At 46.4% G+C, this 574,674-nt stretch overlaps 1 protein-coding gene across 6 annotated transcripts; it reads right to left on the bottom strand.

The window, feature by feature from the left end:
• Positions 1–87,929: 87,929 nt before the first annotated feature.
• ACBD5 (acyl-CoA binding domain containing 5) lies at positions 87,930–407,106 on the bottom strand. Of its 6 annotated transcripts, none has more exons than XM_085631746.1 (14): positions 406,959–407,106; positions 400,370–400,496; positions 361,304–361,424; positions 349,772–349,844; positions 336,585–336,699; positions 315,435–315,467; positions 283,585–283,779; positions 245,015–245,230; positions 225,506–225,612; positions 199,219–199,489; positions 182,501–182,703; positions 151,416–151,469; positions 107,258–107,367; positions 87,930–90,859 (listed from the first exon to the last, which is right to left on the bottom strand). In XM_085631746.1, the coding sequence occupies exons 1-14, from the start codon at positions 407,010–407,012 to the stop codon at positions 90,847–90,849; spliced, it is 1,692 nt and encodes a 563-aa protein (XP_085487872.1). In that variant the 5' UTR covers positions 407,013–407,106; the 3' UTR covers positions 87,930–90,846. The 6 variants fall into 6 exon arrangements, with proteins under 6 accessions (XP_085487872.1, XP_085487873.1, XP_085487877.1 ...); XM_085631747.1 differs by having other exon boundaries at positions 406,974–407,102; XM_085631751.1 differs by lacking the exon at positions 406,959–407,106 and adding an exon at positions 406,491–406,604.
• Between the last annotated feature and the right edge of the window lie 167,568 nt (positions 407,107–574,674).

Here is a 574,674-nt window from a genome sequence, read left to right as displayed (position 1 = left end):
AACAACCACCCCCTACGATGACCCTTCCCCCAACCACCCCCCCTACACCCACCCCCCCCTCCGGCATGACTACTTGACAGGATACCTATTGTTCCCCTTTTTCTTGACCACATTCTTGTGCTTTTTGGTTCAATCACATTGTCCGAATATTATTTTCTTCTTTGTCAGATATCCATCTTTTGTTATGCTGTGTTTGTTTATAAAGTATCGATTCATTTCATGAAACATTTTTAAGAGCAAGTGAGAGGAAATATATTTTGAAGTGAAGTATTTTATTGCTTGATTAATTTACATTGTAAACAAGACAAAGATCAAATTGATCAATTACATATTATAAAGTAAAACAGCAAGGTTCTCCATTTAGTTTAAAATAAAAATAATCTAAAAGAACTTTTCATTTGGAAAGACATCTGCAGTATTCTCAGTGTTCAAGCAATACTTGAGAGCACCCATACAGTTGAAGAAGGCCATTTACATAAACATCTGTGTGAGAAATTGTTGTCCGCCCCAGGGCAACAGTAGAACAGATGTAAAATGGATTAACTGTGATAATCGCACAATCTAGATTACCATTGTTCATGTGCAAAATTAGTCCAGCCTCTCCTAAGGTCTTCGGATAAAAATAATAGAAAGCACATTATTATATTACTGACTGATTTGCTGATTTAGTGTTTCCCTTCTTTAGTATTTCCCCTAGACAGCGTTGCATAGTTAAAGTATAAGCCCCTTATGAGAGCAGCATTTCTGAATTGAATGAAAGTTGTATAGTCGTTAAGGTGTGAGATGAGCTTCAGAGGCTCTTTAGAATTGTTTAGGGTCTGTTTTTGAGCTGGTTGCTCCCATCAGGGGTATGTTTTTAATCTGTATTGGCTTTGTTTAGCTGTTTGGCCCACGGGTTTTTGTAACTGTCCTTGGCTTCAAACATTGCTTGTAGGCTATACTTCATGGTATCGGCTTTTGCTTTTAAAAATGCTATAGCGGAGTGTGACGAATGTTGTGTTACATACCAGTTCCTGATAATTTATTAAGCAAAATTCCAAATGAATCTGTGAAGGTTTTTTTTGATGGTGTAATTAAGAAGTGAAAAAACATTTCTATGGATATTACATTGCAATAGGTCCAGCAATGGGTGAATTCTGCTTGGGAAAACATATGGTGGAAATGGAAGAAAGTTGGCCTGTATCACTTTGAGGATTGCCTGTGCAGCTTGGTATTTAGTTTGCTTTTTTTTTTAGGTCGAGCCTAGCAGCACATGTGCTGCTTTGCAAGGCATGCTGTATTCAGTGTATGGGCATTCACCACGCCCATGGCTTCTGATTGGTTCCTTGATGTGCTTTGCAAAAATCTTTTGTTTAATTGCTTTATACCTTACATTTGTCCCACCTTTTGCTGGTCTGGTCACGCCCTGGAAACCGGCCCTGTTGCAAGCATTATTTCACGATGGCCATATAGGTCCTGCACTCCTTGTTTTGTTTATTTCTTGCTCGGCGCGAGCACTCCCTGCAGCCTTGCTATAAAGCACATCCATGACTCAGACAAGCTGTTTATTACCAAAGAGCTGAATACATTCAGCCTCTTGGTAATAAACAGCTTGTCTGAGACATGGACGCGCTTCACAGCAAGGCTGTGTAATAGTGTTTACAGCCTTTTTGTGAAGTGTGTCTGTGCCTCAGACTCTGGAAGCTGCTTTCTCATCTCGGAGGTGCACTGTTTAATACTATGCTGCTCCGTGCACTGGGGCAGGGGCGGGGCACAGTTATTTTGTGTTGGATCGGGTTTGGAAATAAACTGTGAAAACAGGCCTGGGTTTATTTTTACAGCTGACTACAGTGGCACTTGCAATTATTCTGTGTTGTTTGTGCGTTTCCGGGCCGCTTTCATGCCGCCAATGGCCAGGGGAAGCTCACAATCAATGGCTCAGCTGTACTGCAGTTGTATTCAGTGAAGCAACAGGTAAGGAGTGTATGTTCAGCTGTTATGCGCACACATTGGTTCTCGCACTCTAGTCTGTCACATGTCCCTCCTTTCTTTTTCACATATACACTTTCTTTCTCATTTCCACTTTTGCACTACCATGCCTTTTATTTACACACTTACACCTCTCCATCGTTTTTCTGTTTCACTGTATCTCTCACACATTTCGTCATTTCCACTCAACATCACACACTTTTTATCTTTCTCTTTTACACTCTTTATTACTCATTGTCAATCTCTGACACTTGTATGCCATCTCATTCTTACCTCCCACTTTCTCACTCATATCACACACACTGTCCTTGGTGCCCCTGCCAACCACTCACACTCCATCTTAGGCTCTTGCTCACAATTTCTCCCTCATATCCATTCTGAGCCATTCTTTACCATAACTTTTCAAAAAATCCAAACTGCAAACACACACTCTCCTCTTCTTTCAGTGTCATCTGCGTACACAAGTGCAGCCTCTTTATGCATCTATAACCTTCTCTCCATTCTCTCTTTCCCACACATTTTCTACTACTCCATCGGGAGTTCATTCACCACTTCACACACAAACAACCTATCCCTCCTAATCTTGCTTTCTATTTTATACAACTCTCAACTGTATCAATTCACCATACTGTGCGATTCCGGCTCCCCTGCCGGGGTTGAGACCTGCGCATCTGTACTGACGTTGCGCTGCCTGTTTGGGACTGACCTGTCCTTTCATGCCCCTTGGTCGCGCTGGTTCCGCGGTGGTGCTGCCTTCCCGAGGAGTGTGTAGCCGTGCTCCTGTTGCTTTCTTTTCGTCCGGCTTCGAGCACGGAGACGAAGCCGCGCCCCAGCTGACTTCATTATTTCCCCGAGTAGAGCGTAAGGAAGAGGACGCGCTGTTATTTGTTGGATAAGCGTCAAAACGCTATGAGTGAAGATCTTTGTGCAAGCTACCAAACTGCTCCAAACATAGCGCGAGGGAGCACTTTTTTTTGTTCTCACTATGTTGTTGCCATAACCACGTGGACTGCGGATACATTGTAGCTCCTGGGACTCTGCACTCCCCTTCTGTATCTCTTGATTGCACTACGCAGTAATAGAGCCTGTAAGCAGCTTTGCATCTGCCGGAAGAAGTGGTCTGCTTAGGTTTGCTGGATCTCCTTAGGTTTGCTGGAAAATAAGCAAACGCAGGGGAGCAGCTGGGACACTGGACGCTTTTCTCATGAGGGCTGAGTCCCTGTTAACCCATGAAATTGAACTTACAGAGTGTCGTCTGTCCCTCGACCCTGTATCCTTACAATCTCGTTTATCATTTGGTGGTTTGACAACAGATAGTGTAACTTGCACAACTCCCACTAACGTGCCGTTAACGAATGCATGCACTGCTCCCACAAGTCTATCTACACCGGATCTGGGAGCTTCTAGTAAGGATGTCCCGGACGTACCTAGTCTTAACATCAGAGCACGAGTGGCATGCCCAGAAAGTATCCCAAAGTGAAATCACAAATCGTCAAAACTGCAAAAAGAAAGACCAAGACCAAACCTATTAAAGTCCGCCAACCTGTTAATAATGCATTAAATCAGGTGGTGATTCCTACTGTCTCTGTGGGCATACAGACTGATGTTTTCTCCAACTTTGCCTGCAATGATTTTAATATAGATCTTAATATAGACACCATGGTAGCTGCTGCTGATACCAAACTTGCAGTAGAATCTATCGGAAATGCCCTGGCAAACCTCAAGGATTTAATTAAATCGAATTTTGAAGTACTTTGGGGGAAACTGGAGCATCTGGACTCTGAATTGGCCAACCTGAGGGGGAGGAAGTTGGATTCTGCTCTTAACGATGGTGGGGGAGGAATTTCCTCAATTCCCCTGGGCGGCATACTCGGGTATGAGCCACAATCTAGTCTTGTCCCGAATAACGATGTCACTAATTGCAGTAATTTAAATGTATTCCCAGCGCCACAATTTATTAGCGAGCAGAGAGGAAGACAGAGGGGAAGACAGGACACTGTTCTATCTAACACAGTCAATGCCCTAGGTAGCAGTAATTTTATCCAGCCACAGACTAGTGCCCCCGTAAGCAACCAGAGCGTAAGAAAGGATATTTCTAGTAGTCTTGGGAAGGCCCATTTGAGGCCAAATACTGATGTGTTAAGCTTGTCTCCCGCCTCATGTCCCTAAGTGCTGGTATTGGCTGGGGTTCCTAATTTAGTGGAGGATCAAAGGGAGTCTTGTGTAGACCTGCGTAATAAGTCCGTAGACTGGCTTTGTAAATATAAGGGTTTCCACCGTTCTAACATGAATGACATTCTTATGGCCAGAAGAGTAGCGTGGGTTGGTCAGTCTGCCAAGAATATAAATGGTGATTGCATTGTTTTGAATTTTCGCAGACCTCACATGGTTCACCGCCTACTGAATATTTTTGAGCATCACTCCGCACAAAATACCTGTATTAGCGCGCTCGCCTTGGGCTATTTTTACAAGCCACCTTTTAAACCAGTTAGAGACACTTACGTCCTCCCTTTGCTAAACAATAGGTTTAATGCACTTTCCAGCTTAGATGCACAGGATTGACAACCACCATTAACGACTGACCAACAGCGCCATCTGCTCTATTTGGCAGATCTTCCTGCTACCATAGTACCAACCCATAATGATAATGATAAGTCACTCCGAATTAGGACGGTTTCTCCAGTTACTTTGGCATTGACTTATAATGCCAATGATAAGCCATCCTTAATTAAAAGCAGTATTGGAGCAGACTTGAATATCCTAAGTTGGAATGTGGCAGGGTTGCAGTCTAACCTTGGTGATCAGGATTGGTTGTGCCTAGTTAAGGGACAGGATGTAGTTATGTTCCAGGAGACTTGGGCTACACATGACTTGCATATTGAGGGGTTCCATTGTATTAGCGTAGCGGCATCCCATCACAAACCGGGCCGCCCCTCGGGGGGACTTTTCATTGGGCTTAATGTAGTAGCTGGAGGGAGCTTTAACCCCTTCGCTGCTGCGGACATTCCGCTGCAGCGCTGGGGGGGGCAGGGGGGCAGCGCGGCGGGCCTGTTCTCATGACGGAGCCGCTCCGTCATGAGCCACAGTTGAGCTGTGCTCATGACGGAACGGTTCCGTCATGACTCCGCCCATTTGCGTTGTCGCCCCGCACAGGCGGGGAAACAGCGCCGCGCAGGCGGAGCGGCCGCCGACAGGATTGTCATGACGGAACCGTTCCGTCATGAGCACACGGCAACCGTGGCTCATGACGGAACGGTTCCGTCATGAGCAGGGAAGGGGTTAAGGTCTTACCAACTAATAGTTCTAATTATCAAGCTGTATTTTATAAAAGAAGAGTTTCTTTTTATTTGGTGAATTTTTATAATAATGATTTCCAAACAGTTCCTAATAGAAATTTTATGATGCTTTTTGATTTTATCTCTAAATTAGATTGTCAGCAACACTTGGGCGATACTATCGGGATCATCCTAGGGGGAGATTTTAATGCAAAACTCAAAGATACACATCATGGTGTAGAGATACTTAACCAAGGTTCCTCCTCTCGTAGGGGCGCAGAGTTGGCTGCGTTCCTAAGTTTACATGACTTGGTTAATGTTATGGACCAGATGGGTCCAGCACACGCCATTAACTATCAACCCCCGACATTCAGAGGTAGGGGTCATTCCTCTACAATAGATTTTGTTTTTATTTCTTCTGTGTCTGTGGATTACTTAACGGGCGCTGAGGTTATCGCCACGATTCATGGGGATCAGAACCCCATTAAATTAGCATTGAAATTGGCACCTCGACCCGTGTTTTCAGTTGAATGTGGGGCTAAAGACTTAACGCTATCCACCAATAATTTAAGATTAATATGGAGGGGTGTTGATAGTGGCGAACTGTTTAAGTTATTAGTGAAGGATAATCTGCCCCTTATTAACTCATGTCTGTTATTCAAAACTCCGCACCTAAAGATAGTCAATGATTTCTCTAAACTTTTTACGGTCATCAAAACCTTACTGTCGAAGCCCGCTTCTTTGAGGAAGCAGAGCCCTAGATGGTTTGATGACAAATGTTCATTGGCGAATAGGAACCTACGTAGGGCCCTCTCAGCCAAACCCAGGTGTCCCCAGATGTGAAATTGGCAAGGCAGAATTATAATGCAGCAGTTAGTATCAGGAAGGGAGTACTCTTAAACGATCGTTGGGAAACCTTATCTCAGGAAGCCATAAATAAAAAGGGCAAAATGTTTTGGTCTGCTGTAAGGGATCTCCGATCCACAGAACAGTTACTAACACCCATCAGCTGCACCATATCCAGTGAATCTTGGGTAAACCACTTTTCTAATATTTATGCCACTTCTTCATCGGAGATGGACCTGTACGAATTTGGCCCATCCGCCGGCATCCAGATAACACTCCCCGAAGTAGAGGAAGCAATTCATCACAGCATTTGGAATAAGGACCCCGGCCCAGATGGTTACCAATAGATTTAATCAAATGGAACCCGGATTTCTGGGCCCCGCTCCTTTTGAATGTTTTTAACAATTTAATGCACGCCCCGCTACCTAGCACCTGGGCAAAGAGCATTATTGTCCCAACATTTAAAAAGGGGGATCGGTCTCAGCCTAGCAATTATAGGCCGATCTCATTGATTGATAATACCCTTAAAATTTTGGGCAGAGTTTTATACAAAAAGATCCTGGAATGGTCAGAGGAGTGTAGTATTTTAGAGCCTTGCCAGTTAGGTTTCCGTAGCAAGGTTGGTACTAATGAACAATGCCTTAATCTCAACCTTGTAATTGGGAAGTATACTATCGCTCGGAACTCCCCGGTCTATTTGGCCTTTATGGATTTGTCCTCAGCATTTGACCTTGTGAACAGGTCAAGGCTGTGGGTTATCCTACTGGCCTATGGGCTGGATGAGCCACTGGTTCATTTTCTGGCATATCTCCATAAAGACCTCGAGGCTCAGGTGAGGATAGGTAGTGGGGGAGAGGTTTCGGGAGTCATTAAGGTCGGAAGGGGGGTCAGGCAGGGATGTGTCCTAGCCCCCCTCCTTTTTCTTATTTATATTAATGGTCTAAATAGGTCTTTGGTACCTATGACCCAAGATGTCCCCATGATTCTCGGGAAACCTCTTCCTGTACTACTTTACGCAGATGATGCGGTTCTTATAGGCCGCACTCCTAATTCTCTGCGTATCCTAGTATAGTCCTTTGTTAAATTCATGGATAGTTTGGACTTGTGCGTAAATTTAAAAAAATCATTTTTAATGTCCTGTGGCCCTAGAAAACGCCAGCTTAGTTCTATTGTTGCCGGCAATCAAAAATTGACAAGTACCTGTAAATTCCCTTATCTCGGAGTAGTCTTTGCTGCGAACGGCTCCTGGACTGAGCATCTTACCCACTCCAGGAGCAAGTTCTCAAAGACTATTAATTCTATTTTTAGCTTTCCCCGCCGAAAGAACACAGGTACTATTTTAGCTATTTTAATTTTTTTTCAATTGCAATGTGTCCCTGTGGCCACGTACGGAGCTGAGATTTGGGGCACCGCAGATAGTTCCTGCATTCAGCAGGAAGAAAACCGGTTTGTAGAAAGCTGTTGAGTATCCCAATCTCAACCCCACAATACATTTGCCACAGGGAATTTAATTTGAATTATATATCTGATTTTAATACGCCTGGAAGAATCAGGCAGCTACCTTAACTAAAAACATCATAACAGACTGTTTGAAGTGTGAGAAGGGGATGGATATTCCTTGGCTATCTGGAGTGTATCAAAGCTTATGCAGTGTCAATAAGGGCTGCATTTTCTTAAATCCTAGTGAAGCATAAACTGTAAATAAAAGAGAACTTAGAAGCGCTCTTTATTCATTATATAGCACCGTAATAACTGTGTCAGAATCATATAAACCTACTGTTTCCAGTTATATGGCCTACGAACGGCACTGCTACCCCTACCAAATTATCTCACCTTACCTATGAGTCGGTGGGAAAGGAGCCTCTTATTCCGCCTGAGGGCTGGGATAGTTAAATTTGCTTTGTGTTTCCCATTGGGTTATCATCCGAAACTCGATTCACTACCCAGCACATGTGAAGGGGGGAGTGGCCAATCAATTCAACACTTTTTGGTTTTCTGCAAATATTACATGAAATATATCAAGTGGCTTCTTTACCCATTTTTTAATAGGATCAGGCCTATTAGTTTGGTTTCTGCTTATTCATGTATGCTTGCCTTGGCTGATGAAGATCTGGTTTTTCGTCTAAGCACATTTTCGAGAATTGCCACCAGGGCGCGTAAGACACTGTCTAATCACTGAGTTTTATTCACGTACGGACAGTTCTTAGCCATCGATTGGATTGGTTTTATATATTAGGGATTTATTTATTATTGAGGACTCTTGTTTTATTCTGTCATCCGAATTTTATGATATTGTGTTTATACAACTGTAATTCTAACTATTATGTATTGTTACTTTTTTCCCTGTTATTTTTAACCATTGTCGTACTTTTATGGATACTATGTTTATCCGAATAAAGTTTTGTGAACTGAACTGATAAAGTTCAGAGAAAAGAGATGCACTCCTCTTCATCTTTGTTTTAATCCTTTCTTTGACCGTTATGCTTTTGACGGCGTGCAAAACCTACTATGCGCTTCGTCTCTTTGCGCTGAGACAATATACTTCCACAATAGGAAACTTCTTACAGAATCCAACAGGCTGCACTGCCACACCTTGGTTTGAATCAATTTCTTATTTGTTACTTAGTCCTTTATTTCACCGTTCATTTTTCATTTTACTCTTTTTACTCTTGTTTACTGTTCAATTCATTTTACTCAGTCTTTTAAACATGGGTATCTCACGAAGGCTCAGAAATCAAAAGTGGGTTCCACAAACCATAAGTTTATTAAAATAACCCAATGCATTTTGGGAAATCGATTCCTTTCATTTTTTTTTTTTTTTTAAACAGACTTTTATTGAGTTTCATAAAATAACACATTCAATCCCCCCGCCCACTAACTGGCCACCAGAGGAAGCCACGATGAAGTACAACGGCCAGCCCGCCAATCTGAGTACAAAGTCACACCTCTCTTCCCATAAGGCGTCAGTGATGCAACGCAGTCCGTCCGCAGGGTTGATCCAGGACAATGGTGTGATGCAATAAAAAGACCCCCCACCCCTCTCCCTTTCAAACTCCCCCCAACAGAACCCCCCACCCCAACCACCCTCCCAAGCATGTCGCCAGCTTCTAAGTTATGCAAGAGGGCAATGAAGCCTCCCGTCCCACCTGTCAGACTTCCCATTCCGCAGGGCACAGCAGTGAGTGTATCAAAAGCACAGGAGGAAGCTGCCTATCATGGATCCAGTGCCTGCCCCTCGTCCTATACTCCCATGAACGTGAAGGGTTTCTCAAGGGCCCCGTGCCATATCTCCCTCCTCAAGAGCCTCTTCGTCGTCTACAGCCGGATGTTTGAACAACTCCAGGAGTGCCACCCATGCCCGGGCCATTTCTTGTGATTTCTCACTTCCATTACGCTGAGCCAAACGTAGTCTATAGTTCCCTTCACTACCTGCCCATTTCACCATCTCCCTATTCCAGCGCAAGAGACTAGGCCCCTGCCTCGCCTTCCAGTGGGAAGTAATTTCCCGTTTAGCCAGGACCAGCCCCAGGTCAATGAACCGGCTGGTGACCTTAGTTTTGGCAGTGTGCGGGAACCAATGCAACAAGCAGACCCCCGGTACCACCTCTAGCTCTCTCTCCGTCACAATTAGCAGCGCAGTCGTCACCTCCCGCCAAAAGTCTCCCACCCGTGGGCAGTCCCAGAACATGTGGAGAAAATTCGCCCCCTCGTGGTCACAACGGGGGCAAGTGTCCGACCCCCCAAAATACTCAGCAATTTTACTAGGCGTATGGTATGCCCTATGGAAAACATAGAATTGGATGAGCTGGAAGCGCGCATTTTGGGAACATTTCCATGGCCGCTCCACGATCTCCTCCCAAGTTTTTTCTGCAATGGGTTCCCCCAGATCCGCCTCCCACTTGAGTCGCAATGCCGTCAGGGGTTGGCGCATACCGCAAGTAATCCGCCGGTAGAGGCAGGTCACCACCTTAAAAGTACCCGCCGCCATCACTACATATTGACAAGCGAGAGACGTATCCGGCTCCACCAGTCCCTTACGCCAGTGTTTCCTGATAGCCGCAGTCAGAGCTGCATGCAAGAGGAAGTCCCCCCGGGAGAGATCGTGGCACTCTTTAAGGTCGTTAAAAGGGAGAAGATTACCATCCTCATAAAGATCACCTATTGCCAGAACTCCCGCCTCTTCCCAAGCCAACAACCGGCTCCAATCTCCCCCATGAGGCAACACCTCGCACATCCGCAAAGGGATGTCGGGCGCATAAGGGATCGCGACATGCGTCCTCCTGGCTAAGCGCGACCAGCATTGTCGTATCGTCCTCAAATCCGGACAAATGGTGCCAGCTTGGATCCGACTCACCCTGGTCCTCCGGGCGCCTAATGTGACCCGCCACCCACTTCATAAACCACTGAAGCTGCGCGGCATGGTATTAGGCCTCGAGGTCTGGCAACGCAAGGCCCCCCCTTGCCCCTGGGCCTCTGCAGAGCAACTAACGCCACCCTCTGTCTCCCAGCTCCCCAGATGAACCCTGTAATCAAAGTGTTCAGTTGTGCGAAGAGCTTACCCGGGATCCAAACTGGGAGGGTCCCAAAATAATAGAGAAACCTGGGCAAGATTACCATCTTCACCAAGGCGACCCTGCCGGCCACCGATAATGGGAGAGTCCCCCAGAAATCAAAACAGGTTTTCGCTCCGCGCACTGCCCGCCCCACGTTGCCCTCCAACAGATCAGCGGGAGCATGATAGATCTGAGTCCCCAAGTATGGCAAGCACCGGGATTCTCACGGGACATCCCCTGGACGAACTATCCCATCCAGCCTGGTAGGAAATAGACATGACTTGGCCCAATTCACCCGGAGGCCCGCCACCCTCCCCAAGGTCTCCAGCAAGTCCCTCGCTCCTCGTGGGGCTTATCCAGCATCCGGCAAGAACATGAGGAGATCGTCCGCATATAATGCTATGTGTTGCACTCGTCCCTCCACTAATAGCCCTGGGAAATACCATCCTGACCTAGCGTGAGCAGCCATGGACTCCATCGTCAGAGCAAATAATAAGAGGGACAACGGGCACCCCTGCCTCGTCCCCCGAGCGACCGCACAGGCTGAAGAAATCAAGCCCCCTGTCCTCACCCTAGCAGTGGAATCACTGTATAGCAGCGCCGTCCACTGTACAAAACATTACCCCAGTCCGAATGCTCGCATTACATTAAAAAGGTAAGGCCACTCCAGACTATCAAAGGCCTTTTCGATGTCAACCGCAAAAATGCAGGCCTCCTCCTTGTCATAGGAGTCGGACCCCAAGATCCGCAGAAGTCTGCGTACATTCATCGCAGTGTTGCGGGAGGGAGTGAATCCAGCTTGGTCCTCATGGATCAGTTTCATCATATGGGGCATCAACCGACTAGCCAAGATGCGGCTTAAGATCTTGTAGTCGAGATTGAGCATCGCCAGGGGTCTATACGAGGAACGATCCCAAGCAGGTTTACCCAACTTAAGAAGGGGAACTATGAGGGCTTCACGCGTGGAGGTAGTGAGGGCACCCTCCCGGCGTGCCGTGTTATAAAGCGCCACCAAACAGGGAGCTAGTACATCCGTGTAACCTGCATAAAACTCAACGGGGAGCCCATCAGTGCCCGGGGTTTTGTTCCTGGCCATGTGCTTTATGGCACTGTGTACCTCGCCCGCTTCAATGTCCCGACCCAGAGCCTCAGCGTCTGCAGCCTCAAGCCTTGGTAGCTCCGCCCTTAGCAAAAATTCCTCACCCCCCGGGTACCCAGGACCCACCCTGCTCCGGTACAATTCGGTATAATACTGTAAGAAGTAATCATTAATGTGCTTTTGGGTGCAGAATACCTCAGCACCCTGCCCCCGCAGTTCCATTATCGGGGTCCCCCTACAAGCCGGATTGGCCAGCCAAGCTAGCAATGTCCCCGCCTTATCACGTTCCACATGCGCCTTATCTATGTAGGCCTTGTAGTCAAAGAAGCGCAATCTCTCGATTTGGACTGCTAACGCCTCTCGAGCCTCAAGCAACCCTGCCTGCCTGTCCGGACACTCCGAATCGCGCACCTGCCGTTCTGCCTTCTGGATGTCTTGCAGCAACCCTCTGCGCGCTCCCACTACCTCGCCTATACAGCGCCCCCCGAACTACGGACTTAAAGGCGTCCCATTCGACCACGTGGGAATGGCAGGGTGATCCTGCAGCCAATGTAAAACTGTCAGCAGTGGATTATGATCAGACGATGTCATAGCTAAGTACTCACTATGTACCATCGCTCCGTGAAAATCTGGGGAGCTAAGGATCGAGTCCAACCGAACATGGAGGTCGTGTAACGATGAGAAATAAGAATAGTCCCTCTCACCCGGATGGTGCGCCCTCCAGGTATCAGTCATCCCCCATTGTCGCTGCCAGTCTCACCGCACCATAGCCTGACGATCTATTGGGGAATCTGCAAGAGGGGGATGAGAGCGATCCAGGGAGACATCTGTAATGCAATTAAAGTCGCCACCCAGGAGTACCGAGCCAGTCAACAAGGGAGCCAATCTCCCAGACAGGTGCGCAAAAAAGGAAGCCTGATCCGTGTTTGGGGCATAGATACTCCCTAGAACAATGTCCCTGCCATCCAGTCGCCCCGTCACCATAACATATCTACCTTCAGGGTCAATCACCTGCCCAGTACTCTGAAACGGTACCCCCGCCCGAACCCAAACCAATGCACCCCGTGCATATGCTGAGTACGTGGTACAGAACACCTGTCCCCGCCACCTCCGTTGTAGTGCCAACCCTTCCTGTTTATTTAAATGTGTTTCCTGTAACAGTGCTATCTGCACCCCACGCCGACGAAGATAAGCATGAATCTTGTGGCGGCGAGTCATACTGTGCATCCCCCTAATGTTCCAAGATAAACATTTAATACCTACGGCGGTAGCCATGACATGGTAAAGAAAATGCTGCGTGTCCTACCTCCCCCTGCGACATGCTTGTTTCCACCCTCTCCTCCCCATACTCCAGCACCCAAACTCCCCCAACTCCCACACCCCAGGATAGGTTCCCTAAAACTAGCCCCCATCCAAACTAAAAGAACCATCAACCTTGCCAACATAGAGAGTGAGACGTGTGCCGACCCAAAGGGACCCAGAACCCCCCTCCAACGCCCCCCCGCCACGTGTGAAAGAGCCAGCAACAGCCCTTTGGGGGCCCCAATAATGACTTTCAAATAGGACCAACTCCCCTGTGTACATTGGGGAAAATCCCCTCCAACAGTCAAACCTGGGCTGCAGTATGAGGGCAACCTTCCCCGCCATCCGAACCCAGCTCAGCCAAACAAGTCCATCGTCTGCGGGGTTACCACTGGAAGTTCAGGTTCGGAATCCTCACTCGTGCTGCCATCCGGAGAGAACCCAGAGCCCTCCAGCGCCCGGCCAGAAGAAGCAGAAGCCGGGCTGGTACCACCCTGACTGATCGCCACCACTGCCCGCACAGCTCTGTCTCGCTCAAGTCGACGGTCTGGCAGCGGTAGAGCCCTCAACGGACTCACAGTGTCAGGGGATCGTCCCTCCACAGCGCTCGCCGGCGAACTCCGCTCCGGCCCCGCCTGTCGTGTCTCCAGCCAGCGCCACGCATCCTGCGGGGTGGTGAAAAAGAGGGTACTGCGGCCATCCACCACCCGCAGCTGCGCCGGGAAGAGCATCGCATAGGGAATGTGAAGTTGATGCAATTTCCGCTTGAGAGCAACAAAGGAGGCACGCTGTTTCTGAACCTCCCATGTGAAATCCGGAAAAAGCATCATCCTGGAGTTATCGATTTGTAGACGTTGCCTCTCTCGAGCTTGCTGCAGGAGGTGGTCTCTGTCTCTGTAGTGCAGCAATCTTGCCACTATCTGTCTCGGGGTGCTCCCGGCTTAGGAGGCCGAGCCGGAACCCTGTGGGCTCTTTCAAGGGCAAAAAACGGGGACAACCCCTCCGTGGCAACCTCCGATCGAAGCCAGCCCTCCAGGTACCGGACTGCATCAGCTCCCTCCACCCGCTCCGGAACTCCCACTATACGGAGGTTATTCCTGCGAGAGCGCCCTTCGCTGTCCTCTGCTCGCAACTCCAGTATCCGCACCCTGTTCTCCATCTGCGTCAAGGATTGCTGCAAGGTAGTCACCTTATTTGGCACCTCCTCCAGCGTCTTCTCGGTCGCCTTCACCCGCTCTTTCAACTTCCTATGATCATCCTTTAGCAATGCGAGGTCCACTCCAATAGTATCTATCTTTGTTTCGAGGGCCTCCTGGGAAGCTGTGATGGCCTGCATGATATCCGCCAAAGAAGGGCCGCTCGGAGTCTCCACACCGTGGGTGTGCGTCGCGACCTCCTCGTCCTCAGACCGGTGCCCCCACTCTACATCCTGGGGGACCGCGAACCCCCGTCTCCTTGATGTTTGCCCCATCGCGGGCGCTCACCCAGGTCCACACCAGTCACCACCAGCCGCAAAACGCTGTCTGCTCCAGCAGCGCTAAAGCAATGAAGCCAATCCGGTCGGCAAGGCAGATGCAGCAGAGTGAGCCCCGGAAAAAGCACGGATGAGCAGGGCAGCCACGCCGGCGTCAAACAAGCCAGGGGAGACCAGGTACCGGCTCCCGCACCCCCCCAGTCAGAATTAGGAGGATGGAAGAGGGCAGCACTGCGCCACCAACGCAACTCAGGGGTCAGCCAGCCACTCGCAAAGGTCCTCCTGCCCACCGCGCCTCCACAAGTCACCCTCAGAGCAGTAACGTGCCACCGAGATCCAGCTGCACACGGGTAGAGACCCAAAGCCTCCACTCCAATTGAGTATCTCCTGCTCACCGGTGACAAACACAAGGCAACGAGGGCATGACCTCCTGTACCTCCTCTAATGTCCGCTGTCACCACCAGAGCTGGCAACCCCTGCACAGGAACCACGCACTCGTACTGCCCGCCACTCCCAAGGGCCAGGCAAGGGAAGGCCACCCGAAGGGGCAGCAGTGCACCGACCCAACTCCAAGCAGCGCCGGAGGGCTCACAGCCGAGCTTCGCCGTCCACAGCAGGATCCAGCATCAACGGTGGCACTGGGCCGGACAGTCACTCACCATTAAGGCTGCCTCTCTGCCGCAGGAGCTGCCCAGCAGGCCCACTCCACTTCAGCTGGAGCCCACCATCGCTCCGGTCCGCAACAGGAGACAAGTAGCTGTTCCACTCTGTCGGCCATGCATGAGCGCCCTCCTGTCTGCTCCTCAATTTCCGCTGCGGGTCGCCATCTTAGGTCCAGGCAGCAGCAGCGCTCGATCGCAGTCCTCCGCTCAGCCCACACCTTGCAGGCTCACCTTATGCCATTCACCGCTGCAGGGCCAGCACCGAGGCCCTCCGTTGCTCCCCCAGGCGATGCACCACCTCCAACATCCAGCAGGCGACAGCGGCCTCACCGGCAGGTTGCGGCCGCCATCTTGGGCCACTCCAGGCAGAAACGCGGCGGGGTAAAGAAGCAAGCCCCGTTCCTTTGCCGGGTCGTCTCCACCGTTGAGGGAGCGCCCACCTGGTCACCAGGTATGCCCAGTCTGGTTGGGAGATTAGGGGCTCCCGCAATGGCACAGTATCTATTCAATCAGAGGGAGGCCACGGAGGAGCTCTGAAATCCTCGACCGTCTACATCGGCATCAGGCCACGCCCCCCGAAATCGATTCACTTCATCAGGGGCATCTACAATATACGAGAATTTTTTTTTATTTAGCTGACTTCATCATCTTCATAACATCCTTCATTTTAAACTTATTTCACAGCTTTATCAAGCAAATGCTTGTTCTTGATGGTTGTTGGTTGGTATTGTGCATAGCTGTTGCCAGAAAGCCAAACGCCCAAATAGTTGTTATAATGGATTATAAAGTAAAGTGTTATTGCTGAGGGTCCAAAGCGGTTTTCCTTTATCTTGACTGTTGCCAAAGATCATTATTCTTGTCTTGGCTTCATTGTCTATGAGCTTGTTTTTCTGATTGTAAATATGAAGTTCATTCAATGCTCGCTGAAAGCCCACCTTTGTTTGATCAAATATTGCTAAGTCATCTGTATATTGTAATAACTGGGTCTTTAGCAGTTCAATCTTGGGGTGGGGGAAGAGGACCGTACCTGCTTCAAGGCTAGTGCTATGTCTGAAGTATAAAGACTGAATAAAAGTCGATCCAGCACACAGCCTGTTTAAGTCCAGTAATGGAGTATACAAACTTAGTGACATGATTGCCTGGTCCCCCTCTTCACTTCTACCCAAGTGTAGGTATACAGTGAGATAATAGGTCTCAGCAGGGACTTTGGGATGCCCCATTTTGCCAGTCGCAACCACAAGGAGCTGCGGTGTACTCGATCGAAGGCAGCCGAACAATCAATGACCCATGCAGGGGGGTAAGGGAGGGGGCTGCAGGTTTGTTGATGTAACTATAGGCATGCAATTAAATGCTAGAATATTGTCCATTGTGCTGCAGTTCAGTATGAATCCAGTCTGAAAAAAATAGAACTAGAAACCAACGACAATCATATAATTCTAAGTCCTGCAGTACGATATTGGTACAGACTTTAGCTTCTACATCCAACAACAGGCGGTAATTTGCTGGATTTTGTCTCTCGCCATTCTTGAATATTGCATGTAAAATCTAGCCTTTTTTAAGAGTCTGAAACTAGTCCAAGTTCAAATGATATAGAAAATAGGGGGAAAATCTTTCTGTCCAAAAGTCTGTATTAGCTTGTATAGCGTGGGCGGATTCTTATTGGGTCCTGGCCACTGGTTAGTCCTTCAAGGTCTAATGGGTCGTTTCACGCTTTTAATAGTGATTATATTTCTTGCTCTGAATATTTAGTCAGTTAGTCTATGAAACAGCTACCTGTGGTGTTCTCATTTTCTGTGATGGCTGCAGAGTCTTCTTGCAAGCTTTGTTATGTGTTTAATTCATTGACTTGCATTTACTACTCCCCCCCCCCCCCCCCCCCCCCCGGTACTGCTTGCAGAGGTGTCTAGACGGTTTACAAACTGACAAAATCTGGCTTGGACTTTTTGTCTCAGGAGAACATGTAGATGGAGTCACTGCTAGTGGTTGTTTTTTCTCTCTTTTCTGTAGTATGTTCTATTCACCCTGAAAAATAAGTGTTAAGAGCATCTGTGATCACTGCTCACTTCCAGGGAGAAAGGTACAGGCATGTGAACCTGCACCACTACATGCTTAGAACAGATGGATACAGGGTAACAGTGGCTGCAGATATACTAGACTGCAAAATCAGTTTTGTCCCTAAGCGGTGGTTAGCAAGTAGATGATGCAGATTTAAGAAAAAAAGTTCTCGATACTGTCTGGACAACTAAAACCTGCTGGCGGGCTTGGATGTCAGCACGATATTGTTTGGTGAATGGGTCAGCCATATAGCAGCTTTACAGATGCTTGCTAATGTAATGTTTCCCAAGAAAGCCATAGAGACTCGTTTACATATGGAATGAGCCTTGGGCGGTACCAGAAGTGTACGCCTTGCCTTTGTATAACAACGCTATATGCATTTAACAATCCATATGACAATGTCTGCATTTGAAATAGGATTTCCTGTTTGTGCCTGACCAACCCCTGCAAACAGTTGCTTTGTCTTAGGGCTGGTTTTGGTTCTATCAATGTAGTACATAAGTCCCCTTTGCTACAGTTTCTGGATGTTGGAAGAAGGTGTTCAACTCACTACTTTAGTTTACATGGAATAGGGAGACCACCTTTAGTAGAAATTTGGGTTAGTTCTCAGGACTGTCCTATCCCTATAAACATGGATCATAGGTTCTTTATAGTCAAGATCTGCAACTCACTGATCTGTTTTAGAAGTAGTGGCACCAAAAAGGTCATCTTCCATGATCAGAACTGCATGTCACAAGGGTGTAATGAATCAAAAGGGAGGGCTCCTCAAGTTTCAGACTGGCACTGGAAGCGTCCCTGGAGGAATGACTTTCTTCAGGCCTTTCAAGAAAGCCTTACAGACAGGGATTTTAAAGTTACAAATGCTCCCTTTTTTGAATGTTGGCTGCAACTGCAGCTAGATTTAAACGTACAGAGGTGTTTGCTAAACCTACTTTCTGCAAACGTAGCAGATAATCAGCACTGGGACTTTAAGGGAGTCAGTGTAGCAGTGGACAGCTGTTTTCCACTTGGCAGCATAGAAGGCATGTGTAGTGGGTTTATATGTATATCTCACACAGGATTTGCATACACTTCTCTATATGTTTGAGGTAACCAAACTAAGACCTCAGCTGTCAAACAGCTAGATTGAGTTGTCTGGTGTTTGGATGCCTAAACTGACACTGATGCTCTGATAGAAGATCCATTCTCAGTGGAAGCTTTTTGTGCAGATTCACTGACATCTCCAGTAGCATGGACTACCATGGTTAGCTCACACATGTTGGTGCCACCAGAATGAGGGTCATTGATACGCCAAATTTTCCTGACCACATATGGGATCTGAGGAAGTGTAAGCAACTATCTCTAACCAGTTTATCCATAGTGCATTGCCCATGGACTGCAAGTGCAGTTAACTTGAGGTGAACCTTTTACATTTTGTGTGGTGGCAAACAGATCTAAGACAGGAATGCCTCATTTGTAAAAGTACTGTTGGGGGACATTGGAGGGGCGGGCGGTTCATTTCCCACATGTGGACTTAATGCATCCTGTTTAGCAGGTCTGCAAAGTCAGTGTACCCACTTGGGAGATGCACAGCGGAGCACAGTCTTGTTTTGAATAGCTCAATACCTTATCTCCTGAGCTAAAGCAGACAACGGGGGCGTGTGTGTGCGCGCGTGTGTGTGTGTGTGTGTGTGGCCTGTTTTTAATTTTAGTAATGACAAAAACTCCTAGGCAATGTCAATACAGTAAACAAATTACACAATATCTATGACAATAAGAAGACCAAGGAAGACGGAAAAAATATGTTCTAAGTTGTTACTATTTTAATAACTTCTCATATTATTTAAACAAATGATATTTATACAAAACCTTTAAAAAAAATGAAATAATATTTAACACATTACATTTAATCTATGTATAAATAAAAGGTTCAAAAAGTGGCAATAACTTTATTAACTCGACGCGCGTTTCGGCGTATACAACGCCTTCTTCAGGAAAGCCACACAATTATCTAAAAAAGAAAAAACATACTCAGATTTCATCAGTGGTTGTCCGTATCTTGTCATGTTTTCTCATGAAAAACATCTATTTAAACAATACATATCTTCTTTTTTTTTTAAATATATCATAAAAAGCACAATATGTATCAATAGCAACAATCTATATACATAGTCTTCCTATGTATCACACATTACGATTTTGTATTTATTTAAGTTGCTATATCTGAGTGCTCAAAAATGAAGTTTAAATAAGAGGTCTATTAAATAGTAAAGGCCTGTAACATTATATAATCCAGAAACAATAAGATAGAAAATAAGTAGCCAATCACTCACAGATCCTGTTTCAATGTGATGTTTTTTTTTTTTACGACATAAGCAGCCATTTATTAAAGTAATTTTGTATTTACATTCCCTGAGGAAGTGTGCACTCCAGTTTATTAGATCTTCCATGTTTCTACAAAGTTTTTTTTTTTTAACTTATTTATTTTGAACTGACCACATATGTTGACATACATAGCTGTGCGCCTACAACCCTGAGGCCGGCTGCCATGCTGCAAATAATCACATATCTTTGCAGTTTATCCCACATCCCGGAGGCTGGGCATCACTGTGTTCAGACGCTGCGGCGCCAAATACCTTCCTTGCTTTCAGTCCTGTGTGGTAAATAATTTAATTACCGGTACTTAATTTGATGCGGAAAATTAATAAGAATAGCTCAGTAAAATAAGAGGCAGAATCCGTGGTATTAGAGATTCGGAACGGGCTTTATTCCAATAACAATTCGAATTGTGGGCTTCATATTCCATCACCACGGAGGTTCAGGAAGTGAAGGACTCAATACTTTATTGACAGGTAATCATTTTTATAGAAGAGGCATTACAGTGAAACAGATGCAGGAGGCGTAACAGTTGATAACAGAGATAAAGACATACATGCGTAACTAAAATGGGTGTAACTAGGCGTAACTAAAGAACGTCATTAGGTATGATGTCACAAATGGGTGGTTCCATGAAAGAATTTCGCAATGTCAGCAAAAATACTTGGCAGAGATGCGTGCGCAGCAGCATGACGTGTGATTGACGTGCAACTAGAGGGTGAAGAGGACTTGACATTTAGCTCTACATGTGGAGACAAAAGTCTGGGGGGTCAAGTCAACCTAATCCCAAATCATATCTAATATCCTATGTTTAAAGAACTGTGTTATCCAAAAAGAGAGGTCTCTTAGGATAGAATCTTATTCTATACTGACTATACTGACTGTTAGTGCGTGTACAAGCGTCTAAGTGTCTACACTAGATGCAAGGGCAGAAATCTTCCATAGTAACAGGGCTATGAATTACTTGCATGAGAACAGCGAGGCCTGGCCCCTTTGCACGGTAGCTGGGGGAATGTTTACCTAAACTGCTAGACAGGAATGCATCGGATGAGGAGCGGAGCAGAGCAGATAATCTTGAAGGTGAAATACAGTTTTTGGCAGGCAGACAGGCCGAGTCAGGCACCGTTAGCCGCGCAGGGAGTAGGACAAAGTTCATGGATACAGATGCGAGCTCAGACTGGAGCTTTCAGAGGCAGAAGGCAGGAAAAGGCTTAATGGCAGAATCAGGGCCTACTCGCCTGGACTGTAAAATGGGATAAATGAACCATATAAAGCCGGTGGCCTTTCATACTTAGGAATAGAATATCCGGCCCATTCATGGCGGATCTGAAAGAGGACATGTTGACGGTGGACGCACATGTGTTTGCGTCTTCATAACTGGAACTGGAGGGAACATACATGTACTTGTGACTTATACATGAAACCGTTGGGGTCCAAGATAGGGGACATAACTGATCATAAAAATCCATATTTCCACATTCCCTCCTTGTCCCCTACTGGCCCTTAAGAGATATCAATCTTCATCAATCCGTCGATCTGTTCATATAGCATCATTTGTTCTTCTTTCTTCTTCCGGGATGAATGAAATCTTGGTGGTGGAATACACGATGTGGCACACAGACCACAAATCGCTGGTCCACATTGTAGGCATAAGCAGCAACTGAATAGTATGAGAAAGCCAATACCTAGGAAGGATAGGACCCTCCATCCCCAGGCTGACAACACGCCCCAGAACCAACCTGGTGTATCTGGCTTACAATCTTATGAAGGCGGGTTATGGCTTTATATACTGACGGCGAATTTTCTGGTATGAAAATGCAACAACTTGATCCGATGACCCTACAAGCTCCGCCCCTATCGGCCAGGATGACGTCAAGGACAAGACGATTTTGAAGCACAACAATCCGCATAGCAGACTGCTCTTCTGTTAAATTGCCTAAGGCGGAAATAGTTTCATTCACTACTGCTGCAAGGGTTCTGGTTAATCTGCGTATCAACTTACTATTAGTGACTGTACCTATATAGGGGAAGAAACCTTTATTGAAATCTGTGTATTTTTCCCATGCTGTTTCAGTGTAATCGACGATTGGGAGATCTCTCTGCTGTCTATTGTGTACTAAATGAGTATTTCTATGATAATCAGGAGGAGCTAGGAAAACAGGTGGCAAAAGGAATCCGATGTAACAGGTACCATCCCAATCTAGAGGCAAACGTATATATGCAGTCTGACCACATACGAAGTAGGAATGGCGAGAAGCTCTAAATGTAGACTTGCCTTGATCACTGAATTCTATTACAGTGGTGCATCTACTATGGCCCATATGTATGGAACCATTCTTTCTTACACACAATTCACCTTTAACTGGAAATACTGACATAGCGGGCAAAATTGGTGCAGCTTCGGATTCAACATTCAGGATCATGAGATTAAGCGTGAAATTACCTAATCCGTATACTTCATTTTCTAGATCAGTTCCTGTTCTTTTGGGAAGTCCCTCCTTGTCAGGGTAGCAGACTTTGAGTAAAACTAGGTTCAGGTTTCCCCATACCCAATTGTCTTGATAAGCTACTGAGTTTGAATCTAAGGAATTAATTAAACTAAACCATGCTCCACAGGAGCCATTGTGTGTGAACGGATATGGAAAGAGAGGCAGAATTCCCTTATAGTTCTGATAGGGAGGGAGTCGGCCACATATCCAACAATTTGTAGCATTGCTAGTCTGATGGGAATGATGTAGCATACTAATGAAAGTGTTATTGCGCAGCGCAAATCTATAGGACAACTCATGCGGGGGTAATTCACTAAAAGAATGTTCAGCAGTAACATTGTAAACATGTTTAGAAATGGGATAATATATGTGCAACAATATACTTGCAGCGATTATTAAAAGATTTAAGAAAAACAAAATTAATAACGTCACTGTGCAATGACTACGCAGTGATTTACAGTACGCATGCTTTTTCAACTGCATCTTTCGGTTTCTTTCTCTATTCAGGTCTAGGGGATACATGTCAGAGACAAATTCGACCGATTCACCTTGGAGAGGACTTAAACAATCAAATTGTCTGACTTATTAGACCGTAATTTTAGTTTGTATAGTTCCTTATCGCTTTGTTCAACCAAAGGAAGCTTTGAGTCAATCGGTGAAGACACGCGAGGTGTAACGTTTACATCAGACGGTAGTCCATGAAATTTCTTGATATGACTTGAATGTAACCATCCTTTGCGACCTTCGATTTTCACGGCTGTCCTCGTGGTGAGTAGTACAAGTTGAGGCGATTTCCACCTAGGAACCAGCTGAGTCTTCCGGTCAAAATTCCGCACTAACACCAGGTCCCCGGGAACTACGTCATGGGGTTTCACCTCGGTGTTGTCGGGAAAGGCTGCAGCTACCTGTGAACGACAAGATTGTAGTGCAGACATCAAGGAAGCCAGGTAATCTGTCAGCATATTACAGTCAACATCAGTTATTTTGCGTGGAATAGGCGTCCCCCACATATTTGGTGGTCTGCCAAAGATCACCTCATAAGGGGATAGCCCTGTTCGAGAGTGCGCTACCATTCTCATGTAAAAGAGTGCAACTGGTAAGGCTACTACCCAATCGACACCTTTCTCTCTACATATTTTGGACAATCTAATTTTCAGAGTTTGGTTATGTCGTTCCACGAGACCTGCTGCCTCGGGGTGTCGGACACAGTGAAATTTCCATTGATAGACTAACAAAAGTGAAACGTGTTTCATTAGTTCGGATGAGAACGGCTGGCCGTTATCTGAGTAGACAACACGTGGTAAACCGTACCGTGGGAAGAATTCTCGAACCAACTGTTTGGCAGTAGTCAGGGCAGTGTAATCTGAAACCGGGTAGGCTTCTGTCCAACGGGAAAGAGCACAGACAACTACAAGAACATATTTGAATCCTCGACATCGTTCCATCTGGATATAATCCATCTGGAGGACTTCAAAAGGGTGATCAGGAGGCTGAAATCCACCCTGTTCTACGGGAATGCTTTTACCTGGGTTAAACTGACAACAGATCATACAGGTACGAACTTTTTGTTTAGCTGCTGCTCGTAAATGTTTGTTGAACCAAATGTGTTGAATGCTGTCTAGCATAGCTTTTTCTCCTAGGTGCGCTGGACTATGTATTGTATTAATGATAACTTGAACCATAGAGTCAGGAAGGAACCATACAGATTTTTCCTTCGTCATCCATCCTTGATCCGTTTGGATCCCTCCTAACTCAGTCCATTTCTTTATTTCATCTGGTGTAGCATGTGTCTGTATGTCAATTACGTCAAGAGCGGGATCCTTAACCGTCATGCAATGTGTTGGTGTCGGAACTATTGTCTTTGTCATGTCAGATGTGTGAGTTTGAGCAGTCTGTTTAGCTGTTCTGTCAGCTAGATCATTGCCTTGGGAAATGATATCAGTAACTTTCGTATGAGCTTTACATTTCATAATTGATATTGCAGTGGGTAGATGTATTGCATCTAATAAGGCATGAATGAGGGGTCCGTGCTGAATGTGGGCACCGTGAGAAGTTAAATAACCTCTCTCTCGCCACAGCACGCCGAAGTCATGTACAACTCCGAATGCATAACGTGAATCAGTGTATATGTTGACTTTCTTATTTGTGGCTTGAATACAGGCTTGTGTCAGAGCGATGAGCTCTGCTGCTTGAGCTGACAAGGTATTTATGCAATTTGTTTCAATGACTTCAGTGTCTGTTGTGACTGCATACGCGGCCACTAGCTCTCCTGTACTTGTTCTCATACATGAACCATCTACATACAACGTCAGGTCTGGATCTGACAATGGGACGTCTGTCAAGTCTTGTCTGGGTTTCGTCGTGATAGTAATAACTTCAATACAATCATGTGCTAGTGGGTCTGTTCCGTTTACTGGCAAAAGTGTGGCAGGATTCAATGTACTACAACGTCTGATTTCTATGTGTGGCTGAAACAATGTCAATTCGTAACCGGTAAGTCTTGCTATAGTCAAGTGTTGTGTTTGCGTTCGGTTCACAAGAACCTCTACTGCGTGTGGTACTTGTACTGTCAATGGATGTCCTAACACTATGGCATCGCTTTGTCTGATTGCTAAAGCTGTCGCTGCCACTGATTTCAGGCACGCAGGCAGAGCCTGAGCTACGGGATCTAATGTACTAGAAAAATAAGCACATGGTTTGTGTGATCCTGCTTGTTCCTGTGTGAGTACTGACAAGGCAGTACCTTCGCGTTCTGTAACAAAGAGCGTAAAATGTTTATTGTAACATGGTGTTGCTAAAACAGGTGCTTGACATAAAGCTTTCTTTAGGCTTTCAAAAGCTTGTGTATGTTCCTGAGTCCAAGGGAGGACAGTCGATGTGGCCGCCTCCTGTGTTGTCAACTGAATGAGTGGTTTTGCTAGAAATGCATACTGAGGGATCCACTGCCTACAATATGAAGTGAGGCATATAAAAGCCCGTACCTCCTTTTGTGTCTTGGGTATTGGCATGTTAGCAATTAACTGGATGCGATCTGACGTAAGCTGCCTTCCCTCCTTGGACAGCGAGTGCCCAAGGTAAACAACTCGCTGGACACAGAATTGCAGCTTAGAAGGGGACACCTTGTGCCCCTTTTCGGCCAAAAATTGTAAAACCGTCAGTGAGGCTTTTTCACATTCAGGTTCGCTTCTAGCGGTGATCAGCAGATCATCGACATATTGAAGCAGGGCAGTGTTGACTGGCATGTGGATACTGTCAAGTTCTCGTTTCAGTGCTTGGCTATAGATGCTGGGGCTTTCTGTGAATCCTTGAGGTGCGCGTGTGAATTTAAAGCTTCGCCCATTCAAACTAAATCCGAACAAGTATTGGCTTTCCGGATCTATTGGGACGCTGAAAAAGGCATTCTTGAGATCAATTACAGTAAAGAATGTTGCTTCGGAATCAATGGCAGTCAGTAATGAAGAAATGTCTGGGACTACGGGGTATTGTGATACAATACATTTATTTAATTCGCGCAGATCAATAACCAATCGATATACTGGCGGGGCTTTTGGATCAGTTTGTTTAAGAATCGGAATTATCGGGGAATTACATACATTGGAGTCGGTTTCCACAACCACTCCTTGGGTAATAAGCTCGTCAATGATTTGCAGTAAAGCCACTACAGCATCTGGGGGTAACTTGTATTGTCGCATTCGTGGTAGTACCACTCCTGTCTTTAGTGTGACTCGATATGGTGTAATGTTCATGCAACCAACATCTGTAGGGCCTTGTGCCCATAAATGTGTGGGTAAAGTCTGCAGTCGGTGATCCATGTCTCGGGACACATAGTGCCCTTTGAAATCACGTAAAAACAATCTTACTCCTTCCGGAGAACAACATATTATAGCTCCTAGAGCTTTCAATGTTTTTATACCTAACAGGTTTTCTGGACATGATTTAGTAAGCAATAAATCTGTAGTTCGTGTCAAGGGACCAATCGTAAGTGGAAGAGGCTGTGATACTTCGTTAATGATAGGTTTTCCTGAAAAACCAAGGGAAATATTCTGTGAGCCTGAGAGGGGTGCCCCTGGAACTTCACTACGTTTTATGGTAGTTCGGCTTGCCCCTGTATCAAGTAAAAATTTTCTATCTTGGCCTAATAGTTCACTGTGTACATAAGGTCCTTCTTGATCTACAGGGACCTCGATAAGGGGTAAGCCAACTTCCCTCTCTAGGCTGTTTCATGAGTATCGTTGATAATCAGGATAGTCATACTGTGCGGTCTGGTACATCTGTCGTGACGTTGTTTGTGTGGCAGCAATAGGCTGCGGTGGTGGAGCTGGCATAGACTGTTGCGGAGCTGGCATGGACTGTGCATGCTGCGGGGCTCCTTGTTGGTTATGATCCTGTCTAAGTGGCCGTGGTCTTTCTTTTGTATTACCTATGGCGATATTATGTTTTAAAACTGGACAATCGTGTACATAATGACCTGGCTGTTTACAATAGTTGCATGTCCCTTTTACAGAACCTGCTGAAACACTGGACTGTGTCATACCCTTTTTATGACCGTCAGCTGGAACTGTCTGGGAAACTAGCATTTTCATTTTCGTGTCTTTCATGCGTCTTTGTTCAAGTTCTTGTTCCTCTCTAATTCTATTGTGATGGTACTGTAGCATTTGTAACATTTGTGACGGAGTGTTACCTTGCCAGGTACTCTCGAATTTCAATACTCTATTCTTAACTTGGGGCAAGGAATTTTCAACTAATTTTGTCACAAACAGGTGTGGATACGATTCGCTACTTGCTTTTATTCCACTATTTATACCAAAACATTTTTCGAATCGGGCATAGAAGTCACTAGTGTCTTCATCTTGCTTTTGTTTACAGGCTGAGATTGCACCCCAGTCTTCCTTTTTCGTAGTTAATAAACGTGGCAGTACCTGTACTAATAAACCAGGTAGTATTTTGGTCTTTTCCCCAAGCCCTAAACCTGGACCTCGAGCTGTTTCTTCGTTTTCTAATGCTGTCCAATCTATCTTTTGGTCTCCCACCTCCCAATCCTTTTCTTTGAGTTTTTCGTAAATGCCCGTAGGCATTAATACCTTTAATATTTTCATAATGTCGGGATAGGTATACTCTCCCATGAGCAACATGTCTTTAATTTCACGGTGGAAACCCGCTGGGTCTTTGTCATGACTGGGTACCACTTTCTTCATTTCTAATAGTTCCATTTTAGATATGGGTGTGTATACAAACACACGTTTAAACTGATTGTCATCACCTTTTATCGGGTGCACTTCGCGTAAGGGATTCTGTCTATCCATATAATACGTCGTTCTTTCCTTGATGGGCAGTGAGACATGTTCGGGGCATACAAAAAGAATGTACTGCTTTCTGGATTCTAGTATTTCTCTAATTAACTCAGTACCTGAACCTCTCCATTTATTCGTGAGTAATTCAGTCAATATATCAGGTAAGGGACCAGGATCGGAGTGTTGGCTTTTATATAATATAAGGAGTTGTTGAATCATGTAGATACCAGCTAAACGCTGTTCATCTGGGGTGAGGTTCAAAAACGTGTGTGCTAGTGTATCATCACTATATTTTCCGGGACTATCAACCCAGTGAACGGCTGACCTGGCTAATTCTTGTTCGTCCATAGAATCGAGTATATGATAACCCCTTCGTTCTCGGAGTAATTTGTCAGCGGCTTGGAACGAATGTTCGGGGGACCTTATATTTATTATAGGGGTTTGGAAATTTCTGTTATTATCTGGACGTATCGGACGTATCGGATCAGTAAAGCATCTAGTATTATTACAAGATCTTCCTCTACCTACATAGGCCATGGTTTCTAACTGTCCTGTGGGCAGTTCTAATTCTTCCTCCTCCTCGTTTTGTTCAGGCTGGTCTACCGCTAATCTTTCTTCGTGTATTCGTTCTACTTCTTTGCGGATCTTTCGGCACATAGCTACTATACTTAATAGTTTATCATGTCTCCCCTCTGATATATTTCGACTCCATGTGGTAAGAATTCGCATTTCTTCCGGATTTACCCCTGGTCGATCTTGATTTCTGATCACACAATTTATGAGGAAACGTAACAGTTCCCCCTGTATCTCCACTTTCTGGTACTCCATGGCTCTATTAATACTTTCAGAATCTCGCCCTGACTGGACAAAGTGATATATATTTTCTAAATGTGTAGTCATTCCTGGTAGCCTCCCTAAATATATTGCAGCTCGTCGGATACGTAATGATGCCAGCAGCATTTCGTCCTCTTTGCCGGGCACAGGGTCATATCTACAATCTACTAGAAGTTCCTTAAGCATGTCGGGAGTTACTAGTTTGGGCGTACGTTGGTGGGCTAATTCTTGAAAGGAAAGTTTATTTACTCTGGGTGGCGTGGAAAAAATGGTTGTTGTACCTCCCGTAGCACCGCCTGGGGTGCTAGATGTGAAAGGATTCGTTGAACGTGATATAGCAACCATAGGTGTGGGTACAGCTGTAGAAACAGATGTGCTTGCCGGAACTTGTGTCGGAGTTTGTTGTTGCGGAGGTACAGACGGAGGGTCTTGGCGTTGAACCCCCTCGGCAGGCGGTCTATGTGGTGCAGTATTAGCATACTCGGGAGCTGCGTCGTCTAAATAAGAGGAAAGGAAAACATCTTCTGCTGTTCTGGGATGCCCTTTGGGATGTGCTTTTATCGGAAACAATGGAGGTGGCAAGTCTTTTGGTATCTCCGGAGTAGCCTTAGGTAACCCTTCGGCCAGAAGAGGATACATACCATTCATAAGGGCATTTCTTTGTCTGTCTACTTGTTCTGATTTTGCTCGGGTACCTTCTTCAATTAATAGATTTTCTCGGACTTTATTTGAATTCTCCTTACTTTTCTCTTCCTGTCTGAGTGCTTTTTCTGTACGTCTATATGATTCTTTACGCCATAATTCAATGGCATCCTTCTGTGATTGTCTAGCTTTCTTTTTCCATAATTCTTCCTCTACTTTCATGATGCAATCTGCATCCCAGGTCCCAGCTGCGGGCCACCTCTGACTTTCTGGTAATTCCTTGGTGTAGTCTACCCATAAATCAAGAAATAATATGGCGTCTAGGCCATGTTTATGATACATGAAGTACCCTGGGGTGTCCCTAGGAGGAATGGGAACAGCTTCTTCGAGTACCCCTTTTCTAGTTTTGATCTGTCTTAATTTCGAAAAGAGCGGCATATTGAGAACTGATCTGATACCTAATTTTGAACACGTTTAATACAACAAAACACAATAATGAACAATCATTCACACCACAATATGCAGAACGTATTTAAAACATTTAACATTTAACATTTAATGAACAACAATGATGGCCATTTAGGGAACTAGTCACTAAGCATAATACTCGACACTAACTAGGTAATTCTGAATTATATACTAGACATACTGCTAAACAGTACAGATACACTGCTGAAACAGTGCAGACCGGATTTGTGTACCCAAACCCGTCTTGACCGGCACAACCTATGTGCACGTCAGAACGCCTCCCCGGCAATGGTACTCACCGGGTAGCTCGGAACGGAAGGCCTCGGAACTGAACTGAACTGGACTTGGACCGGACTGGACTCGACTCGAAACTTCGGAACCTGGTGGGCCTCTGTATACCTCGGATCTTGCTCTCTCAGCTAGGCTCTGGTCGGGATACTTCGCACTTCTCACCGCCTCGTCTGGGTGTTGATCGCAGCCTCAGTTACCCCCGCTCGGCAGGAGGGAGATACAGGAAATCCTGTGGGTACGCGTTGTTGTCCGTCCAGCTGTGGCAGGAGACCGGGCCTGCAACGCACCTCCGGCGCGTGAGATGAGAAAGTGTCCCTGTTCGGGCGCCATATATGTGGTAAATAATTTAATTACCGGTACTTAATTTGATGCGGAAAATTAATAAGAATAGCTCAGTAAAATAAGAGGCAGAATCCGTGGTATTAGAGATTCGGAACGGGCTTTATTCCAATAACAATTCGAATTGTGGGCTTCATATTCCATCACCACGGAGGTTCAGGAAGTGAAGGACTCAATACTTTATTGACAGGTAATCATTTTTATAGAAGAGGCATTACAGTGAAACAGATGCAGGAGGCGTAACAGTTGATAACAGAGATAAAGACATACATGCGTAACTAAAATGGGTGTAACTAGGCGTAACTAAAGAACGTCATTAGGTATGATGTCACAAATGGGTGGTTCCATGAAAGAATTTCGCAATGTCAGCAAAAATACTTGGCAGAGATGCGTGCGCAGCAGCATGACGTGTGATTGACGTGCAACTAGAGGGTGAAGAGGACTTGACATTTAGCTCTACATGTGGAGACAAAAGTCTGGGGGGTCAAGTCAACCTAATCACAAATCATATCTAATATCCTATGTTTAAAGAACTGTGTTATCCAAAAAGAGAGGTCTCTTAGGATAGAATCTTATTCTATACTGACTATACTGACTGTTAGTGCGTGTACAAGCGTCTAAGTGTCTACACTAGATGCAAGGGCAGAAATCTTCCATAGTAACAGGGCTATGAATTACTTGCATGAGAACAGCGAGGCCTGGCCCCTTTGCACGGTAGCTGGGGGAATGTTTACCTAAACTGCTAGACAGGAATGCATCGGATGAGGAGCGGAGCAGAGCAGATAATCTTGAAGGTGAAATACAGTTTTTGGCAGGCAGACAGGCCGAGTCAGGCACCGTTAGCCGCGCAGGGAGTAGGACAAAGTTCATGGATACAGATGCGAGCTCAGACTGGAGCTTTCAGAGGCAGAAGGCAGGAAAAGGCTTAATGGCAGAATCAGGGCCTACTCGCCTGGACTGTAAAATGGGATAAATGAACCATATAAAGCCGGTGGCCTTTCATACTTAGGAATAGAATATCCGGCCCATTCATGGCGGATCTGAAAGAGGACATGTTGACGGTGGACGCACATGTGTTTGCGTCTTCATAACTGGAACTGGAGGGAACATACATGTACTTGTGACTTATACATGAAACCGTTGGGGTCCAAGATAGGGGACATAACTGATCATAAAAATCCATATTTCCACACCTGTATGCCATTACCAATAGACTTTTCCCCCTAGCGGAGGCACAGTTTTATCCTTTTCTTTTGGTCCCTACCATAAAGAACAACAAAAGGGGAAATTATATATAAAAAAAAAAAAAACCCAAATGGTACTTAACCCCAACCCCGCCCCCCCATTCCCAACAGTTGAGGTGTCCTGTCAGTAACCTGCCTAAAGCTTATTTTGCGCCCAGCGGCAATACGCACCACCAGTCATGATGCGTCTCAAATGCCTGTCCTTTTCATAAACCAAAGCGCACCAGAGAGTGAACTATGTGCCCTCCCCACCTTCGCCCTCTACCGCTGCACCACGCCCCAAGACTTCCAAGTTGTTCATCCCCACCACACTCCCCGCCTCCTCCCCCCCCCTCCCGAAATAATCAACATATAGCCCCCAAAAATTTTTTGGTCTGCTGCGCGGTGGGAGAAGCTCACTGAACCTCTCCGTCTGTGTACAGCAGTAAAGCACATCGCACGTCCACTGCGCCACTGTAGGCAAGGGGCCCCGCATCCAGCAAAGCGCTACTCTACGCTTCGCCATGAGCATTCCCATGTCGACCAGCCGTCGTACCGCCCTTGGCAGCACTCTGGAGTGCCCCAGCAGGGCCACCGCAGGGTCAGGAGTTAAATCTAATTCTGCTATTTTAGCTATCTGCTCATAGACCGCCTCCCAAAAGTTACGTATACCAGGACAGTGCCACGCTAGATGCATAAGGTCAGCCACCGGGTGGTTGCATCTTTCACAAGCAGACCCGTCCCGTAGGCCATACCGATGCAGCCTCTCCGGAGTATAATATACTCTATTTATGAACTTGAAATGGATCAACCTGTGTCTGCCATGCAAAGATATTCGTTGAATCCTCGAACAGCAGTATACCCACATAGCATCATCTATTGCAGTTTCAAGGTCTCTCTGCCAGGCTAACCTAGCCTTTGTGTATTCCTGCGACCTCTGCGACATCGCAGTATTGTATAACTTAGAAATTAGCTTGTGGGGACTTTTATGCTTAATAATGAAGGACAACTCCTGGACCTCCGGGGGTTCAGCCATATCGTCCCCTAGGAGCTGCCTCCAGGCATGTCTCACCCTGTGGAATTGGTAACGCTGCAATGGTGTGGCGGCATCCGCCGTGGCAGAAACCTCCTCCCATGTCTTAGCGACGCCGTCCGCAAACAGATCCCCCATTGAGCGTATACCCATCGCACGGAGGGACCGTACCACCCCCTCATCTCTGCAGGGGGATAGCCAGACCGCCCAATCAAGCGGCATAGCTGGTGAGTATAATAGTGCCCCCGCCGTTTGTTGTAAAATGTTATTCCATGCGTGCCGAGTCGAGTTCAACGAGTCTAAGAACCCAGTCCGACGTTCCGGCGCCTCAAATATAACAGCAGGGAGCGGAGCCGCAAACAATTTCTCTAGCTTGAGGTATGGAACATCGTCATCGCCATGTATCCAGCTGTGAGCCTGGGCACCCTGCGCAACCCTGTAATACAATTCTAGGTCAGGTGCCCCCAGACCGCACAAGTGGCAGGGCAACGTCAAGACGCGCCAGCTAACGCGAGCCTGCTTACCCGCCCACGCCAGCCGCAGCAAGGACCTAGTCAGTCTAGCAAAGAAGGCGCGCGAAAGCACTATAGGGATGTTGACAAACAAAAATAGGAATCTGGGAAGCACTACCATTTTCATAATGGATATTCGACCCATCAACGAGAGGGGTAGCTTGATCCAGGTCTCTACATCATCTTCGAGTTTGCTGATGGCTCTACCGTAGTTCTCGGAGAGTACGACCTCCGAATCCATATGCAGTTGGATTCCCAGGTATCGGACCGAATCGTCCGACCACTGGAGCGGGTACTTCATCTCGAAAGGGGTAGTAATCGGGGTCAGCGGGAAAGCTATGGACTTATTCCAGTTAACTCTGAGGCCAGAGAGCGCCCCAAAATGAACCACCTCCCATAGTACCGGGGCTAAGTTATTCTCCGGGTCCTTGACGTACAACAGGGTATCGTCAGCATACGTGGAGACCACTATCTTATAAGTAGGGAAGTTAATTCCTCTTAGACTGTGATATTCTCGGAGGGCGCAAGCCAGGGGCTCCGCCACCAGGGCATATAATATAGGTGACAGGGGGCAACCCTGTCTTGTCCCCCTTGAAGTGGGTATAGTCTCCGTAACCAGGTCGCCCAGACGTATCCTCGCTGTAGGTCCCCTATACAGCACCCCGATCAGTTGTAAAAAGACCGGGCCCAGCCCCATTCGTGTCAGAACCTGTCGCATGAACGGCCATTCTACCGAATCAAAAGCTTTTTCCATGTCCAGGAAGACCGCCAAAGCACGCGTGTCCCGGCGGACATGCTGCATAGTACCAAACACAGTCCTTGGATTGTACGTGAGGTTTCTGCCAGGGACGAACCCTGCCTGCTCCGGGGGGACCAGTTCCGATGTGAGCAGAGCCAAGCGTTGGCCAAGACTTTCGCATATAGCTTGGTATCGACATTTAGCAGCAACAGCGGCCTAAAAGAACTGCATTCCTCCAGTGACTTACCCGGTTTGGGAATCGCCACTAAAATAGCCTCTCTCATGGATTGTGGCATGTGTCCCGTCACGCACATATCATCAAACAGAGTCGACATGTGTGGGAGCAGCTGATCAATGAATGCTCTGTAAAAGGCCACTGTGAGGCCATCCGCCCCTGGGGCGCTGCTTGCCTTCATGCTCGCCAGTGCCTCCAATATCTCATCTTTCTCTATGGGAAGGGCCAGAAATTCCCTATGCTCATTTGTAAGGAAAGGCAGTTTAAAATAATCCAAATAATCGCGGATGCTTTCTCCCATATCGGTCTGTTGGGTAGCATAAAGGTTAGTATAATACGACTGAAAGCGCGCAGCAATATCCGCCTCTTCCGTTAAGAGCACGCCTTCCTCCGATCTAATCCGGGTAATAGCAGTTCTACTCCTGCATGCCCTTAGTACATTAGCTAGGACAGAACCAGGCCTATCGCCTTCCTCATATACCCTGGCTGTGGCGTACTTCCCCAAATGCAGCACCTCCGCATCCGCAGCCTCATGGAATTCGGCCAGGAGAACCTTCATCTCCTCCGCAATGTCTGCCGACGCCTCTAAGCGCGGCTTAATTTCCAGTTCCCCCAGTTTATGCTCCAATGTCGAAAGTCTCTGCCGGATAGCCTGCAACACCGAGTGTTTGGCCATTGCCACCACTCTAATGTAAACCTTGAATGCTTCCCAAATCATTTGAAAGCTGTTCACGGAGCCCACATTAGTGTCGAAGAACAACGCGATAGCCTCAGCTAGTTCTTCCTTAAAAAGGGGGTCCAGCAGCGAGTATGGGAGGAACCGCCATAAAAACGGCGGAACGGATTTTCTGGGCGCCGCTAAGAGCAGCCGCACCGGGGAATGATCAGATAGAGTGCGCGGTAACACCTGGCATGCCCGTACCTGCGGCAGGAGAGACGTGGACGCCAACCAGTAATCTATATGCGTATGCAAGTTGTGAAACGCCGAGTAGTGCGTGTAGCCCCCCCTCTCAGGATTAAGAGCTCTCCAAACATCCGCCAGACCCGAACAAAGCATTTCCCGCTCTATAACTTTAGCTGCAGCCGACTGCGTCCTGGCTGGGCCTCCCGATCTATCTAGTTCGGGGTTCAGGACCACATTAAAGTCTTCACCCCACAACACGTGCTGCACCCCGCAGTCCCTCACTGTGCTCGCCAGCGCTGTGTAATATTGCGGACAGTCATAGTTCGGGCCATAGGTATTGACCAGCAATAAGTCCAGCCCTCTGCCTTGGATACGCGAGAGCACAAACCTACCCGCGCCGTCTGCGACCAGTAAATGCGATCTGTAGTTCGCCCTAGGATTAATCAAGGTCAGCACCCCCCTAGAGTGAGTGGTGAAGCCGGCCGCGTGCGCTTTACCCACCATCCCTCTAGTGCGCAGCATGGGACTATGGTTAGGGAGATGCGTTTCCTGTAGGAAAGCACATCTATATCGTGCCTTTTAAGGTAGTGCAGGACTTTACGCAGCTTTCGATGGTCATTCAGGCCCCTGACGTTCCAGGTCAGCACTCTAATCGAGCCAAGCAGTCCTGGTGAATCTACATTGTTAGGCATTGCCATTCTCTCTGAAGCGCACATCGTATGCTACTGTGTGCCGCATGAGGCAAATGCGCCGAAGTGCGCAATTCAATGAACCCTGACAGTATAACCTCCTAACTTGACAAATGAAACCCTCCCCCCCCTCCCACAGCAGACCCCCCCCAATTTGGCCCTGCAGCATCCCGTATAGGGACTACCTACTCCTCCCACCACCCTACCCCCAACAAATTGACCCCCCCTAAGTTGTGGAATTCACTCGCGGGCGGAGGTCGCTCATGTCTTAGTGTATAGTGTAACACCTGGCACCCATTGGTGACCCCCCCGGTGCGATTAGCGAATTTATGCCCCCACGCCATACCGTGGCCGCATCTCGCTGTACCACGCCAGCAATCCCTAAATCCCAGACAGCCAGCGAGGACCCCGCGCCCCATCCAGTGTACAAAACAGGATAGCCTACCCGTCATGACTTGGTCCCCGCGCGAGGGCCCACCCCACCAAACCCCCTTAGTGAACACTCAGAAGTCACTTAGCGCCATAGGCTACGAGTATGCGGCAGTCCATTGCTCCCAGCTCAACTAACATTAGCCATTCCCTCCCACCCGCCACCACCCGCTCAAAGCTGCTCTGTAATCGTAAAGTGCAAAGCCGCTCTGTAATCGTAAAGTGCGTCCCTTTCTTGCCTACCATTCAGGGTCAGTCCTGTTCGTCCATTCCACCATCTGTTACTCCCCCCTGCAGTTGCTTCTCAGGACTCTGTCTTTCAGCGCTTTCTGCAGAGCCTTAGGGTCAAGGAAGATGTGTGATTTGCCCTGTCTATTGACTCGCAGCTTAGCCGAGTACAACATCGCGTAATCCAGGCCCAACTCCCGCAGAAGTTTTTTAGCTGAAGCGCACTGACGTCTAGCCTCCTGAACTCTGGCAGTGAAATCCGGGTAGAGCGAGATGGTCGACCCTTCGTATACCAGAGTCTTCTTCTCCCGGGCCACTCGCAGGGCCGCATCCCTGTCCCGATAGTTCAGCAGTTTTGCTATAATCGGTCTAGGCGGCGCTCCCGGAGGGGGCCTGGGGCTGAGGGATCTGTGCGCTCTCTCCACGAAAATACCTGAAAACACATCTTTACCAAGCAGCTCCACAAGTAGTGACTCTATAAAGCACTCCATTCTACCCGTTGACGTCGTCTTCGGTAGGCCTGTTATGCGCAAACTGCACCGACGAGTACGCGCCTCCAGATCTTCTGTTTTGCCCTGTAGTACCTGCATAAGACGTCCAAGTTTCTTTTGGTCCACGTCCAGCGAAATCTGCGCCCCTTCCACCTCCGATAGGCGTTGTTCTGACTGGTCCAGTCGCTCCGCGTGCTTATCAATGCGCTCTCCCATACGATCCATCCTGTACGATAGGGCATCTATCTTGGCGCCAAGGGAGGTGATACCACTCTGCAATCCTCTCTCCATGGACAGCAGCAGACCCCGAATACCCTGTTCTTCCTCCGGGGGTACGGAAGCGCCCCCGACCGCCCCCTCCGTCGGGGTCTGGGTTCTGGGGCGCCTCTGTTCAAATGTCAGTTTCAACTGAGACTTGTCAGTCTTACCCATCATGGGTCTTACCGCCGCGTGGCCTCGCACTTCACTCCCCAGTAGGCAGCCAGCTATTCCGACCCGGGTGGCACCTCACACAGATGAGCGAGCTTGCTCCCACTCTGGCAGTGCTCTTCACCTGGGGCCCGATTCCAATCGGCGCCGCCGCAGCGCCGTCTGTAGTCCCCTCTGCCGACGTAGAGGCCCAGCTGCCAAGATCAGACCTGCGGTTCTCTACTCTGTCCCTCCACCTCTCCTCCATACGAAGAGCCAGGGTGGTATTGTATTGCGAGTCACGCGAGGGAAGGCTGCCTCTCTGGATTACCCCTGCTCCACGCGTCTCACCACCCGCCGTTGCGTATCACCATGTCTGGGCCTTCACTCTGTACAGGGCACCGAGGTGTCTGCCGTTGTCCGCTCTCTAGGTCTCCAGTTGGCCGTCTCGCCGCACTGCGATCGGTAGCCCCGCTGAGCCCCCACACGTGGCCACAATCCACCTCTCCAGAGCCAGGGCCAGTCTCCTCACAGCAACTCCTCCTGGCCAGCACACTCCACCAGAGAGCACGCCAGCGATCGCCTCCAGGTCGCGGTTCCTGCCGTTCCTATCGCCGCAGGGCTGCGCAGTCGGCAGTCGGGAGTTTCATGCCACGAGATCGCCGCCACCTCCTCCCATGCAACTCTTCTTCTCGCCACCCGAACTATACACAGCTTGGGACCTCCAATCCGGCAACTCCGGTCGCTTCAGCTCGCCTATGCGTGGCGATCGCGGGAGCTGCCAGTAGGCCACTCGCGGCGTAGACCGTTGCGTGGGGCGCGGGAGCTCAGCACCAGTGTCCGCTCCTCCTCCGGTACCCCCGACGAGGGTCCGCACTTCAGGCCTCACCTCTAAGTGTCCTTCTCAGTCGCGGGCAACAGTAGCACGGGCCCGCCTGAACGGGCCGCCTCCTCGCGGCTCCTCCGCACGCACGCACAGCGACGCTAGGCCGCCGGCGCGCGCACCCAAGGCCGGGGATCTGCGGCCCAGCACCTCCTCCAGATTCGTCAGTCTTCGCCTGTCGCCCTCGACTGAACCCCGCTTCAAAATCGTTGCACACCGGGTCCGACGTTCAGCAACACAGTTCGGCTTTCGTTTTAAGGCGCGTGGGTCCGGATAATTACAGGATTGCTTTGTCGCTTGCCGGAGCTCTGGGCTCAAGCAGCCATCTTCGCTGCGAGCTAAGCTCCGCCCCCCCGCAACATGATGAGTTCTTAGTGATTAAAACCTGTAACTCCGGGGGCGTGGCCAGCAGCCAACGAAGATGGCAGCAGCCTAAGACGGCTCCGTGAACACAGCTCCTTTCCACGTCGATCCTGTAAAGTATCCTGACTGCAACGGCGGTAAGAACACTCGCAACAGCCCAGGAAGACCGGAGCATCAACCCGCGGCGAGCGTGACCTCGGCGGCGGCGTCTGATGGAAGATGGAGCGAGGCGCGGCGTTGGAGGCCTGCGGCGACGAGTGAAGCCGGAGCCTCGCGTACGCGGAACATCGGAGGTGACGAGAGAGCGCCTCCCTCGCAGGCCCGGGCCCGGACGGCCGCCTGCAGCAGGTACCTGGATCGAAACAATATTGAGCGGGTGCTGCGACACCTGTTCGGGGGGGGTTTGCACCGCCCGCCCCAGACTCGCAGGCAGGCTGTCGGCGGAGGGGGCCGGAGACGGAAGAGCAGCGCAATAAAGAGACTCCTCGATGGCGCGGGGGCAGGAGCAGGGCCCCGCATTAAGTTGGATTGCGGACTGCAGGCGAGGCCGGAGTGGGTGTGGAGACGACTTGGGTCAGGTTTCGTGCTATGGGGGCCAGAATTGATTGGAGACGGCTCGGGGCTGTGGAGCCGGGAGGAGGTACACCGTCACCCCAGCAGACGCTGCCGAGGGACTATTAACGACACTCCCGCACCTGAAGAGCGGGTAGACCCCCGAATAGGTGGCACGTGGGCCTGAATTCTGATGAGCGCTCCGGACCGGGACTCCGTTGAGTAGGACAGCCCCGTGACCACATACTTCAGGCTGGGCTGGGGGTTTCGCGCAGGGGCCGGTAAAACCGACAGGCCGGACGAAGGCATTGCCTCGTAGTAGGCGGCGGCGACTGCCGACCGTCTCTCCCGGTGTGCCCCCCGGTTTCAGCTTTGCCACAGTAAGGCCTGCCCTGATCAACATGGGAGGAAAGGGCAAACGGACGGCACCCCACACCAAGTTGGATAAATATGCATATCAAAAAGGACAGCCGGATTCGCAGAGTCCATCGGGGGCCGATGGCGTGGTCCCGGCGCCTGCAAACCCAAAGGAAGTGACTCTTCAGGATGTTATGGCAGCTCTGACCCAGATGCAAACATCCATCAGGACGATTTCATCCGACATCACGCTGGTACGTGCGGACCTCTCCAAAATGAGTGCACGACTAAAGGAGGTCGAAACGACCACGGAAACTCTTGCTGAGGACACGGTAATGTTAAAGACCAAAGTGCACGCACTAGAAACTGCGCAAAAGCAACTCATGGCAAAGCTCGACTATCAGGAAGGGAGATCCCGAAGAAACAACGTACGACTGGTTGGGGTGCCAGAGACTGTTCGGGGACCTGCACTAGACCTCTTTGTTGAGAAACTAATTACAGACCAGCTGCAGCCACGTGGGCTGTCAAGCTTCTTCTCGGTGGAAAGAGCGCACCGGGTCCCTGGGGCCCCGGGCGGGGGCGCCGCCGCGACCGATCCTGGCACGTCTATTCAATTACCGCGACAGAGACACAATCCTACAGGCGGCAAGAGTAGCTCCTCCAATCCGAGTGGAGAATGTCACGGTGGCGCTATACCCGGATTATACGGCCGCAGTCACCAAACAGCGACGAGATTTCATGGATATAAAAAGGGAGCTCCGCAGCCGCGACCTTAAATACGCAATGTTATATCCGGCAAAGTTGAGAGTGGAAGCAGACGGAAAGACGTGGTTCTTCGACACGCCGACAGAAGCCTCTGAATGGCTGGAGGGGTGGCGACCAGCGGGGAATGCCAAGCGATCGGGAGCCAGGCATACATTCCGATCCCATACAACAGTGCTGCCGGGAGAAGATGGACTAGGAGTGGCGGAGGACTCACATCAGGCGGAAATGGAGGGTCTGGACTGACTTGCGGGAGTCGGGACCTGGGGCTGCGCTGGCTTCCCGTCTACAACATAGCGGGAACGATTGTCATGAGAAGTGAACCATGTGCGGAAATACTTTGACTTGGAGAAGTTTCCCACCGGAACATTGAGACTATCAGGGAATGGACTGAGGACACGGAGTGTCGAGCCTCCCTTACGCAAGTACACAGTTATGGGGATTAAGCACTATGCTGAGTTGGGGAGGCGGGTAGTTTTAAGTCTGCTGTGCAGGGAGGCAGGGAGGGGGGTGGAGAGAGGGGACAGGTTCATTGAGTTCCTTAGTAATTTCGTTTTGGGTTTGATTATCAAACACTGTGTATTGAGAGATGTAATTTGCAGCACTGATATGATGGGAATTGCACACATTACGCAGCACCGTACGGAAATAGATGACAGATAAGCCACAGGTAACTGTCCCCACTGGAAACGTGGGGCTCGGAACGCAGACCCCTCAGACACCAGCCCTCTATTTCACAGTCTTGTCCTGGAATGTGAATGGCCTAGGAGAAAAAATAAAGCGTGGACTGGTGCTGCAATATTTAAAACGCAAGAGACCTGCGGTGGCCCTCCTCCAAGAATCCCACTTGACAGGCACAACATGTAGAGCTCTCGATAGATGGGGCTTCAAAATGGTGGTTCACTCTGAATTTACGTCGGGGTCACGGGGAGTGGGTAAACTAGTTAATAAACGCTTCCTATTGATAGTTATAGACTTACGAAAAGACAACCAGGGGCGATTTGCCACAGTAACCTGCCAGTGGGAGGGGAAAGTCTACAACCTAGTATCAGTGTATGTCCCCCCGGCGCTCCACCAGATAGCCTTTCAAGACCTTGGGGATTTCCTACTGGCACTCCCGCACGGTCACTTAATAATGGGCGGAGACTTCAACGCAACGATGGACGCCTCTGTAGATAGAATGCCCACCAGAGAACCCAGCTCTACTAACCCTAAACTGCATGACTTCATTGAAGCGCTGGGCCTAATAGATTTATGGAGAACTCTACACCCCACAGGACGACAATACACTTTCCATTCTGGGGCGCACAATAGTCTCTCCAGACTAGACTACATCTTTACAACCGGGACAGGGATCACGGGCGTAGCAGAGGTCACACATCTGTCCAAGGGGCATATCGGACCATTCGCCAGTGCTTGCTTCTTATACTGCCACCGTAGCGCAGAACCATAGGCTGTTCCCACTTCATCCAGGGTATTTACATATTGCGGAAATCAGTAAAACCCTTACGGCAACGACAAAGAATTATTTCGCAGAAAATGAACACTCAGTACCATCTCCCACGACACTGTGGGAAGCTTATAAGGTGGTCCTGAGGGGGCAGGCCATATCGGCGGTGGCGAACTACAAACAATCCCAGAGGCAGGAGGTGGAGGGTTTGGAGAGGCAGGTGTCCATAGCAGAGGCAGACCACGTACACTGTACAGATAGAGCTACGGAACATAAGGTACATATCGCGAGACAAGAGTACAAGTCATATATGTGGGAAATGGCGAAAAATAGACACCTCAAGTCACAACATACGGTTTATGAATTGGGTGACAAGGCGGGTAGGTTGCTGGCCTGGCTGGAACAGAAGGAGAGGGCTAGCAGATGGATAGCACAGATCCAGTTGGAAGATAGGAGTCTCACCACAGAACCTCAGCAAATTGCAGAGGGACTGGCGAAACACTATAAAAAGATATATACACCGGAGGCCTCGGCCACAGTAGAGGACAATCTGGAATTCCTCAGAGACATAAAAATGCCCGTATTGGCCCCATCGGCGGTGGAGGCCCTCGAGAAAGACTTCGAGCACGAAGAGTTAACATTCGCGATCGTGGCGCTCTGCACCGGAAAGGCGCGGGGACCAAACGGAATCCCGGTGGAATTATATAAAAAGGCGGTAACACAGCTTGTTCCTCATCTACTGCGTATGTACAACGACAGCTTAGAGAGGGGGATCCTCCCAAAGGATCAACGACTGGTCACCATAGTAGCTATCCATAAACCAAACAAACCGCCGCACGACTGCATGTCATACAGACCAATCTCCCTGATTAACGCTGAGGCTAAGATCTTGGCCAAAGTGCTGGCGACAAGGCTTCAGGCACACTTAGCAACAGTGGTACATCCGGACCAGTCAGGATTTATGCCGAACCGTAATACCGCCCTTAATTTGCGGCGTCTCCACGGGGTCATCGCGCGCAGGTCCACCATTGAGGAAGACGCCGTTATTCTGTCTCTTGATGCCCGGATGGCATTTGACCTGGTTGAATGGCCATTCTTGTTCGCAGTCTTACAGCATCTGGGATTTGGGCCGAAGATCCGTGCCTGGATCAAACTATTATACACGCAACCGCTGGCCCAGGTGGTGGTGAACGGCCATATATCATCTGACTTTCCGCTGGGGAGGGGAACACGACAGGGCTGCCCCCTCTCGCCACTTTTATTTGCGCTGGTTTTGGAGCCGCTGGCGGCATGGATACGTTAGGATCAGGTGATCCGCGGCCTAAAGTGGGCTTTGGGATGGGAGGACCGAATTTCTCTATATGCGGACGACATATTATTATATCTGGATGGATAGCACTTCGAGAACGCCAGAAGAGTGACAGCAGCCGGAAAGGAGAGAAGAGACCCCGGAGCACCGAACAAGCGGACTAGAAGACTCACAAGCAAAGAGAAAGAAACCAGCAAGACACATACGAGGCAAGTCATTTCCTGTCAGATGGCACCACACAGAACACGGCAACACAAAGAAGACAAGCCACTTTGTCTCGGAGTGAGCGAACAGAAGTCCGATTCCAACTTTACATCAGCCCTGAAGACGACCTTATAAACATCACACAGGTCCCTAGCTACACAGGTCGAAACGCGTTGGTGAACAAGCAGAGATCGTGAACACCTTTGTAGGAGACAAATCGAGAATCAGCTCCTCCACACAAGCAAACGCACAGAAGGACTACAACCTGCATCCTTGTTTAAACTATTTATAGCCACAAGTATCCGACTCTGCTCAGGACCGCAACAACAGCTAGAACTATAGGAGCCAACCGGCTTAAGTTCCTTAAGTCAAATAGTATCGGACAAATGACTATGGTCATGTAAAATAGGCTTATTTGATTGCTTTCAAATTTCTTGCAATGTTATTTTTCACATGTTTTGAAGTCACTGTATAAATGTAAATATATGTCACTGTTTTATGTATATAATAAGTGTATGACTAACGAGTAGTGTTCATCAAGCCAAAAAATTGATAAGAAAAAGAAAAAATTGTCTTTCAGATCGCAGTCATTAAACAGACTAGCCGATAAAACAAGCGTTGTGATCAATGGTGTCAGAGGCAAAATGTATGTTGTAAAAAATATTATTATATCTGGCATCCCCGGCACGTTCCATTAATTGTCTCTTGGATATCTGTGGGTCGTATGGGCGGGTCTCCGGATACACCATTAATTGGGCGAAGTCACACCTTTATGTATTGCAGGGATCCACACCGCAGCTTCCAAGTGGGTGTGTAATACAGACAGTGGAACACAGATTTCGATACCTAGGAATATACGTCACATATGATTAGGCTTTCCTGTTTTCAGTTTCTATTTTTGGTCAATTCCGGTGGTGTTTTTTCAGTGTTTTCCAGTGATTTCAATACCTCAAAAAAACAGTGCTTTTCAGTGGTTACTCATTTTCGCGCCATAAAAAACAACTGAAACAGTGTTTTAGCGGTGTTTATGGAACGCTTTGCTTTTATTATTGCTTGCTTTCTTCATTGATACATGGTACATAGACAGTGTACGTACAGTGTATATGAGGTCCAAATACATTCTTACAAGTCGAACTTATTGTAGTACACCATACAATACTTCTTCCATGAGTCTTTGGTCATTCGTGCTCTCTCTTTCCTTCCCATGTAAACTTTTATTTGTGAAAAGGCCCTCACGACATTGGCACTTGAGACTGGCAACGCCAAAACAGCCAGTACACAATTTGCCAACTCTGGCCACTGATATAGCTTTCCATGCCAATACTGGTGCACCAGAAGGTTGACATTCTCTGGGACAAGTTCTGCAACATATGTGTTGAACTGGGTGCATATGCCCTCAGAGATATTGAAGCGGTCAAAAATGAAGCAGTACTTTTCAAAGTCCTGAGAAATTTCCCTTTACGGAAGGGATCTAGAACTTGTGCAGAGTACCTCAGGGAGGGTTGGTGAAGGGACATTCCTATGCATCATTGAAAGCCATTTCTCATGCATTGTAAAACAACATTTCCTGAATTGCTCCTCAAATTTCTTTGCGTGGCAAGCATTCTAACATGGGACTCACATGGTATCATTCTTTGAGACTTTCCTTGCATACTAACTGTAACTTGTATTGGAGATTTCCTTGAAGTACATTTTTATGTAAAGTGTTAAGAAAGTAGCTCATAGGCGTCAGTCTTGGGGTGATTATCTAATCTTATCTCGGGACCTGGAAATGCCTGATACTCGCTGTGGTAACTGACATTTGATTTTGCCAATGCTTTATTACCAAAATTATTCTTTGACTGTAATGCTAAATACTCGGCTATTATAACACATTTTGGAAAAATCATGAATGCCCTTTAATGTCTAGCACAGTCTCTACTGTTGGGCCTTGTATTATAGTGGGTTATGAAGGGAATAATGTGTATTTCTGTAACCATGGTAGGCATATTACATTTAGAAATGTGTTACCACCTAGTGATGGCATTTACGGTTTACACTCCTAAACATACAAATGCACTATGTAGCTTAATGTTGGGAAGGGGATTGTTTTGGGAACTGGAAAACACCAACTCAATGCCTCATCAGGGGTGGTAGGCGCTATATAAATACAATATACTGGCCTCTTGGGAAATATATTAGATTTTGTATACTAACGGCATCTAGGCAGAGGCGCAACTAGAGCGACATTTCGGAGGGGGAGGGGGGTATGGAGGGGGACTGACTCTTCCAGCAATATGCAGAGTGGAGATGCAGGGGCTCTAAGAGGGGGTGAAAAACAACAAAGGCTCGTTAGCAAGTGAATGGTCTTTTAAAGACGTGTGAAGTGCTCAGGTGCGGCTGCAAGAAAACGGACGCCAGCCCACAGCAGCTCAAAAACTGTCTGTGTGTTCGCCCGGGAAGCTGTCTCAGCCCGGGCGTCACACACAACGGGGAGCTGAAGCCCTGTGACTCCAATGGGATTTGCGCGCCTGCTTCTACTGATGCATAGTTTGGATGCCCGTACGTTTCCATAATAATCAGAACCCGAAGACGGCGCCCCCAAACCCTCAGTCACTTGGCACAAGGCATTCTCCTTAAACCCGACCCATTTTAATCCTAGAATTGTGGTTGTGATTTGTTTTTCTATGAGTTCATTCAAGAGAGGTCCAGTTGTGCCAGTATCATTTGATGATAATTTGATGCCAAGTCTATCAAATGTGTTTTACAATCCTTAGCCATCCGAAAGACATTGCTTAACTTCTCCTTGATGAGGTTTTCTACAGGCCCCGCCTTGAGTACAGAGAATCTGTCTATCCCCTTCTTTAAAGCGTTCCCTCTCAGGGACCCTACAGAAAGAAACTCAGCATTGTGTGATATTTTTGTTTTAAACTCCCACAAACTTCACCTGTCAATTTGTGCGGAGAATGAAATGCCGGATTTTGAGTCTGCTCGGGATGAGTTAAAACCGCGTTGTACCCTTTTCCAGCAGTGAGAATACAGCTATTTCTAAATGGGGCATGTCAGCCAACTGCAGTCCCACAGAGGCCAGGGGGTCTCATGGCGCCCCTTTGTTCAGCTTCTGGGGCCTACCGTTTTGCACATCTCCATCAAGCCCTTAAAGATCAGGCTCTTTTCTCTCTCATCAGATCTGAGTCTAAAACCCCACAGAGAAGCTGCTTCCCTGCTTGTGATGCCGACTCCCTGGGCAGAGGAAAGAGCCCGCGGAGCCACTGCAGAGATACCAGGGAAACATTGAAATATTCATTTAACATTGGGGGCTGCCTTCTGGAATAAATAATGCCTCGGTGTGGTAATACAGCGAGTGGCTGCATCCCGAAGAGCAAACACCCTACGCATCACCAGAGCAAAGTTAACGCCGCACCAACATCAGCAAATAATGCTGCACTCCCAGTTTTGCCATTTATTTTCTATGGTTTTTATATACCGAAAACGCAGAACTCTGACATTCACACTGGTGCAAGCGAGGCACACGCACATTTAGAGTCAGTCGTGTTGTACAGTGTGCACTGTTTACCTTAGTGTTGCGGCTGCCTGGTGTGGGTGGTGGGGCGGCTATAGATAGCTGTGTTGTACATTGTGCGCTGTTTACCTAAGTCGTGCTGGCTGCCTGGTGTGGGTGGGTGGTGAGGGCGGCTGTGTGTGCCTGTGACAGCCGTGTTGTACAGTGTGCGCTGTTTAATCGGGCTAGCTGCGTGGTGTGGATGGAGGTGGGGTGGCTGTGTGTGCCCGTGACGGTGCGGGCGCTGTGCTACTCAATGCGCATTGTTTACCTAGGGCATGCTGGCTTCAGGGAGCTACTCGAGTGATGTAGATGCTGAAGGGTGAGTGGTGAGATCGGGCCGCCTCGGGTGCCACTCACAAACGCTCTTCTCTCTCCTGAAATCTAACAGGAAAGTCGTGTAATCCACCGGACACTAAAAAAGTGGCCACCACTAGCGAACCAAACATTGAAAACGGGGCCCATATTTGCAAAATGAGGAATATGTGAACTGGTAGAGACCTGCTGTGCAAGGTGTGTGAGACGTGTTTGTGCTTGCTGCTGCAGGTAGTATTCGTGGTAATATGAGGGAAATAAACAATAAAGAAAATAGGCCCACCTGAACTTAAACAGGCCCACAATCTGGTAAAACCCGGCCAAACAGAGTGGTTAGCCCAGCCCTTCGGGCGCTGCCAGATTGCGCGGGCACGGCACGCTGAATGTAAGCGAAGCACGTCCTCGTGCTTGCACTAGGAGCCCCAAAGGCCAGTTCCCCCTGCCCGCCTGCATGAGACAAGGCCAGGTCTGTGAGCTGTAAGCCGCACGCAGACTCTCGACAGTCCACGATTTACTCACGCGCCTATTTATACCCGCATATAGGTAGGATCAGGGCACAAGTCCTAAAAAAAGAAGTGGGGGGACGCTCCAAGTTAGGTGGTGTCACCGGAAGTGACGTCACGACAGGAAGTGACGTCACGAAATGTAGTCCCCTCTAATTAGAAATGTAGTTCCCTCTAATTAACAAAGGTTACAAGGCGATGGGGGGCAGGTTCAAGGGGTAAAGCAGAATGTTTACTTTGGAATTCGTCACCGTATTGACACTCAAAGGAGCCGGGAAATTAAAGCTGCGCTTGTTCGGTGCGTATTTATTGGCCACAGTAAATTTGCCAGTCTCCGTCTGAAATGCATGAATACAGACTGACCTTTTCTAATATACGCCCACGAGCGCCCATCTGTCATACTGAACGGCTCCATCAACGTGAAACAACTTAAAGAGCTCTGTTCGCCCTCTCTCGACAATAGGAGGTGAGGTTTGGTGAGTGCTGAGCGCGCACGCAGGTGCAGACTCGGTACCGGCTCCATCTTTTGGGTAGGGGGGATGGCGTCCACCCGGTAAAAACCCGGTAAAATAAGTGGGGGGACGCCGTCCACCTGCGTGGTACCCCGACTCGAGCCCTGGGTAGGATTATGTATGTTTGTGTCACATATTGATCTATCGATTTACTTATCGATCTATCAGCTCTTCCTTCACTCTGACTGTATTTCTATCCCCTCGGCCCCCATGCCAATTACCACATCCGGTGAGTTGCAGGAGACTGCTGTGTGCATCTGCCGTCTACACAGTGGCTGTAACGTGCGTGCGTGCTTTGTGTGCGTGCGAAGCTAGCCCTGTAAACTGCTGCTGGAGCTCACACGCTATGATTACGATTGCGGTTCCCTCGGTGAGGGCTTGTTAATTAACTGATAGGTCTCCATTAATTTGTCCCCGGGGGCGCAGGCGGTCAATCGCGCCAGAGTCAGGGTCACTCGTCCGTTTTATAGACAAAAGTAAAGGCGGGAACCTGTGTACCTTCTGCACACTGCACGGAAGAGGCTTTGTTGTTCATTCTCGGAGACGCTTTTAAATACTTTCTCACGTCAATATTTTCTTCCACTCATACACCTATTTTTATTTTTGCACACGTGTTGGAGTAAGCATAATTCCATCTATATTTCGAACAGGAACTGCATTGTTGGATATAGCTACGCTTTAAGAAATGTATCTGAATTTGGAAACCAGACCCATAGAGTTCTGCACAATTGTAAATGAACTTCTAAAATGAAGTCGGCTGAGGAGTTACCACGTCTTTTCTCCTACAGTGTGTCAGTGTACCGCCTAGAGACAAAGGCGCTGGTGCACAAGGCTCCCCAATTATAACCTGAGCCGGGCCTGGCTCCTGCTCAGGGCGCACAACGAGGCCGTTTGTCGATGCAATTTCCATATATTTTGCATAGATCGCGTCCAGTGCAGTTTTGTTTTGTACTGCTTTGGCTCCCTCAAGTGGCCAAGTTGTGCAAATGTGAAAACTCAGTGATACTCGGTTTAAACCGAGTCATCTTATTTTCGTCCGGTAGGGTATTTTCGAGCACAATCGGTTTAAACCGAATTCCGGACAGCCTACATATGATAGACTGCAATTCATTGCGGAAAATCTCACACAGCCCTTAATCCGCTTCCGCAGAGACGTAAAACACTGGCGCTCCCTGCCGCTAACGCTTCTGGGTAGAGCGGCCCTTTATAACATGATGGCGCTCCCCAGGTTCCTATATGCTCTGCAGAACACACCCTTCCCAGTATCTCCAGCCTACATCAAACCAATACACGCAGAAGTGACAAGTTTATTGTGGGATGGGAAAACACCGCGGATAGCACTCCACAAACTAACAAGGAGCTGGTATGAGGGGGCTATTGCACTCCCTAATATCAAGGTATTCTACTGGGCCTCACAGCTCACAGTGGTTAACCACTGGCTGCATGCCCCCGGCGACGATCCGGCATATCGTATGGATAGACATCTGCTAGACGCGGAGGGAATAATGGGAGCACTATACAACAAGGTCAGAAGACCTAATCTCAGAGGCCCAACGGCGCATACGATAAAAATCTGGCATGAGGCTCAACGTGCGTTGGGATGGGAGGGAAAGATAACGCAAGCTATGCCATTATGGGACACAAAGCGGCTAGGCCTCCTGCGCAATATTAAGGGTTTTCGTCAATGGGACCTGATAGGAATTTCACGAGTTGGGGACCTGTGGAAGAAAAGGGAAGTAGTAACATTTGCGCACCTGCAGACGACATATGGCTTGGTAGATACTGAAAACTTTCGCTACCTACAGATCAGACACGCTCTCCAGGCCGTAATCCCCCCAGATACTAAGTTAGCGGAGTCGTCGCCTCTGGAAGATAGACTTCTCACAGAGCATCTCACCAAAAAAGCTATATCACTAACATCCCGGAAAATAATAAACAACCAACCAGACCCTCTAATTGCCCTTAAAGCTAAGTGGGAAGCGGAGTTAGGAGAACTAGACGACCCGGATTGGCAGGACACACTCTCATCCCCTAAGACGGTAGCGATCCCCTCAAGACTAAAGTTGATACAACTAAAAATCCTACACCGTACATACTACACCCGAACATTACTATATAAACTGCACCAGACAGATTCACCACTTTGTCTTAGGCAGTGTGGGGAAGAGGGGACTCTCTTTCACACCTTTTAGCTATGTCCAGCAATTGCCCGTTATTGGAAGGCAGTTATGCGGACCCTCTCACAGGTTACAAATACTACGATTCTCCCGGACCCAAAAAGATGTCTCCTTAACGTATGGGAACCGACTGATCTCATTCGCATGACGCAAACATGGGTAACACTGGGCATGATGTTGGCGAAGAGAAGTATAGCGCAGCAGTGGGGATCCCGCCTGACTCCCACCCTTCCTCAGTGGAGTGAGGCAATGGATAACGTAATGATAGTGGAAAAGACTGTATACATTCATAGAGGATGCCCCAAAAAATGGTCTCTGATATGGGGAGGGTGGAACACTTACCGTGAGAATATATATGAGCTCCCGAGGGAGGATACTGGCTCGGAAGTCAGTGATTGAACTGACCGAAAAAATGGGATGTATGATAGTCTGTATTTCAACTATAGGTGCAGGAATAGGGGAGCAACAAGAGTATAAAAATGAAAAGAATGTCATCTACTGGATATATTGTATATCAATGGACCATCTCTGTGTTGACGGTGTGTTTCTCATGATGATCAGTGCCAAAAATATTTTGTGTTCTATTAGAAATGTTAATACATTTTTTTTTTTAAAACAAAAACCTGCAACTCCATAGTTGGTGGATGTCTTTAATTCTAATAAATGGCTGAAAAAAATGTATGTATCACCATTATTATAGACCTGTATGATGGGGTCTAATCATCATTAATGTACATGGTAGCTGCTGTTTGTATAAGCTAGCTATATAATTTCATTTTGGGAAAGAAATTTGACGAGATTTATGTTTGTAAGATATGCAATTGAAACTAATAAATCAATGTTAATAATTCAATAAGATCACAAAGAAATAAGGACTGTACTCTATTCGGTAACAGTATGAGCAATCATCAAGCTCCAAAATTCGGACTGATATTAGTGGACCAGAAAACTGAGATTGGTTATGAAAATCAAAGTATCTAGCATTGATCTATCACAATTGGTGTTAATTCACTGATATTATGCATGTTCATTAAGAACAGATAAACCACAAAGACAAAAGGGATTACCTGATTAACAATGCACCGAATGTGCAACGATGTCTTATTAATTTTAAAATCAACGGTTTCACGAAAAGGTCTGATGTCTACGAAAGAGAAGAATAAAAAACGACTATTTTTAATAGTAAATAGATTACAAAGAGACAGAGATATCCTTAACATTAAATAACTGTAGGTTTCTATTGTCTTTTGATCTAAAGAGAATATTAAAGGTCAATACCTGGTTGTCAAACAAGCCTCGTATAGGTATATTTGGAAAAGCGGCCTGGTCCTACTAAAAGTTAAAATCAGTAAAATGATATTCTGGAAATCCTCTGAAAAAACAATACACAGTCTATTGTCAAAACCGAGACCTTATAAAAGAAAAAAGGATATATCATAAATCGGAGTAACAATGAACCCCGTAATTACCTTGCAATAAAATAAATTCAACAAAGAAACTGGAACAAGCGCTGGATATGTGATAGTGTTCCAAATATGTAGCTCAATAAGCATACACAGTAAAGGACTTATCTAAGAAGGAATGTAACAATATATATCTATGAGCGTGTAAAACTACAGCTTCAGAGTAAATCAAGGTCCCTATAGCTACAAACTAGTAAGTACCTGATAAAAGGAGGCTTCAGGTAGGACCAGGCTAAGGATGGCTGCTGGTGACGCCTTCGGAAAAGAGTAACAAATGTGTTGGTGCCATTCTACACATTATATACTCTATGGCTAGTCGCATGATAATCATGTGATTCTAAAAAGTGTCATGTGACCAAGTTGGTGGTCGTCAGAGTAGACAGACTGGAGTGAAGATGGTCAGAGAAAACAGACTATATTGAAAACCATGGAAACTTTATTGTTCTGTCTGACAAAATTTCAAAGACATATCAAACTGTTTGGTATTATAGATATCAATTACTATAATAACCTTGTATTATTTCAAAAACCTACTGACCTGATATATATTATGTAACAATGAGTGATATATGATAAGTTGAGAATTATGAAGATAGTAACCAAAACTTTGTACGAGTAGTAAAATCAACACAACTAAACGGAAGTTAAATTAAAAAATATCAAATATCACACGATGTTTTGAAGGTATCAACCTATCAGATTCTACTGGTATTTCCATAAATGTTTATATTGATTAAAAACGCAGTGGCCTAAACAACTTAAATTAGATTCAGAATATCCAACATCCTATTTTAAGATGCAATCCCCACTCAGGTTATGGCATACTCCAATGGTATTTCACTATTCAGAGCAAAACCAAAGGAAATGATGGACGGAGTGTTGAACATTGCAAGCACTCACCCCCAGTCAACTGATCTGGGTTTAATCCATCACCGTTCTTTAGCCCACTCTGCCACCCCAGTTCAGACATGGCCATATGCAAATCAGTCTGACCCTGTGCCTCATGGGAACAGTCCAGCCCGAACTGCCAAGCCATGTCTTCCCTGGACCGGAAACAAGCTACCTAGGACCGGTTTCTGGCATTTCAGCCGTCTTCAGCCAGGCTTGCTTGAATCCAGTGGCAAAGTGAGCAAGGGACTCACGTCTGAGCATACCCTGCCAACTTATGGCGAACAAAGCAAAACCAAAGGAAATGATGGACGGAGTGTTGAACATTGCAAGCACTCACCCCCAGTCAACTGATCTGGGTTTAATCCATCACCGTTCTTTAGCCCACTCTGCCACCCCAGTTCAGACATGGCCATATGCAAATCAGTCTGACCCTGTACCTCTTGGGAACAGTCCAGCCCAAACTGCCAAGCCATGTCTTCCTTGGACCGGAAACAAGCTTCCTAGGTACAAAGTATTCAGTTTTCCCAATTTCTAAGAGTGTGTAGAAACTGCACGAACTTGAGAGACTTTGATAAACAAGCCATTACAATGAGAAAGAAGTTTTTAGATAGCGGATACCCTCACCGGTTGGTGAGGGATTCCTATAAACGTGCTAGGTTTTACGACCAGGACCATTTACTGACCCCTAAAGTTAACAACAGTAATATTCCGCTGTTATGTGTCACCAGACACTCCATGATGGATACTAAAGTCAAACAAATCATCAATAGTAATTGGCACATTCTTAATAGCAATCCAGATAGTTATAAATTGACCAAACCTTTATTCACACATCGGCGAAATAGAAATATCAAAGATTTCATTGTTCGCTCACGGTTAACTAATAAGACCAATAGACCTATGTTCATTCAAAAATCCATTAATGGTAATCTACCCATTAAAGGTACTATGAAATGTTCCTCTTGTAAATCTTGTGAGTCCATCATTGAAGGTGAAATTCTGGTCCACAATGAGGTTTCTATTGAAGCCACCGAGATGTGGAACTGTAAAACAAACAATACTGTATATTTCATTTGCTGTCCTTGTAACCTGGTCTATGTAGGTGAGACTTCAAGACCCATTCAAACTCGCATTACTGAACACCGCTCTGCAGTCAGAACAGCCAAAATTACAGCGCCCTTAGTTAAACATTTCATTGACATGAATCATAAACCAGAAGACATCCATTGGAGAATCTTGGAAAGAATCAGGACTCCTGACAATAGAGGGGGTCTCAAAATACATAAAAAACGAAAAGTTTTTGGGATTTTTACTCTTAACACTTTTAGGAATGGCCTGAATAGTGAAATACTCTGGGAGAATGCCATAACCTGAGTGGGGATCGCATCTTAAAATAGGATGTTGGATATACTGAATCTAATATAAGTTGTTTAGGCCACTGCGTTTTTAATCAATATAAACATTTATGGAAATACCAGTCAAATCTGATTGTTACCTTCAAAACATCGTCCGATATTTGATATTATTTTTAGGTCTCGCCTGAGCCAGCGCTTTAGCGCTGCTCTCGCGAGAGCTTTTGTAAAAGGGGGATTTGGAAGTGCAAACCAGTGCTTTCAGGCCGCCAACTTCAGTGCATGTGCGCCGGGCGCGCGCACCATTTGGCAGCCTGAGTGATTATTTTGCGGCCGCTTTGATGTTCTCAGTGAGCCGCGCGGCCACTGAGAACATCATAGCGGCCGCGATAGTGCTAATTGTTGCTGCTGCTTGCCTCTAAGCATCAGACAGAGCCTCGGGCTGTGGAAAGACAGCTGTACACCTCTGCTCTCTCACTGAGGGCCCCTCCCTAGCCAAAGAGCAGCTTTCTGCGGCCGGAGAAAACGTGTTGGGAGGAGGCAGAACAACTGATATGCATCTTTCATGGGGAAAAACTACAAATCCCAGAATCCAAAGGATAATAACAGATCTAGGTGGTACTCACATTTTACTTTGGTGACTAGTGAGCTCGCTGGGTAATTTCTGACCCAGTCTGCTGCTTCATCGCCCCACAGTAAAGACCCGATGCTAATGTACTTTGTGGAGATGCCCACTAGGCACATTACGGGTCTGAGCTGTGGCACCTAAGGACTGGCCAATCGTATAGCTGTGAGCCACATTTGAGTGAACTTGGCACACCTATAGGCAGGCACCTACTTCCAAAACTGTGCTGATAACTTAACAACGCACTGCAACTGGCACTGAATTAACCTCACAGAGGGGATACTGAAAACTGCTGAATTTTTTCATTTTAAGGTGTGGAGAGTAAACAGGGGCCTTTCACTTCTAATTCAAGGCATTTCTTCCCAGCCATGGCTAGCTCCTCACCCCCAACTCACCACAGTGGGTCCCAGGGATGTCACCAGCCTAGGTAACACCCTGTAAGTGCTGCAAAATGGGAAGAGGTATAGTGAGTCCATCCTATACCCCTTAACACGCACTACCATGCAAGCTGGTTTCGGTTCGGTACTGGAAGGCCTCCAACTGGGTCTGTGCCACAGTGGCGGGGGTTTGAGCAGAGGCATACTAATGAATTTTTTTCTTAAAGTAGGAGTCAGAGAAACACGAATCTGTGATGTTAAGTGTGGAGAGCAGCGAGCGCGCGAGCTCCTGTCATGCAATCGTTCCTTTATTGCACGTGGTAGACGGCAGGCAGTGTTCCAGTCTTCTTCATTACAGTTTTGGGATATTATGTTGTCACCCACCCACTCTCCCTCTTTCTTCCCAGTGCTTTTTTTTTTTTTGCCGACCCTCAAAATCTGGATTCTTTTCTCACGTCCCCCACTTCACTTGCATATTGTCACCAGTGGTTACAGCGCACAACAATTGTGCCCAAGGGGTGCTGTTCCCATAGACTCATCCAAACAAACATTTTAACTTTGTAATGCTTGCAGAAGTTGCTCCGATTATTTAGCATCCTTTCACATTGGATGCTGTTAATAACAGTGCTGGCAGCATAAGCAGTGATCCTGTTATAAAGAGCCATTTGCAGTATATTTTAAGGCTGAAAAGAATTCTTGTGGAGGGGTATTAGATTATGTACCACGGGTAACATCATTTTTGCGCCGATTCATTTAGTGATTTTCCCTATTTCGGGACCTGGGGGAAGGGGCTGAGGGGTGACAGCCGGTTGGCGTTCTGTGCTGCCGGCTGCAGCTGTCTTGTCTCCCTGTGTTTTTTTTATCACATATAGCAGAACTGATATGCATCTTCAAAGAATACTAATGAAATTTTTTTTTAAAGTATGAGTCAGAGAAACACGAATCTGTGATGTTAAGTGTACGGTCGAGCCAGTCGGCTCGTCAGAAATAGGTCGTCCACAGCCCCTCGGGACGTGTCCCGTGCTTCCCGTTTGTATACCACCGCTTGCAGAGGCACGCATTTTTTACCCATTTCTTAGCCATAGACTAACCCTAATATTTGTGTGTATTCGTTCTGAGGTAAACGTGGAGAATCCTTTACTACCCATTTTATGACGGGGCAGCCTGCCCATGGTACAGCGTAGAGGGCGCTCTCCATCACAAAGGGGGCATGCTCGGTGGGTTGGGCGCGTGCAGCCGAGATCTGTTGTATATCGACCACGTTGCAGACGGAATCCCTTCGGCGACACTCAGGATTGAATTCTTGGATTAAAGTAGCATCGTTGATTGAGGTAAAACCGTGTATTATTTCAGTGCCAGTTTACACCTGTGTTGGTAAAGTCCCCTACATAAATGGCAGGGACATTATGCTACCATTTTGAGGTCGTGTTTGCAGGCCAAAGGTGCCGAGCGCATAAGTGCAGAACTGATATTTCCTTTATAGAAACAGGAACGTAGAAGAGTAAGGCTACAAGTTCAGTTTTACACATCTCGCAAATTCATTAAATCCATCTTCCATTTTAAGACAAACCAAGCATTTGCAATGCAATAGGTCTGGCATTACTGAATGTTTGAGCTATTGGTGTATTATTAGCAATGCCAATAGCTCAAACGTTTATAATGCAAGACCTATTGCATTGCAAATGCTTATTTGATTTAACTTTCGTTTAGTTGTGTTGATTTTACAACTCTGACAAAGTTTTGGTTACTATCTTCATAATTCTCAACTTATCATACATCACTCATTGTTAAATAATATATATCAGGCCAGTAGGTTTTTGAAATAATACAAGGTTATTATAGTAATTGATATCTATAATACCAAACAGTTTGATATGTCTTTGAAATTTTGTCAGACAGAACAATAAAGTTTCCATGGTTTTCAATATAGTCTGTTTTCTCTGACCATCTTCACTCCAGTCTGTCTTCTCTGACCATCACCAACTTGGTCACATGACACTTTTTAGAATCACATGATACTCGTGTGACTAGCCATTGAGTATATAATGTGTAGAATGGCACCAACACATTTGATACTATTTTCAAAAGGCGTCACCGGCAGCCATCCTTAGCCTGGTCCTACCTGAAGCCTCCTTTTATCAGGTACTTACTAGTTTGTAGCTATAGGGACTTTGATTTACTCTGAAGTTGTAGTTTTACACGCTCATAGATATCTATTGTTACATTCCTTCTTAGGTAAGTCCTTTACTGTGTATGCTTATTGAGCTACATATTTGGAACACTATCACATATCCAGCGCTTGTTCCAGTTTCTTTGTTGAATTTCTTTTATTGCAAGGTAATTACGGGGTTCATTGTTACTCCGATTTATAATATATCCTTTTTTCTGTTATAAGGTCTCGGTTTTGACAATAGACTGTGTATTGTTTTTTCAGAGGCTTTCCAGAATTTTACTGATTTTAATATTTAGTAGGACCAGGCCGCTTTTCCAATATAACTATACGAGGCTTGTTTGACAACCAGGTATTGACCTTTAATATTCTCTTTAGATCAAACGACAATAGAAACCTACAGTTATTTAATGTTAAGGATATCTCTATCTCTTTGTAATCTATTTACTATTAAAAACAGTCGTTTTTTATTCTTCTCTTACGTAGACATCAGACCTTTTTGGGAAACCGTTGATTTTAAAATTAATAAGACATTGTTGCACATTCGGTGCATTGCATTGTAATCAGGTAATCCCTTTCGTCTTTGTGGTTTATCTGTTCTTAATGAACATGCATATTATCAGTGAAATAACACCAATTGTGATAGATCAATGCTGGATACTTTGATTTTCATAACCAATCTCAGTTTTCCGGTCCGCTAATATCTGTCCGAATTTTGGAGCTTGATGAATGCTCATACTGTTACCGAATAGAGTACAGTCCTTATTGCTTTGTGATCTTATTGAATTATTAACATTGATTTATTCGTTTCAATTGCATATCTTACGAGCATAAATCTCGTCAAATTTCTTTCCCAAAATGAAATTATATAGATAGCTTATAGAAACAGCAGCTATCATGTACATTAATGATGATTAGACCCCATCATACAGGTCTATAATAATGGTGATACATACATTTTTTTCAGTCATTTATTAGAATTAAAGACATCCACCAACTATGGAGTTGCAGGTTTTAATCACTAGGAACTCATCACATTGAAACAGGATCTGTGAGCGATTGGCTACTTATTTTCTATCTTATTGTTTCTGGATTATATGTTACAAGCCTTTACTATTTAATAGACCTCTTTCATTAAACTTCATTTTGAGCACTCAGATATAGCAACATAAATAAATACAAAATCGTAATGTATGATACATAGGAAGACCGTCAGATTATGTATATAGATAGTCGATATTTTTTTTTTTTTTTTTAAACCGTTTATTACAGAATACAAAAAATATACAAAGATGGGCCTACAACCTTCAGGCCGGCCGCTAGTAAGCAGAAGGAGCATGTGACACATACAATAGCACACATACTGCGGCAGAGGGAAATTCACAGGAGTTGGAAGAGACGTTGGCAGCCACATCATCCAGACCCCACATAACGGTTTCATTTTAATAGAAAGAACAACAAAAAAACAAATCCACAAGGCAACCCACAATCGGAAACAGCAGCATGCGCTCCCCTAGGAGGGGGACCCCACCAATCCATAGGAGTATCGAGGGGGGGGAAAGGTCAAGACGGGGACTAAGTAGACTCATTGCCCAGAACCGGGAAGACAAACTGGCTAAGGAGACGGGACCGGTGACGGGTTGGGCAATAACGGCGGGGTACAGATTCCCCCACGGTAGGCGTTCCAGGAGCCCCATACTTTCACCCACGTACCAGGCTTACCTCTCGCAACATACACCACCTTTTCCCGAAACATGCACCAATCCATGTTATCCTTCCACGCCGAGACAGTCGGCGACCTCTGGGAACCCCACAATTGAGCAATGTCACGTTTGGCCACCATGTATCCCAGAGTCACCCACCACGTCTGCGGCACCGAATAGTCTGTTGGCTCCCACACATTCAAAAGACATCTCCTCGCCTCGGGCAGCAGCGGCACACGCGTGACTGCACGCAAAACCTCATGCACACCACGCCAGAATCGCGCCACCTCCGGGCACTCCCACAAAATATGGAGAAAGGTCCCCAAAGAACCACACCCACGCTTACACAACCCATCCACAGCATAGCCCATACGCATCAGCCTCGGACCCGTGACATAGACCCTATGGAGTATCTTGAGCTGGACGAAGCGAAGGCGGGCCGGTATGGCCACCTCTTTCGGGGAGGCCACCGCAGACACCCAGTCCTCGTCATCCAGCTCCAATCCATCAGCAACCCATGCCTCCCGAAGGCCAGTTAGCAGTCCCGAACGGTCATTAATAAGTTTTTTTATAAATTAACGAAATCGTGCCGTCCGGGATGTGCCCATCCAGCACTCTATCTTCCAGAGGGGAGTACTCCGGGATGGAGGCGACGTCCGGAAAGACGGAGCACAACGCGTGACGAATCTGCAGATATCGAAAATACTCCCTATCCTGCAGCTGGAATTCTGTCTGTAGCACATCGAACGTCTTGAATCCCCCCCTCGTCCAGAGATCGCCCACCCGGCTAATGCCTATCATGTCCCACTTCTCAAAACCCTTCGAGGTCCACAGGGAGCCCAGCCGCTCAGATGCGTATAGTGGCGTCGCCCGGGTCAAGCGGTCCCTCCACCCCATCGCCGCATTAGCCGCGTGCCACACTCGCACCATGACCCACGTGGGGCCCGTCAGACGCGCGTCGAGCGAGTTGGAGTAGAGCGCCCGATTATAATCACCACCCGGCAGTAACATTTTATCCATTTCAAAGGCAGGGTTTAGAGCGGGCCCGTACAGGCCGTGATTGATTGCAGCCAGCTGGGAGGCCCAATAATATCGCTTGATATCCGGGAGGGCAACCCCCCCATCGTACCAAGGGAGCGTCAGCTTCGCAAGGGCGATGCGCGGTCTACCCTCCCAAAACAGTCGGCGCTGCAAACTCTCCACCTCGTGAAAGTAGCGCGCCGGGACGACGTCCATTGTGTTCTGTAAAGCGTACAGAAAATGCGGCAGCGACATCATCTTAAACAATGCCGCCCGGCCGAGCGGCGAGAGCGGCAAACGCCTCCAACGCGCGACGTCCTCCTTCAGGCGATGGAGGGGGGGAAGCAAATTCGGACTATAGCGGGCCTCCGCGTCTAGAGTAATGAAGACACCCAGGTACCTAAAGCCCCGCGGGGCGATCTGGATAGGACAACCCCGCGGAAGGATAGGATCCTCCCCAGAGAGAACATATACACACGATTTAGCCCAGTTGATGACAAGGCCGGAGTTGAGGCCAAATGAGTGCAATACATCAACCAGTACTATCAGTGATTTACGTGGGGAAGCCAGGTATAAAAGAATGTCGTCAGCGTATAGAGATACGCGGTCCTCATACTCAGGGGTCCAGCGGAGACCACGGATAGAAGGATTCCACCGCAGCGACTCCGCCAGGGGCTCCAAAGCAAGCGCAAAAAGGAGCAGCGATAACGGACAGCCCTGCCGCGTGCCCCTGCCCAGCTCGAACGGAGCCGACACTCTACCGTTCACAACCACCTGCGCCAGCGGTCCAGAATATAACAATTTTACCCAACCGATGAATCCTGGGCCAAACCCAAACTTCGCGAGTGTCGCCCAAATATATGGCCACTCAAGTGTATCAAACGCCATAGTGGCGTCCAAGGACGCCAAAATGGCCGGCTCCCTTATGAACGGGACACGTGCGAGCACCCCATGCAGACGCCGCAGGTTAAGCGCAGTATTGCGATGAGGGATAAAGCCGGACTGATCCTGGTGAATCAAGTCGCACACCACGCCAACCAGCCGATTAGCCAACACCTTGGTGAGAATTTTGGGCTCCGCATTCAACAGCGAAATTGGCCGGTAGGATGTGACCCGGTCCCGTGGTCTCCCCTCCTTATGAATAACCACGATAGTGGCCAGACGCTGGTCAGGCGGGAGGGAACCCGCCGAGTGGGCCTCGAGAAACATAGCACGGAGATGCGGCGCCAGCGTATCCGGTCGCAGCTTGTACAACTCAATGGGAAGACCATTAGGACCCATGGCCTTGCCGGAAGCGACCGAACGGATGGCGAGGGCAATTTCCTCAGATGTAGGGGCGGCATCCAATGACACTCTGTCCTCCTCCGATAGGGAAGGCAGCGCGATGTCCCTGAGCAGGGCATGGGAATCTTCTTCCGAGCGGGAAGACACCGGGAAATAGACCCCACGGAAATATTCTGCAAAGCAGTCAACAATTTCTTCCGGTTCAGTGACACACACACCATCTTGTTTCTCAATCGTTGGGACAACTCGACTCGCTCTCTCCTTTTTGTCCAGCCACGCAATCAATTTACCAGCCTTATCACCCACATCATACAGTCTCCCCTGTTGCTCTCTACTGAGGCCCCTGCCCGCCTCCGTGACGAGGGCCTTATAGGCCGCTTGCTTGAGTTGGAGAACATGTAATTTGTCATCCGTCACCCCACATTCTAGATCACCCTCCAACTCGGTTATCTCAGTTTCAACACGGGTCACCTCCTCCCGCTCGCGCCTCCGGGAATGGGAAATAAGGGACAGGGCCTCCCCCCGGAGTACCGTCTTGAACGCCTCCCACAGAGAAAGCGCCGATGACACAGACCCCACATTATCGTCAAAGTATCGCTTGAGGGATTTAACCAATTCTGCGCGAATGGTGGGGTCACGCAGATACCAGGGATTAATCGGGATTACCCTGCCCTCTCCCCTCGGGAGAATATCAAAGTGCAACAAGAGCGGGGAGTGGTCTGAAATACCCCGTGCCAAATGGCGCACCTCCCCTATCCTCCCTGCGTGCGCCGCCGGGACCAGGACATAATCTAGCCTTGAAAGACTACCATGGGCCCCAGAATGAAAGGTGTACTGCTGCTGCGTGGGATGTTTCAAACGCCAACAATCCACCAGCCCCAAGGTATCCAAGAGGCCAGACAACCACGCCTGGGCACGGGGGAGATCCCTAGGGGGGTGACGATCCTCAGTTCCGGAAACCACAGCGTTAAAATCCCCCCCAACCACCAAAATCCCCTCCGGAAGGCCAAGGAGGAGGCGCCCCAGATCCGCAAAGGTGGTCGTCTGCAACCCTGGCGGGACATAGACAGACACAAAAACGACCACTCTGCCCTCCATTCTACCCACCAAAACCGTGTAACGTCCCCTGTCATCATGGAGCACCTCATCAATTTCCAACGGGAGCGAGTTCTTGACCATGATGCCCACACCCCGTGAACCAGACGTGAAGCCCGAGTGGGCCACAAGGCGGTAGCCCCGCCGATTCATAGCACAAAAGGAGTTACCAACGAGGTGTGTCTCCTGCAGGAAAACTATATCGGGTGAAATTCGTTTCAGGAACTGCAGGACCACACCTCGTTTTATCCTGTCCCCCAGTCCATTAACATTCCAGGACAAAAGACTCAGTCCCCTACCCCCCCATCATAAACAAAAGCAATCATTCGTCCCCCAGAGAGCACTTTAGAAACAGCACAACAATGGTTTTGCCTTGTGTAATAAACAAACAACATCCCACCCCATCCCAATCGCCCCAAAAAAACTCCCCCCTCCCTGCACCCCTGCATGAGCCCAGATAGCCCCCCCAACTTGCAGTGTGCCTGTCGCCCCCAGATAATGAAGCTAACTAAACCCCCTGGAGGAGGAAAGAGTACCCCTTCTAGACCCCGCACCACCTCCAAAGGAGGGAAAAACTGAATACAGCAGAACGAAAGACCCTAAGCTTGGCCGAAAGTGGCACCATATCCGTCCAGAGTGAGGCCCAGTGTCAACACCTCAGTCCCGGTCCAATGGGCCGTCTCCTCCCGCCGCCCCCCCCCGCCATCCCGATCACGACCCCCAGACAGAGTGTCAAGCCAGTCCCCAGCCGCTTCAGGACGGTCAAAAAAGTGCGTGCGACCATCCACCTCTATCCGCAGCCTGGCCGGGAAGAGCATGGCGTATTTTAAGTTCATGTCACGAAGCCGCCGCTTGACGCCCAGGAAACTCAGTCTCTGCTTCTGGACCGCTTGGGTGAAGTCCGGATAAAAGTTCACCTCCATGTTTTCCCGTTTAAGTGGCCCTTGCAGTCTAGAGGCTTGCAGAATCGCGTCTCTGTCCCGAAAATTAAAAATACGGGCAATGAGAGGCCGCGGAGGGGCTCCGACCTTCGGCCTTCCCCCGGGAACTCTATGAGCCCTCTCCACGGCAAAGAATTTACTCAGTCCCCGAGGCTGGAGATGGGTAGTGATCAGGTCCTCCACAAAGAGATCCGCCGCCGCCTCCTCCCGTCCCTCGGGCACTCCAATGATGCGGATGTTATTCCTCCGGGCCCGACTCTCGGAGTCCTCCAGGCGCCGATCCGTGAGCGCACTCGCCTGACGAAGTCGGTTCACCTCCGTTTGGAGGGCCGCCACCTCAATCGTGAGGCCCGACGCGGTGTGGGCCAAGGAGTCGACCCGGTCATTGGTCTTGGAGAGATCAGCCCTCACCAGGCTGACATCAACGAGGACCGCGTCGATCTTATGCGCCAAGGTGTCGAACCGCTGGCCCACAGAGGCCTTCATCTCAGCAATGGCGCCCATGACGTCTTGCAGAGTTAGATCTGTGGGCAAATCCGAGGCATCCGGGGGGCACTCAGAGGATTTGTGCGGTCCGCCGGGAGATCCCTTCTGGAGGGTGTAGCGGTCCATGATGTTGGCCTGATGTACGGCGCCGCGCCGGGTCGACTTGGCCTTCGACCGATCGCCATCTTGTTTCGTGGCCATCGTCGCGGTCCTCACACCCGCACAAGCCACGACGTAAAAAGCAAGCAATCACTGCCACAAGCTCCGGGGGGCCACCCCAGGACGGCGGAGCAGGCCACAGCAGGCACACAGGCAGGGTCTCCAGGCGAGGTCACCCCGACACAAAGAGTTCCGCGATCTCACTTGCAGAGACGGCAAGGGGGTGCGAAAGTGAAAGTGAAAGTGTGGGGTACGCGACCCGCCAGGCCCAGTCCGCCGTTGTTATTCACTTTGCCACTGGGTCGCCCCCCAGCGCAAGCCCGGGGTCAGGAGAGAAGTAGGCCGCAAACTTCAGTCGGTGCTCACTCCGGCACCCGAGGTCCGATTCGAAAACGGGAAACGGGTACCACCGCGGCTCAGGCTCACCGACACAGTCCCCTCAACCGATGCAGGATGAAGACAGGATAAACGTAGGAGGTTGCGGAGGTCCTCGGGAGCCTCGCACCTACGCGGCCATCTTGGTTGCGCGCTAGGCTCCTCCCTCTAGATTGTCGATATTGATACATATTGTGCTTTTTATGATATTTAAAAAAAAAAAAGATATGTATTGTTTAAATAGATGCTTTTCATGAGAAAACATGACAAGATACGGACAACCACTTATGAAATCTGAGTATATTTTTTCTTTTTTAGATAATTGTGTGGCTTTCCTGAAGAAGGTGTTGTACACGCCGAAACGCGCGTCGAGTTAATAAAGATATTGCCACTTTTTAACCTTTTATTTATACATATTGATTAAATGTAATGTGTTAAATATTGTGTTTCATTTTTTTTTTTTTTTTTTTTTTAAAAACCTTTATTTTCAAAAGTCAGGACACAGCTATTCAGCCGACAACCCGGAGGTTCGGCAGCATCGATATATAGAAACAGAGATGCGTCCCCAGTACCGTGAAAGGAGAAGTGCAAAGGTTCAATTTTAAAGTAAACACAAAACACACAACCCCCAGCAAGGCAAGAACACTGAAAGCCCATGGTGAAGCCCCCCAGGGGAGGCCGGACCCCACTCATCTACCAGTTACAGTACAGTGAAAGGAGGAAGAAGGGGGACAGCAGAGGCCAAAGGAGTCCATTAACCATACTGAGCTGGAAAGAAGGTTAGGAGGAAAGCTGTTCCTCGGGAGGATCCAGATCCGGGGCAAGACATATTCCCCCCCTGTATTGATTCCACCGCCCCCAGATGGCGTGCCACTTCCGGGGGCGGCCTCTAGCGCAATATACCGTCTTCTCCCTTAGCATACTCCAGTCCATATTTTCTTTCCACGCGGTCAATGTGGGGGGCCCCGCGGAGCCCCACAATCGCGCGATATCTCTCTTAGCGACCATGTTACCCAGAGTCACCCATTGGGTCTGTGCCTCATCGTGGTCAGTGGGCCCCCAGACATTCAGGAGGCAACACCGCGCTTCCGGCTGCATAGCTATGCCAGTCACCTCCCCCATCACTGCATGGACTCTCCTCCAGAATTCCGTAATGACACCACATTCCCAAATGATATGCAGGAAAGTACCCACCATACCACATCCCCTCCTGCATAGGCCGTCCTCCGAGAATCCCATGTGAACCAGCCTTGGCCCCGTCACATACACTCGATGCAGTATTTTAAGCTGCACCAGCCTCAGACGCGACGGGATCGCAACCTCCTTAGGAGAGGAAACAGCAGACTGCCAATCCTCATCGTCCAACTCGAGGCCATCCCTAGTCCACTGGTCCCTCAGCCCCAGAAGCATGTCCGCCCGGACGTTGATCAGTTTCTTATAGATGAGCGAAATCGTGCTCTCGGGCATATGGCCATCAAGGACCCGGTCCTCCAAAGGAGAGGACTCGGGCACCTTCTCACCCTCTATGAGGACTGATCGGAGGGCGTGACGCACCTGAATATATCGAAAATACTCGGAGGGCCCCAGCTCATACTCCGTCTGCAACTCTTCAAAGGACTTCACCTTCCCCTTAATCAGCACATCTCCCACCCTGGAGATGCCGATCAGATCCCATTTATCAAAGCCTTTTGTGTGCCAAAGCCTTCCCAGTCTCTCAGATTCAAACAGCGGGGTAGCGAGGGTGAGCCTATCCTTCCAGCACAGCGAGTCAGTTGCCATCTTCCACACACGCACTGCCACACCAGTGGGCCCCGTGAGGGACGATTCTAGGGACCGCGAGTACAACGCCCTATAGTAGTTACCACCACGCAGCAACCACCTGTCCATGGCATACCCAGGGCTGAGGGCAGGGCCATAAAACCCATGATTAATCGCGCTCAGCTGGGTGGCCCAATAGTACCGTCGGATGTCTGGGAGCGCAATGCCCCCGTCGTACCATGGAAGCGTCAACTTTGCGATAGCTATTCGCGGCCGCCCATCCCACAGCAACGTTCGTTGGAGGCCTTCGACCTCCCGAAAGTATTTGGCCGGTACCCAGTCCAAAGTATTCTGCAGTGCGTAGAGGAAGCGGGGAAGAGACATCATTTTGAACAGGGCCGCACGCCCGACGAGGGAGAGCGGCAGCCTCCGCCAGCCTTCAACATCCCGCCTCAGGCGTGCTAGGGGGGGGGAGTAGGTTCTTCTCATATCGCACTGCAGAGTCCATGGAGATAAAGATCCCCAAATACACGAAGCCCTGCTGAGCGACCTGTATCGAACATGTTCTAGGGATCGGTGGAACCTCGCCACTAAGAACATACAAATACGATTTACCCAAATTGATAACGAGACCCGAGTTCCTACCAAAAGATGTGAGCACGTCACAGACCACTATAAGTGATTTCTTGGGTGAGGCAAGATACAGCAGGATATCATCAGCATAGAGCGAAATACGGTCCTCGTGTTCAGGCGACCATCTAAGGCCCCGTATATCCGGGTGCCAACGTATCCACGCAGCTAGCGGCTCAAGGGCGAGGGCGAACAACAAAGGCGACAGGGGACAACCCTGCCGAGTACCCCTCCCAAGCTGAAACGGAGTCGACGCCCGACCATTTACCACCACACTCGCAAGAGGCCCCTCATACAGCAACCTCACCCAGCTCACAAAACCGTGGCCAAAGCCGAACTTGGTCAGCACGGCCCACAAATATGCCCATTCCACCGTGTCAAAGGCCATCGTGGCGTCAAGAGACGCCACAATAGCTGGTTCACGCAGCGTGCCCGCCCTGGCAATTACGCCATGAAGGCGCCGAAGATTTAACGCTGTGTTTCGGTGCGGGATGAAGCCGGATTGATCCGGGTGGACCAAGTCACCGAGTACCCTAATCAATCGGGTAGCCAGGATTTTAGCCAGAATTTTCGGCTCTGCGTTAAGGAGTGAGATAGGCCTATATGAGGCGCACTTATCTCGGGGTTTGCCCTCTTTGTGTATAACCACAATCGTCGCCAGTCGCTGGTCCAACGGGAGGGTCCCACTCCCCTGCGCCTCCACGAACATGGCGCGCAGGTGAGGGGCGACCCTATCCGGAAACAGCTTGTACAAGTCGACCGGCAAACCGTTCGGTCCCGAGGCCCTGCCCGAGTTTAACGCGCGGATAGCCCCCGCCACCTCGTCAACCGTTATGTCACCATCTAGATCGTCCCTATCTATATCGGAGAGACAGGGCAACGCGATATCACGGAGGAGGTCACACGAGTCCTCGGGCGGCCTGTCCGACACTGAGGTATAAACCCCACGGAAATAGTCCGAGAAACACTTTACAATCCTCTCAGGTTCCACAATCGCCTCTCCCCTCTCTCCCGTCAACTCTGGCACAACTCTATTAACCCGTTCTTTTTTGTCCAGCCAAGCCAGGAGTTTCCCTGCCTTGTCCCCAACATCATACAAACGGCCCTGCTGTTCCCTACTGAGGGTCTTAGCGGCGTTCGTCACCAGGTCCTTATACTCAGTTTGCTTCAAGCACAGCTCATGCAGTGAGGCCTCTGTAACCTCCTCCTCCAGCGCTCCCTCCAGAGCCGCGATCTCCTCCTCAACCTGCAGAACCTCGCCATCTCTCCGCCGCTTGGCAGCTACTACAAGAGAGAGGGCTTCCCCTCGGAGCACGGTCTTAAATGCTTCCCACAGCGACACTGCCGAGTCCACGGATCCCTGATTGTCCTTGAAAAAATTATCTACTTTCTTTACCAGCGCGCTGCGCATCTTGGGGTCTCGGAAATACCACGGGTTGATAGGGGCCACCCTTCCTCCTCCCTCCCGACCTAGATCCAGCCGGATCCACACTGGCGAGTGGTCAGATATACCACGCGCCATGTGCCTCGCCTCGGAGACCAAGGAGGCATGCGCAGCCAGAGTGAGTAGGTAATCAATCCTGGAAAGGCTACCATGTGCCCCGGAGTGGAACGTGTATTGACTCTGTGTGGGGTGCCGGAGCCTCCAGCAGTCTATCAGGCCAAGCGTGTCTAGGAAGTCTGGAAGCCACTTCTGAGCCCCCCCTGTGTCTCTGGGCGGGTATCTATCCAGCAGGCCGGAGCCAACAGCGTTGAAATCACCTCCCACCACAAGCATACCCCCCGGGAGATCCAGCAAGGCCCTACCCAGATCTGAGAACGTGGAGGCCTGCAGGGCTGGCGGGACATAAACCGAAACTAAAACCAAAGTTCTTCCTTCCCACCGCCCCGCCACCGCCACAAACCTCCCCCTATCATCAACAATGGTGGAGTCCACCTCAAATGGTAGCGAGGCTCTGACTAGGATGCCCACACCCCTGGACCCAGAGGAGAATCCCGAATGTGCTATGAATTTATAACCCTTCCTATTCAGAGCATAGCACGTATTACCTATAAGATGCGTCTCCTGCAGCAGGGCAACATCCGGCATTGACCGTTTCAAGAATTGCAAAACAATCCCACGCTTAATGCGATCCCCCAAACCATTAACATTCCAGCTTATAACACTTAATCCCCTACCCCCCATCCTCAAACGTAAAGAGGCCCACCCCACACCCGAAGAGCCACCATGGTACAGTCCTGGAAATAAGCACCATGCCTTGCAGAAACAAACCCCCCCCAACAACAAACCCAAAATCCCAGAAACCCCCCCCACCCTGCACCCCTGCTGCAGCTTACAAAGCCCCCCCAACTTGCAGTGTGCCTGTCGCCCTACCAAACCCAAAATCTACAAAAAGTACCCCAAGGGAGGAAAAGAGCACCCCTCGTCCTCCCGCAACCCTCCGCATTTACTGCACTCTATTCAAGTCATCAAATAAAGCCAAATCGAGTCAGACCGGCTCCGAAAAATCAGCCCTGCCCATCCCGGCCACTGTCCCCATCCTCGGCAGTGTCCTCCCCCGTCCGTCGCCGGGGCAAAGCGTCCAGCCATTCATCGGCCATAACAGGAGAGTCAAAGAAGAATGTCCGATCTTCGTGCACCACACGTAATCTGGCAGGGAAGAGCATGGCATACTTCAAATCCCTCTCCCGAAGTCGCCTCTTCACCCCCAGAAAGCCCTGTCTCTGCCTCTGCACCTGCTGGGTGAAGTCCGGATAGAAATTCACCGACGCGTTCTGGAAGGGGACCGGGCCCGTCACCCTCGATGCTTGCAGGATAGCGTCCCGATCTCGAAAATGAAAGAGCCGGGCGACGATTGGCCTCGGTGGGGCACCCACCTTGGGCCTCCCACCCGGCACTCTATGGGCCCTTTCAACCGCAAAGAACTTTCCAAGACCCTTAGGCTGCAGGTGGTTAAGCACCAAGTCCTCGACAAGCAGGTCAACCGAAGCCTCATCCGAGGACTCCGGGACCCCGATGACGCGCACGTTGTTGCGCCTGGCCCGGCTCTCAAAGTCCTCCAGCCGGCGGGCGGCGAGATCACTCTCGGTCCTTAGCTTACGAACCTCGGTCTGCAGTTCCGTGACATCATCGGCGAGGCTCGTGGTCTTGAGGTCCAGGGTCTTAACCCGTTCATTCGTTTTGCCCAAGTCCGCGCGGATCAGGCTAACATCCACCAAGATGGCATCCACCTTATGCGCCAGGGCATCAAACTGTCTCCCAATCGAAGTCTGCATCCCTTCGAGCGCGCCCATGACATCCTGCAGAGAGAGCTCCGGGGCCAAGGGCGAGGCCGCCTTCTGGGTATCCGGCGACTGGCTCGACCCACTCGGTGATCCCTTCTGCAGAGCATAGCGGTCCATACTATTGACTTGGGTATAGGCTCCCCGCCTGGTAGACTTAGCCTTCAGCCGATCCACCTCTGCTTTGCCCGACATGGTTAATACCAAGCAGGTCGGTTCAGATAAGACGGCTCTCTCTTATCGAAAGGAATCAGGAGTGATCAGTTCTGCAGTGGGCCGCCAGAGTAGCCTGCAGAGCGTCCAAAGGGTAATAAAGCCACCAAGAGCTCTCCAGGGGCAGGGCAGACAAAGGGAGAGAAAGCGAAAGTGAAAGGACGGGGACCTCCGTCCGACAGTTCACACCTCGCCTGGCCGTTGTTCAACTAGAAGTCGGGCATCCTGCCAACTCTAGCCCCTGGCATCCCTCGAAGATAGGCCGCAATCTTCCGCCAGGCATAAGTCCGGTTCCCGGTGGGCGATCCGACCGCGGGTAGCATCAATCGCCTCCCTGACAGGTCATCCACACGATGCCGTGCATACCGACAGGATTAGAGACAGGATAGTCGACGGAGGGCGCGAGGGTCTCGGGAGCTCAGAGCTCACGCGGCCATCTTGGTCAAGCGCTAGGCTCCTGTGTTTCATTTTTTTAAAGGTTTTGTATAAATATCATTTGTTTAAATAATATGAGAAGAAATTATTAAAATAGTAACAACTTTGAACATATTTTTTCCGTCTTCCTTGGTATTCTTATTGTCATAGATATTGTGTAATTTGTTTACTTTATTGACATTGCCTAGGAGTTTTTGTCATTACTATTCAAGTCCCAGTCCTAGGAAGTGAACTATCCATTGTTCAGGGGGTCCTTGTTTTTTCTCATCTGTTTTTAATTTTAGTACATGGCATTCATGTTGTGCTGTCTTTTACGAGGACTGTTTTGCCTTGATGAGCATACAAAAGTGAGCACTAGGCAGATTGCTAGGAATTCTAGGTGACTGATCTAGCATCCAGGTACTCTGTGCAGTCATGTGGGTGAGATGTTCTCCCGAAACCATGAATAAAGTATCCGTGATAATAGCCACTTGCAGAATCTAGTTAAGAAAAGGCTTTTCCAGCAAAAAGGTGTTACTGTTCCCTAATAGGAGAATGTTGCGATTTATCCTTTACCAAAGCTAAATCAACAAAATGACCCTCCACCTGAGACTATTGCCTGGCTAGATACTCTCCAAAGGGGACATGTGCAGTAGGTTTGCAATACATGAAGCCAGCAACATCTTCACTGTCTATACAGTGAAAGGATGTCCTGTAAGAAAAAGAGGCAGCAGCTTTGAGAATGCCATCACCATCACTTGGCTGGGCTCTTCCTGTGATTGCATTTGTAGGAAGCTAACTCTATAGTGCACCAAATCAAAGTACAAGGTGCAGAGAGTCCAGCGGACCCCTATTGATTTCAGAGGGGTTAAAATATTAATGAAAGAATGAAAGGGCATTTGTATAGCGCACTGTTACTCCGGAGAGTGACCTCGCGCTCTGCACTTCTTTAATTACTACACGGGGGACCAAAGCAAGCTAAATTAAAAAGCCATGTCTTTACTCTTTCTCTGAACACGGAGAAAGCCCGAAATTCAGCAGGAAGTTTACACCAGGCAGATGGCCCTAAAAAATATAAAGATCGGCCTCCAGCCCCAGATCGTAGGATCCTGAGAATTTTAGCCAAAAAAGCATTGGCGGAGCGAAGACATCTGGAGGGAGCATAGAAACTAATCTTTGCCCGAAGATGTCTGGCGCCAGTCAGTTTAAGGGCCCTACGAACCAGAACAAGGATCTTAAACAGAAGTCTCTTTTTTATAGGAAGCCAGTGCAAATCCGACAAGTGAGCAGATACAGAGGCTCTCAAAGGCAGTCCCAAGAGAGTGCAGGCAGCTGCATTCTGGACAATCTGTAGTTTGTTAATGTGATAATCCTGAAGGCCCAGATACAAGGCATTGCAATAATCACGCCTTGAAGTTATCAGAGCTTTTCACCTGTTTAATGGCAGTGAAAGATAGACAGTGCAAAAATGTTCCTAGCAGCACAAGAGTCCAAAGCAAGTCCCAACTGCAGCATTTACCTGAGTTACACAGGAGAGACGATTATCAAATTTGATGCCTAAATTTTTCATAGATTTCACATGGTGCTCAGGGGGAGGGCAGGCCAGAAAGACTACCAAGTTTCCGGGGTCTTTACACCAAAACACAGAAGCTCAGTTTTTCCTTCATTGCATTTAAGCTGATAAGAGAGCCACTGGAAGACGGCTGACAGACAGCTTCCAATTTTTTTTACCAGGAAAATCTCCATCTTGTCCAATGAGAACAGAAGTTGGATGTCATCATATAAGAGAACATTTTGCCTCCCAGTGCCTCAGCAAGTAAGGCAACAGGAGTAAGGTAGATATTAAATACAGCAGGGCTTAAAGTGGAGCCCTGAGGTACTCCCACACACAGTTTGCTCAACCCAGAAGAGGGAGGAGGAATCCAGACCTCGATCTTCAAGAAATGAGGTGAGCCAGTCTAGAGTTTTACCGCCGATTCAGATAGATTGTAGATGGGCTAGGACAGTGGTGTGGGGGTAACAGTATTAGCAATGCCTTCCCACCGGCATCTAATGTACAAGTGATGCAATCAGCCACTAGCGCCGTCTCCAGGGTGAAGCAGGGGCGGAAGCCTGACTGGCTTGGATGTAGAAGATTATTGCTTTTCAGATACTGAGAGAGTTGCAAGTTAACATGTTTTCCAGTACCTTACAGAAGGCTAGAAGCAAAGAAATAGGTCTGTAGAACAAATGCTCTCTTTTGTGTTAGTGTGGGCAAGCGGTTTAGGCGTATCAGAGAATAGTGTTAAGCATTTATTGCACACGCAGTCAGTAAGCGAGACACACACTCAATAAAGAAATCCGACACCAATTTATAAAAATAACACCGATTTTTATATAAATTTAGACACCAGAATCATCGTGATCAGGTAAGTACTTTGCGAGGTTTAACTTTTTAAGTATAAAGAAATAGACTTACATTTGTAGTTTTTAAGCGGTAATGTTATCGTATGGAAAAGAAATATATACTGCATATGGTCACTGATCAATGACTTAAGGTAAGCATGGGAGCAAGGTCCAAGGCAGCACCAACAGGTCCCCTCAGTCGGCTCCGGGTGCAGAGGTGTTTTTTTTGCTTTGGATGACCCATTTAAATGAATGGGGAATGGTGCTGCTAGAAAGAGGCTGCAAGAAGGGACGTGTTGGGAGGGGCGCTTAGTCTGGCTGAACATCAGGCTCAGGTCTTGGGCATGCAGAGACAATGTTGGTCCACTTGAACTTGGGGGTGGGGGGACTTGTGCAGTGGGGCTTTGTTCTGCAGGGTCACGCTGCTGAAGACTCTCATGGTTCTCCGTTTCCTGCAGAAAGAGGCTGCAAGTAGTGACTGGGGGACCACCATGGCCAAACCAAAGGGTAGTTTCAGCTGTCGAGGGTCTCCGGATGCAATTGGCACCGTTGCCTCACTCGGACCCAGGTGCTTTGAGGTGTCAGATCACGGTGGTCATAGACTCACCCTGTTTCTTGGTGACCCAGTGAAGATAGGAAACCGAGCAGCAAGACCACTCTCGATGCAGTCCTTGTGGATCCTGATGTCCCTCAACAGTAAGTCTGTCCTTGAGCTGTTGGAGTCTGAATTGAACCACTAACAAGCCTTGGTTACGGCACCTGCTCTAGTACCCAGGGTATTGGTGGTGGGTGGCTCCTGGGGGTGCTGACATTTCCAAACCTGGCAGGGAAATGAATATGATCTCCTGGAGCACAAAGACCTTCTGTCTCGCTGCTCCTTTGGTGAGCACGGTGGCTGGCAACACGGTGGACCGGGCAGATGCTTTTTGGTGCCTGCAGATGCATGAAAAAATGCTGCGCAAACAAATGATGGAAGGAATGCTGAGCAAATTAAACATTCACTCGCAGTCAAGAGATCTGGGTTAAATACATTGTTTTTTTGCTCACTAGCCCACCCCAGTTTGGACTCAAACATCTGCAAATCAGTCTAAACCCCGCTACTCATGGGAACAGTCCAGCCCGAACTGCCAAGCAAGGTCCTCCCTGGACCAGAAACAAGCAACCTGGGACTGATTTTGGGGTATCACCCCTCATCAGCCAGGCTAGCTTGAAACCAGTGCAAAAGAAACAATTGATGGACGGAATGCTGGACAATGCAAACATTTACCCCCCCGTCACAAGGATCTGGGTTAAATCCATCATTCCTCTGCTCACCACCCCACCCCAGTTTGGACCCAGCCACATGCAAATCAGTCCTGACTCTGTTCCTTGTGAGAACAGTCCAACCCGAACTGCGAAGCCAGGTCCTCCCTGGACCGGAAACAAGCATCCTGGGAACGGTTTCAGGGCATCACCCTTCATCAGTCAGGCTTTGCATTTGCCACCCCGAGTGGGACGGGTATGCCCAGAGGTGAGTCCTGTGCTTTCCATGCCACTGGAGTCAAGATATCCTGGCTGATGAGGGGTGAAATCCCGAAACCGGTCCTAGGGGCTGGTTTCCAGTCCAGGGAGGACCTGGCCTGGCAGTTCGGGCTGGACTGTTTCCATTCGGCACAGGGTCAAGACTGATTTGCATTTGGCTGGGTTCAAACTGGAATGGTATGGTGAGCAAAAACACGATGGATTCAGGCCCAGAACTCTATACTGGGGTGAAGGTTATGTTATGTTATGTTAAAGTAGTTTTATAATGCGCACAGGTACCCAAAAAGGGTTTCCCAAAGCAGGACTGAGGGACCAAGGAAATGAAAAGTTATTGATTGAATAACTAGGTTTTTAGTAGTTTACGGAAATTCGTGTATAATGTTTCTCTGCAAATTATGTGGAGAGAATTCCATAAGAGTGGACCAAGATAGGAAAAAGAACGACCACCCATTCTTGTAAGCTTGACCCTATGAACCACACATTTTTCCTGAGTGGTGGACCGCAACAAGCGGGAAGGTTGATAGGAACGGACTAACTTTTGCAGGTATTGAGGGCATGACATTGTTCTGCATTCTGTCCATCAATTGTTGTTTGAGCTTGAATCGAGTGGCACAGCAAGCAAAGGACCCATATCTGGGCATGCCCATCCCACTTAGGGTGAAAAATGCTATACAAACAAATGATCAATGGAATGCTCAACAAATCAAACATTCACTCCCAGTCAAGAGATTTGGGTTAAATCCATTTGCTCACCATGCCACCAAAGCTTGAACCCATCCATATACAAATCAGTCTTCACCCTTCATGGGAACAATCTAGCCTGAACTGCCAAGCCAGTTCTTGCCTGGACCGTAACTAAGCATCTTTGCACCAACGAGATCTTTCCCTGTTGTGGAGATGCTGGACAGTCCTACCAGGGTTTTGGGGAGGGTGTCCAGCTCTTTGGAAAAGTCGGTCCCAACGATGGACAAAGTGCAAGCAGCCTGGCAGGCTTTTGAGTCAATCGTTTTGCAGGTCTTCAGTTGTTGCTCTCTTCAGTCCTCCATGTTTCTTCCTTGGTTTCCAGTATTCAAATCTGATTTCCTGGTGTCAGGGGGGCATCTAAATACTCAATTTAGAGGTGTTAAGCGGAGTGAAGGTAAGTAGCCAATGGGCCACTTACCCCTGGGATCGCGTCACCCCCTAGATGACCACTTTCTGTGGAGAGTGGGCATCACCCTGTCCAAGAGTTCCTAATTCCGCCACACTCAAGATGGTGGAATCATTTCTTTCGGGTTCACTCCAGGCTGCCCATCCTAGAGGTGTCCAGCCTGGCAGTGGACACACCCCCAGATTATCTAATTTTCCCACCTGTCCTGGTGCCAAATGGGCAAGATGTGGAATCCTCCAGGTCTTGAGGCAGCCTTGCTCGTATATCAAAGGCTTTGAAGCCTCTGGCCTTGATATTCTGATTTACCAGCCTTCCTGTTGGAGGAGGTATAAACACCTCCTGCTAGAGCAAGCATTGTTCCTGACCTCTGAGAGTGGGGCTCTCACTGTCAGAAACTAGTCTGTGGTGGCAGGCTGGACAAGACCAGTCAGCTAGCACACTAGAGGAATCGTAGGGTTCAGGGGGTACTTCTAAGGTACCCTTTGGGTGCCTGTACGAATAAACCCATCACTGGAATCAGTGTGGATTTATCATTATGAGGTGTTTGATAACAAACACCATATGTGTCAGTGAAGCCGTTATGTAGCTGGGTAACTTGTTTTGACCAATGCCCAGTCCATACCTTAGGATGGCTTCCTTGTCGCTTGTAATATAACTATACATCACAGGTGCATCGGGCATTTTCCCGGAAAACTGGAAGAATGGGGATCAGTTTTGTAGCTTTGGAGCCCCATTCTGTTACTTGGGGCTAGTTTAGCAGCAGTGCTGCAATATCTGCCTCCAGTAACAAAAGCGAAAGTGCTTCACACTTGCTCCTCCGAAGGGGAAGATGGGGGGCGGTCGCTGGTCTGACAAAATTGCCAGGGCTGGTTTAGGTTCCCATTTCGGCCCTGATCTGCTCATGCAGAAATGTCCTCACATAAAATATAATGCACCCTGCCTTAGGGCTCACAAGGCCTGCTGAGGTGTGACTTACTTATATTAAATGCAGTGACTTTGGCATGGCACACAGGAGTTAGGTAGGTCATGTTTTTACTCATGGTTTGCACCATGGCATGCAACCTGCAATGGTAGTCTGTGTGGAATTTGTGTGTGGGTCCCCTAAAGTGGCATTAAGATATGCTGCAGCCGTTTAGTACCCATACCCTAGTTACCAGGAGTACCATTTACAAGGGACTTACATGATTGCGAAAGTCCTTTGTCAATTGTGTTACAATTGGACATCACTTTATTTTAAGGTATGAGATCTGGCACCGAGGTATGGTTAACAGGCTTCAGTGAAACCAGCCTCTAGTAGCTAAAAAGGGGACAAAGTGTGGGGGTACTGCAACACAAACCCATAAAGCGCTGCATCTGCTGGGGCCGAAGGTGAGACTTTCTGGTATTATTGGTGAACCTCAGCTTGTGGCGCAAAGACACTGGTCACTGATTGCTAGCCATTCTCCTCTGCTGCTGCTCTAGATTAACCATTTGTCAAGATACAGACATATATGAATGGTATTTCTGTGCAGATGCACTGCTGCCGCCACCACTAGACACTTTGTAAACACCCTTATGGCTGTGGTGACACCAAAATGTAGTACTTTGAATTGATATTGTTGTCCAATTACTACAAAACACATACACAGGTGTTGGGCTGGATGAATGGGGATGGAAGAAAGTAGTGCTGAGATCAAGGGCTTCTATGAAGTCCCTTCTTCTGAGCAATAGGATGAAGCGTTTCTAGGGATGTTCGTGGCTGAGGGCATAGTGCAGAGGCGGAATGTTTGGTGGTGTGAAACTCCAGGCAGCACCCCTGTTGTACTACAAAGATCACCCTCAGGTCTGAGGCTGTTGCCTCCTAAAGGAGAAGGAAAAACCGCAGTATTTCACAACAGTGACTCTCCCTGATTCTCTTTTATCACATGATATCTATTTTAAGGTACAGGGACCCCTGTTGGAGCCCCTTCTATCCTTAACACTTTCATTAACCAGCTATCACCTTTGCCAAAGGTTTTGACTTCATGGGTGTCCTGGAAGCTCTGCTCTTGTGTGTAGCCTTGCTGATACTGGGGGAAGGGGTCGGAATGGGACAGGAGTGAGCGGTCTTTGCTACTTCTGTTGTCTGGTGCTTATAAAAGGCAGACCTAGATGTAGAGGTGTGCAGGGCAGCTGTAGCTTTGGCCGTTTCAGTATTCTCCATTATCTTTTTTAGCATGGCATTGGCCTTCGGGAGGCTGAAAAGAAGCTCTTTCAAATGGCATGTTTAAATTTAGGCTGGAATCCAGGCATTTGCAGCCAAGTGTGGCACTGCAAAATAATATTTGCATTGATCTCCCTCAAGGGTGTGTCCAGAGCATCGAATGCACATTCTGTTTGTGTTGGAAATTACCTTTACTTTAGCCACCATCTCTTAGCCTCTGTTGCAGGGTGCCTCAGGGAGGTTCTTGATCAACTACTCCATTTGTTCTAAACTGTGGTAGCTGTATTGGGAGAGCCTTTCTCCATTGTGTGTTGCCCCCACCCCACGCTTCCACACTGCATCTGTCTTTATCTTCTCCTCCAGAAAAGTCCAATGAAATGTGCTGAGGCTTCATTTCTTGCCTTATGGACCACCAGCAAGTTAGGTGAAATCTGGACCCTAGACAGGGTCATCTCGGATTGTTTTGGATTTCTTCTCTACCCGGCTCATTTAGAGGGTTTTGATGAGTCGTCATCCTCCTGCACCACATGCATTTTAAGATTATGGTGCTGTGCAGCAGTTTTAATTACTGCATGGAATGCAGTGGTATCATCTGATTTGGAAGCCCTAAAAGGGGAGTGGGTCCAAGTTTAGTCCTCTAAGGGATTCCCAAGGGTGGTATGGGTTTTCCTGGTTAGAGTCTGCGTGGAAGTAACAGCAAATGGGTAATGTAGGCAATCTAGTGCAGGGCTTAATGATGGTGGACTTGTCCCTAATCCTCTTTGGAATAAAAGAAAGGCGAGTTTTTTAATTGTTTTTTATTTAAAGTGAGCCTCCCCTTTTAGGGGTTTGGAAGGATGTGGATTTTCTGGTGGGAAGGCCTTCTTCTGTTTGGCATCAAAAACCTCTGGAAGCTGGTGCATGATCAGTCCCTCACTCAAGTCTGACCGTAGAGTCACGGGTTCATTTACAGCCAACCTCAGAGTGCATCCAGCTGGTTGCAAAGGTATTGATTTAAGTTCCAAGGATGTTTTTTCCTAGCTTGTTTCAAGGAGGTGGTGACCATTGGCACACCTAGCTGAAGGCTTGCTCAAATCAACTGCAGCTCTCAGGGTTCAGCGGCTTCAGCTACTGAAGCCAGAATTGTAGGTCTGTGCCTCTTCTGGTTCAACTAAATGCCTCAAGAGCAGTGCTGTGTCTTGACTTGAGGATGCTTTTGCAGTCGAACCTTCTGGGGTTCAACCCCCACATGAATGTATGACGTTATTCCGACGCCTTTTATCCCGCAGGGAATCACAATGCGGTTGTTACAACGACCACGTTGTAATTCCGCATACCATTACTCCGCAAGTTGGAACAACGACTTGCAGGGGGGGCGCTGGATGTTGGAATAGTATAATTTACTATTCCAACTCCAGTCTGTGCGGACACTAGGGAAGGTGTTGGATTTTAAATCCAACACCTCCCCCCCTCCGCAAGTCGTTGTTCCGACTTGCGGAGTAATGGTATGTGGAATCACAATGCGGTCGTTGTAACGGCCGCGTTGTGATTCCCTGCGTTTTAAAAGTTTCAAGGTAAAAGTTTGCCTCTGGGCATAGCCACCCTCCTCTTGATGCTCAGCTTCCAAGGCCTTAGAGGACCACAATTCCAGGCTCTCCTCTCCCTGCACTGCAGAAAGGTTCGGAAGGCCTGATTCTTTAACCACAGCAGTGAAGATCTCACAGGTCTTGGCGAATCCAGGAGCTGAATATTGTAAAGTGCCTAACAGTAACAATGTTTATTCTCGCAGCGATATACATTGCGGGGCAGAGTGCCTCATTGCCCTTGGTAGGGGGGAGCTCAAGTTACACACCCTGTGTTGATCTGGTCTGGTGGAATTTTGCGGTGCACCTAGTGCAGAGCTGGAAAGATGTACTCTCACCCCCACGGTCATTTTCCAATATGACCTGAATACTTGATGTCATTGATACCAATAATCAGTAAAAGTTCCCGCTCATGGCATGTCAAGGCTAGCTGGTTCTCGAAAAGAAGTTTGCGGTTGACACTGAAAAGGTTTACTTTTTTTTTTCTCAATGCTCAGATCAAATTCCCAATGGCTGGTGCCAAAGTCCCAGCAAAGAAGTGTTTTTGATCCCGGAGCTGGCGATCCAACTTCTAATTCTTCTGATAGTGGAAGAAAGCAATCTGAGGTAGAGTTGTCGATCTGGTGCATTGTGGACTAATGATGGAGTCAAAACAGGACTTGTACCTGCGAAACAACTTCTAAGAAAAACAATTTGGAACCATCTGTGGCCAGCATTAGATAAAAGGCTTATGTGGAGCATCTGCATCTACACCACACGATACAAATTGAATGTTTCTTTGGGAACATTTTTTGTTTAATCAATCTTTTTTATTAAATCAGCAATCATGCGAGTGAGATACAACATAGCTTCATTAATTTCAAATATGTATATGATAAGTTATACATTGGCAGTCAGTACTTTATATAATATCACTTTTTTTTTTTAATCGTGTCTCAGTACCTCCCTGGCATTCTACATACAATGCTTTAACTTTAAACTCGTCACAGCATAAATCACAATTTGTCCATAATCCGGGACAGAGAGGAAATAACCAGTGTGAACGGTGTGCTAAAATTATATTCTATGACCTTGGTCCCTTCTCTTGGACATTTCCAGTTCCTCCGTTGGGGAAGTACATAACTCGCCTCTATATGCATTCCATTTACCCCATTTTTAATCCCATTTTTTTGGGCAGCCTCTGGCCTTGTAAACATCTTTTTCGGCAATCGTGGTGTTAATGGGATTTGTTTCCCCAGCGCGTCTTGTAACTTTTTGGTGGTTCTCTCCCACAAGGGGCATATCTGGGGGCAACTCCACAAGATATGATAGAAAGTCGCCTCCTGGCAACAGCCTCGTAGGCAGAGTGCGTCCTGTCTGGCACATATTTTAGCTATGTTGTTCCAGTAAGATAAGTTATGTGCAAGATTTTTAGTTGAATCAATCGGAGGTGATGATTTATGGCCGCCTCCCTTGGAGACATCAATGCCGCCTGCCAATCATCATCTTCGATTCGTCCTATGTCCGTCTGCCAACGTTCCCTGAGTGTCTGGAAGGAGTCAGGCAAGTTGTTGCATAGTTTATTATGATATGTGAGTGACATAGCTTTGTCTGGGAGGAGTTCTGACAGCAATCTATCCTCCAATGGAGATGAGTCTGGCAGATTTGTGCCATCAGGGAGTGCCGTTAGAAGTGCATGTCGGATCGGTGGGAACATATTTAATAGGTGAAGATATAGGCTGGGACTCTTTAACTTTGATTTTTCTTTCTTAAACACAAATTATTTGGAGCGAAAACAATAATTCCTCTATTTTGCATTGCAGAAGCAGATTAGAATCCCTTAACACATGGACTTGTGATTCTTGAGCATTTCCTTTTAGGTGGATTTTGTGAATTTGCAGGTCGTCATCGTTCTTTAACTCACTTAGCCATCCCAGTTCAGACCCAGACTTATGCAACTTTGTGTTTGCCATGTTCAAGCTGGGTCTGAACTGGGGTGGTGAAGTGAACTAAAGTACGATGATGGATTCAACTCAAATAGGTGACTGGGGGTGAGTGTCTGAAAAGTTTCAGCTCTCTGTCCATCATCTCCTTGTGTTTGCTTTGTTTGCCCTAAGTTGGTAGGTTATGCTCAGACGTGGGTCCCTTGCTCACTTTGCCACTGGATTCAAGCTAGCCTGGCTGATGAGTGGTGTTACCCCGAAACCTGTCCCAAGATGCTGGTTTCTGGTCTAGGGAAGACCTGGCTTGGCAGTTTGGACTGAACTGTTCCCATGAGGGACAGGGTCAAGACTGCTTTGCATATGGCTGGGTCTGAACTGGGATGGGAAAGTGAGCTAAAGAATGATGATGGATTCAAGCCAGATCTGTGACTGGGGGTGTGTGTCTGAAAAGTTTCAGCGCTCCGTCCATCATCTTGTGTTTGCTTTATTCCTAATGCACTATTACACAGTCTCTAAGTGGCCCAAAAAGACACTATGGTCTGTGGCTTCTGAAAGAGGGATCTTGTCTTTGAAGCTAGGAAGTACGCATACTTGCTCCTCATCAAGGACGGATTACCTTTCAAATAGCATTGCCAAACTATGATGCCTGTTCAAACTAGATTAGGTGTGCCTATTCACCAAAATGGTCCACTTTAAAGCCATAACTTCTTTCCATCCACACTTTCATGAAAAATCAAGCACAGATTCCATTGTCTATGTTCTTCCACAGCCATATACACGTTAGAAATATTGCTTAAATATGTTCCTTTAGTGGCAGAGGGAACTTAAATCCAAGCAGAAAAGGAAGCACCTTTTTCCCCAGACTACATCTATTTTGTGGACAAAGATTAATATTTACATCTTGGTTGAATTAAGAGGCAGGATATTGGCCTGCATCCTGTTTAGATAGATTTCTGAGAAGCAGAATTGTATAGACTGAAAACCAGTGTACATTGCAGATAAAGTCAGGACCCCAGTACTCCTACATCTCTCTGTACAGCCAGCTGAAGTCAACCAAACTACAAGTCTGCTCCTTCAGACACTTCATCTCCCTAGTACAATGAGAGCAGGCGAATCATTCGCATCCAAGAAATAAAATGGTGCAAAACCAACTCACAAGATGACGTAACTGCTATTTGTTGGGTAAACCCACATGAAACCTGCCACCACAGCCAAGGCTACCACGTGTGAAGTCTGAAAACATAAAGGGCACTATTCAAAGCAGGCAAGCATGGTGTCAACCTCTTTTTGAACCCTGCTCTTCCACTCAGCTTCCGAAATAAACCTCATTAACTATTTCTCCTGGACAAGATAATTAAGGTTAAAGAACACATTGAAAAAATGTAAAGAAGGCATTGTCACAAATATTCACTAAACATTTCTGCTTCAAGACTCTATTCAAGACAGCTCAGCTATCCTCACCATTCAAAAGGCCACGACATGTGACCTCTTCCATCAGTGTAGCATCTTCCATCATAAAGTCCCTCACCAGAGCAAAGGATGTAACCAGATGCCCTTTAAATAGGACAGACCATCTCCTTTATTGAAAAAGGTAAAGCTGTACCTAATGCCCTTCTCATTTATTGACACCCCCACGCCCTCCCCACCACGACAGCTACCATTTTTCACAGATGTAATCAAAAAGCAGTTTCTAGCCAACTACATTATCAAAGTAACTCCTATCATATGTTACATGACCTTCAGAACTCAGGCATGGCATAACAACACCAATCATGCCTATTCTGGGTCCTGTCTTCCTGAATAACAACAATAAAGACATCTTTTCTTTTGCACCTACATAACTTCTTAGCTGTGTACCTGCGATTGGTGGATATAGCACTTAGTTGTTTTTCTCTTGCTTAGGTGATTAACACCCAGTCACCTAGTCATATATTCTACCCTATTTATGCCTCTGAGCCATCCTCATAACATATGGTTAGGCTCATCCTTGCCTAACTGCTCACATACAATTTAGAATGTATAACTGTTGTGTGCTGTTTCATGTATGTGCATTTATACTATAGCACTGTACTGCCATTTAGAGAAAAGGATGGGGACCCTGGATGAATATGCACTAGTTTTCCCATACTTCTATCCTCAACTTACATCACAGTGTTAATTTCCCCCCAAAATAAGGTTGAAAAATATTATATATAGTATTAACAAAACTTCTTGAGGAGAGAACAGCTTCAGACATTCTGGAAAGATTATCTACGAAACATAATCTGTACCAAGGCCACGCTTACTACCTCCTCCTTTTGAGAGCATCAACATAACAGAGATGAGAATCAGCCTGCTTATGAGCAGGCAGCAGACTGGAAAATAGGATCAATGTGGAGGTATGCATGTGCCCCATGTAAAAAGCTCTTATTTTTGACAAAATGTTGGTGCATATGTGAACATTAGCAAGAACTAGTAAAGTAGGGATTTGAAACATTGTCACATATGCTATCAATTTGCATATTATTTGCATTTTGTGCCTTTATACAAATCATAATTTATATATCTGCAATTTTGATTTTACATAAACTCTACAATAACAAGCATTTACAATGCAATGGTCTCGGCATTGTTAAAGTTAGAGCTATTGGCATTGCTCATGACATTATTTTTGCTTATGTTTTTGTTTTTAAAACATTTAAAGAAACGGCATTGTTATTTACTATGTCAATAAATAGCTTAATCACTCTCAAATGCGAGACCTATTGCATTAGCACCCACACACAGAGACACACACACAAAGCCACCCACACACAGAGCCACCCACACAGTGCCACTCACATAGAGGAACCCACACACAAATAGAGCCACCCACAGAGCCACCTACACACACACACACACACACACACACACAGTTAACCACACACACACAGAGCCACACACACACAGAGCCACACACACACAGCCACACACACACAGCCACACACACACACAGCCACACACACACACAGCCACACACACAGACCTAAAAAAAGGAGGGGTGACTTCAAGGGCCAAGACAGATGTGAAGAGCGGAGCAAAGTCAGGCTGGTGCGGGAATGTAGGGCCAAAGAATAGGGAAGGGCTGGAAGCCAAGGCGAGAACTTGGGACAAGAGACGAGGGTAGGGGGGCGAAGGACAGAAAGGCAGGGAGATATTAAGGGAAAGGGAGAAGAGCGGAACTCAGCCTATGATTGGCGCATGGCCCAAAGGCAGCAGTCCAGGGCTCAAAGAGAGGAAAGCGTGCGGCTGTAATATGAAGAGAAGAGGCGCGGGCGAAAAAGGGGAGAGGGCAGAAGCAATAATGTGTATTGTATTGTAATTGCAATTAAATAGCGCTGACGACTTGACGAGGCGTCGAAGCGCTTTTCGGCGAGTAGCACGCTACTCCAGCACCCATTTGGATTAGTGTAAGAAATTACAAGAAAAAAAGTGAGGGTAAGAAATCCAGATATTTGGGGCAAGAGTGGCCGAGAAGATTAAAAGTTGGTGTGTTTCAGTGAAAATTCGTGGAACATATTGAGTGAAAGAAGAGAAACTCAAGAAGGTACAAAGGAGGTCCCACAAGGACTGGGTGGGGGGGGGGGGGGGGAGGCTTGAAGGAGTTGAATGGGTCATGGAGCTGTAATTCGGAAGGTGTGCGGCAGTTAGAAATGGTGTTTAAAAGCTAGGCGCTTTGAATGCTGTTGGCGTTCATTGTTTCCACTGCCTCTGTACAGCACACACACACACACACACGCACAGACACACTCATTCGCTTTCTGCCTTCAGAGGAAGGGCCTCCGAGCTCAGAACATCCTTTTCTAACCAGTTGTTTATCTGTCTGTGAGTACAGAGTGACTCCCTGCAGCGTGTGCCAGGCGCAGACAAAAGAGCCGACTCGACACAGACAACACACGGGCACTGCCCCCACGGGGCCCTGCGCTTTACACGTGGGTGGGGGGACTGAGCAACACTATAGAAGCCTGTTAACGCAACTTATAACGGGGTAAAATCAATCCCTACGGTTGTACCCATGCATCAACTGTGAATTAACATTCTTCCCACAAGCCTAGCCCGATGAAAACCAATGTGCTAACAATGAATGAACATTCTTCCCATAAATTATAGATCAAAGATTGAATAAATTTGCAGAGAAACACAAGAATTGACTAGTAATGAGCGGTCAACGCTCGCAGTCTCACCGTAATATGATATTGCCTTTACGTGCACAGTTTACAGTTGCGGAGCCGATTTAACACGTTGAAAGACAGAATGAGTTGGAAACCCGTTTGCAATGTGGCTTTCAAATGCTGTTTGAAGGACTCTAACTGCGGATTATGTCCGTGGAGCGTTTGCAGCGTTGTTAAGACCTTAGCAGGAAGGAGCCTCGGTAGCTTATGTTTTGAGTTAGGGTGATGTTCATGACGCCATGAACACCACCGCCTTTCTCCGAGATCAAGCAGAAATGCCTCTTAGAAACGAAGCGTCATTTTCGGATTCGGGGGCGTGTTTTTCTTTCTCTCCTCATCCCATTGGCTGGAATGTTTACATTACAGAGGAGAGAAAGAAAGTAAAAAACACGCCCCAAATGCGAAAAAGACGGGGCTTAAATGGACAGACACCCCTCTCCTCCAATGGCTGGCCTCCGTTTAGGAAGCCAGCCAATGGAGAAGAGGGGCAAATTCAAGCCCCATACTAGAAAACATTAAATCTCGCGAGCGAGACTGCGCAAGCGCAGCCTTTGCTAGCCGAGACCTAAAAAGGGGCTTGCATGTTTAAAACGCCTTTTAAAAATACAATAGTGTGAATTTAGTGTGTGTGTGTATAGATGTAATTTATATATAGATATATATACATAAATACATATATACATCTCTCATCACTGCCAAAGCACTAATCCAAGAAGATCTTATATAAAAGATTGACGTCTTTACTGCATAACTCTCCATGGACACCAAATCACGTGGCTTTTCCTTATTAATGACTTCTTCAGCACTCGCACAAACAAGAAAACCCAAACAGTTTGGTATCAACTATCACTCCTCCACAAATTCAAACTATACATCTTGGATAAAGACTTCTCTGCCACTTGAAACTCCCTATCCCTGATTTAAGGACATAACCAGCCCTCCTCACTTTAAGAAAATGAGAGTGGCTGTTTCCTTCAAGAACCATTTATTTTGAGTTTCCTAAATTAATCTATCCTGAGGCAAACTGTTTTCAACTTCAGTTGACTATGATGTTGGCACTTCTCCTTTGCTCTGTACCATTTTATAGTTGGTCCTTATATATTGGGCAATCTGTTCGATGCATTTTGAGTGTATGTTGTCACAAAGAATTTGCTACAAGCTCAATTACCTTCTGGACCAGATATGCCATGTAACGGCATCAAATAAACCAAAGTTCAAGCCATGCCTCTGTGCCACCTACTTGTTAATCTCCCTCACTCCACATTGGTCCATCTTAAAGAGCATCTTTCATGTGATAACCCGGCTCATCAACGGTGAGAAGAAACATATCATCAGCCCGTTCTTCATCAACATCATCCTGCTCTGGTTACTGCTCCAGGTGTACATCACCTACAAACTCTTCTGCATAACCTACAGGAACCAGCAAACTAGCTTGCCTGGCTGAAGGAAATCATCACATTAGAATGCAAGTGCAATAAAAGCAGGCATATTATTGCTAGTCTCGAAAATCTGCAATATGACAAAAAAGGGAAAACCTAGAAACAAGCCTTCCGAGCTCCGAAATCGGCCTTACCTCCCTTCCCCTTATAAGGCTTCAGACTGCCCATCTGCAGTTCTGAAATAACTGTAGGCCCATCTTTTCAAAGAGACTCTCATCAAATATTGATAAGGTACCTCCTTGCTCCCCAGCTCAGCCAACCAAGATGAACACCTGGTATGCCTAATTTCTGTACATAATTATAATCTATTTATAGTCTATTTGTACAGCCCACTGTTGTTCTCTAATTTGGTTTGCATTACAAATATAAACATCAGTGTGTATATGTATATATACACAGCCCCGGGGACCACCACCTCCCCAGGGCAATTTTTATTTAGGGAGGGGTCTGTTGCAGGCCCTGGGGACCATCCCCCCCGGGCCGGCTCCTGCAATGTCCCCAGGTGCCCACCCCTGGGACATTGCAGCCTGCTATGGTCATAGCAAACACTGCTTTGCTTCGTGGAAGCAGGAGGCAGGGAGCCGGCAGGGACCGTGGGGCATTGAGGCTCCTCCTGCAGTAACCAACGTGAGGTCCGGTCCCAGGGGATGGGGGGCCCAGGGAAGGGGGTCCACGCAGCCCCCATCCCCCAAAAATATTAAAACTTTATTTTTTAAAAAGCAATTCCCCGGGGGATGTTGCCTCCGGGGCCGAAAAAGGTCTCAAGAGGGGGTCCCCCTGCTTTAAAAAGAATATAAAATGATATATATAAATATGTGGCCATGACCCAGGGTATGGGGTCCCCGGAGTCGAAATAGGCCTCGGGAAGGGGGCCACGGAGCCCCCTTCCCGTTTAAAAAAAGCAATTTGTCTCAGGCCCTGGGGGATAGGGTCCTCAGGGCCCAAAAATAATTAAGGGATGGGGTGCCACACAGCCCCCCTTCCAAAAACAAAAGAAAAAGGAGCCGGCATCTCGCCGGAGGCCCCGCCTCCTTCCTGCACCACTTAGCAAACGTGCCTCCTGGCGCGTTCCGGGTTGGGGGATTAAGTCCCCTAGAATCTTAAATAGAATAACTATTAAATGATCAATGACAATCTTCCGTACTCATACAAGATCACAGAATATTTTACTCACGGTGAAACAGATTAGCCTATGGTTTTACCCTTGAAAAAGCAAACATGGCAATTACATTTAAACTAAGTCAGCAAAAACAAACGTGTTTTGGTTTCCAGCTATTCTTAAAAGCCTGTGCACCTTTTAAAATGGATACAGAATTCTATTGTTTCCCACGACTACCTGTATCACCTCTCAATGTATTTTCCTTAAAAGTTGAATCAGAAATATGTTTAACATTGCAGCGTATTAAACAAGAAGGACATCAATGCAGCTAGCAATAAACGGCTACATACATAAACTTTCATTTCATTCCCCTGTCAAGTTTAAGTCATTTGATTAGCTGCCCAGCTCATTTGCAAAAAACATTACTGCAAGAATAGACTAAACCAGTCACTAGACATAATCCACATGAAATAGGCATGTTTTAGATTTATATCCAGAATTCTTTAATGAGACTGCTATACATACTTAATTATTTTCTATGCAAAATTGTTTCCATTCATTTATAAAGACAATGTTGAACATTTGGTTTCAATGTAATTACCAAAACTGGCAAATAAAAGCAGATGTGTTGGAATAACGATTTTTGTTCAAGACTCTTTTTATGAGATACAGAGGAAGGCATACAAATTTATAGACAACTTTAACTCTTTTCACTTAGTGATTCTACCCTGAAAAGAAACTGAAAGCCACTAGTTTCCTCATTCCCATATAAATGACTTTGGCATGTTTGCAACATGAACTGGCCTCCTAAATCTTTCTTTAAAATAATAACAATAAAACCAAACAGCAAAACTTTTAAAAAATAAGACCAAAATTTCAAAATGTACTTTGCATCGATGAATCTCCCGACCTGTTTTTTTTTTTAAAACCACCGGCATCCCTGCGTCTATGTTCGATGTTCTATTCTACCTCTGGGTAGGTACTGTGTTAACTGGCTGTATCAAAATGTTTTCAAGAAGACATAGACTGTAACAAATAGTTCACAAACTCAAAGTTCAAAGCAACAGCAGATCCACAAGGCTAGAAGTGAATGACAAACACAGGCAAGGAGAGAACCAACCCTTAACAGGATCTTCACATAATGGCTATATTCCTTAACACTACACTAAAGGGGGAAAGTCTGGAATCTTTTTGCACAGAAGCCTTGAGAGTTTGAAGAACATGCATGTACAGAAAGGAAAACCAAATACTGGAATGACAAACACACTGAACACGACTGACAAGTGCAATAAGAGCCGGAGTATGTCCAGTTTTGCTTTCTGCCGCAATGGATGATTTCAGGACAGCAGTATTGGATGCGAAGAGGATCCGCGGCAACCTGACTGAAGGGATCTCTCAGCCTCCCCCCCCCCCCCCCCCCTCCAATACAGAGGTCCAAGGTACTAAACCTCGGCTGTGTGTTTAAACAAGTTGCATCCGCACAACAGCCACGCTTAAATAAGTCGTATATGAAAAAGCTGCAGAAGGAGCTCAGTGCTTCACAACTGCCCTTGCAGGGTCAAACTGATGTCTGTTCTCTCAAGTTTGGTATCGAGGAGGCGATTATGGAGTGTCTCACTTTCTCTTGTTGAACTTCTGCACTGAACGGTGAACTCTGTTTTCTAAGGGACTTAAGACCTCCTAGGAGTAGAATTTCTTTCAAAACTTTTAAACAGTGCTAGGGTCTGGGGACTAGTTTAGTAGTGTTCAGGGTCTGGGCCTACAAGCACGTTTAATTTAGTTCTATCCTTGTTCTTCCCTTTATTCTGTTTTTCTTTAATTCCACCCTCAGATGCTTTTTCTTTAGTGCTTCTTTAAGTATTGTGTGTTTAGTTCTTGTACGAAAAAGTTATTCTAATGCTTTAATATCGTTCTCAACTCACATGGCTCCTGGCTGATCAGAGACTACGAAACATTTACAGAGCTACTGTAATTGGATAAAACGTATGAAAAACGTTGGATAGCCATATGAAAGTTGACTTCCCTTTTGGTTATTTCTAGATGTGTGGTCACAGGAGAGCATGAGTGTTACATCTATAGACTGCAAACATCGTACTTTCATAATGTTAGTGGCAATTGTGAATGAGAATTGTAGACACCTTCTAGTAACAAAAATGGGGACCCTTTCTGCATGCAGTCTATGTTGCTAACATTTTGTTGGAAAATGGTTTACTATAATAAGGCAGCACACTCAAATGACACTGCCTAGTTCAGCCATTGTATGTTTATTAGTACAGGCATTCGCTCTAGGAGAAATGAGATTTCCGGTGTACTAAAAATAAAGTTCCGAGTAGCACCAGGTGGATGACTTACGCTTTACATTCTCACAGAATCTGTTGTATAACCTTAAGCCATGCATGAGTAACATAAGCCAAGCAACCATGAAACATTTGTTTAAATTTACCATTTTAAGAAACGGCTAAAAAGGCATTTTGGAGTTCTCATTTGAACTCCAATGGCTTGATCATATTCCGTGGTATTGCTTAAAATGTCATCTTTAATTCATTCCACTTCCGACCTCTTTACAGTTCTTCGTCCATGTTTTTCAGAATACCTGCTATTTGTTCATGCTATATTGTCATAAAATTCCATTCGTGCTCTCTAATCCCAAATGGATATTTTAAATATATGCACAACCAAATAGGCAAGAATTGTTTCAACTAGAATACTTGCAGAATCAGTACCAAGGATATCAGAAAGAGCAATAGTTGTTAGAAGCACTATGACTTCAAAATAGTCCTGAGACTCGGAAAAGTGAGGAAAGGTGGTTAAATTCCATCAGAAAAATTTAAAACTAAAAGCTACATCACCAAATGCAATGTTTTGAACAATTTTACAAGTAAATCTCTATAAGTTGGAATAGAGCATTTGAAGCATATGGCTCACCAGTTATTGCTGTTGACATAAAGAGCAAATACTGTGAAATGTGACTACAAAGCCATTCTATGGTTCTGTACCATCCAATACAAAATAAATTAATATTCTATGTTTCTCATTAGCTTGTATCTATTCTTCTTCTTTAGGTCTTCAAATGAGACCTCCATGGAATGCTTATCATGAGCAACACATCTAAAAATATATATTTGTAATAATTTAAATCTTAAATAGTTAATTCCAGGAAGCAGGCAGGGATTCCACTACGTTTGCCATACTTGCAACTTAGTCAGTATTGATCATTCAAGGATCAGTAGTATTAGACCTTAAGATGATAATCATTCACAAAGTGGAAGGAAATTATTAGAACGCAGAAGCCTCCATCCAGTCTAGATCTGTGAAGAATCACACCATCGTTCCAGATGATTTGTCTTGTGTCTTCAAATCTGCGGTTAGCTTTAACAACCAAAGTGTCTCAATTCCTCAGTCCAACTTTCTAAAGAAAAAGAAATTGCACATCTGTGAAAAGGCAGAACTGGGGTGTGTTCTTCACTGCTGAATTAAAATAAACAAAAAATCCAATGCTAACAAGGAACACTCATTTCATTTCCCTTTTGATTAGACATAGAATTTTATTCCCAACATTTTATGCATTTACACACATAGGAATAAGGAAGGGCAAAACTCTTCTGGCTAAAGAAACACCAAGACATTGAACTTTTCCCATTCTATGAACAATCTGGTCAATAATGCTCATCCATAACAAATGTAAACTGTACTGATAAGTAATATCGTGGGACTGTCTGTTACATGCACTTGCCTATACATAATTTGAGCCACTGAGCTATACAGCTACTTAGAACCGTGCAACCTTTTCAATGCTGTGGCCTGATATTGTCTAAGTTAGGAAACTGCTGATACATAACAGCACCACACTTGATACTTTTAAGCGGAATGTAAAATCACATCAATGAACTATTTAAAGGTGGCAGGCTTATCTTCATTTACGGAAAAGCCCCCATGTCGCTGGTACTGCTCATTGTTGAAGGGCTATCAGAGGGCTAGCTATCTAGAGTTAGACAGATATACTAAGTTACTATTGGGGCTCTTTTCACAAGGTTTAGATCTAGCCAAAAAAAGAACATGTGGACCATGAGGAAATGAAGGCTTAGTCGGCTAAAACAAATTAAATACAGGCTGTGTTAAATAGTGCAGCGGGATCTCATACATGTTGTTGTATAATGCGTACTAGGAGAACTTACAACCCCCTGTCCCCTTTCTTTATGCCTTTCAGTTCACTTCAGATTATTCAGGCTGTCCTTGTTCTGGATCTCTTCACTGAATGCTTGTCACTCTCAGAAACCAGACAAACAAATAGCACCATTTTGTAACGTAAATCCTAACAATGATGAGACTATACACAAAACTATATCCTGCAATTATTTAACTGGTGACTTTTGGCACTTTTACATTTTCTTTTCATCTAAAGGTCAGTGTCTATGTAATTACTGATCATTTGTAATAACCATTAGTTTTTCTCTCAGTATTTAAGTATACAATGTCTTGTTAATATGGTTTAACTATAAACACATTTCTGATTAAAACACCTAAGAGTTCATCGGCAAGAAAAGCAGACAACATATCTTTGAACATGCTGCCAGAAGCTAGAGACTGACCTGTGCAAGAATACACTGCAGTCCACTATTTATACAACAAATACAATTAGATGTCTATCAGGTCTACTTTGTGCATCTCACTTCATATAGTTTCTGATTGCATTAAAACAAAAAACAAATGTTGCTTTTAGACTTGTTTTATTGAGAAGACCGTGAACTATGTTTTTAATTGTGTTTTCTATGTTTGAATTATGCTTTTAGGGTTATGCCTTTGCCGAAATAAAGTATTATCTGATCTGATTGCACCATTTGTTTTGCAATTTCTTCAGAACTGTCTTTAATCGATCTTTTACTTTGTGAAGGTGTGGTCTTTGGAACTCCACACAAATCTTTCTGTGGCTTCTCAGCAATGAGTTGAACAGTGCCAGCATAAATGATGCACTCAAAAACTAATATAGCCAGAACATTGATTTTGCAATATTGTAAGTGTTCCAAACCATTGTTTTTTTGCCCATTGTGCCATTCTTCACAGGCACCTGCCTTATACAAATCAGGCTTATGCAAATCAATCTCGGTCTGACTCTAATAGGAACAAACAGTTCAGCCAGAGCAGAAGAACCCCAGTTAGGTCAAAACTGTTCTTCGGCTACTTGTATGTCAGTTCAGAAAGAACCTGTCTTGGCACTTCAGGCAAGACTGTTGCTAATTGACAGATTTCAAGGTTGATTTGCATAGGACTGGGTCAAATACGAGGTGACATGGTGAGCAAAAATACGATGGACTGAAATGTGGCTCCAAGTAATTACCAGTGGCTGAGATTAAGTCAAGAATTTCCTGCATCACCTTTTTTTTGAATTTGTCAATATTGGGAAGGCAGGTGTGTATATAGGTTTGGAGTTAAGAACAGTAAATATAGACTTACCTCTATATACTTTCCTTTAAAATACTATGGTTGTTAATATTACGTCCATAGTATTTTTGTAGGATATTTCTGTACTTGCCATTCTTACTATAGGCCTTTTCGAGTGCCAGGCTAAAACAGGTGTAATTCAGGAATGTGGTAAAAATATCACCACCATTCTTACTAGAACGTAGTGAGTTGCATAAATGGGAAATACAACGTGGCAAACTACCACATACTTTGTGTTTATTTTCCAGCATAACAATGCTAGAGAAAAGCATTCACAGCATGACTGTGATATGATGTAAAACTAATGCACCACTGAAGAATTCCCACAGCACTCTAAAGCAGCAGAAATAGGAAAAATGTACAGTAACCAGGTTACTGCACATTTTCCCCACTTTAATACAGGTTAAATTGCCTATGTAAGTATATCTGATTTTCTGTTACTCATTGTTAGATTTGAGGGTCTCTAGTTGGCAGAGGTAGGTACCTTTGACCAAATAGGGACCCTTGAGTCTAGCCAGGGTAAGTGGGTACACTCCTAAAATAACCCCTGCTCACCTCACCCCCTTGGTAGCTTGGCACGAGCAGGCAGGCTTATCTCAGAGGCAGTGTGTAAAGCATTTGTGAACATATACAATAATCCAGTGACAACACTACAGATGGACACCACACAGGTTGTATTATAAAAATAAGTATTTTTATATAGACTTAACACAAGATCACAATGACAAAAATCCACAATACTGTACTTTAGAATGGTAGAAATAGCTTGGATCTCTTTAGAGGATAAATGCGACACTTATGTTAAATGTACCTTTCGATGCAAACAAAAGAGTTGCAGGGAAGGTGATGCGTCGGTTCCTTACACGCAAGAACGGGATGCGTCGGTTCCTTACTCCGGGGGTGGTGATGCGTCGGTTCCCTACTGCTGCGTAGGGGATGGTGATGCGTTGGTTCCTTACCAGAGGGGAGGTGATGCGTCAGTTCTTCTCCGCATGGGGAGGTGATGCGTCGGTTTCTTACTGCGCTTCTGTGGCGATGCGACCAACAACGCCGCGATGCGATGACGATCCGATGAAACAAAATGGCGTTTTCTTGATGCGACAACGAAGAGATGATGTGGCACGCCCGACGGCGACTCTGCAAATCTTCTGAGCCGCGACAGGCCCTGCGACACGTTTCTTCGGTGATGCAACGGCTCAGCGGCGACACCCTTACTCAGTGATGCGACGACAGCGGCGGCAACACTCTTTTCCAGTGATGCATGACGCTTCGGTGATGCGATGCGACAGTGGCAGCACCCTTACTCAGTGATGCGATGACAGCAGCTGGGACGGCGACACGCTTCTTCTCCATGAGTCGCGCTTCCAGCTCCCTGCGACACGCAGTCTCCCAGAAGGCCCAGCACAACAGCAGGCACTTCAAGTTCTCAGCAAGGGAACTCAGGGGAGCTGGTTGGTGAAGTCTGTTATCCCTGAGACTTCAGCAGGAGGCAAGCTCAATTTCCAAGCCCATGGAGATCCTTTAAAAGCTGTTGAAAGTAGCACAAAGTTCCTTTCTTTGTCAGTCAGGCAACCATTGCAGGCCAATCCCCCACACAACACTCAGCTTAGGGATAGTCTCCTCCTTCAGTTTCTCTCTTGTTTCCTCTCCTCAGCAAAGGTTCTTCTTGTTTTCCAAAGTGATCTAAAGTTCTGGGGTCTGGGTCCCCCTTTTTATGCTCATATGTTCTTTGTTCTCTGAAGGCAGAGAGGCCTTTGCCTAGTCCAAACCAGTTCTGGTCAGTCTTGGACTCCTTCTTTCCTTTGACCGTGTGGGCCAGGGACATCAGACACACCACAGGGGGTGGAGACAGCATTGTGGAAGGCAGGCACAGCCCTATTCAGGTCCCAGGTGCAACTCCTCCCATCACTCTACATGCAGATCTCTCTATTCAGCCTTGTGCTGACTCACCCTGTCTCCTGGAATCCCCCGGCTCCTGTCACTCAAACTCCAGACAAGGAATACACAACCTAGCAGAGGCAGGCTTGGATAGTTAGGCAAGAAAATACCTACTTTCTAAAAGTGGTATTTTCAAACACAGAATGCTAAAACCAACTTCACTAAAAGATGTATTTTATCATTCTGAGTTCAGGCATACTAAACTCGAATTTCTACCATGTTCCCTGGGTCCTTTAGGATTATAAAGTGTTATAATCAAACTGCCCATTCTGGCCAATGGGGAACAGTTAGCCTTGCAATAGTGAAAAACGAAAATGGCTGTAATTCACTATTAGGACATGCATGTCCTACCTTTTACTTACAATGCACCCTGGCCATGGGCCTACATTAGGGTTGTCTGATATGAAGAAAAGGGAAGGTTTAGGGACTGGCAAGTGGGTGCACTTGGCCAGTCAACATGGCAGTACCAGACTGCACATAGGCTCTGCAATGGCAGGCCTGAGACACACTTTACTAGCTACTTCTGTGGGTGGCACAACCAGTGCTGCAAGCCCACTAGCAGCATTGATTTACAAGCCCTGGGCACCCATGGTGCACTGTACTAGGGTCTGATCAGTAAATCAAATAATCCAATCATGGAGTCACTAATCCATACATCAATTTACAATAGGGAGCACTTGCACTGTGGCATTGATTAGCAGTGGCACAGTGCCCAAAGCATCTAAAACCAGAAAAACATATGAGGCAACAGCAAAAAATGGAAGGGAGACCCACGCCAATGGTACCAGGTCTAACACTCATAGTATTTTATTCTATAACATTTGAACAGCTAAGTGCAAAACAGAATGTCATTTTCGCACAGTTTTAATAACTTCAGTACTATGTACAAATTTGACAATATAGATTATTAGTTTTCATTCAAAATCAAATCAAGGTATGCTGCGTCAAGGCATTCAACACCTCAAACAAGAATTGTGAAGGGAACAAATGGCAAATACTCTGCTACGTGACTGTTAAACCTCAGACTACTCTGGAGAGAATGTTGCATTCACAAATAATCTTAACTACCAAAGCATCCCTGTAGAATCAATGATATTCTCCTTTCAGATGCCAAGACTAATAAAAATGGGTTACTAAACAATGAATGTAGTTCTCTAGCATTGGCACATGTGATAACATGAATTTTAGTTAATATCCCTCCATCAAGCTAGGAATCTTCAAGGAAACTTCATTGGAAAAAAATGACATCTATATCCATGTCCCACTGGAGGGCAATTTTCACCAGCTGGTACATCATATTTACCCCCACACTTCGCTGCTCCTTCCAACACGCAGATTCTGAACATGTGATAGTAGTGGCTCAAATCTCAGTGGAGGCGGGTGGGACACACATTAATCTAAAACTGCATCAATGTTGTAAAACTACATTTATAATTGGGTAACGTAGTTTTCATCACCAGTAGGTAGTGTATAGAATATGCAGAATAAAGATGATAATTCTGTATGTTGAGCAGAAAGCGGTAATTTCCTGCGGGTTACAGGAAGAGTTGAAGCTCCATCTGGATAATTTGTTCAGTGCTACCTATCCTATGGTCTATTTACCCGAGCATCGCTGTTCAGTCATCTATAATCACATCATGTTCGATGAATGTCTGTAATTAATCCGGGTAATCGTCTGTTGACCTTATGATATGCAGTCTTTGTGAATTCTTCCAGCCCTATGAGAGTAGCTGACAGAAACCGACCGTTCTTTTTCTTAAAATGTTACCTATTGCCTTTTTTTCTTCAGGTCTATGCAATAATCTTTCCATTTTCTAGACAGTTGTTCAAAAAAGGTAACTTGAGATATGGACCGATTTTAGACACTCTCAATTGTACTGGAGTAATCTTGGAGATGCCCTTAACTTTTATAAAATTCTGTGCAAAAAATATTATCTATGAAGAAAAAGCCCAATTTATACATAGACTGGCTACCAGGAATGTGATCTTCCGGGTCAAAAATGTAAAAACTCAAAAAAAGATATTAGTTCAAACAGTGGGAACATATTCCTTGGCAAAATAATAATTTGTTAACATTTCTTGAATAATGGTATTTCCTCGGCAGCCCTCAAGGGAAATGCTTGTGGGGAAAAAAAGCCCCCTCCCTCCCCCCAGTATCCTGTGGATGGAAATATGGATCATGAATTTGCCTTCCTATAAATGTGGCACACTCTACTAGTATTTTATTATAAACTGATTTCTCAAGTCGGAGGCCCACGATTGGGCATTACACATGTCCCCCAAGCCTGGGACTGTGACGGCAACACTACACATACACAAGGTCAATGTATGTGGATTATAGCATTATTTAAAGGACCCAGAGTACTCCTTGCCAGTTCTTTTGAGGGAACTGACCCAGATTCTGGGAGTTTTTGGAAAAGTCAAAATTGTTGCCATTGGGGGTCTGAAGGGACTAAATGTAAATAATTGCCTGAAGTGGGTCAAGAATGGGAATTTAACCTTCCTGTTATTCTGGCATTGTGACGGCACACGATAAAGAGACGGAGTACTAATTTAATACGGGAAGGGTTATAGATGGCTTGTAGGGATAGGTAAGCGTATGCTTCCTCTTTCAGTGATGGTCAGGATTTCCCATAGCCATTTCGAACAGGTTTTGTGCATGTATTGCAAAGCTCTGTAGCAGCTATTCAATGAATTACACCGACTCCTGATTCTGTTAGTCCGAGGGGGTAGGCACAGCAGACTGAAGCTCAGTACTTTTAAAGTTTGCTGAGGGAGTGGCGGCTTGGGGCTGCCAGACACTGAAGAGTGTTACATGATGGCATAACTGCACCACACAGTTAAACGGTTAGACAAGGAGGATACATGAGAGAAGTGTTTTGCGAAAGGGACATATGGTCAAGACTTTCTTCAAGATTTTCCTATTATTAGGAATAATACTCCAACTTGGTGCCCGCAAATTATCAGATGGGTGATATGGACATGGAAGAGAGTGGTCAAAGTAGTTGTGAAACTGCCCCATTTGTGCTATCAATGCAAAATGCAAGTGTGAGCAAAATGGTTGTTGTGAGAGATTGTGCAGGACTTCTACAGCAAACTGGAGGGAATAATGCTGCGACGCAATTGGAGATCTATACATCTCCACCCTAGAGGCAAATGTGTTATTTTTGTTGAAGCACAGAAGAGTGAGGCAGTTTTTACCGTATGTGCGCACTGCAAAGCCTGGGCAGTAAAGAAGACATTTACTGAGGCCCCAGAAGTTAGGCAAACAATGGCAATGATGCTCAGTTCAGTGAATACGGGGAGATTGATGGCTACTCTCTATCGGGCACTTTAGAAAGATATATGGGGGTAGCGCAAGCATAGCCAATAATACATGGATTCCATACTGCCAAAACCAATCGTAGGTAAGAAATTGGATAAATCTTGTATGCAAGTGGAAAAGATATCAAGACCAATTTGATTACTTATATATCACATAATCTTCTTGACCGCATTACACCTTAATAGGATTTACCCTGAGCACCCATCCCTCTGTCCAAGATGTGATAGGTCTAATGCAAACTTGCGCACAGTGGCATGAAACTGCATGCACACATAGGCCTTTCGGTCAGAGGTGAAAGATTACAACAAAAACTAGAGGATACTCAAATTGGCGCTGAACCAGTGTGTAAGAAAGTGGATTGTTATTTCGGGTGCAGGGTCGCCAACTTCAAGGAGTAATAATATTACTTGTCAGGATGAACTCGAACGTCACTAAATTAACATGAGCTCAACCCTCTAGTAGCTATGGCAGCAAGCAGACAAAGCTTAACATAAGGCAATGTGTAACGTATTTATGCAGTACCAAAACAGTAATAAATTCAAAATACCAACCAATAAAAATCCAAAACCGAATTAGAAAAAAAAAAAAAAAAAAAAGAGTACGTTTTTGATCAAAATGACACCATAACAGCCCAAATCCAATAAGGGGAACAGAAGAAAATAGTGCCAGAAAGAGCTAAGTGATAATGATGATTTAGGGTCATGGTTGACTGGGACCTTGGCGTACTTGGAGGCCGACGGCAATGGATCTCACGGTTGAATACACCAAATAGAATTCCCTTGGTCAAGGATTTTACTTTATGACTTAGTCTGCAAAATGGAAGTCAAAATCTTTCAGTGGGGCAAGGCAGCAGGCTGTATCCAGTAAGGTTCCAGCGAAGTCTGATAGGAGTTGAGCGAGATCCTGTTGGTTTGAGCAGGAAAACTTCTAAGAGAAAAAGTTCAATTTTCATGCCTTGAGAAGTCGTCACATAGCCCAGATACTTTAGGCACCTTTGCCAGGCCCAGCCCAGATTTCTTCTTTGGGACTAAGTCTCCTTTTTGGCACTCGGGCTCCTCTAGTGGGCAAGGTGGAATGCTGTATCCAAATGTGGCTCCACAAGACCAGATACCTTCTTATCAAGATCCAGCTAAAGTGGATTTGATGCTCTGGATAGCTCCAAGCGGAAGAAAGCTGTTTCATGAGACCAGAGACATGACACCTTCACCAGACTGACTATATAGGTTGGTCCGTGTCCTACAGGGGTCTGGAAATCAAAAAAATTGTTTAAGTTCCAATTTTGCAGGCGTCAGTCACTTATTTCGTCAGCTCTTCAACTATGGCTCCCAGATTTCAGGGCAAGCTCTTAGGAATTTTAGGGCTTAATCCTACAGCCTTGTGCAGGGTCCAAGGCAGGTTAATTTGGAACTGGGAAAAAAGTGTTTTTCCAGCTTGTGTCCCAGTAACCACACAGGAGTCAGCCCACTGACCGTTGGAGCCTACTTCTTTGTCCTGGGTAGAGAGGGAGCAGGTCCAGTCCTCCAGGGCTTGTTTCAGGTCACAGCAAGCAGTGCCCAGTTCTCCACAGTTCTTCAGCAGGTTCAGAATGTGTTCTGAGGAGCAAGCTTTGGGGTGCCAAATTTAAGCTTGGGATCAGTTAGTGGGTGGGGATGACTCTGGGCTTCTCCCTAACAAATTCCGGAGGGCAAACCTAACAACATTTGCAGCAGTTCTCATATCCGTTACTGCAAACAATCACACAGTCCCTCTTACTCCTAAAATTTAAGCTGGAGAAACCCTTCCTTCCTTGTTCTCAGGATTGTGCCTATTCAGAGGTTTGGCCAGGAAGTGAACAGTCCTGCCTCATCTGTGGTCACTTATAAAAATGGTTCTGGCATGAACGTCCCTCCCATGGGGTTTGAGAAAACTGACCTGGGGGCAGGTAGCTGCCTTCTCCAGGTCTCGCCTTACATTTACTTGTGAAAGGACAGGCCCTTCTACACATTATTAAAGCTCCTGGGCCCACACTACTGTTCTATCTGCAAGGGGAAGTAAAACATCCCCACACACGTATCCAGGCCATTGTTCCCATCTTAATGCAGTGTAAAACCTATATCAAGACTAAGCACTGGCTGGGCAGCTGCTGCAAAGTGAATACAAGTTAGCCTCTGTTAGACCTGGACCTCTCTCCAGGGTCACCCCCAAACCTTTTGCCTTTACACCTCCTGTTTTCTGAACCAACTTTTGTTGGCTTTTAGGACTCTGCTCACTTTACTACTGCTAACAAGTGCTTGTGCTCTCTCCTTTAAACATGGTAAAATTGACTTCCACCCAGTTGACGCATAATTTACTTGTATGCCCTTAGTACATCGGTCCTAAAGGTAAACAGGGCCTATAAATTAAATGCTATAAGGGGCCCGCAACACTCATTGTGCCACCCACTTATGTAGTCCTTATAAACATGCCTCAGGCCTTTCACTGCACCCTGTATGTGCACTTTTAAACTGCCATTTCCACCTGGCAAAATACAAGTTTTGCTGGAAATAAACCTTCCTTTTTAATATATAAAAGTCAACCATATGGTAGACCCTAAACAACTCAAAGGGCGGGGTGCACTGAATTTTAAAAGTTCAACATGTACTTTTAATTTTACATGTCCTGGTAGTGAAAAATTCTCAAATTCGTTTTTCACTACTTCTAATCTTATCTCTCCCATAGGATAACATTGGGTTACCTTATTACTTTCAATACGTGATAGTCTTTGATTGGGAGTAGGTAGGAATGTAGATTTTGGTCTTTTAAGAATTGTAATCTAAAACTCTCTTTAATGGTAAACTCAAATTTTAAGTCAAAATTCCGACAATGCCATTTTTTTATTGCCATTTTCTCCTCCTAACCGTTTGATGCCTGCAGCCAGTTTTCTAGGTCACATGACTGGGTGTAGTTGGCAGTTGGCCTTTGTGTATTCCTCTCAGACAGTGATCACATACCACACTTGCACTTCAAAGGCACTGCCTCAACTCACACACAAAGGACTTCACACTAGCCTGTTGTGGCCTCAGACAGACAGGGCCCTTGGTAGGGAGGCAGGGAATTCTAGCACCTTTGTGGGGGAATCTCCAGAAGCTTATCCCACTTTAAAGTGAGCACCGAGTATAAAAAGGGTACCCTCAGACCCACCCTTCAGTACACTCCTGGAACTGTGGATGCTACAGAACTACTGCTTGAGGCCTTCCCTTCTTGCTGAGAAGGAAGACTGGGCCTGCAACCGTCATCCCAGCTCAAGTGACTCCAAGGGTCAGCTGATTGACCCTCTGATCTGAGCTATGGGGACACAGCAAGCTCCAGAGGATTCCCTACACTGCCTAGCTGTCCTGCTGAACTGGACCTGTCAGAGCTCTGCTGGCATCTACTGGAGTGTGTGACTGTTCTCCAGGAATTGCCTTGCAGATCGTGGACCCTTGGTGTGGCATCAGCTGAACTCCTCCTGGAAGCAAAGGAGAAATCCTGAAGTTTTGGGCTACTTGCAACAGCAAACGGGCCTGTAAACGTCAAGATCTAGCCATACATGCCAACCACCAATGCAAAGCTCCTGTGAGCCAGAGTCCTCACGCTACAGTGACCACCAACACGCGATCTGCACTTTGCGCTACAGCAACGACAACCCATGGTGACTGCCAATGTGAACCCCCAGCGACTACCATCCACAACGCTCTCCCTCCTCCTCACACAACTTCCTGCACCGCAAACGGAAGTCTTCACGCTGGACTTTTGAAGGTATCCTTTTCAGCTGGACTGACCTGTTCCATGTACCTGTCCCACACACTATCACGGTGAGCCTAAACTTGTGACTTTCAACTTGTCTCACACGACCTGATAACCGTGAGTGGAGCTTTGTGCTTTTAGGCGCTATACTTACCTGAAATCTTTTAAATTGTATATCTTCCGTTCCATTAATTGGATTTTTGTTGTTTTGGTGTCAAATAAAGAATTAAGCTTTACTCTATTTTTCTAAATTGGTGTGGGATTTTTCTTGTGTTGTGTTTTTACTTTATTACTGTCTGTGTGCTGCATAAATACTTCATACATTGCCTCCAAGTTAAGTCTGACTGCTTTTGTGCCTAACTACCAGAGGATTAAGCACAGGTTAATTTAGTAACTTAGGTGGTTCACACTGACAAAGATTGTGGTTGTTGCTTGAAAATGGATCCCATCTCCTTCAACCCAATTTCTCACAGCCTCCAAGAGCTCCAACATGTATTAAACTTCACCAATGAATTGGACTTTTAATAAATATGAAAAATAGCCTTCAAATGACTTTTGTATCAGTTTCATTTCAAACGTCACAGATTACATTTTATTATCTGTACTTACATGTTTTGTAAGATTCAGCTATAACCCAGCCAATGAAAATAGCTTTAGGGGTCTAGCCACTAGAGGAACATGCCTATTTAAATTCTGCACATTTAACTTTTAAATAGCAGGCACCCTACCATAAGGGGGAGAAGGTGTACTTAGGGGTGGAATATTAATATTTCAAGGTAGCATTGCCACCTGCTGAAAAGGGTTATTTAAACAAGTCAGTGTGGCAGGTTTTATGGTTTAAATCTTTTATTGACATTTCAAAACACACAGAGAAACACCAACAAAGGAAATTATTAACACCTTGCATGTCCAAAAAGAGTGGGCGGGCCCCTTACCCCTATGCTTAAAATCCAAGCCAGACTTTGCCCATCCCGGAAATGCCATAAGGAGTTCCAGTAAGGTGCCGTTGAACAAAAAAGATCTAACCCCCCCCTCACTCCCTACCCACCCCCTCCCCACATTCCACGTCCATCTGTCTCTCCCCCCCAGCTGCCTCTGCAGGTCTTGAGCCCTACTCTTCCTTCTGCTCTTCGGATAAACGTAGCAAGCGTAGATAGCGGGGACAAGTGACCTCCCGAAATTCGGAGGACAACAGCGCCAAAAAGGGTTTCCACAGCTCCCCATATTTGGAGCCCGCCAGCGTTAGCGTGAGCTTTTCCATGCCTAGGACATGCCACAACCGGTATAACCATCCCGTGAAAGTTGGAGTGCTGGGAGTGCGCCAATGAATAAGTATGTTCTGTGTCGCTGAGCCCAGCGCTATGGCTATCTGCTGCCCCCTACGCGATTTAAGCGGGAGGTCAGAGGATTTGGGAGGCCCAACAGTGTGTACGCCGGGAAGCGCGGTATCCCAGTATTAAAGTGCTTGTCCACCTCTTCGAGCACCTGAGACCAGTATGGCTGGACATACTCACACTCCCAGAGTAAATGGGTCAAGGTGCCTATCTGCCCACAGCCCCTCCAACAATTTGCGTCCCTCGTCCGGTCCATAGCGTTTAAGCGCTCCGGAGTGTAGTACGAATAGGTCACAACCTTTGTGAATGTGTCGGTGAGTCACATGTGGTACCTTGTGTGTCGGGCCCTATAATATATTCCCTCCCACTCCTTGTGAGTCAGAGTCCTACCTAACTCCCTCTCCCATCGCGTCTTACCCGAGTTGTAAGTGTGCGCAAATCGAACTTGCATCATTCTATACAGATCGGAGATTAGCTGTTTATCTGATGTGCGCATTACTAACCATCGCTCATACTGGGAAAGCCTCCGATCTGCAAATGGGCGAACCCGCCCGTCGAGCGCCCAGTGCCGAACCTGGAAATACCGGAGCCGTTCCGCTTCCGGCAACCTGTATTCCTGCCTGAATTGCTGAAACGGGCGTACACCATCGGCATCATACATATGATAGAGGAAACGGCAGCCAGCCGGCTTCCACCCACTATAGGCTACCGAATCCATCCCGGGGGCGAACTCCGGATTGTCGAACAGGGGAGTAAGCGGAGAGGGAAAGGTAGTGAAGTCATGAGAGACGTTAGTGCGATCCCATATCTCTAAAGGGACGCGGGTGATGTAGGAGGCATAGAGATTAGGAGGCCTATGCTGTTTACGCAGAAAGGGGATTTCCTGTAGAGGCCGGGCTGCTACCGCTTGGTCTTGAAACAGCCAATGTTTCTCCGACTCCCAGCGACTCCACTCCACCAGGTGGCGTAGCTGTGTGGCCTGGAAGTAGAGCTGAAGATCAGGAATCCCGAGCCCCCCGTTTTCAGGTGAGAGAGTGGACAACAACCTCTTCATTCGCGGCTTCCGCCCGTTCCAAATAAACTGGGCCAGTTCTGATTGTGTCTGCTGTAGCCATCCGGTAGGCGGATGAAGAGGAATGGTGCGGAATAGGTATATAATCTGCGGCAGTATGGTCATCTTAACCACCGCAATCTTGCCCAGCCACGAAAGAGGATAATACTTTCGCTGCCCTAGCTCCTTGCGGATCGTCCGATGCAAGGCTGCATAGTTAAGGGCCACCACCCACGGAAGCGTAAGGGCCAGCTGAATCCCCAAGTATGGAACTGAATCCTCCACCCACTGGAAGGGGAGTGAGCTCTGCAAGTACTCCCGGGTGGGTGGAGACAGGGAGAGACTAAGGGCTAACGACTTGTCTGCATTCACCTTGAACCCCGCCACCCGTGCGAAGGTGTCCAGGTCCGCCATGCAGGCCGGCAGTGCCTCCCGCAGGTTAGATAAAGATAGCAGCACATCAGCCGCGTAGAGGCTGATGGTATGAACATATCCCCCGAACCTAATTCCTGAGACCCCTGGATTTTGCCTGATCTTCTGGGCAAGGGGTTCCATATAGGCGGCAAAAAGCAGAGGCGATAACGGACACCCCTGCCTCATGCCCCGTGCTATAGGGAAGTGTGGCAGGTTTTAGAATGCTGCAGTCTGACTACACAGGGTAGCCCAAAGCCATGTTTTCTTTGACACTGTAGTAAATGGCACAATCAGTGCTGCAATACACAAAAGACATTTAACTTTTCATGCCATGTGTATTTTTGCACTACATCCTGTGTCCTTGTAAGAAACTTAAAAATGCCAACTAAGCCAATGTTGACACGTTTAAAAGGGAAACCAGAAACGTTACTGCTGGTTAGCAGGGGTAAAGTGCACAGAGTTCTAAATCCAGCAAAGCAGATAGGGCCAAAAGTGGGGGAAATACCACATAGGATGGTCAGTTACTACACAGTGTATATCTGTAATAGACCTAGAAAGGGGAACATGAAGCATAAATCGCAGCCCTGTGGGCTATTCTGGTACAAAGATGCACAACTAATCACTGGCAAAGAGATATGTTGGATGGGCTACAGCAGAAAAGAGTCAGATGAAAAATACCAGGAGGGATAATAAATTAACTTTAGATCTAACTGACTGGGTAGTAATTATTCAGAAACAATCTGATCTTCTAGTGCAAACATCCTCTTCCGAATATCAGACCACCATGCATTCATGGGGATCACTTGCTAACTAGATCCTTTGCCTAGAAGAGACGTCTTAACCATCAGTATTGGCATGCACAAAGAAAAGAAATGCTGGCATTGCTTGACAAAAACTTGAGTGTATTTTTTATGCATAAATGTAATTTAGAAATTTCTTTGATAAATACATCAAATGGATAGATATGAGGCAGGGATATAGAATTGTTGGAAAATATGTAAGGAGCCCAGTGAGTGAAAATTAATTAGACTGTCAGACTTTCTACATGTGTTAAAATATGTGGGTTTGAGGGTAAAGGTCCTAAGTGCACAGTTACTTCCATTGGTATTCTTGCTTTGTTAAAAGATGTAAAACAATACAATTATTTATTTAAAAAGTATACCTGATCACATGATATTTTATACTCTGTTATATTATTGTATTGAGTTGAGGTTAGTACTAATACAATATATTCACTCAGATCAGATATTGGCATACTCATCATCCTTTACCAGACAAACTTACTAATGCTCATTCATTGATGAGACCCCAAGGAGCTCATGACTTTCAACAGTTGTGTAGAGATCCTAAAGATGTGAAATCGAGGCAACGTAACTTACTTTTCCTTCAGAGATGAACATTTGTCAATGCAGTATGATTTCTTTGTAGAATAAAGGCTAGTGGCACGAGACAAAAATAAGACGCTTCTGTCCCTCATTGTTTTGATCTGGCCAAGACATCACTGGAAATTCAAGGGAATAAGGAAAGCCAGTCCTGCAGGTGGTGCCTCTGAGTGCTTAATATATGTTAATGTAGGGAATCAGATGAAAGTTCTATCCGCAGTTGCATTACACACTGAGGGATGTGAACAGGTCTGCCCTGAGGCTCCTTTTCAAGAACCTGCAACCCAGGTACGATAAATCTGTAAACCAGATTATACACTTGCATACGGCATCTGCTTTCGTAGGACCTTATACGGGGCCATGCCCGAGACATAAGATTGTACTTTGTAGCTATGCTTCCACAGAAAAAAAACAATCATTCCCTCAAGTTCTGGTTAGAGATGAAAATATGGATAGGACCTCTGTCCATTGTTGGGAGCACCATCTTGGTACTGGCCTTGGGTATCAGTATCATTGCTAAGAAAATCTGGTAACCTGGAGCATGCCATTACACTGCTCGACCACGGAGTATGATCCAAAACAACACTTAGTGATGCTGGAGCTAGGCATTCACTTTAGCGGAACAGTCATGCTATCTTAGATAGACTAGTGAGTAGCACCCAACACAGATACACAAAGACCATGGAAATGCTGAGGGGTGCCCTATTTTACCTTATTGAGCGTGGTCCTACTTTAAACACCAAGCCTCCATAACATTATAAAAGGAAGGTGATGCGCCTAGTTTCATATTGAGCACCTGTCAATTTGTGAGAAGCGCAGGCTACTGACACAGGTTACATGATCTCAAGGGTGTTATAAACTGCAATATGTCACACCTTAATGACATGGCTCTTCAGTATGAACTGAATGAAGTGGCAAAGAGAAAGGCCATAAGCCCTCAAACCTAGAGTAATATCAGAACAATATCAATTAACAATTAATAGAAATAATGTAAAGGGGCAAAATCAGATTGTTGAATAAAAGTACCTGCGAGGAAGAAACGTCCATGAAGGAAGTAAGCATGAGACACATTGGTGGAATACACATGCTTCATGGCCTATCAACATGTAGCTGCACTACAAGTCTAGAATAAGTCATGGCAACATATGAGATGTAGCCAAGAAGCAAAATATATCCTTACCTTCTCCTTCTTTGAAGATACACATGCACCAACCACTGTGCAATGAATGGCCATGTTAAAGCAAATGCTAACGTGCCCGGTGACATCTCAAAAGGCCACCAAGATGGTTTCTACACAACAGAAAAAAATATTATGCAATGTTTTTTGTTAACATTCATGCACAAACTCACAAATGCTTTATCTGAACTCAATGTGTACTAATAACTCAGGCAAGAAGTTCGACATCAAAACTAATGAAATGAGCACCCAAGTCAAAATATAACTTACATCCATTGTTCAATCTCATGAAAATATTTTCTCAACATTCAAACAAGCTCTAAAAAAGACTGAAATGTTAAGGTAGCAAAGCATTTAACTTGGGGTGTTTTTGCACACTCTCACTCTATTGAGGCAAATAACAGTTTTAGGCACATGGAGCGCTCAAAGCCTTATCTTCAGGAGATGGAATAACCTAAGGCAATGGTTTTAGGGACTCAACTCTTACAACTTGGATAGGATCTAGTCTACAGGGGGAACTGACAAAGTCTGAGGCAATGCAAGGCTGTGCACCAACACCGTCATCTCACAATAAAGTTGAGGATTTCTATTTAAAGTCTCCAAAAAGCCACCAGCCTCGCCGGCTCCCACATTTGGGATGGCGGCAGTTATGGGGTGCATAGGAAGCCGGTCCACAGGTACAACATTCTTACCTGAGTAAACCAGCACAGTTCCAGAGGCCCCTAATGGGAAGTCAGGCCCAGAAAAAACAGGTAAGGTGTTAAGATACATCTGGCATCTATTCAAAATGCTAACATACGGACCTCACCAAGAGAGGAGGGGCCACAATGTAGAAGAAGAGGGGAAAAGACAGGCCAACAGTTTCGGCAACACAATAGCAAAGAACCCAAAAGGATGTGCACAGCTAACGATTACCTCAGACAGAAAGGGAGGATACTTAAGCAGCCACTCCCAACATAAAGTCACCTTACAGCATGGGGTAGCCACAGGCTGTGTCATCTTGTTTCTCACAAACACCGTTCCTCATTTACAGGCAATACGGGTTCATAGGATAGGGAGTCGCCCCTTAAAGGCACACATGGGAAAGGGGTAGAGGAGAAGACACGGGACTATCCAATATTTGTGTGGGTTCTAGTTTCAGATACATAACAATACATGTTTATACTTCACAGGGTCTACAAAAGATGAGAACCAAATATTCAACTATAACCACATTTTAAGGGATATCCTTGGACATATTCTCATATGTCAGCAGTGCTAATGTTCACTTACACTGTCTATTCCATATCATGTGCCGCTCTCCAGTTCTAAATTTTTTCAAATGTCTTTAGACAACCTCTGCTTTCATACAAATTTCTTTCAGTCAACATACGGGTGTACTGTTTTTGGATGGCAGTCGAATTTGTAGGTCCTCATTTAGTCCATGTTTTATATTTCCTTTTTCAAATATTCTGTAATTTAGGGCATTGCCTTATCATATTTTTTTTTTTTTGGTAAATATTTTTATTTGCATTTAAACACTCAAAAAGCAGTACAATCAACAACTATCCCTTGCCTGGGCATGTCAATATACAACTCCCATCACATATACATCCCATTTATGAGTCCGCAGTATATGGGGTAAAGCGTTGCCCCCCCAGCAATCTTGCAGGATAATCCTTAGAAGCCCACCTCCCGGCATCCACCCGTAGGCATACTATATAGAGTCCCCATGCAGGAGGTACCCCCGTGTAATTGGAGGGCATTGCCAAATCATATGATAAAAGTTATTGGATTGCCATTGTGCATTACTTGACCTGACAATAATTTCCATCTTTATTCTAGAATAGAATATATATGAGATATTGCATATATATATAATATATAACACAAGAATCTAGTAACTACATAATAAAGCCAAATGCCAGCACTCCAGAATCTTTTTAAATGCATATTTATTGTAATGCCACCATAATGCGTTTTAGCCCCAATTCGCTCTTGTTCAAATAGGGATTCTGCTATTTTGTTAAACAAATTTAAAATGCCGACATGTTAAAATACTCCCACTACATTTGTGCTTATTTTCTCACATCATGCCAGGCAATCTCACTCAAGTGGCATACACTCTCTAATATAAATTTGTGCACGGACTGGCCTGTTTTTCTTGTAATATGCACCGCTACCTTATAATTTGGTTTAGGCTCCCCAACAGTTCTTGAGAGATCTTCCTCCATGTTGAGCCCGACGGGACTTTTACTATCTAACAGTGGCGGCCCCTCCATAGGGGCGTTTGGGCGTCGCCCCACTGCTTTCTCGCAGTGCGAGAAGGCAGAAACATAAAATGGTAAAAAAGACCATTTTATGTTTCTGCTTCTCGCAATGAGAGAAAGCAGAAGTGGCTGGTTGGGGGCGGGAGGGTGGGCGGTCGTGCTCGAGGGCAGGGGGGGGGGGGGGGGGGAGTGGCTTACCCACTTTTGTGGGTACTGACTGTTTGGTCGGCCCCTGGAGCCGACCAAACAGTCAGTACCCACAACAGGAGGTAAGCCACTCCCCCCCTGCCCTCGAGCACGACCGCCCACTTTCCCTTTTTCTCAATGCAGCAGAAAATGGCCCAGCTGGGGCTCTTCCCCCTGCGCCTCACTAATCACAACGCTGCCATTGCAGCGTTGTGATTGGTTTAGGGTAGGGGAGGTAGGGTGCCTGCTGGCTGCTTCCTGTGTTCCAACTTCCTCCAGGATTCAGAAAATGCGGGAGCTGCGCAATACCGGCGGTAAGGTAGGTAACTTTACTTTTATTCTCCCCCCGCACCTCCCCTCTCCCTCCCGTGAGCATGTTTCCTCAAAACAAAGATGCCTGTCCTGCTTTGTGCTCCATGATCTCTTTGTATAGACTATCTCCCGCGCCGCTCCAGGTATTATGTGGAGTAGCCAGAATCAGTGAAGGGGGCTGCTGCAGACACACTGTAGGATGTGCTTTCAGGCCCTGCGGCTCGGAGGTGGGGTAGTGGGAGTTCATCACAATTAATCCCCACAGGCTTAGGTTCAAGGGAGGTGAGGGGAGAGCTCACGATAAGAGTATTTGTTCTCACTCTCCCCGTGCAGTAGATAGATTTAGCGCCGTAGAGAAGCTGGGGCACAGCTCGGAAAGCGCAAGGAAATTTGGTTATTACCGTTATTTATGTGGCAAATGATGTTTAAATCTCAGGTGGTCCAGCCAGCACTTCCGCCTGAGGTGAAATCCAATACTTTTCAAATAGCCCTTATCTATTAAGCTAATTGAAGTGAGCAGTGTCAACACCCATTTTAAATCCCATGATCACCTGAAAGTGAGAACTATCGCTCTGCATGGAAAATCACAAACATGATTGTCTGTCTCAGTGGCAAGTTACAGACGCTGAAGGGCATATTTACTGTGTGGCATCTATACAGCACACAGGCAATTTAAATGAAAAAAGACACCGACTGCCACAGAACAATTACAACTTGAATTGTCCTTATGGAGATACAACACTTTGCATAATTTACATATCATAATATTTCAAAGACAATTGGCAGAACCCCACTGTTTCCCGAATTCCTCCAGTATCTGTTATCTTTCATAGCTCGGCCCTCTTATTTTATGAACCTGTGAAGGACGGTATGCTTGGAAGAGGCTGTGTAATTAGTAAATGTGAAATTCGCAGCAGTGAACACAATGGCGCGCTTTGTTGCATTTTTTATGACATTTGCGGTTGAGTCAGAACTTTACTTTTCACTCGCTCTAGAGCAAATACTAGATGTATTTTTTTTGTCATATAATGAAAGGGATTTGTCCTGGTGCAGAGCAGCAATTCTGCTGCCACCGCGCAGACAGTGCAAAAGAACTTTTTCTTAGCAGGCATTTCCGTAAATGTAGTACTGAACAAATATATCAAACCCTGGCAATGTCAAACAGGGGATCTCTTAGGGCCTACTGCGGAATCACATTTTTCTGTGTTTTAATCTCTACAAGGTATAAAAAACACCGACATATAGCAAACAAAATGGAGCAAGCAGGAATGAAAAGTGGCAAGAGGCAGAAAGTTCGGGGGAGGGGGAAGAAGCATGAGGTGGAATCAAGAACCAATCTCTCCTAATGACTGATATTGTCCGAGGTTAAGTGGCATATCATGGTGGGCGTGCAGTTGTGAACATGGAGATGCCCACCCAGGTGGCATAGTTGTGCTGTTTTGGGCATGTTTGTGATGGTCTGTCTAATGTGTGCTGTTTGGTGGTGTGCATATGCAACTCAGATTCTAATTGGCACGCATGTGTTGTTAACATGCTACCCAAATATGTGGCATATCTATGCAGTGCTGGGTGAGTGCACAGTGTTCTGTTTATCGTGTTGTGCATTTCATTGTTTAAAATATTTCCCCTGATGATGTCATATATGAAATCATCAGCGATTTCTCTAGTGATAGTTCACAAAAGGTAAAATCGAGAAAGGAAATCAGGAGTGAACTGTAGACATAAATGCCTCGTGGCCGTGCATCCTTTACTATATATGTATAAGCACATGCACCCACACACACCACTCACTCCTTAGTTTAAGTGATTTATGAATTGGATGGTCGACTTAAACTAATTTTCAAAATACCAATACAAAGATCTGTTTGATCTCTGCACTATAAATTAAGTTAATTATCTGATATCTGTTTTACCACAACATTCTCTCTGCGTGATGCCTGTTTTGTTTGTACGTTTCACTAGCTAAAACCATTACAAGTGTATCAGTGTATTCAAAAGTTAATATGGGCAAATGATAACATCAGCATATGCAAAGATTCTCCTCTATAGCTCTTAAATATTGGCAATTTCTTAAATGATAAATATTTCAATCGTAAAGCTTTAACCTTCCTCCAATTTGCTTGAAAATGCACGATTTATCCACTCTTTTTTCAAAATTTTCCCTAGAGGAGAACCTCCCCCCCCCCCCCCCCCCGTAGGTTGTTCGAGGTGATTTGCTACACTCGGTCGTGGCAGTGCAGTACAGCAATAATTATACGCCTCATCACTTTCAAATGTCACCAGCCGCCACTGCTATCTAATTTGATAAGGCAAGTAGATTCCAACTTTCTCAATTCTTTTTCGCAGTTACCCCCTTGTACAGTTCTAGGTACAGCATCAATGACAACATATTTTAACTTTTTGTTGTTATGTATTTCTGTAAAATGTCATGCTAGAGAAGTATTTGATGAAGACACAAACTACTGGGCAATGATATGGAAACACTGTTAAAACTGTGAGCTAAGGAGGAGACTTAATGGCCAAATTAAGGAGGTTGAAAAAACGATTGTGTAATGACCTAACAAAGTGATGGGGAGTAAATCCCTACAAAGATATGTGGAAGTGGGGATAACTCCAAGAGAGTTACGAATCCTTAATGGCACCTAGTTTTGAAAATCCGCACCCAGACATGCTCAGAGAATAGACACAAAGCAATACAGAAACATCACTGTGATTGGTATAAATCTTGATAAAATATGCAGACACTGACAAGCAAACAATCAGAGGAGATGGAATAAATGTTCAACTCTCGATAGAAATGGATCAAGAAAAGGTGAACAAGAGGCAAGATGGCGTCAGCGTGAGCAGTCGGGCATGCATCTCTCTGCGAGCTCTGCCTGGTGAGCAGATTTCCAGTCCAGGCTTGGAGTTGAGAGATGAAAGACAATAGAAGAAGCAGGAGAAACAGAAGAAACAGGAGACTGTGATCCATGATCGATATTCCCTGTGGTAGCAATCAGCGCTTGGACTACTACAGTCCTACTCCAGTACGAGAGAACAGAGCAGAAAGGAGTCTGCCCCGGGTAAAGAGCTTCCGATGCTCTGATACTCCGGTGGGATACGCTGCAACGATGCTATGATGCTACTACGATGCGTTGAAGAAATCAGGGACAAGACGTGGTGGAGTTGGTAGAAAGCCAGAGATTGAGATTGGGTTCTAGCTGGCTAAGATTAATCAGTGGGAGCATCTAGCCCAAGTCAGCTGTGGAGCCTGTGGTGCCCGTGGAGAAGCTGTGGAAGCTGTGGAAAAACCGTGGAGCCGCAGTGATGGAGTAGTAAGTGGAGCTGTGGATAGAAACACATCCACATCCGACGGACTGCTATCGAGGCGAGCGTCTAGAGGGGTGAGGAATCTAACAGCGAAGACCCCCGGATCTGGCGCTGACAGTTTCGGAAGCGTAAGTTGCATTGACGAGATTTTGAGACTTTACACTGACACTGACATCTACTCCATGGCGGCACCGATTCTGCTGTGATTTTATAAGACTGTTGTGAGACTTTCTGCGAGACTTCTAAGAGAGCTATACACTGAGTGTTGTTAATGAGCATTTATACGTACACACGCTCGCATAGCCACATAAACATAAAACACTAAGAAACTACTGAAAGATTGCGAAAGTATATTCAAGTCTTGATCAAGATCTAGCTCTCTTATACCTTTTCCTGCTCTACTGATCCAGCGCGTCAGCTCATCAGCTCATCAAAATTCCCCCTCCGGCACAGCATCAACTCCGCAGCTCCTGTCCAGCTAAGGCTAAAGCCTTTCTTCGTGTCATCTGCTAACGCAGAAGCACGCCTTCTTAGTACACGCTGCTGACTCACGTCGCTCTCACGCTGTTACTAGGGCAACAGAATAGCGTGTACAGATCGGAGCTTGAAGCAGGAACGGACGGCTACAGCTGAGTTTGGAATTGAGAGAGCTGGCGGGGGGGGGGGGGTGAGATAAACAGGGAAAAACAGGAGATAGGGCTAGACCTAAAATCTTGTGGTCCCTGAGAGAGAAATAGGAGAGTGGAGCTACATGCAGTGCTGGAAAACAGCGCCGAACAGTGCTGAACGTAAACATATTCATACAAACCACAAAATAAGCAATATTATCACACGAATAGTGATATTATGACACAAGTGCAGATCTCTATCACATATTCATACCTAGCATACTTCTCAAGTAACTGTTGGAATCTATATACTATTATAATCCCTTTAGAACAGGCTATACAAAGGGCGAAACACAATCAGTTACAGCTACAACAACAGCAACTGACGCAACAACTCCGAATCCATCAACTCCAAGAATTCGACACAGCCGAATCTAGTATTTCCTCAAGTATTTCTTCAAGTATTACAGGCACTACAGGCACTTCAGGCATTACAGGCACTCATTGCAGTATCATTTTTGATTACAGATATGGCAGCCCGGGGCGAGGAAATTGTAAGTGGACTAGAAGGTGCTCTGACCACAGAAGCTATATTACTACAACAACAACCCCTACGTAATGGAACCGAAAGCGGAACTGAAGCTGCAAGTGGTGGGGGAAGACCAATTATAGATGACGAACATGGAGAACAGAATCTTAGATGTCCAGAAGTTTCCGAGATTCCAGAAAGGCTGGAAAGCATTCAAAGTACAATGAACGCACAAGACCCACCGAAAAACGTTGAAGTGCAGAGACGACCCGAAACTAGAGGCTCCAGAGCCAAGGAGAATGAAGAAGAAAAACTTGAGGGTAAAGAAAGAACATTAAAAAAAGACAAGAATAAAAACAAAAACATGGATAAGAAGCAGAATAAAGGCAAAGAGAAAGACAAGGAGATGGAGCAGGAGAAAGAAAGGGAGGAGGTGAAAAAAAAGCAAGATTGGGAGCGGGGGTAGAAACGAAAAGGAGAAAGAGAGAGAGAAAGACAGAGGAAAAGATTTGGGAAACAACGACAATAATGACAGTAACAAGAACCTAGAATTAATGGCAAAAAAAGTAAAAAGACTGCAAACAATTAAAAATTTAAAAGCTGCGATAAAAACTACCGGACCGCAGGATCTTTCTCAGCCTAGGATTTTCAATATATTTAGCCCACTGACCAGAGAAGCAGGGAGTGTATTATTGAAAACGGATAAACAATTTGCCACGCAGGAAAGCGATGAGAAACAACCCACCGCTAAGAGTAGTAATTACGATGATGACTCTAGATTCCTTCTAACACGATCCATTATAAATGAAAAGTCTATGCAGGTTATGGACTCTGGTACCCAGCTCCACGATCAGCTATATGAATTATCCCGGAGAAATTCAGGGGCTAAAGCAGCCAGAACACGAATAACGCAGAATGTGGTTGACACCCCCCAACCCCTCTCAATCCGCTTACCTGCACCAGGCAGGGAAAAACCTACTCCACTTGAAAACGACACACTCTCCGATGAGTCGGACTCTGACCCGTATGAAACAGGCTTGTCTATCTCTACCGATCCCTGCAAGATAACCGATACAAGTGAAGACCAAATTTCGGATTCTGGTAGCTCTGATGGTTCCGGCTTTCTAGAATCGGATAAACTAACTACCTCTGGGCAAGGTTCGAACAAAAGCCAAAGACTTGAAAAAAGGAGGACGAAATTCAAAAAACAGGGGCAAGTTATAAACGAAGATCTGGTGAGCAACTCGGAACAACCGGGCACAAGAATCAAACTTGCGCGAAAAAGCCCCAATATTAAAACAAAGAGGAGATCAGAACATAAACAACTTTACAAAAATCAAGAGCAAACTGATTATAGAATTGATGCAAGCTCATCGGCAGAATCCTCACTAGCCGCAGTGCTAAGCTCCATTAAGAGTCTCCATCAGGATACAAAAATGGATAGTCAGAGGAACCATTCTGCTATCCAAAAGCTACAGGGAGCAATTCAAAAAGTAGACAAAACTTGCACTGAAATCTCTGAGAGAATGGCTACAATAGAAGCACGTACTGAAAACCTTGAGTCCGATGTTGCTCAGCTTCAAAAACAAGAAAATCAATCCAGAAGAAATAACTTGCGCTTCCTCGGAATTCCTGAAGGCAAGGAGGACAACGATACAAGGGGCTTCATGATAAATCTTCTGAAGACTGCCTTCCCGGAACTACAAACTTGGGAAATAGAAAAAGAAATTCAACGTGCCCATCGATTTCCTTTGACGCTCCCTAAACATTTGCACAAGCCGCCTCAATATCCAAGGGCTATGCTGGTTTACTTCGGAAATTTTCTTTTACGAGAAGCTATCTATGATCTGGCAAGACCCACAAAAAAAAGAGAATACAAGAGCTTCTCATTCTTTACTAGACCAGACTATGCTCACGCGACTGTTGAGCGAAGATGGAGGCTGCGACAATTAATCACCCCTTTTGAACAAACCGGGGCAACTGTTTTTCTCCAAAATCCGGCACGGCTGAAAATAATATATAATGGCACAACGAGAAGCTTCACAAGCGAAATCCAAGCAGAGGCCTACTTAAAAGAAATAACTAAGACAGGAAAATGATATAAGGACAAAAAAGTTTAAAACTTTTATCAACAAAGGAAACCACGAGTAAAACCTGGAAACTTGACTATAACGCTTATACCAGCCTCACCAGGCCGGTACACAGAGGGTGCAGAAACGCGCTGATCTAGCTGACGCACACACTTGGGTACTTGCTGACCCAGGACGCCTCATTGGGTGGTAAGGGGGGGAGGAGGGTGGGGACCATGGGGTACGAGGCGCCTTGGGGAGGGGGGGTTTGCGGACCAAGGCTGAATCAAGAGTAGAATGTAATGATCCACAATCAGGGGGAAAAATAGAAACCAAGTTATATGGTAAACAAGAGGGCATAACTATAGGAATACGGAAATATATCCTTAATGAATAAGATAAGAATGATTTCATTGAATATATGCGGCCTAAATGATCAAAACAAAAGACAAAAAGTTGCTATCGGCATACAAACAATGGAACCAAATATTATATGCTTACAAGAAACCCACATTGAAGGTGGACAACTATATATGTTAAAAACGCTAGGGTATAAACTGATAATCGCTTCTACACAACCTACTAGAACTAAAGGGGTTGCAATATTAGCTAAAGGGGGAGATCTTCAATTTACAAAGACAACTTCCGACAAATTTGGTAGGTGGGCCATTGCGGATTGTCTATACAATAATGGGGAAAATAGGATGACTATCTGTACTGTATACGGCAATGTAGGAGATGACCCTGAAGCCTTGAACTATATTACTAATGAGTTGGTACATTGGCCATTACCCGTAATTATTTGTGGCGATTTTAATTTAAATCTTCCGGGGCAATGGTCGACAGATCCGACATTTATCTATCAAGGGAGAAAACCTAGGGTCTTCAGGGCATTTAAGGAGCTGTGTGCACTGCACGGGCTGATTGATACTTGGCATATGAAACACCCAGGCAACCATGGATTTACCTTTTATTCCTTCCCCCACTCACGCCATGCACGCCTTGACTATTTCCTCATCTCCAATTCCCTGCAGAATAGGTGCACAATCAATAAATTACCTAGGATACTTTCGGACCACAACCGGTTAGCACTTAATTTAGAATGCAATAGAAGCAACTCCACACGGAGGAGTTGGACGTTTGAAAGGGCCTTTTTAAAGAACGAGGGCTATAATAACCATATGAGGGATTGGATCTCGGCTTTCTTGGAAGTTAATATCGGTAGTGCTCCGATAGAGATAGTTTGGGACGCATTGAAAGCTGGAATCAGAGGAGAAACTCTCCAGTTCTCTGTTAGGTCCAACCGAGAAGGAAAGGCTCAACTCGATAGACTACAACAGAACCGGAGTATGACAGAGGCGGATTTAGTCAAAGCAATACTAAGTGGTCAGGTAACTGATGAATTAGAACGGGTGGCTGTGGCAAGAAATCGGATATTGGAAGTGTTTATTGAGAAAGCTATTAGTAAAGCTTCGATCTATAAAAAAAAACTTATGAACTCAGCGAAGAAGTTGGACACCACCTAGCTGTTCGCACAAGAGAAGAACAGACATTAAGTACAATAAAGAGCATTAAAGACTTAGATGGAGGAGTGAGATCGGAAGCCTCAGAGATTTGAAAGGCGTTTAAGAGATTCTACGAAGATCTATATAAAGAGCCTAATAGAGAACTGGAGAACATGGATGAATACTTGGAGCAATATGAGGGATTCTGCCTTAACGAGGAGGAACAGGCTAATATAAATAGTACCCCTACGTGGGAGGAAATACAGATGGCAATGAAATCATTAGCTAATGGAAAAGCTGCTGGGATAGATGGAATCCCTTCAGAATTTTATGAAAAATTTGCAATACAGCTCAAAATAATTATGCTTGAATTATTTAGCTCCATTGTTAGTGGCGGTAAACCACCTCCCTCATGGTCTACAGCAAAAATCATGGTCTTTTTAAAAAAAAATAAAGACCCCATGGAAATGGGTTCTTATAGACCGATTACACTAATAAACGGGGATTCGAAAATGTATTCAAAAGTACTGGCTGCCCGATTAGCCCCTATTATCCATAATATAGTGTCTCCTCGTCAACACGGGTTTATCCCAGGGAGATCAACATCGGACCATGTCCAACGGGTGATATCACTTTTTGATTTCGCAGAAAAAACAGGAGACCCTATGGCTCTAATACTGCTGGATGCAGAAAAAGCCTTCGATAGGGTCTCCTGGAGGTTCCTTTGGGAAACTATGGGTAGGTGTGGACTTACATCACAATTTATCAAAGCCATGCAAGGACTATATGTTGACCCAGGAGCCAGCGTTATGATCAATGGGACACTCTCAGAGAGATTCAAGATCACTAGGGGAACGAGACAGGGGTGCCCATTCTCGCCCCTGCTATTTGCAGTCTATATAGATGCATTCATACGGAAATTAGAAAATCATCCGTTAGTGACTTCGATAAAGGCATTTAATATTGATACAAAAATCCTAGCGTATGCCGATGATATAGCCAGTCACCTGTAACCCTATCCAAGCAATGTCAGCGATAGAAGAGGAAGCAAATAGCTTTGGTAAGATCTCCGGATATAAGCTGAACTCAACTAAAACACAGATAGTTATTAATGACAAGCTCAAGATGGATGACTATAGAGTAACGGAACATGCTGTCTACCTAGGAGTTGATATAACTGCAAACATAGATAGTATAGTTAGCTTAAATTTAGACCCACTGGTTAAACAAACTAAGAAAGAACTATCCCGACTTGACAACCTACACCTTACTATTGGCGGGAGATGCAACGTTATCAAAATGATATTTTTACCTAGATTCCTGTATCTCTTTCGCACAATATGCATGTAGTTCACTCCCCAACAGTTCAAAAACAGAGAATACCTTCTCCAGATTTATTTGGGGTTATAAGAGACCTCGCCGAGCACTTAAATGGCTTATGCTGCCCAAAGAAAGAGGCGGACTCGGAATGCCAAATTTTAAGCTATACTATTGGGCTACGGTAATCAGATATAGTATCGTGCTTTTATCAATAGAAGAGGGTCACAATTCCGATAGGATCACTCCACAAGAATTGATCCTAGGGGCAGGCTGCGAGGGATGTCTCTGGCGACACATGAACGACAACTATTTTAAGAAAATAAAACTTAAGACCATCTCCAGTATATATAAAGTTTGGATTAATGTAAGAAAACTGCTAGGACTGGGCCGTTTTTCATGTTACACCCCAATTAAGCTTAATTATGAGCTACCCGCATTATTCCACGACACTTGTATGTCGAGATAGATCGAGAATGGCATTCAGCAATTAGGCTGTTTTTATAACTCTAGTGGCCTAAAAACTTTTTCCGACCTCCAGACTGAATATTCCATCAATCATAGAGAGTTTTTCAAATATCTACAGATCAGGGATTTTCTGCAAAAAAAAAAAACAGGGGGACGTGACAAATTCCAAAACAATATCGTACTAGATACTATATCTAGACCAAATACCCCAAAGATTGGGGTCATCTATGAACTTTTTAGGGATAAGCTCCCTGATGACATGGGAAAACATCGAATGGAGTGGCAGACCTCTCTTGCAATCCAACCGAATATTCCTTTGCAAGCGTACGAATTATCACAAGTATGCTTAATGTCTATAAATCTCCAGGCACAATTTAATATAACTTTTTTCTCCCTTTACTATACACCATATAAGATTGCAAAATGGACAGTAGGAAAGGGAACAACATGTCCACGTTGCTCGATGGGCGCTGCAGACATGATTCACATGTTTGCTTCTTGCGAGAAACTGTCAGGTTTGATAAAAGAAATCTCTGACTTCCTTTCAGAAATTCTCCAAGTTAACATATCTATTACTCGGGAGGAAATTGTGCTAGGAGTATCTAATAATCAAAGACCTAATCATATGCAGGGCCTTATTTTTATAGCTATGGCTGTCCTCCGACTCTGTATAGCTTCAGCGTGGCTGGATGCAACTCCACCGGCTTCTACACAATGGAGAACTAGACTATTAGCAATCTGTACTCTGGAAGTAGCTATATATAAAACTAAAGAGAAGAGAAAAAAGAGAAGAGGGATGCAGATCTGGGGTCCGCTTTTGCAATGGCAACTAGATCACACCAAAAATGCTTGGTCCATAATATGATCCTATTTGGGAGAATATTCACTGTAATCAGACAGATTTTGGCAATACATGCTGTATTATCCAACAGATTTACCGAATTGTTTTTCTCTCTTTTGGATGGGTACGATGTGAAGTAATATCTTGGTCCAAAGGGAGGGGTGGGGGGTTTATGTATAATTTTGTGAAAATTGCTAATAAAAATCATTTAAAAAAAAAAAGAAAAGGTGAACAAATTTGTAGCAGAAACGAAGGAAAGATTCTGTTGCCAATTAAAAACAGTTTCACACGGCCACAGTATTCCCTCTTTGAAGCTTGGAACACGGCTCATTTCAAGCCTCGCTTTCATCCTCCCTCTTGTTGTGTAAGTGCGCATGTGCGAAGCCTAGACAGAGTAGGCCGACACCGGCCACTCATGGAGGATTTATTTAGCACTTATACATCTTCTTGAATGATCTCTGCTCAGCCGTCAGGAAATTGCTTCTGCTCTAATTCCGAGCTGCACCAATTTGGGCCTGCTCTTACATATGAGGACCAACCCTTCTGCCCCGTTGTTATGGGCGGGTGTAACACGGACACACCCGTGGGTATTTTCTCAGTTGTACATGCCACACAGTACCTCGTAGGGAAGGTCCTTTGCAACCTTGCCATCACGAACCAGTCGGAAAACTCTGCCCTCGTTGGTCTATCGTCCCCCCCCAGGCTTACTCTTGGTAAGTGGTCCTGTAATCTATTTTGTCAATTTTCCTTGTTATCCTTTCCCCCTCCTTTTTTGCCTAAGGGGATTGTAGTCTCTTTCAACATTGCTAAAGAGTAAGGTACATATTTGATTTTTGAATTGCCGTGTTGAGCACGCACACTGTTTTGCATGTCTTCTTGATTACCCTTGCTATCTGGTACCTTGGTTAATTTTGGTCCATAAGAGTTATTACTGCACTGCACCACTATATGCCCCCCCCCCCCCCCACACACTGGTTCTTTCTTCTATCCCATTTAGGATGTCCTTGTATCTATATTAGTCCAGATAAGACCCCTCTATCCTTCCAGGAGTCTAAACGCTTTGTATAATTTATTTATCAAATTCTATAGGTTTTGTTGCTTTAACACTGGGGACACATTGTACTTTACCTTTGATAAATTGGGGTGCTACTGGTTTTGTCTGGCCATCTGGCTGGATGTGTGTGTTTATATGATTATAGTATAAAATGTTCTCTACTTTTCCAACCATTACTGTGTGTTGAGATTTCAGTCAGTTCCAAGGAGTCTGACCTGTTTAATGAGTTTTGAAACTATTCTGTTCACTTACTATATTCCTGTTTATATGATACCGGTGTGAAGTATAAAACCAAGTCATCTGCGTACAAAGATACAAGGTCCTCCCATTCTTCCATCCATCTGAGCCGCTTATCAAGAAATTCCCTAGCATCCTGCAGAGAAAACAGGATTGATGAGAACACAAGTTCATTTCTTTAACTGAAATGATCTAGACAGCATCCCATTGATCCCAACAGTGACCACTGGTGCTTTATAAAGTAAATCCAATTTAAAATTATATATATTTTGGATTTTAGGATAAAGATCTTAAAAGCATTTTATATTTTGTTGTTTTAGTTATTTTTGGAAATAGGCAATGAATTCAACTATTTATATGCTTGTTTTAAGGGGTAATACCTTGTATAAACTACTTTTGATTGCTTGAGAACTCAACCAGAAGCCAATCTGAGCTGCGCTTTTTGCTGCTCTTTCATTGCAATATATCCTCCTGTATTTCTTCCTCCATTATACATGCCTGAAGGTCTTCTGTCCAAATGTGTACTAGGAAGATACCTAAAAAAATCATCTAGTGAAGCTTCATAACTTGAAAGCACCTTCAACTATGCAAGTTTAGAATGCCAACAGTACAAAAACCTATTGTGTTTGATTGAACAAACTATAACATTGCCCTGTATATAAGAATCTGAGCCGCATAGAAGGTTCACATGGCATATGTTTGCCTCTTAATTCACTAATTTCACTATTCCCAGGACAGGGACAGGAATGGTTACAAGTTCAGGTTTAATAACATATCAATTTTAATAAGTAATTCTCAGTGCAGTGTTATGATGAGAACCATTAATATCAAAACTTCCACATGTTCAAGAAATATACTATGAAGAGACTTTTTCACATTTTACTTGATGTTTGTTGTATGATATACATGGCAAACATTTGAGGGTTTGGCTCGTGCATGGGCTCTAAGAGCCAGCCAGACCATTGGCTCAGGTCTGCGGCTCTGCTTGTCCTTCTAATGTGTTAACTTTTCCACCTCTATGTGTAATATACACATTTTTTGCATCGTCCTCCCGGATTGCCCTATGTTTCTCTCTTGACCTTAAGTGTACAAACTGTCAGGAGACTTTTGTTCCACCTTTTGCTTGAGTTTTAGGATTTCTCTCTCGAGCTTAAGGGCATCCTCAAGTTTCTTTCTTTTCTTCCCAGATACCTGTGATTTGATCTGTCCCTTTATCATGGTTTTACCGCATTTTATAGGGTTTCTACAGAGTCAACTGTTTCCATATTTTCTTCAAAAGAATGATGGGTTGGCTGGGTAACAGTGAGGATCAGCAACTTATCTTTCGGATCCCAGGGGATGACCTTGCACTCCTCTGTCCTTATCACTTTTATGGGGATCAAGGATATCTTCAAATGCGGATGGTCTGACTCCCCCTTGCACATATAAACTGCTTTGACTGAGGTTTTAATGTGGTCATGTATTTAGAATGTACTTGGTATGGAATGTACAGTATGTCATTGTGAGAGTTGGAAAGAGACTAACGACAGGAGAGGAGGTTGGAGATCCACTATTTTTTGATGAGTTACTTATAGACAACTAAAGTCTACTTTTCTGATTACTTTAAGTAAAGAGCATCTTCATTTTTCAAGACTTTTCACATGGAGAGGAGTTTGCCTGTGTAGGAGGTAAGGTCACACCATCACAACTGAAGAGCTCCATTGTCGTTCAACGAAACATAGCTTCAGCCCAAATTAGTGTATTGTGCCACTGAAGTTTGTTGCTGTTCGTGAGTATGGCACGCCGCTGCATTTTTAGAGACACTAAATCTGGTGGTGAAAGTGTTTACAAGGACTTGAATATTAGCAGTAAAAATGTCTGCAAGTAATGTACTCACTGGCAAGTCGTCATGTGACTCCTGAGAGTATTCCATAAGCTGAACTGTCCTGCCACATAGCGTCTTCACTCTACCATCACCTTACACTACATGCTGCAAAGGTCATGCCGCCGGCCAACTTCAATCAGGTCTTCAATTCATAGTCATTATTCAACCAGCATTTGATCTGCAGAGATTCATTCTATGTTATTTCGATGGTATGGGTTACAGTTTCTGAGACAGGGATCAAAGGATTGGCAGTGGACAGAATTTTTGGAAAGAACCATTTCTGTTGTATTTTCATTGTTGAGCTAATGACCAATCCTGCAGTTAGCAGCGGTTGAGGTCTCTTTTGGAATTTGGCTAAGGAACTTTCACAAGATTCTCGTGTGATACAGGAATTATGGCAATTAGTGACTGTATCTTTAAGGTTAAGTTTAATTACTTTATCTAATTGGTTTAATTTCTTTATTTGAATCTGTAATTTTAGAAAATTATTATAGTTTCTTGTGTTGCCAAGTTCAACAAGAGTTTAAGAGTACAGCCACCAGTATGTCTCAACTTCCTCGGATCCTTAAGTAGGCGGGTAAGCACCTTCTTCCTTGGAACAGACTGAAGAATTTTTTTATTCTTATCTGGTGCCTTCAGAAGGGAAAAGTTTTACCTGCAAGGAAGTAGGGTGCTCTACATAATCTGGGTATAGAAGGAAAAACAATTTCTAAACTATTGGGAGGAGATTACTATGGATAGAGACGATGATGACCCAAGTGATGTTTTTTGAAAGGTCTATGAAAATGTTGGACTTCCACCTTGGTACTCATATAAATGTGGTGTTAGAGAGACATAAGTCTTTCTCTCAACAGCAAGGAACAAAGGATAGAATTGGAAATTTACTTAGAACTTGTGACTTTGGAGATTAAACTGATTCAATAAAAATCAGTTGGATAGGTGTACTAATAACACATGTGTACAGGAACTATTACTTATGACAAATCTTGACCTGAAAATAGCTATTGCCATACCTGAAGGGATGGGATTACACTTCTGAATAAGTAAAAGAAATTAAATTTGTGGTTAAGAATAAATCTGATGTTTTGAGAGTTAAAATGTAACTGAGGGTGTTAGGCATACTAAGATGTCTAGTGGCAGTGGCAACCATGGTTCAAATAGTGCTAAATATATAGATAGGAACCCGGTGTAGAGCAAATGCGGCTAAAGAGGGCAGTACTTCAGTTAGAAGAGAATTTTGAGACTGTTATGAAGGTTGAGTTGAATGTGCCTGTGAGACTGTTAAAAATTACCGTAGGAGATAAATATGTTGATGTCCAAGCAGATTCTGGGTCTCCTTATACATTCATTGTGGATAAGAACTGGGAAAGATTATTTGGTTTGGAACAAATTGCCCTAAGAGAATCACACATTATTCCAGTTAGATATAGTGGTATGGCTGTGGACTTGATTGGGTAAAGATAACGATTAAAGGAATAGAAACTAGGGAGAAAGTTTATGTGGCCAAGAGGAGTGACATTTTATTGGGTTGGCACCACCAATGTGGTTTTGGAATCATCCTTAACCCTAATCCTCCAGATTAGGTCATGGTGATCTCACATGTTAGTGACGATGAGGATATTGTAAAACATTTTCCCAATGTTTTTAGTAACAAGTTATGGTTGTTCTTCAAGCACAAAACTGTCCTTAAGAACAATGTAAAACCTGTTGTTCATAAAGTCCAGAAGGTGCTGCTCTTAATGTTAGAACCTCTTAAAAAGAAGTTGGGAAGACTGAAGGGCCTTGGTATATTGAAGAGATTGAATGCTCAGTGGGTGGTCCCAAGGGTGTTGGCACCTAAGGGCAGTGGCAAAAATATCTGCATGTGTGTTAATTTGCATGACTAGAATAAAAGGATCTCAGTGGACAACCTTTGCTGATCTGTCAGTTCAGAATCGTGCTCAAGTGTTCAGGGAGAATGATCTGTCCTCAGAATACCATCAAGTTGTTTTGAGCAGCACATCTAAGCCTTTAACTTTTTTTGCCATACCTTTGAGGGAATATATTGCTTTGTGAGGATGCCTTTTGGTCTGGCGTCAGCAGCAGCATGTTTTCAGCATATAATGAAGATGGTTTTGGAGGGTGCTCAACATGTTTGCATTTTCCAAGATTAGGTCTTTGGTAAGGACAGAAATGAGCACAATGAGACACTAATCCAAGTATTGTACAAACTTAAACTCAATAGATTGACTGTGACAGTCCAGAATTGAACGGTGGATGGAAGGAGGAAAATACATTTTGAACTGCAGTAATCAGCTGGTCTGAAAAATCAGGTGGCAGATTGTTAGCCTAGATTACCTGCTGAGCTGGAGGAATATAAAAACATAAATCTATATTTGTACAGGGCGAGGAGGTGATTACGCATATAATGAGGGTTCAGACTAAAGTTGTATTCAAAGAGGCAGCTATGGCAAAAGATTTACTGTGTAACCAGATAAAAGATTAGGTGGTATATGGGTGGTCTAAAACCAATGGATTAGATACACAATTTAAAGGATATGGTGTGGTCAGGAATGAGTTGTACATTTTAGATGGTGTTGTCTGCAGAACCAGAAGGAGAGTTCCACCAGAAACAGTTAGGGAAAAAACAGTCGATTTAGCTCACAAGGGTCATTTGAGAATAAATCTGGAAAAATCTTGAGGGACCTGTATTGGTGGGCGTGTTCAGATGATGTGGTGAAATTGATAGTTGATGATTGCTACACTTGTTGTCAGGCTGACATAACCAAGAGTGTCCCACTAACAGACTTGTCCCCGGATACAGTTCCCGTGGAAAAAGTTGGGTTAACACACTGCTGATCCCCTTGATTTACTTCAAAGTAGAGAAAGGTTCTTCATTTGGTTGGAGAGCGGTACCTCAAAATGGGTCAATAAGTAATGTGTTCCAACTGTGACTACACACGTGATTAATTTCCTTAAAAAGGAAGTTTCCAAAGAAGATATGCCTGAGACAAGCATACCTGAAAATGGTGTGCAATTTGTGTCAGATGAGATGAGTGGATTGATCGAGGACATAGGTATTGCTCATTTACAAAGAGTCTTATCCTGGCCTCAGGCAAATGGTCTTGTTGAGGTTATAAACAAGATGGTGAAAACAAGTGCACAAAGGGAGGAGCAGTTGTGCAAACCATTGCCCGACACTCTAAAGAAGATGTAATGGACTCATAGAACTATGAGTAACAGTGTGACTGGAGACTCTCCTTTTGAATATTTGAAAGGGAAGAAAGTGACCTCCAAATTGAATCCTGTGTGGTTAGACCCGTTACCTGGAGGCGAGTCTCATGGGTTGGTGGAACCTAGGATCAAGAAACCCCAGTCAAGTTAGAAAGCAGGGTAAAGTACGCATCATAGTCAATGGGTGATAAGGTCTTGGTGAGAACGCCCATGTTCGAGAGTAAGGGTCTCACCAGGTTTAGGGGCCCTTTCAGAAATAAAGGTAGTCAGGAAGACTGTAGGTGTGCTTGATTCTGGTGAAGTGTGGAGTGTGTGGGTTTTTTTTTAGCAACAGATTTTATTGAGTTTTTGCAGTACCAGATAGGCTGAGCTGGGCCAGCAACATACAGGTAAAAGACACATTTGAATATGCTACTTACCAGTATGCATCTGTTCTTGGCATGTAGGGCTGCTGACATTCATATCTGTGCCTAGATCGCCGCCTAGTGTTGGGTCCGGATGTTTGCACGTTGTTGTCCTGGAAGAGTCTTCGAAGTATCCTTGGATAGGTGACTCCTCCCCTGGACTACAGTGCGCATGGGCATCCTCTCCATCCTCAGATTGTTTTTCGCCATTGTGGCAGTGATGGAGTAGATACAGAAAGTGATGACCATGCTTGCATTAATTCTGAGAGCTGCAGCTGCTACAGGCGCCGGGGAGGAGGGAGGGCGATATGAATGTCAGCAGCCCTACATGCCAAGAACAGATGCATACTGGTAAGTAGCATATTCAGTTCGAGGCATGTGGGCTGCTGAATTCATATCTGTGCATAGAATACATAGCAGTGCCCTCTATTGGCGGCGGCTACCCGTGCCAGCTGCAGCGGTCTGAAAAAGTGTTTTGAGAACAGCCTGTCCTACAGCTGCCTGCTGTTTTGACTGCACATCTACGCAATAGTGTTTTGTAAATGTGTGTGTAGTGGACCATGTGGCTGCTCTGCATATATCATGCAGGGGAATATTTCCTAGAAAAGCCATGGAAGCCCCCAACTTGCGTGTTGAGTGGGCTCGTGGTGGAATAGTTAATGTGCGTTTTGCCTTTTGATAACAGATTTGAATACACTTAACTATCCATCTGGCTATCCCTGCTTTGGAGATGGCGTTACCTTTGTGATGTGGGGCAAAGGCAACGAACAGTTGTTTTGTCTTCCTGAAGGGTTTAGTCCTGTCGATGTAGTACATGAGGGCCCTCCGTACATCTAGTGTATGTAGTGCCCTTTCTGCAACAGTTTGTGGGTTTTGGAAGAAAACTGGCAGTTCAATAGTCTGATTCATGTGGAACTGCGATATTACTTTGGGCATGAATTTGGGGTTGGTACGTAGTACGACCCTGTTGGCGTGAACCTGTATAAATGGCTCTTGAACGGTTAGTGCCTGGAGTTCACTAACTCTTCTTAGGGAAGTGATCGCTACAAGGAAGGCCACTTTCCAGGTAAGGAATTGAATCTCGCATGAGTGTAGAGGTTCAAAGGGTGGACCCATCAAGCGTGTGAGGACCAAGTTGAGGTTCCACATTGGAGCCGGTGGGTGGCTTGGTGGAATGACTCGTTTGAGTCCTTCCAAGAATGCTTTGATGGCAGGCACTCTGAATAGAGAGAGGTGCTGCCTGGTTTGCAGATAAGCTGAGATTGCGGTCAAATGGACACGTATAGAGGTGTACGCCAGATTGCATCGATATAGGTGTAAGAGGTAACAGATGATGTTTTGGATGGATGCGTCCAGCGGGTTGATGTCATTATTACCGCAATAAATGACGAACCTTTTCCATTTGGCTGCATAGCAAGCTCTGGTAGTGGGTCTTCTGGCCTCCTTGATGATGTCCATACAGTCAGGTGGCAGGTTGAGATAGCCAAACTCTAGGACTTCAGGAGCCAGATCGCCAGGTTCAGCTGTTGCGGATCTGGGTGCTGAACCTCTCCATGGTTCTGCGTCAAGTGCGCGGGTTTGATCCGCAGCCTTTGATGCGGCACCACGGAAAGTTCGAGGAAGGTGGTGTACCACGGCTGGCGTGCCCACGTGGGAGCAACTAGGACGAGTGTCAGGGAGTGTTGTCGGAGTTTGCGGGCCACTAGCGGTATCAATGGCGCTGGGGGAAAAGCGTACGCAAATCTGCCGGACCAGTTCATCCATATCGCATTGCCCTGCGACTGCGGATGTGGGAACCTGGCGGCGAAGCTTTGGCATTTTGCGTTTTCGCTTGTCGCGAATAGGTCTATCTCTGGATGACCCCACTGCTGGAAGTACGGTTGGAGTACTGATGGGTGTAACTCCCACTCGTGCATCTGGTGGCTGTGTCTGCTGAGCAGATCCGCCATCTGGTTGTCCTTGCCAGGGAGGTGTTCCGCCATGAGGAACATGTTCCTCTGAATGGCCCACTTCCACATGCTCTGAGCCAGATGAGACAACTGTGGAGAGTGTGTTCCTCCTTGTTTCTGTATGTAGTACATTGCGGTCATGTTGTCCGTCCGGATCAACACGACCTTGTTGCATAGATGTACTTTGAATGCCTTCATGGCTAGGAAGATTGCCATCAGTTCCAGAAGGTTGATGTGCAACTTCTTTTGTTGTGTTGTCCATAGTCCCTGCACTGTGTAGTGGAGTACATGAGCTCCCCATCCCTGGAGAGACGCGTCCGCTGTCAGTACTATCTGTGGGACAGGCTCTTGGAATGGTCGGCCCTTGCAAAGGTTTTGTGGGTTCCACTAATGCAGAGAGTTGTATGCCCGACCGCTCACCAAAACTAGGTCCTTTAACTGTCCTTGAGCCTGATTCCACTGACGTGCTAGGCACTCCTGAAGTGGGCGCATATGTAATCTCGCGTGCGGGACTATGAAGATGCAGGAGGCCATCATGCCTATCAACTGCATAAACACTCGCGCAGGAAGTGAGTGATTGGGTTGGAACTTGGAGATCAGCAGTTGTATGCTGTTGATCCTCACTAAATTTGGCTGAGCTGTGGCCGCCAGAGTGTCTATAGTCGCACCTAGGTACTGTTGTACGTGTGCGGGCTGGAGATGGGACTTTGGATAATTTAGTGAGAATCCCAGACTGTGAAGAAGGTGAATAGTGCGGGACATGTGGCTTGCACATTGCTGGGCTGACTTCGCTTGAACGAGCCAGTCGTCTAGGTAGGGGTAGACGTGTATATGCTGCCTCCGTAGATGTGCTGCCACTGTAGCTAGGCACTTCGTGAAAACCCTGGGCGCTGTTGTCACGCCGAAGGGAAGGACTTTGAACTGATAGTGCTGCCCCTGAACAGTGAACCTGAGGTATTTTTTGTGCGAGGGGTGGATGGGTATGTGAAAGTACGCATCCTTGAGGTCCAGTGTGGCTAGGAAGTCTCCCTGCTTGAGAAGCGGAAGGACTTGCTGTAGAGTGAGCATGTGAAAGTGCTCTGAAAGAACGTACTGGTTCAGGGGTCTCAGGTCTAATATAGGTCTGAGCGACCCGTCCTTTTTTGGAATTAAGAAGTAGAGGGAGTACACACCCGTACCCTGCTCGTGGATGGGTACGACCTCTATAGCGCCTTTTAGAAGCATACTTTGCACCTCTTGCTGTAAGAGCGTTAAGTGCTCTGAGGACATAGGACGGCTTCTTGGTGGTATTGTGGGTGGAGTGGAGGTTAACTCCAGACAGTAACCGTATTTTACAATATCTTTGACCCACCTGTCCGTGGTGATGGAGTTCCACGTGGACAGGAACCTTTGTAGCCTTCCCCCGACAGGTGTTATGTGGTCGGGAGGAAGGGAGAGGGCGTCACTGCTTGTTCTTGGGGGAGGACCTGGTGTTGCCGTAGCCACGTCCTCTGCCCTTTGTACTGGAGCCACGATATCCACCTCGGGTGTTTTTATCGTAGGTGGCCTGTGTATTGCCTTTGTTATATGTTTGTTGTGACCCCTGTCCTCTACCTGCTCCCTTGTTTCCGGGGCGACGAAAGGAGGCGCTCCGAAAGGACTGAGTTTGTAGGGCGCCCATGGACTTTGCAGTGTCCGTGTCCTTCTTTATCTTTTCGAGGGTGGTGTCAACCTCTGGCCCGAATAAATAGTCGGGGTTGACGGGCTGGTTCAGTATATTGTTTTGTACCTCAGGCTTGAATCCTGAGATCCGTAGCCAGGCATGTCGTCGCAGCATGACGCTTGTGTTTATGGCTCTGGCAGCCGTGTCTGCAGCATCTAGTGCACATTTGATGGAAGCGTTCGTGAGTAGCTGTCCTTCTCTGATGAGCATTTCTGCGCCTTCTTTGAACTGGTCAGGGAGATGTTGGAATATTTGCTCCAGTGTGTCATAGTGCGCTCTATCATAGCGAGCAAGGAGCGCTTGAGTGTTGGCTATGCGCCATATGTTGGCAGCTTGGGCGGCAACTCTTTTGCCAGAGGTCTCTAACACTTTGGACTCTTTGTCCGGGGGAGGAGCGTCACCTGTCGTTTGCGAGTGTGCCCTCTTGCGTGCATTCGCTACGACGATGGAGTCGAGTGGTAATTGGCCTCTGATGTAAGTAGGATCCCCAGGTGCTGATCTGTATTTCTTATCAATCCTGGGGTTTATCACTCGTGCCCTGGTGGGTTCCTTGAAAATGTCTTTAGCTGGTTTGAGGACCCCCTTCAACATTGGCAGAGTTTTCACATGTCTTTCTGAGGATGCAAAGGTGTCCATTAGAAAGTCATCTTCGATGGTATCAGAGTGAAGCTGTACCCCATGGTTATTTGCAGCACGTTCAATAAGAGCGTTGAACGCCGCAGTATCCTCCGTAGGAGATGTTTTTGCCCCATAAAGTTGTTGGTCCTGTGCATCGAGAGGTGCACTGGGGTCTGCAGGGTCGCCCCAAGTTTGATCAGGGTCCTGCTGGTCATCAGGGTCTGTGTCTACATGGTAGGGGGCTTGGTCATCCATGTAGTCCTCCAATGCGTCCGTGTCGGAGCGTGTGGGGGAGAACCGGTGTGGAGCCTGGTAGGATGAATGGAAGGGTTCATAAAGGAGAGGTTCTGATTCTACAGGCAACTTCCTTTTTAGTGGGATCCTGAAAGGGTCCAGTGGCGGCTCCGAAGTTATCCTTCGGTCGTGGAGAATCATCCTGCCAGTGTCGGCGTCGATGACGCGTGCCGGAGACGTCTCAGCAGGTGTGACCGTAGTTTGGGTGACCCGTGTCCTGAGTTGGAACATTTTTGGGATTGTCGACGGAGGCAAGCCGAAGGTAATGTTGGCCGGCGCCGAAGAGGCTGCTGGAGCTCCGATCGAACCGGAACCCGACGTGTCCTGGAGGACAGCCGTGGTTTTGCTGCCTTGCGTCGCACCAGGTCGTACTTGGGGCGCCTTTGAGGCTTTGGCACCGGCCAGGTTCATAGAGGCGGCCGTGGATTTTTTCGGCGCCGGCGGATCTTCGAGTCGAGGTGCAGAGATCACCGTCGAAGTCTTCGATACGTGAGGCTTAGGTGTCGTCGAGGGAGCGATGCGAGACGCAGCAGGCGATACGGCCCTCGGTGTCGGTGGTGCCGGTAGCCGAGCAGGTTTGTCGGTGCCGATGGCCTTTTTCCGTTTGTCGACTCCAACGTCGCCCGCTTCAAGTTCAGCACCGAAGTCTCTCTTGGTGCGGTCGGTGCCGACGCGTTGCGCTGGCGTCGAAGGCGTGGAAGGCCTCGATCCGACCAGCGCCACTTTCAGTTTCGGTTTCGGTGGAACCGGAGCAGCTTTCGGTTTCGGTTTTGCGGTAGGGAAACCAGCTTGTTTATGCAATAATGGCTGCCGCTGAACGTCCGAGGCCGGGCCCGAGGGCGGGGCCGAAGAACTGCGGGATGGGTCTCGGGTAAGGCCCGAAGGCGATCCCTCGACCGGAGCCATAGGCTGTGGCACTGGTGTTTCTTCGGTTTGAACAGGTAGGCCTTGTTCATCATTGGAGCTACTCTCTTCGGCCCCTAAGGCCTCCTCGTCGTCTCCTACCTCGGTGTCGTCTTCACCTCTGTGGAAGAGTGACTCGTCTACCTCGTCCGATCCGGGGTCGTGTTCGGAAACGGGACTGGAGGGCAAGACTTCTAATTCCTCGACGTCTTCGGCCTCATTGAAGATGTCTGTTGGGGCCGGTGCCGCGTGCTGCGCCTCGAGTCTCGCCGCTCGTCGATTCCGTAGAGTCTTCTTCGAACGGAACCGGGCACAGGCCATGCATGTCGATTCGTCGTGGTCCGGCGAAAGGCATTTGTTGCACACCGGATGGACGTCGATGTGTGGGTACTTCGCGTTGCATACCGGACACCTTTTGAATGGCGTCCTCGATTCCATCGTCGAAGTAGTCGATGGACAGGTAAATGCGAAAAAAGTCGGTGCTGAAAGTTAGTAAACTAACAGAATTGTATCGAAACCCGATCGATAAACAGTACCGACGCAAACTAAAGGCCTTTTGGCCTCGACAAAATATTTTCCTAACTTGAGCTAAGATAGCACATCCGAACCCAATGGCGGAAAAAAACAATCTGAGGATGGAGAGGATGCCCATGCGCACTGTAGTCCAGGGGAGGAGTCACCTATCCAAGGATACTTCGAAGACTCTTCCAGGACAACAACGTGCAAACATCCGGACCCAACACTAGGCGGCGATCTATGCACAGATATGAATTCAGCAGCCCACATGCCTCGAACGTATAAGTACTGGGTACTGAAAATTGTCCCCCCCAGAGGTCTGCAGAACATCAGACCATAACCAACCCCACAACCCCTTCCCTCAACCTCGCCGGAGTATGTGTTGTTTGATGAAATGCAATGAGAGTGCGAAGGATCTCATTTGTGACAAAGAATTTGCAATAGGTTTTCCAGAAAGTGCTTCAAAGAGGACCAGAATACGTCCAGAATGGTTGAATGCTTATGAATAACCTTGCAAACGTTGCTCAACATTTCCATTAAGTCTTCACTGCTCTCTTAAATGTTTTTGTTATGTTCCACATGCTTCCCTCAAGTTGGTTTTCTGTTTTTTCTATTGTTGTGCAATACATATTTCTGTAATGAGGGGGATGTGTTGTGGCTGAGGCTTTAATGATGTCATGTATTTATAATGCACTTAGCATGGAATGTAGAGTATGTCTTCGTGGCAGTCAGAGAGACTTACAAGAGGAGAGGAGGTCCGCTGCCAATGCTTTGATGGCGCTGCTTGTAGACAAATAAAGTCACCTTTTCTGATTACTTCAAGCAAGAAGCTTCTTCATTTGTCTAGACTTTTTATAAACCTATCTGGTGCGAAGAAATAAACTAGCCTCAAGTATGTTTTATTGGCACCTTAATAAAACGAGTACTGCCGCCCTCCTTCTTGAACCGTTACTGGTGACTAAGTTAAAATCGCCACCTACTACCAACATATCAGCTGGGATTTTCACAAGGCGGTGCCCTATCTTCTCCAGCGTGCATGACTTCAAGGACGGTGGCAGGTAAGTGGAAAGAAATGGTCACACACTTTAGTCCACATCACTGTTGTGTAGCATACCAAGGGGTCCATTCAAGCGTGATCTAGAAGGAACCGTTTTGATCTCTCGAATCTCGCAAATCCAGCATGCATGAACAGTGTATACTTATTACTGCCTATACATCTGCATCTGTTCCCTACAAGTGTGTTTTCTGTAATGTCACCCTGTGCAGCTTATGTCTCCAATACCTGGAATACCATCATTCTATTTTAGGATATCGAGTCCCTGCTATGTAGTGAATGTGCTATTTATCAATGTGTTGTCTAAGACAGCACTCTGTAATGGTACCCTTCTTGCGTGTCTGTACAAAAACCAACATTCACCTCCAGGAAATCAAGACTTTCTTTCCCTCTTCAAACATTCTCAGGCAGTAGGCCTGAAACCGGACATTTTCAGTTGTATCCAAGTAGTAGGTTGAGAATAGCGGCAACCATGTCTGTCTCACGTTCCATCCTTACTTTGGTATCATGTACAGCCGTCAATATATCTTTACATGTAGCATTCTGGTTTTCCAGCGCTGCTGCTATATCTTTTAGTGGGTTTTCCTGTTCATCTTGGGCAAGCAGTTTTGGCTGAAATGCACATATCTCCAGCCTGTTGTGCCATTGATACTTTGCTACTTTGTCATTGACCATTTTCAAGGGGTGCTTCACTTATATGAATTGCTGGCTCATTATTATTTCATGCACAAAGTTGCTCCATTCTGATCACGATTAGTGATTATGCTACTTACCAGTGTGCATCTGTTCTTGGCATGTAGGGCTGCTGACATTCATATCTGTGCATAGATCGCCGCCTAGTGTTGGGTCCGGATGATTGCACATTGTTGTCCTGGAAGAGTCTTCGAAGTATCACGAGATAGGTGGCTCCTCCCCTAGACTACAGTGCGCATGGGCATCCCCTCCATCATTAGATTGTTTTTCGCCATTGTGGCATAGATGGAGTGTAATACAGTGAATGATGACCATACTAACTAGAAATTACTGAATGCTACAGCTGCTACAGGTGCCGGGGAGGAGGGTGGGCGATATGAATGTCAGCAGCCCTACATGCCAAGAACAGATGCACACTGGTAAGTAGCATAATCAGTTCGAGGCATGTGGGCTGCTGAATTCATATCTGTGCATAGATTATATAGCAGTCCCTCCGTTTAGCGGCGGCTGCCCGTGCCAGCTGCAGCAGTCTGAAAAAGTGTTTTGAGAACAGCCTGGCCTACAGCAGCCTGCTGTCTTGAGTGTACATCTACACAGTAGTGTTTGGTAAAGGTATGTATAGTGGACCATGTGGCTGCTCTACATATCTCCTCTAAGGGAATATTTCCCAGGAAAGCCATGGAGGCCCCCAACTTTCGAGTGGAGTGGGCTCTCGGAGGAATCGTTAGTGTGCGCTTAGCTTTTTTATAGCAAATCTGTATACATTTAACGATCCACCTAGCTATCCCTGCTTTGGAAATGGGGTTGCCCTTGTGCTGCGGGGAAAAGGCAACAAACAGTTGTTTTGTCTTCCTGAAAGTTTGTGTTCTATCAATATAGTACATGAGTGCTCTTTTGATATCAAGGGTGTGGAGCATTCTCTCCGCTACATTCTCAGGATTAGGATAAAACACTGGTAGTTCTATAGATTGGTTCATATGGAACCGCGAAATGACCTTGGGCATGAAAGTAGGGTTGGTGCGTACCACGACCCTGTTTGCATGAACCTGTATAAATGGCTCCTGAATGGTGAGTGCCTGAAGTTCACTAACTCGTCTTAGGGAAGTAATGGCAACGAGGAAAGCTACTTTCCAGGTTAGAAATTGAATCTCACAGGAGTGTAGAGGTTCAAAAGGTGGTCCCATCAGTCTGGTGAGGACCACATTTAGGTTCCAGACCGGTGACGGGGGGTGTCTAGGGGGAATGACACGTTTGAGGCCCTCCAGGAAAGCTTTGATGGCAGGCACTTTGAAGAGTGAGAGGTGCTGCCTGTTCTGAAGGTAAGCCGCCAATGCGGTTAAATGTATACGGATGGAATTGTATGCCAGATTGCATCTGTATAAGTGTAATAAATAACAGATAATGTTCTGGGTTGACGCATCCAGTGGATTTATGTCATTATGTTTACAGTACATGACAAATCTCTTCCACTTGGCCGCATAGCATGCTCTGGTAGTGGGTCTCCTTGCCTCCTTGATGATATTCATACAGTCTGGAGACAAGTTTAGGTAGCCAAATTCTAGGATCTCAGGAGCCAGATCGCCAGGTTCAGCTGTTGCGGATCTGGGTGCTGAATCTCGCCACGGCTCTGCGTTAAAAGAGTGGGTGTGAGCCGTAGCCTTTGATGCGGTACCACGGAGAGTTCCAGAAAAGTGATGTACCATGGCTGGCGTGCCCACGTTGGAGCAACCAGGATGAGCGTCATCGAGTGTTGCTTGAGCTTGCGTGCCACCAGCGGTATTAATGGTGCTGGGGGAAAAGCGTACGCAAATTTGCCGGACCAGTTCATCCATATCGCATTGCCTTGCGACTGTGAATGTGGGAACCTGGCGGCAAAGTTTTGGCATTTTGCGTTTTCCCTTGTGGCGAATAGGTCTATCTCTGGATGACCCCACTGTCGGAAGTACGGTTGGAGTACTGATGGATGTATCTCCCACTCGTGCATTTGGTGGCTGTGCCTGCTGAGCAGATCTGCCATCTGGTTGTCTTTGCCCGGGAGGTGTTCCTCCATGAGGAAGATGTTCCTCTGAATGGCCCACTTCCACATGCTCTGAGCCAGATGAGACAACTGTGGCGAGTGCGTCCCTCCCTGCTTCTGTATGTAGTACATGGCGGTCATGTTGTCCGTTCGGATCAACACGACCTTGTTGCACAAGTGTATCTTGAATGCTTTCATTGCAAGGAAGATCGCCATTAGTTTCAAAAGGTTGATGTGCATCCTCTTTTGCTGTGTCGACCATAGTCCCTGCACTGTGTAATTGAGTACGTGAGCTCCCCATCCCTGGAGAGACGCGTCAGCTGTCAGTATGATTTGTGGAACAGGCTCCTGGAACGGTCGGCCCTTGCAAAGGTTTTGTGGATTCCACCAATGCAGAGAGTTGTATGCCCAACCGCTCACCATCACTAGGTCTTTTAACTGTCCGTGGGCCTGATTCCACTGACGTGCCAAGCACTCCTGAAGCGGGCGCATATGTAGTCTCGCGTGCGGGACTATGAAGATGCAGGAGGCCATCATGCCTATCAACTGCATAAACACTCTCGCTGGGAGTGAGTGTTGAGGTCTGAATTTCTTTATGAGCAACTGAATGCTGTTGATCCTCACTGAATTTGGCTGTGCCGTGGCTGCCAGAGTGTCTATGGTTGCGCCTAGGTACTGCTGTACGTGGTTGGGTTGAAGGTGGGACTTTGGATAATTCAGTGAGAAGCCCAGGCTGTGAAGAAGGTGAATGGTGTGGGACATGTGGTTGGCACAGTGCTGGGCCGACTTTCCCTGGATAAGCCAGTCGTCCAGATAAGGATAGACATGTATGTGCTGTCTCCTTAAGTGTGCCGCCACTGTAGCCAGGCACTTGGTGAACACTCTGGGTGCCGTCGTTACCCTGAAAGGGAGGACTTTGAACTGGTAATGCTGATTGAGAACAGTGAACCTGAGATACTTTCTGTGTGAGGGGTGTATGGGTATATGGAAATACGCATCTTTGAGGTCTAATGTTGCGAGAAAGTCTCCCTGACTGAGCAACGGTAGCACTTGTTGCAGAGTGAGCATGTGAAAATGCTCTGACAGAATGTAACGGTTTAGAGGTCTTAGATCTAGTATGGGTCTGAGAGATCCATCCTTTTTGGGGATTAGAAAATACAGTGAGGGGGGCGTGGTCTCGCGCCGCGTCAAGATGGTGGCTGACCCGTGAGCTCCGCTCGATTGCGGAGGTTTTTTGCCGGCAACAGCCCGTAATCTGGCGGTTGGGGAACCACGGAGGATGAATTCGATCTCCTGAAGGGTCGGTGCGGCGATTGATGCCGTTCTTATTCTGGAATTCGCCTTCCTGAGCCCGGGGACCGTGGCGGTGCTCTCTCCTCAACAACTACGAGCGGCGGCTGCCATTTTGTGTGGACCGCTCGTCTCCTCCAACACTCCATGAGGTAAACCGGCGCTTTCATAATGGCGCGCTGCAACGTTTTTTTTCTTCCTTTTTTCGTTCTTTCTCCTGTGGTAATAAAAAAAGGACTTTTTTGCTTGATGTCACCCAAGTACTGCGGATGGTGATTATTTTCTCTCCTGCATCGTCGCTTGCCCTAGCTGCAGCGTGTCTCTTGAGCTAACTTCTTCAGAGCTGTTGCCTGTTGCGCTACTTTATCCTTGTTACTGGATTTTTGCCCTATTTTTACTGATTGCTTATCGTATTTTTTGTCATATTTCCCAGACGCCTATATGCTGACACGCTGTTTTAGCTCATAAGGGACCAATAACATCAGAATTGTCATTTTAGTGGCGAATGGGCACACAGAAGTCCCTACTGAGAATCACCTCTCGTCCATTGTGTCAGTCCAAGATGGCTAGCGAAACCCCACACGCTGCCAGAGCAGTTTCGTCTGGCACCAAACCCAAGAGAGCTAAAAATGACCCTCCTTCACCCATTCTATCATCTCAGAACCCTGTTCTCGATACTATTTTGGATGAAGTACGAGGTCTTAAATCTTTCATGGCCACTACAAATGAGAAGCTCCAATTAATTGAAGACCGTTGGATTACTATGGAAGCTAAGGTATTCGACATGGAGCAACGCATTAGTGATGTCCAGGACATTTCTACTAAAATCCCACTTTTGGAAAAGGAAATCCATCGTCTCAATCTCCTCACTGAGGACCTCGAAAATCGAAATAGGCGCAACAATTTGCGCCTTTATGGTCTACCAGAAAATCTTGAGGGCCCGGACATGCTTCTTTTTCTGAAGAAATTTTTGACTGAACTCTTGGGCATCGCTTCTGACCCTGCTTTAAACATCCAACGTGCTCATCGCCTTGGTCGCTTTCAGCCTAATGCTTCTAAGCCCAGGGGTATTATCATGCTGTTTCTAGAGTTTACTGACCTAATGCGAGTCCTCTCAGCTGCCAAATCAAAACGTCGTCTTACTTGGTCGGGACACAACATCTTCATTTCACAGGACTTATCGAATGCTACCAACGCTCAAAGAAAGGAATTTTTGGCACTTCGTCCTCAAATGAGACAGTTGAATATCCGCTACGGAATCCTCCATCCTTGTCTGTGTAAAATCACACATGAAGGCTCTACACGCTCATTTGATGACCCTCTTAAACTGAAACTGTTTCTTCAAACCATCACTTCACTTCCTGCAACTGGCTCTCACTCCGTTCCCTAATGCCCTCTAAATTGTCTGCTCTTTTTTCTATTTAGGCTGTGTAGTACAATTTTCTATTTTTATTTTGCCATCTGCCGTCCAGTCTTTCGTTGGTGCTGTTACGCCCCATGCATTTGCTTCTGTTTTTGTCTTTTAGGTCTGGATTTTCTTCCTTGATCTATCCTCTTTTTCTTTACTCCCTATCTTCGTTTTCTTTCTTTGTTTTGATATTTTATCCTTTTGTTTGTTTTTTTACCTACCTAATGTTAGGTCCCTTATTACTTATGTCCTTTGAAATTGTGTATTGTGTTATCGTTTTTGTTCTTTATCCTAATCAATTATGGTGTCTCTTTTTTTCTAGCTGTTTCCCTGAAGTGTTTCAACTCCTTCCATATCTTATCCCTTCGTTCCTCCATTATGTGTAAGTTTGTTACATGGAATGTTCGTGGTCTTGGCAACCCCGTCAAACGTCAGAAGGTACTTTCTCATTTATCCAAACTTAACTCTCAAATATCTTTCATTCAAGAAACTCACTGTAATGAAGAAGAATCTCTTAAGTTGAAAAGACAATGGGTTGGTCAGGTAGTTCACTCCCCAGCCTCCAGTAAGAAAGGGGGTGTTGCTGTATTGTTTCACAAATCGTTATCTGTACAAATTGTTTCTACGCAAAATGATACTGATGGAAGATGGGTAATGGCCAAGGTTGTTGTGCAAGGCAAGGATTTGACCTTACTGAATATTTATGGTCCGGTTAAACCTGACCCCAAATTTTGGCATGATATTAAAGTCCTACTTTCCACCTTTGATTGTCCCAATGTTGTTATTGCGGGTGACTTCAACCAATGGATTGATCCATTTTCTGACAGGCAATCTAAATCCAAATTCCAACCTGACAAGTCCTATAAGGCTTTTCAATCGGCCATTACCTCTCGTCCTCTATTTGATGTTTGGAAAACATGTAACCCGGACTCTCTGGAATTCACGTTTTTCTCCAATGTACATCTTACGCGTTCCAGGATCGACTATATTTTAGTTAGCAATTCACTACTCCCTACGATTCAGTCCTCGGAAATTGGCTCAATTTTTATTTCTGACCATGCACCAGTCCTTACTGTTCTGGATCTTTCGTTAAACCTCCAGAAATCTAACCGTTGGAAGTTTAACAATGCTTTATTATCAGACACTGCCTACATTACTGAAGCTACTGCCTTTGTTAAAGAGTTTTTCATGTTTAACAATCCTTTAGCAACATCTGTTTCAAATAATTGGGATGCTTTCAAGGCCTCCTTTCGGGCTTTTACTATTTCTTATGTGTCTAAGAAAAAGAAAAATGCTAGGAATAAGTATTTAGCTTCTCTTCAAAAGCTTAAATTTCTTGAGCACAATTATTTCACTTCCAAATCACCCTCTGCCTTGCATGAGCTCATTAAAGCCAAGTCTGAACTTAATAAACTTGCAACTGTGGAAGCTTGTAATATTCTTCTTAAAATTAAATCTAAATATCATGGAGGCCAAAATAAAGCTGGCAAGATGTTAGCCAATTATTTAAAGATTAAATCTGAGCGTAAAAACATTGGTCCCATTTTAGACGAATCTACTAACCGGTTGATGTCCTCCGATGACGATATTGCAAATATCTTTCATGACTATTATGAGGCCCTATATTCTGATGATACCAATCCTTCCAATCAAAATTTAGATATCTTTTTTTCTGGCCTTCCTCCTCCCCCTTCCTTACCTAGTGAATTTGAGTTATTGGAGGTTGCGATTACTGCCCATGAAATTATTACTGCCATTAAATCCTTAAAAAAATCCAAGGCCCCTGGGCCTGATGGCCTATCGGTTGAGTTTTACTGTACCTTTGCATCGCTTTTGTCCCTAAGCTGCTGTCACTGTTCAATTCCTTTATTAATGATGCAAAGGCCTCTGGCTCCTTCATGGATGCTCTTATTATCATCATCCCCAAACCTGACAAAGATCATTCCTTATGCAAAAATTATCGCTCCATTTCATTAATCAATTATGACTGTAAGATATTTGCAAAGATTCTTGCTAGTCGTCTGGAGACTCTCCTTCCACTACTGGTTAAAACTGATCAAGTTGGTTTTATTAAAGGTAGATTGGCAGCAGATAATGCCCGAATGCTTACTAATATTATATCTCATGCAAAAAAATGTAAATCTCCTCTTGCAGCACTGTCTCTGGATGCCGAAAAGGCGTTTGATCGTATTAATTGGCAATTTATGTTTAGAACCCTCCAATGGTTTGGTTTTGGTCCTTCTTTCATTTCATATATTAAATTATTGTACTCTTGCCCCCGAGCCAGTATTTTTGTAAATAATCGTTTTTCTAAATCTTTTTCTCTCTCTCTCGTGGTACACGTCAGGGTTGTCCTCTCTCCCCTTTGTTATTTGTCCTGTGTCTTGAACCCTTCCTTGAGCGTATTCGGGTTAATCCTCGTATTTCTGGCTTTACCTATAATTTGTTAGAAATTAAATTATCCGCTTATGCTGATGATATATTGGTGTATATGGCTAATCCTACTACATCTCTTCCCCTCTTTATGGATGAAGTCCGTTTATACTCCAGCATTTCTGGTTATACGTTGAATCTCTCTAAGACAGAAGTTTTACCCCTGAATTCGCTTTGTTATCAGTATATGTTTAATGATACTAATTTTACTTGGTGCCCCACGAAAATTAAATACCTGGGAGTTTGGTTCTCTGCATCCCTACCTGATACAATTAAATTTACGTTTGCTGCACTAATTACTAAAATTCAATCTTTGCTTCTTACCTGGTCCCCACTATATCTATCCTGGTGGGGTAGATTGGATACTATAAAAATGATGATAGTTCCTCATGTCCTTTATATATTGTCGATGGTGCCTATCCGTATCCCCAATACATATCTGTCACGAATTAATTCCATTTGTATAAAATTTTTATGGTATAAGAAACATCCCCGTATTTCCCTTCTCAAACTTAATCGCCCTAAATCTGAAGGTGGAGTGCGTTTCCCAGATTTTAAGGCGTACCACTCATCTTTCATAATTAAACAGTCCTTTGCTCTCTCCTTTGATTTCGCTGATACTCCTGTACCACGATGGATTGTTTTTGAGCGCTCCTTTTTAAAGGACTTTTCATTTCAGAATGTGCTTTACATGTCTAATTGCTCTTTCATTTCTAATAACCCTATTATAAAATATTCCCAAAATCTATTATACAATACATTTACTAAGGGTTTAACCCCTTTTCAGTGTTTCCTTTCTTCTACTATTTGGTATAATAAATTTCTTCGATATAAGGGTAAATCTTTTTACTACAAGCACTGGAAGGAGAAGGGCATTATTTTTGTTCATCAATTAATTTTCCAACACTCTGTTATTTCCTTCCTGGACTTACAGCTACAATTTCACTTACCTGACACCTCTCATACCGAGTATCTTTTAATTTCAGCTGCTATACAAACTCAGTTAGCCTCTTTTGACTCTTCTGTCCCCGCACCATCCCTTACTCCCCCTTCACCACTCTATAGTCTATTCTCCTTGCATAAACCTAAAGCAGCTCTTGTCTACAAATTATTGTTGTCACATACAACTGAGAGACCCAAATCTTCTATTGAGTTGGCCTGGGAAGTTGACCTATCTCTCTCCTTTAATATAGGTGTCTGGGATAAACTATGGACCAAGTTATTTAAAATTTCTGCAGCTGCTCGTATAACTCAATCTTTGTTTTTTATTTATAACAGAGCTGTTATTACTCCTGTTTGTATATCCAAGTTTTCATCGTCTGCGTCTCCACTTTGCTGGTCCTGTTCTAAACATACTGGCACTTTGAGACATCTCCTTTATGATTGTTCTAATGTGTTTAACTTCTGGAAATTAGTTTGGTCAAAATGTATGACCATTTTTGATTGTAATCTAAATTTGTCGTTTCATAATGTTTTCTTAGGTTCTTTATCATCTGATTTGGATGATTCCTCGTCTGTCTCTTTATTGTTTGATCTTTTTATTGCATTAGCATTTAAAGTTATTTTATCTGCTTGGAAAGACAATTCGAAAATATAGTTATTAATGTGGTGGAATTTTATTTGCGTTGAACACCGTATTGCTAGTGTCTCTTCTTCTGTCATTTCCCCAAAAATTAAATCAGATCTTTTCTGGCTACCTTTCACTTCTTATCTCTCTCTACATGCTCCTCTCCCCTAATTTGGCACTTCTACTGGTTATCTTATATGGTCTTGGGACATTTGCTATTCTTTGATTCATATTCTATGATTTTTATTCTTTATTGCTCTGACCTTTTCTCGCCTTTTTACTTTTCTTTCTTTTCTTCCTTTAGTTCGTTTTCCCTCCTTCTTTCCTCCTTTTCGGATACTGTTTGATTTCTATATGGGTTCATTGTACTTAGATCCCTATTTACTGGTTTACTACAATTTGTAAGTATGATTTTGATTTCTTATCTGATTGTATTTTTTATGTATTTTGTGTTTTATCGTTTTTAAAAATTCAATAAAAATGTCTTCAACAAAAAAAAAGAAAATACAGTGAGTACACCCCTGATCCTCGTTCCTTTGCAGGCACGAGTTCTATGGCTCCTTTTTGGAGCATACTGAGAACCTCCTGTTGGAATAAGTGCAAGTGCTCTGCGGACATATGACGGTGTCTTGGTGGTATGTTGGGTGGAGTGGACGTGAACTCCAGACAATAACCGTACTGGACAATTTCTCTCACCCACCCGTCTGTAGTAATGGATTCCCAGACTGGCAGGAACCTCTGTAGTCTCCCCCCGACAGGTGTTACGTGGTCGGGGGGCAGTGACAAGGCGTCACTGTTTGTTGGTGGCGGAGGACCTGGAGCTGTTGTTTCCTCGGCCTCTGCCTTTGATGTTGTTTCCACGGTATCCACCTCTACTATTTTTGTTATAGGTGGGCTGTGTACCTCCTTTGGTGTACTGCGACTGTTGGGAGTTCTGGGTTTTAGATGGTCCTCTGTTGCTAGAGCGACGAAAGGACCCACTCCGAAATTGCTGGGATTGCAGAGCCCCCATAGACTTTGCAGTCTCTGTATCTTTTTTGAGTTTCTCAAGTGTGGTGTCAACCTCGGGGCCAAAGAGGGAGTTAGGGTTGACCGGTTGATTGAGTATAGTTGTTTGTATCTCTAGTTTGAATCCCGAGATTCTCATCCAAGCATGCCTTCTTAACATGACGCTGGTATTGATAGCCCTAGCTGCAGTGTCAGCCGCGTCAAGAGCGCATTTAATGCAAGCGTTACTAATGAGCTTCCCTTCTCTAATAAGTGTCTCCGCTCCTTCTTTATACTGATCTGGGAGGTGCTGCAGCAGTGTCTCTAGGGTATCATAATGCGCCCTGTCGTATCTAGCGAGAAGTGCCTGAGTGTTGGCAATTCTCCAGATGTTAGCTGCCTGTGCTGCAACCCTCTTTCCTGATGTTTCCAAGACCTTAGACTCCTTGTCGGGGGGAGGAGCATCACCCGTTGTCTGTGAGTTGGCTCTCTTCCGAGCATTGGAAACCACCAATGAGTCTAAAGGCAACTGTCCTTTTATGTAGGCAGGGTCCACTGGAGCTGGCCTATATTTTTTTTCAATTCTAGGGTTAAGGACTCTCGCCCTAGTGGTCTCCTTAAAAATGTCATTAGCCTGTTTTAGAACCCCCTTCAGCATGGGCAGAGTTTTCACAGATCTTTCTGAAGTAGAGTAGGTAACCATTACAAAGTCGTCCTCAATAGGATCAGTGTGGAGCTGTACGTCATGATTGTTGGCAGCTCTTTCAATTAAGGCATTGAAAGCAGCAGTGTCCTCTGTAGGAGATGTTTTTGCCACATATGCCTGTGTGTCCGGAGCAGTATGTGTGTCCCCTGCATCCGTATTGTCCACCCAAGGTTGGTTTTGGTCCTCAGGGTCAGTATCCGCAGGATAAGTGCCCTCAGCATCACCATCATCTCCAGCATCCGAATCAGAGTGTGTGGGCGAGAATGACTGAGTTTCTGGGGTGCCAAATTGAATATGTTCCACCAGAACTGGTGATGTGGTTCTCTTCTTTTTTAATGGAATCTTGTATGGCTCCATTGGTGTCTCTGTTACGATTTTCCGTTTGTATATGGAAAGTCTACCAGTGGTGGCGTCGATAAACTGCCTTGGAACCTCATCGTCGTGAGGCACTGCAACAGGTCTCTGTCCCATCTGTATTCCTGTTGGTGCATCGACAGTTTTCTTCGGGTCGAGTGCTTCTTGCGGGTCGAGACCCCTCTTTGCGTCGAACATTTTCGGTCGCACCGCTGGTGGGAGGCCGAACTTTATATGCGTCGACGCGATGTGAACCGCGCTGACCGTTTTCGGCTGCGGGGCTGTCTTCGCACCGGTTGTGGAAGCCTTGTCGTGGATGCGTAATAGCGACTCCGACACCTTCTGCTTGACAAAGGGCGATGGCGTTGTGGATTGGACACGGTCCTTCGACGCCTTCTTCGTTGTGGCATGTCGTCTTCTGGACAGTTGGCTCTCGATGGCCACCCTCCATATCTGTGTGGACGCTCTTTGGCGCCGATACTTTGGGGTCGGCGACCTTGACTTTGAGTTTCGGCGCTGCCCGTGGCTCGACGTCCCCATGACCTCTCTTGGCGTCGACAGCCGTCTTTTGTGTCTTCGGCTCAGAGGGCTTCGAGGCCTTGTCGCCGTGTTGAGACTCTTTTACTTTCGGTTTCGATGCCGCTGCCTTCAGTTTCGATTCTCGTTGATCGAGTGATGGCGCTTTGGATACCGATGGCTCTTTAGGATAGTTCGACGCCGGGCGTTTATGCGGGGCGGAAGAACGAGAGGAATGATTTTGGGTAAGGCCTTGTGGCGATCCCGCAACCTGAGCCTTATTGAGTGCCTCCTTCGGCCCTGTGGCGACCTGAGGGCCTAGCTCGTTTTCTGAGCCATCCTCCTCGGCCCCAAGGGGCTCTTTGTCGTCTCCTACCTGTACGACGACGTCATCCTCCTCTTCATCTATTATATGTTCGTCTTCGGCTTCATAGTCGGAGTCACGCTCTGACGCCGGATCCGACAGCTCTCCCTGGACTTCAAGGTCCACGACCTCCTCATCTTCGGTCCCGAAGATGTTGTCCGGGTGCGGCGCCGCCTTCTGCGCCTCGAGCCGAGCTGCTCGACGAATGCGAAGGGTCTTCTTCGATCGAAACCTGGAACACGCCATGCAGGTGGCTTCGTCGTGGTTTGGAGAGAGGCACTTGTTGCACACCGGGTGCACGTCGAAGCGAGCATACTTAGCGTTGCAAAGAGGGCAACGCTTGAAGGGGCTATTCGATGTTTTTGGTTCCATCGTCGATCTTGATCGGGCCTCGGACGTCGAAGGGCAAATGGCTAACTTCGATGAAACTACTCGGCGCCGAACGAAAACAATACCAACGTGAAAAGGCCTAAATACTCTAAGAGCTAAGATTAGGACATCCGAACCCAATGGCGGAAAAAAACAATCTAATGATGGAGGGGATGCCCATGCGCACTGTAGTCCAGGGGAGGAGCCACCTATCTCGTGATACTTCGAAGACTCTTCCAGGACAACAATGTGCAATCATCCGGACCCAACACTAGACGGCGATGTATGCACAGATATGAATTCAGCAGCCCACATGCCTCGAACACTGTCGTTTCCAATTACTCATTTTCCAAGATACTCTAATGCTCTCCTCTTAAATGTAACAGTAGGGTTTTACTTTTTCTTACTCAATCACTATATTTGTCTCCCCCGTGGTGCAGTCATACGGTCTGTATGCTGTACTTTCTGTTCTCACAGCATAATTGTTTGGAGTTCGATTTTCTGGTGGGGTGAGTGGAGGAGGGATGTTGGGGCATTGGTTTTCCAGTTTTTACATGTGATTCACAAATGTTGAATTCCATTTTAACAGGCACTAGCAATGCCAAGAGGTCTGGCTATAAAAGAATGTTGTTTGGTAATTTAAAGCATCATAGGTAAATAGCATGGGAATAGATCTGTACATGTGTGGAAGCAAAGAATTGAAGATTATTATTGGTGCTGGGTAAAAGGTCAGGTGACAGTTGCACTGTCAAGCCAGACCTAAACACCTATGTAGGTTAATGACTGCCATGCTCCCATCTGTGCTTCTGTCAGAGAAACACTTCATAAATTATCTAGTTATCCAAGACATGTTAACAGCATTACTATGTTGTGTGTGCCCCCGAAATTTCAAGTTCAGGCAGCTGGATAAACAAAATGCTCACATCTATGTGGAAGCACACAACTTCTGTCCAATAAGAACATGTACTATTGGCATGTAGGCAGAGCCAACGCCCCTTTCCTTGTAATTCTCACATAATTGTCTGGCAACAGCTGCGCTGTCTAGCCAAAGCATAAAAAGTTTAGGTCCCGAGGGGGGCGCTCTCGACCACAAGGGTTTCTCCACAGTCCACTCTTACTCTGTTGTCAATTTATCACCCCACTTCGAACCAAAATAGGGGGCCCAAGGCCCACACAACTCAAAATTGGTTAGCTTGCACTGCTGCATCCCATCCACCAAACTGCTGTATCATAGGGGTTCATGTCCTCTTCCCTCATAAGAACACCTTACAGCACAGCCCAACTGCTGTGGTCAGAGCTGCTCTGCCTTTGTATATCAGCCTGCTGCTCCACCGCATTGAGCCACTCCCTGGGTCTTGGGGCTGCTCAGTTCATGCCTCCTAGGCCCATCGGCAGGGTTCTGCCCTGTGGATAATCAGCTTTCTTGGGTCTCTTTCACCACACACCGGGGTCTCCACTGTCTTTCGTAGGGTGAAATGTGTTATTGTCCTGTAGGGGTGCATGGGAGCACAGCTCATTCCACAAATAATGTTTGTTGTCCCTGCTGGCACCCAGTAAATATGATGGTGCAGATAGCTGCCAATATAGATGCTCTTATTTGCCATGAACCAGCTCCAAATGTATTGCACTGAACCTACATGGCCCATAGCTACAGTTTTGACAACCCAACAGAGCAGGGTAATGGACCCAAGCAGGTATCCTCAGTTATCCATTACAAACGTATGTCAGAGGGAAAGAGAGGGTACACAATAGGCATGTCCTACATACAGCTGTTTTACACAACAGTCAGAAAGAAGATGTAGGACCTTCCAGTGGTGTTTCTCACTTATCCATTTCTGGTTGCTCAGAGGATTGGGGAGTAATTTCTGAAAGGATCACACTGAAAAGGTGGAGAAACTGCTAGTGGGGTTTATCACTAGTATAATTTTTCACTGACATGGTCATTGGGAACATTATAGAGAGGAAGATTAAGAGCCTTTCCTTAAAGAAAAGACCTTATGAATAATCCAGGTACCATCATAGTATTGGAGGCCACCCTGCCACTGTGGAGCAGTTAGTACAGTGGCAGTGAGTTATTTTATTACATGAATTACAGCTTTACTGGCCCAGGATTCATCAAGAGCAGGGGTACCCAAAAGAGGTATGGAGACAAAACAGTATGTTCTGGAAGTAAAACCTGTGGAAGAGAGATTAGGGGAGTAAGAGTCTTGTGGACAAAGGGAGTTATTCCAAAAGTGCACTGACACAAGGACATATGTTCCTGCAGAAATGTAAGGTGTCTCAGAGTGGAAATGCTAAGTTGTTTTGGACGAGGCAGCTGAAAACATGGAACGTGAGGGAACCCACGGTCGAGGCAAGAACAAAGTGAGTTTTCTGTGGATGGATTTCATGTTTAGAAATTCTCTGTGAATGAGGGATTCATTAGTTAGGAAAAGCAACACTGTCACAAGGATTAGCAAATATTTTCTCACTCATGAGAAGCTTAAAGCTGACCGGAGGTGTCTTGCCACCTCAAACCAAGAGAACAATGTGTGGATGAGTATTTGTAAACAAATACATCAAAGTTAAACTCCTGCATGAAAAGCAATAGATACTCCATTCTGTCTGGCAGACCTCACTACATCTTGATACCATCCCAACATTACAAACAATTTTCTATGTGAAGACTTTGACTGGACTGTCAACAAGTCTCAATTGGTGAGGCTGACATCCATGTGCCAGGTCTCTCCTGTGATTCAGACAAGGTTATTTTGAGAAGCATTAATGCAATTGCATACCTAAAGGTTTTTATACGTCAATCCACATTTTGTAGATTTAATTGCTTACACACATATGTTTTGAGATTAACAGGCTTTCAGAGTAAGATATTTAAGTCAAATGTTAGGTGAGATGCTACATATTTTTCAGGTGAGGTCCAGTGAATAAAAGATGTGAGACTGAAGGGGAGAAAACAGTTTGTGTGCTAGTTTAATACTCCTGGGAATAAACATATATAAGCCATAAATTAATTATAAAACAATATATGGAAAGCTTTGCCTTTCTAGCTCATATGTTTTGACTGTTTAAATCCTCACTTTTTCTGGACTTAAATATGTTTAAAGGGCTTTTTTGAAGCACCCTGCTTCTTAGTTACTCTGCCCCAATCATTCATAGCCAGCCAGTCAGCTATTAGTTCCACAAGTAAGCAAGACAAATATGAAGGCCCCATCAACCGAGTTCCTTTGAAAGTGAAAATGCAACATTTACCAATCTAACAGGGCCTAAAGCTTCAAGCATTTGGTACCATAAAGAAAGATGGCTTCAACACTATGAAGTACATTCAAGAGCTCTTATGAACAATTAAAATAAAATCAGCTGTCATAATTGGATTATGAGCTTTTCTGTCTATGCTAGGCCCAAAACAATTGCACGCATATGTAGACACACTTCAAAGATATCATGTAGATATCCATTGTTCTCAAACATAATGGAAACTCCAATTGTTTCTGCAGGCTTAACAGAAAGAATTAAAGCATTGTTTCCTGGAATTGTTAGTACAATTATGTCTCTTCCTTATGTCCATAAATTACATTTGTGCTGCAGAAGCTTAAATATCTGAGAGATTTATGTGGACAAGAACATGCACATCACTGCAAACAAAAAAGACGTATGGGATGACACTGACTGTGAGGCAAATAGTTTTAACATACGCTTTTTTAATAGTTCCAATGACGTCTGCAAATGACAGTAATAGCTTTAATATTGGGTTGGTTATGCTACCCAACAGCCAAGGTGGTAAAACAAGCATTTGGTCTTAAGAGTTAGTGAGATTCAAGGAGCCATATTCTACAGAATTCGGCATGCTGCAAGCAGCCTGAATATGGAGAAATGTTATTCAAGAGGATTGTACAGCAACTTGTGCCCACTGTTACTTATCCTTTCTTTGAAGAAGGAAGGGAACAAATATGTTGCTGGGCCCAATTATCTGTATCACAATGCACCCTGCATCACTTTCGACTGTTAGTTCTGTATCTCACAGTGTAGGGACAACCTATAAACAGACACAGGTCAGTCTCAGAAATTAAACAGTATTTATCCTCCAACTAGTCAAAGCGAGTCAAGCCTTAGAACAAGTAAGCCCCATACTCTCTCCTCCAAGTAAAATTGTAGTCATTAAAACAAATTAAACTATGTTCAGCCTCCCAGTACTTAATAATGTGTTTCAAACACACCAGCACTCCATCCATCATTTTTTCAAATGTAAATTGCAGTCTTACCCTCCTAGGATATGAAGAAGTTTGATGACTTGATTGTAGTGACACCGATCTTGCCTGCAAATACAAATCACAGATGATAAATGCAAGTGGGTCAGAACTCTTTTAGTTTTACTTGTTATTTGGTAACATTCCCATATGTATATATTTACATAAATGAAAGTAAACTGCATGAGCCTAAATACAAGAGGCATAGGCAATCAAAAGTATTTCCACATTATTTAGGTGACCAAGCAGAAAAAGCAAGAGATCCAAGTTTAACTGTAAAAACAAAGAAAAAAGAAAGCATAAAAAAGCTCCCTCTCTGCCTGCCAAAAAAAAGGAAGTGATAGAATGCTAACACCTGTAAAAAAAAGAATTATTCAAAAATCTGCAAAGACTAGGCAAGGAGGGAAGAATAAGAAAGAACATAGATCCTCTAGCAGCACAACTCCTGATGAATCAGATAATACATGGAAAATTGCTCTGCAGCTCTTCATACAGTATACAGCCTGAAATGTAAATGGATGAATTCTACAGCATGTCTTGCTAATAGTGGTTACTTGTATTACGGCCAAAATATGTTTTTGTACAGGAAACTATTGTCATATACATACAAACAGGCATTAGATGTTGCTGCGCTATGTGCACCAGAAGTTCACACACTTTCTTCATGACTAAAATTGTCTTCCTGCACCTACCTCTTTCATATGCTATAGTAATGACTGAAAGATACAATTTTGACAAGGTTTCCAATACATTTAGCCGGCCTTAAGCTTTGATGTCTCGTTTGGTATATTAATCTAACCCCATATGAATCTAGTTGATTAACGTGAAAAAGAAGTTGAATGTGATTTAGCAGAAAACTAATTTATTGAATAATTGTTTTGAGAAACATTTCATCTGAACTATTTTACGTACATTTTTAGTTGAAGCTGAATGGAATTTAAAATTTGGTAGAAACCAATCATTGAATGCCTTTTTTCCAAATTGGCTTTAACTTGATTCCCCAAGGATAAAAATACATCCCTTCTTCCCCCAACTTCCCGCCTTAATCTATTTTTAAATTAGGTTATTTCCACCTCCCACATGCTCCTCCTTTTCCCAATTTGAGATTTGTGGAGGCTACCTTTCAAGGAGCTAGATAATGTGAGATACTGTACCAGGAGTGATCGGTCCTCCCCCTGCGGCAGGCAATCTCAGACTCCGGGGGAGGTTTGCTCGAACATCTGACGAGCTCTAAGCGTTCTTCATTCTAGAGAAATAATCTATATGGGGTTGCCAGATGCAAGCAAATTTATTTTCAGTGTGTGCTACGTTGTGAGATAGGAGCTCCAAGTTAATGACGTGCTAAAGGCGTATGAACCATTAGCCGATCGGTGGTGCAAAAGGCTTCTTCCAGTGGAGGGCAAGTAATTGTTTGTTCGCATCTAACATTTGCGCTATGAGGTGCCAATCCACATGCTTCATTGCTGACCATGTTAGAGGTAGAGGGCGAATGCCTAGTATGATGGTATTATACGAGTTTGGGAGAGGAAAGCCTACTTTTCCTTTAATATGGCTCCGTATTTCTTTCCAGAACAGTATAAGGAGGAGACGGGACCACCAGATATGAAAAAAGTCACCGGGTGCTGATTGGCAGCGCCAGTATTAAGGTGAGAATGTAGGGTACATTTTCCTTAGGCATGTCGGGGTGTAATACCACCTGGTCATTAGTCTGTAGACTGTCTCACATTGAGAAATGCTCCAGTATATCTTGGGGATGTCACACAAGAGCTTCTCCCATTGTTTCTGGGAAATTCCTTCTGTGGAGCCAGAATGTAATTGCGCCTGGTAATTATGTGGGTGCACAGGGGTGGAATGCTGAAGTACCTTTATATATATGTGAAATCAGGCCTCGCGTCCCATCAAAAGATCTGACCAACTTGAGAGTTGGGAGGGTGAAGTATCCAGTGTCGCAGTTGGTAATAATGCTGTTGGGTGGCTTCGGGGAGTTGGAAGTCCTCTTTACATTGATCAAAAATCTTACTCAAACCCCCTGTGAAAAGTTCCTGAAATATGCAGTACTCCCCTCCCTCCAGGCAGGGAAAGAGTGACGGTGTAGAGCCGGGGGAAGCCCGGGTAAAGGGCTAAGAGAGTATTTGGAGTGGGGAAGGTGGTAAGGCCCCTTTTAATTGCTATCTTATCCCACACCTCGAAGACCATCTTATCAGAAGTGACTTATGTATTCACTGCGGGGTCTATGGTGCCTTGGGAGTCAGACTAGATTTCCAAAAGGGCCCTGTATGCTACTGCACAGTCCATGTGGAACCAGTGTTTTTCCCTCTCAAAAACAACCCATTTCGAGATGTTTTGCAGGTGTGCCGTCCAAAAGTATTCAAGAAGGTTGGGACAAGCCAAACCCCTCTGATCTCTGGAGAGCATGAGGATTGTGTTAGAGAATCGTGGGCGTTTCCTGCCCCAGATAAAAACATGCAGATCACGTTGGAGGCGGAAGATTGTGTCTTGGGGAATAGGGGTAGGCAATGTCTGAAATAGGTAAAGGATTTTAGGATAAACATTTTAACCACATTAAGTCGGCCTAACCAAGACACCTAGAGAGGTTTCCATCCAGGATCGAACTCCGATATTCTGACCAATTGCCAGGGGTCCAGGCTGTCAACAATGGAGTCAAGAGGAGCCTAGCGCGCATCCAAGATGGTCGCGTGAGCACAGGGCTCCCCGGACCCTTGCTGCTCCTCGGAATTTATCCTGAGAATATCCTGATGTGGTTTATGGAATCTGACAGATGAAGACCGGCTGAGCACGTATCTCTTTTCAGAACTCGAATCGGACCTGGGAATCCTGAGTTGTCGTTGTTCGAACTTTTGGGACCCACCCGACGGAGGTGCCCGGGGCGAAGGTGAACCGTGGAGCCGTGTCGTAATTGAACAACAGCGGCTGCAGTGCGGTGCCAGTGGCCGCTCTACCACTTTCGGTTTCACTTTCGGACTTCAGGGGGCTGGCCTGCGAACGCACTTGATGTGGCGGGGTGTTTCCTTGGCCTCTGCACGAGGCCTTGTCTCCACCTGCCACTAGTGTGCCCATCGCCTTGGGTCCCCCCGCACCGCTATATTGTGGTCCCTGGTCTGCGGTGCCGGTGCCCCTACGACTCTTGATCGGCGGTCCCCTTCGGTGGCCGTGACCACATGGGGGGCAAGGGGGGCCCCGAGGGGCGTAAGACTAAGGCCTCCCTCCGCGGGGGACCGGTCCAGGCCAACAACATGGACCGCTACACTCAGGGCAGAGGGTCCCCTGGAGCGACCGGCCCCCCCCCGGATGCCGCCGGCGGTGGCACGACCGTCTCTCCGGAGCTTTCCCTGCAGGACATCATGGGCGCCATTGATGGCATCAGGGAAACCATCGCCACGCAATACGAGGCCCTGGCCCGTAAAATCGACACGGTGGCAATCGATGTCACCTTAATTCGGGCAGATCTCTCCAAAACTAACGAGAGGGTTCAGGCTCTCGATGCGCGGACCTCCACCCTTGGTGCGGATGTGTCGGACCTGCAGGCCGCGCTTGGTGACATTAAGGCGGTCAACGATCAGATGGCTCGGCGGCTGGAGGACTTCGAGGGACGGGCCCGACGCAACAACATCCGTGTCATAGGCGTACCGGAGTCCTCCGACAACCGCCCGGTTGACCTCCTGGTCGAGGAACTCATCCTCCAACAGTTGACCCCGGCAGGCCTAAGTAAGTTCTTTGCCGTGGAGCGGGCCCATCGAGTTCCGGGCGGTCGGCCACGGCCGGGGGCCCCCCCGAGGCCTATCGTGGCCAAACTGTTCCACTATAGAGACCGAGATGCGATTCTGCAGGCCTCACGGGTCCACGGCCCGGTTCGTCATGAGAACTCATCCATTCACTTTTATCCGGACTTTACCCAACTTGTCCAGAAACAGCGGATGGGATTCCAGGGGGTGAAGCGTCGTCTCCGTGAACTGGGCCTAAAGTACTCTATGCTCTACCCTGCAAAACTCCGAGTGGAACATGAGGATCGGACTGCCTTTTTTGACTCTCCAGTGGCCGTGAGTGACTGGCTGGACTCGCTGCCGGACAGAGGTGGCCGACCCGGGCCCTCTGCAGGCGCCGAAGGTGACGGGTCCCCTTTGGAGTGACTTTTGGTCCTTGATTTTGCCATTTTGCACTGTTCAGCTGGGTTTTACTTCTTTTGTTCATTTTGTCTCACTAGGACCTGTGTGGGGGGCGGGCGGGGACGGGTCCCTTTCCTCCTCCGGGGTCTTTTCGTAGAATGGGGTTAGTAGGGCGACAGGCACACTGCAAGTTGGGGGAGTTTTCTGGCCCGCAGGGGTGCAGGGTGGGGGGAGTTGGATTTGGGGGGGGTTGGGGGGAGGGAGGGGTTGTTTTGCTGTGTGTTTTTTGTTTGCAGGGCGAGGTACTGATTTTTGTCCAGATTCGGGAACTGTGCTACTGACTGGGGGGCCTTTGATCTATTGGAGGGGATGGGGGGGGGGACGGGTTGAGGCTGGTGTCATGGAACGTCAATGGGTTGGGGGACCGTATCAAACGGGGTGTAGTACTGCAGTATTTGCGTCGTCTGACTCCTGATGTGGTGTTTATCCAGGAGACGCATCTGGTTGGTAATGTTTGTCATGCAATGAACAGGGGGGGATACCGCCTCGTGGCCCATTCTGGTTTCACAACTGGTTCCAGGGGGGTGGGCATTCTCCTGCGATCCTCACTTCCGTTGGATATCACTAGGGTAATCTCGGATGACAGAGGGCGCTATGTGTGTCTGATTGGGAGGTGGGAGGGGCAGCCCCTTTCCCTGGTCTCAGTTTACGTCCCCCCGGGCCTCCAGAACTCCACCTTCGCGGACTTGGGTCGAATGCTGCTTGAACTTCCGGATAGTCTTTTGCTTATGGGCGGGGACTTTAATTCGGTGGTTTCGGGTGACCTGGATCGTCACCCACCCAGGGCCCTCCCCGCTGCCCAGGCATGGCTTGGTGGACTGCTGGAGACCTTCGGTCTGGTAGATAGTTGGAGATTAATGCATCCGACCCAATGTCAGTACACCTTTCACTCTGGGGCGCATGGGAGTCTTTCTAGGTTAGATTATTTCCTTATGCCCGCGGCACAGACTGGTCGGATACGAGAGGTTAGGCACCTGGCGCGGGGTATCTCCGATCATTCCCCGCTGTGGCTGCTCTTTGACACCGAGTCGCGGTCTGCAGGGCGGATCGCTCCCATCAACCCGTGGTACCTGCGAGACCCTACGACACGCGACAGTCTGGTTAAGGCTATGGACCAATACTTCCTTGAAAACGAGGGGTCGGTGTCGTCCGCAATGTCCCTGTGGGAAGCCTTTAAAACCGTAATCCGCGGACACGCCCTCTCCCAGATAGTGGTGGCTAAGAAGCTCAAGAGTGAGGCAGTGGTGAAGCTGGAGACTGACATCTCGGGGCTGGAGTCGGCCTTGGAGACGGGTGTCACTCCGGACGGGCTCCATGCCCTCAGCCTGAAACAGTTTGAATACAGGTCTCTTGTCACTGACGCTGCCAAAACGATGTATAGGGAGCAGCAGGGTCGATTGTATGATGCCGGGGACAAGGCGGGAAAGTTGATTGCGTGGCTGGATAAGAAGGAGAGAGTGAATCGTGTGGTCCCGGAGCTGCGTGTCTCGGATGGAGTGTGTGTGACTGAGCCTGGTGAGATTGTGGAATGTTTCGCTGACCACCTCCGGGCCGTGTACTCCCCGGTGACTGATAGGGATGAGGAAGACTCTTGCCTTCTGCTGAGGGATATTGCTTTGCCCTGCCTGTCCGTCGAAGACCGTGAGCAGCTGGACGCCCCCTTGTCTGTAGATGAAATTGCAACTGCGATTCGGTCCCTTCGTTCGGGCAAGGCGATGGGTCCCAACGGTCTGCCTATTGAATTATATAAGTTGCGCCCGGATAAACTCGCGCCCTTCCTCCGTCGTATGTTTCAGGAGTCCCTTGAGGCAGGCTCCCTTCCTGACGACCAGCGTCTGGCTACGATAGTCGTGATCCCCAAGGACGGTAAGCCACGAGACCGCTGTGCCTCCTATAGGCCTATTTCACTGCTAAACGCAGAGCCTAAAATCCTGGCTAAAGTCCTTGCCAATCGTTTGTTGAGCGTCATCTGCGATCTGATTCATCCTGATCAATGCGGCTTCATCCCTCACCGTAACACCGCTCTTAACTTGCGGCGTCTTCACGGCGCCCTCGCCAGGGCGGAGTACCTCTCCGAACCAGCCGTGCTGGTTTCTTTAGACGCCACGATGGCCTTTGACACCATCGAGTGGCCATTCCTCTGGGCTGTCTTGACCAAATTCGGCTTTGGGGACGGATTTCTTGGCTGGGTGAAGCTTCTTTACACGGGACCCATGGCTCAGGTGGTGGTTAATGGGCGGGTCTCTCGGCCCTTCGCTCTCGGTAGGGGTACGAGGCAGGGGTGCCCGTTGTCCCCTCTGCTCTTTGCTCTTGCCCTGGAGCCGCTCGCTGCTTGGCTCCGCTGGGAGCCCTCGATCAGAGGGATCCGGTGGGCCCCGGGCTTCGAGGATCGGGTCTCGTTGTATGCGGACGATATTCTCCTGTATCTCACCTCGCCGCGGCAGTCGCTTAATGTTCTCTTTGATGTTCTGACTTCCTTTGGGAGAAATTCGGGTCTAACGATCAACTGGTCTAAATCCTGTGTCTATCCTATCTCCGGCGACCCTCCTCTCTTGCCGCCTCGGCTTCCGATCCAATTATCTCTGTCCGGCTTTAAATACCTGGGAATATACGTCTCGATGGACCCGGTGGCTCGCTATGAGCAGAATCTCCTGCTTCCACTTCGGCGTTTGAGGGAGGACACGGCTCGGTGGTGTAGGCTGCCCTTGTCCCCGCTGGGTCGGGCAGCACTGTTTAAAATGATGTCCCTTCCCAGATTCCTCTATGCACTTCAGAACTCCTTCGATGTCATCCCTGTGTCCTACTTTCGGGAGGTGGAGAGCCTGCAGAGGAGACTGATGTGGGACGGACGGGCGCGTATCGCTCTGGCAAAGCTTACTCTCCCCTGGTACGACGGGGGCATCGCGCTTCCCGACATTCGCAGGTATTATTGGGCCTCACAGCTATCGGCCATTAACCATTCCACGTATGCGCCTGGCTTGAATCCGGCGTATGAGATGGATAAATTCCTGCTTCCCGGCGGAAACTATAATAGGGCACTTTACTCCAGCTCGGCTGGACGGACCCTTACGGGCCCTACTAAGATTGCGGTACGGATCTGGAAGGCGGCCAATGTAGCCATGGGCTGGAGTGAGCGATTAACATGTGCTACTCCCCTGTTTGCCTCCGACCGACTGGGAAGCCTCTGGACAACGAAGGGGTTTGAACGTTGGGACACGATTGGTATTAGTAGAGTGGGAGACTTATGGATTAAGGGTGCGGTTAAAACATTCGCGGCGCTCCAGAGCGAATACGAACTTACGGAAAGGGAGTTCTTCCGCTACGCCCAGGTTCGGCATGCCCTGCTCTCTGTTTTTGGGGAGGGGACCAAGATCCCGGCTTCTTCGCCCCTCGAGGACCGCATACTCGATGGTCATGTCCCCGACAGTACTATCTCTTTAATTTATAAAAAACTTATCAATAATCGGGCTGACCTCTTGGTGCGCCTCCGGGAGGCGTGGACGGGGGATGGGGTGGAACTGGACGACGAGGACTGGCAGTCCGCACTGTCGTCCCCCAAGGAAGTCGCCATTCCAGCCCGTCTCCGCCTGGTCCAGCTTAAGATTCTCCACCGGGTGTATGTGACGGGTCCCCGTTTGGTCTCGATGGGATTTTCTGAAGACGGGCTCTGTAAGCGGGGATGTGGGCTCAGTGCCACCTTTCTCCATATCCTTTGGGAGTGCCGCGAGGTGGCTGAATACTGGCGCCGGGTTCATGTGGTCATGGGACAAGTCACCGGGGTTGCGCTGTTGCCGGAGGTGCGTCGCTGTGTCCTGAATGTGTGGGAGCCCAATGATTATAACGCGGCTCAGACTCGGTGGGCGGCCCTGGGGAACATGATTGCCAAGAGAGATATAGCGCAGCTTTGGGGTTCCCAGCGGCCTCCCACCGTGTCCGTATGGAAGGAGAACATGGACTGGTGCATGTTCAGGGAGAAGACTGTGTATGTGGCTCGTGGTAAACCGGGGGCATGGGGTAGAATCTGGGGGCAATGGAACGCGTATCGTGGGGGTATCTGTACTCCCCCCCTAGTGGACACCGATATTGCTTTGTCCCCCTGACCCTTAATGGTTCCTTGCGACTTTTTGGAATAACCGAATATGGACGTTCCTCTCCCGTGACCCCCCCCCCGACCTATCAGTACTCCTTCCTCTTGATAGCTATTTGAAGGTCTGAAGTAGAGTCCCCCGGAGGTAGCCGGACCCACACTTTTTGCCCTTATGCCTCGCCTTTTGTTTTTATTTGTTATTTATGTTAAACCTATGTATCCTGCTTCCCTAGGACTATCCGGAGCCATGTACGGGGCTGGGCCCCGGGAGTCGACTACTGCCTTAATAACTGTATGATCCTTTCTGAATCTAGCGGCCGGCCCTGGTGGTTGTAGGCCCATGCTTGTAATTGATTTATTGTTCAATAAAATTTTCAAAAAAACAAAAAAAAACAATGGAGTCAAATTCAGGCCCAGATATCAGAGTGAATGCGGTGCCCCCTGAAAGGGAGGAAGAGACTGTAATGGAATAGATCCTGCTGAGGGATTGTACAATTGAATGCCTGGGATTTTGCCATGTTGATTTTAAAACCAGAGACCTTTTTGAAGGACGACAGGGTGCTCACTAGGACTGGAAGGGATGATTTTGGTTGGGTGATGGGGGAGTAAGAGGTCATCAGCGAAAAGAGCGATCTTATGCTCGTGTCTACAAAGGGAATGCCACAATGTTTTTATCGTGGTGGATAGCTAGTGCCAATGGCTCAACTGCCAGGACAAAAAGGTGAGAGCAGGCATCCCTGTGTAGTGCCACTTGCCAGATGGATGGGTTGTGAGAGTTGGCCCTCATCACGGACCTGTGCCGTGGGGGAGGTATAGCGCGCCTTCATCCGGCCCAAGCCCCATTTTCCACAAGACAGCTTGCAGAAAGAGCCAACTGACTCGGTCAAAAGCCTTCTCCCTATCTAGCGAAATAAGGCAAGCAGGGATGTTATGCCAGTTTCCTTTCTCGGCTATGGCGAATGCAGCGAATATTGTCCGCTCCCTGTCCATGGTGAATAAAGCCAACCTGGTCATGGTCAATTAGGTCGGGAGATACGAACCTAGGCATTTGGCCAGGATCCTTGTGTAGATTTTGGCGTCAGTATTAAAAAGAGCAATAGGACGGTAGGATGCGTATAGAGCTAGGTCTTTACCAGGCTTGGGGATAAGCACTATTTCCACAGCAGACATACAAATACATTTTTTTATTTAAATGACGAAGATTGAGTTTGATAGACATTATGACCCACAAACAGTTAGTTGCCCAGGACTGAAGGCTCAAAATCATAGAACTCTGCAATAGAACAGAGTCCTTCTTTTTCCTTACAAAGAAACAGTGGGAACAGTAACCTTGCCACTTACCTACAGCTGGGTCCAAACTTGATCTCTTCTAAATAGAGGCGGTCTCTAGCTGTTGCAGATGTGTTTGGGATGGCAAAGGCACTATAAATGGCATGGACTGAGGCAGCTTTAAAGCATAGTTGTTATTCACCACTAAACCAATTCAAGCCCTGGTAATTATTTAGGTCCCGAGGTGGTTGTGGTGGAGGGTGCATTTCCCCTAGCTGGAGTAGACTTCCTGAGATGGTGTTAAAGAGGTAAGGCACTCTGAGCTCTTGGACTCTGCAGCAGCGGGCATTGGGCTTGTTCTTGCCTCTGGAGAGCCTTATCCAGCAAGGGGTCGAAACATTTTTCCTGCTGAAGCTAGGGTGGGGGGGGGGTTCCATTGATGGAACATGTTAGCCATATATTGACAACCTCCTAGTTTCCATTTTGTAAATGATTCCTACTCTACTGCTGGAGTGAAGTCTGGATCAGAATAGATTGATGTAAATGGGGAAGGACAAGTGGTCCAAGCCTTTCTTATTTACAGCTTCCCACACATGTAGAGTTGTGTAAACCGGAGTGCTGAGATGGGCATTACGCGGTCTCTGATTCTTATGGTTAAAATGTATTTACACATCTGAACCATGCAGCAACTAAAGGGTTAGCTATCTAGTGAAAAAATACTCTAAGCTGCTCTGTCACTGCATCACCAGGTGAAGACCACCTCTTGTTCCTTCCACCCTCCTGGCCGACACCAAGGTTTTAGAGAGCAGCTAGCCTTGTTTCAAAAGACTATAATTTATTTTACTTCGAGTTGTGTAGTAGAACAGAAATGACATTTAGTACTGTGTCCCGCACACAGTTTTATCAATCCCTGCGGTTGCGTCACGCCTTATTAGCACACATCTCCGCAGGCACAAATATTTCTCAATTTAACCCTCTTGAAGCGTGAGGTGCAATTGAGCAAAGGAGCTATCTCTAAGATTTATCGATCTCTCATCATCAGTGCCCCGGACTGCTTCCCAGGGTTGCATGTGCAGTGGGAGGCATGGGTGGGAGTTCTTGAAGATGGCGACTGGCGCAAAGCCAGACTGGCACTAGCTATTCCTCACATCTCCACGTGTTCCCACTCCGCTATCTGCCCCTAGCTTATATGAATCTCCGGTGACACCACCAGGCCTGCTGGCCCTCGCAAGCTTGGTGGCCGCTGTTCCTGGGTGGAGGCAGATTTCTTCCACATGGTCTGGGCATGTCTGAGACTGAATCACTTCTGGGTGAGGATAGAGGAGTTCTCTGCGGTTCTGGCCACCGGATTGACCTAACTCCCAGGACCTCTCTACTGGGCCTATGAGATGAGTTGGGGGGAGCGAGGATGGAACAGACCTTCATTGGGGTGACGACACTGGTGGCCAGCCAAGTAAGATATCGCCGGGAAGTGGAAACCCCTGAACATTCTACTATGGCCGAGTGGAGGAGGGGGGTGGACTGAGTGCTCAACTGGAAAGGACAATCTATGAGGCACTGGGAGGTCCCTGTAGACATGAGAAAATCTGGGGCAAGAGGCTGGACCATCCTGGTTTGGATGCGGTGATCGAGCACAGCTCCTTTGAAAATGTGCCTTCTGTGTGGGCGTACAAGTGGTCGTATTGTGTGTTGCTAATTTTCTAAATGCCTTTGAAAATCAATAAAAATGTGACTACAAAAAAAACCTCACAAGAGCAGCCGAAAAATGGCCTATACTGACCATTCATGTAGCGCACACCACCAGGTGAACGCATCTTGGTGCTTAACTAATAGGTGTGATTGGAAGCCAGCTCAACAGTACTCTTCTTATTGCCCATGGAAGGTTAAAACGTTGAGTCAGCCCTGCCTGGATGTGATCCACCAACCTTCCGGTCACACACATCAGCTTGGTTAACACACTGAGCCACTCTATCTATTTGCTGCCCTCACATGAAAACAGATTTTACCTCTTTGATTACTTGCAGTATTACTGGCGAGCTGCCTTTCTTGTACTCCCTGGTGTAGATAAACTGGAATGTTCTACGTCCGAGGAAGAATCAACTCCGGTACTCTTAGCAAATGTCTTCAAAGCAGAAAGAATAGGGACGCACAAGAGGTGGCGTTGATAATGTGTGTGTATTGCCACGTTCCACCCTCACCTGGAAGCCGTATTGATGTGCGCGCTCGAAGGCTCCTGCTGAGAGATGCTATCAGTGTGAGCTTGAGATAGCGCGGCTGAGGGCGGATTAATCGCTATTGCTTTGCCTCTTGCTCAACATCGAACCGCGGTTAAGCTTGTTTTTGTTTCTAAAAAACAAATATCCCGTCTGGAGGTGCAGCCGCCCCAGTCATTACACGCACGCGCGGACTGATTGCCAGAGCGCTTTTCAGTGATCTTTTATAGGCAATCCACACTGTTGGAAAGAACTCCGTGTTTCCGCCTCCTTCCTGTGTCTCTCGTCGCATCTCGGTGACCTGCTGTCATTTATTTTTGCTTCTGCTGTAAAATGGCTGCTAAAACTAAATAGTGGTCGCTAGAGGTACACATACGGTAGTTATTTAATATAAACTTTATATGAGTTATATAGAAAGTATTTATTATAAAGATATATTTACTACAGTAATCAAGACTCATTAAATATTAGTAACTAAAGTGCTTGCCGCTCGTTTTAAAAAAATACTTCCAAAATAATTGACATTAAGAGTTTATTAATTAATTAACGTGACTATGACTTTAAGGACTAGGGTTTTCCCTTTAGATCCTAGTTCCAAGAATTTGAGCTTGCCGGAGACTCCCAAGAAAGCAGGTTACCGAGGATTACCCACGATCTGTCGTTCCTCTTCCGAAGAGAACATTAGCGAATTGCTAACATAAGTGACAAGAATGGTCGTTAGATTTATGCGACTAGGCAGGAGCAAATTATGCAGCAGAGTTGTCAGGGATGGCTAAATTATGCGGCAAGTGAAGGCAAATTATGTGACACTGAAGCACGTTTTGTGGCAGTATTACTTCACTAGTTCATCATTTGAACACGTTGGAACTGTCTGGGCATTCAGCAATTGAAAGGTGGCCAGTTGACTGTTTGCAAATGTCCTTCCACTGTGCAGCATCGTGTCCTGCAGTGTTTTTACTAACTTTAGATCAGTGAGCAGGGAAAGGTTTTTTTGTTAAAATCTGCAAATTAGGCAGCAGATGATGGATTATGTGGCAGCTGCAGCAAAATCAGAACTATGAGGAGAGCCGCATAATTCCAGTGGGCCTGGTTATAGATTGAATATGCTACTTACCAGTATGCATCTGTTCTTGGCATGTAGGGCTGCTGACATTCATATCTGTGCATAGATCGCCGCCTAGTGTTGGGTCCGGATGTTTGCACGTTGTTGTCCTGGAAGAGTCTTCGAAGTATCCTTGGATAGGTGACTCCTCCCCTGGACTACAGTGCGCATGGGCATCCTCTCCATCCTCAGATTGTTTTTCGCCATTGTGGCAGTGATGGAGTAGATACAGAAAATGATGACCATGCTTGCATTAATTCTGAGAGCTGCAGCTGCTACAGGCGCCGGGGAGGAGGGAGGGCGATATGAATGTCAGCAGCCCTACATGCCAAGAACAGATGCATACTGGTAAGTAGCATATTCAGTTCGAGGCATGTGGGCTGCTGAATTCATATCTGTGCATAGAATACATAGCAGTGCCCTCTATTGGCGGCGGCTACCCGTGCCAGCTGCAGCGGTCTGAAAAAGTGTTTTGAGAACAGCCTGTCCTACAGCTGCCTGCTGTTTTGACTGCACATCTACGCAATAGTGTTTTGTAAATGTGTGTGTAGTGGACCATGTGGCTGCTCTGCATATATCATGCAGGGGAATATTTCCTAGAAAAGCCATGGAAGCCCCCAACTTGCGTGTTGAGTGGGCTCGTGGTGGAATAGTTAATGTGCGTTTTGCCTTTTGATAACAGATTTGAATACACTATCCATCTGGCTATCCCTGCTTTGGAGATGGCGTTACCTTTGTGGTGTGGGGCAAAGGCAACGAACAGTTGTTTTGTCTTCCTGAAGGGTTTAGTCCTGTCGATGTAGTACATGAGGGCCCTCCGTACATCTAGTGTATGTAGTGCCCTTTCTGCAACAGTTTGTGGGTTTTGGAAGAAAACTGGCAGTTCAATAGTCTGATTCATGTGGAACTGCGATATTACTTTGGGCATGAATTTGGGGTTGGTACGTAGTACGACCCTGTTGGCGTGAACCTGTATAAATGGCTCTTGAACGGTTAGTGCCTGGAGTTCACTAACTCTTCTTAGGGAAGTGATCGCTACAAGGAAGGCCACTTTCCAGGTAAGGAATTGAATCTCGCATGAGTGTAGAGGTTCAAAGGGTGGACCCATCAAGCGTGTGAGGACCAAGTTGAGGTTCCACATTGGAGCCGGTGGGTGGCTTGGTGGAATGACTCGTTTGAGTCCTTCCAAGAATGCTTTGATGGCAGGCACTCTGAATAGAGAGAGGTGCTGCCTGGTTTGCAGATAGGCTGAGATTGCGGTCAAATGGACACGTATAGAGGTGTACGCCAGATTGCATCGATATAGGTGTAAGAGGTAACAGATGATGTTTTGGATGGATGCGTCCAGCGGGTTGATGTCATTATTACCGCAATAAATGACGAACCTTTTCCATTTGGCTGCATAGCAAGCTCTGGTAGTGGGTCTTCTGGCCTCCTTGATGATGTCCATACAGTCAGGTGGCAGGTTGAGATAGCCAAACTCTAGGACTTCAGGAGCCAGAACGCCAGGTTCAGCTGTTGCGGATCTGGGTGCTGAACCTCTCCATGGTTCTGCGTCAAGTGCGCGGGTTTGATCCGCAGCCTTTGATGCGGCACCACGGAAAGTTCGAGGAAGGTGGTGTACCACGGCTGGCGTGCCCACGTGGGAGCAACTAGGACGAGTGTCAGGGAGTGTTGTCGGAGTTTGCGGGCCACTAGCGGTATCAATGGCGCTGGGGGAAAAGCGTACGCAAATTTGCCGGACCAGTTCATCCATATCGCATTGCCCTGCGACTGCGGATGTGGGAACCTGGCGGCGAAGCTTTGGCATTTTGCGTTTTCGCTTGTCGCGAATAGGTCTATCTCTGGATGACCCCACTGCTGGAAGTACGGTTGGAGTACTGATGGGTGTAACTCCCACTCGTGCATCTGGTGGCTGTGTCTGCTGAGCAGATCCGCCATCTGGTTGTCCTTGCCAGGGAGGTGTTCTGCCATGAGGAACATGTTCCTCTGAATGGCCCACTTCCACATGCTCTGAGCCAGATGAGACAACTGTGGAGAGTGTGTTCCTCCCTGTTTCTGTATGTAGTACATTGCGGTCATGTTGTCCGTCCGGATCAACACGACCTTGTTGCATAGATGTACTTTGAATGCCTTCATGGCTAGGAAGATTGCCATCAGTTCCAGAAGGTTGATGTGCAACTTCTTTTGTTGTGTTGTCCATAGTCCCTGCACTGTGTAGTGGAGTACATGAGCTCCCCATCCCTGGAGAGACGCGTCCGCTGTCAGTACTATCTGTGGGACAGGCTCTTGGAATGGTCGGCCCTTGCAAAGGTTTTGTGGGTTCCACCAATGCAGAGAGTTGTATGCCCGACCGCTCACCAACACTAGGTCCTTTAACTGTCCTTGAGCCTGATTCCACTGACGTGCTAGGCACTCCTGAAGTGGGCGCATATGTAATCTCGCGTGCGGGACTATGAAGATGCAGGAGGCCATCATGCCTATCAACTGCATAAACACTCGCGCTGGAAGTGAGTGATTGGGTTGGAACTTGGAGATCAGCAGTTGTATGCTGTTGATCCTCACTAAATTTGGCTGAGCTGTGGCCGCCAGAGTGTCTATAGTCGCACCTAGGTACTGTTGTACGTGTGCGGGCTGGAGATGGGACTTTGGATAATTTAGTGAGAATCCCAGACTGTGAAGAAGGTGAATAGTGCGGGACATGTGGCTTGCACATTGCTGGGCTGACTTCGCTTGAACGAGCCAGTCGTCTAGGTAGGGGTAGACGTGTATATGCTGCCTCCGTAGATGTGCTGCCACTGTAGCTAGGCACTTCGTGAAAACCCTGGGCGCTGTTGTCACGCCGAAGGGAAGGACTTTGAACTGATAGTGCTGCCCCTGAACAGTGAACCTGAGGTATTTTATGTGCGAGGGGTGGATGGGTATGTGAAAGTACGCATCCTTGAGGTCCAGTGTGGCTAGGAAGTCTCCCTGCTTGAGAAGCGGAAGGACTTGCTGTAGAGTGAGCATGTGAAAGTGCTCTGAAAGAATGTACTGGTTCAGGGGTCTCAGGTCTAATATAGGTCTGAGCGACCCGTCCTTTTTTGGAATTAAGAAGTAGAGGGAGTACACTCCCGTACCCTGCTCGTGGATGGGTACGACCTCTATAGCACCTTTTAGAAGCATACTTTGCACCTCTTGCTGTAAGAGCGTTAAGTGCTCTGAGGACATAGGACGGCTTCTTGGTGGTATTGTGGGTGGAGTGGAGGTTAACTCCAGACAGTAACCGTATTTTACAATATCTTTGACCCACCTGTCCGTGGTGATGGAGTTCCACGTGGACAGGAACCTTTGTAGCCTTCCCCCGACAGGTGTTATGTGGTCGGGAGGAAGGGAGAGGGCGTCACTGCTTGTTCTTGGGGGAGGACCTGGTGTTGCCGTAGCCACGTCCTCTGCCCTTTGTACTGGAGCCACGATATCCACCTCGGGTGTTTTTATCGTAGGTGGTCTGTGTATTGCCTTTGTTATATGTTTGTTGTGACCCCTGTCCTCTACCTGCTCCCTTGTTTCCGGGGCGACGAAAGGAGCCGCTCCGAAAGGACTGAGTTTGTAGGGCGCCCATGGACTTTGCAGTGTCCGTGTCCTTCTTTATCTTTTCGAGGGTGGTGTCAACCTCTGGCCCGAATAAATAGTCGGGGTTGACGGGCTGGTTCAGTATATTGTTTTGCACCTCAGGCTTGAATCCTGAGATCCGTAGCCAGGCATGTCGTCGCAGCATGACGCTTGTGTTTATGGCTCTGGCAGCCGTGTCTGCAGCATCTAGTGCACATTTGATGGAAGCGTTCGTGAGTAGCTGTCCTTCTCTGATGAGCATTTCTGCGCCTTCTTTGAACTGGTCAGGGAGATGTTGGAATATTTGCTCCAGTGTGTCATAGTGCGCTCTATCATAGCGAGCAAGGAGCGCTTGAGTGTTGGCTATGCGCCATATGTTGGCAGCTTGGGCGGCAACTCTTTTGCCAGAGGTCTCTAACACTTTGGACTCTTTGTCCGGGGGAGGAGCGTCACCTGTCGTTTGCGAGTGTGCCCTCTTGCGTGCATTCGCTACGACGATGGAGTCGAGTGGTAATTGGCCTCTGATGTAAGTAGGATCCCCAGGTGCTGATCTGTATTTCTTATCAATCCTGGGGTTTATCACTCGTGCCCTGGTGGGTTCCTTGAAAATGTCCTTAGCTGGTTTGAGGACCCCCTTCAACATTGGCAGAGTTTTCACATGTCTTTCTGAGGATGCAAAGGTGTCCATTAGAAAGTCATCTTCGATGGTATCAGAGTGAAGCTGTACCCCATGGTTATTTGCAGCACGTTCAATAAGAGCGTTGAACGCCGCAGTATCCTCCGTAGGAGATGTTTTTGCCCCATAAAGTTGTTGGTCCTGTGCATCGAGAGGTGCACTGGGGTCTGCAGGGTCGCCCCAAGTTTGATCAGGGTCCTGCTGGTCATCAGGGTCTGTGTCTACATGGTAGGGGACTTGGTCATCCATGTAGTCCTCCAATGCGTCCGTGTCGGAGCGTGTGGGGGAGAACCGGTGTGGAGCCTGGTAGGATGAATGGAAGGGTTCATAAAGGAGAGGTTCTGATTCTACAGGCAACTTCCTTTTTAGTGGGATCCTGAAAGGGTCCAGTGGCGGCTCCGAAGTTATCCTTCGGTCGTGGAGAATCATCCTGCCAGTGTCGGCGTCGATGACGCGTGCCGGAGACGTCTCAGCCGGGGTGACCGTAGTTTGGGTGACCCGTGTCCTGAGTTGGAACATTTTTGGGATTGTCGACGGAGGCAAGCCGAAGGTAATGTTGGCCGGCGCCGAAGAGGCTGCTGGAGCTCCGATCGAACCGGAACCCGACGTGTCCTGGAGGACAGCCGTGGTTTTGCTGCCTTGCGTCGCACCAGGTCGTATTTGGGGCGCCTTTGAGGCTTTGGCACCGGCCAGGTTCGTAGAGGCGGCCGTGGATTTTTTCGGCGCCGGCGGTTCTTCGAGTCGAGGTGCAGAGATCACCGTCGAAGTCTTCGATACGTGAGGCTTAGGTGTCGTCGAGGGAGCGACGCGAGACGCAGCAGGCGTTACGGCCCTCGGTGTCGTTGGTGCCGGTAGCCGAGCAGGTTTGTCGGTGCCGATGGCCTTTTTCCGTTTGTCGACTCCAACGTCGCCCGCTTCAAGTTCGGCACCGAAGTCTATCTTGGTGCGGTCGGTGCCGACGCGTTGCGCTGGCGTCGAAGGCGTGGAAGGCCTCGATCCGACCAGCGCCACTTTCAGTTTCGGTTTCGGTGGAACCAGAGCAGCTTTCGGTTTCGGTTTTGCGGTAGGGAAACCAGCCTGTTTATGCAATAATGGCTGCCGCTGAACGTCCGAGGCCGGGCCCGAGGGCGGGGCCGAAGAACTGCGGGATGGGTCTCGGGTAAGGCCCGAAGGCGATCCCTCGACCGGAGCCATAGGCTGTGGCACTGGTGTTTCTTCGGTTTGAACAGGTAGGCCTTGTTCATCATTGGAGCTACTCTCTTCGGCCCCTAAGGCCTCCTCGTCGTCTCCTACCTCGGTGTCGTCTTCACCTCTGTGGAAGAGTGACTCGTCTACCTCGTCCGATCCGGTGTCGTGCTCGGAAACGGGACTGGAGGGCAAGACTTCTAATTCCTCGACTTCTTCGGCCTCGTTGAAGATGTCTGCTGGGGCCGGTGCCGCGTGCTGCGCCTCGAGTCTCGCCGCTCGTCGATTCCGTAGTGTCTTCTTCGAACGGAACCGGGCACAGGCCATGCATGTCGATTCGTCGTGGTCCGGCGAAAGGCATTTGTTGCACACCGGATGGACGTCGATGTGTGGGTACTTCGCATTGCATACCGGACACCTTTTGAATGGCGTCCTCGATTCCATCGTCGAAGTAGTCGATGGACAGGTAAATGCGAAAAAAATCGGTGTTGAAAGTTAGTAAACTAACAGAATTGTATCGAAACCCGATCGATAAACAGTACCGACGCAAACTAAAGGCCTTTTGGCCTCGACAAAATATTTTCCTAACTTGAGCTAAGATAGCACATCCGAACCCAATGGCGGAAAAAAACAATCTGAGGATGGAGAGGATGCCCATGCGCACTGTAGTCCAGGGGAGGAGTCACCTATCCAAGGATACTTCGAAGACTCTTCCAGGACAACAACGTGCAAACATCCGGACCCAACACTAGGCGGCGATCTATGCACAGATATGAATTCAGCAGCCCACATGCCTCGAACAGCTCTGATTCCTGAGGCAACAACAGCCACTTAACACTTTACAAGCTTCGAGGCAGCCCCTGTCGTTCACTTCATAACGTATCTGTGGACTTAACTGACCACAGAAGTTGTCCATTTTCAGGTCTTGCAGTTGCTAAGAAACCCTTGATGTGCAGAGAAAAGTCTGTGGCATGCAGGGAAGCAGGTGGACATGGAGCCAGGGAGCCTGGGCCGTGCATGTGCCTTTGACCCACCTGCCTGTTTATGGGTGTGGCTACTGAGTCCCCTGCTGGCTCGGATCTTCTGGGGATGTCTACAGAGGGTCTTTATACTCATTGGAGTTTGGAAAGAACTCTGAGGACCTTTCCCGATTATTGATCGTATTTTTTGTACTTCTTTCTCTAGCTATGTTTGCCTGCCGTTAAATTGCACGCTTGCCAAAATACAAATATTTAAAATGTCTGCATCCATTTTCTATACATTAAAAAAAAGCATAGCAAGCTGGTAATGAGGAATATTCGTATGTGGTGCAGGTTTCAACCACCATGGAACATGAGTTTATGCAACATTAAAGTGTAGCATATACAAAGAACTTGAAATGTAAAAGAACTAGGGAGCACGGCAGCGAAGCGAACGCGCGCTGCTGGCGTTCTGGCCACCAACGGGAATGGGCGGAACAAAGGCGGGACATGCGCCCGCCTTTGCCCAATTGCGTGCTGGCTATTTTTTTAAAAAGCAAGTGAAACTAATGGCACCCGTGGAAAGCAAAACCGCACTAGCGTGTGAGCAGCTTTCGGAACCCCATACTAAAGGGCTCTCGCTGCGCAAGCAGTGCCACGTACTGCAACGCAAGCCCTAAAAAGTTGAAAAACTGTTGCAGTATAAAATGACAAAGATCAAAGCTAAAACCTGTCAGCAGGAAAGGAAGAATTGAAGGGTACGGCATGCAAGCACAGGACACATGCGTGGGCAGGGCAAGTGATGTACACCAAAGGCTGTCTGTTTAAGATGTGGCACTCTACTTCTGCAATTGCAACGCAACAGTCTACTGTCCTGGCACTTGATGTTAGACATATAGGAGAAAATGGGACCTTTAGGGGGCTACAATTGAGAAGCACTACCTATTTTAAAAATATCCTCACTTCACAAAAAAAGAAAATGGTGTTCTGCATAATAATGATAACAATACTGATAATGTGTGCTTAGTTCTCACCTAGAGACAGCTTTAGTTGTCTAACTGTTGTTTAATCTGTTATGAACAGAACAATACATACAGTGGGCTTTGAGTCAGCCTGAAGCTCATGATTGGATGACTTTCTTGTTTATCTCAGTTCCCTGCTGATCATTCAATACCTTTCCTTCCTATTCTGATTTCGGTCCCACCCCTGGAGCATAGCTTCTTTACCATGTGTAGCAAATGACCACCTTTTGTGTGATGTCCCACCACATTTATGCTGTATTTGTTTTGCTTACTTTAGAAGTCAGTGCACTTTACCCCTGCTAACCAGCCGTAAAGTGCATGTACCCCACTTTAAAAATGGTTGAATTGGATTATTCCTAAATGGTATAGCTAACTTACCTATAAATCCCTAGTATATGGTAAATCCAGTGCCCGGAAGTTAAATGCTACTAGTGGACTACAGCACCTATTGTGCCATCCATTACTGTGGCAGTGAAAACATGGCTTCAGGTCTACCCCTGTAGGCTAACTGTGGCAGTGTAAAAACTGCAGTCCGACCGGCCAAAATAATCCTTTTTGACAGGTAAAATTCTCCCATATAAATATTGTCACCCCTATGCAAACCTTGTAGCCCACAAGGTAAGGTGCATGATATTTAAAAGTGGGACATGTAGAAAACGAATAATCACATGCCCTATAGTAACAAGACCTAGAAAGCAATTTTCACCGTGGCAGGCTAAGCTAAAAATAGTCATACAACAATATATACTTATCTAAAATCCATATAAATGGCAAAGTCAGATTATTAATTAATTTGGGGTAAAAGTAACTTTAAGAAAGTTCCTCCTTACCTGCCTGAACTGTCAGGCGGCTGCTATGCATTAGCTCTCCAGCTTCTCACAGCCAATGATTAGCCTTGAATAGGTGTGAACAAGGTGTGAAATGCATCTCTGTTTACTCCTGTGGTTGGTGGGACTTAAACACACTAAGTACTAAGTCAGAAGGTAAAATATTTGACCAGGATAAACTGGGTAGGTGTATGTGACCCGTGCTCCATTGCGGTCGGCCGCAAATTGCACCTAGGTCCCACAACCACTGACTATCCTTGGCGCATTGTGCTTTTTTGGAGCTATTTCTGCTTAAAAGTATAAAAATTCACATCTCAAGTTTTTCTTATTAGAATTTTGTAATTTTGTTTATTATATTTTACTCCATTTTTAAATCTGATTTGGAATTTTCATTGTTTTGTTTTTTTACTTTATTACTGTTTGGTAATGCATAAATACATGACACATTGCCCTAAGTTTAACATTTATTGTTTGATGGCCAGGTAGCTGCACACTACTGCTAGGCCACGATTTCTTAGCTTGTCCTTTCCTCCTTGACCATGCCCTTCCAACTTGCAATTACTTTAATTGTTTAGTTTTTTTCTGCGGGGGCTTGGCAGTGGCCTCTGTGACCAAGCCACTCACTTCGCCACCAGCTGGTTGCACCCAGCAATTTGTTGCCCCAGAGAGTAGCAAGTCTTTATAACAAGTGTCCAGTCAGTCACCTCCACATGCTATGTGTCCTGTAAGCCACTGTAAGAGTCAATGTCACTGGTGGGCAGTTTTCTCCTCCCCCAACTTTCTCTGAGTCTCTGAAATGGGTGAGGGTCTTTCTTTGCCAGAGGATTCTTTTACGAATTTCATCATCAAAATGGGTTTTTTCAGGACATCCAGCTTTTCTCCAAGCCTTATTTTTAATCTAGCTGAGAAGAGCATTGCATGTTTTGTTTGTCACATAGTCTTTTTTTTAACAGGTAAGAAAGCTCAGCGAAATTCCAGGACTGTTGGAGTAAAATTTGGTATATTGCAAGTCTCATTCCTAGATACATCAGTTCTCTCTTTTCACAGGCCATCTACAGCACCTACACATCTGTACCTCAATAATTTGGCAATCTTGCTATTATGGGCCAGAGGGAGGACCTGGTGGTGGCATGGGCAGAGAGAGTAAGGGGCTCTGTCAACAATCAGCATCTCGAAAAAGGTCCAGCTAAACAGCACAATTAGCAAGGACTTCATGAATGGCTCTCGTTTCAACATTGTTGTGGTGTCCGCAAGGCCCATTATCAATTATGTTATTATGCCTGGACCTTGCTTCTTCATTTTAGTGGCTTTCAGTAGTTTCAACATCTGAAACACTTTTTGGTCACGTTTTGCAGCATCCTCTAGGTCCAATACCTGCCTCTCAGTCATGTTGAGTCTGGAAACCTGTTTATCAATGCGCTTCCTTAGGTGGTCAAGGCTCGTCCCCAAGATGTCTATTTTACCATCCACTGCCGCTAGCCTGCCATTATCTTTACAGAGTAGTAGCACGGACTGCCCGCTTACTGTTGCATGTGTTGGGCCTCGAGCCTCTTCCATGGCATCTTAAGTTTACGTTCTCTCCGCTCATACTGGGTCAACAGACAGTTTGCTATGACATGTGTCACCTTTGTGGGGAGTTTGGAAGATGATGAATGGCAGGAGGCAATTGCATTGCCAAGGGAGGGAGCTATGCATTCATGATTTTGACTCGTACAACTAAAATGTTTACACAGATCCTACTGTGCCTGCAGGACAATGGTTAAAATGGGCCGGGCCAAGTTGGTGCAGTGCCCCAGAGATTGTGGCCAGAAGGGCACATTTATCCATATGATATGGGGCTTCCCGGTGCTCCAGAATTATTGGGGAACGGAGCCGGACTATCTTATGAATGTGTGCGGGTGCAATGTCAGCAAAATGGAATATGCTACTTACCAGTATGCATCTGTTCTTGGCATGTAGGGCTGCTGACATTCATATCTGTGCATAGATCGCCGCCTAGTGTTGGGTCCGGATGATTGCACATTGTTGTCCTGGAAGAGTCTTCGAAGTATCACGAGATAGGTGGCTCCTCCCCTGGACTACAGTGCGCATGGGCATCCCCTCCATCCTTAGATTGTTTTTCGCCATTGTGGCATAGATGGAGTGTAATACAGTGAATGATGACCATGCTAACTAGTAATTACTGAATGCTACAGCTGCTACAGGTGCCGGGGAGGAGGGTGGTCGATATGAATGTGAGCTTGATTCCACTGACGTGCCAAGCACTCCTGAAGCGGGCGGGACTATGAAGATGCAGGAGGCCATCATGCCTATCAACTGCATAAACACTCGTGCCGGTAGTGAGTGTTGAGGTTTGAACTTTTTTATGAGCAACTGCATGCTGTTGATCCTTACTGAATTGGGCTGTGCCTTGGCCGCCAGAGTGTCTATGGTCGCGCCTAGGTACTGCTGTACGTGGGTGGGTTGAAGGTGGGACTTTGGATAATTCAGGGAGAAGCCAAGGCTGTGAAGAAGGTGAATGGTGTGGGTTACGTGGTTGGCACACTGCTGGGCCGACTTTCCCTGGATAAGCCAGTCGTCCAGATAAGGATAGACATGTATGTGCTGTCTCCTTAAGTGCGCCGCCTCTGTTGCCAGGCACTTGGTGAACACTCTGGGTGCCGTTGTTACTCCGAAAGGGAGGACTTTGAACTGGTAATGTTGATTGAGAACAGTGAACCTGAGATATTTTCTGTGTGATGGGTGTATGGGTATATGGAAATACGCATCTTTGAGATCTAGTGTTGCAAGAAAGTCTCCCTGTTTGAGCAACGGCAGCACCTGTTGCAAGGTGAGCATGTGAAAATGCTCTGACAGAATGTAACGGTTTAAAGGTCGTAAATCCAGTATGGGTCTGAGAGACCTGTCCTTTTTGGGGATCAGAAAATACAGTGAGTACACTCCTGATCCCCGTTCTTCTGCTGGCACGAGTTCTATGGCTCCTTTTTGGAGCATACTGAGAACTTCCTGGTGGAATAAGTGCAAGTGCTCTGCGGACATAGGACGGTGTCTTGGTGGTATGTTTGGTGGAGTGGATGTGGGCTCCAGACAATAACCGTACTGGACAATGTCTCTCACCCACCTGTCTGTAGTGATGGACTTCCAGACCGGCAGGAACTCCTGGAGTCTCCCCCCGACAGGTGTTACGTGGTCGGGGGGCAGTGACAAGGCGTCACTGTTTTTTGGTGGCGGAGGACCTGGAGCTGTTGTTCCCTCGGCCTCTGCCTTTGACGTTGTTTCCACGGTATCCACCTCTAGTATTCTTATTATAGGTGGTCTGTGAACCTCCTTTAGTGTACTACAACTGTTGGGAGTTCTGGTTTTTAGATGGTCCTCTGTTGCTAGAGCGACAAAAGGACCAACTCCGAAACTGCTGTGATTGCAGAGCCCCCATAGACTTTGCAGTCTCTGTATCTTTTTTGATCTTTTCTAGGGTGGTGTCAACTTCGGGGCCAAAAAGGGAGTCAGGGTTGACAGGTTGATTGAGTATCGTTGTCTGTATCTCTGGTTTGAATCCTGAGATTCTCAACCAAGCATGCCTTCTTAACATGACGCTGGTGTTAATAGCCCTAGCTGCAGTGTCCGCCACGTCAAGAGCGCACTTAATGGAAGCGTTGCTTATGAGCTTCCCTTCTGTAATAAGCGACTGTGCTCCTTCCTTAAACTGATCTGGGAGGTGCTGTAGCAGTGTCTCTAGGGTATCATAATGCGCCCTGTTGTATCGAGCCAGAAGTGCCTGAGTGTTGGCAATTCTCCAGATGTTAGCTGCCTGTGCAGCAACTCTTTTTCCTGAAGTTTCCAAGACCTTAGACTCCTTGTCAGGGGGAGGAGCATCACCCGTTGTCTGTGAATTGGCTCTCTTCCGAGCATTGGACACCACCAACGAGTCCAAAGGCAACTGGCCTCTTATGTAGGTAGGGTCCACAGGAGCTGGCCTATATTTTTTGTCAATCCTAGGGTTTAGTACTCTCGCCCTTGTGGTCTCCTTAAAAATGTCATGAGCCGGTTTTAGGGCCCCCTTCAGCATGGGCAGAGTTTTAACAGATCTTTCTGAGGTAGAGAAGGTATCCATCAGAAAATCATCCTCAATAGGATCAGTGTGGAGCTGTACATCATGATTTTTAGCTGCTCTCTCAATCAAGGCATTGAAAGCAGCAGTATCCTCAGTAGGAGATGATTTTACCACATATGCCGGTGTGTCTGGAGCAGTATGTGGGTCCCCTGTACCAATATCGTCCACCCAAGGTTGGTTTTGATCTTCAGGGTCAGTGTCCACAGGATAAGTGTCCTCAACATCACCAGCATCCCCTGCATCCACATCAAATTGTGTGGGTGAGAATGAGTGAGGCTCCTGGTCATAATATTGAACATGTTCTACTAGAACTGGTGATGTGGTCCTCTTCTTCTTCAATGGAATTTTGTATGGCTCCATTGATTTCTCTGGCAGTATCTTTCTTTTATATATTGAAAGTCTACCAGTCTCCGCATCGATAAACTGCTTTGGCTCCTCATCTTCCTGAGGTACTTCAACAGTTCTCTGTCCCAGTGGCATTCCTGTTGGTGCTTCGACAGGTTTCTTCGGGTCGACCCCTTTTTGCGGCTCGGGACCCCTTCTTTGCGTCGAATTTTATGTGCGTCGACGCGATGTGAACTGTGCTGACCGTCTTCGGCTGCGGGGGTGCTTTTGCGCCGAGCATGGAAGCCGTGTCGTGGATGCGGAGTAACAACTCCGACACCTTCTTCTTCGGCTCTACGTACCCATGAAATCTCTGTGCGTCGACGGCATTCTTTTGTTTGTTCGGCTCCGAGGACTTCGAGGCCTTGTTGCCGATGAGAGACTCTTTCACTTTCGGTTTCGAGTTAGGTGCCTGTGCCTTCAGTTTCGATTTCGTTTGATCGAATGATGGCGCTTTCGATACCGATGGCTCTTTAGGGTAGTTCGTAGCCGGGCCTTTATGCAGGGCTGTAGAACGAGAAGAATGATCTTGGGTAAGGCCTTGTGGCGATCCCTCGACCTGAGCCTTATCGAGTGCCTCTCTGGGCCCTGTACCGACATGTGGGCCTAGCTCACCTTCTGAGCCATCCTCCTCGGCCCCAAGGGCCTCCTCGTCGCCTCCTACCTCTTCGACGACACCATCTTCCTGTTCGTCTACTATACGCTCGTCTTCGGCATCATAGTCGGATTCTCGCTCTGAAGCCGGATCCGATAGCTCCCCCCGAACTTCAAAGTCCACGACCTCCTCATCTTCTGTCCCGAAGATGTTGTCCGGGTTCGGCGTCGCTTTCTGCGCCTCGAGCCGAGCTGCTTGACGAATGCGAAGGGTCTTCTTCGATCGAAACCTGGAACACGCCATACAGGTGGCTTCGTCGTGGTTTGGAGAGAGGCACTTGTTGCACACCGGGTGCACGTCGAAGCGAGCATACTTAGCGTTGCAAAGAGGGCAACGCTTAAAGGGGCTATTCGATGTCTTTGGTTCCATCGTTGATGATCTACTCAAGAACGCCCTCGACAAATAGACTTGGCACCGAACGAAAACAATACCGATGAATGTAAAGGCCTAAATACTCAAAGAGCTAAGATTAGGACATCCGAACCCAATGGCGGAAAAAAACAATCTAAGGATGGAGGGGATGCCCATGCGCACTGTAGCCCAGGGGAGGAGCCACCTATCTCGTGATACTTCGAAGACTCTTCCAGGACAACAATGTGCAATCATCCGGACCCAACACTAGGCGGCGATCTATGCACAGATATGAATTCAGCAGCCCACATGCCTCGAACGGTGCCTATTCAAAATTTGGGATGAAACAGACCTGAACAGTAAGGATTGACTCTGGGTGAGGCTGGGCTATTTGGTGGCCAAACATAACATAGCCAGGATGTGGAGGGCTGTGTCTACTCCATCCACGAAGGAGTGGAAAATAGACATGGATTGGTGTATGCATTCAAAAAACAGTCTTATAAGAAAGCAGAGGCCACATTTTGGGGAAAAATGGAATGAATATAGGGGAGGTTATGTACACCTATTGACCAAATTAATCCTATTGATCTGTATTAAAAGAACATGTATCATGTAGCTGAAAAACAAGTTGTTGTCGGGGAAGATGGGATATATTGAGAGTCTGAAAGCATGTGGTAATTGGTCATTGTTGACCTGTGTCTCAGTGCTATGTACTACAATACTTGCTGTCATTGCAATGTTGTTTTCAATCTTTAAAATAAAAAGATTTATTAAAAAAAAAAAAAAATCTGATAATTATTGGCTATGTTAAATACCCCAACATTCATTAAATTTCGCCAGGTCAATGTATTTGCCGCAAGGAGGCTGCCCATGGATCATCTGAATCTCGTGATATGCTGTGATGCAAAGTGAGTCAAAGTAAAGGTCTCCCTTTGTCGCTTGGCTCCACGCCTGCCCGTCTCAGTATATGCATGGGATTACTTGATATTATAGTGTCCATAAGCATTTCAGACCTCTTTGTCTGGCAGGAATTCAGTTGCTCTGGAAGCTCAATGTGCCATCTCACCTCTTCACTGGTGTTTTCAAAATGGCTACTCGGGCATGGCACAATAGGCCTGCCCAACCCGTCTTCGCCTCAGGCTCCTGGCAATCAGTACCCAACTACTTCTCAGTGTGTATTGTGGAGAAATTCTGACATGGGCGTTTGAGCAAGCTACAATACCAACATTGCAGTGTGAGTATGGGCGTACGCCCAGGCTTGTCAGTGGTCCCTTTCATAACTGGTCCTCAAGAGGGTCTGCTCTGCTTGCAGCCATACCTGACCTCACTACTGCTGGATTATGATCACTGCATGCAACACTACTCAGACCTCAGGAGGATCCCTGTGCCATGTACAATCAACTTATGGGCCATTTGTCCACCTTTCACCAAGTGCTTAATTTGTAAAATAATAATTGCTGATGCCCAAAGTTCTGATCAGAAAGCCTGAGACCGGAACTACTAAAAGTGCAGTCTTCAATCCACCTTGTGCCTCTTTAATAGACTACAGTACACCTCATTCCCCTTTATCTCACTCTTTCAGGTTCCTGCCTTCTCCTTTTCAGACGGTTTTCCATCTTTTTCATCCACTTTCTTTCTCCTGTGTCTGATGAGAAAAAATAAGTGCCGGTCTGCCCTTCCTCCCCCACCAGCAACCACTTGCTCAAATAAAGTACTGCTTTGATCTCCAGGATAGAACAGAACAGGATCGCGGCACTACAGTGCTCCATGCTCCGCTCTTAAGTGGCCCCTTCTTGCACCCACGGACCACCCCCTACGTCCGCCGTTAATAAGTTACAGATGTTGCGTACCCTATTTGAATAGTAGACAATCTAGCAACCTTGGGAAGATGCGAGGGTGAGTGTGCCCTGCCAGGATTCAATCTCATGACCTACAGATCTCAGCTGTGTACATTAACTCAAAGAGCGATTTGGTTGCTTCAAAACGCACAAGTTACTTACTTGTGTAACGATATATCTGTAAGAGACATTAGTTAGTGATAGATTCCTTACCTTAGAATATCCCCATGCGTCAGACTGGATCTGGAAAGCTTTCGTCAGCAGTACCCTTGTGTGACGATAAGCGCCGTTGTGCGGCTCCGCGTACGTCGCTGGCGTCGTAGCCGCTGAGATGACGTCGTCGGAGCTACTTAGACGCGCCCATGCACGCTGACGTCAGTTCTGTACACAACTTTTCCATGCCAGGAGCGCAGAGCCATATCAGAGACTAATGGTGCAATAGAACTAGGGCCCCGAAAGGGATGACCTGAACCCTAGATTAGAGAACAGTTCGCAGAACGGGGAGGATGGGCGGGCGGTAAGGAATCTATCACTAACTAATGTCTCTTACAGATATATCGTTACACAAGTAAGTAACTTGTGCATCTGAAAGAGACACGTTAGTGATAGATTCCTTATCTTAGAATACATACCCAAGCAATTCCAACCCCGGTGGTGGGTCTGCGAAGTGAGATTACACCAGAAAGTCACGGAGAACCGAACGGCCAAAGAAGTCGTCTCTCCGGACCTGACTGTCAAGGCAATAGTGCTTAGTGAAAGTATGCAAAGAGGCCCAAGTGGCTGCCTGACAGATGTCTTGCAGGGGGACACCGCGTCCCAATGCTGTAGTAGCTGCTGTCGCCCTGGTAGCCAGTGAGTAACAGGCTTTAATGTACAAGACAACCCATCGGATGAATTATCGGTGTGGCATTGTCTGTTATGGAGAGGTACAAGACTTGTTCCCCCATATTTATTAGTCACCATTTAATTCATCTGGAATTTCAAGGACACTTGTAAAGACCAAAGTAAGGAGTAGGTTATATTTTTGGTGGCCTGGTCTTGACATTCATGTGGAGAGAGAGATTCAAGGGTGTCAAGAATGTATGGCAGGTGACAAAATATGAAAGACAAGGATACAACCCATGAAGGTAAGGGATTATCCAAAAGGCGTGACAAGAAGATATTTTGGAGTCTATACATTGCAGAGATGGTCAAAGCTATGTAGGGGTATTAATTGATGGTTTTTCACAGTGGCCTGAGATACATATTTTACAAAATATTGAAACTGGTAATGTATTAAGTTTCTTGAAAGAATTGTTTGCTAGAGAAGGGATTCCAAATTGCATACTTACCGATAATGGTGTGCAACTAGTTTCCAATGAAATGGAGATATTTTTGAAAGACAAAGGAATAAGACACAAGACAGGTTCTCTTTATCATCTCGCTCAAAATGGTATTGTTGAGAAGTTTAATAAAGTAGTAACCAAATTCTTTCAAATGGCCAAACAACAAGGGCAGTATTGGAAAAAAGTGATACAAGAAAGGGTGGAGGTATACAGCCTGACACCTCACTCAGTCACAGGGAGAGTACCATTTAAATTATTCAGGGGTAGGAAATCGAATTCCATTATTTGCCCTTCTTCGATGAATAATAAAGATGTGGGTCTGTCTGTTGGTGGTGAGAACGATGACTGGAGAAAAAAACCAAAAAGACAGAGTGGAGAAAATAAAATGTAAGCATCCGGTGCAACCTACCTTGGTGAGTTTGGGTGATCTAGTGAGAGTAAAAAAATAGTGCAGGTGGGCGGAAAAATCAAATTTCTTCAAACCCTTGAAAGTCATTAAAGTGTTCAGAAATGCTGTGAAGTTAGAAGGTAATTGAATATGAACTTAAGTAGAGTCTGTGTATGTTGCAGTGCTGGGAGTTCTCAGAAAAGGAAATTTAAGTGTGTATGAGATGAAAAGTTTAGGGAAGGTACTAAAAGAAGAAGTCAAAGAATGATACGGAAACCCAGGTATATGCAAGACTTTGTGTGAAAAGTGTTTTATGATTTTGTTTCTTCAGATTGTTTGTTTATTGATGATGGGGAGATGTGTGGTATAGCTTAGGCTCTATAGCTTTAAGTGTATCAGGACTATTAGATTCTTCATGGTGTCACAAGGAATCTTAGAATGGGATGAGTCTAGAATGTGCATTCTGCAAAGGGGCAGTTGGAAGGGGTTGTCTGAGGTGGATGGGACGTTCCTCTTTATATCATGTACCATACAAATAAACCATATAAGTTTTATTTAAACAGCTTGGTACAGCGTGATCCTTACCACATAGTCTCTGAAGGATTTTTTTTAACCACGGTTTTCAGCAGAATCATTTGAAATGAAAGCAAGCTAGATTTTATTTGAGGACTGACTGATTCATGCCAAATCAGCCAAAGAAAATGCATTTGAATGTGACTTCTGGATGAAAAATTAGCTGGAAGAATCTGCTAAGGTGAGAATTTAAGTGAGGAACAAGTTGACAAAAGACAAACTGATACTTACAATAATGTAGGGAGAACTACCCACATACAAGTTAGGGACTTTTTTTATTTTCTACCACTTTGTCAACAATCCTGAATCAAAACTCTGTGCTTTCAATGATTGTGTTGTCCCATACATACAAAAGAATACCTGCGAGGCAGTCAGTGTCTCCAATGTGTGTAGTCGCTGAAGGACACTCTGCATGTCTTCTTGTAACCGCATGAGTACCGCAGCAATTTGTTCATTCAAATTGGTTTTCAGTTCTCTTTCAGAGCCCCAACGCTCACCATCGTCACCACCACTGCCTGAATGCCAACCTTGTGCACCACCACCGGGGGCCTGCAAACGGCTTCCTAAGCTCAGGAAACAAAATGGGAATTAGACAGGAACCTTGCCAGGATACAAGAATCAATGCCCCACTCCTTTTGGGTTTCAAAACATTTTCAGATATTTTACTTATTCCTCTATTAAATTGTCCTTAAAAATTGTGAAAATCAAAACAAAAAGTTACTTAAAACCTAGAATTTACACCATTAAAAGTTTGAAAAGTAGTCAAGACAGCAGCTAAAACAAATACATATTTATCAAATAGGTGCAATTGTGATCCAACTTCATTCCGATGCGCTTTCAAACTCTACGAGGATTTGTACCACGTTGATCGGCACAGGATATTAAAATCACCCATTATGCAAGTGAACAATAAAGGGCACTAAGCAGGATCAACATAAGCTGCATGCAATATTGAAATACTATACTTTGATTCCAGAAGAAGGTCTATATATGAGATCTTATGGCACACCTGTAGAAAGTGAACACAGTGCTCTCAAAAACAAAACTATTAACTCTCTCTCAGATCTTTTCTCTTCCTATTCACTCAGTGGTTTTGGGAAGGGCACGTTTCTCATGATCTAGACTGGCCCTCAACCCAACGTTACTCATGGAGGCTTTCCATTGGAGAATTTTGGCATGAGAAGATGATGTATTTGAACTTTTCAAACAAGGAAATTAATATGGATTATTCTGGTATTCCTTCAAATTTCTGTTAAATTGCCCAAACCTCATGATTTCTGCTTCCTTGTTTGGTTTTAACATTTCACATTATCTCATGTAGCGATCCAGTTGCAGGCATGGTTAATTTGAAGCTCCAGTCCTTAATTTTTAGGTTCAGCTAAAGAGAGTTTGTTCTCTCTCTTTACTCTTAAAAATCATATAATGAAGAATATTTTATTCAATGTGTGATTGGTGCTTTGCAAGCAACTTCAGTACAATGCATGAAGTGTGCAGTTTAGGTATTGCACTGTATGCTATTTGATCATGCCATTGGTATATTATGTTTTTTTTAAAGTAGTTGTCAGGGAGGGCTTTAAATGTTTCCTGTAGATAACTAAATCACAACAAATGCCCCATGATAGCCAAGGCTATTCCAGCGGAAATAAACTGAGCACTGGCCACATCTTGCATTACTAACACAGTCAACAGGTATAAAGCAGTTTAATCACCTGGTTGCAAATATAATGATTTGAGGCCATTCAAATGTTACCAAAGTTGTTATACGCAAATCAGCCTTCGTGAGCCTATTGCTATAATGCTTCTCCTTCCCATGCCGCCTGCTCTGTCCTAAGACTGCAACTGAGTGCTACCAGAACAGTCACGTAGGAGTGAGAATTTGTCTTCTTCATTAAACACCGATATTCCATGAAACAAATAAAGGCATGAATAGCATAACTATTTCTCAGAAAATATTTAACATAGCAATTCTGATTTAATGTACTGCTTTTTAACTTAAGAATATTGTTACACCAGTGGCATTTGGCAGGAGTGAGTCACGGCAGCTACATAAATACTGCAGTATCCCTCAATAAATGTTATGTTCCGTTAAATAAATTATAATATTTCTTACACTTAAACGCAGCTTGATACACACATTACTTGAAGTTTTAAAGCAGGAGCACAATGGCCTTAGAAGAGATCAGGACTCTTGGTAACTTCTTTTCCATGTAGCACAACATTCATGTCTTGTCTTGAGGTCAGAGAAAGAGGACTGGTAGAACAACCAGCTCCTCATTTGTGGTAAATCAGAGGGTCACGTTACTGAGGGGGAAGACCATGCGGTAATAACGACTTTTTGTTTTCCTTTCAAGGAAAGCTCTTTAAGATTTCCATAGTATCGCAGAAACCTACAGAGTGGCTTGAGTGTGATGGAAGCAATATTGACTAGTAGCGTTTTTGATGATCTAATTGTCTAAATATGGAAAAAGTGTATGTTTTGCCTGTGCAGGTGAGCTGCTACTACTGCAAGACATTTGGCAAAACCCTGGGCATAATTATGAACCTGAATGGGAGCACCTTCAATTGGAAATGATGGTTGTTTATGACAAACCTGAGGTAATGGCGAAGCGCCGGGTGAATAGGAATGTGGAAACAGGTATCTTTGAGGTCAAGAACTGCCATAAAGTCCCCTGGTTGTAATAATGGGATGACATCTTGAAGAGTAACCGTTTGAAAGTGTTCTAATAGGATATATCGTATTAGGTGTCTGAGGTCCAAGATTGGTCTTAAAGACCCGTCCTTTTCGGGAATAAGGAAGCAGAGTGTATAGGCTTCAGTCCCTTGCTGGTGTGTTGGCACTGGTCCTATGGCCTCTTTTTTTTTCCTTTTTTGTTTTTTAGACGTGCTTGAACTTCTTCCTTGATCAACTGCTGATGCTGTGGCAAGAGTATTTGTTTGTGAGGTGGGATGTTTGGAGGTGTGGAAGTGAGCTTCAGACAATAACCATGTTGGATAATATCCAACACCCACTGGTCGGAGGTGATGGCGGGAAAGAACTCTTGTAGTCGCCCCTACCCCGACAGGCGTTATGTGGTCGGGGGGATGGGTGGGAAGTCAGGGTTTGGTGGAGGTGGCGGAGGGTTTGGCGAAACCACCTTTGGCTTTGACCCTGAAATTATTGCCCCTATATGAGCCCATGTAGTAACCCCTGGGTGAGGTGGTGTGTAGCTGGTAAGAGACGAAGGGATCTTTGGGGGTAGATTCTGTCCCTCCATAATAGCGGCGCGGCAAAAGGAGCCACGTTGAGATAATGTTTGCAATGCTCCCATAACATGGGCTGTCTCGTTATCTTTCTTTATTTTCTCCAGTACAGTGTCTACTTGAGGGCCAAAGAGGTGTACGCCATCGAAAGGAAGTGCGGGAATGTTTTGTTGCACTTCAGGTTTGAAACCAGAGAGCCTAAGCCAGACGTGCTGACTCAGGAGTACACTAGAATTAAAGCTTCTAGCTGCTTCATCGGCTGCATCAAGGGTGCAGTGAATTAAAGTGTTCGCAAGTCATTCATCCTCCGAGGTGAATGCATATGCCCATTTTTATGTTTCTCAAGAAGATGTTGGAGGAGCTACTCCATCTCGTCCCAATAAGCATCACTGTATCAGGAGAGCACGCCAAACAAGTTGGCAATTCTCCATTGGTTGGCAGCCTGAGCAGCCACCCACTTCCCTGTTGCATCTATCTTTTTATTTTCTTTGTCTGGTCTCACCAGATAATTTTCCAGTTTGCCTGTTTTCTCACTGTAAGAGAGTTAGAAGGGAGTTGGCCTCTAATGTATGCAGGGTCAGTTGTGGAAGGTTTATACTTCTTAATGACCCTTGGGGTAATGACATATACCTTAACTGGGTCTTTAAAGATGTCAGGTGTGTGCGCTGGCTGGAGGGGAGGTTCTCAAACAAAAACAACTTACTCTAGTGTTGCTATGTGGAGCTGAACCTCACGGTATGTAGCCGCCCTACCTATGATGTCATGGCAGGTAATGGTGTTGTCTGGGGTAGATGGCTTTGCTGTGTAAAGATAGGGATCTGTGTCAGTAGGTGGGTTCATGTCATAAGTGTCCCAAAAGTAATCCTGAGGTGGAATGGATTACTGATCTCAGTCATCGTTGTCCCCCCCCTGAAAGAATGAATAGAACCGTCATGGAAAAATTATGCTGGTGAAGGTGGTGCAGCAGGTAGTGGTGGTGGGATCGGATGCATAAGGCTAGTTGCCTTGTTAACCTTCTTTCTGTGCTTTGGTGGTACAGGTATGTACATAGCCTCCTTAAAGCTTAGATGTCTATTTGATGGTTGTGCACCAGTATGAAGATGTCTAGCTAGGATACGTACAGTGTCCAGATGAATGACCAGAAGTTTTTGCCGTAAGTCTATTTCCTCCTGCATGCGTTGAAGCACAAGTATGATTTCGGCTCCAATGCAACCTTTGATGCCAAGCCTTTTGACGTCGAGGCTTTCAATGCCGATCCTCTTGACTCCAAGGCTTTCAATGTGGTGGGTCTTGGGTCGATTGGTGATTTAGATACCGAGGTGGCACCGACGCTCTGTAGTTCGATGTTTGGTGTTCTCGGCACGAGCCATCGCTGAGCGGGTCCGAAACAGCTGCTCGCTACCGACCATGGCCCGAGGACAGTGGTGGCCCAGGTAAAGATTTTTATCAGTCCAGAGTCTTTGGAATGGGTTGCTGGGGCTGGGATGGAGGGGGCACTGTACTCACTGTTTGTCCCGGCGTGATGACATGCACTTCAAGCTCGGAGCCTGATTTGTATCCAGTCGAAAAGGAGCCCTCATCTCCTGCCGACACTTGGACGTTGACTTCCTCCTGAAGGTCTTCGGTTCCGAAAGGGTTCGGAGTGTACTCGACTCTGCGACAAGACATTTTGAGTCATTAAGCTCTTTGATCCCACAGCATCTTTTTGGACTAAAAGGAATTTCAGGCCTCACAGGTGGCATCCTGATTGTCCGGAGAGAGGAACAAGTTACACACCTGATTTTGATCGGTGTGTGGGTACTTGGCGTGGCATCAATTTCAAAACCTGAAATACTTTTGTTACATCACCGGTTGGACATGGTGTGGAGGGAATGTGAAAGATAAAGTCCTCCCTGAAGGACGAAGGCCCACCAGGGCTGCAATTGTTTCGAGTCACCCTAACAAAGTCAACATCGATGGAGAGGCGAGGGAGACTGAAAAGAATTGTGTTTGAAAACAATACAGATGGTAAGGTATGGAAGATAGAAACAACAAATCTGTCAAACTGGAGCAGACGAGCACACGTTAGAACCAGATGGTGGAAGAAAACAATTTAACAGTGAAGTCGATGTCCATGCACAATAACAGAAAGAGGAGGAGCCACTCTCCCTCGTAACTCAAAAGGCTTTCTTCAAATTAAAACAACTTGTACACTTCCGAGCCCAACAGATGGCGGAATCATACTAAGCATGTGTATCTACAGCCACACATGCCGCAAACTAAATTTTCTCTTGAGTAGTAGAAAAAGAGCCACCTGAGGGATAAACCTCAAGGCAAAGAAGGTCTAGGTGGAGAAGCCATTCATTGTCTGGGTAGGCACTATATAGCTCCAGTTAAGTCACCCCTAGTGTGGTTTTCAGTATTGAGATGGCGCAATCAAAGTCTACCAGTATCGGAGACCTATGAAAAGATTCCAGATCCATTCAGGTGCCTAGGGATTATTCAACAGGGGAATCTGCAGGTAGAAGTATCTATCAAAAAGGATCATTTTCACACCACAGGAGAGTGTCTAAAAATCCAAACCTTCTAGGAAGAGAGCAAGGAAATGATGTTTACGTGTTGGGCAGGACAGTTGCTACACCAGTCGCAACAGTGCTTCTGAGAATATGCGACGACCATGAAATAGCAATAATTGGCTAACTTATGATTGGTTGTGGCTTGCAGGGATGAGGTGGTGCAGAAATGGCGTAGCCCATTGCCCCAACAGTTGAGTCATGATTTGCAACCTCTAACTGAGGTTTGGACAAAGAGATGGCAGTGAGGGGACACTGCCCTCCAGCCAAAAAATTGGAAAAGCCTGGTTGCAAAAATTATATGCTAGACTGACTCCATGACGGCTAGACTGGGAAAAATGGAACACAGCAAGTAAATGTCACTGAATCTGGAATGCATCAAATTATGACACAGTTACATGTATAAGATGACAGTACTTTTGCTGTTTGTTGAGTTGAAAAAACAAACAATACAATACAAATCCAGTGAAGGCCTGATATGGCACAGGCACCCGTAGGAAGGCTGTTAGTAGTTTGACTGCTATCAGCGGCTGTAGACTCAGGATGTCCCTCGCCTCTTAAGGCCTGAAATGCAGATAAGCATTACACCCACATGCTTTCAAAAAAATCAAACCATTTAGGACAACCCTACATGATGTGTGGGATGTTACCTGGGTTCAAAATCCATTTCAGCAAATGTTCAATCTGCTACTATTAGTAGCCTTAAGCTCAACATGGGTGTATTACTACTGGCACAGCAGGTCATCAGTACATCGATGACCTAAGTATCCATGCATGAATCCTGCTCAATTTCTCCTCGATTTTCTTACCCAGTTCAAGTTACAATATGGTGTGGCACAGAGCTTAAACCCTTCATGGATGTGTCACTACTTTATAGAAGGCTGAAAGCACACCATGTGCACCAGAGGAGTACAGAATGCATATATGAAGACCATATGGTTCCTGTCCATATGGTTTCTGTTGGCACATAAATGACTTCTAGATACATCACTTATTGACTCATCAAATAATAAAGCATCTTCTTGTTCTCCATAAACTTCAAATCCTTCTTGGATTTTGGGAACAAGTGTATAAGGATTAGTTACTTACCTGTATCCTAGTTCTCTTCCAGGGGTATCCGCATCAAAGTCATAAGCATTAGAATATTCCCGCCCATGCGCGGGACCCCGGAAACACTATATTATATGTGCCCCACATATATATCCATATATATATATATATACCTATATATATATATAAAACAAGCAATTGCAGCCTAATAAAACACCAGAGCTGAATCATGCCATAAGTAATTTCTACCATACAGGAAAAACATGCATTAGAAACAGGAGAAACAATAGCAAAATTTGTTTAGAAACTGTTTTAATGCTCAGCAAACAGTAGAAATCCTCATCAATCACTGAAAGCATAGGAAGCTCCCAGGCTGCATTGCAAACACCCAGTCTAAAAAGACTGAAAAGCTAACCTGTAGCTGTATAGCAATAAACTGACACCGTGCCTTTAAGGCACACCTGACCCCCAGCTTCCCATCATGCCTCAGGGGTGACAGTTAGGTCAGTTGTTCTTTGCGGAGACTGAAAAAGCCATGGCACAAAGAGTTAACAACATCTTCAAAAGATAACAATCCTTTGCCCGGGGAGGCGGGAGGGTTGCTTATGACTTTGATGAGGATACCCCTGGAAGAGAACTAGGATTACAGGTAAGTAACTAATCCTTCTCTTCCAGGGGATCCTCATCAATAGTCATAAGCATTAGAATAGAATAGCAAGCCTCACCTCATCTCACTGCGGGCAAAGGAGAAAAAACAGAAAGTGATCAGTAGGCTTAGAAAGAAAAACTAAGCTACCCAAATAGATTCCTCAAGGAGGCTTGGCTTACTTGAGCATGAGCCCTGGAATAAGATTCTAGGCAGTAGTGCCTCGGAAAAGTATGAACCGATTTCCAGGTTGCCGCCTTGCAGATCTCTGACATTGGGACGTCATGCAAGAAGGCAACTGTGGCCGCTTTCCCCATAGTGAAATGCGCCTTAGGAGGCAACGGTAAGGGTTTTCTCGCCAGCTGGTAAGCTAAGGTAATGCAGGACACAATCCATCTCGAAATGGATCTCTTAGCGGCTGGGAAGCCTGTTCTCATGGCGCCATAATTGACAAATAACTGATCTGTCTTCCTTATGCCCTTGGTACTTTCTAAGTAGAACTTAAGTACCCTCTTGAGGTCCAAGGAATGAAGCGACCGCTCAGCCGGGGTCGCTGGATTTGGAAAAAAAGATGGAAGGGAAATGGTCTGATTGATATGAAAAGCAGACACCACCTTAGGGAGAAAAGATGGATGCGCCCTTAAGACCACTTTGTTATGGTGAAAAACAGTGTAAGGCTCCTTGGTACACAGCGCTTGGATCTCGCTTACTCTGCGCGCCGATGTAATGGCTACCAGAAAAGCGGCCTTCCAAGACAAATGCTGCAAGGAAGCTCTGTGGATTGGCTCAAAGGGTGGGCCCATCAATTTAGATAATACCAGGTTCAACTCCCACGGAGGAGAAGGGTTTCGAACAGGGGGATACACCTTCAACCCCTGTAAGAAGTCCTTGACCACCTGCATCTAGAAAAAGGAGGGCTGATTAGGAGATCTCCTATATGCTGTAATGGCAGATAAATGTACCCTGATAGAAGCATACTTTAACCCAGATCTTGCTAAGTACAGAAGGTAAGGGAGAATGACATCCTCCTGCCCCTTCGTAGGATCAAGGTGATGTTCTCTACACCAAAGAAAAAACCTCTTCCACTTGAACGCATATGACGCTCTTGTGGAGGGTCTTTTCGCTTCTTTCAAAATATGCACACACTCAGGAGGCAGATTCAAATGTCCGTACTGCAGGACCTCAGGAGCCATGCTGTCAAGTTCAGTGAGGGAAGGTTGGGATGAAGAATCCTCCCGCCCATCTTGGTCAGCAGGTCCGGCCTGCAAGGTAGTCTCCTGTGTGGAAGTACCGACAGATGAAGAAGGTCCGGGTACCAGCACTGCCATGGCCAGTCTGGAGCTATCAGAATCATCGTCATGCTGGATCTGAGTATCTTGGACACCACCTTCGGGATCAGGGGCAGAGGATGAAAGGCGTAGGCAAATGTCCCTGACCAGTCCATCAAAAGTGCATTCCCCCTTGTCCCCTGGACGGTGGAATCTGCACGCGAAGGCGTGGCATTTTGTGTTTTCGTCGTCTGCGAATAGATCTATCTCCGGATGACCCCAACTATGGAAAAGGTCCGCCACCACCTCGTCGTGCAGCACCCAGTCTGGCTGATCTTCGACGTGCCTGCTGAGTGCGTCTGCCTTGATATTTAGCTCTCCTGGAAGGTGCACTGCCACTACCGAGAGGTTCCGGGCGAGAAGCTAGTGCCAGATCGCCTGTGACTCCAGGGAAAGAGGACGCGACAGAGTTCCACCCTGTTTGTTTAGGTAGAACATGGTCGTCGTGTTGTCGGTCTGGACCAGGACCGAATCGGACTCGATTGCCGGTAGGAAAGCTTTCAGAGCAAGGTGGACTCCAGCCTATTGATGTGGTAGGTCTGTTCCTTCGCCGACCACTGTCCTTGTATCTAAAGGCACCCCATGTGTGCCCCCTAGCCTTGCAAAGACGTATCTGTCACGACCGATTGCACTGGAAGTGGCCGGTGAAAAGGGACTCCCACCATCAGATTGCGCTGCCGAGTCCACCATGTGAGGGAGGATTTTGCCGCCTGGGAGAGACATATCTGATCTTCCCAGCGATCTGTTGACTGATGCCACTGGTCCTCCAGAGTCTGTTGCAAAGGCCGCATCCTCAGCCGGGCGTTGGGAATGAGAAAGATGCAGGACGCCATGGATCCCAGCAGGGATGCCACCTGCCGGACTGACGGGTTCTGCACCTGGAGCAGGAGCATGCACTTCCATTTCATTGAGGACAGTCTCTCCTCCGAAGGATACGCTCTTCCCACGCTTGTGTTCAGAACGGAGCCAAGGTAGTGGATGGTTTGGGTGGGCTGCTGCACTGACTTCTCCATGTTGACATGAAGGCTGAGATTGTGTAGCTGTTGTAAACAGATCTGGAAGTCTTGCCTCACCCGCTGCTGGGATGGACCTTTCAGCAGCCAGTCGTCTAAGTATGGGTAGACGAAGAGACCTTTTCTGTGAAGAAAAGCTGCCACCACTGCCATGCATTTGGTGAAGACTCGCGGAGCCGACTTGAGTCCAAAGGGCAGGACCTTGTATTGATAATGCCTGTGGCCGACCACAAACCGCAGGTACTTGCAATGACGCTTTGCAATGGAAATGTGGAAGTACACATCTTGGAGGTCCACCGAACACATCCAATCCCCTACTTGCAGATGTGGATATATTTGATGAAGTGCCAACATGCGAAACTTCTCCTTGACTATGACCTTGTTCAGAAGACGAAGCCCAGGATCGGCCGAAATTTGTGCTCCTGATCTTTTTTGGGGACCAGAAAGTACCGGGAGTACACTCCCTTTCCAATTTGAGATGGTGGAACCTTTTCTATAGCCTGCTTTTGAAGAAGGGCCCTCACCTCCTTTCGAAGCAGCTGTAACTGGTGAGGACGGGACTTTTTTGTTGGTATGTCCTTTGGAAGCGCACGGAAACAAAGCGCATATCCATTGCGCAGTATATTCAGCACCCAGCGATCTTTTGTGATGCTGTCCCACTCTGCCAGATGTTGTGAAGCACTTCCTCCCACTGGAGTGAGCAACGGCAGCAGAGGAAGCCACTGCTCATGACTTCCCTCCTGCTCTCGCCGTGGTAGAGGACTGCTGTTGGTGGCCCCCTCTACCTCTGTTGGACTTTCCTCCCCGAAACTCTGACTTTCCCTGGGTCTTATTCTGGGACCACTGAGGGGTTTGAACCCTCTGTTGAGGCCCCTTGCGCTGGTTGGGTCTGTAGCGGCGTCTGAACTCCTTCTTTTTCCCCAACCCAACCGCCTTGAGGGTGTCCAACTCGGTCTTCATGCGACCCATCTCTTCATCCGCGTGCGTGCCGAAGAGAGAAGAGCCAGAGAATGGAAGGTTCAAGATTCTCTGCTGCGCATCTGGCTTCAGCCCTGTGAGTCTCAACCAGGACGCTCTCCTAGCACATACTCCATGCGCGTAAGAATGCGCTGATAGCACCGTTCCATCTGCCGGCGTGCTAATCGTCTGATTAGCCACCAAGGATCCCTCAGTGACTATCTCCTCGAAATCCTTTTGGTCCTCCTTTGGGAGCTTGGATTTGACCGCTCCAAAGAGTCCCAGAGAGTTCTGTCGTAACGGCCGAGCAGCGCAGTCGCGCTGGAGACCTTAAGGGACGCAGCCGCCGACATGCAGGCTTTGCGACCCCACGAGTCCTGAGATCTGCTCTCTTTATCCGGTGGGACAGAGGAAGACGACGATACAGCGTGAGTCTTTCTTGCCGCCGCTATGATTACCGAGTCTGCAGGAGGATCCATCTTAACAAAGACCGGATCAGAGGTAGCCGGCTTATATTTCTTAAGGATGCGAGCCGGCACCGCCTTGATGGTTGCTGGAGTTAAGAAGGTGCCCATGACAGGTTCCAGGATCCCAGGAACCAATGGAAGCAGTGGTCGAGATGCAGTCTTCTGATGAAGAGTCTCGAAAATCACCGTCGTCGTGACTTGTGGGACTGACATCTCAATGTTGAGTTTCTGAGCACCCCTCTGCAGAACCTCATGGTATGTGTTGATATCGTCTATGGGCGAGACCCTGGACACTGGGCTGTTTGATAGCGTGGGGGAGTAATCCCTCTTTGAGGACCGGGTGGAGGAAGTCGAGGAAGTAGATGGTGTTCTTCTACCTCGTCGATGATCACGGGCCCGTGATCTTGAGGAAATATGAATTTTTATGGTCAATTGTGTCCCCTATCTAGACCCCAACGGCTCCATGTACATGCTACAAGTACATGTATGTTCCCTCCACTTCAAGCTATGAAGACGCAAATACAATTGTGTCCAACGTTAATATGTACTCTTTCATATCTGCCATGAATGGGCCAGATATTCCGTTCCTAAGTATACCTTGCCACCGTCTTTATATGGTATACTTTTCACGTTTTCCAGCTCTGGCAAGGTAGGCCCTGAATTCTGCCATCGAGCTTTTCCTGCTTCTGCCTCTGAATGCTCCAGCCTGGACCTGCATCTGTATCCATGAACTTTGTCTTACTTCCTGCGCGGCTAACGGTGCCTAGCCCGGCCTGTTGCCTGCCAAAAACTGTATTCAGCCTTCAAGTTATCTGTTCCGCTCCTCAAGAAATGCATTCCTGTCTAAATAGCTTAGGTAAACATCCCTCTAGCTGCAGAGCAAAGGGCCCGGCCTTACTGTCTCCGTGCAAGTAATTCATGACTCTCGTTACCATGGTAGGCCCATGCCCCCTCGCATCTCATATAGACACTTAGACGCTTGTACACGCACTAGCAGTCAGTATAGATCTGTCCGAGAAGACTTTTCCTTCTAGATAATATAGTTCTTTAAACACAAGATATTAGATATGATTTAGGACTAGGTTGTCCTGACACCCCAGACTTCTGTCTCCTCATGTAGGGCTAAATGTCAAGTTCCCTTCACCCTCTAGTTACACGTCAATCATACGTCATGCGGCTGCGCGCGCATCTCTACCATGTATTTTTGCTGACTTTGCAGGATTCTCTTATGGATCCACCCACTTGTGTCATCATCATAATGACGTTTTTAGTATACGCCTCTATGCACGCCTATTGTAACGCCTTTTCTATTACGTATGTGTATTCTTATCAGCTGTTACGCCTCTTGCATCTGTCTTTACTGTAATGCATTACTATATATGCCATAACCTGTCAATAATGTATTGCTGATCCCTTCCTGAACCTTCGTGGTGACGGAACTCGATTGCCTGGTTCGAACCATCATTCCTTTGTAAGGAATAAACTCCCTATTATACCCTCGAATACCACGGATTCTGCCTCTTATTTTTACTGAGTTATTCGTATTGTATTTTACCGCATAAATTAAGTCCAGGTAATTTAAATTTACCACAATCTGACTGCACGATCTTCTCGCCTGGGGGAGCGCGATCTAGGGTGCTGTCTCTCAGGTGCCTTTCCGCGTGCTTGTCTGGGAGGACTCACTCTGTCTACTTCGTCCACCAATCTTTGAAGAGGAGACCTATTCGCCAGACTGGCATACTCTTGCATCCTCCTTGTCGCCCCTGAGTCCTGCCAGTGACGTACGGGCAGCAGCCATCTGGGCGACAGTTGAACCGCAGAAGTGGTCTTGCGTTGTCTTGAAGGAGACCTGCGGACATGGCTAGCAATTTCTCACCGTGAGAGACCTTGCGGAGTAGCTGACCTTGGAGAAGCCCCCTTGGATGAGTGCAAGGACGAATGGCGCGAAGCTGACTCCGTCACTAGGACCACCAATCCATCCTCAGACCTCACCGAGGCCTGCCTCGACGTCGAGCGTGCTCTCGACGTCGATCTGGGCTCCTGCCCTCCTGCTCGTCGGGCCTCTCGTCTGCTCGACGTCGAACGCCGTGTCGACGGCGACCGGTGCCGATGAGAAGCAGGTGAAGAATGTTGCCTCGACGTCGAACGGCGATGCGAAGCCGACGACGGAGGGACTCTCTCTCTCGACGCCGAACTCGTCCAATTCTCGACGTCGACGGTCTGCGCGACGACGGCTGAGGGGTATTTCTTGCCCTCGAAGCCGAACGCCGTCGAGACGACGACGGAGACCTCATCCTCGACGCCGATCGTCGCCTGGTTGACGACGGCGGAGGAGTCTTCGCTCTCGACGTCGATCACTGATGGAATTGCGATGACGGAAGTGAGCCTGCCCTCGACGACGGAGGGGTGACACCCCTCGAAGCCGATCGTCGCCGAGTCGACGATGGCGGAGGGTCTCTGCTCCTCGACGCCGATCGTCACCGGGTTGACGATGGCGGAGGGTCTCTGCTCCTCGACGCCGATCGTCGCCGGGTTGACATCGGCGGAGGGGTCTTGTCTCTCGACGCCGGATTGACGATGGCAGACTAGTCTTCGACGTCGACGATGTGCCTTTTCTCGATGGCGAGCCCGCTGTCGAAGGTCTTTTCTTGGAAATATGACCCACCTGAAGATCTTTTCTCAGCGCCGAGCCCGACGCTGAAGTAGAAGGACGCGAGGACTTGCTTCTAGAAGGCGTTCTAGACCTCCTGGAGCCCTTCCTTACCGGAGATCTTCCTCTAGATGGTTTACCTGCCAGGCCATACAGGCGAATCCTTTCCCTGTCCTTCAAAGTTCTTTTGGACAGGTTCTGACAGTGAGGACAGGTCTTAGGATCATGGTCTTCCGGTAAACACAGGATACAGACCCTATGAGAATCAGTCTTGGCCTTCTTTTTGCCACAAGAAGGGCAAGGGTCAAAAAGAGATGGCATTTTAAGATACCAAAAAATGCCCAAACCTGTCAAAAAAGACAGCTTCTTACGTTAACAGATGAAAAATGTCGAAGTAAGGAATAAAAGTTGTAAAAAGTGAAAATATTTTCTGACAAAACTGAAAAGAGGGGAGCTGTGTTGCCAGGATCCTTCCTGAAGGAGCCGGAAAGAACAACTGACCTAACTATCACCGCTGAGGCATGATGGTGAAGCTGGGGGTCAGGTGTGCCTTACAGGCACGGTGTCAGTTTATTGCTATACAGCTACAGGTTAGCTTTTCAGTCTTTTTAGACTGGGTGTTTGCAAAGCAGCCTGGGAGCTTCCTATGCTTTCAGTGATTTATGAGGATTTCTACTGTTTGCTGAGCATTAAAACAGTTTCTAAACAAATTTTGCTATTGTTTCTCCTGTTTCTAATGCATGTTTTTCATGTATGGTAGAAATTCCTTATGGCATGATTCAGCTCTGGTGTTTATTAGGCTGCAATTGCTTGTTTTTATATATATATATATATATATATATATATATATAGGTATATATATATATGGATATATATGTGGGGCACATATAATATAGTGTTTCCGGGGTCCCGCGCATGGGCGGGAATATTCTAATGCTTATGACTTTGATGAGGATCCCCTGGAAGAGAACCCTTCTTCTCAAACATGTGCCTTAGCATTCTATAGTCACCTTCTCTCCATGTACAGAAGATCTTCACCACACATTAGAGGGGGACATTTGGGTTTGTACTGCATCAGAGTAAGTGTAGTAGGGTAGAATGCAAAGCCAAATTTAGTTGCAAACATATCCCAAGATAAATCCAACACTTGAATTCAGACACTAATGGTCTTGATCACTTTTTGGGATCCACAATAAACCCACACTGCTTTCCTGTCACCACATGGAGCAAGCATAAAAAAACAATGTTTGTCAGAGCAGAGAACCATCCAATCACATGCATGGTTAGTCATCCCTAATGAAAGGAAATATGGGGTAAGGAAAAAGCAACAGTCCTTAAAAGATGTCTTCTTCCTGATGCTTTCTCTTTATGTACAATAAGCTAACAAAATATGAACAGACCTGATACAAGGCTGCCTCAACTACCCAGTAGGGGGCCGAGCCGCACTCTTTAAAATGATGTCCTTGCCACGCTTTCATTACATCCTACAAAACTCACCGTGCCCCGTACGATCAGACTATTTCAAAGCCATTGAAAGTGAGCGGAGAGAGCTCCTGTGGGAAGGAAAACCTCTCCGTATATCAACCCAAAAACTAATAAGAGAGTGGTATGACGGAGGAATTGGACTCCCCGATGTTAAAAGATACTATTGGGCGTCAAAGCTGACAGCCATAAACCAAGGCACATATAGACCCCAGGATGACCCTGGATATCAGATGTGATAGGTGGCTTCTCCCAGAAGGCAGTTTTGTCAGAGCACTCTATTCCAAGCCCAATAAACTACACTTAACGGGTCCAATGGCACACATGGTACAGATATGGCACACAGTCAACAATAGTATGGGATGGGCGGGGGAGACCCCACAAGTTACCCCACTCCGGGACGCAGACCGTTTTGGGAACCTGAGAAACTCCAAGGGATTTGATAGGAATTTTAAGGGTTGGGGACCTGTGGAAAAATGGAGACATGATTCCCTTCACGCAGCTGTAAACAGAGTTTGACCTAGCACCCACAGAGTACTTTAGATACATACAGGTAAGGGCTGCATTGCAGGCTGCCATTCCAAGGGGGGCGCCGCCTCCAGAATACTACCCACTCCAAGATAGAATCCTCGATGAATATATGTATAATAATTCTACTTCACTGACATATAAGAAGTTGGTCAACAACATGCCAGACCCCCTCCTCCAGCTCCGTGCACATTGGGAATGCGATGTGGCGGAGATGGAGGGCGAGGAATGGTTTGAGGCCCTGGCTTCCCCCAGAGACGCCGCAATCTCCTCCAGACTACGACTGGTTCAGTTAAATATATTACACAGAACATATCAATCTGGTTCAGCGCTTGCAAAAATGAGCTACAGGGCGGACGCTGATTGCAGGAGAAGTGTGGTCAAGAAGGCACATTCATCCATATCATTTGGGAGTGTGTAAGTATTAGAAGATATTGGTTAGCTTGGGCGCGGTGCATGGAGGAGGTGTTGGGCATAACAGTAGAACCCAAGATAAGACTCCGCCTCTTGAACATTTGGGGACCCACAGACCTTAACTACAAAGAAAGAACCTGGGTGACACTGGAAGCGATGGTAGCCAAGCGTAGCATTGCTAGACTATGGGGCTCACAGGAAGCACCAACACTTGTGGCATGGAAGAAGGATATGGACTGGTGCATGCTCATGGAAAAGACTGTATATGAAGTAAGGGGCTGTCCCAGAAAGTGGTCACAAATATGGGGAAAGTGAAACAAATATAGAGGAAATGTATGCAAGCCCCTGCGTGCGGAGTGGCATCTCAGGGAGTTACATGTTGACTGAGATGGGTGGGGGACTGTGTCTCTAAGCACACGAGCAAAGTAGGATTTGTTAATATATATGCATAAGACGGTTGCAGATGTACTCCGTGATGTCATTCTTTCAAAATATGTAATGTGTTACTGTTGTCATCAATAAAAAAGATTTATATAAAAAAACAACTACCCAGTAGGGACTGCAAAGAAACCTATAAATAAACTTCACTGAGGAAGAAGGTGAAAAAAGGATTCACTGATACAACCCCACCTGCAGAGTGTTTGAATGGCGCCAACCCAAGATGACTGGGGCAACAAGACTCATTAATAAACCAGGCACTATGTATTCCTTGAGAGTGTTACATGAAAAAAGTAATAATACAGATGTTTACCTCTACCTCGCCTTGGCGCATAGTTGTCCATCCTTTCACTGCCCATCTTTTCTTTGTGAGGTCCTCGGCCGCTGGATTTTCCATCCTCACCACCATCCTTTACCTCTCCCTTGCCTTCAACAGCTACCTCCATCATACTCTCCACTCCGGAATCCACCAAAGCCACAACTCGGTTTGCAGGAACAATTGCATTTTTTGTTAATTGATCGTGGTCTACGTTCAGCTTATGTGATGACTGTGCTACCTGAATTGAAAAGCTGACGTCTGAAAGCTGAAAAGAACAAAAAAAGAAATCAGTGACACAGAAGGCTGTCCTCTTTTTAATATTTAACTTTAGTAGATTTCACAAGGAAATGCCACTTTCCAAAGCAGTTTTCAACACGCATGTGACATGGGTAAGCGTGCTTGTAATTTGTTAAGTATCATGATGATCTGAAGAGGCTGCAGGAGTAGAACCTTGAGGATACTAGGTTATAAGGCAATAATCAAAACAAACCTGATGTCACTAGCACATTATCATCCTCCGGAAGCATAGAAGTATCTATAAACCACATTTCTCAATAACACTTTCGGAAGGAACACATGAACTAACATCAAGACACAGAGTCTGTTATTTTAACTTTATTTAGGGTTTCTGTAAAGCACTATTAACCACTGTCCAACCGACCGAAGCATTTTAGGTGAGGAAATATAGAAGTAGTAGTGGGGTGGCAGTCTAGTTCTTCCCATGGCCTAGTTGTAAAGTCAAGTAGTTCAAATTGTCCAACGAATGAAGGTGGGACATGCAGCAAGGTTATCTACAAAATGTGTTATATAAATTCTGTGTATTCCTTACTCCTTTCAGTATTTTAACTTACCTCAAGTTTACTCTTTGCAACCTGCAGAGGGTTGCATGCATAATGTGGAGAAAGAGAGAGAGAAAGTGTTTCTTTAAATAAATGTGCAACATGACATTTTCGAAGTATGAACTTAGTAAGTGGTAACTGGCAAAAATATATTTTTGTGGGGAGCAAAAATCATTCAAACAAACTATTTTACTAGTGAAAGGAATTGAAAATACCTGACAAACTAAACTTTCAATGTCCTTTGCTATAGCAACTTATTTTTCAGATCGGATCCATGTTTCTTGCAGTTTATCCTGAACACAGTTGATATGATCCAAAATGTACATGTGCATCAAACCAATGGCCCCTACAGAAGTACCCAAACCAAGACTTCCTTTCCCATGGCACAAAACAGAAAATAAATGTCTGAAGAATCAGGACAATATAAATATTGTGTAACTGGCTTCCCTGTGAGGAAAGTATGAGTAAAGGAATATAAATATTGTAGGACTGGCCTCCTCATGGGGAAATGTATACGTGAAAGAATCCTATCTCTTGCCATGGGGAATGATGCCACATTGCTAGATTGTGCTCATAAAAAGCAAAAGTTAACTATAGAAGAGAAATGCCCAGTCTTAATTCATATACCTATAATGTGAGGGTGAATGAACACTCAAAAAGGGATTTAGTCGATAGAAGGTATCAGTAGACTGTGATCAGCCTTTATAACTGTCCCACCAATCTGGAGGGAACTAGCTATATAATGTGCATCTATGTAGACGACAAAGTACATGCCTCTAGATATGGGACGTAAGAATTAGGGAACGTGTAGGGGACATCATCCCCATAATTTTGAGAACTGCTGTTCCCAAATTTCAAAAGCATGCCTATAGATCTGCACCTTTAGCAGCCAGGTGAGTAAATACCTCCTTTATAACAGGGTCCCACTACGTGAAGGACAATAAAACCTTGAAGGGTGGGAGGGAAAGGTGCAATGATAAAAACAGGGCACTAGATCTCTCTTGACCATAACAATTCTTACCATACTTTAAAAACCAGATGATAGCCTCAGTTTTAGGTTAGCCCAAGCAAGAGAGAAATACCTAAAATACGCATGGATGCACTAGGATGGACATAACGATGGATAAGAAACAGGCAATAATTGTGCAGAGATAGTATGGACTAAGTACCGATACATCACTGTGTGATGTTGGTAGAGAATGTGCTGTTGGCACCTAAAAATCCACAAAGAGCTTCCCTATTGATCCCCTCAAACAAACACCATCCTGCATGCATGGTACAAACACAGCGGCAGGGATCTTAGGCTCCTTGAAACACACTACAGGAAGCCACTGTATAGCCTGTAATAGCCTACGCCAAATGTTATCCACAAGCTGTTTTCTTAAGAGGAACAATAGTGGTACAGGTGAGTGATGTGCTGACGACCCTTTTCACAAGAGTTAGCCTTCCATACAAACTGTTAACAGACAGGGGTACCAGCAGTGTTTTTCTATAAATAAAACAAGTGAGATTTAAAAAAAAAAACAATTGCATAAGGCTTTATACCACCCAAAGATTGAAAGCCTCATTTTTTTTTTAAACATGTTTTTATTGCAGCATTTTAAACAAAACATCCATCAGGGCAACCGGCATCCGCGTACAATCTCAGATCCCACCCCTCGTTGTAGCAATGCACACAGCCATTTAGCCCACATCCCGGGGGCCGGGCGGCGTAGTTAGGCAGTGAATCAAATTATCACAACGATCTTCTCATAGCGATGCCCGGTCCATGTCCCATGAGAGCTTCTGCTTTCATTCCTATCAGATTCTCTCCCCAAATCCAACTCGTCATAACACTACAACCCTACCCTATTAACTCCCCCCCCGCCCTCCCCACCCCCCAACTGCTGCTGATGTGGGCCCTACCAGTGGTTCCTAACACTAATGCGCGCCAATCATCGGGGTTTGCATCTAATCTCCCCAGCCTCAGGGAACTCCGCTCTCCTAACGCTCGCGCTCCGCACGCTCCAGCCGAAGATCCTGCAGAGCCTGTACGATCATCTCCCAAGCCCTCACCCACTCCAACCCCTTCTCGTTATCCGCCTTAGTTGCCTGCCGCCTTCTAATCTCACTCTCGCATCTAGACCATTTCAACAACTCGGATATCCATCGCCCGACTGACGGGCCCTCCCGGGATTTCCAGTGCCATGTAATTTCCCTCTGGGCCAACATGAGCCCTAAGTCAATGAATTTGCTCGTCACCTTCGTCTTTGCCGTGTGAGGGAACCAAAGCAGTAAACACGACGCCATGTCAAACTCCACCTCCCGGTCAGTTATTGCATTCAAGATCTCCCCCACCTCAGCCCAGTACGTCCCAAGCTTCGGGCACCCCCACAGCATGTGGTCGAGTTCGGCTCCCAGTGCTAAGCATCTCGGGCAAGCGGCATCCCGCACCTTAAAGTATCGACTAATCTTTCCAGGGGTCAAATATGCCCTATGGAGGATGAAGAAATGCACCTGCTGAAAGCGGGCATTCCCACTACCCTTCCAGGTCCTCCGCTGGATGTGGCTCCAGATCGTTTCCGGGATGGGTTTGCCTATGCTTTCCTCCCACCGCTCCTTCAATGCCGCGAGCGGCTCCAGCCCCTCCTGCAGCAGTCTAGCCTGGAGGCAGGTCACCGCCTTAATCGTTCCCGCCGCCATCACCACATATTGGCAGGTCAGGGTTGCGGTGGGTTCCGCCAACCCTTCCCTCCAATGTTTTTGTAGCACCGCACTCACCGCCGCATGCAGGAGATAACTCCCATCCGGGAGGCCAAACTGCTCCTGCAAAACCCCGAAGGGGGCCAGCGCCCCGTCTACGTAGAGGTCCCCCACCATCTGCAACCCCAGCTCTTCCCACTCCGCCAACGGGGACCAGTCGCCTCCATGCGGCAACGCAGTCAGCATCCCCAACGGGATCTCCGGTGCATAAGGTCGCGCCGCTTTCGCTCTCTTCATGCTCCTTTGCCAGCATAACCGAAGAGTTCTCTCTTCAATGGATAAGTCTCTCGGGTCTAGTTTCAGTTGCATGACTATGTAGGAGAGAACGTGCCTCTGGATGCCAGTCCCCCGTCCCTGTTCCGGGCCTCTGAACACTTTAGCAACGTTCTGTGTCAGCACTTGTAGCTGTGCCGCCAGGTAGTATAATTCAAACTCGGGGTCCGCCAGTCCCCCCTCGAATTTAGGCCGCATCAGAGCAGTCGGGGCCACCCTCCGCCGTCCGGTCCCCCACAGGAAGCCAGTAACCTGTGTCTTCAATTCTTTGAAAGTCCTCTGCGGGATCCATATTGGCAGGGTGCGGAAATAATAGAGCAGTCGGGGCAGAGCCACCATCTTTAGCAACGCAACCCGGCCCAGCACCGAGAGCGGGAGGGCTGCCCAGAAGGCCATGCACCCCTTCAGGGCCCTTATACAACGCCCTATATTACCGTCCAACAGGTTCACGATGTCGTGGTATATCCGGACCCCCAGGTAAGTGAAGCACGTAGCCTCCCATACCACATCCAGAGTGGGAGGGGAATATGGCACATCCGCCCGCAGCGGGAAAACACAGGTTTTGGTCCAATTGACCTTGAGGCCCGAGAGCCTGCCGAAGCGCGACAGCATCCCCATAGCCCCGTCCAGAGCGTCACCGGCGTCCTCCAGATACAGCAGGAGGTCATCAGCGTACAGCGAAATATGGTGCGTCTCCTCCCCACAGCTAACCCCGCCGTACACCGCCCCTGTCCGTGCTTGTGCCGCCAAAGGTTCCATCGCGAAGGCGAACAACAGGGGAGACAGCGAGCAACCTTGTCTTGTCCCCCTGCGCACGGGATAAGCTGAGGATATGACTGCTCCCAGCCGTACCCTGGCCGTAGCAGAGGAGTAAAGGACCCTCGTCCAACGTCCAAACCCCTCCCCCAGGCCGGACTTCTCGAGCACCGCATCGAGGTACCCCCATTCGAGGCTATGGAAAGCCTTCTCGATATCCACGGAGAGCACTGCTGGCCTCTGCTCAGGGCCCCAAACGCTGTCTATCACGCGGACCAGGCGACGAATGTTTAAGGCCGTGCTCCTGGTGGGGATAAAACCGGCTTGATCCTCATGAACCAACTTGGTCATATTTGGCAATAGTCTAGTGGCCAATATGCGACTCAGTATTTTATAATCGACCGTCAGCATAGACAAAGGTCTATACGACGTCACATCAGAGGCGTCCCTGCCGGGCTTCAACAGCGGCACCACCAATGCCTCTCTCATCGACTGGGGAAGACGCCCCAGCTCCATGGCCTCAGCGTAGACCAGCAAGAGCCTGGGCGCCAAGGCATCCACAAACTGCGCATAGAATTCGATCGGCAGGCCATCCACCCCCGGCGTTTTATTTCTGGCCATCTGCTTAATGGCCACCCGGATCTCCTGCAGCGTGACGGGCCCGCCCAGTTCCGTCGCAGTCTCGGCATCCACCCGCGGGAGACAAACAGTCGCCAGATAGTCAGCTATTGCGGAGTCCTCCACCCCCAGCTGGGTCTCATAGAGGTCCGTGTAGTATGACCTAAACCGCTGCAGCACTGCCTCTTGCGAATAAACCACCTCCCCCGTCTCCGTTCGAATGCTCATGACCGGGCAACTTCGGGGTTCTGGGTTAGCTAGTCTAGCTAGTAGCGTTCCTACCTTGTCCCTTTCCGCATGCACTCTGACTAGATACCGCTTGTAATCAAAACACCGCAGCCGCTCTGTTTTAGTCGCTACCACCTCCTTCGCCTCAAGCAGCCTGTCCTGTAAATCCGGTCGCTCGGGCCTACGCTGCTCCACATCCCGCAACACCCCCTCCGCCTTCCCCAGAGCCGTCAGCACTGTAGACCGTACATTCGCAAATTTGCCTATACAAATGCCTCTGGTCACCACCTTCATTGCATCCCATTCCATCGCCCTCGTGGCAGTGGAGCCCTCATTCTCCCTGAAGTAGTGCTCCACGCCCTGCTGGACCGCATCACTAAACACCAGATCTTCCAATGTATCCGGTCGCAGCCGCCATGTTGGGACCGCTGACATCGGCCGCTGCCACCGCACCGTCAACAGCAACGGGTTATGGTCCGAGATAGTTCTAGTGAGATACTCCGTGTGGGCCATCACGGGAGCCAGGGCCCCGCTGCACAATATGGCATCTATCCTGACATGCAGTGCGTGCAGCGCAGAGAAAAAGGAATAGTCCCGGTCTCCCGGATGTTGCTCCCTCCACACATCTATCGGTCCCCACCTCTCCTGCCAATGCGCCCTGTGCGCCGCTAACCGGCGCACCGGCGAGTCGGCCAATGGCGGATGCGACCGGTCCAGTGCCACATTAGTGATCGAGTTGAAGTCCCCTCCTATCAATATGGGGCCCGCTAAGAAGTGCGCCAATGAGCCCGTCAGGCTAGCAAAAAAGCGGGCCTGGTCCGTATTGGGAACATATATACTGCATAAGGCTACGTCCTGACCATAAAGCCTCCCCTCCACCGCCACAAATCTACCCTCCGGGTCCACCAGCTGATTCGTGGCCTGGAATGGGACTCCTGCCCTCACCCATACCAGCACCCCCCTGGCAAACGCTGAACACGTAGTTCCAAACACCTGGCCACGCCATCTCCTCTGCAGCGCAGTGAGTTCCTGTTTAGTTAAGTGAGTTTCTTGCAGGAATGCAATTTGTATGCCGCGCCTCACCAGGTGGGCGTGTACCTTGTATCGTCTAGACATAGTGCGGAGACCGCGAACATTCCACGTGAGGCATTTCAAATTAGGTAACGTCCCCATTGCAGCCAGTACCCCACCAGCACACCAGTGTCCCAGGCCCACCTACAGCAGCGCAGCAAAACACCTCAACCAAAACATCCCCACAAACTCCCCCCCTCCCACTCCCCAGAACAGGACCCAATAATGCACTATCAGCCCCCATCCAAACCTGTAACCCTCCAAACCTTCCCTACTCTGTGGTCGTCTCCACAGAAAGCCTTAAGGGCAGCTCGAGGGTGATTCAGAGCCGACCCAGGGCAGGCCAAGCCCCCGCCCCGAGCCCACAACCCCCGGAGTGTCTCAGCACCATACCTGCGAGTCCGCTGAGCACCGGGACCCCCAGCTAGACCAGGAGTCGTGAATGTGGCCTCACTCCCAGTGTCACCCGTTAAATAATCCATCAGCCGTCTGTGGGGTGACCGCCGGCCCCCCAGAACTGTCAGCCTCCGATACCTCTCCGCCGGACTGCCTGGCCTCCTCACCAGAGTCCGAGCCCACTGCTGTCTGCTCCCGTTGTGAGCCCGTAATGATCGCCGTCGCAGCCAGCGCTCCCCGTCTGTCGTCCGCCATCTGTCCGTCCCGCTCCGCTCTCTGGAGTTTGTTGCGTTTGCGGATGCGTTGGGATTTCCGCACTTGGACGGGTTTCTGTCGCTCCCTTTCCTCCTTCCCTCCCCGGGCCGTGCCAGCGCGATACGACTCCAACCACGTCCACACCTCGGCAGGGGCCTGAAAGAAGTGAGTCGTTCCGCCCACGATAACTCTCAGCTTCGCTGGAAACAGCAAGGAATATTGCAGGCCCTCATTCCGCAGTTCTTTTTTCACTGCCAAAAAGGAAGCCCTGTTCTTCTGGACCTCCTGCGTGTAGTCCGGGAACACCTGACTGAGCTATTGGCCACCTGAAAGGGGCCTTCCGAGCGCGCCCTCTGTATCAGTAGGTCTCTGTCCCTGTAATGCAAGAGTCTGACCACCATTGGTCTGGGAGGCGGGTGAGCCGGGACCCTGTGCGCCCGCTCCAGGGAAAAGAAGGGGGAGAGGCCCTCCGGGGCCACAGTCGTTTTAAACCAGTTCTCCATGTAGGCCACAGCGTCATCCCCTTCAACTTTTTCCGGCAGGCCCACTACCCTCACGTTGTTCCTCCGATTGCGACCTTCAGCGTCCTCCGCCCGTTTCTCCAGCGTCGCCAGGATATCAGCAAGTTCCACTTTTAACAACAAGATCAGACAGATCGTTAACTCTGAGTGGCATCTCCTGAACCTGGGCGAACAACCAGCAGCCATGCCCAAACCGGTTTTTGCTTTCCGCAGGAACAAGAACCTTAGGAACCATCTGATTAGAGCTAAGATCCCTAGTCAGGGAACATGGCTACAATGGTCGATCGAGGGAACCACCCCTGTAAGAGGAAACCACAAGTGTGGCACTTGCCATGCTTGTGCTAATGCCATTGTTGACACCTCTTTTTGTGCAAATGGTTTCACTGCTGTCCTTAAAGAAATCACCAACTGCAGAACATCGAACTGTGTCTATGCGATCAAGTGTCCCTGCTCATTGACTTATGTCGGCGAAACCTCGAGAGAGGTTAGAGTACGCATTGGTGAGCATAAGTCTAACATCAGACGTCTCAAGCATGCTGCTCCTTTAGTGGGACATTGGGCGGAGAAGAATCACTTTGAGGAAGACCTACGGTGGACAATACTGGAGAAAGTACAAGCCCAAAAGGGCACGAATCCAGACAACCTGCGTAAAAAACGCGAAGTTTTTTGGATTTTTGTTCTTGATACTAAGAACAGAGGGCTTAATGAATCCCTTCCATGGGAAAATGCCATCATATAAGAGCTTTTGTGTCTATTTGGCCTGCCTGTATCTTTGAACCTTACAGCTAATCTTTTTGATGCGCTTATCTCTCACCATCTATCTTTATCTTATTCACATTCTGTTTTATGTTATTTTTTTCTCCTTTGAAATATTTTTTCAGTGTTTCTTTTCGTCTTTTCATTTATTCATATTATGTTCCCTGGTTCACTCCCGTTGATTTCTTTCTTGGCCTACCTTGTCGGTATCTGGCATTTGTGCGTGGCCTTTTGGATTCCTTTATATTTTCTTTTCATTTCTATCTCTGTTCGGCATTTATACGCCCTTCAGGACAACCTTTTTCGGGCCCTTTGTCTATTGGATCCAAGCGTTTTACACTTCAGTTTTTATTTTTATAAAAGAACATTGTTTCTTGGGTGGCGCTTCGGTTGTATGCTGTTCCTTCTTTGTTTCTTTTTTTCGTTTATCTGTTTACCAATAAATGCCCCCCCCATTCCGTCTTGGTCCGCTTACAGCCTCTCCGATTGGTTTATTTATTCCGGCGCATTCGGTTGGTCGAAATTTGTTTTGCCTCGCAAATCGATTGGCAGATCAGCAGGGAGCATTTTACTTGGAGGACTTAAATATCTGCCCTCCAATAGGATCTTTTCTTGTGCGATCATCCCCGCGACATTTTTCCACTTTGACCGTGTTCATTCAGAACGCTGACATCGGACCTACCATTTAGGTAAACCTTGAGAGATCGCTTGTGCAACGTTTTTATATATACTTTACTTTCGATATCTCTGTGGCTGTGTGCACCGTGCTGTCGTTCTGGGCGATATTCTATTATCTTTCCATTTTCTTATTTTATTCCTTTTTCTCTTTACTTTTCTGCTGTTTAGCGTTCCGAGCATCTTGGCATTCTATATTGAAAATATCTCAGTTAATCCGATTCCGTTTGGCCGCTGCAGTGTGCTCTACGAAAGGTCCTTTGGACCCAGGTGAGCTGATCTTTCTTCATTAGGTGTTACCCTGTTTGATAGCGGCTTCGAATTGCAATTCTTGCAGTTTTTTATTGCTCAGTCTGTTGATTTAATACTCTGCTATGTCTCTTAGTCCTACATTGGTATTACATCTCATAAAGGTGCGCGTAGTCTTAACGCCTTTTTTCTTGTAGGTCTCTGATTTCTTAGGCTCCATGAGAACCGCCTTTGGAGTCTTTTCAGTTAAAGTGTACCTGAAACAAAAACGGGAGGAATATGGCCGGATCTGTTTCTATCTAACGGGTGCATGTTTTTGCCGCTGTACAGTCGACTGCCTTGGAATTTAGGTAAATTCCTTTGATAGATTTTTTACCTACCTTCTCTTCTCCTAGCAGGCCTGTGAGATCATTTTGAGCCGTTAACTCTTGAACAGCAATTTAGAATTGACGTTTATTGATTTTGAACAGATGTTCCTCGTTATTTTTATTTTTTGCTTTTATTCTTTTCTTATTCTTTACACTCGATTATAGACTCCCCATTTGTTTATTTTTTCCTTTATTCAGATTTGGAGAGACCTGCCTAAGAGCTTTATCGCTAGGAAACCCCTGGCTTTTTTCCTTTTTTCGTTTACGCAGGTAAGCGCGTGCATTTTCCTGTGTATTTTTGTGGCCTTGAGTCTGTTTCTCTTTGCCCTGTTGTGTCTTTATGTTCAGACCTGAATCTCTTGTAGAAGAGTTACTAATGAGCCTTTTCGGTTTACTGGCGCGTTTGGTGTATCTTTATATCTTTTTCCCTTAGTTTTTTTTGAAACCGTTTATTGCAATCTCAAATATATACAGGTATGGGCCTACAACCTTCCGGCCGGCCGCTAAAGTGACGATAACAAATGACATACATACAATGAGGCACTTAGCTTTACATAGACACTAAGGCAGGAGGTATCCACAACGCGGGCCTTATGGCTCTGAGCCCACAATACGGTTTCATTTTATACAACACAACAACATAAATAAACACACACCCGCAAGGCAACCCACGATCGAAAGTGGCAGCACGTGCTCCTCAAATGGGGGACCCCAAACCATCCACTGAAAACCCCTGAGAGGGGAAGGGAAACAGGTCCGGGACTGGGAGAATACTGTGCTCGGAACTGAGGGAGGGAGTAAACTAGGGGGATGGAGCTGGTGAAGCGGGAGGCAACAACGGCGGCTCGCAGATATCCCCGCGGTAGGCGTTCCAGGGGCCCCATATCTTCACCCATGCCCCAGGCTTACCCCGCGCCACATACACCACCTTTTCTCGGAACATGCACCAATCCATGGGTTCTTTCCAGGCCGACACCGCCGGGGACCTCTGGGATCCCCACAGCTGTGCAACGTCCCGTTTAGCCACCATATAGCCCAGAGTCACCCATCGCGTCTGCGGAACCGAGTAATCGGTCGGTTCCCACACATTCAGCAAACATCTCCTCGCTTCAGGCAACAGCGCGACATGCGTAACCGCTCGCAGGACCTCATGCACACCACGCCAGAATCGCTCCACCCTCGGGCATTCCCACAAAATGTGCAAAAAGGTCGCTGAAGCACCACACCCACGCTTACACAATCCGTCCTCGGCATAGCCCATACGCAGAAGCCTTGGCCCCGTCATGTACACCCGGTGGAGTATCTTAAGCTGGACGAAACGAAGGCGAGCCGGGATGGCCACCTCCTTCGGAGAGGCCACCGCGGAAATCCAGTCCTCGTCGTCCAACTCCAGCCCATCGGCAACCCAGGTCTCGCGGAGGCCAGTCAGTAAGCCCGAGCGATCATTTATCAATTTCTTGTAAATGAGGGAGATCGTGCTGTCCGGAACATGGCCATCTAGCACTCGATCCTCCAGGGGGGAGGACTCCGGGATGGAGGCCACGTCTGGGAAGACGGAGCCCAGCGCGTGACGGACCTGCAGGTACCGAAAGTATTCACTGCCCCGCAGCTGAAACTCCGCCTGCAACGTCTCGAATGTTTTAAATCCTCCCCTCGTCCAGAGATCCCCCACTGTACTGATGCCTATAGTGTCCCACTGCTCAAAGCCCTTCGAGGTCCACAGAGAGCCCAACCTCTCAGACGCATACAGCGGTGACGCCCGGGTCAAACGGTCCTTCCAGCCCATAGCTGCATTAGCCGCGTGCCATACTCGCACCATGACACGCGTGGGTCCCGTCAAGCGGGAATCGGGCACACTAGCGTAGAGCGCTCGATTGTAGTCGCCACCGGGCAGGAGCATCTTGTCCATTTCAAATGCCGGGTTTAGGGCGGGCCCATAGAGGCCCTGATTAATTGCAGCTAACTGGGAGGCCCAGTAATACCGTTTAATATCCGGGAGGGCAATCCCTCCGTCGTACCACGGGAGCGTCAACTTTGCCAAGGCTATACGCGGCCTCCCATCCCAGAACAGGCGGCGCTGTAAACCTTCCACTTCACAGAAGTAGCGCGCTGGGACCGAGTCCATAGTGTTCTGGAGAGCGTATAGGAAGCGCGGCAGTGACATCATCTTGAACAACGCCGCCCGGCCGAGCGGCGAAAGTGCCAAGCGCCTCCAGCGCGCGACATCCTCCTTCAAGCGCTGGAGGGGGGGAAGCAAATTTCGCTCGTAGCGGGCCACCGGGTCCAGCGTAATGTAGACACCCAAGTATCGAAATCCCTCCGAGGCAATCTGGATCGGACAGCCCCGCGGGAGGACAGGAGCCTCCCCGGAAAGCACATAGACACAGGATTTGGCCCAGTTGATGACAAGGCCTGAATTGCGGCCAAAAGAGTGCAGAACATCGACCAGGACAATCAGTGATTTGCGCGGGGAGGCTAAGTACAAAAGGATGTTGTCTGCATAGAGAGACACGCGGTCCTCATACTCAGGGGTCCAACGGAGACCTCGGATAGAAGGGTGCCACCGCAGCCACTCTGCCAGGGGTTCCAAGGCCAGTGCGAACAGGAGCGGCGACAGGGGGCAACCCTGTCGCGTGCCCCGTCCCAGCACGAATGGGGCCGAGACTCGACCATTCACCACCACCTGCGCAAGTGGGTCCGAGTACAACAATTTGACCCAGCTGATGAAACCCGGCCCAAAGCCAAACTTCGCCAGCATCGCCCAGATGTACGGCCACTCGAGTGTGTCGAACGCCATAGTGGCGTCCAAAGACGCCAAGATGGCCGGCTCCCTCACGAACGGAACACGCGCTAGCACGCCGTGCAGGCGTCGCAGATTAAGAGCCGTATTGCGATGGGGGATAAAGCCGGACTGGTCTTGGTGGACCAGGTCGCCCACCACGCCGACCAGCCGGTCGGCGAGCACCTTGGCGAGGATTTTAGGTTCCGCATTCAAGAGCGAGATAGGCCGATAGGATGTGACCCGATCTCGAGGTCTCCCCTCCTTGTGGATGACCACGATGGTAGCCAGACGCTGGTCCGGCGGGAGGGAGCCCCGCGAGTGGGCCGCAAGGAACATTGCGCGGAGGTGGGGTGCCAGTACATCCGGTCGCAGCTTGTATAACTCGATAGGAATGCCGTTCGGGCCCATGGCCTTGCCAGAAGCGACTGAGCGGATGGCGAGGGCGATTTCGTCCGAGGTGGGGGCGGCATCCAGCAACTCCCTGTCCTCCACAGAAAGGGAGGGGAGCGCGATGTCTTTTTCCCTTTGTTAACGTCTCCTTCTTTTGTCTTTCTAGGTGTCCATATTTATGTATGCTTATATTTTTGCATATGTGTCATTTTGAATATAACAGTTTTTATAAAAAAAGAAAAATTTACACTAAAGAATTCATAGTTTTCCTTTCCAAGGTTTTGGCACTCAGTTTGTGAGCTTATCTGTTTGTTTGGTCAATGTATTTTTTTGCCTTTATTCTTTATTATTATTATTTATTTTTTTCTTACCTTTATAGGTCCCAGCCTGTGGGGGTCTGTCTGTCACGCCCTGAGGAAGGTGGTGCTCCTGGTTAGGAGTGGTTTCACCGAAACGCGCGTCGGCGTTGTTTGTTGGGCCTGCCATTCCCGCCTTTGAAACTCTCTATATACCTTGATAAATAGCTCTCTCTGACCATCTTGACTAATTATCAGAGTCCCCTGTGATCACCTCCTTGGGAATGGGTCCTCGAAAGTTTGTTTGGTTTTTGCTGAATGAATTTTGTGATGCTGTATGAATGCGAGCTGTTTGAATTTGAATGCATGTTTGTCTGATTAGAAATTGTCCCCCTATTCCTTACCTTCTTTCCCCCCCCCGTTTTGGGAACCTGTAATTTGTCCATACTTGTATTGTATTCCTGTTTTGTACTGATTTCTAGTATGTTTTGCTTTTTATTGATGTATTGCAAAACAACATAAACAAATGAATTAAATTCCCTTATTTATTTCCAAATAAAAGGAAACTATATTCTTTCTATTGTGATCGTCTTGTGTTTTGCTGCACTTGCATTCGTCTCTATGGTCACTTTATGTATCTTAATGTTACACTGTTCTTTTCCTATCTGAGTGCCATACTGTTGGAGTCAAATATATGATACTTTGTACATTCTTTAAAACATAGGGGTAGAGTCTTTTGTGTTTTTTTGCTTGCTCCCGTTGTGAGCCCGTAATGATCGCCGTCGCAGCCAGCGCTCCCCGTCTGTCGTCCGCCATCTGTCCGTCCCGCTCCGCTCTCTGGAGTTTGTTGCGTTTGCGGATGCGTTGGGATTTCCGCACTTGGACCGGTTTCTGTCGCTCCCTTTCCTCCTTCCCTCCCCGGGCCGTGCCAGCGCGATACGACTCCAACCACGTCCACACCTCGGCAGGGGCCTGAAAGAAGTGAGTCGTTCCGCCCACGATAACTCTCAGCTTCGCTGGAAACAGCAAGGAATATTGCAGGCCCTCATTCCGCAGTTCTTTTTTCACTGCCAAAAAGGAAGCCCTGTTCTTCTGGACCTCCTGCGTGTAGTCCGGGAACACCTGACTGAGCTATTGGCCACCTGAAAGGGGCCTTCCGAGCGCGCCCTCTGTATCAGTAGGTCTCTGTCCCTGTAATGCAAGAGTCTGACCACCATTGGTCTAGGAGGCGGGCGAGCTGGGACCCTGTGCGCCCGCTCCAGGGAAAAGAAGGGGGAGAGGCCCTCCGGGGCCACAGTCGTTTTAAACCAGTTCTCCATGTAGGCCACAGCGTCATCCCCTTCAACTTTTTCCGGCAGGCCCACTACCCTCACGTTGTTCCTCCGATTGCGACCTTCAGCGTCCTCCGCCCGTTTCTCCAGCGTCGCCAGACGGCCCAGGATATCAGCAAGTTTGCGTTCCGCGGTCACCGCTGCTGGTTTGAGCTCCTGGAGCAGCAACTCATTGTCCTTTACTCTGTCCGCCAGTTTGGCATGATCGGCCCTCAAGAGGCCCAGTCCAGTGGCAACCAGCGCTATGTCCTGATGCAAGGCCTCCTTGGTCGCGGTGATCGCCTCCAGGATCCCATCCAGCCATTTGTTCAGGCGCCGTTCCTGCGCCGAGCCCTCCGGGTCATCGTGGGCCCCACCAGCCGCGGCCGACAGCGCCGCCCGGCCGTGCCCGGGAGGCAAATGCGGTGCGACACCCTTAGTGGTCATCCCGCCCGCGCTAGCTCCAGTTCAGGGCACCTCTGGAAGACAAGTCGGTTCCAACTTCCGTCCACTCCAGGGAAGAGGACCCGGAGCCCGGCGCCCGCTCACCGAGATCTGTGTTCTCCTCGGGGGGGCGATCCACTTCCCCAGGGCCCAGCGGCCCGACAGCCCGGATACTCTCCGCTCCTGGCCAGCAGGTCGTCCCTCCGCCAATGCCGCCCGCTGCAGGCGCCAGTAGCCCCGTGCCTCCGTCCTCGTGCCCTCGAGCGCCACCCAGGGCAAGGGCCTTCCGCTACCCCTCGTAGCGTCAGCAACAGTGCAGGCTCACCTCATCCCTGCTCCAGCGCCGAGGGGGACCCAGCTCGATCCACCCCACTGGGCCAGCCATGCACCCGGGGGGGGGGGGGGCGCCACTCCGCAGTCGCCCGGCGTGCCGGTCCTCAGCGCTCCCCAATCCGAGTACTGCTGTCCCTTCAGGCCGCCATCACCGTCCGGCCACAATCACTGGGTGCGTCTCACCCGGCTCCGCCGCCAGCTCCCGCAGCGCGCCCGAGCCTGTCCCCTCCGCAGCCCAGCAGCCACTCCGGTCAGTCACGTCCTTCCGCAGGCGGCCGTGCCCCAGCGGGGCCGGCGACGAGGGCAGCGACTCAGCCCCCGATTCCGGTGCAGGATCCACCGCTCCCCTCACCGTCTCCGTTGTTCGCCGTTGTGTGTGGCGTCTCGCATCGCGCCTCCCTCCAGGAGCCGGACTCCCCTCACTAGGCCGCTGCGTTCCGCTACGGGGGAGGGGCGGCAGAATCCCCCGCCGCCGCCGCGGCGGAAAGCTCCTCTCACCAACGCCGGGTCCCCGGGATTGCGGACAGTGGGCGACCGGTTCCGCCCAGTCCCGCCAGCGGCGAGCCTCCCCCGCAGTCGCGAGCCTCTGTCCGGCACCAGTTAGGCTCCGCTGCTCGGGGCCGCCGCCATCTTGCTCTATGATCGCCACACGTCCCGCTCCGCGATCCGGCTCCAGCCCCTCGCCCGGGCCCCTGCCGTCTCGTTCTTGCCGTCCGCTTCGGTCCCGGCGCCCAGCGCAACAGGCTCGCGCCACCAGCGGCGCGTTTTGGCCGGTTTACAGGAGAATTATCGGGGATCAGGCACGGAGCTGCAGGCTCACGCCGCCATCCCGATCGGCGTCCAAACCACGCCAAAGATTGAAAGCCTCATCAAGCAGTTTAATCAAACAGAGGCTACAAACGAGAAAATACACGTGTGTGAAGGATTGGAACAAGGTATTGCATGTTATCCTATTAACCGTCTGAAGTATTCTCCAAGTATCTAAGTAATCTAGGTCCTTTCAAGCTCATATTTGGCAGACAACTTAGCTCCATATGGATTATCATTCAGAAATAGTGGAAAAAGCAAGACCAGGCTAAAGCACTTTCTTGGACCACATTCTGAAACTAAGATCTTATAAACCATGCAAAACTGAGCCATTGATTGATTAGGGATGTTCAAGGGAGATAGGAAATCCAATATGACCAAGATTCTAGTAAGAACATTCCTTCCAGAGAAAAAGCTTCAATCCTGTTAAAGACTAAAGACAACAAGGTGTATGCCATGTGACACAAGTAGCATGCTGCTCTATAGACAATGGGAATAATATCATACCAGGCACCACAGCTAGGAAAAAGACACACAAGTCCACATCTACCATCAGAATCTCCTTAAGAAATAGAAAGAACTCTAGCACTGTGGCTTGTGGACTCCATACCCCAAGAACTACATAAAATGTTTTCTTATGGGACATTTTGCATCTGTGGACCAGGCTCGTGCATCCTCTCATAAGAAGTCAGATCAAAATAACCTAAAGGAAAGAGTTGGTGCTCATGCATCCTCTCACAAGAAGTCAGATCAAAATAACCTAAAGGAAAGAGTTGGTATTACATTTCCAACCAATTCCGGGCCCACGCATAAGACAGAAAATTGTATCAAAACCAACTCTAATATTATAGTCCATCAGCACCACACTGGATACTAGAAGCAAGCCAGGACTGTGTAGGAAGAATTATAGAACAAACTAAAATTGGGAATCATAGAGCCTTATAAAAGGAACTAGTGTTCCACAATGATATTGCTGCCAATACCACAGAATAAATACAATTTGGTTATCCATATACTTTAGAAAAGCAATCTCTTCCTTTGACATAGACCCAATGCCCACAGCTGACATATGGTGGAAAAACTGTGTAAAGCTATATTAAAGGCTACTAATAAATTACCATCTAAAAGGAAGATTGACACAAAACTGTTTTTCCACTTCTGGAGGTCTCTAACAAATCAGTGTATTACTCTTCAACTTAAACAGACCCCTTGCCACCTTTAAAAGACTAATGGGTCGTATACTAGGTCTACACACAAATTACAGCGCAGCACATCAAGATGGCATTATCTTCAGGTCCGACTAGACATTCCACCTATGTCATCTGGAGGAGGTGCTGACTACACAAAACAGGTGCAATGGCCAACCACTCCAAAAGCATACTTGCAACATTGTTATACATGATATTTAGGTTTCTTCTTTGGGGGGTGGACTTTTAGGGCATGATTTAGAGTTCAGTGGACAGGTTGCTCCTTCACAAACGTTATGGATACCCCATCCGCCATATTACAAGTGCCACTGGATATAATACACTTGTAACACAGCGAACGGGATATCCGTCTAGTTTGTAACGGAGTCACCCATCAATCAATCAATCAATCAAAGCATTTGTAAAGCGCACTACATACCCGCGAGGGTCTCAAGGCACTGGGGGGGGGGGGGGGGTTGGGGAGGGAACACTGCTACTGTTCGAAGAGCCAGGTCTTGAGGAGTCTCCTGAAGGTTAGGAGGTCTTCGGTCTGCCGTAGGTGGATGGGGAGGGTGTTCCACGTCTTGCCGGCAAGGGGGGAGAATGATCTGCCGCCGGCGGTCACTCTTCAGATGCGGGAGACAGTGGCGAGGGCACGGTCTGTGGAGCGAAGCTGGAGGGCGGGGTTGTAGAGGCTGAGTTGGCAGTTGAGGTACACTGGTCCGGTGTCGTGGAGTGCCTTGTGTGCGTGGGTGAGGAGCTTGAATTGTATCCACTTGTTGATGGGGAGCCAGTGCAGGTCTCTCAGGTGGGGTGTGAAGTGGTTGCGGTGGGAGATGTCGAGGATCAGGCGTGCGGAGGCGTTCTGGATGTGTTGGACCCGTTTCAGGAGTTTGGCTGGGGCTCCTGCGTAGAGTGCGTTGCCGTAGTCCAGTCTATTGTTGCCGAGGGCCTGGGTGACCGTCCTTCTAGTTTCGGTGGGGATCAACTTGAAAATCCTGCGAAGCATGCGGAGGGTGTTGAAGCAGGAGGAGGAGATGGCGTTGACCTGCTTCGTCATGGAGAGTGTGGAGTCGAGGATGACCCCTAGGTTTCGTGCATGGTCGGTGGGTGTAGGGGGTGCTCCTACTGCTGACGGCCACCAGAAGTCGTCCGAGGCCGAGGGGGTGGAGCCGAGGATGAGGTCCTCCATCTTATCAGAGTTCAGCTTCAGTCGGCTGTTCCTCATCCAGTCGGCGACGGCCTTCATTCCTTCGTGAAGGTTGGTTTTGGTGGTGTGGGGGGTCCTTGGTGAGCGAGAGGATCAGCTGGGTGTCGTCAGTGTAAGAGATGATGTTTAGGTCGTGCCGTCGGGCGACGTGGGCGAGTGGTGCCATGTAGACGTTGAACAACGTTGGGATGAGCCTTGGGGTACGCCGCAGATGATCTCGGTGGCTTCGGAGCGGAAGGGGGGGGAGGCGGACGCTCTGGGTTCTCCCGGAGAGGAAGGAGGTGGTCCAGTCCAGGGCCTTCTCTTGGATTCCGACCTTATGGAGGCGTACTCTTAGTGTGCGGTGGCAGACTGTGTCGAAAGCAGCTGACAGGTCCAAGAGGATGAGGGCCGCGGTTTCTCCGCTGTCGAGCAGGATCCTGATGTCGTCGGTGGCAGCGAGGAGGGCAGTTTCGGTGCTGTGGTTGCTGCAGAACCCCGACTGGGACGGGTCCAAGATGTTGTTCTCTTCGAGGAACTGGTCAGTTGTTTGTTGACGGCCTTTTCGATGACATTCGCCGGAACGGGAGCAGGGAGATGGGTCGGAAGTTCTTGAGGTCCTTGGGGTCCGCCTTGGGTTTCTTTAGTAAGGCGTTGATCTCTGCGTGCTTCCAGCTCTCCGAGAAGGTCGCTGTCTCGAAGGAGATGTTGATGGTTTTGCGGAGGTGGGGTGCGATGGTGCTGCTGGCTTTGCTGAAGATGTGGTGTGGGCAGGGGTCTTTCGGGGATCCGGAGTGGACGGTGTTCATGATCTTGATGGTGTCGTCGTCGTTGATGTTGGTCCAGGCGGTTGGTGCGGGTGGTGGTTGTGGGAGCGGGTGTGTCGGTGGTTGCCTGGGTGGTGACGGCGTCGAAGCTGTCGTGGATGTCTGTGACACCAGGATGTCGTTGGTGTTGGAGCTGGGGTTGGAGAGTTCCTTCACGATGCTTTAGAGTCTTTGCTGTTGTGTGCGTTGTTGTCTATGCGGTATCTGAAGGCGGTCCTTTTGGCGGATCTGATGAGTTGGTGGTGACGGCGGGTGGCGTTCCTGTGGGCTGTGTAGCTTTCCGGTGTTTTTTCGCGGGTCCAGTTTTTTCCTAGTTTTCGGCAGGTTCGCTTGGAGGTCTTCGGTGACCCAGCTGTCTAGTTTGTAACGGAGTCACCCATCTAAATTAGGCCCTTAGTACCTCAAGACATCATGTTAACTGTTCATCATGTCTTGACCTACCACCAAAAAGAAAGAAAGTTCATTTTTTGTGCCCTCTTAGTTTCATATAAGGTTTATCACACAACGTTTCAGATATTAACACAGGTCACAAGCAGAGAAGGCTTGTAATTAGCGCCTCGGTTGACCATTTGTTTGCGTGTCCAGATATCTTAGTCCCACTTTTTGCTATAAGCAGATAATGTTACTGGGGTGAGACTTGGGGTGTTACTGTTGCAGGAAGGCAAGAATCAGTTGCATTCAATTGCACATTGGCAGGAAATTACTTGCAGATGACATTGTACAATAAAGGGAGAGTGTCTTGTGTGTCCAATGGGTGGTGTAACTCTCATATTTCTACCTGTTAAGAAACCATATTATGATTTAAACTGTCCACACACATCTTCATACGATGGATCAGGAACAAGGCCTCCGGTTCGGGTTTTCTGATATTTTAGTCTCTGTGGCTACTTACATGGAACAGGTCCTTACAGGTTATTGTTATTTGTGCCCTTTTCCTGTATCAGCCGTTCTTGAACCCTAGAGTGGAACTGCTGTACTGATCTTTTCTCGTATCCCACATCTGGGTGCTGTTCTCAGCCTCCTTGGTTCCAGCCCATACTCTCCTCTGTCGTCCTCCCTTACCCGATCCAACCCATCTACCAGCAATCTGACTTATACAACAAGTAGGAATTGCAAACGTTCGAGGAGTGGGCATTGGCTTGGGGCACAACAGGTGGGCAGAAGAATGAAGGGGCACCTTATCAACAAGAGGAAAGAGCTACACACACATGTATGGAAATCCCAGTTGACACACATATATTCTCTTCTGTTACAGAGCTACAACCAACAGATAAAGGTAGAACATGTATTTCAGGCTGGGAAGGAACAACGGTCCTCGCTTCATTCCAACTTTTATCCACCAATTTTCCCTTTTCAGGAAACCATCATCACCTTTAAGATAACAGATCCATTGGAAGAACAAGATCAATCAATAAACAGGACAAAGCCACAAGAGAGAATTGAGGGGGGGGGGCTGATTTCAAAGAACTATCATCTACCAAGGGAGGAGGGAAGGGCCACAGTCACCTTTCAAAAAGCTTAACACAAACACCAACATGCTTGTGAGCAGCTTTTCGAGATATAGACGAGGGAGAGCTTCCAGGCAAAAGGATTGGAACAAAACTAGTGGATCGGCAGGTATTCATGCTACAAGTCTACACCGACTCCCAGAGTCCTTTTCAAGAATATTGTAAAGGCAATGGAACGCATTAATAAAGCAACATTACGAAACTAAACTAAAAGTTGTTGGTTAGGAAGAAACATCCATTATACACATTGTTCAAACCATGGATAAAGTTTGATTGCTGGCACATATTTTGGTGGTCACATTTGTTTTATGACTTCTATATGACAAGACAGCGCTCCTAATTATATATTTTAATTGTCATGAATATTTTCTACTTCAGATAGAGCAGGAGATTAAGATATGAAATTAGTTTTGCTTTAAATCCTAATATTTTAGGAATTTATATTGACCATGGATGGCAGCAGAGCACCTAGAATTGACATGAGGTACATGTTCAGAGATGTAGGAATGTAGAAACATGGGCAAACACCTACAAAACAAACACACAGAGGGTGGGGGAAATGAGCAGTATTCGGAGATTCATTGAAGGTTGCATCACTTATGTTAAGTAAAGTGATATGACAATAACATTTTATCAAAGATTTTACACAGTGGCGGCTCCTCCGCTATGGCGGAGGAGCGTCGCCCCACTGCTTTCAAGCTGTGCGAGAAGAGGAAACATAACCTGATAATAACTTTCAGTTATTATCAGGTTATGTTTCCTTTGCAGGTGGGAGGGTGGGCAGGGCTGCTCTGCTCATGGAGCAGGGTAGAGGCGGAGTGGTTTGCCCACTCAAGGGTGCAATGACTGTTTGTTGGCCCTCTCGGACGCCCAAAGCAGTCATGCGCACTTACCTGTTCTCCATGCAGGCTGCATTACAGCCTGCTTTGAGAACATGCCCCTCCCTACAGCCCTGGCTGAGCGCTGTGTCACGGCGCTCAGACCAATCACAACGCGTTGTAATTGGCTTAGGGAAGGGAGCCTGGCTGTCTGCTTCCTGTTCCTGGAAGCGGACTCAGGAGAGCAGGAGCACAGAAGAAGCGGGATCCAGCCTCGAGGTACTTTTTTTTTTTTCCTAAACCCCCTGCGACACCCCCCTCCCGCGACACCCCCCTCGTCATACACCCCCCCACACACACCAGCGAGTCTTGCCGGCCGCCCCTGAGTTTAAAAGACCCCAAATGTCTTTAAAAAAGTTAGCGAGATTGCAGAGTGAGCAGGTAAGGTGAAGCCACACATTATTACATAGGAATCCAATTTCACTGATAGTAGTTAGAGTCTATAGAGGAGGGGCACAAAAGTGGCAGAATGGGTGAAGTGATGTGAGAAAAGTGAGATTTCGAGGTCCTACATGAAGGTTTGGATGATGGAAACAAGCCCAGAGTAATAGAGCCAAAGAAGAGAAAGCCTGTTTACACCTCTTTTCATTTCTGATTTTTAGGGGAGGGGGGATTCCATGATGATTTGGTGGTTGGAATGTTATGTTCTGCATTGTAAATGAAAATGTGTTGGCTACCTTGACTGGTATATTGGTATGTAATGCAATATAGATGATGTAGAGTGATTTGTGTTTGATGTATACTTTAAGTGGAAGCCACTGAAATATAAAAACGTCCAGACTAAAATCAAAACTCAACTTTGGCTGAAACCTCATTGACCAAATTGGGAGAATTCACCTTCAAAAATGATCTCTTTATGTTGCAAATTGAGTGTATATCACTCCAATCTTTGTTGCTTCAAATAGTCCTAACAGAATCTTACCTTGTACATATTTCATAGAATTTTCATCTAATGTAAGCCTAATGACTGTAAGAAAATTAATACAATGATCTCTTATATCTTGTGGTATTAAGTTAACTATTTCATAAAGGAAGTAAAGAATAGCTTGGATTGATTTTAAGAGGGAATTTCTTAAAAAGTCCCACTTTTTCAGACTAGACACAATGTGGGGCCACCCCCATAAGAACAACAAAGATCATGAAACAACTGAAAAAGAGATGGCGATGGTATCCTTCTCAAAACATTGCTCACAACCAATCCTGATGCAACAGAAAGCAAGCTTCAATTTTCCTTTGGTAACCCCTTCAAATTAAACACACTGACCATCTAACGCACCTAGTATAATTGTTCAGTATGTTCATGAACTTTACCACATCTTTGACTTTCTTGCACCCTCCACTCATATTATGCTTCATGGCGATTTTTAATGTGATTCAATAGCAAGATACTTATTTTTACAACTGCTCTTCAACCATTCACTGATCAATCCTCACAAGCGCCAACTCATTGTCAGGGAAACCTACAGACCTCATACTTCTGCAAACACATTATCCCCATCTAAAACACTTTTCTTAATCCATCAAAGTTCAACCAATATTTAATATACATGCATATCAATATCCAAAACACTTTTCAGCATTCTTGCCTCATTCACAACAACATCACTCAGCTCCAAAACATCTATGTCATCCAATCATGTTAAAACTAAAGAGAACCAAGCCTTTAATACAAATGATCTACTGTGCACGTTCCCCCCTTGCCATCACCAAACCTTGGACATGCTGTAACTGAGAGTAATAGAAAAAAATCCTCAGTAAGCTATTACAATACTTCACTTCTATCTCAAACCTCACACTCCTATCCACCACTCTTCTCTGCCTCGCCTCTTTTTTTCTATTATTCTGTCACATCTGCAAACAACCACCTAACTTCAAAACAGCAATGATTTTTCAACTTTTAGGCTTTAAACCATTATCTATCCCTCATCTTCCACCAACTATCATTCAGAATCTCCGCTCCACTTTTTCTTCTACATACTAGTGACTGGTCTTTAATCGCCTCACACTTGACTATTCCTTTAACAATCTTCTTAAATCTCTCCAATCTAGTTTCCATATCCTATACTCCAGAGAAACAGTACAGTTGCAGTTAACTATCTTCATCATCACAACCATCTCTCTTTGGCCCTCTAACTCTTAGGCTTCTCTCCAGCCTTCAACACAGTTGGTCATCCTAGCCTACTTTCCTCTCTAGACTCATTCATGATTGCAGACCACACACAGTAGTGGTTAAACACATGGCACTCATACTGCTCGTTTTCAGTTGCCTTGAATTCCCAAACATCAACACCCACTTCTTGAAGGCTTACATATCCATTTCCACACGGCTCTGTTGCAAGCCCGTGCCCTTTTTCACTTTACACCTCCTCCCTTGGTGACATCACCTCATTTGGGTTGTCTTATTGCTGCTGTGTTCTACTTTACCCCGGGGTGGGGGGGGGGGGGGGGGGGGTTGGGTTCATCTAATCAAAAAATACTCAAGTGAGCACTAAAAATGGACTACAGATAAAGCATGGAAAACGCTTTTCAGGAAAAAATAGTTGTTTTAAGTTTCTTTCAACTTCAAATATTTTCGAATACTACATAACATCCCCTCCTATACGATTAGCCATTCTATCCATTGAGCCTAGTGGAGGAAATGTGGTATATAAATGATGCTGAGAATCCACCCACTTCACAAATTCCTCTTAAAATAAGCTTAAATACATCTGATTAGAAATAACATTTAAATGTATGACCAGCTTCTTCTTCAACACAGGACTGAGCTAAGTGACTCGAATCTGGCACAGATGCTTTCAGGTGAGGCCCTTATAACAGAGGGTAAAATGGTGATTTCAAATATTGACAATTTAATTCTCTCTAAATTTCGAAGGATAATACTTTGAAAAGTACATTCTCTATTACAAAAATGTGAATGTGTTCTTTGTGCAGGATTTGCTTGATGTATGTTGTTGGACCTTTCTAGGTCAGCAAACCCTAGCATCACTATGGCATAGCACAGGTTAGTCTGGGAACACCAGTACACAGACTCTGTGGGCTTCATATAAGATTGCCTTTTGGGGACCACAGCTGAAAGTATGACTAAATCTCAGAGACACATACTCTATTCGCTGCCAGCTCCTGCGGTTGCAAAAAGAACAGATGATGGACGGAATGCTGAACCAATCAAACATTCACCCCTGTCACAGATCTAGGTTAAATCCATCATTTTTTTTGCACCTTACGTCTTTCCAGTTTAGACCCAGCCATATGCTAACCAGTCTTGATCCTGCTCCCCATGGGAACAGTCCAGCACGAACTGCCAGGCCCTCCCTGGACCAGAAAAAAGCATCCTGGGACTGGTTTCGGGGCGTCACCTCTTATCAACCAGGCTAGCTTGAATCTGGTGGTGTAGCGAGCACAGGACCCACGTCTGGGCATACTCTTCCCAGAAAGGAGGAGTGTAGTCCATTTATAAAGGAATTGGGTCTCCTGGGAAACAACGTCTAGGACAACCGATTGTGAGACAAAGGAAAGGAGTGTGACATTTTTCTAGTTTATCAAAGTTGGTGCAGGGAAACAGCCCCAGAAAAAGATTAGCAAGACTACATTCCCTATATAAAGCCTCCTTCCAAATCCTTGTTGAAGAAGCTCCAAGACTGGCGGATAGAGTGGTACATCCCTCTTCTTTTCCACAGGAAATGAGGGTACATTAATGGTGTGAAAGGACATGCCAAAAAGGAGGTAAAGGAGGTAGATGGTAGTCAAAGCATGTGGAGAAAAGAGGACTAACACCTGGAAGACTTGTTGGAGAAATGAAACATCCCTCCATTTTTCCACAGGCCGAATGGAATCCTGATTACCACCAAGAACGTCCAACTCTAAGAGCTCACAGGACAATGAAAGTGACCTCTTATATACAGAGAAAAAGTATAAGGGAAAGGGAAGCCTGGAGAACTAGCCTTTGCCACTGGGACTAAAAGACACTCAATTCTGTGGTGTAATGTGTAGAACGTAAGATAGATTTTAACTATTAATGGATTGTTAAGGCAAAAGAAAACATTTCATTTACAGAGTCATTTTTTTCTAGTGAAGGCCAATCCTACATTCTTGTATTTATCAAAGACTAAATGAAATGTCAATGTAGAGGCTCATCACCTCATTTGTCATCTAACTTTCCCCCTGGTTCGTGTGTGAATCCCAATGATCGGTATTTCATTTTATGAGAACTACATAAATAATACTGGAGGATTTGCTTTACATTGTTCACTTTGGAGTGAACTTATTATGTTTTTTGATTTTAGTATCCAGAATAACAGGTTACACTATTATGTTATGTTTGATCACATTCTACAGGCTTAGTATCCAAGTTTGATACACTTTTGAGCTGTTCCTCAGTATCATTGTTACATTGCCCTTTTTGTTTTTTAGAAGCTATCATCTGAAAATATATTTTGACTATATGCTTATAGAATGTTAGTTCATGGATCCAGCCCCTTTGGTCTTTTTAACATTTAATGTATATACCGTGAAGAAAACAAATACAACTGAAATAATTTATATTTGAAAAGCTCCAAAGCAATGTCACATTGAAGGTTATTTACCTCCTCTTGCCCAAACTGTTCCATAGAGTCACAGAAAACCTCGCTGTCTGAATCGCTTGTTAAGTGTTGCATTCCAGAAATGTCTTCAAGAAGCTCCTTATCAGTATCTGTAAGCAGAAAAAAAGGTATCCTTTGAGGGAGTTACCAATGGGAATCACTGGGAATTCCACTTAGTTTTGCTGCTCAAGCTCCACAAACTTAATAGGTGGACAGAGGGCCAACATATGAAAAACCTTGCCGGACTTCAGCTCCAATAACATGTGTAACTATGACAGTTTTACGGTAAGTGACTCTCAGACGTGGTTTAATGCAGAGTACAGCAAATGCTAACTTTATGTGCTCTCGAGGCATTCCTGTCGATAACGATCAAAATACTAGATACAAGACCTGTCTCCTGAGTAATATAAGGAGTAAATTCCCATGAACCCTCTTGTCCACAGTCATAATGCTTATTCCACCATACACACCCAGTTCCTCTTTCACTTCAGTTCCATTCTGTGCCCACTCTGATCCTTAATGAAGACAAATATCCCAGCTTGCCCAGTCCTACAACAGATGCTACAGTATTCCCCTTGAAAATCACCCAGTTTGCATGTGTGGGGTAGGGTAATCCTGGTGCACTTGCTTCAAAACTGCTGCATTTTTCAAGATGATACAATGCTCATAGCAGTTTCCCAAAAATGGGTAGCTAGCGGTTTCTTTTAAATAAACCATGTCTATTTTACAACAAATATTACACTCCAGTAATAGATAATGCATTGCATTCTAAAATATAACAATGTGATACCTTATATAGGAGGCAGTTCTGCATCTCTTTCTAACCAGGAGGCTTAATTCCATGCAAGTTTCAAGATGAAGATTTTAAGAAACTGTAATGTTTCCGATAGCAACAAGATAGTTTGGCTACTAGATGGTTAAGCACTTTATCTCAAATAATTTATCCAAGTACTGCTCAAAACAATTACCTTGTTATTTCTATAAGAGTTCAAAAGCTTTGTATAATTTACCTTCTCCTATGAAGTCACTGGGTTTGGTGTAGCTGGCCAGAAATTATCAAGTCTGGAATTTAAGGACGCAATAGTACTGGCCTCAGGTCACACCGGAAAAACTTTTAGTTGCCCATAGCCACAACTTGTAATTAGGGCCTTAAAATATGCACTACTTCGGTCTGACCATCAACCAATGTAGTTTCCTCTCTACCCTTCTCTAGCACAAAGAAAGTAAAATGCCATTCTCAATTTAAACAAAAAAGCAAGCGGAAAAACATGTTCTATTGCTCTTTTTAGGTTTCGCCTGAGCCAGCGCATGGGCTGCTCTGGCGAGACTTTTAGTAATGGGGCTTCAAAAAGCTCACCACACGCTTTTTGTGTGGCCTAAAGCGTGCGGTTACGCGCTCAGGCGCCATCTGGCTTTCCTCTCTCGTCATGGCTCATTAAGCGCATCGCTCGCGGGCACCCTTATGATTGCAGTGCCAGCAGTGTGTTTTTCTTTTACTTTTACAAGCACGTGTGTGGCGTGTGCTTTAAAAAAAATCAACATTAGTTATTCACTCCTGCACAGCTTTTTTTTTGCGTGTGCTTTAAAATAGTATCATTAGTTATTCAATCGTGTATGGCTCCTTATTCATTTATTTGTTCCAGCGCCAAATGAAGGCGTAGTCTTCATTTCCACATATTCTGACTTGAACGTATAGGTGTTGAAAAAGGAAAATCCTGCATGTCTGCTTTGCCTTTTCTTTCAGTGTTAATCATTTAAAAAGCATTTAGATATGATTGGAGTACTCATCCTCTGCCGCGGCTCCTCTCTGCATCCTTCTTCCCCGCACGCATCCTTTCTGTGCCTCCCTCCTCCCTCCCTCTTTCTACCCCACTCCCCCCTCGCTCTTGGTTCTGAACCTCACTCTCTACCGAGTGGGAAGCAGAAGACCCTGCCCACTTAAGGCCCTGCCAACCTCGCTTTCTCCTGCTGTACTGCTCTACTCTCGCTCTGTACCTCTAGTTCCTTCTTTCTAATTCCGTAGCCCCTCCTCCTGGCCTGTCTGGCATCTCTGCTGGGCTGCTGCGTTCCTCTGCGCCTGACAGAAGACAGGAAGCAGTACTGTTCTGTCGCTACCGCTTCCGGGGGGAATTTGTGGTCCTTAGCTGCCCGTGTTTACAGACAGGGGGATCTAGCCCAGTGTGATTGCTGCCGGCCTCGGAGATGCGGGGACTCTCCGGCTCACGGGCTCTGCTGCTGCCCCACAGCCCAGGCCTCCTTCTGCTTCTCTGCTACCATCTCTGCCTGGGCTCTGGCAGCACCGCTATGCTGCCCGCATCACAGCGTAAGGACAGGGGTGGGCAGGGCACTGGTAAAACAAAGGACTGGGCACAGCTGTAGTTCATTGAAGTAGTGCATGTGGGTTATTCAGGCACTTGTCGTCTTATTCCCGCACACCGTCAGCAGCATTCCTTGTGGTACGTGTAGGACTTTAGAAAGTGTCATGCGGGCAGTAAACTGTTCCCGGGCTGTGTTAATCACTGTATAATTTATTTAACACTTCACTCTTCTGTCGAAACCACGAAGTGTCCCTTTGCATGGTTGACAGCAAGTATGAAGTTAAGTTCCTGTGACTGTGGTTGGGGACAGCATTGATGAGCCAGCTGGCTGTTTGAGTTCTTTACAAAACCTGTGGGTCTGTGCTCTCTCTCAAAGCCAAGAGGACCAACTTGCATACTTCATTGAAGAAGAGATTAGACGCATCGTCAGGGGTAGTAAACACTATAAATGTAATTACAATTGAAAAAAATCTTCCATTACAACGGACGTTTCCATATTCTTAAACACCCTACAACTATTGGGTTTGTCCGGAGATGCCCCAGGCCACAGAGCCGTGTATAACACTCTTTCACGTGATGTTCTGTGCCCCTTGTTAGTTGTTAGACTGATATTGACATGACAGCATTATACTTCAATGATGGAATGATTAATAAAACACAAAGATTACTGTTTAGCAAGGAACGCCAAGCCTACTTCTCAGTGTTTCTAAATTGTCAGCAATGCATCTCCTTGTCCAAGTTATACCAACCTATTATAACAAGCATTGGCATAGCCAATAGGTCTCGCCTTTGGGACCTTATAAGTATTTAGTTATGCAGCACAATATCATTGGTACAACAGCATCAACTGTTGCATGGCTAAACACTTATAAGGTCCCAAAGGCGAGACCTATTGGCTATGCCAATGCTTGTTTTATCTGTGCAGTCTGCAGCTTCACACAAACAAGAGCAAAATATTTGATACACGTGTTAGCATCCTTAGCTCTCTTGTCCCTATCATAGGGACAAGGACCTTGTTATCAGTTCACCTGATAATGTCTCAAAAATATCTAAGTGATCCAATTCTGTGAAAGAAGAGCTTTTTCAATAGCACAAGGCCATCCTGGTTAACAAAAGGCTGTTTTTCTGAAAAAGTAAGTGAAGCAATGTAAAAACCAAGAGCTTGTTTCTCAACTGTCTAGCATCTACACACCTTTGCAACCAGATTATCACATTTTCCTCATTCTTTTGCTTCTCTTTTGTTATGAGTTTCGGAAGAAAGTCAACTTGCAAAGGGGTGACATCAGAACGACCAGAAGTCACCTTAAATTCATGACCCAGCACTGGGTTACCAGATTTGGATGTTGTTTCATATGTCTTCTTTCTTTCTTGTCACAATATTTTATTTGAACCGATTTAACAGGTGTCAATAAAATAAAACCTACCACAAACGTAGTTGACCTAGTCCTTGGGTGCCACACAATATTGGCTCCCTTCACATAGTCATCCAGTGCGGAGTTGAAATCACACGGTGTGAGCCAAACCGAGCTGGAAAACCTACTGAGAGTGGCTGCCCAGCTTGAATGAAGAAGACGATCTACACAGCCAATGTATATTATAGGCATCTAATCCTTCGCAGGACATTGATGGCAGCTTCAGAAGCTTTTTTTAAATTGATTTTTTTGGGTGGCGAGGGAGTGGCCGGGGGTTGAGGATGTAAGTGCAATATAGGCAGTGGTGGTTGGCACAAAGACCTGTCCCATTCAAGGTCCCACCCACTAATCACACAGAAGATATTTCTTAGAATTTGCCTGGTCTCGACTTAGCTACTGTTAGCTTACTTTGTTGGTAACTTAGACACCTCCTTTAAGGAAGGACACTCGTTTCTCCTGCAAAAAGTTAATTGACCTGCTTATAGAAAAAAAAAAATCACCTCCTTGCGCATCAATAACTGCTACCACATCAGCATTCCTTATTTCATAGCCCATATGCTAGAAATAAATGTAGTCATATAGTCGTTAGATATCTCAAGAAGCACAATCTGTTATATGGACTGGAATATGGCTTATGTCCATTTCACCTCTGTAAGAGGGTTCTCCTAGATTGTCTGTGATGTAATCAATTAACCTCTCTTACTGCAAAAGGTCGGAATTGTTTGCAGTAGCAGCAGGCCACATTGTGTTCTATTTTCAGTGCTTCTTGGCTAATGGTGCCAAACAGTAGACACTGGCTTGTTTTCCACATTTTCATTGATATGTGTGCAGACCGATATAACACCTAGATGTGTTGCTTATCTAAGATCAAGAAATGAATGAGGCGACATTGGGTCCACTTAAAAAGGCCAACATGAAAATCATTATCTCTGGATCCAAGCTTAATGTGGTCCCATTTCAAATCACTTCCCTTATTCTTTGAGATTGCCCCAGTTTTCAGGGATACAGTCAAAGATTTAGGTGTTTAACTGTACTGCCTAGCTACCTTTCACCTGCATACTTGATATTGTCAAGGGGTCCTATATTCAAAGTTACAGTTTGAGTAAAGTCTGGACTTTTATTATTCAAAATAAAGTGAGCTATGAGTCAAAGCTCTAATAAATCCACCTACTGTAACAAGCTATCGCTTGTAAAATTCAGATGTCTGATGTGTAAAAGGCATTAAAGGACAAATACGTCTCTAGCTCGATGAGATCTACAACTCTTTCAAATCATGTTCAAAATAGTCTGCCTGGTTCATAAGGATTAGTTACTTACCTGTAATCCTAGTTCTCTTCCAGGGGTATCCTCATCAAAGTCATAAGCACTAGAATATTCCCGCCTCTGCACGATATATAAATAATAAATAGCATAAAAGTAAATGCAGCCTTTTATAACCAGATATATATATATATATATTACCTACTGGCGGTCGCCAGTAGGTAGTTATAGTTAGGACCACGTTTCCATAGGAAATCCGCAACATTCTATTTTGAATAACTTTGGCGCCGGTCGACGAATCCTCGCGAATTTTTTAAAATAGGTGGGGCGCTACGCTCCGCTCCTACCCTGAAAGTCTCGGGGGGATTCGTCAAGCGGGGGCTGAGATAAAAGGGGGGTCCCAAAACGCGTTTTTCCCATGCATTTTTCCATAGGACCTTTAGACAGGGCTACAGCCCGAACGGCTGAACAGAATTACTAGAAATTTGGCAGAGAAGTAGTCCTCAGGTCAAGGAAGTGCCTTTTGTAGGTTTGGTGTAAATCTGTTCAGTAGATTCTGAGAAAATAGCCTTTAAATCAATATATATATCTGAGCCAGCTTACGGTGCGCTTACGGTACGCTTACCGTACGCGTGCGGTGGCGTGCGCGAGCGCGATTCTGATTGGCTCTTAGATCTTAGTAAACATTCGAATCGGCCGAAACCAGGAAGCGGCGGCCGCCATTTTCTCTCTCGCACTGAGAGTGATGTTTAAAATATAAAGCACAAAAACTAGTAAAGGGGCTGTTTAGACAGCTCCCACACACATAGCCATGTTGAGGGAGTCCCCAAAGATCCCCCAAGGCCAAAAACGGAATTTTTATTTTTTCGCTAATTTCGCCGATTACACTTACCGTACGCGTACGGTAAAAAAATATATAAAAAAATAAATAATCCACAATCTCCCCACCCCGTGTGCAATTGGTGCCCGAAGTGCACCAATTGGGCACGGCTTATTAGTTATTAGATAAACAAAAATATTAAAAATAAAAATAATAAAAAAAAAAATTATCCACGATCTCTCCACCCCGTGTGCAAATGGTGCCTGAAGGGCACCATTTTTGCATGGCTTATATTATATAAGAAAAATTAAAACATTACCTTTCAAAACGAAGTGCACCGCGTGCCCACCGTGCGTGCACGGCACTAACTGCGTAAAGTGGGCGCGCGGTGCACGAAGCGCACCGCGTGCTCACTGTGCGCGCACGGTGCGCGAAGCGCACCGTGCGCGCACGGAACGAACTGCGTTAAGTGGGCGCGCACGCCACGAATGGCGTAAAGTAACTTAGCATTTAAAAAAACGTACAAATTCACTGAAAAAACCATAGGTTTCACACACGTTATAGTTAGGAATTAGCATTTAAAAAACCTTGCAAATTCACTGAAAAAACCATAGGTTTCACACATGTTATAGTTAGCGGAAATTTTACTGATAAAAAACCAATGAAATTCCCCCGTTATAGTTAGTGCAGGCAACTATAACTCACGCGACCGCAATCTTCTGCTGATGACATATGTGTCTTTATGAAAAAAAAATATTTGTAATATATGTATAGCTAAAAATGTATGGAAGAAGACATGGGCAAATAAGTGTCTAAATACAGTATTAGCATCAGCAGAGGATTGCGGTCGCGTGAGTTATAGTTGCCTGCACTAACTATAACGGGGGAATTTCATTGTTTTTTTTATCAGTAAAATTTCCGCTAACTATAACATGTGTGAAACCTATGGTTTTTTCAGTGAATATATATATATATATATATATATATATATATATATATATATATATATATATATATATATATATATCAAACTATAGGTATACTCCTTTCAGGAAATAAACATCCAGCACTCCGGTGAAAGAATGGGCACTCGGTCTTTATTTTCAAACAACGAGGTATCACATCAACGCGTTTCAGCAGACTCGCGCTGCCTTGTTCACGATGTTTTGTGCCATACTTTTTTTCATTAAAATACATTTCATTAAGTGATTGACAACAACGAGGGACTCGACTTTCATATTCCCCAGCTCTGTATAATGCACTTTGGCCGCCATCTTGTAACATGTTCATTCCAATTTATTTTACATGTTTTTTTAGTACGATTTATACTCAATTTGCACATATTGCTGTATTACATGGCTCAATGACTACAGCTATTTCTTATGTTTCCGCGCAGGATACCTCCTTGCGTATATTTGACAATAGCTAATTAAAAATCAGAGTCTGTCATACAATTTTAAAAGATTTAAATTTCTTCAACATGCTAGTGCAAATGGTATTAATCTTCAGGAAGTGAATTCGGCAAGTGCCTTTTTAACATTTTCTTATAAAATTCAGTAATTCAAAGTGCTAGTGCTTACTGTGCAAATTACGCATTCTAAAGTGCCAGTGCTAGTTTTGTTTTAAAGAATTTCACAAAAGTTAATAATCAAAGGTGCTAATGCCTATTGTGCAAATAACGCAGAGAAACCCTTTCCTAATGTATACAAGTTCATGATCTATATACCTGTATGAATTTATCAAGAACAATTCTTTTAATCAAAATTCTCATGACAATCCTAAAGTGCAAGTGCTTATGTAAACTTAGACATTTCTCAATCACAGTATCCATTTTTACTTTCTCAGCTTAGTTCCATATAGGATAGGGATTAATATCACACGTATATACATATCCATAAATATTAAAATCATATTTGATATTTCTATACAGAGCAGTTATCTTTGTCGAGTTACCCTCTATATTGATTGTTTTTTCACTAACAAAAGTAATGATAGCAAGAATTTCTCATTTCTTATCTCTTCGAGCATTTCAAGACAAACACGTATACAAATCCTCATCCACATTCAACCCTTGCGGTTCTTTGCAATTAAATTCTAGGATAAAAAATGTTTCCAACCTCCTTAGTTCCTTTTCCCTGTCCCCTCCCCTCTTTCTCCTCGGGACTTCCGCTATACAGGAATATTTCAAAAATATCGGGTTACTCTGGTGATGGGATTCAAAATGACGTGCTATAGGATATGTTCTGTCTTGATTAACAATAGCTCTCCTGTGCTGTAAAATTCGTTTATACACAGGAAGGGTTGTACTCCCTATATATATTTTGGGGCACGGGCATCGCAGCAGGTAAACAACATAGCTAGATTTACAGGTCAAAAAACTCTTAATAACAATAGTTTTATTAAAAAAAGTTTTAAAATCAGTGCAATTCATGCCATGCTGGCATGCTTTGCATTTTGGGCATTTTCTAAAACCTGGTTTTTGATGTAACCAGGTTGGAGCTCGCCCTTTCTCTTCCTGATATTCGCTCCGCACAACTAGATCCTTTAGCGATTTTGATTTTTTATAGGTGATGTCCGGGTGTTTTTTCATTTTAGAACCTATTACGGGATCGTTTCTTACCAGATGCCAATGTTTGTTTAAGATAGATCTTATTTCTTTATGTTTTTCATTGAATGTTGTTATGAATCTAGAATTAAGTTGGTTCTTGTCTCCCTCTCTCTGTAGTTTTCTCTGTTTTGTTCTTGATGGTTCAAACAGGATTTTTTGTCTATCAAGGTCTCTTGCCTTAGATGCAGCTCCTTTTATTACAACTGGAGAGTACCCCCTTTGAATGAATCTACGGGTCATCTCACTCTCAATTTTATCATATTCAGCTTGATTGCTGCATGCTCTCCTTGCTCTATAGAATTCCCCGAAGGGAATGCTCCTAATTAACGCAAAAGGATGAGCACTCCCCGCGTGAAGAACTGTATTCCCGGCAGTAGCCTTGCGGAACACTGAAGTCTCCAACTTCCCTCCCATCGGTTTAACCCGGATGTCAAGAAAGTCTATAGTTGTTTTGCTGTGGTGTCCTACGAATTCTAGGTTAATTGTATTCTGATTCAGATCACTGATGAATAATTCTATGTCTGTCTCCGTGCCCTGCCACAACACGAAGACATCATCAATGAATCTAACCCACAGTAATATGTTTTCTGACCAGTGCTCCAATGGACTGCTTCTGAGCACCTGTTCCTCCCACCAGCCAAGATGTAAATTCGCATAGCTGGGGGCGAAACAGGTGCCCATCGCAGTCCCCTGTTCCTGTTGAAAAAGTTCATCATTGAATAGAAATATATTCTTGGTTAAACACCATTCCATTAGTTCCAAAATCATTTTGTTGTGCTCCAGGAGTCGAATTGGTCTCCTGCTTAGGTAATATTCAGTTGCCTTTAAACCATCTATGTGTCTTATGCTGGTGTACAATGTTGCAATGTCCAGTGTCAGGAGCAGCATGTTCTCTTCATCCCAATGTACATCGAAAATGCACTTTAAAAAATCCGTTGAGTCTTTAATATATGAAGATAAGGATCTTACAATCGGATTTAAAAAATAATCAATATAACGTGATGCATTCTCGAAGAGGCTTCCACATGATGAAATAATTGGTCTCCCCGGTGGACTGGTGAGACTCTTATGCACCTTGGGGAGCATATAAAACACCGGGATCACTGGTTTATCTTTTTTGATGAATTTATACTCGTCCCAACTCAACAAGCCTTTATCTTTCCACTCATCCAACCTCATGAAGAATAGTTCCTTTGTTTTCTCATATTCTTTCATATTTATTCGGATGTAACAGTTACTATTGTTCAGTTGATTGAGGGCTTCTTTTTTATATAGTTCCTTCCCCCACAGAACAATATTCCCTCCCTTGTCCGAGGGTTTAATTAATACTCCCTCTTCTTTCTGGAGTTTGTTCACTGTCTTGTAAAAAAGCGCTTTTTTCGGACACATTCTCTTTTTCTTCTGATTGGCAACAATGTACAACTGTTTTAAGTCTTTGGTTACATTTTCCCCGAAAATATCGAGGTTATCTTTCATAGATTGGGGCAAAAATCTCGATGGTGGCCGAAATGGAGTATGGTCTTCCTTATTCATCCCTGTATATATATATATATATATATTTTTTTTTTCAACACACCAGGTTGCCCTGCATAGAAACGCCAACACAGATGGAAATTTTCCTTCATTTATTGTGGGCAGCAGACACAGCGTATTTACCCAACCAACAGAAGCGCCATACGCGTTTCGGGCTCCATGCCCTTGATCACTGGCTGTGCTCAAAGTCCCGACAGCTGTGTGGACTAAACACCGTTTGGTCCCACCCTCATGGGATTTCATGCCACAATGCTTTCTGGGTCAGGTAGTCCGTAACTCTTCCAAAGTGGATGCTTAAAGGGTCTTTGTGCAACAAACTGTTATCCCCAAGTGGGTACTGTGGAGGGGAAACACCAAAGTATCTGCAAATGTCCTTTTCCCACAATACCGGCTCTCCATCTCCTCAAAGCGCCCGTATTATCAGGCGCTGCGGTCCGCTGGATATGCGGCAGGGCGTTTCCGCGGCGAGGTGCGCCGCAATTAAATTTTCAAAACACCAGGTTGCCCTGCATAGAAACGCCAACACAGATGAAAATTTTCCTTCATTTATTGTGGGCAGCAGACACAGCGTATTTACCCAACCAACAGAAGTGCCATACGCGTTTCGGGCTCCATGCCCTTGATCACTGGCTGTGCTCAAAGTCCCGACAGCTGTGTGGACTAAATACCGTTTGGTCCCACCCTCATGGGATTTCATGCCACAATGCTTTCTGGGTCAGGTAGTCGTAACTCTTCCGAAGTGGATGCTTAAAGGGTCTTTGTGCAACAAACTGTTATCCCCAAGTGGGTACTGTGGAGGGGAGACACCAAAGTATCTGCAAATGTCCTTTTCCCACAATACCGGCTCTCCATCTCCTCAAAGCGCCCGTATTATCAGGCGCTGCGGTCCGCTGGATATGCACAATCATATATGTGATAAACATATATATATGATAAACACACACACACACATATATATATATATATATATATATATATCCTGCTCTTACTCCGTCTTAGTCCCTGCACTCGCGATCGGGTGCTTTCATGCACGGTGACAGAAACCGTGCGGATTCCAAATCCCAAGCTCGTGGCAAAAACACCAGCACTCACAAGAACGCTCCTTTCAGATATTTATTTGAAAGGTTTAACACACTCACTAGACGCGTTTCGGCTTGCCGCCTTTGTATATATATATATATATATATATAAATAATAAATAACATAAAAGTAAATGCAGCCTTTCATAACCAGAGCTGAATAATGCTGTAAGAACTCTCCTGTATACCACAAATACAATATGCAATATAGACAATATATCACAAAAAATAGGAAAGAAAACAGCAGTAGAGCATGTTTGAAACTGTTTTAATGCTTAGCATTTAGCCCCAATCCTCAGATAGGACTGAAAGCATTAACAGCTCACAGGCTGCATTGTAGAAAGACACAGCCTAGAAAGGCTAGAAAGCTAACTCTTAGCAACACAGAAGAAACTGGCACCGTGCCTTTAAGGCAGCCATGACCCCCAGCCTCCCATCATGCCTCAGGGGTGACAGTTGGGTCAGTTGTTCTTTGCGGTGACACAAAGCCATAACACAAAGAGTTGACAATTCCTTTAAAAAAATCAAGATCCTTTGCCCGGGGAGGTGGGAGGGTTGCTCATGACTTTGATGAGGATACCCCTGGAAGAGAACTAGGATTACAGGTAAGTAACTAATCCTTCTCTTCCAGGGGATCCTCATCTTATAGTCATAAACACTAGAATAGCGAGCCTCACCTCATCCGCTGCGGGCAAAGGAAAAATAATTAACAATCAAGCTCAGACAACTAAACTTGATAATTCAGACATTTCTGTTATCTGAACAGATTTCTCAAGGAGGCCTGGCCTACTTGAGTATCTGCCCTGGAGTCGGATTCAAGACAATAATGCCTTGTGAACGTATGCACCGATCTCTAGGTTGCTGCCTTGCAAATTTCTGCCATTGGAACATCATGCAAGAAAGCTACTGTAGCTGCTTTTCCCCTAGGGGAGTGTGCTTTAGGTGACAACAATAGGGGCTTATTCGCCAGCTGGTAGGCCAATTTTATACAAGACACTATCCATCTGGAAATTGATCTCTTGGTAGCTGGAAAACCTGTTCTCATGGAACCATAATTTAAAAACAATTGGTCTGATTTTCTGATGACCTTAGTTCCCTCTAGGTAGAATTTAAGCACCCTCCTAAGGTCTAATGAATGGAGTGACCTCTCTGCATGAGTTGCGGGATTGGGAAAAAAGGATGGCAAAGAAATTGTTTGATTAATATGAAAATCAGATACCACTTTTGGCAGAAAAGCAGGGCGAGTCCTCAATACTACTCTGTTGTGGTGAAAGACAGTATAGGGCTCTTTGGAAGATAGCGCTGGGATTTCGCTTACTCTACGCGCCGATGTAATCGCGACTAAGAAAGCGGTCTTCCATGTCAAATGTTGCAGCGTGGATTTATGGATGGGCTCGAAAGGAGGACCCATCAACTTAGAGAGGACCAGATTCAACTCCCAAGGAGGAGAAGGAGGTCGAACAGGGGGATAAACCTTCTTCAACCCCTGTAGGCAATCCTTTACCACCTGCAGTTGAAAAGAGGAAGGCTGGCTTGGAGACTTTCTATAGGGCGTAATAGCCGCTAAATGTACTCTGATTGATGAATATTTCAACCCTGATTGAGCCAAGTACAGGAGGTAAGGCAGAATAACCTCCTCCTGCCCTGTGGTTGGATTAAAGTTATTACGAGTGCACCACAGGCAGAATCGCTCCCACTTAAAAAATACGAAGCCCTTGTAGAAGGTCTCTTTGCTTCCTTTAGTATGCGCATACAGTCCTGCGGCAAGTTCAAATGTCCATATTGCAGGACCTCAGGTGCCAAGCTGCCAAGTTCAGTGAGGGAAGGTTGGGATGTAGGATCTTCCCGTCCATCTTGGTTAGCAGATCCGACCTGCACGGCAGCCTCTTGTGGGGGTACACCGACAGTTGTAACAGATCCGGGTACCACCATTGTCGAGGCCAGTCCGGGGCTATCAGGATCAGGAGAGGCGACTCTGGAGGCACCCTAGGTTACCGCATTGGAACTTCCGGGGCAGATCTGTAGCCCCCGCCCCAGATGGTCATCACCCGGCACAGCTTGGACCCAGACGTTTGCGGGTTCGACGTCAAGGACACGAATAATCCGTGTTCCTTTTTTCCATTGTTTTTGGGATTATAGGTTACTCCCCTCTTTTTCCTGAATCCCTTTCCCTTACTTTTTAATCACCACCTTGGTCCTGACGAAGCGCTAGGATCCACTAGGGACCGCGGGCAGCGCGAAACATGTTGACCACCCTTTCTACACCCTCTCTCTCATTTTAACCATCACTCCAACGGGTCGAGAGCAGTGGGACGTATTTACATCCAGTTTCCCCTACTCAGAGTATCAATCTAACACTATCCCCCGTTACTTTTTAGTAGATCCTTTGGACCCACCAATAAATTGTTAGGGTACCACAAGGTCTTTTTAGCTCTATCACGACACCGTCCTCCCCCCTTCCCCACACACCCGCACGCACAACTACGGCGACTCCATCAAAAAATCTCCGACAGAGAGCCCTTCCAAGGGCCCGTGAGGGACTGCAGCGCCACCCCCACGAGGAGCACCGCCCGATGATGATGCTTTGCACCCGCAAGGGTGTGTGAGGGCACTTCTAGTACCATCCAGGAGTATCTGGTCTCCATTACACTATCACTCTCGAACCTCATCCACTACTTTCCCCCTGCCCTATCTCTCCCCCCTCTCACAGTAGACCATATTGGCACTGTTTTGTTTAGGAACTGTTACCTTATTTTGTACGTCTATCAGGATCATTGACATGTTGGACCGGATGAGCTTGGACACCACCTTCGGTATCAGAGGCAGGGGAGGAAAGGCGTAAGCAAATATTCCGGAACAGTCCATCAAAAGAACATTCCCCTTCGTCCCCGGACGGTGGAACCTGGAGGCGAAGGCGTGGCATTTTTTGTTTAGATCGTCTGCGAACAGATCTATGGAAGGCTTGCCCCACTGACGGAAAATGTCTGTCACTACCTCGTCGTTTAGCACCCAGTCTGGCTGATCTTCGAAGTGCCGACTGAGCGCGTCCGCTCGCACGTTTCGCTCCCCTGGAAGGTGCACTGCTATGACGGAGAGGCCTCGGGCTAGAACACAATGCCATATCTTTAGAGCTTCCAGGGAGAGAGGACGAGAGCGCGTACCACCCTGTTTGTTGAGGTAATACATGGTGGTCGTGTTGTCTGTCTGGACGAGGACTGAGTTGGACATGATCGAAGGCCGAAAAGCTTTCAGGGCTAGATGCACAGCCCGCAGCTCTAACATGTTTATGTGGTAGGATTGCTCCTTGAGAGACCACCGACCTTGCATTTCCAGGCAATCCATGTGCGCCCCCCATCCTTGAAGCGATGCATCCGTTACCAAGGACTGGGTAGGCACAGGTTGGTGAAAAGGGACTCCCAGTAGGAGGTTCCGTGGACGAGTCCACCACCGAACAGATGTCTTTGCTGTTTGTGAAAGCACAACCCGGTCTTCCCAGAAACCGGTAGTCTGGTCCCACTTGTCCTCCAGATGTTGTTGTAGAGGCCTCATTCTCAGCCTGGCGTTGGGAATGAGGAATATGCAAGATGCCATTGACCCCAATAGGGACGCTACTTGCCGGATCGTCGGGCGGGTGGTCTGGAGAAGAACTTCGCACTTCTGCCGAATTGATAAAATTTTCTGCTCCGAAGGAAACGCTTTTCCTAGGTTTGTGTCTAGGACGGAGCCTAGGTAATGGATCACTTGTGTCGGCTGGTAAACTGATTTTTCCATATTTACATGCAGGCCTAGCTTGCGAAGCAGAGCCAGGCACACTTGTAAGTCGCTCTTTACCTGCTGAGGAGATGGTCCTTTCAAGAGCCAATCGTCCAAGTATGGGTATACGAACAGCCCTGTTCTGTAAAGAGCTGCCGCTACCACCGCCATGCACTTGGTAAAGACTCGTGGGGCATATTTTAGCCCGAAGGGTAACACTCTGGATTGGTAGTGATTGTTGCCGACCATGAATCGCAGGAATTTGCGATGACGAGGAGTCACAGGAATGTGGAAGTACGCACCCTGGAGGTCCACCGAGCACATCCAGTCCCCTGCTTGCAGATGTGGACATATTTGATGAAGCGCCAGCATGCAAAATTTTTCTTTTAAAATGAGCTTGTTTAGAGACCGCAGGTCCAGGATTGGCCTGAACTTGTGCTCCTGCTCTCTTTTTGGCACAAGGAAGTACCTGGAGTATACTCCTTTCCCTCGCTGTGAAATGGGAACTTTTTCTATGGCCTTTTTTCGTAGAAGCGCCACCACTTCCTGACGTAGTAATTTTAGCTGGTGAGGATGAGATTTTTTCGGAGGAATGTCCTTCGGAGACACACGGAAACGTAGTGCATATCCATTGCGCAGTATATTGCGCACCCAACGATCTTTCGTTGTGTTGCACCACTCTCTCAGATGTTGCGAAACACTTCCTCCCACTGGAGTGGGCAACGGCATCAGAGGAAGCTCTGGCTCATTGTTTTCCTGTAGGTCGAGTGGTGGAGGAGGATTGTTGTTGGCTACCCCCTCTACCTCTGGCAGACTTTCAACTCTGAAATTGCGATCGCCCTTGGTTCTTGCCTTGGGACCACTGAGGGGTTTGAACCCTCTGTTGGAATCCCTTGCGTTGGGAGGGTCTGTACCTTCTTCGGAACTCCTTTTTCTTTTCTAGCCCCACCGCCTTCAAAGTGTCCAGCTCGGCCTTCATCCGAGCCATTTCTTCATCCGTGTGGGAGCCAAATAATGAAGAATCCGAAAAAGGCAGGTTAAGGATCCTCTGCTGAGCATCCGGTTTAAGGGCTGTAAGCCTGAGCCAGGCGGACATTCTTGCACAAATTCCATGTGCATACGAATGTGCTGATAGCGTGGCACCATCCGCTGCAGTGCTAATCATCTGATTAGCTACCAAGGAACCCTCCGTAACGATCTCTTCAAAGTCTTTCTGGTCTTCCTTTGGCAGCTTTTCTTTGAACCGATCCAAAGAGTCCCATAAGGATCGGTCGTATCGACCCAATAAGGCTGCTGCACTCGAGACTTTGAGAGAAGAGGCTGCCGAGCCACAAACATTTCACCCCCAAGAGTCCTGTGACTTACTCTCCTTGTCCGGAGGGACCAACGCATGGGCCGACACCGCGTGTGTCTTACGTGCTGCTGCAACTTTGACAGAATCTGCAGGTGGATCCGCCTTTAAGAACACAGGGTCTGTATCTGCCGGCTTGTATTTCTTCAGGATTCTGGCCGGAGCGGCCTTAATCGTTGAAGGGGTCAGAAAAATGTCATTACTGGTTCCATAAGGCCAGGAACCAGAGGCAGCAATGGACGCGAGGCAGATCTGTGGTGCAGCGTCTCGCAGATCACTGTAGTTGCGACCTGGGGAGTGGACATTGCAATATTCAGCTTCTGAGCCCCTCTCTGCAGCACATCCTGATAGGTGTTAATATCATCTATCTGGGATACTCGCGACTGAGGGCTGTCCGATAGAGTAGGCGAGTAGTCCCTTCTAGATGAATGGGTGGAGGAAGATGACCATGAGGGAGACCTCCTACTGTGGTGATGTGACGCAGGAGGCCTATGCTCCTTAGATCTACCTGCACGGTAGTGGCGTACCGGCGAAGGCGATCTATCCGCCTCCTGGACTAATCTTTGCAGAGGGGACCTGTGAACCGGGCTTGTGTACTCCTCCTGCCTTCTTGCTGCTCCCGCCGGAGTCTTACTCCAGTGATGCACTGGTAAAAGCCATCTGGGAGACAGATGTATCGAAGGAGAGGTGTGATGCGACAGGGATCTCTGTCGTGACCTCCTCTGATGTTCCGGAGATGCAGATGGAGAGTGAGGGCGTCTGGAGGAGTGAGAAGAGGAATGCCTTGATGCTGATTCCGTCACCAAGACTACCGAACCTTCCTTAGATCTATGTGAAGGTAGTCTCGACGTCAAGCGTATATCCCGCTGCGACGGAGGCCCCCTCGACGTCGAACGAGATCTTGTAGTCGTTCGACCAGGTTCAGGGAGTGGTCTCTGCATCGACTTCCTCGGCGTCGAATGCGTCAACGGCGAATGGCGCCTTGACGGTGGGTGAATCCTTCCTCGTCTCGACGTCGAGCGATGTGGCCTCGACGGCGACAAAGGGCTGACTCTCCTCGACGCCGATCGTCGATGGGCTGACGACGGCGGAGGGCTGCTAGCTCTCGACGCCGAACGACGTTGGAATGACGTCGGCAGAGGGCTTCTTGACTTCGACGTCGATCGTCGTCGGGATGACGTCGGAGGTCTCGATCTCGACGCCGATCGCCGCCTGGTCTGCGACGGCGGCGAACTCTCCTCGACGTCGAACGTCGTTTATGTGACGGCGACGGAGGGATACCAGCTCTCGACGCCGAAGGTCCGGTCGACAGAGGTCTGCTGGCTCTCGACGTCGATCGACGCCTGGTTGACGTCGGCGGAGGGCTTTGGCTCCTGGAAGCTAATCGACGTCTTGAAGCCGGCGGTGAACTGGAACTCCTCGACGCCGATCGTCGCTGGGTTGGCGACGGCGGAGGTTGACGGACTCTCGACGTCGATGACATACCTTCATGTCTGCGCTCTCTCGACGGCGAGCCCGCCGTCGACGGTATTTCTTCGCTGCATGCCCCTCCGGTAGCTGCTTTCTCAGCGCCGAGCCCGACATTGAGGGTCTAGAAGAGGAATCTGGGCCTCTTGGAACCTTTTCTTACCAGAGACCTGCCTCTGGAAGCCCTCTCCGCCAATCCATAGAGACAAATCCTCTCTATATCTTTTAAAGTTCTTTTAGAGAGGGTCTGGCAATGAGGACAAGCCTTTGGGATATGATCCTTAGGTAGGCAAAGAATACAGACCGAATGAGAGTCTGACCTGATCTTTTTACCACAAGAAGGGCAGGGATCAAAAAGGGATGGCATTTTGTGTGGTAAAAAATTCCAAAAATAATCAGAAAAAGACAACACCTTACTTGACTGGATGAAAGACGTCGAAGTAAGTTAAAAATTTTCGGAAAAATGTGGAAAATTTCAGAATAAAACCAGAAAAGAGTGGAGCTGTGTAACCAGGGTCCTGACTGAAGGAGCCGGAAAGAACAACTGACCCAACTGTCACCCCTGAGGCATGATGGGAGGCTGGGGGTCATGGCTGCCTTAAAGGCACGGTGCCAGTTTCTTCTGTGTTGCTAAGTGTTCGCTTTCTAGCCTTTCTAGGCTGTGTCTTTCTACAATGCAGCCTGTGAGCTGTTAATGCTTTCAGACCTATCTGAGGTTTTGGGCTAAATGCTAAGCATTAAACCAGTTTCAAACATGCTTTACTGCTGTTTTCTTTCCTATTTTTTGTGATATATTGTCTATATTGCATAATTTATTTGTGGTATACAGGAGAGTTCTTACAGCATTTTTCAGCTCTGGTTATGAAAGGTTGCATTTACTTTTATGTTATTTATTATATATATATATATATATATATATATATATATATATATATATATATATATATATATATATATATATATACACACACACACACACACATACATATATGTTTATCACATATATGATTGTGTTTCTGGGGTCCTGCGCAGAGGCGGGAATATTCTAGTGCTTATGACTATTGATGAGGATCCCCTGGAAGAGAAACTTTGTTTATGGAAACTAAGGAAAGGTACAGCTAAAACCATAGAAGAAGCATTCAACTTACTAACCAGGATACCATGTAGTATCAGAAACCAAAGTGGTCCGTGCTTTTTAAGTCCAAGGTCTACTAACATGGAATAAAGCCCCTGACATCCTTTGGCTCAAGAACAAATTCCTGAGATTTTAGACAGACTTAAAGCAAGGTTGGTTCTACTAGACCAACTTCTCCTCCCTCCAATCTGTTCCTCAACCGTAGCTTTATGTTCAGTGCAAACAGATGGGTAGATCATCAATGGAAATGTTCTCTTCCTACCTAAGCCACTGGATTCCTCTCATTTGCCCAAAGCATGTGACCTTAAAAGCCTTCTCTGCTACGTCATTCACTCTGCCGCTCTATTCTTCTCAAATGGACTATCACTTACTAGCTATTAGTCCCTTCCACCCTGCACACATCCGAATTCTCCATCAGTGAACCCCTTTCAAAATCTGTTTTAAAAACAGCTTTTACAAATTTCAACCTTACATTGCCACATAACTTTTCCATCTCGCTGATATAATGTGGCAGCAATCAAATGATAACTGTGTCAAGATCATCTGTTATACAGTAATGTGCATTGACCTGTATAGTGATTGATGAGCAATAAGTCATATTATTCAACTACATTTTACCCCTGAGACACATTGTTAAATACAACAATATTCAAGTAGCAGCATGTCAACAAAAGTGTATTTTGACACATTCTGGCGAGTGCTAAGGGGTCAGGTTTCAAATTAAAGTATTCTTCTTTGTTCAGAAGGGGTGAACTGGAAACATGATTGTGGGTTACCTTTGTCCGTGCATGCATCTGGCAAAGCTGCAGGCTGCACACTAGCATTACTTTGCTGTATGTCTTCCTCATGGTTTGTACCATTCAGAGTTGCTTTAGTCTTGCTGTCATTCGTGAATGCTGGAGAGAAACTGTTTGTTAAGTTGTCAAAGCCATTGGTGAGACCAGTCTCCGAGCCTTCTTCAGCAACTTTGTTATGCTCCACAATCAATTCCTCTAAGAGAAAGAAAGGGACTATTAATAAACATAATGTAAGACAAACCATGATTTTCCTACTTCATTTCCATATAGTTTATGAAAGAAAAAACAACAATATATTAGAAAAATACTTCAGATTCTTTGGCAAAGGCACAGATGAACTCATAAACAGAGATGAGTTTTGAATTACAACATAGTAGATAACGATAGTAACCCTTTAGGGGAGACAATTTATTTTTAATAGAATGTCAGGACTTAAGTCAGTAGATACTACAAGATAATGAATCAAAGTAAAGAACAAAACATACACAACAGGGCGATGACCAGCACCAGAGCACAGGATCCCAGATAAAAAAGAAAAATCAGAGGACCGAAACCTCAGACGAAATAACACTTCACAAATGGGATTTCTGGAGAGGTCAGAGTAAAGCAGAAAACAGACAATCACTGTAAAAACTCAACAGACCAAGTGTATCCATTATACCCATACTCATTTAGGCATGATTTTGAAGTACACTAGGGGAATGCATGTATAGTAACTAAAAGCAGCTGTATTTTAATAGTCTAGGTTGAAGCACTGGATCTGTGTTCACATATTCTATAAAAGGAAAATAGACAGCTACATATCTATGATACAAACTTCAAAACATGGCTGTGATCTTTTCCATGGCTGGAATAGCCTACATCCAAGTCTACAGATCTAGGAAGGAACCTCTATGTTTGGCAGAGTGAGAGTTATGTTGCTAAGAAGTAGTGATTGACCAGTTTGTGAAATGACAAGTATAGAGCACAGACACCGGTGGCATCCATTATCATAACCATGATAACCAGTGGGTCCATAGGTAAATGTACTGATTTGAGACCTTTGATCAAGAATAACATTTCTTTCCAAACGCTAGGCATTTTCACATGTCCACCATATCTCAAGCGTACCCCCTTTAGAGTCACAGTCCCTTCAGCAGTCACTGTTAATGTTAGGATACATGGCATGCACAATTAATGTGGTCAGGAACCACCTTTACAACAATGTATATATAGATTTTGTTTGTGTTGTGTGCAAATGAAAGAACTGGGAACTCTATTCCAGTAGTTCTTAACCCTTTTGACTTATGTGGGTCCCCACTGAAATTCTACTTGTAGATTCCACGTCCGAAGTAGTTTACACTGAAATAACAGGCTCCCATTCACAAGGGGACGCCTCAACGCCAATTTTAAATAAAGCATAAAACTAGGAGACTAGAAGAAACCTAAAATGAGCTATGCAAATGTACAATAAGCAGTGGTGTTTCATCATTTTCTTTTCATGATTTGTCATTTTTAGTTGTGCTAGAAATGTCGACAGCTCAGCTTCTGTGGAATGCTGTTGCAAAGTTGTCTGGGCACATTCAATTTCCATGCCAAAAATGGTGTGTTCTCACACTCCCTCAGTTACTAGAGAGCAAACAAGTCACCTGACTAGGTACATGGGGAAGCTGTAGGCAAAACAGACATGTACAGGTGATTTCCAACTGCGATAATGCACGAAGACTGATCTTGTCACATGACTGGGTTGATAGCACACTACCAATCTGAGTGACTGATTCCCATGTAGAGATACAGTGTGCACATCATAGCAGAACTATTGCGGCATACTATATATGTATCCTTCTTTACTGTGTTCTTTGTTAGTCCGAATTCTATGCCAGGACTGGAGGCGAGGATTCTGCTTCACTTTATTCCCTTTTATTCTAACAGCAGCCTTCATCAACATGAAAAAAGTATTTCCTGTGAACCACAGGAAATGAAACCAGAAAAAGCATCAGACAATTACAGTCGGTATTCATAGTGAATTGTCTCTGGCTACACCTCTCTTTGCTTCTCCAGCAACCTGGATGATAAGTGGCTCTGCTTCTCTTTAAATTTTGAGGGATTCTAAGGGGTAATGTTTTCTTGTATTGTACTATTTGCTGCCTTAAAGTGGTCTTCCTCCCTTAGGTTCTCCCACGGTACCGCAGATCACGATTGTAAGATTTTAGCGTTGAGGCCGCACAAGCCTGGTCATGACTGCTGGCCACTAGAGTGTGCTTGCACACCACTGAGATGCTCCTTGGCCTCTCAAAGTTCCAACACAGCCTGGAGCAAGATGACCACAAGGGTCTGTAGCATTGTGAAGGCCTCCCTTTCTGTATCTGGTACGGTGACTGGTACTGCTAAAAAATGGTTCTGAATTAATCTTGGCATTTCAGCACCGCAGGGACCGGACCAGGCTGCCTCTTCCAACTGAACACTTTGGGTGAGTTGAGTCCCAGGGCCACAACCTTGGATTCTTCAGACCCACCATATTTTAACTGGTTCACCCAGTGTGAAAAATCACGTTCTCAGGCAATATTCAAGTATGAGCAATACTTACCAGTAGAAAGAACAGCTCCAAAAACACTTAATGGAAGAGAAATCAGTGTTGTCCTTCCCTCTAGATGATACATTTTGTGAGGTGGTGAACGCTTCTAATCACCAGCTGTGACCTTGGTTCTAGAACACTTAGACAGGAAATTAAATGAGCTGACCCAGCATGTCACAAACCGATTCTTTTGAGTGGGGACTGCCCGAGGACTATAGGGCTGTCTCTGCGCATTGGCCAGCCAGACTTGGTCCTTGCGAAGAAGTCTAAGAGGAAGCACGATCGGGGAGGGTCTGACCAGGACACCTTTGATAGGCTGAAAAAAGTTTATAAACACTATCCAGAGAGGGGAGGGACTAGGAGCTGTTTATAAAAGGGGAGGTCCTGTACCAATGCTCCTAAGGGAATCAAAATCAACAAAGTGGTATCAGTTCCTAAAAGAGACAGAGAAAGGGTATCTCCAACCAGTTATGGTTGTGAGTGAATTATACTAGTCTCCAGATAACGGATGAGTGTGCTTGAAGTGGGGATAAACCTCCTGTTGGTTCTTGTGCCCTCACACACCCTTGAGAGTGTAAAGCATCATCATTGGACAGTGCTCCTCGTGGGGGTGGCGGTGCAGTCCCTCATGGGCCCCTCAAGAGGGCTCTTTGGTGGAGATCTTTTTTTGGAGGTGCCGCACTTGTGCATGTGGGTATGTGGGCCAAGTGAATCAGTGTGAGTGAAGTTGAAATTACCTATCGGTACCCTGGTAAATTTATTGTAGGGTCCTTTAGGTAAATTAAAAAGTAGTGGGGGTTGAGAGCGCACCGACACACCTCCCCCCACAGGGCGATCCCAGCAGTCGTGACGGATTCTGGCAGTTCTGAGAAACACAATGCAGACTTCTGTACTGACTTTAGAATACTAGTGTCTTTAAATAATTTGTTTTTTTATTCCTAACAGCGATGATTGCATTCTGATATTAATGTACGTAATATTTGTTTGTTTTCCACTCATTGCTCACGATTATACAGACTTCTCAGGAATGTAAATACTATTACGTTGGCTATTTTTCCTTTAGTCTCTTTGTGATATTATGTTTCATTATTGATTCTTTAGTTTCCTTTGTATTGCTAAAATTGGAAAATGAAGTAATACTTTTTTTTTTTTTTTAAGTAGTGGGGGTTTGGAAACTCTCCTTAAGCAAATAAAGGGAGGGACCAATGTATTTCCGCCGATCTCAAACCATAAGAAAATATGTGGTGTTTCAAGGTGATTTGTGGTCGACATGTTTCGCGCAGTCTGTTGGTCCCTAATGGATCCCTGTGCGCTTCATGAGGACCGTGTGCATGAAATAATAAACAGTGGGAATCAGGGAAAGACACCCTGTAATCCCAATTTACCTTTCGTCAGGTTAGGGAAAACGTCTCTGCGTCCGAGACACGTATTATTAGCATGCTCAAAAACCTAAACCTAATGGAGACATAAATAGAAGAATGAAAGAAAGGGAAAACAGATTGTTACTGGGCTTGATAATTCTTATCAAACAGATCAATCATAATCAGTGGTGTGGACAAAGGTGCCACTTTACATAAGGCTCCGCTATTTTTGAGCCCTTACTATTCATACTTTGATGTGTACGCTGTGCATAGCGATAAACACGGAGTGTGCTTGGGTAGGCTCAGCTAGAACCACCAGCAGGCTGTTTGATAAGAACAGGAGGTTTATCCCCACTTGAAGCCCACTCAACCGTTATCTGGAGACTAGTATAATTCACTCACAACCATAACTGGTTGGAGAGCGCCTCTCTCTGTCTCTTTTAAGGAACTGATACCACTTTGTTGATGATGATTTTTTTTTTATCTCATTCTAATCTGGAACCCCAGCTCTGCATGTTGGCACCCCACTTTCACTCCTGTCTCTAGCGGATAATGATTTGCAAGGCGATTCAAATGGTAAGACAGGCCATTCCAGATCTTGGTACTGGTCTATGGGCAGCCAACCTCAAACCCAGACTGATCCCCACTCCCAAATTACTAGCATTACGACGCCATGCTGGATCTGAAGGATCTTCTTCATCCCCAGTCCTCCGAAAGGGCTCCGAGTGAGAAGATGGCCACATATTTGGCAGGATGGCTGCAGAAACCCTTTGAAAAAGAGGTTCACGTCCACTTGTCAGTGGAATGTCCCCGTCCATCCTGGGAGGGCAACAGTGCAAGGGTTCCACACAGAATTCTCTGGAAGCCCATTCTAACGCTACAGGCTGCCGCCCTTATCCTTTTCCAAAGGAGAGGCCATCTTATCGATCGCAAAATATCAGAACTGTTGGAGAACATAACTATTGTTCCTACCTAGATCCATGCAAACCTTCTGGTGGAAAAGAGAGATGGGGGTCAACGCTTGGTGATCAACGAGTGGCTAGTGTAATGCCACTTCAAGATGGATGGAATCCATCTGTTGCGAGACCTCCTGAGACCGGATGACTGGATAGGGAGGCTAGACCTCAAGGACGACAGACTGATGGTTCCAATTTCCAACCTTTGAGTTTCAGACCCTACCTTTCAGGTACTCAGGCCGGTCATAGAGTCCCTCTGTTCCAGGGGAGTCTGCCTTATAGTCTATCTGGACGACATTCTTCTAACGGTTTATTGTCTGATAAGATTGTTGAAGTATTTGCAGATGACAGTGGAGTTGTTAAAGTGTTTAGGCTTCGTGATAAACAAGAAAAGTCTCTTATTACTTCCACCGACAAAACTACCTTCTTGGGGCTTGTCATAGACTCCAGAGAAAACGATTTAAGCCCCCCTTCCAGGAAGATGGCTAAAATATGGCGAGAGCTCAGGAAAACTCTGTTGCAACAGACCATCTCGCTCAGGCAGATCGCCAAATTCGTGGGCTGGCTGGCGTCGTGAATACAAGCAATATTTCCGGGACCTTTGAACTACAGAGGACTCCAGTGACTGAAATCCTATCATATATGCAAGAATTGGAAGCATTCGGAATCAGTACCCTCTGAAAGTCAGGGAGGAGATGAGGTGGTGGTTAACTCACATGGAGGCATGTAATGGGAGAGCAATCTTAAGATCCAGTCCAGACACTGTCACAGAATCTGATGCTAGCAAAATTGGCTGGGGTGCCAGATGTGGGGGTATGGTCACAGGAGGAAAGAGGTCCACAGAAGAACAGCAACTGAATATCAACTGCTTGGAACTTCTTGTGGGTTTCGTTGCGGACAATGTTGGACAAAAGCAAAAAATAAATTGTTGTGTAGTGCTGAAGATGGACACAATCTCAGTCGTGTGATATAGAAACCATTTGGGAGGATCCCAATCCAAGGCTCTGGCAGACCCTGCAAAGGACTTCCGGCAATACTTCCTAGACCGCAATATCTTGGTAAGGGCAGAATATCTTTCGGGTTGAGCCAACAAAGTGGTAGATTGGCACTCCTGAGGTCTCCAAGTTATGAGCCTGTGGAAGCTGAATCCAGATGTGTTCTGGAAGATACAATTTCGATGGAGCCCTTCACAATGGACCTATTTGCCACTCAACTGGATCCTCATCTGGAGAAATACTTTAGCTGGAGACCGAATCTACAAGTATGTGGCCATGGACGCATTTCTCCAAGATTGGAGCCAGAAGACAGGCTATGATTTCTCCCCATTCATAATGCTTATGAGGTTGTCAGCACAGGTCAGATGACAGAAGATGTATCTGGTGGTCATCACGCTGCTTTGGAGATTGCAAGCCTGGTTTCCAGTGATGACGGAATTTTCTTGGGATTCCACAGTCCTTCTACCCAAGAGGCTGGATCTTCTCCAAATTCCTTGGGGGTTCCCCATCATCTGGTTCAATAAGGAACATTAAACCTCATTGTCTGGAGGTTTACGGACAACAATAGAAAGCCCAAGGGACGGGGCTAAATAACTCTTGTTGATGGCATGGGTGGATGGCAACTTACATATAGATCCACCTGGAGTAGAAGGTTACTTGTCTGCAAAGCATAACAGAACCTGTGGGGATCGAAGTGGTCCACATTTTGAATTTTATATCTTCCTTGGCCGCGACGGCATTGGTGTACAGGTCAGGAAATACCTTTAAGTCAGCCATTTCCATAGGACAACTCCCAGTAGAAGGCTTGTCTTTTGGGGGAACACCCTTTGGTTAGGAAGCTGATGAGGGGCATCCGGCAAACACTTCTGCCGGAACCCAGATACTTTGCCATATGGGAAGTGAATAAAGGTGCTCAATGTGGAGAAGTGTGGCTCAATGATTAGAGCGGCAGACCCTGATGCAGAGGTCTAGCCCGGGACCAGGGTACAATTCCCCGCCTCGGCGGGTCTTGGGCTCCAAAATTCCACGGACCTGATAATTCTCGCCTCGGTGCCATTCCAATCATGGAGTCCCACTCTGCAACTCTGGGCAATAGCTTGCTTAATCTCCACAACGGCCCCCACAACGCTAAGGATGCCTGGCCTCCACCTTGGGGGTGCCAAGGAGTGGACGCCTCACAGGGAAAGCCAGGATGGGTTCCACAGCGGTATTCGTACAAGCGCCTTGAGACCCTTGCGGGCGAGTAGTGCGCTATACAAGTATCAATTTACATTTACATCTATTTCTTTCTTGGCAACAAAATTAATTCCTCGCCTAGAAGACATTACCTGGTAAGTTGGCTATGCTGTTGTGCCTCATCTCCTGTCGAAAGGTGTCAGACATTAGAGCCTTAGACACTACCGGTACAGTATTCACCCCAGATGTGGTAACTTTTCATATTTCACGACGATCTAAATGTAGTTTCAAACTGGTTTCCTATCTAGCTTTTTATGACGTACCCAAACTATGTGTGGTAAGGTGCATTAAGGCTTACGAGGCAATGACTGAAGAAGTTCGCCCAGCTGGGGAAGACCAATTTCTCCTTTTAAGGTGATCTTGGTGGGTGAGAGGGATTATGCAGGATGCGGGAACTGATACGGCCATCTTTGGGGTGCATTCAAATAGAGGAGCCTTGCTTTCCAAGGCTTTCTCGTTGGGGACAACATTGAAAGATATTGAGGGGCCGGTGGCCGACCTCTACGTGGAAGAACTGATTCTCAAGCAGCTTCAGCCGCGGGGCCTCTCAAAATGCTTTTCCATTGAACGTGCCCACCGGGTACCCGGGGGTATGCCTCGGCCTGGGGCGCCACCCCGACCTATCCTGGCGAGGGTGTTCAACTACCGCGATAGGGATGCTATCTTACAAACAGCGAGGGCGGCCCCACCAATGGTCAACGATAACAGCAAGGTCACCTTCTTTCCCGACTTCACCCAGCGGGTTCAGAAACAGCGGGGCAGTTTCCTGGAAGTGAAACGCGCCCTAAGCGATTAAGAGGTCAAATACGCAATGATGTTCCCAGCCAAGCGAAGTATTGAATTGGATGGGAAACTTTGGTTCTTCACCCGTCCAGAGGAGGCATGGGACTGGTTTGAGGGCTGGAGAACTCTTGGCAAGCGAACCCACGGGTCCGCGGGGGGTGCTAGGGGCCCCAGCGGACGCCGGCATGGGACGCCGACGTTGGAAGACTCGACAACGCGTGGTCCTGAAGGGTGATGGACTCGGAACTGCAAGTACACAATCTACCTAGGGAGGTGGAGGCTCCCTCCAGCCTTTCACCAGTGGCTTTAGACTGTTATTGAGGGGTGTTCTCTATGGGGTCTGAGATGGAGGGGGGTGCGGCTTAACTGATTGAGAGTCTTTTTGCAGCAGAACTGTTGGCCTTTTGTCGGGATATGGCAGCAGGCTCTGTGACTTTGTTTTTACCTTGCTACTTGGGGGATGATGGGCCGGGGCGGGCACTGTTTTCTTCCTTGATGCAATGGGGAATGGGGTTGTTTCACGTTCCTTGAAATGTTTAGGGTGGGCGACAGGCACTCTGCAAGTTGGGGGTGGCGTGCGGTTCCAGACCCGTTATGCAGGGAGGCAGGGAGGGGAGAGGGAGTTGGGTTGGGGGATTTGGGGTAGTTTGGGTTTGGTAACATTATGGCTTTTTGTTCTTTTATGTTTTGTATCTGTGCATACTAATGTTCAACGCTCCCTCATTTGGCACGGTCCGACGGCGTTTTGTGCTCAAAAGCTCCACATCATTAGCCTCTGGTCCAGAGTGGAGTGTCTCGAGTTGGGGGGTAACCCGGGGGCACCCCACGTTAACAGATGCATCCTGTTATGCTCTCTCTCCCTTGGCCCACATGATGGCATCTGACCTCACGCTTAAACTAGCGACGTGGAATGTTAACGGTCTGGGGGATAAAATTAAAAGGGGTCTTGTACTGCACTTTCTCCAAAGGCAGGAGCTTGATGTAGTAATGCTGCAGGAGACACACCTAATTGGAAACACGTGTGGAGCCTTGAATAGGAAAGGTTATCGACTGATAGTCTACTCCGGATTCACCTCAGGCTCAAGGGGTGTGGGGATTCTCCTTCGCAAGAACTGTCCATATATTGTTCATAACTCCTGGATGGATGTGCAGGGCAGATACTCAGCAGTTACGGGCTCCTGGGAGGGACGTGTTATCAATATTGTATCTGTTTATGCCCCCCCAGGGTTGCAGAGACTGACGCTACGTGATATAGGTGCCCTGCTATTGGAACTACCCATGAGAATCTTGGTGATGGGAGGGGATTTTAATTTAGCCATGGATAGTAGTTGGGACCGTCTTCCGGCTCGGGAGGACCCCACGAGGGGCTCACAATTATCTGAATTCGCTAATGCTCTGTGGGTCGTCGACATCTGGAGATGGCATAATCCTCTATACACGCACTTCACATTTCAGTCTGGGGCACATGGTAGCCAATCTCGTATAGATCATTTATTTACACATGCCCAGGACATCCACTGCTTCATGAGCGCCACATGCCCGGCTCGCGGGATCTCGGACCATTCTCCCGTCCTTACATCTTTTGCACTACGACGGGTCAGGCGCCCTGGTACACTCACCGTACAGCCATGGGCGTTGAGGGTCCCCCACATTAAGGACGCTCTACGCAAGGACGCAAAATACTATTTTGCCGAAAATGTGGGCACAGTTGACTCGGCATTGACACTGTGGGGTGCGTTTGGAGTCGTAATAAAGGGAAGGGCCCTCTCATTGGTAGTAGGACATAGGACCAAGAGGTCCAAAAGAGTGGGTGGGATGGAAGCGGAAATATTAGCTCTAGAGGTGTCAACCGCGGCCGGATCTGACCACGCTACTCAGCATAGTATCAGAATCAAGAGACGGGGACTATAAACAGTTGCTGTTGGAGGAGGCCACAATGCGCTCCTTGTCCTCACGGCACCGGGTTTATGAACAAGGGGAACGAACGGGTAAACTCCTGGCATGGCTTGAGCGTAAAGAGCAGGCTTCACGATGGGTCCGTGTAATCGCAGCCCGGATGGTACGCTTCTCACAGATCCCCAACTTATCGCTGACCCTTTCGCAGCCTATTTTGAGGAGGTTTATGCCGCTTCGCCGTCATCTCAGGCGCCGATGTCGGCTGACCTACTGGCCACTACAGAGATGACCAGCATCTCCCTGCAGGACAGGGAGGCGCTCGAGGTTGATATCACTGTGACTGAGATCCAGAAAGCCATTCACGGGGTCCGCTCTGGGAAGGCAATGGGTCCAAATGGACTTTCCATCGAGCTTATTAAACCCATGGTACATTGTTGGCTCCTCCTTGAAATCTCTATTTTATTTACAAGGGCCAGATCGATCTTGAAAACTAATATTCTTGATCCAACCTTCATTCTAAGATGGCTGAGAACTTAGGATTAAGTTACTCTACAGACGAGATCAATGCAATCCTCTCCCTTCCCTCTTTGTTGCAAGATGGAGATCTTACACAAACCTTAGCACAAAACAACGACTGGGACCTTCTATCTGTTGACAAGAAAGAACAAGTAAGAACTGCTATCCATGGCGTCATTATGACGGAGTATCTCCGTGCAAATGCTGCACCAAAAGGCCTCTGGGTACATAATGCTCCAAGGATTTTTCTCCAAGACCTAGCTTTCAGAAAAGACTGGTCAGCCATTTCATGGAAATGCACCAGAGACTACCTAGTCTTGATAATCAAGACCGCAACCAAACTAACTGAAGCCCTTACAATCAAGATACAACTAAGCGAGGATAAACTTAAAAATATGGTACATATCACGGTGTACAAAAAGAGGTTGGAAGAGATCAACCGCTAAAAGAACGAGACCAAGGAATACCTAACACAGAACAAAATTCAGAAACTAGGCAAGGATCTTAAATGATTTTCCATGGAGAAAATGCATCCCTATAGCAAAGATGATTATGAAGCACCAGACTGCCAGAATGACAATGACTCTAGCGGGAATTCTTCTAATAACTCAGATTGGAGTGGGGAAGATACCACACAACAACGTAGGTATAGAGGCTCAAACAGACGCCAACAAAGGTGTAGACCTAATACATGGCGAAATCCACACTTTGGGGAACATCCGCCCCCCCCTTTTCCACCCTTTTGCTCCGAACTACCAAGGATGGATCAATCCATACCCTACAGCACCACCACAACTAGGACCTTACATGGGACCTTACACGGGACCTTACACACAACAGTCGCCTTTTTTAGGGAGAGGCCGAACCAACCAGAGAGGGAGAAGAAGGGGCATCACTTGGACAGACCAGGAGAGACAAGTACTAACCAGAAGCATGTCCAACATGACCAAAGAGAAACCAAGTACCAGCACGAATCGCTAATATTCAACCTCTCCAACATCACTCTCTCCAAAGAACAAGAATCTGTCCTCAACAAAGGACTAGGCCAGTGGTTCCCAAAGTGTGCGCCGCGGCACCCCGGTGCGCCGCGATTAGAAGCCAGGGGCGCCGCGCCGCCGCGCAGGATGTGGGAGATTGCAGCCGCAGCGCAACACTCGTTGTAAAAGACTCCGATGCAGCACCAAAGCTCAGATCCCCAGCAGCATTGGAGAGGCACAGCGGGATGGCAACACTAACACCTTCAGCCCCGTCATGAGCTGTTAAGTCGTGTTTGAAGGTGACTGAGAGGGAGGGGCTGCAGCTTCGGTCGCAGGGGCATCTTTTCAGATGCAAACAACCCTGAATGCGTCGTGTCATGTCTCTGCAATTTAGAGGGGCCTCACACATTCCCTTCCTGCCGAGGGCCATAAAAATCGTAGAACAGGCCCTGATTACACCGAGGCAGCACGTGATTCTCTCCACAGAGTTTAATTCATGTTACTAAATTGTAAGAAAACCTCGGTTCTTCAAACATCAGTCTAAAATGTAATAAAATAAAGACATGGCACAATCGCACCCACACTGATTAACAGTATGGAGGACAATCCGTTAAATCAGTTCTCTTGGAGTATCTCCTTTAAGTACTGTACATCACAGTGGGGGATGGCAAAACTTACATTTTTGACAGAGACCCTGTCGTCTCGTTGTCTTGTCCAGGAGGGGGTGAGGAGCCCTACCCCACCCTGGAAGAGACAAAGATGATACTAGAATACTGAATGCCCACCCCTGTGCCCACCCTGGTGGATCCTGTTCCCCCTCATGTGATGGCTCCTGTCCCCCTCCCCCGTGATGGCTCCTGTCCCCCCATGTGGTGGCTCCTGTCCCCCCCCCCCAAACCTGTGATGGCTCCTGTTTCCCCCCCCCCCCTATGGTGGATCCTGTCTCCGCCCTGGGTGGTTTCTGTCCCAGTCCTGGAATGGCTCCTGCACCGAGGGTGAAGTTCTTGATGGGCCTCTTCTCAAAAAGGCTCAGCTCAAAATTAATATGAAAAGGTGAGCGAGTGCGTAAGTGAAGGGATGGGTGGATGGCTGGATGAATTAGTGAAAGGGTGAATGGATGAATGAAAGATTGAATAGAGTGAAAGGATAAATGGATGAGAGAAAGGATGGATGAGTGATCGGGTCAATGGATGGATTAATGAGTGGATGAGTAGATGGGTGGGTGGGTGGATGGAAGGATGGCTAAGTGAAAGGGTCGATGGAGAGAGAAAGGGAGGATGGATGGATGACTGAAAGGGTGGATGGGTGGAAGGAGGAGTGACTGGGTGGATGGATGAGTAAGTGAAAGGATGGCTGGATGGGTGAAAGGGTAAATGGCTGGATGGATGAGTGAATGGATGGATGGGTAGAAGAGTGGATGGATGCGTGTACAGATGGATAGGGTGAAAGGGTGGATGGATGGATAATGGATGGATGAGTGAAAGGATGGATGAAGGGATGGATAAGTGAAATTATAGATGGAAGGATACATGATGGATAGGTTTGCAAATGGTTGAATATGTTTGGATATGGCTGGGCTTACTTATATACTACTGCGCGACCTCCTCTGATGTGTCTGTAAAACTTACCTATTGTCCTGACACCTGCCTTTTAGAACTGCACCAGCAGGACCCAGCACACTTAAAACAGTGGTTCCCAAACTGTGCGCAGCGGCACCCCGGTGCGCCGGTAAATAAATGGTGGGGAGCCACGGCCAACTGCCAAGTGGGTCAAGGGAGCCATGGGTCAAAAAAGTTTGGGAACCACTGGACTAGGCTATGTACCCACTCCACCTTTAGATATTTTCAAATTACAATGTGAGGTCACCCAATTCTGTAGGACTCTCAAACTAAAGGCCTTCTTTCAAGATAAAGAAGACAATCCTTATACAGGCGATACTCCATTAAGACCTAAGTCTACCTTCTGCCCCATGAGCCACCAAATCCCTGTAGAGATCCAGGCTTTTGAGCAAGCAATCATGAAGGAAATTAACGAGCTTGATAACCAAGTTAGAAAACCCTTTATGAACACCACAATTGCAGAAAAGAAAGCCCTGGAAGAACTCAAACTACATAAGGATATCATCATCAAACCTGCGGACAAGGGCGGTGGCATAGTTATACTAAACAAAGAAGGTTACAATGTACAATGCCTCGAGTTAATATCTGACAGGAAATTCTATCGAGTAATAAAAGAAGACCCTGAGATTACAAAGAACCATAAAACTAATGGTAGAGGAAGCAGAGACCAACAGATGGATCTCCAAGAATGAGGCCGCATTCTTACGAACTGACTCCCCTCGGATACCTTACTTCTACTCTCTCCCGAAGGTACACAAGGCCAGACAACCTCCACCAGGACGTCCCATAGTATCTGGTATTGGGTCAGTCCTTGAACCCCTCGCCCAGTTCGCTGACCAATATCTCAGACCAATGGTACTACGTACACCTACTTATCTGAAAGACACCCGTGACCTTCTCAATTTATTGAAAGATCAGACCTTTACGAGTGACACCATGCTACTGGTGGGACTAGACGTGGAAAGTCTGTACACGAGTTTACTGCAACAAGCGACTCTGAACACTCTTGAAGATCTAATGTTTTTAACAAGACTGGCCATACCACACACCTAGATACTTCGTGTTGGAATGCTGCAGACTGGCCCTTAACGAAAATTATTTTGAATATGATGGAACATTTTACCAACAATGCCACTGTACTTCCAAGTACCTTTGCCCCAAGTGTGGCGGGTCTCTATGTGGGCAATTTTGAAAGCACTTGCATACAAAACAACAGGAACCCATTCCTCTCCAAGATTTGCTTTTGGAAAAGATACATAGACAACGTCATCATGTTCTGGGAAGGCTCAGAAGAGAACCTACAAGACTTCTATAATTGGATCAATACACAAGACCAATGTCTCAAGTTCACTTACAATGCAAACAGGGAACGATTAGACTTCCTGGACCTGAATATCTATGTAGTGAACAATGTCATCAAGACCAAAACCTTCATCAAACCCAATGCCAAAAATAGCCTTCTTTCATACAATAGTTTTCACCCCGTCCCCTGAGAGAAAATCTGCCATATAGTCAATTTCTCCGCTTAAAACGGAACTGCCGTGAACTCAAAGAGTATAAGATACAAGCACAAGACCTCTGCACAAAACTTTCCAAACGTGACTATCCTATTAAAACAATCAATAAGTGCCAGAAGAGAGCAAGAAATCAACCGAGAGAGAGCCTTCTAGACACGACACCAACAACTACTGCACCTGACAAATTGACTTGCGTTACTACATATAGTATAGTTAGTAACAGTCAAGAAAATCATCAACAAAAACTGGCGCATATTGACATCAGGCTTTCTGGACTGGCCAAAACCTCTGTTTGCCAACAGGAGAACAAGAAACTACAAAGACATGCTGGTCCATACACGGCCACCAGAACCGAGAACAAGCCCAGTGACGAACACCTTATGGGCCTTGCCACCAGTGATCTGTCACTTTCCTTGCGGACACTGCTCTGTGCGTAATCTGACAGAAATCACCAAAACCATAGAGCTGACACCTAAATTGACCTGGACAATGAGACAACACACTAATTGCAATACGACCCATGCAATTTACAGGATTACCTGTCCCTGCAATCTCAGGTACATCGGCATGACTTGCCGCAAAGTCAAACAAAGAATTTGCAAACACAGGAGCAACGTGAAGTGTAAACGAGGAACAACGAAAATGAGTAGCCACTATATTGACCACCCACATACTTTGAATGATCTCAAATGGATCATACGTGAAACTCTAACCTCCAAACCGCCCAATGCAGAGAAGTTACTCTTTGAAAAGGAACAAAGATGGGTGCACCGTTTAAAGACCAATCAAAAAGGACTCAACGATGATATTCCTTGGCTTAGTGTCTTGTAAGAATCGACACCTTATTACCATAACATATGAACACAAGCCCCCCTTTTTCACCCCTATTCCCACCCTTCCTTCTTTGCAACAGACATATCTCTTCTAAATGCAGTATACACTACACTTACTACCACACAGTTAATATACCTGGTGCATTTTCCTCAGTGGAAATATACGATCACTAGTTTTGTCTAGCCAGCATTCACCAGTCTACCACTCTAATACTAATTAATTCACCTAATATGATATAATTCTAACCCCTCTTGAGTGCAAAATCATCTGCACCATTGCGGTAACAATGTTTATTTTTATTTTATTTTCATTTTTCACCTCCATTTACATGGCTTGAGCGTAAAGAGCAGGCTTCACGATGGGTCCGTGTAATCGCAGCCCGGATGGTACGCTTCTCACAGATCCCCAACTTATCGCTGACACTTTCGCAGCCTATTTTGAGGAGGTTTATGCCGCTTGGCCGACATCTCAGGCACCAATGTCGGCTGACCTACTGGCCACTACAGAGATGACCAGCATCTCCCTGCAGGACAGGGAGGCGCTCGAGGTTGATATCACCGTGACTGAGATCCAGAAAGCCATTCACGGGGTCCGCTCTGGGAAGGCAATGGGTCCAAATGGACTTTCCATCGAGCTTATTAAACCCATGGCTACACTGTTGGCTCCTCCTTGAAATCTCTATTTTATTTACAAGGGCCAGATCGATCTTGAAAACTAATATTCTTGATCCAACCTTCATTCTAAGATGGCTGAGAACTTAGGATTAAGTTACTCTACAGACGAGATCAATGCAATCCTCTCCCTTCCCTCTTTGTTGCAAGATGGAGATCTTACACAAACCTTAGCACAAAACAATGACTGGGACCTTCTATCTGAAGACAAGAAAGAACAAGTAAAAACTGCTATCCATGACGTCATTATGATGGAGTATCTCCGTGCAAATGCTGCACCAAAAGGCCTCTGGGTACATAATGCTCCAAGGATCTTTCTCCAAGACCTAGCTTTCAGAAAAGACTGGTCAGCCATTTCATGGAAATGCACCAGAGACTACCTAGTTTTGATAATCAAGACCGCAACCAGACTAACTGAAGCCCTTACAATCAAGATACAACTAAGCGAGGCTAAACTTAAAAATATGGTACATATCACGGTGTACAAAAAGAGGTTGGAAGAGATCAACCGCTAAATGAACGAGACCAAGGAATACCTAACACAGAACAAAATTCAGAAACTAGGCAAGGATCTTAAATGATTTTCCATGGAGAAAATGCATCCCTATAGCAAAGATGATTATGAAGCACCAGACTGCCAGAATGACAATGACTCTAGCGGGAATTCTTCTAATAACTCAGATTGGAGTGGGGAAGATACCACACAACAACGTAGGTATAGAGGCTCAAACAGACGCCAACAAAGGCGTAGACCTAATACATGGCGAAATCCACACTTTGGGGAACATCCCCCCCCCCCCTTTTCCACCCTTTTGCTCCGAACTACCAAGGATGGATCAATCCATACCCTACAGCACCACCACAACTAGGACCTTACATGGGACCTTACACAAAACAGTCGCCTTTTTTAGGGAGAGGCCGAACCAACCAGAGAGGGAGAAGAAGGGGCATCACTTGGACAGATCAGGAGAGACAAGTACTAACCAGAAGCATGTCCAACATGACCAAAGAGAAACCAAGTACCAGCACGAATCGCTAATATTCAACCTCTCCAACATCACTCTCTCCAAAGAACAAGAATCTGTCCTCAACAAAGGACTAGGCTATGTACCCACTCCACCTATAGATATTTTCAAATTACAATGCGAGGTCGCCCAATTCTGTAGGACTCTCAAACTAAAGGCCTTCTTTCAAGATAAAGAAGACAATCCTTATACAGGCGATACTCCATTAAGACCTAAGTCTACCTTCTGCCCCATGAGCCACCAAATCCCTGTAGAGATCCAGGCTTTTGAGCAAGCAATCATGAAGGAAATTAACAAGCTTGATAACCAAGTTAGAAAACCCTTTATGAACACCACAATTGCAGAAAAGAAAGCCCTGGAAGAACTCAAACTACATAAGGATATCATCATCAAACCTGCGGACAAGGGCGGTGGCATAGTTATACTTAACAAAGAAGGTTACAATGTGCAATGCCTCGAGTTATTATCTGACAGGAAATTCTATTGAGTAATAAAAGAAGACCCTACATTGAGATTACAAAGAACAATCAAACTAATGGAAGAGGAAGCAGAGACCAACAGATGGATCTCCAAGAATGAGGCCGCATTCTTACGAACTGACTCCCCTCGGATACCTTACTTCTACTCTCTCCCGAAGGTACACAAGGCCAGACAACCTCCACCAGGACGTCCAATCGTATCTGGTATTGGGTCAGTCCTAGAACCCCTTGACCAGTTCGCTGACCAATATCTCAGACCAATGGTACTACGTACACCTACTTATCTGAAAGACACCCGTGACCTTCTCAATTTATTGAAAGATCAGACCTTTACGAGTGACACCATGCTACTGGTGGGACTAGACGTGGAAAGTCTGTACACGAGTTTACTGCAACAAGCAACTCTAAACACTCTTGAAGATCTAATTTTTGAACAAGACTGGCCATACCACACACCTAGATACTTCGTGTTGGAATGCTGCAGACTGGCCCTTACCGAAAATTATTTTGAATATGATGGAATATTTTACCAACAATGCCACTGTACTTCCAAGTACCTATGCCCCAAGTGTGGCGGGTCTCTATGTGGGCAATTTTGAAAGCACTTACATACAAAACAACAGGAACCCATTCCTCTCCAAGATTCACTTTTGGAAAAGATACATAGACAACGTCATCATGTTCTGGGAAGGCTCAGAAGAGAACCTACAAGACTTCTATAATTGGATCAATACACAAGACCAATGTCTCAAGTTCACTTACAATGCAAACAGAGAACGATTAGACTTCCTGGACCTGAATATCTATGTAGTGAACAATGTCATCAAGACCAAAACCTTCTTCAAACCCACTGCCAAAAATAGCCTTCTTTCATACAATAGTTTTCACCCCGTCCCCTGAGAGAAAATCTGCCATATAGTCAATTTCTCCGTTTAAAACGGAACTGCTGTGAACTCAAAGAGTACAAGATACAAGCACAAGACCTCTGCACAGAACTTTCCAAACGTGACTACCCTATTAAAACAATCAATAAGTGCCAGAAGAGAGCAAGAAATCAACCGAGAGAGAGCCTTCTAGACACGACACCAACAACTACTGCACCTGACAAATTGACTTGCGTTACTACATATAGTATAGTTAGTAACACAGTCAAGAAAATCATCAACAAAAACTGGCGCATATTGACATCAGGCTCTCTGGACTGGCCAAAACCTCTGTTTGCCAACAGGAGAACAAGAAACTACAAAGACATGCTGGTCTATACACGGCCACCAGAACCGAGAACAAGCCCAGCCACGAACACCTTATGGGCCTTGCCACCAGTGATCAGTCACTTTCCTTGCGGACACTGCTCTGTGCATAATCTGACAGAAATCACCAAAACCATAGAGCTGACACCTAAATTGACCTGGACAATGAAACAACACACTAATTGCAATATGACCCATGCAATTTACAGGATTACCTGTCCCTGCAATCTCAGGTACATCGGCATGACTTGCCGCAAAGTCAAAAAAAGAATTTGCGAACACAGGAGCAACGTGAAGTGTAAACAAGGAACAACGAAAATGAGTAGCCACTATATTGACCACCCACATACTCTGAATGATCTCAAATCGATCATACTTGAAACTCTAACCTCCAAACTGCCCAATGCAGAGAAGTTACTCTTTGAAAAGGAACAAAGATGGGTGCACCGTTTAAAGACCAATCAAAAAGGACTCAACGATGATATTCCTTGGCTTAGTGTCTTGTAAGAATCGACACCTTATTACCATAACATACGAACACAAGCCCCCCTTTTTCACCCCTACTCCCACCCTTCCTACTGTGCAACAGACATATCTCTTCTAAATGCAGTATACACTACACTTACTGCCACACAGTTAATATACCTGGTGCATTTTCCTCATTGGAAATATACGATCACTAGTTTTGTCTAGCCAGCATTCACCAGTCTACCACTCTAATACTAATTAATTCACCTAATATGATATAATTCTAACCCCTCTTGAGTGCAAAATCATCTGCACCATTGCGGTAACAATGTTTATTTTTAATTTTATTTTATTTTCATTTTTCACCTCCATTTACATACCTTTCGTAATGCACTCATTACGAGTCTGTTTTCTATACACATACTGACATATTTAATCCCTGCAGCCGGGCCTTTCCCCGGAACAGGAAGACAGCGTCAGCACAAGTCGTGCTTTCTACGGAATCGCGGTAGGAAGAAACAGCTACACGGAGACTCCAGAGAAGACACGTGACGTTGTATCTTTTGACTCCTTTTTCAAAAATGCTGTTTCTTCTTCTTTTTCTCCCCTTTTTCGTTCTTCCACCCCCACAGTACATGCGCACCCCCGTCTCCTCAGCGAAGCTTTGAATTTGACTCTTCGAAGGTACGCGCACTGCATTGTTTGCTCTACGCCAAACTAATTAGTATTACACTTTATCGGAACCCAGGGTCCGTTTTTGAATGTATTTCCATGCTCTTTAACATCATGGTGAACACCCGCACAGGCAGCAATGTCAGATTAATGTATGGAATGTGCAGAATGCAACTTTATATATTCGTGTGCGATTAACCGGTCAAGATGTGTCTTCCTCTCAATAGACACGCTGCACTTGACATGTTTTTACATAGACTATCATTACTCCTGTTTGTCATTTTACCAATATACACTCGAACTTTCCTTTGACAAACTTTTATTATTTGCGACAGACCTGCCATGACTATACTTGCTCCTTGTGCTTCTCAATCCCTTTACCTGCTGTGTGTTCGAACGCCACTTGCAAAACCCCACAATGATGCTGTATCTAACGATTTGCAATTTTTATTTGCTTTTGTATTGTATTATCAGACCTCGGTCCCCCTGAACTAACGAAGACTCTTGCGTCTATTTTCTTTCTCCTTCTTTCCCCCCATAGGTATTATCCTACTTTAAGTTCAATAGAGTAGTACTCGAACTTTCAACAAGGTTTGGGATATTTTTCCATTCCCTTCACACATCACATCCTTCTGAGGTCCTGAAGAAAGCCCCCCGACCCTTCTGGGCACTCTAGGGGCTGAAACATGTCGACCAACCACTCAGATTAAAAGTGCAGTGGACTCTTCATATGTCCCTTCTGCACATCTTTGTATTTTATCCTTTTCCCATGCACCGAACAGAATAAAATTGAATCCAGGCAGCATGAGGAATTTTTAACTTAATTTTTCACACTACACGAGCACTTCACAACTTTGTTTTCTTGTTTTTATTTCTGATCACTACTGTAACATCCAGTGGTTCCCTCCGGGCGGAGGAAGCATGAAAGAAAACCCCATGATGATGCTGTCACGTAGTTAAAATCAAGGCGGAGAATCAAGATATACCGCCCCTGAATCGCTTTACGTGAATGAGGTTTTTTTTATCAAATATCGGAAACAACCACCTGAACCCTGGTGACAGGTACAAGTGATCCATTCCCCTTGATTGTTAATTATACACTGTTGGCTCCACACTTGCTGAACCTCTTCCTAGAGTGCTTCGAGCTGGGACTCCTCCCGGCCGATGTCTGTAACACTGCCATCGTAGTCAACCATAAGCCCAATAAGCCGGTCCAAGATCGCAAATCCTACCGCCCTATTTCCCTACTGACAGTCGAGGCCAAAATCTTGGCCAATCGACTCCTTCCTCACTTCACTGACTTAGTTCACCCGGACCAGTCCGGCTTCATGCCAGGCAGAAACACGGCCCGAAATCTACAGAGAGTGAACGGGGCCCTTGGTAGGATCACTACTATCGAAGAAGACGCTATCCTTCTATCTTTAGACGCCAGCATGGCGTTCGATACTATAGAATGGGACTTCCATTTTGCTGTACTGGCTCGCATGGGGTTCGGGCCCAAATTGATACGCTGGATTAGGTTATTATATACTTAACCCACCGCACACATAACTGTTAACAACCATCGCTCGGCCACGTTTGCTCTGCACCGGGGAACGAGGCAAGGATGCCCCTTATCTTCTCTGCTCTTCGCCCTGGTGTTGGAGCCGTTGGCCGTCTGGGTCAGGGGGGATCCAGAGACTCAAATGGTCTGCAGACCATGAGGATCGCATTTCTTTATACGCCGATGATATTCTTTTGCATTTGGCCTCTCCAGCGCGATCTATATGGCGGGTGCAGCACATTTTCCATATTTTTGGTTCCCACTCGGGCTATAGGATAAATTGGTCCAAGTCCCAAATGTTTGCGTTGTGGGGGGCTCACTCCACTAGTCCAAAGGGCTATGAGATACCGGTCGCAGACCACGGCTTCCACTACCTTGGCATTTTTGTCACCCCGGATGCTGATCTCTTCTATGAACACAACCTGATTGGTCCTCTTCAACGCCTTAAGTCTGATGCCCTCCACTGGCGATCTCTACCGCTCACCCTCCTGGGACGTGCGTCGCTGTTTAAAATGTTAGCGCTGCCACGCTTTTTGTATGCGCTGCAAAACACCCCCATACCTATCCCAGAGACCTACTTTGCCCAAATCAATGGCGTTGTACGGGGCCTTTTATGGGAAGGCCGAGCCCCACGCATTGCACTATCCAAGCTCACGATGGGATGGTATGATGGGGGCATAGGGTTAACAGACCTAAGACTCTAATATCAGTCCTCCCAGTTGATTGCTATCAACCCCTGGGTGTTCGGCCAATATGATGATCCCAACTTCCGCATGGACCGCTGGCTTATGGGAACAGGTGGCTATCATAGGGCACTGTACACAAATCCCCGCAAATTACAGTTAATTGGCCCCACTGCCAGTACGGTGGAGACCTAGCACAAAGTCACGAGACAGTTGGGGTGGTATAACCACCTTACCAAGGCGACACCGTTATGGGAGCCTGAACAGCTGGGTCGACTCAGTCAATACCCTGGGTTTGATAAATTGGACACAATTGGGATTTCCACAGTGAGAGACAGGTTGGTGAAGGGGAGGATGGCCTCATTTAGTGACCTCCGGACAAAATTTGAACTTGCACCGTCGGAGGCCTTTAGGTACCTACAGATTCGACATGCTATTTTGATAGCCTTACCTAAGGGGACCCCTCTTCCCGAATCCTCCCCGCTGGAGGACAGGTTGCTATTAGACCCCATGGACCGCAGGTCAATCTCGCTCAGGTACAAAAAGCTTGTCAATAACCGTCCTGACCCAATGCAGAAACTGAAAGGGAGCTGGGAAACAGATCTGGGTATTATGAAGGACGAGGAGTGGCATGACGCTTTGGCCTCCCCCAGGGAAGTAGCCATTCCCATGCGGTTACGGTTAATCCAGTTGAAGATTCTCCATAGATTCTACTTCGATGCCAAACTTCTATTCCGACTGGGTAGGCGTCCTGACATGCTCTGTTTCCGACACTGTAACCAAGTAGGTACTTTTTTCCATATCCTATGGGACTGCCCACACATACAGCACTACTGGGAAGCAGTCACCCGTCAAATTGTGAGAACCTGTGATAAACCCCTGCAGATATCCCCGACTCTGCCTCCTAAACATTTGGACGGCGACTGACCTCTCCCGGGCTGAACAGGCTTGGGCCGCGATGGGCTTCACTATCGCAGAAAAAACAGTATTCAAAGGACGGGCTGCCCTGTGAAGTGGGACCACAAGTGGGGGAAGTGGAACAGATACCGAGGCTATATTTGTATCTCCCCTACGATAGAGTTGCGGCGTGAACGACAAGTAATGTTGGACCAGGTAGCGTCTGAGGTTGTAGCCTCTCCCCTCCCCGAGTAGGGAAGTACAAGATGCATAAATCTACATCATTTGCTGTGCTTGTTCATGTGTCCACCCCTGGTAATGTGCCCAGAAGATTGAAAGATATTTTGAATGCTGCTGACTGGTCTTCTGACTATCCATTTGAGAGGTTATACTTTAAACCAGTCGTAAACATGGCAACCATGGTGGTGGGAAAGCTTTAAATGAGCATAATCTTCGCCTCCGGTCCTGACATTGCTTTCGTTACGAAAAGCTTCAGTTGTATTAAGGACATGGAAGCGAGGCTTGTTCGCCGTAACAAAGTTTGTCATCTTCTTCCTACCCATATGGGAGGGTAAAGAAAGGCTAAATGACAACAGACAAATTGTCGCTGTATGTTAGAAGTATAACTTTTGGGAATAATATTGTTGAAATGTTTTTCCAACTTGATGGTGAGGAGTTTATCTTATTTTTTTTTTTTTTAGAAAACCTATCTCCAAGCAAAAATGAAGTGCATAGAACAAGGGACAACCACCATACGAAGAAAGAAGGCCGTAGATGGAGACTGGACTATGAATACCGAAGAAGGCTATGATTGGCTGATGTTTTTTCTGTTTCTATTTTCTGTGGTTCATGGGAAAGAGTTTTTTCATGTTGATGAAGACCTATTTGAATAAAAGTTAAGAACGTGAAGCATAATCATTGCCTCCGTATCCTTAATAGAAATTAAACGTTCCATTATGAAAGCTAGGAAATATTATATTCTATCTCTGGAAATTTGATGCATATAACATATGGGCCATGACACAGGAAAGATGTTAATTAATTGAACAGACTTATACACTCTGAAAGTGGAATTGGCTTGTAGTACTTTATTACTTATAAGAGTTTGGTGCATATATCAATGATATAATTTGACAATTCGTTTATAACATGCTCATGCTATTTGATACAACTCTTTAAAAAGTGCCTGGTGGCACAAAAGGCATGCAGGGTGCAAGAGTAATTGCAATGATGGAGAAAGTAGTTAGGTGAGCAGGTTGAGTGCTTAGTTTTTTCCTGTAGCTGGGGTAATTTTCTGTGTACAGAGTAGCAAGTAGAGCATTCTAATGAGTTGATGGTGGGTGTGAGAACCTTTGATTGCCCTGTCTTTGCTGACAAATCCTTTGTTTTTCAAGGTTCTTTAAGAGATGTGGGGCTAGAAGATCTGAGTGGTCTGGGCAGCTGTGTTGCACAGATAAATCAGAAAAAGTGCTCTGTCTTTTTTCAGCTGTTAAGGTGGCATGCTTCGTCAAGGGCTGTCATAGGGAGAGTATCCCAAAACCGGTGACATCTAATAGTGAAAAATCTTCCTCCTTTCATGCTTCTGGATGCTCAGGGGATCACAGTAGCTTTTGTTGGGTTTTGTCCAAATAAGCATACATGGAGTACATTTTGTTTTTGTTACTGAGGTATTCAGTTTCTCCTGTTAATGCTTTTGTGGGCGAGGCAAAGGAATTTGAAGATGACTTGGCCATTGATGAGAAGTCAGTGGGTTAACTTCAGAGTTGAATAGATCAAATGCTAGGTTTTTCTTTTTTACTGCTTCCAGTATTCTGAATTACTAGAATGCCTTGAATTGCAATATATCACTTTCTGGCAAAGTATGAAGAGATAGTCCAGTCAGGGGTTAATAATATTTCTCACTATGGTCAGTGCTCCTGCAGGGAAAGGGAGGATCCAGTGAAATAGGCAGAACCAGAGGTAGCATATCTCAATTGTAGATCCAATCAGGCCATCTGGAATGATTACTATGCTTTTAGTGCTGACACTGTGGGAGATAAACTAACTTTTGATGAAGGGAGATGTCTGCTAAATGGGAAGGTTAGTAGCAAATTTAGAGCAGAGGAAGAGTAATTCTGTTTTGGAAACTTTCATTTTCAGGAAGTTTGGTCATCTATGATTCAGCAGAATAGAATCTTGTTTTTAGGACCTGGTACTGGTTGCTTTTTGGTGATACAGAAGCCTAGTGGATAAGGAGTATAAACTTTTATTGCAGGAACAGGTAGTAATACCACTTAGAGCCCAATGTGCGAAAGAGTGCTTTAAACGAGATCAATCTGGCAACTAAGAGTCAGTGAAATGCTTGTAAGACAGGAGTGAGGAGGTCCCATGGTCTAAAGTGAGGGAGTAACTTCAGAAATTCGGCTATAGCCTACAGAGAAGGAAGGCAGTTACTATAATCTAGCTATGAGAGTAGGAGGGTGATGGTTGCATGGACGTGCTCAGGAGATCTAAGAAGATGAGAATGCATCTTACAATTCTGAGACTACGGAATGGAGATTAGACAATCTAATTTACACGTGTGATTCAACAGAGCTCACAGCCCATGACTCAATCCTTGTTAAACTTTACACCTACAGTTGTTACATCTACAGTCCGAAGCACAAAAGAACTTTGATTAAAGGAGACTTAAGTCTATGGATCAACCAACTAAACTCAAAACAAGCTGGGGAGTTTGCAGTTATAGAGTCAGTGGACTGACTTATTCAAACTAAAGATAATTCTTGAAACGTATTAGTCTCTGATGCCTTCCAGGTCCCAACCGAAAGATATTTGGTGGCCTTTTGCCTAGTAAGTAGCACAGGAGATGGAGGGATAACCAGGCAATGAAGGACACAAACCTTGATTAAAACCTGTAGGTGAGACCCTCCCATATTGGGTGTAACAATACAAGCAGATGACAGAGATTAATAGGATGTGCTCTCAACCATCATGTCACACTAACTGCATTGCTAATCCATATAGTAACAAGCATTGGCATAGCCAATAGGTCTCGCCTTTGGGACCTTATAAGTGTTTAGCCATGCAACAGTTGCATAACTAAATACTTATAAGGTCCCAAAAGCGAGACCTATTGGCTATGCAAAGCGGCCGTGAAAGTGATCGCGATCACACATCAAAGCAGCCGCGCGGCCGCGAAAGTGAAAGTATTCGTGGTAAAGCGCGGCACGCGCACCCACGCACATGCACTGTAGATCCAGGCTGGCCTGGTAGCACTTTTTGGAGCCCTCTCAATAAGTCTCTCCAGACCAGCGCATGCGCTGGGTCAGGCGAGACCTAAAAAATGGGGTTTACAATTGGGCTAGATGTGAAGAGGGTCTCTCTATTGTTTTCTTTGTATACAATATAAGACGTATCGAAACAGTGAATGTAACTGCTTAGATCACTATTCCCTTGCTATTGACGTGTGAAAGCAACATCATATGTGATGGCAAGATTACCTATGGGGGCTTGGAGGGAGCACTCTTGTATGCAAGTTCAACATTTTTCAATAAATATATATTAAAAAAAGATAATTTCTCAGTCATGGTCAAAATAATAGTTTATCACCTTCCATCTCTCCCATATACAAAATCAAGTCACCACAGTGGCAAGGTGGAGCCTAAACCTGTGAAGACTTCAGACATATACCTGTTTGATGAGAACACAACCACTCAATGCCCTAGACACAGAGGTTATACTAGCAACTCTGCAACAGAATGTTAGTCACGCCCTGGGCAAGCTGCCCCCTCACACCCACATCACATTAAGAAACTTTAAATCTGAACCAAAAGCCAAGATAAGATGGCTTAATGCAGAATTTGCAAAGTTAATATGAAAATGCTGTGAACTGGAAATTAAATGGCAGATATTACTTAGAAAGGAGTATAGGACTATGAAAAGGGGGTACCACAAAGGTATTCGAAAGGGTAATGAAGGCATATATTATCAATCCTATCAACAAAGCATATTAACTAGCAAAATACATACTTAATACTCATCAGGAGACAACCCATCTATTAGCCCTAAAGATATCACATCACTCCTCCGAACAGAATTGCATACATTTTATGACTGACTTTGACAGTAAAAGTTTACAAATACGGTATTCCATCTCACATAACGACATGCCATCACTGTATCCCTACACCTCTTTTCCTTCCCTATGGCTTGCCTCTCTGCGTTCAACTGTTGGAAGAAGACCAGACACTTGCACTAGCGCACAAACATCCAAAAAGGAAAATGAGCCATGTCCTACAGCTCCCATGAAGCAATTCCTCACAATGCCAACAGATAACATCACCAATGTACTAAGTTGTCCAAGGGAATTTTTCCCAGTGAGTTGAGACATGGCATTATTTCAACGCTCCTGAAGAAATCAATAGGAACTCACAAGCTCTTTCTGAATAATGGCAGATTTCCAACATGCCCTTGCAAAGATAAATCTACGAAATCACACATTTATCAAAATGATCTCTTATACAACCACCAGACTACAGAACTTTGAGAGCAACAGAACTGCACGTAATATTGTCAGAGAAAATTTCAACACCTTAGACAAAGTAAGCGACCTGTTCCTATACTGCTGAGCCTACTGCACCCAAGACACTTGTGGACCACAACATCTTACTGAACAGACACTAAATGAACTGTGAAAGAAAGAAAGGGGACCAAAGTTGATCACTTCCATCTTTCATAACCAGAGCCCATAAATGTATATTAACGTAGTTTAATCTTCAGCTCGAAAAGGGAAATTTCGGCATTCTCTCACCCACCCCATATGTTTGATATCAATATAGTCAAGTCAAGTCAGAGGCATTTTTATAGCGCAAAACATATCACTCCGAAGAGTCTCATGGCGCTTGCAGCGGCTCTGGTCAAGAAGGGAAGAAGAGAGTTATTGATCAAACAGCCATGTTTTCATCTTATTCCGGAAACAGCTGTGAATGGGAATGGATCGTAAATGTACAGGCATTTTATTCCAGGAAGCCGGGGCTAGATACGAGAAAGATCTGCCACCTTGTCTAGTAGTATGGACTCTGAAGGGAGTAAGCAGAGACATGGTACTAGACATGAGTGCCCTCAGAGGCCTGTACCAGCAAAGTTTTTTGGACCAGTATTGTGGACTTTACCCATAGAGATACTTATGCGTAAGGCATAGGACCTTAAAAAGGATACGCTTTCTCACCGGGAGCCAATGTAGAGCTCTGAGGCAGGGAGCGGAAGATGTTCGATGCGGCAGGTTCAGGATCAGTTTAGCCGCAATATTTTGTAGAGTCTGCAATTTATTTAATGACGTTTCATTGATGGACTGCAGGAGTGCGTTACCATAATCCATTCGATTGGTAATAAGACCCTGAATCAGAGGTTTTAGTGCTTCCAAGGGGATCCATTTAAAAACTTTCTGCAACATGCGCATTATTCCGCAGCAGGAGCTGACAATATGGTTTACCTCGGCCATCAAGGACAATTTATTGTCCAAATGAAAACCCAGATTGCGAACCACCTCTTTGGGGACAGGACAGGTGCCAAGATCGGAAGGCCACCAGTCAGGCGACCAATATTCAGGCGCTTTCCCAAAAAGCATAATTTCAGATTTAGTACCGTTCAATTGAAGATGGTTACTTTTCATCCACCTATTGACGTGGGACATGCAGTTTTTAAAACGTACCATGGTTTCATTCGGATAAGGACCCAGTGTGACTATGATCTGAGTGTCATCGGCATACGATATGACATCAAATCCATAAGCCCTAATCACTGGGGCCAGTGGAGTCATGTACAGAATAAAAAGGGTAGGACTCAAGATGGAACCTTGTGGTACTCCCATCGTAACAGGTCTTGCGGAGGAGATACTGAGTCCCGTCTGGACAATGGTTTTACGGTCCCAAAGATAACTTCTGAACCATTTCAGAGCCTTGCCACTGAAACCCATCTCCCACAGCCGATGTTCTAGAATACTGTGAGAGATGGTGTCAAATGCAGCCGACAGGTCGAGGAGGACGAGAATAACTGATTGGTGCCTATCCAGAGCCCGTCTGATGTTGTCTGTGACCTCGGCCAATGCCGTCTTAGTGCTATGTGCAGCTCTGAAACCATACTGTGAGGGGTCCAGTAGATTGTGACTCTCCAGATGGACAACAAGCTGCTGATTGACAAGGGATTCCAATACTTTCCCAAAATAGGGGAGTAAAGAAATTGGACGGTAATTAGAGAGGAGTTGAGGATCAGCCGTAGGCTTATTCAGAATGGGCTTCACACGGGCAATCTTCCAGCTTGAAGGAAAAACAGCTTCTGAAAGTGATTTATTAAAAAGGTCAGTAATGTTATCTACAAGTGCAGGAGCGATAGTTAAAAATAGCTTTGGGGAGATCAAATCACTGGGAGAGCCGGATTTTATCTTTTGCAAGGCCCTAAGGATCAATTTAGAGTCAAAATTAGTGAATTCATTGAGAAAATTAGAAGGAGCAGCGAGGGCACCAGGCCCGTCGGCTGGATCCGATCTGTTGTCATAGAGAGTCAAAGATCGATGAATGGTTAAAATCTTTTCTTCAAAGAAATTGGAAAGGGAATCCACCCAATGTTGCGAAACGGGTGCTGACGACTGGTTTCTAGTGGTTGTGAATTCCTTCAGGATCTGATATAATTCCTTCGTAGAATTGCCAGCCTTATTTATCCTGTCGGTTAAGAATTTTTTTTTTGCCACTTTGATTTCCGTCATATAGCTGTGATGAGCTTCTTTAAAGATAGCACGGTCATCCAAGCATTTACTCTTACGCCATTTGCGTTCCGCTGCACAACAAGTAGTCTTTATAACTCTAAGTTGGTCAGTGTACCATGGAGCAGTTCTTATCTTAGTTTTTACCTGTACCGGGGGGGCAATTATGTCCAGTACAGTTAAAACTGCCTCCTCTAAGATATGTAGTGTCTGATTTACACCTATATCAGGGTTTTTTTATTAACATATTTGGAATTAAAATTTTTAGAAGATAATGGTCGGTCCATAGTAGTGGAATAGGAGATAATACAGTTATCTCGGTCCGATTAGTGAAAAGAAGGTCAAGAGTATGACCAGCAGTGTGTGTGGGTTCATGCACCAGTTGGGTAAGACCTAAGATATTCATATTAGAAATCAACTTCTCTGCATCAGAGTTAGACAGTATATCAACATGACAGTTAAAATCCCTAATCAAGAGAAAGTTGTCTGATGCCAGAACATGAGGAGCTAAAAGTTCCAATAGTTTATCTGAAAAGCCGCTTTTGGGTCCAGGGGGATGATACATTAAAGCCCCTCTCCAGGATCCATTATGGCAACCCTTAAGCTTAAAAATACAGATTTCTAGATGTTGTCAGCATGAGCTTCTAAGAGAGTTAAATCAAGATTGTTAGCAGTCGCTATTAACACGCCCCTTCCTTTTTGTCTGAGTCCTGTCTACTCTGGTTATTTTATATTGGGGGGGGGGGGGAAAGCTACATGTATATCCGGCAAAGCATGTTTGTGAAGCCAGGTTTCTGTAATTAAGCAAATATCTGGGGCCTCTTGATCTAAAAGGTTCCATAGCTCAGTGGAATGTTTAGGAATAGAACGGGCATTTAGATAAATAGCATTAAGTTGCCGGGAGTTGTTCCATCTTTAATGCTAGAGGATGTGGCCTTTTCAGGTCTAACTGTGTAAGGAGTTTTTGAGACTGTGTTAAGACTTACTGCGTGATCGTCTAAGTTGAGAGAGGTAGGAATATTTAGTTCTATGATTTCTTTCCTGGAATATTTTAGAATCGTCATATTGACACTCACCAGTTAGGTGGTTCTAGGATAGTATCAGAATATACATAAGGGGTGCAAATTTCCAGAAAAACTAAGGTCCTGGCAGCTGGCGGCGGACGGGCGCAGACGGGCATGCCTTTGGCGCGCCGCAGGCGCGCAGATGTGCGCGTCCGCGGCCTTTAACGGTTTAAGTAAAGATGGCCAGAGAAAGGCTACAACGTTAACCTACCACTTTCGGGGACCGGAAGTGTGTACTGCCAGCCGACCCTCCGCTCAATCTGCACGAGCCGTGGCGGAACAGGGTCTAGGCAGTGAACTAAAGATCAGGTAGGCTCAGAGGTAAGTAAGCAACAAAAGTAGATTAAAAAGTGTAAAAAGTTTTACAGTATAAACATCCACATGCATTATTTTACCCAGCAGCAAAGAATAGAGGAGCGGAGGCACCAGTTAGCCGCAGCCCCAAATGTATCATTTTATTTCAATTACCATCCTGAGAGCAAAGCATAATCACCTCACCTGCTTTTTAAAAGATCTATGTGGTATTAGTATAGAGTAAACCTAGCCAAAAGCACCGGAGTGGAGTGCAGAGTCAATGGCAGATTATATAGTCAATGATAGTCTGGAGAGGAAGCTAAGTTATGAAAGTAGAGGTGGACTGGAAGACTGAGTTACGAAAGTTGAGGATCTGCAGCAACTCGTTGTGGCTGGCGGAGATCGGACTAACCACCATGCTGAAAGACCACACTGCAACCTCGGTATCATCTCACTGTGCCTTAGTTTCCTAGTTAGCCATAATTGTGAGCATGTGCCAAGCACTACATCAAAAACTGTTTTTCATGTTACAGCTAGACGAATTCTGCAAGGTCTTGTCAGAGTCAAAACGTTATGGGCCTAAATCACGAAGCTAATTATTAACACACATAAGCATGGCTACATGTGTAAAAATATTTATGCGCATAAAGATTTTCATGTGCTCAAATCACCACACAAGGATTGGGAGCAATTGGAAAGCGGGAGATCCAGAGCGGTATTGCCTGGTTAGTGAGCGTGTATTCACAAGTTTAGCATATTTAATGGCATTCACCTACTCTTCTTCAACCGATTCCCAACCTGGAAAAGATTGAAAATGTGCTCCAGACAAGGTACCAGTAAAACGTTTGCGTCAAACATCTTACATTAAAAGGTGCATAAGAGAAATGGTATTGCAGTACTAACATCCGTCACCCTAAACAATAGCATTTTAGGTTAACAGACTGCCTATAGCTATCATCTGTTTTTTTTAAAATACAACTGCAAATAATTTTCTGCTACATTTTATATTTAAGAGAATCGCAAATCTTGCTTCCATTTGTCTTCATGTATTTGCATATACTCATAGCATTCTCGGAGCATTACATTTTGCAAATGTGTACAGGCTTTTTATACTGCAAACACTCATAAGGCAAGCTGAGCATACAGCTAAATGCATTTGCTTAGGGTACAAGCCCTAATAGTAAAGGCTTTGCATTTAAGAACCATATATACATTTCTGAACACCTTATTCGTATGGATGTATATCTTGCCTTGGCAGCAGACAGTTCTCTTTCCCATACCCATACAGTACACTATAGATTGGCAGCCAAACAATATGGTCTGGGCATCGGGTTATAGGAATTCCACAGCCCTGCTCTAAGTCCTATTATAGCTGTGCTAAACAGAAGGCACAGACTTTAATCATTAGGCTAGCCAGAATAAAAAAAGATTCCCAATGTGGGATTGGCATATAGCTTACCTCGTAACATACTTCCCATCATGGTTAAACCCGCTAATACCCTTCGCAGACTTGAAAGTTTAAGGTCTACAGAAGCCGGCTTTAAAAAGACTCAGCTAACACTGGTGCAAAGGGTTATACCATACCACAGCTGGGGGAAGAAAGTGAATAAATACAGGTAGGTCAAACATCCCACATTTGGATGGATTCATGCTACAACAAAATCTGACTCCTATATTTGAACAGTACTCACTTTGAAGTAACTGCGAGGTGGTACTTAGCAATATGAAAAAAAACTCCCAGATAAAAAAATTAATTCACTGTTAAGCTACCGCTCCAATTTTGAAAAAAAAAAAAAGAGGACTTTTACAAGTAATGAGAACAGTTACAAACATAATGGACAAAGAAAACCAGAAGGTGGTAGCACTTTCTGTGGCAGAGATATAACCAACCCCAAGTGTCCTTCCTGCATTTACATAGTTGGCCCTAGACCAAGGCTATCTTTTCAGGTTTACTTCTGTTTAATAACGAAATCCCAGTAATTAGAGAGAGGTGCAGACAAAGTAAGATTAGAACTTAGTAACCTTCCTACGATAAGCATGGGTCTCTGATCAGTAAACTCAGACTCCGCGTTCAATGCTGGACAACTCAATGTACTGAAGCCCCAGATGCTGAGTTTCCAGTTCAAAATTGAAAAACATATGTGAACTCAAAAAATCTCCATCCAAACAACAAGGTTCGTACCCAAACAAATTAAATGGTGGTATTTAGGGCACTAATAACCACGTTTTTAGGGGTCCAACAACCATTGATGACGCAGTCCAAATGTTTTAAGGTTCAGTTGCTAACTGAATAGATCTAGGTTTGTAATGGAACAGGCACAGTGTGTCCGCATATCATCCCCTAGCGTGTAGCAATATTAAAAAATGTACCTCGAAAATGGATGTTCAAAGTTCAGAATTGGAAATCTTACTGGATCCCAAGACTTCACCAAACCTAACTCGGAACTGGAATTCAGGATTCGAAACTAATCACCTCCTAGAACAGATCTCCAGAACTGCAAGGGTTGGGAAGATTGTTCAGACAGTTCATCTAACTTTAGATAACTACAACCAGACATCACACCTGGGTTGTGAATGTTCAAAACCTCTAGGTCCCTCTGAAAGGGCTTACTAAAGGCTTGGGTGGATCAAGGCATACAAGTAATGATCCAGGACACACGTAAAGCTTTTTTGTAGGCTCTGTCCTGTTTTAAGGACATATGCGGCACACAGATTTCAGAGTTCCTGGATTGTCTCATTTCTATTAAGACTCCTTCAAGAAGATTCATAAGCCAATTTGACCTGGTGTTTACCTTCCAGTGGTAGAGAGGCTGCTCTCCTCACTGTGCAGTCCAGCTTCTTTTCTGCTACAGATCACCACAAAAATGGCCTTTCAGGATTTAAGACTGACTCTAGCCTGATGAGGAGACAGCAACACAGCAGAGGCACTATTACTGGCAATGCAGCTGTTTCAAATGATGCAGAGTCTCCTCAATGGACCATAACTCACCAGGTATTGGTGTGAGAGGCAAATATTTATTATCTTTCACCCTCAGCAAGTAGTAACTGTTTTAAATGTCATGCTTGTCTTATAGTCTTCTTCATTTGTGTCCTATTTCTGTGGGCTAATGGAGCAGGGTGTCACACTTCAAACCAGTTTCAACTGTTCAAGTTCATTTGGTTGATTCAAGAAAGACAGCTACCAAGAGAAGGCCACCATTGCTAGGTGACAGCTGCCAACTTAGATGGAGTGGATGGGGTCCATGCTCAGGGACACCTTTCAGTCATTTGGTTACATTAAATACATGCATAAAAATGGACATGTAATCACACATAGACCAAAAAAAACACATGTGCCACAGAACATGGGAAAATGCCCAGTTTACAGGTGTATGGATGGGATTTTCACCAAAGAGTGCCAAAGGGGTGAGGCCTGGAATGAGAGGGCAGTAGGCACCTACTTTCAGATTGGAGGTTTACTTTGGGAGACTCCTTGCCAGACGTATGGTGCTCTGGGGGCCAACATCATAATAAAAATGTGGGGCACTTACAGTGGGCATGCAGATTGTTGATTTCAATGGTCAGAAACTAAAGAGCAGGCCAGAAAAGCCACGCAGAGCAAAGAAACATTGCTTGCAAGCCAGGGAGAAGACGTGTCACAAAATGCTCTCTATTTTAGCATATCCATTAAAGTCCCTCGGTGAGGAAACGCAGTTAGTCCTGGTTTCCTTTGGAACAGTTTTGCGTAGGTTATACTGCTGTGACTTGGGAAGGTTTCCAGAGGAGGAGAGTTATTTAGGTTTGCCCTAATTAAGGTGTCTGTAGAAACTTTCATTTTAGATTCCAAGAATGTAGGGATCTGAGCAGCCACCGCTTGACATTTAAGGTCGGCAAAATCTGCGTAAACTATCTTAGTCATCAATGAAGGGGAAACCATTTTTTCCAAACCTAGTTTCTTCGGGGCTTTAGTTGCAAAGTAGACAGCTATTATCAGGGTTTGAATGTCTTCCTTAGGGAAGCACACTGCCCTTGTTAAGAGCTGGGCAGATTTTGTAGCAGTGATACCAGGGGGCCTTCAGAATCTTTTATATTTCCAGCCAGCACAACCACATCAAATTACAGTTATTACGAGTTTCTCCCCAAAATGAGGAATAACTGATAAAGACCAGTGATAATAGGTGCTTTTCCACACAGATTTCCCGATTCTCATAAAAATATACTTACATTTTCATTCTGCTTTGAGCAGGAAGAAAATGTCAGCAGGAGGGCCACAAGGAGGCAAAGAGTGTGATGCGGGTCAGGACAGGCTTCTGTTTGTGCAGGGTGAGCACTGTCTACTCCCCGCATGCTGCTCTTGGGGTGGGGTAGGGGCAAAGCTGTGCTGATGTCTGCAGTCCGTGGTGCGCCGGGATTGATGGCGCACCACGGAGGAGGGGTAGGTTTCCACACCTTGGTCAATCGAGCACTCTCTCTCTGGTTGCCAACTCCGAGGCGCTGACGGAGCCCATTCCCTGTACTTGGAGGGTTGGGTATAGGTTCCTAAAAGAAGGAGTTCCTATCAGCGCGAGGACGCTTTATCCCTTTAATAATAAGGTACCATAGGTTCACAGTACTGTACTTCCCTGGAACCTTGTCTTCAGAATATCTTTTCTTATATATATATATATTTTCTCTCACCTTATACCCGGTCCTGACGAAGCGCAAACGGATCCCTTAAGGACCAGCTTTTATGCGCGAAACATGTTGACCCTATATTCGTAGGATTCCCACTCACTCATCCTGAGAGCAGCAGTTATCAACACACCTGCCCTCATTCATTTTTTCCAAAGAGAAGCTCCAGGATTATTTTTTATCTTTGCTACACGGGGCCGTGAATAAAAACTTAGGTTCTGGGCTCCACATAGCATTTTTTAACGCACCTACTCACCTCCCTTTTTATAGGCCCACACACCCGCATGCACAACTGCGGCGTCTCCATAAAAGATCTCCAAAAAAGAGCACTCTTGCGGGGCCCGTGAGGGACTGCAGCGCCACCCCCACGAGGAGCAACGCCCGATGATGAAGCATGACACTCGAAAGGGTGTGTGAGGGCACTATATTCTAAAGGAGAAATTCCCCACATCCACTTTTCACCCGACCTGATTTACCAGACACACATACCTAACCACTAGATTTTTTTCTTCTTTTTTTTTTTTCCTAGGAACAGTTACCCTCTTAGTACATACACCAAACTCATTTGGTCCAGAGTTTTTGGACCAGATATCTTCAGGAACAGCGATACTTGAAATTGCTAGTTTCCGTGTTTTACCTGGAGTTATCGCTCACGAGCTGATATTCATATCAGTGGTCTCTGCGTTACGGAATTCAGTGATAATCTTGTGGAGTACTTTTGATGGGGAGACTAAATGAATAATTTGGTCTGAGTAGATGTTCCTCAGATGGAAGCCTTCATAGCTTGGTGTGTTGTTGGAAGCACTGATTATCTATTTCAGTTTCTTCATACAATTCTATTCAACCATCCTTCCAGTGTCCTAGGAGACGCTATGGAGGTAACAAGTCCCTTGGTCAACTATCCAGGGCTATCCAATCTTTTACAGGCCATTCACTCCTGAATGTTGTCTTGTAGGTAGCCCAGGCGGTGCCTAAGGTGTGACCTGCAGTATGAGTTACCTCAGCTACAAGCTGACAAAAGATCAGCACTGTCAGGTTGGAAATAAGTAATTTCGTCCGAAGTGAATAATGATTGCTGAACCATGTGTTTAAGGCTCCAAGTATGCAGAGTGTGTGGTAGTTAAGGTAGAAAGCTGCTCTTTTGGCTCAAGGAAGCCCTCTGGGGAGGCTGGATTTAAGGGAAGAAGACAGGTAGATGAGGAGGAAGGATCATACAGAATTGAGTGATATTGAGCATTTGACTAGTACAAACATGCATTTTGCTGCCATGATCTGAAAGGTTTGAATGATACTATATTACCGTTGATTGTATCAACCTCTAATAATACTGCACCCGCTACCATGCGTATCACTACGTCTTGCCTCTACATTCACGTATCAATACTTGCTATGAAATAACACTTATATTGTGCCAAGACAAGAGGTCTCTGATGTGAAATTATTGTCATGCGACAATGCATGCAACACAGTGAAGGTAAACCCCTGACTGAGCGTGTATTTGGGAAGAAGCTCCTATAGACAACTGCCACTCCCCCTTCAAATAGTTGTGTAGTTTTATATTTTTATTTGATCTTGAAGATATGGGTTCAGGACGAATGGATGTGGTATGGGTTACCCGTGTTTCATGTGGGAATGTCTTCGTGGCAGTGTGGATGTGGGCAAGGAGAATTGTGGGAGACTAAGGAGCGTTGTGGTGGAAGGGAGGGCAAGAGTTTAGGACCGAACTTCAAATTTGAATCATTGCCTCAAAACAGCATCAGCAACATCAATGTGCCATCCGAATCTTAACAGACACCTACTACATTTTAAGAAGCTAAGTAAGGAAGCATAGGCTTTTGTGTACTGGGTCCATAACTCTGGTATTCCATTCTCTATTAAGATTAGACCGATCAATGATGTCTGTTAAAACCACAAAGCCATTAACACTGGGTTCTGCACCAAATAAAAGCATTGTATCAGAAGTTCAATTGATCCCTCATTACACACCACTCTGGCCACATGACTCATGGAACATAAATAACCAAAAGTAAATTCCAATTAGGACCACAACTAATTTTTATAACAGACTATGTACAATACAAGTGGAGCTATTGAAAGGTGAAACAATGTATGGTCAATCTAAAGAAAATCACCGACGATATTAATGCATAATACATCAAAGCATTATTAAAATGCTGGTCTTTGATGTGAAGAGGGTCAGGTGATTATAATAATGTTCTTTACAATACTTAGTGACCTGCCATTGTGTTTTAAATTGGTATACCAGTGCTGGAATGTTGCAATCTCCTGCCAGTACATAACAATTAAAAGGACTCGGGAAGGGGAGGGAGGGATCTCACTTTGAGGTTGTTGGATGAGTGTCCCAAGCAAATAAATGCCAGATGTCCCGTCCACCATTCTGTATTGTGGTACTGAGTAACACATTCGGATGTGGGGGGACTTAGCAACTGTCCACCCAATTTAGAGGGCGCAATCATCACTGGATGTATCAGCCCTGAAAGGCAATGTAAAGCATGGTGGTCTGGGGCAGAGAAAACAAACAATGGGCATTTAGCACAGTGAGAAATACTCTCTTTCTTCCATCTTACTGAGACAAATTTGCAGCTTTGGAACTTTGCTTCACTGTAATAGGTTTTAGGGGAGTAGGGCCAAAAAAATATGACAGCCACTCACTAAATTACAACAGGTGCACTGATAGCAGAGAGCACTCTGCCATCCAGGCAGAGGGCTTTATATTATGGGGAGCAGTCTTCTACCAAGGGAGTGGAGGCCAGAGCCTATGCTGATGTGGTGAGCCAACAACCAGAACCTACACAACCCCTCTTGATGCCATGAGACAGTGAACTGAACAAAGTCCAAACCTTTAAATGTACCTTCTACATGGAGTTGTGTTTCTTCTTCTCCTCTGTGATCTACCTCCTCTTCTTCATCTTCTCCATCATCCCCCTTCTCCACTTCATCATCATCTTCATCATTATGATCTTCTGACTCTGCTCCACTGTCACTACTTTCTGCTTTACCATTTACTGCTTTGCCGTTTGGGGTGGAAGTCAGAACACTATTCAGCTCTAGAACAAAATATGAAAAAATAACAATTATCATAGCAGAAAGGAATCAAAGTAGGCAATGCTACATCATAGGTAAACATTTGCACCCTAAATTAAATTTTTAGATCTTGAGAGACTTAACACCTGTGAATTCCGATTGTTCCCCCTCGCCCTTTGTAAACTAATGCCCACAAAAGGATTTCTGTGCTCCCAGTTACCATGCAATCTTGCAAAGAACCTAAGGGCAAATGGAAAAGCAATTGCTCTGTTGAAAATTCAGGCTTTAGAATACATTATGCAAATATCACTCTACATGGACAACACACTGTGCTCGCAGGTTTGCATCAAAGATTAAGGAGGGAATTTGAAAAGCTTGAATCTGTTGACTACAAACATTAAATAATGTGATGCAAAAAGTCATAGAACAAAGTGACACAGTTAGATTTTTAGGGCTGTTAGCGGCACAACAAACAGCAGCTACCTGACATTTTAAATGGCGGACAAAAAACATTTCTCTTTTATTGGGAAGGTTCACTTTGTCAACATTGTCATTCTGCACAGATTTTGTTATTAAATAAGCTACCACATTAGAATGGGAACACACAGTGAAGAGAGGAAACACAAAACAGGATATCGTCTTGGCGTGGCAGTGAAGAACGGGCTGCATGGAATAGCGAGGAACAAAAAATTGCTGGAGTGAATTCATATTGATCAAGACTGACATCCTATATTGACACCTGCATACTGTTTTATGAAGGCACACAAAACGTCAGTATATACACTTACTTAAAAACCCATTAGCAAAATACCAAATCTCAGGGGACTGCACTCAGGATGGTCTTGAATCCGGTGGGAAGAAAACGCAGTTCATGTATTTACTTTAAATCAGTCTGATCATTATACAGTTTCCCTTATTTCGTAACAGCATTCGCTTCTCCTATTCCCCAACAGTTATTTTCCATTTCTGTGCGCCTTCCTAATTGCCCATGTGATGGCTATGTGCCTCACTTCCAGTTCGGGCTGGACTGTTCCCATGAGGCACAGGGTCAAGACTGATTTGCATATGGCCATGTCTGAACTGGGGTGGCGTAGTGGGCAAAAGAACGATGGATTTAACCCAGATCTCTTGACTGGGGGAGAATGTCTGCATTGTCAGCATTCCGTCCATCATTTGTTTGTTGTAACGCTTTTCGCCCTAAGTGGGATGGGTATTTCCAGACGTGGGACCCGTGCTCACTACGCCACTGGAGTCAAGCTATCCTGGCTGATGACGGCTGATAGCCAGAAACCGGTCCTAGGATGCCTGATTCCGGTCCAGGGAAGACATGGCTTGGCAGTTCGGGCTGGACTGTTCCCATGAGGCACAGGGTCAAGACTGATTTGCATATGGCCATGTCTGAACTGGGGTAGCGTGGTGGGCAAAAGAACGATGGATTTAACCCAGATCTCTTGACTGGGGGAGAATGTCTGCATTGTCAGCATTCCGTCCATCATTTGTTTGTTGTAACACTTTTCGCCCTAAGTGGGATGGGTATTCCCAGACGTGGGACCCGTGCTCACTACGCCACTGGAGTCAAGCTATCCAGGCTGATGACGGCTGATAGCCAGAAACCGGTCCTAGGATGCCTGATTCCGGTCCAGGGAAGACATGGCTTGGCAGTTCGGGCGGGTCAAGACTGATTTGCATATGGCCATGTCTGAACTGGGGTGGCGTGGTGGGCAAAAGAACGATGGATTTAACCCAGATCTCTTGACTGGGGGAGAATGTCTGCATTGTCAGCATTCCGTCCATCATTTGTTTGTTGTAACGCTTTTCGCCCTAAGTGGGATGGGTATTCCCAGACGTGGGACCCGTGCTCACTACGCCACTGGAGTCAAGCTATCCTGGCTGATGACGGCTGATAGCCAGAAACCGGTCCTAGGATGCCTGATTCCGGTCCAGGGAAGACATGGCTTGGCAGTTCGGGCTGGACTGTTCCCATGAGGCACAGGGTCAAGACTGATTTGCATATGGCCATGTCTGAACTGGGGTGGTGTAGTGGGCAAAAGAACGATGGATTTAACCCAGATCTCTTGACTGGGGGAGAATGTCTGCATTGTCAGCATTCCGTCCATCATTTGTTTGTTGTATCACTTCCAGGAACAGCATTAAAAGACCAAGCATGTGCCTTATTTTATCATCTTGAGGCTTGGCAACCAACCCCCAATTAATACATCTATCCAACAGGCTACTACACGAAGACACTGCAACAAAAATGGAAAAAGTCCGCCAGATTACCTTTAGAACATTTGTCTTCAAGCCAAACTTCTTGAGCACGATTGGAGTCATGCACGTTTTATGTCACTTCCTCAATCGGACATTTAAGAAAACTTTCTTTAGATGACTTCATATTCTGCCCCAGTGCTTGGGACAGGATCACAGTTCCCCTGAAATCTAGCCTCAGTCGCCTGTGTGCCTTTAACCAAATATGCCCCATACAATGTGAATGCAAGCATTCAGCCAGTTTGCGGCTCCATCATGCTCTTTATTGTTTCAAATTCCATTGGGCTGGTAGAGAAGCATTGCCCAGTGTCCTTGGCCACCCTGCTCAGTCATTGGTATTGAGAAGTCTGGCAGACAGCACCCATAGACTTCCATCGTGGCATAAAAGGTCTTGAATAACCCCTTTATGGACAGTTCACCAATTGCTCTGCAATTCTCGCTTTCCTTATTTTGACACATCCATGACATGAGATGCTTTCAAAAAGTGCTTAGCAGCCAACAATGGTACCTGCACCATAATCTGTATAGCACCCAGTTTCTTGGTTTGTTCCTTCTTCCTCAAGAGTCAAGTTTACTGTAATATGTATGGGAGGGAATCCTCCTTCACGGAGTAATAACAGAATATTTCCTCTCAAGACCTACTGCCATGCATTCACTCCAATAGCAACTTACCAGCACTCATATTTTCTTTTTTAGCCATTACACCAAATATGGGAGCTGGCCACTACTTGGTAATATTAAAGGTTGTTCAGCCCCATTCCACCTTCCTACTGGAAGAGTTTAAAAGTTTCCGACTCATACTAGTCCACCAAGCTCATCTAAATTCTTGCGGGGTAAGTAAAGAGCATCCTGAAAATAAAACAGAGGTGTGAAGGAAGCACAACCACTTTTGTCAGTCCCACTAAACTGATACTAGGCAGAGTCAGGAGAGCCAAAATCTCACACCTTTCCTGTGTGTGGCAAATCATAAAGTGCAACTATATACAGTTAGACATCTGCCACTGCAAAAATAAAGCCAGTAGTCTCCCTAGGTCCTTGTTTACTAATGGACTCAAAGGGAAAAGTAGTTACAACACTTAATCTTCAGGCCACAAAACCATGCCAAAATGTATTTGTGGTACACACATCTCAGGGTCACAGAAATATAGCAGCACGTCATTGGCACAAAGAGACACATTATGTTCAAGCATACATATCTTCAGTCCCCATCCCACCATGTTTCTATTTAATAAGAAGAGGGACGAAGGGGCACCCATTGTATCTGCCAGCCAATACAACCCATTTCTCTCACAGAACTTTAATTGTGCTTACCCATCGCTAAGAGTTTTACACACTGTATTTCAATACAACGTATTTATCTATCACTTGGGTTCACAATACATAGTACCATGAATCAAAACAGTCAGCACCAATACTGTAAAAATCATTTTCGACATCAGCGAAGCAACCACAAATCATCTGCACTATCGCCCATCATGTTGTCACATGCTCAGTTGCCTTAAGTTTTCATAGATTATGTAAAAGAAAAGACGATTCCTTTTTTAAAATTTATTTAAGGAGTGATGGTTGAAGATAATGGAAAACGTGACCCAAGCAAAAAGTTCACGGGAAGGCCTGGACGTTGGAGTATGTGAGGGTTATGCTAGATGCATATATTATGGAAGTAGGATTTTCACAATGCAGAGAATTTTTGAAAGAGATAAAGAAAGGAGTGTTGAGGGAACGTTAGTTATACTGTGTACCTGGCTTGCTTTTCTTTGTTTCATTTATGTCACAGAAATGAAATAAAGGTGAAAAGTAAAAACGCAGCTTTATGAGCAGGCACCCAGAAGAAACACGACTAGGTCAAAGTTAAGAAAAACAGAATAATTCAAGACTGGAGAGGGGGAAAAAAAAGCAAAAGCTAATCAATTGTCTTAGCATTGGTCCTCTAACACCATATCCTTCCATCCATCTATTGCTAAATTGATAATGAAGGCATTCTGTTGCATGTCTGGGATCTGTTCCTTCCATTGAGCCTTTAGAGAAAAAGAAATTGTTTGGGAAGGTTTAGTTCTTGTCTTCTCTTACAGGATAATGCATGAAATAGTTCTATTTTAAATCTATTTTGTATTCTTTTCAGTTTATTGTAAGAAGACCTAATGCATTATGGTACAGGAGTGATATATCAAACTGTTTATTAAATAAATATTTATCCAAAATATTCAAATGTATTTCTTAATGAATTTCAAGAGCACACATTAAGAGGTAGCATCTTTGGAAACTGATCTTCAGTACTGAGCTAGCTTGCTTTAGCAAATTTTCAAAATCATCTTTCACCGAACAGAAATACAGAGAGTGATTGGAGAATTTGGAGTCTGATGCATGTTAGACCTGTCAGCCCTAGGGTGGTCTCCCCATCTATTTTTGATCGTGCCTCATTTTTTCCACCCTCATTTTTATGTTGGACTAGGTCTCCGGGCACCTTTTCATTGCCAATCAGTGTTAAGGTGCAGGTGCTCCCTTCTCCCAAGATGGCTGCCACAGACCCCTGCTACTGCAGAGTGGTCTTTATTAGTAGCACCCTAGCTGCCAGGAGCTGGCTGGAACCCCACAACAATGTTGCGACACCAGCCCGCCTTTTTTGTCCCATAGGTAGAATGGGGAAGCTCCTGGAATGTGCTGGAACCTTCTAGAAGGGAGGTGTGGTTTTACTTTTGCCGCCTTGGCTAGAGGTCACCTGACCTAGGGCTACTTAAGTGAGGGAGGGAACTTTTTCCAGTCAGTTGGCCAGTGGGGTAAAGCAGAGCTGGAGAATCCATGCAGGAGTTTAGGCAGTAGGGCCTAGCCAGGGACTTATGCCTCTGAGAGTGACAGGGCTTAGGTGCTGCCTCTTAAGTGAGTGAGGGATCCTTTGAAACCCACTGATCTTGCCCAGCAGTAGGAGGACCCAGGGAACCTCTGCCCAGCCTGACTAGGAAGGACCTAGTCGCCAACTCATCCCCTTCCCCCAAGGAACAGAACCCCCAAGGGCGCCAGTATCACCTGCGCCGCAAGAACTGAATGCTGAGACTGCATGACAGAAACTGAATGTTTAAACGTCGTGCCAAGAACTGACTACTGAAACCTCCTGCCAAGACTGATTGCCTGACTGCTGGGGATCAACCAGGTATTAGCGCGTTGTTCCCTGCGCTTCTAAACCCGACCTGGGATCCCCCGCGTCGATCTACCGTCGAGCACGGAGCTGGCAAGGCTCCTGCTTAATTTGGACCCCGCCCTGGCGCGAGGGCCAGCAGTGCGATCACCGCTGCGGCCCGGAGGCCTCAGGGACGTGTCAGCACGAGGTCGGGGCCCGCGGAGAAGCCTGGTGCCCCATCGCTGCCGTCGCAGCGTGGTGAAGAGGAGCTGTTGGCCGTGACGTGTCCCGCGCCGTTGCGCGTCTGAAGTGAAGGGCCCGGAGCGGAGCCGCACGACGAGACAGAGGTAAAACCCCCGGGGGCTGGGAGGTAGCGTGGCCGTGGGAAGGCCCAGGACTCGCCCCCCCCGCTCCCCGAGAGACTTAGGAAGGCCCCGGTGCGCCCCCTGCCGAATGGGAGCGCCACCGCGTGGAGAGACTTTGACTATCCCCCCCTCCGCGGGAGACTCCCCTTCCGTCTGGGACTCGACTCCCCCCCTCCGTGGGATTGCCCTTACCTGGGGACTGCCGTCAATCTGAACGTTGTGCTCTTCAATGCAATGCGCTCCATGTACGAGTAGCGCTCTATCGGAAAGTTAAGTTCTACAATGCAGTGCGCTCCCTGTGCGAGTAGCGCTCTAATTTCAAGTTGTGTTCGTAAGTGCAACGTACTCCAGGTGCGAGTATTGATCTCTCTCCCGGTTGAATTCCTAAGTGCAATGTGTCATATGTACGAGTAATGCTTTATCCTCAGGGTACGCTCATAAGTGCAATGTGTCATATGTACGAGTAATTATCCTCAGGGTACGCTCAGAAGTCAATGTGTCATATGTACGAGTAATGCTTCATCCTCAGGGTACGCTCAGAAGTGCAATGTGCCATATGTACGAGTAACGTTTTATCCTCAGGGTATGCCCCGAAGCCCAATGTGCCATATATACGTGTAGCGCTTTATCCTCAGGGTACGCTTGGAGGTCCTCAAGGTGCTAGGTGTACGGGTAGCGCGTTAGCTTTACGTTGCGCCCAGGAGTGCCTAAATCTTTGAATGAGCAGCGCTTCAACCTCGCGTTATGCTCGGGGGTGCCTAAGGTCATATCAGGAATGCTTTACCACTGGGGTGTGCTCAAGAGGGTGCACCTGCACCGATGCTCAATATCGCTGTAGGGATCGCTGGAGGAACCGCCATGAGAAGCGGTAGTACCAATGTAAATCTGTGCAAATTGAGAACCATTGCCATCTGAGAAACGGTGCGTGCTCTTTGACTAGATAAATCTGATTAATTTGCATTCACATTCACTGTGTGGCGTCCCTTATTGTGTGCGTTTAGTGCTTCAGAGGATGTGTGTGTTGTATGGTCGCTTAACACATAGGCCTTTGGGTGCCCAGCCGCTCGTGTCACGTTACCCCCTTAGGGCCTGGTGACCCCAGGTCTTACATTGGTGGCGAGCGGTGGGATTTTAGGACCTGTGACCATACAGCACCCTTCCGTGAAGCGGAGGGCGCCACAATTAAACGCCTATTGTTTTTTTAAAAGCTCTGAAACCATTGATTGCTGTGTTTATTGATTCCACTGTCCAGGCTGAGTGTGTAAAAGAATCCTGGTTAGCTGGTAACTGTCACCCATATCCTAGGAATTTCTTCCTTAGTATCTAGGTCCCCACCTGTCAAGATGGAATTCCGGTTAGCTGACCTCGAGGGGTACTCAGTAAAGCAACTGAGAGAGTTCGGGCAGGGGATGGGGGTGCCTGGGGTGCGGAAGGCCAAAGGACCGGAACTCCGCACCGCCATCAGGGCATGGGTAGAGGCCCACCCAGAAGGGAGAGGGGATGAGGGACAGGAAGCGCCAGATGCACCTCAGGAGGAGAGCGCCCAGGAAGTACTAGAGGTACTAAATATAGACGAGTCTGAAGGTGTGCCACCAGGGAAACGTTCTGGGGCCAGTAGTAGGACAGGGTCTAGGAGGAGCGCGTCTCCATAGGAGTACGAGGACAGGAGGGAAGAGAGGCAATTAAAATGGGAGCTAGCGAAATTGGAACATGAAAGAGAAAGAGAAAGAGAAAACAAGAGATGGGCAATGGAGGAAAAGAAGCTGGCGCACGAGCTTCAGCTAAAAGAGTTGGAGCTGCGCGCCCTCCAATTGAATGCGTCCAATAAGGACAATGGTGGCAGCATACCTAAAGAGTCTCACGAGTCAAAATTTTACCTACCCAAGGAAGTCATTACCAATTACACAGTGGGGGACGACATTGCTAAATGGTTGGAGGCATACGAGGTAGCCTTGACTGCCCATGGGGTACCCGAGAGTAATTGGGGAGGTGGTTTATATGGGTATATACCTCCCAATGTCAGGTACACCCTGTTATATTTGGCCAAGGCAGATCAGGTCAGGTATGCCCCCATGAAAGAGGCCTTACTAAAGAAATTTGGTCTTAACCCCGAGAGGTACAGGCAGAAGTTCCGTGGCAGCCATAAGCTGTCCACACAGACGTGGGTGGATTTTTTTGATTATGCCCGCAAGGCACTAGATGGTTGGGTGCGTGGCAGCGAGGTGCAGGACTACCAAGGGTTGTACAATCTTTTTTTAAGGGAGCATCTCTTGGATAAGAGCTTTCCGGAGCTGCGCCCACATCTGGTGGACCGCAAGTTGATGGATCCCCGTGAGCTTGCGGAGGAGGCGGATATTTGGGTGAGCACCCGGGTGTCTCACAAGGGCCCCAGGGGAGATGGCTCGAAAGGCGGACAGGGTTTCCCCCAGAAGAAAGAGGGGGGAGATAAAAAGGTGGAGTTCTCAAAAGGCCCCCAAAATAAGTTTGGGAAGGCAGTAGGAACCCCACCCCCGTCCAATTCCACAAGACCCACTTACCCTGACAGGAGTCAGCAGCCTAGGATTGTGCGGTGCTACGAATGTGGGGAGATTGGACACTACAAGGGAGATCCCAAGTGTCGCAAGCGACCCCCAGCCCCAACAGGCAGGAAAAGCCCCGCGGTGAGTAGTATAGCGCTTGGGGTGGAGCTGCCCTTAGATAGGGAAGGGGAGTGGACAGGCCCGACGCTGGTTTCACTCGGAGATAGAGAGGTGGTCCCCGCAGTATCCCTGCCCCTGAACACTGCTAAATATCAGCAGAGGGTGAGAGTTAACGGGGAGGAGGCGGAGGCTCTGAGGGACACAGTGGCCAGCATGACCACTGTAGTGAGGCGGCTGGTGTCCCCAGACCAAGTAGTCCCCGAGGAGTTCCATCCGGCCGTATTGGCTGACGGCAGTGTGAGCCACTATCCAGTGGCTCGTGTTCCATTTGAGTGGGGAGGAGTCAAAGGCCTACTGAGAGTTGCGGTGAGCCCTGCCTTGCCTGTGGGGTGCTTGCTAGGGAACGACCTGGAGCACACCAAATGGAGAGATGTCGAGTTTCAAGCTCACACAGAGATGCTGGGATTACCAGGGTGGACTTGCGTAGTCACGCGGTCCATGGCTGCCCAGCATGGAACTCACCCGGGGTTGGAGCCTGGAATCATGGCCCAACCCAACGTCCGAAGAGGAAAGAAGAAGGTGGTAGAGGACATGCCCTGTGAGATGGATGGGGAGGCCGCAGAGGTGCCCCCGGAGTCCGCGGAGGTGGATGTCGTTCCCGTGGAGGACTTGCCGACCCTTGTTGACTGGCATGTGGAAGGAGGGCCTACCTGGGAGGAATTTTGTCAGGCACAAAGGGCGTGACCCACGCTTGAAGGCATGCGGCGATAGGCCGAAGTCCATGTGGCCAGTCAGGAGATGGGAGGATATCATGTGTATTGGGAGGATGGTCTCCTATACAGTGAGCCCAGGGTGCCGGTACATGGATCTTCGAGGGCCATAGTGGTCCCCTAATGTTACCGGGCCTTCCTGCTGGAGTTAGCGCACGAGATACCCTTAGCCGGACATCTGGGTCAGGACAAAACCTTTGCCCGGTTGGTCCCACATTTTTATTGGCCCAGGATGAGGATTGCCTCCGACACCTTTTGCAAGACCTGTAAGTCTTGTCAGGCAAGTGGCAAGACTGGGACTAAATTAAAGGTCCCTTTGGAACCGCTCCCCGTGGTCGGGACCCCTTTTGAGAGGGTCGGTATTGATATTGTTGTGCCATTGGACCCTCCGACCGCAGCGGGACACCGGTTCATCTTGGTTTTGGTGGACCACGCCACTCGGTACCCAGAGGCTATTCCTCTGAGGACCATCACTGCACCGGTGGTGGCGCGGGCACTGTTGGGGATTTTTACCCGAGTGGGATTCCCCAAGGTCGTGGTGTCGGACAGGGGCACGAATTTTATGTCGGCCTACATGCAGGCCATGTGGAAGGAGTGTGGGGTGACCTACCGGTTCTCCACCCCCAGACTAACGGACTTGTAGAGCGCTTCAATAAGACCTTGAAGGGAATGATCCGAAGCCTGCCAGAGGGCTTGAGGCGTAAGTGGGACGTCCTCCTCCCCTGCTTGTTATTCTCCTATCGGGAGGTCCCGCAGAAGGGAGTCGGGTTCAGCCCGTTTGAGTTGCTCTATGGCCATCCCGTTAGGGGGCCCCTCAGCTTGGTGAAGGAGGGGTGGGAGAAGACTTCGCAGAAGCCTCCCCGTGACATTGTCAGCTACATGCTGGCGTTCCGCAGCCAGATGGCCAAGCTGTGGAAGGCGGCCTCCGAGAACTTAGAGGCTAGCCAGACCGTTATGAAGGAGTGGTATGACCGCAACGCTCGGACGGTCGAGTTGGACGTTGGACAGAAGGTGTGGGTTATGGAACCTGGGGAGCTTTGTGCCCTCCAGGACCGGTGGACGGGCCCGTACGACATTGTGGAGCGACGAGGCCAGACCACGTACGTTGTAGATTTGAAGACCCCCCGTCAGCCCCTCAGGGTGTTCCACGTCAACCGCCTGAAGCCGCACCATGAGCGATCAGAGCTTGCTCTCCTTATGGTGACGGATGGGAGCGAAGAGGAAGAGAGTGAAGCTCTTCCTGACCTTCTAGCGGTACAGGAGAAGGATGGTTCGGTGGAAGGTGTAGTCCTCTCCCCATCCTTGACCCCAGAGCAACAGAGAGACTGTCGCCATGTCCTGGGACAGTACGCCTCGTTGTTCTCCCTCACGCCTGGAATCACTCATCTGTGTACCCATGATGTGGACACAGGGGACAGCCCCCCGGTGAAGAACAAGTCTTACCGGCTCTCTGACCGAGTGAAGGATAGCATCCAGCGTGAGGTGGCAAAGATGCTAGAGCTGGGGGTGATAGAACCTTCCAGCAGCCCGTGGGCTAGTCCAGTGGTGTTGGTGCCGAAAGCGGCCCCACCGGGTACGACGCCGGAGCTTCGGTTCTGTGTGGACTACCGGGGGTTGAACTCTGTCACGAAGACAGATGCTCACCCCATCCCACGTGCAGACTAGCTGGTGGACCGGCTGGGAGCAGCCCGGTACCTCAGCACCATTGATCTGACATCCGGATATTGGCAGATTGCCATGGCCTATGGAGCAAGGGAGAAGACAGCGTTCTCCACCCCGAGGGCCACTACCAGTTCCGAGGGATGCCCTTTGGGCTCAAAAATGCTCCGGCCACATTCCAGCGGTTAGTGAATCAGGTACTATCTGGTCTGGAGTCCTTCTCAGCGGCCTACCTGGATGACATAGCTGTCTTCAGTAGCACCTGGGAGGACCATCTGCAACACCTCCAGGAGGTATTGCAGGCGCTGCAACGCGCTGGCCTAACAGTTAAAGCCAGCAAATGCCAGATTGGACAGGGATCTGTCGTGTACCTGGGACACCTGGTGGGCGGAGGTAAGGCGCAACCCCTCCAGGCCAAAATAGAGACCATCTTGGCTTGGGAGCCCCCCAAGACCCAAACAGAGGTCCGAGCTTTCCTCGGCCTCACTGGGTATTACCGCCGGTTCGTCAAGGGATATGGTACCATCGTAACCCCCTTGACGGAATTGACCTCGAAGAAGCAACCTCGCAAGGTTGTATGGACAGCTGCTTGCCAAGAAGCCTTTGACACACTGAAACAGGCGATGTGTACCGCTCCAGTACTAGCAACACCAGATTTCAGCAAGGAATTCATTGTGCAGACAGACGCCTCAGAGCACGGCATAGGTGCGGTGCTCTCGCAACTCAACACTGAGGGCCAAGATCAACCAGTGGCCTTCATATCCAGGAGACTCCTCCCTCGGGAACGGCGATGGAGCACCATTGAGAGAGAAGCCTTCGCGGTGGTCTGGGCTCTGAAGAAGTTGAGGCCATATCTCTTTGGAACTCACTTCCTCATTCAGACCGACCACCGCCCCCTTCGCTGGCTCATGCAGATGAGAGGCGAAAACCCCAAGTTGTTGAGGTGGTCCATTTCCCTACAGGGGATGGATTTTCGGGTGGAACATCGGCCCGGAGTTGACCACGCCAATGCTGACGGTCTCTCCAGGTTTTTCCGCCTTAGCGATGAGAACTCCCTAGAGGTTGGGTAGCTCTCCCCTCTTTCGGCTGGGGGGACGCGTGTTAGACCTGTCAGCCCTAGGGTGGTCTCCCCATCTATTTTTGATCGTGCCTCATTTTTTCCACCCTCATTTTTATGTTGGACTAGGTCTCCGGGCGCCTTTTCATTGCCAATCAGTGTTAAGGTGCAGGTGCTCCCTTCTCCCAAGATGGCTGCCACAGACCCCTGCTACTGCAGAGTGGTCTTTATTAGTAGCACCCTAGCTGCCAGGAGCTGGCTGGAACCCCACAACAATGTTGCGACACCAGCCCGCCTTTTTTGTCCCATAGGTAGAATGGGGAAGCTCCTGGAATGTGCTGGAACCTTCTAGAAGGGAGGTGTGGTTTTACTTTTGCCGCCTTGGCTAGAGGTCACCTGACCTAGGGCTACTTAAGTGAGGGAGGGAACTTTTTCCAGTCAGTTGGCCAGTGGGGTAAAGCAGAGCTGGAGAATCCATGCAGGAGTTTAGGCAGTAGGGCCTAGCCAGGGACTTATGCCTCTGAGAGTGACAGGGCTTAGGTGCTGCCTCTTAAGTGAGTGAGGGATCCTTTGAAACCCACTGATCTTGCCCAGCAGTAGGAGGACCCAGGTAACCTCTGCCCAGCCTGACTAGGAAGGACCTAGTCGCCAACTCATCCCCTTCCCCCAAGGAACAGAACCCCCAAGGGCGCCAGTATCACCTGCGCCGCAAGAACTGAATGCTGAGACTGCATGACAGAAACTGAATGTTTAAACGTCGTGCCAAGAACTGACTACTGAAACTTCCTGCCAAGACTGATTGCCTGACTACTGGGGAGCAACCAGGTATTAGCGCGTTGTTCCCTGCGCTTCTAAACCCGACCTGGGATCCCCCGCGTCGATCTACCGTCGAGCACGGAGCTGGCAAGGCTCCTGCTTAATTTGGACCCCCCCTGGCGCGAGGGCCAGCAGCGCGATCAACGCCGCGGCCCGGAGGCCTCAGGGACGTGTCAGCACGAGGTCGGGGCCCGCGGAGAAGCCCGGGGCCCCGTCGCTGCCGTCGCAGCGTGGTGAAGAGGAGCTGTTGGCCGTGACGTGTCCCGCGCCGTTGCACGTCTGAAGAGAAGGGCCCAGAGCGGAGCCGGACGACGAGACAGAGGTAAAACCTCCGGGGGCTGGGAGGTAGCGTGGCCGTGGGAAGGCCCAGGACTCGCGCCCCCCCCGCTCCCCCAGAGACTTAGGAAGGCCCCGGTGCACCCCCTGCCGAGTGGGAGCGACACCGCGTGGAGAGACTTTGACTATCCCCCCTCCGCGGGAGACTCCCCTTCCGTCTGGGACTCGACTCCCCCCCCTCCGTGGAATTGCCCTTACCCGGGGACTGCCGTCAATCTGAACGTTGTGCTCTTCAATGCAATGCGCTCCATGTACGAGTAGCGCTCTATCGGAAAGTTAAGTTCTTCAATGCAGTGCGCTCCCTGTGCGAGTAGCGCTCTAATTTCAAGTTGTGTTCGTAAGTGCAACGCACTCCAGGTGCGAGTAGCGATCTCTCTCCTGGTTGAATTCCTAAGTGCAATGTGTCATATGTATGAGTAATGCTTTATCCTCAGGGTACGCTCAGAAGTGCAATGTGTCATATGTACGAGTAATGCTTTATCCTCAGGGTACGCTCAGAAGTGCAATGTGTCATATGTACGAGTAATGCTTTATCCTCAGGGTACGCTCAGAAGTGCAATGTGTCATATGTACGAGTGATGCTTCATCCTCAGGGTACGCTCAGCAGTGCAATGTGCCATATGTACGAGTAACGTTTTATCCTCAGGGTATGCCCCGAAGCCCAATGTGCCATATATACGTGTAGCGCTTTATCCTCAGGGTACGCTTGGAGGTCCTCAAGGTGCTAGGTGTACGGGTAGCGCGTTAGCTTTACGTTGCGCCCAGGAGTGCCTAAATCTTTGAATGAGCAGCGCTTCAACCTCGCGTTATGCTCGGGGGTGCCTAAGGTCATATCAGGAATGCTTTACCACTGGGGTGTGCTCAAGAGGGTGCACCTGCACCGATGCTCAATATCGCTGTAGGGATCGCTGGAGGAACCGCCATGAGAAGCGGTAGTACCAATGTAAATCTGTGCAAATTGAGAACCATTGCCATCTGAGAAACGGTGCGTGCTCTTTGACTAGATAAATCTGATTAATTTGCATTCACATTCACTGTGTGGCGTCCCTTATTGTGTGCGTTTACTGCTTCAGAGGATGTGTGTGTTGTATGGTCGCTTAACACATAGGCCTTTGGGTGCCCAGCCGCTCGTGTCACGTTACCCCCTTAGGGCCTGGTGACCCCAGGGCTTACAATGCACATAGCACAGAACAGTTCCACATACAACTGATGTAAAGTAGCAGGATAAAGTAGAATAAAAAACAAGGTTTAGACTAGGATGAGACCAGGGTTTTGGGTAGGTACACCAAAAAAGAAAAGAAGTAAATAATAGTAACAGCAGCACATCCCTGCAACAAATAACTAACGTGAATTCCTGAACATTAATGCAAATAAATTATATTGAGAGAGTAGGTCACTAACACAGAGTGGCTAAATTAGTTCTTAGTTAAAGTATGGTGTTGCAACCAGATTATACAAAATACAAATTAAATAACATTAAAAATAACTGACATGTTTCACCCAAATTGTAAGATTTTCAATCCCAAACATTAAATATAATGCTTCACTGTACAAAATAAATTCCAAATGACAATTCAAACAGGGATTAACACAAACTAATCTCTTGAAGATCTCTCTTTTACAAATGATCTACTTTACAACAATGAGTAATCACATGAACAAAGGTGTCACCTTTAATTCCACATGCCCATCAGTTGTTTGAGCCTTACATGTACAAATGCAAAATATCCTAAATGGTTTTCAGTTAAATCTGCAAGGAGAATTTTCATTGCACGACTCTTTCTGGCATGACGACATTCATCCAGGATACCTGTAACTATTACTTTCTTTGGATTTGATGACACTGAATTTAAGGAACGAGAATGATGCATCCTGAACTGATCTGTAATCCTTGTAGTTAAATTCCAGAATACTTAATCGGGTATCTAAAAACTAGAACTGAAATTGGGTAGCTCTGGCCTCATTGCATTTTAAAATTCTGAATAACCTTTTGAATCCAATCTGATCAGTTTTGTGGCTCTCTCTCACAAACTGGCTGGTTGATTGATCCAAATCATCACCTATCTGTATGGAAGAATTTGGCAAAAGCAAACTTGGAAATTTCAACAATGACAAATTTTCAATACATTTCATCCGTCTATGTCAATCTAGAATTTCTCAAGGAAAGGATAATTATTTTTTCCTCAAAGCAATTCATTCTATGACCTTAAAGCATTCACTATTTAAGTACTGTCACACTTTAAAAAACACACACATATATATATTCACTGAAAAAACCATAGGTTTCAAGCACGTTATAGTTAGAAATTAGCATTCACTGGATGATGTCATCAGTGATGTCATTTGAGATGTCATCAGTGATGTCACTGACCAGGTCATGAATGATGTAATGTGTGACGTCATCAGCAGTGCATTGCGGGGGCGCGAGTTATAGTTCGCTCAACTAACTATAACAGGGGAATTTCTATGGTTTTCTATGAGTGAAATGTCCAACTAACTATAACATACCTGAAACCTATGGTTTTTTCAGTGAATTTCTAAGGTTTTTTAAATGCTAATTTCCAACTATAACGTGCCTGAAACCTATAGTTTTTTTCAGTGAATTTCTAAGGTTTTTTAAATGCAAATTTCTAACTATAAAGTGCCTGAATCCTATGTTTTTTTCAGTGAATTTCAAAGGTTTTTTAAATGCTAATTTCTAATTATAATGTTCATTAAACCTATCTTTTTTATGTGTTTTTAATTATCAACCCATTCTCAACTTGGTGAAAACTGAAAATCTCACAATTCTTCCATCGATACCTTACGCCAACAAAATCACCACAAATGAGAGCCACAACTAACGCTAATGAAATGCAAAGTAGGCGTTCCCGTGCAAAAAAAACACGAAAACACCACTTCCCCATATTTTCAACAACCAGCCAAATCTGCAATGCAATCCAAAAAGCAGGCGATAAGCCAAGTTAGCAGTAACAAATTCACATCAACCTTTAACTGGTGTTAAGGAGGTCGACTATCTACTCCGTGAATTGGACCCAACACACAGACACATCTAAAGACCAACACATGATAGAGCTACTGGTCATGCAGGTCCAGGTCCGACACGCAACAAGAGCACAACACCCAACGCCACCACCACCAGAACCTCCCCCCGCACCACCCCCCCTTCTACCACCAAGCCAGCGCAAAACAGGACAACGGACCTTCCCAAAACACCATGCCCCTCAGCCACACAATAGCTAAATGTTGGGAGATGTGGCAACCAACTATATATGAAAGAGGCAAGTCACCTTTCAACAATAAAGCACACAATGCCAAGTGTAACGCTGATGTGCTGCACAGACCTCACTATGCAAAGCACAAACCTCTCCATGTGGAGATATACTGTTAATACTTGTAGTGTAGCGCACAGTGGACGCAACCATGTTACCTCAGGCAGTGGGGAAGATCTCAGTCATGCAGCTGTGTTGTCCCCCCTGGAAGCGGAGTGGGCTGCTCCAACGAACGCCACTCCAGCATAGCAGTATGAATAAATAGGCCAGGCCCTAGGCGTGGTTCACTTGAAGGAAGACCAACGAGTCTATCACAGCGGCAGCCCTCACCCTGGCACGTGCTGCCACCATAACCGCGGGCCTCCTCGACACAGGCCCCCTGTGAACCCAGCGGCACAGCACCACAGACTTATGTCTGTACCGACTACTGCCTTCGATCTACACTGCGGACAGCAGCGCTCAGATGCAGTGGTGATTGCAGATGTCGCAGTCCAGTTCGCAAGACACTTTGCTTCCAGTGTGGCCCGCCCAGACCAGGCATCATCGCACGGTGTCCTTCAGGTGCTACTAAATCACTGCACCATAAATCATCGCCACGTAGCTGTGCGCCCATCCTGACTGCTGCCTCCGCCCTACACTGGGGTTACACGGCTCACAATTCAAGATTAGTAGCAACGCAAATTGTGTAAGACACTATAATGTGTTAAGAAGACCACATGCTCCCAATCTGTGCAGCTCAAGTCAACGTCACCTGCCTGTGGGCCTTTGCTGACTGCTGCCTCCGGCCTACACTGTGGAAGACCGACGACTCGTGGTGCCAACTAACCCTGTTCAACACAAGCCGATCCCACATGTGTAAGTGTGTCCTGAGTCCTGAATTGCAGCGACCACAGCACCAGACTCCCTTCGATCAGTGAGGGGTATTTCCATATGGAAGGCCGGCGACACGTGGTGCCACTGAACCTGCACTACGCAGGCCAGTGGGGACACCAACGTATGCACGTGGCTGTGGACCCTTGCTCACCGCTACCTCTGGCCTACACTGTGGAAAACCGGCGACAAATGGTGCCACTAACCGTCTTCAACACAAGCCGATCCCACATGTGGAACTGTGTCCTAAGTCCTGAATGGTAGTGACCCTAACTCTGTGAGACAACCACAGCACCAGACTCCCTTCGATCAGTGAGGCATATTTCCATATGCAACGGCGGCGACACGTGGTGCCAATAACTCTGTTCAACACAAGCCGAACAATCCCACATGTGGAACTGTGTCCTGAGTCCTGAATGGCAGTGACCCCAAGTCCATGGCAGTGACCACAGCAGCATACTCCCTCTGATTAGTTAGGTATATTTCCATATGCAACGGCGGCGACACATGGTGCCAATAACTCTGTTCAACACAAGCCAATCCCACATGTGTAACTGTGTCCTGAGTCCTGAATGGCAGTCACCCCAAGTTCGTGGCAGCGACCACAGCACCACACTCCCTTCGATCAGTGAGGCATATTTCGATATGCAAGGCCGGCAACACGTAGTCCCACTAACCCTCTTTAACACAAGCCGATCTCACATGTTTAACTGTGTCCTGAGTTCTGAATAGCAGTCACCCCAAGTCTGTGGCAGCGACCACAGCACCACACTCCCTTTGATCAGTGAGGGGTATTTCCATATGCAACTACAGACTCCAGTAGGCAACTATCACAGTCCTACACCCTACATATTATCCTTTTAGTATCCTCGCTTCAAGATTTTTTTTTTTTATATCAGTTATAGCTTTACTACAATGACCAAATTAATCTTCAAATGCAAACTAACATGGAATAGCAGTCCACACTACAGGCAGTACAGCTCGCAATTCTAATTTTAAATGCTAATTTCTAACAAGATTGTACTCAGAAAATACAACACTTCGTCAATGTATTCTATACTTATTTCATCTTTTCATCATACGCCTACAATGCACTAGGGCTCACAATAAAAATTATTTCTTCATTCATTAACTACAGAGTCCACTAGGCAAGTAACTATTACAGGCCTCAAATCTACATAATATCCTTTTAGTATCCTTGCTTCTTGAACATTATGATGGTAATGTGGGAAGAGGGTGCGTTACCTGCTGATGTGGGGAGAGGCAGCGTCAATGGGGTATCTATCACAGAAAGGACTCCGATATGTTTTCACAAATGCCTTGGACAAATGCCAGCTGACGGACTGAATCACAAAATGATTTTCAATGCTTATGTAGTGTGAGTTATAAACAGTTCGCACCCAGGCTCGCAGAGGGCCAGCTGCGGCCCGTCCACTCGACTCACAGACACAGTACTACGAGCCGTCCGTGTTATTGTAGCTATCCCTGCCCTGTTCCGTCGTACGCCACGCCATTGCGATTACGTTCCGACGTTGGCCCCACATAGCTACCTGTCGCAGGCGTACTCGCTGTTGGTGTGAAGGTCAGTGGTCTAGTTCGACATCTCACGGCCTCTCCCACAGGGCAGGTTTGCACACACACCACACCCATCCGGCACATGCATCACAGGCCATGTGACCACGCAAATATAATAGATCGACAGCGTCATATCCCCGTGTCTCAACCATAAAGAGTCTTTGAAAAGTTGCACAGAAGGTTAGTCGCACCCTGATCTGTATAGCTATCAGGGGGCTACCACCCCCTTGGCGCGGACTAGATGGCCTCCCACCACGTGCACACACTTGAGTTCCACAGGCTTAGCGGCCCCAAAAGCTGATGTGGTCTCCGCCATCGATGACTCAGGACTCCGCGACATGTGTGAGATCTGCTGGGCCACGGAGAAGCTGATGTGGTCTCCGCCATTGATGACTCAGGACTCAGTGACGTGTGATATCTGCCGGGACGTGGAGAAGATGATGTGGTCTCCGCCATTCATGACTCAGGACTCCGCGACATCTGTGAGATCCACGGAGAAGCTGATGTTGTCTGTTTGACGGGCACGTGGAGTGCCCACTGCTGCACACTCCGGTGGCACCAGGTAATTATTTGCTCATGGATGCGCAGAGGCGGCAGTGTCTGTCTCTCTCTCTCTCTTCCTTCTATCTCTCTTCTATCTCTCTAACTCTCTCTCTTCCTTCTCCCTTTCTTGCTTTCCCTCTCTTTTTCTCTCTGGCTTTTTTTTCCTTCTCTGTTTCTCTGTGCCTCTCTCCTTTGATATGCCCATTACACATGTTCTTATTTTGTGCTGTATTTTCCAGGCTCTGTCGTCGACATCCATGATCCCCACAGGAGTATTCCGCCTTCTTGTTTTCTATTATTTTTGTTACATTTTGTTTATTAGTCAATCATTTATATATATGTTAATAAAAAAATTAATTTTGCAAATAGTTTTTCGTTTATCGTTTACATATATATTTATAAAAAAAATTGAGTAAAAAAAAAAACCCAACATTTTTGGTTGTTCTCTTCACTGCTGTGCGACTCTTTCTTGTTCTCATTACTGTTATTTGATGGAGCCCACCATGATGTTAAATTTTGGGGCACTTATCGTGGGAATACTGGTGATGTCTGCAGTTTACTACACCAACTTCTGAATAGTGTGTTAGATTTATCTCAACTTTACTTCCATTAAAGTGCTGATAATGAAATGCACACTAGCCGTTCTCGTACAAAAAGACACGAGGTGCACCTTTGCGATTTATTCTAAATACTAAAATCCTGTATTGAATTGCACTGAGGTAGTGGCTGCACTTTCAGTGTACACAAAAAATCAATTAGGAACTCTCATTGTATTTATATTGATTGGGAATAGTGCGTCAAGTGCTGGATCTTGACGAGATACACTGCTCAGTTCGTATATTGTTCTGCACACGAAAAAAATCACATCACAACTTTCACACCAACTGCAATGTGAAACAAATTCCGGCGATAAGCCACATTAGCACCAGGTATTTTACACCTGCTTTCTGCTGGTGTTAAGCAGGACGACTACCTGCACCATAAAACGGAACTCAGCCAAGACCCACACCAGAACACCCACAGGTGCCATAGAATCAATGAGCATGATGCAGGGATACCCATGAGGGCCACAACACTCATCGCAACAACACCTGGACCTCCAACGCCTCCCAAACCCGCATCTGAGCAAGTGTGTCCCTGTGGAAATTGTCTTAGCATGATAGGCACGAGCCCTGCAACATCACAGTGTGCTGTCACCTCAGCGTTGGCAGTGAGCCTGGACATGTAGCTACGCACGCATCCTCCTGCATACACAACCGGCATGTGCTGGTCTGGAGTACACAGGTCAGAGCAGGGGAACAGGGTGTCTTGGACATGTTAGTGTACAGGAAGTGCGGTAAGTGTGTGTCTGTGTTCTGGTGTGGTCTGCCACAAAGGCCGCAGCACTCGATATTGTAAAGTGCCATGCACCACCTCCAAACGGCACTGTGATGGTGTAGTTTGAATGTAGCAGGACATGCACGAATAGGCATTACAATGGTGTGCCGTACGAGTGCACGAGATACAACAGCGCACTGTAGAAAAGTGTGGGGGCTCGTGGGAGGGAGAAGCAGCTGTTTGGCAATGTAACACACAGTGAACTCGCCCATGTGCCACGTGCTGGGCATCTCATCCATGATAACCACGGTCGCAGACATCCCACAACACCAACAACCGGCCTTTGTACACATCCTGTATGAATGCAGCGTAGTTTTCACTTCTATGCTCGGTCAGTGGTGTGATGTTGGCGGGTTGTGTGACTTGTGCTCCTTGTTGGTGTGTTTCATTTTGGTCATTGTTTGTCTATACTTGTGCTGTACTTAATTGTGCATATGTGCCATTCTGCCCATCTCCCCCTGTCCCCCCCACTCCCTGCTTCTTCCTCTTCCTGGTGCTGTTGTGTCTATATTTTTGTTGCTCCACACATAAACACATGTAAAGAACAAATTAGAATAGTTCCTTGATTCTTTTAGGTTTCAAAACTTCTCTCTATTGGTTTCTTTTTAATTTTCCATATAAACCGTTTTTGTAATATTCAACAACACATAGAAGTCAGAAGTGCAACGTATTCTATCAACACACTTTCTAGAACATTCTACAACACGTGCAGGTTAAAAGTTCATCAATTTTTTTAAACTTAACGATATTTTTTTTGCAACATTTTCTCGAACATTTAACGGCACGTGCAGGTTAAAAGTTCACAAATGTTTTAAGTTTGAAGAGTGCCTTCCAAATGCAAGTAGCAGCTGTGGTTCAGTTGAGCAAATGTTATCCTATGATATGTACTCCACGTTGAAACTGCTTTTCCTTAACCAATCACAAAGATGCTTTTCCACAAAACGAATGTGCACCCTACTTTTAAGAAAGAATGCTTTTCAACTCCCAATCACATATCGTTTTGTATGGCAAAAAAAGTACTTCCTCGTCTTTAAACATATCTCTTATTCTACCAAGGAACTGCATGAACTGCAGACATCTTTCCATACCTTCCAATCATACCTTCAAAATGCTAGTGTGGATCGTAGGACATAGCTATATTTTCAGGTGCAAGAGGTATGCAGAACACAGATGTATTGACTTAGACCTAGGTTTACAAAATGTGGACATTAAATGGTTTACACAGAGAAGATTTTAGTTGCACCAATTGCTACTTTTGGTTAAAACCTCTTTGCATCTTCCACACCCTGACCTCATGATTGTGCATTGTGGTGGAAATTACCTAGGCACATTGACTGGGGTAGGTTTGGAAATGCTTATGAAGGACACCTTTGGACACCTCAGCTCAGCACCATGTGACTCTGGGCAATAGCTCATTTAATAGCTCACATAATTTCCACGCCGGCCTCGAGGGCCTTCAGACCCATAGGGGTGAGTAGTTTGCGCTTTATAAAAACCGTATTGATTTGATACGCGCAAATTTACCTTCGCACTCCCAGTATAACACCACCTAAGCACCATACACAAGTTACAATGTTCAAAACAAAAGTTCCTCCGAGTAGGTATAACTACATGCTGACACTACTTGACAGATGTGGCACAGCGGCCAGAGCACATGACTTCACAGCATATGACACACAGTTTGGACTCACGCTTTCATCCCAGACTCCGGCACCACCTCAGCTTAGCACCATGAGACTCTAGACAATACCTCACATATTTTCCGTACCCCAGGACTTTCAAACCAGTAGGAGCCAGTAGTTCGTCCTAGTAGGTATAAACACATGCTGACACTACTTCCACAGGTGTGCTGCAGCGGCCAGGGCACATGACTTCACACCATAAGACACACAGTTTAGGCTCACGCTTTCATCCCCGACTCCCGCAGCAGCTCACCTTAGCAGCATCAGACTACGCAATACCTCACTTAATTTCCGTACCCAGCACTTTCAGACTGGTAGGTATGAGTAGTTCACTTCGCACCCTCTCTATAGCACACCCTAAACACCCCACAGAGGTTACAGTGCTCCTACCCTCCTCTTTCCCACATTTTTCGCCCTTTTTCCCCCTTACTCGCTTCAACGCAATCACAAAATGGCGGCCAACACTTCCTAGTTGCATACGCTCGCAGCGCTCGCACCCAATCAGCAGCAAGCTTGTGCTCGTAACGCCTCAGCCAAACAGATGGCTGAATTCCCAAATATCGATATCTGTAAATTTCGATATTTCTCAAACACTACTGAACGGATTTACACCAAATAAACAAAAGCGTGCTTTCTAGACCAAGACCCTTCTCCCTGCCAAATTTGGGGTAATTCCGTTCACCGGTTCGACCTGTAGGCTTGTCTAAACTTTCCTATGGAAATTAACATTGAAAAAAACACGTTTTGGGACCCCACCTTTTTTTCTCGGCCCCCCCTTGATGAATCAACCCCAAACTTTCAAGAGCTGATCTCAACAAAGAATTAGTTTTGAAAATTTCACGAAGATTCATCAATTGGCTCCAAAGTTATTACAAATAGAATGTTGGCATTTTCCTATAGTAACTAGGTCCTAACTATAACTACCTACTGGTGACCGCCAGTAGGATATATATATATATGTATCAGCAGAAAGTCCCGTAATGGTTCAACTTAGCATAGAGGAACACACGGGCACAGACCACAGCAGCAGTTGAAATCCAAATTTATTTTACAAGCCGGAGACGGTCCACATGACACGAGAGAGAGAGAGAGAGAGAGAGAGAGAGAGAGAGACAGAGACAGAGACAGAGACACAGAGACACAGAGACAGAGAGAGAGACAGAGAGAGAGAGACAGAGACAGAGACAGAGAGAGAGAGAAAGAGAGAGAGAGAGAGCGAGAGAGAGAGAGAGAGAGAGAGAGAGAGAGCGAGAGAGCGATATCTAGTTAGTCAGACAGAGCTTGAAAACGATATTCTTCAAAGTCTTTCAGAAGGATAACAATTCAGGTCTCAGTCTTACTACTTCAGGTCAAGGACTACAGCTTGTGTCAAGCTTGGCATGGGAATGCTGGATATCGGTTTATTCAATTGAATGTCTGGACAAGCTTTAACAAGTTTTCTTTTTCCTGGAGTAAATTCCAATACAAGGTGTGCAGAATAAAGGATTTTAATTGTTAATTTTAACGTGTTTGTGACTCATTTTCACAGCTTTGAGTCACAGAGTAAGAGAAGAGTGACAGCCAACACGTGTTTCGACCCTTTTACACGGCCATCTGGCCTGCGGCTTCCTCAGGACGTAGAGAGAAATATTCTGGGCTGGACGGTTCCTTGGTTATGGTGTGTAATAAGTTCCTCAAGTTGAATCTGTGGCATAGAGCCTCGTATCAGCATTTTTCAGTCGGCTGATGCACCGGAGAAACACAGAAAAATTTACAATTAAAAACCTTTATTCTGCACACCTTGTATTGGAGTTTACTCCAGGAAAAAGAAAACTTGTTAAAGCTTGTCCAGACATTCAAATGAAATTACTTTTCGGGTTTAGGGGGCCAGGGGTCTCCCCCTGTCACAGACAAGCATCCATCACTACTATTTGCTAAATCAAAACGGCTAGTAAGGGTTCGGGACCGATTACCCCTCTATTTTCTACAACACTGTTGGGAGTTTTGCCAGCATCTATACAGTTTTGCATGCCCTTGGGTCATCATAAAGGCAGCGCATGAGGACCCGATGGCGGTCAGTTCAGTGCACTATTGTCCAGACCTAGAGTTAAAAAAGAGGACCTTATGGCAGAACTGGAGACTACAGGGGCTGTCACCAGTCCAGAAGGCAATGGCAAGAGGGAGAGGGTCTGCAGGCTAAGAGTTAACATACAGAAGCAAATGGGCTACCTGGCACTGGTTGCACTATGCCTCCCTAATAGAAATGTTATGCCAGGGAGAAAGTAGACTCTATTCCACAAAGGGGGCAAACTCAAAAGATGCAACAGATGGCAATGGTGAACTGGCTACTAAGTCGACTGTCCCCCTAACCAGGGTGAGGCGTTCATAATGGCTACAATTAAAGAGCTGCAGGGACCTCAAGCTACACTAAGGTCAAAACATCTACCATGGAATAGGCATGTGACAAGATTATTACCAGCGTTTCTGACATGGAGTGTATTGTGGCAGCCATTTATCACCACATATCTTCAGCGGAGAAGGTTGCTGAGGCCCACAAGTAGGGGTGGGCGGAATTTGCGAAATTCACTTTTGCAAACTATCACGAAAAATGTTAACAATCTTCGCAAACACGTGGAAATATCGCGAAGACGTGGAAGTTTTTTTGCCGCCCGTTCGTGGTATTTTCTGCGTGATCGCGGCTCGCCAACTTACCCATGCGGTTGCTCACGGGCGCGAGATGTCAATCATCTCATACTCTCGCAGTGCATGATCGTGAGAAGAAAGACGTGATTGCGCGACTAATGACGTGATCGCGCAACAAATGACGTTAGTGCGGGCGTGAACTGTCGCGAGACCGCGCAAATGGCTACCAACAATCCAACATCTTGTGGAGAACGCGACCGCATCGGGAAAACTTGTCGGCGAACGCGGGGATTCAGGTAAGGCGATCGCGCGCACGCGAGAATGTATTTTTTTACAGTGCGAACAAGAAAATAATTCCGGTAAGATGCGGATTGCGGAAATTTTGACATTTTCGCGCTCTCCGCGGAACGCGAAAATGTCAAATTATCGCAATTTCCGCGAGCAGAACAGAATTTTAGTCCAGGCCTACCCACAAGGAGAAAGCCCAGAGGAGCCAGCAAGAGGTTCATGGAGTGTGCTTTCTCAACAACGGACTTGCAAATAAAAAAAATGAAGCACAAAGTGAAGTTTGTGAGGATTTGCATTATAAGTTATCATACACCTTCGGACATGGGGGTGTGAAGGGCGTGGAGTAGGAAACTGGATCTATATATACTACACCAAAGTGAGTTATAGTGTGTATAGAGTGCAGGTGACCCCAGAGGTAAGCAAAGGTTAAAGTTAGATAGAACCTTACGGTAGAGTGGTCGAGCAGTAAGGCAGTATCAGAGGACAGTGTTAAGCACTTGATGTACACACTCAGTCAGCAAATTAATTCACACACTCAAGAACTGAACTCTAGGCCAATTGTTTTTGTATAAAAAATATACTGTTGTTTATTTTTAGAACCAAGCAAGCCTGGAACAGGTAGGCATTAAATACTTTTTAGTAATAAGTTGCTGAATATAAAACAGTTTGAAAATGCAATCTAAATTGTACTTTGTTTGATTTACAGGGGATGCAGTAGGTTGCAATACTTAGCAAATACAGTACATTGAAATGAATTGACTTTTTCAGTAAATTACAGGTAAGTTACTTTTTACGTTACTTTTCTAACTCAGTGCTGGAAACCTAGATTTAGCAATGGGACATTTCCAGCAAACAAGTAAGTAAATACGTTTTGGTTATTTTTGCGATTTTTAAAGAATATTTTTAGATTTCAAAATTCCACACTTGGAAACTTTTTGGAAAAAAATTGTCAATGTTGTCCTATGGAGGAAAAACAGGTTATCGGTTCACATGTAAGTAATCAACTGTGGAAGTTAAGGTTCTGGGGTTAGACTCAGGTGTACCCCAGGGTCAGTGATGCATGGTTGTTGCACCCTCAGCGGCACTAGGGCGGCCGGGTGTAGAGTGTTGAGGCCTAATGTTATCTAATGGGGATAGTGGGCCTCCAGTAGGTGGCTGCTGGCAAGCAGGACACTGGGTTGTGGGAGCAAAGCTCCTAGGGTTTAGGTCCGGGCAAATGGGGAAACAAAGTAGCACAAAAGGTGCACCCTCAGCAGCACTGGGGCGGCCGGGTGAAGAGTGCTGTTTCGACGTTGGGCGCCCTGCTTTTTTCTATGGAGAACCTCCGGTTTGCAAAAGCACTGCAGACAGGGAGACGAAGGACTTCTGGGTGCGACCACCACTTGGAGAGGTAAGTTGGGAAGTTGAGGGTTGGTTAGGCACCGTCGGTTTGGGCACATAAGGTCATAGGGCATCGGGTGAAGGGGTGGCTTTTGGGGTCAGATCTTCTTACCAGCTCCTGGTCGCGGTTAGGGGGGCCTCTTGTTAGCTGGCTGCACGGCTGTTCGGTCCTTCTTTTCTTCTTGTCGTTTCTGGATCTGAGGAAGCAAGGTTCAGGGTGCCCCCTAAATACTAGATTTAGGGGCGTTACAGGTAGGTAAAGGGCAGGGACCAATGGGTCCCTTCCCTGGGGTGGGGACACCCCCTATCGTGCCACCCTGCGTGGGAGGGGGGCAGGAGCCTGTCCCTGGTTGTTTGGGTCCCCCCATCCTCAAGATGGAGGTGACTCAGAGTTGTGCTTTGCCTCACCTTCCCCACCTGAGGGGTGGGGTTGGCAGAGATGAGCACACCTCTTTCCCTCACTTGTTTTTCCCGCCGGTTCTCTCACCCAAAGTGAGGGGTAGAACCAGTGGGGACCAGTTGATGAAAGCAGCAAGTGGTCTGGGGAAGATCACAAAGGCGGCATGCCTTTGAAGCTTCCCCTTCGTGAACCCTGCCCATTCTGGGGGAGGAGACTTGGCACCTCGTCCCAGGATGTGCATTGTTTCAGGACCCCGAGAGCAGCAGGCTCTCGACCCAGGGGTCCAGAAACATGCCTGTTGATGGCAGCCTAAGCAGCCACTCAGTCGGGTCACTAGAGGTGGGTTAGTTTTCAGAGGGCATCTCTGAGATACCCTCTGTGCGCATTTTTCATTAAATCCCACACTAGCATCAGTGTGGGTTTAATGTGCTAAGAAGTTTGATACCAAACTTCTCAGTTTTCAGTGTAGCCATTATGGTGCTGTGGAATTCATAATGACAAACTCCCAGTACCATATACTCTTAATGGCAGCACTGCACTTACAATGTCTAAGGACGGACTTAGACACTGTAGGGGTACAGGGCTCATGCACCTGTACCCTCACCACTGGCATAGGACACCAAGCTAGAGGGGTGACTGATCTATGCCAGTGGTTTGTAGGCATGGCACACAGGGATGTGTGCCATGTCGACTCTTCGCTTTGTTCTGCACCAAAACACGCAGGCTGCAAAGGCAGTGTGTGTGTGAGTAGAGGTACAGGGCCTCTAAGGGTGAGGTCTTCCCTGGTCACAGGGCCCTGGGTACCTGTGGTACAATTTACCAGGGGCTGACCTGAGGCCAGAGATTCCAATTGGGTTAGTTTTGGGGAAAGAACACAGGCCCTGGGAACCTGATTGGCAGGGACGCAGGGCACACCAAGAAAAAGTGCATCAGTAGTCTGGCAAAAAGTGTGGGGGTTATTGCAACAGAAACTCACTTTCCTACTCTTGGTTCATCATTTTTGCACACCGTGGTGATGGGTGACTCAAGGGAAGCTGTGTGTTTGTCACTAAGGCTGGGCACTACAATGGAATGGGTGCTACAAGTATTTGCCAGGAAATAGATGTATCAATGGGTGGCACAAGGGCTGCGATTTACCCTGATGCGAGTCATGTGATTCCCATGTGGAGGGAAGGCCTTTCGGTCATTAAAACGGAGCTAATCATTTTGAGTACTGCTGCATCTCTTGTGTTCCCCATGAGACTAATTAGAAAGGGAGGCAAGACTCTCCAATTTTTACAGCTCGAGGTAGCAAGGGACTTGCTGTATTCCAATAAGACGTATGGTTTAATACACTTGGTGGGCATATCGAGAAGTGCTTGATCAGCTCTTTGACTGGTCAGATCTTCAGCCCTCACTACAAAGCCAGAGAAAAAGTTTGAAAATGTTTCCTTTAAAAGGTGCTCTTGACTATTAAGCTTTAGAATGAAGTATTTTTTTTTTTTTTTTTTTTTTTTTAAAAACCTTTATTGACATGTCAATCAAGAACAAGTATGGGCCTACAACCCCCCGGGGCCGGCCGCTAAGCAATCAGAGCAACAAAGATCAAATGTAAACACCGGAAGCACCTCGGGGAGCAGAATCTTCATGCTAATACTGTGAGCAGCGCAGGTAGGACACCAGGAGAAAGAAGGTTTTCATTTTACAATGGAACAAGACAGAAGGATCAGGTGCCGAACAATTTCCCAACAGCGATAAAAGGTATGCAGAGTAATAGACGTAAGCAATAAACAGCAATCTATTGGATCAATGGCGCAGACACAGGAAATTCAGGATGGGGAAGAATATCATAAACAGTTGCGCCTGCAGTCCCCCGCCCGAACTCCCAGAGAACACCCCGGAAATTGTGGCACACGTGAAACGGCAACGAGCCATAACAAAGGAGGTGTATCACGCTGATCCCAGAAAAAGAAAAACAAGAAGAATCAGAGAAGAAAAAGGAGGCCATGGAAAAAAGAGGTGAAAGACTAAAGAATCCCCTCCCCCAACCCCCCACCCTGCACCTCTGCAAATGAGTACGGCCCCCCCCCCCAGCAGTGTGCCTGTCGCCCTAGAACCAGACCCGAAATATAGAAGAATAGGGAAGAAGAGTAGGAAAAGAACCCCACCAGACGGGGGGGGGTATAGAAAGTGTTAATAAACTGGAGGAGGGCCTTCAAAAACATACCCCCGGCTTCTCCCTCCCGCACGGTAAGTTTTCCCCAAAGTAAACAATAAACAGCACAAAATCGATCGTATCAAAGAAAGATGGGGAGCATTATGCACCTATTATGCTAACAGCTATGCCATGAGAGCACGCAACCCCTGAGCCCGCCCGTCCACTAGACGACCACCCCTGAAGGGTCAGCCTTATCCCTGACCACTCTTTGCAATTCCGCCCATGCCTACCCCTCGACCCAGCGCCATGTCCAATGTTACAAGGTAGAGGAGTGTCCAAAAACGACCAAGAAGCGACGCACACAGGTGGGGTGGAAGTCTCTGAGCACCAACACAGTCCGCATCATGGAGGGACGGGCTTCCCAGTGCTGCCCCAGGATCTGCACTGCACTCGAGGTCCAGGAAGGCAGAAGCAGCCAAAGTAGACAATTGTTGCTGGAATTGTCCCCGGGTCGCCGGAGGCTGTGTACGGGACGAGGCCACCACCTCCCACTCAGGTCCAATACCTCCGGGACAGATCAGACCCTCAGCTAGCCGATCACACGGTAGCATATTGTCCGGAGTGTCCAGCTGTGCGCTAGTCTCAGGGGTGGCCGCAACAGTGTCCTCCTGTGCGCAGTGTGGGAAGTCCCTGTGTACCTGAGGACAGGCGGGCCGCCACTGTCCCAACGCTGATGCCACACCGTCGAGCTTACTCCCCAAGACCCCGACGCCATGAACCAAGGAGGAATGAAGAGCACCAAGGGCCTCGAGGAGGTCGCCGTACCCCAGCACAGCTCTCTGCGATCGCTCCGCCACACTCCCAAAAGTCACACACTCCCAATCCTGCTGCGACCCAGTGGACAGGATGGTAGGCCGCATCGCAACAAGATGGCCGCCAAGTATGCCCGACCCGTATTGGGGCCGGGACCCAGGGACAAGCGCCTCGAGGTCCACGTCGCTGGAGACAGGGTTCCGGGGGCAGGCAAAAAAGTTATCCGTTGCGTGGTCACGGGCAACAGTCGTCCCCACCACGGACCAGCTCCCGCGAAAATCCGGGAGCGGCCCGCAAGGATCAGGGCGAGATACGGGCGGCGTCCGGGCAGCTCACCATCAAAGGCAGGGGCAATCACCGGAGGATCTGAGAATTGCACCCCCGGGCATGCACTCGGTCCGCTACGCTTGACAGTAGGAACGACCACGACGAAATGTAGGCCGAGTTTGGCACCGCTCCGGTGGACCGACTCCACCCAGTCACCACAGGCCGCTGTTGTTGAACTGCCACCCGGCCAAGGCGTCCACTCGAGGTCCTGGCTCCAGGGCTGCACGGGCCGCAAAGTTCAAATGCACATTTCTCCGGCGATACCGCAGCCAGAAACCTCGGAGTCACACGATCGGGTGCCACTCTCCTTCAGAAACACAATCGCATAGCACAGGCTGAGGATCTCGTGCAGGATATCCGTGCGGGGTGCGGAGGTTCACGGAGCCGGGAGTCTACGCTGCCGTCCCGGTCGCCATCTTGGCTCCTCCTAGAATGAAGTATTATATAGTCTTCAGGACTCATGCCGTTCTTTGTGGTTCCCCTGCTCTCCCACCTCACCCCCATCATTTTCTTTTCAAAAGAGTGCACCTGGTGGGAGATTAGTAGTGATAACTAGAGACATAAAATATTTGATATTTCACCTGCTGTTTGAATATTGTGTTGTGGTGCAGCAGTGAGTATAGTCCATTCTTCTATAAGCAAAAAAAACATGACTGAATTATCCTATTTGATGAGTCAATACTTAAGGTGCCTAAGCAAACCCTGATGTTAGCTTTGCTGATATTTCTCTATGGTGGTGTTCGTCTTAAAATAGGTGTTTTTGAGAATGGTCGTCAGCCTTTTTCTTTTACCTCTGCATTAGGATACATCAAACAATATGAGGCCTCCCTCAACCGTGAGATGAAAAAATATTTTCAAATAATATTTCCAGATAGCAAAGCAAAGTACTCACTATTTGTCTCTGTTCATGGCCAGGTCAGATGACCCAACTTAATGCAGAAAACATACATTTACTGGTAGGTTATCTACTGAAATTAAACAGAATGTGCCATTTCAACTAAATTGCTTCACTATTCGCAAACATCAGTCTTAAAATGTGTAAGCAAACTTCTGCATAACATATACGAACAGAGGGAAACAATTTCTATACAATCTATGTACACTTATGATACTGGAATGGGTACAATACAAAGATTCAAGCATAATTGTATTCTCCGTATCTCTTATCTCAAGCATGAATCTAAGGCCAGTAAGACCAGAATTATCTGTGGTATGTTTCATATTATTATGCAAAACTAATCAAATGTTTATGACTATGACTCAATAATAGATTTAGTTGGGACTGTTAAGACTGCCTTCAGTAGGACAAAGACAAGAAATGTTATGTACAGAAATAAACAAATTAATATCTGCAAGTGTATCATTCCTACCTTCAAGAGATTTTGTGACTTTATCCAGGCGTGCTAGCATGTGAAAAGAAAAGGACACACCAATTAATCATTTTCAGTAAAATCAATAGTTAGACTGACTTCAGCTGGGTGTGGCGTTTGTTGATTCATCTTGCATGTGTAGAATAAGGTTAGGATGGAGTTACATGGAACTGTCTATTACTAACAGTTGCTAGTAGATATACTTAAAAAGACCAAGACACAAATATACAACAGAACACAATCTAGCCATAAGCCCTTACAAAAGTCATATCATTAAGACAAGAACTAGACACATAGGAAACTTTATTTAAACAAGTACACCATGATAAAGAACTTGCTGCTGAAATTGGGATCTAGAGATCACAGGTGCAAAGCCCAATGAGGCAGGCTTAGCCTATTGTCCTGTCCAAAGAGAAATGCCTGGAAATGCCATCGAAGCAGCCTTAACCCTATTGAGGGCTGAACTCCATCTAAGTGTAGAAATGTTTGGTGTGAGCAACCTAGCAATGGTAGGCTTACCTAGCTCATGGACTGCATCATTGCCCCCCGAGAGGTTCTAAATATTATCTGATGAATAAGGATCCCTGGATTAGTCAAACTAAAAGCATAACAAGCATTTCTCACCGCAATTGTGCAGGATTTCCTTAGCTGAGGAGGCACTTGGACATGTGCAGAAAGTCAGGATCTACTCATTCTGACGGGACGTCGAAAACAAGAATGAAGGGTTAAGTACCTAAACCAACCTTTCCCTCAGGAACATTGTGTTCAGCTCTAAGATGCAAGGTGTTCAAAGTTTGCTTATGCACCAGCCTTCTGGTGGGGCAAATTAGGAAGTTCACCTTAACCTATCCCGAATAAGACTATGAAGGCCGACTAGACATGAAGGAATACTTTTAATTACTAAATTAAAAAAAGATATTGAGTGGGGCTGGTCCCTCATTTTACGGGACCGCATCAGTACCTCTGTTGGCCTGCAAGTTTCGCACTTATCGGAATGGCAAATTTTACCCCCAATGCCCTCCCTCTCCTCCACCGAATCAGGCCTAGTTGTTGAAATAAATTTATATGTAATCGAATGTCAACAAGCTGTCGCACAACAGCTAAACTCCTTTCTGCTCTAACCTGGTTTGTTGTTGAGATTTGAGCTGTTCTGAAAAGGTGAAGCTACCCAAGCTTGAGTTGCTGTGCTAGAGGAGCATGGGATGAGGTGACATCTATCAGGTTAGGCGTGTCACTGGGTGTATGAGTTCCTTTCGGAGCCAGGATAACTTTTTGACGAAGGCTACAAAGACAGAGGAGTGGCCATGTATGCATCTGCACACAATGGTGTCTTCCCTTCTGTCTGTTACCCGGCATCTGTGTGGTAGCCACATGCCCCTAACCCCATCAGTCAACCTGGTATAAGGTGGTCCTTCTTTGAGTATTGTGGCTGATCTATTACAAGGTAATCTGCTATGCCCTTCTGTCTGTTACCGGACATCTGTGTGGTTGCCACATGAGTATTGTGGGTGATCTATTACAAGGTAATCTGCTACACTGGCCTACTATGACCGACCCATGACCTCTGAGGAGTATCCTAGCAAAATGTACGTCATTCTGCAGCCTCTGCCATCCTCTGCATTTCAGCTTCCTTGGGAGACCAGATTGAGCAAATTGAGGAGGCTATTTTACAGAGACCTGCAATGGTGCATGGACACAGGGGATTATGTTCTGTCAATCAAAAAAGTGAAAACAGTGTAGCGATCAGCCCATCCTGACACAAGGTGTGTCCTTTCAAACCTCTACGCAACATACTAGGGATGGAAGTTGGGGGGGATGGCCTCTGATCTTACCCCTTCAGGGCACCTTCTACCCAGCAAAGACCCCCTCGCATCCACCCAACCCCCAACTACTGGAAAACCGGAGGCTACCACCTTGGGTTACCCCATGTTAGACCTGTCAGCCCTTTGGGTGGTCCCTCCTCATCATTATTTATTTTGTCCCACTTTTGCCTCAAACCCTGTTTGAACTTTTCCTTTTTGGGAACCACCAGACTTTTTAGTGTTGATGCAGATTCAGGGAGCCATTTTACCTACCCCTGGAACTTCTGTCTGAGGGCCTGGAGCACAAAATGGTGGCCACCTGTGACATCACCAGCACCCACTGGAACCTACTAGAACCTTCTGCAACATTCTGGAGCCCTGTGACAGTTGGAGGCGGTTTAGAATGTTGGGAAGCTAAGACAGAGAGTTGGCAGTTGGAGCTGGCAGTTGGCACCTGACTGGTGAAGGGAGAGCAGCAGAAACCTGAAGGAGGAAGGAGTGAGGCAGCAGGGGTGGAAACTTGTGCCTGGAGTGGGGTCCATAAACCCACCCTTGATACTAGTCCCTACTGACTGAGCCCAGCCTGGAGCCCTGTGTGGGAAGAAGCAAGTAAAACCATCTTAAGGACCTGGACAGCAGGAACAGGCCTTAGAAGCAAAGAACAGCAAAGTCCTGACCTGATTATTGGTTTTCCTGGAGTCCGACGTCGAGAAGCCTAGAGACCCGGAGCCCGAGGTGGAGAAGCGGCGCTGACTGGAAAAGCAGACGTCGTACCCGGAGCCGCCAGAGGTCGAGAGAGGGCGCCGACGGAGGTCGTAGAGAGTACCAGAGGTCGAGGAGGAAGTCACCCGAGGTCGAGTGAGCGGCGTCGGCGGGGGAGTGAAGTCCGCCCTCCGGAGTCGCCGGAGACCGAGGTGAAGCGTGCCGGAGGTCGGGAGTGGAGGTCGCACTCCGGAGTCGCCGGAACCTGAGGAGAGGAGCACCGGAGGTCGGGAGTGAGGTCGCACTCCGGAGTCGCCGGAACCTGAGGAGAGGAGCACCGGAGGTCGGGAGTGGGGATCGCACTCCGGAGCCGCCGGAAGTCGACATCGAGCCAAGGCCGGCCGACGTCATCGAACCTGAGGTCGCCATCGGACCGGAGCCGCCCGAAGTCGACATCGAGCCAAGACTGCCCGACGTCATCGAACCGGAGGTCGAGATCGAGCCGAGGCCGCCGACATCGAACCGGAACCGCCTACCGGCGTCGTCAAGAACTGACATTGCGCCTAGGCCGCCGACATCGAACCGGAACCGCCTCACGGCGTCGACACGACTCCAGCGGCGTCGGAGCTTCAGAAAAAGGGCAGTAAGTGGAATAGAGGGCGCCTAAGGCCCTGTGGAATCCTGAGAGACTACCCTAGGGGCTAGAGAGGTGCTGGAACCAGCTTGATTGTGCCAGGGGTGAGCTGAGACTAATTCAGAGGGGTTGTGTAGAGTGAGAGAGCCAGGACTCTAGTATTCCCCCCTTGATCTACCTTAGTTTAGGCCTCAGCCTTGTCCAAGCCAGGGAATAGACACCCTCAAGCCATCCACCTAACCACAAGCTGTGCCTGGGCCAAATCAGCCCATAGAAATCTAAATGTGATCTGATTCTATGAGTGTCACTGTCAGCTTTTAATTATTTATTGTGAGCACTGTATTTATTGTATTTAACCTATTTATTGCTTCACTGTATTTATTGTTCCACAGTATTTATTGTCGCACAATATTTATTGGCTTGCAGTATTAATTGCCTCAGAATATTCAATTGCCTGTATGTATTGCACTTATATTTATGCCTTAATTATTTATGATCACCCCTATTTATTGAATCATTAAGACAGTATTTATTTGACCTGCACTATTTAAAAAGCCTTGTATATTGTGATTGTGTTATTATTTATTTAATCAGCAACTAAGAGAAAAAGAAGATAAAGAAAGATATTTTCATAATTTTTACGGTGTAGAGTCGTTTTTGGAACGGATGCACGCATGGTTATTGTATGGGTATGTCGTATGCTTAGCACGGTGCCTGATTCCTGACCACTCGAGCCAAGCTACCACTGTGTATGTCTGGAGAGACCCCGTTACCACCATCCTTTCCGGTGTGGGAGTGGAGTATTTCCAACATAATTGGTGTTCAGTGGTGGGATAGAGCTGTGCCTACGTATACTCAACAATAACTGTGGGTAGTCCATAGGCCTACACCGGGAGTTTTCTCAAAGCGGCCTTCCTAATTGTGAGTTTTTGTTTTTCCAAATTTACTCTGGTGGTGGGAGGAGGTATTATAAAAGGTACCCCCCTGCATAGCTTCTGCAAATAACTGTCCTCTGACCTGAGTGGGCAAGATGGAGTTTGTACTGGAGAATTTAAAAACGTACACTGTGGCCCAACTCAGGGAGTTTTGTCAGCGGGAGGGGGTGTATTGTCCCCCAGGAGCAAAGAAGGGTGCACTCCAAACCAGCTTAAGGGCTTGGGGGGAGGCACGCCGAGAAAGCAAGGCTGAGGAGGAGGACAGGGATAGAGAGCCTGACAGTGAGGGAGCTGGTTTGTACCAACCTGAGGTGGGGAACCTGTCAGCGGGGCCCAGGACACTTTCCAGGAAGGGCAGCAGTGCCTCTAGCGGTGGCTTGTCTGAAGTGGAGTTAACAGACCGGAGGGAGAAAAGACAGCTCACATGGGACTTAGCAAGGCTGGAGAAAGAGAAGGAGGAACAGAGGATGGCTCATGAGATAAGGCTGAAAGAGATAGATCTTCAGATCCTGAGAATCGGGGCACACCCTGTACCTAACGGTGGCAGCGAAGAACGAGAGTACACCAGGGAACCCAAACCCTACCTGCCAAAGGACATAGTAGCTAGCTATGGGGTGGGTGACAATATCGCCAAGTGGCTAGCGGCCTATGAGGTCTCGTTAAGGGCCCATGGGGTTCCAGAGAAGTACTGGGGAGGGGGATTGTACAAGTACATGCCTCCAGCTGGTAGGGATGCATTATTGGCCCTCGAGGAGGATGAGCAGACCCACTACCCCACCATGAAACTGGCGCTCATAAGAAAGTTTGGACTAACACCCGAAAAGTACAGACAGAAGTTCAGGGGTAGTCACAAACTGGGCACACAGAATTGGGTGGACTTCCTGGACTATGCAAAGAAGGCACTAGAGGGTTGGATTCAGGGCAGTGAAGTGAGGAACTACGAGGGGTTGTTTGATCTAGTACTGAAGGAACACCTGCTCGAGAAATGTTTCCCTGAACTGCGTCAACACCTGGTGGATAGCAAGCTGACCAGTCCCCGGAAGCTTGCTGAGTAGGCGGACATTTGGGCTAGTACCCGGATGTCCACAAGGGGGACTGGAGGGGATACTCAAAAGGCCGGACAGGGCGCCCCTCAGAAGAAAGAGGGAGGGGAAAAGAAAAAGGAGTTCTCCAAAGGCCCCCAAAATAATTTCCAAGGAAAGGGAACAGGATTCACCCCTAGGGCTAACCCACCCAGAAACCCTAATCCTGGCCAGTCAGCAGCCAAGGGTTGTCCATTGCTACGAGTGCGGTGGCGTTGGACACTATAAGGGAGATCCGAAGTGCCTGAAACGACCACCCCCTCCCATTGGAGGAAAGACCCCCGGAGTAGCTAGTGCAGTGCTCGGGGAGGAGATGCCCTTAACTAAGGGAAGGGAGTGGGCGGGTGTCACTTTAGTGTCCCTGGGAGAACGGGAGATGGTTCCTAAGATCCAGGTGCCCGCAAATACCGTAAAGTATGGGCAGTGGGTCACCATCAACGGCCAAAGAGGGGAGGCTCTGAGAGACACAGGAGCCAGTATGACTATGGTACGTAGTCAACTGGTGTCTCCAGAGCAGGTAATTCCCGATGTACTCCACCCAGCCGCGATGGCTGACGGCAGAACAGGCCACTATCCAGTGGCCGAGGTTCCCTTTGAATGGGGGGGGGTTGCAGGTTCACTTCGAGTTGCCGTAAGCCCTGCCGTGCCAGTCGATTGTCTACTGGGGAATGACATGGAGCACAATGCTTGGAAGGAGGTGGAATACCGGACTCATACTGAGATGCTGGGTACACCTGACTGGGCCTGTGTGAGCACCGGGTCCGCGACTACCCGGAGAGGGAGTTCGTTTCGGCTGGAGCCTGGAACAAAGGCCCAGCCAGCTGCCAGTCAAGGGAAGAACCGAGGACAGGAGGAGCCTGCCTCGGCGTCCGCACCCCGTAGGACGGATAGGCCACCGGAGGTGGTGGACCAGGAGTCTGCGGTGGGGGGATGTTACCAAACTGGAGGACCTACCCATCCCGGCCGAGTGGCACGTGGAGGGAGGCCCGTCCAGGGAGGAATTCTGCCAGGGCCAGAGGGAGTGCCCTACCCTTGAGGGGCTAAGGCGTCAGGCCCAAGCCCAGGCAGCAGGTAACGTTGAAGGGAACTACAGTGTTTACTGGGAGGATGGCCTCCTCTACAGTGAACCCAAGGCACCCCTACACGGATCGTCACGAGCCTTGGTAGTCCCTCAACGTTATCGAGCCTTCCTTCTGGAGTTGGCTCACGAGATCCCATTGGCAGGACACCTGGGGCAAGACAAGACCTTCGCCCGTCTTGTCCCACACTTTTATTGGCCTCAGATGAAAGTGTCGTCCGATACCTACTGCCGGACATGTGTGTCTTGCCAAGCCAGTGGGAAAACAGGGGTGAAGCTGAAAGCTCCCCTGGAACCACTTCCTGTCGTTAGCACCCCCTTTGAAAGGGTGGGCATCGACATTGTGGGTCCGTTAGATCCGCCAACGTCAGCTGGTCACAGGTTTATCCTGGTCCTGGTGGATCATGCCACACGGTACCCAGAGGCAATACCTCTGAGGACCATAACAGCACCTGTTGTGGCTAGGGCCCTAATGGGAATCTTTACCCGAGTGGGTTTTCCCAAGGAAGTTGTGTCCGACAGGGGGACCAACTTCATGTCAGCGTACATGCGGGCCATGTGGAAGGAGTGTGGAGTGACCTACCGGTTCACCACTCCTTACCACCCTCAGACCAATGGTCTGGTGGAGAGGTTTAACAAAACCTTGAAAGGCATGATCAGAAGTCTGCCTGAAAGCCTGCGGAGGAAATGGGACGTCCTCCTACCCTGTCTACTCTTTTCTTACAGGGAAGTGCCACAGAAGGGAGTGGGCTTCAGCCCCTTCGAGCTTCTGTATGGGCACCCTGTACGTGGACCTCTCAACCTGGTGAGAGACGGATGGGAAAGAACTCCCAGAAAGCTTCCCCAGGACGTGGTGAGCTACATGCTGGCCTTCCGGAGCCAAATGGCTAAGTTGTGGAAGCAAGCTTCTGACAACTTGGAAGCCAGCCAAGCAGTGATGAAGGCGTGGTATGACCACAATGCTCACCCGGTGGAGTTGGAGCCTGGCCAGAAGGTGTGGGTGATCGAACCGGGAGAGCTTAGCGCCCTCCAGGATCGCTGGTCAGGACCCTTTGAGGTGTTGGAGAAGAAGGGTAAGGCTACCTACTTGGTGGACCTGAAGACCCCTCGTCAGCCCCTGCGGGTGCTGCATGCCAACCGCCTCAAACCCCACCACGAGAGGCCCGAAGTCATCTTGATGATGGTGACTGACGGAGCAGAGGACGTGGAAAGCGAACCTCTCCCCGATTTGTTTGCGTCTCAAGAGAAGGATGGGTCGGTGGAGGGAGTGATTCTCTCCCCATCTCTAACTCCTGAACAGCAGGAGGACTGCCGCCAGGTCCTGGGACAGTACTCTTCGTTGTTCTCCCTTGTCCCGGGTAGGACTCACCTGTGCGTCCATGACGTGGACACAGGAGACAGCCCACCTGTGAAGTCCAAGATCTACCGGATGTCAGACAAGGTGAAGGCCAGCATTCACAGTGAAGTCACTAAGATGCTGGAGCTAGGAGTGATCGAACCTTCTAGCAGCCCCTGGTCCAGTCCGGTGGTGTTAGTACCAAAAGCTGCACCACCGGGTGCCCAACCGGAACTGAGGTTCTGTGTGGACTACCGGGAACTGAATTCAGTAACCAAAACTGATGCTCATCCGATCTCTAGGGCGGATGAATTGATTGACCGGCTGGGAGCTGCCCAATATCTAAGTACCTTTGACCTTACTTCTGTGTACTGGCAGATCTCTTTGACTGATGGAGCAAGGGAAAGGTCAGCCTTCTCCACGCCCAATGGCCACTACCAGTTCTGTGTGATGCCCTTTGGGCTCAAGAACGCACCTGCCACGTTTCAGCGCCTGGTAAACCAGATCCTCACCGGAATGGAGAGTTTCTCTGCTGCTTATCTGGATGACATAGCCGTCTTCAGTAACAGCTGGGAGGATCACTTGCGTCACCTGCAAGCTGTTCTCCAGGCCCTGAGACAAGCTGGATTGACGATCAAGGCCAGCAAGTGCCAGATCGGGCAGGGGTCGGTAGTGTACCTTGGACACTTGGTGGGTAGGGGAGCGGTGCAACCCCTCCAGGCGAAGATCGAGGCCATCATGGCCTGGGAACCCCCCAAGACACAGACTGAGGTCCGAGCTTTTCTGGGCCTCACGGGATATTACCGCCGCTTCGTGAAGGGGTACGGTACCATTGTAGCCCCCCTCACGGAGCTCACGTCCAAGAAACAACCTCGACGGTTAGTCTGGACGGAGGCTTGTCAGCAGGCCTTTGTGAGACTGAAGCAAGCCATGTGCGAGGCCCCGGTCTTAAGGGCCCCAGACTTTTCCAAGAAGTTCATTGTCCAGACAGATGCATCAGAACATGGCATTGGGGCAGTGTTATCGTAACTCAATGAAGAGGGTCTGGATCAACCCGTGGTCTTCCTATCCCGGAGACTACTTCCCAGGGAACAGAAGTGGAGTGCAATAGAGCGAGAAGCCTTTGCAGTGGTATGGGCTCTGAAGAAGTTGCGGCCATACCTGTTTGGCTCGCACTTCCTGGTTCAGACCGACCACAGACCCCTTCGTTGGCTGATGCAGATGAAGGGGGAGAATCCCAAGTTGTTGAGGTGGTCTATTTCCCTACAGGGAATGGACTTTCAGGTGGAACATCGGCCTGGAGTGGACCACGCCAATGCAGACGGTCTCTCAAGGTATTTCCGCCTTAGTGATGAGAACTCCCAAGGGGTTGGGTAGCTCTCCCCACTTTCAGCTGGGGGGGACGCGTGTTAGACCTGTCAGCCCTTTGGGTGGTCCCTCCTCATCATTATTTATTTTGTCCCACTTTTGCCTCAAACCCTGTTTGAATTTTTCCTTTTTGGGAACCACCAGACTTTTTAGTGTTGATGCAGATTCAGGGAGCCATTTTACCTACCCCTGGAACTTCTGTCTGAGGGCCTGGAGCACAAAATGGTGGCCACCTGTGACATCACCAGCACCCACTGGAACCTACTAGAACCTTCTGCAACATTCTGGAGCCCTGTGACAGTTGGAGGCGGTTTAGAATGTTGGGAAGCTAAGACAGAGAGTTGGCAGTTGGAGCTGGCAGTTGGCACCTGACTGGTGAAGGGAGAGCAGCAGAAACCTGAAGGAGGAAGGAGTGAGGCAGCAGGGGTGGAAACTTGTGCCTGGAGTGGGGTCCATAAACCCACCCTTGATACTAGTCCCTACTGACTGAGCCCAGCCTGGAGCCCTGTGTGGGAAGAAGCAAGAAAAACCATCTTAAGGACCTGGACAGCAGGAACAGGCCTTAGAAGCAAAGAACAGCAAAGTCCTGACCTGATTATTGGTTTTCCTGGAGTCCGACGTCGAGAAGCCTAGAGACCCGGAGCCCGAGGTGGAGAAGCGGCGCTGACTGGAAAAGCAGACGTCGTACCCGGAGCCGCCAGAGGTCGAGAGAGGGCGCCGACGGAGGTCGTAGAGAGTACCAGAGGTCGAGGAGGAAGTCACCCGAGGTCGAGTGAGCGGCGTCGACGGGGGAGTGAAGTCCGCCCTCCGGAGTCGCCGGAGACCGAGGTGAAGCGTGCCGGAGGTCGGGAGTGGAGGTCGCACTCCGGAGTCGCCGGAACCTGAGGAGAGGAGCACCGGAGGTCGGGAGTGAGGTCGCACTCCGGAGTCGCCGGAACCTGAGGAGAGGAGCACCGGAGGTCGGGAGTGGGGATCGCACTCCGGAGCCGCCGGAAGTCGACATCGAGCCAAGGCCGGCCGACGTCATCGAACCTGAGGTCGCCATCGGACCGGAGCCGCCCGAAGTCGACATCGAGCCAAGACTGCCCGACGTCATCGAACCGGAGGTCGAGATCGAGCCGAGGCCGCCGACATCGAACCGGAACCGCCTACCGGCGTCGTCAAGAACTGACATTGCGCCGAGGCCGCCGACATCGAACCGGAACCGCCTCACGGCGTCGACGCGACTCCAGCGGCGTCGGAGCTTCAGAAAAAGGGCAGTAAGTGGAATAGAGGGCGCCTAAGGCCCTGTGGAATCCTGAGAGACTACCCTAGGGGCTAGAGAGGTGCTGGAACCAGCTTGATTGTGCCAGGGGTGAGCTGAGACTAATTCAGAGGGGTTGTGTAGAGTGAGAGAGCCAGGACTCTAGTATTCCCCCCTTGATCTACCTCAGTTTAGGCCTCAGCCTTGTCCAAGCCAGGGAATAGACACCCTCAAGCCATCCACCTAACCACAAGCTGTGCCTGGGCCAAATCAGCCCATAGAAATCTAAATGTGATCTGATTCTATGAGTGTCACTGTCAGCTTTTAATTATTTATTGTGAGCACTGTATTTATTGTATTTAACCTATTTATTGCTTCACTGTATTTATTGTTCCACAGTATTTATTGTCGCACAATATTTATTGGCTTGCAGTATTAATTGCCTCAGAATATTCAATTGCCTGTATGTATTGCACTTATATTTATGCCTTAATTATTTATGATCACCCCTATTTATTGAATCATTAAGACAGTATTTATTTGACCTGCACTATTTAAAAAGCCTGGTATATTGTGATTGTGTTATTATTTATTTAATCAGCAACTAAGAGAAAAAGAAGATAAAGAAAGATATTTTCATAATTTTTACGGTGTAGAGTCGTTTTTGGAACGGATGCACGCATGGTTATTGTATGGGTATGTCGTATGCTTAGCACGGTGCCTGATTCCTGACCACTCGAGCCAAGCTACCACTGTGTATGTCTGGAGAGACCCCGTTACCACCATCCTTTCCGGTGTGGGAGTGGAGTATTTCCAACACCCCAGAACACAAGGAACTATATAATTACAGCACAAAAGATGAGGAGGCATGGAGGGAGCTTGCAGTAGGAAAAACTGTGCCCTCTTATGGGCTTCTCACAGACTTTTATAACACTAATTGATCTCTTGGTGCACAGATTAACCCTTCTGTATGCAGCAGCTTTACAGGCTGAAGAGCTTCCTGCTATGAAGGGGCAACCTCTTATAGTATCATTGCCCAAACAATGAAAGGGGGCCCTTAAAGGTCTCATTTATAGACTGCTTGCCATCCTACAAATATAATTTAAAGCAAGATCCTGACCAACTGACTCCTAGTAGAGCTACCAGGTCTGATTCATACAGATCAGGATGGCTTCCTCCCAGGCAGAAGCACTTCCTTGAATACCATACAGTATACAGGATTTTAGAAGCTACCTCCTCTAGCCTCCTCTATTTAGCATGGCTTGCAATAGATCAAGAGAAGGTATTTGACTCCTTAAGTTGGTATTTATATTTCCTATTTTAGAAAAATTTGGCCTGGGTCCCAAGAAAATTAATAGGATCAAAATGATTTATACCTGCCAGAGTGAGGATGAGAAACTAATAGCAGAGCAGCTCCAAGTACATAGGGGTACCTGTCAGGGACACCCTATGTTCTCACTACGGTTTGTCAAACGATGGAGCTGATAGCAATCAGGCATAGGGAGGAGGAAACTGAATGGGATATCCCTCTGAAAAACAGTGTCCAAGCAATATCGCTTTCAGCAGATGATATTCTGCTGTGTGGGAAGGATGTTCCATTAACACAACACAGATAGCATGGATCAAGCTAGAAATTAGGGAGGTATCTGGACTGATGGTTAATTAGACTAAGTTCTGTTTGTTTCCCCTTGATCCTTCTGCAACAGTACAGAGAATCAAAATCGGAGGAAGCATAATCAATTGCGAGCCACCAACCATTCATTATCTAGGGCACAGGGATTTTCCATACTTCAGCAATGCTTCTGGAAGACGCTGCCATTATCCCCCATGGGCAGAGTTGCACTCCCAAAATTGGTCATGCTCCTTTGCCTTCAATATCATTTTGCTATTCTCCCTTTATAACTTCACTATATTACAGGAACTTCTCCTTTTAGAAGCTTCACTCCATCATAAGCCACCTCACCAGAGAGTGGCCACTGGGAGTTATATAAGGAGCCTGAGGCCAAGAGCAAAAGACAACCCTTAAACCACAATGATAACCTCACGCTATATCCTTCGGGAGAGGAGAAGTCTGTCCATGGAGGACATAGAACATTGGGAGGAAGTGGGGATAACTACTATTGGTAAATAAATACCCCATTCTATAAAAAAAAACATAGTTCTCGAGTTGAAGCTGGGTGCAGCCAAACAGGACGCTGTGTCTACATGAGAATATGCAACATATAGTTTAAAAAAAAAAATCTTTATAAGTAAATGAAAGACGGCTGCAGTCAAAAAAACAAAAGGATACATGCTCTGCAGTGCACAAGAGTACAATCCATGTCTAGCAGAAAAACAGGAGACATCAAGAAGCAACAGCCTTTACACAGCATACTCTCCTGGCACCCTACCTCCCCTCTGCATCGCCATGCAGGACCATTCTCTGCGTGAGCGGCACTGCAGCAGAAGTCTCATAGCATAGCTGTGTAGTGGCCGCATTCATTTCTATCCTGCCCTCTTGCCACAATTCATGAAGTATGTGAAATTATCTTCTTTGTCTTAACTGGGTTATACTGGAGAACTGACCCCTGTTGACCTCATAAGTCTTGCAGATGTCCTCATAGTGAATAAACGTGCGTGCTGGATATAGATCCACCAGAGTGAGATAGCCACTGATATGCCATTTCTCAATCGACGTGTCTCTGGCAATGTCCCGAAAGGGTTTGATCCACTCTAGTTGCAGGGATCCGCAGAAGGGAGGCTTTTGCAGCACCCTTGTAACTGCCATGGCCCATGCCCAGGACATACCACTGACAATATCTGGCATCGTCTTGGTCAGGTGTGAGACTTGCATCAAGCAGATTAGTAGCTTCCCTAATACTACTGTCCCTGGCAATAGTGACTTCTTCCTGTTATCTCCCTCTGAACACCACACCGTTGTGTGTTGCAGCTGTGTTGCCAAGGAGCCCGAAGCCACCCTTCCTCTTGTCCAGCTCGATTTGTGCCAGCTGGATGATACTCCTTTTCCCAGTCCACATCAAGGAGCCCAGGAGTTTATCAAGGGTCCTAAAAGCTGACCGTGGGAGCCTATGCGGTGAGTTTGGTTGGATATACAGGCCTCGGGGGGGGGGGGGGGGGGGGGGGGGGAAGTCCATGGTTTCCAGCACCACCATTACCATTACTGATATTGGGAGTTTAGTCCAGAATTTTACAGAGGACTCCAATCCTTCAATAATTCTGCCCATATTAAGCTTTTATCACAACTCCACAAAATGTGTGATCTGTATTATTATTACAATTATTTAAAATTTGTAGGGCGCGCAGTTTCCCTGCACCAGGCAAGGTAGGCCAGAAAAAAGAGGTTATGAAGAAAACTAGTTTAAAAACAACCAGGTTTTCACACCCTTGCAAAAGGCGAGGAGAGAGGTCTCAGCTTGCAAGGAGGCTGGTAAGGAATTCCACAAGGTTGGCCCCAGATAGGCCAATGACCGGCTTCGCATATGGGCCCGTCTGATTTTAGGAACAACAAAGCAAATTTGCTGAGCAGAGCGCAAAAGGCAAGGCGGAATGGGATGCTGCATCAAATCCTGCAGATATTTTGGGGCCAAACCTGTATTAATTCTAAAGATACAACACAGCACCTTAATTTTATCCCAATTCGACACCGTTAAGCAGTGTAAATCTTGTAAACACCCTGACACAGAAGAAAACGTAGGCAGTCGAAAAAGCAGTCTCGCTCCTGCATTTTTTGCAGCAGCTGCAGGCTCTGGATGATCGACATATCTGTTCCCAGATAGAGGGCATTACAGTAGTCCAGTCTTGAAATAACAAGAGCCTGGACCACAGTTCTCTGGACTGAGAAAGGAATCAGCCATAGGATCTTCTTAAACCATTGCAGAACTGCAAAACAGGTGGAAGAGATCTTGGCCACTTGCTGTTTCATCGATAGATGTTCATCAATAATGAAACCCGGGTTCCGAACACTGTTTACTGGTGTGAGAAGAGAACATAATTCGAGGGGCCAATGTTTTGTTCCCAGAGGTCATGCCTTTTGCCTAAGATCATAACTTCTGTCTTGTTGCCATTTAATTTAAGCAGGTTATTTTGAATCCATGAAGCAATTTTGCTCAGCCCTAGGTTAAGGTCAGAGGGCTTATGTCCTTGTGACGAGGAGAGAAAAGATGATCTGTGTGCCGTCGGCATAGGAAGAAAGAGACGGTCCTGCTTTTTCAACAACCTCCGTAAAAAGCGAGGATGTATATATTAAATAGCAGCAGACAACACCGAACCCTGTGGAACACCATAAGGGGATGCATGACAATTAGAGCAGGCTATTGCTGAGGAGACCTGGAAGGTCCGATCCTTCAGAAAGGAGAGAAACCATTCTAAAGCGATTCCGTTCCAAGCCTAGTGACTGTAACAGTTTCTCCAGGATATGATGGGATACGGTGTCGAAAGTGGCACTAAGATCTAATAAAATGTGTGCTGCAGTTTCGCCGTCATCTAAACTATGCCATTGCATTTCAGTCACCTGGATTCTGTAGCGAGACCAGCTCTAAAACCTGGTTGGGAGGTGTGAAAAAGGTTCTGGGTTTCCACAAAGGAGGCCAACTGGCCATTGACATGCTTTTCCCAAATCTTTGAGAAAATGGGAAGCAGCGAAATAGGGCGAAAGTTAGACGGGACGGAGGGGTCAGAATTGGCTTTCTAACAGAGGGGGAGGACCATAGCCTGTTTCCATCTATGTGGAACTATCCCGTCCTTTAAAGAGGCATTTAAAAGCTCCATTATCATTACTAGAATGGAGGGATTCAACTGCCCTAAAACTTGTGGAGGTAGGGAATCAAGTGGCGAGCCAGATTTAGTGCTTGAAAGGAGGTAATTAAAGGAGGTGGAGTCCATGGGGGCCCAGGTAGCCAGTTTGAAAGAAGAACTAGGATTACTTAAAAAATCTGATCAAGCAGGTGCCTCGCTAGCATTGAGTGATTCTGCTACTTCCGACTTAACATCTTTTTTGTTTTTTACTTTGTTGCCCCATGTGTATGTTTTCAATTTTGTCATGAAGAAGAGAGCAAGTTCTTCGCATTGACTATGTGAAAGGACAGGGGACTTTGTCAGTTTTTGGCTGCCAGAAAGTTCTTTTACTACTTTAAAAAGAGTTTTAATGCAATGTTGTGACAGTAAGATTCTTTGTGATAAAAAATCTGCACGGGCTGCTTTGCATAAGCTATGATATGTGCTTAAAGCCTTTTTATATGCTATTTTTGTGTCTTCATTGTAGTGCTTCCTCCAATGCCTCTCAAACGCTTTAACCTGGATTTTACACTTTTTAACCTATCCGTGAACCAGGGAGCCGGACGCAGATGTTTGTTGGGAGATTTAGATGAAAGGGGGAGGCATAAATCTACTGCTTCCAAAAGCCAGTTATGAATAAATTCATGATCTTTTATGAAAATTAGTTCGAGATTAGATCTACTATTGATCAGAATCCTATTGAAGGTTGGAACAATAAGTCTAGCTCAACTCCTCGATTTTCGCTCTGGTGCTGTACAAAACGAAGTATGGGAGGAAGCCATTTTCAGTGTAAATGGCACCGCAAAGTGATCAGACCAGGGTAGGGGAAAGGAAGGGAGACTACTTCGTTCAGACAGATTGGAAAAGATGGGGTCAAATAAATGGTCCTCTGCATGTGTGGGATTAGAATTGCACAATCACAGATTCAACACCCATAAGTCAGCTATAAGTGAAGTGCTTCTAGGGCAACTTGAGTCCTTTAAATGAAGTTTGAAATCACCCTGTATCCACAAGTACCGGAAGTTATCCATTGCCCTCACAATCCTAGATCTGGAAGTATCTCTGGGAGGAGGCGAGCACAAGCCACCAGCAGGAACACCACCATCATGCGTACATTGAGCTTTGGTTCCGACAGGCTCCCAAATAGTTCAATTTCCTGACGGAATTTAGAGAGCACCTGCTGCAGGTGTGACAGATACACCAGGGTGTCATCCGCATACACCGGCACCATGTGCGTGGTGGCCTGTCATGGTGAACCCCCGCCTTCCAAGGCTTTCCTGATACTAATCGTCAGTAGCTCTACTGCCAGTGCAAACAGCACTGCCACATATAGTTAACTGAGATTTGGACTGGTTTTAGTTGTTACGTGTTGATTGGATGATATTAGGTTACCAGATGTGGCTGAATGCTGGGATGATCTAGCATTATATATTTTTTTGAGAATGGGGTGTGTTTTTGTTTATACCTTGTGGATGTACCGAGGCATGTGGTGGAATATGAACTCTGGGGAGGAGGACAAGTCAGCTATATAGAATTCTAAATAGAGCTTTCATTTAGGAAAAGGGAGGTTGTCACAATGCCAATGTGGCGCTCTATGAAGGAACCATTAACAAGCATTGGCATAGCCAATAGGTCTCGCCTTTGGGACCTTATAAGTGTTTAGCCATGCAACACCTGATGTTGTTGCACCAAGGATATTGTGCTGTATAATTAAACACTTATAAGGTCCCAAAGGCGAGACCTATTGGCTATGCCAATGCTTGTTTTAACAAATTACTTTAGACCCGAGCTATGATTTAAGTAAAAAAAGAACAAAGGGGCAGAGAAAGCACGTGAGAACGACGCGTTCGCTGCAAAACAATTTTTGTTTCGAGTCGTTTCCCTTCATTAGCCCACAATATGTTTTAATAAGATTGTTTTAAAAGCTGCAGCCACAAAAAAAAGCGAATGCCCCGAGTATAGATAAAAATATATATATATATATATATATATATATATATATATATATATATATATATATATATATATATATATATATATATATATATATATATATATATATATATTCCCAGTCAACTCGCAAAATCTCCCTCTGGTGCGAGAAAAGAGCCACACGAATCCAGTTTCCAGAAATTCTTGTTTATTTCACAGGGCAAGACGCGTTTCGAGCAAACAAGCTCTTGGTCACATATATATATAAAAAACTTGCAGTAGAATCGTTCGGGTTCTTTGCCAGATAATTAACGTGGAATTAATATTTCGATGTGTATACAGCTAGTTCAAAAAAAATATATATATATACCGTGCAAGTGTTTAAAAACGTCAGGTTTCCATCGTCCTTCAAACAGAGCAAACTGTAAAGAAAATATAGTTCACGAAAAAGAAACCAAAAGCGCAAATGTGTCCGACATCTTTTAATGCAACAGGCAAAACAATAAGGGTTAGGAATTGAAGAAAACAAATACTTTTCCTCCTCCCTCTTAGATATCACGTGTTTACAAGTTTAGTTTTCATAAAAAAATCAATCTCCAAACAATGTCAATTTTTATCGTATTTTTAACTCAATCACTCACACATGAGCTGTATTCAGTGGACAGGAAGACGGCATCACGACATGGAGGGTTTCACAAGTAAGCATATGATTCTGTGCTTTGAATAAAGAGCGTGAAAGAGACAGAGTGGCAGGCCATCGCCGAGTCAACAGCCTCAGGAAATTGAAAGGAAAGGTAGCGTGAAAAAGGCAAGAAAAGAAAGATCACAGCGGGAAATTGAAAGAAAAGGTAGCATGAAAAAGGCAAGAAAAGAAAGATCACAGCAGGAAATTGAAAGGAAAGGTAGTGTGAAAAAGGCAAGAAAAGAAAGATCACAGCGGGAAATTGAAAGGAAAGGTAGCGTGAAAAAGGCAAGAAAAGAAAGATCATAACTGGCTATGTGGGAAGAAAAGAGGAGAGCGGGTGGGATTGGGAGCTGAATAACAGTAGGCGCTGGGGTAAGGCAGGCTCAAGGAGAAAAGAAACAAGACCCGCGGTCGCGAGACACGCTCTGTGGTGGGGGAGGGGCATTGAAGCACGAGCAAGACAGAGAGGTGGAGCGAGGCGCGCGCGCTCTTGGGAGAGCGAGAGGAAAGCCAGATGGCGCCTCTGCTCGTAACTGTGCGCGTAACCGCATGCTCTATGCCACACAAAAAGCTGTGGTCGGCTTTTTAAAGCCCACTCACTAAATGTCTCGCCAGCGCATGCGCTGGCTCAGGCGAGACCTAAAAAGGAGTACTTTAAGAACTTTTACTTAAGATTCGATAATAAAGTTGAGTGAGAATTCCAATGATAGCTCTGAAGACATGCAAGATAAACACAGCAAAACAAATGCTTCTGTTGGTAACCGAAAGGATCCATGTTGACATATTTTAAGGCTGTTGGTTATCTAAACCAGTGGTTATCAGCTTTTGATGTCTGTGGACTCCCCCTAGATTATTACTGGAACCAAAGGATCTCTACTGAGTCATGAGACACATCTTATTTAATTCACAAACAAATAGAGAGAAAATCAAAATTTTCATTCTAATTTGAAGGTTGAAGCTTTTCTAAATTAAATTGAGGCCAATCATCATACATAGTGTCTTCTGTTTGATGCACTTGCTCTGCTCCCACAAATCAATCTGAGCATATGAACCTACTTTTTAACCTGTAGTTTCAAATTCCCAAACAGTTAAAGTAGATTTAAAAATGTTCAACTTTACAATTTGCTCCTTTATTCATGTATACTTTGTAAATCTGTTAATATTATTTGATTTTCTAAGCAGTAAGGGACGCCTAGGGTCCTCAAACCACACGTTAAGAACCAGTGATCTAAACGATCCATGACTGATATGGTTCTACATTTTTGTAATTGAATTATCTATGAAGAATTATTTTGTAACAGGCTGTATTATGTTTTTAATACAATTTGTGTTTTAGAATGCTTGGAAGTTAGGAATGTTCTTTTGACTCCCCTCCAGTAGTAATTCTTTATTGTGGCTTTATAATGGAAGTATGCCTTAGATGCAATGTCAACAATGCTGGACGCAATACTGGGGGTTAATGTACTGTGCACCACAAGGTCCTAGAACTGTGCTGGAGCTGAAGGATCAGCATTGTCAATGACAATTTGTCAAAAAAACAGGTTGTGCCGATTCAGGTGTAAGAACAGTACTAGATAGTCTCGGGGGCATTCCCGAAACATATTTTGCCAGTATATGGAGCAACACACCCTCAAAGGCCTCCACCTCACTTGACATCGTGAAGATAAAGGGCACAAGCTGTCAGATCACTTTTTTGCTTCTGATCTGATGATATATTGGAAAAATGTATTAAAGATAAAGTTTAAACAAACAAGTGGCAATAACGTTTACAAAAAATATGCATGATCTCAAAACTATCTAAATTTAACTTGTTAAACATGGAATTGGCAAACATATACACAGTCAAACTTACTTTGGCAGTGCATGAGTTTGAAGCTGAGATGCATAAAATGACAAGATGCAAGTTTAGCATCCATATATATATATATATATATTCACTTAAAAAACCATAGGTTTCACACATGTTATAGTTAGCTGTACATTTCACTCGTAAAAAACCAATGAAATTCCACGTTATAGTTAGATCAGGTAACTATAACTTGCGCGCCCACAATAAACTGCTGATGACGTCACATATTACATCACTCATGACATGGTCAGTGACATCACTCATGACATCAATGATGACATCTGAAATTACACATTGTGGATTGCGGTCGCGCAAGTTATAGTTACCTGATCTAACTAGAACGTGGAATTTCATTGTTTTTTTACGAGTGAAATGTACAGCTAACTATAACATGTGTGAAACCTATGGTTTTTTAAGTGAATTTGCAAGGTTTTGTAAATGATAATTCCTAACTATAACGTGTGTGAAACCTATGGTTTTTTCAGTGAATTTGTACGGTTTTTTAAATGCTAAGTTATGTATTTATTTTTTATTTTTTTTCCTGGTTTTTCACTGTGCGCACACCCTGCGCGCACGGTGCGCGCCTCCCCTTTTTTAACACTGTAACATTTGTTTTTTTCTGCCTTGTGGGTCCTTTAATTTATTTAATAAATGTGATTGTTACTTCTTTATTTTATTTTTTTCCCGTGCGCGTACGGTAAGCTTAACGTACGCGCACTCCGCGATTTTTTTAAAAAAACTATTAAATGTATTTTTCGTACTTTTGGGTCCTTCTTGGACCCCCTGACAAACACTAGGGGGTCTGCAACTCTCTTCGTTGCCCTCTTTTCACGTTCCCCACCTTTGTTTGTCAGTGCGAGAGACAGAAAATGGCGGCCGACACTTCCTGATTTCGACCGATTCGAATGTTTACAGTCATGTAACCACCAATCAGAATTGAGCTCGCGCACGGCACCGTACGCGTACGGTAAGCTTACGGTAAGCGCACGGAGCGCGCTTACAGATATATATATTGATTTAAATGCTATTTTCTCAGGACCTACTGAACAGATTTACACCAGACCTACAAAAGGCACATCCTTGACCTGAGGACTACCTCTCTGCCAAATTTCAAGTAATTCTGTTCAGCCGTTTGGGCTGTAGCTCGGACTAAAGGTCCTATGGGAAAATGCATGGGGAAAACGCGTTTTGGGACCCCCCTTTTTTCTCAGCCCCCGCTTGACGAATCCCCCCGAGACTTTCAGGGTAGGAGCGGAGCGTAGCGCCCCATTAGTTTTGAAAATTTCGCGAGGATTCGTCGACCGGCGCCAAAGTTATTCCAAATAGAATGTTGCGGATTTCCTATGGAAACACGGTCCTAACTAGAACTATCTACTGGCGACCGCCAGTAGAATATAGAATATATTATATATATATATATATATATATATATATATATATATATATATATATATAACTACACATTAGTTTAATATGATTTTTGATTGTGTGGAATACAGAGTAAATGTTTAACATATAATAACCAATTTACATAAAGATCTTCATAAAGAATAAATCCAAAAATAGTATCTGAACCTCCCCCTCAACAACACTGGTAACACAAAGTGATTTGCGAAAACACCGCTTTAGGAATATCAGGCACTAAATTAAAACAAATGATTTGACTCAAATAGCAATCAATAATGGGCACAAGTGTAGCAACATAGAAGCAATCTATATAAGTCACCCCACCTGACGTTAAACCAGATCCTCGGCCAGGCCTTTTGTCTTCCACTATTTCATAAAATGGGCCAATCACTTGAAGTAACTCTTCCACTTTCTCGCTGATGGGCATGCTTTCAAGGATCTATATGTAGTCAGAAAACAGCATGAGTAACAACACCTAAAAAAATCACTTGGGAACAGTTGTAGTTAAAGTGTTTGAGTGGTAACACGTACCATGATAGTACTGCGTGCTTCAGTCCATACATCACCATACTCACCTTTGCTCGGCCACTAATTCACATTATCAAAAGTCAATACTAGTGCAAGAACATGCACATAAGTGAGTGGCAACAATATTACATGGGCTAACCCAAAAAATACATCATTCGCCCCACCTTCAACAAGCCAACAGGTACATTTGAAAACATAAACTATACATGAATGTATTCATATAATATAAATTAGGTGAATATCCAATAAGACTCCATTCAAGAAGAGATGTGAGATGATGGGTAGAGGTAGGCAAAATTACAACAAACACACACAAGGTGATGGAAGAAATGCTTGCAATGTGCCTAATCACTGGAAATCCCTCAGGGACGCATCCCAGACCATCATTCTTTTGCCCACCATGCCACCTCAGTTTGGACCCTGCCATATGCAAATCAGTCTTGACCCTGCTGCAATAGGAACAGCCCAGCCCAAACTGCCAGTGCATAGGGCAGTTCTTGTTTTGCTCTTCAAAGATAGTTGTGCTTCATATGGATGATGCTCTGTGACAAGTATAATGTCTATGATGGGAGTGATTTAATTCCAATCATTTTTAACTAATTCACGTAAAACATTGTGTATATAGTTTAATATTGGGGATTCTATTAGAAGAACTTGACGAAACATTAACTTCTGTAACGGAGGGTCACCGGGAATAGAAGATTTCCCATATGAATTCATATACTGATGCAGTTAATCTTTGACATTTATATGTCTTAATAACCTAATAATAACAATGTTTTGCTACTACCCATTGTAGGCATATATTAATGAACTGGTAACAATTGGTTTTGGAGATAGCTGTGCTGTCAAGCCAAGACAAACGTGTGCAAAAGTTCCCAACTGAATTTTTTTTGACATTTTGTATGCATAATAAAACAAGCATTTGCAATGCAATAGATCTCGCATTATTAAAGATTGGGCTATTGGTGTTGCATTATTTAGAAATGCCAATAGCTCAAACTTTAATAATGCGAGACCTATTGCATTGCAAATGCTTGTTTCTCTTGTGTGTCGACCAGCAGTTAGGCATACCCCTCCCCCTATGTCAGACTCACCTCCCGAACAGTGTGTGGTCATCATCTCCAGATTCCTTTTTCTTCTTTTGGTAACCTGCACTATTTTAGGGCTTTGTGAATTTTATGTTTTGTATAGTTTCTACACCGTATTTCAATACTCATATCTCTTCTAGGGAAGTCAAGAGGGTTGGGTGTGAATCCGGAAAAGTCTTCAAGCAGCAAAACTACTCCTACAGATAAGTAACCATTTTGTTTTGCAGCGTGACTCTTTTCTGGATTCACATGCTGTTCAATAACTACATAGCGGTATTCCCTCCACCCGGAAGGTTGGGAAGAAGTAAGTGTGTGTTAGCGAACAGGTGTTTTAAGGCATTCTGTCCCACTTCAGCTTCCTTGTTGACCTGAATGTCCATGTAGTAATATTTTGTGATTGTGTTGCTGGACACCAATGTCACCACCATGTGAATGGCTTTTTTTTCTTACTGGACTATGCAGTTAATCTGTCTTCTAATGGACTCGTGATAAATGTAGCATGTTTGGAATGTCTGTACTATCCATCTTGCAATGGTTCCCTTTATGACTGCCATCCCCAGGTCTGCAGGAGAAAATAACAAAATATTTTTTGCCTTCCTATATTGTTTTATTTCTTTTAAATGGTACACAATTGCTCTCCTAATGTCCAGTGCATGTGCAGACTTCCCAGGGATTCACCTGCTTGTTTACCTCTTCCACAAGACCCCGCTTTACTTGGCAGGGTTGTTGCTAATGTGACACGAGTTAAAGAGTCAAATTGTTTTGTTGCACAGTCTGCGTAAACGGAGAACGGTCTTACACTGGAAACCACTACAAAACTTTCCTCTGGCCTGCAAAGCTCCCATTGCTTTTACTGTTTCATTTGTTACAGTGAATTGTCGACAACACCGCTGAAAATATTTTCAACCATGAATGGCGTGCCAAAAATGTTATCTTACACTCCATAGTTAAAACTAGAAATTCTTTGCCTTGAATGTCTGTGTAATATTATGCTTGCAAGCCGCTGCCTGCTGGGTGTATGGGCTGAATCAAAAGACGACGTGAAACATGTGTTCACAATAGTTTTCCCTCTTGTATCCATGCTGTTGGCTCTTCCTTTATATTAATCTGGCAAATGCTGTACGATCTCCTTCATCTCCCGCATTGCCTATCGCCATACAAAATAAGCATTGAATCTGAATTAGCTATCCTCTATTATGCAGCTGCTGCTCTTTTCATCTTTTTTCCTACAGCCTTTTAGTCTTTGAACAGACAAAGATTAAAAACACTACGTGCATTAATTTTTTTCACCAATTTGTGATGCCAGTTTGGGCAAAATCTAATTGGATTATTTTACATAACATTTAAATTCGTTAAGATGTTGAAGTGACCTATATAGCAGACAAACTCCCCAAAACATGCATTTTCCAACACTCAGGTAGTCCCAGATGTAAGAAAAGCCGAATTTCCATGTCACGCTCTATCTCAATATGTTCCCCAACCACCCCAGTAACGAACGTCTGTCTCCAAAGTCTTGACATCCCCAGAAGCAAACCTTAATCCCCAATGTCTCAAGGATGGACACAGTTAAAGGTTGTCTGTTGTCCCTTTTCTCCTTTGTTCTACCTTAAGGGACTGCTCTAGCAGAAATGACAAATTGCGCTCCTGGTCTGATTAATAAAAAAAGTCTGAAAATCCATTTTTCTTTTTAGATTTCTTCCCTGGGAGCTCTTAACGCTGAGAGGGCCAGTGTGACTGAAAAGCGTTGCACTGGGTCTGGGCCTGACTGAGGAGCTGTGAAGTGTAAATTAAAAACGTATTGGCCTGTGAACCTGGGAACAGATGATCTTCTCACACAACACCAACCAGGGACACAGCAGCCGACCCTTCTAACGAGACCTTCCCTGTTAAGCTTGGTTTATTTTGTAAAAGTATGTCTGACCTCCAGAAGTAGGCGGTTTGTGAAAAAAGCCTTAGTTACCTCAGATACAGTAACGGCCTCGCCTTTCGAGTGCAGGTAGGAGCGCCGGCACTCGTCCGATGCTGGTATCATGGGTGTGTTCACCTACTGTGGAGAAGTACTACTGCCTTCGCCCAAATTGGCGGGAAACCTGCTGCACACAAACCTATGGACCATCCACTGCGGGCGACCAGTCCTTTCCCAGCTCACAGCAAGGATTTCTTTCCCACCAGTCAGTGAGTGATCAAGTCCTTTCTGTGCTATTATAATAGGGGGGGGGGGGCGGGGAGTGTGTCAGAGCCACGCAGAGAGCCAATGTTAACTACCTGGCCAATTAAAATGGAAGGAGAGCACTTAACCAGCTCTAAAAGGAGCTCTTAGGAACATGTTACCTGCCATGATCAGCAGGCGCGGTGTCCCCGGGAAGCTCTCGGGCGGCACCTGACATCTCGCAGCCGCGCCAGGAGAGTGTGACAGATCAGAGCCGAGCTATCATCCCGCGGCGCCGACGAGAGGTGGGCGCAGGGCTCTCTGGCAGAGGGATTCCCCGGCTCCAAGCTTCCAAGATGGGGATCCCCCGGTGTTGCGCAGCTCGCAGACGTCACCCGCGTCTCCTTCTCTGCCGTAGGCACGGAGGGAGCACTGGCTTCTCTGCGCAGCAAGCAGCACTATCTGCAGCCATGCCCGCCTGACGTGTCAGCGGGGTTCAGGTTACAATTGCAGCTCTAAATCCTCGGAGGGGTGAAAAGAGACATGCCCTGGGTTGCCAGTAGTTCACGAGGACTGTAGGGGTTCGCATAGCTGTCTCCTTTTATTAAAGTTAATGATATTTAGATTATAAACATTTTGACGGCACTTAGAGGTTGGGGATCGGCTTTCACTTACATTAAAAACCAGGCACAGACTGCAGCCTTCATTAAACAAGCTGCAGTGAAATGTAAAAAAAAAAAAAACACGCCCGCGCGCTACAGCCAAGCATGTGATTTCAAGTATCACGCCCATGTCTGGGCACGATGATTGCTCTTTCCATGGCCTATTGGTGTTTATTACACGCTTGGTGCGCGTAATAGACACCAATAGGCCATGAGAGGAGCTATGCGGCCGCCTTCGGCCAATTGCGTGCAGTCTTTCATTAAAAGACGCACGCAAAGACCAATGGGGGAGCACAAAAGGAAAATCACACGCACAAGCATGTGAGATTCCTAGGTCAGTGTTGAAACCCCGTTTTTCACCTACTAAATGTCACGCGCTGCGCGAGCACTGCTACGCAGTGCAACACTAGGCGCGGGACCTAAAAAATTGCACAGGCCTAATATTGAATCCTGTACTCAAAGCACGTACAGACACCCTGTTATGCTCAAGCATTGGATACATTATTACAGAACCAAAGAGGGTTTTGTTGAGAATTAATGCTTTATAACATTACATCAAAAGAGCACACAGAATAAATGGTCAATTTTTTAAGAATAGAATTGCACAGAATATCTAACAAGGTGATATACCAAACAAAAATTTGAATAGGAAAGGCGTTGTTCAACCACTAAGCTAAAGCTACCAATTACATAGATAGCATAACCCCCTATCCGGGAATTTCCATTGACTTATTTATAGCTACCCTCATTCTTAAGTGTTGACTGAAAGATGAGGAATGGCTTAGTTCTCAAAGAGTAATCCATACTGAATGTACCATTTGTCCTTTTACTTCTTCCTGTGGATATGTTTCAGGGTCGTGAAAGGAAGGAGGATCGACTTTATTTACTGAAGCTGCCCCTAGATTTTTGCTGTGCAGCTCTGAACTTAAAAACTGCTAGTGAAGCTTCGTAAAAAAGAAAAAGAAAAAAAATGCGGTAGGTTGAACTCTTCAAGGCAATAACTGTACACTCTACAGGATGAAAACCAAAGGAAATGAGGCCCAAAGGTGATTCCGATTGGAGATTTGGCCAGAGCCTGATTAATTCTCAACAGGTATTTTGCTGATGTCATATGGAAAAAAACTTCCACCCCCCTTCATAGCAAGTTTACTGCACCCATTACGAATACAAATTACAAGTATATTACAGGTACCGTACAGATTGTATCTGAGTAAGAGAATCACTCTCATTCCACGATAAAGCTGGTCATACAAAATTATGTCTGAACCTTTGGCTGAGCTACCGGCAACAGCATGGAGACAGTGACAGACATATTTATGCCAGTGTATAATAAAAATCAATTATTCCTCGAGGAATATATCAAGTGTCCTTGCTTGAGACAACTACACAGTAAGCAGCTAACAAATGCCTCAGATGAGAAATGCTACTTACCAGTTTGCATCTGTTCTTGGCATGTAGAGCTGCAGATCTACACACTATGCATAGATCGCCATCTTGTGTTGGGCCCGGGTGTTTGCACTTGTTTTTGTCCTGGAAAGTCTTTGGAAGTCACGAAGTAGGTGACTCCTCCTTAGGATCATAGTGAGCATGGGCATCGGCTCCATCCTCAGATTGTTTTTTGCCAGCAGGGAAATGATGGAGCTTTGTAAAAAATAGGAAGATGACCTTGTATGCTGTATCTAAATAAGATAATTCTGGAACAGATAAAGGAAGCCGTGGAGGCAGGTGGGCGTGTGTAGATCTGCAGCTCTACATGCCAAGAACAGATGCATACTGGTAAGTAGCATTTCCCGTTCGAGGCATATGAGCTGCAGATTACACACTATGCATAGATTGTATAGCAGTCCCCCTCCTTAGCGGCGGCCACCAGTATCTGTTGCAGTAGTCTGAAATAGGGTTTTGAGTACAACTTGGCCCACACTAGCTTGTTGTTTTGATTGCACATCTACACAATAGTGTTTTGTGAATGTCTGCGGCGTAGACCATGTAGCTGCTCTGCAGATGTCATCTAATGGAATATTCCCTAAAAATGCCATAGAATCCCCTTTTTTTCTTGTAGAGTGGGCTCTAGGAGGAACAGTTAAAGTAAGTTTTGCTTTGTGGTAGCAAATTTGTATGCATTTATCAATCCATCTGGCTATCCCGGACTTTGATATGGGATTGCCTTTGTGTGGTGGTGAGAAACAAACAAAAAGTTGTTAAGACTTTCGAAAAGGTGGTGTTCTCTCAATGTAATAGAGCAATGCTCTTTTAACATCTAAAGTATGTAGAACTCTTTCTGCGACTGTGTGTGGCTGCGAGAAGAATACGGGCAACTCCACAGATTGATTGAGGTGGAAGGGAGAAATGACTTTAGGGAGGAATTTAGGATTAGTTCGGAGAACAACCTTATTGTGATGGATTTGTAAGAAAGGTTCCTGAATAGTTAGTGCCTGTAGCTCACTAACTCTTCTTAGAGAAGTTATGGCCACTAGGAAAGCAACCTTCCATGTTAAGAATTGTAGCTCACATTTATGTAGAAGTTCAAAGGGAGGTCCCATTAGTCTTCTGAGAAGGATGTTTAAATTCCACACAGGTGAGGGTGGAACTCTGGGAGGAATTATCCTTTTGAGTCCTTCCATAAAGGCTATGATGGCAGGTACCCTGAATAGTGATAAATGTTGTCTATTTTGTAGATATGCTGCTATGGCAGCAAGGTGTAGCCTAATAGACGTATAGGCTAAGTTGCACCTTTGTAGGTGTAGTAGGTAGCTTATGATGTGTTGGATAGACACATCTAGGGGATTGATGTTATTGTTATAACAATATAACACAAATCGTTTCCACTTGGCTGCGTAGCAGGCTCTACTGGTAGGGCGTCTAGCTTCCTTAATGACGTTCATACAGTCAGGAGGAAGGTTAAGGTAACCAAATTCTATGATTTCAGGAGCCAGATCGCAAGGTTGAGCTGAGCTGGGTCCGGGTGTCTGATCTCTCCACGGTTCTGGGTTAAGAGGCGTGGTGAGAGGTGTGATCTTTGGTGCGGAACTACGGACAGTTCCAGCAATATGGTGTACCACGGTTGTCTGGCCCAAGTTGGAGCAACTAGAATGAGAGTCAGTGAGTGTTGCCGTAGTTTGCGCACCACCAGTGGTATGAGTGGGAGAGGCGGAAAGGCGTACGCAAATCTGCTTGACCAGTTCATCCATATCGCTTTGCCTAATGGGTGTGGGTATCTGGCGGCGAAGCTTGGGCATTTGGCTTTTTCGTGGGTGGCGAAGAGGTCTATCTGTGGTTGCCCCCACAATTGAAAGAATGGTTGAAGAACTTGTTGATGAAGTTCCCACTCGTGGATCTGTTGCGCTTGACAACTTAGCAGATCGGCTATGGTGTTTTGGACTCCTGGGACATGTTGGGCTAGGAGAAAAATGTTCTGAGGTATAGCCCATCTCCATATGTTCTGTGCTAGCTGATAGTGTGTCCCGCCTTGTTTCTGTATGTAGTACATGGCTGTCATCTTGTCCGTGTGGACTAGGACAGTCTTGCCTGATATTTGTTTTTGGAATGTTTTTAAGGCTAGGAATATGGCCAGTAATTCCAGGTGATTGATGTGGAATAACTTTTGTTGAGGTGTCCACATCAACAAAATCAAGGCATTAACATCTAAAACCTGGTATACCATCAGAATGATGAGGAATGTGCTTCCTTTGCTCCCTCAAGAGAGTAGGCATACGGTGGTAAGGGCCTTAGTTACTACAAGACTGGATTATTGCAATGGTTTATATTTAAATGCGCAACAAAGCATATTGATTAAATTACAGACCTTGCAAAATGCGGCAGTCCGTCTGCTGTCAGGCTCTTCCAGGTTTTCCCCGGTCACGCCAGAAAGAAGATCCCTTCATTGGCTTTCTATAAAAAGCCGCATACTTTTTAAGGCGCTGGCCATGGCCTTCAAGGCCTTGCATGGATTAGGCCCGGACTTTTTAAAGCAACGCATACATTGGTATGTTCCAAACAGATGCCTTCGTTCAGAAAGCACTAAACAGGCGCAAGTCCCTAGAATCAGGAGGGCCCGATGGGGAGGCAGAAGTTTTGTTCATGGAGCTGTTAGGGCGTGGAACTCTCTGCCCTTCTATCTTAGATCCTCGCCTGATTTATTGTCCTTTAGAAAGGAACTTAAAACTTGGCTTTTTGTGCACGACTGATTTCTTTCATTATGGATCCTTGACAGTTTGAGCCTCAGGACTTCTAGATAGCGCCAGGACACCTCCGGGTAATTGTCGCGCTTAATAAGTTTCATTAACATTAACACCTGCCCTGCATGGTGTGATGTAATAGGTGAGCTCCCCAGCCGGAGAGCGATGCGTCCGCTGTCATGACAATTTGAGAAACTGGCTCTAGGAATGGTTGCCCTTTGGAAAGGTTTTTGGTGTTCCACCACTGCAGAGAGCGATGAGTGCGACCGTCTACCAACACCAGATCTGTTAGCTGACCTTGAGCCTGGTTCCATTGGCGTGCTAAGCACTCTTGTATGGGACGCATCTGGAGTCTTGCGTGAGGCACTATGAATATGCAAGAAGCCATCATCCCTATGAGCTGCACGAACACTCGAGCTGGAAGAGAGTGATGCGGCTGAAATTTGGTGAGGAGAGCGAGAATGCTTGCTATCCTGGCTGGACTGGGATAGGCTAGCGCTTTTGAGGGGTCTATTGTGGCGCCGAGGTACTGTTGTGTGTGAGAGGGTTGCAGATGAGACTTGGTGTGGTTTATTGTGAACCCCATGTCGTGGAGTAATCGGATAGTCGCGTGAGTGTGATGAACACACTGGTTGTACGAGCTGGCTTTTATGAGCCAGTCGTCGAGGTATGGGAAGACGTGAATGTGTTGTCTTCTTGGATGGTCTGCGACTACCGCTAGGCACTTTGTGAACACCCGTGGTGCTGTCGTGACTCCGAAAGGGAGTACTTTGAATTGATAGTGCTGCCCGTCCACTACAAACCTGAGATATTTTCTGTGAGCTGCGTGAATGGGAATATGGAAATAGGCGTCCTTGAGATCTAAGGTAGCAAGGAAGTCGCCCTGTGAAAGTAGAGGGAGGACCTGCTGAAGTGTGACTATGTGGAAATGGTCTGATTATATGTATAGGTTTAGTGGCCTGAGGTCTAGAATAGGTCTCAGAGAGCCGTCTTTCTTTGGTATGAGAAAATACAGGGAGTAAACTCCTGTGATTTGTTGATGCAGGGGAACTAGTTCTATTGCACTTTTTTGTAGTAAGGAAATTACCTCTTGTTTCAGGAGTGACAAATGTTCTGTTGACATTGGACGCTGGTTGGGTGGAATGTTTGGGGGTGTAGAGGCAAGTTCGAGACAGTAACCTCATTGCACTATATGTCGCACCCACCTGTCTGTGGTGCTGTTGGTCCAGACAGGAAGGAACTGTTGTAGTCTTCCTCCGACCGGAGTGGAATGGTCCGGGGGAAGCGGAGAGAAGTCATTGGGCAGCGGTGGAGGCAGAGCGGGTGTTGTTAGTCTTGCCTCTGCCCTTGTTATTGTTGCTTCTGTATCCTCCTATCTGATAACCTCTGGTGAAGGTGGATTGGGTGGGAGCCTTGTAAGAGGTGGATTGGTTATCAGACGAATAGCCCCTGGAGTTGCCCTTGTCGGATGAGCGACGAAAGGAACGTCTGGGAGCTGGCGATTGCAAGGCTCCCATTGATTTGGCTGTGTCTGTGTCCTTTTTCATCTTTTCAAGGGACGTATCAACATTAGGGCCAAAAAGGTGTTGTTGGTCGAATGGTTGGTTGAGGATAGAGCTTTGCACCTCAGTTTTAAAACCGGAAAAGCGTAGCCACGCGTGCCAGAGGAGAAGGGCACTTGTGTTTACTGCTCTGGAAGCTGTATCTGCCACATCGAGAGCGCACCGGATGCAGGTGTTGGTGATAATTTTACCCTCCAGTATGAGGTCGTTGGCCTTATTTTTATATTTGTCCGGGAGGTGTTGTAGTAGGGACTCCAACTCATTATAGTGAGCCTTATTGTATCTGGCTAACAGGGCCTGAGTGTTTGCGATGCGCTAAATGTTAGCTGCCTGTGACGCTGTTCTTTTGCCAGAGGCGTCCAGGAGTTTAGACTCTTTGTCGGGCGGAGCTGCATCACCGGATGTTTGCGAGTTAGCCCTCTTTCTAGCATTTGAGATCACCATGGAGTCTAATGGAACAGGGCCCTTAATGTAAGCTGGGTCTGTAGGGGCAGCTTTGTATTTTTTTTCAATTCTAGGATTGATTACTCTAGCCCTAACAGGGTCCTTAAATACCTCTGTAGCGTGTTTAATAACCCCTTTGAGCATGGGTAAATTGGATGTGGACCTTTGTGTGGTGTCAAAAGTGTCCATTAAAAAATCCTCTTCGACCGGTTCTGTATGTAGGTCGACCCGTGGTACTGGGCAGCTCGGTGTACCAGCTGATTAAAACCCATGGTGTCTTCTGGTGGGGAAGGCCTAGATGTCATCTTGCGGGACCATTAGGGACATCAGGCGTATTATAGTTATCCCAGGGGTCAGGGGAAGCTGGTGGACTGGGGTACCCTAGTGGCAGGTCGTCCGCACCGTCCTCTGTGTCATCATATGTGTCGTCATCGTCTACTGGTGTAGGGGATGGCGTAGGAGAACGAGGTGGTGGGGGAGGTGGTAGAGGAGGTGGAGGTGGAGAAGGGACTCTAAGAGGTAATGTGGCTATGTCCCTCTTTTTTAGGTGGTGGGGCTGGTGCAGGCATGTCCAGTGGTCTTTTCCTGGAACTCAGAGTCAATTGACCAGTTTTAGGGTCTTTAGTTAGAGTTTTTTGGTCGAAAAAGCTCTTCTGAAGAAGGTTGGGTGTTCGGTGTCGACTGTGTCGGTATCGAGAGCTTTTTCGGCAGCGGCTCCGGAGCGGTTTCAGGCTTGGAGCCATGTGGTTTACCAGTCTCTGTGTGCTTCTTCGGTGTCGATGGTTTTTTCGGCTCCGAAGAGTGTGAGTCCGAACTTTTGGGGAGTGGCTTCTTCGTCGCCTTCGAGTGTTTTTTCGGTGCCGAAGAGTCACTGCTTGGTGTCTTCAGTGCCGAGGGCTTCGGGGTGGAACTAGCGGTCGGCACGGAGGATGGGTGCGACTTCTTTTTCGGTGCCGATGATTGGGTTTCGGCGCCGGTGGCAGGCAGACTCGAGTCCGAGTCGCCGGAAGGATTGGTAGGCTTCTTTGCCGGGCCCAAGGGCGGGGCACGGGAAGCAGTGTGTCGGTGTGCACCTGAGCCCAAAGGTGAAGGTGTGACGAAGCCTTTGTTGTTGTAGGGAGTGGGTCGGGTCGACGTCTCTACTTACGACCCGTTGAGCCGGAGTTACTTTTTCGACGTCGGAGTCATCAGCTTCGGAGGTGCTGATGAGGCCTTCTTTGACCCGCTCCTCTGGCACATCGACGCCCTCTTGGAAGATGTCGTCGGGGATCGAACGCGACGAGCGAGTCATGGTCCTTCGAACTCGTCGATCCCGGATGGTCTTCTTCGAGCGGAAAGAGGCACAAGCTAGGCAGTCTCTGGCTTCGTGCTCCGGAGAGAGGCAGAGGTTACACACCTCATGCAGATCGGTGTGGGGAAACTTCGACCCACATCAAGGACACTTTTTGAAAGGCGTCTTTTCCATAAGCCAGATGCCAAGGCTCAGGTCAGCCCGAAGACCTTCTTCGACGACCGGAATCGAAGACTTGTAGAGATGCCCACGATTAGGGTTCGCGATCGAGACAATACCGTCGAAAGGGTGAAGGATTGCGCGTCGAAACAGGAATCGGTAACGGTTCCGAACTGGAGCGCGAGAAACACATCCGAGCCCGATGGCGGAAAAAAACAATCTGAGGATGGAGCCGATGCCCATGCACACTATGACCCTAAGGAGGAGTCACCTACCTCGTGACTTCCAAAGACTTTCCAGGACAAAAACAAGTGCAAACATCCGGGCCCAACACCAGATGGCCATCTATGCATAGTGTGCAATATGCAGCTCATATGCCTCGAACATATAATTCTCTTCTCTGCCAAAGTAAGGGAGAAGCGGGGAAGGATTGCCACTTTCTTCACAGACCACTTCAGAAAGACCGTAGGACGTGTGATGGACATTTTGTATACGGACGACTCTTACTCAATTTTTTTTTCTACCCCAGTTACATTGATTAGGAATGTGCTGCCCGCACCAAAGCCAGATGGCAGTATAGAACACAGTCAAAGATGTTAACGCTGTGGAGGAGAGCATTTTTCAAGGAGCCACATCAGAGGCTGGAGTCATGCACATTACTTACAAGATACCAGCATGGTCTAAGATCAGAGCTCAACTCTGTGGCAGTAAAGTGGATGTCTACACATGGAGGTAGGGGCTGTGGCTGTGAGTCTGAACATCTGAGCAGAGACTCCTTAAAGTCTGGCACTTGCTTAGTGTGTGACTAAGGAAATGGTACCTGTCGGATTGGATGTAAAAGTGCCATTGGTTCACTGGAAGAGGTTGTTGACTTCTGCAGAACCAGGTAAGCTTCATGCTGGCACCGGTCTAACAGTCAATGTCAGGGAGAGGAAAAGGATGGGTAGTAGGATCTTCTGCACTTTTTTATGCTCTTGGGTGACAACCGCTTCAGAAGATGAACTCACCTTACATCTTTCCTCTTGGTCTCTGGAAGAGAAGTGAAATTTAGACCTAGGACTTGGTGAAAAGTCAGAAAAGTCTCCCTAATATCTTCTGGTTGTATTTTACTGGAACTCTGACAGCGCTCCAGTTAGTGGCTATGGCGATTTTAGAAATATGACAAAATCAAACGTCAAGAAAAAAAGACTAAAAAGAGAAAAAAGAAAACGTTCCCGATTCTGGTGGCATCATGGGCATGAGGCACTGCCTTTGTGAAGCAGATAAACAACAACCTAAGTGGTTCCGTGGCGGAGGACATTAAGGGAAGACACATCATTTAGGATTGGGGAATATTATTGGCCACAAGGATAACTTTCTGAACAGCATTTTCAGATTTGACAATGGAGGAGTTCACAGGCATCCAAAAATCAAGGAGGTTTCTGCAAAACAAATCAAAACATTAACCAACCTTTTTCATTTCTTCAACATAAGCAATCATTGCCTCTTCTTTGGACATAACTCCAAGGGCACTCCAGGCATCCCTGCAAATGAGAAACATCAGTCAATAAATTGTAAAGTTAAAGCCTCCTCTCATCTACAGTTTTCGAATCCATTACTCACTAAAGTAATCTTACCAAAAGTGCACACCTGCACTAGTCTTGTTACCCAAATCTTTGGACATTGCTAAATTAGTTATACAGGACATGAAACATACTGGATCTGATATGGTAGGTTTATTGATGCCTTATGAATTAATAAAGGTAATTATATTGCTACCTTCAATTAATTGCCTTCAATGTCTGAGTAGCAGAATTCTAAACAAAAATAAAGTAAATATTATAATACAGACTTTTAAGCATAACGAGCAAATCCTTAAAATAATTAACGCAATATAAAATGTTCCTCTCCCTCAAATGCGTCAAGTTTAGCCCAAATATTGATAATTTATTTTAACAGTACCATTAAACAGTGTATAGCAGACTTTGTACTTTCTAACACTTTTCATTTTGATAAACCATGCTTTAAATTCCAGAGGTATTGACAACTTCCTTGATTAGGTAATCAAAGAGACCTAGTAAAACAGAGATAGAAGCTTTTGTGCATTAACATTCAGCTCCGGAATATCAGAAAAAACCCCAGTACACTAATTATGGGGCTGGGATCAATACATTAATCAAAATATATTCAAAGACCTTCATCCCAATTTTTTTACATTTCGAACATATTGATGCCATAAATCACCAATCGCTAATAATATCATTCTGGCAACACAGGCAGAACTGAGAGATGATAGCAATCATAAGATGTAAAAAACATGGCACATAATATAGCACCTGTTTAACACAGAAACATATTTATCTTAAGCCTTTAGCTCTGATGTATACAAAATTCAATTTGCACGACTGACTCCAGATAGCCCAACCAATGGTTCTTGTTCACATTTTGAGGAAATACTCTACATTATAGATAACTTAGACTTATGAGAGAACACAGTTGTCAGATTCTATACCTAACTGAAAACTTGCTAAAAAATAAATTAACATAAACTATTGTGATCTTTTATAATGGCAAAGCACTGAAGGCAATTAGAATCTGATTTTGTGCTAAAGAATACTTGCCGCTGTGCTTCTCTATTGAGCTGAAATTGAGCTCAATTGGGCTGCCTGTAAAACATCTCTTATCCGTACCATACCACTATGGGGGAGGTAGAAGCTTATGGAAATGTCATTGGTGTAGCATATCTTAATCAAAAGAGAGTGAACTTAGAGGTTTTCTGGTGTTTTCATGTACCAGTTATCTACCCGAAACGCTCCACCAATATTTGCCACTGGTGGTGTTAAGTGGTCACCACTACGGTGTAGTATCGGTCAGCATCATCATTGGGTTTCACACCTAGGTACTCGCTTCCCTAGGCAAGTACTGCCTCCTTTTGAGGGAAAGTACTGGCGGGATACATGAGGTTAAAAAGCTAAAATTACCTCCTGTATCTAAAAATTGACTTTTAATGTGGGTCTAGTGTGCAGGGGTAAGAATAAAAAGTAAGGTGGTGATGTTGTTCATACGTGTAAATTGTCCTCAGCATCATACATGTGCGGTCAAAATATTTCGGCCATTATTGGCCATATGGGTCCAAGTCTTCACTAGGACCGGCTTCTGAGATCGACAGATCCCTTGTTATAACTCAGTTGACTCGTAAGTCACTACTTACGTGTCTTCTCACCGATCAATTTATTGTGAGTATCAACGGCTTTCATTGCGCCATTTCATGATTCTCTATTTACCTCATAGGTCATGGATGAGGCAAGGGCATCGTAACTATTTGTCGCTGACTGACCCTCAGGGTCTCCATCTAAAGTGTCCTCATCCGGCCAGAAGACTGTTTTTAGTGCTCTATTTTTATCTTTTAATTAACTGAAACAAATAATCACTTTCCAATCTACACAACTCTACCCCACCCCAATCTACCCCACTTCACCCCTATCTAGCCATCTCCAGCCTACCCCACTCCAATCTCACCCTACTCCACTCCAATCCAATCCACCCCACTCAAATATACACCACCCCAATCTACACCACTGTGTCCCACTCTACCCACTCTATCCCCATCTACCCCACTCCTCTCTACCCCATTCTACTCTATCCATCTACCTCACTTCACTCTATCCCAATCTATCTCACTCCACTCTACCGCAATATACCCTACTATACTCTACACCCCACTCCCCTCTACCCCACTCCCATCTACCCCACCCCACCCTACCCACCCCACTCCACCCTACTCTACTCTACTCTAACCCTCCCCACTAACTTTGTGATGATGAACAGCAGCCACACTGGTGCACAACATGGCTAAAACACATTCCCAAAGCAAATAGCTCTCGAATGGGTGAGTTCAATTGACTTTGCCTGCCAGAGAGTAGGGCATGGGCATAATTTTACTGTTAAAACTGTAGTCTACGAAAACTACTTGGGTACCTCTTTGAAAATCCACAATTAAGTGAAGAAAATTAGCTGTAAGACATTTAGAACTTTTTTATTGATTGACATGCCTGCCAATCGAAGCAGCATAGCTGCATGTAAGCAAGTGATGCTTGAAAACATACCATCTTTTGCGCACTACTGGCAAGTAGTAGCAACATTTCTGCAGGACTGTGCTGTTGATTGTAGTTGTTACCACCTCAAGGAACAAATTATGTGAGCTTCAGGAGATTTCCTATTCAAGACAGGGGCGTAACACAGGCCCCCCGCAGCCCCCGCAGTGCGGGGGGCCCCTCAGCACAGCACTTCGGCCAGAGAGCTCCTGATATAGTCAGGAGGGGGCCCCTCCACGTACCTTGCAGGGGGGCCCCCTCCATTATCGTTACGCCACTGATTCAAGAGCAAACAGAAAAGGTCGGAAACTCCCTACAAAGAACTACCCTAGGCATCTCCAGGAAGGCTGTGGCTTAAAACAAAATAGCAAGACCGAGGTTGGCAAACCTGCATATTTTTTACGACAGGGATCCTTTGACACTTGTAAAATGATTGGCAGTGAACAGTAGAAAAATGGAGGGGGGTGGGGGTGGGGGGAGGGGGGGGGAGCTTGCCGGCTTGCAAAATGGCCTGCGAGGTAGCGGAGCTCCACTAACCCATTGACCCTATCCGTTAATATCCTAGCAGTTTTGCCGACTGCTACACCCAGCATTGTGTGCCCTGAGCAGCGGCGGTTCTCCTGCACCAAACCCTGCCTAGAAAAGCCTAAAGAAAGGGGCGGACACCGTGTAATCCCTACTGAGAAGTGAGCTGCCCTGACTGCCATGGAGGCCTGCAACGTGGCGAGGTACACTCCCTGGGGACTACTATGCAGTGGGAGCGCGCCCGCTTCCCTGATCGTCGCGGTGTTCCTGGTTGGTGAATTTATTGAGGGGAGCACGGGCACTGCCGGAGGCCCTGGCTGCCTGTTGATGCTCCGTCCCAGCTCCTTGGATGCCTGACCTGGGGCGTGTCTAGGCCTCACGGTGCCAGCGCGGAGAGATTGCCAGACGCTGCGGTGCGGCCTATCAAGCATCTTCCCTCGTGATGCGCTGCCCTGACGAGCTGTAGCGGGGGCGGCGCGGTCTTCGCTTTGGCCCCCCTGGGGATGCGCATTACTGCAGAGAGCAGAAGAAGTGTGCGCTCAATGTAGTGCCGTGGGAAGCCTGTTGACGGCCTATGAAGAGGAATTCCCGGGACTCAGGTGCTGTACATGCTGCTGCGCTGCAGTTTGGGAGCACTGATGCCCTAATTTGCCCCTGTTATGGTGGCATGAATCCTGGAGCCTGAGAATAAAGAGAGTACTGGGCAGGGGACGGCTGCCTAAGTAAGCTCCCTTGGGGAGGCTCATCCATTCTACTTACCCGCTCGCGATTGCCCCAGGTACTGGAGGTGACAATTTGAGAAGAAGTTGTTTCAATTTGTGGAGCAGCGGTCCAGGCAAGCTCTGCAGTGTGAGCCAGATCCTGAAGAGGCCCACCTCTGTCTACTTCACGCTACATCATTTAAGTTGCTGATCAGTTTGTCGCAGTGCGTAGAGGGTACACTCTCAGTTGCCTGATGCTGCACGTGCCCGTTTGCTGTAAGTACTTACTCTGCGCTCTGTGAGCCAGTGGACAGCGCGGTCCCTCTAGCGATGGGGAAGGTGGATAAGGTCCAGACCAAGCTACCATTTGAACAGCGCAAAACAAGAACCCGGGATGCGAGCGACTCTCAGCCCCCCCCTCCCCCCCCCACCCAGAACAGTGTGATATGACAAAAGAAACGCCTGTAGACCTCCGTCAAATTCTAGCTACTATGCAAGCATGACTTAGCTCAATAGATGGGAAGATGGACTCATTAGTTTACTGTATCGAGCACCTGTCTGAACGCCTCGATAAACACTCTGAACGGCTAGACATGGCGGAGAGACGCATGACCGAGGTGGAGGAAGCTCACATGGAGACTGATGTGGCACGAAAGCAGATGAGCAAGGCCCTTGCACAGATACAAGACAAATCGGAGGACTTGGAAACCAGGTCCAGGAGAAGCAATATTCGAATTACTGGCCTTTCCGAGTCCACTGCCACTGGAAATATGGAATTGTTCACTGAGACCCTTTTAGTGACCCTCCTAGGCCGTGAAGTTTTTGCCTCCATGTTTGTGATTGAGAGTGCGCACCGCTCTTTGGGCCCCAAACCCCCTCCGCACCTGATTATTGCCAAACTCCTGAACTATAGGGATAGGGATGCGGCCCTAAAAACAGCCAGAGAAATAGGGAACCTGCAGTATGAGGGCTCTACCATATCGCTGTTCCCTGACTTCACTGCCAAAGTTCAGGAAACGCGGAGGCAGTTTGCTCCGTTGAAACGTGCACTGCGTGCCCAACACCTTAACTAGGTTATGCTCTACCCTGCACGTCTGAGTTACAAAAAATGGCATCTCAAAGATCTTCCTCGATCCAAAATCCCTGCAGAAAGCGTTAAAGGAATATTCTACAAAGCAGCAACGCAAGAATGACTCAGAACAGTTACAGGGGAATGTAAGTAAGTTTTAAAGATGGGCAGAACAAGACGCCAAATCTGATTTTCAATGGCTGATATCCACACTCGGTTATAGTTGAGTGAGAGTTGATGGAGAGGCAAGATCTGCCCCTGTGTGTGCTCCACCGGATGGCACTATGCCGTCCTTGTTTGGGTATTTCGTTTGCGTCCAGTTGGGAATGATGCAACGTGGGAGGGAGTTAACTGCTGTTTGTTTTTTGAACCACAGAGAGTGTATTGCTCCTAAGGTAAATTTTAGACAAGATAACCAGTTGACTAGGTTGGACGCCATGATAGCCAGGCACATCACAGATCCCCAGACATCACTACGATGACCCAACACGCTGGGCACCTGCTTAGATATCTGACATGGAATTTCAGAGGGCTTAATAATCACTGCAAGGTGATGTCATTGCATATCTAAAACAACATACTATAGACATTGCCCTGTTGCAGGAAACCCATTTACCAATAGATAGTAAGCAGAGAGTATTACAGGGCTTCTTCCATGCAGCAGGGTTCACGTCCCACGCCAGAGGGGTGCTCACATGGGTTAATCCGAAATCAGGAATTAAATTAGACCCGGTTATAGCAGATGTGGAGGGGAGATATACCATCTCCAGGTGCAGGGGGAAGGGCCTTGACTTACTAGTAATCAATGTGTATGGGCCTAATTGTGATAACCCGCAGTTTTATTAGGCCCTTTTTACAAGTCCCTTTGTGGATTCTGCAATGCCGCGGATTGTGGGAGTCAATTTTAACTGCGTCTTAGACCCAACCATGGACCGATCAGGAGGTTGAATTCGTTGTACTTCGGCCTAGCGACATCGATTGCAGATGCCATGGTACGTCTAGATTTGGTGGATATTTCGAACACACGATTTCCAGAGCAAGGGGGTTTCATACACTAGTCTGCCCCGCACGAGCTACACACGAGAATAGACTATTGGCTATTGGCGAGAGGGCTATACTCGGAGATCCGGGAATGTAAGGTTCATCCCCGAACCCTATCAGATCATGCTCCTATACTACTGGTGCTGCGCTGCCTACCGAAGCGACCTGCCCCGTTCATGTGGAGATTCCCCTCCTATTCGCTGCTTGAGAACGTATTTAAAGCTGATATCGCTGAAGCTATAGAAGACTTTTTTGCAAAGAATGTAGGGTCAGTTCCTGAGTTGTCCACAGTTTAAGAAACTTTCAAAGTTTACATCAGAGCCATAGCAATTTCTAAACACTCGGGGGTGCTGCGCGCTATTAGGAGGAGGCTAGATAGCCTGGAAGAACACCTAACTGAGCTGGAGATGGGATTGCGGCGCGGAGGGGCAGTTAATAGTGCTGAAGAATTAAAACAGACATTGGAGGAGTACCATGAAGTAGCCGACAGTGAAGTTAAACATATGGGGAAATATGCTGTTGCCCGAAGCTACGGGGAGGGGGAAATGTCCGGGAGCCAAGCTTGCAGCGTTACTGCGGCACAGGAGAGAATCCTCAATGATCACGGCAGTAAGGTCTGATGAATGAGAGTTATGGGCGGACCCCGAAAGTACAGCAAACCAATTTAGACAGTACTACATGGAGCTTTATCGGTCCTGTGCGCATGTAGACGAAAGCATGATTCAGGACTATCTTGAACACATAAAACTACCCTGGCTCACAAATGAACATCGTGCATATCTGATGAGGCCGTTGGAGGCCTGGGAAATCAACGCGGCCTTACAGAGTATGCGCTAGGAAAGTGCCCCGGGCAGGACGGCCTAACAGTGGCTTTACACAAGGAATTCAGGGACCTTTTAGTTCCCCACCTGGTAACTCTATTTGAAGAGATTAGTGAATCAGGAGATATGCCCCCATCAATGCGGGAAGCCATGATGGTTACTATTTCGAAGCCTGGTAAGCCCCTGGAAGAGTGCTCCTCATTTCGCCCACTGTCATTATTAAACGTAGATACCAAAATATATGCTAAGATTGTAGCCAATTGCCTTGCACTGTTAGTTCCGAAATTGGCTAGCATGGAACAGGCGGGATTTGTCAAGGGGCGGAACCTAGCATACAATTTGCGCACTTTCTTTGCAACAATCCAACATGTTCACCCAGAGGTTAGAGATACGGCAGTCTTCTTAGACGCAGAAAAAGTGTTCGACTCTGTGGAATGGGCCTTCATGGGGGTAGTATTAAGGAGGATAGGGGTTGGTGAAATATTTCTTAAATTGGTAGCGGTTCTGTACACCTTTCTCACCGCCAGAATTCGAATTGGGGATAAGGTAACTGCTCCCGTTAACATTTCTAGTGGCACCAGGCAGGGATGCTCACTATCCCCTCTTCCGTGCGCCATAGTTGCAGAACCCCTAGCGTGTGTGCTTAGGGAATATCATGGATCACAGATCTACACAGACCAGGAGATAATTTTCTGGGAAAACTATGATAGGACAGTCACTAAACTTGAGGAGGATGTGGATCGCTGGATACGACTGCCTATCTCTTTGCTCGGGCTTATAACGCTGATGAAGATGGTGGTCCTCCCAAGGTTTTTGTTTCTGTTTTTAAATATACCCATGGTCCTTACAGTTTACTTTTTTAAATCTATCACCTCTGTACTGATTAAGTTATCTTGGGCGGGGAAGCAGCCACGAGTCCACTGGAAGTTGCTTACCCTACCCTAAGGTCTGGGTGGTCTGGGTGCCCCGGATATGGACCTTTATTATAGAGTAGCACAAAGCTCACATGCATTCCATTGGATTCACCAGCAATTGGACCCTCCACATTTACATATAGGAAAAGTAGCTGTCACCCCCGCTAATCTTCCCACCCGCTTCTTCTGCTCTCCTGATCATCGTACGGGAGTTCTTGACTCAATTAATACCACCATGCATGCGTGGCGCGATCTGGTGAAGAAACAGGCGTGCAATATATTATATTCCCCAATTGGCCCGCTGGAATGATGCGCCTGGCTTCGTATGAGTGGGGACCGGGCAGCGATCAATGCATTAAAGTCTATCACCATTACTAAAACTGACGACCTCTTCTTGGAGGGTAGAGTATGTACGTGGACTGATGTGGAAGCCGAAAGTCATGAAGCCACACCACTAGTACAATTTCATTACCATAGAGTGCGTCATGCCATACGAGAGCTCCTAGGCGACGAAATGGCGGAGCCACCGGAGGTAGCTCCTTTCACTTTCATATTAAAATCGGAGTCTCCCAATAGGTTGGTGTCTAATATTTACAGAGTAGTTCAAAGCTACTGTAAGAATTTTTAAACTAAGTCGAGGTCGGAGTGGCAAACTGACCTCGATATGATTATTGACGACGACACCTGGAGATACTGCTGCGAGGCGACGATTCTCCTTAAACGGCCGCCATTGGCTAATCCACTTTAAATATTTACAAAGAGTTTATTACACGTCAGCAAGTTTACTTCGGTATGGGTTGCGCGAAACAGCTGAGTGTGAGAGGTACAAAGCGAGTTCCGCAGATTTTTTACATGTGGCCGTGTTATGTCCTGTGGTCACCGAATATTGGAGGCAGATATTCCAGGAATTGAGTGACATTTCTGAGGTGCCTATACCCCCCGATCCTTTGCTTGCCCTATTGGGCTATTCTAAGCAAATAAAGAAGGAAATCGGAAGGTTGGTTGAAATGGGTTTGCTAATTGCAAAGCAGAGAATTGTGATGCGCTGGGCACGCGGCCCCTCTCCCACTTTACAGGAGTGGAGTGGTCATGTGACATGCTATAGTGTAATACACAGACGGAACTGTATAGCAAGCTGCTACCCCCCCTAGAGTCGTCCCAAAAACTTTTGGGGATTGTACCAAACATACTTAGCGGGGAAGGCCCTATTGACCTCTGACAAGATAACTGACGTGGCAGACACGTCATAGCGCCTGCGAACACTGGCTGCTGAGACAAGACTTATACCTGGTATCTAACAGAGTAAGCAATCTGACATGTGTACCAATGTATGTATAATGCAGAGACATATTCGTTGTGAATGTCTGTATTTCTGTAGACACTGCTGTGGTTCTTTTATGATTTTAATTGTTTTTATTTCCCTCTGTCTATATTAACGCTTCACTTTCCATGTTGCTGGAATGATGAAGCAAGAGATGTCTCTTATTGTGCAAATTTCAATAAATACAACAATAAAAAAAAAGTAGGAAAATAGGTCAAGGTCGTAAGGAAAACAGACTTTCCCTTTTTGGAAATGCAGTCTACAACCAGCAACAAAACAACTGTCTTAACTTTGGTATTTTGGCATCCCATAGCTTACAGTTATCTTTCTACTCAAAGTAGATTTTATTATTTGGGCTTTTTATTTATTTCACTTACGTTTTATGGTGGCACGGATTAAGGAGGCATGTTTTTAAAAATAAATATTTGCAAATAAAAATTACGGCGGGGAAAGCCCTTCACGCCATATATGTTTTTAATCTCAGTTAGCCAACTCCATCAAGTGACTGCAGACTGCCTGCAGAATCAGTGCACACGTAAAAGGCAGCTTCTAATAACTAAGTCGCAATCTAAGAACAGAAATTGTATGAAAGGAAACCAGATTTTTTTTCTGAATAAGAAGCCTGCAAGGATAGTACAGATTTCACGTGAGAAGTTTCCTACATTTGTGAATAACATCTATAAATGGAGGATAGTTTTGCTGTTTCCATCGCCACCTGCGGCTTGGAGAAAAGAAAGGACTGCGCTGGAAAAGTCCTGTAAAACTAGAACTTCTCGTTCCAGGCTTTGAGGACTGCAAGGGACGAGGAATTCTTGTACCGCCCAGCATTGTGAGAGGCCAACCACTGAATTTACGTTAATGGTAATCATGTTTCGTTCATTACAATATCTAGACCATGACAGTGCTCAACAAAGAAATTTTACCAAGCAAGGGATCTTGAGTGTGGTGTTTGCCTGCAAGGGGGAACATTCTTTCCCTGGTGCGGAAAATGCTTTTAAGTGCTCTGTGAGGAACTGGGCAATATATTTTTCTAAAAGCAGTTAGCATTCAGGTAAATCCATTGCCAAGCCCCTCAGGGTGAGTCAAATAGCAACTGTGCTTTCTGTGTTCGTTAGACCCATGGAGCAGCAGATCAGGTCCAATTCTACTCTGCAGGTTGAAATTCCCACGTTTAACTTTCCACGTAGGAATTTCCCCCATTACTATCTAAATACACCACACAACAACACTGAAGGAAAGGGAAGCGGTGTTAAATTAACACATTACTAAAAAGACATTACGATATGAGTTTATTACACTGTGATACCATCACCTTGCCAGACTGATGTACTTTGATCAGGGAGAAAGTCAAACATTAACCAAAACGCGTTGAGAGGACCTCGTTGCAAAAAAATGTCTCTGCTCATAATAAGACTACTGTGCTGAAGCAAAATATGTCGTTTGAAAAACAACAGAAAAATCAAGCTTTATAAAAGGTTTTTTTTTTAAGTGTATATCAAGAATCACAGGTCTGACTACACGGTAGTAATTTTCAAAAAAGAACATGATAACATGGGACTTCTCTGTGAAGGGGGGGGGGGGGCTAATGGCAACATTGACTGTGAATTCATGTCTTTACAATGGGAAATTTCTAAATTACCACTGTCTAACGAACACCAGCAGCAAAGTCTGTACTTGAGAATTTGAGGTAAATATGGTGCAAGTATATCACAAACTGTATTACTTTTTCCTGAGCTACATTACTGCGTCATTAATGGGCCTTTACAAGATTTGGGCCCTGTCTTTCCTCAAGTAGCACGCCCACAATATTAGAGAAAGGGATCCCCTGATAGCCCTGAAGAATGGTCCTGACTAATGCCTGCCCTCTGAGAGGGCAAAAACATGTCAGAACATTCTAAGGCTGGTGGAGTCGTTGTACCTAGAGACATCCAGGATTTGTTGATCAATTTTTAACTATACCGAAGGTACCACCAAATAAAGATATACCTGTGGTAGACTTTAAGGAATTTTTTATCTTAACTGGTTCCCAGCCTTTTCCAGGTGATTAATAGATCTCAAGAACTATCTCATTAATCGCGCAAGGTCACCATGATATTATCATTTTACGAGGGAGGGATGAGGTAATTAATGATGTACAACGCCACATTACATGGGTAACACCACTTCCTCCAAATATATTAGGACCCACAAGAGGTCTGGTACCTAGGGACAATTGCCTAGGAACAGGGAAGTATCCTTCCAATTGGACATATTCACCGTACCTGTTGTGTTTTGATGTTACAGCTGAAAATAACAGTTGCAAAGAGGTGGGGAACGGCAAATTCAGGGCAATATGGATAGGATGAAACTCCTGCCAACTGTAATTGTAACAAAACATACATTTTTGATTGTGAAGATTCAAAAAGCGAGTGCACGGCAAGAAAAATCAACTTCCAAGTAATCCTTTTAAAGACAAAAATTAGAGTACTATCACATTTATAAGTCAATAATAAATCAATGTTAGACATTTCTGTGTACCATTTGTATCGTCCAACAGGATCCCAGAATCCAGGTCTTGGAATATTGCATGGTCCTTGTGTTGCTTGCTTATAAAAGCTATAGAATTTGAGCATCATTTCATTGGAGGGCTGAAATGAACCTGAAAGAAAAATATTCAGGTACTTAGAATCTCCAAACAAAATATTGGAAGACTAAAATAACGATCACCACTGGATTATTCTAAAATATGTCAGACTGACTAACATGAAAAGTAGTATCCAATCAATTCTTATTTTCATAGTTTACAAAATGACTTACTCTTTAGACATTTGTGTACCAATGATCCTATGAGCAGTAATGTGTTTTGTAGATGGGGAGCATTACCAATGACTGCAGTTTGATTATTTATTTTTCTGCCCAACATGGTTATTCTACCCTACTCAACTGCCTACAATAAAATATACAACACATTGTGCACCTGGATGATTACCAATTACAGAATCCCCGAGTGGGCTAGAAGTGTGTACTACTACTCATAGTCTGTGTATTTTTCTATAAATTGAAATTATGTTCTTAAAAAGTCAACAGTTGGGGGAGAGGAAGCAAGGTATTTTACCCCTTTAAACATTATTCGCGATGGAAACTGTTTATTAACATGGAGAAACTGAATTCATAGGTTACATGTTCCTCAAAAAAAGTATCACATAACCCTTATAAAAGGTCTGGCTCAACTAAGCCAATAATTAGTGTGCATGAACGGCTTGCATTGTACTGTAAAATTACAAATCAGACTGCTCTCAACAACATGACCTTTAATCCTCTAATTACTACACACTGTAATGTAATGTGCAAGTAGAAACTAAATTGTTTCTTTGAGTAGCCTCTACCGGCTGCAAAAAGCGCAAGAGGAATCACTGTAGTTTGATTCAGACTGCCACAGGAATGGATAAAATTTTATCTCAGAATACACAAATTAAATTTACAAATATTAATCAAGAATTTTTATTATTTTTACAACAAAAATCTATTTTCCTTGACTTTATTTATTTAAAACTCTATGTTCACATTTTATTCAGCCAGTTGCGATTCAACAACATTGTTTGGGAATACGATAGCACCAGAATATTTTGCTCACCTAAAGATCATGATACCAATAAACTGAGCGATACCACAGACACTCTAAGAGCACTAGTTTGTTTTCGTCATTGCTGACTAAACCACAAGGTAACCCGAATGCCCATCAGAAATGATTTTATTTAAGTCTGTAACCTTTGTTCCAGGAACATTAGCCGATTATGCCAAATTTGAAGGCAGATATGCCTATATGTCACAGACTGAAAATGTCAAACGTAATATGTCCTAAGGTTCAGCCAACATTTGAATGACAGATATAGAGCCACAAAAGCTAACCACCCTCAGGTGGAATAGCTATCAGATACATTCTTGTTTAGTAAAATGTGAACTCTTACAGCTACTCACACATTGACCCACTTAAAGGCATCTTCCCATGGACTAGCTCTCCTTCTAGGTCCATGACAGAGGAGACATGGATCACATATTTCTACCTGTGCCATGAACAAATGTTCTCTGGCTCCCACTCTGAAAGGAAACTATTTGCTACCCGTGGTTCCAAAAGGTTAGAAAGTCATAGGAGCAAATATACCACACTGCATCTCTACATGAAGGAAAGCCAACCAATAAATGAACTGGATGATCGCTAAAAGAGACATTGCACAGCTCTGGGGTTCCGGTAGGCCTCCCACAGTTACGAAGTGGAAAGAGAATATGGATTGGTGCATGTTCCGAGAGAAGACGGTTTACGTGGCCAGAGGCAAACCTAAGAAATGGAGTAAGATGTGGGGTCCCTGGAATTCCTACCGTGGGGATATATGCACCCCCTCCCCCCCTTGGTGGTCGCACCAGACGTAACGATGTCCCCTTGACTTTGATGTTCCTGGTCTTTTTCTCCTTTCGCTTTGCAGGATTGATGACCGATCTTTTCCCTACCCCCCCCGCCCTTCTTAACGCGAGTAACTGTATAATGGGCTGCATGGTCGCTGTTGTCCCCCACTCATGAGAGAGCAAGTCCCTGCTAATGGAGTTCTTCTGCCTGGTCTAAGTTTCCTTTTGTTTTTTTTTTTCATAAAGAATTTAATAAGAAACCTTTCTGTAGTGCTGGGTTCAGTTGTGGGCGGCTGCAGCCGTTATGCGTGCGGTTCGCTCCTGCCCTCATGATTGCTGTATTATTGTTTTCCTCCCCTTTTTCTACGTTAGCGGCCGGCCCAGGCGGTTGTAGGCCCATGACTGTGAATATTTGATGTGTAAATAAAGGTTTTTAAAAAAGAAAAAAAAAAAAATGAACTGGAGAGCATTGTAAACACGATTCAAAGTGTAGATATCAAACAGGAAGGCTGATGCCATCTGGTACTGTCCTGCCCATCGGAAGAATCACTATTCCTATAAGACTTACCTGTAGAGCCTACTAGACTCACTATGAAATGAGTGATGGCAGAGGGCCATCAGAAACATATGGCACCAGCAGTGATTAGGCATGACCATTTGCTGAACTTTGTGGGATTTATGCACCGGCAGTCTTAGATGGATAGATAGATAGATAGATAGATAGATAGATAGATAGATAGATAGATAGATAGATAGATAGATAGATAGATAGATAGATAGATAGATAGATTCACTAAAAAAAACATAGGTTTCACACACGTTATAGTTCGAAATTAGCATTTAAAAAACCTTGCAAATTAACTTAAAAAACCATAGGTTTCACACACGTTATAGTTAGGAATTAGCATTTAAAAAACCTTGCAAATTCACTTACAAAAACATAGGTTTCACACGTTATAGTTAGCTGGACATTTCACTCGTAAAAAACCATTGAAATTCCCCCGTTATAGTTAGTTCAGCTAACTATAACTCGCGCGACCGCAATCCACTGCGGATGACGTCACATATTACATCACTGTATTCACTAAGATACTGTTAATAAGTCAGTTATACAATTAAGTTTACAAAAAAAAACATCCATTTAGACACTTATTTACCCATTTATTCTTCCATTAACCTTTAGATATACATATATAAAAAATATTTATTTTTCAGAAAGACACATATTCACTGGATGATGATGCACTTTTTGGAGCCCTCTCAATAAGTCTCGCCAGACCAGCGCATGCGCTGGGTCAGGCGAGACCTAAACATGGAGATTAACATATCATTGTTGCCAACATCACATTTTGTCAAAATAACTATATGTACATATATAACTATTGCTGCCCCAGGGAATGCTTCATATTAAATATGGTATTTATATTACACACAATATTCTATGCAATAACGACTCTATTGTCAGGATTGCTGTCTTATTTGTGATGACATATCTAACTATGATATCTGATTGAGCTTCCCTTGTGGATTGCTTATGACCCACTTTTTTAAGTTCATCATGGACACTTTGCTTCAATAACTGCTAATCTATGTGATGGCACCACATGAGAATATATAAAGTGCTTCAAAGTGCATTTTAAAGTGTGTTTGTGCATCAAAACAAAAAATGATAAATATTCACAATGAAATTAATTACGACTGAAAATTTTGAAAAAAAATAATTCTTCTTTAAAATTCAAATTTTAGGAGCATTAGGAAGTTCTTTGCTGATGGTATCATGTGCTGCCGTACGTTAGATTACTAATGGAATAAATTCCTTAATAACTACGACTTCCCTGATTTAGGCGAGGGTGTGATGTTCTTATCACTGCGAAAAGCCTTGTATAAACTTCTATATTTTGACTGGAGTAGATACAGATAACCAAAAACTCTAAGGATAAATCCTGTTAGGACCATAATGTACATAAGGAAGCCTTAATATGAATATGATACAGTATATAAATATATGTATCTAGATTGGAGAATCTGCGCTGGTAAATGGACATTCATAAATATACATATAAATATACGTATACTTTAAATATGGTAATACGTTAAGATATTTCAATAAAAATATATATATTAAATATTTTGTGTTCATAAAATATATTCATAAAAAGTCCCCAAAAATTCTTGAAAAATGTCCCTTATAAAAAGTTGTACAATTCTTCCCCATTGTTCAGCCCATTGGGAGTGTGGGTATCTAATTCAAGTATGAATTTTGCCTCCAATTGTCAAGAGTTCTTTCTCTGTTTCCTCCCGTTCTCATTGGTGGAACTGCAGCTATGACAAAATATTTAAGATCTTCTAATGTGTTTCTGTGTACTGCCTTAAAATGTCTAGCCACTGGGTATGTCATGCCCGAGTTGAGTATTGCCCTTAGGTGCTGCAAAATGAATATGTGTACCTGAAGCTTTGTGCTGCCTATGTATTGCAATCTGCAAGTGCAGCTCAACACGTAGACAGCAAATTCAGTACGGCAGCTATATCTGGCATTGATTTTATTTAAAGTCGCGCCATAAACGGTAGTGTATTGTGAGGTATTTGCTCCAAATTTACATGCTCTGCATGTGTTACACTTAATAAAACCATTGCATGGTGCTAGCCACATTGAACTGGGCTGAATTACATTAGTTGCCAACTCTGGACTTGGTTTGACTAAGGCATTGTACATAGATTTTGATTTTCTAAAAGTCAAAGCTGAAGGGGTCGGGAATAACTGATTCAATACTGTATCAGTTTGAACTATGGGCCAATGTTTATTCAAGATGGTCCTAATTTTCTTATTTTGGCTACTGTACGTCGGTATGAATCTCATCGAGGTATTTTCTAGATGCTCATTGGTGAAAATGCCTTTTCTCTTTTTGCCTGAGGTGTTGGAACAGGTTGGAACAGGTTAACAATTCATCCCTAGATTTGGTCTTGACTTTAGATAGGGCTGTGTTGATGACCTGCTTAATGTAACCTCTGGCTAAGAACCTAAGTTTACTTTCTTTAATACAGTCATCGAACAACTGGTCAGTGCTGCAGATTCTGCGCAGCCTTAAAAATTCCCCATAAGGGATACTCCTTATCAGATGAGTGGGGTGAAAACTCGACGCATGAAGCGTCGACTTACCGGCTGTGCTCTTTCTATGCAATGTGGTCTCAATACCACTTTCTGCAATGCATACGTGTACATCCAGAAAATCTATGGATTTGTTGTTGATTTCTGCAGTAAACTGAAGATTAAGATTGTTAACATTAAGTTTTGGAATAAAATCTCTGACCAAAGCCTCGGGTCCTGTCCATATAAAGAATATATCATCTATGAAGCTCATCCATCCTATGATGCGCTCATGCCATATATTTCTATATTCCACCCTGAGAACCTGCTCCTCCCACCAGCCCATGTGTAAACAAGCGTAGCTGGGGGAGAAGCAGGCCCCCATGGCGACTCCCCTGATTTGATGATAAATGTCCTTATTAAATAGGAAGTAGTTATTATGGAGACATAGCGATATCATTTCTAAAATCATTTTGCCATGCTGATAGAGTTCCATTGGTCTGTTTCCTAAAAATAATTTTACTGCGTTATACCAGCAGTGTGATTAATACTAGTCTATAAAGCACACACATCAAGGGATACCAGTAGAAATTCAGATGACCATGAAATGTCTTTAAGTTTTTCCAGAAAAGAGTGGTGTCTTTAATATATGATGGCAGGGCAACTACCAGCTCCTGCAGATGAAAATCCACATATTCTGAGATTTTTTCTAAGACTCCTCCTCTAGCGTTGATTATGGGTCAGCCTGGTACTGGCATAGTTTTCTTATGTATTTTAGGTATAAAATACATCACGGGGTTATTGGATACTCAGTTTGAAAGTAGTTAAATTTATCATTAGTGATCAAGTTGCCTCGTTTCCATTTATATAGTTGTTGAAGACACAGGGCATTGAGTGTTGATAGTTGTTTAGCGTTCGATTTGGCATTGGATATCTGTTAGGTGTTTTTCCGCCACCAACATATAGTCTTCTCTAGGCCACAAGACTATATTGCCTTCTTTCTCTGATTGCTTGATAATCACCTCATTGTGTTTCCGCAAATTTTTTTAATAAGTCCTGATATTTTTCTTAACTTAAAATTGGTGCCATTTTTCCGCCTCTTGATTGCAAGGCGAAGTTTCTTGATTTTTTCAATAATGATATCTTGATAGATATCTATCGCATCACACGGCATGATTGGAACAAAGGCTGATTTTGGCTTAAAGGGTGATTGAGTTCTACCAGACACACAAGCGCCCATTTCAGAAATCAACTCTTGCATAGAGCCTGCGGAATCTTCCTGATTAGTATTAGTTAAATCACCCATGATCAAAAGAGTGGGAATGTCTGATGTTAAGTTTTTTATAGCAAAGTACTTTTTTAATTTCATTTTTTTCAGATGAACTTATAAATGTCTACTCGTGTTTGAACGTAGTTTAGACTGCTTTCCGGGCAGAAAGATTACCCTAATGCCAGTAATTGAGTTTCCGCCTGGTTTAATTGAATCGAAGATAAGTTCACCACTGTATACGAAACTAGTTCGGCAGATGGAATTTTAAGGCAATGGAAGTTCTGCTTGTGTTGTGTTCCTAATAAAAGTAAGCCTTTTGGGAGTGCGCTTTCGTCGAGGGCACCTCTTTCTTTGCAAATATTACGGCCAGTCCAGTCGTGGAGGTGCACCACCGTGGAAACTAGCGCGGCCTAGCGACTTTGACTGTTAGTCACTTTTGGAGCAATTGGCTTGGGGGTAATTTCAAGCACAGCAAGGAATGGGACATTGTTTTAGCCCACTGGAGGGTTTTTGAACTTATTTTTACTTATTGCATAGAGTTGGCAGACCCACTGGGGTTAGAAGGCATTGTGTGGGGACTACCTTTACCAGCATACACTAGCATAGTCACATGATGGCCCATCTGGGCAGGACTCTACTTAAAAGGTATTCATGTGCCTGCAATCATGCTGCTGCCTCTCTGTGCTTTACCTTTGATCAAGGACTGCTTTGTCTGAAAAGCGTTAGGCTGATGGAATTTTATGTCAATGGAAGTTCCTGCTTGTGCTGTGTTCCTAATAAAAGTAGATACACATACATACACACACGTTTTCCGACTTCCCAACAAGGCCGCCGAACTCACGACAGGTGCATCCATATGAGCGGGGGTAGGACCCGTTCCACAACAACTTAAAAATGTAAGGTGCACTCACCTGTTAACATTGGCTTTATTTTCCGCAGATACGTTTCAGCATAATGCCTTCCTCAGTGTGCTAAAACCTTGTCCAAGGTGCACAGTGTTAGAAATCTGAATGATTTAAATTAACCTAATTGGTTATTCAGTGGCCAATAAGAGGACAGAAATAACCCACAGCATGGAGATGACGCGTCGACATCCATGATGTCATAGATTTAAGTATGGGCCTCAATACTCAATCAACACATCTTTCCCCGATGTGCAACTAGATGGCGGCCACCGTCAACCACACCAGTCCTGCCACCACTCGATACTACCCCACATGGGCTGCAAAGTTTTCTGATAAGTTTGCAAATCACACCAATGTGCATCCAACACCCCTCGTCTGACGCTGGGTTTCAAACACGATCTCTACGCAGGTGTCTGTTAAATGGCTGGTCATCCCTGGATTTGTATAATCCACGACCTGTATTGGTCGACGAAATCTGTCAGCGGCAGTTCAGGCAGGCCAAAATGAATCTGTTTTTCGACTTCCCAACAAGGAAGCCGAAATCACGACAGGTGCATCCATATAAGCCGTTGTAGGACCCGCTTGTTCCACAATTTAAAAAAATGTTAGGTGCACTGATGGGTGTTGAAATTGGCTTTATTTTTCCGCCGACACATTTCAGCATAACGCCTTCTTCAGGGCGATAAAACCATTACCAAGGAGGGAGGAGCCTAGCGCGCAACCAAGATGGCCGCGTAGGTGCGAGGCTCCCGAGGACCTCCGCGACCTCCTGAATAAATCCTGGAAATATCCTGTCCTTGTTAAGGGGACTGTGTCGGGGAACCCGAGCTGAGGCACTACCCGTTTTTTGGGCTCGAATCGGACCCCGAACACCGGTGGGAACATCGACTGAAGGTTGCGGCCTTCTCCTCGCCGGCCCCCCGGATTGGAGTAGTGGCGCGATCCGGGGACAAGGTGAATAACAGCGGCGAGCGGGGCTGGGCGACTCGCGTACCCCGCACTTTCACTTTCGCTTTTGCGCCCTCCTTGCTCTCTGGCGAGGTCGGGCTGCGGAGCGGGGTGCGGTGGTGTGGCCTTGTCCAGGTGCCCAGCTGACCCGCCGGCGGTGGGTCGACCCGCGGCTTTGTGGTCGCCCCCTTGACACCCGTGATCTGGTGGGACGGCCCGTTTGGAGATCTTGGCACGACGGTGGAAGGGCCAGCATGGCCACCAAACAAGATGGCGACCGGGCGAAGGTGAAGACGACCCGCCGTGGCACGGCGCACCAGGCCAATAGTATGGACCGCTACACGCTCCAAAAGGGTTCTCCGGAGACAACGCGGTCATCCCCGGTGGGCCCGACGGAGGCACCCGCCCATCCAGTGGATCTAACCCTCCGGGACGTCATGGGCGCCATCGCTGAACTGAAGGCCTCAGTGGACCAGCGTTTTGATACCTTGTCGCAAAAAATTGACTCGGTCCTGGTGGATGTGGGCCTTGTGAGGGCGGACTTGTCAAAAACGAACGACCGAGTCGACTCCCTGACCCACACCACAACGAGCCTCACGACTGACGTGGTGGCCCTCCAGAAGGAGGTGCGCCGGCTTGGCCAGGCGAGCGCCCTGATGGACCGGCGACTGGAGGATTCCGAGGGTCGCGCCCGGAGGAATAATATCCGCATTATTGGTGTGCCGGAGGGACGTGAGGCGGAGGCGGCGGATCTCTTCGTGGAAGACTTGATCCTGACCCATCTCCAGCCCCGGGGGCTGAGTAAGTTTTTTGCGGTGGAACGTGCCCACCGGGTCCCCGGGGGCCGCCCTAAGACCGGTGCCCCGCCGCGGCCCCTTATTGCCCGAATCTTTACTTTTCGGGACCGAGATGCCATCCTCCAGACCTCCAGGCAACAGGGACCGGTCAGGTTGGACAACATGGACGTAAACTTCTACCCAGACTTTACCCCGGCGGTCCAGAAGCAGCGGCAGAGCTTTATTGGCATCAAACGTCGTTTAAGGGACCTAAATCTTAAGTACTCAATGCTCTTCCCGGCTAAGCTGCGGGTGGAGGTGGATGGTCGCACGCACTTCTTCGACCGGCCCGAGGCGGCTGGGGACTGGTTGGACACCTTGCCTGGGGATCGGGGCCGGGGGGGTGGGGGGAGCGCGGCTGGCGAGGAGGGCCCGCTGGATCAGAATTGAGGGGTGACTGTATTGCCTTGCTCGGGACATTGTTCCTTTACCACATACTGCTTCTGTAGGTTCCCCTCCCATGGAGGTCATGTGGGGTCTGCTGGGGGCTTCCCTCCTCCTCTGGGGGACTAGTTAGTATTTAGCTATGGGGCGACAGGCACACTGCACTTTGGGGGGGCTGTCTGGGCTCATGCAGGGGTGCAGGGAGGGGGGAGTTTTGTTGGGACCGGGGGGTGGGGGGGGTGTGTTGTTTGTTTGTACCGCAAGGCAATCCTGCAACTGTTTTGTTGTCTTTAGACTGCTCGGTGGGGGACGACCGATTGTTTCGACGTATGATGGGGGGTAGGGACTTAACTGTGTTGTCATGGAATGTTAACGGCCTGGGGGATAGGATTAAGCGTGGTGTGGTCCTGCAGTATTTAAAACGTATTTCCCCAGATGTTGTCTTTCTGCAAGAGACGCACCTTATAGGTAACACCTTTCATGCAATGAATCGGAGGGGATATCGTTTGGCGGCCCACTCTGGCTTCACCTCGGGCTCGCGGGGGGTGGGTATTATGGTTAGGAACTCGCTCCCGTTGGAGATTGATGAGGTGCACCACGATGAGAGGGGACGTTACACTGCTCTGGCGGGACGTATGGAGGGTAGAGTGTTCAGTTTTGTGTCGGTGTACGTCCCGCCTGGGCTACAGGCCACTACATTTGCGGACCTGGGGCGCCTCCTTCTGGAACTTCCGAGTGGCCTATTGGTGGTTGGAGGGGACTTTAATGCGGTTGTTTCTGGATCTATGGATCGCCATCCCCCTAGGGACCTCCCCCGGGCACAGGCGTGGCTGCCTGGCCTTTTAGACACACTGGGCCTGGTGGATTGTTGGCGCCTAAAGCATCCAGTATTGCAACAATACACCTTCCACTCGGGGGCCCATGGTAGTCTTTCGCGGCTTGATTACATCCTTGTCCCAGCGGCCCATGCGGGGAGGGTGGGAGAGGTGCGCCATCTGGCACGGGGTATTTCAGACCACTCCCCATTGTTGTTGCATTTCGATGTCTTCCCGAGGGGGGATGGCAGGGTGGCCCCGATTAACGCCTGGTATCTGCGCGACCCCACCATTCGTGCCGACTTGATCACATCCTTGCAGCGCTATTTTGAGGAGAATGTGGGGTCGGTCCCATCTGCCATCTCCCTATGGGAGGCTTTCAAAGTGGTTCTTAGAGGGGAGGCCCTCTCCTTTATTGCCAATGCCCGGCGGCGCGAGCGGGAGGAGGTGACCCGGGTGGAGGCCGAGATTGCGGAATTGGAGGGTGACCTGGGGAACGGGGTAACAGACGCCAAGTTACATGTTCTGCAGTTAAAGCAGGCGGCCTACCGGGCCCTCGTCACGGAGGCGGCCAGGGGCCTTGGTAGAGAGCAGCAGGGGCGCTTGTATGATGTGGGTGATAAGGCCGGTAAATTGATTGCGTGGTTGGATAAGAGAGAGAGAGCGAGCCGAGTGGTGCCTTTGATTGAGAGTGTGGATGGTGCGTGTGCCACGGAGCCGGAAGCCATTGTCTCCTGTTTCGCGGATTATTTCCGCGGAGTCTACTCCCCTGTTTCTCTCTGTTCGGAGGCGGACTCCCGTGCCCTGCTTCGGGATATTGCACTCCCCTCCCTTACGGCGGAAGACAGGGATTCGCTGGACGTCCCTCCCACCTCGGACGAAATTGCCTCGGCTATTCGCTCGATTTCATCCGGCAAGGCCATGGGCCCCAATGGCATTCCCATTGAGCTATATAAGCTACGCCCGGATGTGCTGGCACCCCACCTGCGTGCGATGTTCCTCGCGGCCCACTCGCAGGGCTCCCTCCCGCCGGACCAGCGTCTGGCCACAATTGTGGTAATCCACAAGGAGGGGAAGCCCCGTGAACGGGTCACATCCTATCGGCCGATTTCGCTTTTGAACGCGGAGCCCAAAATCCTCGCCAAGGTGTTGGCTAACCGGTTGGTTGGCGTGGTGGGCGATTTGGTCCACCAAGACCAATCGGGCTTTATCCCACACCGCAACACGGCGCTTAATCTACGGCGCTTGCACGGCGTGCTTGCGCGTGTCCCATTTGTGCGGGAGCCAGCCATCTTGGCGTCCTTGGACGCCACCATGGCGTTTGATACGCTCGAATGGCCATATCTCTGGGCGATGCTCGCGAAGTTTGGGTTCGGCCCGGGTTTCATCAGCTGGGTCAAATTACTATATTCGGGCCCGATGGCGCAGGTGGTGGTGAACGGGCGTGTGTCGACCCCGTTCGCGCTGGGGCGGGGCACGCGACAGGGTTGTCCCCTGTCGCCTCTTCTGTTCGCCCTGGCCCTGGAGCCCCTGGCGGAGTGGCTGCGGTGGCACCCTTCCATCCGTGGTCTCCGCTGGACCCCCGAGCACGAGGACCGTGTGTCCCTCTACGCGGACGATATCCTTTTGTATCTCGCCTCCCCACGCAAGTCCCTGATCGTCCTAGTTGATGTTTTGCGCTCCTTCGGTCGCAACTCAGGCCTAGTCATTAACTGGGCGAAATCCTGTGTCTACGTGCTTTCCGGGGAGGCTCCGGTCCTGCCGCGGGACTGCCCGATCCAGATTGCCTCCCAGGGTTTCCGGTACTTGGGTATATATATCACTCTTGACCCGGAGGCCCGCTATGAGCGGAATCTGCTGCCCCCTCTCCAGCGTTTGAAGGAGGATGTGGTGCGCTGGCGGCGTCTCCCGCTCTCGCCGCTCGGTCGAGCGGCCTTGTTTAAAATGATGTCCTTGCCGCGCTTCCTCTACGCCCTCCAGAACACTATGGACATGGTCCCGGCACGCTACTTTCGGGAGGTGGAGGGCCTTCAGCGGCGCCTGTTCTGGGACGGGAGGCCGCGTATTGCTCTGGCTAAACTGACGCTCCCGTGGTACGATGGAGGGGTCGCCCTCCCGGACATTAAACGGTATTACTGGGCCTCCCAGCTAGCTGCAATTAATCATGGCCTTTACGGGCCCGCCCTGAACCCGGCATTCGAGATGGACAAGATGCTCCTGCCCGGTGGCGATTACAATCGAGCGCTGTACTCTGGCGCGCCCGACTCCCGTCTGACGGGACCGACGCGTGTCATGGTGCGGGTTTGGCACGCGGCTAATGCAGCTATGGGGTGGAAGGACCGTTTGACCCGGGCGTCTCCACTGTATGCCTCTGAGAGGCTGGGCTCCCTGTGGACATCGAAGGGCTTCGAGAAGTGGGACACGATCGGACTCAGCACAGTGGGGGATCTCTGGACGAGGGGGGGATTCAAAACTTTTGAGACGCTGCAGGCGGAGTTCCAGCTGCAGGGCAGTGAGTACTTTCGGTACCTACAGGTCCGCCATGCGCTGGGCTCCGTCTTCCCGGATGTTGCATCCATTCCGGAGTCTTCCCCCCTGGAGGACAGAGTGCTGGATGGCCATGTCCCGGACAGCACGATCTCCCTCATATATAAGAAGCTGATTAATGATAGATCGTGCCTGTTAACTAGTCTACGCGAGGCTTGGGTGGCCGACGGGCTGGAGCTGGACGACGAGGATTGGATGTCCGCGGTGGCCTCTCCGAAAGAGGTGGCCATCCCGGCTCGCCTTCGTTTCGTCCAGCTCAAGATCCTTCACCGGGTCTACGTGACGGGGCCAAGGCTTCTACGTATGGGTTTTGCCGTGGACGGACTGTGTAAGCGTGGCTGTGGTGCGTTGGCGACTTTTATGCATATACTGTGGGAGTGCCCGAAGGTGGAGCGATTCTGGCGTGGTGTGCATGAGGTCCTGCGTGTGGTCACGCGTGTAGCGCTGCTGCCTGAAGCGAGGAGGTGCTTGTTGAATGTATGGGAACCGAATGACTACTCGGTTCCGCAGACGCGGTGGGTGACTCTGGGATACATGATAGCGAAACGTGATATTGCTCAATTGTGGGGATCCCAGAGGCCCCCTGCGGTGTCGGCCTGGAAAGAGCACATGGATTGGTGTATGTTCCGTGAAAAGGTGGTGTATGTGGCGAGGGGTAAGCCTGGGGCGTGGGTGAAAATCTGGGGCCCCTGGAACGCCTACCGTGGGGGCATTTGTGAGCCGCCACAGCTGCCGGCTGCCTCGCCTGCTCCGTCTCCCTAGCTGGACCCTCTTGCTCGGCCGCGGGCACGCGGCCCCCCCAGTCCTTGATCTCCTCCCATCCCCCTCTTCAGATCTTTCCTGCCAGTCTGGATCCCCCACTATGGAGCAAGTGTTGTCACCTTGAATCTCGGGTTGCCTTGCGGTTGTGGTTTTTGTTGATGTTGTTAGTCCTTAAAATGAAACCGTACTCTGTGGCAGGACGCCGTGAGGCCTGCACCGTTGATTACTCCTGTGTTTCTACTGTGCACCGCTGAGAGACTTTTACTGTCTGTATGTACTATATTTGAGATGCTCTAGCGGCCGGCCGTGCGGTTGTAGGCCCATACCTGTAACCTTTTTATGGATGCAATAAACGGTTTAAAAAAAAAAAAAAAAAAAAAAAAAAAACCATTACCAAGGTGCACAGTGTTAGGTTAATTTAAATTAACTAGTGTTTTAATTGGTTAATCTATGGCCAATAGGAAGACAGCAATCACCCCCAGAATGGTGATGACGTGCCGACATCCACAACGTCATATATATACGTTGATTGTGTGAGGTCAACTTATGCAACTGAAACATTGTTTACAGTTAATTTTTGTGCAATCTAATATCTGATGCTGAGTTGGTTAATGCTGCCACATCAAAATAAGATGCAAAAGGTTAATATTTTTACTTTTTAAGGCTTATGCATTTTATCAACAATTGTACATATATTTATAATTGATTATTTATATGTGTCTTCTTAGTTGCTATATCCCTTTTAACGCATTGTTTCGTTTTTTAAAGGCTTGGTTTTATCTGGTATTATTTCCGGGTTTAACAATGAATTTTTGTAATACTGATATTTATATATTTATATTTCTTATTACTTTGCGTCTATTTGCACATAAGCTGAAACTTAAGAGTTGTTTTGTTTACAATATGTCGTCACACCTTACAACAATGTATTTCTTCCATGTCTATGAGGAAGTGCTGATTCAATTAGGCATTGTCACTTTAAATGTGGTGAATGTACCCAGTAACGTGTCATGTGATCAAGGTCCCACGAGGCTCGAAACGCGTAATGGCGGTGGTGCTGGGCTTATAATAAAGAAAAAGGAGCACTGCAAATTTTGGGTTCGCTTCGTCTTTTCCACGACAGGAAGATCGAGACGATTCTGCATGATACGTTCTACCGGGTTGGCTTCCCTGGTATCAACGTAACCCCTCCTTCAAACACGGGCTGTACGGCAGGGAAGCAGTTGTGTCACAGCCGTGATATTTTTGAATCTCCTCGAAAAGGAGCAGCTGTGGTTGCCCCTGGAGAGCGGAACAAGCACCTACAGCAAAGCGGCAGGGAGCTGGTGTCGGATGAGATCGACCCATTGACGCGGAGCGGAGGTAGGAGCAAACGCATTGACCGGTGAAGGAGTATGTAGAGAAACGCGGGCGCCGGCATTTAATCAGGCGTCTGGTTCTTGACTTTGTAATTGCCCCCATTCTGAATGCACCATGTCCGCCGACACGTTACGCATTCGGGAAGCAGCAGCATGCGATATGTTTGATGATTCCCCGAGTGGGGAACATCCATCCAGTTTTTCCACACAGCTTGCACCTGACACGAATCCCACCACACGCAAGCTCTTTAAAAAACTGGAAAAACTTATGAAGGCAGAGCAAGTGGTGGGAGCACAGGTCTTTAAGTCGATACTTAGGAGTGGGACGGATACCGAGGAGGCTTCGCATAATGCTCGCCACGAGCTATGAAAACCCCGACCCGAAGATGCACTCAGAGTGGGCTGAATGTAATTTGGAGTCATCGCGCAGGTTGGTGATACTCCTGGTAAAATATGCTGAAAGTGATCGGGTAGCGCTTCAAAAAGAAATTGATATCCTTAATGCAGAAATCAATAAAGTGGAGGTTACGGATTTGATTAACAAATACAGAGAGAAGATGACCGTACGCCTAACACGTGAAGAGGAGATAATTAAGAAAAGGAAGGCCTTTAAGTTTCAGCACGATAAACTTGATTATGAACATGGCCAGATATTTACCTTCTCTAAAAGGTACGACAGTGTTAAAGCACTCAAAAAGGTGGTTCCCTCCTCATCATCGTGCAATGCAGTATCCAAAGAACTGCCTTCAGCAACGTCTATATCTGACCTCAGTTCCGCAATTGATAGCAGTTCTGAAAACGAATCAACCAGAGCACAAAGATCGGGGTTTCACAAATTTTCCCTGGCGCAAGAAGTGGACTGTCTGCGCCAGGACAGACGTCAAACACTTCGTCCACGTGTGCAGGGTGCAAAAAGTAACTCAACTGCAACAGAAAAAGATGGGAAAGACGACAGTGTTGCAGGCAAAAAGCAGAACAGAAACAATGGAATCGGAAATGAGTATTAATATGCAAAATTGTGATGCACAAACAGTCATTAACCTCACAGATATTGTTCTAACCGAAAATGAGACCTCCATTTTGGCCCTTGGCCTATCATTTAATCCCAGGAGTGACTTTAACTACGCGCAAAGCCGCATAGATTTGTATAAATTTGTGCGTAAGTTAAAATTACAAACATTTCACCTGATGTAAGGGCCTACGAAAAGAAAACAAGCCATGGTGACAACTAATACAATCATGAGTCCTCCAATGTTAACAGCAGGTGATGCCAGGCTATTACATGATCTCCACGAATTACAAAGGGAGGATGAAAATATTGTGGCTACATGCAATTTCACAGCAAACAGACAAGACACTGGTACTTTGACCCCATTCAAACCAAAGTCTATCTTTTGTCCGATAACGGTAAGGGACAATATTGATATGTTTCATGATAAAGTGATACAGGAACTTAAAATCCTTTACAAGAAACAAGGTGAAATTAAAAAACGTTACACTGCCCATGATGACTCCTACTTTAAACTGATAAAAAAAGTGCAGCTCAACAACAATGTAATAGTCAGACAATCTGATATGGGTGGCAACGTTGTCCTTTGGACCCGTAACATGTATATGACTGAGGCCTTGAACCAACTGAACGACAAAGACTGCTACAGACGTAGTGACATGGTATCTGTCAAAACTTTTTGGAATTGTTTTCACACTACGTTATTGGCATGGAAGAGTACAGATCTTTTGTCCTTGGAAGAATTTCGTTTTCTTAAAAATGAACATCCTGTGACGTCGGTGGTGTATTTTATACCGAAAATACACAAGGATGTGCATACACCACCTGGCAGGGCCATAATTTCGGCATGCAACAGTATTATGGAGAATGCTAGCAAATATGTTGATTTCTTTTTACAGGAACACGTGAGGTCATTACCGTCCTTTGTACTTGATACAGGGGACTTATTACGTAAATTGAGTGGTTTGGAATGATTTTTTGCTTATATCTCTTGATGTTCCATCACTGTATATGAGTATCCACCATAGAGATGGTCTCAAGTCAGTAGAATACTTCCTAAACTCACGACCCATTTGCTTCTATGAACACAACAAAATGTTATTGGCTATCATAACTATGTGTCTGGAGAACAATTACTTTTTGTTCCAAAAACAAGTGTACCAGCAGGTTAGGGGCGTGGCTATGGGGGCCTGTTTCTCCCCCAGCTATGCTTGTTTGCATATGGGACTGTGAGAGGAACAGGTCCTTAGGCCAGCCTATGAGGCAATTATGAACAACCATATAATTCGTTGGTACAGATACATAGATGACATGCTCATTATTTGGAAGGGCTCGGAGTTTGGGGCCCAGCAATTTATTGAGCAAATCAATGACAACAATCTAAACTTGAAATGTACTGGTCAGTTGAGCCGTGAGTTAATCTGCTTTTTTAATGTTGAGATTCTCATAAACAATTCACAGCTGCACACTAGACTGCATAGGAAGGCGACGGCTGGTAATTCGCTGTTGCATGCCTCAAGCCATCATCCAGCACATTTGATCCGCAGCATCCCATTTGGGGAAATGCTGCGAATTAGGAGAATATGTAGCACAGAAGAGGACTGCATTATAGCACAGACTGAGTGCCGTACAAGATTCATTACACAAGGTTATACCCCTAGTGTAGTTGATAAAGCTATGGCTAAGGTCAATGAGCAGGGCAGATCCAAGGCACTGGCTAGTAAATCTCCCAATGACAACCAGTTAGAGGCAGTACAGCCGACAAGACTCATATTGACTTATAGTGAATCAACACCAAACTATCAGAAAGATTGTCAATAAGAACTGGGAATTAGTGAAAAATGATCCGCTGCTGGGTGACAGACTAACAAGATTCCCTAATCTAACATTTAGGAGAGCCCGCACAATGGGTGATGCATTAGTCACTAGCAGTCCTGAGGTATCACAGAATACAAACTGGTTGACGTTGAGTCCTGGTTTTATGAAGTGTGCAGTCTGTAAAGCATGTAAACATGGAGTTAGTGAGACAGAGTATACCACACCATTTAAGAGTAGGCCTATCAAGATTGATAAAAAGCTTACCTGTAAAACTGAATTTGCGGTGTATGTGCTGGAGTGTCCTTGTGGCCTGCGCTATGTGGGCAGCACGAGGCTGCAGGTCCACAAGAGGATACTCCAGCACATACGCGCAATCAATAATGGGGATACATCGTATCCGGTAGCTCGACACTTCAATGAATTACATGCTAACAAATCAAGTGAGTTAAGCTACTTTGTGGTTGATTCGATTCCACCATTGAGAAGAGGTGGGGATCGAGATAACCTCTTGAGAAAACTGGAAACGAAATACATTTTAGATATGGATTCAAAAATACCTAATGGGTTAAATTCCAGTGAGGATTTTTATACGCATCTGTAAAATAATTTCCTCATTTGCGAAATAAATAAGTACCCATAGTATCATGCTGCTGCTAATCTTTGAAATGTTTTTATATTTATTTAATGTGTTATTATAATTTTTGCACATTAGGGTTTTTTAAGGCATTTCTAATGTGACACTCTGTATGCACTAGCACTTTAATCTAAGACTTGGATTATTGCCCACTTGGGCTATATACACGTTGATTGTGTGAGGTCAACTTATGGAACTGAAACATTGTTTACAGTTTATTTTTGTGCAATCTAATATCTGATGCTGAGTTGCTTAATGCTGCCACATCAAAATAAGATGCAAAAGGTTAATATTTTAATTTTTAAGGCTTATGCATTTTATCAACTATTGTACATATATTTATAATTGATTATTTATATGTGTCTTCTTAGTTGCTATATCCCTTTTAAAGCATTGTTTCGTTTTTCAAAGGGTTGGTTTTATCTGGTATTATTTCCAGGTTTAACAATGAATTTTTGTAATACAGATATTTATATATTTATATTTCTTATTAATTTGCCTCTATTTGCACATAAGCTGAAACTTAAGAGCCGTTTTGTTTACAATATGCCGTCACACCTTACAACAATGTATTTCTTCCATGTCTATGAGGAAGTGCCGATTCAATTACGCATCGTCACTTTAAATGTGGTGAATGTACCCAGTAACGTGTCATGTGATCAAGGTCCCACGAGGATCGAAACGCGTAATGGCGGCGGTGCTGGGCTTATAATAAAGAAAAACAAGCACTGCAAATTTTGGGTTTGCTTCGTCTTTTCCACGACAGGAAGATCGAGACGAGTATGCATGATATATACACATATTACACACATATACATATATATATATATATATATATATATATATATATATATATATATATTACACACACACATATATATATATATATATTCACTGAAAAAAAACATAGGTTTCAGAGACGTTATAGTTAGTTGGACATTTCGCTCATACAAAACCAGAGAAATTGGGCCATTATAGTTAGTTGAGTTAACTATAACTCACGCCCCCGCAATGCACTGCTGATGACGTCACGTATTACATCACCCATGACATGGTCAGTGACAATACTGATGACATCTCAAATGACATTACTGATGACATCAGTGATGTCACTGACCAGGTCATGAGTGATGTAATATAAGAGGTCATCAGCTGTGCATTGGGGGGGGGGGGGGCGAGTTACAGTTAGTTCAACTAACTAAAACTGCCCAATTTCTCTTGTTTTGTATGAGTGAAATGTCCAACTAACTATAATGTCCCTGAAACCGGTGTTTTTTTCAGTGAATTTCTAAGGTTTTTTTAAATGCTAATTTCTAACTATAAAATCCCTGAAACCTATGTTTTTTTCAGTTAATTTCTAAGGTTTTTTAAATGCTAATTTATAATTATAACGTTCCTGAAACCTATGATTTTTTCAGTGAATTTCTAAGGTTTTTTAAATGCTAATTTATAACTATAACGTAGTAGTCGCATTTGCAGAGTGGTGCAGAAAGGAGGCTGGGCCTCCGACCAGCGATCAGGAATTCCGCTGCGTAGGACTTATAGGAGGTACCAGGAGGGCTTCTTCGCCCCCAAAGTCCCTCAGGAGTAAAGTGGACTTTCTCCCCAACCCGTAGTGTGCCAGGAGGCGCGTTTGCAGAGTGGTGGAGAAAGGGGGACGTGGCCTCCGAAGACCTCTTAGCAATACCACTGAGTGGGACTTACTAGAGGTAACAGGAGGGGTAGTTGGCCCCCAAGGACATCCTTGGGGGCCAACAACCCCTCCTATTACCTCCAATAAGTTCTACACAGCAGCATTGGTAAGTTCTCAACCAGGCCATGCCCCCTTTGCCAACCATTCTGCAAACGTGCTCCCTGGCGTGCTCTTGGATGGGAATTAAAGTTCCCTTCGATGCTGGGGGTCATTAGAGGCCAGCAAGCCTACCTGACACCTCCAGTAAGCCCCAGATAAAGGGACTGCTGAGACGTGGACACAGGCCGCGCCCCCTTTCTACACCACTCTGCATACGAGCCTCCTGGTGCGCTCTTGGTTGGGGAATGAAGTCCCCTTGCCTCCCGAGGGTCCCTGGGGGCCAACTAGCCCTCCTGTTATCTCTAGTAAGCCCCACACAGCTGGATTGCCGAGTGGTCCAAGGCCACGCCCCCTTTTTACACTACTCTGCAAACGTGCCTCCTGGCGCACTGCTGCTTGGGGGATGAAGTCCACTTTAGTCTTGAGGTCCTCAGGACACAAGAGGACCTCATCGCCCCACCAGCAGAGCACCAAGAGGCGCGTTCGCAGAGTGGTGTGAAAAAAGGGGTGTGGTCTCCGACCACCTCTCAGCAATCCCACTGTGCGGGGATTACTGGAGGTACCTGGTGGGCTAGTTGGCTCCTAAGGACCCTTAAGGATCTAGGGGACTTAATACCCCAACCCAGAACGCACCAGGAGGCGCGTTTGCAGAGTGGTGCAGGGAGGGTGAGGGGCCTCCAATGAGATGCCGGACTTTTCTTTTTCTAGTTAGAAGGGGGGCTGTGTGCCCCCCCCCCCTTCTCTCAATATTTTGTGGGCCCTGGGGATCCCATCCCCCAAGGCTTGTGACATTTTACTATATTTATTTTAAACCGGAAGGGAGCCGCGCGGCTCCACTCCAGTGGCCGATTTCGGCCCAGGGAACCCCATCCCCCAGGGCATGGCCACATATTTTATTTTATTTTTTTAAATAATCATTTTAAAGGTTCCGGGTGGTGAATTCTGTGTTGGGGCAGTTTTTGTGGGAAGGGGGTAACGTGCGTGTGGCCCTTAGAACATGTTTTCTATCCTCTTATTGCGGAGGAATTGCGTCCTCGGATGTCCTGTCTTACTATCAGGCCTCGCATCTCCTTATCCTCAACGAGTGGTGGTATGGCGATAGGAGGGATCCGGCGTACGCATTGGAGCGGCTGCTTATGGGGTCTAATACACTGCACACTATCCTGTATTCGGCGCCTTTGCGCGGCAGCATGCCGTCGGCCACGCGTGTGGTTTTCCTGATATGGCGGCATGCATTGCGTCATATGGGTTGGTGGAATGTCTTGACTGGGGAGACCCCCCTCTGGAACAATGGGCGCTTCCCAGAACTGGTGGCTCTAAGGGGCTTCCGCGGATGGGATGATATTGGCATCTCGACTTTGGGGGACGTTATGAGTGGCACGACACTTAAGTCATTCCAGGACTTACAAATGGAATTTTCTATGCCCCAATCACAGTTTTATAGATATCTCCAGTTTCGCCATGCACTGTCCCCTAGCCTGGAGGGCCTGACATCCCTCCCCGAGTTTAGTCCTTTGGAAGCAAGACTCTTCATGGGGGATTTAGAGACCAAGAAGATCTCCAGGATTTATCAGGCCCTAGTTATCCATTGTTCTACAAAGCTTCAGAAGCTGCGGGGAGATTGGGAGACAGACGTGGGTGGATTAGATGAGGAGGACTGGCGGGAAGCCCTGGCGGCTCCTAGAGAAGCGGCTATAGCGATGCGCCTTATACAATTCAAATATCTGCATAGGGTCTATTTCACCCGGGCCAGACTGTATTGAGCGGGCATGATTGCCGCTGCAGATTGCCTCAGATGTGGCCGGGAGGAAGGCACTTTTATTATACACACTACTTGGCATTGCCTCTCCCTGGACCGGTTTTGGAGGGGGTGTTTACCTGTCTGTCGGAGGTTCTGGGTTGGAGCTCCCGCGAACGCCACGTGTGGCCCTGCTCCATGTCATGGAGGGCATTGGGGGCAATGTTTATAAGGGACATCTTTTGCGACTTGGCCTTACACTAGCAAAGCGGGACATCGCCAGGGCATGGAAGGCACCTCGAGCCCCATCGGTGACCGCATGGTAAAAGGGCCTAGATTTCTGCATGGGTCTGGAACAGCCCATATTTGTGGCCATGGGATGCCCACGCAAGCATTATAAAATATGGAAAAGATGGGCGGATTACCGGGGGATGTGGCTGGCGCAGCCGGTGGGGGTAGAAGACCATTCCTGGGGATGATTCTTGAGACTAGTCAGGTTGGGGGGCGCCAGGCGGGGGGGGGGGGGATACAGGGGGTTATGTATTATTGTGCTACGGCTTGGTTGCAGAATATTAAGGCTGTGGTTGGGACCGTATGGACATGGTGCGACGCAGGGGAAAGGGCGGGGGGCGTTGGGGGTGGGGGGGTTGTAGTATTTTGTGGTGTATTTTTACAGCATTGCTTGATGGCATGCATAAAAGTAGATTGCTTTTGTAACATGATGCAATATGACTTCGTTGACGACTGATACACAGGGTGCTGTGATCTATATGCAATCGACAAATAAAATATGTTTTAAAAGAAAAAAAAAATCATTTTAAAGGAGGGGGCCGCCTGGCCCTCCACCCGAGGCCATTATTGGCCCCGGAACCCCATGCCTCCTTTATTTAAAAAAAAAAAAATACACACAGGAGGAGGGCCGCATGGCTCCCTCTTACCTGGGCCACTTTTCGCCCTGGGGACCCTACCACCCGGGGCCTGGCGTCAATGTTGGGGACCGTAGGGGGAGCCCCAATGCCCCCGCTGTCCCTTCCGGCTCCCCGCCTCCTGCAAGAGCCGGAATTGCTTTTGGGCAATTTTGGGCAAAGGGAGCTGCTGATATGCAGCTATCTTTGCCCAAAAGCAATCTGCTTTGCTTTGTGGAAGCGAGAGCAGGTTTCCTGCTCTCGCTTCCACGAAGCAAAGCAGTGTTTGATATGGTAGGGCGGAACGAGTGCTTCCGCCCTGCCATAGCAAACTGCAATGTCCCGGGTGTGGGCACGCAGGGACATTGCTGGAGCCGGCCCTGGCGGGTGGCGGTCCCCAGGTCCATGGAGGGCTCCAGGAGGGGGGCCAGGAAGCCCCCCTCCCAACGTAAACATAGCCCTTTGAGGTGGTGGTCGCCAGGGGTCCGCAACGGACCCCTACCCTTAATTTAAAATTGCCCCGGTGAGCTGGTGGTCCCAAGGGCAGTGTGGGGAGGGGCAGGATCCCTCCCACACTTTCTAATTCAAGTAAAGCCCCGGGGGAGGTGGCGGTCCCAGGAGCTTGGGGGGGGGCCCACGAGGTCCCTGCAAGCAGTTTTTTTTAAAGAAGCCCCGGGGAGGTGGTGGTCCCCGGGGCTGCGCGGGAGGTGGCGGTCCCCGGGGCTGCAGGGCATGTGGCGGTCCCCGGGGCTGCAGGGGGGAGGCAGCAAGCCCCCACATATTATCTAAAAAGCCCCAGGGAGGTGGCAGTCCCCGGGGCTGTGGGGGCCCGCACGGCCCACGCACATATTAACAACATTGCCCCGGGGACCTGGCCAACCCTGGGGCTTATTAAAACAAAGCACAAGAGACCGTGCTTCGGTTTTTAAAACGTTTTCGACGGGATTCGCGTACCGTAAACGAATCCTGCTAAAATAAAGAAGCAATATGCTTATTTTGGCCCTGGGGGTCCCTGTCCCCCTGAGCAGGCCTAGGGGGTCAGGGTGTTTCTACTCTGCCCTCTTTTCTTGATTTGTATCGTTTTTTTACTGTTTTCTTGTGACTCGGTTCAACTGAGTCACAAAATGGCTGCCAACACTTCCTGGTTTGAAGTGTTGGCAGCCAATCAGAAATAAGCTTGTAATCTGGAGGGTTCGTGGATCCACCACGGTCACCAGATATTGAATGAATGAATGAATGAATGAATTTAGACTTGTAAAAGTGTGAACTTAGCCCAAGGGCGTCAAGGCGCTGGATGCAAAACATCAGGAGACGGTAAGAAAAAGAGCATGCTCATACTGAAGAATCACGAAAAAGCCAGGTCTTTAAGGCCTTGCGAAATAGTGGTAGCGAGACCTCACTAGAGATTTCTACTGGAAGGGAATTGCACAGTTTGGGCGCCGCAGTGGAAAAGGCTCTGCCACCCCATTTAACCTTCTTAAACCTGGGAACAGTGAGTAGGTTTTTGTCAGAGGACCGAAGGGATCTGGTGGGAGCATAATGATGGACAATCGACTTGATGCCCTCGGAACCAGAGTCATAGAAGGTTTTATGAGTCAGGCATAGGATCTTAAAAATGATCCAACGGTCCATCAGGAGCCAGTGCAGAATCTTTATCGAGGCCGTAACTGAATAATGTCTAGGGAGATTCAATACCAGCCTGGCCGCGGCATTCTGCACCATCTGTAGCCGATGAATAAGACATTTATTAATGCCCAAATAAAGGGCATTGCAATAGTCCAATCTGGACGTTACCAAAGCCATGACGGCCTGCTTCGAAAGAAAGGTAGTGGGAGATTTTTTTTATTTTATTATTTCTCAGGAACTACTGAACCGATTTACGCCATTTAAAAAAAGAACACTTTCTGAACCAAGAGCTACCTTTTGCCAAATGTGGTGTAATTCCGTTCAGCAGTTCAGGCTGTAGCTTTGTCTAAAGTTTCCTACGGAAATTAACATGGAGAAAACGCGTTTTGCAACCACTCTTTTTTCTTGGCCCCCGCCTGACAAATGACCCCGAAAGTTTCAAGACAGGAGCTGACCGGAGCGGCCCATTCGTTTTGTAAATTTCGCGAAGATTTGTCAAACGGCACCAAAGATATTGGCAAATCAAAAAAACGCTTTTCCATCGAGCACAGTTTGACCTTGCTAATACACCCTAGACAATCCTCAAGTGCCCCAGCATAAGGCTGTTGACATCCTCACATACCACTCATAATGAATCTTCTTTTATGACATTTAAAACAGGCAGTATGCAATTCTACCATAAATATTTGAATGGAGAACGAATACATTTTCTTTATTCTTGTAACTAATGTTCCTCACTTAAAATCTCTAATGCTGGCACAAACAGTTGGGGCAAACTAGATAGTAATCTTAACAGTTAGATCCATCAAGATCCATCTTTGACTTTTGAATGCGCGTTATTCCACTGGCAACGGCTATTTGCTCTACACAAATCACAGAAGTATATTACAATATCAAACTATAATCCAATCTCACTCATCAAATTCAATAAGAATAAAAGAGAATTATGCCCAAGAGAAATGGAAATAAGCCCAGTCAAGATGCACATCCATGATGGACTTCCGAGGGGGAGACTCTTTAGGGCTTAGGCCACCCTTGGTTGCCAACAATAAGGTATTCTTCGAATTCTCAATCCCTTGACACCTTAAACTTGCTGTAGACTAGTCTGTATTGGAGCCCTCATCCAGTATTGTAATAAAGATTGGCTCGAAGAGCTGCTGGTTATAGTTTCAGTTCAAGTTTCCTTTGACAATTAATCACTCACTTTAAGAGGCTTTAAATTCCCACTTAACTTATGGGTAGCGAGTGCGTTTAATTTGGTACTGGATAATCAAGATAGGCTCTAATCCCATGAGCGGTGTACCCTGAACCCTGATCACAGAGAAACTAGGACAAAACGGCAAATCTACTGATCGATTAAAACTGTGAACACTTGTCTCACAACTTTCTTTCATTTAAATTAGTGTAGGAACGAATATCTGCCACAGAAAAAATGCCTCACAGTCGGGCCTAGGAATGACTTGCATATAGTTGGTTGATGTCTATTGGCACAGACAAGTAAATAAAAGCATTAGCAAAGCCAACATGTCTTGCTTATGAGAGCTACTGACTTTGGCAATGATTTTTAGCCGTGCTGTACAGCAGTACGGCTGCTGTTTAGCATGATTAACAAAAATTAAAAGCACAATCACACCACCGGAGTTAATGCGCTTTTATTTCATTTAAAAACCAAACAGGGGAGTAGATTGCTGGATGAGCAGGGAGGGCGGGAGAGAAGTAGATGGGTGGAGGGAGAGGACTTGCAAGGACAATGAGGAAGCAAGCATGCAAAGTTGCAAAAGGACAATTGTACTGTGGAAGCCAGCTGTTAATGGAGCACGGGCAGGAGGGGTTGGGGAAGCTACCTGCAACAGAGGGTGGGCCGGAGGGGTTGGGGAAGCCAGCTGAAACGGAGGGTGGGCGGGAGGGGTTGGGGAAGCAAGAGGACAAAGACGGGAGGCAGGAGGGGATGAGGCAATAAGCTCATAACAGCGTGCGTGAGAGGATGGTAAAGCGAGCTGACAACAGAGGGCAGGCGAGAGAAGCTGGTGGTAACAAACTGACAATGGAGGGCTGGCGGAGAGGCTAGAGAAGCATGCCGACAAGGGAGGGTATGGGGCAGCAAGCTGGGTGAGAAAGATGACAAAGGATGCCAGTGTGGGAATGGCCCAGAGTGCAAGCTGACCACGGAAAGTGGGCGGGAGGAGCTGTGAAGGAAGTGGACAATGGATGGTGAAGGGAGGAGCTGGGGAAGCAAGCTGACAATGGACAGCAGGTAGGAGGGGATGAGGTAGCAAGCTGACAAGGGATGGCGGGCAAGAGAGACTGGGAGAGCAAGCGACAATGGAGGGTGAGTAGGAGAAAGGGGATGTGGAAGCAACGTGACAACAGAGGCCAGGTGGACCAGGATGGGAAAGCAAGCTGACAATGGAGGGTGCAAAAATAACAATTGATGGACAGAATGCAGAACAATGTCATACATTCACCCCAGTACAGAGATCTGGGCCTAAATCCATCGTTTTTTTGCTCACCATGCCATTCCAGTTTGAACCCAGCCATATGCAAATCAGTCTTGACCCTGTGCCCCATGGGAACAGTCCAGCCCGAACTGCCAAGCCAGGTCCTCCCTGGACTGGAAACAAGCATCCTAGGACCGGTTTCGGGCTTTCAGCCCTCATCAGCCAGAATAGCTTGATTCCAGTGGCATGGAGAGCAAGGGACTCACGTCTGAGCATACCCTTCCCACTCGGGGTGACAAATGCAAAAATAACAATTGATGGACAGAATGCAGAACAATGTCATACATTCACCCCAGTACAGAGATCTGGGCCTAAATCCATCGTTTTTTTGCTCACCATGCCATTCCAGTTTGAACCCAGCCATATGCAAATCAGTCTTGACCCTGTGCCCCATGGGAACAGTCCAGCCCGAACTGCCAAGCCAGGTCCTCCCTGGACTGGAAACAAGCATCCTAGGACCGGTTTCGGGCTTTCAGCCCTCATCAGCCAGAATAGCTTGATTCCAGTGGCATGGAGAGCAAGGGACTCACGTCTGAGCATACCCTTCCCACTCGGGGTGACAAATGCAAAAATAACAATTGATGGACAGAATGCAGAACAATGTCATACATTCACCCCAGTACAGAGATCTGGGCCTAAATCCATCGTTTTTTTGCTCACCATGCCATTCCAGTTTGAACCCAGCCATATGCAAATCAGTCTTGACCCTGTGCCCCATGGGAACAGTCCAGCCCGAACTGCCAAGCCAGGTCCTCCCTGGACTGGAAACAAGCATCCTAGGACCGGTTTCGGGCTTTCAGCCCTCATCAGCCAGAATAGCTTGATTCCAGTGGCATGGAGAGCAAGGGACTCACGTCTGAGCATACCCTTCCCACTCGGGGTGACAAATGCAAAAATAGAAACCGGTCCTAGGATGCTTGATTCCGGTCCAGGGAAGACATGGCTTGGCAGTTCGGGCTGGACTGTTCCCATGAGGCACAGGGTCAAGACTGATTTGCATATGGCCATGTCTGAACTGGGGTGGCGTAGTGGGCAAAAGAACGATGGATTTAACCCAGATCTTTTGACTGGGGGAGAATGTCTGCATTGTCAGCATTCCGTCCATCATTTGTTTGTTGTAACGCTTTTCGCCCTAAGTGGGATGGGTATTCCCAGACGTGGGACCCGTGCTCACTACGCCACTGGAGTCAAGCTATCCTGGCTGATGACGGCTGATAGCCAGAAACCGGTCCTAGGATGCTTGATTCCGGTCCAGGGAAGACATGGCTTGGCAGTTCGGGCTGGACTGTTCCCATGAGGCACAGGGTCAAGACTGATTTGCATATGGCCATGTCTGAACTGGGGTGGCGTAGTGGGCAAAAGAACGATGGATTTAACCCAGATCTTTTGACTGGGGGAGAATGTCTGCATTGTCAGCATTCCGTCCATCATTTGTTTGTTGTAACGCTTTTCGCCCTAAGTGGGATGGGTATTCCCAGACGTGGGACCCGTGCTCACTACGCCACTGGAGTCAAGCTATCCTGGCTGATGACGGCTGATAGCCAGGAACCGGTCCTAGGATGCTTGATTCCGGTCCAGGGAAGACATGGCTTGGCAGTTCGGGCTGGACTGTTCCCATGAGGCACAGGGTCAAGACTGATTTGCATATGGCCATGTCTGAACTGGGGTGGCGTAGTGGGCAAAAGAACGATGGATTTAACCCAGATCTTTTGACTGGGGGAGAATGTCTGCATTGTCAGCATTCCGTCCATCATTTGTTTGTTGTAACGCTTTTCGCCCTAAGTGGGATGGGTATTCCCAGACGTGGGACCCGTGCTCACTACGCCACTGGAGTCAAGCTATCCTGGCTGATGACGGCTGATAGCCAGAAACCGGTCCTAGGATGCTTGATTCCGGTCCAGGGAAGACATGGCTTGGCAGTTCGGGCTGGACTGTTCCCATGAGGCACAGGGTCAAGACTGATTTGCATATGGCCATGTCTGAACTGGGGTGGCGTAGTGGGCAAAAGAACGATGGATTTAACCCAGATCTTTTGACTGGGGGAGAATGTCTGCATTGTCAGCATTCCGTCCATCATTTGTTTGTTGTAACGCTTTTCGCCCTAAGTGGGATGGGTATTCCCAGACGTGGGACCCGTGCTCACTACGCCACTGGAGTCAAGCTATCCTGGCTGATGACGGCTGATAGCCAGAAACCGGTCCTAGGATGCTTGATTCCGGTCCAGGGAAGACATGGCTTGGCAGTTCGGGCTGGACTGTTCCCATGAGGCACAGGGTCAAGACTGATTTGCATATGGCCATGTCTGAACTGGGGTGGCGTAGTGGGCAAAAGAACGATGGATTTAACCCAGATCTTTTGACTGGGGGAGAATGTCTGCATTGTCAGCATTCCGTCCATCATTTGTTTGTTGTAACGCTTTTCGCCCTAAGTGGGATGGGTATTCCCAGACGTGGGACCCGTGCTCACTACGCCACTGGAGTCAAGCTATCCTGGCTGATGACGGCTGATAGCCAGAAACCGGTCCTAGGATGCTTGATTCCGGTCCAGGGAAGACATGGCTTGGCAGTTCGGGCTGGACTGTTCCCATGAGGCACAGGGTCAAGACTGATTTGCATATGGCCATGTCTGAACTGGGGTGGCGTAGTGGGCAAAAGAACGATGGATTTAACCCAGATCTTTTGACTGGGGGAGAATGTCTGCATTGTCAGCATTCCGTCCATCATTTGTTTGTTGTAACGCTTTTCGCCCTAAGTGGGATGGGTATTCCCAGACGTGGGACCCGTGCTCACTACGCCACTGGAGTCAAGCTATCCTGGCTGATGACGGCTGATAGCCAGAAACCGGTCCTAGGATGCTTGATTCCGGTCCAGGGAAGACATGGCTTGGCAGTTCGGGCTGGACTGTTCCCATGAGGCACAGGGTCAAGACTGATTTGCATATGGCCATGTCTGAACTGGGGTGGCGTAGTGGGCAAAAGAACGATGGATTTAACCCAGATCTTTTGACTGGGGGAGAATGTCTGCATTGTCAGCATTCCGTCCATCATTTGTTTGTTGTAACGCTTTTCGCCCTAAGTGGGATGGGTATTCCCAGACGTGGGACCCGTGCTCACTACGCCACTGGAGTCAAGCTATCCTGGCTGATGACGGCTGATAGCCAGAAACCGGTCCTAGGATGCTTGATTCCGGTCCAGGGAAGACATGGCTTGGCAGTTCGGGCTGGACTGTTCCCATGAGGCACAGGGTCAAGACTGATTTGCATATGGCCATGTCTGAACTGGGGTGGCGTAGTGGGCAAAAGAACGATGGATTTAACCCAGATCTTTTGACTGGGGGAGAATGTCTGCATTGTCAGCATTCCGTCCATCATTTGTTTGTTGTAACGCTTTTCGCCCTAAGTGGGATGGGTATTCCCAGACGTGGGACCCGTGCTCACTACGCCACTGGAGTCAAGCTATCCTGGCTGATGACGGCTGATAGCCAGAAACCGGTCCTAGGATGCTTGATTCCGGTCCAGGGAAGACATGGCTTGGCAGTTCGGGCTGGACTGTTCCCATGAGGCACAGGGTCAAGACTGATTTGCATATGGCCATGTCTGAACTGGGGTGGCGTAGTGGGCAAAAGAACGATGGATTTAACCCAGATCTTTTGACTGGGGGAGAATGTCTGCATTGTCAGCATTCCGTCCATCATTTGTTTGTTGTAACGCTTTTCGCCCTAAGTGGGATGGGTATTCCCAGACGTGGGACCCGTGCTCACTACGCCACTGGAGTCAAGCTATCCTGGCTGATGACGGCTGATAGCCAGAAACCGGTCCTAGGATGCTTGATTCCGGTCCAGGGAAGACATGGCTTGGCAGTTCGGGCTGGACTGTTCCCATGAGGCACAGGGTCAAGACTGATTTGCATATGGCCATGTCTGAACTGGGGTGGCGTAGTGGGCAAAAGAACGATGGATTTAACCCAGATCTTTTGACTGGGGGAGAATGTCTGCATTGTCAGCATTCCGTCCATCATTTGTTTGTTGTAACGCTTTTCGCCCTAAGTGGGATGGGTATTCCCAGACGTGGGACCCGTGCTCACTACGCCACTGGAGTCAAGCTATCCTGGCTGATGACGGCTGATAGCCAGAAACCGGTCCTAGGATGCTTGATTCCGGTCCAGGGAAGACATGGCTTGGCAGTTCGGGCTGGACTGTTCCCATGAGGCACAGGGTCAAGACTGATTTGCATATGGCCATGTCTGAACTGGGGTGGCGTAGTGGGCAAAAGAACGATGGATTTAACCCAGATCTTTTGACTGGGGGAGAATGTCTGCATTGTCAGCATTCCGTCCATCATTTGTTTGTTGTAACGCTTTTCGCCCTAAGTGGGATGGGTATTCCCAGACGTGGGACCCGTGCTCACTACGCCACTGGAGTCAAGCTATCCTGGCTGATGACGGCTGATAGCCAGAAACCGGTCCTAGGATGCTTGATTCCGGTCCAGGGAAGACATGGCTTGGCAGTTCGGGCTGGACTGTTCCCATGAGGCACAGGGTCAAGACTGATTTGCATATGGCCATGTCTGAACTGGGGTGGCGTAGTGGGCAAAAGAACGATGGATTTAACCCAGATCTTTTGACTGGGGGAGAATGTCTGCATTGTCAGCATTCCGTCCATCATTTGTTTGTTGTAACGCTTTTCGCCCTAAGTGGGATGGGTATTCCCAGACGTGGGACCCGTGCTCACTACGCCACTGGAGTCAAGCTATCCTGGCTGATGACGGCTGATAGCCAGAAACCGGTCCTAGGATGCTTGATTCCGGTCCAGGGAAGACATGGCTTGGCAGTTCGGGCTGGACTGTTCCCATGAGGCACAGGGTCAAGACTGATTTGCATATGGCCATGTCTGAACTGGGGTGGCGTAGTGGGCAAAAGAACGATGGATTTAACCCAGATCTTTTGACTGGGGGAGAATGTCTGCATTGTCAGCATTCCGTCCATCATTTGTTTGTTGTAACGCTTTTCGCCCTAAGTGGGATGGGTATTCCCAGACGTGGGACCCGTGCTCACTACGCCACTGGAGTCAAGCTATCCTGGCTGATGACGGCTGATAGCCAGAAACCGGTCCTAGGATGCTTGATTCCGGTCCAGGGAAGACATGGCTTGGCAGTTCGGGCTGGACTGTTCCCATGAGGCACAGGGTCAAGACTGATTTGCATATGGCCATGTCTGAACTGGGGTGGCGTAGTGGGCAAAAGAACGATGGATTTAACCCAGATCTTTTGACTGGGGGAGAATGTCTGCATTGTCAGCATTCCGTCCATCATTTGTTTGTTGTAACGACAATGGAGGGTGGGCAGGCAAGGCCAAGCAGCACACAGACAACACCAGAGGGTGAGCTGGAGGGGATGGGGAAGCATAAGGACAACAGAACGTGTGCAGGCTTCCCTGGGGAGCAAATAAACAAAAGGTGGAGTGAAAGCAAAAACGGCATGGGAACATGGATGGGGAGGAAGCAAGAACAGCAACGGATGGAGGGCAATGAAGAGGAACACGAAGTGGAAGAAGTAAATGAAGAAGACAACTCGAAAACACACACACTCTCGTAGAGTACTTAATCAAAATGAAAAAAGTAGCGCCTAAAAATTCAGCAGTGAAAAGACACAAGTATTGCATTTGTGCATCAGAGGAGGGACATACACAAGTAGAGGAAGGAAAACCTACAGAAGCTGAAGAATAAGAAGCAAGCAAATGAACATGACAACAGAGCCTACGAAATGGTAAGCAAGGAAGGGGGGAGCGAAGCCAATGTAAGTTAACAACATGTCTTGCAACAGACAACGCATGCTCCATCTTCAGTGAGACCTAAAGACATGGAAAGGAATATATAGAGAGTAATAAACACTAGTTAAGACTGATTCAATTATTATTGATAACTGAATCAATCTTAACTATTACATTGTTAATTAACACGTTGCATCTTAAAACGACTGTTGCTGTCCAAAGAGAAAACATGGCAGTGGAAAGTCTGCTCAGGCTTTGCTTGCATAATGTTAAGGAACAATATTGGCTTCGGTTCTTGGGCAAGAGGATTGCAGCTTGCAGGAGCTACTTATGGGGATGCTTCCATAGTGAAGTGCAAAGGTCAAAAAGGAATTACCGAATTAACCAACTTTGAGTGCAATAATTGGGGGATACACAGTGAGTCACTACTAAGGAACACTAACTAGATGAATGGATATCAAGATTTGGGTAGCATCTTGGTTCACTACAGAATGTACAAGATTGTCCCCCAAATAGAAGCCCAATCTTCATATTTCCCAGTGTAGGAGTGAAAGCAAAGCATATTGTATGGGTGACCGGACACAGAAATAAGGGGAATTAGGCTCTAGAATCTGCTCGCACAGTAGAGTGCTGCCGCAACACATTTATCGATCACTCGAGCGTAAGGCTAAGAAACGTCTGGGCACTTTAACCCCAGAGAAGGAGGAAGTACTTGTGATCATGAAGCTATAGGGGTTAAGCTATTATCTCACTTAAGTTTAAGTAAGCCATTAGGGTTTGTGAAAATTAGGTCACATCTAGCTCCTCAACAGGCAACAAAGTTCTTCCTTCTCTTCTCAAGTCACAGCCACTGTGCGACTTTGCAGATTTTTCTAAACGTGGATCCAGTTGCAAGGGAGGGTAGCAATCCATCATACATTATACTCGGGTCCTAAATTCTTTCTCTCCAACATAGGTTGGTAGGCCTCCTCAGTGTTGACTCGATGAAGATGAACCAAGGATTGGCTGAAGGATCAAGTACTACAACTAATACTATGGCGATTTAGGGGGGTTACAAGAACGACCGGAGGTTCCGCCTTATTCAAAGGTCTGAGGGTTTCTCCAATCCTACGAAAGTGTCTTGCTGCAGCTGCTGGCCAGATTTCACAGGCCTCCTTGCCCAGTGTCCACAGTGCAGCCGTTATGAATTGCTTTAAGGGTGATGCACATTCGCCATCGACTGGAGGCTTGTTTTCCTCCTGTTGCCAAGGGAACAGCCTACAACACACAACACAGGAAATCGGGGGTGTGTGTGTGTGTGAATATCACGCAGGCAGTGAAAACCTACCCTTGGGACAAAGGGAATGAATTAGAGGACTCCAGTATCCTTCAGGGAACAGGTTTTGAAGAGGAGAACATATGTGAAAGCTGATAGGTTAGAGATGGAAAACACCTTGGTCATCAAATAGGAAATCCATCATTTTGTTCAACACACACAGATTTCAGTAGACTCCTGCACTCACCAGTTCATTAATAAATCTCATGACAGGCATCTTTCAGATCTGTCCCAATTACAAAGACTGCAAAGTACCCTAGATTTGGGGTTGTAGGATATCGCACAACCTACAATTACATCATCCTGCCACTAGATCTCCTTTCAGTATATAGCCCAGGTATGTTTCACATCATTTTTATCAATACATCTAGTGCCACCACATTGACCCTACCTCTAACTTTAAGCTTGAATAATCTTTTTAAGTATATTTTTTTTTATTTGAAAAAAATACTATTTTATTATTAAATCATAGTTGTAATTACATTAAATTCAACTAATAGCGTAGTAAATATAATTTATGAATTTCATGTAGTAACACTATTATTTTGCATTTTGTATTAACATAACACTATACTTTGAATGTGTGACGATATTTTTTGGACAAAACATTTTATTAAAGTTTCCATTAGTACACAAAAGAAACGTGTTTCAAAATTAATATTCTGAATTCTTTACATTCCTTAAGCTCTACAGTTAATCATCAATCATTTGATTAACATGCGTTAGCATAACAAACAGGTGCCACAAAAACCCCCACCGACCTTGAGACATCCGGCATTATTTGTGTATATGCAACCTTTAAGGGCACTCTAATATTTTATCTTTTAATTCCTTATATTTACATTTAAAAATGTTTTATTTTTACTCCTTAAGCCCAACTTTCACTTTTTTTAAACATTAATTAATAAAACCTTATCCCAATAAAGGGCAAAAGACTTTTGTCATTTTCTATCTCGGCGTGGATGGCACTGTGCTAATCCTATGCTTAAAGACTTTGATAGAAAAGCAGACAGTTGAGGTGAGCAAATTTAGAGTGTTGCTTGTGTTGAGAGTGCTCTATACAGGAGATGCTTTCCACCTAAACTTGAGAACTACCCAGAGTTCTCTGCTTCTTTTTTGCATAATTTATGCGTCACTCTATGCCTGATAGGGTTTTGTTTTGACTTATACTGGGTGCTTCCTTGTGTCTGTACAAAGCTATACCTCTCTGAAGAGCTCTAAAGAGAGCGAAACACGTGTCAGGGGTTGCTTTTATTCATTTCAGGTTGGCTTGGATGGTATTTTACCAATCCATAGCTGTAAATACTGCGCCCAGAGTGGTAAACGGCTTTGGCCATTTTACAACTCAGCATGGATAGCACTGAGCTAATCCTATGTTTAAAGACTTGGCTGTAGAAATAGCAAAAGACTTTGTCCTTTTCTATTTCAGCGTGGATGACACTGTGCTAATCCTATGCTTAAAGACTTTGATAGAAAAGCGGACATATGAGGTGAGCAAATTTAGAGTGTCGCTGGTGTTGAGGGTGCTCTATATAGGACCTGCTTTCCACCTAAACTTGAGAACTACCCAGAGTTCCCTGCTTCTTTTTTGCCCAATAATTATGTATATATTGGGGTGCTACCAATACCATTTTGATGTATTTAAATCGTTGTAACATTTAGTTCCTCAACGACATCATTTTTCTAAATGTATGTATAGTCCCAAAAATTGAAAAGGAGTTATGGTTTACTAATATAGTGATAGTTTTAGAGTCTGTACCACAATACCTAAAAATACGTCAAATTAAAAAGTTAAAATATTTATTTCTCCAAATTCCCTACCCTAGCCAAACAAAATAACATACCACCAATAATCCAACGTAATCAATTGCATGTAGAATAACTGCACATAAATGGTATGGAAATGTTCAACAATACTGACGTAAAACAGGGGAAAACAATTAAAACCCAGTATATTATCATGCATTATAACAAGAAAAAAAATGCGAAGATGTTCCTAAAATCCCTCTCCAACATACAATGCATAGAAATGCATCAAACATTTTTCATGCTCAAAATTCGTTTTAGGCAACATAGAATTTCTGATATTTAAAAAATAATTTTTACATTCCATATGCATGAAAATCAAGTTAAAAACTAGAAATGTCTGTAAAAACAAGATAAAAACCTTATAATTACTATTATATACGGACATGTACGAAATATATTACAACCAGAAGTAACACCTCATCATCCTAATTACTCAATACGCGTAACACAAACTCCAATAATTTCTTCAATGTCACAAACTTTAACAAAAATATATTCCCATAAAAATAGATTGCCAACTGTAATCAACCAGAATAAAGTTAGTTAATGGCACAAATAATGTGGGATTAAGGATAAGGTAATAGGGTTGGGAGAGAGATTAAGTGAAAGTAATACCTTAACTTTCGAATTTCATGTCTTTTTAGGTTTTGTGGCTTAGTTGCTATTGCGATGGAATCCAATTGGGGTGTGGTTTATCGCACTCCTAGGTATGTTCCGTGTAATCTACTTTGTTTAAGTGGGGGGTGCCGTACTGGTGAACCCTTCTGGGCGCAAGGGTAAACAACAAATGACAACAAGCGTTATCTCCTGTAAGAGTAAAGTCTCCAAGTAGGCACACCTTGATTGAAATATCAACAAAATTGCTATTGCCACATTAGTCAAACTGAACATCCTTTTAGTTTATTAGAAGAGCTCATTATTTTAGTGTTTAGACTTTAGCTATTGCTTTATGACAACAGATAACTGGGCGTGTGTTGGAACAACTGTTGCTCTAGGAGGGTGGCTTTGTAGACGAGTGATGCTGGGTGTCTGATAAAGATGTGTGATAGTATTTGTGTGGTTATATCATGGCGAGTGTGTTGGCAAATGACGGTGACTGTCTGGGCATCCGATATGGCTGTGTTTTAAGCCTGGTCATGCATGAGTGGAATACTGACTAATTGGCGGTGTGATTGTGGTTATTTTGACATTTGCTGCTGGATGTGTACGCATCTGATGGCAGGTTCTTGACTTTGAGATTGATTGTGTGTATGCGTGTACACAACAGTGGCAGCGCGTGTGTACAATGGTGGCTGCATGCATGCCCATACAGTTGTGGCAGCATGCACATAAGGCATGGCTGCAGGCGCATACAGCCATGGCTGTACGGGCATACAGAGATGGCTATGCGAGCATACAATTATGGCTGCTCGGGCGCATGATACTGCGTGGGCGTACAATGGTAGCTGCGTCGGCGCAGGAGAGGACGTTGATATTGAGAGAGCAGATGATGCTGGATAGAAGGATCAAGTATAAGTGGAAGAGGATCGAGCTTGCGGAACTTGAAGAGGAGGGTATAGGCGTCCAAGGTGTACAATTCCAGGCTGATTGACATGGTCCTTCCTGACAGGAAGGAGCAGATCCATTGGAGTGCATGTCTTCGGATTCCACTATTGTGTAGGCATTGGATGAGGATAGGGTGGGAGACTATCAAATGCTGCAGAAAGGTCGAGGAGGATGAGGGCTGCCGTATCTCCTCTGTTTAGAGTGGCAGCGATGAGGGCAGTTTGGGGGCTGTGGTAGGGTCTGAAACCAGACTGAGTGCTGTTGAGGAATTAGTTGTCATTTGGGGTAATCGGTGAGGTGTCTGTTGATGATTTTCTTTAAGACTTTGGCCGGGAATGATAGCAGGGAGATTGGTCTGTAGGTGGCGAGCACTAAAGGATCCACAAAGGGTTTCTTCAGCAATAGGACAGTTGCATGTTTCCAACCATTTGGGAAGGTAGCAGGGGAGTTGAAGGCATTCAGAATGAGTGTGAGCATGGCACGGATGGGTTTCAATCCTCTGGAGTTGTGGTGGTGGCAGGGGTCGGATGGTGCCCCTGAGTGGTATGTGAGAATGTGTGCATTGCTCCTGTATGTGCCCTTATTCATCAGTGTATTTAAGGGAGTTTAAAGTGTTTCTGCACAAGCTGTGTCTGAATGAAGAGAAGTGCACTATTACCGTCTATGCCATTATTGTGCAGTGTTTTGATAGATTCTTGTGTTACCATGCTGTATCTGTTCTGGATGCATGATAGAGTATGCCCAGCTGCTCGGCGGGAGGTGGGGAGAGATAGTGAGAGAGAGAGAGAGAGAGAGAGAGATAGTGAGAGAGATAGTGAGAGAGATAGTGAGAGAGATAGAGATAGTGAGAGAGATAGAGATAGTGAGAGAGATAGAGATAGTGAGAGAGATAGAGATAGTGAGAGAGATAGAGATAGAGATAGAGAGAGAGAGAGAGAGAGAGAGAGATAGAGAGAGAGAGAGAGAGAGAGAGAGAGATAGAGATAGAGAGAGAGATAGAGAGAGAGATAGAGAGAGATAGAGAGAGAGAGATAGAGAGATAGAGAGAGATAGAGAGAGAGAGATAGAGAGAGAGAGATAGATAGAGAGAGATAGAGAGATAGAGAGATAGAGAGATAGAGAGATAGATAGAGAGAGAGAGAGAGAGACACGAACAGACAGAGACAGAGAGAGGCTTTGTCGGACCCCCTGCACAGTTGCTTTTCCAACCTGGCCTGAGTTTGTCTTATGTAAGTAAAGCTTCATAAATAGGTTTTCACTCTACAAATATAAACATTATAAGTGCCAACCCTACAATTTTAAACTATCCTGACAAACTTAGATGAAATATGTTTTCTTTTAGAAGTTTTATATTCTTGAGGGGGTGGGAAGGCAGGTTAGTACCAATAATTCAACCACGAAAATACAGCTCTTAGAGAGGTCTACTAGGATTTCAAACCTATACATGTTTTATCTATGTAAGCACATATATTTGATTGGCCTCTGTAAAACTTTGCCTGACCCATGGAATCAACAGTGTTAATGTTAATGAGAACACCCAAGCCTTGCAATGCTGCTCTCTTCCATTCTCATCTCTTGTGATCCATTTAAAAATGCAGTGACCAGGTAAAATAAGGTAACAATTGATGAAATACTCCATTTGAGAAACCCATTCTTCACTCTGCGCAATAAGATGAATGCAACTTGAATCACATTCTTACACTTTGAGATCACATTTAGAAGAATTTCATAGGCTAGTGATGCATTATCTGCATAGTCAGCATGCAGAGTTGTCCTTTGGAAGGTATGCATGTGTACTGCCCTAACCAGCTCTAAAAACACTTGGCTTATGCTTCCATACCTTTTTTGGGAAGACTCTGAATCACCTTCACTGCCGCCTGAAAGCGGGTCTCATGTAAGGGCACAGGGGCTTCCATGCCGTCTGAACACCGGGATGTCAGTTCCGAGCCCGCTCCAATTCTCTGACCCTAGGGGAAATGAGAAAGAGCGAATGAGGTGCCAGGTGCCATTATAAGTAGTAACAGCAGCAACAAACTATGAGTGTCATCCAGAATGGGAAGGAGAGAAATATAGGAAAAACAGCATGGATTCAAGCAAGCCTGGCTGAAGACGGCTGAAATGCCAGAAACCCGTCCTAGAGAAGACATGGCTTGGCAGTACGGGCTGGACTGTTCCCATGAGGCACAGGGTCAGACTGATTTGCATATGGCCATGTCTGAACTGGGGTGGCAGAGTGGGCAAAAGAACGGTGATGGATTAAACCCAGATCAGTTGACTGGGGGTGAGTGCTTGCAATGTTCAACACTCCGTCCATCATTTCCTTTGGTTTTTGTGTTTGCTTCTTAGTCATTATAAACTAGGTCAGAAATGTAAACCATGCCAGGATAAATACAGGAATTTCATGTTACACTTGTTACACAACAAATTCAGAAAATATGCTGACATTCAGGGCAAAATGATAGTGCAAAAAGAGGGAAAACAATGCAAACAACCAAAATTCGAGCACCTGATGCTTGCAAGAATTGTGGTTTTTGCTCTATTTTTATAATGTGAAATGCGTCCTCACACCAAAAATTGACGGCAGGACGAATTTTGCTCTAAACTGTAGCCCTAAATGAGAGGTTCTAATTTTGCTTATTGTGCACAATTTCATGTAGGTTTCCCGATATTTTGCATAATTACATGAATTCCACACACCCCAACCCACCAGATATGTCCAATAGTCATTCTCAGAAAGTATGATGCCTGTGTTGTAAGATATAAAGCTACAACAACATTTCAAAGATTAGTCATGAAGTGCAGATTAATATGGGTACAGCCTCCGCAGTCATATTAATAGCAGCATACCACTGGTGATCAGAAGAGGTTAACAATTTCTGAGACATTACAAAAAAACACACTAAAACACTAACCTGGAAAATCTCAATATCAACTGTTAGGCGAGGAGGCTACTCTACTCCTACATTTTGTAAACATCCAGCTCTTATGAAGGTCCTGACTGATATTTAACGGTCTGTTGCTCTACTGTTTTCGTTGCTTGGACAGGCAAAGGGGAGCTCCGCCTCAGTGTAGAAACATAAGTCGTTTTTGAGAAGTACATGAAAAAACAGATGACTTGTGCACATCAGAACCTTTTTAGTAAACAATTTTGAGATGACATTGGATATTAAACTCACTTTCCATGTGCTGGTGGGACCATGAAGAGTGAGGGCGATTAGGAAACCATAGAAATGCCAGATTGCTGCATGCCACCATGATTCCATATTTACTGTTCTAGGCAACCATTAAACTAATGAGTGTACTTTGACAATGTAAGTCTTTGTTTCCTTCATTAGAAGCAAATGAACTCACACACTGAGGACAATGATTTTAAGGGACAGTCCAAAACTAGAAACAGCGAGTCTTGTTAACCCTAGATGTACACGAGGTAGCGGTGATACACAAACAGCTGGCAGATTCAGGAAATTTTGTGGGAGGGTGAAAACTCTACTTTGGGGAGAGTGGGGTATTAAATCCATTCCCATGGGCAAAGTATTGTAGGTAATTTTCTGCAGTGGCGAATAAAAAGAACAGGTTTGTGGGTGTGGGAGTACACGTAAGGCAGTCAGAAAAAAATATCAAAAGCAAGGAAACACAAACTAGAAGGATGTCAAAAATGGGAAAAGGTCGGATGTGTCGGATGTGGAGGCCCTAACCATAATGCAAATTTCAAATCATATGCAGCATGGAACCGGGCATGTGGATTTGCATAGGAGGGGTGATTTTGTCAGGAAGTGCAAAAATGAAGCAAGAGGCAAAGTAAAATATGAGGTTAATGACTGTGCCTAAGGAATAGATGCTTTAATGTTTAAAGTATTAAACAGTGTCATGGATGCCAAAGAAACAAGCATTTGCAATGCAATAGGTCTCTATTGACCTATTGATACTGTAAATTACAATGCCTTTTATTATTGCAGGTTTTTTTAAACACATAAATAAAAGGCATTGTCATTTACAATGCCACTAGCTCAAAATCTCACAACTGCGAGACCTATTGCGTTGCAAATGCTTGTTTTCCTTGCTACTTGCATGAGTGATGGTAAACTTAAAAACAGACGTAGGCATGCCACTCAGTCGTGGATGCAAGATCAGTTTGCAAAGTCAACACACAAAAAATATTTAAGCCAAGCCTCTAATTGTGTTGACCACGCTCCTTCAACAGGTTTACCACGACCCTTTTAGAGGCCCCCAGTTTTTTCATCCCACTTAAAACCCGGGTTATACGTACAATAATTCACTGCAAGTAATATACCGGTGGCAAGATGCTGGTCGGGCCAGTCTCTATCTAATGGAAACTCACAGCGTAATTGCTATAATTTAGTGTTCTGTGCAAAAAGCGAGATAGAAGAACATGGAATTAAACAAGCGAGATGGAAGAACATGGAATTAAACAACAGGGTCCTAAAGACAAAGATAGTCAGTTCAGAATAACTGAGCGACCGTGATAATGATTCGCTGATGCCTTTCTCGGGTATGAATCGTACTGGACTCTTCCTTTGCTGTATGGAGAGGAGCAACTTAGTGCCCTAAGTAACCCTTGTCCGCTGCGCTTCCACAAGCTTTTAACACACTTACTGCATTGCAGAAAACAAGGAAGCCGCTGATCTTCTAATACCATTTCCTCATCAATCCGGAGCCAGAAACATTTTTTTTCCAGCAACAACAACAACTAGAATACCTGGAGTGTCACGCTCCCGAAGCCACCAGGTTTAGACTGTTGACGGTATAAAACCCGTTTAAGTAGGAGCTGCAAAAGACTTGATGTGCCTGGCCACATGTAAAACTTTCACTTTCTGCCCAACCATCATCAGGCTGCTTTGGCGACCCGTGCCTAATTAAAGTGAAAGCGCCCATTGAGCGCTTTTATGCATGTAGCGCCCTCCATTGTCCCTAGAGTGCTGTGTGGGCACGCTGCAAATTCAAGCGCCACCATTATCCCACATTATTCATAAAAATTAAAAATAAAATAGTGCTCACAGACTAAATAAGGCGTCCCGTGAATCAACCGAAGTAAAAGGGCCAGTCGTTATGGGAGGTAACAAATGCAGACAAGGCGGTACCAAGGAGGGACTAACAAGGCTCTTTACGAATCAGACGCCTGCATTTACGAAGGACACTGACACAAGCCAATGACAAATATGGGCGGAGGGTGGGTGAAGCTTATATTACATACTCCACTACAAAAAGTCTCCAAGATCAGCGCATATGCGCTGACTCTAAGCTCGATCTAAAAATCAAGGTAAGTGCAGCTAAATTCAGTTACCCAAATTATGTTCTTACTAAAAAGCTTGAATGTGCTTAGGACGTCACACAAACACAGTTGGCCTCTTGGCAAATAGAGTCCATTCCCTGCTTCATACCTGCATCTCTTCACACTGTTATGGATCTACACACCGTCGCCATCTACCCGCATCAATCTCCGCAGCTTCTGACTGTTCCTGTAGCCCCTCTCAACTCTTTGCCTACCCCATACCACCTCATCAATCCCTCCGCAAGCTCTAAAACCTTTCCTCTACACAATACACCGGATATTTGCACAGTGCAGTCTGTATACATCAACAGCTCGGGAAGGAACTGGGATATGATGAAAGGGTGGACGCTCTTGAAGAATCATGCATTTTAGAGCTTGATGGACCAGTAATGGTAAAAACTGGAAGCAGTTTCAAGGCCGCTCTAAGAGGGAACTGAGTGATCTTTCCTGATGTTAATCTTTTTCTTAAATATGGAGGAATTGTGCAATGGATTGTATTGTATTGCCACTTACAAGGTGCTTTCATAAGACTTAAAGGGCCCAAAGTGTTTTCCAGTGCTCGTTTAAGAGGGTACTTTGTTTGTTTTACAGGGTTACACTTAAGATGATGGTATAGACCACAGTGAATACCAGAGACTACAGTCGTTCTCAGGGGTCCATCCAGGAGCAGAGAATGGAGAGTCCGAGGAATACCGCAGACATCACTGTTTAAGGCTTATGAGGTCTAGGCCAATAATAAAGAGTCATCACAAATAAGACAGCTTGTGGCAGTGAACAGAAGAAATATCACACTCACAAGAGTAGTTTATCCAGGAGGTCTACCTGGAAGCAGTACACAAAGGAGCTAGGGAATGACACGGACACCACATCATGGTCTATGGGGTTCATCCAGCGGTGGTGGAGGCGGAAACTGAGAAATACCAAAGATACTTGAGTAGTGAATTTTTGGGGCCCACCCAAGAGCAGTGAATGCAGAAACCAAGTGATGAATGTCACTAAAATCCTAGTGGCTAAGCAGCAATCAGCTATCTTATGGACAAAATGCAGCTTGTTTAAACAGGTAAAAGCTGTGCGGCAAGAGGTTGGATAAAGTGAGAAATGAGAAAAGAAAATCGAGCTGGATTGCGGCTCTTGGCGCTACTTGGTCTAAAGGGACCCAACCAGGAACACACCTACAGACAGCTCAGTGTAAAGTTGGATCAATGAGGCTTACCCAGAAGCAGTGAAGGTCCAACCAAAAGACAATTCATTATAGGATTTTACAGGGTCCACCCAGCAGGAGCTGAGAAAGGGTAATTCACCTATGTGGCTGAGAATCAGAACACCATGTAGAAAGAAAGTAATTATATCATCAACAAGGAGGGTGAGCAGGAGGAGAAGTTAGGGAGACGACTTGAATGGTAGAGGGCAGGGTTTCTTATCCAAGGCACTAAAAGGAAAGACGTCACAGGAACATGCCCTTAGCCTGGATGCTCGGGAGGCAGAGGTAATTGGAGTCAAGGGTAAAAGGGACTAGGTTATAATGGCACACAGATGTGGGAAGGTCTAAGCCCAAGTCACGTCTGCCAGGACTGCAAGGTGCCTCAGGGAAAAACGCACCACAAAAGAACCACCTGGGAAGAAACAAACACATATGCAGGCAGCAAAACTATACTAAACTATAAACAGTTATTTTTCTCCATGTTGACAAGACTATGCTGAGAAGCAACCAGGAAGCGGACCGACAGAGCTAAGAGGGTGCCACCGACTGGGAGAAAGCAAGTCATTGCATAGGGAGGAAATGGCAGGTCTGCGTAAATATCCCATTGCACAACATTGGAATGCAATACTAGTGGAATTAAAATACACGGACAGGGAGGCCGAAAACAACTCCCCACAGGTGGCAGATGAGCGAGACTTAGATGATGATCATCAAACATTCCCTACTTCGGACTCACAATGCATCTAATACTGTCATGTGCATGAAAGATTAGATAGGGAGCACAGAATGCTTAGACATGAGAGATCCAGTTGATCACCCCACACGGAATTGGAAAGGAAAGGTGACAGGCATAATAGAGAATAGAAGAGAAGACAGACTACCTTTCCTGTACATCATGACAGTCGCAACGGATTCTCCTCTGTGCTGGGACAATGGAAAGATGCGTTACACAATGTAATACACCGTGTTTAAGTACCATTATTGGGACCCATTAGGGTTCAAAGATCCTTTTACAAGAGACGTAAATGGTCTACCCAAGACATTTTTTTAAATGCTGCAGGAAACTGAGTTTTTAAATACGGTGAGGCATTAGTATTTGCCATGAATTAATCACTATTAGAAGGTGTCTGGTTTCAGACATGTGGCAGACTCGCTCAGAAGACCAGCGGTTGAATGTGCGGTTTTGATCGTCACTTTGTCTCAGAAGTGACAAGGATCGAGTTTGAGTGAAGGCAAGCACATCAAATATTTGGAATGTATAACAGGGCTCCATGCTGGAAGACAGGATTCAAATCCAAGACCAGTTTGTGTGTCAATAAACAAGCAATCCTTACCTTTTACGGGTTTCTTGGAGGTATATCCACTATAAGAATCGGTATTTTAATACAGGGTCAAATTATGAATTTTAAGACCCTTTTGCAGAGCATATTTGCTAACAAAAAAAATAGTTATATCAATATTTGCACTCACCAGCAAAAGTGTTCAAGTGCTGATGTTCGTAATTTAAGCGTGAGGTGTCTGAGACAGCTATAGCTGGCTGCTAACGCACTGTATGGACAATCAGTCAATAGCAGGGGACAGGTGCATGCCAGGGGGGCTAGAGGTTACCAGTCTCAGTGCTCTGCACATTATAGGACTTCTCCGGGGACTGCTTGTGTTTTCTATGCTACAGCGCTTCGGTACGAGTCTGCGTGCGTGCATAGTGACTGGCACTGAAATCGCACGGTAACTATTCCGGAGAGATGATTAATCTTCTCCCCGCACCGATCAGAATAGACTAGTCTTGTCAATATGACAGTGTCGGTCGGGCCCCTTGGTGTTGAAGCGAGCGAGAGTCAAATTTTGCAGGTGCACTTAAGTTTAAACTGAGATCCGAGTCACCCGGTGACATAACGAGTCTGCCTGACAAGGAGGGCTGGGGGTTAGGAACCCCTGTACCTTTTTAAGCCGCACCTGAACTCTGGCATCCCCTGCTTCGCTCACTGACATCATCTCCGATCAGGCTGTACATCGGTAAATGTAGTTCAAACATTAACATTCATGCTGGTCACATGACATACGTCGTCTCCATGGGATATTCAAACACTAGACCGCATGTGCAAATATGGTAGATCTCTTAGCGGCCATGCTGTGCGGTGGTAAACCCGCAACTAAAATATATATTTGTTACCGGCAATTGATAAACTTATATGCCACTGTGAGTGTCTTGTATTGTATTTAATGTTCGTAAAGGGAGACGCGCTCGAGTCAGCTCGTGCATGGGTGGACTCATCATTTGCATCAAGCAAGGAACACCCATAGACATAGAAGTAGGACTAGAAGAATCTGATCGCACTAGACAACAAACACAACAGTTAAGGTGCAGAATGCTGTTATAGCGCGAATGGTATTTGCACAGGTGAAGATCTTTGGTGCAAACTAATACAAACCACTCGAGCGGATGGACCTTTAGTCCCGAACGATCATTGTCAAAGGTCACTCATGCCTCACTCATACATGCCAACATTTTAGGAAAGGAAAGTGGGAGATTTAGAAAAGTTAAACGGGAGAATGCATTTCACATATTGACTTCTATGGAAGAAGTAGAAATTTCAGGCGGGAGACAGCCAAAATAAAGCCATTTTTGGCTTTAAGAATCATCGGGAGTCTGTAAAGAACTTCCAGTAGGCAGGAGAAGAATAATGTTGAGTTCTTTATTATCTCGCCAACACAGGCTCCTACAGAACTCGGAGCGTAAGTAAACGCGGCTGCTCTCGGTCATCAGCTGTCAACTGTCCACCTTTGACGGTTGGCAGCTGGTGACAGCACAGATGGTACAGTGTCCGCGCAGGGACACATGGTTGCACAATAGTAACGGTGTCCTCGCAGGTACAGAAGTATGTAATCACAACACATCCACCTCCCTAGGGAAAGAAAGAGGAGAAGAGAGAGAGGGAGAGAGCGAGAAAAAGAAAGAAGCAGAATGTAAAGAGAAGAAGAGGGGAGGACAAACAAAATACATGCAGTTACAATTTACTCACAAAATGTAATCAGAAAGTTTAACTGGTGGCAAAAGTAGTCTTCCTGCCCGGCTCCTGTCTTGGCAGTTCGGGCTGGACTGTTCCCATGAGGCACAGGGTCAGACTGATTTGCATATGGCCATGTCTGAACTGGGGTGGTGGAGTGAGCTAAAGAATGATGATGGATTAAACCCAGATCAGTTGACTGGGGGTGAGTGTTTGATTTGCTCAAGCGCTCCGTCCATCATCCCCTTTGGTATCGACAGGCAGAGGAGCGTCACTGGAGGGTGTTGAAGGCAACTGTCTTCTAACTCTGCCTGGGGTACCATGATCTAGTGGTGTGTGAACTGGTTCAAAAATGGGCTGTGTGATGTTGCTGTGCCCAGTGGTGTGTAGTGTGGGAAACTCATAGTCAGAATCATAGTCAGATGCACTATGGTGTGTTGCACCATGTTTGATCTTTTCGGGACTCTCACTAGTCTGATCAGTGGGCATGGTAACTTCTGTATTCTCTGAGGGTTGTCTGTAGGGAGATAATGCGGAGAAGTGCCACACCCTATCAACGCTCAAGAGTGCGGAATTGCAGTACACCTCACACACCGATAAGGGAGAGATGTATCTGTCCTGACCCTTCCCTATGTGTCCACTTCTTTTGACCTTGACAGTGCCACCTATCTTGAGCTCCACTTGCTTACACCTGTGCATGCTGTCATATCTTTCTTTACAACTGGACTGTGCACGCACTAGCCTTTCTCTGACCAGATGGGAGGACCAGTGTACTCTCTTGGCTGCCTTGACCCAACCCACATTGTCCTTGGTCAATGGAGTCCTTCCCTGCATGAGCTCGAATGGACTGTGACCAGTGGTTTCGCAGGGTGTGATGCGGTAAGCCCATAGTGTTTTTAGTGTCTCCTGCTTCCAGCTTAGGTTGTTGCTGTTAGCTAACTGGACGATTCCTTTGATTACTCATTCAAAAGCCCCATTACCTGCTGGGTGATAGACTGATGTGGTTTTGTGCAGAATTTGGTGCTTCTGTATGTCATTTTTGAATGTCTCGGACATGAATTGTGCCCCTTTGTCACTAATAACCTGTTTAGGAAGCCCTTTGCGTGTAAATACTTCATCAAGGAACTTGACAACACCATGTGCATCTGGTGTTTTTACAAACTTAAGTTCAGGCCACTTAGTGAAATGATCAATGATGACTAATATGTACCACTGTTCTAAATCCTCAGATACAGAACCCATTATGTCAACTCCAATTCTCTCCCACGGCATGGACGGGCATGGAATAGAGTGCAAGGGGGGTCTGAATGTTACCTGTGTTTTATCTGAGTTGACGCAAAGTGTGCACTCCCTGACCATTCTCTCCACCTCCAAGCTACACCAGGCCACCAGTAATTGATTTTGACCCTTTTTTTTTGTTTTTGCAATACCTAAATGTCCTTCATGACACAAACTTAGTACCCTCGTTCTAATGCTTTTGGGAGGAACAATCTTAACACTCCTTAATAAAAATCCATTCTCCAGTGACAAGTTGTTCTTTATCTCCCAGAAGTGTCGTAATGGCTCGGGTAATTGGCTTTTACATGACCATCCATCAGTTAGCATATTTATAACTTGACTAATAATGCTGTCTTTGTTTTGCTCCGTTAGCCATTCTTCCTTAGATATGCCGTTGAACTGTTCTAGAACATTGGCTATGCTAGTCTCCTCTGTTTCTGAAATGTGGTCACTGTCTGTAGTACCAACGGGCAATCTACTCAAAAAGTCTGCCACCACATTCTTCACTCCAGAAACGTACTTGATGTCATACAAAAAATCAAATAAACGCACTGAAAGCCTGGCTAATGTTGGTGACACATTATACAACCCCTTCGTTGTAAACACTTTGGTAAGGGGCTTATGATCTGTGCATAGAGTGACTCTGCTGCCCCAGACATACTGCCTAAAATGTTCTAAGGCCCATACACATGCTAGTGCTTCACGCTCAATGACTGAACATTTTTCCTCAGCAGGAATCAGAGAACGTGAAGCAAAAGCTATGGTGTATTCCACACCCTTGGTATTTCTTTGGGTGAGCACAGCACCCAATCCCTTAGAACTGGCATCTGTAGTAACAAAATTGCTCAGTGATGGGTCGAAACCCTGCAGAGGTAATGCGGTGCCCATTTCCTTCTTGAGGGCCAGAAAACTTTTGTTACACTCCTCTGTCCACTCAAACTTGTTTCGCAGTTTGAGTAGTTGTCTTACTTCGTATGTTTTATGTGAAAAGTTTTGATGAATTTTGCATAGAACTCCAACATCCCCAGGAAGGACCGTAGTTCATCCTTGTTTTTGGGAACCGGGGCGTCCTTTATAGCTTGGAGGAGTTCTCTTTTATGGCGAACGCCGTCGCCGTTTATTTCGTGTCCCAGATAGTTTATAGAGTTGCTTGCAAACTTGCACTTAAGATGCTCTGCAGTTAAACCCTTTTCGTTCAGGATTTTCAACACCTGATGGACCTTGTCGTCGTGGTCTTTCCTCGTCTTTCCCATTACAAGGATGTCGTCCTGGAAAAGTAGAATGCCTGAGACACCCTCAAAAATGTTGTTCATAAGCATCTGGAACATCGCAGCTGCCGAAGCCAAACCGAATGGAACCCTAGTAAACCGGAAACATCCGAAAGGTGTGATGAAAATTGTTAGTTTTTGCTTGTCGCAATGCAAAGGCACCTGGTGGTAGGCTGACTTTAAATCGATTGTGGAGAACCACCTTATGTCCTTTGTGGTTGCTAGCATCTCGCTTATTTTTGGGAGAGGGAACCGTTCCACTACAACGTTGTTGTTGAGGTCCTGTAGGTCCACACATAGCCTCAATTTGCCATTAGGTCGTTTTGCGACGACCAGGGGTGCAACCCACTCTGAAGCTTCCACTCTTTCTATGATTCCGTCAACTAGTAGTTTATCAAGTTGAGCTTTTACCTCATCTCTTATCGCAAAAGGGAGATTCCTGGCTTTGTGTTCCACTGGGGTGGACATGGGCTTGACTTTGATTTTATGCTGTGTAGTGGGTTCGGGGTGACAGAGACGCAGTACCAGGCTCTTAAATCTTAGGAAGGCTTTATTGCACAGTTGTCTGGACAGTTATGACATTCTGCCAGGTAACTTCAAAGGTGGTACTGTCCGAGATGTCCGTATGGCCAGCTCAGCTTTATCTCTTCTGTCAGGGTGGTCTCTGGTATTGACGGTCCGGTCAGGTATCTCCGTCCGTTATGCCCCAAAAAGATAAAGGAAACCAATAATTAGGAGGGTTGCCCAGCAACGAGGGAAGAAGGACCGGGAGTGAGGGACACCCCGTGAAATAGGATACTCGAGACGTGCCTAGGTGCTCAGGGGGGGGTTTGCTTTACTGTAACACAAGGGGGTGCCAACTATGTACAGAGGCTATCAGGGCTCGTGGTGTCACAGCTCTTGGGATTTTCCCTTCCCCACCCAACCCACGACTTTTCCCCGTACCTGCTCCAGCCACGCTCCTCCCCTGGGAACGTGGCAGGGCGCTGCGTGGAGACGTTGGCCGCCTGGCTTGTTGTTCTCCACTCCCGGAGCTGTCTCGTCTGGGTTCGTTCGTACTCCTTCCGTCCACTCCTCTCGATCCGCCTTTCGCCTCCACTCCAGTTCGCTCTCCTCCACTCCTGTTCTCGCTCTGCTTTTCTCCTCCACGCCAGTTCGCTCTCTGCCTCCGGGGAAACGCCGTCCGCCGTCTTCCGGGTCTCGCTCGACTTTGAAGTCCCGCCGACTGAGACGTCATCCGGGGGGGAGGAGTTTCGGTCCATGGGAACTCCGTCTTAAAGGCACGTTGTCCTATTTCTGGCTTCCAGTCCTGGGGATTGTAAGGAGCCCATTCGTCCAGTCTGGGCTGTTCCTCGGGTGCCTGTGTGGTAACACAAGGGGGTATAGAAGTGTCGTGTGACCAGTAAGGACTTACAGGTGTACCAGTTTCTGACCTTTCCCCTGCCCCGTCACACACCTCCCCCCCTTGCGTCTCCCGTTCGGGGAGAGGAAAGACCCTGGACAAGAAATCGGCATTACCATTGTCCCTTCCTTTTCTATGTCTCACAGTAAAAGCATACGGCTGTAACGACAAGAACCACCGAAGTATCCTGGGGTTGAGGCTTCTGTTTTGGCACATCCAATCGCAAAGGGGCATGGTCGGTATATAATATGAACGGCTTCCCCTCTAGGTAATATTGCAGTTTGTCGACAGCCCATTTGATGGCCAAACACTCCCTTTCCACCGTGGGATACTTCATTTCCCTAGGAAAGAGCTTGCGACTAACGAAGAGCACAGGATGTTCTAACCCGTCCTCCCCTTCCTGTGACAGGACCGCCCCTAGACCCACATTGGAGGCGTCGGTGGCAAGGATGAAGGTTTTGGAAAAGTCGGGGGATGCCAATACGGGTTAAGTTGTTATGGCCCTTTTTAAGTCCGAAAAAGCCTGTACAGCCTCAGGGGAAGGGTGTAGAAGGCCTCGGGGTTTTGCATTTTTTTGGAGAAGGTTGGTAAGAGGGGCTGCTATTTCGGAAAACCGGGGAATAAACCGTCTATAGTACCCTATGAGCCCCAGGAATGCTCGTAGGTCTCTCTTCGCATTTGGGAAGGGGGTACCCTCAATGGCCCTTATTTTCTCTGTTTGGGGAGTTATGGTACCATCTCCTAATACAAAGCCCAGATAGTTTACCCGGTGAAATGCGGCTCGGGATTTTTTGGCAGTTACGTGCAAGCCTGCCTTCTTTAAGGCGAGTAGGATCGTCTGCACATGTTGCAAGTGCTCTCCCCAGTTTTTACTGTATATGACGATATCGTCAAGATATGCTGAACAGAAAGATGTGTAGGGCTTCAGGATGGTATTCATCAGGCGTTGAAATGTGGCGGGTGCCCCATGGAGCCCAAATGGAAGGACAGTGAACTCGAACAGTCCCTCTTCGGTGATAAAAGCCGTCTTCTTCCTGTCACTTTCTCTAAGGGGCACCTGCCAGTACCCCTTCGTGAGGTCAAGCGTGGTGATGAACATAGCATCTCCAAGTCTCTCGATCAGTTCGTCTACCCGCGGAATCGGATAGGCATCAAACGTTGAGATGGCGTTCAGTGCGCGGATGTCCATACAAAAACGCAGTGATCCGTCGGGTTTTGGGACCATCACAATAGGCGAAGCCCACTCACTCCGGGACGGCTGGATGACTCCTAACTGCAGCATGTCGTGAACTTCTTTCCTTATGGCTTCCCGGCGGGCCGCAGGGATTCTGTATGGTCGTTGTTTCACCTTCTTTCCCGGATGGGTCTCAATAGTATGTTCAACCAGGGTAGTCCTCCCGGGAAGATCTGAGAATATATCCTCAAACGGGTATAGCGTCTCCATTAGTTCCCTTTTCTGTTGAGAGGAGAGTTCTTGGTTTACAATAAGCTCTTCTATCCTGGAGGTTGTGCTGTGCGCCGTGGGTATGAGTAATTGTGTGTTTCGCGGAGCCGGGCCTATCCATTTCTTCAGCAAATTTATGTGATAGGTTTGGGTTTTGGAAGGGGATACCCGTAACCTATATGTCGTATCTCCGATCGTTTCCAGGACTTCGTAAGGTCCCACCCACTCGGTTTTGGCTTTGTTGGCGAGCGAGGGCAGGAGGAGTAGGGCCCAGTCTCCTTTCTGCAATCTACGGAGCTTCGTCTCCTGATCATAATACCGTTTTTGCTTTGTCTGCTGGTGTTCCAAATTGGAGCAGGCTAGGGTCCGTAACTTCCCAGTTTGGACCTGAGTTGATGGGTGTATTCCAGGAGGGATCTCTGTTCCTGCTCTTCTTCGGATTCCCAAAGGTCTTTGGTGATTTCTAACAAGGATCTGGGTTGTCGCCCGTATAATAATTCAAAGGCTGAACAACCTAAACTGCTTTGTTTTTGTGCCCTTAATACATACAGGGCCAGAGGCAACAGACGGTCCCATTCCTGACCTTCAGCTGTGAGCATCTTTTTTAGCGTTATCTTTAGGCTCTGGTTATACCTCTCGACGAGACCGTCTGTTTGCGGGTGGTACACCGAGGTCCGTAAGTGATGTATGGCCAGGGTTTTGCAGACTTCTTTCATGAGTTTGGAGGTGAAGGGTGTATCTTGATCGGTTAGGATCTCTTTAGGAAATCCTACCCTGGAGAACAACTCCACAAATTTCTCGGCTATGTAAGCCGTAGTCGGGGTTCGTAAAGGAAAAGCCTCAATGAATCTTGTGGCGTAATCAACAACCATGAGGGCGTATAAGTGCCCCTTCGATGATTTCGGCAGCGGCCCAATCAGATCCATTCCCACCCTTTCAAACGGGGTTCCAATGGTTGGCAGAGGTTGTAACGGAGCTGCAGGGGGACGGTGTACGTTCTTCCTCTGGCATATCTCACATTTCATGCAATAATTGTAGACATCTTTATATACCCCAGGCCAGTAGAAGAACCGCGTTATATTGTCCGTAGTCTTCTCCTTACCACTGTGGCCTGCGGTGAGATGTGCATGAGCAAAGAAGAGGACCTGCTCCCGGAAAGACACGGGGACTATCAACTGGGGAGTCCCTCCCTCTGCCCCCTCCCGGTACAAGAGATCGTTTTTTATCAGAAACCGTGGATACTTCTTAATCTCCTGAGCTTGGGACACATGGGCGCTCTCCCAGGCGTTAAGGAGGGTGGTATCGTTAGCCTGAGCGAAGCGAAAGCTGCGATCTAAGACCCATGGTTCCGGCATCATGAGGGCTGCTCTGGCCTCCCCACTTATCAAAGGGGACCTGACTAAAGACCCTGAGAACAACGACATGAACCCTGGGTTATCCACCCCTAGTAGCATCTCCTCGGGTAGGGACTTCACCACCCCCACTTTTACTGTACAGGGCTCTTTGTCACTGGGATGTAGGGTTACCTGGGCGAGAGGATAAGGTCTCACGTCCCCGTGTACGCAGCGGATGTGGACCACTGCCCCGGGTATATACTGGTTAGGGAGGACGAGATGTTCTTGTACTACCGACTGTCGGCAGCCAGAATCTAGCAGCGCTCTTACCGTCCTACCATTCAACCTTAGACTCACATAGAAGGAGCTCCCCATCTCTGCTGAATACAATATGGATCTTGGCAGGTATCCGACCTCCATAGGTTCCTCCTCTGGTCGCTTCCTAGGACATAGTCTAGCAATGTGGCCCCATTCCCCACATTCGAAACACTGGGGTCCTCGGACCGGAGGACCCTCCATCCTTACTGGTCTGGGTCTAGAGGGTTCAGGCACAAACTTCTGTTTCTTATCCCCTTTTCCGAGGTTCAATCCTTTTGGAGTCTTCTCTCCCTCCCAGCCCACAGACTTTGGTTGGGCTCGGGCATAGTTGGTGGCCATTTCTATGGCCTGTTCAAGTGATAGTCCTGGATGTTGTCTCAGCCACCTCTGAGTGGCGTACGGCAAAGCCTCCATAAACTGCTCTAGGTAAATTTTTGTCATTACCTCCTCTTTCGTGCTGATCAACGGTTTCAGCCACTTGTCGGCGGCCATCTTGAGCCTGAAGAACAACGTTTTGGGGTTCTCACCCGGTGTCCCACGTTCCTTTCGGAAACGGACGCGATAAGCTTCCCCATCAAGCCCAAGGTGGTCAAGGATAATCTCTTTAATCGTATAATATGGGACTGTTCCCGAGGGGTTAGCCACCTGATATGCAAACTGCGCTTCACCCGTTAGCAGCGGAGCCAAAAAGAAAGGCCATTTTTCTTCTGGCCACCCCATGGCTCGGGCGGCTCTTTCAAAGTTCATTAGATAGACATCGGGGTCTTCCCCGGGGAGGTATTTTTGTAACGATATCCCTGATGGATTGGGGACAGGGAGGGGACGCCGGTCTATGGGCACCGGGAGGGAAGGGACTGCGCCGGCCTTCTGTATACTTTCCAGCTGCGCGGTTATGGTGTTCTGAAACAGATCCCGATCTGCCTGCGCCGACGTCATCTGTCTTTGAACAGCCCACTCCAATTTCTCCTGTCCCTGGACGAGATGTTGGATGAGGGTGTCCATCTTTTCCATACAGACGGACGAGATGGTGAGATCCCACTTCTGACACCAGTGTAGTGGGTTCGGGGTGACAGAGACGCAGTACCACGCTCTTAAATCTTAGGAAGGCTTTATTGCACAGTTGTCTGGACAGTTATGACATTCTGCCAGGTAACTTCAAAGGTGGTACTGTCCGAGATGTCCGTATGGCCAGCTCAGCTTTATCTCTTCTGTCAGGGCGGTCTCTGGTATTGACGGTCCGGTCAGGTATCTCCGTCCGTTATGCCCCAAAAAGATAAAGGAAACCAATAATTAGGAGGGTTGCCCAGCAACGAGGGAAGAAGGACCGGGAGTGAGGGACACCGTGAAATAGGATACTCGAGACGTGCCTAGGTGCTCGGGGGGGGGGTTTGCTTTACTGTAACATGAGGGGGTGCCAACTATGTACAGAGGCTATCAGGGCTCGTGGTGTCACAGCTCTTGGGATTTTCCCTTCCCCACCCAACCTGCGACTTTCCCCCGTACCTGCTCCAGCCACGCTCCTCCCCTGGGAACGTGGCAGGGCGCTGCGTGGAGACGTTGGCCGCCTGGCTTGTTGTTCTCCGCTCCCGGAGCTGTCTCGTCTGGGTTAGTTCGTACTCCTTCCGTCCACTCCTCTCGATCCGCCTTTCGCCTCCACTCCAGTTCGCTCTCCTCCGCTCTCCTCCACTCCTGTTCTCGCTCTGCTTTTCTCCTCCACGCCAGTTTGCTCTCTGCCTCCGGGGAAACAACGTCCGCCGTCTTCAGGGTCTCGCTCGTCTTTGAAGTCCCGCCGACTGAGACGTCATCCGGGGGGGAGGAGTTTCGGTCCATGGGAACTCCGTCTTAAAGGCACGTTGTCCTATTTCTGGCTTCCAGTCCTGGGGATTGTAAGGAGCCCATTCGTCCAGTCGGGGCTGTTCCTCGGGTGCCTGTGTGGTAACACAAGGGGGTATAGAAGTGTCGTGTGACCAGTAAGGACTTACAGGTGTACCAGTTTCTGACCTTTCCCCTGCCCCGTCACATGCTGGTAACCTTTTAGGACCCCTACCTCCCCACTAAATACCTTTGGGAATTTGTCCAGTAAAGACTTTGCATAGTCTTCATCGCCTTCTATGCTTAATACAGGGTCTGCCTTGCTCGGGTCCAGGATTATACCAAGATTGCCCTGGTCCATCCATCCAAGTACTGATGGTCCTACTCTGGAAACATAAAGTTTTCCTGCAGACTCACGTCCTTTAAATACAAAATTAAGTTTCCTGTATCCGCACACATCGATAGTATAACCCGTGAATGATCTGATTATGATGTCTGCCTTTTCAAGTTGTTCACCTATGATGGGTTTGAACTTCTGTTCCCATACCTTTCTGTTGACAATCGTATATGGTGAGCCTGAGTCTGCGGCAATGCTGATATCAACACCACCAATTGTCATGCTGCAGATGGGTTTTCCGGTTTTTGTGGTACTAGTTACACTGACACTGTCAAATTGCTCTTCTTCGATGTTCAGTACGAACATGTTTTCGTCGTCCTCATCAGATGTGTTTTGGAAATCTTCCTCAACTTCATCCACTATCTTCACAGAACGTGAGTTACGTCTTCTGCACGCTTGAAAAAGTGGCCTATTACACCACAATGTGTACACTTCACATTGCGTGCTGGACATTTCACATCATTTGCCATATGAGTGGTGCTCCCACACCTGTGACAACGCCCCCAGTTGATTGTCTTGCCTTTATAAGATGTAGGTTTAGTATCCTTTTTATTCCATGTTTTTTTTGGTTGTTTCTCTGCTCCGTCACCTTATTGACTGTGTCACCTTCCTTTTTCTCTTTATTCTCTGTCAATACTGCCTTAGCGCAACGGCTTGTGAGCTCAGCCTTTCTTGCAATGTCAATGATATTCTGTAGGGGGTATTTGCCCTTGGCCCACAAACTGTCCTGGATGCTTGAGTTTGACCTTTGCATGACTATTTGGTCCCTTATAAACTCGTCATGTAGATCACCGAAACAGCAGTTGATGGCCAGATTTTTAACTGCAGAGACATAGTCGTCAATAGATTCTTCCTTACCTTGTTTACGATGAAAGAATTTATATCTGTCTACGCCCACACAGACTGTTGGTTTGTAATATGAATTAAGGTCATCTATTGCATTGGTGAAGATATCACCCTCATTCTCAGCACGTATTTTCTTATTTATTGCATTATATACTTTTATTCCACAAGCGCCTAAACAATGCATAAGCATTTTATATTTCTTTTCAGCTTTCACCTCCTCATCCTCTTCCAATGTTGATATGTAGTTAAGAAAATACTCTCTCCATTCCTCCCACTTAAGAGAAGGTTCACTGCCTGCACGTAAGAATGTTTCTGGTGGTGATAGGTTCCATACATAACCTGACACCATGCTGGTGTGTGGGTCTACAACCAAGTATATATTTTTTTAAATTGTGTAGTCTTAAGGTTCAGGGCTGAAGTTCTGCAGCACTTCTGGTAGACTGACTGCCGTGTAAATATGGATGCTGAGTGTTCAGAAGCTTCTCTATGTATGATAGCTTACACCAAAATGTGCACGCTGCCCCCAAAATGTTTGATTTTATAACATGCAGTTCCTTCTGTTACTGCAGAAATATTGCTTTAACTGTAAATTACCTTCTGTTTCCTTTAATTGTAATTTATTTTCACAGAATTTGCTGTTCTGGAGTTTTCCACTCGCTTAATCCGACGATCTACTAATTTCTTCAACTGGATGAGATTGTTTTCATTTTTTTTAAATGGCGCCGATTAGTGTGCGTGTTGCATCACAAAAACAACTAGACCGTGGAATTTATTTAGGCAAGAAGTCTCTGGCACTTTACGTAGGCGCGTAGTCCTTTGCGTAGAGTCGCTGCAGCTGACTGTGACGTAGAACTCAGCTGGCGGTTGCTCCCGTAACGGAGTGCAATTGACTGTTGAACTGTCACTTTTGGAACCGTTGCTTTCTGTATTTTCGGCGGACTCCCCAGAGAGTCAAATGTATTAAATTGTAAAGCTGACTGTAAATTTGAATGCAGATTTATCATACTCGAGTTTCCTCATTTAAACTTTTCAATGCGTATTCAGAAAACAGCTGCGACTCCAAATGCTCAATTGCTGGTTCAAGCCGTAATTTTAGGGAAAATGCTCTGAGGGTGCTACTGTTGCGCACGTACACCTAATTTGTTTTAATATAGTCTTTATCTCTTTCTTTTTTTTTGATATAACGTATCATACTCTGCTTTGCTGACTGACCTGGCCGACGTCATTTTCATGCGACAAGGATACTTCAGAAATTCCTTTGTTTTCTACTTCACTGTTCCTGTGTTTTATTTCCTTTTCCTGAGCTTCTTTTCGTCATAAAATGTTGCTGCAAGATCGCAGCGTAATCTTCTTTCTTCTTTTTTTTTTTATGTTGAATTCTGAAACGGTGGGTCCTTGTGTTGGCGCTCATCGCCACTTTGTAAAGAATTTCCAGTAGGCTTCGCTTGTGGGGGCTAACCACGAACTGTGCTCTCGCTGCCCCAGGAGGGGCCGTGTGTGTTGTTGCTGAGCCGCTGCTGAGGACGTGAAAGGTTGCTGCACGGGACTCCAGCTCCCAGGAGTCCGTGCCTGTCCGCAGCTGAGTCGCAGCCCGCCCACAAACATTTAAATAACCTTGCGGAACCCGCTGGCGTGGGTCCCGCTTCGCTTGTGGGGGCTAACCACGAACTGTGCTCTCGCTGCCCCAGGAGGGGCCGTGTGTGTTGTTGCTGAGCCGCTGCTGAGGACATGAAAGGTTGCTGCACGGGACTCCAGCTCCCAGGAGTCCGTGCCTGTCCGCAGCTGAGTCGCGGCCCGCCCACCCGCCCACAAACATTTAAATAACCTTGCGGAACCCGCTGGCACGGGTCCCGCTTCGCTTGTGGGGGCTAACCACGAACTGTGCTCTCGCTGCCCCAGGAGGGGCCATGTGTGTTGTTGCTGAGCCGCTGCTGAGGACGTGAAAGGTTGCTGCACGGGACTCCAGCTCCCAGGAGTCCGTGCCTGTCCGCAGCTGAGTCGCGGCCCACCCCACCTACCCACAAACATTTAAATAACCTTGCGGAACCCGCTGGCGCAGGTCCCGCTTCGCTTGTGGGGGCTAACCACGAACTGTGCTCTCGCTGCCCCAGGAGGGGCCGTGTGTGTTGTTGCTGAGCCGCTGCTGAGGACGTGAAAGGTTGCTGCACGGGACTCCAGCTCCCAGGAGTCCGTGCCTGTCCGCAGCTGAGTCGCGGCCCGCCCCACCCGCCTATTGGTTCCTGCCCCCTTTATCCATCATCGGCCATCGCTGCGCGGGACGCGCGCGGGACGCCCGGGACGAAGCCCGGACAAATGGCGGACAGTCTGTGACAGTCCGGGACAGGAGGGGGCTGGAGGAGGCCGTGGAGATTTCGTGTTGCACGGAGGTGCCTAGTTACGTGGTCGCCATTGTAGGTGCAATTTATGGTATAATCCTAGTGTGTTGAGTATGTAGTGCTTTCTTGCGGGAATTTAAATACCAGGAGGGTTGCAAGTAAGGGGCTGCTTATTGCCAGGGTCGCTAATATTGATTAAGAGTTATAAGGTCACTATCCTATGTCGAAAGCTAAATCGATCCCGGTGATGGCGACCATGGATAACTACTTAGTTAAAAAGGTTGATAAGATAAATCAAGAACGAAGAAAGTCCCTGGGGCGGCCGGGGACTGTTGATCCATTCTCCCTAAATACTAACTCTCTTACCCCCCCCGCCCGTCACAAATCAGGACGTAAGTAACGAGCCTAACCTTATGGATAGTTCTATCGTGGTGGTTCTTTTAGAAGAAGTTGGCTCTGTTAGTCTTATGTCGGGGGTTCCTAATGATTTAGTACTTACACAGGCCGTCCCTTCAGATCCATTGACCCCTTGCTTGACGGCCCCCACATCACAGAGAGTACTACGTTCTAGCCGGAACAACAGTAAGAATGCTCAATCTAAGCGGGGGTGGGGGGGGGGGGGGTTCGATCAAATAAGAGAGTAGATCCATTATTTACCAACACTGCCTGTGATTCCAGTGCTGTGCGGGACAGTAATCCGGTCATTATAGACTGTAAGCAATTTGACCTCCTAATTAGCATGATAGACGCTAAGTTTGATCTGCTTGTTAAACCATTATTCATCAAACTTGATACGATAGCTAACGAGGTGGTTAGATTGGGAGGTCTGTTGGAATCACATCTTAATGTCAGTATTCGACCCAAGGTTAACGACAAGGGTCCAGGAAGTAGTTATGGTTCCCCGCAGGTTTCCAAGGAGGTTATACCATCGCCTTTGACCAATCCTTCTAAGACTCCTCCAGGAGGACTTCGTGAGGAGAGAAATAATGCCTCAGATACCTCGCAGATTTTGGGGCAAAACACCTCTTTACGTAACTCAACCCCAGGGACCCAGTCAGGACATAGTGCTAAAAACTATGGTACCCCCAGGTTTGACCTGCCCCCAGCCTGTGCCCCATTTGTGGCAGTTCTCACCAATGTTTCTCCAGTAAGCGAGACTGGTCGTAATAATAGTGAATCCCATGCTTCTTTAAAGAACAAGACTGTGGATTGGTTGCACCGGGAATGCGGTTTCCCAGTTGCTTTAGCAAATGATATATTAAGCACAAGAAGAATTAATTGGATAGGTAGTTCACGTAAGCCCTGTGGGGGTGATTGTATAGTGGTTAACTTTAGAAACCCCTATCTTGCTTCTACTGTCCTGTTAAGAGCACCACCACCTTCTTCTCGGGACCAAGGGATATCCCTTCGCCCCCTAGGGTACTTCTATAGGCATTTTAACTACCGATCTAATGTTGAATATACCGGGGCAAGGGAAAGAGATCCGAATTTTTATCCTGGTTTTAACATTATTACGTCTAATCGATTTCAAGCTCTGAGTGGACTGGATTGTAATGATTGACTGAAGCCAGCCCTGATTAAAACAGAGGATGTAGTTGATGCCATGGGAGGTGATGTTATTTTGAGGGTTCCAGATACAGTAGACCACAGAGGTAATGGTAACCCCTTGGCTAACTTCAACGAGGAGTCAAGATGTCGTGATAATGTGAATCAGGTTTATATGGATGGTAAGAATAGGGTCACGTCCTCTAATCTTGTATCTCTTGACCTTCTTAGCCCCATATCTTTATCCAAATCTTGTAACAAGAGTGCCTGTTCGATTGCCAGCTGGAATGTTGCGGGACTCTCATCAAAGGACGCCTGTCTGGTGTGGAAATATGGATTTTTCTGGTCAGTTATGTCCCCTATCTTGGACCCCAACGGTTCTATATGCATGTCACAAGTACATGTATGTTCCCTCCAGTTCCAGTTATGAAGACGCAAATACATGTGCGTCCACAGTCAACATGTCCTCTGTCAGATCCGCCATGAATAGGCCGGATATTCCATTCTTAAGTACAAAAGGCCACCGGCTTTATATGGTTCACTTATGCTATTCTACAGTCCAGGCAAGTAGGCCCTGATTCTGTCATCGAAACTCCTCTTGCCTTCTGCCTCTGAAAGCTCCAGTCTGAGCCTGCATCTGTGACCATGAACTTTGTCTCATTCTCTGCGCGGCTCACAAAGCCTGACATCAGCTTATTCTCTGCCAAGAACTGTATTTCACCTTCGAATTATCTGCTTCCCCCTCAGCCGATGCATTCCTGCCTAGTAGTTTAAGTAAACATTCTTCCAGCTACCCAGCAAAGAGCCCGGTTTCTCTGTCTTAATACAAGTAATTCATAGCCCTGTTACTATGGAAGATTCCTGCCCTCGCATTTAGTGTAGACACTTAGACGCTTGTACATGCACGCACAGTCAGTATAGAATAGATTCTGTCCGAGAGTCCTTCTTTTGTGGATAACATAGTTCTTTAAACATAGGATGTTAGATATGATTTGGGATTAGGTTGACTTGACCCCCCAGACTTCTCGTCTCCACATATAGAGCTAAATGTCAAGTCCCCGTCACCCCCTAGTTGCACGTCAATTACACGTCATACTGCTGCGTGCGCATTTAGGCCAAGTATTATCTTATAGATCCACCTATGTATTACATCATAACCAATCATGTTCCTTTTTACTCATTATTACACCCATTTTCGGTTACGCAGACCAAACGTCAATGCCCTTATCAATTGTTACGCCTACTGTATTCACTTCGTTATAATGTATGTACTATAAAAGTTACTTCTTGTCAATAAAGTATGTGCTTCACTTCCTGAACCTTCGTGGTGACGGAACATTGGGAGCAACCGATTATAATCGAATTAATGGAATAAAGCCCATTCCGAACCTCTAATACCACGGATTCTGCCTCTCATTTTATTGAACTATTTTACTATGTTCCTGTATCAAATTCAGTCCCGGTAAAGGAGAAATATTTACCACATGATGGCGCCCGAACAGGGACACTTTCTCATCTCACGCGCCGGCGGTGCGTTGCAGGCCCGGTCTCCTGCCACAGCTGGACGGACAATAACGCGTACCAGCAGGATTTCCTGTATCTCCCTCCGGTCAAGCGGGGGCGACTGAGACTGCGATCAACACCCAGACGAGGCGGTGAGAAGTGCGAAGTATCCCGACCAGAGCCTAGCTGAGAGAGCAAGATCCGAGGTATACAGAGACCCACCAGTCCGAAGTCAAGCCCAGTGTCCGACGAGTCGAGTCGAGTCGAGTCCAGTCCGGTTCAAGTTCAAGTTACTGAGGCCTTCCGTTTCCGAAGCTACCCGGTGAGTACCATTGCTGGGGAGGCATTTCTGACGTGCACATAGGTTGTGCCGGTCAAGACGGGTTTGGGTACACAAATCCGGTCTGCACTGTTTTAGCAGTGTATCTGTACTGTTTAGCAGTATATCAAGTATTCCGAAGTATTCCGAAGTGTCTAGTTATTGTCTAGTTATTGTCGAGAATTAAGCTTGGTGATTAGTTATGCAGACGATCATCATTGTTGTTTCAGTTAAAGGTTTAATGTTTAATGTTTAAAGTGTTTAAGTATGTTCTGTATATCGTGGTATGAATGACTGTTCATTATCGTGTTTATTGTATTAAGTCTGTTCAAATTCAAGTATCAGGTCAAAATCAAGTATAAGGTCAGTTCTCAATATGCCGCTCTTTTCGAAATTAAGACAGATCACTACCAGAAAAGGGGTTCTCGAAGAAGCCGTCCCTATTCCTCCTAGGGACACTCCAGGGCACTTTATGTATCACAAACATGGCTTAGACGCTATATTATTTCTTGATTTATGGGTAGACTATACCAAGGGATTACCAGAAAGTCAGAGGTGGCCCACAGCGGGGACCTGGGATGCAGAGTGCATCATGAAAGTCGAGGAAGAGTTATGGAAAAGGAAAGTCAGACAGTCACAGAAAGACGCCGTTGAATTATGGCGTAAAGAATCACATAGACGAACAGAAAAAGCACGTAGACAGGAAGAGAAGAGTAGAGAGAATTCCAATAAAGTTCGAGAGAATCTATTAATTGAGGAAGGTATCCGAGTGAAATCAGAACAAGTAGACAGACAAAGAAATGCCCTTATGAATGGTATGTATCCCCTTCTGGCCGAAGGATTACCTAAGGCTACTCCAGAAACACCAAAAGACTTGCCAACCCCATTGTTCCCAATAAAGGTACATCCTAAGGGGCATCCTAGAACCGCAGAAGATGTTTTTCTTTCCTCATATTTAGATGACGCAGCTCCCGAGTATGCTAATTCCGCCCCACATAGACCGCATACCAGGGAGGTTCAACGCCAAGATCCAGTGCCCGTATCCCTACAGCAACAAATCGAGTCACAAGTTCCGGCAAGCACATCTGTTTCTGTATCCGCTCCTACAGCTACTTCTATGGCTGTGTCCACACCTGTAGTTGCTGTGTCACGTTCGACGAATCCTTTTACACCCGACGCCCCAGATGGGGCCGCGGGAGGAGCTACCAATATCTTTTCTACGCCACCCAGAATAAATAAACTTACTTTTCAAGAGTCAGCGCATTCACGTACACCCAAACTCCTTAGTGCCCGTGCGCTTAAGGAACTTCTTATAGATTGTAGATATGACCCGGTGCCTGGAAAGGAGGACGAAATGACCCTAGCATCATTGCGTATCAGACGAGCCGCAGTGTATTTAGCGAAGTTACCAGGAATGACTGCGCATCTAGATAATATATATCATTTTGTCCAAACAGGGCGAGATCCAGAATGTATTTACAGAGCTATGGAATACCAGAAAGTAGAGATACAGGGGGAACTGTTACATTTCCTCATAAACTGTGTGATCAGAAATCAAGACCGACCGGGGGTAGACCCGGAAGCAATGAAAATTCTTACAAGATGGAGCCAGAATATATCAGAAGGGAGACATGATAAACAAAATTGTATAATAGCCATGTGCCGAAAGATCCGTAAAGAAATAGAACGCCTACACGAAGAGCGATTAGAGGTAGACGAGTCCGAACAAAACGAGGAAGAAGGGTCAGGACTGCCCACAGGACAGTCGGACACCATAGCCTATGTAGGTAGAGGAAGATCTTGTAATAGGAATCAGACTAGATATCATACTGACTCAATACATCCGATATGTCCAGATAATAACAGGAATTTTCAAATACCTATAATTAATATAAGGTCTAACGAGCATTCGTTCCAAACCGCCGACAAACTACTCCGAGAACGAAGGGGTTATCATTTCCTCGATTCTATGGATGAACAAGATTTAGCCAGGGCAGCTGTCCATTGGGTGGACAGTCCCGGAAAATATAGTGATGATACAGTAGTACGCACATTTTTTAATCTTACCCCAGATGAACAAAGGTTAGCTGGGATTTATATGATTCAACAACTCATTATACTATATCGGAGTCAGCATTCGGACCCTGGTCCCTTGCCTGACATACTGACTGAATTACTTATGAATAAATGGAGAGGTCCAGGTACTGAATTAATTAAAGAAATTCTAGAATCAAGAAAGCAGTATATTCTTTTTGTATGTTCAGAACATGTTCCATTGTCCGTCAAGGAAAGAACTACGTATCACATAGATAGACAGAATCCCTTACGAGAAGTGCACCCAATAAAGGGTGAGGACAATCAGTTTAAACGCGTATTTGTATATACGCCCATATCGAAAATAGAATTGTTACAAATGAAGAAAGTGGTACCCAGTCATGACAAAGACCCAGCGGGTTTTCACCGAGAAATCAAAGACATGTTACTCATGGGAGAGTATACCTACCCCGACATTATGACAATATTAAAGGTATTGATGCCTGCTGGCATTTATGAAAAACTCAAGGAAAAAGAGTGGGAGGTAGGAGACCAAAAGATAGAATGGTCAGTGTTAGAAGCTGAAGAAAAGGCCCGAACTGCAGGAGCAGGGCTTGGGGACAAAACTAAGGCATTACCAGGATTACTAGTACAGGTACTGCCGCGTTTATTAACTACGAAAAAGGAAGATTGGGGTACAATTTCAGCCTGTAAGCAGAAGCAAGATGAAGACACTAGTGATTACTATGCCCGATTTGAAAAATGTTTTGGTATAAATAGTGGCATAAAAGCAAGTAGCGAATCATACCCACATCTGTTTGTAACAAAATTAGTAGAAAATGCTCTGCCCCCAGTAAAGAATAGAGTATTAAAATTCGAGAGTACCTGGCAAGGTAACACTCCATCACAAATGTTACAAATGTTACAGTACCATCACAATAGAATTAGAGAGGAACAAGAACATGAACACAGACGCATGAAAGACACGAAAATGAAAATGTTAGTTTCCCAGACAGTTCCAGCTGAAGGGCATAAAAGGGGTATGACACATTCCGATTCAGCAGGACCTGTAAAAGGGACATGCAATTATTGTAAAAAGCCAGGCCATTACGTACACGATTGTCCAGTTTTAAAACATAATATCGCCATAGGTAAAACACAAGAAAGATCACGGCCACTCAGACAAGATCAGAATGAACAAGGAGCTATGCAGCATGCCCAGGCCATGCCAGCCGCACAACAGCCAATACAGTTTGTGCCAGCTGCACCCCCATTGCCTGTTGCTGCCACACAAACAACAACACGACAAATGTATCAGACCGCACAGTATGAATATCCCGAGTATCAGCGTTACGCATGAACAAGCCTAGAGAGGGAAATTGACTTACCCCTTATCGAGATCCCTGTAGATCAAGAAGGACCTTATGTACACAGTGAATTATTAGGCCAAGACAGAAAATTTTTACTCGATACAGGGGCAAGTCGAACAACTATAAAACGTAGTGAAGTTCCAGGGGCACCCCTCTCAGGCTCACAGAATATTTCCCTGGGTTTTTCAGGAAAACCTATTGTTAATGAAGTGTCACAACCTCTGCCACTTACGATAGGACCTTTGACCCGAACTACAGATTTATTGCTTACTAAATCATGTCCAGAAAATCTATTAGGAATAAAAACGTTAAAAGCTCTAGGAGCTATAATATGTTGTTCTCCGGAAGGAGTAAGATTGTTTTTATGTGATTTTAAAGGTCACTATGTGTCTAGAGACATGGATCCCCGATTACAGATTTTACCTACACGTCTATGGGCACAAGGCCCTACTGATGTTGGATGCATGAATATTACACCATATCGAGTCACATTAAAGGCAGGAGTGGTGCTACCACGAATGCGACAATACAAGTTACCCCCAGATGCTGTAATGGCTTTAATGCAAATCATTGACGAACTCATTGCCCAAGGAGTGGTTGTAGAAACTGACTCCAATGTATGTAATTCCCCGATAATTCCGATTCTTAAACGAACAGATCCGAAGGCCCCGCCAGTATATCGATTGGTTATTGATCTGCGCGAGTTAAACAAATGCATTGTGCCACAATTCCCTGTGGTCCCAGATATCTCGTCATTACTGACAGCTATTGATTCCGAAGCGACATTCTTCACTGTAATCGATCTCAAGAATGCCTTTTTCAGCGTCCCAATAGATCCGGAAAGCCAATATTTGTTCGGATTTAGTTTAAATGGACGTAGCTTTAAATTCTCACGCGCACCTCAAGGATTTACAGAAAGCCCTAGCATCTATAGCCAAGCACTGAAACGAGAACTAGACAGTATCCACATGCCAGTTAACACTGCTCTGCTTCAATACGTCGATGATCTGCTGATCACCGCCCGAAGCGAACCTGAATGTGAAAAAGCATCACTGACAGTTTTACAATTTCTAGCCGAAAAAGGGCACAAGGTGTCCCCTTCTAAGCTGCAATTCTGTGTCCAGCGAGTTATTTATCTTGGACACTCGCTGTCCAAGGAGGGAAGGCAGCTTACACCAGACCGCATTCAGTTAATAGCTAACATGCCAATACCCAAGACACAAAAGGAGGTGCGGGCTTTCATAGGCCTCACTTCATACTGTAGACAGTGGATCCCGCAATATGCATTTCTAGCAAAACCACTCATCCAGTTGACAACTCAGGAGGCAGCCACATCGACTGTTCTCCCTTGGACTCAAGAACATACACAAGCTTTTGAAAGCCTAAAGAAAACTTTATGTCAAGCACCTGTTTTAGCAACACCATGTTACAGAAAACAGTTTACACTCTTTGTTACAGAACGCGAAGGTACTGCTTTGTCAGTACTCACACAGGATCAAGCAGGAACACACAAACCATGTGCTTATTTTTCTAGTACATTAGATCCAGTAGCTCAGGCTCTGCCTGCGTGTCTGAAATCAGTGGCAGCGACAGCTTTAGCAATCAGACAAAGCGATGCCATAGTGTTAGGACATCCATTGACAGTTCAAGTACCACACGCAGTAGAGGTTCTTATAAATAGAACACAAACACAACACTTGACCATAGCACGACTTACAGGGTATGAACTTACATTGTTTCAGCCACACATAGAAATCAGACGCTGTAATACATTGAATCCTGCCACACTTTTGCCAGTAACTGGAACAGACCCACTAGCTCATGACTGTATTGAAGTTATTACTGTAACGACAAAACCCAGACAAGACTTGACCGATGTTCCATTGTCAGATCCAGACTTGACATTTTATGTAGATGGTTCATGTATGAGAACAAGTACAGGAGAATTGGTGGCTGCTTATGCAGTCACAACAGATACTGAAGTCATTGAAGCCAATCGCATAAATACTTTGTCAGCTCAAGCCGCAGAGCTCATTGCTCTGACACAAGCCTGTATTCAAGCCACAAGTAAGAAAGTCAACATATACACTGATTCACGTTATGCATTCGGAGTTGTACATGACTTCGGCGTGCTGTGGCGAGAGAGAGGTTATTTAACTTCCCACGGTGCCCACATTCAGCACGGACCCCTCATTCATGCCTTATTAGATGCAATACATCTACCTACTGCAATATCAATTATGAAATGTAAAGCTCATACGAAAGTTACTGATATCATTTCCCAAGGCAATGATCTAGCCGACAGAACGGCTAAACAGACTGCTCAAACTCAAACTCCCGACATGACAAAGACAATAGTCCCGATGCCGACACATTGTATGACAGTTAAAGATCCTACTCTTGACGTAATTGACATACAGACACATGCTACACCAGACGAAATAAAGAAATGGACTGAATTAGGAGGGATCCAAACGGACCAAGGATGGATGATGAAGGAAAAGTCTGTATGGTTCCTTCCTGATTCAATGGTCCAAGTTATAATTAACACTATACATAGTCCGGCACATCTAGGAGAAAAAGCTATGCTAGACAGCATTCAACACATTTGGTTTAATAAACATTTACGAGCAGCAGCCAAACAAAAGGTCCGTACCTGTATGATCTGTTGCCAGTTCAACCCAGGAAAAAGTGTTCCCGTAGAACAGGGTGGATTTCATCCTCCTGATCACCCTTTTGAAGTCCTACAGATGGATTATATCCAGATGGAACGATGTCGAGGATTCAAATATGTTCTCGTAGTTGTCTGCGCTCTGTCCCGTTGGACAGAGGCGTACCCGGTTTCAGATTACACTGCCCCGACTACTGCCAAACAGTTAGTTCGAGAATTCTTCCCACGCTACGGTTTACCACGTGTTGTCTACTCAGATAACGGCCAGCCGTTCTCATCCGAATTAATGAAACATGTTTCACTTCTGCTAGGATATCAGTGGAAATTCCACTGTGTCCGACACCCCGAGGCAGCAGGTCTCGTAGAAAGACATAACCAGATTCTGAAAATCAGATTGTCCAAAATATGCAGAGAAAAAGGTATCGACTGGGTAGTAGCGTTACCCGTTGCACTCTTTTACATGAGAATGGTAGCACATTCACGAACAGGGCTATCCCCGTATGAGGTGATCTTCGGTAGACCACCAAATATGTGGGGGACGCCTATACCCCGCAAAATAACTGATATTGACTGTAATATGCTGACAGATTACTTGGCTTCCTTGATGTCTGCACTACAATCTTGTCGTTCACAGGTAGCTGCAGCCTTTCCTGACAACACTGAGGTGAAACCCCATGACGTAGTTCCGGGGGATCTCGTCTTTGTGAGGAATTTCGACCGAAAGACTCAGCTGGAGCCCAGGTGGAAGACACCCAAGTTGGTTCTGCTGACCACAAGAACAGCCGTGAAGATCGAGGGCCGCAAGGGTTGGATTCATTCAAGCCATGTCAAGAGATTTCATGGACAATGCTCGGATATAGACATTGTGCCCTGCACTCCCTCACAGACTGATTCAAAACTTCCTTTGGTGGAAAAAACTGAAAGCGAACTTTACAAAGTTAAGTTAAGACCGAGGACGTCAGACGGTTTGATTGTTTAAGTCCTCTCCTAGGTGAAGCGGTTGAATCTGTCTCTGACATGTATCCTCTAGACCTGAATCATGAACAGTCGCGAAAAATGATGAAACGACAGGCGTATTGTAAATCACTGCGTAGCCATTGTATAAGGACATTATTAATTTTGTTTTCCTTAAGCCTTTTAATAATTATTACCAGTATGTTGTTGCACATATATTACCCTATTGCCAGAAATGTTCACAATGTTATTGCAGAACATTCTTTTAGTGACTTACCCCCGCATGAATTGTCCTATAGACTTGCGCTGCGCAATAACACTTTCATTAGTATGTTACATCATTCCCATCAGACTAGTAATGCTACTAATTGTTGGGTGTGTGGCCGACTCCCTCCCTATCAGAATTATGAAGGAGTCCTGCCATTTTTTCCACACCCATTTACACACAATGGCTCCTGTGGAGCATGGTTCAGTTTAATCAATTCCATAGACTCAGACACAGCAGTTTACCAAGATCATTGGATATGGGGAAACCTGAACCTAGTTTTACTCAAAGTCTGCTACCCTGACAAGGAGGGTCGCCCCAAAAGAACAGGAACTGATCTAGAAAATGAAGTGTATGGATTAGGTAATTTTACGCCTAATCTCATGATTCTAAATGTCGTATCCGAAGTTGAACTAGTCTTACCCACCATGTCAGTATTCCCAGCAAAAGGTGAATTGTGTGTAAGAAAGGTTGGTTCCATACATATGGGCCATAGTCAATGCACTACTACAGTAGAATTCAGTGATCAAGGCAAATCTTCATTCAGAGCTTATCGCCACTCCTACTTTATATGTGGTCAGACTGCATATATGCGTCTACCTCTAGATTGGGATGGTACCTGCTACATAGCATTCCTTTTGCCACCTGTTTTCCTAGCTCCTCCTGATTATTATAGAAATATTCATTTAGTACACAATAGAGAGCGGAGAGATCTCCCAATTGTCGATTATACTGAGACGGCATGGGACAAGTATGTAGATTTCAATAAAGGCATCTTTCCCTATATAGGTACTGTTACAAATAGCAAGCTGATACGTAGATTAACTAGAACCCTTGAAGCAGTAGTGAATGAAACTATTTCCGCCTTAGGCAATTTAACAGAAGAGCAGTCTGCTATGCGGATTGTTGTGCTTCAAAATCGTCTTGTCCTTGACGTCATCCTGGCTGATAGAGGCGGAGCTTGTAGGGTCATCGGATCCAGCTGCTGCGTATTCATACCAGAAAATTCGCCATCTGTATATAAAGCTATAACTCGCCTTCACAAGATTGTAAGCCAGATGCACCAGAACCCAGGCACTTGGACTTGGTCCAGTTGGTTTTGGAATGTGATATCAGCCTGGGGATGGAGAGTTCTATCCTTCCTAGGTATTGGCCTTCTCCTATTATTCAGTTGCTGTCTATGTCTACAATGTGGACCAGCGATTTGTGGTCTGTGTGCCACATCGTGTATTCCACCATCAAGATTTCATTCAAGATTCCGGAAGAAGAAAGAAGAACAAATGATGCTATATGAACAGATCAATGGATTAATGAAGATTGATATCTCTTAACGGGCAAGTAGGGGACAAGGAGGGAATGTGGAAATATGGATTTTTCTGGTCAGTTATGTCCCCTATCTTGGACCCCAACGGTTCTATATGCATGTCACAAGTACATGTATGTTCCCTCCAGTTCCAGTTATGAAGACGCAAATACATGTGCGTCCACAGTCAACATGTCCTCTGTCAGATCCGCCATGAATAGGCCGGATATTCCATTCTTAAGTACAAAAGGCCACCGGCTTTATATGGTTCACTTATGCTATTCTACAGTCCAGGCAAGTAGGCCCTGATTCTGTCATCGAAACTCCTCTTGCCTTCTGCCTCTGAAAGCTCCAGTCTGAGCCTGCATCTGTGACCATGAACTTTGTCTCATTCTCTGCGCGGCTCACAAAGCCTGACATCAGCTTATTCTCTGCCAAGAACTGTATTTCACCTTCGAATTATCTGCTTCCCCCTCAGCCGATGCATTCCTGCCTAGTAGTTTAAGTAAACATTCTTCCAGCTACCCAGCAAAGAGCCCGGTTTCTCTGTCTTAATACAAGTAATTCATAGCCCTGTTACTATGGAAGATTCCTGCCCTCGCATTTAGTGTAGACACTTAGACGCTTGTACATGCACGCACAGTCAGTATAGAATAGATTCTGTCCGAGAGTCCTTCTTTTGTGGATAACATAGTTCTTTAAACATAGGATGTTAGATATGATTTGGGATTAGGTTGACTTGACCCCCCAGACTTCTCGTCTCCACATATAGAGCTAAATGTCAAGTCCCCGTCACCCCCTAGTTGCACGTCAATTACACGTCATACTGCTGCGTGCGCATTTAGGCCAAGTATTATCTTATAGATCCACCTATGTATTACATCATAACCAATCATGTTCCTTTTTACTCATTATTACACCCATTTTCGGTTACGCAGACCAAACGTCAATGCCCTTATCAATTGTTACGCCTACTGTATTCACTTCATTATAATGTATGTACTATAAAAGTTACTTCTTGTCAATAAAGTATGTGCTTCACTTCCTGAACCTTCGTGGTGACGGAACATTGGGAGCAACCGATTATAATCGAATTAATGGAATAAAGCCCATTCCGAACCTCTAATACCACGGATTCTGCCTCTCATTTTATTGAACTATTTTACTATGTTCCTGTATCAAATTCAGTCCCGGTAAAGGAGAAATATTTACCACACTGGGATGGACAGAGTTCATCAATGCTTTTAAAATTATATGTTTGCAGGAAACTTGGTGTACGGCCCCAATCAACTATAATGGTTTTGTTTCTTTTCATTTACCTGCTGTGGCCTCACAGTCGGGCAGGGCAAAGGGGGGGTTACTGGTACTGATTTCTGTACCCATTATAGTTAAGAAACATGTTTTGGTTGGGGCCCATTCCCAAATCTTATGGCTTTATCAGGAACAGGGTAGAAATATCCTTTTAATTAATTTTTATAATAATATCTTTGATAGCTCGAGATATCAGGTAGTGCTTGCTTTGGAGTCCGCTCTGGAAGACATCATAACCAAATTTGATATTAATTTTGATTTCATTTGGGTGGGGGATTTCAATACAGTTGCGTGCCCCCTTGCCGCTCAAAGGGTATGCGGTTTTACTAATCATTTTGGGGATGGCGTCCCCACTTTCCTCACAATTCCTATGGCAACTCATTGAATAAAATTTTGACAACTTATGACATGGAAATATTGGTTAATCAGAAAGATCCCTCTGGTGTAATTATCCCTACCTTCACGGGAAGGAATGCTAATACAGTGATTGATTTTATCTGTATGTCTTCTGGTATTAGCCCATGGTGTTTGGCCCCTGTGGTTGTGGATAACCTACTCAGTGATCATAACTGTATTACCGCTGAGGTTACACTCTGGAAGGAGCAACAGGATTTTAACATCTGTACTATTACCAATATTGAGCCATATCGACCGAATGGAACTCGTATCAGATGGAAAGGGGATAAAGCGGATATTACGTCAAAATCCATTTTTTAAAATGTCTTACCGAAATCACTACCATTTTAGAGAGTCAGGAAGTAACTGCTGAAACTGTGCGTAATTTTATCAACATCAATTTAATTATTGATAGCAACTTCACCATACTCACAAAGGGTAGGAAATTCCAACTAAGGGGGTGGTTTGACCATGCATGTACAATTGCGCTCAAGGGGCTCAAAGCAGCATTAGCAGCCAAGAACAGAGATATAAGTGTGATTAGGGAACTGAGAGGTACCTATCAGGCCGCAGTTACATGTAGGAAATCAGAATTAAGACAAGAGGCTTGGGACAAATTAGATCAGGCAGCCTCAACTGTGGATTCCTCTTTATTCTGGGCGACAGTTAATAGTCCGTTCTTAAAGGATGATAAAATGCCCGAATTGACGGCCAATGTTAGTGCGGAGAGCTGGGTTTCCCATTTCTCTCTGATCTTTGATTCGGTCAGACCTAGGGGTGTACATGAAGATGGTTGGCCTGTCGTCCCCTTGGACATCACCATCGCCGAAGTGCGGGGTAGTATTAAATCTAGTAGGGGTGGGAAGGCCCAGGGGCCCGACGGGGTACCCATCGATGTATATAAAACAGCACCAGAGATTTGGGGCCCGTTGCTGACAAAGGTATTTAATGCTACTGTATGACCCTTCCTGCAAAGGGGGACCCTTCCTGCAAAGAAGCGCTGTTCCTGTGTTGTTGCTGTCTGGCCACTTCGCCACGCCTCGCGGCCCCCGCTTCGCGGGTGCCGCTCGTAGGCTTAGACTCTCTCTGGGGAACATCCTTTCTGCCTCCCTTCACGTGCTTTGAGCACCAACGCGCCCCTTGCAAGCTGTCATCTGGTCAACAGGGGTAGAGGCGGGACTGCGAGGACCAGCATTCCTAGCGGCGTGGATCGGCCGCAGCTGGTCCTCTTCCCGCCCCCTCCTCCTCCTCTTTAAAATCTGTGTGGAGTGAGTGAGCCTTGGGACCCTTCCTGCAAAGAAGCGCTGTTCCTGTGTTGTTGCTGTCTGGCCACTTCGCCACGCCTCGCGGCCCCCGCTTCGCGGGTGCCGCTCGTAGGCTTAGACTCTCTCTGGGGAACATCCTTTCTGCCTCCCTTCACGTGCTTTGAGCACCAACGCGCCCCTTGCAAGCTGTCATCTGGTCAACAGGGGTAGAGGCGGGACTGCGAGGACCAGCATTCCTAGCGGCGTGGATCGGCCGCAGCTGGTCCTCTTCCCGCCCCTTCCTCTTGTTTTTCCTTCATAGCTTGTGTGGACAACGCGCACGCGGGACGCGCGCGGGGCAACGGCCGGGGCGAAGACCGGGCTAAGAGCGGGCCGTTTGAGGCCGTTCGAGGACGGCAGAGGACGGCCCTGGCCCACCCCCCTTATTGCTCCTAACCTGCTTGTTATTGTATCATCGTGCTGAGACAGGTTAGCTTAAACTGAAGCTCCCTAGTTAGTAAGTCGAGTGACGACCCTGATCTCATCGTAAGCACCATGAGTACTAGGATGACACGTAGCAAAGCCTCCAAAGGTGGTTCACAAATCTGTGGCCCTATGGACGACTTCATCACCCGCACAAATATAGCCATCGATGAAGAAATATCTAAACTTCAAACCCGGGTATCCCTAGAATTGGTAGCTGCACGTAGGCTGTCCGAGGTAATTGCCTTCTCGAAAAAATCATCCCTAGGACATATAGCCTCTGCTGTCACTCCAGCACGCCCTGCCCGCCCAAATAGTATTACCACCCAGGTTGATTTACACCAGCCCCCGATTACTTCCACCTTCACTCCGCCCTTAGAACAATCACGCATTACAGAAGAGCTAAGTTTCGCTGCACCTTCTCACGCCCAGACCCCCACCCTTAATCCCCTTTCCCAAGTATTCCCAACTACTTCCCGTGTTAGTGGTGCACAACCCAAAAGAAAACGCCAATCACGCTCAGCCTACTCTCGTATAAAGGCAAAGGTCGCAGTCTCCCGCCAGCTCACAATGACCAACACTCAGGCATGTAATGCTTTACCTGAGGGTTCCTCGAGCACACAGTCAGTATGCCAAAGTATGGGAGAGGGTCCAGCCAACACCACCCTAGTAGACGAGGGGGCGCAGGTACAAGACCAGGGAAGGAATGATAAGGAATTTATAGATCAAGTCTGGGAAACATTAAAAAAACTTCTCTCACCACTCGACTTAAGATTGTCTAGGATAGAAAACAATCTACTCGAGATGGAGAAGAGCATTATTGCTCTGGCCACTCTTGGCCTGAGAAGTCTCGAAAACCAGGGCGTGTCCTTATCTGACCCACTTTCGCCAGCCCCTGTTTTGCAAGCTGAGCAGCACCCCCCACCAGTACCTGTTGCTGTAAGGCCTGTTCCTAAGCCGAGGACTGTGGCTGTGGATCAAGTTTCCATAACCGCTAAACCTCAGGCTACCAAACCGCAGATTCCCACACGGAACTCTAAGCCTGGAAAAGTAAATCCAAACCTGGTAGCATCCGCCAGACCCCAGCCTGCCGAAACCCAGGGTCCTCGTCCAAAAGAAAATTTTAGAGGAGGCTATATAGACCTTCCACCAGAGGCCAATGACTATGTGGTCGTGTTGACAGGCGTCCCTGTGATTGGCACTGACCAACACGAAAACCACTGGTCATTGAAAAATAAAACTATGCACTGGCTTAACGTCAACAGACCGATTCCCAATGGCAAAAGAAGCCGAGTAATGATGGTCCGTAGAATACCCTGGGTGGGCCCAACCAAGAAATCTAAGCAAGGGGACTGTGTAGTTGTAACTTTTGAAGACCCACATACGGCGCACCATATCTGCTCCTGGCCAACTAGTGAAGATTCTTTAGTCATACCAAGGCCGCTATCCTATTTTTACCCCCCACGCCAATTGCATACCCAAGCGGATAACTGGTCCTTGGTGCAGCACCAACCATGGAACACCCATCCCATGAGGCAAAAGAATACTCTTTTACACTGGAATGGCCTTTCAACCTACAATAGATTTGGAGGCCTGGAGGAGGTCGATTGACTTTCTATGTTCCCAGCATGCCCACAACTAGAAAAAGCATTGTCTCCACATGTTATAGACATAATTGGAAATCCAACCAACGGCCCTCCAACTAGCCAAGCCGGGCTTCTGACTCTCTTGCCCCGGGCCATGGAACCGATTAAAATGGCCATTTTAGATTGCAAAAGAGTGGAAACGAGGCCAGACAGCCCCTGTTCGATCCCCCCTCCTCCAGTACAATCTAATCCAATGGAGATCGACCTGCCTGTTAGAGTTGCCTCCCCAGGCGATTTTTCACTGAGGGTCTTAAGCTGGAATGTGGCTGGCCTTGCACGTAACTTTGATAACCCGGAATGGAACACCTTCCTGGCACCCTATGACATTTGCTTGCTACAGGAAACATGGTGCCAGGAACCTAGACATAGAGTGGGGTTTTCGACCTTCTATGTTCCGGCTGTATGTCACCAAGGTTCTAAAGGACGCCCATCCGGTGGTCTTCTCATCTGGATCAACATAGCACTAGACCTCAGTGTTTCTCAAAGGACCACCGAAACACCTGACCTTCAATGGCTAACAGTGCACTACAAAGGGGGAAGTAAACTAGAACTATTTAATCTCTACTTAAGGGGCAATAGGAATGGAGGATCTCTAAACTCTTTAGGCTTAAGTAACTACCTGTCTGCCTGTGACGCCGACTCTTTCGTCCTGCTGGCAGGCGATTTTAATTGCTGTTTTGAGCCTTTAGCCAAAGAAGATATTCTGGATACCAACGAGGAGGATAACAGGAGGGGCATCCCTATTTTGAACCTCGAACCGATCCCTAAATGGACACAAAAGGCGATCGATATAAATGCTCTTTGCATGGAGCATAACTTGAGAGCAACGAATGGGCGTTCTAAATCAGATCCCATGGGTGCCCATACATACAATAGGACGGGCCACTCATCCAGAATTGACTTTGTTATGCTCAACTATAACCTCTGGCCATATCATCAAGACATGGAGGTTATAGAGACCTGTGACAGCGACCACAACCCTCTCGCTTTAACCATTTCTGTCCCCTGGCAAACTGGGTCCCAAGAAACCACTAATCAGTTATGGAAAGCTTCACATGAGATTCTTCCCTCAAACTGTGGCAGACGTCTTAAATGGGCAAGAGTCTCCGCGGATGAGGCTAGGATGTCACAAGCTGAAACCATCTTACTAGAGGCTGAATCTAGGCTTGATAGCACGAATAGCGATAGCAAGATGTTTTTATCGTTATTTACGGAGACTGTAACGGCACTAAGTGGGCTGTTCATCATTCCCAAACCCAGCTCCAGAACTGCTTCAAAGGGGGCCCTGAGAACAAGTGAAAAGTGGTTCACAGCCAAGTGTCGACTTGCTAAGGGTGATCTTGTTGCTGCAGTAAAAGGAAAAGACCAAGCTACCATCAGGTCTGCAAGGAAACTTTATAGGAAAACTGTGACTGAGGCCAAGCGGACATATGATTTCAACTTTTGGCGTGACCTAACGGAGGCGAGCACAAGGAAAGATGCTAAGGGGTTCTGGGACTTGCTAAGATCAAGAGACAAGCCCATTGATCAACAACTGACTTGTAATATCCCTGGTGTTGCCTGGTTTGCCCATTTTTCGAAATTGTATTCGGCTCAGACAGGGCCTCCGCAACCAGACCCGCTCCCAAGGCTCAGTTCCACAGATCTCCCACCAAATGAAGTCCTATTTACCACCTTGGAAGTAGAGAAGGCAATCAGGTGTATTGTTTCTAACAAAGCGGCAGGACCTGATGGGATCCCGGGCGACTTGATAAAAAATAATCCCCCATTTTGGAGCAGATTAATTGCTGCTCTTCTTAATGAGGTTATGTTGGGGGGGTCTTTCCCTGACTCTTGGAGGGGCGCTGAAGTAGTCCCCATTTTCAAGAAGGGTAGCAGGGAAGACCCAGCCAATTACCGCCCCATCAGTTTGCTGGATTCGACGCAAAAGGTAGCGGGGAAAGTGGTATTGGGCAGGATTCTGGAGTGGGTGGATGAAAATCAGATATTGTCTGATTTCCAAGCGGGTTTTAGATCGGGGACAGGCACCGTCGAGCAGACATTCCGCCTTTTAATGCTCTATTGGAAGGTAGTGGTGCTAGGAGGGGGCAGCTTATACTTAGTCTTCATAGACTTAAAAACAGCCTTCGACCTGGTTCCAAGAGCATTATTGTGGAAGGTCCTTGACGAGTTAGGTCTACCTCCCTATTTGTTGGACTTGCTGATAAAATTCCATGAAAACAACTTTGCCCAAATCAGATGGGGTGCCCAGGGAGAAAAAACCCCGTGTATTCCAGTAGACAGGGGCGTCCGCCAGGGGTGTGTGCTTGCCCCCACTCTGTTTTCGCTTTACGTCAATGGAGTGGTGGAGCACCTTCTTCAACATCCTGCAGATGCACCATCCCTGGCTGGAAGGAAAATCCCGACGCTCCTGTTTGCGGACGACACCCTCCTGATTTCGAAATCACCTGCAGGCATACAGTTACTACTTTCCAGCTTCAAGGCCTTCTGTGACACCAAGGGACTGGCCATAAATATTGGCAAGACTAAATTTCTTGTCCTCAACCCCCCTAAGAAATCTGTTAAACCCCCCACTCTAGACTCTGTCACATTAGAACGGGTCAAAGAATTTGACTATCTAGGCATACGTCTTTGTGATAGTATGAGCTGGAAGGCCCATCACCAAAAAGTGTTTCTAACCCATAAGAGGGTTGTTGGTGCTTTACTTAAAGAGCAGCGTGCTTCCTCCATAAAACCTATTGGGGCACTTCTTGATATTTATAGGGGTAGGGTTGTGAGTGCAGCACTGTATGGCGCAGAACTTTGGGGTACCCAGAGAGTGGATACTTTGGCCCACCTAGAAAATAAATTTCACAAAGATCTGATGAGGCTACCCCAGAGCACCCCCACAATCCCCCTCTTGCTGGACGCAGGTACTCGTCCAATCTGCGAGCAAGCTAAATTACGCCCCTTACTACTATGGTCTAGAATTTGGAACGTCCCCGAACTCCACAGCTATGCAGACGCCCTAAAAGATGTACTGTCCTTACCTGGCTGGCATAAGATCGCCTGGCTCAGAGAGGTCAAGAGGGCATTATACAAGCTCGGTCTGGGAGCTGCGTGGGAAAATAAAACAGCACCTCCTAAACAAGAACTGAAGAAGGCTTACTGGTCTTGGGTGGATAACGAGAGACTTGGTAAATCGAATCACCCAAGATCTGTTGCCAACTTCTTGATGGTTAAAGATATCCCCTCCAGAGAACCATATTTGGACTTGATTCACAGTTCACATGATAGGGCATTATATTTTAAATTCAGGGTTGGGGTCTTACCTTTATGTCAGTTTACCTCTACCTGGAAACCACCACTGCAAACTGTACCCTATTGCCCATTCTGCGAGCTAAAAATCGAATCTGTCGCACACTTTCTATTTGAGTGTCGAGTCTATATGGCCCCTAGACGGAGGTGGTTGAAGCCTCTTTGTAGGAGCCTGGGAACTCGCTCACATCTGGAAGCTATAAGAATACTGCTCTCAGATACAAGACCCTTTTTTGCCATTTGTTTGGCTAAATTCCTAGGCTGGGCTTGGCGCATAAGATCTGCTAAACAACTGACGATACAGTAAAGTGTCCCTTTTTCATTTTTCATAAATTTTAAGATTATTTCGTGTAAATATGAAATGTTTTTAATGGTAATACGAATTGTAAATTGCTTTGTTTCGACCATTGTTTTTATGCTGTCATGTTTTGCTTTTATGATATGTTTCTATATCGAAATAAAGCTTTACTACTACTACTACTACTACTACTACTACTACTACTGCTACTGTATGTAATGGTGTCCCCCCCACTTGGGAGGAATCTATAATTATACCTATTTATAAGAAGGGAGACAGGGGGGATGTGAAGAATTATCGCCCAATCTCCCTCCTGGACTCCTCAGTGAAAATTATGAGTAGGGTGCTTATGGTCAGGTTGGAAGAATGGGCTGAATCTAACAATATTCTGGCTAATTGCCAATATGGTTTTAGGAAGGGTAGAGGGACCATAGAACAATGTCTCAACCTCGAATTATTAATCGGGAAGTATACGAAGGCCAAAAAAGGATCCCTCTATCTTTGTTTTGCTGATTTGAGTAGCGCCTTCGATATGGTGGACCATAATATTTTATGGGCCAAATTATTAGAAATGGGGGCACCCGAGGGCATCGTTTATTTTCTGGCACGACTTTATGCCAATTTAAGCACCAGTGTCCGTTATGGCCAGGATGGGGAGCGCACCCCAAAGTTTAAGACTAGGCGCGGTATTAGACAAGGGTGTGTGCTTGCTCCTTTACTTTTTATTCTTTTCATTAACGAGGTGGATTTAGTTTTAAAGACAGTAGCGGCTGATGCACCTAAAATAAATGATTTTTACGTCCCTGTACTTCTCTATGCGGACAATGCCGTAATCTTGTCTAGGACCCCCATTGGCATACAACGCTTGATGGACAGGTTTACGCTGTTCATCAAGGATAGGAAGTTGTTGATCAATAGATCCAAAACTTTCATCATGGAATGTGGTGTGGGACGTAAAAAACCCCATGCCTATTTTATTGATGGGCACAAGGTGCAAACAGTGGAGTCCTTTAACTACCTTGGCATCACTTTTTCTAAGTCAGGTAGTTGGTCCAGTGAGATTAACCATGTCCGGGCCAAGATGGCGAAATATTCCCACGGGGTGTTCAAGTTTGCTTCTAAAACCGGGGACAAACGGATTAAAGACATGCTAAAAATTTATCAAATGAGATGTCTTTCTGTGGCTCTTTATGGTGCTGGGGTTTGGGGATATGTCATGGCAGGGAGCTTGCAAGTGGAGGAAAATCTCTTCCTTAAGAGACTCCTGTGTTTGCCCAAATCAGTTTCTAATGATTTGGTGCACAGTGAGCTTGGCATTCAACATCTCTCTGACCGGTTGGCTATAAGACCACTAATGTTGTGGCGTGCAGTCTGGTCAAAGGAGGAGACTTCCCTAAACAGAGCTATCATTGGTGATTGTCTCTCCACTGATGACCACTTAAAGATTCCCTGGATTAACTTTGTTGTCAATTGCTACTTAGAGATGTATGGTTTCAAACTTAAAGACGATTGTTATGTTACCTCCAGTCTGTTTAAAGCAGTTATGAAGTCAGTCTTTATGAACCATAAATCAGAGAGGCGGGAAAGGATCAGTAGCAATTTAACTACATGTATGTTTTACGGAAGATATTGTGAAACTGTGGGTTTCCAACCGTATTTGAGCCTAGTCACCCGAACCTCCCACCAGTTTGTCCTTACGAGATTAAGGTTTGGGATAGTGCACCATTTGGAGGCCTTCCCTTGTATTAAAAAACATCCGAATGGCCCATGTCCATGTGATAATGTATCAGTACAAAGCACTATGAACTTTCTTCTGATGTGTAATCTATATGGTAATTTCCGTCAAGCTTATTTAAAGCCTATCCTTTTGAAATATGGAGTTAGGAATGTACAAGATGCTATGAAGTTGCTTTTTAAACCCTACCCTGATGTCTGCTTTTTCACTGCTACTTTCCTCCTACAAGCTATCAAAGTAAGGCCTAGTATGCTTTTTAAATTATTTTAACGGTTTTAATCATGTAATCTGCAGTATAGTATTATTACTATGGTTTTATGATTGATGTATTTGTTGTGTAATTACCTATGCTTTTATGGACTTTGTGTTTAAGTTCCGAATAAAGCCTTATGAAATGAATGAATGAAATGAGTTCTTTATTATTTCGCCAACACAGGCTCCTACAGAACTCGGAGCGTAAGTAAACGCGGCTGATCTCGGTCATCAGCTGTCAACTGTCCACCTTTGACAGTTGGCAGCTGGTGACAGCACAGATGGTACAGTGTCCGCGCAGGGACACATGGTTGCACAACAGTAACGGTGTCCTCGCAGGGACACAAGTATGTAATCACAACAGAGCCTCCCGCCTGAATCGGGTCTATTGGCATGTATGGTGACTCACTCAATTGAGGGGCCTCACCTTCCAAAACCGGGCCAAAAACCACCAGTGTGTGATTGAATTTGATGACAGATTTTAAAAGTCTTAGACACTATTGCCCCAGTGAAAGTAACATTTAATAGAAGGAACTACCCCACGTTCCCCAAATACTCTACTGAGCTGTGAAATGCAGAAAAGTGTTGCAAACAACTAACTGTAATGCATGGCAACAGCTTACTCTGGACAAGATAGCAAGGAGCATAAGTTGAATTGAAAACCTACAAAAAGCATTGTAGGTTGGCGAAAAAAAAGTATACCATGCCATTAAATCTCTAGAAAACAAAAAACAATGGTTCTGTTGGGAAACACGCAAACTTATTTGAGTATGTACTTAATACAATTAACCAATGTGCAAGTACACATCGAATGCAGCACTAATATTCAAGAGGATCAGTGCTGCACTACCTCCTTCATCCAATATCCTGATATTGTCCAAGACGGATACCATCACGGTCTCCATAGAATTCAGTAGTCTAAAACCTACTTGTGTTATATCAAGTATCTTGTTGGCCTCCAAATGATTTTTCAGCTTTTTATCCATATCTTTTGGCAATAAAATGGAGCCTTGAAATCGGTCTGTAATGAAACAATTCACCAGTAACTATTGAGGGTTTCTTTAAGATGGGCCGAATTTGAGCATTCTTCCACATACAGGGCAAACTGCTGATCTAATACACAAATTGGTAATGGCTGGCGCAAAAATATTCACCGCTAACTGATAACAAGAGGTGGGGCATGGATCACAAACTTCTGTGGAGGCTTTTATCTGTTTTAGATAAAGAGGGAAAACATACATTTTTCACTACTTTGAACACTTCTTGGTCTGAAATTTCAGCCTCTAGAGATTTAATCATTAAAGATAATGGGGTAACCCAGTAACCCTCAGAACCTGGGCGTTATAATGAAAACAAAAAAACAATGGTTCTGTTGGGAAACACGCAAACTTATTTCAGTATGTACTTAATACAATTAACCAATGTGCAAGTACACATTCAATGAGAGACAACGAAACACACACATGAACCCAGAAATTCAGGAATTGAATTCATTTTACTCCACAAGGTGTATCAAAAAATATATTCACCAGAATATTTACAGGATTAGCCAACCAAGGAGCACATACAACATAAAACAATTAGTGACTCAACGTGCTTGTTGACATATAATTGACCACAAATTCACATATAACAAATATATACAATGAGCAATACACAGTGATATACAAACAGATCCAAAATCAAGAGCATAGACCACAGCAGGATATGATTTCCTAGTTCTGTTTGTGGAATTGCGTAGACAAATTGGACAAGTAACGTCGACGTTTCGACCCTATGTAGTAGTGCCGAATTGTGTGCATCAAGAGTGGGTCTTCATCAGGACAAAAGGCTGGCTGGCGGCCTGGGATCAGAATTTTTTTTATAGGATATGGATTCCTGGTATCACATTAAAGGAAATGTCAGCCGACATATAAATTGATCATGAATTCTTGACAATAATTGGCTCAATTTATGTAGAAAGTGGTGCCGTCATAGCGATCGCCACATAATGGTATGCTCGGTCAGGACGTCTATATCCGTCAAAGACTCGGCCGCTACTGACCACCTCGTGGAGTAAAATGAATTCAATTCCTGAATTTCTGGGTTCATGTGTGTGTTTCGTTGTCTCTCATTGAATGTGTACTTGCACATTGGTTAATTGTATTAAGTACATACTGAAATAAGTTTGCGTGTTTCCCAACAGAACCATTGTTTTTTTGTTTTCATTATAACGCCCAGGTTCTGAGGGTTACTGGGTTACCCCATTATCTTTAATGATTAAATCTCTAGAGGCTGAAATTTCAGACCAAGAAGTGTTCAAAGTAGTGAAAAATGTATGTTTTCCCTCTTTATCTAAAACAGATAAAAGCCTCCACAGAAGTTTGTGATCCATGCCCCACCTCTTGTTATCAGTTAGCGGTGAATATTTTTGCGCCAGCCATTACCAATTTGTGTATTAGATCAGCAGTTTGCCCTGTATGTGGAAGAATGCTCAAATTCGGCCCATCTTAAAGAAACCCTCAATAGTTACTGGTGAATTGTTTCATTACAGACCGATTTCAAGGCTCCATTTTATTGCCAAAAGATATGGATAAAAAGCTGAAAAATCATTTGGAGGCCAACAAGATACTTGATATAACACAAGTAGGTTTTAGACTACTGAATTCTATGGAGACCGTGATGGTATCCGTCTTGGACAATATCAGGATATTGGATGAAGGAGGTAGTGCAGCACTGATCCTCTTGAATATTAGTGCTGCATTCGATGTGGTCTCCCTCAGTATCTCGCTTTAGAGACCACAGACATCAGGAGTGCAAGGTAAAGCCTCGGACTGGTTCTTGTCTTTTTTGTCACACCTGCCTCAAACGTTGAGAATGGCATTGTTTGCCTCAAAGGAAAAACCGCTGCAGTGGGGGGTAGCCAAGAATCTATATTGAGCCCTACTCTGTTCCATATATACATTTCTCCCTAGCAGCACTTATTAAAGGTTTTGGATTATCTCTTGTGTCATAGGAAGACAATATTCAAATTGTTTTCTGGGTCGTGGATGAAGTCAAAACTGCCTCAAATTTTCACAACTGCTTGTTTTCTGTGACGAAATGGATATGTTGCGGCGCCTTAAAGTTGAATGGTGCTAAGACGGAACTGTTGTGCTTTGGCCAATTATCAATTACCAATACCTAAAAATGGTGGCCTACTGTTTTGGGTGACCCTGCTACTCTGGTTGGAGAAATAAAGAATTTGGGAGTAATGATTGATAATAATCTGAATTTAGATAAACAAATAAGGTTTCTGCACACAGTTTTTTATACCTAAATATGCTATTTAGATTACTCCCAATGTTGCCCAAACAGACCCATAAGAAGAAGTCCAGCCAGATATTATATTAAGGCTGGACCATTGCTTTTTTATTTTATTAATCAAGTCAGCATTGTTCAACATACAATAATCACAAAAAGTCAAAAGCATTGGATATAAGCATGAAAAAAAAATCAAGCAAAGTAAGACATAGAGGAATTACAGTATTATTCATGATTTATATTTACACACTATCAACTAAAATTGATCCAAATTGTGTCAATTTTTCTTTCGAGAACATAAATCTCTAGCTTTTGCCAGGGCTAACTCAGAGTCATAGGTCTGTCGAATGAGGGTGCGCCATTCAACGTCTTTAGGAGAGACTGTAGAGACCCAAGACCTTGCAATGCACAGCCGGGTGCAAACTAACATTATCATGGTTAAACTCTGTAAGCCCCCCTCATACTCAAACTTGACGCCCAACATCATCTCCTTGATGCAAAGTATGACGAGACAACTGAAGCACCATGATATAAACTTAATTACCCGACCCGTAAATTCTTGTAAAGCAGGACATAACACAAACATATGTACAATATCAGCCACAGGTAGATTACATTTGGGACATTTAGTCTTATCTGAGGTAGAATTAGCTCCACATTGGGAGATTTTATCCTGGGTATAGGTTAGAAGGCAATTTTAAATTCATAGAGTATAGTGATCGATTCAGTATCTCTAATGCACTTTGGATCTCTGAGATTAAAATCTCAGATGCAAGAGACAGTCTCCATTTTGCAGCTACTGAAGCCATATCGTCCATCATATCTTGACAGAAACCTTGATACATTTTACTAATCAAGGGTTTTATAGAAGATCTATGATAGTATATTGTCAATTTTGAGGTTTCCATAGCAAAAATGTGTTTAAAGCCTGACCGTAAGTAGTCCCTAACTTGTAAGTACTTAAAAAAGACTTGATGAAGAAGTTTATGCTGATCTTGCAACTCTTGAAAGGAAAAAAAACATTCAGACACTACAGCTGACCCAACATTGAAACCCCGTGCTGTGCCCAAACCCTACAGACGGAATCTTGGAAAATTGAGGGGAAAGCAGGATTATCCTAAAGTGGTGTATCTTTATTTAAAAAAGCTATTGAGTATTTGGTACATATCTCCCACCAAATATAGAAAATATCACTTATTTTGAATCATACCCTCTTAAAATAGTTGGGGTCCCCTAGTCTATAAAACAAAAGCCTAAACTCAGTTCCATTGGCTAGCTGGTACCTGAAAGATGAGGGGTCCGGATCCGCTGGGTTTAGTAGGCTGCGTAGGCAACCAGTAAAGGCTGCCCAAAAGTATATCATAAAGTCCGGAAGCTGGAGTCCTCCTTTTTTGTACGGACGCGTCATAAAGTGAATGGCACGTCTTGCGCACATATAACTCCATATAACACTTCAATGACGCCCTCTAGACGCTTAAAAAATGGTTCCGGAACTCTCAAAGGGATTGCGCGAAATGAAGAAAGACATTTTGGAAGGATATTCATTTTAATAATATTGATCCAACCCAGAATAGTAAGAGGGAGCTAATTCCAGGATTTCATCTTAGAAATGACTGTGAGTAGTAAAGGTTCATAGTTCAGTTTGATAATATTCGTAACGAGGGAGACAGAAGATTGGACTATTATCGCCTTAGTCAGTAATCCCAGATATGGCGCGTTGCAAGACTGGACTATTGCAACGCAATATATCTGGGACTACTGACTAAGGCTATAACTTGCTTGCAGAGACTTCAAAATTGCGCTTCATGACTGCTCACAGGTGTGAAGCGCAATGAGCCTGCCTCTCCTATACTGAAAAATTAACATTGGTTATAGGTTGATAAAAGAATACAGTTTAAAACTGTCTGTATGGCTAATAAAGCCTATTACAAGCTGGGCCTGGAAATATTAACTGAAAAAGTTTAGACTTATCTTCCTTGTAGAATCTTGCGATCTGCAATTGTCTTCTTGTTTACAGTTCCCTGAATAAATCAAATTACCGACGGAGGTAGAGCCGTCTCTTTTTGGCCGCTATATTGTGTAATGCTCTTCCCTCTTATTTAAGAGAGAAGAAAATCCATTTAAAATTCTGCAAAGGTTTGAAAACTTGGCTATTTTAATGCGTTTAGAAGTTTTATAACGCCAGGATACCTTTGTTAAGGTAATAGACGTGCTTTATACAATCTCTCATCATCATCATCACCATCATCTGAGGCGTGACATCAACAAGTCAACAATACATCATTGACAGTGAAGCACATTAGGCCCCACAATAATGACAGAGCAGTAGATTTACAAATCATGAAGGTTTGTTAGCGGGTTAGCAACGTTACTAACTCACATAATTTAATATTGTCATGAATCAGTAGTTGATACATGAATATCAATTAGTATAATTCAAATCAGTTCAAAATAGCAAATACAAAGACAAAAATGCTTGAATTTGTCATGAACAGCTTAAGAAAATTCAGCTTCCCATGAAGAGAAAATCCCTACTATGCTGAGCTAAGAGGAAATCAGGAACTTTATGAAAGAAGTCAGGCAGGAGGTGTCAGCAGGTAAAGCCTCCAAAAGGCTGAATCAAATGAATATTTAGTCAGATAAGTCAGAAGGGATTTGCTCAGGGATCTAACTCTTTGAGCAGGAGTAAAAGAAGCATCTCCTCTGAGGAGAATGGAAAGGCATCCGAGTCTAACTAGCTCAGCAATTCACAAACAATCATACAAATCTGTACAGTGAAGAGCGACTCCCTATGGTTCTCATGAAGAGAACCAATCAGGATCAAACATTTCATTATAAGACAGTTTCAACCTTATTTCCAGCCATCGCACAATGGAAGTCTCTGCGACCTTCAAGAGATATCTCGCAGCTGGATGATATATCACAGTCAGTGTGTTCTCAGCGCAGGTGTGGAGATTCATTATTCAGCTCTCAATGGAACACATACAGATAAATATTCACCCAGAAACTTTAAACAAGAAAATACATTTAATTAAAAGTTGGCAGTTATCATGGAATAAATACAGGGGAAACATTTGTGAACCCCCCGAAGCGGAAGAGGACTTAGATGATGGCAGTGGAGAGGAGCTGGAGCTATAGTGTGGGGACAGGTGTAAGCCAGAGGCCGGATGTAGGACTTTACAAGACCAAGTGTTATCATTTGCATTACTGTCAAGAAATGGTTTATATGTACTTGTATCGATTTGTCAGAAAGCTATGTGCCTTGAATGTGAAAATAATAAACACAGTTTAAAAAAAAAAAAGTTGGCCGTTATGGCTCCTAAAACGAGAAAACAACAAAAAGTTCAAAAACGAACGAGCCAAAAGAACATTACATTTTTTGACCAGTTTAAGAAACTGAGGCCTATATTAACTATGCTCAACTTTAATGTGAAACACTCATTCTATATATGTGTATATGCAGTGCAGTTTAATGTAAAGGATCTGCAAAGCATAAAACAGTGACAGGGCATCACCGAATGGACATGAACACTAACTTCTTGTATAATTGGTGGAACAAAGATGAGAAACCCATGTTTTTGTTAAATATGGATTAGTCACCGTAAACTTGAGCCAGCTGTCTAGTTGTGACTTGAGTCGAGGTCCTCTTGGGCCCTCGCAATAAAACGAGCTGAGCTTTCATGTGGCTTCTGCATGCCACTCATACTCTAACTTCAAGCCCCAAGAATGAAAGACGCATTAATCTTTGATGTAAAGAGCACCATGCTATTCATCAAGGTTTGGGGACGCACTCTGGGGACACAAGAGGGACGAGGACGTATCCGGGGGAGTCGGAACTTGCTTGTGATAATGGGGGATCCGGCTAAGTGGTGACCTGGAACGTGAATGAACTGGGCAACAAAATCAAGCGCACACTAGTATTGCAACACCTTAAACGACATGCCCCAGAAGTGGTCCTGCTCCAAGAGACACACCTGAGGGGGAGTAGGTGTAGAGTCCTCGACCGATTCGGCTTCAAGATGGTGGCCCACTTGGGTTCACTTTTGGATCACGGAGGTGGGAATCCTGGTACGTAATACCTTGCCCTTAGTTATCTCTGGCAAGTGGGCAGACGAGGCGGGCTGCCTGGTGGCGGCTGCGGGTAGATGTGAGGGGCGCCTCTTGGTGTTCTGTTCTTGTTACCTACCCTTGGTCTCCACTCCACGAGTTTCCCAAAATTGAGTTTCTTTCTGGTGGGTTTTCCCAAGGGTGTGCTTCTTCTTGGGGGGGACACGAACGCAGTCATGAACTCAGAATTGGACCGGTCCAGTTTGCAGATGAGTAGGCCGGGTGAACGGTGTAGGAGAGTAGGGTCTGCAATCCTATGATCACCCCATATTTTTGCTTTTTGCTTCATTGGTTTACGACTTTTCCTGGCTGTGGGCCTGCTAATCAGACCCACAGCCTAGCTGTTCTCTCTCTAAAGTGATACATGTACCTTAGGTGCATTTACTAATTGGAACTGGGCCACCTTGTCAGTCCCTGTATCAGCATACCTTAGGTATCCAGGGCCTAGGTGTACCCAGGGCCTACCAGGGGCTGCAGCATGTATTATGCCACCCCTGGCTGGCCACCCAAATCTGACACAACTGGCTGCACGACGGCTGGGGCAAGGTGGTGTAATCACCCTTTGCTTTAGGTATAGTATTCCTATATCTAACCCTAAAATGGACACATGTATTCCTATCAGTCACTCCTATGGCAGGCCTTATCAATCCTGAAGGCAGAGTGCTTGGAATCATGGGAGATGGTGCTCTGGCGTGAGCTGAGCCCGTCTGCAGCTTGCGGAACCAAGTCCTAATAGCTGTTCCAGGATAACGCGGACCATATACTCTTAAAGGGCATTATAATCCTCGCGGTTATTTGCTAACTTTGGTATCGCATTATCAAAGCATGTCGAGTAAGGTGTCATACGAATTGGGATACTAGCCCCTCGCCAATTCTGGCGACGGGGTTAGCATTCCACCCTTCTAGAGGGACACGACATGCATGTAACTGTGAACCCCGGTTAAAGTTGACTCGAGCCTCAGCATCACAAAATGGATGCTGCCACCACAGACACAAGTCTGACCTCCTGCTGCTGGGAGTCCTTCCAGCGGGGAGAGCTTGGACAAAGGGTTTCCTGTCGGGGGCGGTGCCCGCACCATCCCAGACAGGGTTTTGTGTATTCCAGGTAGGCAAGGCTGAGAGGAAGGTGACTGCAAGTGGCACCCCGGTGCTCACTGTGCATAGGCCGGCTTGAACCAGTTCCAGGGGCACCCCAGCCTCTGAGCCGGGGAGAGACCGGACAAAGGAGAGGGGTGTAACCACCCCCCCCCCTGGTCCCACCCATAGGCAGGACCTAGTCACGGGCCAGCCCCTTTTCTTAGAATAAAGGTAGGAGCGGGCCCCCTTCCCAAATTGGATAATTCTGAATCTTCGACTACTTTCCACGAAAGGAACTCTTGACTATTTCTGAAGACTCTCCCTTGTGGCTAAGGAGTAGCCACCCTGCACCGCAGGCACCACCTAAGCGCTTGCGGTTTGCTGCACGTCCATCCTCCGGATCCAGACTGACCAGCTCGACGAGACCCGGGTTCCCTGCCATCTCTGACCTCTACCTGCATCATCAGCCCAGCTGAGATTCGTGGGTGTGACGAGACCTGCGGGACCGGCCATCATCAAAACCTGCACGATGCTTGCCTTGCACGACCACCGAGGGACCCTCGAGTGAGTGCTCCTGGGGTTTGAGAAGCCCCAACCCTGAGCAGCTCCAGCACCGAAGACCAGCCTCCCAGCATCCCCGAGATCTGCGTGGGGGCCCTTCTGCTCTTTGCCGCTCACCGCGTTGTTCGGTCACTTGCCGTTGGCTATTGGCCCTCCTAACGACGCACCACGACATTTCCGTCGCTGGTCTGGTTGCTCCAGACTGGCCTTGGCTCCCCTCCAATAGAGGAGCACCCCGGACCCCCCTGGTCCACTCCAGACGCCCTCTTGACTCCACCGCGTGGGCTTGCCTTGCCAAGGGTTGTTGCCCAATTTGGGGTCCAGCATCACCGACAGCAGACACCTTCGTGGGACAGCTTGCCCCTTCTGCCTGGTCGCCGACAACGCCTCCTGCACCAAGGGACAGCAGAGTCCAGCGTCACCCACTCACCTGATCGCGGTGACTACCTCCGGTGCCAACTTGGTGCCAACTCAATCACTGGCTAGTGATTAAGAACTGAGTCCCCTCTGCTTTCAGGTTATCTCCATCACCGATCCAGGCTTGGATCTCTCCGAATATCGACACTGGTCGCCTGCCAGCAACTTCTTCTTTCAGGCTCCTGAGACTACAACGAGGACTCCCGACATCTTGCTGAACCTCACGCAGCCGCAGCCTCTGGGCTAGGTAACTCGAGCATTTCGGTGCTCCATCGCAGGTTCGCTCTACAAGTGTCCAGCTCCTTTTCCGTTTAGTCCCACTGATCGGATCTTTCCGGAATCAGTAACTTTAGACTCTAACCATTCGCATTCCACTGTTAGTGTATATGGTTTCTCGTGCCCCTCGGGCATTTGTGTAAATTGTGCAACTTGAAGTATTTTCATAAGAGTTTTGTAGTGTGCTTAGCTCCCTGACTCATAAAGAGCCAGGGTAGTCTTGTTATAAATAAATATCCTTTATTTTCATAACAACTTGTGTGGTGTCCTTTCACGTGGTGTTCAAAGGGTAAATGTGGTGGTAAAACAGCTGGCTTAACACGCCCTCTAGAGTTTAGCCTAAAGACTGCTCTTGTCCATGCTACTAGGATAGCTGGTCTATAAGGTTGACTTACAACCAATCATCAATAAGGGTAGTTTAGAATGATACACAGTGATCACTAGAATAGTGAGCACTACATATCAGGCCAACTTCTCACATTGGTGAGCAGCGGTTGGGATTTGAGCTTGCTGTGTTTTGCCACCCACGTATCCTAAGAACATCGGTTGAAAGATCACATAAGTACCCAGGTACATATAACTTAACTTAGAATACTCTGAGTTCTACTGAACCAGCTGTTGTAGTGTAACAGGGAGTAGCACACCCTGACTACAGCTCTTAGCAAAGGATCAGTAGGAAAACACATAGTGTAGGTAGGTGCATCACTTACACCTCACTAGAAAAAGCATGTCTAACCACGGAGAGTCTTCAGAGACTCCCCTAGTGGTTGTTGACCCTCCACAGGTCACGTCAAGATATGCAGCTCTTAGCTTCACGGAGATGAGACAACTGTGTGCCTCCAGGAAGCTAAACCAGGGTTCTAACCCTACCAACACATTTCTGATAGGTCTCTTAGAGACTTACGATGCGAGGAGGGCCGCTAGCACAGGCCCCCCTGATCAGGATGGGAACATGCCCCCCTTAGAGGGAACCCTTGGTGACCCAGACCTCGACCTCCATACAGAGGAGGAAGACGAGGGGGAATTATCAGGAGACGAGGCAAACAAAGGTCCAGTGGTAGTCAGCAGGCTTACGAGGACCAACTTAAGCAGGCATGAGAATGGAACTGGGGGAGCCCCGGGCCCACGCTCAAGCAGGCCTAACCTTGGGAACGGACAAGCTAGGTCTCTCTCCAGAGGCTCTAACAGATCTGTTCGAACACATGTCTCTCAGGCATCTTCTCCGAGAGGAATGACGTCCCCTCAGAGAAGGGAGCATGAAGCGAAGATGAGGGAAGTCCATCTGAGGATCGAGCGGGAAGAACTTGCCCTCGCCAAAGAAAGACTTGCCTTTGCCCGAGAGCAGAAATTGAGTGGGTCAGACCCCACTGGTGGCAGCATTATCATTAGAGAGAAAGACAGGGGTATAGACACTAGACACCTGAGTAAAATAGTGCCCCCCTTTAAACAAGGGGACGACATCCACAAGTGGATAACTGCTTTGGAGAGGGCCTGCACTGTCCAGTGCGTCCCCCCAAGTCAGTGGGCAGCTATACTGTGGCTCTCCTTTGAAGGTAAAGGGCGAGACAAGCTCCTCACTACTAGAGCTGAGGATGCAAACAACTACCAAGTCCTGAAGAATACACTGATTGATGGGTTTGGCTTAACCACGGAACAGTACAGGTTGCTGTTCAGGGACACCCAGAAGATTCAGTCTCAGGATTGGACTGACTTTGTCGATTGTGCCACTAAGGCTTTGGAAGGCTGGTTGCTGGGTAGCAAGGTTACTGATTACACAGGATTGTACAATCTTATCATGAGAGAACAGATTTTAAACAACTGTCAGAACCAATTGTTGCATCAGCACCTTGTCGACTCGGATCTGACCTCTCCCCAAGAATTGGGAAAGAAGGCAGACAGATGGGTCAGAACAAGAGTCAAGCAGAACCAGACTCAGAACCAGGGTGGTCAGAAGAAAGCAGACCAAAAGGGTAGTAACAAGAACGAACAAAATGACCAGAAGTCTTCGACAGGTCCCCAACAAACCAAAGAGGGTGGGGGTCAGGCTTCACAGAAGAAGAAGACTCAAGAAGGCCAGTCAAAAAGGTGGTGCCAATACTGTAAAAGTAAGACTCACTGGTTTAGTGAGTGCACCAAGAAAGGAGGGCAAACTCCTGCCACTGCAGCCCCTAAGGCACCTGCACCCCCTAGTACAGTCAGCAGTGGTAGTGCGCCTCCCAAGGCATTAGTTGGGTTAACCTTGGGAACCGAGGGGGGTAACGACTTAGTCGGCACGCTCACTCAGGCCGTCCTTGTCTGTACAGGGGATATGGATATGTCCCCTGATGCCAGTCCCAATACTTTGGGCAAATACAGGCAGACGCCTTTGATCAATGGAAAAGTGGCTCAGGCCTACAGGGACACTTGTGCCAGTGTCACGATGGTGACACCTAACTTTGTGGACCCTGGACAGATCATGCTAGGTACCGATTACCTAGTGACCAATGCCAGCAATGTCACTACCAATCACAGTATGGCAGTTGTTGATTTCTCCTGGGGAGGGGTAAGTGGCCCGAAAAAAGTTGTGGTTAGTTCAGACCTCCCCGTAGAATGTCTGTTGGGCAATGATTTGGAAACGTCACAATGGTCAGAAGTGGAGCAGAGGACTCACATGGAAATGTTAGGCTTGCCAGCACATGTCCTTGCTGTGACCAGGTCACAGGCCAAAAGATGCCCCACTGAACAGGTGCTGGATCCTGGAAGAACGGACCAGACACCTTCCAAGAAAAGGAGCAGTAAGGGTAAGGCCTCGCCTTCCCCCTTGCCCCAGGTCGTGGATCAAGTCTCTGAGGAGGCTGACCTTAAATAACTGAGGGAAACTGAGCCAAAAGAGCTTGAACCTGGTCAGGTTGAGTTTCTGGGCTCAGGGGGACCCTCCAGGGAAGACCTGGGGAAGGCACAGTTAGACTGCCCCTCACTTGAACCCCTCAGACAGCAGGCGGCTGCTGAGGCTGCAGGGAACACCACAGGTACCCACAAAGTGTACTGCGACGATGGACTCCTGTACTCCGAGGCAAGAGACCCCAAACCTGGCGCGACCAGGAGGCTGGTCATCCCCTTGTCTCTGAGAGATTTCCTTCTCACCTTGGCCCACGAGATTCCCCTTGCAGGTCACTTAGGCCAGAATAAGACTTGGGACAGAATTGTTCAACACTTTCACTGGCCCCACATGTCCGAAGATACGAAGGAGTTTTGCCGCTCCTGTGTCACTTGCCAAGCCAGTGGTAAGTCAGGTGGCACGACAAAGGCCCCCCTCATACCACTGCCGGTGGTGGGGGTTCCCTTTGAATGAGTGGGGATCGACATTGTCGGACCAATGGAACCCCAGACAGCATCAGGGCACAAGTTTATACTGGTGGTGGTGGACCACGCCACCAGGTATCCTGAAGCTATTCCCCTTAGGACCACCACAGCACCTGTAGTGGCACGGGCCCTAGTTGGAGTGTTCTCCAGAGTGGGCTTCCCTAAGGAGGTCGTCTCAGACAGAGGTGCAAACTTTATGTCGGGATATCTGACTGCAATGTGGAAGGAGTGTGGTGTCAACTACAAGTTCACCACACCCTATCACCCACAATGCAATGGGCTTGTTGAGAGATTCAACAGGACCCTAAAAGGGATGATTCATGGACTACCTGAAAAGCTTCGGCGGAGATGGGATGTCCTGATACCCTGCCTCTTGTTCGCCTACAGAGAGGTCCCGCAGAAGGGGGTTGGCTACAGCCCTTTTGAGCTTCTGTTCGGACATCCTGTAAGGGGACCCCTTTGTTTGGTAAAGGAAGGATGGGAGAGACCTCTCAGAAAGCCGGCATCAAACATTGTGGATTATGTGCTCGGTCTCCGCTCGCGGATGACCGAGTACATGGAAAAGGCATCTAAAAACCTTGAGGCGAGCCAAGAATTACAAAAAGCTTGGCACGACCAAAAGGCTGTCCTGACTGTGTATCAGCCTGGGCAGAAGGTGTGGGTGCTGGAGCCAGTGGCCCCGGCAGCACTCAAAGACAAATGGTCTGGGCCCCACACGATCATTGAGCAAAAGGGAGAGGTCACCTACTTGGTAGACCTGGGAACTCCCCGGAGCCCCCACAGGGTGCTCCATGTAAACAGGCTCAAGGCATATGTCGACAGGGAGGGCATGGGCTTGCTCATGGCCACAGATGAGGGACAGGAGGAGGAGAGTGACCCTCTCCCGGACCTGCTCTCTCAGAACCCTGACGATGGGTCAGTAGATGGTGTTGTCTTTTGTGGCAGCCTCTCTGGACATCAACAAAAGGATTGTAAACAGGTTCTTCAATCCTTCCGACATATGTTCTCTCTGACACCCAGTCAGACCCATTGGTGTACCCATGAGGTCGACACTGGGGACAGTCTGCCCGTAAAGAGTAAAATCTATCGACAGCCTGATCACGTCAGAGACTGCATCAAGACAGAGGTGCAGAAAATGTTGGAGCTGGGAGTCATTGAGCCCTCGGACAGCCCCTGGGCTAGTCCCGTAGTTCTCGTGCCGAAACCTCACACCCAGGGCAGTAAGAAAGAGATGAGGTTTTGCGTGGACTACAGAGGCCTCAATGCAGTCACTAAGACTGACGCCCACCCAATACCAAGAGCGGATGAACTTATAGACAGGTTGGCTTCTGCCAACTACTTAAGTACATTCGACCTGACAGCTGGGTATTGGCAAATCAGGTTAGCTGAGGACGCCAAGCCCAAAACAGCATTTTCGACCCCTGGTGGGCATTATCAGTTTGTGGTAATGTCCTTTGGTTTGAAGAATGCACCTGCCACCTTCCAAAGGCTGGTGAATCAAGTTCTCACCGGGTTGGACGACTTCTGTGCAGCATACCTCGACGATATAGCTGTCTTTAGCTCCACCTGGGAGGATCACCTGGTCCACCTGAGGAAAGTGTTAGAGGCCCTGCAGAAGGCAGGTCTCACTATCAAGGCCACTAAGTGCCAGATAGGGCAGACACAGGTTGTATACCTGGGCCACCTTGTAGGTGGAGGCCAGGTTCAGCCATTGGAGAGCAAGATACAGGCCATCCAGGACTGGGCTCCTCCAACCACCCAGACTCAGGTTCGAGCTTTCTTGGGCCTGACTGGATATTACAGGAAATTTGTCAGAAATTATGGATCCATTGTGACCCCACTTAATGACCTGACAAGTAAAAAAATGCCAAAGAAAGTTCAGTGGACAGCAAGCTGTCAAAAGGCATTCGATGACCTAAAGCAGGCCATGTGCACAGCACCTATCCTAAAGAGTCCAGACTACTCCAAAACATTTATTGTCCAAACAGATGCTTCTGAGTTGGGTGTGGGAGCTGTTCTATCTCAGCTGAATTTTGACGGTCATGACCAGCCCATTGCTTTTATTAGCAGACGGCTGACCCCCAGAGAGAAGAATTGGTCAGCCATTGAGAGGGAGGCCTTTGCTGTGGTTTGGGCCCTGAAGAAGTTGAGGCCATACTTGTTTGGCACTCACTTCAAGATTCAGACCGACCATAAGCCCCTCTTGTGGCTAAATCAAATGAAGGGTGAAAACCCCAAACTACTTAGGTGGTCCATTTCCCTACAGGGGATGGACTTTACAGTGGAGCATAGATCTGGCACTGATCATGGCAATGCAGATGGGCTCTCCAGGTACTTCCACTTAGAGCAAGAAGACTCACCTGGTCAAGGTTAGCTTATTGTCCCAAAGTTTGGGGGGGGGGGTCATGTAGGAGAGTAGGGTCTGCAATCCTATGATCACCCCATATTTTTGCTTTTTGCTTCATTGGTTTACGACTTTTCCTGGCTGTGGGCCTGCTAATCAGACCCACAGCCTAGCTGTTCTCTCTCTAAAGTGATACATGTACCTTAGGTGCATTTACTAATTGGAACGGGGCCACCTTGTCAGTCCCTGTATCAGCATACCTTAGGTATCCAGGGCCTAGGTGTACCCAGGGCCTACCAGGGGCTGCAGCATGTATTATGCCACCCCTGGCTGGCCACCCAAATCTGACACAACTGGCTGCACGACGGCTGGGGCAAGGTGGTGTAATCACCCTTTGCTTTAGGTATAGTATTCCTATATCTAACCCTAAAATGGACACATGTATTCCTATCAGTCACTCCTATGGCAGGCCTTATCAATCCTGAAGGCAGAGTGCTTGGAATCATGGTAGATGGTGCTCTGGCGTGAGCTGAGCCCGTCTGCAGCTTGCGGAACCAAGTCCTAATAGCTGTTCCAGGATAACGCGGACCATATACTCTTAAAGGGCATTATAATCCTCGCGGTTATTTGCTAACTTTGGTATCGCATTATCAAAGCATGTCGAGTAAGGTGTCATACGAATTGGGATACTAGCCCCTCGCCAATTCTGGCGACGGGGTTAGCATTCCACCCTTCTAGAGGGACACGACATGCATGTAACTGTGAACCCCGGTTAAAGTTGACTCGAGCCTCAGCATCACAAAATCGATGCTGCCACCACAGACACAAGTCTGACCTCCTGCTGCTGGGAGTCCTTCCAGCGGGCAGAGCTTGGACAAAGGGTTTCCTGTCGGGGGCGGTGCCCGCACCATCCCAGACAGGGTTTTGTGTATTCCAGGTAGGCAAGGCTGAGAGGAAGGTGACTGCAAGTGGCACCCCGGTGCTCACTGTGCATAGGCTGGCTTGAACCAGTTCCAGGGGCACCCCAGCCTCTGAGCCGGGGAGAGACCGGACAAAGGAGAGGGGTGTAACCACCCCCCCCCCCTGGTCCCACCCATAGGCAGGACCTAGTCACGGGCCAGCCCCTTTTCTTAGAATAAAGGTAGGAGCGGGCCCCCTTCCCAAATTGGATAATTCTGAATCTTGAACTACTTTCCACGAAAGGAACTCTTGACTATTTCTGAAGACTCTCCCTTGTGGCTAAGGAGTAGCCACCCTGCACCGCAGGCACCACCTAAGCGCTTGCGGTTTGCTGCACGTCCATCCTCCGGATCCAGACTGACCAGCTCGACGAGACCCGGGTTCCCTGCCATCTCTGACCTCTACCTGCATCATCAGCCCAGCTGAGATTCGTGGGTGTGACGAGACCTGCGGGACCGGCCATCATCAAAACCTGCACGACACTTGCCTAGCACGACCACCGAGGGACCCTCGAGTGAGTGCTCCTGGGGTTTGAGAAGCCCCAACCCTGAGCAGCTCCAGCACCGAAGACCAGCCTCCCAGCATCCCCGAGATCTGCGTGGGGGCCCTTCTGCTCTTTGCCGCTCACCGCGTTGTTCGGTCACTTGCCGTTGGCTAGTGGCCCTCCTAACGACGCACCACGACATTTCCGTCGCTGGTCTGGTTGCTCCAGACTGGCCTTGGCTCCCCTCCAATAGAGGAGCACCCCGGACCCCCCTGGTCCACTCCAGATGCCCTCTTGACTCCACCGCGTGGGCTTGCCTTGCCAAGGGTTGTTGCCCAATCTTGGGTCCAGCATCACCGACAGCAGACACCTTCGTGGGACAGCTCGCCCCTTCTGCCTGGTCGCCGACAACGCCTCCTGCACCGAGGGACAGCAGAGTCCAGCGTCACCCACTCACCTGATCGCGGTGACTACCTCCGGTGCCAACCTGGTGCCAACTCAATCACTGGCTAGTGATTAAGAACTGAGTCCCCTCTGCTTTCAGGTTATCTCCATCACCGATCCAGGCTTGGATCTCTCCGAATATCGACACTGGTCGCCTGCCAGCAACTTCTTCTTTCAGGCTCCTGAGACTACAACGAGGACTCCCGACATCTTGCTGAACCTCACGCAGCCGCAGCCTCTGGGCTAGGTAACTCGAGCATTTTGGTGCTCCATCGCAGGTTCGCTCTACAAGTGTCCAGCTCCTTTTCCGTTTAGTCCCACTGATAGGATCTTTCCGGAATCAGTAACTTTAGACTCTAACCATTCGTATTCCACTGTTAGTGTATATGGTTTCTCGTGCCCCTCGGGCATTTGTGTAAATTGTGCAACTTGAAGTATTTTCATAAGAGTTTTGTAGTGTGCTTAGCTCCCTGACTCATAAAGAGCCAGGGTAGTCTTGTTATAAATAAATATCCTTTATTTTCATAACAACTTGTGTGGTGTCCTTTCACGTGGTGTTCAAAGGGTAAATGTGGTGGTAAAACAGCTGGCTTAACACGCCCTCTAGAGTTTAGCCTAAAGACTGCTCTTGTCCATGCTACTAGTCTGGCTGGTCTATAAGGTTGACTTGCAACCAATCATCAATAAGGGTCGTTTGGAATGATACACAGTGATCACTAGAATAGTGAGCACTACATATCAGGCCAACTTCTCACAAACGGGTCTTGGCAGACTTTGTTGCAGCCCTGGGACTGTGTGACCTGTGGCGGACACATAACCCAGTGCTCAGGCAATACACATACTATTCAGCGCGACATGGATCCTTTTCTAGGATAGACCACTTTTTCACCCGCACTGACCAGGTGGGGGACTTCACTGAGACTTCATTTATGGCGCGAGGGATATCGGATCGTTCCCCCGTCTGTGTCACCCTCAGTGGCCCAACGATTAACAGGGCGGCATACCCGAGGATAGACCCCTGGCGCCTCAAGGACCCAGTCATGGGGGAGAAGCTTCGAGAGGGCTCTAAGCTGTACTTTGAAGAAAATCGGGGTTCGGTGGATTCCCAAATCACGTTATGGGAGGCCTAAAAGACAGTGCTCCGGGGGTTGGCTCAGGCTCTGATAGTGCACAGAATAAGGAGGAATCTCTCCAGATCCGGCAGCTAGAGGGCGAGATCTAGCAATTGGAAGGCGATAGTGAAATTGCCTCCTCAGTGGACCTTTGCCACAGATTGACACTGAAACAGAGGGATCTAAGGGCCTTAGCCGAAGGGGAAGCACGGACCTATGCTTTGGCCACACATCGCATTTACGACGTGGGAGACAAGGCCTTAAGGTTGCTGGCATGGCTAGAGCGCCAAGATAGGGACCGCTCTTGGGTGTCGGTAGTTAGGGATGTTTTTGGTTCACTTCGCTCCACTAGCACAGAAATAGCAGAAACGTTTGCGATGCATTTTGAAAAGGTGTATTCTCCAGTATGCAGCAGGACCGAGAATGACTGCGTGGAATTCCTGCGTGATTTTGCCCTACTCACGTTGTCCGTTGATATGTGCGACAGGCTTGAGTTAGACTTTACCGAGGAAGAGATCAGGAAGGCTCTAAACTCCCTGCAATCGGGGAAAGCGTCCGGGCCAAATGGGCTCCCGGTCGAGATCTATAAGAGACAGGCATCGATTGTGACTGCCCCCCTGCTTAAGATGTTCGTTGAGGCGCGTGAGGCCGGGGGGCTCGCTCCTGACCAGAGGGAAGCTTCGATTGTAGTAATCCACAAGACGGGGAAGCCCGCGGCCCAGTGCACTTCATACCGCTCTATATCACTAATAAACGTGGAGGCCAAGGTCTTGGCTAAAGCCTTAGCGGATAGACTGGTGTTGGTTATATCGGAATTAGTGCATGTCGACCGAGCCGGGTTTATGCCCCGTAGAAGCACTCGCCATAATCTATGGCAACTATACGGGGTGCTGTATATGGCCAAAGATATTGGGGACACTCAGACGGCACTAATGTTGCTTGATGCCTCGATGGCATTTGATAGTATCGAATGGCCGTACCTATTCATGGTCCTTCAAAGACTGGGTTTTGGCCCGATCTTTTGCAGCTGGGTACGACTTCTGTACAAACAACCCACGGCCAGGGTGAGGCTCAATGGGGCTCTATCGAGGGCTTTCTTCCTGCAGAGAGGCACCAGGAAGGGTTGCCCTCTGTCCCCCCTCCTTTTTGCATTGGCCCTGGAACCATTGGCCCATTGGATCAGGAGGGACCCTGCGACGGGAGAGTGGGAGGAGCGTATCTCCCTCTACGCCGACGACATTTTCCTCTATCTGGCGAGGCCGTACCACTCGATCGCTCAAGTGCTGCATCTCTTTGAGCTGTTTGGCAGCTATTCTTGGACTGGTTCGAGAGTTATCTGGCAGATCGTTTCACTACGGTTTCCATGAACGGGATCGTCTCCTGCTCATAACCAGTAACAGTTGGGGTCCCACAGGGCTCTATTCTCAGCCCTATGCTGTTTAACGTTTATCTAACACCTCTAGCCGATATCATCAGGTCTTATGGTTTTGACACACTATCGTATGCCGATGATACTCAGCTGCTAGTGACTTGTGACCCTGACCAATCTGACGTTCAATCCCGTTCTAAGAGCTATCTGATCCGGATCAATGACTGGATGAACTTAAATATGCTCCAATTGAACGGTGGGAAGACGGAGGTTATTCTATTTGGGAAAGCTGAACAGCTCTGGACTTGTGCCTGGTGGCCATCAGAGCTGGGCACCTGTCCCTCGCCCAAGCTAGCAGTCCGCAATCTGGGCATCACAATTGATAACTCTTTGTCCTTTAAGACCCATATAAACCAAGTGCTTGAGACTTGTTTTGGGATCATGCGCATGCTACCTAAGATCTTTAAATGGCTACCCATAGAAGCAAGGAAACCTTTGGTCCAGGGTCTTATTATCAGTCGCCTGGACTATGGTAATGCCCTGTTCACTGCACTCAACCAGGATTTACTCTCCAAACTTCAAATCCTCCAGAACACGGCCGCCAGACTTGTTCTGAATCTCCCCTCCCGCACTCCCTCTGCCCCCACCCTAAAAACCCTGCACTGGCTTTCGGTTCGCCAAAGAGGGCGTTTTAAAATCTCAAGTCTCACGCATAAGATAATGCATGGCACCGGTCCATTATATCTGGCGAAAAAACTTCAATGGTATGTTCCAGGACGCTCTTTGCGGTCCAGCTCCAGATTTTTTCTTGTCTAACCTTGCATTCGGACAGTCCGTAACGGAGGTCGATCTTTCTCATACTTAGCTCCTTTGCTATGGAATAAACTTCCATTGGATCTGCTCCCTATAACGGACCATCTACTCTTTCGTAGATACATGAGCATTCTCAGTCACTTCCCGGTTTCTTTGTCTTGGTTGCTAGCGCCCTGAGACCTTTGGTGATTTGTGCGCTTTACAAAAAATTTTGACATTGACATTGACATATTCTGGATACACAATTAATTGGTCCAAATCAGTGATTGTCCCGTTATCCAGTCCCCCTCCTTGGATCCCTTCTCGGTGCTCCGCCCCGATAGTGACTGAGGGCTTCAAATACCTAGGAGTCTATGTTACAAGAGACAAGAAGACTTTCTTCGACAGGAATTTTGAACCTCAGTTGGCCCGTCTGCGCGCCGACGTGAGTCATTGGCGCTCTCTCCCACTCACTCTCATGGGCAGAGCGGCCTTATTTAAAATGCTGACATTACCGCAACTTCTCTACATTCTACAAAATACACCCTATCCGGTCCCCCCGAGCATGTTCAAACGAATATCACAGGAACTACACACACTGTTGTGGGACGGGGGATCCCCTAGAATCGCGCTACACAAGCTGCACAGGGGTGTGTATGATGGGGGGCTGGCGCTTCCAGATGTCAAATTATATATCATATTACAGCTCCAAGTGGTTAATGACTTGGTCTATGCGGATAGTAGCGAGCCCGCGTACAGAGTAGATAGGATGGTTATGCCTGGGGCAGTTGTGAATCCCTCCTTTACGCACAGAGATTGCAGAAAGGGAGGCCCAAACACACTAGAGTAGTGTTGCAGTGCTGGAAGGAGGCCAATAAACTCCTAGGCTGGGCAGATGCATTAACCGGGAGAACCCCGCTGTGGATTGGTGAGTAACTGCGGGAGGTGTCTGCTCTAACAGGGTTTAAGGGGTGGAAGCTAATCGGCATGGAATACCCAGGTGACATCTGGAAAGGGGACTCCCCCCGCTCCTTTGACTACCTTCAAGAGGAATATAACCTCCACCAATTGCAACAATATCATCATATGCGACTTCTACACGCCCTTAGTTCAAACATACCGGGTGATACGTCCATTCCGGAGTACTCCCCAATGGAAGACAGGTTGCTACTGAACCACATTTTGGCAAAACCCACGTCCACGATCTATCGTAAACTAATAAACAACCTACCCGACCCCCTGACCACGCTTCGGTCGACCTGGGCCAAAGATCTTGGAGAAATTGATGACGAGGACTGGCAAGATGCGATACAGAGTCCTAGGGGAATCGCGATCCGCGCAAGGTTCCGACTGGTGCAACTGAAAATCCTTCACCGCACATACTACCCGCGTACACATCTTTTTACATGGGGTAAGTGTCCCTCGGCACTATGTTTGATGGGTTGTCAACAGGAGGGCACTTTCTTCCACATATTGTGGGAGTGTCCAGAGATCATCCCCTTCTGGACGAGGGTCACTGCTGTAATGTCTAGGGTGGTGGTGGAGGCAGTTCCGCTATGCCTAAGTGGCTTCGGCTAATGAACAAAGGGGACACTGACGGGTCCAGATACACGGATATATGGCTAGCTCTGGCAGCGGGAGTGGCGAAACTGAATATTTCTCGGGGATGGGGAGCGCAGATACCCCCGCAGTGGGAGGAGCGGGACCTTGACTGGTGCCAGAGGGCTGAAGAAACTGTATACAAAACAGAGGGTGTACCAAGAAATGAAAAAAGTGTGGGGGCCCTGGCAGAAGTACAGCGCCTCAGGGGTGACCATGGAGGAGTGAGAGGTATGAAGACGGTTGATTGTCCTCGCTGTTCCCAAATACTGATGATATGGTTCACTATTGTTATATCTCCAAATGTGCCTCATGAAGACTGTATTGTACTGAATGGTCTCTTGCACATTGTTAATAAAAAAGATTTAACAAAAAAAAATCTTTGATATAACGAGTGATTGTCATCTATTGGCTGAATTGCGCAATGTGAAACTCGAAAACCTGGGATCAAACCTGGATTCCCTGCTTGATTCTGTGATTCTATACTCAGGCCTCCCAAATTTCCCTGGTCTATGAATGATGCTCTGCTCCAGCCCAGGTTTGTGTTTGAATTGTGGTACTTGTAGTCTTGTTTATTCCATTTTAAAACAGGGCTACAAGTCCCAGAATTCAAAGGGAAAAAATGCACTGGAGCAGCACATCACGCGTGGACCTGGGAAAGTTGGGACCTGTGTATGCGAATATTTATTTCACCAAAGCTCCTTTTTTTGTAATCACATCAGAGAACACCTTCAAATACATGAGTTTGGCATGTGCACTGTGAAAAACGTCTCGTGTTTGATTTAATAGACTTAATTGTTGCTTTATAACTAAAATCTAGGTCGCTTATAGGCCACACATGACAACAGACTTGTTTTTCACTTCACTAATGGCATTGTTATGAGGGCGGGGCAAGAAATAAATGTTTCTAAGTTCATGTTTGAAACTATCAGTGCCTCTCAATGCAGTGATATAATCAGATGGAATAAGGTGAGACGCTCCCACACGTTAAAGAAACAAAATGTATGAATTTTGAAGAGACTATCATAGTTTTAAATGTATGTTATATAAGTTCCATGGCAACGCTTGTGCACAGGCACTCAGCGTCAAGCAAGATCTTCAGCTTCGCTCTGGCTCAGCCCTCCCTGTTAATTTATAGGTTCGCCCGACTCTAGTTTTTGTTCATGCATACCTGAAAGTAGAGTGGCAAATTTTTCATTATCACTTCACAAGGCGCTTTGCGCTTTTTGAAACACTCTGCTTAGCTGGGCTTACACCTACGTGTTATGTTTGCAGTTGCCATTGGGGTTCTGCTAATTTCATCAATCTCCAGGACTCTTACTATATACCTAACAATGTCAGATTCTGGCAAGGATAAAGATCAGAAAGATATGCTGAAAAGTAGCAAACAGGACCCTCCGGTTCCAGATTTACCAGTACCTTAGAAACAGTTCTGCGAAAGCTTCACTCTGTTCATGATATTGCCCAAAGTACAAAAACTAATACTGACCTCCCGCAGATAGAGGTCGCTGGTATCTGAAAGGACCTTAAAGATGTAAACATCAGGCTCACGCGGAGAGTCGGATTAGTTCAGGGGGAACTTGCAAAGACACGTTGGGTAAACAACTCCGCAAATTGTATACCTTTAATTGCTGCAATGAGAAAGGACATCACCAACTTGGAGGACCAGAACAGGTGCAGCAATCGGCGTCTATTTGGTCTTCTGGAGGGTGCAGAGGAGGAGGCACTCTGCACAATCGCTTTTCTGGAATCGCCATCTATTTGGTCTTCTGGAGGGTGCAGAGGAGAAGGCACTCTGCACAATCGCTTTTCTGTTATCTTGGCTACCGCGACGCTCAACATTGCTTTCCTCAAGGACATTGAATTAGAACGCACTGACAGGATCCCCAGCTTTTGACCTAAAAATGCTTCATCTCCGAGATCTATGATTTTCAAACCACTGCATCATCAACATATTGAACTGATCCTCCCTCACATGAGGAGAATTAGAACTTTTTCGTGGAAAGGATCTAGGGTTTTGATTTCCCAAGATTATGCTAGAGACACAGTGCAACGTCGGAAAGGGTTTCTAGCACTCTGGAAGTCTCTCAGAGATAACGCTATTCAATCAACCTTTGTGGCACCCTCTACGTTTAAGATTGTCTACTAAGGGAAACCCATTGTCTTTACTGAACCTGCAGACCTTGAATCATTTCTGGAGAACAAATCAGGAATACTAATTAAAATGGCAGCAGGCATCACTTAATTTAGACGCTCTGGCCTTTTATGCCTCTGGTTGCTGTCTCTTGCTATCAATTTTATACAGTCAACGGTGTATCTAGCTTTCATATGCAACTGTGTTTGTGACTGTAACAATGCTGTAACTTTGTTGCATTGGCCTTTTTATACCTTTTATACCCCCGGTTACTGACTGTTGTTATAATTTTTATATGGTTGATGGTATAATGGGCTTTCGTACGCAGTTGTTTTATTGCTGTACCAATGCTGTAACAACAGTTTTTTCTTCTGGGAGGGACTGACATCAAGGAACTTGACGACTACCTAATGGACGTTGCAATTGCATGGTTGTCTGATGGACAAAGAGAATACCTGTGCCAACCAATTGCCGTAGCTGACATTCGTGAGGCGATATGATCTCTCCCTAATAAGAAAGGACCGGACGGTCTTACATGTGAATTCTATAAGGAATATGCACACCAATTGATACCCTACCTATTAGAAATGTATGAATCGGGCAAACTACCGCCAACACTCAGAGAAGCCTTGATAATCACCCTATTGAAAAAAGACAAACCGCCTTCCCAATACGACTTCTATCGGCCATTGTCGCTTATCAATATAGATGCGAAAATCTTAGCTAAAATCCTGGCCACCAGACTCCAACCGCTGATGCAGAACTTGGTCCTTCCCGACCAATCTGGATTCATTCCGGATAGGTCAACTTCATATAACTTGCGATCGATATTCGCAATGTTTCACATACTTGATTCCAACCTACAGGCCGCGGCTGTGATGCTTGACGTGGCCAAAGCCTTCTATTCTATAGAGTGGAGCTATTTATTCCAAATACTACAGCGGATGGGGTTCCCTGCCATCTTTAGTAATTGGGTGCGGCTGCTATACACTGACCCCACAGCACAGGTTAGTGTGGAGAGTAACACATCAGACTCTATCCAGATAGGCAGAGGAACCAGGCAGGGATGCCCCCTCTCACCGCTTCTTTTTGCCTTGATGTTGGAACCTATTGCATGCATTATTAGGCATATTGCTCTACGCAGATGATATGCTGCTTTTCATCAGGCAACCACAAATCTTCATGGCGCCAGTACTATGAGAATATATCAGGTTCGGACTGTTCTCGGGCATAAGCATTAACTGGACCAAAACTGTGGTGGTGCCACTGACTGAGAATACCTCCCCACATACTCTGGAGTTCCCTCTTATATGGTCATCAGAACCTGTAAAATACTCAGGGGTATGGGTACATCAGGATCCCGAAATAGTTATACGAGAGAATTATGGCACTGCGTGCACTTTGTTGGAGCAACAGGTGGCCAGAACGTCAGCGCTGCCTTTGTCGCTGGCAGAGCACATAGCCCTCATCAAGATAGTTGTATTACAAGATTTTTGTATTTGTTCAGTAACATACCTGTAAAATTTACCAAAATATTTATTGAAACGGTGCGGTGGCTGCTTGTCAGTCTGGTCTTGGGGGGTAAGCAGGCCCGCGTGAGCTGAGAGACCCTTACATTAGACTACAATAGGGGTGGTTTTAGCGTGCCCGACATGTATCTATACTATCTTTGCGCTCAAGCACAGTATGCACACTATTGGTATAGTAATAATTTTTTCATCCCACATGTTGCGGTCGAGGACGGCGATGCGCACCCCATCCCACTGAGGTCAATATTATCGCACTCTCGTAGGGGCACACCCAAAAATGAAATTAACACAATAGACACCACGATAGCAGCATGGCAGGCGCTAGCCCATATGGCAGCAAAGCTACGACTGTATGCCCCTCGGCTACCACTGTATGCCCCTCGGCTACCACTTGCACATCTCAGCAAACGGGAGCTATGCACATCCATGGACTACATTCTACTCGGAGACCTCAATTTCCACCTCGACAACCGCAGCGACCCCGGCTCCATCACTCTCATCGACAACCTCTCCAACCTCGGACTGAAACAGCTTGTCACCACCCCCACGCATAGAGCTGGACACACCCTCGACCCCATCTTCGCAGGAGGGACGAACATCCATTTCAGCCATACCACGCAGCCCCCCTAGACGGACCACCACTGCATACACTTCACTTTCAACACATCCACTGGACCCAAACCCAAACTCATTACCAGCAGATTGGACTACGGCAACGCCCTCTTCGCCAGAATCAACAGAAATCTCCTACACAGACTGCAGACCATCCAGAACGCTGCAGCCAGACTCGTCCTTGGAACCCCACAGCACGAACACATGACCCAACACCTACATAACCTCCACTGGCTCCCCGTCTGTCAAGAATTCCTGTCATGCGAGGGGAGGAAAACGGTAACCAGCGAAAACGGACTACATCTCCCAGGATGCTTAGCGGTTGAGAGGTTATGTAAACAGGAGAGCTGTTACATAACTCAAGGAAAACACGCCCTTATGTAAACAGGAGAGCTGTTACATAACTCAAGGAAAACACGCCCTTATGTAAACAGGAGAGCTGTTACATAACTCAAGGAAAACACGCCCTTATGTAAACAGGAGAGCTGTTACATAACTCAAGGAAAACACGCCCTATAAAGGGAGGAACCGGGAGGTACAACGCTGTCGGATATTGTGTTTACACTGACGTAACTGCTTAGTGAAGAAGCAGTGTTCCGGAGTGGTGCTCCAGTAAGGCAAGAACGGAGGTAGGTCGAGTCGTTACTCCCTGGGCCGTGTCTTGCCCCATCGTCACCTGTGAAGGACCCGGAAGCTCTACCGGATAACCATTGAGCTTCGCTTTTTGACTCGGCTGAGTCAAAGCGCAGTGGCGCTTTTGCTGGTTGGAGTCGTAACTCCCAGCCCGACCAGAGATACAGGGACTGCCAGCTGTAACGCACACCAGGAGGTGTTTGCCGCGTTACAGACTCGGAAGTCCACAGGATCGATCGAGCGGCTGCTCTCGGTTCAGTCTTCTTTGCTTGTGATTGGGGTATCGGTGACGCATCACCAGGAGGTGACTCCGCGTCCCGGTGCAGTCTGAGGAAGAGGTTGAGCGGCTGCTCCCTTCAGGTAGAGACCCCGGCTGGGTGTTTCCCTGACTCCTCGATTCTCCCCAACACTCTTCGTGCCCCTCACAGCCTACCGATTGGCATTGTCGGACATTTCATTTCTGCCCTCTGTTGGCATACGCCGGGATCGGCGTATATGCAGAGGACGGTTAGGACCATCCGTGCTGTGGGCTGGTAACGTACTTAGCCTGGAGGATTCCAGTGACTATAACCTTTGTTTATTCCTTGTATTATTTTTGCCTTCATTAAAATAACTAAACCTTCACAAGTGGTTGCGTTCTCATTATCGTGTCTGTTAAACGATCCTGAGACGTTCAGGGCGTTACAAAATATCCGACCTTAATAACACTAACTGTCTCCCGGTCGATAACAGACATGGCAACACTTGATGATGTGCTGGCTGCTTTAGCGACCGTGCAAATTGAATTGGCTGCCTCCAGGCAAGAAACAGCCGATGTAAAAGCCAGACTGGATGCTATCCAATTGGACCCGCTCACGCCCAGCACCTCCCTCACGAACCAGACCCCTGCGGTAGTAGTGGAAATGCCGGTAGCCGTCCCCTTGGCAACACCAGAGAGGTACAGTGGGGATCCTAACACAGTGCAGGTATTCCTCACACAAGTGGCGCTACATTTATCGTGCAAACCAAGGGCGTTCCCCACGAGTCAGGCTCGTGTGGCTTTCCTTATATCCTATTTGGCTGGAAACGCGGCACAATGGGCCGTACCTCTGGTGAGCAGGGACGACCCCATCTTATGTGATTGGGGTGCTTTTCGCGAGGAATTCCTGAAAGTCTTCGACAGAAGGGCTGACTCGTACACGGCGGACCGTGAAATGCTTGAGTTGAGACAGGGATCCAACGACCTGGTGCAGTATCTCAACGCGTTCCGAAGGCTGGTTGCGGAAACCAAGTGGCCTGTTGCTAAACAGACGGCGCTCTTCCATCACGGGCTGTGCGATGAGCTCAAGGACGCCGTGGCTCATATTGACCCACAACCCAAGACATGTGAGGGCCTTATCAACCTGGTATTACGGCTGGAACATAGGCTAAGTGAAAGAAAGGGGGATCATGGGAGAAAAGGAAAATCCCTTCCATCCTATGTGACAGTGGGAAGTCCTGAAACTTCCACCGCATCCAAGGGAGAACCCATGGACATCGGCGCAATACGAGCGAGCCTCACAGCCACGGAGAAAGAGTCACGCCGTAAACAAGGATTGTGCCTATATTGTGGCAAAAAAGGCCACTACGTACGTGAATGCCCTGCCAAACCGAAGACGTCACGTTATCGGGCCAACCGGGCGGTAACAGCCGTGGTGGACGTACCGGCGGAAAACTAGAGGACTCCCAGACCAAAGAAGGGGCATCTCGGAGTCACTCATCCATCCCTTCACTTTCCAACTCGGCCACTAAGGGACAACGACACCTGTTTCTCACGGTGCACGTGGGAGTGCATGACCAGTGGATACCCGTTGTGGCCATGGTGGATTCAGGGGCCACTGGCATGTTTATGGACCACAACGAGGCATGCAGGCTAGGGCTAGTGCTTCTTCCCAAAGCTGTACCCGAAGACGTCTATGCTGTAGACGGAAGGCGATTGGTGACGGGGCCCATCGGGCAGCACACGGGGGTCCTTCGATGAGATGTGGGAGGAACCATTTGGAACAAATCGATTTTAACATCATCCGAGCGCCCCAATATGGCGTCATATTGGGATTGCCGTGGCTACAGAAACACAACCCCTCTGTGGATTGGCCAACACATCGCATCGAACTGACGTCACCGTATTGCATCCTGCATTGTGGAATAAGAACGGAATCCCTTGACGCAGATGAGAGCGGGAGTCAGACGGTGGCTACAGCGGCAGAAAAAGATGTGGCTCTCCCCCAGGCTTATCACAGTTTTGAGGATGTATTTGATGAGGTGAAGGCGGAAGTGCTACCACCACATAGACAGTTTGACTGCCAGATCGACCTGGTGCCAGGGGCCAGCGTTCCCAGCGGCAGGCTGTATGCCCTGACGGAGCCTGAAAACGTGCATCTCCGGGGGTACCTGGATAAACTCCTCAAGCTAGGATTCATCCGCCCGTCCAAGTCTCCGGCCGCCTCGCCACTCTTCTTCATCCCGAAGGCTAATGGGGAGCTGAGAGCCTGTGTGGACTTTAGGGCATTGAATGCGATAACCGTAAAGAATCGGTACCCCTTGCCTCTCATCAGTGTACTTCTGGAACAGGTCAAGAAAGCTCGTATCTACACCAAGTTGGATTTGAAAGGGGCATACCATCTGGTGCGCATGAGGGACGGAGATGAGTGGAAGACCGCCTTTAAGACCAGGTTCGGCCTTTTTGAGTACCTCGTCATGCCGTTCGGTCTGTGCAACGCCCCGGCAGCCTTTCAGTACTTTTTGAATGAGGTATTCAGAGAGGAGTTGGATATCTACGTGGTCGTATATATCGACGACATCCTCATCTATTCGTCCAGTGTGGAGGAGCACGTACACCACGTCAAAGCTGTGCTCCAAAAGCTGAGGGAAAACATGCTGTTTTGTAAACTCAGCAAGTGTGACTTCCACGTCACATCCGTGGAATTCCTCGGAGTGATGCTGAGTCCAGAGGGACAGGAGATGGCAGAACGAAAGATCAAGGCGGTGAAAGAATGGCCGGTGCCCCAAAGCGTGAAGGACGTCCAAAGTTTCATTGGCTTCGCCAACTTTTACAGGCGGTTTATAGATGGATTTTCAGGATTGGTGGCCCCAATCACACAGCTACTGAGGAAGTCCAAGGAGTTTGTCTGGTCCCCTGAAGCGAACAAAGCCTTTGAGGCCCTGAAAAGCGCCTTTGGTAAGGCGCCGGTGTTGGCTCACCCCGATCCGGATCTCCCCTACGTGGTGGAAGCGGACGCATCGGATGTGGCGCTGGGGGCTATCTTGTCCCAACGCAACCACGCCACAGGGGTGCTTCATCCCGTTGCGTACATGTCCCGCAAACTCAACGACGCCGAACGCAACTACCATATTGCGGAGAAGGAGCTTCTCGCAATCAAGGACGCCTTCACCGAATGGAGGCATTGGTTGATGGGGGCAAGACATGTGGTATCGGTGTACACGGACCATCGGAACCTACAGTTCATGACGGCCACAAGACACCTTTCTCCCAGACAGCTGCGGTGGATGATCTTCTTTGCGGGGTTCAACTTCCGCATCACATATCGGCCGGGGACGGAAAACCGGAAGGCGGACGCCCTGTCCCGTCAATCTGCAGTTAAGGAACCTGTCAAGAATTCCTGTCATACGAGGGGAGGAAAACGGTAACCAGCGAAAACGGACTACATCTCCCAGGATGCTTAGCGGTTGAGAGGTTATGTAAACAGGAGAGCTGTTACATAACTCAAGGGAAACACGCCCTTATGTAAACAGGAGAGCTGTTACATAACTCAAGGGAAACACGCCCTTATGTAAACAGGAGAGCTGTTACATAACTCAAGGGAAACACGCCCTTATGTAAACAGGAGAGCTGTTACATAACTCAAAGAAAACACGCCCTATAAAGGGAGGAACCGGGAGGTACAAGGCTGTCGGATATTGTGTTTACACCGACGTACCTGCTTCGTGAAGAGCAGTGTTCCGGAGTGGTGCTCCAGTAAGGCAAGAACGGAGGTAGGTCGAGTCGTTACTCCCTGGGCCGTGTCTTGCCCCATCGTCACCTGTGAAGGACCCGGAAGCTCTACCGGTCAACCATTGAGCTTCGCTTTTTGACTCGGCTGAGTCCAAGCGCAGTGGCGCTTTTGCTGGTTGGAGTCGTAACTCCCAGCCCGACCAGAGACACAGGGACTGCCAGCTGTAACGCACACCAGGAGGTGTTTGCCGCGTTACAGACTCGGAAGTCCACAGGATCGATCGAGCGGCTGCTCTCGGTTCAGTCTTCTTGCTTGTGATTGGGGTAATCGGTGACGCATCACCAGGAGGTGACTCCGCGTCCCGGTGCAGTCTGAGGAAGAGGTTGAGCGGCTGCTCCCTTCAGGTAGAGACCCCGGCTGGGTGTTTCCCTGACTCCTCGATTCTCCCCAACACTCTTCGTGCCCCTCACAGCCTACCGATTGGCATTGTCGGCCATTTCATTTCTGCCCTCTGTTGGCATACGCCGGGATCGGCGTATATGCAGAGGACGGTTAGGACCATCCGTGCTGTGGGCTGGTAACGTACTTAGCCTGGAGGATTCCAGTGACTATAACTTTTGTTTGTTCTTTGTATTTTATTTGCCTTCATTAAAAGAACTAACCCTTCACAAGTGGTTGCGTCCTCATTGTCGTGTCTGTTAAACGATCCTGAGACGTTCAGGGCGTTACAAAATATCCGACCTTAATAACACTAACTGTCTCCCGGTCGATAACAGACATGGCAACACTTGATGATGTGCTGGCTGCTTTAGCGGCCATGCAAGTTGAAGTGGCTGCCTATAGGCAAGAAACAGCCGATGTAAAAGCCAGACTGGATGCTATCCAATTGGACCCGCTCACGCCCAGCACCTCCCTCACGAACCAGACCCCTGCGGTAGTAGTGGAAATGCCGGTAGCCATCCCCTTGGCAACACCAGAGAGGTACAGTGGGGATCCTAACACAGTGCAGGTATTCCTCACACAAGTGGCGCTACATTTATCGTGCAAACCAAAGGCGTTCCCCACGAGTCAGGCTCGTGTGGCTTTCCTTATATCCTATTTGGCTGGAAACGCGGCACAATGGGCCGTACCTCTGGTGAGCAGGGACGACCCCCTCTTATGAGATTGGGGTGCTTTTCGCGAGGAATTCCTGAAGGTATTCGACAGAAGGGCTGACTCGTACACGGCGGACCGTGAAATGCTTGAGTTGAGACAGGGATCCAACGACCTGGTGCAGTATCTCAACGCGTTCCGAAGGCTGGTTGCGGAAACCAAGTGGCCTGTTGCTAAACAGACGGCGCTCTTCCATCAAGGGCTGTGCGATGAGCTCAAGGACGCCGTGGCTCATATTGACCCTCAACCCAAGACATGTGAGGGCCTTATCAACCTGGTATTACGGCTGGAACATAGGCTAAGTGAAAGAAAGGGGGATCATGGGAGAAAAGGAAAATCCCTTCCATCCTATGTGACGGTGGGAAGTCCTGAAACTTCCACCGCATCCAAGGGAGAACCCATGGACATCAGCGCAATACGAGCGAGCCTCACAGCCACGGAGAAAGAGTCACGCCGTAAACAAGGATTGTGCCTATATTGTGGCAAAAAAGGCCACTACGTACGTGAATGCCCTGCCAAACCGAAGACGTCACGTTATCGGGCCAACCGGTCGGTAACAGCCGTGGTGGACATACCGGCGGAAAACTAGAGGACTCCAAGACCAGAGAAGGGGCATCTCGGAGTCACTCATCCATCCCTTCACTTTCCAACTCGGTCACTAAGGGACAACGACACCTGTTTATCACGGTGCACGTGGGAGTGCATGACCAGTGGATACCCGTTGTGGCCATGGTGGATTCAGGGGCCACTGGCATGTTTATGGACCACAACGAGGCATGCAGGCTAGGGCTAGTGCTTCTTCCCAAAGCAGTACCCGAAGACGTCTATGCGGTAGACGGAAGGCGATTGGTGACGGGGCCCATCGGACAGCACACGGGGGTCCTTCCGATGAGATATGGGAGGAACCATTTGGAACAAATCGATTTTAACATCATCCGAGCGCCCCAATATGGCGTCATATTGGGATTGCCGTGGCTACAGAAACACAACCCCTTTGTGGATTGGCCAACACATCGCATCGAAATGACGTCACCGTATTGCATCCTGCATTGTGGAATAAGAACGGAATCCCTTGACGCAGATGAGAGCGGGAGTCAGACGGTGGCTACAGCGGCAGAAAAAGATGTGGCTCTCCCCCAGGCTTATCACAGTTTTGAGGATGTATTTGATGAGGTGAAGGCGGAAGTGCTACCACCACATAGACAGTTTGACTGCCAGATCGACCTGGTGCCAGGGGCCAGCGTTCCCAGCGGCAGGCTGTATGCCCTGACGGAGCCTGAAAACGTGCATCTCCGGGGGTACCTGGATAAACTCCTCAAGCTAGGATTCATCCGCCCGTCCAAGTCTCCGGCCGCCTCGCCACTCTTCTTCATCCCGAAGGCTAATGGGGAGCTGAGAGCCTGTGTGGACTTTAGGGCATTGAATGCGATAACCATAAAAAATCGGTACCCCTTGCCTCTCATCAGTGTACTTCTGGAACAGGTCAAGAAAGCTCGTATCTACACCAAGTTGGATTTGAAAGGGGCATACCATCTGGTGCGCATGAGGGACGGAGACGAGTGGAAGACCGCCTTTAAGACCAGGTTCGGCCTTTTTGAGTACCTCGTCATGCCGTTCGGTCTGTGCAACGCCCCGGCAGCCTTTCAGTACTTTTTGAATGAGGTATTCAGAGAGGAGTTGGATATCTACGTGGTCGTATATATCGACGACATCCTCATCTATTCGTCCAGTGTGGAGGAGCACGTACACCACGTCAAAGCTGTGCTCCAAAAGCTGAGGGAAAACATGCTGTTTTGTAAACTCAGCAAGTGTGACTTCCACGTCACATCCGTGGAATTCCTCGGAGTGATGCTGAGTCCAGAGGGACAGGAGATGGCAGAACGAAAGATCAAGGCGGTGAAAGAATGGCCGGTGCCCCAAAGCGTGAAGGACGTCCAAAGTTTCATTGGCTTTGCCAACTTTTACAGGCGGTTTATAGATGGATTTTCAGGAGTGGTGGCCCCAATCACACAGCTACTGAGGAAGTCCAAGGAGTTTGTCTGGTCCCCTGAAGCGAACAAAGCCTTTGAGGCCCTGAAAAGCGCCTTTGGTAAGGCGCCGGTGTTGGCTCACCCCGATCCGGATCTCCCCTACGTGGTGGAAGCGGACGCGTCGGATGTGGCGCTGGGGGCTATCTTGTCCCAACGCAACCACGACACAGGGGTGCTTCATCCCGTTGCGTACATGTCCCGCAAACTCAACGACGCCGAACGCAACTACCATATTGCGGAGAAGGAGCTTCTCGCAATCAAGGACTGTGATCGTGGGGATGTGGCGGGCTGGAATAACAGACGAGGAGGCCAGATATAGTGGGCTATAGTGCGTTTCTTTAATATACACAAGTTCCAGTATAGGGTTGAGAGTCACGGGTAACGGGGTGATGGTTCTCGTCTCGGTCGTCGTTGTCGGGGTTTCTGGTACGCTTCCCGCTCTTGGCACTCTTCGGCGGTGGTAGACCGGGGTAGGTGTTCCTCGGAGGACCGAAAGAAAAACAAACAGAGGAGCCGTCAGTCCTGCAGGGATTCTGCGGAAGATACCGTCCCCGAGACCCACAATGTGATGAAGAGGAAACGGACCGTGAGGGGGGGGGGAAAGAAATGGGTCGAGGAGGAAAAAGGACAAGACTGAGGGTGCTCGGAAAGGGTTTGTGAGAAATAGGACTTATAGTGTCAACAGTGCTGTATAGTATTTACAAGGGGGTTGGACGTGACTGTAGAAGTGAGGGAGTCTATATACAAGGAGGCTTCTATGGTTTTACACAGCGTACCTAGCGAGCTAGAATATGGGGGAAGGTACTCACACGCTCCGCCGTAACTCTCCTTTGAGTTACGGCCGCTCTTCAGCTACCTCCGGAGGACTCCACCAGTCTTCCGACCATTCCTCGAGGTCCCCACTTCCGTCTTCTCCTTCCTCCATATCGCCAGTCGAGAGTTCCTGCCACGATCTTCCGACTCCTTCGTTCTTCTCAATTCCGTCTTTTCTGTGGTCGTCCACCGGGGAGGGGGAGGGACTTCCGGGGTACCGGTCGAATCCTTCCGGTCTGTCGTCACATCGGATTGGACCCTGTAAGAGAGAGAGGGGCGGGGTCGTCGTTGTCACGGACTCTTTGGAGATCATATCGTTTGGCGTGTCCGGGAAGGGAGAACTCCGTAAAGGAGGTAATCCGGGTGGTACACGGGAGGGTTTAGGGTTCGGGGAAAAGGGTCCCTCACAAGGACGCCTTCACCGAATGGAGGCATTGGTTGATGGGGGCAAGACATGTGGTATCGGTGTACACGGACCATCGGAACCTACAGTTCATGACGGCCACTAGACACCTTTCTCCCAGGCAGCTGCGGTGGATGATCTTCTTTGCGGGGTTCAACTTCCGCATCACATATCGGCCGGGGACGGAAAACCGGAAGGCGGACGCCCTGTCCCGTCAATCTGCAGTTAAGGAACCATTGCCTGCAACCGAGCGTTCCATCATTTCCCCGAGGATGGTATTGGGGGTTATCCAACCGGATACTTTCCTGAGGGGAATAAAGAGAGGGATCAGGTCATTCGCATGGCGGAGGTGGCTCCTCAGTCACAGAGAATGGCAGCTGAAGGACGGGATACCCCTGAAGGGCAGGTGCCTATTGATACCCACGCCTAGGCTAAGGAAACAAGCATTCATCTGGTGCCATGACTCTCCATGCGCAGGTCATTTGGGCTTTGAAAAAACGGTGGCTAGCATGGGACGGCATTTCTGGTGGCCAACCATGAGAGTGGATGTCAGGAGGTGGGGACAGGAGTGTCCTACGTGTGCTACCATGAAGGCCGACCATGGCCGAACCCAAGAGCTCTTACATCCACTTCCGACCCCGGATAGACCATGGGATAGCATATCACTGGACTTCGTGGTGGGCCTACCGGTAGACCAGGGGATGACGGCAATACTGGTGGTGGTGGATTACTTGACGAAAATGGGGCACTTCATCCCCTGCAAGAGAGTCCCTACGGCCGGGGAATTGGCGTCACTACTCCTAAAGAATGTGGTACGACTGCATGGATTACCTGGGGTGATCGTGTCGGACCGGGGGTCGCAGTTTACTGCGCAATTCTGGAAGACTTGGTGCACTGCGCTGCATGTTAAGACCGCCCTGTCCACCAGCTACCACCCTCAAACGGACGGCCAAACCGAGCGCCTGAACCAAACGCTCAAACAGTATCTGCGATGTTTTGTGGACCAGGGCAGGGAAGAATGGGTCGACTTGCTATGGGTTGCAGAGATAGCCTATAACAACGCCACTCACAGCTCCACACAGTCATCTCCGTTCTATAGCAACTATGGCCAACATCCCAGGTTCTTGCCATTTCTACATCCGTTCAGAGAGGACAGGATTCCCGCCACAGCGGACAGGGTGGCACACATAAAAGACACGTTGATGCGCTCAAGGGCTGTCCTAATAGAGGCCAAGAGAAGATACAAGGCTGCGGCAGATAGGAAGAGAAGGCCCGGGCCACTGTACCGCACTGGAGACTACGTCTGGATATCCACAAGAAACATGAGGTTTCGAAAGAACAGTGTGTTCCATCCCAAGTACATGGGCCCCTATCGAATTACCAAGTGTATGGGTCCCGTGAACGTGAAGGTGTGCTTGCCCCAGTCATTGCGGATACACCCTGTCTTTCATGTATCATTGCTCAAACCAGCACCCTCCAAGCCGTCTGGGACACCTAGGCCGGTATGCGTGGAGTCGGAGGTGGAGTATGAAGTGTCAGGCATACGGGCGTCCAAATGGCGCAGGGGGAAGCTGTGGTACCTGGTTGCGTGGAAAGGCTATGGCCCGGAGGAGCATTCATGGGAACCGGCTGAAGGGGTTCATGCTCCGCGCTTGGTCTCCTTGTTCCATCGGCGTTTTCCTGCCAGCGCTGGACCCGTGGGGAGCCGCTGAGAGGGAGGATGTACTGTCAAGAATTCCTGTCATACGAGGGGAGGAAAACGGTAACCAGCGAAAACGGACTACATCTCCCAGGATGCTTAGCGGTTGAGAGGTTATGTAAACAGGAGAGCTGTTACATAACTCAAGGGAAACACGCCCTTATGTAAACAGGAGAGCTGTTACATAACTCAAGGGAAACACGCCCTTATGTAAACAGGAGAGCTGTTACATAACTCAAGGGAAACACGCCCTTATGTAAACAGGAGAGCTGTTACATAACTCAAAGAAAACACGCCCTATAAAGGGAGGAACCGGGAGGTACAAGGCTGTCGGATATTGTGTTTACACCGACGTACCTGCTTCGTGAAGAGCAGTGTTCCGGAGTGGTGCTCCAGTAAGGCAAGAACGGAGGTAGGTCGAGTCGTTACTCCCTGGGCCGTGTCTTGCCCCATCGTCACCTGTGAAGGACCCGGAAGCTCTACCGGTCAACCATTGAGCTTCGCTTTTTGACTCGGCTGAGTCCAAGCGCAGTGGCGCTTTTGCTGGTTGGAGTCGTAACTCCCAACCCGACCAGAGACACAGGGACTGCCAGCTGTAACGCACACCAGGAGGTGTTTGCCGCGTTACAGACTCGGAAGTCCACAGGATCGATCGAGCGGCTGCTCTCGGTTCAGTCTTCTTGCTTGTGATTGGGGTATCGGTGACGCATCACCAGGAGGTGACTCCGCGTCCCGGTGCAGTCTGAGGAAGAGGTTGAGCGGCTGCTCCCTTCAGGTAGAGACCCCGGCTGGGTGTTTCCCTGACTCCTCGATTCTCCCCAACACTCTTCGTGCCCCTCACAGCCTACCGATTGGCATTGTCGGCCATTTCATTTCTGCCCTCTGTTGGCATACGCCGGGATCGGCGTATATGCAGAGGACGGTTAGGACCATCCGTGCTGTGGGCTGGTAACGTACTTAGCCTGGAGGATTCCAGTGACTATAACTTTTGTTTGTTCTTTGTATTTTATTTGCCTTCATTAAAAGAACTAACCCTTCACAAGTGGTTGCGTCCTCATTGTCGTGTCTGTTAAACGATCCTGAGACGTTCAGGGCGTTACAGAACCATTGCCTGCGACCGAGCATTCCATCATTTCCCCGAGGATGGTATTGGGGGTTATCCAACCGGCTACTTTCCTGAGGGGAATAAAGAGAGGGATCAGGTCATTCGCATGGCGGAGGTGGCTCCTCAGTCACAGAGAATGGCAGCTGAAGGACGGGATACCCCTGAAGGGCAGGTGCCTATTGATACCCACGCCTAGGCTAAGGAAACAAGCATTCATCTGGTGCCATGACTCTCCATGCGCAGGTCATTTGGGCTTTGAAAAAACGGTGGCTAGCATGGGACGGCATTTCTGGTGGCCAACCATGAGAGTGGATGTCAGGAGGTGGGGACAGGAGTGTCCTACGTGTGCTACCATGAAGGCCGACCATGGCCGAACCCAAGGGCTCTTACATCCACTTCCGACCCCGGATAAACCTTGGGATAGCATATCACTGGACTTCGTGGTGGGCCTACCGGTAGACCAGGGGATGACGGCAATACTGGTGGTGGTGGATTACTTGACGAAAATGGGGCACTTCATCCCCTGCAAGAGAGTCCCTACGGCCGGGGAATTGGCGTCACTACTCCTAAAGAATGTGGTACGACTGCATGGATTACCTGGGGTGATCGTGTCGGACCGGGGGTCGCAGTTTACTGCGCAATTCTGGAAGACTTGGTGCACTGCGTTGCATGTTAAGACCGCCCTGTCCACCAGCTACCACCCTCAAACGGACGGCCAAACCGAGCGCCTGAACCAAACGCTCAAACAGTATCTGCGATGTTTTGTGGACCAGGGCAGGGAAGAATGGGTCGACTTGCTATGGGTTGCAGAGATAGCCTATAACAACGCCACTCACAGCTCCACACAGTCATCTCCGTTCTATAGCAACTATGGCCAACATCCCAGGTTCTTGCCATTTCTACATCCGTTCAGAGAGGACAGGATTCCCGCCACAGCGGACAGGGTGGCACACATAAAAGACACGTTGATGCGCTCAAGGGCTGTCCTAATAGAGGCCAAGAGAAGATACAAGGCTGCGGCAGACAGGAAGAGAAGGCCCGGGCCACTGTACCGCACTGGAGACTACGTCTGGATATCCACAAGAAACATGAGGTTTCGAAAGAACAGTGTGTTCCATCCCAAGTACATGGGCCCCTATCGAATTACCAAGTGTATGGGTCCCGTGAACGTGAAGGTGTGCTTGCCCCAGTCATTGCGGATACACCCTGTCTTTCATGTATCATTGCTCAAACCAGCACCCTCCAAGCCGTCTGGGACACCTAGGCCGGTATGCGTGGAGTTGGAGGTGGAGTATGAAGTGTCGGGCATACGGGCGTCCAAATGGCGCAGGGGGAAGCTGTGGTACCTGGTTGCGTGGAAAGGCTATGGCCCGGAGGAGCAGTCATGGGAACCGGCTGGAGGGGTTCATGCTCCGCGCTTGGTCTCCTTGATCCATCGGCGTTTTCCTGCCAGCGCTGGACCCGTGGGGAGCCGCTGAGAGGGAGGATGTACTGTCAAGAATTCCTGTCATGCGAGGGGAGGAAAACGGTAACCAGAGAAAACGGACTACATCTCCCAGGATGCTTAGCGGTTGAGAGGTTATGTAAACAGGAGAGCTGTTACATAACTCAAGGAAAACACGCCCTTATGTAAACAGGAGAGCTGTTACATAACTCAAGGAAAACACGCCCTTATGTAAACAGGAGAGCTGTTACATAACTCAAGGAAAACACGCCCTTATGTAAACAGGAGAGCTGTTACATAACTCAAGGAAAACACGCCCTATAAAGGGAGGAACCGGGAGGTACAACGCTGTCGGATATTGTGTTTACACCGACGTAACTGCTTAGTGAAGAAGCAGTGTTCCGGAGTGGTGCTCCAGTAAGGCAAGAACGGAGGTAGGTCGAGTCGTTACTCCCTGGGCCGTGTCTTGCCCCATCGTCACCTGTGAAGGACCCGGAAGCTCTACCGGATAACCATTGAGCTTCGCTTTTTGACTCGGCTGAGTCAAAGCGCAGTGGCGCTTTTGCTGGTTGGAGTCGTAACTCCCAGCCCGACCAGAGATACAGGGACTGCCAGCTGTAACGCACACCAGGAGGTGTTTGCCGCGTTACAGACTCGGAAGTCCACAGGATCGATCGAGCGGCTGCTCTCGGTTCAGTCTTCTTTGCTTGTGATTGGGGTATCGGTGACGCATCACCAGGAGGTGACTCCGCGTCCCGGTGCAGTCTGAGGAAGAGGTTGAGCGGCTGCTCCCTTCAGGTAGAGACCCCGGCTGGGTGTTTCCCTGACTCCTCGATTCTCCCCAACACTCTTCGTGCCCCTCACAGCCTACCGATTGGCATTGTCGGCCATTTCATTTCTGCCCTCTGTTGGCATACGCCGGGATCGGCGTATATGCAGAGGACGGTTAGGACCATCCGTGCTGTGGGCTGGTAACGTACTTAGCCTGGAGGATTCCAGTGACTATAACCTTTGTTTATTCCTTGTATTATTTTTGCCTTCATTAAAATAACTAAACCTTCACAAGTGGTTGCGTTCTCATTATCGTGTCTGTTAAACGATCCTGAGACGTTCAGGGCTTTACACCGTCGAGAAGAGAGTTACCTTCAAACTGCTCACCCATGCCTACAAATCTCTCCATAACATCAGACCCAAATACCTCAACGAGAGGGTCTCCTTCCACGTACCCAAGAGGAACCTTCACTCCGCGGACCTCGCCCTTGCAGAGATCCCCCGCATCCGCAGAACCAGAGCAGGAGGAAGAGCTTTCTCCTACGTCACAGCCAAAGCCTGGAATGAGCTCCCAGTGAACATCAGACATTCCCCCACCCTCCACACTTTCAGGAAGAACCTCAAGACCTTGCTCTTCGACTGAACCGGAGCTGCACCCCCCCCCCCAGCACCTTGAGACCCTCACGGGTGAGTAGCGCGCACTATAAATCACCTGATTGATAGACAGTTCCTTCCTATACTATCAAAGAATAAGTCTTGGAGAATGAACCTGAAGTTCTCAAACAGGCCGGTGATGCTCAGGGTCTGGCCAAAGCCCTACGAGAATTTATATCACTCATTTCACACTCTGTTTCCTCGCCAGTATCTTTTTGGGAGGCAATGAAGTGCACGATTAGACGGTGAAATATGAGTCATGTGGCTATTAAAAACAAGACAATAAAGTCCTCCTTAGATTCCCTTACAAAATATATCAAAGATAAATAAATATTACTTAGACGTACAAATGACCCAAAGGTTGATGCCTTTCTCAGGAATCTTAAGTATAAATATAACTGTATAGTCAGCAAACAAGCCCATCTCTGGGTCCAAGCCCAGAAATAGAAAAAGCTTTTTGAACAAAGACTCCTACTTAAAATGTTAAAGTAATATCAATCTTATAACTTCGATTAAAGACTCCTCTGGCTCTCTCAAAACTAAATCTTATGACATCTTACATGTTTTTAGGGACTTTTATGTCTCACTGTAGACTCCATCACACCCCTCATCTTTGGAATCCTGTGGGGAATTCCTGAACTCCCACCCCACTACTGTCGCTTCCAGAAGCCGATAAACTTCTTCTTGAAAAATCAATCAGTAAATGGAAGATTGTTAAGGCTATTAAGATAATCCCAAAAGGAAAGGTCCCCAGCCCCGATGGCTTTCCCAGCACCTTTTATAAGACATTCTCACATATACGGATTTCCTTGTTAGAGTCACTGCTCTATCGCTTTGCTTCCTCTGGTGTGGTCTACGGCTCTGCAGCCAAGGCCATGATTCTGACTATCCCAAAAGACGGTAAGATTCTAACATCTCCTAAGAACTTCAGACCAATCTCATTAATCAATATGGAAGTGAAGATAAATGCCCAAATTCTGTCTAAAAGATTAGAACCTCTTATTACTAAATTGAGTCATCCGTCACAGTCCAGTTTCTTCAAAGGCAGAGTAGCAGCCGATAATTTGCGCATATTCTGTCACATTATTTAACAAGCATTGGCATAGCCAATAGGTCTCACTTTTGGGACCTTATAGGTATTTAGTTATGCAACTGTTGCATGGCTAAACACTTATAAGGTCCCAAAGGCGAGACCTATTGGCTATGCCAATGCTTGTTTTCTATCTAATCGTGGCACCGGTGCTTTACTTTTAACATTAAAAGTAAAGGGCGGGTGCCGCGATTATAGCAAAAGTAAAGAAATAGATGTTTGTTTCTATTTCTTTACTTTTGCTATAATGGTGGCACCGGCGCTTTACTTTTAACATTAAAGAACTAGATGGAGGGGGGAATGGTAGAGAATGGGGGAGCGGATGAGTAAGGGGGCGAAACTGAGGAGAGTTTGCGTATCAATGTCTACTGAGGAGCAATCATTTGAGACTGGAAATAGAGATGGGAAAATGGCGGGAGGACACGGGAAGAGAGACTTGGGTAGAAGGATGTGAGGCAGAGAATAAAAGCTAAAAAAGAGGGGCTAGTACATGGGGCAGGAGGAAAAGATCCGAGGAACAGAAATAGCGAGAAGAACAATGGAATACTATAGGTAAGAGATGATGGATAAACTGCAATAGTAAAACAGAAGAGGGAGTCTGGAGGGCAGTGGACACATTGGGAGAGAGACTGGCTTCAAGAGAACCTGGCCGCAAGTCGCCTCCCTGCAAACCGCGTCTTATCGTTGCCACCTTCTCTACTGACTGTGATGCTGGGTTCTAAAAATGAGCGATCTGTGTGACTGAGTTTACGGCTAGTCGCTGGTCGTGATTTGTGTTTCTTTGTTCGATCTTTACCGTCTGCACATAAGCCAACGGTTGGCGCCTAAAGCCAAAATAAGAACAAATGCTGCTGCTGGCGACAGTGAGAGCGCGCAAGAGCTTGGCACGAGCGGCGGAGTGGAAAGGCTTGGAGGGGGCCTAGGCGAGTGACAAGTTAATGCCTCAGTCTAGCAGCAATGATGTGCTAATGATCCCTTGATAGGTGTTTACTTAGAAAGGTCCAGACCTGACCTTGGCAAGGCACAGGGCACCGGGAAGCCTTTATTAGCAAAGCCGAGAGATGTTATTAATAGAGCAGCTTTATCTTGCACCGCATCTGGGCCCGTTGGAGGACGACTCGGGTCCTCTTAGGATGGCCTTGTTCGGTGTCTTTAGCCCCACTTCCGGTGGCGGTACGGGCTTGTCTGCTCCAGGCAATGAAACCTGCTCTGATCTTGAAACGGTGTACTCAAAGAAACAAACTGCGGTGAGCCCAGGCTGGCGGACAGAGGCGGACCAAGTGCTGACATGTGGCCGAGCACAGACCGCAGAAATGCAGAGAGAGGAGAACAGAAGTGACCGGGTGAACACATACTTTAACTGGAAAATGGAAGCTGAGCACATACTATGTTCATGCACGCTGGAAAGCGCAAGCTGGTCAGCTAGAGCACAGTGAAGCTGGGGCAACCAAGTGGGCAACCTCTAAGGTGCCACCTGGGTGCATGCTATTTCACTCAGGACGTCATGTCAGGGGTGAGAAGGCTCTTTCTTTGATACTAAACATGATATATAATACTTTACCACCTAAGCCCAGGGTATCCCTGGTACCATATACTAGGGACTTACAAGAGGGTAAAGTCTGTGCCAATTTGGGATTACTAAATCAAACATAACGGCTTTGGAAGAGAGCACAGGCACTGGGGTCATGGCAGCAGACAAGTGCACCAGAGTCATAACCATCAGCAATTGGAATAAAAAGTAGGGGGTGGGGGACCATACAAAACGGGTCACTTTCCTACAGTACTAGAAAAAGTTACTCCACAAATACATACTTTAACTGTTATAGTGCTATCAAAACGTAAATGTTTTAAATTAAAACATAAACCAAACAATGCCACGAAAATTCGGTAAATAAACAACCCATTCAAAGTCCTTGCAACAGCCCCACGATGGTGTGCTTTGGCCTTAACGGACAGCAAGACATCGCTTTTAGTGTTCAGGAAATGACACATATAGCCATTATAAGTCATATGTATAATGTTTTTCATATAAAGGCAAAAGGCTGTCTCTGTGGAATGACTATTACATTTCAAACTGTTGAAGTCATCAATAAAGTTTGTTAAAAAAAAAAAACGGACAGCAAGACATCAACTTCGAATCACTCTATACGGGTTTAAGAGCACAATGAAATATGAATAGATTTAGAATGCACTGCAGTGTGCATGAAAAAAAAAGTTTCTTAGATTGATTACAAAGTGTTCACTCAGAATCTCTATTTCCTATCTCCATCAAATAATCAATAGCAGGCGTGACCCAATGCACTCACTTTAAGAGAAGAGAGCCTAAAATAGGAAACAGTCACAGCTTGGCAGGCAAACCCAACAAAATATAAAGAATTTTTGTGGAACAGAGGCCAATTCAATTCTGTGAATTGTAGCGAGAGATGAAATAATTGAGTGGGGGTGTGGATGAGCAACAGAGAAGGAGATGCAAGAATCCAAATAATGTAATAATGCAGGAACAGCGGACAGGCGTGCTTGTGGGAGGCAGTAGTGAACTGAAAAGCTGTTTAAAATTCTCACATGTTACGAGTCCACCTCCCGGACCCCTCCCTCTAGAGAGCCTGTATCTTTGTAACAGATACAGCAACACACTTAGTTACAAAAATCAGCATCCAAACGTAGGAAATAACCTACTTAATGAAACATTATAGTTAAATGGCTAAAATGAATCACTTAATAAAAGCAGCTGAGGAAAAGATGGATGGCAGACAGCTTGCATGTTAGTATTATAACTGTTTAGTGCGCAAAGCTAGCTAATATGTCTGTAGGAGCTTAAGGATCCCCACTGAAGGATGTGCATTAAGAACATTTTAATATCAATATACACAGGTTGTTTTAAAATCTAATTCCCGCAGCCATAGTACATTAAACAAGCATTGGCCGCGCGGCCGTAAAAGTAACGGCCGCGCGGCCGTGAAAGCAAAAATCGCAATCAAAGTTGAAAGTGATCGTGATCGCGAGGACGGGACGCGCTGTGTAGTAAGCACGCGAGTTGTGCGCGTACAGCCGTGATTGGCGGCTGCGCGCGTGCACGCTCGCGTGAACGCAAGCGTTAGGCCAGCGCTGGTAGCACTTTGAAATCCCGTATACAAAATGTCTCGCCTGAGAGAGCGCATGCGCTGGCTCAGGCGAGACCTAAAGAGCATCTCTTCCAAATGGATCAGCTTCTGCCGTAATCGCTCTAGATGCCGAAAAGGAGTTTGAGAAGGTCTCCTGTTCTATTTTGAATCGACAGAGCCGCTTCTCTTGTATGGTTATCGCCCTATATGCCTTGCCTACAAGTAGAATCAAAATAAATGGTACAACATATTCTCCTTTCAATTTGCAACATGTACCAGACAGGGCTGCCTCTTGTCCGCCCTCCTTTTACTTTAGCCATAGATGCACTAATTTGTATGCAGAATGCTTTGTCTGCTATCAAAGGATTCACCTTCAACAATTTCTGTCTTAAAAAAGTGGTAGATGCAGACGACATTTTGATTTTCCCCAACGATCCTGATTCGGCCATACCATCTATTCTGAATATTATTTTGGTTTTCGCCTCTTTCTCCAGTTATTCCCTAAACAGAGATAAGACTGAAGTACTTCCTCTTAATATGCACTGTCTCTTTTGTGCGAAGCGTTCGACTCATTCCTGGCAGTCCAGCTACCTAAATTACCTCTGCATCTTGATCTATCAGATGCCCTGGCTTACAATGAGCATTAGTCTATCCATAAGATCAACAATCTATTGGCTACCTGGTCTCCTAAATATATTTCATGGTGGGGCAGACTGGAGCCCTTGGAAATGATGGTCGCCCCTCTTGTGAATTTGTTATCTAATATGCTTTCCTGTAGACTATCCCACAAGTGCTTCTCTTCCCTTGACAAAATCATATCCAAATTCTTATGGAGAAATAAAAAACTTAGAACGGCCCTAAGGAAGTTGAGATTGGACATTAATGAAGGTGGCTTTAAGTTGCAGAATTGGTATGATTACCAAACTGCTTTTTTGGCTGCTCAGGGTGCCTGGTGGCTTGTTCACACCCCTTAGTGTCCCTCCTGGATAGGCATGGAGCAATCCCTTTACTATCCATACTCATTAACGGCTTTGCTTACAATGCCCGAACTCCCCTTGGCTCATTCTTGGCGCATCATGTGCCATACCCTGAATGCCTTGATTCTAGTCGACAAATGGTTGATGGGAGATTTTTCCAAATCATCCCACTCTTTATGGAATAATACAAAGCTTGCTTCCCCATTCTCATCTGAGATATGACACAATTGGGCATCCAAAGTGATCGTTACCTCTATGCAGACTCAGAGCCTCTCTCATGTGCGTCTGTTCAACATAAATTAGCTCTCTCTAATTTGGATTTCTATATGTTTTTAATTTTAAATCCAAAATCTCAAAACTGGGCCCTGTAAAGTCACCCGTCCCAATAACCTTCCTGTTTGCATGTATCCTATCAGGGCACTCTGCCTCGAAAATATATAAATTGTTACGAACAGCTATCGTGACCTCTTCCCTTTCGGTTTAATCTAAATGGAACTGTTTTCATACTTGTAATTTGATCCCTTCTTACCCTCAAACGTGGAAGAAGATATGCTCTCACTTGCTAGTTAACAAGCTAATGCCTTCAATAACTCAAACAAAACTTTTGCTGTCCACCATCTTTTTTGGACCCCCTCAAAACGTATTCAATTACACCTAATGGATTCTGATACTTGTTGGTCATGTAAGGACTGTGGTGACCAAGAACATATGTTTTTGACTGTGAATTGTTATCTTCCTATTAGAAGGATATGAGGAGTCAACTTTGTAAAATTTTCTATACAAACATTGTACTGCACCCCCCATGATAATCTTATGCCCTTATGCCTCTGTTAATATTTTTTTGCTTTCAGAATTAGATTTGGCCCTTCTTGCCCAGTTACCGATGACAGCTATTAAGGTTATCCTTCTAGACTGGAAATATTTTCATCAAGTTTCTTAGTATACTTGGTAGGCCTGGTCCGTGTCTCTCAGGAATACTCATTCTGCTCAAATTATGGTACCCGGTAACCCCAGAGTTTCATAGGAACTGTGGAGCTCGCTCAACTCCTTCATCACACACTGGGTCACACTTCATCACACTGCTACCCTCTCACAGTGGGGAGTAAGTGATCTGATTAACTCATTTTTAATTCCCTTTTTCTCTCTACTGGCTATGATTTTCGTAGTGATTATGAGGTTTGAGTTTGGCATATGATATTATGCTACTGGTTCTTCTGTACACGATAGTTTTTATAACTGTTCCTCATGTTCAGATTTGCTGTTCGCTCACTTCCTGACATGCTCTCAGTCCCACGTGTAGAGATATCCACTGTTTTTTGACTACTCACACGTAAATATTAATCACTGGCACGATTGATATGTGCAAATGTATACCTCTCTGGCTTTTTGTTTACCGCTCTGTATCTTTTGAAAAACCTTCCATAAAATGTCTTAAAAACAAAAAGTTGTGTTTTGAGTAGGGATAGAATAAAGGAAGTGGATTTGAAAAGGAAAGATGTAAGTTGTTATTGGGAGTAGTCAACATGCACCTGTTGGGTGAATTTGATGAAAAGTAGGGACAAGAAAGGAAAGGATGTTTGCGAATTCATACTAGTCAGAACGATTTGGAATGAGTCAGAGATGAGAGATGAGATAAAGTTAAAGGGATTTTCATTTAACAACAAGTTATGACTCTATGTGGTTCCTGTAAGCAGTGACAAAAGCACAGAACTGTGCCCAGGTGTTTATTGGAACACATAATTTAAATGCACCTTAGGAATGCAAATGTTTTTGAGTCAGAGGAGAAAGCCTGCACCTGCCCTCTGTGAATACATCATGTTTTCTGAGGAGTAGCTGGCGTATTGTATTGTTTTGAAATATTTAGGGAGCCGAAGCACCTGCCTACATGGGTAACGCTATACCTAGCAGGGTGTGTGGTTGGAAGTGGGTTATCTTAGTCTTGATCATGCTCGGGATCAGGCGGGCAACTAGAGCCAAATTTCGGGGGAGGCTGATAAAGGTTTCGGGGGGGGGGGGGAGCTGAGTCTTCCAGCCATAGGCAGAGTGGCTGTAAGAAGGGGTGAAAACACAACAAAAGCCTCATTAACGAGTAAATGGTCTTTTAAAGACCCGTGAAGTACTCTGGTGCGGCTGCAATTAGACGGGCGCCAGCCCGCGAGGCTGTCTCAGCCCGGCTGTCACATACGAGGGGGGGGGGGGGGTCTGAAGCCCGGTGAGCCCAATGGGTGTTGCGCGCCTGCTCGGGATCGGGAAGTATTTCCGTGTTGTGTTTGAGGACCACTGAGGTGCCCTTATCGTATGATGGGACGCAGTGCTTAGCAGAGTGATGGATGAAAGAGTGTGAGCAGTGGTGTAGCTAGAGGGTGTGTGTGTGTGTGTGTGTGGGGGGGGGGGGGTCAGTCTACCCAGTGCGGCACTATTTTTGGGGGGGTGGGGGGGGGGGGGTGAGAGTCGTGTCTGTCGACTACCACCATCCTCCTGGCTCCGAGAAAACATCGTCCGTCGGCCGACCTCCCAACAAGTCATCCGTCACCCCCCCCCCCCCCCCAGTCGTCACCCCCCCCCCCCTTACCTGCACCCGGGTGGCAAACTAAGGGGCCGCCCCGGGTAGCAGTACGTCTAGCTACGCCACTGAGTGTGAGAGACAGGACTGTAGTTTATGGAAAGTAACTAAATGGCAGAGAGTTCTAATTTTAGAAATAAAAGACAGAGGGTGGCAGAAAATAGAAGAAGTCGCATTATTTGTTTTTTCACACAGAGTTGGTTTTGGTGGCGGGTAAGCTTTTCAGAAAAAATGAAGGAGAGAGAGAGAGCTAAGCTAAGCTAACAATTGGGAGACATTGTAGGCCAGTGTGGGCCAGAAAAGGGGCACAGAATAAGACTCACAAGTTACTGGAAACTGAAGGCTCAAAATCTAATACTTCCTTATACACTGAGATTAAAATGGGATAAACGATTGATACAGTGGAGAGAGAGAGATGATCTTGATCTACCAGGACACTGAACTTCAGATATCCGGAAGAAGGAAATAAGTAAATAATAGAAATGAAAACAAAAAGGTTAAAAATACTTACCTGACTCTTACTCTTATATTCTTACTTTTGAGGAACACGAATTCCAGGACTGAGCCAGAGGTGGCAGAAACTGGAAGCCTAAAGTCCCGTCAAGAGGAGGGAAAGAGAGATATCTAAATCCTAGAATCGATTACTTGGAAGAGACTGTTAAAAATCCGATGAGATACTGTCAATACTAAACAAAAGCCTTTCTCCTAAACAAAACTGAATAACTAAAAATGAAAGTGTGATATCACGACAGATCACGCAACAAGGCCGCTTGGTGATGGGGGAATTGGCAGCCAGTCTGGGCCACGTGGGAAAAAAAGCAGTGCTATATGTAAAAAATAAAATAAAAAGTAATTGCAAGAGTCCTTCTTAGGAGGGCACTACCACTTACACCACCCATTGGCCCTGCTATGGCTGCCAATACTGTACCAAAATCAACTACTAACTATTGCACTCTTGCAAGTGTGACAATTCAAAGAATTTCAGACCTCCCAAAGCTACAAGAAAGGCTTGGGTGGCCGGTATTATTCATTTCTAATGTATATCGAAATATTAACTGTTGGTGTACTGTCAATAGTGCTGGTGCTGAGCACCAGAAACCACTGATTCAAAACAAGCACTGGCAGTAAGGGTTGGCATGCCAGCTCTTATTATGAAGTTAGACACCCACAGGGGTTTAAAACAAGAGGATGGGGAGACAGCAGACGCACTGTGCAGCACACGAGCCTGACACGTCACTTCTTGCTTAACAGATGAGGTGAATGCAGGGTGCAGGCCCACAGGCCTTACAGAACCACCAGCCACTGAAGAAATGAGGCAAAGACAGGGTGCAGGCACAAGAAACCTAACGTACACAATCGTCACTCAGGAAACCCAGTCAATGCAGATTGCTATCTGTTATAATGATGATGGATCCTTTGTAAGTTATCAGATGTAAGTTTACTTAACTTGATTACAGGTTACTAGTAAAGCCCCACCAGGAGCAGCATCCTTGCTGCTCAGCCCATGCACTCCAACTGCCCACATTCAAACCCCAACACTCAGAACATTCCGATGAACTCACACTTTGGCTGGGCAGCAGGGAGGACAATATCAATGGGAAGGATGCATTAAACGTACATACAGTAGGATACAGCGCAATCACATGGGCCAAACAATATCACCTGTCATAGAGGGAGAGTGTGGTAGTAAAAACAATGCACAAGAAGTAATTATGAAGAAGCTTTAATGGAGATCCACTCATCCTTCAACTCCACAAGCAACTGCTCTTTCCAACATATAGAATTGGGAACATGACTTAAAGCTAAACACCATGACATAACATAGCTAGCTACCAAGCTAGACTGTACACTGCAGTGCTCACAATCTGTACAGAATTCTTTCATTTAACATTTTTCTACATTACTATATACCTTCCTTCCTTATATACAGAAAAACTATATTAATACAAAAAGATAACAAAACATAAACTTGCAAGGTTAATACAATACACATTTTCCAAAACTTTTAGGTATATATCTTTTTCTTACTTGCACTCTAGAACCATTTGATAAGCTATCTAAAGTGTAACTTGGTGTTTCAACCTTTTTAACTTCCACTGTATCACTGGCAAAATCAGGGCCATTGTAATCATTACATATTTTGTGTATATCATCTTTGACTTTGGCTAACCTGGATAAACTCCACCGAGAACCATTACTTAAACAAGCAGATGTTTTTCCCAGTTTCTAAACTTTGAATACCCCAGAAAACTTGAAAAATGTCCTTCCTTCACATGTATCAGTAGCTTAATTTTTACTTTATCACCTACACGAGCAGCTTTTGATTTCATACTCTCCCATTCACCAAATCCTTTTTCATGCAATTTTCATTCACCACCCTATACATCTTTTTATGATCCACCATCTTCTCTTTGGGCTTTAACCAACTGGGATTCAACTGCTGTCTTGGTTTCCTTTCCTTGAGCAATACAAACAGTGAAAATGTGGTCGTACAATGTGGTGTACAATGATAAGACCAAATGAGATCCGCTACATGTTTTAAACATCAATGCATGCTTTAAGAGTCAATTGAATGCCTGCGACTAAAGTTCTATTGAATCTTTTAACTAAACCATTCATATTCGGTGAATATAACGCCATCTTCACATGTTGAATGTTAGCTTTGTAAAGAAATGATGTGAATAAACTGGACGTAAACTGTGTACTGTTATGACACTATGTATGCAGGTAAACCTTCCCTCCTGAACAACTCCTGTAAAAATTCAATAATGGTATCAGAATCAACACACATTTCACAACTACCCATTATGAAAAATAATCAATCACCACCACAATAAAAGTGTTGCCATTCAAAATTCCTTCATAAGGGCCAAGAACATCAATAGCTCATTTCTGGAACAGAAGACTGTTAAATGAATGATTTGCTGTGTTTTAACCACCTTATCTCAATCCGCAAACACTGAACAATCCTTTACAAAACGTAATATCTCTATCCATATATGGCCACCAAACTGATCCCTTACTTTTTTGACAGTGTTGGTTTGCCCAAAATGTCCCAAATGGACAATAGACATCAACTTTTTCCCAATGGGAGGAACACATACTTCACCTTTTAACACAACATACACATGCCAAAGAAACATCCTGTCTGACTTTCCAATAAACATTTAGATAGATGTTTCTTTAATGGCCATCCCATAACAATATAATCTTTCAGTAATTTCATAGTCTCATAATCCAATGTAGCTTTCATCCATTCTTCTTCGTATATTACTTGTCCCATTGAAAGTACAAACATCTTCTACCGTGGCTACTACACACTCCTCCTATGCAACCAAATCATCATCAGGTACAAGATTACCATCCAATCTGGACAAACAATCAGCACGAACATTCTGTACTCCAGGTATATACATTACTGTAAAGTTATATTCATACAATGTCACCAGTAACCTTATCAACCCGGGTGATGTTTATCCCCCACCATTCTTAGACAATAATGATATTAAAGCTTTGTGATCCATTTTAAGCTTAAATAGTTTGCCCCATAAATACGTTTTATTTATTATTATTATTATTTTTGAGTTTTCTATAGCGCAAAGGTAAAAGAGCGCTTTACATGTTTAGAGGGTAAATTTTCACAAGTACATGGTCAGAGGTAAAAAGGCATTGCATTAAATTGTATAAAGAAATATATATATCTATATACACACATACATATATATATAGATATATATATATATTAATTTATATATATATTTATATAAGCACATGGTATTCAAAACATACACAGTGAAAGTAAATAAAGTCATTGGGTGCTGGGGAGGAAGATAGAGTTTGAGTTCACTTGGTAAGGCGTTCGAGTGGAAATTGACCAGGAGACTTTAGTCTATGGGAGGTGAAGGTAATTTCATGCTCTGCTTGAGGTACTAGGTGAGCAGTAGAGACTTGAGGTCTCGTTTGAAACAGGAGAAGGAGAAGGAGGGTTGCAGCGTATTTCTTTAGGGAGTGAGTTCCAGATTTTAGGGGCATTATCGGAGCAGGTTCTTGTCTGGGATTAATTTTTTTAGTCTAGGGGGTATGAGGAGGAGCGCGTAGGAGCTTATCAGAACCCGGTTTTCCCCTGCTCACACTAGTTTAGTATCTAGATATTTGGGGGTTGCAGAATGGAGAGCTTTGTGGGTGATACATGCAGTTTTGTTGATGCACCTTCCTTCGATGGGGAGCCAAGAGAGACTTTTGAGAGCTGGGGAGATGTGGTTGAAGCATTTGGTTCCTGTGATGAGTCTGGCAGCCGCATTGAGGCTTGAAGTTAATGGCTGGAGGTGGCATTTAGGGGTTCCTGTTAGGGTGGCATTTCCGTAGTCCAGTTTCGAGAGGACTAGAGATCGAACCACTGTTTTAAAGTCTTCAGGTGGGATAAACTGATTTTTTTTTAGATGCTTTAGCGAGTAGCATGCACCTCTGGCAGTGTTATTGATGTGATCATTCATTGATAGGTTTGTGTCTAGGGTGATTCCTAGGTATTTAGCAGATTTGTATAGTGAGATAGGGTTGTTTAGTGAATTCAAGTTTTTGAGCCATTCAGGGATGGGTAGTGGAATGTTCTTTGGGAAGATGAGTAGGAGTTCAGTCTTGTTAGGGTTTAGTTTCAGGTGATTCTTCAAAAGCCAGGTTTGAATCTTGGTTAGTGTAGCATTAAGATGGTGTATGTCGCTGGGGGATTTTAATCTGTAGGTGAGTTGAGTGTCGTCTGCATATAGGTGATATTTGATACCCGCTTGGTTTAGGATGGCTGTGAGGGTTTCCATGAAGAGATTGAATAGGACTGGTGAGAGCCCTATTCAACATCTGTCCATTTTTATTTGTTGGGAGCAATGTTGAAGGTATGATGTGAACCATCTCAGGACCGTGCCATGGATACCATTGGGTTTCTGCAGTGTCTCTAGTAAGGCTGGGTGGTGTACTGTATGAAATGCCGCTGAGAAGTCAAGTAGAAATAAGAGGCAAGAGTCCCCTTCGTCCAGGGCCTTGTGTATGTCGTCTGTTATATTGAGTATAGCTGGTTCGGTGCTGCAGCCTTTCCTGAAACCTGATTGGAAGGTGTCCTCGAGCTTGAATTTTTCTATGTGTTGATTACGTTGAAGTAGGACGCATTTCTCCAGTGTTTTGGCAAGGAAAGGGAGATTAGTGATGGGTCTGAGATTGTTAAGATCATTTGAGTCGGCGCTGGGTGTTTTTAGTATGGGGGTAACTTGTTGAAGAGAGTCTAGAACAAGGTCTGATGACAGAGAGGCATTTATGATTTTGGTTCATATTGGGGAGATGATGTGGTTGAGTTTCTGAACAAAGACTTAGGGGAGGGAGTCTGCAAAGTGGGATGTGGGTTTGAGTTCGGCAATCATTTTGAACATTTCATCTTCTGTCAAGAGTTTGAAATCAGACCAATTAGCGTTATTCTTTGGTTGAAGGGGTTTGGTGTTGGTGGAGTCAGTGGGTTGGGTTGTGGAGGTAATCTCTAAAGACAAGGAGCGATCAATTTTGGCTATTTTGTCAGGGAAGAAGTTAGCCATAGTTTGACATTGTTCAGTGGTGGATAGTGGTTTTAGTTGGTGGGGGGTAAGCGTGGTTTTTGTTTTATTATACTGAAGAGTTCTTTGGATCATTTTTTTGATCGGTTGAGTTGATTACGACAGGTGGCTTTTTCCTTGAAAATGTGTTTCTTATAGGAGAGTCGTTTGGCTCTTAAGTGTACAAGATTGGTCATTGAGGAGTTCTGTCTAAATAACCTTTCGGTCTGTCTCAGTTGTCTTCTTTCCTTGTTTAGGTCTTGACTGAACCAGGATCTGGATTGGATTTATCTCGATCTCTTTAGTTTGAGTGGTGCAACCTGGTTAAGAGCATCGGTTATTGACGAGTTGTAGTGGGCAGTAAGTTTGTCAACGGTTTGGGGGAGGGGTTGTGAATGTAAATTGTCTTTGATCCTGGACTCTAGTTCCGAAGGTGGGACATGTTTGATGTTTCTAGCCCAGTGTAAGGGTTTGCAGGATGTTGCCAGGATGTATGTGCGCTGTAGGTTGAAGAGAGTTCAATGGTGGTCCAGCCAGTCTGTCGGAAAGATGGATCGAATGTAAACAAGTTTATCTTTGGTGATGATTGCATCCAGGGTTGTACCTTTTTTGTGGGTTGGTTTATCACAGAGTTGCTTGAGATCATTTATTTCTAGGAGGTTATTCAGGTTGGATATTGTGGGGTCATTTGTGTCATTCTAGTGTAGGGTAAAGTCGCCCAGGAGAACGCTGTTGGAGTCGGTAAGTGAGAGTTGGGTGATTAGGTCAGTAAGTTCCTCAATGTAGGGTGTGCGGTTATCTGGTGGGTGATAAATGATGTGAAATTTGATGGTTGAGTTGTCCTTCGTTTTGGTTTCTAATCCAAGGTATTCGAAGGTGGTGAATTTCGTGATCTCAAGGTGGTTAAGTTGTATTTCCTTTTTGTGGATGACCGCCAGTCCACCCCTATTTATTTTTATTTATTTATTTAAAAGGTTATGTATAGCGCTGGCTAGACCCGGAGGCATCAGAGTGCTCATATATGCAAGGATAAGGCATTAACATTGGTACAGTAGTTCCATGTAAATACAATCACGTACGAGGGAATCTCACAATCAAAATAACAGGAGAGTGGCACTGGTACTACGTATTCAAGGATTACATAAAGTTAAATAGAATGTGTGAAGTGGAGCCTAGTGGCACACAATAAACTATATTAAAAAAAACAATTGTAGAGAAGGAGGGGAGGGTTAACAAAGAGAGGGCAAGACAGCGAGTAAGTCCAGGGAGAGCACAACACCAAAGCAAACAGACCAGAAGTTAGAGTCGATAAAAATGGGTGAGAGAGCACTGGCAGGAGTAGATAAAAGGTAGCATATAGGGAAGACAAAAAAGGTCTAAAGGGAAGAGAGAAGATAACCTGTTCGGGTGCATAAGTATATAAAGAACAGAAAGAAATTTATTGACTCAAGAATTCGTTGAGGAGAAGACGTTTAAGGTCTCTTTTGAAGCCAAGGTAGGACGGGTTGCATCGAAGATCAATCGGAAGGGCATTCCAGATGCTAGGCGCATTTCCTAACAAGGAGAAGAGAATTCAAGCTTCTCAACATTCTGGAGGTTCCGGCTCTTGAGACTTTATTGGTTGAATAAACCAGAGATTGGGAGTGAGGAGCTTTGTGGGTGATGCAGGCAGTCTTGTAGATGCATCTTCCTTCAATGGGGAGCCATTTAAGGGATTTAAGGGCCGGTGTGATGTGGTCAAAGCGTTTGCAGTTAGTAGTCAGCCTGGCAGCCAAGTTGAGCACTGCTCTGAGGGGGGCCAGGAGAGATTTAGGGGTACCAGTGAGAATAGCGTTGCTGTAATAAAGTTTCGAGAGGACTAGTGATTGGACGAACCACTTAAAGTCATCTTGCGGGATGAAAGATTTGATTTTTTTGAGGTGTTTAAGAGTGAAAAGTGCTCCTTTGGCTGATTTGTTGATATGGTCCTTCAGAGTCAGATTTTTGTCTATGATGAAACCAAGTGATTTAGCGGAGTTTGAAAGATTGAGAGGACAGTTCAGGGCGTTGTGGTCAGGGATCCAGCCTTGGATAGGAAAACGGTTACTTTTAGGAGAGAATAGAATGATTTCTGTTTTGTTTGGGTTCAGTTTCAGATGGTTAGAGAAAAAACAAGATTGAATCTTGCTTAGGGTGTTGTTTATATGCAGGACATCGCTGTGAGATTTGATTTTATAGTAGAGTTGCGTGTCATCAGCGTAAATATGATCATTTATCCCTGTTTGATTCAAAATTATGATAAGGGGCTCCATGAAGAGGTTGAAGAGAGAGGGGGAGAGAATCGAGCCCTGGGGGACACCCAGAGAGACCAGGGTGGGATTGGAGAGGCAGGCGTTAATTTTAATTTGTTGAGTCCGGTATTGGAGGTAGGAGGAGAACCAATTAAGGACAGTGCCATTGAGTCCTAAGCGGGACTTGAGAGATTCAAGTAAGGAGGAGTGATTAACTGTATAAAATGCAGCGGAGAGGTCGAGGAGGCTAAGAAGGCAAGCCTCTCCCTTATCTAGCCAATGATGAATGTAGTCAGCAATGTTTAGTATGGCAGTTCCAGTTTCAGTACTTCAGCCTTTCCTGAAACCAGATTGAAAGTAAGTTGTATTTACCTATGTGGGTGTTAAGTTGAAGTAAGACACATTTCTCCATAGTTTTGGCTAGGAGAGGGAGGTTAGAGATGGGGCGAAGGTTGCTGGGCTCATTTGGGTCTGCCTTGGGATTCTTTAGGATGGGAGTGATTTGCTCAAGTTGAAGGCAGTAAGGGACACACCTAGAGGCAAAGGAGGTGTTAATAATTTTTATCCAAAAAGGGGCAATGATGTGGTTAAGGGTATGTATTAGTTTTGCCAGGAGAGGGTCTTTGGTATGAGAGGTCGGCTTTAATTTGATGTGATGGCAGGCGGATTGCCACCGCCGGCCGGGCGGTGGCGATCCGCCCGCCATCATAATGGCCCCCTTAGATTGGATTGTTCTTTGTTTAGTTTAAGTTTAAGGGGAGCTACTTGGTCAAGGGCATCGGATATAGCCTTGTTGAAATGTTGAGTTAGTTCATTAGCATTTTGGGAGTACGGGAGAAGTTGCAGGTGGGCTTGAATTTTCGACTCAAGTTCGAAGGTGGGGACTTCATTGAGGTTTCTAGTCCAAATCTTGGGTTTGGTATTTAATGCTGGTTGAGGAGAGGTGGAGGTCAAGATATTGAAAAGAATGAGGTGGTGGTCAGACCAATCAATGGGTAAGATGTCCCTGAGGGAGACCAAGTCAGTGTTAGAGATGACTGCGTCCAGAGTGGCACCTTTAATATGGGTAGGTTTATTGCAGAGTTGCTTTAGGTCGTTCATCTCAAGAAGGTTAGCAAGGCGCCTCACAGTGGGGTCATCTGTGTTATTCCAGTGAATGTTATAGTCTCCTAGAAACAGATTCTTCGAGTCCAAGAGGGAGTGATGAGTAAGGTCAGATAACTCCTCAGCAAAGAGTAGAAGCTCACCCGGAGGATGGTAGATATTGTGCAGTCTGAGAGGCGGAGAGCCTTTGGCATTGAGTTCAACGCCGAGGCATTCAAAGGTCCGGTATTCAGCTTTTTTCAGAGGAGAGATTTGAAGCTCAGCTTTATAGATTATGGCTGATAGAAATGGTGGGCGACCAGTTCTGTCAGGTCTATCCTGTCTAATGATAGAATAGCCCGGGGGAGTGAGGAGGTCCAGGATGGCCATAGAATGGTCATTGAGCCAGGTTTCCACGAGGAAAGCGATGTCAATAGCCTCACTGAGGATGGTTTCAGAGATCTCTGTAGCATGAAGTGCTGCAGATCTGCAGTTAACGAGCATACAAGAAAGAGGAAAAGATTTGTCATTGGTTAATTTGAGGGGGGCAGGGGATGGTGGTGAGTTGTGCAGGAGGTCTAGGTGAGTTAATAGTAGAAGCGAATCGGTTGACACCCATTATAACTGGAATGCTGTAGCTTGGGAGAGAATCAGTAGACTGACGCTTAGGGAGATATGCATTGTTGAGGGTATTAAGGTCACCAGTGGAGAAAGGGCAGACAGCACGATAAGGCCTGTGCGCCTTTCTGCAAACGGGGATGGTCGGGCACTGGGAATATTGAGAGAAGTTGTGAGAAATGGCGGGAGAAGTGACAAAAGAGTTTGTGTGAGCTAGGGGGTTAAGGTTGGAGAGATCCGCTCTAAGGAGAGTTAATTCTGAAGCCAAGGAATTGAGTTTAAGTTAAATTCTGTTCTGCATCTGTGCTATAGAGTTTGGGGGCATTCCCAGAGAGAAGGCGATGGGGGGCGTGGTTGGGTCAGTGTTGACTATGACGGGATATCCCATAGAGGGGGGAGATCATAAACAGGGAAGGGAACCCACACATTAGGCAGGAAATCACAGGAATTTGGACAGCAATTTAATACGTTCTGAAAGATGGGCTTCGAATCCACTGTGCAGGCTGGGGAAGAGTTAGGGAAGTGGGGGGAGATAGGGAGAATTAAGGGAGGAGGCCTCCTCGCATCGCTTGGGAAGGCTTTCGTTAGGAATAGAGTTACTAGGAAAGGTTAAGAGAGCGGAATGGGACAGAAGAGAGGGAACTTGAATAGGAAGCGTATTTGAGGTAGGAACTGGTGTGAGGGTAGCTACAGGAGGGGGTTGATAGTTGCGGAGAGTGGGAGAGAGAGTGGTCAATCTTATGCTCGGGGGGTGGAAGGTCCCACTCCGGGAGGAGAGACCAAGTCTAAGGATCTGTGGATAGTCCTTAATGACAAGGATTGGGAGGGTGTCTCGCTGGGATGGACAGTATCACCTCTAGGATTCCAGTGGGCGGTATTAGAGGTTGGGCCAAAGTGACTGTGAGGGGAAAAAGGATTTTCACGGATCGAATTGGAGAGAGAGTCCGTATGAGAGGGTGGACGTTGGACAAGAGGGCGAGGCACAGCAGAGAGAGTCAGATGAGGAGGGAGAACCAGTTTGGCAGGGCATTAATGTGGAGGAAGCGATAAGAGAGGGAAGAAGAGTCTGTTCGCTGAGAGCGAGTTGAATCACGGGGGAGCAACGCGATTGGGGCGATAGGGGTTTTTGTCCTGGTTGCAATAGCAAATTAGCCATATTTCTGAACTTGATGTCAAAAATGTTTAGGTGGGAGTCAGATGCTTGAATAAGAATATTCCCAGTCCTGAAAATGGATATATCTATTGAGGAGGGGGTAGTAGTCATTTTTCCATACAGAATGTTTATAGTATTAGTGATCGGAAGGTGGTAATGGAAAATGTTTTTCCATTTAGTCGGTCATAAAGGGGTAAAAAATAAAATCCGTTTTCTTTGAGGCGCTAGACATGCTGAGGTAGGAATCCACTATAATGGTTTCTGGGTGCAATTTCAATAATTTATGTTTGAAATGTTTCTTGGCGTTCTTAGAAATATTTGAAGGATATATGATGCTCCAGGAGTTCGGTCCATGTCTAGAGAGAGCGGGGTCAGGGACCTCTTGGAGTGAAATAGCTGGAGACAGGATTCAAACGCGAAATTGAATATGCTCTTGTTACGACAAGGAAGCATCAGATAGAGATATACATAAAGCAATCACATTTCACAATTATGCAATTAAATACATTACAATGGCACACCAGTAAAATCACAGCATCAAATAAATAACTGTAAAACACAGTATAGTAATCTTACACAGTAACACAGTAAAACTAAAACTGTAGACACAATATAATCACCTTTCACAATGACATAATAAAATACATTACACTAGCACATCTAAAAAATCACAGTCACAGATCAATAACAGTAAACAAACTACAATAATCTTTCACTAAAACACAGTAAAATCAAGGCATCAGAAGGGGTTCAGTGCTACCCCACCGGTAGTGTCAAGCATCAGATGGAAGTGAACGTGAGCACCTCAGAGAACACTGTCATCAAGGACAAGGAGCCACAATTAAGGAAGGAACAGGGGAATGATCAGCAGTATGGAATATAAGTGTAAAGACAACTAAAAGGTGCTGTTAATATGCTTGACCAGTAGTGATAAAGTGGAGTGAATGTTCATGCGTATGGAAGGAAGTCTTTCTTTATATCCGATCAAAAATGAGCATCCTACCTCAGTTGAGATGGTAAACAGTGATTGGTGAGATTGTTCTAACCATAACTGATTTCATGATGCCATCTTGTGGAGCTACGAAGGCAGTGTGGAGGAGGGCACACAAAATGGAGGGGGTGCCAATTCGCCCACTGGAATAGGGCGAGGACCAGCAGGCCACCACGGAGTGAGGCAACCACAGCCGGAAAACTGCCCGCGAGTGCTTGAACACCGAAGAAATCAAGGCAGCAACCAAGAAGGGAGGACCCCCAGAGATATCCAGAGTCCAGCACCCCTGCAGGTTCCCAACAGAGAACCCAGGTCAAGCAACCGAGCGTCCCTTCACACCGCCTACGTCAAGACACGGAACAGCCCTGTATCTGGCCGGCACAAAGCACAAAAAGGGCCAACTAGTACACAGACACGAGGACCCACAATTACGCGCGTGGCCGGAGCTGACCACCAATCAGACCGACTCCCATGAAACACCAGCCTCAAACCTCCGGCCAGGCAGAAGACTCGATGACTAGGCAATGACCTGCAAAAATCCACAGGCCCAAAGGGGGGGCACGCCGTGAGCCAGAGGGTCGGCAGCCAAGCCACCCAAACAACGGCACAGACAGAAGGGGCACAGGGTCTAAACCACAACCGGAGGCCCGCCACTGAAAGATCACCTCAATCCGATTCACGACAGAGAACGAAAACCTCACCAGAACACACCGAAGTGGCCTCCTGCCGAGAATTCAGAGAATTTGCCCTGTTCAGTCTTTTCTGGGGATGGAGTAACAAGTAGGAGTGAGTAGTTCTAGTACTGAGGTTTCAGCTCAGTCATCAGAGCGGGGTACCGATGGAGAGAGCGGTGCCAGGTGAGGCGAGGTGCGTACCCGCAGCAAGCCGGGTTCCTTTTACAAGCCATTGTCTGTAACAGTCCCATCGGGAGACACAAGACTAACCAGGTTGTATTGGATACCAACCTTGTAATTGTTTGATTTTATACACTTTTTGCAGTAGCATCAATATGGTCCTGATGAGAGCTAGGATTTCTGCGTCCATAAGCCGAAACATGTAGACCTAACAATCTGACAGTTATTTGTGTAAACTGTCTATGCACTGGTTTTAAAGTGGCACCAAGGCAGCGCCAGAATAAAATTATTAGTGTCTTGTTAGCCATTTTTAATAGCACCTTCCACTTACCATTTTTTGCACTGCAACCATCACCTTACCTGTATCTTTACAGAGATTGTAAGGATACTCATACTCACGTCTGGGACAACTGTGTAACCACCACAATCACTACAGTGGTTGGTACTCATGGCTCTGTCCAGGGTTCCCAGATGATGATACAAGCCACCTTTGGTGGGTGATAGGAACTCAACCTCTTTTGGAAGAATCTTCCTTTGAGGTCACACTCATTTACTTTGGTTTTCTTCACTTTTTCTGTTGCATCAGTGTTTGGAGTCATATTGAATAACAGACCTACAGTATGTATGTATATTATATGTTGATTTGGGGATTTTATACTGTTTATGGTCTTTAAAAATATCCCTTGGACACTCCTTCTTTGAAAGAGTTTTGTGTTGAGTGATCATTAAGCCAAGTTTTGGTAAGGAACGCAATGTTGATTTCTTTCGCTAGTAAGGTCTCGGCAATATCTGTGGCATGCTTAGCAGCAGATCTACAGTTTATGAGCATACAGGTTAGGTAGGGAGGGTTCTTTTTTTCTGAGTGTAGTGTATGGATAGTGGTGTATTGAGCAGGAGGTCTGGGGGTTAAGCTAGGTTTGAAGTACTGGGAATTTTAAGCCCAGCGGTGCAGGGGAACACACCCTATGACTTCGGGTTCTTCCTCTTTCAGACCTACAGAAACACAGAGTCTTCTGGGTGAAGTCAGAGATCAGTTTATTGGCTGCAGACCAATTACAGGTATCCAAGAAGTACAACAGCGTGTATGTTCTTAGGAGACTGCTGAAAATCACAGAAACGGGCTTCTCCTTAAATACAAAATATCCTGCTTCAGGCATACATTCCTAGTTTTATGGCATGGTCATTTAGATGTATACATTTCAAACGAAAAGGCAGAGTCATGAAGACCATCCCACATTCCAGTTAAGCCAGCCCGCAATTATTTACCCAGCAAGGCTCAGATCCCACATCAGATATCGATAGGCCCCAATAAACATGAGCATCTCCTGTTTGGAAAACAAGCCATAAAGCAGGAACAGTCAGGTGAGAAAGAGATTAGCTGGAGGCTCGTGTTTAATGTAAAGGCTTTATGGTGTGTCAAGCCCTGATGCTAATCACAGGTGGCCAGAGGACGGGGAACTCGTGAGACCGGACTGACCTGGGGCAGCGGAGCCAAGCTGCCCAGGTCACAGAAAAGTCAAAGAAAGGCACATGTGCTCTAAAAGGCCCGTATTTGCTTCATGCTATGTAGCCTATGTGAGGGCAACCATAAGATGGCCACCGCTCTAAAATGGAACCCACGTAGTGATGTATAATAGCGTATACACAGTGCATTCATAGCTAAAACGTTACACAAAGCACTTGTACATACCGCATTAACCATTCACGGTTCACTAATACCGGGATAGACTGGGGTAGGGCCCTACCTCCTACGCGGTCCCAAATTCTAAAGTACGACAGACTCTCCTTTTGCCCTTACATAGGCAATAACTATACTCATTTCAATCCGAGTCTAGGTCAATATTCACGAAGTCATGGAGATGTTGCTGTAGCATCATCCTATTACTTAGCTCGTCCCTCGATACAGGTTTCCTTACACATAATGTAGCACAGAGGCCACATATCGCAGGAGCACACTGTATGCACAGACAGAACAGGAAAAGGATGGCTAAGATCATTCCAATGACCATCAGAACTTTCCAACCCCAGGCAGATATCAGTTCCCAGAACCACCCCACCAGTGACCAATCTCCTTTATCCACGTGTATGGACTCAGATATTTTATGTAGTTTGGAGATGGCTTGATAAACTGTTGGAGCGTTGTCTGGTATGAAAATGCAACAACTAGATTGGATAACCTTACATACCCCACCGCGGTCTGCAAGTATGACGTCTAGAACCATGCGGTTCTGCAAAGTCATGAGGCGATCCGCCTGGAGCTCAGCTGTCAAATTACCAAGGGCACCAGCCGTAACATTAACAGTGGATTCAACCACACGATTCAGCTGTCTCAGGTTCCTACTATTAACCATAGGTCCCCAAAACGGCAGGAAACCCAAAAAGAAATCTCCCGCTTCCTGACCGGCAGTATCCTCCTTACTAATCACGCCTCTCACAACTCTGGTCTTGTGATAGTCAGAGGCGGCAGTAAATGTTGGCGGTAGCAGATTTGCAATATAACGTGCTCGAGAAGTCAGGGGGCAACCATGTATATGCTCGGTCATTGCAGATAAAATATGTACCCTTGGCAGCCAGAAACGCAGGGGAAAACTGTGACGGAAAAGTGTACGTTTCAGTACAGTCACTTCTTCCCAGTTGAGCTCTAGGATTCTGACCATTACCTTGTAAACAGAACCGACCTATGTGGGGGTACGACCCAGATTGGGGATGAGATTTTTCGCTGTCTTTCACCCAGACTAATACTATACCCCGTCGCGTTCCACCCTACATAAGCTCTCAACTCTTCTTTGGGAATAGATGAGTATGCATCGATATCTCTGCTCATATCGGCAACTCCTTTCATTAAAGCTTTGTTATTGGTGCTAGGTCTGATGGAACACGGTTGTCGCGGGGAGTACGCATCTAGTGCAAAGAGAAACATGGTCTGGAATGCCCATGACGATCCATTGTAACTAAACGGCAGCACTAGATAGGGAATACCCTTATTAATGGTATGTGGCATTAAACCACACACCCAGCAATTGGTTGTATTCCTCACTAGTTGGTGCTGGTGCAGGAGCTGAATAAACGAGTTGTTTACAAATTCAGACCGTCTAGCTTGTTCATGTTCAGGCAGAGGGTGAAAAGAGTGTGAGGAGACAGTAGGAGGAGGCATAGGCTGTACAGTGGGTGCAATGGGCTCTTGAGAGGAGAAGAATACAAATCCTACAGTAAACACTACCATACTACATAATACAAACAGGCATAAAAATACAAAACGTTTGCTCTTCATTATTTTACACATTCTTGCTTTAAAGTTCATTTCCTCAGTGAGTCTCTCCATCTTAAAAAACTCCATCCTTAAATCGTGCTGCTCGCGGCGGGTGAGTATTTTCTGCTAAGGAGTACACCTGTCAGTCCAGGGAACGCCCTAGACCAACCAGAACCGTTGACCTAACGTCTTCGGCCTGTACTCCAAAGTCTTGGCACCGCGACCCTGCGGCTGAACCCGGATGGTGGTTCAAAAACAAAAATCAAGAAAGTCCTTCAGATGGGAGAGCTCTGGTTATCAAAAAATAAAAAAAAGGGTAAGGAAAAAGAATATTTATTTGTCCATAGGCCTTGGTCTTATATTATAATGAAAACGGCCAGGTACTGTCGGATCTTGAAACAAGAGTTCAGGCTCTGTGGTGTCCAATTGAATTGACGGTGGCACAGCTTCTTGCAAAATATCATCACTTTCCTGTGCTGAAGTTGTGCCTTTTATGCGTGCATCACTGAACGGCACAAAACGAGATACAGTGTCTGTTTCAGAGTCTGTGATACCCTCCTGGTCCCACTGGTCATACGGCAGAGGCAAAGGGATCCTTTTCACGTGGGCGCCGTGGATCCAATTCTTCTTCCCCTTTGCTCGAACAGCTGATCTTGTAGATAGAAGTACGAGATGAGGGCCGATCCAACGAGGCTCATCGTTGCCTTTGCGCTGAAATTTTTTTACCAAGACCCACGTGCCAGGGTCGATAGGGTGTCCTGGAGCCTCAGAGGCCTGGGGGAGAGTATTGTGCACCTGTTGGTGTAAAACACGTAATTTAGCCGTCAATTCGTACAAGTAATCAAGCAGTACTGGATGTTCGATTTCACTGAATTTCGTCGGTCTTGGCACACCCCATACATTGGCCGGGCGGCCAAAAACGACCTCGTAGGGACTAAGTCCCACTCGTGAATGCACAGTCATTCTGGTGGACAGGAGTGCTAGAGGCAGAGCGTCAGGCCATTTAAGACCTGAGCTCGCTTGGATTTTGGCCAGTTTGAGTTTTAGAGCGCCATTGTAGCGCTCTACTAATCCAGCTGATTGGGGGTGATTTGCAGCGTGGAATTTCTGCTTTATCCCTACCCCCTCACACACATTCTTCATCACTTGACCCACAAACTCCCTCCCATTATCACTCCACACCATTCTTGGCATTCCAAACCTAGGGAAAAATTCCTTCACAAGGGCTTTGGCTGTGGATAGAGCAGTGTTGTCCTTTAGGGGATAGGCCTCTATCCATTTTGAGAAAGCGCAAACAACCACCAATACATATTTCAGGTTGTTGCATCTTTCCATGTGGATAAAATCTAACTGCAAAACTTCAAATGGATATGATGGAGGCGCAAAATGACCAGCTGGAGTTGGGGTTCCCCTACCAGGGTTGTACTTCAAGCATACCATACAATTCTTGACCACATTCTCTGCACACTTGGGAATTCCAGCATTCTGCCATACTGGAGCCAACAACTTACAAATTCCTTTCGTACTGATATGTGCCATTCCATGTGCCATAGTAACCACTGGAAGCACATATGCATCAGGTAACAACCATCGCCTATGTTCTGACAAATCAATCCAACAACCATTCTCATCCAACTTACCCATACTTTCTCTCCACTTGCTTAATTCTTTCTCTGTGGCTTCAGCTTGAAGGGACTTTACACTCTCTATTGTGTTTTCACACATTCCAACATCACCAACCCATCTGGCAGGGCCTGCAACATACATTTGAGTCTTCACATCTTTTGCTGTTTCTTTCGCGACTTCATCAGCAAACGCATTACCACGACCAACATCATCAGTGATTGTCTTGTGTGCACTGCATTTCATAATCACAACTTGTGATGGTAGGGTCAGCGACTCAAGGAGATCATTCACCAACTTGCCATTCTGAATCTTAGCTCCATGCGAAGTCAGGAACCCACGTTCCTTCCACAATCGCCCAAAACTATGAGCCACGCCAAAGGCGTACTGGCTATCCGTATATATGTTCACTTTCATTCCTTCAGACAACACGCATGCTCTTGTAAGGGCAATCAATTCTGCTGCTTGAGCCGAATTTTGTGGCACACGCGCAGTTTCCACAATCGTGTGCAAAGTCGTGATAGCATATGCAGCAGTCGTATCACCATTTGGAAGCTTAAAACACGAACCATCCACCCATAAGGTACCATCATACTCAGTCAGGGGAGTATCTTTAAGATCTACTCTCCCTTTCGTCTCTTCTTCTGTTCTGAACAGACAATCATGTTGCTCAATCTCATCTAGGTCTGCTGGAATTGGTAATAGTGTAGCTGGATTCAACGTGTTGCATCTCTTTATGTGTATATGGTTTGCTAACAGTGTCAGCTCATATCCAGATAATCGCGCACTAGTTAAGTGTTGTGTCTTGGTCCTGTTTAACAATGTGTCCACAGCATGTGGAACCATAACAATCAATGTGTTATCCATTACCAGTCCAGCAGACTGTCGAATAGACATAGCTGCAGCGGCTGTGGCTCTCAGACAACTTGGCAATGCCCTCGCTACCGGGTCCAAGGTTGACGAAAAATATGCGCATGGACGCGGTCTGTCGCCAAAAGGCTGTGTTAACACTGACAATGCGCAACCATCTTTCTCATGAACATACAATGTAAAAGGCTTGCTGTAGTCAGGGGTACCCAACACAGGAGCTGAACACAATGCATTACGCAATTCCAAAAAACTTTTCTGACACTCTTCAGACCATGGGATAGGATTCGGTGTGTCTTTGCATGTTAATGCTAACAAAGGTTTTGCCAACAAGGAAAAATTGGGAATCCAATGCCTACAGTATGAAGTAATGCCCAAGAAAGCACGTACTTCTCTCTGTGTTCTTGGCACACTCAACTGTGCAATGGCTTGAATTCTTTCTGGGGTCAGTTTCCTTCCCTCCTTCGATAAGAGATGACCTAAGTAGGTCACTTCTTGTCGACAATATTGCAGCTTTGAGAGAGACACTTTGTGATGGAAGGCAGACAAATGACGTAACAATGACAAGGTAGCGTTTTTGCAAATCTTTTCAGTATCCGCGGCGATTAGTAAATCGTCGACGTACTGAATCAGGATAGCGCCACTGGGTAAAACCAGTGCATCAAGCTGCGCTTTTAAAGCCTGACTGTATATTGATGGACTTTCACAATAGCCCTGGGGAGCGCGTTTAAAGCGGAAGCTGCGGCCTCCTAAACTAAAGCCAAAAATGTCTCTGTTCTCCTCTGCAATTGGGATGCTAAAGAAGGCATTCTTCAGATCGATCACTGAGAACCATGCAGTGGAGGCTGGAATCATAGTTAACAAGGCAGTTATATCAGGGACAACTGGAAACTGTGGCACAACAATCTTATTGACCTCTCTAAGATCAATCACAAATCTGTAAACAGGTGGCTGTGAAGGGTCCGTTCGTTTTAAGACAGGTAAAACAGGACTATTGCAAACGTTGCCTCTTGTCTCTTCAATTACACCCTTTTTAATCAAATCACTGACAATTGCTAACAATGCTTTCGGACCTTCATTGGAGATCTTGTACTGGGGAATACGTGGCAATCTGACGTTGGCTTTTAAAGTGACCACGTATGGCGGTATTTCCAAAAGACCCCCATCATTGGGACCAGTAGCCCAAAGGACATCCGGAAGGGATGACAATTCAGGTGGCATTGCATTTTTCGACAAATACATTGGGGAAATCACTTTCTTGCCTAATGTAAGTTGTACTCCTGAGGGAGAACAATATAGCGTTGCATGCAATCTTTTTAGCAAATCTAATCCTAGAAAATTTTCACCACAACCTGTTGTTAGAATGAGGGGTGCTTTTAGCTCACAAGGTCCAACAGAAAGTGACATAGGACTAGAAATCGGGTTCCTAACTGGGGCGCCAGAAAAACCTACTGAAACATTCATTTCGCCAGACAAAGGCGCGCCAGGGAGTTTTGAATGCATGATTGAACTCTTTGCAGCACCAGTATCCAGCAGAAAGGGCTCCGTTACATTTGCTGTAGTTACTTTAACATAGGGTCCACTCTGATCCACTGGCACTGAAACAACTCCCTCTCTCTGTCTACGGCTGTCCTAGTAATCATTATCTTCTACATTGTCATCTTCTGCATAATAATCGTTATTGTAGTACTGAGCTGTATTGCCAGTTGCATTGGCTTGCTGATCAAAGCTATTTATGGTATTTTGAGGCGGAAGAGGACGCACGTTCTGGAGAGCATTTCCACGCCCTCTACCCCTAGGAGCTTGCTGACCACCTCTACCTCTTGCGCCATACGCATTACTGTTACGCTGCATTAATTTAGGGCAACTATATTTAAAATGCCCTTCCTCTTTGCAATATGAACATTGGTTGGGACCTACAGGGATTCGTGGTTGATAATACCCGTTCATGTGCTGATTATTCTGAAACTGTTGGGGCTGCTGATAGATACCTTGGGTTTGCCTATAATTATTCTGTCCTCCACGCGGTGGATAAGCCTGCTGCAAGAGGACCTTTATTTTTAGTTCTTTCGTTTTCTTATCTGTTCTATCCTTCTCATCTTTGTCTCTATTCTCATAATACTGTGCAGTAGCCAGTATTTGCGCTGAAGAGGAAACAGCCCACGAACTTTGAGTCTTTTAATTTTTTACACAACTCGGGAAGTACATTCTGCACAAATTTATCAACAAATAACCGTTGGCCACCTTCAGTGCTCATGTCTTGACCACTGTGGTCGATAAACGTTTCTTCAAACCTGGTGAAGAAATCAGACACGGTCTCATCTTTCTTCTGCTTACATGCGGATAGTTTATCCCAATTTACACGCATCGCTGGCATTATAGTTTTCATGTAGGTGATAATTCTACCAGGGAGTTCTGCTACTAAAGGGTCAGGCTTCGCGCCACCAACTTGGCCAGCATCTGCAGCAATGATATTAGCCCACGTATTACCCACTTCTGCAGCGTGATCTACATTACGAATGGATCCCCATAAAGGCTGTGGAACAACATTCCCAAACAACATATCTATGTCAGCCAAATTCATTACACATGATTCTGCAGTTTGTGATAACTCCTTATAATAACCGGTAGGGTTTTTACGGGGGTCAGGCAATGTCTGCTTAAGTGCTAACACCTCAGATCTCTTCCATGGGACATGCACCCAAACACGCTGAAAATGTGCTGGAGCAGCAGCAATACCTTGAGCGGCATTAGCCGCAAAGGCTTCTTTCCATACCGGAGGGACTTCTCTCATAGGGTATTGTCGCGCTTTTCCCTTCTTCCCCACAGGGAATTCCTGTTCGAACAATGATTGTTGACAATCACCATTTCTGAGGGACAGTAATGTTGCAACTGCTTTATCTACATTGGGGCCCACAATTGTACCTTTTTCAAAATCAAATTGCACTCGACACAATTCCTGTGGGTTTGGGTTTGCACCATTATCCTCCAATTCCTCACAGAGGAATTCACACATCTTATCAAAGACATACCTCTGCTTTGGGGCATCCCATTGGTGAAAAACGTTAACAACTGATTCCACATCATAGAGTGAAGGGAAACCAATCCACCTACGCGCCAGATGATCTAACACCTCTTTCTCGTCGGGACCAGGCAGCTGACTGCGCAATTGCTTACGCTGTAAGGCAGGAGTCGCACTCGATGACCCAAAGAGAGGCGACATTAAACTAGTAACTACATTAGCTAGTCGTTGTCGTGCTGAAGGAGAAGATGAGGCGAAAACGGGGGGATAGACAGAGGGAAGAAAAACAGATTCAGATACAGGTACCTGGGTAGTGTAAGAAGGAGCGCCAGGGGAAACCGCTGGCGTGCTAGGCAAAGTCGCAGGAAGCGTGGGGGTAACAGGTAACAAAACTGGCGACCCTTGAGAGGGCTGCACTGCAGGGATAGGAGCCAGCTGAAGAGGAGCTGGCGGCTGCGGGAAGGCTTGCGGCATATTTACTGGAGGCTGCACATTTACAAGCTGTGGAGGTGCTGTGGCATTTTGCGCATATGGGGGTGGCGAACTTAGCAAATGGGACATTAGGGAATCTTTCTCTTTCTCTTTTGTCTCATCTTGCACAAGGGGTGACAAAACAGGGTAACATTTATCAATCCCTAGTTTGCGCTGTCTGTGCAACTGTTCATTCATTTGTTCCTCCTCATTATCTTTAAATTGCACAGCTGCTTGCATCACTGACATACCTCTCTCTCTCTTATTTCTTTTCGCTAGCTTAATTTCCTTCCGTTTGGCTTCCTTTCTTTTTAAACAATTTAACTTCCAAATTATCTAAGATATCTGTATCGAAACTACCATTTTGGGGCCATTTTAAAACACCGTCCTTTCTGGTATATCGGATCCATACTTCATTATATGCAATGGGGCCCACGCCATGTTTTACATAAAGCTCGTAAGTTGGAGTTCCAATTGGAGGAACCGGACATGAATCCTCTAACTGGAAATCCCTTCCACAACTCAAACAAAACAATCTTCCAAATACACTAGCACCAGGCATCTTCGCTCACTAGTCTAGTCCCAAACTTCAAAGGATTATCGATTACGATAGTCTCGTGAATACACGAGTCCTCTGGCTTTGGGGTTTGCAAACTCCAAATCAAAATAATCCCGAAGGATACCAAATTCAAACTGGGAGACGCTCCACTTATACTTAACTGAATATCGATGATCAATGGCGTCACCAGAAGACTCTCTCGATTGTTTCGCTCTACCAAAATCGTCAAGGGTCCAAAACAGGGCGATTAATCAGGGCAGCAGTCCTTCGTAGCCGTCGGGACGCGGAGAACCTCGCAGAAAAGACTTTCGGACCACGTCGACATGCAGGGGTCGATGAAGTGGCGGCCTTCCTCCAGAATTTCCACACGAAGCTCCTCACGAACCTCTGGCTTGGACCGGTACCGCTGAAATCGGGCCGAGTTGGGCGCCAACTGAAGTACTGGGAATTTTAAGCCCAGCGGTGAAGGGGAACACACCCTATGACTTCGGGTTCTTCCTGTTTCAGACCTACAGAAACACAGAGTCTTCTGGGTGAAGTCAGAGATCAGTTTATTGGCTGCAGACCAATTACAGGTATCCAAGAAGTACAACAGCGTGTATGTTCTTAGGAGACTGCTGAAAATCACAGAAACGGGCTTCTCCTTAAATACAAAATATCCTGCTTCAGGCATACATTCCTAGTTTTATGGCATGGTCATTTAGATGTATACATTTCAAACGAAAAGGCAGAGTCATGATGACCATCCCACATTCCAGTTAAGCCAGCCCGCAATTATTTACCCAGCAAGGCTCAGATCCCACATCAGATATCGATAGGCCCCAATAAACATGAGCATCTCCTGTTTGGAAAACAAGCCATAAAGCAGGAACAGTCAGGTGAGAAAGAGATCAGCTGGAGGCTCGTGTTTAATGTAAAGGCTTTATGGTGTGTCAAGCCCTGATGCTAATCACAGGTGGCCAGAGGACGGGGAACTCGTGAGACCGGACTGACCTGGGGCAGCGGAGCCAAGCTGCCCAGGTCACAGAAAAGTCAAAGAAAGGCACATGTGCTCTAAAAGGCCCGTATTTGCTTCATGCTATGTAGCCTATGTGAGGGCAACCATAAGATGGCCACCGCTCTAAAATGGAACCCACGTAGTGATGTATAATAGCGTATACAAAGTGCATTCATAGCTAAAACGTTACACAAAGCACTTGTACATACCGCATTAACCATTCACGGTTCACTAATACCGGGATAGACAGGGGTAGGGCCCTGCCTCCTACGCAGTCCCAAATTCTAAAGTACGACAGGTTGAGGGATCTTATTTGTGCCAATGATTACTGGGATTTTGGAAGGTGATTTTGTAACCTCGAGGAGATTTGGGGTTGTATGATTTGATGAGAAGTTTTATTTTTATGTCCTATAGGGTGTTGAGTACTTGGTGGGGCCTGTTGGACCTGCGGCTCTGCAGCATGGTGGTATGATCGGTGGGCTTTTGAAATGTTGAAGGATTTTTATGGGGGGGCCAGTTTACTGTTCTCAGAGCTAAATTGCGTGTTAAGTTAGTCTGAATCATAAGGTTCATTTTTTACTGTTGCGAGGTCTTTAACTAGAGAATCGAGTTTCTGTTCTAAACGCCTCATGAGGGTGGTAAGAGTGTCGGTGAGGTTGGTTAATCCATGATTCGGTAGGCTGGGGATGAATTTTGAGATTAAGGTAGGCATTTGATCGCTGATGGAGGAAGGAGGGGTGACATTGGGGTAGGATATGTCGAGGGGTTGGGTGTGGAGGGAAGGTTCATTGAAGGGCATTCGGGGTCTGATTTTGTGGGGCAAATTATTAGTCGATATTACCTTTGGGCTGGTGTTCTTATGTGCCCTGTGGATATTTCACGTCTTGAAATGCTCAACTGCCCATGCACACCCCAGAGCTTCTCTCTCTATAGTCGAGTATTTAGTTTCAGTACAGGTAAGTGTTCTTGATGCAAAGGCAATAGTATTCTCAATACCGCCTCTCAACTGACTCAGCACACCTCCCCGTCCTGCAGCTCTGGCATCTACTGTAACTATATTGGTCGCAGTCTGTGAGATTGCAGTTAGTGGTTTGCATCCTATAATGGGTTCTTTAACTGCTTTAAATGCCACAGTATGTTTGTTGGTCCATTGGAACTGAACTCCTTTTGTTAATAACAATCTCAAACGGAGTACCATATCTGCAAACGCACTCACAAACCTTGAATAATATTCACAAAACTGCAACAATGACTTAAGCTGATCTTTAGTTAGAGGCTCTGCCATATTTATAATGGAGCTAAGCAAATCTTTTTTTGGAGCAATGCCTGACCCACTAATTCAATGTCCTAAATAATCCACCTCTGTAGCAAAAAACACACACTTATCCAGTCTTACCGTCATTCCCTTTTTAGGTCAAGCCTGGGCAGCGCATGCGCTGCTCTGCAAGCCATGCTGTATTGGAGTATGTACTTGAAGCCACGCCCACTCTTCGCCCATATTTTGGATAGGCTTGTGTCATTGTCCTTCTTAAATGCTGGTTTCTAATTTTTTATTAGGCTTGTTAGTCCCTCCTTAACACCGCCTTGTCTTAATTTATAACCTCCCATGAAGACTGGCTCTTTTACTTCGCTTGTTACATGTTACGTCGTCTTTAGTCAGTAAGCACTATTTTCTTCAATGAGTTTCTGTTACTGCAGGAGGTCAGGAGGGTCTCTCTTGCCCAGTTGTGATCACTGGCTTGTTTATTTAACTCGTAGCAAATGGGGAGCTCTTCAGGGGCCATGGGAGACAGAAGGGGGCAACTCAGCGATGCCTTCAAGCATTTGGAATGCAATAGGTCTCACATTTGCTAGAGTTTAAGCTATCAGCATTGTAAATGATAATGCCCTTTATTTATGTTTTAAAAACCAAAACATAAATAAAAGGCATTGTCGTTTACAATGCCAATAGCTCACACTCACCAAAATGCGAGACCTATTGCATTGCAGATACTTGTTATTCAATGTAGCCAAAACTCTACCCACCGTCTCACGATGTTTGTCAGCAGATTCCGAAAATACTCAAATGTCATCTTGGAATGCCACCACCCCATTGGTATCTCCAAAAAGACAATTCATCAATTTTTGGAAAACCGATGCAGCAGATGACAATCCAAAAGGCATTCTGACGTACCTAAATGTACCATCTGGTGTTATAAATGTTTTAATGTGTCGTGTCTCCTCTTTTAATTCAATCTGACGATATGCTGCTTTCAAATCTATTGTAGTAAAATATTTGGCCCCATCCAGTTTCGCCAGTAATTATTGCACTGGGTAAAGGATGACACTCTACAACAATTTGTTTATTGACTGATCTAAGGTCAACACACATTTTGAGTTTCACATTTTTCTTTTTAACCAAAACAATGGGAGAAACCCATTCCGACGCATCCACTGGTTCTATCACACCCTTTTCACATAACTTCTTAATCATATCTGATAATTCTCGTCTGACAGATAGCGAAACATGTCTCAATTTGTGTTTAGTCAGTACCGCATTTTTCTTGAATTAAATTTGATGAGAAAATCCCTTCACTTTCCCAAGTTCCTTTCTAAATACATCTGTATATTTATCAAGGAATACCTCCACATTATTACCTCCATCTGTAGCATCTTGTACAGATAACATCTCCTCTGCCATACAAACGTATACCTTTGCATAAGGATTCTACGTGATGTTAAATCTAACTTGATGTTTCCATCCCAGTACTTGTAACCCATTGACAGCAAAATATGTCTGCAATAAAATATCCTAGCATGTTAATTTCTTTTCTTCTAAAACCAAATACTCTTAAATCATTGGATTGCATTATTCTATTCTTCCAATTTTTGTTGAAAAATAAATCTAAAATCATAGTATATCGGAGATCCAGACTCCACCAGTACTTCTAAATGTTTTCCATCAATCACGATAGTACACAAAGGAGGTACATATGGTTCATTATCCACTTCAGCACCCATTATGGTGTTAGCCACTATCAGTACATTGCTCAATCTCCTTCACGAATGTTATCTTGCCCTCTTATAAACAACACCATATTTTCACATGCCTTACCATCATCCACAACAGTTTCCACACTTTCTTCAAGAATGGCAGATACTCTTTTACTCCCACTTTGACACACATTATCAAAATGTCAAATTTTTCTGCATTTGAAACATTCTTTTCCTTTAGCCGGACAATTTTTAAATTGATATGTATGTGATTTAGACCCACATTGAGCATACAAAGATCAAAACGTAGATACATTGGTTTCCATTGTAACATTAGGCACATTCAACTTCACTGGTTTAATTTTTCGAAAATGTTATTTCTTGACCGCAAGTGCAGCTACTCCTTCAGACACACTTTCTGCATTAATAGTTTTAAAAGAGATAATAGATCTTTCAACACTCTTTGCTATCTCTATGGTTTCTTGTAATGTGGGATTATGATGTCGCAAGAGCTGTTCCTGAATTTTTTTATTGGAACAACGTATTATTATTAACTGGTCTCTAATGTAAGTATCTACTTGTACTCCAAATACGCAATCAGCAGGTAGTGTTCTTAAACATGAATCATAAGCATCCACTGATTCATCAACCAGCTGATGCCGCATATACAAATTAAACCTTTCCAATACAATATGACGTTGTTCCACAAACCCTTTTCTTGACCTATCCAAAGCTTCTGAACAAAAATCATAATCTCATGCTTCCATACCCTGTGGAGTTGGTAAAGGAGCAAGATGTTCAAACACATCTGCATCTGTGCCCATCAAATTCAATAACATCGCTTTTTTTCTTTGAGCACTAAAGCTGTTGCCATTAATAGCCTATAAATAATTCTTAAAAGAAACATAACCATTTTCCCCATTTCATGCTAGGCTCAGTCAGTCCCTTAAAAAATGGAGGTGTTGAATTTCCACAAACTGTAGCCATAGTAACAACTAATGAATTATATTGCCACTACCAAAATTAATTGCAATACTTTCTAAATATTTCTCTACTGTTTCACTAATATTTTTTTAAATTATAAACCATATGATCTACAGTCAATATTAGTCTTAATTACACTTTAATGTACATCAACATTTAATCAAATGTACGCACCATTGAAAATACTCTGTGAGTGTTGCAAAATTCCCATGATGTGCCTTGATAATTGTGTTCACATCAGAGAACTTGCCGATTCTTTTGTGCGCATCACAAAGACTTCCTCTTTTGTTTTTCTACTTATTATTCACAGTTAACGTCCAATCGTGTGCGCATCACAGAAGTATGCTGCTCCTCTTGTGTGCGTATCAAAGGCTTCCCTCATTGACTTCTCCGTCTTTTCCAATTTAAAACAATGTGTTGCGAAGGACATGCTCGTCACAAAGACTAGTAGGAATTCAACCTATGACAGCTCCCTGTTGATTCCCAGACCAAACACAACGCTCCGCAGACACTTGTTCTAACAGTAGCCAATGAATTCCTTCTGCTTTACAAGTAACCAATAGCAATTGGTGCTGACATCACCCTCTATCCGGCTTCTGCTCCCGATGATTCTTTGCTGAAGACCCACAATTCACATGTAGTAATTATGAAGCAGCTTTAATGGAGAATCCACTCATCTTTCATCTCCACAATCAAGTGCTCTTTTCAACATATAGAATTAAGAACATGACTTACAGCTAAACACCATGACATAACATAGCTAGCTACCACGCTAGACTGTACACCGCAGTGCACATAATCTGTACAGAATTGTTTCATTTAGCATTCTTCTACAGTACTATAGAGAGTGGCCATGCAGCAAGCAAAAATCGTTGATCTCTGATGCTTTAGTGACAATGGATGGTGTAGGGCCCAGGCTCACACTGGTATCAGGAGCTGGGGTTCTCACTTTGTAGCCTAAGGTCACAGCTTTTTGAGCCACACTAAAGATCAGCCCCAGATGGCAGAGCATTGCCAACCTGCTCATTTTGGGACCGTATTTCTGAACCCAGTCTCTGGTTGATTAAGCCGGTTCTCTCTAAAATAGGAAGACTACTTCCTGGATCCTTCAGCAGCAATCAACTTTCTTCTCAGTTCCCAGGATATAGTGCTTAACCTTAGAAGGAAGGTACACAAAGAATTGTCACAGTGGAAACAAATTTGGAAATGTAAAAGAACATACATTTGTTAGCAATTCAAACAAATTTAGCGACAACACCTATTACTTGCATGTATGATCATCATTTAATTGATTATCCAAATTTACAGTCAAACAGAAGATCAGCAATTTAAATCAAAGCCAAAAACATCACAATATCAACATTTTCAAATATATATAGGTGTAAGATACGTGATAGGTGCAAGATTTTGTGATTAGTGCAGGGCGTTGTGAGGGAGGGAGGTTGCGAAAAATTTAGGAACATCCACAATTCGTTGAAGAACCTAACCTGCCAGTTAAATGGCCACAAAATTTAAATCAGACAACACAGAGTAAGACAGCAGTTGTACATTCACTGACAATCTCCTGTGTTGATTGAAGACAGAAGTAAGTCGACGTTTCGACCCCTATTAGAGCCAGCAAATTGGTTTGCTTGGGGTTGGGGTCTTCATCAGGACCAGGGAAAGGGCTTACACCTAGGGGCAAGGGTCAAAGATGAAAAAAACGTGAGGTGTGTCTATGGTAAACCATTATAATTAAGAGAGAAACAATGATAAAAATTACCAGCATCAGCAGCAAGCATCAAGCTGGAAAATTGGGAAGGGGCCAGTCAGTGCTCCTGGGAAGAAGGAAAAGAGACGAGGAATACTAAAACCATACTTAAAAACACAACGAGTGTCAGTTAAACCTGAGTTACCAGAAATACTCACCCAAGGTGTAGTATTCCAATACTCGATAAGTGAGACAGGGGAAGGCTGAGTAAATCAGCACAGACACTGATCCATTGGTGTCCAAAGCTGGAAAGAAAGGGGGGGGGTTATTAATCTCCCACACTCGGATCCTGTCCGAGAACATAGCGCATATAAGGTTGATTAACTTAATATATTACGCGGGAAAAGGTGAGTGCGCGAAACAGAATTAAATCGCAGCGCATGTCAGGTGCGTCAATGGCCATTAACAGAACATACAGGAGTGTAGGGAAGACCATCTCCACATAGTGTGTGGCAAAACTCACTTATATAGTAACAGAACGGAGAGAGCCACTGAGCCCGTAGACTGCAACATACCTCGAGGGCCGCGCCGAGTGAACTGACAGCTAACCCTGGGCTTCGTCACATGACTATAAAAATACGGACTAGTCGCGCGCACAACCAGAATGGTTGCGCCTTGATTGGTGGTCTCTCCGTTCTGTTACTATATAAGTGAGTTTTGCCACACACTATGTGGAGATGGTCTTCCCTACACTCCTGTATGTTCTGTTAATGGCCATTGACGCACCTGACATGCGCTGCGATTTAATTCTGTTTCGCGCACTCACCTTTTCCCGCGTAATATATTAAGTTAATCAACCTTATATGCGCTATGTTCTCGGACAGGATCCGAGTGTGGGAGATTAATAACCCCCCCCCTTTCTTTCCAGCTTTGGACACCAATGGATCAGTGTCTGTGCTGATTTACTCAGCCTTCCCCTGTCTCACTTATCGAGTATTGGAATACTACACCTTGGGTGAGTATTTCTGGTAACTCAGGTTTAACTGACACTCGTTGTGTTTTTAAGTATGGTTTTAGTATTCCTCGTCTCTTTTCCTTCTTCCCAGGAGCACTGACTGGCCCCTTCCCAATTTTCCAGCTTGATGCTTGCTGCTGATGCTGGTAATTTTTATCATTGTTTCTCTCTTAATTATAATGGTTTACCATAGACACACCTCACATTTTTTTCATCTTTGACCCTTGCCCCTAGGTGTAAGCCCTTTCCCTGGTTCTGATGAAGACCCCAACCCCAAGCAAACCAATTTGCTGGCTCTAATAGGGATCGAAACGTCGACTTACTTCTGTCTTCAATCAACACAGGAGATTGTCAGTGAATGTACAACTGCTGTCTTACTCTGTGTTGTCTGATTTAAATTTTGTGGCCATTTAACTGGCAGGTTAGGTTCTTCAACGAATTGTGGATGTTCCTAAATTTTTCGCAACCTCCCTCCCTCACAACGCCCTGCACTAATCCCAAAATCTTGCACCTATCACGTATCTTACACCTATATATATTTGAAAATGTTGATAGTGATGTTTTTGGCTTTGATTTAAATTGCTGATCTTCTGTTTGACTGTAAATTTGGATAATCAATTAAATGATGATCATACATGCAAGTAATAGGTGTTGTCGCTAAATTTGTTTGAATTGCTAACAAATGTATGTTCTTTTACATTTCCAAATTTGTTTCCACTGTGACAATTCTTTGTGTACCTAGCTATACCCGAGTCCAGTGGTCTACCGGTTTACCCCATTGATACATAACTCTCTATAGTGCAGGCGCTGTCCTGCGAGGGTATTTATTTTTAACTATTTTTAACTCTTTTTCACTATGTTAGGCAATGAGACGCTATCATACACTGAGGAATACATCACCACACTTATTCAAGATCCCTCCAATCTATTCATTTCTTCAAATACCCCAAACATTGATGTGTCCCTTAATGAGAAGATCAACAAACTAGAGAGATTAGAGAAGAAGCTGATCCGCACCAGGTTGCACGGCCATTTTCTGACCAAGTATTTACAGTCGAATGTCATACCGGTTGGTTTACAGGTTAAAAACGAACCAGTGATCTTTGTGGATCAACCAAAGTTCAAGGAGGGCTTCAGCTTCGTGGCTAACAACTGTTCGCGCCACTGGATGGTCCTTGGAGTGGAGACTGCCCTTGAACAGGTGGAATTATTGATGAAGGAGATTGCTGATTTAAAGCGGGACATTTCTACAGATAATGCTCTAACGAATGCCAAGGAGGCTCTAGAACGCCTTGAGAAAACCATCAAGGAATTTGATGTTAACACACAAACCAAGAAACTGGACAAACTTTCTAAAGACGTCCGTTTTTATGATAAGAAATTGACCTACCCATACCTACAGGAAGATTACTACAAACAAGACCAACAAGGTCGTTTCTTCAACAGAGGGAGAGGGGGTTATCGAGGCACCCGTAGATTCACGAATTTCTCGGAGTCGTCTGGCTCCACAGGCAGTGAGGGAGAACAAGCAGGGAGCTACACAGGGTACCAACCTCAGGATACTGCCTATTACCCACCCTCTGGACCGGCTTTTTTAGAAGACCGACAATGGCGACCACCCAGGGGAAGGAATGCGAATTGGAATTGGTACAGGGGACGCGGACGCGGCCGCCTGCAACAAGCCCAGGGTTGGGACAGAGCTCAACAACAAGGGATGAATACTGCCCAGAAGCAGGTACACTTCCCTCAGGAACCACATGGGGAAATTCAAACGAGACGTCGAGTCTATCGCTGGTAGGCACATCAAAAGACCCCATTATGAACCTGTCTGATCATATACTTACCGATGATGAACACCGGATTCTGAGTAAAGGCCTATCATATGTTCCTACAACCTATCCCAATAAGTTCAACCTACAGACTGAGTTGCACCGGTTTTTTCGAAAGATACGGTTACGCTACTTCTTTCGTCAGACTCCTGTGAGTACGACCACATCGTGTACTGGCCTACGCACTCCCTCTACATTTACACCTACCTCTCAGATGGTTTCACATCGGATTTTGACCTACGAAAGTACTGTACTTAAGGAGGCACTAGGAGTATGCTCCACTAGAAAGTATGTCAAACACAATGTCACCTCTGCGGAACGAAAGGCCCTGGATGATTTGAGGAATAACCATTCTATTGTCATCAAACCCGCTGACAAGGGGGGAGCCATCGTACTACAGAGCGTGGATAACTACAAAGAAGAACTTTACTCTCAATTGAATGATGGCATCAGCTATACCAGACTCAACCTAAATCCCACGAAAAAGATCAGTACCATGATCCTTCGAGTAACCCAAGATGGCCTTGCCCAAGGCTTCCTTTCGAACCTGGAGTTCCAGTTTTTGAATCAACCTCAGCCTCGTCTTCCGACAATCTACACCTTACCTAAGGTACATAAAAACCAGGAAAGACCACCCGGCCGCCCCATAGTCTCGGGGTGTGGCTCAATTCTTGAGCCCCTGTGTAAATACATCGATTTCTTCTTGAAGCCTTTGGCAGAGAATACAGATTCGTACCTGCGGGACACGATGCAAGTTATTAATCTGGTTGATGGGATGCCCTTCGACCCAGCCACCCAAATTCTTGTGACACTGGACATTGTGTCTTTATACACAAGTATCCCTCAACGACATGCTTTGGAGGTGATTTTGAAATATTTGGAGACAAGAACCCAACCGGTGCAAGTTCCCTCGGATTTCATCATTAAATTGCTCAACATAGCAATGACGCAGAATTTCTTTTTCTTTCAAAATGACTTCTTCATGCAAACGAAAGGCGTGGCGATGGGTGCCAGCTTTGCCCCAGACCTGGCCATTCTGTATATGGACAACTTTGAACAGACCTTTGTCAGTAATATCACTAACCCATTCAGGCAAAAAGTCAAGTATTGGAAACGATATATCGACGACGTCCTGATGATTTGGACAGGCAACGACCAGGAACTGGATGAGTTTTTCCTTTGGCTGAATGATAGATCGGTTGACATTCGGTTTACCATGACCAAGGACAAGTCCAGTATTGATTTCCTTGATATCACTATCAAGGCTATGGACGACTGTCTGTATACAACCCTGTTCCGAAAAACCACGGAAAGAAACACCTTATTGAGGTATGGAAGTCACCACCCGAGAGGACTACGCGATAACCTTCCTTTCGGACAGTTCCTGAGGATCAGGAGGAACTGTTACAGAAAAGATGATTTTTTCACGGAATCCAATGACCTCATCCTCAGACTGATTGAACGCGGCTACCCTCGGAGGCTTGTCAAGAGGGCCCGCAAGAGAGCCTGGTACAATCATAGAGACCTCCTCCTCACTCCTAAAGCACGGATGGATGATCCTAACAGGCTTATATGTGTCACGACCTTTAACACCATGAGCAATGATATCCGCAAAATTGTCAATAAACATTGGCACTTGGTGTCAGCAGAACTACAGCTCACCGAACCCCCAATGCATGCCTTCAAGAAAGGCAAAAATGTCCGCGATCATGTGGTCAAATCACTCTTGGAAACACAGCCTCGACCAACAATTGAATCGCTCTGGCATCTTCCAGCCCCCACGGGCCATGTCAAATGTGGACAGTGCAAAGCCTGCAATTTGACCCTTGAAACAAAGACGTTCCAACATAACAACTGCACGGTGGATTTAAAGACGCTCACCAATTGCAATACTAAGAATGTCATCTACGCGATAGTCTGCCCCTGTAACAAGATCTACATAGGCCAGACTACCCAGAAAGTGAAATGTAGGATACTACAACACTGTAGCAGGATTAGATGCAACACTCCTGGAGCACCCATGGTTGACCACTTTAATGCATGTAACCATTCCCCCGAATCGTTAAGATGGCTGGTAATTGAAGCCATAACACTGGGTGTTAGGGGTGGAGACCTCGGCTCAATTCTTAAAATCAGGGAGTGTAAGTGGATGGACCGTTTTGACTCTGTCCTCTGTGGCCTTAATGAACTTGACGCAACCTTCACCCAACTATCTTTAATAAATAATGGTTAAACATCTACGATATTGTGGGCTATACTTTTTTTAAATTGTCTGGTATAATTCATGGTGAACCCCACTACATAAGGTATTTGCTGTGGTTTTATGTGATGCTATATGTCCTTTGAATTACATTTAAACCCATTGTGCACTTCAATTGCTGTGCCTTTTAGTGGTATCATTCGCCTGTGTTATTCCGTATGGTCTTTGAGCGTTAACAAGGGATGTATCAATTATGCCCAATGCTATGGCTGTTTACTGTAGCAACCATATTATTGTATTGCTTTTTAGTACTGTGGTCATGTACCTAGAACCAGCAAATGGTCCCTGCTTTAGACGAGCTGACATCAGCACAGTGAATTTCCACCAATCAGGGCACAATCTCACCGGGTGCACGCGCGTCTGTTGGGTATATAAATGATCATGTGACGCAGCTCAGGGTTAGCTGTCAGACCGACTCACGCGGCCCTTGAGGTATGTTACTGCCTGCAGCCTCTGTGGTTTTGCTTCCCTCCTTCTCTCTTCTACGCAATCTTGCGGCTACAAGACTCCCGGCCCGGTTCCGATGTGTAATCACATACGAACACGTGACCACACACACCCCTGAGTCTCCACCAATCAAGGCGCAACCATTCTGGTTGTGCGCGCGACTAGTCCGTATTTTTATAGTCATGTGACGAAGCCCAGGGTTAGCTGTCAGTTCACTCGGCGCGGCCCTCGAGGTATGTTGCAGTCTACGGGCTCAGTGGCTCTCTCCGTTCTGTTACTGTATAAGTGAGTTTTGCCACACACTATGTGGAGATGGTCTTCCCTACACTCCTGTATGTTCTGTTAATGGCCATTGACGCACCTGACATGCGCTGCGATTTAATTCTGTTTCGCGCACTCACCTTTTCCCGCGTAATATATTAAGTTAATCAACCTTATATGCGCTATGTTCTCGGACAGGATCCGAGTGTGGGAGATTAATAACCCCCCCCCCCTTTCTTTCCAGCTTTGGACACCAATGGATCAGTGTCTGTGCTGATTTACTCAGCCTTCCCCTGTCTCACTTATCGAGTATTGGAATACTACACCTTGGGTGAGTATTTCTGGTAACTCAGGTTTAACTGACACTCGTTGTGTTTTTAAGTATGGTTTTAGTATTCCTCGTCTCTTTTCCTTCTTCCCAGGAGCACTGACTGGCCCCTTCCCAATTTTCCAGCTTGATGCTTGCTGCTGATGCTGGTAATTTTTATCATTGTTTCTCTCTTAATTATAATGGTTTACCATAGACACACCTCACGTTTTTTTCATCTTTGACCCTTGCCCCTAGGTGTAAGCCCTTTCCCTGGTCCTGATGAAGACCCCAACCCCAAGCAAACCAATTTGCTGGCTCTAATAGGGGTCGAAACGTCGACTTACTTCTGTCTTCAATCAACACAGGAGATTGTCAGTGAATGTACAACTGCTGTCTTACTCTGTGTTGTCTGATTTAAATTTTGTGGCCATTTAACTGGCAGGTTAGGTTCTTCAACGAATTGTGGATGTTCCTAAATTTTTCGCAACCTCCCTCCCTCACAACGCCCTGCACTAATCCCAAAATCTTGCACCTATCACGTATCTTACACCTATATATATTTGAAAATGTTGATATTGTGATGTTTTTGGCTTTGATTTAAATTGCTGATCTTCTGTTTGACTGTAAATTTGGATAATCAATTAAATGATGATCATACATGCAAGTAATAGGTGTTGTCGCTAAATTTGTTTGAATTGCTAACAAATGTATGTTCTTTTACATTTCCAAATTTGTTTCCACTGTGACAATTCTTTGTGTACCTAGCTATACCCGAGTCCAGTGGTCTACCGGGTTACCCCATTGATACATAACTAACCTTAGAAGGAAATCAGCCAAGGATCCTTGCCTTCCACTACATCTATGTGCACATCTCCTCTAGGTATTGTATTGGTATACATAGCACTTTTTGTCTTTCCTGTAAACTGATATCTTGATTGGTGAGAAGTAGCTACTCCATTTGTATTATGTATGCAGTTCTTTGTAGCTCTGATGAGCCCCGATTTTTATTGAGTTCTATGTCCCTTCAAGTGTATTATTAAAAGTGAGGTGATTGCAGGTTGGTCTTTGTAGCAGAACATAGAATGATAGGCATAAGGTATGTGTTGGTTTTGCACAAGGTGTAAGAAATCGACCCAGCCTACATTTACAGGTATTATACAGGTCAATACTTTGATATTTTTATATGTGGAGATTGTCGTTGATGGTGTCTCTACGATCCAAGGCCAGAACACTATATTGGAAGCACACAGTTGTAGGAAAGACTCAGAAGCTCTCTAATATTTATTTGCTCCAGCGGTGCTGTGATCTCACCTACTAGGACATTCCTAAAGCCACCCTGCAGTATTTTGAACCATTTAATAGGGAGATTCTATAGTCTTCTAGACATTGAGTCACGCTTTGAGAAAGCTAGGTTCTTGTTGCTTTTCCAAATCCTAGGTGGTTTAAGTTGTCCTTGTTGTCTTGGGCAGGCTGTTCCAAAGTCTCTAAGTTTGTACCAAGAAGGATCTTCTGCCTATAATATTTCTTCAGGAAAGAGTGATGATTGTCCCCTAAAGCTTTGGATTTTACTACGTTAGTATCACTTTTTCAATACAAAGCACAAGATGTGGGAAGTGGACAGGCAGCCTGTATGTACGTGGTGTGCGCCTTGGCCTTGTTTCGCACAATAGGCATTATTCAGGCACTGCTCTAGCAAAGGCACACCTTGATCTATTGAAAATGGTTTTGTTTCAGTTCAACTAAGTTTTTTCATTTCCTTATGGTGATGAAACCAAGACAGTGCATCACACGGGGACGTGCATGGAGAAAGAGGACCTACCTTTGACTAACATTGCTCATATGAAGCACATCACAAGGGCTGCATACACACAGGGGGGAACAAACATGGGTACCACAACTCACATGTTCCCAGCACACTCATATGCACTTAGCGGCACCAGTCATGACATACTACACATACATACCAGTGAGACCTTCTACCACTCTTCTAAACTCAGCTGTCACTAACCATTAGTTGCGTCCTGGCAAGGTAATCGGGACAGAAGTCACCCATTGTAAAAGAATAGAACACTACTTTGGGTGGACCCCAACTAGCATTCTGTTGGTTAAATAAATAGCTGCTATCATATAGAGCATTGTTATGATACTTTTGAAACAGGTCTCCTGCACAAATAAACATGCTGGCGAATGTTAAAAGGAGGAATAGGTTGTCAGATGCACATTGCATCAGGGATGTTCAACCCTTCAATAAATCACAACAATATCTACATTCTGGGAGAACTGAATATCTGGTTCTGCAGCCTGGCTCTCAATCAGATATGATTGTTGTAAACTGAGTGGCTCACAACGTTCTCCAACTTTTCAATGATCTGCCAGATTCAGCTAGAAAGACCTTGGGCACAATTTCGGTTCTAATGGGATGTTAACAATAATGGGTAGAGATCAACCAGTAGAGCAGAAGTGACAAATAAACTACTTTCAGCCAATCAAAAGAAACTCAACCCATCAGCACTAAGATCCCTCCTCATCATGACCTTTCATGTCAAAAAGATAAAAGCTGAAAACCTGTTCTACAGCTGGATCATGGAAGGATTCAACAAACAGATACCCTGAAGATGTCTGAAGAACTTGCCCCATTCTTAAAAAGAAGGCAACATGGCTAAACTAGAAGGTAAACATGCTAAATGTAAATGTAGTGCATTTATATAGCACTCCGCACACCCCCAAAAGGGTCTCTCAGGCGCTGTGCACATACCGCTGTGGAACCCTTCCTGGCCTTTCCCTGTGAAGTGCCCACTCCTGGGCACCCCCAAGGTGAAAGCCAGGCATCCTTGTGCTTTTGGGGCTGTTGTGGAGATTAAGCAAGCTATTGCCCAGAGTTGCAGAGTGAGACCCATGATTAGAATAGGCACCGAGGCGAGAATTATCAGGTCCGGGGAAATTGAGCCCAAGACCCACCGAGGCGGGAATTGAACCCTGGTCCAGGCCAGACCTCTGCATCAGGGTCTGCCGCTCTAACCATTGAGCCACACTTCTCCTCTAAAGACAGAACTAGTTGCTTTATAATGAAGTTGAAAATTTAAACAAAAATGACTAAGCACACCTCTAACACCATAAGAAGATATTAGTTATAAGCCATTAAGAAAGCCAAAAGTCTTAATTGCTCCACATGGATCACAAACGCAAAGTGCCCCTCTGAAGGCTGCATATGATCCTCTCTGAATTCTGGAACGCACATTTAAATTCCACACTCACAACAATTCTGCAAAGTTAATGCACACAAATGTGTCTGTACAACAAAGAATCTAGAACACTACCTCAAGATGGTCAACAAACAGCCTACCAAAACCCTACTTTACTACTGAGGCTGGAGGAACTTGATATTTAAGAAAGTATCCTAGGCTGGATCTCCGTCTACCATCATGTCTGGTGCAGCATTGTTTTGCTGCCCCCAATTACATCATCTCCTTTCTTCAGTGACTCTCATGTTCCTCAAGGCGCAATTCACCACTCCTGTTCAACCGCTACCTCACATCCCTACTGGGCTTTATCAAGTTTTTTTTTACATTTACCCTCTACTCACTACCATTGACAATATACAGATCATCCTAAAACTGGAAAACAAACATTAGATAGACTCATCTGGACTTGACAAATAACTCCAAAACGTCTATGGATTGATGCTGAGTAACCACCTAAATCTCAACTCTTGCAAAACTGAAACTTCAATGAAGTAAGAAATCTCAGAGTGATCTTGGACGCTAACCTTCCCCATAGTCGGTATGTGAAACGTCATAAGAAGCACTTTCTTCGCCACACAAACTCTTTGACACATCTTTTGTCATCTAGGCCAATTTTTCCCTTGTCAGATCTTGTTGGTATGGAAAAATCTCCATTATAGCAATGCCCGTGCACCCTTGCTCTGAGTACCCCAGTTGCAGAGATGTCTGGATCCTTGGTGCCGGTTTATATGGTTAAAATCTTTGATTAATGTTTGAAGAGGAAGAGAGAAAAAGAAACAGAGCCAACATCAGCAATGCCAACCTCACAAAACTTGTGAGGGCACTCATCAAAGCAGACATATTCATACAGGCAACAGATCGCCACTATGGGCCAATTCTACCTTACACCGTAGGCTGGGTGTGTGTCCATGTCCCTTGCGGGGTTCACCGTCGCTCAGCACACATCCCTCAGGTCGCTGCCAGGCAGGTGGGCCTCAAATGCGCCATACTGGTCCCTTGAATCCCCTTCCCTAGAGCCTTATGATTAAGCTTTTTGCTTGAACTCTTACTGTCTCAAACTAGAACTCTTTGTGGGTTCTGACTGAAATCATTTCTCTCCCGATTCCTAGAATATGGATTCTTTCCTTCATGGAACACACTTAATGCTTTTTATTGGAATTTATTCATTGCTTATTGATTGATTATTGGATTCTAATAAGATTTAATTGACTAATAATGCTGAATTTACTTGTGATTTAATAAAGATGACTCACTAAAAGATTTAAATAATAAAACCCTTTAACATACCAAACTCTCATTATTGACTGGAATTAGATTAGACATTGTTAATATAATTTATGTGACTTTCAGCTCATGATCTTCTGTAAAACAGCAACTATTATTTATTATTAAAAAAAAATTCATGAAGAGGTCAAGAAATAAACATTTTATGTGTGTTCCAGCATTACTATGCAAGGCAGCTTTTCAAGCAATGCTGTTGTAGCCATTTGAGGCCTAGTATAAGTATGCATGATTTTTATTTGTATTTAAGCTTGCACGTTAATTTTGCATGTTTAAAATGAACTATATTTCTAGAGGCCTTCAGGGGTTACTTTGCTCACACGCTCACATTTTCACGGTTGAAGATCCCCTCCCTGTCCCATGGTCTGACCAATGTCTTACCTACTTCTCCTGGGAGGTGGCCTTGGCTAGCCCTTCAGGCCACTGCTATCGCAAACCAGCTTTCAAAAAAATGAACCCTCCAAACTCTCCTCGGCATTGACGGCTTCTAGACCCACTCTCCCGCCGGATCTTGAGGAGAGTCTTGCGGGGTTCTCAAAATGGGTATCGAATTCCATGAATATGTTAGCCACACCCACTTCTTCTAGGTTCTCTAGGGAATCTCCTTCCAAGCCCTGGCTCACCCCGGATTTGTCTACTCTTGACATGAGTGCAAAAAACTTGAGCGTGCCTGGCGCCTTAGTGAGTATTGCCCCCTGGCTAAGGGAAATCTCAGGTGTAGAAAAAAAACTTACTACGCTGTGATAATACAGGCTAAGAAGCAATACTATGCAGCTCTCATTGAGCAGGCACAAAACAACTCTAAAGAGATCTTTGCAATAGTCCAGAGCTTTACTTCCCCCATGGCGCAATCGAACTCACTCCCGGCCACAGAAGGCTGGTGCGATACTCTGGTCAATTTCTTTATGGATAAAATCCGCACTATTCAGGCGGCTTTTACATCCTGCTCTGGGCCTCTATCAGACCCCGTGCTGTGTGTCTCCACGCCTGCTACTCCTAGGCACTCTCTGCACGCTTTCTCTCCAGTGGATTTGCCTAGCTCTCTCAAAATCAGGCTGGCCTGCTGACCCCTGCGTGGCCCATACTGCTAGCTGCTGTTGCGGAGATCATCAACCCCGAAGTAAATATCATCATAAACTCTTCCCTTCTTGAGGCCCGTGTGCAGGAGGCCTGGAAGCAGGCTAAAATCCTCCCCCTTTACAAAAAGCCCACCCTTGACCCCCAGATCCCAGGGAATTACCGCTCCATCTCCCTCCTGCCAAGTCTGTGAAAAGGTGATGACCAGACAACTTACAGAGTTTGTTGAAGGGTCAGACATCTTGCATCCAGCCCAGTCAGGGGTTCGATCCTCTTATAGCACTGAGACAGCATTGGTGGAGGTATCTGATGCCATTCGTGAGTGTCTAGATGCCGGTGGGATAGCAGCCTTAATAATGCTCGACCTGTCGGCAGCATTTGACACGGTCCCACACTCACTAGGGCTTGCCCGGATCATTGAGATTGACGTCTTGGGCTCTGCCTGGGGCTGGCTTAGGTCCTTCCTGGAAGGGCGGGTGCAACAGCTCTGGCTGCCGCCGGCCGCATCAGCCCCGCAGCCGGTTGCCACAGGGGTCCCGCAGGGATCCTCCCTTAGCCCCCTTCTTTTTAACATCTATGTCACTCCTCTGGTCTACTTGGCCGAGGACTTGGGGGCTAAGGTGATTGCCTACGCAGATGATACCCAGCTCCTTTTTACCTGGGAAAGGGAAGAGGACTGTGTATCCTCTGTCCAGCACTGCTTGTCTTCGGTCTTCAAGTGGCTTGCTGCCTCACAACTCAAATGTAACGAAGACAAGTCAGAGATTCTCCTCTATGCTAATTTCCCACCCGGCTTCAGAGACATGATCTGGCCTCCTGGGTTTCCCCTACCGACTTCTAATGGAAAATCTGCTCAGAACCTGTGAGTGTGGTTCGAGGATAATTTATCCTTTTCCACCCAGGTAAAGAAGCTCTCAGGCAGCTGCTTTGGCCTCCTTAAAACATTAAGGAGATTCCTTCCTCTTCTCCCTAGGCCTGCTAAAGAGACAGTCATCCGCGCTTTGATTCTCCCTTGCTTGGATTATGCCAACGCTTTGTATGTGAAAATAGGTGCCGCTTTTAGCGGCCCCAGCTGCTGCACTGCTTTAAAGAGAAAGTTTTCCATGTAAACCAAGTCTTCACTGTAAACCAAGTAATCCATATTAAACCAATCAACTTGTCATGTTAGTTATCGTGATCTCTGTGTTTATGTAGAATTAATCCGGAGACAGATAGATAACACTGAATACTTTTCATGCATTTTCAAAACGCTTTCTGTTGCCAATCCAAGCTTTGACATGAGCATGTGCAATCAATCATATTTCACTACAGGATTTTCGAAATCACCCGATGCATTTCGAAGCTATCTGTTTCTTCATCAGGGGTCGCTGTAAAAAATTAGAAAGATGCGCTTAGCCAACCACTCTGAAACATAACCTGCCCAGTACCTGAAGAAACGAGAGAATAATAACCCATGACCCAACAAAAAATCACCTCCCTTAACCACCCTCACTGTCAACCCACCAACTAAACAGTATAAAACACATTTGAAAACGAAATTTGAAAACAAAACTTACTCTTGTGTCCTGCATCTAATTTGTGCCTAAAAACTTGTGTTACCCCTTAAACTACCCCTTATCCATTCACAACTAAAATTAGAACCCTAATTCATCACAGGAACCACCTTAAGCTCTATTCACCTTGTGAAAGCCAAAACCGGCATTATGATCTCTTCATGCCTCCACTCGTGCTCCAAAAAATCAATGACAGTACTCACTCCCTCCCAGCTCTTAAACCGCTCACACAGGTGTGCTGAATAAAACCATGTGACTACCTAGATTAAAGGAGAACAAACTCTTTGCTAAAACAAACGTTACTACACAACCCATAATGCATTGCCCCTGCTATACATAAACCGAACCTAGTTCACCCTCAATAGTGAAAAAGCTAAATGAATAACTATGTGCATAAGAAAATAAGCCTGAATATTCAACAGTGCATAAAAAACGTGCTTGTGAAACATAACTTTGCCTTGAAGTTAATAAAAACAACACTTTGTATGTGGGCATCCCGGGAGACTCATTGAATAAACTCCAGGTCGTCCAAAATGCGGCTGCCAATTTCCAATAGGAGTAGCGTGCTCGAACATCTTCGCTCACTTTTTTTTTTGTAGAAAAGGTTTTCCTTCTATGTCCCGCTGAGACAATTATGCTCATCAGCACTTCTTTAAGCTAAAGTGCCCCGCTTCATTCGCCACAGGCTGGGCGGCTGCTCCCTGGCCGTGTAAGCCGCCCAGGCATGGAATGCCCTTCCTTTTGCACTTCGCGATACCCAAGACCCTTTGGCCTCCAAAAAACATCTAAAAACCTACCTCTTCGCCTAGTGTTAGTTCGGTGACTCCTCTTGGATTTGCGCCGGGACACTCCTCGGAGTAGCTGCGCGCGTTATAAAATTATACAACATAACATTATATTTTGATTTTATTAAAATGCGCCTTGAAACCTGAGGGGACCATCGCCTGGACTGCACTGTTTATGACTCCTATATGCCAGGTGGGGGGGTGGGGGGGTTTGGTAAAGATAAGGACCATTGCCCTGGTACAGCGCTGTGGCAAGATGCAGGCCTTCACTGATGCACTGTTGTGACTCAAAGAAGCCGTCATCAGGAGTGCGCTGTTCATGATCGCCTTTGCCAGAAGGGGGGCACGTTGAAGAGTAGGGCCTTAACCCTGGAGCAACATGTTCTAGAGCAACATAGCAGGTTGTTACCCGCAGGAGAAGAGGAGAAGAGTACTGATTCCATTACCCGAACCCAGGAGCATCCGAGACAGGTTGCCAGACTCAGAAAAATTTACTGCACAGTTGGAGGAGTGCTGTGAATGTCTGGCACCCTGCTGGAGCATTCAGACTTCTGCACACCGCCAGGCCGTCGATGCATTCCTGGCCTGCCGTACCGTAGCTACAAGTGAGACTGGGTACGACTAAATGATGGGCCATTGAGCCTCTAGTGGAACTTGCTCCAACTGAGAGCGCTACTGAGCTGGGACACTTGGACTTTCAAGAAGCTATTGTGGATTTTTTAAGACATTTACTTTTTAACAAGGCCTAACCTGAACAATCGACTCATGTAAATTGGGAATAACCACCGACCTTATATGCTCAGGGCCTCACCAGAACAACAATCGAGTGACGCTTTACGAAGAATGTATTATTTGCTGTGTGCCATATTTGCCTTGACATATTAATACTACAATTTCATAAAAGCAAGTATCTGGCTGAGCATTCAGTTAATGAGGTTGATGAGCATGTTCTGAGTTGTGAGTCTGTGTACACCTTGGGGTATATTCACAAGAACGTGTGATAACTACCGCAAGAGTAGCTTAACGCAACTCCAACATTGCAGCCCATCGCGGTAAAATAACCCCGTGTCAACCTGGAACTCACAACAAGGCGGTACCCTGCGTTAGTCTGCCGAAACCGCCAGCAATGTCCGCGACACAACCACCTCAATGGAGAGAAAAACACAAACCACAACACCAAAAAACCTACGATGGGCCAAAGCGCGATGAAGAAATCAGCGATAAGCAGCGCCAGGCCTGCAACACAGTCCTGGCCGGCGGGAAAAATCACCATTAAAGTAAAAAAAACACCCAAACACAAACTGACCAACACCCAAGCACCATGGAGGCAGCCACAGCAGGTGCAGAGGATGAGCGCAACCCCACAAGCACCCCAGAGGACCAGCCCGGGACCCCGGGGACAGGGAAGAGCAAGGACAAGAAGAAGAGGAAGATGAAGTTCAGTCCGCAGGCGAACAGTATCATAGTCACGGAGGTGATGGCACACATGCACAATCAAGCAGAGCACAGTGCACACCCTCAATGACTCTGGGTCATCGCCCAGATCTATAGACTGTCACAATGTACAATGCCATGCTGTCTGAATGTCAACATGTACCATGCGGCTACATACATGTGGACACATTGCAATACACCATCTCCCTTCACATTGCAGGGCCACCATCAACACCACTTGCAGATCAGTCCCAGCCACTCTTCACTGATGACGAGGAGGACAACCCCAGCATCGACACCCAAGCCCTCCTAGACATCATTGACATCATCCGCGACTCACCACCAGGATCAGGGCTGACCAGCTGCATCGAGGAGACCCCACCCACTACCCAAACCACCCAGCAGGAGGCACCCACGGGCCCGCCAGTCTCCCAAGACCCCCAGGAACAACAAATGGCCTTCCAACGCCATGTACTGGAGGCCCAGAGGGAGACGGCTGAGCAGGTGCGGGTGGGGTTCGACCTCATGGCTACCAAACTGGACGCCATCCATGGGTGTCTAGGCCCGCTCCATGGCCTCCATCAAGCCCTGACTGACATCGCTGGAGTCCTGACGTGGAGAGAAGAACACCTGTCCGCTCAGAGGGGCTCCAGCAATAGCAGCCGTGAGCTGGCACACATGCGGAGGCTCATGGAGGACATGGTGCAGATGGAGGCGGAAAGGATGGCATCCACCGCTGTACATCAGCAAAATGTAGCTGGGATCTACCATGCCCTGCAGACCATCATCATAGCATTGCTGCCACAAGGGGTGGCGCTGATGAATGCTGCTGACCCCACACCATCCACATCTCCGCCCCCTGGTGTGTCAGTGCCCCATAGTGCGGCAGGCGTATCCACTCCGGCACCTGATGTGTTACTGCCACACAGTGCGGCCGACAACCATCCTCCGGCCCCTGATGTGTCAGTGGCACACAGTGCCCCAGCCGGTACTGCAACACCCACAGGTGGGGCAGAGCACACATTCGGGGATGAGGACGTGGATGGGTTTGTGATCAGGAGGCACTAGCATTCATTTCCGCCACCTGGCCTGTTCCTGCTTGGTGACGCACATGGCCCCATGACCTACCACTAACCCCGATACATTCCGATGCACTCACCTTGGACAGCGATATGGACTGCCATATCCTGTTTGATGATCAATGACACGGCGACCACACTGTGGACTGTACCCTGCCTCTTCCGCAGGACTTGTCATCCCCGGATGGACTCTGGCTGGCCCTCCATGGGCCCATATTGTGTAGTGTGCTCTGCATTGCCCTGTACCGCTCCAGCTGCAGGACTGCACTGGATATGCAATAAACATCCAGTGACGCACTGCTGTGTTATGTCGTTCATCATCCATGTATGAATGTGTAGGTGAATGTAGGGACAGTGATATCCCTTGCGCCAATGACGCTCATCCTCTGGGATGCCATTCAAAGTGTGCTACATAGCATATTGTGTACCGGGTCCCATGAACACTACAACAGGGACACATGCATCAGTCACTTTCATGTCCGTACATGGACTTAACCATGCGCAGATCCCATGTGTAATCATAAAGGGCCCATGAGTTGTTGCATACAGGGTTAGTGGCACCCGAGGCCTTGCATCCGTCACGGGCCTGCCACCACGTGGCGCTGACTGGGCTTGCACAGGGTTAGTGGCACCCAAGGCCTTGCGTCCGTCACAGGCCTGCCACCACGTGGCGCTGACTGGGCTTGCAAAGGGTTAGTGGCTCCTGGAGCATTGCGGCCGGCACAGGCACCCCGCCACAGGACGGTGACTTTGAGTGCACTGAGTCAGTGGCACCTTAAGCTGCTGAGTGGGTGTGCAGCTTGCGATGATGCCCCGTCCCGGCGGTCCGGACAGCTCAGGTTTTATGTACCCTGCTGGACGGCAATGTAGGCCAGAGCCAGCGGGCAGCGCGGGCATACCGCCACGTGGCATCGCTTCCGCTATCACAGAGTTGGTGGCACATATTGGGCTGCGTTGGTGTGCAACCTGCAATGAGGCCGGGTGTCCTGGTATGTCCTCTGCCATGGAGTAATCAAGACCCAGCACCAAACGTGAGACCTGGTGGCCTGCGGAGCGGCATGTTGTGGAGTGTGCCATGTCCGCGGGCCCCGGGCTTGTGACCTGTAGCGGCACGTGGTGGGACCTCCTGTTTGCATGCCGGTGGCGGAAGGTGAGCAGTGCAGGCTGGGTGTGCATGGGCGGGCATGCTCCGATGGATGGCAGAAGGGGCTGGGGTGCCTGTGTCTGGGTGTGCATGGGCGGGCAGGCGATGTTGTCTTGTGCAATTGCGTGTACTGTGCCAAACATGTATCTGGACACTGTTTCAGATGACGGGTCTGTCTCAGATGTGTGACCTAATGGACTGCACTACATCCCGGTAAGTGGTTGGAAACACACCTGTGGCAGCAGGTGAGCAGTGTGGCCTGGGTGCGCAGGGGTGGCGCTCTCTCTCTCCCCCTCTCTTCTTCTTCTCTCTCTCTCTCCCCCTCTTCCTCTCTCTCTCCCACTCTCTTCCTCTCTCTCTCTCTCCCACTCTCTTTCTCTCTCTCTCTCCCACTCTCTCTCTTTCCCTCTCTGTCTCCCCCTCTCTTCTTCTTCTCTCTCTCCCACTCTCTTCCTCTCTCTCTCTCTCTCTCTCTCTCCCCTCTCTTCTTCTTCTCTCTCTCTGTCCCTCTCTATCTCCTTTGCTCTCTGTCCTTTGATGTGCGCAGGACACACCTTCTCATCATGATTTTTGTCTTGCAGGCTGTGACCTATGGATTGGCCTGAGGGGAGCAGCAATGTGTCTTCATTTCATATCTGTGTTTATTTTAATAAAGTTTGATTTGTTGCTTCGGAAATGAATGTGTGATGCTCATTTTTGTGACGACACATGCATGTCACCAGTTGTGATTCTGCGACATCATGCGGATAATTTTGTACGTCATTGGGTGTAGCTGATGTGGCATGTCTTTGGGCGGGGGGGCCGGGGACGGGGGTCCTGGGGGTGTTTGCGGCGGGTGTTGTTTCCCTTTTGGCCCTCCAGGCTGCATGTTCAGTTGCCCGGGTGCATCTGTTGTTCTTCAGGCATGGCTGTGGGCTGTGCTCCCTTTTGTGGTGCAGGCTGTGGTCCGACTTAGCACCAGGTCTGAGCAGGTGTTTTTTTCCTGCTGCTAACGCGCCTTATCGCCTGTTTCGTGTTCTTATCGCAGTTCTGTCTGGTCGTTGTGAATGTTGTGGAGTGGTGTTGTCGCAGCTTTTGGCACAGGAACGCCTACTCTGCATCTCATTAGCGATAGTTGCGGGGGTCTTCTGTGGCGATGTTTTTTGCGTCTGCTATCGCAGTTAAACTGGTGCTGTGGGCTGTTAACACCAGCTTGTGAATGGGGCGATAGATTTATCGCAACTTTGGCTGCGATAAAGTGCCATTAACTCAGCGATAGTTCCTTGTGTATATGCCCCCTTGTATCTACCTCCCCCCAAGAAGTCTTGGACTGGTCGACCCACACTACCACTGAAAGTCAAATGCCGAAGGAGTAATACTTGACCTAGATACTCAGGACCCGTAGTAGGAAAGGCCCCGGGACATCATGAGTAAAAGACCACAACCCCCACGATGTTGCCCAGTAGCTCCCATTTGCCCCATGGCCTTCTAAAAATGGTTTTAACACAACTTTACCAGATTATGCAAATCGTTTTTACTTATGGGACTGATTCTTCTTACTCCAAAACTTCAAAGAATGCAGCTTACACTTTTTCTTCTCAAACAATTGTGAGAATCACATAGATCAAATTCTATTGCCGACGAGGGAAGCACAAACATAAAATGATTCAAGAGCATTCCCACCTATGAATTTGGGAACCACACTATGAGCCGTACTGTCGTATATGCCATGATTACATATGTTTATACCCTGAATGAGCATTTCAGGACGAGGTACATGTCCTTCTAGCACACTAGACTAAGCATGAACCACAACGTAAACCTGCACCCTGTATGACTACCCAGCAGTCTTGCATACCTGACACGCATATCCTGCTAGCACACCCGACTAGAAAAAGAAACAAGCATTGGCATAGCCAATAGGTCTCGCGTTTGGGACCTTATAAGTGTTTAGCCATGCAACTGTTGCATAACTAAATACTTATAAGGTCCCAAAAGCGAGACCTATTGGCTATGCCAAGCGGCCGCGAAAGTGAAAGTGACCCCGATCACGATCAAACATCAAAGCGGCCGCGAAAGTGAAAGTAATCGCGGTAAAGCGCGGCGCACGCCCGCGCACATGCACTGTAGCTCTAGGCTGACCTGGTAGCACTTTTTGGAGCCCTCTCAATAAGTCTTGCCAGACCAGCGCATGCGCTGGGTCAGGCGAGACCTAAATATAGTTCCCAAGGATTCATTCAATCAAGATTTTAACAATGTTTGTGTGAATTTGAGGAGTACCCATCTTGAGTATTTGTTATACACGTAACACAAGTGACTAAGTCATCAGAAACGTTAAATTGTTATGCGCACTAATTATTTATTAACATATATTCTATATTCATAAATGTAGGCATATTTTAAGTATACAGTGCATAGTGAGTGAGTAAATATATTTACACAGTGTAAGATAATGTGTACAGGTTAATATGAGTTAAGAGATAAGAGTAGCAGGAATCGGTCTCTATTTTAGGCATCCAGTCCAGTTTAGAACGTCAACATTTCGACCCAGTGGCAGAAGTCTGTGGTCTCTTTAGGACAATTAATTAATCCGTCAGTTTATAACCTACATATTTGATGTACAGAGAAGGTCTAAAAAGTGCCCTGTTTATGAGGCCTTGCCTGACTTCTATACATACACAGAGATCCTTGAACTGGTTTTAAAACCAGTTCAAATGGACAGTCTTGGTGTCTTTAAATACATCAAAAAGTCTGCTGGATGTCGATAGTGCTCTGCTTCGCAAAGAAGCATACTTGATTTTGAAATTTAATAGTGTAGTGACTGGATTGAATAGCATGTCTGAGTTGTCAATTTTTTTTAAAAAACTACAATACCCAAAGTGCACCATTCCGGTTGCTTAGCCAAACTAGTAGTACTATGATGAGCCAAAGACACTGAAACTACATTTCCCAAGTGTATTAAAACAGAACCGTATGAGAGAGACTGCAGGAGGAAATGCCAGAAACTCAGCATTTGAATCGAGACAGCTGACAGAAAGTGCGATTCAGTGAAGGCTAACAGTAATGGAGGCAAGCCTCGCAGAGCTTGCAGAGTTCATTGGAAATGAAGTGAGAGAAGTATTCTAGATTTACTTTAGTCTCTCCATACAGAAATGAAAATGGATAATTGAAATCGGCTGCGTCAAAAAGAACGGACAATAAATAGGACTGATCTGGCTTCTTGAAAAGGTAGGAGACAGTTTAGGATTAAGGTGTTTGGTGGCAAAGAATCAATTTTGGACCACAAACCCTTACCGTTTTTCTTTCTACTACCAACAGAATCTATTTCCAATTCCCTTCATTGAAGCCAAAGTTTGACAGAAAAATATCTTCTGCCAGGTACATTTTATCATGTAAATAGAGCAATATGTTCCATTAGGAACAAGAATTAAAGAAAAGGGCGAGAGCTTTGTGAAGCATTAATATCAATTTCTTTTATACTTGTTTCAGACAACACCACCACTTATAAAATTCAGGAGCCCTGATGAGAGCCCCTGTATGTTTTTGCCCGGGACTCTAAACGCGTTGGCAAAATTTCAAACATTGAGGGATTGAGAATTTAATTTCACTCTAGACAGAGGGTTATTCTATATACCCTGGTTTAGATATTCAAGTGCTCCCTTTGTTTGTTTCAGAGACCTCATTTGTATTCTTTCAAGAGTGTCTAGGCTCAAAAAATGTAGTATACCCTTCAAATTGGGGCTAGAAATTGATGTTGTCTTTTTTGGTAATGTCTCATAAATGTATTGATGTTGTAGTGATGAATGTTTTCTGTAAAAGTATATGATTTATTGTATTGATGTATGAAAACTTGATATGACTATAACGTGGTTTTTTTTCACCCAAAAATTTTTGGGGGGAAAATCAAGAAAAATAGTTTGAATAATAAGGTAAAATAAAAATACCTGATCAAACAACTGAAGGAATGCATTTGGTCTTCACGCTAATTCAATAACGTACATAAATTATTCAGGTCCAGGTCATTCTTTCTTTGTTCATAACTTTCTAAAAGTGGCATTTTCAGACTTACAATTTACATTCTGACATCCCGATAAGTTGTGATTTTAAATTGTGAGTCCAGAGACACCAAACTCAAAATGTCAATCTTGTCCAAATTGGGAATTACACTTGTAAGAAGCAATAAGGCAATCCCAATGCTAACCTATGAGCAAGAGAGGTCTTGCAGTAGTAAAAAACAAATTAAAGAGCTTTTCCCTTCCTGGACATGTAAAACTTAAAAGTACATGTGCAACCTTTTAAATACACTGCACCCTGTCCTGGGTTAACTTGCCAGGTCGAAATGGCAGTTTAAAACTACAAACACAGACTCTGAAGTAGCAGGCCTCAGACATGTCTTAAGGGCTACTGAAGTTGGTGGCACAGTCAGTGCTGCCGGCCGACTAGTCGCATTTAATTTACAGGCCCTGGGTACCTGTACTGCACTTTACTAGAGACTTGTAAGCAAATAAAATATGTCAATTGTGGATATGCCCATGTTACCATGTTTTATGGAAGGAGCACCTGCACTTTAGCACTGGTCAGCAGTGGTAAAGTGCAGAGAACCCTAGAGCCAGAAAAAAGGAAGTTAGAAAAACAGGAGGTCAGAAAGCAAAAAAGTCAGGGGAAACCATGCCAAGGATGCCAGGTCTAACACGCTTCTTCACCAGCACCTAATAAGACTGTCTCTGTTTTTTAGGTCTCGCCTGACCCAGCGCATGCTACCATGGCCAGCCTAGAGCTACAGTGCATGTGCGCGGGCGCGCGCGCCACGCTTGATCGCAATTACTTTCACTTTTGTGGCCGCTTAGATGTTTGATCACGATCACTTTCGCGGCCGCTTTGATGTTTTCCATGAGCCAATGGGTAGTTCAGGTTTTGCGGTTTGTTACAGCTGCTTTATAAAAGGTGCCATCTACACCATACCAGATACCGTTTTTCTCTGTCTTGCATAGATAAAAGGCTGAGCTGCCCATGACCAACATTTTAACAGTGTTATATTTCAGATGCACATTATCTACAGAAAGTACATAAAGCATAACGACCTTACCTGCAAAAAACATGCTTGGAGGAAAATCACTCACTCGTTGTGTAGTTCAAAGACACAGCATTTCAGATTGTCCCCTCCACATTCATCGTGTGGGCGTTTCTGGTGTAGTTGTGCTCCGGCCCATTTTAGTATCCCGCAATTATCTACTAGAACCCACTCTGGTCAGATGGAACTTTTTACTTGCCCAATAGCGTGGAGGGAAAAACACAGTTATCAAAATTTACTGTCCGCAATTTGCCATAATCAAGGACTCGAGACTTAATCTCTTGGCTCTCTGGCTTTTATTATCAGCATGAAGATTTGCAGATACAAAGTCCTCAATACGAGGCACAACAAGTACATAGGCACTAACACAAAAGCTACTCTACGGAGAATCCGCATACGGCTAAAAATAACTAAAAGTACAATCTCTAAAAGCATGAGGTAGAACACCACCAAGCAAATGTCGATACTAGGGACACTGAACCATACCATCTCTGTCCCTACTCTGCACTAGATGACATCCCTACTTAGCAATCCCTTGAGACCCTCATCGAGTAAAAGGTGCCAGAGTGAAACTTCATAAGAAGACTTCACTTAGAGAGCTTGGTCTAAGTTGCCCCCTCTATCTCTTCGCCTAGCCTTCCTCTGCTCTGGGCTGCTCTGAACTGCCTCCACCCTCGGGGCGCTGTCCCTAATACAGAACCCCAAATCCCAGAACACGCCCTTTGCGCCTCCTCTTCTGCGGGGTCGTCTTTCAGTAAATTTCCACAGAGCGCTGTCCAGTTCCATCGTCCATCGCTTGGCCTTGAGTCCCAGACGCCATCCGCACTAGGAGTTACGATTGGCACATTCCAATACACTCCCATGTCTGGCTTTTACTACATAAGTCAATTTGTGAACAAAGAACTTCTCTACTAACGAGCAACTGTCCTTGCACCTGGGGTGAGATCATGCAAAGCAGACATTCTTCACATCTTTTAAGTTGCAATTTACTACAGCCTAAAACCTCTACTGGAATAAATCCTTTTTGGCCTATTGCCCTTGGCTAACATAAGAAAATACCAGGCCTTTCGCCTCAACGATATATGCGAATTCTGGCCACTACTTCGGTTACACAAGCAGGTTTAAATCACAGTATTGACATTTACGTCTTTCTTTCATGTGTGGTCAAACTTAAACAGTCTACAGACACGAATTCTAGTCTACACGTTTAACATCACATTGTTAAAAAAAAAAGAACTAAGCTCTATGCATTGCTTCAATATATACATAAGATGCTGTACATAGCTAACACTTCTATTAAAATCGATATAGGTTATACAATTCGTAATACATTGCACATAAAATACCTGAGCACACATTTGATTATATGTGGGTGCCAACTAACGGTGAATATAACGCACCCCTACAATTTTCAAACTTTTAAGCGCTACATCAGTTCCCCCCTTTGATGACATCCGTCATCACACCATTACAATTCTCTTCTTTAGAACTGACTTAGACCGCGCTAGTCATAACCTTGCCATGTCGAACTCCCTCCAGTCTCTTAAGACTCTCATATTGCTGTTCCTGGAGCTTCGCCATCCTTTTCTCGTTTGCCTTAAGAGCCCTTTCAACTTTGCCTCCTTGATACCACTTCCATGCCTTCACGCATCCCCACAAACAAATCACGCAAACCACAGCAATGATAATCGGCTTCAACACTGATCCCAGAAATCCTCTTCCCAGATTCGCAAACGAAGTTCCCACTCTTCCAAATCCTTGTCCAATCTTCTCCCACACATTCTCCTCCGTCAAATCCATAATCTCCTTGTGAATAGTCGTGATGTTATCTATGTACTTCCCTATCTCCTTCGTGTTGTCTGGAATATATGTGCAGCATTCCTGAACCTTCAATAATTTGCAGACTCCGCCTTCTTTTGCTAATAATACGTCTAAAGCAAGGCGATTCTGCATAACCATATTCCGTATCGACAACATCTCTCCAGCCACCAACAACAAAGATCTCACCGTGTTCATAGACAACTCATCAACCACAGTCGCCAACCTCCTGATCTTCACATCATTCAACACCACACCCATACTAGGTATCATTGCTCCGTATATGTCCCCAATCACTGCACCGGCGTTCGTAGCCCTACGTTTCCTAGACTGTCGCTTCGTCTCTAACAACTCCAAGTCCTCTGTGTGATAAATCTTCGGGAATATGATAGCCAAATAGCATATGCCATACCAATTCGCAGGTAGCCTGACATAAGCATTCTTCCCACATACATAATATACTGTCGGAATTACCTCTACTGGACCTACCATAAAATTCTTAGCAGAAGCTTCCACTGTGAAGGTCTGAGAACAAGTGCTATGTCCTACTGCGACCTTATCCGTATCGGATTGAGGCCGTCCAATACACAAATTCCCTCTCTGTACCTCATCTAACGCTATTGGTCCATAACTTCCCTTGGATCTGTGAGCCCTCTCCTCGTCTGTCCAATCTACTGGACTATCTCCGGTGTGTCGTGTCTGGGTCAACCTTCTGTATCTGTCCTCTACCTGATCTATGAATTTCTTCTCTGTCTCAGATAACGCACATGTCAGGTTATTCCTGTGAGCATGCGCCGTATCCAACTTCATAGTCGGTCTAAAATACTTCAGGAGTCTGTCCTCTTTCTTGTTAGAATCATATTTGTTCAAATGCTTGATTGCTGGAACTTCAGGAAGTACCGTGTCAAAATTTGAAAAGAAATACTCGAACTGTCTCCTGTCATAAAATAAACTGAGCAATAAACTACAAGCAATTCCATATGTCAATGGGAGATGATGATACTTGATACCCTCATCCACTGAAGCAGGCAACTGCATACACACATAGCAATCCTTCACATCCATCGCATCAACATACTCATACAGCAACCTTGCATAAGCATTAAGCTTGAAATCACCCTTCGACAAATCCATGTGGAGTCTGCGATCATCCCTCAACTTCGATATTTCCAGTTCTCTAATACTGACACCACTCTGCCCTGGGGTAATAGGTGTGGGTGCTCCCTGAACCTTCCCCTCTTGCCTGTGAGCCACCATGTATGAACTTATCACTACCGCAAATATGGTGATTATCACAACTCCTACCAATGTGCCTATTATCAATTTAGCCCTACGATGTGGGTTTGCAGGATCTGCCATCTTCGGAATATACTCAGTGTCCAATACAGTCTCTGAAAGGGTAAGTCTCTTTCTCATTAATGTCTCTTTCGTGAACTTAGGCAAACCTCCCTAACTTTTCTTCGTTCTATAACGGAAAAATCCCTAATTTTATTCTTCTTCCGCTCGGATCTAGGTTATCTTCTTCTCTGCTTGCAACCTTCTCAAATCAATCTAACATAAGCGCTGGTCCCAACAGCTCCAAGACTCCCTGCAATATTTCGAGCTTCAGAATGATCAGTTCTTGTGGGTCTGGCACAGTCGTGAACGCCGGGAACTCTAAATTGTCCAAGATCATGCCTCGAATGACACTCAGGAATGGCGGACTCGGAATATGAATTGTCAAAATTCCTTCGATCTCCAATCCCGGAACCTTCAGCAACACTTCCACCCTCTGGAGCGGGACACTGTTGACCAATGTCATCGACCTCAACCTTCCCGTGCTCGGTAACCCTGGCATCAGTCACTTGATATGCCCACTCTGGTGAAGCGTACTTCCGACTTGGCACTCGAGTTCTCTTGGACCTTCTCACACCACCTTGAGGATTCTCCTCGTCTCCTGATTCTTCTTCTGGTTCCTCCGAAACTGGTGCAAGGTCTGTATCCGGAGCCAACCTCAGGTTTACCCGGTTCTGTCTTGCGGGCCAAACCCTTTCTGCTTCGGTAGCACCTCCGATCTTCTCTTCGATACCCGGTGCACTGACCTCCTCTTCTTCGGCCGAACTTGATTCTGTACTACCCACTGCACCTCTTGCTCCTTCGCCGGTTTCTGGGTCAGTACTTCTTTCACGCTCTTCCCCAATCCGATTCAGTGCACCATCAGCCGCTTCAGCAACCCTTACAGCTTGACTGGCCCTCTCAGGAGGCTCGGTCGGCTCTCTGGGATCTTGGTTCTCGAGAGGGGCTGTATCTTCCACGGGTGCTGGAACTCTACGGGTATGAGAAGCATGCACCCAGTTCGGTAAACCTCCACACTTGACAGCTGTGTTCGTGACAAGAATCACTTGGAAAGGGCCGCGCCACCTAGCATCCAAACAACTCTTCCTCACGTGCTTTCGGACTAGGACCCAATCGCCTGGGTCCAATTCGTGGCACCGGTCACTCGCAGCTGGAACCGTTGCTGTCTGCACCTGCTGAGACACAGAACGGACCACGTCAGCAAGGCCTTTACAATAGTCCAGGATCATATCATCAGTGATATTTATCAGAGCAGTAGCAGGTATTGCAGGCAAACGCATCGCTCTTCCCATGAGGATTTCATGGGGTGACAACCCAGTCCTTCTATCAGGCACTCTTCGGAGGCTCATAAGGACCAAAGGCAATGCGTCAGGCCATTTCAGAGACGTAGACGAACACACTTTCGCCATCCGAGCCTTCAGAGTTCCATTCACCTGCTCCACTATCCCTGAAGCTTCTGGTCTATAGCTACAGTGTAACTTCTGGTCTATATTCAAAGCAGCACAAAGCAACTTCATAACTTCGCTGTGGAAATGAGTTCCTCTGTCCGATTCAAAGGACGTCGGGAACCCGTACCTTGGAATGAGCTCTCTCAATAAGAGTTTCGCTACTGTGAGTGTGTCACATCTGCGTGTAGGGTACGCCTCCACCCACCTGGAAAAGACACATACTATCACTAATATGTACCTCAACCCATTACACTTCGGCATTTCGACAAAATCCAACTGCATCCTATTGAAAGGTCCCCCTGACCTCCCTATGTGGCTCAACGTCACAGCGGTTCTTTTCCCCACATTCATCTGTTGACAAGTGACACACCTCTGGCACACAGTTTCAGCCACTGCACGAAACTTCGGGTTGTACCAAGTCTGACGAAACACTCTCATCATGGCATCCCTACCCAGATGTACAGCACCATGTATCAACCTCGCCATGGGATTCAACAAACTTTCCGGCAACACCGCTCGTCCATCATTCGAAACCCATATATCCACATCTCCCTTCTCACATCCAGCTCGTATCCAGCTGTCACGTTCCTGATCCGAGACCCCTTCCTGAAGCTGTTTCAGTTCCTCCCATGAGTCTGCCATTGCTAACATCTGACCATACACCACTTCCTCCCCAGTTTCCTCAATGTGGATCTCAGTGAAGTTGCATCCCTGTTCTGCACAAAATCGGGCTACTTCATCAGCATAGTTATTTCCCAACGAAACAAAATCATTTCCCTTTGTGTGTGCAGCACATTTAACAACAGCGATTTCATCAGGACCTTGCAATGCTTTTAACAGTTTCCGTACATGTTCACCATTTCTTATAGGAGAACCTGAAGACGTCATAAACCCTCTCTGGGACCATAGCTGTCCGAAGTCATGAACCACACCAAACCCATACTGGCTGTCCGTGTAAATAGTTACACGGATCTTGTCGGCTGCCAAACAGGCACGAGTCAAGGCAATGAGCTCAGCCACCTGCGCGGAGTGTACTCCTTCTAAACAAGCGGCTTCAACCACACCCGTGATGGTGCATACAGCAAACGCTGCTCTCAATCGACCGACACTGTCTCTTAAACATGAACCGTCCACAAAGAAAATCTCATCTGACACTGGGAGTGGTTCATCGACAATGTCAGGCCTCGGTTTGGTGCATAGTTCCGTAACGTCGAGACAATCATGGTCCTCACAATCTTCATTATCATCTATAATTGGAACAGGTAAAAAGGTAGCAGGATTTAAAACAGCACACCTCTTCAATGTCACATTATCGGCTGCAAGGATAACTTGCTCATAACGAGTCAGCCTATTATTCGTGAGGTGCTGTGTTTTAGTCCTAGTCATCAACAATTCAACAGAGTGCGGCACATGTACAGTAAGAGGATGACCCATCACAATGCTCTCACATCTCTCGATGCTGACACCTGTTGCCGCAACGGATCTGAGACATCCGGGCAACGCAGAAGCTACTGGATCTAAAGTAGCTGAGAAATAGGCAACTGGTCTACGGACACCTCCATGATTCTGGGTTAACACTGCTAATGCGCAACCTTCTCTTTCGCAGCAGAACAATGCAAATGCCTTGTTGTAATCCGGCATTCCCAACGCAGGAGCGCTACATAAGGCTTCTCTCAGCCTCAGAAATGATTTCAAACAGTCGTCGTCCCATGGTACCGGATCACTTACATCCTTTCGCGTCAGCCGCTGTAAAGGCTTCGCTTCAAAGGAAAAGTTTGGGATCCACTGGCGGCAATAGCCCACCATTCCCAAAAACATTCTAACTTCCCTCTGCGTCGAGGGAACTGGCATTCTCAGAATCGCATCAATGCGATCTGGAGACACCTTCCTTTTACCCTTTTCAATTCTGTGCCCCAAATACTGTACCTCAGATAAACAGTATTGCAACTTGTTTGGAGACACCTTGTGACCATTCTCTCCCAGGAAATTCAACAACGCAATGGTATCAACCCTGCAAGCGTCTTCTGTCTCTGACGCAACAAGCAGGTCGTCAATGTATTGCACCAAAACAGAGTTTTTCGGCAACACAAGACCTTCAAGATTCTTCTTTAAGAGCTGATTAAAAATTGACGAGCTCTCCGTATACCCCTGTGGGATACGACACCACGTTAATATACGATTCTCTAGCCTAAATGCAAAAAGAAACCTACTCTCTTCATGTAGGGGAATCGAAAAGAATGCCTGACACAAGTCAATCACTGTGAACCATCCAGCTTCGCATGGGATCTGGAACAGTATCACAGATGGATTCGGTACCACTGGACAACATGGAACAACTATGTCGTTTATTTTCCGCAGGTCTTGCACTATCCTGAACTTCCCACTTGGTTTCTGCAGTCCCATAATGGGTGAATTACATGGACTGCCCATGATCTCCACCAGTATTCCCTGCCTAATCATAGACTCGATCACAGGTTTGATCCCAGCAATCGTTTCAGGCGACAGTTTATACTGAGGTGTTCTCGGGAATTCCGCGTTTGGCTTAACCTGTATCTTCACTGGTTCCACTCCCCTGACTAAGCCGATCTCCTCTCCGCTTAGATCCCACACATCGGTCGATACAGACTCCCTCAAATCCTGTGGAAGCTCCTCCACTGTCAAAGCCGGGTACATTTCCACGCACACCCGCTGATTTGCAACCTTAAAGGTCGCGTCATCATCCCTTGTCTGTACCTCTACTCCTTTCGGGGTACAGTAGATTGTGCAATTGAGCTTACACAACAAATCTCTTCCCAACAAACAAACAGGACTAGAATCGCACACCACGAACTGATGTCGATCCCTAAAGTTTCCTATCCTGACTGGAATCGGTTCCGTTAAGGGGCTCACTAGCCTCTTGTTCGCCACTCCAACCACTTGTATGCATTCCCCCGAAAGGGCTACTCCCGGAATTACTGCTGACCTTATAGTTGACCTGGTAGCCCCCGTATCTACCAAAAAGGTAGTAGGGTGTCCATCGAGTTCTGCTTCCACAAAGGGTCCTCTCTGATCTACCTCTAGAATAGCCCTAAGTATGCAATCATCATCCTGACCTAAACTTAGCTGCGCCAGCAAATCTGCATCCCTCTCCTCTCCCACTTCGAACATGGGCATCTGCAAATAAGTCCGAGCTCCCTGCTGTATGTTCTGCATCCTGGGTGGCTGGGGAACCTGCACCTGCGAGACGCCGGTCCCCCCTTGCATCATTCTCGGTACAGTCACCGTCTGTACCTGTTCCGCCCCAGGGACCTGACCCATTCCTCCCTCCATCTGCGGCTGATTATAGGGGTTCAAGGGACACTCGCGCCTCCAATGTCCCACCTGGTGACACTGGTGACAAGCAGTCGTCTTCTTCAAAATCGCTACATCTATGCCTGTCCTAGGGTCAACGGGCCTCGGCCTTCCCTGACCCTGCGCGTTCTGATTCCCTGTCTGATAGTTTCCCTGTCTCCGCACCACCGGACCCCCATTCGGCGGTCCCTGAGCAGCTTGCATCTGAATGAGCAATAGGTTATCCTTCATCTTCTTGTGTTTCGACTCAATCTCATCCGTGCAGTACCTGGCGTACCGCAAGATCTCATCCACCGGCTTATTCTGCCAACAAATCAAATGCTGCTGTATCATGAGACTGACTTCGGGCTTCAAACCCAGCACGAACTTAGACACAAACTGTCCCATGTCCTTCGTTTCCAGCTCATCTAGGCCACTGTACTGCTTAAAAGCCTTCAAAAGTCTCTCATAAAATTCATGTACTGTCTCCTTTGGCTCCTGCACTGTCCTATCTATCTTCACCCAATCAATGTCTTGGGGTGAAACCTTCGATTTCAACCAGGTGATTACTTTATCGTACAGCCTCATCACTACGGGCGACGGACCATTTGTAATCATGTTCCTATCAGGCTCATAGTCCGGCCAATCAACAGCAATTTTACATGCGTTCCACAGATCCCCTGGAACCACAATATCGAATAAGGTGTTCAGGTCTATCCACAACACCTTCGAAATCTTAACAAAACGCTCAACTTGCTTGTACCACTCTGCAGGCTTCTCCCTGAGCCTGGGAAAATCATTCGTAAATGATGCCAAATCCCCCCTGCTCCATGGTACATGCACATATCCTCCATTCGCCACTTCCCTAAGGGGAAAGGTCTTAGCTAGTAGCAACCCCTCTGCCGGAGTTCCTCCGTCCGCTCCCCTTGGGGTCTTTTTCTTTGACCATTTCTCTTCCCATTTATCAAGCGTCAACCATGGCCGCATGGCTAGGACCAGTTCTCTAGTATGTGACCTCAGTCCAACAACCCTCTTCTCCTCTAGCTCCCGCTCTGTATAATGCATCCTATGGCTTCCTTGCAACGCTCTAGTCTTGGACAGATCCACACCATATTCCTTCGCCAATCCCCTCAATTTCTCGTGTGCCATTCGTGCTTTCCGCGTCACATCTTTCGCCACGAAAAACAGGTCATCTGGACTGTAGGATACTATCCTCTCAAGAGGTAGACTTCCATATATAATTTCATCTGCCTCTGCCTTAAGCCTTACTACGTCTATCACCCCTGCCTTCAAGGCTCCTTTCAACACCTGACAACTTGCTCCACGTCCCTCATCATATTCACATTCTGGCTCCTTCTCCCTCCTCTCTTCTGGTGGTTCTATGGGAGCAGAAGGGCTCTGAAAGGCAACTGGAGTTGTCCCCGCTTTGCCCATATTCCAGCTCATTTGCTTCTTTGGCGGTACCCATGACCTTAAATCTGATCTCGACTCCATCAGAGTCCTCGGCCTCTCCGATCTCTGGTCTTCCTCGCCCCTAGATGTGTCTGATACCGCTGCTAATGGTGTACTCCATTGTACAGGGCTTGGAGGTCGGGCAGTTGCCCCTTCCAACTCACTTTCCCCGCTTTCTCTCCTCGTTCTTTCTGCCACTCGTTCTGACCTCTCTCTTTCCTCTGATTCCGGACTGTATATCGACACAATCGGTCCAATGGTGACCGGTACCCTCAAGGCATCCGGTAACCTCATCTCTCTTTCAATCCTCCCGCTGGTCTCCGACTGACCCTGCGAACTCGCTGTGTCAAACGAAACCAACCCTTCCACTCGTGTCTCAGGCTGGATTGTTACCCTTCTAGTTTCTCCCCTCTCACCCCACCTATCATCCGCTTCATCTGGATTATAAGGGGGTGGTCTCTCATCTAGCAATCTTTGCAATACCCCATCATCGGAATCACTATCTTCCTCTTGTGCCTTCTCCTGTGCTTTCACATGGCGTATCCCCGTCGAATCTATTATTACGGGATACAGTTTCGCTTCCTCAATTGTCTGCACTCTCCATCTTTTCTCCGCTGCGTCCCACTTGGCATCCTGAAATGCCCTAATCGACTTCCTCATCCTCTCCTGACTTCTTCCCTTTTCCTTATCATGCGCTGCTCTAATCCACGCATGTAATGCTTCGAACTGTGCCGGTCTTGGCAAGGGTCTTAAGGACCCCATCACCGTCTTCAGTTGGTACAGCACCGCTAGTCTAAATGAGCCATACCTCGGGAAAGCTAGTTCCCCTTCGCCTTGTGTCATCTTGTGCCAATTCTCGATCCAAACTATAGTATGTAACCCCACATTCTGTGCCATGTAATGTGCCGGGGTATCCTCGGGAGGGGCTTCTTCTCCCCCACGAACAACCACATGCTTATCGCCTCTACACAACTCTCGCAAAGCCCTAAGGCACTTCATAATGAGCAAATTCGATCTCGCGCTCTATTTACTTCTTGTTCTCGAATCCTCCAATAACAGCGCGACTCACACCAACCGGCCTATCACAGCGCGACACTCTCTGACGTCACCTTCCTTCGTTCGCAGCAGTTCCCTTCTCCAAACTCGTTTCACGCTTACTCACGTCCCATTCACACACTGAAATAACCAATTAAGTTACTTCTCTGGCTGTCCGTCCACAGCCTCTGACTGTTCGTCCACAGTCTCTCAACCTTGTTGACCTCAATTGGCGCCCGTCTGCCCCCGTCCGGCCAGACAAATCGCCTCTGATAGGTTACTAACACTCCGATCTGCACACCACAACCCACGACCAGCGTTAAGTTGCCATACACACACGCATTCGCTCCCCCTATCTCGGTCCAGGTGATCGATGGTACCTCACGATCTCCTTTGGGTGGTCAACAAAATCTATCTCAGGTGTCTTCTACACCACAATTCCCGGGCTGCGCGCGCTCACAGCCTGATCTCACAATCACACGACATACACAACAACTCCGCAAGACATCACACAACAAATCAACACCGCAATCTACAACATCTCATTATGTTCATACTCACTCCTGGAACTGCTGCTTTCTGCCGCACTGCTACTCGCCGTCGATGCTCATCTGCTGCCGTCTGCTGCTCGCCATCTGATGATTCAGCATCACTTATCGTCTCTTGGGCCTCAAGGGTCACTTATCCTTATCTAATCTTCCCTTGCTATCAGAAAGAAACCATCCTCTGCTACCAACTGCTCCGGCCCATTTTAGTATCCCGCAATTATCTACTAGAACCCACTCTGGTAAGATGGAACTTTTTACTTGCCCAATAGCGTGGAGGGAAAAACACAGTTATCAAAATTTACTGTCCGCAATTTGCCATAATCAAGGACTCGAGACTTAATCTCTTGGCTCTCTGGCTTTTATTATCAGCATGAAGATTTGCAGATACAAAGTCCTCAATACGAGGCACAACAAGTACATAGGCACTAACACAAAAGCTACTCTACGGAGAATCCGCATACGGCTAAAAATAACTAAAAGTACAATCTCTAAAAGCATGAGGTAGAACACCACCAAGCAAATGTCGATACTAGGGACACTGAACCATACCATCTCTGTCCCTACTCTGCACTAGATGACATCCCTACTTAGCAATCCCTTGAGACCCTCATCGAGTAAAAGGTGTCAGAGTGAAACTTCATAAGAAGACTTCACTTAGAGAGCTTGGTCTAAGTTGCCCCCTCTATCTCTTCGCCTAGCCTTCCTCTGCTCTGGGCTGCTCTGAACTGCCTCCACCCTCTGGGCGCTGTCCCTAATACAGAACCCCAAATCCCAGAACACGCCCTTTGCGCCTCCTCTTCTGCGGGGTCGTCTTTCAGTAAATTTCCACAGAGCGCTGTCCAGTTCCATCGTCCATCGCTTGGCCTTGAGTCCCAGACGCCATCCGCACTAGGAGTTACGATTGGCACATTCCAATACACTCCCATGTCTGGCTTTTACTACATAAGTCAATTTGTGAACAAAGAGCTTCTCTACTAACGAGCAACTGTCCTTGCACCTGGGGTGAGATCATGCAAAGCAGACATTCTTCACATCTTTTAAGTTGCAATTTACTACAGCCTAAAACCTCTACTGGAATAAATCCTTTTTGGCCTATTGCCCTTGGCTAACATAAGAAAATACCAGGCCTTTCGCCTCAACGATATATGCGAATTCTGGCCACTACTTCGGTTACACAAGCAGGTTTAAATCACAGTATTGACATTTACGTCTTTCTTTCATGTGTGGTCAAACTTAAACAGTCTACAGACACGAATTCTAGTCTACACGTTTAACATCACATTGTTCAAAAAAAAAGAACTAAGCTCTATGCATTGCTTCAATATATACATAAGATGCTGTACATATCTAACACTTCTATTAAAATCGATATAGGTTATACAATTCGTAATACATTGCACATAAAATACCTGAGCACACATTTGATTATATGTGGGTGCCAACTAACGGTGAATATACCGCACCCCTACAATTTTCAAACTTTTAAGCGCTACATCAGTTGTTTGCCGAGGTGAATGGACGGGATGAGGTTTACATCAATGAAGAAAGTCAGAAGCATAATGTAATTTCTAGGAAGAACAGCACGCTCTAGATTTGGCCAAGGGCTGTTTCTGTTCAGAGTTGCAAAATAAATCAAAGTTAATGATTCAGACCCTAGGCCGCATCTTGTGAGCAGGGCTTACATTCCCAAGATAATGTAACATTAGTGAGCCAAAGGGCAAGACAGTTGTCAGGTGAAGCCTGTATGTGGCCCAGATTTTCTAAAGCAAATTAGATTCTACTAAATCAAACATAGTGCATTTTTGTACAGCTGATTTTTAGAAGTTACACATCTGAAAGTGCTTTCGTAAGCTTTTATGAATAAAAAGGAGCTTTGGTGAAAAAAATGATTTGTTTCAGAACACACAATTTAAACGGAGAAGCCGTGATATATCCTGGTTTTCTGAGTTCACTTTGAACATATTAGCTGTTAAATGGTTATCTATCTGTGTCTCCTTTTGATGTTATTGCTTTGTTTTTTTTTACTTCTTTGTGCATTCTTCTCCAGTTTAGATGGTGTGAACTCGACCTGAAGGTATTGGAGCGCTTTACATAAGCACCAGTTACATCACCCAATGTCATTCATTTTTTTAAGAAATGGGGAGAGGATTTGCCCAAAATTTCAAGATGTTGAGCCGACACAAACTCAAAACCAGTTCGAAGGTTGGCAGACTGGCCGCAACTCTACATCCTGGGTACAGCTAGGATGGCAGGCATAATCCACAAACAAGCATTGGCATAGCCAATAGGTCTCACCTTTGGGACATTATAAGTGTTTAGCCATGCAGCAGTTGATGTTGTTGCACCAAGGATATTGTACTGCATAACTAAATACTTATAAGGTTCCAAAGGCGAGACCTATTGGCTATGCCAATGCTAGTCTTAAATGTAGGATGTTACTCTTTACTCTTAACCCGGGACCAGCCTGTACATCTTATCTTGCACTGTGCATGTATACATAAATTAACTCAATCACCAGCTCAATCACCTCTCGCTGCTGCTTCATCAGCACTATGTACATTTAAAATGCCTATCTGCATACATGAATATGGAATATATGTGCTGAAGAGTTGCAAAAGGCCCTAAAGGACTTTGTGGGTCAGGTGTACAGCCGTTTTTTGTGGTTGCCCATGGGAACTCAGCCCGTTTGCGACCGCAAAATTGGTCAGGCCCATGTACAAACCCTATTTTGCAAGCCGGTAATCAATTATCGACTCGCAAAATAGGGTTTGCAACTCACTATCAGGGCCGGACTGGGAACCAAAACCGTCCCTGGCAAAGTGCTCTGCCGGCCCCCCCCGGGGGGTTGGGGTTGCCGCCAAGCTCTTTGCCAGGGCCGGTTTTCGGCCGATTTTGTTACAGGGCCGATTTTGCAGCTATGCTGCAAAAACGGCCCTGTAACAAAAACGGCCCCCAGTGACCCAAAACTGGCCCCCACCCATGCGGCGCATCGGGGGATTACCCGGTGCCCGCTACGGCCAGTCCGGCCCTGCTCGCTATCAGGAAGGGGCATGCCAAGGGTGCCCTGTCCGAATAGCGAGTCCGAATGTTATGTACCATTGTTTTGCGACCGCAAAACACTTGCAATTTACCACCTACTTCAAGTAGGTGGTAAGTCACTAGCAACCAGGAAGGGGTCCCCAGGGCACCCCTTCCCCTTTGTAAATGGGTGTGGAAATATTTTTTAAGAGCAGGCAGTGGTCCCAGGGACCACTGCCTGCCCTTTAAAAATGAAACTGAAAAGTTTAATTTTTCTTTTTTTAAGGCATCCCATTTTCCTTTAAGGAAAACTGGCTGCATTAAAAAAACAGCTTGATTAAAAAGAAGTCGAAGACATGGTGGTCTGCTGACTCCAGCAGGCCGCCATCCCTGGGAGTGCTAGTTATTCCTAATGGGGTCGCAAATAGCACCTGCCTTATGAACATTAATGAGGCAGGCAATTTGCAGCCCCATTAGGAATCGCTAACAGTGTCTGAGACACTGTTGTACATTTACTTTTGCGACTCGCAAATTGTGATGTAGTTCGAGAATATGTAGTGGAGAAATGTCACATTCACATGGGGTGTGTGCGGCCTATTAACCCACAGGTACAGCCATTTCTTGTTAGGAACGCTTTCACCTGATTTTCGGGTTGCAGATTCACATTCATTTGTATTAATGTGATCATATTTACAATCCACACTTGGTGCGTAGGGTTTGTTAAGCAGCACTGACTGACACTGGAGCAGATAAAAGCCCACTCCAGAGAGTACTCAGTGGAGAACAGTGGACCAGACCACTGCTCAGCATGTGCAGGGGGTTTCCGCAGCTGCCATAGGTCTAACAGGGAGCGGGAAATTCCTAACCTCAACATACATTTGTAAGACTACAGATTGCAATCCATTATTATTCAGTATCAAAGTAATGGACTGTGTCAATAGAAATACCTCCACACAGACCATCTGAATAGGCTGCAGTGTGGGTGGCAGCAGTCTTGGGGTTACCAATCTTATGGAAACAAAGTCTTTCAAATAGTGATGCCAGGTCATCGCCTGCTACCATCAGTATTTCTAAACCCTGTGTCATCTATGAAGGTTCTGATGCATCTATGCAAAGTCCAGCCTTTCTCGTGAACTGAGGCCGTCGGCGAAGGCTAAGATGCCACACAGCACACTCTAACCGTGGCATGCCAAGGCAGGCTCAGCTCTACACGTGTTCGCAGTCTCATGTCTCTCTGCCCAATCCCAAACCTATTAAATGTGAATGGAGTCAGCTGCCAATCTCAGCCAGGCAGGAAAGAGCAGCATAGATTTGCAATCCACGTCCCAGAGTTTTTAAATGACTGCATGGCTTTATGTGGGATGAAAAAACTGGGCGTGATGGGGGTTTACAGACATAAACTAAAAAACAGTGGGGCTACGCCTTGAAATCAGGGAGGCACTAATTACTAAATACGGATCAGTGAAAAAATATATGTATTTAAAAAACAGTGTGGCAATTAACTCAAACCTTTATACTCTATGGATAGGTGTGAGGAGGACGACACCGGGCTTACCTTCGGGTCACCCTGGACAGAACACTCCGGTGTCCTGGGTCAACAGAATGCATCCTGGGATTGGAAGTCTGAACCGAGACAACAACCAACGGGCCCCTATGCTGTCTCTTCACAGAGAGACGATGTGAAGAAACCGGAAGAGGGCGGAGATGAACCCGGAAGGGATTCTCCTGTCCCAATGAAAGGAGGGCGAACTAGCAAGGAGGGGGTGGTAACCAATTGCGGCGAAGCAGTTAGAGGGAAGGAGAGCAGAGAGTACGGAAGACCCGGCGAGAACGACGCGGAGACCCAGGAAGACGCGGAAACTGAGGACGAACGGGAAGAAGACGAGGATCCTAACGACCAGTGGACTGAGGAGTGGTGGTGCCCACCGGAGGAGGCTGGAGAGCGGCCGCAACTCAGGAGAGTTGCGGCGGAGCGGGTGAGTCCTAACGTGTCAGGGGACAAGGGGGAGGGTGAGCGGGAGGAGGGAGGTGTATCGGCTGAAGGGCTGGGGTAGCTCATTGACAGTCTTCGAGTGGTAGAGGTCTTTGTCCGGGGAAACGTTCCGTTTTTGGTTTTCCCCTTTAAATGTGGCATTGCTAGGCACCAGTACCGGCAGAGAGAGCACTATACTTTCATTCCTTTTTTCTTTCTTCGGCGTATGTACCAACTCCAAACCCATTAGAGGTTTCTTTTCCCTCCCCCTTTTTGAATCACCATATCCTAAGTTTATCCCAGAGCACACCCTCTATACCGACCTTTAATCACTTATCGGTGTGGTGATGGAAAGCGATTGAATTCCTACTAAACAGAATACCTGATGGCTCCCTTTTCTCTCCTATTCTATGAGTCTCCGGGGACACACCACCAAGACCAAGGAGGAGCCCAGAACATCTACCTTGGAAGCCCCGTCCAGTTCAACCCAGAGGGAATCTGGAGAAGAACAGGAAGATATAGACTCTGCACAAATTCAAAAATCCATCTATGACAATAAACAACGTGGTTTTGGGAAATATATTAAGCCTCCTTGCCTGTTTATCAAACCCGCCCTCCCACAAGTGGTGTCAGAAGTGGGATTGAAAGGCAACATGGAGGCGGCATTAGTTAAAATGACGGAAAACCAGGAACACCTGGGGAAAGTGATGGAACGCTTCCTGACAGTAGTCGAAGAAGATCGGGGAAAGCTGCAACAAGTGCTCACAGGACAGGGTCAGACCCATGGAGCAGCCATGGATAAGATTTCCGAGGCTCTTGGACATCAGAGGGGACCCACCACCCTTCCTTCTGTGGTCCTACAACGCTACGTGAGCAGAGAAGACCCTGATTATTTTTTCAATAATTTTGAGCGGATGGCCACTGCCGCATCATGGCCACCCGATAAATGGGGCCAATATTTGGGACCTCTTCTATCTGGGGACTTGCAAGCAGCATACCAGGCAGCCACAGTACAAGGGGTGGTACCATATGCAGACATAAAAAGGTGCATTATGGAAAGGTTGGGGGTAGACGATGAGACCTACCGACTGAAGCTATGACAGATGAAGGAAGGACCCCAAGAGACCCCTAGAGCTTTGTATTTTAGGGTAAAAGACATGGCCGATCGCTGGTTAAAACCCGCCACTACAGATAAAGATGGAATCATGGCCAAAATCTATTTGGAACAATATCTGTCCTCACTTCATCCCCCCATTCAGAGGTGGGTACGACAACAAGCTAATTTAACCCTTGAGACTGCCGTCGAAATTGCCAGTGCCTATAACAGGGCCCAAGAGATACACAAGGGACGAGAGGAGTCCACAGGAAAGACGGGAGGCCCGGGAGTGCATCGTCAGCCCCGTCCCCCTTTAGTGAAGAAGCCCGAACCAGTTACCATAATTCCGGGGAACCCCATAATCAGGCCACCACCTATGGGTCCTCAATGTTTCCAATGTGGTGGGATGGGACATATTGCCCGGTTCTGTCCACAAAAGGAAGAACCCATGGAGATCGGTATGGCTCGTAACTACTATTGTTCCCCATCCGAAAGGAAACCCCCACCCTATCCTTGTACCGTATCCATGAATGGACAGCCCGTGACAGCCCTTGCAGATAAAGGTTGCCTCCACAGTGTGGTGCGACCTCAAGACTTAGGGTCGTGTCTCAGCCCAATTAATGGAACCGTAGCCATACGGTGTGTTCATGGTGATACCAAACCATATCCCACTGCACAGGTACAGATACAACACCCCCAGTATCCAGAAACCACTTTAACCGTGGGGCTTATTCCACGATTACCCGAGCAAGCTATCCTTGGGAACGATTATCCAAAGTTATCTCAATTGTTACATAACAACAAACCTGAAGAAGAAGAAGAATGGTGGGCCACAGCGCCTTTTTCACAGGATAGCGATAAGGACTGGCCACCGTCTAAAACCAAGAAGAGCAAGAAACAAAGAAGGGCAGAGAAAGGCAATAGCCCGTTAGTTCTACCGATTATACAAGATGAGAATCCATGGGAAATCGACAGAAGTTTCCATGCGGCACAACGAGAAGATCCAGTGCTACAAGAGGCCTGGAATAAGGCCTTGGAGAACGAGGACCCCTTCCATGTATGTCCGTATTTTTTTAAGAAGCAGGGACTATTGTACAGGAAAGGGAGCCCTACTCAGAAACCCCAGTTATTGATCCCCGGTCCATTCAGGGATAAAGTGTTGTATCTAGCCCACAGTCACTTATTGGGAGGACATTTTGGGGTGGAGAAGACCGAAAAACAGATTGTAGAACGGTTTTATTGGTCCGGCATATATCAGCATGTAAAGAAATACTGCAGAGAATGCCCGGTGTGCCAAAGAAACAATAAATACCGTCCTCCCAGAGCGCCCCTTCAACCTCTACCCATTATAAGCGAACCTTTTAGCAGGATAGGTATGGACATAATAGGCCCTTTGTTGCCATCTCGCAGCGGATGTCGTTATGTTCTGGTTTTGGTAGATTATGCTACCAGGTTTCCAGAAGCCATACCTTTACGTAGACCTGATGCCTCTAACATAGCTAAAGCCATGATAACTGTATTTGCCAGGGTGGGTTTCCCAAAGGAGATTCTGACTGACCAAGGGACTCCCTTTGTGTCTCGATTAATGAAACAAGTATCTGCGCTATTAGGGGTGAAACAAATCAGGACGGCTGCCTATCATCCTCAAACGGATGGGCTAGTCGAAAGGTATAATGCCACTATTAAAGACACCCTCAAGAAACTCCTAGCCCTAGAGACCAGAAAATGGGAGGACATGTTGCCTCTAGCCTTATTCGCAATCAGGTGTAAGGAACAAAAGAGCACGGGGTACTCCCCCTTTGAATTACTCTATGGACATAAACTGCGTACCCTGCTAGAAATGGCCCAAGAGGGATGGGAAAAAGAATCAGATGATGCCAGGCCCTTGACAGAATACGTGTCTAATCTGCGTATCCATTTAGGCCAAATACGGACAATTGTAAGGAATAACTTAGAGGAAGCACAGAAAACTCAGAAAGGACAATATGACAAGGGGACTAAGGTCAGGAGTTTCGAAATAGGGGATTCAGTGTTACTAATGATGGCTTCATCAGATCATAAATTATTGGGGCAATGGCAAGGTCCATACACCATCACTGAAAAGGTATCTCCTGTGACTTACCGGGTTGAGACCGATCCAACGAGACATGTCTCTCAGATTTATCATGTAAATTTGTTAAAGAAATGGGAGGGCCCCGTACCCGCAGATGTTAACTCGGCGGATGTATCCATTCCCTCATTTTCTCAGTGTATAGATACCGGTCTTCCACCTGACCTGTTGGATAATCTGGTAAAAGTACTCAGCCCGATACAGGATACATTTTCATCATCCCCTTGTAGGACCACTTTCCTGGAACATGCCATAAAAACCACCCCGGGGAAACGGGTACGCCTTAGGCCCTACCGTATCCCTGAGGCTCGGCGACAAACCATTAAAGATGAAATACAAAAGATGTTGCAGATGGATATAATCGGGCCCTCGATAAGTGAGTGGAATTCACCCATTGTCCTTGTACCGAAGCCAGATGGCTCAGTACGGTTTTGTATTGACTTCAGAGAAGTCAATAAGATCTCGGAATTCGACACATACCCCCTTCCCAGAGTGGACGAAATGGTTGAAAGAATAGGGAAGGCCAAGTATATCAGTACCTTAGATCTGTGCAAAGGATATTGGCAGATACCCCTCAGAGAACGAGACAGAGAGAAGACAGCCTTCTCTACTCCTGACGGGTTATACCAGTTTAAAGTACTACCCTTTGGGTTACATGGAGCACCAGCCACGTTTCAGAGAGCTATGAATGTAATTCTACAACCTCATGATAGATATGCTGGGGCATATATTGATGACATAATCATTTATAGTGATACCTGGGAACAACATTTGGTACATCTCTTCCAGGTCATACAAAGCTTAGGGCGATATGGCCTCAAAATAAATCCGGCTAAGAGCCATCTAGCAGCCCAAACCGTTCGATATCTCGGATATCTGTTAGGAGAGGGAGTGATAAGACCCCAAACCTCTAAACTAGCTGCCATTTCACAGATACCGTTACCTCAAACAAAAAAAGACCTCCGGGCTTTCCTGGAATTACTCGGGTACTATCGTCGGTTTATTCCACGGTTCTCCCAAATAGCAGCCCCTTTGACTAACTTACTCCAGAAATCCGTCAAGACAGAGGAAATATTAAGACGCCCTACTAGGGAAATAGTAGGAGCCTTTGAGTCTTTAAAAACGTCTCTCACATCTGAAACTGTCCTAGTTAGTCCCGACTATTCTTTACCCTTTGTCCTCCAAACTGACGCATCAGATCAAGGAATAGGTGCTGTCTTGTCACAAGAAACACTCCAGGGTGAAAGACCTATCCTATACATAAGTCGTAAGCTTTTTCCTAGAGAGAAAAATTATGCTACCATAGAAAAAGAGGCTTTAGCCATCAAGTGGGCAATAGACACACTGCGATATTATCTTGAGGGTCGAGAGTTTACCTTATACACGGATCATGCCCCTCTAGAATGGCTAGCTAGGAATAAAGGCAATAATGAGAGAGTATTGAGGTGGTTTTTGCCCCTTCAACCTTATTGATTCCACACTAAACATAGGAAAGGCAGCGAACAGGGAAATGTAGATTACCTGTCGAGGTTTCCCCAAATTCAGAACTCTAGTAGAAAGACAGCAAGGGAAAGGGGATGTGAGGAGGACGACACCGGGCTTACCTTCGGGTAACCCTGGACAGAACACTCCGGCGTCCTGGGTCAACAGAATGCATCCTGGGATTGGAAGTCTGAATCGAGACAACAACCAACGGGCCCCTATGCTGTCTCTTCACAGAGAGACGACGTGAAGAAACCGGAAGAGGGCGGAGATGAACCCGGAAGGGATTCTCCTGTCCCAATGAAAGGAGGGCGAACCAGCAAGGAGGGGGTGGTAACCAATTGCGGTGAAGCAGTTCGAGGGAAGGGGAGCAGAGAGTACGGAAGACCCGGCGAGACCGACGCGGAGACCCAGAAAGACGCGGAAACTGAGGACGACCGGGAAGAAGACGAGGATCCTAACGATCAGTGGACTGAGGAGTGGTGGTGCCCACCGGAGGAGGCTGGAGAGCGGCCGCAACTCAGGAGAATTGCGGCGGAGCGGGTGAGTCCTAACGTGTCAGGGGACAAGGGGGAGGGTGAGCGGGAGGAGGGAGGTGTATCGGCTGAAGGGCTGGGGTAGCTCATTGACAGTCTTCGAGTGGTAGAGGTCTTTGTCCGGGGAAACGTTCTGTTTTTGGTTTTCCCCTTTAAATGTGGCATTGCTAGGCACCAGTACCGGCAGAGAGAGCACTATACTTTCATTCCCTTTTTCTTTCTTCGGCGTATGTACCAACTCCAAACCCATTAGAGGTTTCTTTTCCCTCCCCCTTTTTGAATCACCATATCCTAAGTTTATCCCAGAGCACACCCTCTATACCGACCTTTAATCACTTATCGGTGTGGTGATGGAAAGCGATTGAATTCCTACTAAACAGAATACCTAACGGCTCCCTTTTCTCTCCTATTCTATGAGTCTCCGGGGACACACCACCAAGACCAAGGAGGAGCCCGGAACATCTACCTTGGAAGCCCCGTCCAGTTCAACCCAGAGGGAATCTGGAGAAGAACAGGAAGATATAGACTCTGCACAAATTCAAAAATCCATTTCTGACAATAAACAACGTGGTTTTGGGAAATATATTAAGCCTCCTCGCCTGTTTATCAAACCCGCCCTCCCACAATAGGCTTTCCTGTTTTCAGTTTCTATTTTTGGTAAATTCTGGTGGGGTTTTTTCAGTATTTTCAAGTGATTTCAATACCTTAAAAAACAGTTGTTATCAGTGGTTACACATTTTCGCGCCACTAAAAACAAGAGAAAAAGTTTTTTTCTTGTGTTTATGGAACGTTTTGCTTTTATTATTGCTTGCTTTCTGCACTGATAGCACATGGTAGATAGACAGTCTACGTATAGTGTATATGAGGTCCAAATAGATTTTTGCAAATTAAACTTATTGTAGTACACCATACAATACTTCTTCAGTGAGTCTTTGGTCATGTGGGCTCGCTCTTTCTTTCCCATGTAAACTTCTGTGAAAAGGCCCTCTCAACATTGGCACTTAGGATGGGCAATGCCAAAACAGCCAGTACACAATTTGTTAACTCTGGCCACTGACATTTCTTTCCATGACAATACTGGTGCACTACAAGATTGCGATTCTCAGGGCAGGTTCTGCAACATTTTAGTTGAGCTGGGCGATTATGCCCTCAGAGTTATTGAGGTGATCACAAATGAAGCAGCACTTTTGCAACTAAGGAGGAAGTTCCCCTTTACTGAAGGGATCTAGAACTTGTACAGAGTAGCACAGTGAGGTTCCAGTGACTTCAAATGCCATTGGTAGTGAAGGGACATTTCTATGCATCATTGCAGGCCATTTCTCATACATTGTAAAATAAACGTTCCTGAATTGCTCTTTAACATTGCTTTGCTTACCAAGTGGCAAGCACTCTAACATGGAACATGTTGCAGTGCCAAAGTCACTAAAGGTGTTGCCTAGCCTACTCTCAAGAATCTTCCCATTCGCATTGGAGTCCTAGTGGTATCCCTAAACATCAAAACTGAAGCAGAATAAAGCTAGCCCAGTCTTTTTCACTGCTAGCTTGTATAACAAAATTACATTGTATTGGCCCCTTCAGGAAGAATAAAAATGACCTTTCACTTTTTTTCCCTTTCTTTGAATGGCGTTTAGTTTGTGGTTGTGCAGGTGTTTTTTCAGTGTTTATATGTTTCAACTGGTGAGGGCTATTTCTCTTTCAGGGGGGTTTTATCAGTTATTATAGGTATAAACCTAAAACCCCACAGCCTATCTTTGGAGTACCACTTGGTATTTAAAACTAAACGTAGCCCTGATCTTCTTCTAACCTGGTTTTTGAAAAGCGCGGGGAGTACTATGATGAAGCATGACACCTGGTGGTGTGTGAGGACATCCCGTCCCCTTTTTAGTGTATGTCCAGGAGCAGGCTGGAATGACTGAATACATTGCATAGTGTGAAAGATTAGAGTCATTAATTTAAACAATCACTTGGTGGCTTTTTTGTGTGAAACAAGTTCTGTCTGAGGCCAGCTCACCCTTGAGGCACCATAGCCTCTGATTCCCTACCGTGGATAATCTCCATGGTTATTGTGATTTGTTGATGCGCACAGAACACCCAAATTGTAGAGTCACGGTTGATGAAACTGAGGTGGCCACCAGATTCCATGATTGTGCAGTGTTGGTGACTCAGTAGATGTGCATGAATGCAATTAAACTGAACATGGAAAGAAGGAATCTTTGAGTTTTGGCCCTTCATCAATCGGCCATTTGCCAAACTGGTGGCCTGCAGATTCAGGAAACCCTCCTGGGGCTGTCCCAACTGCTAAGAATCTCGCCTTCATGATTGGTAAACTCTCAAATATAGATAAACTAGTAAATAGGGTCTCAGCCTCATGTTTTGTTCTGTTTGAGGATGTTGCGCAAAGGGCTGCCTATGTTTCCCAAGCAGACGCACATCTCAGAAGTATAGGCTTCAATTCTACCTCATCTAGACAACTGCAATGCATTCTATTTAAGGCTACTAGTCAAAACAACAGTTAAACTTCAAAGAGTACTACACTGGGCGGCAGTGGAGGCTGGTATTTGAAGGCGGTGGGAGGGTGGGTTGCGGGGATGTGTGGGAGAGGGAATATACATTTTTTAATTCACACTTACCTGTCTGCCGCCCGCCGTCACCTCCTCCTCTCGGTCCTCTTGCCCGCTTCCAGGGTAGGAAGCAGGATTCACCTGGCCACAGCTTCCCGATAGCCAATCACAATGCTGCAATGCAGCGTTGAGATTCGTCCTAGCGCTGTGGTTCGGCAGAGAATGGGAGGCTGGGCATGTTCTCCATGCAAGGTGTAATGCAGTCTGCATGGAGAACATGCAAAGTGCGCGTGGCGGTTTGGCCGGCCCAAGACAGCCGGCCAAAGCCTCATGCGTACTTGGAGTGAGCAAACCACTCCTCCCCTGCCCATGCGAGCAGATAAGCCCCTCCCCTACCCAGCTGAGCAAGGTTAAAAATAAAATGATAATAACAATGAGTTAATATAATTTAATTTTTTCCTTTCGCAACCTCCTTTTTCGGCTCAGTTGGGTGGCTCCTCTGCTTTAGCAGAGGAGCCGCCACTGCTGGGCTGCAAGACTATTAATTGGAATAAAGAGTTCTGTCTCAGTCTCCTCAGCTCTGAAAAATCTTACATTGGCTGCTAGTAAAACAAGCATGGGCAAAGCCAAAGAGGTCTTGCCTACAAAAAGCTATTGGGTTTGCCAATGAGTTTTATCCATGTTGTACACCAGCATGGCTGCTATTCAGCATGGATAAAAGTTGGTGTCATAGAGTGGAGTGGGGAAGAGTGGAGTAGAGTGGTGAGCACTGGAGTGGATTGTGGTCAACGGTCATGGACTGGAGTGTTGTGGAGTCTCATGGAGTAGAGTGGAGGTGCGTAGAGTGGGATGAAGTGTCGTAGAGTGGAGTGTCGTAGAGTAGAGCGTCAGGGAGTGACACAGAGTGGAGTTGCATAGAGTGGAATAGATTTGTAGAGTGGAATGGCGTGGAGTAGAGTCATGCAGTGGAGTAGAGTTGATTGGTGTGGAGTGTAGTGGCATAGAATGGAGTGGAGTGGCGTAGAGTGGCCTTGAGTGACGTGGCGTATAGTGGCATAGAGTGGTGTACAGCGTCTTAGAGTGGTGTGTAGTAGAGTGGAATGTTGTAGAGTGGAGTTACATAGACTGGAGTTGAGTAAAGTAGATTGTCATAGAGTGGAGGGGTATGTAGTGGAGTAAAATATCATAGAATAGAGTAGAGTGGAAAGGCATACAATGGAGTGGAGAGGCGTAGTGAAGAGTGGAGTAAATTGTCATAGAGTTAGAGTGGCATAGATTGTTGTAGAGTGGAGTGGTGTAATGTGGAGCATGCATGGTGTGGTAGCGCAATGTTATTACAGACAAAACATTTTCAATCAAAATGACTGTCACATTTGCATATACAGTTTGTCAGGACTTCCGCCGCTCCGCAATGCCTTTAGGGTGCGGCAGGGGTGGAGTATGTTAAGGATAAATGTGGCAGTGACTGGCAGGAAGCTGCTTATGATTCTAGATGTTTTTGCAGTTAGCAGCTTCCTGCCGTCGTGTCCCTTACCTTGCTTCTGGGTTTCCCTCGTTGTTTGCAGCTTCCTCCATCAGCTCCTGGCATCGGGCTGGATATCGTTGCGGTTCCGTGTACTGCCGCTTCTTTGAAATCTCCCCTGGATACATTATTTCATCACTCCTGTAAAGAAAAGAAAAACAAAAAGAATCAAGCCATCAACTCAAACGTTTGGTAATGCGCTATCGCGCTGACTTTATTTGCATTTGTCTGCTAAGTATATGCTTCCACCTATCTGATGTTTGTGGGCTCTCGCTGGCATTTGAGGTGAGCAAATTTAGAGTCTCGCTGGTGTTGAGGGTGCGCTATACAGGAGCTGCTTTCCACCTAAACTTGAGAACTACCCAGAGTTCTCTGCTTCTTTTTTGCATAATTTATGTGTCACTCTAAGCCTCAAAGAGTATTGTTTCGATATATATATCTGTCTATATATATATATATATATATATATATATATATATATATATATATATATTAAACCAATCCTGAATTCCGAAACATACAAGGCCAGGCGCTAAATCAAAGAAATATTTTATTTCACAAGGACGCCCAGACGCGTTTCGACGGAAAAACCGTCTTCTTCACTACATCTGGTCCCTCTACAGTGTTTGTTTATATCACTAAAACGAGGCACATTCCACCATGGTTGCCACAGCAACTCTGTACATAGACATAAAGAAAATATCAGGTATGTCTAAACCATATAACAAAAATTGCAATGCAGAATTAAAATACACTTCGCATTTAAACTGTATTGGGAAAAATATTAATGCATTTTAGCAAAAAAAGCACCATGTTTTAGTTTAACTTTTGCATAGAATACTAATTATTATATTGCACTATTGTGTGAAATACAATATGTCAAACTGATTTGATGCTTATAAGTGAAGCCCAAGTGGGCAGACAAGCAAAGTGTTGAAAATAAAAAATATATGGTGAAGGAGTATGCGCCATAGAAATTAAAGTATTGTGAAAAAGAGAAAGAACCACATGTTGCGGATCGGAGTTCAAGACCGGGATACGCACACAGTAGGCCTTTCCTAATTTTTAGAGATGTACATTAAGTGCTTCGTCAGCATTCATCCCATTGGGGATCTTGCTGTCCAGAAGTATAATGTATTTCGATTCCAGTCGTCTCAGACTTAATTGTCTGTTCCCTCCCCTTATGATTTTTGCAATGCTGTCAATAACAAAATAGGATATTTCATCTATTCTGCCCCCATGATGTAGATTGATATGTCTCGCTACCGGATAGGTCGGGTCATCATTTGTGATGGCCCTGAGGTGTTGCAATATCCGGACATGTACAGGATGTATCGTACTCCCTACATACATTTTGTTGCAGGTACAGCGGAGGACATATACTGCGAAATCCGTTTTGCAAGAAAAACTTCCTCGGATTTCAAAAGGGGTTTTTCTAAGGGGAAGAGAGATGGTTCTTGTGTTCACACCATGTTTGCAGGCTTTGCATTTAGAACACTTCTGAAAACCCCTCTGGGGTCTGAGCCAAGTTCCCCCCTTGGTGTGTACGGGTGCGTTATTTACCAATTCTTGCTGCATACTCTTAGCTTTTCTAAACGCCAACTGAGGGAATTTGGTGCAGGTTGGTCCTATGGTGGGGTCATTCCGTACTAAGTGCCAGTGTCTGTAAAGGATCTTTCTTAGATTCGTGTGGTAAGTGTTGTAGCCTGTAATGATTCTGGGTGTATTGTCTATTGTCTTCTGTATTTGTTGTTTGCTGTCCTTAAAAATAAGTTCTTCCTGTTTGAATTTCTCACATTTTTGTTTCGCTGATCTAAGTGTTTTGGTATTGTAGCCTCTGTTCTTTAGCCGTGTGAAAAGACTGTCTATGGATGTCTTGAGACTGTCTTGGGTGCTGCAGTTTCGTTTCATCCTCAGGCATTCTGCGTAGGGGATGCTCTCTATGAGATTGCGAGGATGAAAACTGTCGGCATGAAGGATAGCATTGCCTGACGTTGGTTTCCTAAACGTCCTAGATTGTATTTTTTGGTTTTCTATGTACAATTCTAGATCAAGAAAGACAATAGATTTTTTACTGGTGGCACATGTAAACTTGAGGTTAAGAGAATTATCATTGATGTCAGTCACGAAATCAATTGCACTTTGTTCAGTGCCCCGCCATAGGATAAAAACGTCGTCTATATATCTTTTATATAGAACGACATTGTTAGTAAAATGGCTTGCATGTCTCTTCATGAGTACCTGCTCCTCCCACCAGCCCATATGCAAATTAGCATAGCTGGAGGCGAAGCAGGTACCCATGGCAGTCCCCTGTGTTTGCTTGTACAAAAGCCTGTCAAAAATGAAGATGTTATTGTCCAGACACCACTCGGTCATATGTAGCAACATGATTGTGTGATGGTGTAACTGTATGGGTCTGGTGCCTAAATAGTGGTTGAGTGCATTTAGGCCATCTTTATGTCTAATACTCGTATACAGGCTTTGTACATCAAGGGTCAAAAAGACAAAGTCATCATGCCATGATAGATCGTAGATTTTGGCCAAGAAATCACCAGTGTCCCTGATGTAAGCGGGAAGTTCCTTGACGAAAGGTTGCAGGAAATAGTCTACGAATCTGCTGGTGTTTTCAAATAAGCTGCCAATTGCAGATATAATTGGCCTGCCAGGAGGAGTTTGAGCATTTTTATGTATCTTCGGGAGTAGGTACAATTGGGGCGTGATGGGATAGTCATTCTTCAGGAAGTCAAATTCAGCTTTTGAGATGAGACCACCACATCTCCATTCATATAGGCACTTGTGGTATTTTTCTTTCACGCTGATAATGCCCGTGGCACTGATGCGGTTGTAACATTCTCTGTCTTGTAACTGACTTAGTGCCTCCTTATTGTACATTTCAATGGGCCAAAGGACTACATTTCCTCCTTTATCAGAACAACGTACTACAATGTCTGTTCTTTCTTTAATTTTCTTCATGACATTGGCGTATCCAATTCTGACATTGTGTTTCGTTTTGATAAAATCACTGCTGCTCTTTATTGCCAAATCTTTAAGATCTTTTATCACCCTTTCTGCAAAAATGTCGATACCATCCTTTGGCATGAGCGGTGTAAACACAGACTTGGGTTTAAAAGGCGTTGGTGCAGACTCCAAGATGTTTAGATCAGATCCAATTGCTGCTTGTGTAGTGGTAATTGAGCAGCTTTCTTGTTCAAATGCCAGTTCAGTGATGTCTCTGGGGATGTTCATGTCAGCCACATTAAGTCCTTCTAGTCGCGAAGCAGTTGGTATCTCCTTAGTGGCTTCAGTATTACTGCTTGTGCTATTGAAGAAATGTTTGCGTAACTTCAGTGTGCGAGTAAAATTATACAAATCAATCCTGGTTTGTGTATAGTCAAAGTTCGTATTGGTACAGAAAGATAAGCCAAGGGAAAGAGTTCTTTCTTCTTCCTTTGTTAACGCCATATTGGTTAGATTTATCACTGTGTTTTGGCTGGCTGTGTCCATGTCTATCTGCGTCTGTTTCTCCTGTATGCTGGTTTGCCTGTTCTTTGTGTTGCATTTGCCCCATCTCCTGTTTTTCCTTTGTCTCCTTTTGGATTTTGTGCTTTTGATGTTTGGTCTTGGCGCATTGGTCTTGGTCTTAGACTCATTATGCGCTCCATGCGTAAAAAACCAAATTCTTCGACTGGTGTTGGTGCATTGCAGGTGTGGGCGGTGCCACTGGTGGCTTCTGTGTCGGATTCAACCTCCGAACTCAGTTCAGACTCACTGGGTGCAACCAGTCTTGTTGTGCTGGTGCCTGCTGAAGACATTTGTTGGCGGCGGATGTTTTCAAATTTTCTTGAGAAAGTGTAGATTCTTCCTTGTAGATAATCATTTCTGTCCTGTTGAAATTTCACAGCTTTACGTTCTTTGATAATTTGTTCATGTTTCATCACTCTCATTCTGATTTCGTCCAAGCTTTTGTTTACTTCGTCTTGATCTAATTTCTTCAGCTCATTGTAAATTTCTTCAATTCTGGCCATCATTTTTTCTCTGTCTGTAGTGGCGTATTTGATTAGGATCTGTAACATATTCCTGGAGGACTGGGCATTATTCTCTGCCCATTCTTGCAACATCGCCGGGTCTGGGTTTTCATACGTAGGTGCTACTAGGATCCTTAGCCCCCTAGGGATGCGACCCACATCGAGGTAACGTTTCAGAGATGTGCATTCCCACCATTTGGAAACTTCATCCTTGCGTAATTTTTCAAGTTCTGCCGTGAGTCTTTTGAGATCACTGACTAACGGTGCTGATGGTGTGCCACTTTTATTTGGCTGGACCGTGACGTTAGTTGTGTCACTGAAAATGTCTACTGCTGCGGCCTCTCGCTCTTTAATCCAATCCTCGGCCATCGTTGGGAAATTATAATTCTCTTTGATTCCCACTGCCCGTATTACGACTATTGCGGGACTACCTCTCCCATCAGCCACCTTGTTAGACTCGGAAAACCGTTACCGACACACAATGAGCTTACCTGGGACTCAGATCGCCCTCCGGCGTTCACAAGAGACAGGATACTCACAGTTTGCCGGCTTGGGTCACACTTTCGGTCTTGGGATGTCGGCTGCGGGGGGCTCTCCGTTTTCCTTGTTCGAAGGACTTTACAAACAGGTTCCGGCAGCGAAGAGCACCAAAACGAGGAGGGTCAGCGTAGAGATTCCGGAAAAGTCTCTTTGTATTAAACCAATCCTGAATTCCGAAACATACAAGGCCAGGCGCTGACTCCGTGGGATGATAAATCAAAGAAATATTTTATTTCACAAGGACGCCCAGACGCGTTTCGACCGTCTTCTTCACTACATCTGGTCCCTCTACAGTGTTTGTTTATATCACTAAAACGAGGCACATTCCACCATGGTTGCCACAGCAACTCTGTACATAGACATAAAGAAAATATGAGGTATGTCTAAACCATATAACAAAAATTGCAATGCAGAATTAAAATACACTTCGCATTTAAACTGTATTGGGAAAAATATTAATGCATTTTAGCAAAAAAAGCACCATGTTTTAGTTTAACTTTTGCATAGAATACTAATTATTATAATGCACTATTGTGTGAAATACAATATGTCAAACTGATTTGATGCTTATAAGTGAATATATATACACACACCTAACTGACATAGATCTCAGTCTTGCGGAAGAACAATTACTTGCCCTAGGATTGAGTTACTGTCCTGAAAGCAATTTTAATTACAGCGAAACCCGAGTTGACGTATTCAAATTTATAAGGAAGCTCAAATTGACGAAATATTACACCATCAAAAAACAACCTGAACAAAAAGAAAAAAATTCAGAAACGAAAAAAAATCAAGTGACAAAAAGTAGAAAAAAATTCAGAAATGAACCTTGGACAACAAAGAATTTCCAACACAAACACTATGAACCTCAAGGCAGGTGATGCACAACTCATGAAAACCCTCCAATCAAGCCAACTGCACAATTCGAATTTTATATGGCCAATTTATTTCCAGTTATGATAAGATCACTCTATTATAAATTTCGCTTGGGTAATTTATCGACCAAAACAATTACCAAAAAATGGCAAAGACACGAGGCTTCCTTTACTAATAGCGATTGCAAACAAGGAGGAGAAGAAACTCTGATTCACTTTATGTGGTTTTGTGGCAAGCCTTTACCTGCCAGGAAAAAATATCTTAGGCCACTATTTATTAAGCACAACATTAGACTCTATAAAGAATCCATGACATT

The sequence above is a fragment of the Triturus cristatus genome, chromosome 10, assembly GCF_964204655.1.
Source record: "Triturus cristatus chromosome 10, aTriCri1.1, whole genome shotgun sequence".
Classification (NCBI taxonomy): Eukaryota; Metazoa; Chordata; class Amphibia; order Caudata; family Salamandridae; genus Triturus; species Triturus cristatus.
Note: the sequence above shows the minus strand (reverse complement) of the source record. Positions and strands in the feature narration are given on the sequence as shown.

Bases quoted from the DNA above. Each gene is read 5' to 3' on its own strand.
- ACBD5 (XM_085631746.1), bottom strand. From the start codon at position 407,012: ATGATGTCAGTGAGCGAAGCAGGGGATGCCAGAGTTCAGGTGCGGCTT. The intron at 349,845-361,303 runs GTACACAGAAAT...TCTCATTTGCAG, and splicing joins CCTGTTGGACGATACAAATG to GGATGCCTGGAGTGCCCTTG. The intron at 182,704-199,218 runs GTAAACATCTGT...TCCTGAGCTTAG, and splicing joins TGCGCCAAGGCGAGGTAGAG to GAAGCCGTTTGCAGGCCCCC.